Source organism: Lithobates pipiens, unplaced genomic scaffold (assembly GCF_037356315.1).
Source record: "Lithobates pipiens isolate NorthernLeopardFrog02 unplaced genomic scaffold, aLitPip1_a1.2 Scaffold_13, whole genome shotgun sequence".
Taxonomy (NCBI): domain Eukaryota; kingdom Metazoa; phylum Chordata; class Amphibia; order Anura; family Ranidae; genus Lithobates; species Lithobates pipiens.
In genome coordinates, this window is record NW_027507718.1 from 295,388,319 (window position 1) to 295,860,195 (window position 471,877).

Consider the following 471,877-nt stretch of genomic DNA (forward strand, 5'->3'; position numbering starts at 1 on the left):
CAAGCATGCGGGGTCACAGTGCATGCTTGGCCAATCATGAGCCAGCAATGCACTGCACCATCGCAGTGCATTGTGGGCCGTGAGCGCCACGTGAATTTGACGCGAACGGACCAAAATGTTCGGATTTCGCCGAACGGACGAACAGCCAATGGTCGAGTCAAACGTACGTTCGACTCGAACACGAAGCTCATCCCTAATATTTACTATGTAAAATGCCTGCTGCCTTATATTCCATGAGAATTTTCTGCTGCTGAAAAGGTAAAAGCTAGATCATATACTATTGTGCTATATGTTATAAGATAATCATTTATTATTTATCTATTTACTTTGAAATTACTGGTTTGACATTATAACTTCAAACTTCAGTAATTTGTCCGTTAAGCCACCTGCCTGAGCACAGTTTTTAAAAATACAGTAATTTACCTTAAACACAATATCTAATAATTATTTGTATATTATTTATGGTAATTAACCCCTTGCCACCCAGGACAATTCTGACACTTCTCTCCTACATGCAATAATCATAATTTTATTGCTAGAAAATTACTCAAACATTATTGGTGTGGTGATAATCAGGGATACTGACTGGTGACAGTATGTTAAAAAGAAAAATAATAATTATTTTAATAATAATTTTTTAATCATTTTTTCCAAACAATTTTTACTTTACTTTTTTGTCTTTTTTTTTTTGTTTGATTTTTTTTGTACACTTTGATTGCTATTACAATGATGATCATTGTAACATTGTAACAGCATTGTTTTCAACTGTCATGGATGTGTTTCATTATCAGACATCTGTTTTTGGCTACAGGTAATCACATAGTACAGATTGCTGTGATTGGCCCGGGTACCATATGATAGCTGTGGGCCAATCACAGCATCACTCTTTAGGAAACAAAGCTGTTATGAATGAAATGCATTCACAATAGCTTTAGTGACATTGTGATCATGTGATCGCTGTGTGATCACATGATCCCCCTGCCACCGAAGACAGCATGCCTAACTCGGAACAGACTGGATGACATACATGTATGTTATCCAGCCTGTCCTTGCTGGCCAGCTGCAGTAAATGTACTGTGAGTGGGCAGCAAGTGGTTAAGTACTTTTTGCAAACTTTATTTGGGTGCATTTGTGCTTAGCTAATTCCCCATTGAACAGGTAACATTTTTGTGCTTTTGTTTACTCTTTACATCTGATTGTTGGAGTCATGGGATAACCACAATATTTTTTTTCATTTGTTCCCATTGTGGGACCTACAAAAACCCCAGTTTTGGTCAAGACCTACCAAAGTGGTCCAAGAAAGGAAAACCAGCAAACTGGTGTGGTGACAGGGTCATTGGTGGCCGATGTTCATTGATGAACATGGGAAGCAAAGATTGATCCAATACAATAACAACTGTAGCTAAAATTGCTGAAAAAAGTTAGTGCTGGTTCCAATAGAGAAGGTGTCAGAACACACAATTTGTTGCATATGGGTCTGTGTAGACCCGTGTGCGCTGCTAAGAGCATGTACAGTCCTAAAGTTGGAGCAATTGGAACAATGGAAGAAGATGGCCTTGTTTAATAAATCCAAAAATGGTTTGAGAAACACAGTGATGAATTTGCAGTGTCGCATCCAAATTCCAATCTACTTGAGCATTTGTAAGATATGCTGGAAAAACAAGTCCAATCCATGGAGACCCCACCTTGCAGCTTACAAGGCTTAAAGGACCTGCTACTGATGGCTTGGTGCCTAATAAAACAGCATACCTTCAGAGGTCTAGTGGAGTCCATGGCTCGATGGGTTTTTGTGGGCAGTCATAATATTATAGCTGATTAGCACCCAGTGTTTAAAAAAAAACATATACTTAATCAAACAGTAATATGAAGTTCAGCACACATAATATAATAGTACACAATGATATAATAAGTATACATAAACACTGATATGTATACATATCTGTACTATATAAAAATTGAGTACATAAAACAGTTTACAGTATACCAACATATTATGTAAGCATGGCTGTTCCATGCACTGTTTTTAATAAAGAAGAACTTTGCCAGGAAACACAAGGCACAAAGTGATGACTTATCAAGGTCACTATGTACTATAAATCATGTCATCTTCCAGCTCCATAAGACATTATTTGCTACAATATTAGGTGAAACTACGTGACACTATTGCAAATTACTCAGTAATTCTCAGTAAATCTTTTCTGGCTTTATAAAGTACTTTCATATAGTAAACAGTCAGTACAAAATGATTCAATAGAATAAACGTAAACTGTGAACAGCAGAAAATTTACAATGGTGTGTTAAAATACCACTGCAGTACAAATGGGCATCATAGTTTTAGAGGGTCTATTCTTCAAAACTTTCTTTAAATACTGGTTGTGCTGAGCTAAAGTTAACCAGGAAAAGAGTTTTACTTTTTAATTATATCTGCACCCACCTGTTCACAGCTTGAACCCATTTGGGGTGGACAGGTAGTCTGGAGGCATATTTCATTAATTCTCTCATATAGTTCATTCCTAATTTAGTTCAGTACTTATAATATTATAGTATACAATCTCTATGTTACTTATACTTTCACTTACACCATACCTAATCTATGTGATCAATACCTGATTATAACTATATTGTCAATTTACGATACTCATGATATGATGCTCGTTGTGATCTGTAAACTTCCCTTTTTTTTTTCTCTTGAAATTCAATAAAAAGATTTAACAAGGACAAATGGGCATCATAGCTAGGAACTCTCCTGAAGAAGAGCTCTGCTAAATACTAATGAGACTATTTGCATCTCCACCAAAGACAACAATAATAAATTATAACAATAAATAAATTACAGGTATATTTCCATCAAAGACAACACTAATAAATGATAATGTTCCAAAAGACCTAGCAGTCACACATTTGTATATAATGCTACCCTTGAGGGATTTGCTTTTAATAATAGCATTTAATACAAATAATAACACAATATGAAAAAATATTTGTTCATAAATGTGTAGACTTTCAAAAACTTACTAAATCTTATAACTGGCCAAAACCCATGATAGTTTCCCATTAACCCCTTACAGCCACCTCCCTGCAGCCCTTGTTTTCCTTTCTACATTCTTTAGAAAATGCAGATCATTTTAGAAATCTTTTTTCCTCTTTCAACAGTGAGTGTGGAGTCTGGGATTACACTGTGTGTGTGAGTTGATTGGAGGAAAGGGACACACCCCCACTCCACATAGGCAAAGAAACTAAAGAACATGCAGAGCTGTAGTCTGAATAGACAAGCTCTCTGCTTATCTACCTCTAAGCTCCCTCCCTGACACAAATTTCTAGCTGCTGTTATCTCATGTTTCAGAGAACTTGTCAGAAGTGACTCATGCTGATAACAGAGGAACGGAGCACCAGAGAGAAACAACACTTAGAGCTTTGGAGAGAGATACGTAAACACTACAGGTATATGTGCTTAGGTCAAATTCCATGGATGGGGTTTACAACCACTTTAATGCCAGGAGGTGAAGGCGGCTTTCACGTTCACAGCATTATGAGTGAGAGTCTGCCTGACAGCACAGCCAGCATGCTGGAAGCATGAAAGCACACTCGAAGCTCTAAGCATAGAACTTCGGAGCCCCATGAATGCATATGTGCAGTGACTGGATGTCAGGGCCTAACTGCCCTGCCACTTTATAATTGCATTATGTGGTCAGCAAGAAGGTAAATGCTTATTTGTACCTTTTATCCCCCCACTGGTTTCCAAAAAAGTCCCTTATAGTGATTTCTATTTTGGCTGCACTTAGGCTTTCATTTAGAGCTAAGCCTTCAAACCTAACCCCTGTAATATTTATTTTGCAACACTAGATGGTGCTCCTGTTCTGGGCTGAATGATAGCCATTCATAAAGGGTCCTTTCACACGGGTGTGTCGTTTGTTTCGTTAGTTCTTTTTTTCAGTTCACTTACTTTTTTCAAAGAAAAAGCTGATTGCGTTTACATCAGTTTTTCATAAGTTTTACATCAGTATTGCATTATTTTTACATCAGTTTTTTACATCCACTAAAAAGATGCAAAAACAGACCATTTATCTATTTACATCCAATTTTCATCTGTTTCATTTTTTTTATTTAACAAAAATAGGACTTTGAACGGTTTAAAAAACAGATGTTGACGCATGTGTATGGAAACAGATGTACAGTACAAGGATGATCATCTGTTTACATCCGTTTTTCCATACATGCATCGATGTCCATTTTTCATTCTACAGAGTAGGACACAGTAGGGGTTTCAGGAGGCAGAGTCACTACGGGAATCACTGTTTGCATATGGAATATGGAAGTTTGGATATGGAAATGGAAATTGAAAGTAAACAGCAGAGGAGATACTGTGAAGCATGCAGGGAATACAGTAAGTTGTGGAAAGAGATAGTCAGCAGTCAGGCACCACTCACAACATGAAAGGAGATTTAAAAAAAAAACTATCATGAATTGTCAAAAATAACTATTATTTGTGTAGCACTCACCCCCGGAGGTTCAGCTGACAATATGCCTAGGTCTCCTTTGTTAGTACAGATGCTGTCTGACACAGACATAGTTCCATGCACACCAACATTACAGGCTCAGTCTAGAGCAGGGGTCTTCAAACTATGGCCTTCCAGTTGTTCAGGAACTACAATTCCCATCATACCTAGTCATGTCTGTGAATGTCAGAGTTTTACAATGCCTCATGGGATGTGTAGTTCCGCAACAGCTGGAGGACCATAGTCTGGTGATCCCTGGTCTAGAAGATGTCTGTTTTGAATTTATTGCTGAATACCTTGAAACAGGAGAGGGGCTAAGGGGTTAGGATACGCTAAATCATGGGTGCTCAACCTGTGGCCCTCCAGCTGTTGCCAAACTACAAGTCCCATGAGACACTGCAAGGCTGACAGCTGACAGTTACAAGCATGACTGCCAAAGGCAGAGGCATGATGGGACTTGCAGTTCTGCAACAGTTAGAGGGCCATAGGTTGAGCACCCATGCTCTAAATGATAGAATAAATAACAGGGGGACATCTTCTACTAATGTTCTCTAATCAACCTTTCCTGGAGGTACCGGGGGGTGGCCAGTATATCTAGGACTTTATAGGAGCAGTCCCAATCCATGTACAGTAGCATCTTCTGCCACTTAGTTCTCTTTTAGCACTTGCACACCCAAGAGTCCACAGTAAGGTTTTTACTCACAATGTCCCATAAGCTGACACGCAGAATCCACAGGTAGATCCTCATTTAGGAAGATAAAGGATACTTCTCCAGACCTGCACTCTAGAATGATACCCTCCACTAAATTATCCTTTAGCAATCTACTCCAGGCGCTCAGCCCAGCATCTGCTGAAACCCAGACTACAAGTTCTTGTCTCAGTAGCTATCTCCCAGGGGCAGCAGCCCCAGGAGAAATAAAACAAAGGAAAGTACAATCTGGGGAGGGCTCCCAAGCATTTATCACCTCCCCAGCCACCTTCTGGATGCCTCTTTCCAGGGATTAACTAGGGTGTGATAAATATTCATACTGGTCATTTGACTTTCCCTCCCCTATATTCTGTAAGCTTCTTTCAGAAGCCGATGAGAAAAATAAACACCCAGCTAGAAAACTCTAAACAGACAAAAACAAGAGGATATTGCTCCACTAACTGCAGTGAAGCCAAAAACTAAATTTAGTCAAGCAGCCTAATTAAAGGAGAATGCTACATTTGTGTTGTTATTACAATGCTGATGCTTTAAAATGAAAGTGTATGTTGTGACCACAGAATTCTTTTAAGCCAAAATAAATTTATTAAAAGAAACACTGAATTCTCAAGAACACGCTGTGTATTTCACAAAACAGCATTTTCAAGCTATGGTACAAAGGCAAGCAAGTCTTTGAAATGTTCCTTAAATACTGTATAAAGAAGAAATAGTTCAAAGCTAGATATGAAACGAGTCTTAAACAATTAAACATTCCGTTTATTTGTAACAAACCTTTAAAACCATTGAGGAAGTCAGTTTTAAAAAGACGTAAAACAATAATCTTAGCATCTAAAGGAGCACTGTACAAATAATGTACATAATAAACATAAAATGAAAAACATACAGGCTTGTATATATAAATAGCACCAAATTTCAAAGTCCTTACAATAAAAAAGCTTAAGCTTCAATCCTTACAATAAAAAGCTTAAGCTTCAAAGAAAAGGATGGATCTAAACATGTTATAAATATGGAATGCCAGACGCTGACAGCACTAATATGACCCAAAGGAGCTCAGATCATTGACAAAACAAATTAAGACTAATGTAGTGAGTTAAATCATTTTCCAACCACTAATGTTTTACTTTTCATCGGTGTTGCTTGCAAACACCTTGTCTATCTTAAATGTAGTTATAAGAAAACCAAACTTTTGTACAGTACTTACTGTATGTTTGTATGTGAACACATTTAGAATGGACAGTACTTTCTAACGAAGCAATATGCAAAAAAACAAAAAACAAAGAAACTGTTCATAATGTGTGCTCAGTCAAAAGTAGTGTTGCTCCTATTACAGGATCCAAAAAACGCAATAACAGTACGTGAAAGAATGAAGATAGTGCTTGTGTTTTGACACCAAAGATTACCCCCTGCTGTAATATCTACCACGTGCCCATATGAAACAATCCGCACTCACCAAATTGCAATGATCTCCTTGTTATACAACAAGAAAAAGCAGCCGAGCTTTGTGGTCACTCAGGGACCAGGTCATACCACTGGGCACTGACGGTGCGTCCATAAGGGCGCATGGGCTCCGCCCCCTATCTCCAGCAAGGACCCCCTTTATGAACATTGGATAGATTCATACATAGCATGACTCTACCTGCTGCCATCCCCTAATATTAATTTGCTGTTCTAACACAATTGGGTGCAGGTCACCTTTTTTGGATGCCTATTAGAACTTATAGCTCGAATCAGTTGCCTCAAACCCCCCCCCCCCCCCCGTTGCTGTAATTCAAGCGTCCTGTGCCTGAAAAGGGGCCAGGTGCCTGAAATACAGCAGCGGGGGAGGGGGGTGGGGGTTTGAAGCACCTGATTAGAGCCATAACCTCTAATAGGCATCAACAAAAAGGTGACCTGTAACCAAGTGTGTTAGAACAGCAAATTAATATTCATGTTGCTAACACTGAACCCCCTCTCTGCCAATCAGGTGCTTGGGTCTGTAAACTGTCACCTGATTGGCCGAAACAACAGGCGCTGTGATTGAACAACTATCAGGAGAAGAGGATGGGAGGGGACGTATGGAGGACACTGTTCGCCGCCGTCACCCGCTGCTTCACCAAGACCGAGTAAGTGCCGGGCACAGTGGTATAATTCAATGGGCACAGTAGCAGCATTTAATAGCACAGTGGCAGCATTCAGTGGGCACAGTGGCAGCATTCAATGGCACAGTGGCAGAATTCAATGGGCACAGTGGCAGCATTTAATGAACACAGTGGCTGCATTTGATGGGCACAGTGGCAACATTTGATGGACACAATGGCTGCATTTGATAGCACAGTGGCAGCATTTGATGGGGCACATTGGCAGCATTTGATGTTGATGAGCACTGTGGCAGCGTTTGATGGCACAGTGGTAACGTTTGATGGGCACAGTGGCACCATTTGGTGGCACAGTGGCTGCAATTGATGGGCACAGTGGCTGCGTTTTATGGACACAGTGAGGCTGCAATTGATGTTTATTTTTTCAGAATTGTTCAGTTTGTTTGTGCTCCCCCCCCCAAAAAAATTTTGAGCACCAACCGCCACTGGCACTGGGTTGACACCTTGTGTAAATATCCTCTCCTCGCTGAAACGTGGATCAATATCCCAAAATATAATAAATAAATTCTGCAAGAAAAGATTCATAATTTCCTGATAATGCTAAATCTTGCCTGTCCCTTTTTCTGCTTCTTGCTCATTTCTATTGGCCAGTAAGGTGGAACAGGACAGACCGATTAAGCCATTGAAGGCGGCAGGGAGGTGTGACACCCCTTCCCTATGTTTGTAAAACCAATACAGCATCTAGGTAGTTCTAAAAAACAGTGCTAGGATGATGCCTGCAGCTGGCAGGCATCATCCCGGTATAACCACTTGAAGTCTAGTGACGTTCCAGTACATCGCTGGTCCCCAAATGGATATGGAAAATTGCAGGTTGTGCCAATTGCAGAAGCATACATAGTAGTAATCTTTTTAATAATTTATTTTAAAAAAATGGGGACGGATGCTGTCAACTGTGACCTGGGTAGATGTGAGTGACGGGTGATGAGGCAGAGATTTTCTTCCTTATGTTAGAGCTTCAAGCAAAGAGGACAGTGAGCATTACAGCAGAGCTATCACCAAATATCAAGCCAAATTTCCTGAGACTAGCAGTCATAGGTAGCAGCCTCATACACACTGAGCGAAAAAAATCCGTTGTTAGTAAAGTCATCTCTCCTGCTGTGCTATGGTGTTCTGACAGGGGAGTGCCCCCCCCCCCCCGCCAGAACGCTCCAGTCAGCGATCTCAGCCATAGGCTGAGGGTGTTGATCGGGAGCTGGTTGACAGACCTTTTATAGTCATGAGCCTTCATCGGACCAGCTGCCATACACACGGGTTGAATGTTGGGCCAGTTTATATCAAAACCTATTCTGCCCGTGTGTGGTAGGCTTTAGGCTGGCCATAGATGGAGCAAATTTCTTTCCTGCAACCACGGGCTGATTACCCCATCAACACAGACAGCGTTGACAGGAAAATCCATCTTGTAGAGCCATTGCGTTCTCCCGGGGGGGGGGGGGGGGGGGTGCGTCCCATTGGGGAGAACACAGTGATTATTGCTAGTAACTATAACAACCGCTAGCAATAATCGCATGCAAAATCTGTCAATAAACTTGGGATCGTTCAGCCTGCCCATACATGGTTCGAGTCTCAGCCGAGATTCGAACTGTCTATGATCGGTTTTAGCTGGGTATTCGTGGGGAGTTTTCTTTTTTTTTATTCAACCAGCTGGACACTGGTTTCTGCTGAAACTAGCAATTTTTGGTCCATGTATGCCAGCCTTTATAGCTCAATCTGCCCAGTTATGAGGCTGTAGTTACAAAAGAGCCTAGACACCCTCACATACCATGAAATGCATCAATATTTTTCAGGAAGCATTCAAGAATTTTTTTCGGGGAAAATACTTATGCCACGTACAAACGACCAGACTTTCCAGCAGAAAAGGTCCGATGGAATCATGAAATCGGATATTCCGATTGTGTGTAGACTTCATCTGACTTTTTTCTTCAAAAAAATTTGACGGACCTAGAAATAGAACATGTTTTAAATGTTTCCGACAGAATCAATTCCTATCGGGAAAACCGTGCCTCTGTATGCTATTCTGACAGACCAAATACAATGCAAGGGTAGCTATCGGCTACTGGCTATTGAACTTCCTTTTATAGTCCCATCATACGTCATCGCATTCGAAACGAACAGACTTTGTTGTGATCATGTGTAGCCAAGTCCGTTCGGTCGGAACTCCGTTGGAAAGACCGTCAGAGTTTATTTTGACAGAAAGTCGGGCTGTGTGTATGCGGCATAAAGCACAATAAACTTTTCTAAATGTTTCCTATACCTTAGCAAATTTTTGCCTCAGGTTCACTCTAAAACCAACCTATGATCATATGATAAGTGACACTTTTGTACTGGGATGACCATACTTGCCACAAATACTGTGTAGCACTTCTATATCTCAATAATCAGTCATAGCTGTCATTTGAAAAAAGGCTTATGCCCTGTACACACGACAGGATTTTCCAACATCAAAACCGTGGATTTTTTTCTGAAGGATGTTGGCTCAAACTTGTCTTGTATACACACGGTCACAAAAATGTTGCCTGAAATTCCAAACATCAAGAACGCGGTAACATACAATAAGTACAATGAGCCGAGAAAAATGAAGTTAAATAGCCAGTGCTCTTCTGCTTGATTCCGAACATGCGTGGACTATTGTGCATCTGATGAGCTCGGAATTTCCGACAAGTTTTGTTGCCGGAAAATTTGAGAACCTGCTCTCAAACATTTGTTAGCGGAAATTCCGACAGAAAATGTTCTATGGAGCATACACATGGTCGGACTTTCCGACAACAAGCTCAAATCTAACATTTGTTGACGGAAAATCCTATTGTGTGTACAGGGCATTAGTCCCGTTCTTCAATATCTATGAAGCTCAGTTGAAGTTTTGATCACAATGGTTACCAGAAATCATGATTCAGTGACTTTTAACTTATGGGGAAAAAATTGATTAAAATATAACCCTGTGGCAGTTAGTGAGTTTCTGCTCATTTTTGCTATACTTCAAACTAAAAGATATATCTGATATCTGCAGCTTAACATGCTCAGTTTGCAGGCGGATGTTGGAAGCAAGCACAAGGAAAAGAAAAATACAGTATGCCTTATGTGTGTTGAAGGTAAAGTTCTCCACATTTATCTATGTTCTCTGCTGGAGTTTTTATCTATAGAGAGTTTGGAATTAAATAAGAATAACAAAAAGAATTTTTAACTGGTTCCAAATCAATTTTTGTTAGGTAAGAAAGGTGAAGCTTAAATGTAATCTAGAGGGCACAAATGTATATGTATATATCCTTATACTTTTGTGAAGTTCTGCTGTGCTGAATTTGCTTTGCATAAAATTATACTTTAAAATATGAAGTAACTAAAAAGAGAACCTTAAAATATTGTGGAAAGATCCTGCTCTGTATCTCCACATATATATTTGAAGCTCGGGTGCTGTCTAGTGAACAACAGTAATGATTAAGCATCCGCCTTTCAATGAAGGTTGCTCATGAAAGTGTTTCAATGCTTTAAGCAATATGGTATTTAACAAAAAATGACATTAAACATTTGGTAGTTCAGTGCTGCAGCTATTCAGATACACAAAGTTATATTAACATCAGAATGAATTTCTAAAATGAAAAAAGAAAGGGCAGTACATGGTTTGCAGGGCCAACAGTGATAGTCTTCTAATTAGACATATCAGACCTGTACTTAGGTATGCCAATGCCTTATGAGCATCTGCCTGGTCTGTTCCCATGAACAGGATAAATCTGAAATTTTTCTCAAGGGAGCGGTGTAAATGGGTGAGCCCAGCCAAAATTCAATGTTTGCTAGTTGGGCTGAGTCAGGTGTTTGGCATAGATTTCATACTGAATTTCCAAAGATATATACAGCAAGAAGCTATAGTGCTTGATCTCACAGTAAACCAATTGGTACAGATTTGACTCAATACAACATATTTGGATTTGACATTAAGGACTGCTTAGGTGAGCAAAGGAAACATGAAAAAAGCTTTTCGTTTTATAGAGCACTCATTTTTCCTAATTAAAATAGGGATTTTTTAAAGATTTTTTTAGAAGCAATAATTCTGGTAATTTCATAACTGCTATTGTGTTCTCTACAGATTTCTAACCTCTTATATATCAACTGATATATATTTCATTTATAATTAGGCAACAGAAGTAGGAAATATACAATGTAACAAAAGTTCTTAAAGGAAAAATGCACTTAGGCCCCTTTCACACTGGGGCGGTTTTCAGGCGTTACAGCGCTAAAAATAGCACCTATGTAGCGCCTGAAAAAAACAGCCCCTTTCACTCCAGTGTGAAAGCCGGAGGGCTTTCACACTGAAGCGGTGCGCTGGCAGGACGGTGAAAAAAGTCCTGCTAGCCGCATCTTTGGAGCGGTGAAGGAGCGGTGTATTCACCGCTCCTAAACCGCTCCTACCCATTGAAATCAATGGAACAGCGCGGCAATACCACCGGCAAAGCGCCGCTGCAGCGGTGCTTTGCGGGCGGTTTTAACCCTTTTTCGGCCACTAGCGGGGGTTAAAACCACCCCGCTAGCGCCCGCAGACCGCCGCTAAAACGACGGTAAAGCGCCGCTAAAAATAGCGGCGCTTTACCGCCGACGGCCGCACCGCCCCAGTGTGAAAGGGGCCTTAGAAATATCCAGGTAAATCATTATGCCACATACACACGACTGGACTTTTCGTCAGCAAAGGTCGGACGGAACAAATCCGTCAGACAATTCAATCATGTGTGGGCTCCATCGGACCTTTGCTGTCCAAAAATCTGACAGACTCTAGAAATAGAACATGTTTCAAATTTTTCAACCGGCACTCCGCCACATCCAGTTCCTATGGAGAAATACACTCGTCTGTATGCTAGTCCGACGGACAAAAACCGACGCTCGGGCAGCTATTGGATACTGGCTATGAACTTCCTTATTCTAGTCCAGTCGTATGTCATCACGTTCAAATCCGTCAGACTTTGGTGTGATTGTGTGTGGCCAAGTCCATTCATTCGGAAAGTCCATTGGAACTCTGCCGAAAGTCCGTCGGGATAGTACAGTCATGTGTACATGGCATTAGAAGGAGCTCAGCATTGACAACCTGCATATTTCTTGATTTCTTATTTCTGCATTATTTCTATAATTATGGTTTTCCATAATTATAGATTGTTGAATGATTTCTATTGAATGATTTCTTAACATAAATCTTTTAAATATTGCAATGTGAAAAATGAACAAAAGCATTACTTTAACTGGACCTGTAGTAGCTTTATAAATGACTGAGACCCCTTTCACACTAGAGGCATTTTTCAGGCGCTTTAGCACTAAATATAGCGCCTGTAAAGCGCCTGAAAAAAACCTCAGCTGCAATCCCAGTGTGAAAGCCTGACTGCTTTCATACTGGGGCGCTGAGCTGGCAGGGCATCACAGAAAGTCCCGCAAGCAGCTTCTTTGCAGCACTGGAGGAGCAGTGAATACACCACTCCTAAAGTGCCCCTGCCCATTGCAATCAATAGAGGCGACGCTGCAGTGGCATTTTGCCTGCGGTTTTAACCCTTTTTCGGCCACTAGCGAGGGTTAAAACCACCCCACTGGCGAGCCGAATAGCACTGCTAAAATGACGGTAAAGCCCTGCTAAAAATAGCTGCGCTTTACCACCGACGCCCAGGCTCTTTCCGTGTGAATAGGGTTTTCGATAACCTATACGGCCCATATGTTATTTCTCCTCTCTGTGTCATTGAGGCCTATGACTGATTTCCTGGAATTAACCATTTGCAGGGTCTTCTGTACCTCCCTGCTCCCAAGTGTTTGAACCTGGCAACAGATTGCGCATGCACTGAGAGCTGTCATATGAGAAAATGGGGCATGCCTAGTCTACCCCATAACCTAGAAGACAAGAACTCTAACATAACAGTTAAGATAGTTATTGTAATACTAATACTAAGGTCTGGCATAGAGTAAGGGAGGATTATAACCCCTGTCAGGTATTATTTTGCCATGTGTGTCCCAATGCAGAGATTTCCCTTCACTTTCTGTCCCATAGCCAAAACAGGAAGTTTTTAAAAAAAAATTAAGGGAATCTCTTGAGGTTCCCCCAGGTCACCAGAATGAGTGTCCCCTTTGGAAAATGTCCCCTCTATTACTGTTCTAGGGACAATCCAAAGTTTGAGATTTTATTTTATTTTTACTTTGAATGATAACGGTAAGCAGAACAAATAGAGAGGATGAATCTCCCTAACACTCTGTCCAAAACTTTAAAAAAAATTTCCTTTAGTTATACTCTAATACATTTGAGGGCTAGTACAGGATTGTTTACAATAGATTGCATTACATTTTAGATATTAAAAACGGGAAAGAGACCTCAAACTTTTTTAGCCTTAGGGGTAGGCTGTTTTCTAAGGCAGTCAATACATTTTGCAATGTTCTTTCCTTCAACCATGGGTCAGTGTTGTGTTCTGCCGGCTGGAAGCGCAGGTAACCTTCCCCATCGGCAGAATAAAATGATCACTGCTGGCTGCTATAGCCACTGGCAGTGATTGGATGAAAAAACCCAACAGGCTGATTGTACTGAAGTTGATCAATGGATCGAATTCAGTACAACCAGTGTGGCCATAGAACAATTGAAATTTGGCAATTTCCTGCTGAACTGGCCAAATTTCAATCTGTCTATGCCTGGCTAAATGAACAATGAGCATTTAAAAGACACAACGGGGGTTATTTACTAAAGGCAAATCCACTTTGCACTGCAAGTGCACTTGGAAGTAAAGTCGCTGTAGATCCGAGGGGGACATGCAAGGAAAATAAAAAACAGAATTTTAGCTTGCACATGATTAGATGATAAAATCAGCAGAGCTTCCACTCATTTCAGATCTACCCCTTAGATGTAGAACGACTGCACTTGCAAGTGCACTTGCAGTGCAAAGTGGATTTGTCTTTCGTAAATAACCCCCAATGATTATTTTTGACTTGAACAGTTTTTGATAATGTAGTGGAGATGGACGTATTGATTTCTAGAGGTACATTGTCTCAGTAATCTGGGTGATAGTCTATTACCCAAGCTAAACCTCACGAATAGCCTTAAATTCCACAATATAACATTTTGCTGTACCTAATCCAACATTCTAGAGCATTTTCTTTTAATTCCTTCACAGCCATTGACATAAAAATGATTAAAACTAATGCTATCATTTTCATCATATCGGCAACAATTTAGCACTATCCTTACCAAACTGGACATTTACAGAAATTACATTTTATTTTATGGTCTCCATTCTTCTTGCTGTCCACCAAGTCTCATTGTCTGTAAGAGTGGTTTACTTTAATCTAGTATAAAAGCTGGCCTTTTGTCATTTTTATTTTTTTTAACAGCAGCTACGGAGAGGTAATACCAGTCCCACATTGTTTTACAACATGACTGATAAGGAAATAAACTGTACATTTTAAACCCAAGCTAGTAGCCTAGGCGAGAAATCACAACATACTAGCTCCAAAGTGCCTTGCTGTCAGTGTGAAATCCATGAAAGTTTGGTCTGGCTACATTGAAAACATTTAGGCTTTTTTGCGCTTTACAAATTGGTCAAACTTTTTATCCATGGTATTAAGGCAGACACTTTTGTATATACTCCAGGAGAGTCTTTAACACCACAGCCATAACCCCAGGAGGTTACTCCATATACTACCCAGCTGCCTCCAGTTCGTTCACACACCAAAGGGCCGCCACTGTCTCCTTGACAGCTGTCCACATGTTTCTGCTCCGGAGGACTTCCTGCACAAAGCATCCTCCCAGTAAATCGACCCTTGTACCGCTCTTCACAAATCCGCTTGGGTAATAAAGTCACGGAGGCTTGTTGTAAAGTCCTTGAATATGCTCGGCCTAAAAACAAATGCATCAAAAGAAAATTAAGATGCACATTTTTAAGTGACAGCATTCACTGTCAATTATTTTCTAAACCAGCAGTTGGATGACATATCTAGTACGGTTGGTATTTTATGGGATCTGAGCCTCTGCAGGAGGTCAGAGAGGAGAGCCTAGAGAAACATTTGCCAGAACAGGGCTGTCAGTGACTGATGTACTTCCATAATGGGCATGACTTCAAGAAACACACTATGATTGACAGCTCTACTTCTTAAGAGATTTTTTTGGCAGTTATTTTATTTTCAGGAACTTTGCCGTGAAGACTTTGCATTTTTTACAGATGAAAATGTAAAGACCATTAATAAGTTGTCATTGAGACCCTGAGTCATCACACTAATATAAATGTAACCTCTGTATTAAACCTAAAGCAAAAAAAAAACTTGTATATATTGCAACATACCAATATTTAGATGTGGTGGCTGTAATAGTTTATTTTTTTAGTCTTTTTTGCAATTATTTTCACCTGGTGATCAGACCATTAAAGGAGAAGTACAGCCAAAGCTCATTTGACTGTACTTTTCCTATGGATCACAGGAGTGAAGATCGTTTTGCACTCCTGTGACCCATTTTCAGCAGACAGCAGGCTGAAGCCTGCTGTCGGCTGATGTCACAGAGTCAGTCCAGGCTCGGGACAGATCTCTACCATATGGTCAGGATCCACCCACATGCCTGGAACGGAGACCGGATCAGCCTCTCAGCAAGCCACTGGGAGCCTGAGCAGGCTGTTCTTGGCCCTTCCACCGACCAGAGTGACCCCCACTCAGTGAGCACAGGAGGGCAGAGCAGAGAGCAGTCACCAACTCTCCACTCAGAGAGCCCTGAAAACCGGGCAATCAGTGGTGTTTCATCTCTCAGTTGTCAGCCTTAGAGCCGGTGGGGGACAGATTCAGCATTAGCCCACGTACACACGGTCGGAGATTTTGCCAACCAAATCCGTCGGATTTTGCCCGTCGGATTTAGTCCGACGGATTGTGTCCGAAACTGTTGCATACACACGGTCGGGCCAAGTTGGCGAAAAATCCAATCTTTCAGAACGTGATGACGTAATTTCGTTACGATGGGACTACATTCAGGCTAGTAGCCAATAGCTTTGATGTAGGAATTTGATCTGAGCATGCGTGGCACTTGGTCCGATGAAAATGCTCTACACATGATTGGATTAGGTCCGTTCGGCCCAGTTGGTCGGGAAATCTTTCCAACATGTCGGAAATTTGGATCGGACGGAGATTCGGACAGAATCAGTCTGATGCATACCACACACAGTCGGATTATCTGACGACACGGTCCGATAAGACTCATTCCGACAGATTCTCTGACCGTGTGTACAAGGGCTTAGACTGATGCTGCATCCACCTAGGAAAGTATGATTAAAAAAAAATTCCCAAGATTCTCTTTTAAGTCTGTTATTTTTCAACCTCTTTTAACAGACCAAGCTGTAGAGCAAAAGTGGCAGTTAGATATTTGAAGCAAATCATTTAACACTGACAGGGATTGCTTACAATGGTGAAGCTGGAGTTCATCTGTAATGCGTCACTCCATCTGTCCATCTGTAAATCTACTTGTCCACCTAACACTGCCCTCTCCAGACAATGTTGCTGTCGAAGGGTGTCTCTGTTGCTCCTCCATGAATAGAGGAGCAACCACAAGGCCAGGATAAAAAGGAATAAACACCTAAAAAGAAAACAAATGCGAATGCAGCCACTGCATTTGAAACAGAAATACATCCAAAAACATAATTTAAAAAAAGTTGACCATTGTTAAGTACCCCTGTCAGTGTTAAATGGTTTGTTTCAACCCACTAATTACCACTTTTGCTGGACAGCTTGATCTGTTGAAAAGTGACAGGCTTAATTATAACAGGTGAAAATAAAGGAAAAAAGCCTAGATAAAGAAAACTAATGCAGATACCACATCAAATAATTTTTGATTTGGGGTTTAAAATTACTTTCGGGACTGATAAGATGCAATATATAATTATTATTTTTTATTTTTTTTTGGGGGGGGGGGTTAAATTATTTAATCAGTCAAGTATTGTTTTAATATTGATTTGATCATTTTATTGAAGAAAGGGTATGCAAAATTGATTATTCATTATAAATAAGTGTAGGTATATTTGCCTGCATTTGTTCCCCATTCTACCTACAAATTTGAGAACATTAATAACATTCTTTATGGGAGAACAGAACATATGCTATCAAACACAAATACGGATTTTAAGTCTATAGTGCTATAACACACTATAGCAGTGTATTCAATGTGGGGCTAATATGTGCATTGGATAAGTGAGCAGTGTGGAAGTAGAAGGGTTTTCTATAGGATTTGCCCTCTTTGACTGATAAATGTCTAGAAGAGGACTGGAATGGGGCTGTAACATTTGCCATATTATAAATACAGTAATCGTCATTGAGATCTGGATTTACCATTAAATTATGGGACAACCAGGTGAGCAGTCAAGGACATCAAGTCAGAAGGGATTTGAGAAGACTAATGCCGCGTACACACGAGCGGACTGTATGGCGTACTTAGTTCATCATACAATCCGACGGACAGTCCGTCGTACTTTCGACTGAACGGACTTGACCACACACGGATGCACAAACAGTCCGTCGAAAGCTTGCGCGATGACGTGTACAGCAAGTACGACGGGACTAGAAATAGGAAGTCCAAGACACAGCAAAGCACCCTTCCGCCGTGTAAATCCTTTCTGGGCATGCGCCATTCTTAGTCCGTCGAACTAGCATACTGACGAGCGGATTGTCCGCTGAAACCAAAGTACGACGGACAGAATTTCGAAAAATCCGAAATTCTTAGTACGCCGGACTGCACGCTGAAAAAGTCAGCTGAAGCCCACACACGAGCGGATTGTCCGCTGAAATGTGTTTCGACGGACTAAGTACGCCATACAGTCCGCCCGTGTGTACGCGGCATTAGTAAAATCGTAAACACATTATCAAATGGCATGTGATATTACTATTAGACATGTGCAGAGTAAAATATTTCGTTTCGGAATTTCATTTTCGTCCGAAAACTTAATTTATTTAGTTACTCCCGAAATTCGTTTTTATTTATTTCGTTTTTCGTTCAAAAATTGCATTCGTCAGAAAATCCACATGAATTACGTCAAATCTGTCTTTGAAGGCTTATGGTGTCTGTCGAATGTATAAAGAAGATTCAACGGAGCTAGTATATAGCATACTTTAGAACCCCTGTTAAAGTCTATGGGACTCCAACATTCAAAATCTAAAGTGCTAATTTTAAAGACTAATTTGCAAGTTACTGTCCTAAAAAGTGTTTGGGGACCCGGGTCCTGCCCCAGGGAACATGTATCAATGCAAAAAAAAGTTTTAAAAACGGCCGTTTTTTCGGGAGCAGTGATTTTAATAATGATTAAAGTGAAACAATAAAAGTGTAATGTTCCTTTAAATTTCGTAGGGGGGGGGGTGTCTATAGTATGCCTGTGAAGGGGCGCATGTTTCTGGTGCTTAGAAGTGTCCCTGCACAAAGTGTCATTTATGCAGGAAAAAAAGTCCTTTAAAATCACTCGCAGCTATTATGAATTGTCGGCTCCGTAATACAGAGAACACTCATTGAAAGTCATTGATAAAAAAAAAAAAAAAAAAAAAAGCGTGGGGGTCCCCCAAATTCAATTACCAGGCCCTTCAGGTCTGGTATGGATATTAAGGGGAACCCTGCCTCAAATTTAAGAAAAAATTTGACGTGGGGTTCCCCCTAAATATCTATAACCAGACCCTTCAGGTCTGGTATGGATATTAAGGGGAACCCCGTGTCAAATTTAAAAAAAAATTGACGTGGGGGTCCCCCTAAAAATCCATACCAGACCCTTTATCCGAGCACGCAACCTGGCAGGCCGCAGGAAAAGAGGGGGGGATGAGAGAGCGGCCCCCCCTCCCTCCTGAACCGTACCAGGCCACATGCCCTCAACATTGGGAGGATGCTTTGGGGGTCTGTGACCCCTCAAAGCACCTTGTCCCCATGTTGATGAGGACAAGGGCCTCATCCCCACAACCGTGGCCGGTGGTTGTGGAGGTCTGCGGGCGGGGGGCTTATCAGAATCTGGAAGCCCCCTTTAACAAGGGGACACCCAGATCCCGCCCCCCCCTGTTTGAACTGGTAAGGGGGTACAAAAGTACCCCTACCATTTCACAAAGAAAGTGTAAAAAATAGTTAAATAAGACAAACACACTTTTGAAAAATATCTTTATTAAAAATGCGGTGGTAATCCACTCTTGCTATCCAGCGACGGACGGTCATCTCTCCAGCGATGGCTCATCTCATCCAGCGCAGCGAATACATCCTTCTTCTGTCTCCATGGAGGAGACACTGCAGGGATTCCGGCGGCCTGACGTTTCTTATATACGGAGGGCGGGGCCACCCGTCACCTGACCCCGCCCCCCTCTGACGCAAGGGGAAACCTGGGGTTCTCTGTGACGTATGGGTGACCCCGCCCCCCTCTGATGTAACGGAAACCTGCCTGTGTATAAGAAACGTCAGGCCGCCGGAATCCCTGCAGTGTCTCCTCCATGGAGACAGAAGAAGGATGTATTCGCTGCGCTGGATGAGATGAGCCATCGCTGGAGAGATGACCGTCCGTCGCTGGATAGCAAGAGTGGATTACCGCCGCTGGAATCTTTTTTTTATTTTTTTATTTTTAATAAAGGAATTTTTCAAAAAGTGTGTTTGTCTTATTTAACTATTTTTTACACTTTCTTTGTGAAATGGTAGGGGTACTTTTGTACCCCCTTACCATTTCAAACAGGGGGGGCGGGATCTGGGGGTCCCCTTGTTAAAGGGGGCTTCCAGATTCTGATAAGCCCCCCGCCCGCAGACCTCCACAACCACCGGCCACGGTTGTGGGGATGAGGCCCTTGTCCTCATCAACATGGGGACAAGGTGCTTTGAGGGGTCACAGACCCCCAAAGCATCCTCCCAATGTTGAGGGCATGTGGCCTGGTACGGTTCAGGAGGGAGGGGGGCGCTCTCTCGTCCCCCCCTCTTTTCCTGCGGCCTGCCAGGTTGCGTGCTCGGATAAAGGGTTTGGTATGGATTTTTAGGGGGACCCCCACGTCAATTTTTTTTTAATTTGACGCGGGGTTCCCCTTAATATCCATACCAGACCTGAAGGGCCTGGTAATTGAATTTGGGGGACCCCCACGCTTTTTTATTTATTTATTTATTTATTTTTTTATCAATGACTTTCAATGAGTGTTCTCTGTATTACGGGAGCCGACAATTCATAATAGCTGCGAGTGATTTTAAAGGACTTTTTTTCCTGCATAAATGACACTTTGTGCAGGGACAGTTCTAAGCACCAGAAACATGAGCCCCTTCACAGGCATACTATAGACAACCCCCCCCCCCCCCCCCCTACGAAATTTAAAGGAATATTACACTTTTATTGTTTCACTTTAATCATTATTAAAATCACTGCTCCCGAAAAAACGTCAGTTTTTAAAACTTTTTTTTGCATTGATACATGTCCCCTGGGGCAGGACCCGGGTCCCCAAACACTTTTTAGGACAGTAACTTGCAGAATCTTTTCTCTCTGTCAAATCTTTTTTCTCTGTCGGATATTTTCTCTATATAATCTTGGACTAATAGAGGTAAGGTTAGGCACATTCCACCACAGGTTCTATAGACAGATTGTTATTGTCAGAGTCATGTCGAATCTCCTATTCTATATCGAACTGTTGTAACAATGAAAACGAAAATAAAGCATTTATTTATGTCGGATCTTTCGTTTTTCGGATTTTGTGCTTTCGTTATCGTTTGTCAAAACGAAATTAGCTGAAATTCGGACGAAAATGCATTCGGACGAAAACGAATGCACATGTCTAATTACTATACTGCTTTGCAATGCTTTTATTCAAAGAAATATCATTTAGCTTGTCATGTTGCATCAAAGGTGCTGATCGTCTTTTCAAAAGACACTGATAGTGCACCCCGAGGCAGCCTTACAGCCAGCTAATTGTGGATGAGTTGGTCAGATTGTTATGGTCTTTTGCAGGGGTCCCCAAAATTTCTAAATAAAGGGTCAGTTTATGGTCCTTTAGACTTTGGGGGGCAGACTGTGGCCAGTGGGAATAGAATTTGTTTCTGATATCAGAGGGAATAAACAGTGCACCAGACTTGGTATTCCGGGGTGGAATAGTGCCCCATTGTTGGTGTCAGTGGGAGAAATAGCACCCCATTGTTGAGCTCAGTAGCAGGAATTATGCCCCATTGTTGTTGTCAGTGGGCGGTATACTGTTTAATATCAGTGGGAGGAATAGTGCCCAAAGGGCCAGATAAAGTCAAGCTCTACTGTATATACTCATAGTATAGTTTATACAGTGCTTGATTATAATACATCACACCTATTATATGTTCCTTTTTCAATCAATTGCACACAATATTGATTGTAATGTGATTTAGTAAGCAAGGAAGCTGAAATTTTAATTTTTATTTTTAAATTGTACTTTTTTTATTTTCAAGCCTTTCTAGTATCGATAGTGGAAGTGTGTATACTCTGGACAAGAATAAACACAATTGGACTGATTTACTAAAACTGGAGAATGCAAATCTGGTGTAGCTCTGCATAGAAAGGAATCAGCTTCCAGGTTTAATTGAACAAACTGAGGTTAGAAGCTGATTGGCTACCATGCACAGCTGCAGCAGATGTTACACTCTCTAGTTTTAGTAAATGAACCCCTATGGCTTTAGGCAACATGCTTTAAATGTGTCATGAGCAACCACTTTTAGTTACAGGCATACCCCACTTTTAAGTACCCAATGGGGTTTATTTACTAAAGCTGGAAAGTGCAAAATCAGACTCACTTCTGCATAGAAACCAATGAACTTCCAGGTTTTATTACCAAAGCTTAATTGAACAAGATGGGGTTAGAAGCTGATTGGTTTCTATGCAGAAATGAGCCTGATTTTGCACTTTCCAGCTTTAGTAAACAGATGTGGGGTATGCCTGTATTATGGCTTTATTTTGTCCCAAAATCGTAGTCATTCAGCTGGAGACATTTTTTCCAAAGCATGGGCTGCTTATTTTCGGTGACACACACCATCCTCTATGTGATACATTGTAAGGCCCTTTATTTAAAAGGGAAACTGAATGGAACCATGGGAGGCCAAAGCCTACATAATTATAATCTATTTCTTATAAGATGCCATAAGTGTGAGAATATCCTCCGTATGAGAGTATTAGTGACAGCTACTAGGCAACAATCATGTAAGCTAAGGCCTGTGGAGCTCTTGTGGCGCAGGTAAAGGGTATTTAATTAAGTATTCATTACACAACATGAAAAGATGCAAATGTTTATTTATTTTAAATTAGGCTATTCTGTTAAGGTGATTCTTTATTTTAAAAAAATGTTAAAAGAGAAGTAGGGCCAAGGCTTTTTTGCCCTACTTCTCCTATAGATCACAGACGTGCAAATTATTCTGCACTCCTCTGACTCATTTTCAACTGACAGCGGGCTAAAGCCCACTGTCCGCTGACGTCACTTGGCTGGTCCAGGCTGGTAAAAGATCCCAACTTTACAGTCAGGATCCACCCAGATGCCTGGACTGGTAGCTGGCTCAGCCTCTCAGCTGCACAGCTGCTCTTTACCTTCCCAAGCCTAACGCTCCAGTGATCATTAGAGGGGCAGGTCAGAGAGCCGGTGACTGGCAGTCATGACTCTCTGTTCAGAGTGGAGGGGAGAACTGATTGATCAGCAGTGTTTGATCACTCAGTTCTCAGTGCAGTGATGGCAGGGGACAGATACAGTATTGGATCGATGCTGCATACACATAGGTAAGTATAAGGTTTTTTTCATATAACCAATATTTCTTAGGTGGGGAGTTGATCTATATTAAGTTGGCACATTTTTTTTGGCACATTTTCCTTGTAGAATACCCCAAAACTGCAATCAGTCTTTGGATATCGGTGGCCATTTATACAATGATTTTTGGCCAAATGGACACAAATTCCCACAGACTCCAAAATGTCATGAAAAGTGAAGATTGGAAACTGTTAAGCCCTACACACTAAAAGATTTTCTGCTGATTTTTGTCTGCAGATTTACCAAAACCATGTAGTGCAAGGGCCTGCCTGATTGCATACAAATTGAAACTCCTAAGTCTTGACCTCATATTATATGGTTTTGGTAAATCTGAAAGAAAAAATCTGCAGAAAATCTGATATGTGTATGGGGCTTTATACTGGAGAAGTGTGTTATTCTAACAGCAAAGCTGTTTGTCAGTGCAGTGCTTGAGGACAATGTAAATGTAAGGAGTTAATGCACAAAATGGAATACAATTGTGAAGTGGAAGGAAAATAATAAATAGTTTTTAATTTTTTTTTGCAAATAAATATGTGAAAAGTGTGGCATGCATTTGTATTCAGTCCCCCTGAGTCAATACTTTGTAGAACCACCTTTTGCTGCAATTACAGCTGCAAGTCTTTATGGGGATGTCTCTACCAGCTTTGCACATCTAGAAAGTAAAATTTTTGCCCATTCTTCTTTGCAAAATAGCTCAGGCTCTGTCAGATTGGATGAAGAGAGTCTGTGAACAGCAATTTTCAAGTCTTGCCACAGATTCCTTATTGGATTAGGGTCTGGACTTTGACTGGGCCATTCAAACACATGAATATGCTTTGATATAAACCATTCCATTGTAGCTCTGGCTGTATGTATGTTTAGTCCTTCTGGAAGGTGAACGTCTGCCTTAGTTTCTAGTCATTTGCAGACTCTTATGCCGTGTACAGACGGCCGGACTTTTCGACAGCAAAAGTGTCGACAGCGAACGGAACAAATTTGTCGGAACGATTTGACCATGTGTGGGCTTTACCGGACCTTTGCTGTCAAAAAATCAGATGGACTTTAGATTTAGAACATGTTTCAAATCTTTCCGATGGACTCGAGTCCGGTCGAAAAATCCATTTGTCTGTATGCTAGTCCGACGGACAAAAACCGACGCTAGGGCAGCTATTGGCTACTGGCTATAAACTTCCTTATTCTAGTCCGGTCGTACGTCATCACGGTTGAATCCGTCAGACTTTGGTGTGATTGTATGTGGCCAAGTCCGTTTGTTCGGAAAGTCTGTCAGAACTCCGCCGAAAAGCCAGTTGGGAAGACCGTCGGACCTAGTCTGCTGGAAAGTCCGGTCGTGTGTACACGGCATAACAGGAGTCCTGTATTTGGCTCCATCCATCTTTCCATCAACTCTGACCAGCTTCCCTGTCCCTGCTGAAAAAAAAGCATTCCCACAACATGATGCTGCCACCACCATGTTTCACGGTGGGGATGGTGTGTTCAGGGTGATGTGCAGTGTTAGTTTTCCACCGCACATAGCGTTTTGCTTTTAGGCCAAAAAGTTCAATTTTGATCTCATCTGACCAGACCATTTTCTTCTTCCACATTTGTTGTGTCCCCCACATGGCTTCTAGCAAACTGCAAACAGGACTTCTTATGGCTTTCTTTCAACAATGACTTTCTTCTTGCCCCTCTTCCATAAATGCCAGATTTGGTTTTGGTTCGGTTCACAGCAGAACTTGCAAACAGGCAAACAATTTGGCAGAACAAACGAACACCGTTAAAGTCTATAGGACACGAACATAAATAATCAAAAGTGCAAATTGGAAAAGCGTATATGCAAGTTATTGTCATAAAAAGTGTTTGGGGGCCTAGCTTCTGCCCCAGGGGACATGTATCAATGCAAATTTTTCTTTTAGGTCTCATATGGAAATTAGGGGAAACCCTGCGCCAAATAAAAAAAAATATATAATGTTTTTATACTGAGATTAAATTACACTCTATTTACTAATTAGGTGACTTCTGAAGGCAATTGGTTCCACTAGATTTTAGTTAGGGGTATCAGAGTAAATGGGGCTGAATACAAATGCACGCTGCACTTTTCAGATATTTATTTGTGAAAAAAATGTTGAAAACCATTTATCATTTTCCTTCCACTTCACAATTCTGTGCCACTTTGTGTTGGTGTATCAACATAAAATACCAATAAAATACATTTGTGTTTTTGGTTGTAACATGACAACATGTTAGAATAAGGCTTATCCTCGAAGAAAGCAATACATGTACAATGTGTTGAAGAATAAAAATAAATACCTGTGTCGCCCCATCCTGTAATATAACAATTCGATGCTGTTTTTTGTGGCCTTTCTCGCCTCGTAGGTAGACAGGCTGGTAATACGTGGCTGCTGAATGTCACACACTGTTCTGAAGCTCCATCTAGTCTTATTAAAGCAATATCATAATCGCTTCCATCTGGTCTATAGTCTTTGTGGATAATGATCTGCTGGATTCCCAAATCCTCTTCGTACTCCTCTGGGACAAGTGTGTGATAATCTCCTACTCTTATCACATAATTGCGCGTACTGTTTCCATATCTAAAAGGGAAACATGAAAGGACAGTGATTACAGGATCTTACACAGAAGTAATGCCCAAGTTAAATGTTATCAGGTACAATTCTTATTAACAGCTATCCAATGTGATACTGTATATGGTGCTCTGGCTTTTTCTATTATAAAAATAGCGCTAAAGCCAATATATTTAAGTGCTCCCCAGGTACTGTGTACAACCTCAACCTTTTTGGACATATCATGCTTCTATCATGTATGATGTCCAATGACAAGGGTGGGAGTGTACATGGAAGGTAACCTGTGGGGAACATTAATATATCCAGTTGCTATTGGAGACTTCAGCACTGTGAAGAGAAACTCTTTTACGCCTTTCATTTTTGCATACTTTTTTGGAGCACAAGAAGCACGTTCTGTGCGGATGTTGGCACTTATTTATTTAACCACTTGCCGACCAGCGCACGACAATATATGTTGGCACAATGGAATGGCTGCGCAAATGGGCGTATTGGTGTCCGCTGGTGTACCGTGATCATGTCACGGAGCCGCAGAATGGGGAGATGATGTAAATAATGCATTTCCCCTGTTCTGCCTAGTGACACGACAGTGATCTACTGCTCCCTGTCATCGGGAGAAGTGATCGCTGTCATGTCCTAGGTAGCCCATCCCCCCCCCCCACAGTTGGACTCACTTCCTAGGACACACTTAACCCCTTGATAGCCCCCTAGTGCTTAAACCCTTCCATGACAGTGTCATTTATACAGTAATCAGAGCATTTTTATAGCACTGATCGCTGTATAAATGACAATGGTCCCAAAATAGTGTCAAAAGTGTCCAATGTGTCTGCCATTATGTCACAGTCACGATAAAAATCGCAGATCGCTGCCATTACTAATAAAAACAATTGTATAATAAAAATGCAATAAATCTATCCCCTAGCTAACTTTTGCGCCAATCCAATCAATATACACATATTGCAATTTATTTTATTTTTTTTACCAAAAATATGTATAAGAATACATATAGGCCTAAAGTGAGGGGAAAATTTTTTTTTTATATATTTTTTGGGGATATATATATATATATATAAAAAAGTAAAAAAATATTGCTTTTTTTTTTCAAACTTGTCGCTTTGTTTATAGTGCAAAAAATAAAAACCGCAAGAGGTGATCAAATACCACCAAAAGAAAGCTCTACTTGTGGGAAAAAAAGGACGTCAATTTTGTTTGGGTGCAATTGTCAGTTAAAGCGACGCAGTGCCCTATCGCAAAAAATGATCTGGTCACGAAGGGGATAAATTCTTCTAGGGCTGAATTGGTTAAGTAAGAGAACAGAAGTTTTTGTTTCTTTATTACTTACCTGCTTGCCGACCGCCGGCTGTCAATTGATGGCCAGGTGGCACAACTCTCATTGCAGGAGGGCGCCATATGACTCCCTCGCCTTCCCGGGCCACTAGAGGGCGCTCGCAGGGCGGGCGCGATGTCCGCCGGACAATCGCAATTGCCCGGTAACACAGCAGGACCGTGGATCTGTGTATGCTGACCAGCTCCCCCTCCCCATTTTACACACCTGAGCCCGCTCATTCCTTCTGCGGAGAGGCGCTCTACCTCTCTGCCCGTTGTATCGGCTCTTGATTGGATAGATTGATAGCAGCGCAGCCATTGGCTCCTGCTGCTGTCAATCAAATCCAATGTCGGGAGTACCAGGGGGTGAATGGACACAGAAGCAGGACTCTGGAGCACACCCGCATGGGTGTCCACCTTAGGAGAGCCTTCTCCATGCGGAGAGGAGCTACCAGTGCCGTTGGGGACCCCCAAAGAGGAGGAGCCCTGTGCAAAACGAACTGTAGAGAGGAGGTAAGTATGACATGTTTGTTATTTAAAAACAAATAAAAAAGAGGGTTTACAACCCCTTTAAGCTATTGATACTGACTAACCATCTTCCAAAATTCAAATTTTGAACAGAATCAATTTGAATTTGAATAGAAAAGATTAGACTAGAATAGAAAATAATAGAAAAGAATAGAATAGAAAATAGGAGACTAGAATAGAAAAGAATAGAATCTAGAAAGAATATAATATATAACCTGAAGTTCGAATTTGAATACAAAAGAATAGAATAGAAAACAATAGAATAGAATTGAATAGAAAAACAATAGAACAGAATAGAATAAAACAGATAACATAACCACGTTCTGAAATTTTGAAATTGAATAGAAAAAATTAGAATAGAAAATAAGGGAATGGAAGAGAAAAGATTAGAAAAGGAGATCAATAGAATGGAATAAAATAAAAGAGAGAGAATATAACGGATATATTCTTTCTATTTTGTGCTATTCTATATTAATTGTTTTTCTATTCTGAAGATGCTGGTGCACTGGTACACTGTGAAAGATGTTGATGGGGCACTGGTGCACTGTGACAGATGTGCATGGGTCACTAGTGGTAACCTGTGGCAGATGTTGGTGGGGCACTGGTACACTGTGACAGATGTTGATGGGAGCACTGGTACCCTGTGGCAGATGTTGATAGGGCACTGGTACACTGTGAAAGATGTAGATGGGGCACTGGTATACCGCAACAGATGTTGATGGGGCACTGGTGCACTGTGACAGATGTGGATGGGGCACTGGTGGTACGACAGATGTTGATGTAGCATAACTGTTTCTTACTATATTTGATTGCTTTTATATCCTATTCTTTTGTATTATTTTCTATTCTATTGTTTCCCATTCTATTCTAATCTTTTCTATTCAAATTCATTCTATTTGAAATTAGAATTTCGGAAGATAGTTATAATATAATCATCTTAAGAAATTTGAAATTTGAATAGAAAATAATAGAAAATAATAGAAAATATTAGAAAAGAATGGAATAGAAAATAAGATAATAGAATAGAAAACCAATAGAATAGACTAAAGTACAATAAAATAGAAAGAATATAATGGTTATTTTCTTTCTATTATATTCTATTCTATAATGATTGTTTCTCGATTCTTTTCTATTCTAGTCTCTAATTTTCTATTCTATTCTTTTCTATTATGTTCAATTCTAATCTTTTCTATGCAAATTTGTTCTATTTGAAATAAAATTTCTGAAGATGGTTATATTCTTTATATTGTATTCTATTCTATCGTTTTTCTATTCTATTCTTTTATTTTCCATACTATTATTTTCTATTATTTAAACTTTTTTAGAAAATTGATTTCAAATTTTTTCGAATTCGATTTCGATTCAAATTTGTTTTCGAATTCAAATAGAATTGTGTCCTCTTTTTTTAATAACCAAGCAAAGGTGCACTGAAGACCAAGGCAGCCAGTCAGAAAGCTGCTTTCATTTTCCTGGCCACACTGAGGTGCTGAAAAGTGATTTATTACCAACTGCCTCACCATGTGGCACATCACAGTCTCATCTCTGAGCTAGGTGCAAATCATTGTTCTATATCATCTGCATCCAGCTTAAACATTATTTATATATATATATATATATATATATATATATATATATATATATATATATATATAAAATTTGTTTATAACTATTTTTTCTAAAAATACATTTATTAAAGTGCTGTCACCGTACAAAATGTCATGAGGTTACAGACTGATTATATGGAAATCATCTATAATGCTCATACAAGTAATCTTCTAGTAAACACAATTTAGGACAGAGCCTGGATGGTACTTTGCAATATGTTCACTGTCACTCTTTTCAGGGAAGTGATCACTGTTATGGAATGCTAACCACTTCCTGTCATTAAAGGAGATCTTGCTACCAACTAATACCGTACCAACGTTCTTAACTAATGTGGGAGGTTTCAAGTGTTCTGGCAGCACTTGTCATTTTACATGCCAATGAATATAAATAACCTGATGTAAAGGATTGTCTTCTGTCTGTAAACCGTATTATTCAATAAAAAACAAATTATTTATTTTGAAAAAAAAAAAAATCAAAATTGAATATATATTCTCTGAATTCTGTCGACCCTACAATGCCCTACCTATCACACAGCGTAATAGAAAAAACATTGGTATTCATCTATGGCCCCTGAGTAACAGACATTTTTCTAGATAATTGGCATGCTCAGAAACGCTAAGAAAATGACATTTTATCATAGGCTTTTTATTTGTTACCATTTTAAGGATGGCCTTTCTAAAAATATTCACTTTCCGTGTATTTTTCACAAAGCATTGAATTCTTTACTCTGCAGGGTTTGTTACAAAAAAAAAAAAAAGCAGTATTAGCTGCTTACAGACCGGAAGAATTGGCTGCTTAATGACCAGGCCATTTTTTGTGATACGGCACTACTAAACAAAAAAAGACAATTTAGAAAGAAAAACGTTTTTTTTTTTTACTTTTTGCTATAATAAATATCCCGAAAAATCTATTTAAAAAACGAATTTCTTCATCAGTTTAGGCCGATGTATATTCTTCTACATATTTTTGGTAAAAAAAATATCGCATTAAGCGTATATTGATTGGTTTATGCAAAAGTTATAACATTTACAAACTATGGGAAAGATTTTAATCAGGACGGCCTCCAATCAGGGCGAGGACCCAAAATCGTGATTGTCCCGGGAAAATTAGGACTGTTGGCAAGTATTCAATTGCTTTAACTAGAATTCTTAGTTGGAGACATCATACCACCCAAAGGGTCTGGGTGATATTAGAAAAGACATTGGCTGGTTGTGATTTAGCCCAAGTTCCATGGGTCACATACCCATATAGAGGGCTGTCCAAAACTGCCTCCTTTCTTACCACCCACACCTTGAAGCTCTGGGACTCAGTTAACAAACAAGAATCTCTAGCTCAAAAAATCTCTCCACTGTTATCATTAGGGGGATTCTGCCAGTTTCCACCAGGGGAGTCATTACTTTTTTTTAAATCTTGGGCTATTAATGAAGACACTACCTGTCCTCAGCTTATGCGGAACAGCAGATTACACCTGCTGAGGGACCTTAGAGAGGAACATGGTGAGTTTCCAATGGATACCTGAAGGTATCAGCAATTACAGCATTTTTGTACTGTCCACCTAAAGGAGATTGGAAGGATGGAACCTCTCTTTGATTTGGAATCTCTTTGGTATAAACAGCTAGGGGATGGTGTCTTGCTCTATATTTAACATGGATTGTTGAACAGACATCGGGGGTTATTTACGAAAGGAAAATCCACTTTGCAACTACAAGTGCAAATTACAAGTGCAAAGTGCACTTGAAATTGCACTGAAAGTGCACTTGAAAGTGCAATCGCTGTAAATCTGAAATGTAGATCTGAAAAGGAATATGTTAAGACTAGTACATATATCTTCTATAAATATTAAAACACTGGAAACAAATTATAAACTTTTGTCCAGGTGGTACAGGGTTCCGAAGATGCTGGCCATCACATACCCCTCAGTTTCGGATAGATGCTGGCAGGGCTGCAGGCAACAAGGCCCCATATTCACATCTGGTGGGAATGTCCTAAGATTAGGCCATTCTGGCCCACGCTTAGGAAAGCGATCTCACAAATAATAATGGCCTCGATCAGGGACAACCCGGTGCTATGACTCTTTCATGGTACCCTAAGTTCCATCAGGGCATATAAAAAGAGTGTAGTTCCACATTTGTTGGATGCAGCTAAAGGGCTAATCCAAGTCTATTGGAAAAAGCAGCAAGTACCTACAATAGAACAATGGGCGACACAGGTTAACAAAATTATGGAAGATGAGAATTGGGTTTGTACTAATAGTAATTAACTGGAAGAGTTCTAGGCTAAATGGGAACCATGGACTAATTACAGCACAGTGAACAGGAGTACATAGCTTCCTTTCCCATGAAGGGAGAGGACATTATATCCCCCCGCCTCCTTTTTTCTTTTTTTTTCTCTTTTCTTCATGTTTGTTGGTTATGTTTGTTATTGTTTGTTACTGATTGTAATAATAAAAAATAATAAAGATTATAGAAAAAAACTGTATGGGGATAGGACTGACTGGGGAAGGAGATCTATCGTTCCTACTTAGTAGGAACAAACGATAGGTCTCCTCTCCCCTGACAGAACAGAGATTTGTGTGTTTACACACACAAAACCTCTGTTCAAGCTCTCGTTTCCACAATCGCAGCCACAATAAAAGGCCACTTTAAAATATGCAGATTTATCACACAGCTCAATGCCACAGATGTCGCAAGTTTTGAGGGAGTTTTGAAGGAGCGTGCAATTGGCATGCTGACTGCAGAAATGTCCACCAGAGCTGTTGCCCTTGATTTGAATGTTCTACCATAAGCCATCTCCAAATGCGTTTCAGAGAATTTGGCAGTACATCCAACTGGCCTCACAACTGCAGACCACGTGTAACCACACCAGCCCAGGACCTCCACATCCAGCATCTTCAGCTCCAAGATCATCTGAGACCAGCCACCCGGACAGCTGCTGCAACAATCGGTTTGCATAACCAAAGAATTTCTGCACAAACTGTCAGAAACCATCTCAGGGAAGCCTATCTGCATGCTCATCGTCCTCATTGGGGTCTCGACTTGACTGCAGTTCGTCACCATAACCGCTTTGAGTGGGCAAATGCTCACATTAGATGAGGTCTGGCACTTTAGAGAGGTGTTCTCTCCACGGATGAATCCCGGTTTTCACTTTACAGGGCAGATGGCAGACAGCATGTATGGCATTGTGTGGGTGTGCGCTTTGCTGATGTCAATGTTGTGGATCGAGAGGCCCATGGTGGCGGTGGGGTTATGGTATTGGCAGGCATATACTATGGACAACAACACAGGTGCATTTTGATGGCATTTTGAATGCACAGAGATACCGTGACAAGATCTTGAGGCCCATTGTTGTGCCATTCATCCATGACCATCACCTCATATTGCAGCATGATAATGCATGGTCCCATGTTTCACGGATCTGTACGCAATTCCTGGAAGTTGAAGACATACCAGTTCTTGCAAGGCCAGCATACTCACAGGACATGCCACCCATTGGGCATGCTTGGGATACTCTGGATCGGCGTATACAACATTGTGTTCCAGTTCCTGAGACTATCCAGCAACTTCTCACAGCCATTGAAGAGGAATGCACCAACATTCCACAGGCCACAATCAACAACCTGATCAACTCTATGCAAAGGAGGTGTGCTACACTGCGTGAGGCAAATGGTGGTCACACTAGATACTGACTGGTTTGTGGACCCCTGGACCCCCCTCCACCATACAATATAACTGCCCATTTTAGAGTGGCCTTTTATTGTGATCAGCCTAAAGAACACCTGTGCAATAATCATGTTGTCTAATCAGCATCTTGATATGCCACACCTGTGAGGTGGATGGATTATCTCGGCAAAGGAGAAGTGCTCACTAACACAGATTTAGACAGATTTGTGAATAATATTTGAGAGAAATAGGCCTTTGTGTACATAGAAAAAAGAAGTAGATCTTTGAGTTCAGTTCATGATAAATAGGGGCAAACATAAAATTGTTGCGTTTATAATTTTGCTCAGTGTAGATGGAAAGTCGAGCTGGTACATATGAAAGCAGACAGTGGATTTCCACGGATGGAAGTAATGTGTCAAAGGGAGATGGAATGGTATTGGGGTTAAGCAGGGCTAAGCATTAGATAGTCCAATAAAATATCACAAGTCCGTCATAGCACCCAAAGATCCACCGATTAACTCTATGATCTGTCTCCACAGCACATCAGTCATGGTGTTCACACTCCTCCTGTCATGCCAGTTGAAGTCCGTGCATGGCAATTGGAGCATATAAGGCAAGTCAAGTGGCCGTAGACTGAAGCCTCGCTATGAAGAAACTAGCTTGACTAGTGAAACGTGTCAAGCGTGACATTATCATCACAGAGGAGATGATGCTTTGATCTAGACTATGGCCACTTGACTTGCCTTAACGCAGTGGACGCAGTGACTGGCGTGCTGTGGAGACAGATCCCAAGTTAACCAGTGGATCTTTAGGTGCTATGTTGGACTGGTGAGATTTTATTGGACTATCAACCCGCACCTGCTTAAACCCAATACCAGCCCATCTCCCTGTGATACATTACTTCCATCCATGGAAATCCATTGCCTGTCTGCTTTCATATGTACCAGCTCGACTTTCCATCTATTTTGCACTGAGTTTGCTGCCTTCAATGTGATCTTCAATGAAATCTGGACGAGGATCTAACCCAGTAACTTTTACCTGATTCAGGATAGAGCTACTGAACTTGGGACTGGTTGGTAATTTTTCAACTGTCAGAGATATTTCCTCCATTGGATACCTGATGAGTGATAGTGTGTGTGAGAGCATGAAGGCCTAAGTAGGGTGGTTGTAAGTCTGTTACTGACAATTAGGGATGAGCCGAACACCCCCCGGTTCGGTTCGCACCAGAACTTTCGAACGGACCCCAAATTCGTACGAACTTTAGAACCCCATTGAAGTCTATGGGACTCGAACGTTCGAAATTAAAAGTGCAAATTTTAAGGGCTAATATGCAAGATACTGTCCTAAAAAGGGGTTGGGGACCTGGCTCCTGCCCCAGGGGACATGGGTCAATGCCTAAAATGTTTTTAAAAATGGCCGTTTTGGCGGGAGCACTGATTTCAATGACGATTAAAGTGGAAAAAAAAAGTGAAATATTCCTTTAAATATGGTGCCTGGGGGGTGTCTGTAGTATGCCTGTGAAGTGCCACGTGTTTCCCGTGTTTAGAACAGTCCCTGCAAAAAATGACATTAAACGGAAATAACATCATTTAAAACTGCTTGCGGTTTTAATGTTATATCTGGTTCCTGCTATATGGTTGAAAATCATTGAGAAAAATGGCATGGGTAGCCCTCCCTGCCCATTACCAGCCCCTTTGGGTCTTGTACGCATATTAAGGGGAACCCCGTACCCATATTAAAAAAAGGAAATGCGTGTGGCCCCCAGGCCCTATATACTCAGAACAGCAGTATACAGGCAGTGCAAACAAGATAGGGACTGTGTAGGTTTGTTGTGTTAAGTTGAATCTGTTTGTAATTTTCAACTGGTACATTTTTGAAGTGTAGCTCCAGTCAAAAAAACTATTTTTAAGCTTTTTGGAAAACATAGGGAAGGGTTATCACCCCTGTATAATTTGTTTTGTCGTACATCTTTTTTCATCTCACTTGCTGTTGTCTCCTTCCGTTTGCAAGTAGGAGATGTTTGTAAGTTGGATGTTTGAAAGTAGGGGCCTGCCCTATATGCTCTGCAGAAATGGCGGAACAAGGTGTTGGTTTTGCCACAACATTGTAAGCCCTGAAAGTGACTCTTGGTGGGCGCTGGAGTGCCCTGCTGTGAACGATTATATCAAGAATTGTAATTACATGCCATTGTTGAACAGTGGTAGAAAAATTGACCTTTGGTGGTTGTGGTTTTGGTGCCACAACACTATAAGTCCTCACAGTTACTCTGGGTGGGCACAGGAAGGGGCCCTCCTGTGAAATATTATATCAAGAATTGTAATTACATGTCCCTGTTAAACAGGGGCTGAAAAATTGGGCTGATGGCACTGGTGCTGGTGCCACCACACTGCAACCTCTCCCATATACTCTAGTTTTATTGCAGGAATTAGCCCTGCTGCAAAGCATTGCATCAAAAATTGTAATTAAACGCCCCTGTTAAACAGGGGCAGAAAAATTGGGCCTTAGGCACTGGTGCTGGTGCCACCACACTGCAACCTTTCCCATATACTCTATTTTTATTGCAGGAATTAGCCCTGCTGCAAAGCATTGCATCAAAAATTGTAATTAAACGCCCCTGTTAAACAGGAGCAGAAAAATTGGGCTGATGGCATCACCCAGAACCAGAAATGTTCTTCCAACATATCAGCGGAGGAGGAAGAGGATAGACAATCAACATAACAGGACAGTCACTCAGCATCAGCATAGGCAGTCTTGAAGGGATGTGATATTTCAAAAAAAATTATTCGGTTACATCAGCTTCAGGTGCTTGGTAGCTGTGAGTGATCCAAGACTGATTCATCTTGATGAAGGTCAGTCGATCAACTGATTCGGTGGACAGGCGCACCCTGTGATCGGTAACAAAGCCACCAGCAGCACTGAAGGTGCGTTCCGAAAGAACGCTGGATGCAGGACAGGCCAGTAGCTCAATTGCATACTGTGCAAGCTCTGGCCAGTGATCCATCCTCAAGACCCAGTAAGCCAGAGGATTTTCGGTGGGAAAGGTGTCCAAGTCTGACCTTACCCCTAGGTATTCCTGCACCATGTAAATCGGACGCTGGCGATGGTTGCTGGAACCGATCATACCTTGGGGCTACGGACTAAAAATTTGTCTGAACGTATCGGTCAGACGGCCACCTTCTCCACTGCTCCTTCTGACCGATTCTTCAGCAACACGTTGTCCAGCACCAGGAGTAGGGATGAGCCGAACACCCCCCGGTTCGGTTCGCACCAGAACTTGCGAACGACCCCCGCGTTCGGTACGAACGTTAGAACCCCATTGAAGTCTATGGGACTCGAACGTTCGAATTGGAAAGTGCTAATTTTAACGGCTAATATGAAAGATAGTGTCCTAAAAAGGGTTTGGGGACCTGCCTCCTGCCTCAGGGGACATGGGTCACTGCAAAAAAAAGTTTTAAAAACTGCCGTTTTGGCGGGAGCACTGATTTTAATGACGATTAAAGTGAAAAAAAAAAAGTGAAATATTCCTTTAAATATGGTGCCTGGGGGGTGTCTGTAGTATGCCTGTGAAGTGCCACGTGTTTCCCGTGTTTAGAACAGTCCCTGCACAAAATGACATTAAACGGAAATAACACCATTTAAAACTGCTTGCGGTTTTAATGTTATATCTGGTTCCTGCAATATGGTTGAAAATCATTGAGAAACATGGCATGGGTAGCCCTCCCTGCCCATTACCAGCCTATTTGGGTCTTGTACGCATATTAAGGGGAACCCCGTACCCATATTAAAAAAAGGAAATGCGTGTGGCCCCCAGGCCCTATATACTCAGAACAGCAGTATACAGGCGGTGCAAACAAGACAGGGACTGTGTAGGTTTGTTGTGTTAAGTTGAATCTGTTTGTCATTTTCAACCGGTACATTTTTAAAGTGTAGCTCCAGTCAAAAAAACTATCTTTAAGCTTTTTGGAAAACATAGGGAAGGGTTATCACCCCTGTATAATTTGTTTTGTCGTCCATCTTTTTTCATCTCACTTGCTGCTGTCTCCTTGCGTTTGCAAGTAGGAGATGTTTGTAAGTTGGATGTTTGAAAGTAGGGGCCTGCCCTATATTATAGCGGTATGTACTGGGTACAGAGCACGCAGACAGCACGCACTATCTCCTAACACTACTGACTGCAAGCTCTATTATTAACCACTTGTTAGCCCAATGTTTGCATAAAGTGAAAGATGAAGTTATGCTGAGTAAATAGATATCAAACATGTCACTCTTCAAAATTGCACATGCCCGTGGAATGGCGCCAAACGTCGCTACTTAAAAAATCCCCATAGGCGACGCTTTAATTTTTTTTTTACTGGTTACATGTTTTGAGTTGCAGAGGAGGTCTAGGACTAGAATTATTGCTCTCGCTCTAACATTCTCGGCGATACCTCACATGTGTGGCACATGCGAGCACATGGGGACATGGGCGCTTTAATTTTTATTTTATTTTTTTATTGTTCATTTTACTTTATTTATGTTAGTTTGACATTTTTTTCCCCAAAAATATATTTTTGATCACTTTTATTCCTATTACAAGAAATGTAAACATCCCTTGTAATAGGAATATGGGGTGACAGGTCCTCTTTACAGTGAAATCTGGGGGGTCAATATGACCCCACATCTCACCTCTAGGCTGGGAAGCCTGAAATAAAAAATAAAAAAAAGATTCTGGCTTTGATCGTACTGGCGAGTTGGTAGAAGCACCGGAGGGCGGTGAGGGGTGGGGGGCGTCTATGGCTGGGTATTTCAGGGTATCACCGAGTATGGCTGGGTATCTCTGAGTATGGCTGGGTATGGCAATTTATGGCAGGGTATTACAGAGTATTGGCGGGGTATTGGCGGGGTACTACAGAGTAATAGCAGGGTACTGCAGAGTATTGGGGGGTACTACAGAGTAATGGCAGGGTACTGCAGAGTATTGGGGGTACTGCAGAGTAATGGCGGGTACTGCAGAGTAATGGTGGGTACTGCAGAGTATTGGGGGGTACTGCAGAGTAATGGGGGTTACTGCAGAGTAATGGGGGTACTGCAGAGTAATGGCAGGGTACTGCAGAGTATTGGGGGTACTGCAGAGTAATGGCGGGTACTGCAGAGTAATGTCGGGTACTGCAGAGTATTGGGGGGTACTGCAGGTTAATGGGGGTTACTGCAGAGTAATGGCGGGTACTGCAGAGTAATGGCGGGTACTGCAGAGTATTGGGGGGTACTGCAGAGTATTGGGGGTACTGCAGAGTAATGGCGGGTACTGCAGAGTATTGGGGGGTACTGCAGGTTAATGGGGGTTACTGCAGAGTAATGGCGGGTACTGCAGAGTAATGGCAGTTTACTGCACTGCAGAGTAATGGCAGGGTACTGCACTGCAGAGTAATGGCGGGGTACTGCAGAGTAATGGCAGGGTACTGCAGAGTATGCACTGGTATTGCAGAGTATTGGCAGGGAATTGAGGGGTTAAATTCGGTGAGCAGCGATGTGGGCACTGCAGATGCAGCCCACATCGCTGCTGACACCGATCTCTTTCCCCTCCGCTGTACCGATCGGTACAGAGAGGGGAGGGAGGAACAGGCGTCATAACATGACGCCGGTTTGTTTCCAAGTGATCACTCCGTCATTTGACGGAGCAATCACGTGGTAAACGGTCGCTATGAGCGGCCGTTTACCGTGATCCGTGATGCGACCCGGCGGTCACGGATGCTCTCGAGTGCGCACACCTCGGGGCACGCGAGAGCAGAATTCTGGGAGGCCGTTAATTAACGGCCTCTCAGAGTTAAACAACCCCCCTGAAGCCGTTAATCGGCAATGGGCAGTTGTTAAGTGGTTAAAGCTAGATCACTAGCTATATAGGTGAGGTGAATATAGTGGTGCATACTGCAGTCAGGGCACAGACAACAACCACTACACAGCAGCAAGATAGGAAATCAGCCAAAAACGATTGGTGTGTACTGTGTTGAAGGTACACAGAACACCCACTGCTTCAGATGCTAAGTAACACACTACACGAAGCCGCCTCAAAGGCGGCCTTATATAGTGTGGGGCGTGCACTACACAGCCTGAGCTATGATTGGCCACAGGCAGGATGCCTGTGGCCAATCATGGCTCTCCTCGCTGCCGGCGCTGCGATTGGCCAAGCATGCGGGGTCACAGTGCATGCTTGGCCAATCATGGGGCAGCAATGCACTGCGCCACCGCAGTGCATTGTGGTCCGCGCGCGCGTCACTCGAATTTTGACGCGAACGGCCCAAACGTTCTGAATTCGCCGAACGCCCGAACAGCCAATGTTCGAGTCGAACGTACGTTCGACTCGAACACGAAGCTCATCCCTAACCAGGAGTTTGTAACCTCCCAGTCTCTGGGAACGTGTTGCACAGACCTTTCTGCAAGGCCTCCCGGAGATGTCTCATCCTCTGCTCCCTCTGCGATGGCAAGATAAGGTCGGCAACCTTACCCTTGTACCGTGGATCAAGGAGAGTGGCCAGCCAGTAATGGTCCCTCTTCTTGATCCGAAGAATACGAGGATCCTTCCGCAGGCTTTTCAGGATCAGGGAGGCCATGCAGCGTAGGTTAGCTGAGGCATTCGGTCCGGAGTCCTCTGGGTCACTAAGGGCAACATGATCCGCAGCTACCTCCTCCCAGCCACGTACAAGTCCACGTGTTTCTTGGGACTGTAAATCATCCCTACAAGACTGCTGCTGCTGATACTGAGTGCCAGCCTCCACCTCCATGCTGACACAATCATCCTCCTCCTCCTCTTCCTCCTCCTCATCCTCTGCCTGTGTGATGGGTGGCACAGCAGGAACACTGTCTGGATAAAGGGGGCCTTGAGAGGCAAGGAAGTCCTCCTCTTCCTGCCTCTGTTCTGCCTCAAGTGCCCTGTCCATTATTCCACGCAGCGTATGCTCCAAGAGGTGGACAAGAGGTACAGTGTCACTGATGCATGCACTGTCACTGCTCACCATCCTTGTGGCCTCCTCAAACGGTGACAGGACAGTGCATGCATCCCTGATCATGCCCCACTGGCGTGGTGAGAAAAAACCGAGCTCCCCTGACCCTGTCCTGGTGCCGTAGTCGCAAGGTACTCATTGATGGCCCTCTGCTGCGTGTGCAGCCGCTGCAGCATGGCCAACGTTGAGTTCCACCTGGTGGGCATGTCACATATAAGGCGGTTCTTGGGCAGGTTCAACTCCTTTTGGAGCTCAGCCAGCTGAGCACAGGCATTAAATGATCGGCGGAAATGCACACAGACTTTCCTGGCCTGCTTCAGGACATCCTGTAAGTCGGGGTACCTGCCCAAGAACCGCTGCACCACCAGGTTAAGGACGTGAGCTACACAGGGCACATGGGTCAGTTGTCCCTGTCGGAGGGCGGAGAGGAGGTTGGTGCCATTGTTGCAAACCACCATTCCTGGCTTAAGCTGGCGTGGCGTCAACCACCTCTCGGCCTGCCCCTGCAGAGCTGACAAAACATCCGCCCCAGTGTGGCTCCTGTCCCACAAACAAACCAGCGCAAGCACGGCACGGCATCGTTTTGCCTGCGTACTTGCGTAGCCCCTGGAACGCCTACGGAGCACCGCTGGTTCTGAGGACAGAGCACTGGAAGAGGCCATGGAGGAAGAAGAAGAGGAGGGGGTGGAGGAGAGAGGTGTGTCACAACCAATAGTAGCATTTTGAAGGCGTGGTGGCGGAAAAACCTCCAGCACTACTGCACCTTGTTCTGCATCCTTCCCAGCTGCCAGAAGAGTGACCCAATGGGCCGTGAAAGACAGGTAACGTCCCTGTCCATGCCTGCTGGACCATGAGTCAGCGGTAATATGCACCTTACCGCTGACCGCCCTGTCCAGCGAGGCAAGGACATTGCCTTCCACATGCCGGTAGAGAGCCGGAATCGCCTTCCGTGAGAAAAAGTGGCGTTTGGGGACCTGCCACTGAGGAACCGCACATTGTACAAACTCACGGAAGGGGGCCAAGTCTACCAACTGAAAAGGCAGCAGTTGAAGTGCTAGCAATTTAGCCAAGCTAGCATTCAACCGCTGGGCATGTGGATGGCTGGGAGTGAACTTCTTTCGCCGGTCCAGCAGCTGGGGTAGGGACATTTGCCTGCTATAATCGGACGTGGGTGTACTGCTAGCAGAGTGCCCGGAAGCATTAGCTGTGACACACCTAATTCTACACCTTCATTCCTCTCAGAGCAGGTTTCAGAGGACTGAAGGTCTAGTGGGGTTGGAGATGCCAGCTGATGAGGAGCAAGGAGAGGTCCGCTTTGTTCTTTGGTGTGGGTCTTTGAGGTACGCTTGCCAACGAGCTGCATGGCAGGTCAACATATGTCTGGTCAAGCATGTGGTGCCCAAGCGGCTGATGTTTTGGCCACGCGAGATACGCTTGAGACATATGTTGCAAATAGCAGCGGTGCAATCTGATGCACTCGTCTCAAAAAAGGCCCACACCAAAGAACTTTTAGAATAACGCGCAGAGGCAGCGCCCTGCACAGGCGGAGCTCTGCGGTCTGATTCAGTCGGTGTGCTGCCCCTAAGCTGGCCCCCGGAGGGCATCCTGCCTCATTGGACATGTGCCTCCTCCTCCTCCTCCTCCTCTCTCCTACCAGGCACCCACGTGGAGTCAGTGCCCTCATCATCCCCTCCCTCTTCATCGCTGTAGCAAACCTGGCAATATGCTGCAGCTTGTGGAACATGACTGCCAGATTGCTGTCCTTCTTGAGCATCCCCTCTCTCTGCATTCACGCTACTGCCTTCCTCTAGCTGAGTGTCATCATCAGAGCCTACAAAACACTGGGCATCCTCCTGGAGCATGTACCCAACACTGTGCTCAAAGAGTTCAGGAGACTCCTCAGGAGGACATGGTGGGTCTAGGGAAGGAGTCACTGATGATGACATTGAGACGAGGGAAGATGATGCGTTGGCAGCTGCTTTGCTAGTACCCTGAGACTGGATGAGAGAGGATGAGGAGGATGAAGAGGGCTTGGTCATCCACTCTACCAAGTCGTTGGCATGTTGCGGTTCAACATGTCCAGCTGCCGAAAAGAAGGACAAGTGTGCCCCATGGCCACGTGCTGATGACAATGCACCACATCCACGACGAGCACTGTTGTCTCTAGACACAGAGCCTTGCCCTCTTTTATCGGCTCGCGCCTGTCTGCCTCTCCTTGCTGGCCTTCCAGACATGGTAATGGCCTGAAGGGAGTTGGGTAAAACAGCAGTTGGGTAGTGTATATTGTGCTGGAGGCACACAACACCCACTAACTCCTGCAGATGCCTTTATTATAGAACACCAGAGATAAAGGGGTATACTGTAATGGAGTCACACAACACCCACTAAGCCCTGCAGATGGCTCTATTAGAGAACAGCAATAAAGGGTAGATACAGGTGTATATTGTGCTGGAGGTGCACAACACCCACTAACTCCTGCAGATGCCTTTATTATAGAACACCAGAGATAAAGGGGTATATACAGATGTATACTGTGCTGTGCTGGAGGCACACACAACTTCCAATAACTCCTGCAGATGGCAATTGGGCTCAAATAGAGAAGAGCTATGTAGGTGGATATAGCGGTGTGTACTGGGTACAGAGCACGCAGACAGCACACACAAGCTCCTAACACTACTGACTGCAAGCTCTATTATAAAAGATAGATCACTAGCTATATAGGTGAGGTGAATACAGCGGTGTATACTGCGGTCAGGGCATGCAGACAACAACCACTACAGAAGAGCAAGATCGAAAATCGGCCGATAACGATCGGTGTATACTGTGTTGAAGGTACACAGAACACCCACTAACTGCTTCAGATGCCAACACACTACACAAGGCCGCCGCACTGGCGGCCTTATATAGTGTGGGGCGTGTACTACACAGCCTGAGCTATGATTGGCCACAGGCATCCTGCCTGTGGCCAATCATGGCTCTCCTCGCTGCCGGCGCTGTAATTGGCCAAGCATGCGGGGTCACAGTGCATGCTTGGCCAATCATGTCACAGTGCATTGTGGGCCGTGAGCGCCACACGAATTTGGCACGAACGGCCCATAACGTTCGGAATTCGCCGAACGGGCGAACAGCTGATGTTTGAGTCGAACGTATGTTCGACTCGAACACGAAGCTCATCCCTACTGACAATGTTGTTAATTTTTACTATGAAATGGTGAAGGTAATTGTGATTTTATGTATGTTTATGTAATAAAGCAATTTGTGCCTTTTCTTAAACCCACTTACTCCTCATTGATGAGACTCTTGGGGAGTCTTTCTTCTTTTTATTATATGCTGCTTATAGTCTAGATAGTTATTAATTGAACATAGACTGGTGTCCCAGCTGTGAGTTTAACTGGAAGTAATTTCCCCCCCACACATTTGTACAGAGGTGTAGCTCATTAAGCCCCCCCCCCCCCCCTGCTTTTTGTTTATTACTGCCAAGATAGCCAGGTAAAAATAAAAGAAAGAAAGCCTAAAAAGAAAACAAATGCATCCACCACATCAGAGAATTGGTAAAGCAGCAATCTGATAAATGCTTGCTTTTGGGGTCAATAGTTTTTTAATGCCAGATTAAACTGCTTGCTTGTTCATTGTGCCTTGCAGAACTACCATAGGAGAATATACTGTAATATAATATAATATATAAAAAAAGAGGAAAAAAATAATGCATATTGTTTTTAGAAAAAGCAAGGGTGTCTGTTGACTTTATACTGCAGGTGCAGCTTGCTGACATTTAATATCTAATGCAATCCATACAGCCAGGAAACAGCCAGCCAGTACTAAGGACTAACATCCAAAACGTGTAAGCTGTTTTACAGCTTTGTACATGCATGTAATAAAGAAATACTATTGTGGATGTCGTCCTGAGTGCCGACCATCCCTTTCCTTTATTCTGATAAAGCAAAGAAACACCTCTGCTTAGAATGGTGTAATTTGTCTCATTCTGCAAATACATGTGCAGGTATTTGTTTTTATTTTAGATATGTGTACCCTTGAAACTTTTCTGACATTTAATGAATAGCATTTACCATAGCTGTGCATGCTCTGTACTATATCACATGCATAGATTTGCACACAGGGTGTGCCGGGGGTGCCTGGGCACACCCTACTCACCTTGTTTGGTGCAGTTTCCCCCTGCTTCTTGGTGCCCCCTCTTTGCGGTGCTGCCAGCTTCCCTCCTCTCCCACCGGCTGCTGTGGGGGATGTTCTAGGATGGATCTAAGATGGATGAATGAACACAGTGAGTGATCTGTACCGATCATTCATGTGTTCATTCTCAGCTGTGTTTACTATGCTTCAGTTTGTGATTGCACAGGAAACCGCTCTGCAAAGAGCATTTCCCATTCATTCACTGTCCAGTGTAGCTGATGCTCAAGATAAAGGGACTGGGGAAGGCTCTGTCCTCAGTCCCTTTCTCTCTGTTTATTTCACCAAAGCCCTCCAACGGCCTCCTAAAAAAAATTGTAAACAAATAATAAAAAACAATATTGTAAAAAATAATAAAAAATAAAAACTACTGACAGCAATCTCTGCTCTACTGACACCATCCGCTGCTCTGCTAATACAGGTATACCCTGCTTTTAAGTACTCAATGGGGTTTATTTACTAAAGCTGGAAAGTGCAAAATCAGGATCACTTCTGCATAGAAACCAATGAGCTTCAAGGTTTTATTACCAAAGCTTAATTGAACAAGCTGGGGTTAGAAGCTCATTGGTTTCTTTGCAGCAGTGAGCCTGATTTTGCACTTTCCAGCTTTAGTGAATAAACCCCATTGTGTACTTAAAAGTGGGGTATGCCTATATACACGCATGTGTGTTTGTGCTCTGGGGTGCACACCCTAATGCAGGGGTCTCAAACCAGCGGCCCTCCAGCTGCTATAGAACTACAAATTCCCATGAGGCATTGCAAGGCTGCCAGTTACAAGCATGACTCCCATAGGCAGAGGCATGTTCCGCAACAGCTGGAGGGTCCGCCGGTTTGAGACCCCTGCCCTAATGGAATAGACTGCGCACACCAATGATCACACGTCTTCAAAGACATCCTCAAAGGGAAGCTGATGCTATGGAAAGGCATTCAGGCTACAGGCTCATGTAGGAGATTACATTTTCTGTGATATGTGTATATCTTCTTTAATATTTAGTCATACATTTTATCTCTTCTCATAATTTTTTGTTGTTAAAAAAAAATAAAGAAATCTATCTAGCTATCTATTTCTATCTATCCTGCAATGCCTCTAATTCTCTTTCCCATTTTTAACCGCTTAAAACTCATGTCACATACTAAAGCTCCAGGCACCTTTAACCTAATTAAGTTCTCACCAAATGTAACATTTCCATCCCTGCATCTGTATTCCTATTGAATAGACACTATATCATTGCTAGTGACAATGACACTCATCTTATTTAATTAAATGTGTCCTTTGTGTTTACAAAACCATGAGGCAAGAATCATTTATGCTATCATCACCGGCTTATTTGGGATTTTATGGAGGTTTTATACCAGCAGTTGTCTGTTTCTAATTTTCGGAGCTTTTTGGCACGCTGCTGAATCTCTTTTATTGGCGAGCCACAGATCTGGAAAGTGATGTAATCATTTTCAGAAAGTACGTTCCAAGAATAAAGGGCGAGGGAGGCAAGATGCTATCGCTAGCCGAAAAATGTTATGTCCTGTCATCATATGCCACGCTGGCACTGCTTCATCTATTCTTACATGGGGAGAAATGTAATGCTCCAGGAACACACAGCGTTAACAGAGAAGTCATTAGGTCATGGAGCAATGTATCATTTAAAAACAGTATTTATTTCCTCTGCAAAAACATTAATTTCAGGCCTTGCTCTGCTGCCCTGGCATCACCCTGCTGCATAAAGGGCTTAACAAAAATCAGTCTAACTGAGGCATTGATTAGAAGGGCAGAGTAGACACCGACAGTACCAGAATAATTATTCACAGAGTGCTGCTGGCCATAAAAAAATGACCACTGTCATCAGGTAATAGCAACCAGTCTTGAAGAAAATCATTTAAGTTAATTGCCACCTGGCTGGTAGCCATTGTTAAGTTATGGTAAAGGGGCTGGGGCATAAAACAGATGAAGAATTGATGAAGCCCCCACATACACATGGTCTGGGACCCTGGGTTCTCATTGAAGGTAAAAGCTGTTCAAGAGTTATAGTTTCTAAGCTGGCATTGTCTAGGTTTTATCGTTCCTCAATAGCGATTTGTTTTAGAACTTAAAAGATTTGGTGTGGACACGAAAATGAGTTGTTCAACTTCACTTGTCACAATTCATTGTTCACTTTGATTTAACAATCGTGTGCAGGACAGTTAAAGGAACAAGATGTCTTGCACAGGAGTGAATGAACGAAGTACAGGTTTTTTTACTCCTTATAGTATAACTAAAGGCATTTTGTTTTCACTGCTGTCTGTGTCCCTGTTGGAGAGATTCATCCCCATTTGTCCTTTTTACTGTAATCACAGAAAGAGAAAGAACATTCCGGATTTGGGATTGTCACCAGTACAGGAGTACAGTGACGGCTGGTGTTTTTTTTTTTTGAGGGGGGGGCAAACAACCCCCCCCCATGTTTGTCAGTCGGTCCGGAACTTACCCCATCTGGGTGGGTAGCGGGCGGTGGCTCCGTGTCCTCTCCTCCACCGGCAGTTTCCAGCATGCGGCTCCTCCCCTCCTCCTAGGCTTACCATAGGATCGCCTTTCCTGTCAGCCAATCAGGTGATGGGTCTCAAAACCCGCTTCCTGATTGGTCGGGAGGAGGGCCAGTGTTACAATAGCGAATATTCTTTCACTGTTGTAACACACCTGGGTGGGCTCTGTTCGCATTCTGTGCGCCCCGAGTCCACCCTATTTTGAAGCCTATTAGAGTCTCTGGCTCTAATCAGGTGCTTAAAAAAAATCCCACCATTGTAATTCATGCATCCAGCATCCTGCAAGGGGCCAGATGAATGGATAGGGGAGGCAGTGATGGATGGGGGGGAAGTGCCCTGCAGGAGTAGAAAGGGAACCTTCTGGTGGGGACACTAGAACTGGTGACAACCAGGGTTTCCATCACTCTGGAAGGATTTCCTGTCTCTTTCTATTTTGGCCATGGGGCAGGAAGTGAACATAAATATCCACAATGGGACACCATTGGCAAAAGAATAAACTTATAGGAGATATAACCCTCCCTTAGCCCCTCCAGCGCCAGAAGATTTACCCCCCTTCACGACCAGGCCATTTTTTGCGATATGACACTGCCATATTTTAACTGACAATTGCTCGGTCTTGCAACACTGTACCCAAATAAAATGTATGTCCTTTTTTTCCCACAAATAGAGCTTTCTTTTTTTGGTATTTGATCACCTCCGTGGTTTTACATTTTTTGTGCTCTAAACAAAAAATGACAGACAATTTTGAAAAAAAAACAATATTTTTTACTTTCTGCTATAAAACAGATCCAATAAAAATAATCAAAGAAATCTAATTTCATTCTCAATTTAGGCCAATATGTATATTCCGCTACATATTTTTGGTAAAAGCAAATCCAAATAAGCGTATATCAATTGGTCTACATACTATGGGAATTTTTTTTTTTTTTTTTACTAGTAATGGCGACGATCAGCTTCTTTAACATGACTACGATATTGCGGCGGACAGTCGGTACTAACACTTTTTGGGAACCAGCGACACTAATACAGTGATCAGTGCTAAAAAAAAACGTACTGTCACTATACTAATGACTGGGAAGAGATTAACATCAAGGGTGATCAAAGGGTTAACTGTGTGTTTTAGTGTGTTTCAGTGTTTTAGTGTACTGAGGGAGGTGCTTTTACTAGGGGAAGGAATGGATCCATGTCCCTGCTTTGCAGGAACACAGGATTTATGCCTTCCCTACTGACAGAACGGTGATATGTCTTGTTTATATAAATAGATCGCCGTTCTGCCTTTGCACCGAATGACTGGCGGGTGCTGTAGGACGAGTCTGCAGTACCCGCAGATCAGCTCCCACTGTGTATAACCACAGCGGGAGGAGGCAGCCCCAGACCCGGAAGTCTCAGATCACGTAATAGGTGCATGATCTAGCGCAGCAGTGCCACTTTGCCGCCGTATAAGTAAGTTATACGGGCAGCAAGTGCTAATTGATCCAAAATGTAAGAAGAGTTTTGCCTTTAGTTCAACTTCAATTAAATGAACCCTTAATATACTAAACTGTTTTTCAGTCACTGAATTAATTTGAAATGCGAAGTGTATTGCCACTGTACCAATCTTTAGATGTGGTGGATGCATTGTAATTAAACCAGACAACAGATGACAGCAACCATCCATGCTGTGGTTGGATTTCAGCATACAGGAACAAGCTGAACAAGCACCTGGCTGTGTGGCATTGACAAGCATGGACCCAGCCGGAGCGGTAATGATCATTTTGGTGTTGATTTATTAAAGGCAAGTAGACTGTTCACTGTGCAAGAAAAAGTGCACTTTACAAGGGAATTAGCCGAGAGCTTAGTAAATGAGTTGAAGCTCTGTTGACTTTGATCATCAAATCATGTGCAAGAAAAAATACTATTGGGTTGATTTACTAAAACTGGAGAGTAAAAAATCGTGTTGAAACCAATTAGAATCCAGGTTTTTAGTCAAAGCTTAATTAAACAAGCTAGCTACCATCCACAGCTGCACCAGATTTTGCAATCTGCAGTTTTATTAAATCGACCCCTACATTTTTTTTTTCTTGCACGTGATTGAGAATTATTTGCAAAGTGAAATTCCGCAACATTCACTAAGTTCTGTGGGAAATTCCCTTGCTAAATGCAATATCCCTTGCAGAGTTAACTACTTTTCTTTAGTAAAGGTGATGGCTGCATTAGCTTTCAAGTTTTTTCCCTTTTCTTTATCAAAGAAACATGACAGTAACACACGTCTTGTCCTAAGGTGATATCACGCACATGCTGTACTGTATCTATTGAGGAGCAGCAATGCCACCCTAGGCAGCTCACTCCTGATCTGCACTACAAAATACCTCTTCCCGTTCATGTGTTAGCAAAGGACTTGTTGATAGAAAAAGAGAGCAGAGTGAAGAAAGATACGTTTATCAGTCTACTGCTTTCCCTTTCCTGTCCAATCATAGACTGGAGGCTAAGACAAGATCCTGTTGTATTACTGAGCTGCAGCAGAGAAAGGGCAAGACAGACTGGCTGTTGTATCTAGGAGGACTGTGTCAATTTCAAACATAAATGGAAATACAAATCCTTTGACAGTTAAAGTAACTCTTAAATATGATGGTTAATAAGTAGCGTTTTGGTAACCAGGTAAAAATTTTAATCATGACAGTCATTGTCTTTCTTTAAATTCATCCATGGGCAGCAGATATGACAGTTAATTAACTTCAAAAATATGTACCACAAATACTAAATATCTAGCCAATTGAATGGAATACTGAGAACTGGGAAGTCCATGCTTGAAATTGAAAAACACATACCAAATATCTGGCCCATTGCATAGAACACTGAGAACTGGGAAGTCCATCCTTGAAACTGAAAAACACATACCAAATATCTGGCCCAATGAATAGAACACCGAGAACTGGGAAGTCCATCATTGAAACTGAAAAACATATACCAAATATCTGGCCCATTGCATAGAACACTGAGAACTGGGAAGTCCATCCTTGAAACTGAAAAACACATACCAAATATCTTGTCCATTGAACAAGAACACTGAGAATTGGGAAATCCATCATTGGAACTGAAAAACAGTATATGTTTCTTGAGACTTTGATTGAATAGTGCATTCTCTGAACTTATTTCTTAATACCCAGGAATTCTCCTTTAAGGCAGTGCAAAATGTACTAATAAATAGCAGCTAATCAGATTTATTTTACTTTAGTCAGATCAGGACAATATGAATCTAGACATGAGTGCTGGCTGCGCTTTAGACTGGACCGCATTTAGCAAGTGATGTTCTTCACTCATGGGATCCCTCCTCTGGATCGTTTTTCTCTCGAAATCTCCACAGCCTTTCATAGATGATAAAATTTGGCCTAACTCTGGAACTAAATCTGTATTTACATTTTTTTTCTCTTATCTGACTCTGATTAAACAGAGGTTTTTCTTTTTCATAACGTTTTGTCAGACCAGCTTAAAGATATTGTTTTTTGTTTGGATTAAAATTTGATACTGAACACAGCAGAAAGTCAGCTCTTTTTGCATTCATTTACAAACAAAGCTGTATATGTGTGTGACAAAAGCGTTGCTACACCCAAATGTTGGGTTTTGATAGACAAAGGTTTCTTTATTGTTTCCTCATGCATCACCAACTTACTAACAGACATATCAGCCTGGATGTCACATCACTTCCTCAAACTCAACCTATCCAAAACCGAGCTCATGATATTTCCTCACCCACATGTCACTTGCCCTGATTTCTCTGTCAATATCAATGGCTCGACTATCAACTTATTCCCCCAAAGCCAAGGTCCTAGGTGTAATCCTGGACTCTGAACTAACCTTTCAGCCCCACATCCAACCGCTATCCAAAATTTTCTGCCTCAACCTCTGCAACATCTCCAAGATACGCCCCTTCCTATCCAATTCCACCACAAAGCTTCTAATCCATTCCCTGGTCATCTCTCGCCTCAACTACTCCAACTCCCTCCTCACTGGCTTACCTCTATATAGGCTATCCCCACTTCAGTCTATCATGAAAACTGCTGCCATGCTCATCCACCTCACAAACCGATCAGCGTCTGCTATACCTCTCTGCCAATCCCTCCATTGGCTGCCACTCAACCAACAAATTATATTCAAGATATTAACAATAACTTACAAAGCCATCCACAACCTGGCCCCCAGCTACATCACTAACCTAGTCTCAATATACCAACTCATTCTCTTCACTCCTCCCAAGAGTAGTAAAAGGGTCCCTGGTTTGAATCACAACCATGAAACTACCTGCCTGGAGTTTGCATGTTCTCCCTGTGCCTGCATAGGTTTCCTCTGGGTACTCCGGTTTCCTCCCACACTCCAAAGACATGCCAGTAGGCTATTTGGATCCTTTCTAAATTGGCCCTAGTATGTGTATTATGAATGTGAGTTAGGGACCTTAGATCGTAAGCTACTTGAGGGTAGGGACTGATGTCAATGTATATGTAAAGCACTGTGTAAATTGACAGTGCTATATAAGTAACTGAAATAAATAAATGCCCACATACTGTAGTTTTGGACATACAGGGGTTGGTTTACTAAAACTGGAGAGTGCAAAATCTGGTGCAGCTGTGCATAGAAACCAACCAACCAACTTCCATTTTTCTCCCAAAGCTTAATTCCACTAGCTGAAGTTAGAAGCTAATTGGCTAACATGCACAGCTGCAGCAGGTTTTGCACCATCCAGTTTCAGTAAGGCCCCTTTCACACTGGGGCGGTGCGGGCGTCGGAGGTAAAGCGCCGCTATTTTTAGCCACGCTTTACCGTCGTTTTAGCGGCAGTATGCGGCCGCTAGCGGGGGCGGTTTTAACCCCCGCTAGCAGCCGAAAAAGGGTTAAAACTGCCCGGAAAGCGACGTTGCAGCGGCGCTTTGCCAGTGGTATAGCCGCGCTGCCCCATTGATTTCAATGGGTATGAGTGGTTAATACACCACTCCTTCACCGCTCCAAAGATGCGGCTAGCAGGACTTTTTTCACTGTCTTGCCAGCGCACCGCTCCAGTGTGAAAGCCCCCCTGTGAAGCCACAGCCAGGCGCCCACAGTCACAATGCCGGCATCAAGGAGAGGAGGGGGAGAGGAGTGGGGCTTCATTCACCCGCATCGCTGGGCCATAGGACAGGTGAGTGGCCAATTATTAAAAGTCAGCAGCTACACTTTTTGTAACTGCTGACTGTTATATTGGTGGAACCTCGTTTTAAGTAATTATTGCTAAAAGGCTGGTACTGTATATTTGGAACTAGTTTATTTTTATACAGTAGATTTGATTAAATGAAATGTGCTGTTAAATATCTACAGTTATCATAAACTATTGTTATAGTTTAATTTGTCACAAACAAATTATTTTTAAAATCCTAAACATGGAAATGCAAAAATCTACAGTAATTTAAAGCCAAAGTCCAGCTTATAAGAAATAAATAACCCAGAACATTGTAAACTAAAAAAAGCAGCTCTCACTACAATTCTCAGCGTGTGTCTGGTACTGTCCAAGGCAGACTCACCGCTCTATGGAGGGCATATATAGGGGCATGTCATCAAGCCACCCTGGGCTCACATATAAACTGCTGTTGCCTTATATCTGTTTTAAGCTATCTTTGTAAAATCTGTGTTTCACAAATAAAAATGTAATGTATGAAAAAGGATTTTCAGAGCACTATGGGTTAAAGATACAGCCCAACAGATGACGTCTGCTTTGAGGCTGTGGTTGCCTGGATGAAACTCTGACCTGAGCTTTCAGGTAAGAGATAATTTTCTGGTATGAGTATTTTTTATTTTTATTTTTTTTATAACATACTTGTATATGTAAACTTTAGCTTCACCTAATGTGAGCTACTGGTGAACAGCAGCTCCCCATTGTTTTTAGCACACAGGCAGCCAGAAAGTGTACACAGTGGAGTTGTTTTACTGAAACTGAAGCTCCCAGAATTTGGTGCAGCTGTGCATAGCAGCCAATCAGCTTCTAACTTCAACTTGCTCAATTAAGCTTTGGCAATAAGCCTAGGTTTACACTGACAGCAGGAATAAAATTTCATTTCCGCATGTCAGTCCCAACTTTGGGGGCGATTTCAGAGACATCTGATGTCTATTGAAATCGCACCCCGAAGTCGCCAAAAGTATTACAGAAACGACTTTGGGGATTCGGACAGGATGTCAAATCGCATGCCAAATTGCTGCAATGTGAATCAGGGCTAAAACCTGGAAGCTGATTGGTTTCTATGCAGAGACGCAGAGACTTTGCATTCTCCAGGTTTAGTAACCCCCCACACACTTTTCTTTCACAGGCTGTGCTTGTGCTGTCTTTATTTTGACTCTGTAGTTAACTACTTGCCGCCCACGCTATAGCTGAAAGATGGCTACAGCATGGGCCTTAATTGCCGGAAGGGCGCCCATGGACGTCCCCCCAAGCAAGCACTGTCTGCGTGTCCCTGCAGTCTATGAAACTCGGCTGGTCACAGATCAGAGTAAGGGGTCGATCTGGGCACCTTATCAGCTGTCAGCCAATTTTTTCTTTTTTTTTCCCCTCACGCTGTCAGAGGGACATCGGTCCCTCACACAGAAAGCCGCAGCTGCATTTTCTGTGCCCACCAGTGTCATCTGCCAGTGCCCACTGTGCCACCTACCAGTGCCAACAGTGCCGCCCATCAATGACCACAATTGCTGGCAATCAATGGCCATCAGTGTCTCATAATCAGTGCCACAGATCAGTGCTGCCTCTCAGTGCTACCTATCAGTGCTGCCTCATCAGTGCTTATCAGTGCCCATTAGTGTCGCCTTATCAGTGCCTATCAGTGGCCATCAGTGCCATCTATGAGTGCCCATCAACACAGCCTAATAGTGCATCAGTGCAGCCTCATCACAGCACATCAGTGAAGGAAAAAAATTACCTGTTTTCAAAATTTTATAACAAACTATGAAATTTTCGATCCTTTTTTGTTTTATTTAGCAAAAAATAAAAAAACATGCAGCAATTAAATACCACCAAAAGAAAGCTCTACCTGTGTGAGAAAAATTACAAAAAATGTATTTGGGTACACAGTAGCATGACCGTGCAATTGTCATTTAAAGAGTGACAGCAATGAAAGCTAAAAATTGGTCTGGGCAGAAAAGGGTTTTTTAGTGCCCACTAAGCAAGTTGTTAATATTAGTTTGGGTTTTCCTTTCAGTTATACAGATCTTATCTGATCCTGTTAAAATTACATATTTTTACATTTATATTTTTGACTGACCATGACTGCTCTATATGACCATATCAAGCAGTTCTTTTTTACTTGAACTGGTAAACTCTCAAGCAATAAACACACAGGGGTTGATTTACTAAAATTGGAGAGTGCCAAATCTTGTGCAGCTTTACATAGAAACCAAACAGTTAAAGTTTTTTTTGTTTTGTTTTTTGTCAAAGCTTTATTGAACAAGCTAAAGTTAGAAGCTGATTGGCTACCATGAAAATCTGCACCAATCTTTGAACACTCCAGTTTTAGTAAATCAACCCCACATTGTCAAGGATCTAGTGCTGGCTCTGTGAATGGAATGGATACCTTTTTATATATATTTTTTTTTAATTTTTTTATTTGTTTTGTTGCCTGAAAAAATACAACATATGGACATAATAATACATATTAAGTCATTTTTATGGTTTTTGAGTTTGAAGAACACAGGAAACAATTTAATTGCAAAGAAAAGCCTCCTGAACATGATTTTGAGTGTGAAGATAATTTTGGCACTTTATTTGTATCGTCTATACAGTTTCATTCCCAAATTAATTGTCTTGCTCTTTCTGTGAGCAAGAAAAATAACTGTGTATCGTCAAATGCAGGTCATCATGACTTTTTATCCACATCTTTAATGTACTAAGATAACTATATACCGTAAGTTACAATTTGCTAGGGAGTCTAAGGCTGGATTCACATCTACCGTATGCAGTTTTAGTGATTTTTGCATTTTGCAGATTTGCACTACAGTCTATTTAACCTGGTTTTCTATGGAACACGTTCTGTAGTGCAAATCTGCAAAGTGCAAAAAGCACTAAAAATGCCATAGGTGTGAATCCAGCCTAACATTGTAACCTAAATATCACATTATGCTCCAGGAGGATTGGTGGAAATGTTCTGCTAGATTTGTGGAAAGAGTGTCAGTTGTGTTGCAAAAATACTTTTTATCAAAAATGATTAAATACTTTTAGTTTGTATTTACACCCACTGCATGTATGCTTTTTGGGCCTGCCACCAGTGTATTGCAAAATACCCTAATGCATTTTAAAGAGGATAATGATTGAACTCGAGAAATGTCAGCTCATCAGCCTGGCTTTACCGTCTGGTAGGCCTTTAAAAATCTCAGGACTGTCTGGACAAAATTACAAAACCTTTGATTGGTAAAACAGCTCATATGCATGTATTTTAGTTGTGTTTTTAGCTGTTTGCCTGAAGTTTTTAATTGGAAGTATGACATGTTCATAACCCATCTGAAACCAAAATACAATCTTTTGGCATTCAATATGGAAACATTTATATCTGTCTTACCCAGGAATTCAATTACCTACACAATATTAATGAACAACTTTCCTTCCTTAGTAGACAACTACATCTTTTACTGAAAGAAAGGTCCACACATTGTAGCAAGGAAAAATATCTGCTATAAGAATTGAAATTTTAACACATTTGTTATTGTACTTTCTTCCTTTTTAATGTCATACACAAAGCCTGACACCTTCTGAGCTTAATTTAGGCCAATAAGACACCCAAGGTTAACTGAAGAAATTTACGCAGTCCCATTTCATTGTGAAGTCACAATTATGGGCATACTACAGAACTCAAATGCAATACATCATCACTTTATTTACAATCTCTTTTATTAGAGAACTTTTGAGTTCCTTAGCCAACAGTTTTTAGTTACCTACTCAGACTAAAAGGTCCCTAAAACGTCTAAACCAGACATTCTACATACTTTGAAATCTGGGATCATTGTAAATCTAAGCAACGATTAACCTCAACATTTCTGCATATACTTGAAATCAATTATAATGTTTTGTTTCTTCCTTTTTATGGATTTTGTTCTTTACAGTCTTAAGCCCCATACACACTTTTCTGCGGATCTTTTTCTTCAGATTTACCAAAACCATGTAGTGCAAGGGCCTGCCTGTTTGCATACAAATTGAAACTCCTAAGGTTTGACCTCATATTATATGGTTTTGGTAAATCTGAAGAGAAAAATCAGCAGAAAATCTGATAGTGTGTATGGGGCTTAAAGCTCTAAATGTCTAAGAAATGCATATAAGTTCATTACTGGGTACAGTATAAAACCCCCCACCCCAATCTGCAGTTAATTTATAGATATAGATTAAATAACTTATAATACAGAAATATTTTAATATATTCAAATAAATAGCTCACTCTACCAATGGTTCCAATAACTATAAAAAAGCACTTGGGATAGAAAAAACAAAACAAAAAAAAAAAACTAAAAACACCCAAAAATATTTCTGTAGCCAATGTATTATAATACCCCTAATCATAAGCTAATATAGTGCCAATGGTTTATTCTGTTATATGTTCTTAACCACTTTCAGACCGGACCAATTTGCTGGTCAAAGACCAGACCACTTTTTGCGATTCGGCACTGCGTCGCTTTAACTGACAATTGCGCGGTCGTGCGACGTGGCTCCCAAACAAAATTGACGTCCTTTTTTTCCCACAAATAGAGCTTTCTTTTGGTGGTATTTGATCACCCCTGCGGTTTTTATTTTTTGCGCTATAAACAAAAATAGAGCGACAATTTTGAAAAAAACACATTATTTTTTACTTTTTGTTATAATAAATATCCCCCAAAAATATATAAAAAAAACATTTTTTTCCCTCAGTTTAGGCCGATACGTATTCTTCTACATATTTTTGGTAAAAAAAAATCGCAATAAGCGATTATTGATTGGTTTGCGCAAAAGTTATAGCGTTTACAAAATAGGGATAGTTTTATAGCATTTTTATTAATAATTTTTTATTATTTTTTTTTTACTAGTAATGGCGGCGATCAGCGATTTTTATTGTGACTGCGACATTGTGGGGGACCCATCGGACATTTTGACCCATTTTTGGGACCATTGTCATTTATACAGTAATCACTGCTATATAAATGCAGTGATTCCTGTGTAAATGACACTGGCAGTGAAGGGGTTAACCAGTGGGTGGCAGTGTAGGGGTTAAGTGTTCCTAGGGGTGTGTTACTAACTGTGGGGGGGCTGGGCTTTCATTTAGTGAACACTGATCTCTGCTCCAATCACATGGAGCAGAGATCAGCGTCACTAGTTGCTAGGCAGAATGGAGAAATAGGGGGTTGCTGTGAATAGATCTGGCGCTATACCTATATGTAAAAGTATGTCTCCAGGGACTTATTGGTAAAATAAGTTAAAAGTGTTACTTCCACCTAATATATAAGTGACAAAGTGCAATGTGCTGTTCTGATACAAAGGATGAAAAATGTAAGGAAAGAATATAAGAAATGTATAAATAAAAGTATTTACCACAACAATAGATATTTGCCAGCGTGCTGGCTGTAGAAATATAAATTGAAAATATGTGCAATGGAAGACTCAAATTTGTGGTCACTTGTTAATGCCTTAAACATATAAAGTGCTGGTGCTAGGTCTAATTAATATATTAGTGACAATGAAATATAAATATGAAATATCAACGCAAAATTAACCATGCTAATTAGTTTAAAGTGCATTAATGTGACGGTAAAGGATATACATGCAGCAAGGAAAATATACAATGAATAAGTGATAGATGTCAATACATCAAGTGGAACATGCCAAAAATGGGAGTGAAAAAAAGAAAAGAGGGAAAAAAATGGGGAAAAAGGTAAAAAATAAAAAATAAAAATAAAAATAAAAATAAAATTAAATGTAAAAATATTGGATATTGTCCAAAAAATTAATTAAAAAATATATAAAATAGAACAAAAGGTCTCTGGTGCAGTGCGATTAATGGGGTTAGTCCCGTGGATAAGAGGAAGGGATGTGATAAATCCAAATCTATTCTTCATGCATTGTGGACACTTCTAGGTTGTACTCTCACCAGAAAAAGGACCCCATCCGGGGTGGATCAGCCTTCACAATATAAGCTATTGTGTCGCTCTCTGGCTTGCTTCTAGTGGGCTGCTGGGGATCCCTCGTTATTCCCAGGTGGAGTGTGCCACAGTATATATATTAAAAGAGAGGACCATCCATAGTGTGATACCGTATGGAAATTAATTTATTAAACAAATATTTAAAACTACTCACAATTTTAGATAAAGATAATGGCATAAATAGTTGCTGTTTAGGAAGTAAGGAAGCTGCTGCGAGCGTTCCGTTCGGCTTCCACGCCGTCTGTATTGAAAGTGTGTGTTCGATAGGCCACGCCCTACGCGTTTCGTCACTGGGACGTCATCTGGAGCGGCCATCTTCACACACCTTACGCTCTATATAGAGCACAATACACCTATCGCGCATGCGCGGGCGAACGCCGCCATTTTAACTATGGGAATGCCCTTGTATCGAATGAAGCGCGGTGGTGATTGTGTTCCTGCTACTATCATTTACAATTATTTACAATTTAACCCACCGGAGGTTTTGCAGGACCTACAAAGCATATATATATACACCTATGCATACAGGGCTGCTTGCTATTAAATATTTATGCATATATTCTTTGTGCTAAAATCAGAATTAAAATTGAGGATGAATGTAAAAAGTACAAATAGAATAAAAATAACATTAACAATAGAAAAAACGTGCTGTAAAAATTAATACACAAATATTAATACCCGATCGAAAAAAGTTAAGACCTAGGGACAGGTAATATTTAGATTTGGTTATATGGTACAGAGGGAAGGAGATGTATTGTGAATGGGAATTATCAATCCTTAGCAACATAAAATGTATCTGGGCATAAATTGCCATGAAATAAAATAAGGACATATATGTGTGTAATAGATAAAATAACTGGAAGTGTAAGGTAAAAAATAAAGGATAAAAATTAAAATTGAAGGATTAGATGAAATAAAATTCAATAATTGTAATAAAATTTGCTTAGTATGGGATGTTTAAAACTCTCCGACTACGTAAGTTACATAAATCCATATATATATATATATATATATATATATGTGTAAAAGAAGAATAGAGAGAGATGCTTCAAGGGTACATTCCCTGGTACTTATGTGTGGTTAAATATGCCCCTCCATGATTATTATTTTTCTTATTTTGTATGATGTTAGAATAAGGAGTTGGGGTATTGGTTTGTCGAATAGATAACATTCGACCCACAGTGCTACCGGCTACATTCGACCCGAAATTCGACCCAAAAAAGTATATATTTTTCTCTTTGATGGTGATGTGGATGAGGTTACATCCGTATGATGTTAAAATAATTAATTAATTGGTTTATTAAGTAGACAACATTCGACCCAAGATGCTATGGACTATATTCGATCAGAATTTCGACACTGAATAATATATTTCCTCTTTGGTGATAGTGTGGATAAAGTTACATTCGATCTGGATGAATTATCAGAAAAAAAAAATTTCAGAAAATTTTTTTGGGGATTTGGAAATTAAAAATTTAAAAAATATTGGAAATATTAAAAGGAGGAATTTTTAAATAAATGTTAAATTAAAAATTAGTTATAAAACAATTCAAATCCAGGTCTATGTTCATTCCTGCTGGATGTAAAGTTTCTAAATTAAAAATCCACCTTGTTTCGTTCTGTGAAATTTTTTTAGTCATGTCTTCTCCTCTCCAGTGTCCCTTCACTTTATCAATGGCATAAAAAATCATTTGATTAGGATCCTGATTGTGGAAATCCCTAAAATGCCGCGAGACACTGTGCTTGTCGTATCCTTTCTTAATATTTTTGATGTGTTCACTGATTCTTGTATGTAGTTCCCGTGTTGTTCTTCCTACATATTGTTTGTGACACGGGCATTCTATGACGTATGTCACATGCGTGCTTTTACAGGAAATCAGTTCTTTTATAAGGAATTCCCTTCCATTAGTAGCTGAAATGAAGTTAGTGGTTTTTCTTTGGGTTTTTTTGCTTTTACGACATGGGAGACACTGTCCACACTTGAAGAAACCTTTCAGATGTTTGCTGATTTTAATGTGTCGTGGGGGGTCGATTGTGTTTTTAACCAATTTGTTTCTTAGATTAGGGGCCTTTTTATAAATAAAAGCGGGATTATTGGGTAATATTTTCTTTAACGTTTCATCTGTTTTTAGGATTGGCCAATGTTTTTTTATGATCTTTTCTATTTGTTTGTGATGTCTATTAAAACCTGTAAAAAAAGCCGTTTCTATATTTTTCTTATTCCTAAGGGTCGTTTTATCCACTATTAATTTTTTTCTCTCCGTTTTCATTATGGTTTCTTTGAGGGCTCTGAGATAGGGCTCTTTGTATCCCTTCTGTGTGAATCTCCTAATAATAACCTCTGCTTGTGCATCAAAGTCCTCTCTCTTGGTGCAGTTTCTATATATTCTTAAAAGCTGTCCTTTGGGTATATTGCCTATCCATCTTGGGTGGTGGCAGCTTGATGTAGGTATGTACCCATTTCTGTCCGTAGCCTTAAAGAAAGTTTTCGTACCCAGTGATCCTTCTGATTTGAAAATTTGTAGATCTAGGTAGTCTATACTTTGTACGTCCCATTTTCCTGTGAATGTGATGCCATAAATGTTATGATTTATTTCTTCCAGAAAGGACCTTAGTTCCTCTTGGGAACCACCCCAGACTATTAAAATGTCGTCTATGTATCTTCTATACATTTTTAAATTCACTCTGGGGATTCCATAAATTTGCTCTTCCTCCCAGTGATCCAGGAATAAATTTGCTACGCTGGGTGCGTATTTGGCCCCCATGGCAACTCCCTTGGTTTGGACATAGTATTTGTCTTTGTACCAGAAGTGGTTATGTTTCATCGCCAGGTCCAATCCTTCCAGTATGTAGTCTATTTGTTCTTGTTTTAGATCCGATCTTCTGTGGAGGGCCCATTCTACCGCATTGAGGCCATCTTTCTGTTTATTGTTAGTATATAAAGAATTGACATCAATAGTGACTAGTAAATCCTTTTCATCTATCTTGATATTATCCAGTTCCTTCAATAATTGTCTGCTGTCTCTTAAATAGGATTTTCCTTTGGTTACCAGCGGTTGTAAAAAACCATCCACATACGCTCCCAGTCTTGAGAAAAGGGAGTCGATTCCACTTACTATGGGTCTCCCTGGGGGTTGCGTTTGGCTCTTGTGGATTTTTGGGACATAGTAAATTACAGGAATTTTTGGTGCTTTTGGAATTAAGTATTGGGCTTCTTTTTTGTTAAGAATCCCTTTCTTTAGGCCTTTCTGGACATAGCTGTTGAGTTTATTCTTATATGCCGTTTTTGGATTTTTCTTTAATTGTTTATAAGTGTCCGGAATATTCAGAAGATTGGCCATTTCTTGTTCTTGGTCTGTTTTATTGAGTATGACCAGTCCACCACCCTTGTCCGCTGGTCTTATGACTATATCTTTCTTTTTTTCCAACTGTTTTATGGTCTTCCAAATACCCTTCTTCTTGGAGGGTTTGATTGTTAATTCCCTAATGTCTCTTTCAACTAATTTTTTAAAAACTTTAATTCCCTCATTTTGCTGCTGATTGGGATTGAAAATTGAATTATTTCTCAATACGGAATGTTTAAAACTTGGTTCTTCCTTCTCTTTCTCTGTGTTTTTATTATTGGCAAAAAACGTTTTTATATTTAATTTCCTAATGAATTTTTGTAGGTCGATGAAAGTTTCAAATTTATCCAAATCTTTATCCGGCGCATATTTTAAGCCTAGGTCAAGTATTTTGAGTTCCTCCTCGCTGAAAGTGGTCCCACTTAAATTGTATATACCTTCACCTAATATTCTCGCCTTCTTTTTCTTGAGGCCTCCTCTTTTGCCCCTCTTTCGTTTCCTTCTACCCACCTTGGGGGTCTGTACTCTCTCCCTTGGTTCTCTCGGTAGTCCTGTTGTACTAAGTGTTCTTCTCTCATGTTTCCTGGACCTGTCCACCTGGGGTTCCATCCTCCATTCCTCCTCGGGGGTCTCTGATATTGGCTTCTTGTTGGGTACCGGAAAGGTCTCCAGCCATCTCTTGATCCAAATGGGGGATTCCTCGGTGGTCTGTGTCCTTGTCCCCTGTGAAAAAAATCATTTTGGTACCTGCCATGAGAGGGGGTAATTTGAGGGTATCTTCTAAGGGGGGAGTACCTATTGTGATGCCTTGGAATGTTATAAGGATCCGGGTCTGGTTGAGGGACATATCTAGGGGTGTCCCGTACTCTTCTGTCCCGATTTATATTATGATTAGTTTCTGATCCTCGGTAATTAGGTGTATAAGGTTCTGTTAGTCTAATTGCCCTGTTGGGTGTTTGGGTGGGTTGCTGCCAATCTTCATCTCCTCCGTTTCCTTGGTCTTCGTCTAGATCATCACCCATGGAAATGTTGTTGTCCTCGTCTGTATAAGTGGTATCCATTTGCCACTTGTAGATTTGTTGATTTTTATAATCCAGTACATCCCTCCGAAATTTTTTCTGCTTTTTTTGTTGGACATCCTTATCATATTTCTTGATTGCTTCTTGCAAGTTTTTTTCTTTCTCCTTGTATTCAGTTGTTTCCTTATATGGTGACAGTTGTTCTTTAATGTGTGAAATCTCTGCTTCAATGTTTTTAAGTTTGACTTGTCTCCTTAGTACAATCTTTTGTAGTAGCAGAGTTTCACTCTCATTGAAAAATTTAAACCAGTCTTCCATTAGGTGTTTATCATTTAAGGCGTCATTGGGGGAAACATCCCATCTTAGTCTCCTAGGGGTGATTTTTGCTGAGATGTACATCTCCAAGATGGCTATGTCCCACCATACTCTTAATTGTTTCTCTAAATTGTGCTTTAATTGTTTGAACAGACTGTCTAAATCCTGTTTATTAGCTACATGTTCTTGGTTAAAGATTTCCATTAAATTAATAGCTCTGCTGTCAACATACTTAAAAAGGTCCATTGCTGCAACCTGTTATTGGGAGTCAAAAAGGCTCCAAATAAATGGAAGAAACAGGGGTGGTAGGTTGCGCTATGGAGCTTGTATGTAAATATAAAATAAAAATGAAATAAAATAGGTAAGAGCAGCCTCTATTAGTATCCACCTGGTGGGGTGGGGAATGTTAAATAGGGGGTTGCTGTGAATAGATCTGGCGCTATACCTATATGTAAAAGTATGTCTCCAGGGACTTATTGGTAAAATAAGTTAAAAGTGTTACTTCCACCTAATATATAAGTGACAAAGTGCAATGTGCTGTTCTGATACAAAGGATGAAAAATGTAAGGAAAGAATATAAGAAATGTATAAATAAAAGTATTTACCACAACAATAGATATTTGCCAGCGTGCTGGCTGTAGAAATATAAATTGAAAATATGTGCAATGGAAGACTCAAATTTGTGGTCACTTGTTAATGCCTTAAACATATAAAGTGCTGGTGCTAGGTCTAATTAATATATTAGTGACAATGAAATATAAATATGAAATATCAACGCAAAATTAACCATGCTAATTAGTTTAAAGTGCATTAATGTGACGGTAAAGGATATACATGCAGCAAGGAAAATATACAATGAATACCGTATATACTCGAGTATAGGCCGACCCGAATATAAGCCGAGGCCCCCAATTTACCCCCAAAAAACTGGAAAACTTATTGACTCGTGTATAAGCCGAGGGTGAGACATGGCTGTCCATCCCTGTGTGTCCGTCCATCCCTGTGTGTGTGTCCGTCCATCCATCCCTGTGTGTGTGTCCATCCATCCATCCATCCATCCATCCCTGTGTGTCCGTCCATCCATCCCTGTGTGTGTATCCATCCATCCCTGTGTGTGTGTGTGTGTGTGTGTGTGTGTGTGTGTGTGTGTGTGTGTGTGTATTCATCCATCCATCCATCCCTGTGTGTGTGTGTGTGTGTGTGTGTGTATCCATCCATCCATCCATCCATCCCTGTGTGTGTGTGTGTGTGTGTGTGTGTGTGTGTGTGTGTGTGTGTGTCCGTGCAGCCTTGTGTGTGTGTCCAGCCTACCTGTGTCCCAAGCCTCCGTCCCGAGCCACCGTCGTCCCGAGCCTCCTCTGTCCCGTGCCTCCTCTGTCCCGTGCCTCCTCTGTCCCGTGCCTCCTCTGTCCCGTGCCTCCTCCGTCCCGTGCCTCCTCCGTCCCGTGTCGTGCCGATGGATCGCCGCTCTTCTCGGCGGCCATTCTACGATTCAAAAGCTGCGCCTCCGTCCTCCGCCTGTGATAGGCGGAACACTCAATTTCCCAGCAGCCTGTGTTCCGCCTATCACGGACATCCTCTCATACTCGTCCGTAGTATGAGAATGAACGGATGTCCGTGATAGGCGGAACACTGACTGCTGGGAAATTCAGTGTTCCGCCTATCACAGGCGGAGGCGGAGAAGGAGGCGCGGCTTTTGAATTTTAATGTCCGCCGTCTGTCTGCTCGATACGCTGATCGAGCAGTCAGACAGCGGTGGCTCGAGTATAAGCCGAGGGGGCACTTTCAGCCTCAAAAAAGAGGCTGAAAATCTCGGCTTATACTCGAGTATATACGGTAAGTGATAGATGTCAATACATCAAGTGGAACATGCCAAAAATGGGAGTGAAAAAAAGAAAAGAGGGAAAAAAATGGGGAAAAAGGTAAAAAATAAAAAATAAAAATAAAAATAAAAATAAAATTAAATGTAAAAATATTGGATATTGTCCAAAAAATTAATTAAAAAATATATAAAATAGAACAAAAGGTCTCTGGTGCAGTGCGATTAATGGGGTTAGTCCCGTGGATAAGAGGAAGGGATGTGATAAATCCAAATCTATTCTTCATGCATTGTGGACACTTCTAGGTTGTACTCTCACCAGAAAAAGGACCCCATCCGGGGTGGATCAGCCTTCACAATATAAGCTATTGTGTCGCTCTCTGGCTTGCTTCTAGTGGGCTGCTGGGGATCCCTCGTTATTCCCAGGTGGAGTGTGCCACAGTATATATATTAAAAGAGAGGACCATCCATAGTGTGATACCGTATGGAAATTAATTTATTAAACAAATATTTAAAACTACTCACAATTTTAGATAAAGATAATGGCATAAATAGTTGCTGTTTAGGAAGTAAGGAAGCTGCTGCGAGCGTTCCGTTCGGCTTCCACGCCGTCTGTATTGAAAGTGTGTGTTCGATAGGCCACGCCCTACGCGTTTCGTCACTGGGACGTCATCTGGAGCGGCCATCTTCACACACCTTACGCTCTATATAGAGCACAATACACCTATCGCGCATGCGCGGGCGAACGCCGCCATTTTAACTATGGGAATGCCCTTGTATCGAATGAAGCGCGGTGGTGATTGTGTTCCTGCTACTATCATTTACAATTATTTACAATTTAACCCACCGGAGGTTTTGCAGGACCTACAAAGCATATATATATACACCTATGCATACAGGGCTGCTTGCTATTAAATATTTATGCATATATTCTTTGTGCTAAAATCAGAATTAAAATTGAGGATGAATGTAAAAAGTACAAATAGAATAAAAATAACATTAACAATAGAAAAAACGTGCTGTAAAAATTAATACACAAATATTAATACCCGATCGAAAAAAGTTAAGACCTAGGGACAGGTAATATTTAGATTTGGTTATATGGTACAGAGGGAAGGAGATGTATTGTGAATGGGAATTATCAATCCTTAGCAACATAAAATGTATCTGGGCATAAATTGCCATGAAATAAAATAAGGACATATATGTGTGTAATAGATAAAATAACTGGAAGTGTAAGGTAAAAAATAAAGGATAAAAATTAAAATTGAAGGATTAGATGAAATAAAATTCAATAATTGTAATAAAATTTGCTTAGTATGGGATGTTTAAAACTCTCCGACTACGTAAGTTACATAAATCCATATATATATATATATATATATATATATATGTGTAAAAGAAGAATAGAGAGAGATGCTTCAAGGGTACATTCCCTGGTACTTATGTGTGGTTAAATATGCCCCTCCATGATTATTATTTTTCTTATTTTGTATGATGTTAGAATAAGGAGTTGGGGTATTGGTTTGTCGAATAGATAACATTCGACCCACAGTGCTACCGGCTACATTCGACCCGAAATTCGACCCAAAAAAGTATATATTTTTCTCTTTGATGGTGATGTGGATGAGGTTACATCCGTATGATGTTAAAATAATTAATTAATTGGTTTATTAAGTAGACAACATTCGACCCAAGATGCTATGGACTATATTCGATCAGAATTTCGACACTGAATAATATATTTCCTCTTTGGTGATAGTGTGGATAAAGTTACATTCGATCTGGATGAATTATCAGAAAAAAAAATTTTCAGAAAAAAAATTTTGGGATTTGGAAATTAAAAATTTTAAAAATATTGGAAATATTAAAAGGAGGAATTTTTAAATAAATGTTAAATTAAAAATTAGTTATAAAACAATTCAAATCCAGGTCTATGTTCATTCCTGCTGGATGTAAAGTTTCTAAATTAAAAATCCACCTTGTTTCGTTCTGTGAAATTTTTTTAGTCATGTCTTCTCCTCTCCAGTGTCCCTTCACTTTATCAATGGCATAAAAAATCATTTGATTAGGATCCTGATTGTGGAAATCCCTAAAATGCCGCGAGACACTGTGCTTGTCGTATCCTTTCTTAATATTTTTGATGTGTTCACTGATTCTTGTATGTAGTTCCCGTGTTGTTCTTCCTACATATTGTTTGTGACACGGGCATTCTATGACGTATGTCACATGCGTGCTTTTACAGGAAATCAGTTCTTTTATAAGGAATTCCCTTCCATTAGTAGCTGAAATGAGTTAGTGGTTTTTCTTTGGGTTTTTTTGCTTTTACGACATGGGAGACACTGTCCACACTTGAAGAAACCTTTCAGATGTTTGCTGATTTTAATGTGTCGTGGGGGGTCGATTGTGTTTTTAACCAATTTGTTTCTTAGATTAGGGGCCTTTTTATAAATAAAAGCGGGATTATTGGGTAATATTTTCTTTAACGTTTCATCTGTTTTTAGGATTGGCCAATGTTTTTTTATGATCTTTTCTATTTGTTTGTGATGTCTATTAAAACCTGTAAAAAAAGCCGTTTCTATATTTTTCTTATTCCTAAGGGTCGTTTTATCCACTATTAATTTTTTTCTCTCCGTTTTCATTATGGTTTCTTTGAGGGCTCTGAGATAGGGCTCTTTGTATCCCTTCTGTGTGAATCTCCTAATAATAACCTCTGCTTGTGCGTCAAAGTCCTCTCTCTTGGTGCAGTTTCTATATATTCTTAAAAGCTGTCCTTTGGGTATATTGCCTATCCATCTTGGGTGGTGGCAGCTTGATGTAGGTATGTACCCATTTCTGTCCGTAGCCTTAAAGAAAGTTTTCGTACCCAGTGATCCTTCTGATTTGAAAATTTGTAGATCTAGTTAGTCTATACTTTGTACGTCCCATTTTCCTGTGAATGTGATGCCATAAATGTTATGATTTATTTCTTCCAGAAAGGACCTTAGTTCCTCTTGGGAACCACCCCAGACTATTAAAATGTCGTCTATGTATCTTCTATACATTTTTAAATTCACTCTGGGGATTCCATAAATTTGCTCTTCCTCCCAGTGATCCAGGAATAAATTTGCTACGCTGGGTGCGTATTTGGCCCCCATGGCAACTCCCTTGGTTTGGACATAGTATTTGTCTTTGTACCAGAAGTGGTTATGTTTCATCGCCAGGTCCAATCCTTCCAGTATGTAGTCTATTTGTTCTTGTTTTAGATCCGATCTTCTGTGGAGGGCCCATTCTACCGCATTGAGGCCATCTTTCTGTTTATTGTTAGTATATAAAGAATTGACATCAATAGTGACTAGTAAATCCTTTTCATCTATCTTGATATTATCCAGTTCCTTCAATAATTGTCTGCTGTCTCTTAAATAGGATTTTCCTTTGGTTACCAGCGGTTGTAAAAAACCATCCACATACGCTCCCAGTCTTGAATGGAGAAATGCTGTTTACAACGGCATTTCTTCATTTGGCCGCTCCGTGAGACGATCGCGGGTATGCCCGTGGCGATCGAGTCCGCGGGTCCCGCGACCAGACTCACGGGGGTCCCAACCAGCGCGGGAGCGCGCCACCGGCGGCGCGCTCCCGATGGCAGGGCGGCAAATTTAAAGGGACGTACATGTACGCCCATTCGCCTGCCCGTGCCATTCTGTCAACGTACATAGTCGTGCGCTGGTCGGCAAGTGGTTAAGGCAAGAAGGCAACCTCAACCTCAACAAAACCAGGCTGAAGTACAAAATCAGGCTATTAAATTACAGTTTCCCCACACATAAACTGGTTTAAGACAGTAGATGTCCTCCTACCATGCAGCTGTACATGGTAGCCAATCGGCTTCTAACTTCAGCTTGTTCAATTAATCGTTGACAACGAAAAAAAACCTGAGGCTGATTGGTTTCTCTGCAGAGCTGCACACAATTTTGCATTCCCCAGTTATAGTAAATCAACCCCAGTGTGACAAGGGATGACTTCACCAGTGTTCTGCTGCTCTCTGTTGTCCAGTTACAGGTTTGAAACACAGAAGAATGATGGCAGAAAAAAGACCAAGTGGTCCATCAAGTCTGCCAATTTTTTTCTTACTTTTGTGTCTGCATCAGGGCTGTCTTTAACCTCCCTGGCGGTATGATTAGTTCTGATTTTAGGTGCTGAAAGCGGTACAATTATTTTGCATGGAAATATGGTGTTTTATATTGTAGGCCTGCAATTCTTAGGAATAACTCTCTTAAATCTGTTCAAACCAGAGTCTAGCAGACATCCCGGGTATGATAACATTTATAATATAATAAATAATGATAATAAATAATAATAAAAATTATTCAATAATGTAATCAAATCCAAAAACACTGAAATTTGCTCATTTGCAGAATTGTCACTGTCATTAGATTTAGTGTTTGATGATGAATTTCCCCACAAATCGCTATTGCTCAATTCTGCAAGTGATTATAATTTATTATCGCTGTTTTCTAGTTGGTCTAAAATAACTTTTGACATAAAGGGACAGTTTTTGGTTGCTATGGACAATCTCCAAAATCCAGGCAGAAAAAACAGTATTTATAATATAAAAGTGCATGCAGGGCACTGGACAGACCACTATGGACAAAGGGGTGTGTAATTTTTTTATACAGTACTGTAATCTGTAAGATTACAGTACTGTGTGTGTTTTTACTTTTTTGAATTTGGCGCCGATCTCCGCTCCCGTGCGCCGTAACGTCGCACGGAACGGAGCTCGGCGGCACTCGGGCACTGTGTGAATCGAGCGGAGGACATCTCGATCACACAGCACGGAGGACATCGCTGGATCCAGGGGACAAGGTAAGTAAAGCCGCGTACACACGGGCGGACTGTCTGGCCAACTAAGTCCATCAGACAATCCGACAGACAGTCCGTCCTACTTTCGAATGAACGGACTTGACCACACACGATGAACAAACAGTCCGCTGAAAGCTTGCGCGATGACGTGTACAGCACGTACGACGGGACTAGAAATACGACGTCCAATACACTGCAATGCAACCTTTCGCCGTGTAAATCCTTTCTGAGCATGCGCCATACTTAGTCTGTCCAACTTGCCTACTCACGAGCGGACTGTCCGCTGAAACCAAAGTTGGACGGACTGTATTACGGAAATTCTGAAAGACTTAGTCCGCCAGACTGTCCGCTGAAAAAGTCCGCTGAAGCCCACACATGAGCGGACTGTCCGCTGAAATGTGTTTCAGCGGACTAAGTTGGACAGACAGTCCGCCCGTGTGTACGCGGCTTAAGTCTCCTTGTATCCAGCGATGCGATCCCGAGTCTGGCTCGGGGTTACCGCTTATGGTACGGAAATCCCAGCCCGAGCCAGACTCGGGATCACCGCCAGGGAGGTAAATATTGATTGGACCCTAGGTAAACATTTTCTTGGGCCCTCTCGAATCCACTTACCAACTATTTACAGGCAGTGCAGACTCAAGGGGAAGCTGCCTCGGGCCCCACAACAATGACTGGGCCCGGGGCAGCTGTCCCTTTTGCCCTGTGTTAAAGACAACCCTGGTCTACATGCTGTCTGAATTCCACTTTTAACCTATTTTCACTACTGGAAGCTATTCTAAGCAGGTTAGAAGAGCTCTGCACCTAGCTGTTTTCTTTAACCGTATAGTAGTCTGCTGGTGGGTCCATAATATGTATATGCTGACTGGAAGGGGTGCCTGAATGGACAGAATTATGATTACTTTGGCAGCCTTTGACAGGCAAGCCAGTTCTCATACATGAACTATTGTATATTTAGCAATCTATCTTAAAATCTGATTCAGTTTGACAATAGACTGTGTTTCACTTAAAAATGTATCTATTTCAGAGCTATTGCAGTTTCATATATCTTGATTGTACCCCCAATTTTATGTCGTTGTACCCTTTTTCCAAGATTCTAAATACATTTAATAAAAATTTAAAAAAATATTTCTCTGTGGGTACACTAGCCATAATGTGCACATTATGACATACTTTTCTTTGCACCACTGAGAGGTCCACGCTCATCATTGCCTGTCCATTGCTGCCATCTTCTTCAGAACTTTTTCTGGCCATTAGGCAGCCATTGGTGATGTAACTCCTGTGCATGCACACTGCAGCTACATTATTCCAACTAAATGTATCCATGCAGATGCCAAGAGCGAACCCAGAGTGTACACTTCATTGCATGTGTGTACACAAAAAAGTGGTTAAAAATACAGAAAAGTCTTTTTTGGCAGAAACAACCTGCAAAGTTTCTGCTGCCAAAAAACTATCCCCTGCCAACATTTCTCAGCGTTTGCTTCTTATATATCCAATTAGGATAATTTCTTAAAACATATTTATGAAAAACAGCAACCTGCATAGAATTTAGCTGTAGAAGCCAATAAATTAAGAGTTTATGTTTATCTATGCCTTTTTCTCTTTATTTTTTCCTTGTTTCCACTTATAATTCAGAAACAGTGGAGTGACCCATGTTGTTGTAAAGACCTGCTTCTCTCTACTGTGATAGCTATACACTAATTGAGATCTATGGGCACAATCCAAATGATTGCAGACGTGTGCAGTACACTGTAATAACTGATTATATTTCACCTTACATCACTGTAGAAACAATAAATGATAACTGCTGACTGATTTCTCTGGGACATTTTTCAAATTGCTTTTTGTCTTTTGAACTATATCCCATTCCAGCAAATACAAAGTATTGTCTATTTACTCCAATCCTGGTTCAAGCTCTGACTCATAATGTGCTAATTCATTCTTCCACTTTAATAATACATGTCTAAAGATCGCTTTTGAATGTATGACATCATGTTTAATAATTTAACATTGTGGGACTGAAAAAAAAATTATATGCCAGAAACAATTAGGACCATTGCCAATTATGATCTCACAATGACTTAAAAAAGATGCAAAACTCCTTTGTTGATAGAATCACCAATTGTAGAGCAAAGGCTTGGGATAAAGAATACCAATGGTAGAAAAATAATACTAAAAGAAAATGTCATAAAGGCTCCCATGGAACAGAAGCAACAAACATTTTACACAAAGGCTGATGTTATGTTATAGAGGAATTATAAAGGATTAGGGTACATTTTTTATTTTTTTAATGTTTATATGTTTAAACTCATGTTTCATATCTGCTTTCACTATATATATATATGCAATAGGGTTGATTTACTAAAACTAGAGAGCAGTGGCAGCTGGTGAAGTTTTTGGATGGGGGGGTGCCAGACTCCGCCCCTCCTTTTTGACCCCTCACACTTCTCATAAGCCCCACCCCTTATATTATCCACCCACTCCATCCCCTGTATTCCATTAGCTTCCACCCATAGGGTCAGGAGTATTTAGTGAAAGAAAAAATCAATGCAATGAAAAATTAGGAAATTTCTACATTGCTTTAACCACTTGCTGCCCTCCCATCATCAAATGATGGCTGAGTGGTTCTGGGTGGACGTCACATGACGGCCTCCCTGAACGACGGATCTCACCTGCCCCTGGGGCCACACAGCGCGGTGATCACGGCCTCACCACATTGCTAGGATATGACGTAACCCCGATCTGTGTAAAGAGGCCGCTGCTCTTTAACCATGTGATCGGCTGTGTCCAATCACAGCCAGTCACATCCAAACATGGAGATGCTGGTAATCTGCGCTCCTCGTCTCACACTGCCAGAGTGTGAGGAGAGGAGAGCCGATTAGCGGCATCGCCTCACAGGGGACAGCTAGGAATGTAATCAGGGCTCTGATCATCAGTGTCCTGATTACAATTAAGTGCCCACCAGCAATGATTGCCCACCACTGCTAGCAATCAGTGCCAACCAGTGCCCACAATTGCCACTAATCTGTGCCCAATCTGTGCCCAAAACAAAGTGCCAGCAATCAGTGGCCATTGGTGATGCCAGTCAGTGCTGGCTATCAGTCCTGCCCATCAATACCCATCACTGCTGCCCATCAATGCTCATCACTGCTGCCCATCAGCGCCGCCTATCAGTGCTCTTCAGTGCCACATATCAGTGCCACCTATCAGTGTCCATAAGTGCAGCATATTTGTGCCTCCTCATCAGTGCCACCTAATCAGTGCCCATAAGTGCTGCCTCATCAGTGCCCATAAGTGAAGGAGGAAAATTACTTATTTACAAAATTTACTGACAGAAACTAGGAAAAAAGTTTTTTTTCAAAATTTTTGGTCTATTTTTTTTTTAGGGAAAAAATAAATAACCCAGGAGTGATTAAATACCAAAAAAAGACAGCTTACACGGTTACAGTGTAGCATGCCCACGCAATTGTCATTCAAAGTGTGACAGCGCTGAAAGGTCACCACCTCCTTATGCCTGCACTTTTGCCCTTAGCTGTTAGGAATTTCAGAGAAGAACCACATGCTAAGTGTCCACTCAGTTGTCTTGTTCTGGTGGAGTGTGACTATCCATCCAGAGAAGTGAATTTTGGCATCCATCTTGCTGAATGATTGTCAGAAAGAAAATGCTGTATACATGCATACATCCAACACATTTTCCTACATGAATTTTACTTATTGTGAACAAACAAGCGTGCAATTACAGCTAAAGCAACTGAAAACTATATACATATTTGCAGCTTGTCTTTCTGATTATTTGGCTGACAGAATAGCTATGGTAACAGATGTGGCCTTCATCTTACAATGCAGACAATATGGATCTAGAAACTACTCAAAGAAGCAATAGTGAGCTTTACTTGTTTGGGAACAACAAAAGAAAATTGTATTCTACTGTAGTGTTAGTATTGGAATGCAAACAGCTTTATTATGCTGACTGAAGATGGTGCACTTGCAAGAAGACTCTTTTGGATCAAGGGTTTTATTTTCCACCAAAAGCAGAACATCTGTTTCATATTCACTTTACATAAAGCTAGCCAAGTGTCTTTTACAAGGATGTTAAAAGAATGTTTAGAATGTTTTGCATCTCTGTCTATATGAATTCAGGACAGGTACTTGTGTCAGACATTTTTTTTTAGCTTATCAATGTATATAAATATATGTGCACTCAAGTATGCAAAAGAGTAGAAACACTTTCCTCAAATTTTGGACTTTAAACGGACCACAAACAGTAGTTATAAAAATATACAAATTTATTGGACATATATACCAATCAACAACATTGGAGTGGGAATGAAAATAAACATGTGTTGGGAGCAGAAATGGAAACAGCTGAAAGGAAAGCCCAAGACTGTCAAACAGTTCCACATAACAAACACAAACAGCCACGCTGTTAATTCTTGGATATAAGATCAATATGGCTTCTCCAGCCGTTTAATAGACCTCTGCACTTGTTTATGGCCTGTGTTGGTTCGGATGCCCGTATTCAAGACATAGACTCTATTTTATATCGACCTGACCTGTCTTTGGGGGATAAATACTTTTTTTTATCGCTTTTAGAGTTTCTGTGAATATACGCCACAGTCAAGTATCTAGGCTAATGGCCTTTCCCTAGTGTGACCATTTTACTCTATGTGGATCACTGGTTGATGCTGACTTTCTGGTATGATGCCTGTGCATGATTGTGACAAATCAATCTCTCTTTCTATTTGTTTAGTTATGATCTCTTTCTGTTTGGGTGAAGTGCTAACACTTGGGATTTAAGGGAACAGGAATGCATTATCGTGTTATCACAAGCTTGATTTTGTAACAGAAAAGTGTGTTTTTGGGAAGACTTTTTGAAGGCTCTTCATTTATTATTTATTTATTATTTATTTTTGAGTCTAATAAAGTGAAATTGACCTTGCCAAAAGCAAGGTAACAGTAATGCTGGCCCAAGTCATTGTTAAACCCCACCCTTTCCGATGTGAAACCCTACCCTCTGCCGTTCAACTGTCAAATGCCAGAGCTTTTCCTGCCCACAGTCATGGGCGTTTGACAGTTGAGTGTGAGGGTGATGAAAGGGTCATGAAAGGTGGTATTTATTCTCAGTTTCCCAAGGTTCCACAGGGATCAATTTTAAAAATAGCATAGCTATTTACAGTTCACTTTGACAAGGTTGTTATATTAGAAACGTTTTAGAGCAGGTAGGGATTAGTTTGATTTTTAGAAGAAGCTATGATTTATTGGCCACCTTGTTATTGGTATGTTAGCAGCACAGTCAACCCATACTTACGTACACATATTTGTATTATAAATCACATATTAAAATAACCTGTTTTCTTTCCTGTTGTATTATGCCTCTGAGGGATAACGTTATACAACTAAAAATATCACATTTGCTATCCCCTGGAATAGTTTGTTATTTCAGGGTTAAGCCCAATACACACAGGCTGAATGTTGGACGGCAACCGTTGGTTCAATAGAAACTGGCCGACATTCAGCCCCTGTGTATGACAGTCAGACCGGCATCTGTCGAAAGGGCTATGACCAGAAAAAGATCTGCTGTCTGGCCAATGGCTAGGGCTGACTGATTGTTCTGGCGGAGGGCCATCCTCCCTGTCAGAACACAAAAGAGCAGCAGAGAAGATTACTGAACTAATATTGGTTTGTTATCACAGCAGTTCCGACCTCAGCTGTAAGTTTTTTTTCTTCATTCAGCCCGCTGGGTTGAATGAAATAAAAAAAACTACTATGCTTTAGAGTATGTAGGTTACCTTTGTTGTCCATATTCTCTTGCTACAGAATGATTAAGTAGCTTGGAAGGCTTTTCAAACCTTACAGGAGGTACAGTAAATAGAGGTGGTGTCAATGACAAACAAGAAAGAGTAAAACAAAGCCGTTTTATTCACCACTCCTAATGCTAGCCATGTTCCATTTTTGATACAAAATGCAGCTGTAGCATATATTTCAATTCGTGATCATTTAATAATGCAGTATCTTTTCAGTGTATAGATATCTAGAACAGTAAAGAGTAGTAAAAGTCTATTTTCTCTGTATGAACATACCTCTTAAAGCAATGTGCAGCAGTAAGCACCCAGCAGCTGCTGATAAGAGTAGCTCCACATAACAACCTTCCATCACTGTGAGAAGATTTCAGTCTTAGCGCTACCTGCCAGGGCCATCCACCTCTGTGTGGAAACAAATAATTGTCACTTATTACACCAGATAAAAATACAGAGTGCGTGTGTTATTCTCTATAATCAACACTGCGGCTAGAATCCTTTCAGCTTGCAAGATGCTTTTCCTTTGACACAAAACAGATTATTTTCCAGCTAATATTGCACCCTATATCAACCTATTATATATAATAGAAGTGTATTCTACATGCTCTAGAGGAAGCTTAATGTCGGAACAGTAATCCTTTTTAAAGAGAACCTGTCACTTTGCCCATTCAGGGCAAACTAAAATTCTTTTGATAAGGCTTCTATGCCCAGTGATACTTATCTTCCCTGCACCATTCAACACTCCATCTCACCACTGGGAGCACTGGATCCACACACCGTTTGTAAGTGTGTATTGGTCTATGCTGGAACTTACATGGGGTTAACAACATTCTCCCTTACTCACAGTGCTCTGGCCTAATAAATGGGTGCTCAGACCAGAGCATTGCTTCATGGGTAAAAGAGGAAGCTATCTCTCAGTGCTCCCTCAGACTAATGCCCCATGCACATGATCAGAAATTCTGTCAGCAAAAGTCGGATGTGAGCTTTTTGTCAGAAATTCCAACCATGTGTATGCTTCATTGGACTTTTTCTGGCAGAATTCCAGCCAGCTAAAGATTGAGAGTAGGTTCTCTATTTTTTGGTTGGAAAAAGTTCCTATCCGAAAATGCCTTCATCTGTATGCAATTCGGATGCACAAAAAATCACGCATGCTCGGAAACAATTTGACGCATGCTCAGAAGTATTGAACTTGATTTTCTCGGCTCATCGTAGTGTTGGACGTCACCACATTCTTCACGGTCGAAAGTTCAGAGAACTTGTGTGACCATGTATGTGCAAGGCAAGCTTGAGCAGACGTCCGTCCGAAAAAACATCCAAGTTTTTTCTGATCGTGTGTATAGGGCAATACAGTATGGAGCAGCACAGGAGCACAGAAAAGATGAGTATGGTGGATGGGACAATGGGTGAGGGGTGACCTAACAAGAGAACTTGATACTTTGCTCTAAAAGGGGACAGCAACAGATTTTCTACTTTTATATTATAAGGAAACTGTCTATGTTGATGTCTCATTCTATAAACGCAAACTGACTGACTGTCATGCTCGTTGACTGGTTTGAATATGTCTGTAGGTCCCAAACTAGAACAAGTATGCAGATTAAAGATCTGATTTACTTAGACTTTCTGATCGGTATGTTGGCTCCAGGTCCAAGTACTGAAGCCAGAGACAGCCAGGCAATTAGTATCCTTAGTAGGATGGCAGCAATGATTGTAGCTGTATTTTCCCTAGTATAGGTTTCCTTTAAACCTGGCTTGACGTCTACATGAATTACACAGTTTTATGGACAGGACAAAAGATTCATAGAAAAAAAAAAATCTTTAGAGGCCTAAACCTTAAATTTGAGCAAGCAAAAATTGTATTTTATTATATTTTTATTAAAATTATTACTTATAGGTGGTTAGAGGTGGTTAGACAATGTGATTATTATTTTATTTTATTTTATTTGATTGCAGTTTTTTTCACTACTTTATTTGGTAGTGTGTTTTTTTCTTAATTATGCCTCCACTACAAGACAGCAAATATTCCTCCTTGCAGTAATACCTATGGGCTGCCATCAGTGCACCTTACTCTGCAATGGAGAAACCAGGATTTAAACAGCCATTTTTTTCTGTGTTTTCTGTGTGCTTAATCATATCTCCTTGTTCTAACATATGGTAATCCCTCATGCACATTAAATGTAATCTATGATGTAAATGTAAAACAAATTATATGTACTCTTTTTAAAAATTTAAATGAATGTGCTACTTTGAAAATCCACTTACCGTAAGGAATTTCTCCCCCCAATAATGCGTTTAGGGCGCCGATGTAACAACCTTAATCCACAAACAAGGGATGATTCTGTTGATTAAATTACAAAAAAAAAAAAAAAATAAACATATTTTCACTATTTTCAAATGTTTCCATTTAACAGAAGCTTAACAATAAGCCCCCATTCACACTGGATCCGACTTTGAATTTGTGCAACTTCAATTAAACATCGATGTGGCACCACAAAGTCTGAGTGGCACGATTTGAACAGTTCCATTGCTGACAAAAGGGTGCGACTTGTCATGCGATTAGCACCTCTCAAATTGTATAAGTAACACCGGTGTGAATGGGGGCTTAAACATGAGCAGAAGGAATGTACAATTACTTAAAGCGCTGTGGAACTTTCAGAAAAAAAATCACAAAATGCATTCCAGGTACATTAGAACAAAAGGTATAAAGTCTTATAGCTGCCCAAGTAGAAAAGCCTGTTCACCACCAGTATGCTGTAGAGAAAGATCCTTTTTCTCTGCGTGGAATCATGGGTCTCTCTACAAAGGTCTGGCCCATCCCCTGCTGAGTAAGATCTGTTGGTCTGCAATCAACAAAACACATGCTCCAGGCGGACCAGAGAGCTCTAGCTGTGATTTAGGCCCCTTTCACACGAACGATCCGTTTAGGTCTGCCTGTCAGTTTTTTAGGCGGACCTGAACGGATGCTCCATAGACCTCTATGGAGCGTCACATGTTAGCGGTGACATGTCTGCTGACAACCGACCCGCTCCGATCTGAAATAGTGTGACGGAGGAAAAACCAATTTTTCCATCCATCTGAGGATCGGATCAGGTGACGACAGATTCTGCGGTCCATCGTCATCCGATCTCCCATAGGGGAGAGCGGCACTCTGACAGGTCCATCCCTGCACAGTGTGCAGAGACGGAGCTGTCATCTTCCGCTGAGCAAACGGATGTTCATGGGGCGGATCATCACGGATCCGTCCCGTGTGAAAGAGGCCTGAGCATGTGAAAGGGTCAGAATTCTACAATATAGCAGGTTACCAGGGGACATGCTTTTCTACTCAGATTATGGATGAAAATGGCTAAAGGTATCCAACTGTATGACTTTGCAAATCTTTTCTTTTATGCACCTGGAATGTATTTAGTTAATATAAATTAAATGTTTAGGTTTTAATATGCTGTAAGGGCACTTCCCTTTTAAAAGTCCAAAGTGAATGATGTTATGGAAAGAGCTGAATCAAGGTTGCAATGAACATGATATGATAATCTATGTAATCCAAGAAGGAGAACACAGATTCCAATGTTTCTTTTATCACCCCTTAAGCAAAGTCCCCTGAATACCAAACCTGTTTCAACAAGATACTAAGACTCGTAGTGATATTTTAGTATTTTCTAAAAGTATTGGCTCATTATTTAACATTGCAATGTAAAAACTTCCACAAATTATTTATTAGGATCTCTTATACTGGACATGCCACCAATAATAGCATCTATACAAGTGTGTAATGTAGTTTTATCTTTAACTATTATTTAAATACTAATTACAAAATGTATTAGTAAGGCTTTCCAGGAAAACCCTCTTCTTTCCATACCCATTCCATACGTATTATGGTTCATATGGAAAGGGTCCACCAAACAGCAAAGGCAAATATCAGCTGTAACACCACTGGCTGGTTAACTTTGGTATTCTGGCAGATTTATAAAGCATAAAGTTCCACAATGAGATACACTGTATTTCACCAGCTGGACTGCAGTATGCCTTCAAAAATGCAATAGCAAGATGGGGATCAGGCTGTTTACAACGTGGGGATTCCACCACAAGAAGTAAGGACATTTCCATTTATGGTATTTCCATTTATTTAGATAGAAGGTAAAGTTTTATGCATCTTTCATTGCTCTCTCTACCTACAACCTGGTTTATAGAGATAGACAGATAAATACAAACCAGAAGTATATGGCTCATTCCAAGTATCAGTGAGAAACAACTGTTTCTGAACCACCTCTGATTTGATGTCTCTTTATTTAACCCATAGTGCTTTTGGAATCCTTTTATTACATGTTTATTATTAAAAAAAAAAATTACTGTATAAATACTGTATAGTAAAAATTGTATTAAAAACTTAACCACTGGACCCAAACCCATTATATTTCTCTTTAAAGCAACAACATGCCTTTTTGCTATCATTTATTATACATAGGAATGGTTTTTGTAGTCAAACAGCCTCCACTTAAAGTGGAAGTAAACCCATGGATTTAAACAGTTAAAAAAAAAGGCATGCCGGGAATGCTAACTGCACATTGGTTGTGCTCTCAGCCAAACTATCAAACCATCCAATGGCTGGTGTCATAACGAATCACATGTGCAGCACCATAGCAGTTGAAGATTAAACAGAAGCAAAGATGGCAGCTTCCTTGGCTGAAAACGATAGGGGAGTTTACTTCCACTTTAAATGGCAATTTTTTTTTCTCACTTTGCTGGCCATATGCATGTTTGAGGTCAGTAACTTTAAAAGTAATAAAGTAAAGTAATAAAAGTATAAAGGTAATAAAGTAAGATGATCAAAAACACTCTCAGGCAACTAGAATTTTCTAATTGAGGTCCGCATTAATAGCTATCATATTCCTCTGAACACAAATTTACTCCAAAGAAAAGCAATTACAGTTGGGACTGTTCAAAACTGTGGATATTCTGTTTTACATCATTATAATTGTGCAGACTTACTTATAAAATAGTTTAATGAACTTTACTACTTACATGGTTTCCCAATCTTTGAGTATGCATAACAGTATATAATAAAAAAAGTCCTGTTTTTGTTTTAATTTTTTTTTTTTTTAAATGGAATTCCAGCAATTATCTTTGAAAAGGACTGCAGAAAGTAATTTTAATGTGTCAATTATAATTACATTTATCCCCATACAATTCTCTCCAAGATGCACGAACACCAAGCCCCTGCTGTGAGGTTTTAGCCAGCTACCTCTTTTTAAATTAAAGGAGTCAGCACTATAGAAGTCTATCTTATGTAAAGTCCAACTCTGGCCTATCTTTTTTTTTTTTATTCAATCTAAAGCACAAAATGGTCTCAGTCTTCTGGGTTGAATGACAGGGGGTCATGACTCCACCTCTTGATCACAGCACCCTGCACTCACAGTGTATTGATGCAGAGAGCATCACTGATGTCATCACATCAGCACTGCTCTCTGCATCATTCAGAACTGCTTACCAAGACTTATGAGGAAAAGAACCCAGTGAGTCAAGTGACCAAAGATATTTCAAAACGTTAAGTGAAAAAATGCATAAAATACTGCAAGTGGAGACCTTTTGAGGAAGAGGGTGGACCATTTGAACTCAGAGCCTGGAGTTGGAATTTAAGATTTCTATGCACTCACAGTACTCCTAGCTTATTATATATATAACTTAATGATTTTAATAATTTAAATATAAATATCAATATACTTTAATAATCCTAGTTGGATAAAAACAGACATTTGGGAGTACACTCAAATTATAATAAAAACAGAACATTCTATGCTTATTATTCTGATGGCAAATCCAACTCCCTGTTGGCAATTCGCCACATGTGGTGTATAGGGTTTTTTTCATCAGCATGTACTTTACATCTCTTTTTTTTTTTTTTTTAATAGTACCCAGAGTACAAACAAACCTGCTCTCAACAGTCTTGTATTATTCATTTTAACAGTACTTTCCATCTGTAAAGTGAGCTGTTTGTGTACGTAATTACCAAATAAAGCAGAAAACCTGCTGGCCTAGTTAAAACAGCTATAATATTGTGAAAATCCATTACTATATAGACTTTAATAAACAATTTAAAATGGAAACTAAAAGAAACTATTTAAATGAGCTCCCGGGGTGTTTCATTTGCGAAATCCTTGACCCCTCAAAAATATGGTCTTTTATGGATAATAAAACTACCACTTATCAATTTAAAAGACTTCCTAAAGTGTTGATGCAGGCAAAAACAGCAAAACATCACTTACTGGACATGTGTGTTGGTTTTCATCTTCCATCACAACAGTTTTGTTAGAAAATTAGAATTATTTTAGTATTCCATTGGGCATTGATCTGACTGACTGCTATTCAAGGAGATCTGACATTTAGGCATTGTAAGGTTGCAGATTAATCAAATCCATGTGAACTTTTATGTCTATGCTATAGTTGTCAGAGTATATTTAATAAATGGGGCTTCATACACATTTTATGAAATCTACACTACTAGGTGGATTGTTCTTTTTTTATAAAGCCTCAACATATTACATCAGATATAAAAATAAAAATCTTTAAAATGCAAATTCCAAGCAACAAAGACAACACACAAACAGAGAAGAGGATCTTGCCTGAATGAGCTTGCAATCGTGAGCTATTTAATTATAGTTTGATCTTGTTTAAAGCAACTCTGTTATTTTATTTATTTTTTTAACAAAAAAAATAAAATAATTCTCCCTGCAAAGAAAAAATGTAATACTCATCTCACTGCCCTCATTTTCACTGCCCAAATTTTCTGTCTTGAATAAACGAGCTTATAAAAAAATGTTTTGCACTGGACATATTGGAGTACCGTATTTGCCGGCATATAAGACGACTGGGCGTATAAGACGACCCCCTATTTTTCAAGTGAAAACATAGGTTTTGGGCAATACTCGCAGTATAAGACTACCCCCCTTCTGAGGCAACACCATTTTAAAAAAACATTAGAACGATTAAAAAAAACAAAGCAAGAATGCCAACTACTCATCTGCCATGCTGTGTTATGTCATAAAGTAAATCAAACAATAATAACACAAACAGAGATCTATTGAATGTCACAACTCTGGAAAGTAGAATTTTTCACTAACCAAACCTATACCACTTTTGGGTTACATTCTATGGGAATTGTCCACCAAAATGCATTTAATAACCCCCCTGTCATATGTCCCAGATTTACCTGTCCCTCTTGGGTGCCTGGGACCTCAAAGGCAAATAGCAGGATGTATAGTAGTAGGAGATCAGTGAATGGATTTACCCAGGGAAGTATGGTGAGCGGTGTATTATTTTAATGAATACAACACCTGCTTGGATTGGCAGAGGCTGTAGCATCATCAGCCCTTGCCTCTCTCTCTCTCTCTCTCAAAGCCAATCCGAGCAGGTTACTCTATGTAGCCTGCTCGGATTGGCAGAGGTTGTTACTCCAATCCAAGCAGGCTCTGTATTCATTAATAGCTCGCCGGGATTGAATGAATGAATGAATTAAATATTTGTATAGCGCACAATGCGAACTGAATCACCTCTAGGCACTGTGGCGAGCTTTGATCATCTGCTAAAAGAGGAAGGTCTTGAGTTTTTTCCTAAAAGCCAGGCTCAACGGCATATACTGTTTGCAGCTGAAGCCACATACAGTATTAGCTAACATTTGGGGGCTGACATCCATCGGGCAGCATTGTATACCTGTATACCCGGCGTATAAGACGACCCCCGATTTTTGGGCATTTTTTTTAAGTGTAAAAGGTAGTCTTATACGCCAGCAAATACAGTATGTCTGGTGTCTGAGTTCCTTGCTGCTGCTTTCTTCCACTGGTTCCTGTGCTACTGCGGGACACAGCAGTGATGTAGAGACCAGACACACACAGAAATGTGCTGAATGAAGAGCTTTATGCAAGTGTGTCCCTTTAATACAGAGCCATTTTATGCAGGGAACAGGAGAGGTAAATATTCAATTTGTTTTAGGAAGGACTTCTCTAAATATTTTTTTAAATAGCAACATATGATAGCACATTGCACAAGTCAGACTAAAGTACCTAGGGATAGACTGCAAGGGGGCACCCTGAGCAGCAAAGTGTGGGTGAAATTTGAAGAAATGGCCGCACACCACTGTAGATCAAAATCCTCTTTATTTGGACATCCCAAAAATTCCAGGCATCAGAATGCTGGGTAGATACATTTCGCACACTTCACGTGCGCTTAGTCATTACACCTGCAATGACTAAGCACATGTGAAGTGTGCGAAACTTGTCTACCCAGCATTCTGATTGTAATTTTTGGGATGTCCAAATAAAGAGAATTTTGAACTACAGTGGTGTGTGGCCATTTCTTCTAATTTCATTGTGTGCAGAGGCGAGCAAAGGTGAGCATCTGCTGGATCATTATCATTAGGCTTCCTTATCTCACCTGGAGCAATGGGTTTTCCTTTTTCCAAAGTGTGGGTGAGGCTTACTGTAAGTGGGCATTGTTAAAAAGGCATGGTTTATTTTCAGGAAGGGATATTTTGGGTAAAACCCATTTTTGATCCCAACATTTTTTATTCTAGCTTTCTGTAGCAATACAGTTTTAATTACCTTCTTATCTATTTTTAATTATAGTTTAGGCAACACATATTTAAATCACTAAAGATACATTGTATCCAATGTAATGCAAACATCATCTTTCACTCCTTCGTTTTATGTCTGTAGGCAGACGTAGGCAGACAAGGTATCAAAAGATAGTAAAGACAGCAACTGCATTTTTAATGGTTAAGCTATGGTGCATTTGTCACCTCAAAGATAACCTCAACCCTAACTGCAGTAACATTGGCCCTATGGAAAAGCCAAACAACCTTTCACAGGCCAAATGATGTGCAAGGATCTCGGCTTTCTTAGATTACGTTAATAGCATGCATATATCTATGTGTATTTCAAAATGTTGCACTGAAGGAAAAATACTTAAACAAATGGGAAGTCATTATTTTCTATAGCACAAGTTTCTACCTCGTTAAATTTTAACAAGTTGGAAAAAACTTGCTGCATCCTACATGCTGCATTTTTATGTGTCCCCCTGCATGGTTCCAGCACTGCAAGTCACACATGTCAAAATATACAGCAAATGTGTTACAGCAACATGTATTGTTGTGTCCAAGAGGGTAAATGGCCCATTAGAAGGTTTCAGCATCACTGTGATTACGTATTAGACATGCATGGTGCTGCCGCTATGTGTCTGTGCAGATAGTAGGACAACAGTCATGAAAAATTCAATTAATCTGCCTGGATGGATTGTACACAACAATGGAACAAAGCTACTGAATGAGTTCTGTAAATAGATGGGCACAACTGGAGTTAGTGAGCAGCTCAGAGAGAGGTGACAGATTACACGTCTCCAAATAGTCTTGCCCACTAAAAGCCCTAAAAGGGGCAAATTGTGGAATACTCCCAATCTCCGATGAGCCATTCTAACCCTAACAAAATATATAATGGTAGCATTTCCCAGCAGTCACAGAAAAGCAGGTCTTGGAGTTTTACTTTAAAAAAAATTGAAGTGAAATAATAATAAGAGCAAGAAGAAGAAGGATGAAAATCAATCATTCATAGACCAACTAAATAGTTGAAATAAAAAAACCTTAGGTTTCATACCTGCCAGTTTTCAAACACTAGGAATTTAGACTTCAGATGGCATAATGAGCACCATACCAGCCTTGCTGCTCTAAATATCTTTCTGAGATTTTTAAAGAATGGGAGTGTAGCAAGAGAGGCATAAATTCTTGGTAATAACCTTACAGCATCTGATTAGGCTCCTTGTAGCTCGTATTTCCTAACGTCAATTCACAACCAGGCATTATGTTCACAGCATAGTAAAAACTCTTTCATGGCCTACAAACCTTAATGCCTTAGGAAAAATATACCTTTAGGTTAGTGGAACTGGATGTTTAAATTGACAACTACAGGCAGTCCCCAGGCTATGAACAAGATAGGGTCTGTAGGTTTGTTCTTAGTGTGGTTGTAAAGGAAGTAGTTCTATGCATTAAGATTTTAAATCTTCCGTGTGTAGCCCCCCTCGGCCCCCTAATACTTACCTGAGCCCCTCTCGATCAAGCGATGTTGCATGAGAGACTAGGTAGTTCGGGACTCTCCCTCCTCTTTAGCTCCCATTGGTTCCTGCTGCTGTCAATCAAAGTCGGCGGGCCAATGAAAAGAGAGGGGGGAAGGGCCAGGTCATGGCATTTGTGTCTGAATGGACACAAGGAGCTGTGGCTCGGTTGCCCCATAGCAAGCTGCTTGCTGTGGGCCACTCAACAGGAGGGAGGGGCCAGGAGCACTGAAGAGGGCTCTGAGAACAAAAGGATCTGGGCTACTTTGTGCAAAACCACTGTACAAAGCAGGTAAGTATAACATGTTTGTTATTTTTAACAACAACAAAAAAAATGAGACCTTAGTATCACTTTAAGGTGGATTTGTATGTAAGTTGGAACAGGTACATTTTTTTAAGTGTAACTTCAGCCAAAAAAGATATTTTAATTTTTATTTTGGATAGCATAGGGAAGGGTTAAAGTGTTACTAAACCCACAACAGTAAAATGAGTCTGTATATGCAGCATTGCATGCTTTTTATATTACTGTGAAACTTAAGGGGTTAATCCTCTGCATTGTGTAAAAAGGCTGTTTTATCCTATATATATATATAGATCCTTCCCCTCCCTGCAATGTCTATCTGGGGAAAGCCAGTTAACACAAAGGCAATAGTCAACCTGCACATGCTCAGTTGTGTCTTTTATGCTGGAGAGAAGTTTCTTGTTCTCAGTAGAGATGAGCTTAACACCCCCCGGTTCAGTTTGCAGCAGCATGCGAACAGGCAAAAAATTGGTTTGAACACGTGAACACCGTTAAAGTCTATGGGACACAAACATGAAAAATTAAAAGTGATAATTTTAAAGGCTTATATGCAAGTTATTGTCATAAAAAGTGTTTGGGGACCTGGGTCCTGCCCCAGGGGACATGTATCAATGCAAAAAAAGTTTTAAAAACGGAATTTTTTTTTCGGGAGCAGTGATTTTAATAATGCTTAAAGTGAAACAATAAAAGTGAAATATTCCTTTAAATTTCGTACCGGGGGGGTGTCTATAGTATGCCTGTAAAGTGGCACATATTTCCTGTGTTTAGAACAGTTCAAGAGCAAAATGACATTTCTAAAGAAAAAAAGTAATTTAAAAGTACTTGTGGCTATAATGAATTGTAGGTCCCGGCAATACACATAAAAGTCATTGAAAAAAACGGTATGGTATTCCCCCACAGTCCATTACCAGACCCTTTGGTTCTGGTATGAATATTAAGGGGAACTCCGAACCAAAATGTAAAAAAAAATTGCATGGGGGGTCTCCCCAAATTCCATACCAGGCCCTTCAGGTCTGGTATGGATATTAAGGGGAACTCCGTGACAAAATTAAAAAAAAATGGCATGGGGTCCCCCCAAAAATCCATACCAGATCCTTATCCGAGCACACCACCCACCTGGCAGGCCACAGGAAAAGAGGGGGATGAGAGATCGCCCCTCTTCTGAACTGTAGCAGGCCACATGCCCTCAACATGGGGAGGGTGCTTTGGGGTAGCCAAAGTACCGTGTCCCCATGTTGATGGGGACAAGGGCCTCATCCCCACAACTTTTGCCCAGTGGTTGTGGGGGTCTGCGGGTGGGGGGCTTATCAGAATCAGGAAGCCCCCTTTAACAAGGGCACCCCCAGATCCCGGCCTCCCCCCTGTGTGAAAGGTAATGGGGTACAACTGTACCCCTACCATTTCACAAAAAAAGTGTTAAAATTGTAAAAATTACATGACACAGCTTGGAGACTTTTATTTAAAAATTAAAAAATAAACCTGTCCCACGAAGTCTTCTTCTTCTTCTCTTGCTCCACCGAGGGACTGAAAAAGAAAAAAAAAAGAGACCACCCCGCCTCCATGGGAGGCTCCCTGCCGTATGACGCATCTTCGCTTTGACAGTTCTTTTATAACTGAGGGTGGGGCCACACGGTGGAGCAGGAGAAGAAGAAGAAGACATTGCGGGACAGTTTTTTTAAATAAAGGTCTTGTCCCAAGCTTTGTCATGTAATTTTTACCATTTTCACACTTTTTTTGTGAAATGGTAAGGGTACATCTGTACCCGTTACCATTTCACACAGGGGGGAGGCCAGGATCTGGGGGTCCACTTGCTAAAGGGGGCTTTCAGATTCCAATAAGCCCCCTACCCGCAGACCCCACAACCAATGGGCAAGAGTTGTGGGGATGAGGCCCTTGTCCCCATCAACATGGGGACAAGGTGCTTTAGGGGGGATACCCCAAAGCACCCTCCCCATGTTGAGGGCATGTGACATTTAAAATCCATACCAGACCTGAAGGGCCTGGTATGGAATTTGGGGGGACCCCCACACAATTAGTTTTTTTTAAATTTTGGTTTGGGGGTTCACCTTACTATTCATACCAGACTCAAAGGGTCTGGTAATGGACTGTGGGGAAATCTGTGGGGAAATCCCATGCCGTTTTTTTCAATGACTTTTATGTGTATTGCCGAGACTGACAATTCATTATAGCCGTGAGTACTTTTAAATGACTTTTTTTCCTTTAGAAATGTCATTTTGCTCTCAGACTGTTCTAAACACTGGAAACATTGTTTCCAGTTTACAGGCATAAACACCCCCTGGTACAAAATTTAAAGGAATATTTCATTTTTTTTGTTTCACTTTAAGCATTATTTAAATCACCATTTTAGGTTCCACAGTGAGTATAACAAGCATGCTTTACTGCACTGATTTTGTGGGTTTAGTACTTGAACTTGACCTAGTATCAGCCTCTTGCAGTCCCTGTACAAAACGCTTGAGTATGAGAGTGTGAGCAAAAGTGCAAGAAGCCAGTTCATGTGCTGGAAGAAGCATGATGATAGAAAAAAAAAAAACAGAGGGAGATAGAGATGAGCTCATCACTGTGCTGCCTCTCCCTCCACTGCCCAGGTCTCCGAAGAAGTGAGCTGGAAGATGATGAGGACTAAGGACATATAGCGCAGAAAAAAAGTATGACACTGGAAATCTCTGTATTAAAGGTGACTATTGCAGCAATGACTGGTTTTGTTATTTTATCTTTCAATGATCTGCTCATTTTTATCTTGTTATTTTTGGCTGAAATTCTGTCTAATGCTCCATTCAGACCACATTGTATACTGACATCATCCATGGGGCCCACTGCACAGCTAATTGGTAGACCTGCCAATATAACAAGTATAAGACAATGGGAACATAATATGTATGGGTGCTTTAAAACAGTTGTGAGCACCTAATATAAGTTCTAAACTAAAGTAATAACAATGTAATAGCAGCAGCCTAGAGCTATGTAGTTTGAGATGGATGTAGCAGTCACATTCTGGCTCTATAAACTGGCACCGCAGTTGCATTGCTGGCCTCCGCTGACAATGGGCTTTGGCTATGAAAGCGGAAACACATTTCCCCAGCAGGACCAGAAGTCCAGCACAAAGCCAGTCAAATATTAATACAGCATGAATCTGCAATAAAACAACAAAGAAGTGAGGCCAGGGCAAAGAGGAGTCATGTTGACAGATTTTACTACTTGTATGCCATTTTGTGTGCCATATACTATTAACAGTAACAGTATGAAGCTCATTCTAATCACAATCAAAATTGTTATTGTAGGGCAATATCCAATAGCTGAGCCTTTCAGAATATATATAGGGACATTTTTACATGAGCCAGTATGATTTGCATAACGGATGGGATGATTCATGAAACTGGTCCAAGAAAAATTGGAATTCCTGTTCATGAAAACTAGCCAGCTCCGTGGTTTCATTTATACAATGAGGCTTGAAATAAAACAACTGGACAGGTTGTCACAGGCAACCATCCTATTTTACACCTGCTCCATCTTTCAGAAATAAGACCCAACAGATCTCGTTATTTGAGAATATTTTCTTTCTATGCGCTAAACCTTTCCTATGCAAGATTAAACTATATTCTGCCATTTCCTACATTCAAGGCCTAACTACACTGCCTTAAAGTCTAATAATTATTTCTGCTGTGAAGGAAATGGATTGCACTGTTCAAAGCTTTTCATTGTTTGCAGAAATCTATGATCTTGCAAAACTTCATTTATTCTAGGGAAATAGGCCTATCACCTAGCAACAGCGCCCATAGCATCCCCTGACTCCTAATTGGTACTGTAACTTGGCAGTTGCCTACTTGTGTCTGATTGAGGCTGTTAATAATGTATCTATTTGATTCTTCACTCCACAGGCTTCAGCCAAACAGCTATGACGGTGACTAAGGAGAATGTCAAGTAAATGAAGTTTCTGACCTTCCTCTAGACACAGTGAACTCATTTGCCTGTGGTCGTCTTCTAGACACAGGGAAAAAAAGGCCATTTTTTTTTTTTATAAAAACAATTCAATTTGGAGGAGAGATATATGAAAGGCACTGCTGCTATCATCAAAAAATAGAAGACATATTTATACTTTGCTGTTCTGCTAATGAGATCTGCACCAACTTTCATGAGCAACAGAAATACCCTGTATTAAATACAGTTTTGCTTTACTTCCTGTTCCTATTTAGCCATATCCTTGTTCTTGAAGAACATTTGTTATTTAATCAAATGTATAAAACTGGTAAAGATAACAGATCTTGAATAAAAGAGCTCACAAATACTACTCTTTAAGGCAGCCATAGATGGTTCGAATTTCGGTAGATATAGCAGTGACTGGCCCAGATTCTAACCATCTATGGAAAGGCTGATTGTACCCAAGTTGATCCATCGATTGATTTGAGTAGAATTAGAATGTTGGATTTCTACATGCAATTATTGCCAGCGGCTATACTCGTTAGCAATAATCACTGTGTTCTCCCGGCAGGGATGGCTCCCCCCGGGAGAACATAATAGCTCCACGGGAGGGGTTTCTCCATCAACATTAAGGGGTTGATTTACTAAAACTGAAGAGTGCAAAATCTGGTGCAGCTGTGCATGGTAGCCAATCAGCTTGTTCACTTAAGCTTTGACAATGAAGCCTGGAAGCTGATTGGTTTCTCTGCAGAACTGCACCAGATTTTGCATGCTCCAGTTTTAGTAAATCAACCCCTAACTGTGCTGTTGAGGGAATTGACAAAAACAACAACTTCTCCTGCGCTCTGGTGTCTTGGTCTTTGAAGTGTTATATCGACAGTTTAGGATGGTATTGTCAAAAGGTCTTGCAGCCCACCTTTAGAACATTGGGTGTTCAGATACTGTACTGTGTTGTTGAGGGAATTGAGCCATTTTCTTCATAAACATCATCATCTATGGCTTTTCTTAGTCTTGGATGCAATAATCAAGCTAAGATCATATATAAGGACTTTATAGCCTGCTTAGAGCTGCGCCTGCCTTTCTTCCATTCTATCCATGTTTCCTCATCTAGCCAAGAGCATGACAAGAAACAGCCTTATGCCGCGTACACACGATTGGAAATTCGGCCAGCAAAAGACCGATGAGAGCTTTTCATCGGAACATGCGACCGTGTGTATGGTTCATCGGAATTTTGCTGGCCGAATTCTGGCCAGAAAAGATTTGAGAGCAGGTTCTTAATTTTTCAGACGGAAAAAGTTTTGATCGGAAATCCCGATTCTGATGCGCAAAATTCTTACGCATGCTCGGAAACAATTCGACTCATGTTCAGAAGCATTGAACTTCATTTTCTTGGCTCGTCATAGTGTTGTGCGTCACTGCATTCTTGGCGGTCGAAAGTTCAGGGAACCTTTGTGTGGTCGTGTGTTAACAAGCCAAGTTTGAGCAGAATTCCGTCGGAAAATCCATTATAGCTTTTCCCGGCGAGAATTCTGATTGTGTGTACACGGTATTAGTGATTAAAGCAGATGTAAAACCTCAGGTATACCCAGTGAAATGAACAACCTCAGATGACACAGGAATGAAACAAATCTCCCTACATAAGTTTTACATGCATATCTGATGTCTTTCCCTTTCTATATTCTTTAGAATTCTTACATCAGGTTAGAATTTTCACTTCCTCATTCAGCTGAAGAAGTGTATTCTTGGCTTACACTGGGTGACAGCTGATTGGAGGAAAGGCACACCCTCCTCCCACCCTCCACATTGGCAGAAGGAAGAGACTTTCAGAGCTGTGCTGTGACAAGACAAGCTCTCTGCTAATCTATTTATAGCAACCTCCCTTAACACACATTTTCAGTTGCTTTTATCTCCCATCTCGAGGAACTTGTCAGAAGTTATCATGCTGATAACAGAGAAACGAAACAGCAGAAACACACAGGACTTAGGTCTTTGGAGAGACATAAGAAAACACCACAGATATGTGCCTAGGTCAAATTTCATGAATCTGGTTTACATCGGTTTTCATTGGCAGTCTGCCAACTCATGCACCAATGTGTACAGGTGTACGCAATCTATAGCATTAGGGTGCAAAGCTAAAACCACATGCTTTTCTCTGCAGCCTCAGCTGCACGGGACAGTGAATGGAAAGTATTCTGTGCTGAGAGACTTCCTACTTATTCACAAACTGAAGCACAGTTTACTATGCTTCAGTTATGAATGAACACTGTGTTCATTTAGAAAAGGAAGGCACCGGTAAATTACATATTTACTAGCTCCTTCCCCCGCTCTCTCCAACCTGAAACATACCCTACAGCAGCCGGGGGGGGGGGGGGGCATGGGGGGAAAGGAGGGAAGCCAGCACACCCTCTGCACACGCCTATCCCAATGTGTAAACCAGGCCATCTAAAATGCTTGTTGTCCTCAGGCAGATAAGGGTGTACCAACAGGCTTCAGCTAAGATATAGGAACAGTAAAGGGCAATCACTAGATGTTATTTAACCCAGAAAACTGGAAGCATCTTGTGATGGAGACAACGTACTGTGAAGGACAGCTCTGGTATGAAGGTGAGCCAGGACTGACTTTTTATTTTTATACCTTCTCTAATGAAAAAGATTGAGATCTCTTGTTCTTTCTTCTATATGAAATCAGCCTAATGGCCAGAGCACATGAAAAGAAAATCATAAGAAAATTTCCATAAGAGGAACAATTGGTTATCGGTTTGTTAAAGAGGAAGAAAAACCCTGGTGGGTTTTACTTCCTCTTTATTTCCCTGCAAAGGTAAAGCATAATGGGCTACTATGCATTGCATAGTAGCCCATTATGTGTCACTTACCTGAAACCGAAGCCCATTATGCCACAGTTGTCCCCACTAGCAGAGAGCATCCATCTTCACCCCTCTTCCATCCGGGGCCGCAAACTCTGGCTCATTGACTAGCTGGAGTCATGTGACGTCACTCGCATGTCACGCGCATGTGTGCGGGAGTCACCGGTCACAGCATGATCCCTATAAAGTGTGCTTGCACTGATGGCATTGATGCATGTGCCATAGTCATTGGTGCTCTGGCTTTTTCTCCACGGTTTAGAAGATATTTCCAGCACTTACAGGTAAGCCTTAATATAGGCTTACCTGTAGGTAAAAGTGGTTGTACAGGGTGTACAACCACTTTAGGGCCGTACACACGATATCAAAATCGAAGTAACATTTTGTCAAAAGAACCATCTGTAAATTTTCAGATCTTTAGTACGGTGCTTTCGACAGCCAATTACATTTTTTCGTCTGACAAAAGCTGGATGTGCAGACTATAAATTTTTTGTCGTATGTGAACTCAACATTCAACTTTCGTTTCATTTGTATGATTTTTGTCCAAAACAAATAAATCGTAAGAGCACTACTCACGCTCAGAAATTAAAGAATACAGGCATACCCCACTTTTAAGTACACAATGGGGTTTATTTACTAAAGCTGGAAAGTGCAAAATCAGGCTCACTTCTGCATAGAAACCAATCAGCTTCCACGTTTTAATACCAAAGCTTAATATGAACAAGATGGGGTTAGAAGCTCATTGGTTTCTTTGCAGAAGTGAGCCTGATTTTGCACTTTCCAGCTTTAGTAAATAAACCCCATTGTGTTCTTAAAAGTGGGGTATGCCTGTACATACAAAACTATTCAGCACAGGACGTCACTTCTGAAGTTGAATTCTGTCATACGAGAATTTTAGTATGGTGAGTAACCTCTTCACTTTCAACATGGGACTAGCATGCCACAAAAAACGGACGACCATTTACCGGAAAATCTGATCGTGTGTACGTGGCTTTGGTATAGTGCTTTTGACAGACAATTCCAACCGTTCGGGCCAAAAATATGAAGGTGCAAAGAAAGTAGGCGCTAGAAAAATGTTATTGTCAGTTAACACGTCTGATTTTGTGTGAAGTAATTGTGCAGAAAGAAACAAATTTGGTGAACTGCAAGAGTAATATACAGTATATCACTTTTTTCTACTGCCGCACTAGTATATAGCTACGTTTGTCAGTGTTTTCTTTATCATTCGAGAATTTTTGTACGAGTTAACATCATTTTTGGTTCCATCATGATACGCACCTTCGTGGAAAATAGGACAATCGTTCATCTGATTTTCACATATTGTGTACTTGGCTTAAGATTTCTGTGTAGTTTACTTCTTTACCATTACTATTATGTTACGCCTATATGTTGGCAAGTAATTTAGAACAGCTGATTCTAATTTCATGGATCTGAAGGGATGGTAAATCTAGGGCTGTATTTCTATCTCACAAATCCACATTTTTGTTCATTTAGATTATGAGAATGAATATACCATCACATATCCCAAATAAAGGATGATTTCATATTACAGCACAGAGGGTGAGGCCATGCAGCAAAGCAGTTTTATACTGTTTATACTCACTCCATTGGCCAAGTGCACCTTCAAAACCACTGGGTGTATAGCCTTATATTATAGGAGCATTTGTTCTATTACAGATTTATGTATCTGTAAGAGACATGTGCGATTAGTTTCATACGAATCGTAAATTCATAAATTCAGGAGGATCCAAAATATGAATTTCTATGCTTCTGAATTTTGTACGATATACGAAATTTTGTTTAAGAATTTCAGATCCAATTTCCATTACAATGGAAATGTGACTGGTGTTTTTTTGACCAATCAGAGGTTTTCTTCTGCTGCTGAGTGAGGGTTGGGAAAATGTCCTTTTTTAATATGGGAGTGGGAGACTGGTACTGGTAGTCGATAGGAGATTCAGAATCAGACAAAATAAGAATGTTCGTTAATTAAGATTATTCGTTATGATGAAGTTAAAAAACCCAGGAAGTCAGCACAGCACAGGGATGGTGGGAGCCGCTCATAATGATAAATTCATCATAACAAACATTCGTAATTGTTACGAAAAGTTAACAAACCTAAAGATAATTCATACGAATCCAAATTGAGTTTTGGACACGAATTGCGAAATACGAATTAATTCTAATATGAAACGGAATGGAACGAAACAAAACAAATTTATTGACGGCGCACATGTCTAATCTGTAATGGGAAACGACCAAAATTGTCCAACCTGATGAAATTTGATTTCATTCACATTTTGTGAGATTTGTTTAGCTTTTATTTGTTATCACCATACATGCATTGCAATTTTGTATTACTAAGGCATCATATTGTATTACATCTGTAAAAATACAGCGACCTTTAGTTTTAATAAAAAATCAGAATGTAATTTTTTTTTATGCCATTTCCATACCTTTTGGTCCAGCTGACATCATTTTCTTACTTAAATAGTCACAGATCACACCAGCATCTTCACTATGGCGACAATTGTGCTTTCCGATATCTTGTTTAATGCAGTCTGCCAATGATCGCTCCACCCCTGTACATTTAACATTATCCACATGAATAGGACCTTTTCCTTCTCCAAAATACGCCATAGTTCTGGCCTTCGCAGGACCCCTGGAATGATTGTTTAAGTCACAGTCTTAGTTAAAGCCAACATTACTGCAATGCAATAATCACACATGAAATTGTGGGTACCACAACTCCCAACACCAAGAGGAAGATGTATTATACAAATAATAAAGAGAGCAAGCGTCTTCAGACTGATTTTCTAAAGGATTAGAAACTTTCTAAGCTAAATGCTCACTTGCAAATGTTCACTAAACTTAGAAAATAAGGTGAAGCTAAGTGGACAGCCTTTACTGCTTTTGTAAATCACCCTCATTAAAGTTACATCTATTTAGTGTGAAGATTCTGAATACTCTAGAGCCGGTCATAAAGGGATCAAAATTTGACTGGTTCAGCAGGTACCGGCAGAATTTTGATCCATGTATGGGCTTTCTGGGTGTACAAGTCAACCAGCCAGTTGGGTTCTTCCCCAACGATCAGTGCAGCAGGCACTAAAGGTAGCCAATCAGCTTCTAATTTCAGCTTGTTAAGTTGGGCTTTGATGATAAAAACCTGGAAGCTGATTGGTTTCTACGCAGAGCTGCACCAGATGTCGCACTCTCCCGTTTTAGTAAATAACCACCAGTATTTATGATTTAATTTCCCAGGAAGACACAGACAGCAATTTTTTTTTTAAAAGGGCTCTAACCCTTCCCTACTTTATTAAAAAACAAAAAAATTGGCTTTAGACATTTTTAATTACTTTGAAAGGGTTGTCTATAAATTTTCTCTAGTGAATAATTATGTTATAGCAGCCGGCTGGCCGGCCACACAGGGATGAAAATTCAGCCATTTCAGCAGGGTTTACTGATCAACTGTGTACAATGACCCAGTCAGATTTTGCCCACCCAGTTAGTGCTGCAGCACTGATCAGTGTATTCTGATGTCAGAATACAATAGCTCAGTGAGGAGGATTGCACCATCCACCCCAAATGTATGGATGGGGGAATCAGGTCACTTTTTTGCATTGAACCTGCTGGTCAAACTAATGAAACTGGCTCATCTATGGGCTGCCTTAACCAAAACAGCAGTTTGAAATTTATTAGAAACAAAGGAAAGTACATTTCATAAGCAGTTGACATGTTTGAGAGCTGTTAGCAAACAACTAAGAAAGTGAAAGTTGCTGCGTCTTACAAGTTAATGTCTTGATACCATAAATTAAATCACAGAGAATAAAATAATGAATGCAGAGCACATACCTCTCTGCTTCATTTTTATTCTCTTTGAAGTATTTATACATTCAAAAAGTTTCTCCTGGAAGAAACCCAAATTCTTTCCTCTAACAGTAATCTTCTGCAAGACAAGAAGTGTTCAAATGAAGATAGCTGCATCCATGGGAAGCAAAATGCAATTAATTATAGCACTTTCCAGATAATTACCTTCACCAAAACCATTGGCAGAAAAGTACTAAACTCATCATGTTGTGTTTAATAGCACACTGGAGTATTGTCCAAGAACAATGTTGAAGTTTATTTGCTCCATTATGCCAACACAGAACCTGGTAAGTGAACTGTACCTGGGTTCAAGCTGAATTCCAGGAAGATGTAAAAGATGCAAATTAATGCAGAGTCATGTGCACAATTTATTATTAAATATATTTTTTATGCAAGCAATGCAGCTACCTGCTTTTCAATTGAAATCAACCTTTGCAATTCCCTGTGCAGCAGAGTTCAGACTGGGAGATGAAAAAGCAACAAAGGGAGCCAATATGCTTCAGTGTTCAAGTGCTTGCTAACGAAATGCTAACGAAATTCTGATAGGAGTAAAGGGCTGGATGAGGGACAAGACCTTCAATTGTTGGCAAAATTAAGCCAGGAATAATCAGATCTCCTGCCCTGCAATGGATGTGATGGGTGGCAGAGCAGTGAACATCACAGGACTGGATTAACTGGAGTAAAAATCTTTTCAATGGTTGACCTGTTCCTGTATATGTATTTTTATCTGTGTGTTTATCTGTTTGGCTGAAGTTCTGCTTTAAATATGTCTATACTGATGACTGCATTATATACATAAAAAGCCAAGTAGAAAATTGTCATTGTGATATAGGTCTCCTTTGCCAAGGCACTTCTACCCAATGTGTATGATACAAATAAACAGAAACAGAACAAGAATGAATCACACTTTGTAATCCAGATTTTTTTTTATTAAACCCTGTGGGACAATGGCATATTGTGCTACTATGCATCGCATATTAGCACATTATGAAACACTTACTTACAGCGGCGTGCTCTCACCCTTTACAGGGCTTCCATATTTATCCAGTACTTTTTCCAGATTCGTGATGATGTCACTCTCACGCATGCGCAAGGGAGTCACCGCTGCGGCACAGCTCTGAAGGGACAGCACAGATATTCCGTCCCTTCAGAGTGAATGCACTAGTGACGTCACCAGCTGCATGCAGTGTGAATGTCTCCTAAACAATGCAAGTTTAGGAGATATTCACTGTACCTACAGGTGAGCCTTAATATAGGCATACCTGTAGATACAAATTAAAAAGAAGACATTGCTACCACTTAAAAAAAAAAAAGAGTGGAAGAACAATTAGCATTGGACCCTCATTGGAATCATATGAGGTGCTACTACTTGTACTGTTCCTCGTGGTCATTGTTAGTTCAGCAGGTGGTCAGTAAAGTATATTGACTACATTATACACTTTTATAAGCATGAAGGCAAAAAAGTAATACAATGACCTTGGGGTCTCATGGTCAGTCATCCAGCACTTACCCCATCTAGGTTCCAGATGGGCACTCCTACGGGTTGATGGGCTATGGGCATCCCCTCCTCCTCTGCATCACAGCGGCTTCCGCCATGCGTCTCTTGTCTCCTCCATCTAGTTGACCAATAGGAGCGCCTGTGCTTTCAGCCAATCGGGTGATGGGTCGTACAACCCACTTCCTGATTGTCTGAGAGGAGGGTCAGTGAATATTCGCTATTCTCACACAGCTGGGTGGGCTTGAGGAGCAGTGCTCTGCGCCCCGAGCCCACCCTATTTTGAAGCCTATTAGAGCCTCTGGCTCTAATCACGTGCTTAAAAAAACATCCACACACCCCCTTCCACTGGAATCCATGCATCAGGCCCCCTGTATGTAGATTAGGGGGCCGGACGCATGGATGGGGGGGCGGCACCCATGTTCCCCTAATGGATGGGCTGCCACTGTTCTTAGATTATGATAAAAAGAAAACATAAAAGCCTAACTGAACTCAACCTCAATTATACACTCTGTATGTTGTGTCCATTGATAAGTGTAACTGGACCCAGTGATCTGACACGTGTATAGAACTATAGAAATCAGCTTTATAAAACACAGCTATCTAGACAATGCAAAACCCACTATCTATCTCATAAAAGCATAATTGGCCAATTATTAAAAATACACAAAACCATGGCAGCTGTAGTGGAGTTGTATAAACAACCTCCTCTCCCAAAAGAAAGAGGGGGAGAAAAACAAAAATATATATTAGCACATATATATTTGAATGTATGTGCTCCAATGGGGGGGGGGGGTACAATATGTGTCAGCAAAATCAATAATCATATGCTAGTGCGTCCTCCAATTATAAGATAATATTTTATAGCTCCTGGCTGAATATTGCAGAAAATTCCTTAGACAGGGATTTTATGGTGAATTATATTCCAGAGTTAGTCAGAATTGACTTTTATATAAATTCCGTCAAGAGACCTTCTCCTGGATATGTAAAAATATCCAAACCTATATCACCCCCATGTGGCCAACACTGTTTGGAGTGTGATGTGAAATTTACCCAGCTGAGGGTGATACAATGGGTCACTGAATGCGGTTAGTAGCCTATGAAAACCATAGGGGTGTCCTTTGTGAGATCAGTCCTTATGTATCCAGCTTGAGATGAGAGTGAAGTGGTGGCTTTTATGGTAAGAGTCAAGTACAAATACAAATGGAATGCTCCCAGGGAGGGATGTCCTCATTATCACATATAGTGCTCTAATGGTACATTAGCAAGCATCTGCCGTCCTCCCTTAATTGGTAAATTAATCACTTAATCAATTGAAATATCTCCAAATGTGTGATATGTGGTTTATCATTGCCCAGTGTGTGTGCTATCAGTATGATTTGAAAAGAAACCCAAAGCCATTCAACACTCAGAGGAAGTGTACTTAGCCATCCATGTGAATCTTGAAAAGTCCAAGCTGTATTTGTGGCAGTAAAAGTGTATCAGTCCGTATCCAGGATAGTATCAGTCCCTTAAAGGAATGGAGGAGGTAGGAGAGGAGGTGTCCCAAAGACTGGCTGCATGGGACCAAGCTGGAAGCCTGACCGGTTTCGCTGGACATGCTGGCTGCTTCAGAGGAAAATGTCACCTTTCCGTGTGAGGGAGAATAGATGAGGAGACTAAGGAAGAGGGCTGAGAAGTTTTAACCAAACTCAACTGGTCCTTTAACCACTTTCAGACCGGACCATTTTGCTGGTAAATGACCAGAGGTCTTTTTACAATTTGGCACTGCGCTGCTTTAACTGGTAATTGCGCGGTCATGCAATGTTGTACCCAAACAAAATTTGCGTCCTTTTCTTCCCACAAATAGAGCTTTCTTTTGATGGTATTTGATTGCCTCTGCGATTTTTATTTTTTGCGATATAAATGGAAAAAGACCGCAAATTTTGAAAAAAAATGATATTTTCTACTTTTTGTTATTAGAAAAATCCAATAAATTCAATTTTAGTCATACATTTAGGCCAAAATGTATTCAGCCACATGTCTTTGGTAAAAAAAAAAGTCAATAACTGTATATTTATTGGTTTGCGCAAAAGTTGTCACATCTACAAACTAAGGTACGTTTTCTGGAATTTACGCAGCTTTTAGTTTACGACTGCCTATCTCAGTTCTTGAGGTGCTAAAATGGCAGGGCAGTACAAAACCCCCCCAAATGACCCCATTTTGGAAAGTAGACCCCCTAAGGAAATTGATAAGTGGCATGTTGAGCCCATTGAATATTTTATTTTTTTGCCTCAAGCGATTGAATAATGACAAAAAAATAATTTTTTTTTTTTTTTTTACACAAAGTTGTCACTAAATGATATATTGCTCACACATGCTATGGGCATATGTGAAATGACACCCCAAAATAAATTCTGCTGCTTCTCCTGAGTACGGGGATACCACACGTGTGGGATTTTTTGGGAGCCTAGCCGCGTACGGGGCCCCGAAAGCCAAGAACCGCCTTCAGGTTTTCTAAGGGCGTAAATATTTGACTTCACTCCTCACTACCTATTACAGTTTTGAAGGCCATAAAATGCCAAGATGGCACAAAACCCCCACAAATGACCCCATTTTAGAAAGTAGACACCCCAAGCTATTTGCTGAGAGGCATGTTGAGTCCATGGAATATTTTATATTTTGCCACAAGTTGCGGGAAAATTACAAACTTTAATTTTTTTTTTCACAAAGTTGTCACTAAATGATATATTGCTCACACATGCCATGGGCATATATGAAATGACACCCCAAAATAAATTCTGCTGCTTCTCCTGAGTACGAAGATACCACATGTGTGGGATTTTTTGGGAGCCTAGCCGCGTACGGGGCCCCGAAAGCCAAGAACCGCCTTCAGGTTTTCTAAGGGCGTAAATATTTGACTTTACTCCTCACTACCTATTACAGTTTTGAAGGCCATAAAATGCCAAGATGGCACAAAACCCCCACAAATGACCCCATTTTAGAAAGTAGACACCCCAAGCTATTTGCTGAGAGGCATGTTGAGTCCATGGAATATTTTATATTTTGCCACAAGTTGCGGGAAAATTACAAACTTTAATTTTTTTTTATTTTTTTTTCACAAAGTTGTCACTAAATGATATATTGCTCACACATGCCATGGGCATATATGAAATGACACCCCAAAATAAATTCTGCTGCTTCTCCTGAGTACGGAGATACCACATGTGTGGGATTTTTTGGGAGCCTAGCCGCGTACGGGGCCCCGAAAGCCAAGAACCGCCTTCAGGTTTTCTAAGGGCGTAAATATTTGACTTCACTCCTCACTACCTATTACAGTTTTGAAGGCCATAAAATGCCAAGATGGCACAAAACCCCCACAAATGAACCCATTTTAGAAAGTAGACACCCCAAGCTATTTGCTGAGAGGCATGTTGAGTCCATGGAATATTTTATATTTTGCCACAAGTTGCCGGAAAATTACAAACTTTATTTTATTTTTTTTTTTTTTTTTCACAAAGTTGTCACTAAATGATATATTGCTCACGCATGCCATGGGCATATGTGAAATGACACCCCAAAATAAATTCTGCTGCTTCTCCTGAGTACGGGGATACCACATATGTGGGACTTTTTGGGAGCCTAGCCGCGTACGGGGCCCCGAAAACCAAGCACCGCCTTCAGGCTTTCTAAGGGCGTTACAGTTTTGAAGGCCATAAAATGCCAAGATGGCACAAACCCCCCCCAAATGACCCCATTTTGGAAAGTAGACACCCCTAAATTTAGGGGTACACTAGTGAGACTAGGTAATAAATGGCGGGTGCCCTGAAACTATAAAAAAATAACTAACCAACCAGCGTCACCTGTAACAGTTATATGGTGATCACTGGTGAAAGGGTTAACTAGGGGGCAATCAGGGGGCTTTATGCGGTAGTATATGGGGGTCCCTGGCGCTATAAAAAGTTGCGGAACCTAAATACCTACCTGCCTAACTAGCGTCACCTGTGACACTAATACAGCGATCAGAAAAATGATCGCTTATTAGGCTGGGTTCACACTGGAGCGATGCGGGAACGCCACAAATCCGCGGCGGGTTCCCGCATCGCATGCCTCCCGGCGGCAGTTCACACTGCCCTATGCAAACTGCTGGGAGTGTCAGTGAAATGTTAATGACACCCCCAGATCAGTTCGCATATCGCAGTGCGATCTGCAAACTCGGATCGCATGGTGTGAACACCCATGCGATCCGATTCTGCTGCGGACCAAAAAAAGGGTCCCGTGCGAGTTTGCGGCGGGTGCGGCGGGTGCGACACGAATTCAGCCATACTATCTGTATGGCTGAACTCGAATCGCACAGAGATCGGATGTGATTTGCACTGCAGTGCGGTGCGAATCACATCCGTTCTCAAACCGCTGCAATGTGAACCCAGCCTTAGTGACACTGGCGACGGGGGGTGATCACGGGGTTAAACCTTTATTGGGGGGGTTAGGGGGGTACCTTAGAACTAAAGGGGGCTAACCCTAACTGCCCTAACAGTTATTACAGTCACAAATGACACCCGCCGGGTGATCAGGGGGTTAAACCTTTATTAGGTAATAAATGGCGGGTGCCCTGAAACTATAAAAAAATAACTAACCAACCAGCGTCACCTGTAACAGTTATATGGTGATCACTGGTGAAAGGGTTAACTAGGGGGCAATCAGGGGGCTTTATGCGGTAGTATATGGGGGTCCCTGGCGCTATAAAAAGTTGCGACGAACCTAAATACCTACCTGCCTAACTAGCGTCACCTGTGACACTAATACAGCGATCAGAAAAATGATCGCTTATTAGGCTGGGTTCACACTGGAGCGATGCGGGAACGCCAGGAATCCGCGGCGGGTTCCCGCATCGCATGCCTCCCGGCGGCAGTTCACACTGCCCTATGCGAACTGCTGGGAGTGTCAGTGAAATGTTAATGACACCCCCAGATCAGTTCGCATATCGCAGTGCGATCTGCAAACTCGGATCGCATGGTGTGAACACCCATGCGATCCGATTCTGCTGCGGACCAAAAAAAGGGTCCCGTGCGAGTTTGCGGCGCGTGCGGCGGGTGCGACACGAATTCAGCCATACTATCTGTATGGCTGAACTCGAATCGCACAGAGATCGGATGTGATTTGCACTGCAGTGCGGTGCGAATCACATCCGTTCTCAAACCGCTGCAATGTGAACCCAGCCTTAGTGACACTGGCGACGGGGGGTGATCACGGGGTTAAACCTTTATTGGGGGGGTTAGGGGGGTACCTTAGAACTAAAGGGGGCTAACCCTAACTGCCCTAACAGTTATTACAGTCACAAATGACACCCGCCGGGTGATCAGGGGGTTAAACCTTTATTAGGTAATAAATGGCGGGTGCCCTGAAACTATAAAAAAATAACTAACCAACCAGCGTCACCTGTAACAGTTATATGGTGATCACTGGTGAAAGGGTTAACTAGGGGGCAATCAGGGGGCTTTATGCGGTAGTATATGGGGGTCCCTGGCGCTATAAAAAGTTGCGACGAACCTAAATACCTACCTGCCTAACTAGCGTCACCTGTGACACTAATACAGCGATCAGAAAAATGATCGCTTATTAGGCTGGGTTCACACTGGAGCGATGCGGGAACGCCAGGAATCCGCGGCGGGTTCCCGCATCGCATGCCTCCCGGCGGCAGTTCACACTGCCCTATGAGAACTGCTGGGAGTGTCAGTGAAATGTTAATGACACCCCCAGATCAGTTCGCATATCGCAGTGCGATCTGCAAACTCGGATCGCATGGTGTGAACACCCATGCGATCCGATTCTGCTGCGGACCAAAAAAAGGGTCCCGTGCGAGTTTGCGGCGCGTGCGGCGGGTGCGACACGAATTCAGCCATACTATCTGTATGGCTGAACTCGAATCGCACAGAGATCGGATGTGATTTGCACTGCAGTGCGGTGCGAATCACATCCGTTCTCAAACCGCTGCAATGTGAACCCAGCCTTAGTGACACTGGCGACGGGGGGTGATCACGGGGTTAAACCTTTATTGGGGGGGTTAGGGGGGTACATTAGAACTAAAGGGGGCTAACCCTAACTGCCCTAACAGTTATTACAGTCACAAATGACACCAATGCAAAAAAAAAAAAAAAAAAAAAAAAAAAGCAATTGGTGTCACTGTGACTGGGGGGGCAGGGGTAATTGGGGGGGTGATCGGGGGGTAAAGGGGGGGTGTGAGTGTGCCTGGCATGTTCTACTGTATGTGTGGTGTGTTGGTGCAACTCACCGAACCTCTCTCCTCGGTGCCGGAACGAAAAATACCGACACGGAGGAGAGAATACATCACTTCCTCTCCTGTGTTTACATTACAGGAGAGGAAGTGATGTCACGAAGGATTTCCATTCGTCGAGAGCGATCGCGAGGGGGTGGCCATGAATGAATGACCGCCCCCTCATCCCGGATCGCTCTCGAAGGAATGCCGACCGCCGCAGGCACCGGGGGGGGGGCCCGATCGGGCCCCCCACCCGCGGGCAGGCAGGGACTTATATATACGCCCATATGCCTGCCCGTGCCATTCTGCCGACGTATATCGTCGTGCGGCGGTCGGCAAGTGGTTAAAGAAAACCTGTACTGAAGAAAAATGAGGTCGTTGCTTACCTTTCTTTTTGAAATGTTAATTTCCTGGTTTACATGCTGAATTACTAGTTCTAGTACACACTAAGTATAAAGTATGCTGAGTATGAGCCCTGATATAATTTTCCTTTCCTGATCAGCATGCTTGTCTCTCGGGGCTCAATGTATCGAAATCGCTGACTTATAGGCAACTAGCATTTTAGGAGTAGATTAAAAGCACCCTCCTTTTTTCTCTTCAGAATCCCTTATAAAACAAACCATGCCTAAACTTATACTTTAGATTTATTAATATTCTGATATCTTAAGTCACATATTAGTATACTATGTTTCTTTCAAATATGTTTCTCACCAGCTGCTATGGCACCATGGCAATTATAAAGTTGAATGCTGGAGTTACATTCCCAATGAGTTTTTACTAATACAGAATAAAAAAATGGGGGGCCAAGCCGCCAGAGTGTAAAGGTCCATTCACACCTATGCCATTATCATGCCCTGCAATGTCAATGCATGTTGCAGGACTTGTGTCCTTCATTTCCAATTGGTCCTTAACACGTGTTCATGTACTAAACAAAAACGCACTCTTGCTTTCCAACACAACGTATGTGCTTGTTGGTGTATGCATTGTTGTGAAGGTCAGATGCATTGTTCAGCATATTGGAGGGCCATTAGGCACGTAAATGCACATGGTAACACGTGCTCATAGGTGTGAACTCCCCAATAACAGCAAGCAATATGATCACTGTTGCAAGTTGCTGCAGAGAAGCATGGGTGGGTAGATCAAATCTACTCTGACCTGATTCTGTCCTCCGATGAAGAAAAAAAAATTATAAAGGAAGTATATCTATTGCAATATCTTTTTTGGATGGAGTAGATAAGGGCATCATGTTTTTATTGTTGTCTATGTACCCATTAGGGAGATTTAACCTCTCTACCTGTCAATGTCTATTAGTAAATGAAAGAGAGAAATAGAAAAAAAATCTAAAAGTTTGAGTTGTCACCAGAACAGCAATATAGGTGTTGACGCGTCATGACAAACATGAATGCATGATGATGCAAATTGACGTTCAATACAAAATGCATTGAAAAGTATGATGCACATTAATGCACGTGGACATGCATTTGATGTGCATTCATTGATGTCAATAGAAAATTCACTAGAGAAAAATGCACAAGTGTGAATTCAGCCTTAAATGGCATTTCCCTCACTTTGGAAAGATTTCCTGTTGTGTCTATAGGTCAGGAAATAAAGTGAAGCCTCCTCAACTGGTTGTAGACAGCAAAAAAAAAAATATTCCAGGGGTTTTATTTCAACCTTACTGTATCCAAAGCTAAAGAAAATGTTTTGACTATATACACTTAAAAAATGAAGCCCAAGGGATCAATGTATCAACATTTTCATCCAAGATTTACACACAAGTGTGTGAATGCTGGGCTAACGTAGTGTGAATCTTCTGTAAAGATATTGATAAACAGACCCCAAAATGAATAAGAAAAATTCAAAATATATATATATATATATATATATATATATATATATATATATATATATATATATATATATTTCACATGAATCCCCATGAGCCAACAAACACATTTGATGCTCTAGATGACCTTTGCATTCACTAAACAATTGTCAAAACCTAACACCTAGGACAAACTATGAGTTCTTTTTTCATTGAACCCAGTGGGTTTGAATGAAAAAAAACCTCATATCTCAGGTCGAAGCCGCTGTACTAACAATCAAATGACAGGGGTCTGTTCTAATCCCTGTCCCCCCCCCCTATTTTTTCCATTGGCTGAGAGTGCTAATCGGGAGCTGGTCTGTCCACACAAACCCAACTTTAGCATTTCTTAATAATACACTAAAAATCTGCATAAAGAGATCACTTTAAATACATTTATGTATGTGGTATTTTTTATGTTACTTTTTATGTTACTACTTGCCTACATTTATTTGTGTTGCCATCTATTCATCCACCTGCGGCTGGACAGCACATTACATGGGACACCTTAGGGGCTTTTTAGGGGAAGACTACATAGGCGTAGGGATGAGCCGAACACCTCCCGGTTCGGAAAAATCAAGAGTGCTAATTTTAAAGGCTTATATGCAAGTTATTGCCCTAAAAAGTGTTTGGGGGCCCGGGTCCTACCCAGGGAACATGTATCAATGCAAAAAACAGTTTTAAAAACTGACATTTTTCAGGAGCAGTGATTTTAATAATGCATAGTGAAGCAATAAAAATAAAACATTCCTTTAAATATCGTGCCTGTCAGGTCTCCTTAGTCTGCCTGTAAAGTAGCGCATTTTTCCCATGTTTATAATAGTACCGCAGCAAAATGACATTTCTAAAATAAAAAATGTTGCGGCTGTAATGTATTGTCGGATCCTGGCAATATAAATAAAAATCATTAAAAAAAATGCTGTGGGTCCCCCCGCAGTCCATTACCAGGCCCTTTGGGTCTGGTATGAATATTAAGGGGAACCCCAAACCAAAATATTATACTGTGTACATCGCCTGCACTGTATTAGAAACTGTACAATGGCTGCACTGTATTGTATACCGTGTACACCACCAGAAGTAGTAGAAACTGTACACACTGTATTAGATACTGTGTACACCTCAGTTTTCTCTTTTTCCATATCTCCTTTTGACAGCATTTGGTGGAGGGCATATTTATATGGATGTCATAAGTTGAATAAAGCTGTATAAAGAAAAAAACTGTGTCTATCTTCATTTTAGTATGCAAAGCAACAAAATGTGATTATTTTAAAGGGTGGGGAGGGGGGTTGATTCTATTCTATACACACTGTACTTCATACATGTGATCCATATATTCTTTTTATAGTATTTGTACCTATGGTACTATTGAACGTTGAACTATGTACTATGTTATTGTGTTGAATAAGAGATTGTTCTTTGTTCACTAAATGCTTACAATTATTGGAAATGAAACACTTATATTTTTTTGAAAAAGAGGATGTTGATTCAAGAAACACACCAGGAACAGCTCTTCTACAGCATATATGCATATGCATTCATAAACAATTTGAATGTGCAATATTATGCATGGTTTGCATTTCACTGCTAAGCTGTTGCATTATATTGCTTTTAGAGAATTGTGTAAAATTATCCCCATTGGTGATCTTTTATTGACACTAAATTAACCACTTCAGCCCCGGAAGAATTGGTTGCTCAATGACAAGGCCATTTTTGCGATACGGCACTGTGCCGTTTTAACTGACAATTGCGCAGTCATGCGACACTGTATCCAAACAAATTTCCCACAAATAGAGCTTTCTTTTGGTGGTATCTGATCATCTCTGCGGTTTTTATTTTTTGCGCTATAAACAAAAAAAAGAGTGACAATAACAAATAGCCCCAATTTTTTTTTAAAACAGCAAATTTTTTCCTCAGTTTAGGCCGATATGTATTCTTCTACATATTTTTTTTAATTTGGCGCCGTTCTCCGTCCACGTGCGTCGCAACGCTCGCAGGAAACGGAGCTCGGTTCCATGATAGATCGAGCGGAGGACGGCTCGCTCGTACAGCGGGAGGACATCGCTGGATCCAGGGGACAAGGTAAGTAACCTCTACCTGGATTCAGCGATGCAATCCTGAGTCTGGCTCGGGGGTTACCGCTAATGGTACAAAATTTTCACCCCGAGCGAGACTCGGGAATACCGCCAGGGGGTTAATTGAACAAGCTAAAGTTAAAAGCTGGTTGGCTACCATGCACAGCTTGCACACTCCAGTTTTAGTAAATCGACCCCACAGTTTGTTAGGCTAGACTGAAAAAGTTAATAATATACTTTTTTTTAAATAAGTTTTAATAAAAATGATTGTGCGGCCCACTGGATATGTCATATTGTATTTTCCAAATGGATCACCACTGTATTAGACTGTAAGCTTCTATAAGAATAGGAGTTAATGTGTGTGGTTCTGTATACTTTGTAAATGTGAAATATTTTGGTGCTATATAACCCCAGAAAAGAAATAATAAAGTGATATCACCTCAGTCATCGATTCATGACATATTCCTTAACATGCCTGCAAGACAACAGTAAATTGTGCTCAATATAGTGAAAAAAATAACACTTTTTATTCCGGACATGAGACTTTGACACATTGCATCCATTAACTTTAGTGTCACAGATGCCAAACATCTCACCCTAAATTTCACTCCTTTGTTAAATTGGCTGCATGTTGTCAGATGCTGTAGCCAGTCTTCAGACATTATGTAATACAACAGATAATGTGTGTGTGATCTCATGCAATGCTTGACTGCACCGTAATAAGACATTCTGATGTATTTAGGCTCTTAATGGCTCTTTTCTAATTTGGAAGCCAGTCCCTTAATATGATTTAGGCTGTTCGTTTTACTCAGCATCATATAATGACATTGTTGGCTCACAGGCAATATACTGCAGTACCTAGTAACCCTTACTAGGCCAGATGGATTGGGATAATGTTTTGTTAATACAGTTTACAACCCTGAAGCATTTTTTTGCAGCTCACGCAGCTTCTTTGATACATGTCTCTCTTAACAATATCTATTTCTTGTAACTATCCAGAGTAACCATACTAAAAAAAGTGTTGTATTATAGAGCATGGCTTTGGGGCACAGCTTATTCTCATAAATATAAAACATATACTATAAAAATCCTTTTTGCGTGTGATTTTCATCAGTGGTACATTCGCACATCACACATCATTTTACATGTGTTCTTATATTTAAGAGAAGATTTAATGAGAATATATCAAGTCTTATTAAAGTTTCACCAGTGCTTTGTTAGAAATGTAATATATTGAATTCTATTGCAGGGTGATCATTTCAAAAATAATTCCACTAAGCACTTTTAAATTACCACATTATATAAACCTAATACAATTTGCACATGTTTTTGGAGGAGAACATTCCTATTGAATCCACCACCAAACAGAAAGTAATGGGCTTTAGGGAGTAGGGATGAACTGAGTGTTCAGTCCAAACATTTGCTGGTCCCAAACTTTTAGGATGTCCATCCTGAATTGCCCTGTCAAACGTCCCATAATGCCAAGCTTTGTTGCATTTGGATTTTATTGTTGTTGGAGTCTCTTATTTATTGATATTTTTATAGAGTGAGCACCAGCAGGGCAAATCTATTGGTGGCACTATAAAAGTCACCCTTTGTTTGCAGTGGGGAACCAGAGGTTGTTGAGATGTTGTTTAGTCCACCAATGCCCACAGTTTACAGTGCACCTAAGCACCACAGTTACAGTGCACACAATCTCCACTTCTCCCTATACATCTCTTCAATAGCTGCAAATAAAAATAGGGAATAATTCTCACATTATCAGCAACATGACTGGCAGGTCTACAGGAAGAGACAAAAGTTCCCATGCAGCTATGAGGGGGGTGAGCAGCCTCTGAGTCCACAGGCCAAAACAGTGTGGGTGAACATGATGCATCATCTGCAGGCAGGAAACTTTCTTTTGGATGCTGGACATGCTATACATCATCACCCTTCTCCTCCTCCTCTGTCATCCAGGTGCAGACTAGCTTGCATTCCACCACAGCTGCCAAAGCACCCTATTTTGCATCCTCTTCCACAGCTATTCCTGCTGTTTCCCCACCAACTGTCATGAAGGAATCATATGAATAATTACGCACAACGTGAGCCAAACACAAATGATCCCCTTTCAGCAGTTTTCAGCAAAAATGATACTGGTATATCAAGAAGTGTCAGAGGTCTACCCTATGGCTCCTCCAGCAGGAGAGAAGGTTTGCATGGGACTAAACAAAATAGGGGAAAAACATAGGCTGCAACCCGATTCTGCCAACCCCACCTCACCAACTGTAGCATTGAGCAGGCAAGCCCTTGTTGGCTTTACAACTCCTGCCTTCCCAGCAGGTGGATTCTGCCCCCTTTTTGGAATTTGTGGCAAGTGCTGTGGCACAGTGGTAGGTCCCCAGCTGCCATTTTTTCACCTTCAAATAGATGGCAATGCTTCTACCTTAACCCCCCTGGTGGTTTTCCAGAGTCTGGCTCAGGGTGAAAATTCAGTACCATTAGCGGTAACCCCGAGCCAGACTCGGGATCACATTGCTGGATCCAGGATGAGTTTACTTACCTTATCCCCTGGATCCAGCGATGTCCCCCTGCTCTGCAAGTGGCTCGTCCTCCGCTCGATGTATCACGGAGCCGAGCTCCGTTCCTTGCGAGCGTTGCGACGCAAGGGGACGGAGAACAGCGCCAAATTCAAAAAGTAAAACACACATTACATACAGTATAATGTAATCTTACAGATTACATTGCTGTATGTAATTATTTCTCATCCCCTTTGTCCCTAGTGGTCTGCCCAGTGCCCTGCATGTAGTTTTATATTATAAAAACGGTTCTTTCTGCCTGGAAACTGGAGATTGTCCATAGCAACCAAAACTGTCCCTTTACATCAAAAGTGGTTTTAGACCAGATAGAAAGCAGTGATAATAAATTAGAATCACTTGCAGAATAGCGATTTGTGAGGAGATTCGTCATCAAATACAGAAAAGTATCGACAGTGACAATTCTGCAGCTGAGCAAATTTCAGTGTTTTTGATTTTATTACATTATTGAATAATTTTTATTATTATTATATTATTATTTGGTATAATTATTTATAGTTATTTATTATATTAGAATTAGGGATGAGCCGAACACCCCCCGGTTCGGTTCGCACCAGAACTTTCGAACGGACCCCAAATTCGTACGAACTTTAGAACCCCATTGAAGTCTATGGGACTCGAACGTTCGAAATTAAAAGTGCTAATTTTAAAATGGCCGTTTTGGCGGGAGCACTGATTTTAATGACGATTAAAGTGAAAAAAAAAGTGAAATATTCCTTTAAATATCGTGCCTGGGGGGTGTCTGTAGTATGCCTGTGAAGTGCCACGTGTTTCCCGTGTTTAGAACAGTCCCTGCACAAAATGACATTTAACGGAAATAACATCATTTAAAACTGCTTGCAGTTTTAATGTTATATCTGGTTCCTGCAATATGGTTGAAAATCATTGAGAAAAATGGCATGGGTAGCCCTCCCTGCCCATTACCAGCCCCTTTGGGTCTTGTATGCATATTAAGGGGAACCCCGTACCCATATTTAAAAAAGGAAATGCGTGTGGCCCCCAGGCCCTATATACTCAGAACAGCAGTATACAGGCGGTGCAAACAAGACAGGGACTGTGTAGGTTTGTTGTGTTAAGTTGAATCTGTTTATAATTTTCAACTGGTACATTTTTAAAGTGTAGCTCCAGTCAAAAAAACTATTTTTAAGCTTTTTGTAAAACATAGGGAAGGGTTATCACCCCTGTATAATTTATTTTGTAGTCCATCTTTTTTCATCTCACTTGCTGTTGTCTCCTTCCATTTGCAAGTAGGAGATGTTTGTAAGTTGGATGTTTGAAAGTAGGGGCCTGCCCTATATGCTCTGCAGAAATGGCGGAACAAGGTGTTGGTTTTGCCACAACATTGTAAGCCCTCAAAGTGACTCTTGGTGGGTGCTGGAGCACCCTGCTGTGAACGATTATATCAAGAATTGTAATTACATGCCATTGTTGAACAGTGGTAGAAAAATTGACCTTTGGTGGTTGTGGTGCTGGTGCCACAACACTATAAGTCCTCACAGTTACTCTGGGTGGGCACAGGAACGGGCCCTCCTGTGAAATATTATATCAAGAATTATAATTACATGTCCCTGTTAAACAGGGGCAGAAAAATTGGGCCTTAGGCACTGGTACTGGTGCCACGACACTGCAACCTCTCCCATATACTCTAGTTTTAGTGCAGGAATTAGCCCTGCTGCAAAGCATTGCATCAAAAATTGTAATTAAACACCCCTGTTAAACAGGGGCAGAAAAATTGGGCCTTAGGCACTGGTGCTGGTGCCACGAGACTGCAACCTCTCCCATATACTCGAGTTTTAGTGCAGGAATTAGCCCTGCTGCAAAGCATTGCATCAAAAATTGTACTTAAACGCCCCTGTTAAACAGGGGCAGAAAAATTGGGCCTTAGGCACTGGTGCTGGTGCCACGACACTGCAACCTCTCCCATATACTCTAGTTTTATTGCAGGAATTATTCCTGCTGCAAAGCATTGCATCAAAAATTTATATTAAACGCCCCTGTTAAAAAGGGGCAGAAAAATTGGGCCTTAGGCACTGGTGATGGTGACACGACACTGCAACCTCTCCCATATACTCTAGTTTTAGTGCAGGAATTAGCCCTGCTGCAAAGCATTGCATCAAAAATTGTAATTAAACGCCCCTGTTAAACAGGCTGATGGCATCACCCAGAACCAGAAATGTTCTTCCAACATATCAGCGGAGGAGGAAGAGGATAGACAATCAACATAACAGGACAGTCCCTCAGCATCAGCATAGGCAGTCTTGAAGGGATGTGATATTTTAAAAAAAATTATTCGGTTACATCAGCTTCAGGTGCTTGGTAGCTGTGGGTGATCCAAGACTGATTCATCTTGATGAAGGTCAGTCGATCAACTGATTCGGTGGACAGGCGCACCCTGTGATCGGTAACAAAGCCACCAGCAGCACTGAAGGTGCGTTCCGAAAGAACGCTGGATGCAGGACAGGCCAGTAGCTCAATTGCATACTGTGCAAGCTCTGGCCAGTGATCCATCCTCAAGACCCAGTAAGCCAGAGGATTTTCGGTGGGAAAGGTGTCCAAGTCTGACCTTGCCCCCGGGTATTCCTGCACCATGTAAATCAGACGCTGGCGATGGTTGCTGGAACCGATCATACCTTGGGGCTGCGGACTAAAAAATTGTCTGAAAGCATCAGTCAGACGGCCACCTTCTCCACCGCTCCTTCTGACTGATGCCTCAGCAACACGTTGTCCAGCACCAGGAGTTTGTAACCTCCCAGTCTCTGGGAACGCGTTGCGCAGACCTTTCTGCAAGGCCTCCCGGAGATGTCTCATCCTCTGCTCCCTCTGCGATGGCAAGATAAGGTCGGCAACCTTACCCTTGTACCGTGGATCAAGGAGAGTGGCCAGCCAGTAATGGTCCCTCTCCTTGATCCGAAGAATACGAGGATCCTTCCGCAGGCTTTGCAGGATCAGGGAGGCCATGCAGCGTAGGTTAGCTGAGGCATTCGGTCCGGAGTCCTCTGGGTCACTAAGGACAACACGATCCGCAGCTACCTCCTCCCAGCTATGTACAAGTCCACGGGTTTCTTGGGACTGTAAATCATCCCTACAAGACTGCTGCTGCTGCTGCTGATGCTGAGTGCCAGCCTCCACCTCCATGCTGACACAATCATCCTCCTCCTCCTCCTCCTCATCCTCTTCCTATGTGATGGGTGGCACAGCAGGAACACTGTCTGGATAAAGGGGGCCTTGAGAGGCAAGGAAGTCCTCCTCTTCCTGCCTCTGTTCTGCCTCAAGTGCCCTGTCCATTATTCCACGCAGCGTATGCTCCAAGAGGTGGACAAGAGGTACAGTGTCACTGATGCATGCACTGTCACTGGTCACCATCCTTGTGGCCTCCTCAAACGGTGACAGGACAGTGCATGCATCTCTGATCATGCCCCACTGGCATGGTGAGAAAAAAAACGAGCTCCCCTGACCCTGTCCTGGTGCCATAGTCGCACAGGTACTCATTGATGGCCCTCTGCTGCGTGTGCAGCCGCTGCAGCATGGCCAACGTTGAGTTCCACCTGGTGGGCATGTCACATATAAGGCGGTTCTTGGGCAGGTTCAACTCCTTTTGGAGCTCAGCCAGCCGAGCACAGGCATTAAATGATCGGCGGAAATGCACACAGACTCTCCTGGCCTGTTTCAGGACACCCTTTAAGCCGGGGTACCTGCCCAAGAACCGCTGCACCACCAGGTTAAGGACGTGAGCTACACAGGGCACATGGGTCAGTTGTCCCTGTCAGAGGGCGGAGAGGAGGTTGGTGCCATTGTCGCAAACCACCATTCCTGGCTTAAGCTGTCGTGGCGTCAACCACCTCTCTGCCTGCCCCTGCAGAGCTGACAAAACATCCACCCCAGTGTGGCTCCTGTCCCCCAAACAAACCAGCGCAAGCAAGGCATGGCATCGTTTTGCCTGCGTACTTGCGTAGCCCCTGGAACGCCTACGGAGCACCGCTGGTTCTGAGGACAGAGCACTGGAAGAGGCCATGGAGGAAGAAGAAGAGGAGGGGGTGGAGGAGAGAGGTGTGTCACAACCAATAGTAGCATTTTGGAGGCGTGGTGGCGGAACAACCTCCAACACTACTGCACCTTGTCCTGCATCCTTCCCAGCTGCCAGAAGAGTGACCCAATGGGCCGTGAAAGACAGGTAACGTCCCTGTCCATGCCTGCTGGACCATGAGTCAGCGGTAATATGCACCTTACTGCTGACCGCCCTGTCCAGCGAGGCAAGGACATTGCCTTCCACATGCCGGTAGAGAGCCGGAATCGCCTTCCGTGAGAAAAAGTGGCGTTTGGGGACCTGCCACTGAGGAACCGCACATTGTACAAACTCGCAGAAGGGGGCCGAGTCTACCAACTGAAAAGGCAGCAGTTGAAGTGCTAGCAATTTAGCCAAGCTAGCATTCAACCGCTGGGCATGTGGATGGCTGGGAGTGAACTTCTTTCGCTGGGCCAGCAGCTGGGGCAGGGACATTTGCCTGCTATAATCGGACGTAGGTGTACTGCTAGCAGAGTACCCGGAAGCACTTGGCTGTGACACACCTAATTCTACACCTTCATTCCTCTCAGAGCAGGTTTCAGAGAGGACTGAAGGTCTAGTGGGGTTGGAGATGCCAGCTGATGAGGAGCAAGGAGAGGTCCACTTTGTTCTTTGGTGTGGGTCTTTGAGGTACGCTTGCCAACGAGCTGCATGGCAGGCCAACATATGTCTGGTCAAGCATGTGGTGCCCAAGCGGCTGATGTTTTGGCCACGCGAGATACGCTTGAGACATATGTTGCAAATAGCAGCGGTGCGATCTGATGCACTCGTCTCAAAAAAGGCCCACACCAAAGAACTTTTAGAATAACGCGCAGAGGCAGCGCCCTGCACAGGCGGAGCTCTGCGGTGTGATTCAGTCGGTGTGCTGCCCCTAAGCTGGCCCCCGGAGGGCATCCTGCCTCGTTGGACATGTGCCTCCTCCTCCTCCTCCTCTCTCCTACCAGGCACCCACGTGGAGTCAGTGCCCTCATCATCCCCTCCCTCTTCATCGCTGGAGAAAACCTGGCAGTATGCTGCAGCTTGTGGAACATGACTGCCAGATTGCTGTCCTTCTTGAGCATCCCCTCTCTCTGCATTCATGCTACTGCCTTCCTCTAGCTGAGTATCATCATCAGAGCCTACAAAACACTGGGCATCCTCCTGGAGCATGTACCCAACACTGTGCTCAAAGAGTTCAGGAGACTCCTCAGGAGGACGTGGTGGGTCTAGGGAAGGAGTCACTGATGATGACATTGAGAGGAGGGAAGATGATTCGTTGGCAGCTGCTTTGCTAGTACCCTGAGACTGGGTGAGAGAGGATGAGGAGGATGAAGAGGGCTTGGTCATCCACCCTACCAAGTCGTTGGCATGTTGCGGCTCAATATATCCAGCCGCCGAAAAGAAGGACAAGCGTGTCCCATGGCCACGTGCTGATGATGACGATGCACCGCGTCCACGACCAGCACTGTTGTCTCTAGACACAGAGCCTGCTTTCCCTCTTTTATCGGCTCGCGGCTGTCTGCCTCTCCTTGCTGGCCTTCCAGACATGGTAATGGCCTGAAGGGAGTTGGGAAAAACAGCAATTGGGTAGTGTATATTGTGCTGGAGGCACACACAACTTCCACTAACTCCTGCAGATGGCAGATGGCTCAAATCGAGAAGAGCTATGTAGGTGGATATAGCGGTGTATACTGGGTTCAGAGCACGCAGACAGCACGCACAAGCTCCTACCGCTGACTGCAAGCTCTATTTAAAACGAGCAAGATAGTTTGCTATATAGGTGGATATAGCGGTGTATACTGGGTTCAGAGCACGCAGACAGCATGCACAAGCTCCTACTGCTGACTGCAAGCTCTATTTAAAACGAGCAAGATAGTTTGCTATATAGGTGGATATAGCGGTGTATACTGGGTTCAGAGCACGCAGACAGCATGCACAAGCTCCTACTGCTGACTGCAAGCTCTATTTAAAACGAGCAAGATAGTTTGCTATATAGGTGGATATAGCGGTGTATACTGGGTTCAGAGCACGCAGACAGCATGCACAAGCTCCTACTGCTGACTGCAAGCTCTATTTAAAACGAGCAAGATAGTTTGCTATATAGGTGGATATAGCGGTGTATACTGGGTTCAGAGCATGCAGACAGCACGCACAAGCTCCTACCGCTGACTGCAAGCTCTATTTAAAATGAGCAAGATAGTTTGCTATATAGGTGGATATAGCGGTGTATACTGGGTTCAGAGCACGCAGACAGCACGCACAAGCTCCTACCGCTGACTGCAAGCTCTATTTAAAACGAGCAAGATAGTTTGCTATATAGGTGGATATAGCGGTGTATACTGGGTTCAGAGCACGCAGACAGCACGCACAAGCTCCTACCGCTGACTGCAAGCTCTATTTAAAACGAGCAAGATAGTTTGCTATATAGGTGGATATAGCGGTGTATACTGGGTTCAGAGCACGCAGACAGCATGCACAAGCTCCTACTGCTGACTGCAAGCTCTATTTAAAATGAGCAAGATAGTTTGCTATATAGGTGGATATAGCTGTGTATACTGGGTTCAGAGCACGCAGACAGCACGCACAAGCTCCTACCGCTGACTGCAAGCTCTATTTAAAACGAGCAAGATAGTTTGCTATATAGGTGGATATAGCGGTGTATACTGGGTTCAGAGCACGCAGACAGCACGCACAAGCTCCTACCGCTGACTGCAAGCTCTATTTAAAACTAGCAAGATAGTTTGCTATATAGGTGGAAATTTTTATTAAAATAAAACTGCTACTGATTTACATAATCAAGAACTTAAGAAAAACTCATACTTGAGCAAAAAAAGAACTAAAGAACAACTTGCATAAATGCTTTTGGACAGACCGGATCTATTCAAACTGCCCATATCAGACGATCCTTAATCCCATGATCATCTGGGAAGAAAAAAAAAAAAAAAAAAAAAAAAAAAAAAAAAATTCCTAATCATTATTCAAACTATATACATTTATATTACATACCCCCTATAGGCAGGAACGTAACGAAACTGACGGTGCATACCATGTTTTTAAAATTAAGTTGCCCAAAAGCTAAAAAAAAGGGGGTGAAAGGACAGACGCACCCCCACCTAAGGAAAAGAAGAGGGAGATCATCAAGGTGGCCGGAAAGAGAACCCTCTCCACAACCTAGCACACCTTTCCCTACCCATTCTTTCCCCCTCAAGAAACCTCACCTTACCCAATTCCCGAATGATATCACTCGCCACCTCATGCATGGGCAGGAATTTGCCCCTAGTGGACACTAAACACCGAGCGTGCCAAGTGTAGTAAAGGCATATGACACTAACTAAAAACAGTGATGATAACACAAAACCCCTCCGGGCTCTGAAGTCACCGTACACCCTCTCAGAATAGGCAAGGGCCCGGAGACGGGGATAGCCAATGGCATCTCCAACCTCCCCCAGAACCCCCAAGTTGAAAGGGCACTCGACCAAAAAGTGGTCCATGGTCTCTAGTACCCCACCACACTCAGGGCGAGGACAGCCTCTGTCCTCTGGGCTCCGGTACTTCAAGTTCGATCTCACATAGAGTCGTCCATGGAACGCCCTCCATGCGAGATCCCAGAACTTGGCAGGAATTCTCTTAGAATTCAGGAGGGCTAGTCCCTCCCTGAGAACCCTGTCTGGACAGTCCCTTAAGGCCAGTGGTCTCAAAACGTCCGAGGCCATGACCCTCTGGTACAGCTCTCGCCGGCCCAGGGAGCCTACCTCTAAGGCCGTTATCCTCCACCGCCTTAGTACCTTCAGGGCGATTGGGACATAGGCGGGGAGGTACCCATGGGACCTCCGAAGGTCACCCGGGCGGCCGCCCCCCTCCCACCTGCTCAGGAACACCAGGAACCAATTCTTACATGAACGTTCCCATAGAGAGGGCTCGTCCACAAAAATGGATTGCAGATTGAACTTCAGGAACACCACAGTAAAGAAAACCGTGGGGTTGATCATGTCCAAACCGCCCTCCCCTCTCCGTCGATACGTGACCTCCCTTTTTATCAGGTTCAGTCTGTTTCCCCACAAAAGCAGAAAAAACAGACCGCAGACCCGCGCATAGAGTGACTCTGGCAACAGACATGCGTAGCTGACATAGAGGAACTCGGGAAGCAAATAGGTTTTAACCAGGCTCACCCTTTCCCTCAATGACAGCTTCCAGCCTTTCCAGGCGTTGACTTTCTGGGTGGCACTTACCAACCTGCGCTCCCAATTTAGCTTGGGATAATCACCCTGGCCGAAATAAATGCCTAAGATCTTAACTTCTGGTCGGGGCGGGGGAAAAACGTCCGGGAGGGCAAACTGCTCACCCTCCCTTCCCAACCAGAGAGCTTCACTCTTGTCCCAGTTGACCAACGAACCAGACGCCTCGGAGTAGCCTCCAATCTGTGTTTCCACAAAATGGGCCTCCTCTCGGCTAGCCACCACCACCGAGACGTCGTCCGCGTAGGCCACCACCTTCACCGCCTTATCCGGGCCACTGCCGGGCTCCATCAGGACCCCCCTCAGCTGCCCACAGTCTAGCCTTCTTACGAAGGGGTCGACTGCAAAGACATAGAGCAGGGGACTCAGCGGACAGCCCTGCCTAACACCAGAGTCCACCTGAAAGGTAGGACCCACCCAACCATTGACCAGAGGGAAGCTCTCGGCCCCTCTGTACAAAGTCCTGAGCCAATCAATAAATCGATCAGGCAGGCCGTATCTACCCAGGAGAAGCCAGAGGTACTCGTGGTCTACCCGATCAAAAGCTTTCGCCTGATCTAATGCCAGCAGATACCGCCCATCACCCGTTGCCCTGCACCTCTCCACAGCCTCCCGGACGTTAAGGACTGCACTAAAGGTGCTACGGCCGGGAACTGTGCAGTGCTGGGAGGCAGACAGCAGCTTGCCCGCAACAGCAGACATACGCGTAAACAAAATCTTTGCCAGAATCTTTCTATCCGTGGAGAGAAGGGCGATAGGACGCCAATTCTCAACCACGGACGGATCCTTCCCCTTGGACAGAAGGATCAAGGCCGACCTTCTCATCGAGGGAGGGAGCAGGCCAGATGCCAAACACTCACTGAACACCTCCCTCAGAGGAGGAGCCAAAAGGCTCTTAAAGGCTTTATAAAATTCTGCCGTGAACCCATCAGGCCCCGGCGACTTCTTTAGAGACAACGAGTCAATAGCCTGCTCAATTTCGGCCACTGAGATCTCTTCCACCAAGGAGTCTAGGGGGTCAGACCCCACCTCAAGTGGAGTCCCATCAAGAAATTCCTTGGCTCTCCTCAGATCCAACGGCTTCTTCCGAAGGATGTCTGAAAAATGGGCTCTGATGATCCCCAGGATGCCTGGCTTGGACCTTACCAGGGAACCGGAGGGATCTCTCAGTCCATGTATGACCTTCCCACTCACCGCGTCCCCACAGCTTTTGTAGGGATCCGGGTTGGTGAACTTCCCGTAATCCCTCTCCAGCACCAGGGAGGCGAGACGGTCATACTGACACTCCTTCATCTGGAGCTTCAGATCCGAGATCTGGTCCTGAGGGCCACCATCAGAAACCAAGCGATCTAGCTGCCTGCGTAACTTCTGGTAGGCCTGATACCGGGATGCTGCCCGACGGCCTGAGACTTCCCGGAAGAAGCCCTCCGACCTCTTCTTCACCACTTCCCACCATTCCTGGCGGGAGCAGCCGCTCTCAAGGAGCGAGGCTTGTTCTAAAAAGAAGTCCTCATAGGCCGATCTGATTTCAGGGTCCTCAAGTAGCGACCCGTTTAGTCGCCACAGGCCCCTCCCTTTCTGAGGGGTGTCCGCCACATTCAGAGTGACCGACACCATACGGTGATCAGAGAACTCAACCGCATGCAGCGCAGGAGCTGCAAAGGACGAGTCCCCCTTCAAAAAAAACCTATCTAACCTACTCCTACAACTACCTCTGGAATATGTGAAACCAGTGAGGTTGGGGAAGTGGCGAACGTGCACATCCACCAACCCAGCTTCCCTCACTATTCTATTCAAAAAGATACTATCATATCCCAGAGGGCCTGAGGTGCCTGCCCGGTCCTTTGACCTGGTGACCATGTTAAAGTCACCACCAAAGACCACCTGCTGGGATGTAAACAGGTATGGTTTCAGCAGCGTGAGAAGGTCCTTCCTCCCCCTCTGGGACTGAGGTCCATAAAAATTGATAAGGCGGAGGGATTCCCCTCTCACGACTGCGTCCACAATCAAACACCTACCGATTTCCAATTCAATCACTCGTCGACAAGCCACCGAACCAGTCTTAAAAAGGACCGCAACACCACTGCAGGGCTCAGCCGCAAGAGACCAGAGGGAGGGCCCATGTCTCCACTCCCTCTTCGCTAGGTGCATCTCTGCCACAGATGCCAGCCAGGTCTCTTGCAAAAACAAAATGTCGGCTTCAACCCGGCCGAGAAAATCAAAGGCTGAAAATCTAGCCGCCGCAGAACGCACACTTGCGACATTAATGGTCGCAAGGCGTATTGGAGCGGGTACCGCCATCCTTAGTGATTGAATTTTACGTTCCTCTCTATTTTACATTTCTAAAAAAAAAATCAATCCTCCTCGGAGTCCGAGGAGGAAAGGATCCCGTATCTGTTCCATAGGGCCAGTGAGGAGCCCCCCCCCTGCCCCTGAACTCGTACTGGGCTGGGGGTCCTCACCACCCTCCTTCCCCGAAACCTTCCTCTTCCTCTTCTTTTTAGTTTTCTTCTCCCATTCCACTTTGGGAGGTTCCCTCCCACTCTCTTCATCGGACCTCCCACTGGAGATCTCCTTAACCCTCTTATTAACCCCCTTACCAGCCCCTGAGATGTCCATTGGGGTCACCCCTCCTGCACTAGCCTGCCGACCACTCACGACCACCGAAGAGGCCGGAGGGGGCATTAGTATAGCCGCCTGATCCAGGGGTGGATGCGGTTTACCCGCAGATTTAATTACTGAAGGGAGGGGGGGGGAAGGGGGCAAAGGAGAAGAAGGGGAAGCTGGGAGGGGGGAGACCAGGGGGGCGAGAGGGGAAGGGGGGGAGCAGGGGAAAGGGAGGAGGACGGGGGGAAACAGGGGGAGGGGGGGGAGGGTGATTTTTGGGCGAGGGCTTTTTCGCCTTGGCCGGCTTCCCAGGTGTTTTTGTTGCCGTTGCCCCATCTGACACAGGGTCAGACGGGGCCGGAGAACTCGCCGGCTCCCTCACTACGCCAGTTCCTGTCCTTGATCCGCGCCTGGGGGGTCTGACCCTTTGAGGGAGGGGGGAACCCTCCCTCTGTAAACCCTGAGGGGTTGGGATCCCCACTTCGTCTAGGGACCCCCTCACCCTCCGGGCCTGGGGCACCCCCCTCAGCCTGGCACCCCCTGAACGCCTTGGGGCACCGACTAAAGGGGTGTCCCATTTCCCCACAGAGGTTGCAGACAATAAGCCTGCAACCCTCAGGTGAATGGCCGAAACCATTGCACCTCACACAGCGGGGCATTGTGCAGTCCGCACTGAGGTGCGCGGGACTGCCGCATTTGAAACAGCGACGGGGCTGTCCAGGGTAGAAGACCAGGATCCGGTCTCTACCTATAAAGGCGCTGCCAGGTACATGCGCCACGGTATTATTGTGGCGCTTGAGCCGGATCCTGACCAACCACGCACCTGTCCAGACCCCGCGCTCATCCAAACTTTTCCTCAGCCCTGTCTGGAGCTGCCCGTACCGCGTCAGCCAGGTCGCGATGTCCTCAGGTGGGAGGGACTCGTTCCTGACCAGTACAGTCACATTCTTTATCTCCTCCTGCCTCGAAAGAGGTATCACCCGGAAACTTTTCCACGGATCTGACTTCCTGACGAGCTCGTACAGTGTCAGGAAAAGCTCCATGGAGACCAAGGAGACGAAACTCACATCAAACTCCTTCGAGTTTGTGGGGTGTATGACTGCAAATAAGTCAGAAACTTTAAAGCGCAGCCCCAGCAGATAGTCGATGACCTGACCCCTGCTGGGACATGCAGACGTCCCTTCCCACCTGAGCTGCACCACATTCCGTCTGCGCCTCTCAGGGCCCCCCGTACCCCTCGTCCAGGCCTGCGCACCCTGGGGCTGATCCCCAGGGGGAGCCCGGAAATTCTGGGCGCCAAACTGGCCGTACAGGGGACCCAGGGGGACAGAGGAACCTGCCACCTGTGCAAACGAGCGCCCAGCCTTCAGGGCACCTAAGAGGTTTGCCTCCTCCTGTGTGCCCAAGATGAAAACTGGGTCTGTGGGGGAAGGGCCAGACCCCTGACGGACCGGACTCCCTGGCTCAGTACCTCTACCCACCGCATCCCCACCAACCGGCATCTCACTCCTTACCACGGGGGAAGGAGCAGTACCCCCTACACACATATGATCCTGGGGGGGAGCCACCTCCATTTCTTCAGGACCCCGCTCCTGTGACCCCTCCAAACCCCTTATGAAATCCAGGGCCGAGCACTCGCTCCTCAAATCCCCCATCGGGGACTCACCCCAGCATACTTGTCCTGCTGGAAGAAAATCCCCAGAGGACGCTAAAGCTGTTTTTTCCAGGGAGGTCTCCGATACCAACGCCTCCTCTCCCCCAACGAGCGACACCAACGGCCCCCCTAGCTGAATTCCCGGTGTCCCCACTTCTGTTTTAGGCCCTCCTGGGACTTCCGGGGTCACCACTGACATCACTTCCGGTTCCCGGAAGTCGATGAGGTCACTTCCTGTCTCGTCACCCGGAACAGGAAGTGATGCACCCGCCCCCATCCCACCACTCCTCCCAGTGTCAGCAGAGGATGCTTGTCCACAATGTCTATCCAAAACTGCACATGTGTCCGTTCCCATCAGCACCTCCCCCTCTCTCCATGCGGCCGCGGTGGGGGCCGCCATTATGGCCGGTTTTCCCCGCACCGCTATGGGTCTGGCAGGAGTCGTCGGGGTCACCGGGGGGGCCCCGGAGGGGGGTCGGACTGCACTCTCCGCTGGGGACCTCTGACTATTGGCCTTCACTGGCCCCTCCGACGGCTCTCTGGTGAGGACCACCAACAGTTTCCTGTTCCGCTGACTGTGACTTGCATCTCCACCGGAGCTTTTACATGCTTCATCGGGTACCCTACCCGGATTCTCCTGGACTGCGGCCATAGGCATAGCAGGTGTTAACACAGGAATCCGGGGACCCTCCGCACTGACAGCTCCGGGGGTCATACTTTCCTGACAGGCCATGGATTGGTTGTCACCGGAAAACGCTGCTTCCACTGGGGTCTGTGGCACTGTTGCATCAGGTGAGAGTTTCAGGGGGGACTTCAGGGGGGTATTTCCTCGTCTCACCGCCTGGGTTCCTTCCTGGCTGGCCTTTAGAAGTTCTTTCTTTACCTCTGTCAAAAACCTTCTCTCACCCTTTCCACGTTCGCAGAGACCGCCCAGCAGCCGCCAGAGGTCCCTGCATTCATGCTTCAGGCCATCTATGGTCTCCCTATATTCGCCACGTTTGCTGCTGGCTGAGCGGTCCCTGCGATTTCGTAGGTCGGCCAGTCGCTCCGATCGCTGTACATAAGCTGCCGCGGCCTTCTGTATTAGGGTTTTTACCCTTTCTCTCCTCTTCTGGAGCTTGCTTGGGCCCTCTCCCGGCTGGGCCCAGGTCCAGTCCATTAGCTCAGACTGTGTGACCAGGAACAACTTCTCCTCCCTGGAGAGGTCTCTCACCCCAGGGGGGGTTGTCTGAGACCCAGGCCGGGAAAGAGGCCCCGGGCCTGGGCTGGCCGATGCCATGAGGCCAGATGTCCAGGACAGCCGTGGTTCTCCACAGAGCTCCTCCACGCACGTCTGCTCTCTTGGAAAGCCTCTCCAGGTGTGTACTGCGTTCAGGGCACGCAGACAGCACGCACAAGCTCCTACCGCTGACTGCAAGCTCTATTTAAAACGAGCAAGATAGTTTGCTATATAGGTGGATATAGCGGTGTATACTGGGTTCAGAGCACGCAGACAGCACGCACAAGCTCCTACCGCTGACTGCAAGCTCTATTTAAAACGAGCAAGATAGTTTGCTATATAGGTGGATATAGCGGTGTATACTGGGTTCAGAGCACGCAGACAGCACGCACAAGCTCCTACCGCTGACTGCAAGCTCTATTTAAAATGAGCAAGATAGTTGGCTATATAGGTGGATATAGCGGTGTATGCTGGGTTCAGAGCACGCAGACAGCACGCACAAGCTCCTAACACTGACTGCAAGCTCTATTATAAAAGATAGATATATCGCTAGCTATATAGGTGAATATAGCTGTGTATACTGCGGTCAGGGCACGCAGACACCAACCACTACAGAAGAGCAAGAACGAAAAATCGGCCGATAAGGATCGGTGTATACTGTGTTGAAGGTACACAGAACACCCACTAACTGCTTCAGATGCCAACACACTACACAAGGCCGCCGTGCTGGCGGCCTTATATAGTGTGGGGTGTGTACTACACAGCCTGAGCTATGATTGGCCACAGGCATCCTGCCTGTGGCCAATCATGGCTCTCCTCGCTGCCGGCGCTGTGATTGGCCAAGCATGCGGGGTCACAGTGCATGCTTGGCCAATCATGAGCCAGCAATGCACTGGGCCATCGCAGTGCATTGTGGGCTGTGAGCGCCACACGAATTTGGAGCGAACGGCCCATAACGTTCGGAATTCGCCGAACGGGCAAACAGCCGATGTTCGAGTCGAACATATGTTCGACTCGAACACGAAGCTCATCCCTAATTCGAATTTATGATTTCATTTTTCAAACTTTATCATACCCGGGATGTTTACTAGACTCTGGTTTGGACAGATTTAAGTGAGTTATTCCTAAGAATTACAGGACTGCAATATAAAATGCCAAATTTCCACGCAAAATAATTGTACCACTTTCAGCACCTAAAATCTGAAATAATCATACCGCCAGGGAGGTTAATGGACTGCATGGTTAGCAGCAAGGTTCACATGACCACAGACATATGGTCCAGCAAGTACCGGCACTGGCACTATATATCATTCACAGCCCACTTGGTGACTCTCCTGGCAGTCGGGAATATATTAGGACAGGTCATACCAATGGAAAATCATTCAACTGCCCAGCCCTCCACCTCCTACTCCTCAATCCCCCTATCTACTTAGTCATCCTCTAATCCATCAGTCTTCCTTAAGCATTTAAGAGGCTATGCAACCGCTAAGGCAAAAAGATGCCATGCAGGGCTGCAGCTGCTAAACCTAGGAGACAGGAACCACACTGGGGTAGATGTTCTTTCAGCTCTGCAGAGGGGGTCTAGAGGTGCTTAACCCTATAGAAATGTGTGCTAGAAATAGTGGTGTCTGACAATAGCATCAAACAGTTGTTTGCCCTCAGGGAAGTCGGACACTTAAGAATTTCACCCAGCTAAACACTGGCTGGGTAGGACCTACTGAAATTACTACAAACTCTTCCTGCCTCTTTTTGAAGATCTTGTAATCCAAGAGTACCTATCCAGTAACCGCTGCACCAATCATCACTTGGATACGTTTATTTGGATACGTTTACTTACCACTTGGCACAAGATTCACTATGGACTTGTTCATTTGTTCAATTTTTTTTATTTATGGTCTTCTGTGTGATTATTTAAGGTATTCAGCTTACTGAGCGCTGCAATTTCTGTCTTAACAGTACATTGTATGGGTATAATATCATACTTAGTTGAGAACAGAGAACAAAAAGATAAATGAAAGATGAGAGGTGGGTTGTTCAATGCCAGTGAGTGAAGTGTATGTTAGAAATTCAACCCGCACTAGGCAGAAATTTGCTAATATTGGATGATCTGACTTTAAACTCTTTGTGCTCAATCTCCTAGCTTTTCTTTCTTTTTTTTAATCATTAGATTAAATACAAAAATGTGCTTTTGCAGCCAGCCAGGAGACTTCCTTATGCCTATTCCATATGTACGCATGGTGGCTGCCTTATGCCTATTCCTTATGCCTAGTGTGCCAGGCTTGAATCTTAAGGGATAGGCATCAGTTATTTTAAAGAGAGCAGAGCCCCAGTGAGTATTTATTTTGTACGATAAACCTGTAAATTTCATAATATCTATATACATATGTGATTACAAATGATTACTGCACTGGGCTGATTTGCTAAAGAATAAATTGTTTGACTATTCACTTTAATCATCTAGATTTTCTAAGGCAAATTCATTTTCACTTGGAATATCCCCATACATGCAGATGAAACAAATAAACAGGAATTTGTGTTTCACAAGGTTAGATATTTTCATTGAATTTTCACATAATTTATTGTGCGAATATTATTCATTTCTTTAGTAAATCATCCAAATATACATCCTCCTTAACAGACAATCAAATTCTTCCTTTTTACTTCTAAACTTTCACAACTAACATGCTTACATTATACATATTCTGTGATTATTTAGATGTAGTCAAGGCTTTACTAGCAGTTAATAGGCCACATAACCCATGTAATTCATATGTGTCAATAATTAAAAGGTTGATTTGGCATAGCAAACCGGCATTTAATTCCCATTACACTGGTTTAAATTAGCAATGAGAAAATGCCAGAGGGGGTGAAATAAATCTACTTGATGACAAGTGAGAAAATGGTCAATAGAGGTAAACCACCTAGCAGTGTCTTATATTCTGAAGGATTCAAGTGGCAACACTTTCGCACTCAATTTCCCAGGTCTGTGCATTTGCAAGGCCCATCACAAGGGGCTTTGCTTTACTGATTACATTTAAATGACACGCTAAGCATAATGCCCCTAATACATGGGAACAGTCAAAGATAGGCAGAATTGCTCCCCATTTCAAAGATTTGGGGAAAAGAGTTGGGAGATATGGCAGTGTTATTTCCTAACTGGAGTCCCCAAGAGATGACTCCATCCACCAGATCAACATATGACAAAAATTTCACTTTAGTGGACAGACCCTTTAAGTTTGAGAAGCCCAATTGAACTTTCAGCTTCAATTTGCTAAATGCATTCTAGGTGTGTCAAAACAAAATTTGTGCAAAATCTTACAACGTGTTTTGTTTAAAAATCTGCCACAGCCTGAGTGGAAGATCCTGTGTCCTGCCAGCAAGTTGCAAAGTGGAACACTTGGTCCTTTTTGGGAAGCAGTGGTCTAACACATGTCCTGCTGTGTCACAGCCAGAATTCTCCAATCACTTGGGAGAATGAGATTTGCCATTTGTAGAGCTATATGTCTATCTCAGCAGGGGTTGTGTTGGAGTTCTCCAGACAGAACAATGCCCCCACATATAGAGCGATGGTCCCTCTCTGCAGCTGATGGCAGGGGTCATACTTTTCTACTCAGGCTATTCTTTAGAAAGAAAACAAACTACAAGGACAATAAACACCCTTTTGACTTGATGCACCTGGAATGATCAACTGGGCTTTAATTATTTCATGTTTATAAAGTCAGTATTTTGTAATTATTAACATTTTGACCATGCATGTATTTTTCAGTAAAGAAGGTCATATGTACACATACAAGGACTGTTATGTAAGTATAGAAATGTGTGATTTACTACTGCTGTATAATGAATTTTCACATGCATTACTAATTCATATTTATTAATGTCTCTTTTCTAAAGAACTGAAAGCCCTCCAGCAGTGCCCTGGAAATATATTGCTTGTCAAGGAAGTACTGTACACTAATAGCATCAGACTTACTTGTAGCCAAGCTGCCGACACACAACAGACGCATCTTTATCGGTCCATCCATCATCACAGATTGTCCCCCACTGGCCATTGAGATAAATCTCCACACGCCCCTCTTTCTTTGTTTCACCATCCATCAACCTCAGAGGAGGACCTGGAACAACGGCAGCAGTGAGATAAAGACAAAGGGACACAGAGCAAAGACCTCATTTACAGAGGACAAATGTGTGAGGTCATATCAAAATTACACAGCTCTCTAAAGATGCTTTAAACAGAATAACATATTGTAGTTAAAAAATATTTGTTTAATATGATACATGTTGATACATGTTGTTCTAGATACCTGGCTGATATTTTCACAGGTTTATTTGTTTCATCTGTTCATGCTGTTTAACTACTGTGTGTATATATATATATATATATATATATATATATATATATATATTATACAGATGTTGAGGGTGGAGTGCACACGTTCCAACGTAGCTGTGCTAAGCAATCAGGCCCTTCTTTCCACGGGCCATATATAGAAAAACTTACAAATGGGATTGCTGCACTTAAAAATTTATTTGAAAAATACATCAATTCAGTGTCAAAGGCATGATGGTTTTGTGCTGCACATATAGCGCCCTTCTTCAAAACAAGACACATACAACAATGGTGATCTTTACAAGCATATATATATATATATATATATATATATATATATATATATATATATATACACACAATGCCAATGAGGCTAATTAACAAATGGAAAAACGCATGTAGACATATGTAGAATCATGGATCATCTGGTGCTGCCGCTTTTCTCATTACATTCGATATGCACTAAAGAAGAACAAACACATATCATGAACAGTGATGTAAGTAACTGTGTTAAAATAAACTGAGTTACTTAACGCAGTTACTTTAGAGGGTAACGAGTAATCTAACTGATTACTCTTCCCCTCATGGTAACTCAGTTCCCATTACTTGGGCAGAGTTACCTCAATTACATCTACCGCATGGGAGGCCTGCCGTGGCCGCATTGCCTGGCTGTTCGTTCCGCCGCGGGGAGGGGGGCTTTCGCCCGCTGAGCTGAGAAGAGGCTGAGACTCAGAGAGACCTTCTGGACCGCCCCATCCCGCCCCGCCTATCCAGAGAGAGAGAATGTAGGGAGGCGGGGCGAACACTGAAAAATGAAGTCAGCTGACACCAATCGAGTGAAGGGGAGGGTGTCTCTCTCTCTCCCCATGAGGAAAGACATCCCTGGAGGCATTCAAGTAAGTAACTGTCTGACGATTCGAATTGCAGTGCAATCGATCCATCCCAAGTCCTCCACCATCTCTGCTTCTTACTGATCCCATCCCTACCCACCCACCATCACTTCTACAACAGAGGTGATGGGGGAATACGGTAGGGATGAGATCAGTGGTGGTGGGGGATGAGATCAGTAAGAGGTAGAGGTGGTGGTGGGAGAGGATGGCACCACCACCGCTGACACCCCCCAAGTACCACCGCTGCCTGCCAACCCCCAAGTACACCACCGCTGCCACCCCCCAAGTACCACCGCTGCCACCCCTCCAAGTACCATACACCACCACCACTGCCACCCCCCCAAGTACACCACCACCACTGCCACCCCCCCAAGTACCACCGCTACCACCCCCTCAAGTACCACCGCTGCCACCCCTGTCACAATTACTTTGCTGAGTAACTAATTACTTTTCCAATGTAGTAACCAAATTATTAACGCAATTACTTTTTGGGAGAAGTAATTTGTAACTTAACTAATTACTTTTTTAAAGTAAGATGACCAACACTGATCATGAATGTATGTACAATATATGACCAACTGTATGCAAAATAATGATGATTATTATAATTATTTTAAAAGCCTAAATCAGAAAAAAGGGGTAAAAAAGAAAAAAGGCAAACAAAAAATAAATAAATCAAGTAAATAAGTATAAATCAGAATCTGAATTGAATCCATTGGGCAATAATGTATTAATTTAAGGGTTAATTCTCTATTTCCTCCACGTCTGTTCCTAGATATACCGTCTATAAACTGAGAAACAGTGTGTCCCAGTGTGTGCTGCCTTTTCATTAATTTGTTTAATGAGCTGTACCTAAGTGGCAGGTTCCAAAACACCATTTTTTTTTTTTATTGGAAGGCCATTCTGGCTCTCTACCAGCATGTGGAAGGAAATGTTTTGGCAATGTTTTGGCCTCACTGGACAGGGTGGTCAGCAGTAAGGTTCATATTACCGCTGACTCATGGTCCAGCAGCAGGCATGGGCAGGAACGTTACCTTTCCTTCATGGCGCACTGGATAACTCTGCTGGCAGCTGGGAAGGATGCAGGACAGGGTTCAGTGTTGTTGGAGCTTGGTCCACCACCACACCTCCAAAATACTAGTGGTAATTCTGCCACAGCTCTCTCCCCCCCCCCCTCTTCTTCTTCTTCCTCTATGGCCTCTTCTGTAGATTTGTCCTCTGAACCAGTGGTGCTCCATAGGCATTCAAGGGGCTACACAAGTAGTCAGGCTAAAGGATGCCATGCAGTGCTTGAGTTGGTCTGTCTAGGGGACAGGAGCCACACTGGGCCATAGATTCTGTCATCTCGGCAGGGGCAGGCTCAGAGGTAGTTGACGCCACGCCAGCTTCAGCCAGGAATGGTTGTCTGCGACAATGGCACCAACATTCTCTCCACCTTCCGTCAGGGACACTTGACGCATGTTCCATGTTTGGCACATGTTCCGAATTTGGTGATGCAGCGGTTCTTGAGCAGGTACCCAGGCTTACAGGATCCCCTGAGGCAGGGCAGAAAAGTCTGTAGTCATTTCTGTCTTTACCTTTAGAAATGTAATTTACTGTGGCACTATTATAAACATGGGAAAGATGTGCTACTTTACATGCATACTAAGGACACCCCTCAAGCACAGAATATTTCACGTTTATTGTTTAAATTTAACCACTTACGCCCCGGACCATTTGGCTGGCCAAAGACCAGAGCACTTTTTGCGATTCGGCACTGCGTCCCTTTAACTGACAATTGTGCGGCCCTGCGACGTAGCTCCCAAACAAAATTGATGTCCTTTTTTTCCACACAAATAGAGCTTTCTTTTGGTGGTATTTGATTACCTCTGCAGTTTTTCCTTTTTTGCGATATAAACAAAAAAATTATGACAATTATGAAAAAAACACATTATTTTTTACTTTTTGCTATAATAAATATCCCCCAAAAACATATAAAAAAACGTTTATTCTTCTACATATTTTTGGTAATAAAAATTGCAATAAGCGTTTATTGATTGGTTTGCGCAAAAGATATAGTCTACAAAATAGAGGATAGTTTATGGCATTTTTATTGATTTTTTTTTTTACTAGTAATGGCGGCGATCAAATATTTTTATAGTGACTGTGACATTATAGCGGACAGTTTCGACACTTTTGGCGTGATTTTAGGACCATTCACATTTATGCAGCGATCAGTGCAATTAAAAATGCATTGATTACTGTGTAAATGTGACTGCCGGTGAAGGGGTTAACCACTAGGTGGCACTGTACGGGTTAAGTGTGTCCTAGGGAGTGATTCTAACTGTGGGGGGGGTGTGGCTGTGTGTGACATGTCACTGATTACCGCTCCCAATTACAGGGAGCTGTGATCAGTGACAGTGTCATCAGGCAGAACGGGGAGATGCTTGTTTACTTTAGCATCTCCCCGTTCTTCCTCATCGTGAGACGATTGCGGGTATCCCCATGGACATCCGTGGGACCTGTGATCACGATCACAGTGCTCCCAGCGGGAGGGCGCATGCGCCTGCAAGCCTTCTCTTAAAGGGCCATGTACAGGTACGTTAATCTGCCTGTACGTGCCCTTCTGCTGCAGTATATCTGAGTGAGGCAGTCGGGAAGTGGTTAAGCATTATTAAAATCACTGCTCCCAAAAAAACTGATGTTTTGTAAAACTTTTTTTGCATTGATACATGTCCTCTGGGGCAGGACCCGGGTCCCCAAACACTTTTTATGGAAATAACTTGCATATAAGCCTTTAAAATTAGCACGTTCACTTTTCGCGTCCCACAGATTTTAACGGTGTTTGCGCAAATTTTTTGCCTGTTCGCATGTTCTGCTGCGAGCCGAACTGGGGGGTGTTCAGCTCATCCCTAGTTGTAAACTTTATGTGGATGGGAAAAGGATTTTATCATACTGTTGCATTGAATGCAACAGAAACAGGGAACAGAGCCAAAATTGTGTGGTCCCAGAAAGGTGGTAAGAGGTGAGGGAGGACAATATTGATGAGATTTGACCAATCTGTCACATATTGTCTGACCTCAATGGTAAGGAGGTAAAGGAGATAACGGGAATTCCTGTATTGACAGGCGGTCCATTTACATCTGATTTCCTCATGGAGGACAGCAGGGATGTGGCCGTGTCTGCTCTGCATAGAGATGCGAACACGGACCTGTCATCCGCCTGCTCAGCAGGGATCTGTGAATCGATTCCCCACTGAGCAAGTGGAATCGGCTACACGGAGGCGCCGTGTGAAAGGAGCCTAAAGAACAGCTGCACTTTTATTTTAAAAAAAACAGTCTTGTTAGGAGCAAAGCACACTTAGAAATTCAGCACTAAATCAGCAATAAAAAGTTTTACCTTTTTTCCACAAAAATTTAAATTTTGTCATGGTCTGCCTATCGTAAACAAATCTATCATTAGAATTTTTATTTTACAGTTATGTCCTGCAGTCTGTCGTAGTACCAGAGCCTGGGGACATATATGTCATCTACCGCTGCTCCTGATCTCATGGACTCCTGGAGCTTCTTGCGCTCCCTATTATATGTACTCCTCAGGCCACCAATTTTGGCCTTCAAAGAGGTGATGTCTGCTCTGGGATACACCGGCTTCACCAATTCCAACAGTTGCTCCAGCGCTGCCTTCCTCTTTAGCTTGTTGGAGTATTCTCTGTTTTTGACTTGCCAGGGACATTGCAGCTCCCTGTACCTGTCTATAAAGTTTGGCAGGAAGTCCGGGTCAGTAAATTTATCTATTTTCTCTAGACACAACGCAAGACAAACCCTAATGTCAGGCTAAACTCTCCTAATCTTGTCCCAATATAGGCCTCAATCTATAAGCAGTATAGGCCACTAACCACTGATGCCCCAAGTTAAAATAGTACCTTTGTTTACACAATCGGCATTTACTCTACTCCGCCCTCCTCTCACAGATCATAGGTACGATGCACGCGTGTTATGCTTTATACACACTGGGCATGTGTGAAACTCCGCCCCTGACCTTCTTTCTAGTGTATTCCCCGTCCCTCCTCTTTCGGTGCAGTGGGACAGCACATGGCAGAGACACAGCAGGTGCATGCAGAGATCAAGGAAAGCCTGGAGCAAGGCAGTTCCCGATCCAGGAGGAGATATAAGACCTCAAATATGTCCTTTGTAGAGATGGTGGGCATCTTGAAGAGGGCAAACTATGATGGGAAGTATGGACCTTACCCAAACCCAAATGTGAGAAAGGCCAAGATCATGACTAATAGGGATGAGCTTCGTGTTCGAGTCGAACGTACGTTCGACTCGAACATTGGCTGTTCGGGCGTTCGGCGAAATCCGAACTCTTGGTCCGTTCGCGTCAAAATTCGTATGGCGCGCGCGGACCACAATGCACTGCGATGGCGCAGTGCATTGCTGGCTCATGATTGGCCAAGCATGCACTGTGACCCCGCATGCTTGGCCAATCGCAGCGCCAGCAGCGAGGAGAGCCATGATTGGCCACAGGCATCCTGCCTGTGGCCAATCATAGCTCAGGCTGTGTAGTGCACGCCCCACACTATATAAGGCCGCCTTTGAGGCGGCCTCGTGTAGTGTGTTGGAATCTGAAGCAGTGGGTGTTCTGTGTACCTTCAACACAGTTACACACCAATCGTTTTTGGCTGATTTCCTATCTTGCTCTTGTGTAGTGGTTATTGTCTGTGCCCTGACCGCAGTATACACCACTACACTATATTCACCTCACCTATATAGCTAGCTAGTGATCTATCTTTAACCACTTAACAACCGCCCATTGCCGATTAACGGCTTCAGGGCGGTTGTTTAACTCTGAGAGGCCGTTAATTAACGGCCTCCCAGAATTCTGCTCTCGTGCACCCCCTGGGGCGCGCACTCGAGAGCATCCGTGACCGCCGGGTCCATAGGACCCGGCGCATCACGGTAAACGGCCGCTCGTCGCGGCCGTTTACCACGTGATCGCTCCGTCAAATGACGGAGTGATCACTTGTAAACAAACCGGCGTCATGTTATGACGCCGGTTCCTCCCTCCCCTCTCTGTACCGATCGGTACAGCGGAGGGGAAAGAGATCGGTGTCAGCAGCGATGTGGGCTGCATCTGCAGTGCCCACATCGCTGCTCACCGAATTTAACCCCTCAATTCCCTGCCAATACTCTGCAATACCAGTGCATACTCTGCAGTACCCTGCCATTACTCTGCAGTACCCCCCATTACTCTGCAGTACCCTGCCTTTACTCTGCAGTACCCCCCATTACTCTGCAGTAACCCCCATTACTCTGCAGTACCCTGCCATTACTCTGCAGTACCCCCCAATACTCTGCAGTACCCGCCATTACTCTGCAGTACCCCGCCATTACTCTGCAGTGCAGTACCCTGCCATTACTCTGCAGTACCCCGCCATTACTCTGCAGTGCAGTACCCTGCCATTACTCTGCAGTACCCTGCCATTACTCTGCAGTACCCTGCCTTTACTATGCAGTACCCTGCCATTACTCTGTAGTACTCCCCAATACTCTGCAGTACCCTGCTATTACTCTGTAGTACCCCGCCAATACCCCGCCAATACTCTGCAATACCAGTGCATACTCTGCAGTACCCTGCCATTACTCTGCAGTACCCCCCATTACTCTGCAGTACCCTGCCTTTACTCTGCAGTACCCTGCCATTACTCTGTAGTACTCCCCAATACTCTGCAGTACCCTGCTATTACTCTGTAGTACCCCGCCAATACCCCGCCAATACTCTGCAATACCCTGCCATAAATTGCCATACCCAGCCATACTCGGAGATACCCAGCCATACTCGGTGATACCCTGAAATACCCAGCCATAGACGCCCCCCACCCCTCACCGCCCTCCGGTGCTTCTACCAACTCGCCAGTACGATCAAAGCCAGAATCTTTTTTTTATTTTTTATTTCAGGCTTCCCAGCCTAGAGGTGAGATGTGGGGTCATATTGACCCCCAGATTTCACTGTAAAGAGGACCTGTCACCCCATATTCCTATTACAAGGGATGTTTACATTCCTTGTAATAAGAATAAAAGTGATCAAAAATATATTTTTGGGGAAAAAAATTTCAAACTAAAATAAATAAAGTAAAATGAACAATAAAAAAAAAAAAAAAATGAAAGCGCCCATGTCCCCATGTGCTCGCATGCAGAAGCGAACGCATGCGTAAGCCCCGCCCACATATGAAAACGGTGTTCAAACCACACATGTGAGGTATTGCCGAGAACGTTAGAGCGAGAGCAATAATTCTAGTCCTAGACCTCCTCTGCAACTCAAAACATGTAACCAGTAAAAAAAAAATTATGAAGAAAAAATTACTAATCTGCAAAATTTTATAACAGAAACAAAGAAAAATTCATTTTTTCGCAGAATTTCCGGTCTTTTTTCTTTTATAGCACAAAATATAAAAAAACTGAGAGGTGATTAAATACCACCAAAAGAAAGCTCTATTTGTGTGAAAAAAAGGACAAACATTTCATATAGGTCCAGTGTTGCATGACTGAGTAATTGTCATTCAAAATGTGAGAGCACCAAAAGCTGAAAATTGGGCTGGTTATTAAGGGTGTTTAAGTGCCCAGTGGTCAAGTGGTTAATAATAGAGCTTGCAGTCAGTAGTGTTAGGAGATAGTGCGTGCTGTCTGCGTGCTCTGTACCCAGTACATACCGCTATAATATAGGGCAGGCCCCTACTTTCAAACATCCAACTTACAAACATCTCCTACTTGCAAACGGAAGGAGACAGCAGCAAGTGAGATGAAAAAAGATGGATGGCAAAACAAATTATACAGGGGTGATAACCCTTCCCTATGTTTTCCAAAAAGCTTAAAAATAGTTTTTTTGACTGGAGCTACACTTTAAAAATGTACCAGTTGAAAATTACAAACAGATTCAACTTAACACAACAAACCTACACAGTCCCTGTCTTGTTTGCACCGCTTGTATACTGCTGTTCTGAGTATATAGGGCCTGGGGGCCACACGCATTTCCTTTTTTTAATATGGGTACAGGGTTCCCCTTAATATGCGTACAAGACCCAAATAGGCTGGTAATGGGCAGGGAGGGCTACCCATGCCATTTTTCTCAATGATTTTCAACCATATTGCAGGAACCAGATATAACATTAAAACCGCAAGCAGTTTTAAATGGTGTTATTTCCGTTAAATGTCATTTTGTGCAGGGACTGTTCTAAACACGGAAAACACGTGGCATTTCACAGGCATACTACAGACACCCCCCAGGCACCATATTTAAAGTAATATTTCACTTTTTTTTTTTCACTTTAATCGTCATTAAAATCAGTGCTCCCGCCAAAACGGCCGTTTTTAAAACTTTTTTTTGCATTGACCCATGTCCCCTGAGGCAGGAGTCAGGTCCCCAAACCCTTTTCAGGACAGTATCTTGCATATTAGCCGTTAAAATTAGCACTTTCCATTTCGAACGTTCGAGTCCCATAGACTTCAATGGGGTTCTAACGTTCGTAACGAACGCGGGGGCCGTTCGCAAGTTCTGGTGCGAACCGAACCGGGGGGTGTTCGGCTCATCCCTAATGACTAAATGTCAAGAAGGACATTCTGATCACCCGGCTGTTCCCAGCTTACCCGCAGAATCCCCAGCAGAAGAGCCAACCAGTGCACACTGGTGCATGTTAACGCAGGTGGGCGCACACAGGTGCACTAGGGCGCATATGGGTTCACGCGGGTGCATGATAACGCTGTTGGGTGTGCGCGGGTGCGTGCTAACGCTGTCGGACGCACGTGGGTGCGTGCTAATGCTGATGGGCCCACATGTGTGCGCGAGGACACTAATGGGCGCACGCGGGTGTGCGGTAATGTTAATGTAAGCGCGCAAACGCACAAGAGTTTGATCGCATGCGCACAGGCACAGTATGACGGATCTTGGCGCCAAAGGGGCTATTTAAAGGGACCTGTCACCTTGCCTCCCTGCTGTTCGGTCTACAGCGTTCCTGAGAGACCCCCTTGCTATTACCTTGCTCGTTATCTGATACCTGTTACCCGGCTTGCCTCTGACTACTCTCTGTTTGCTGCCTGCCACCGACCTCGGCTTGTCTTGACTATTCTTCTGCCTGCTGCATTGGTACTGATCCTGCCCGCCTGTGTATGACCCGGCTTGACTACCACTACGCATTGCCTGCCTCCTTGGTACTGTTCCTGCCTACCAGTGTCCAACCCGGCCTGCTTGAAACTCCGCTAGTGTCCTGATCTATAGGACACCTTCCTCTCTGATCCGGTGTGGTTTTTCCTGCTGCTCCTGCTCACCGCTGGTCCCAGTTCTAGCCTGCATCTGGTTCCCCGTATGCTTCTTGGAGTCCGGACCAGCCCTTGCATCTGTAACCTGCCAGGCACTTGTGCCCCTTCTGTGCTCCTGAACATCTGTCTGCTCTACCAGGAGTTCTTGAGCCAGAGGAGTACAAGAAGCTGCTCTCTGCATCCGTGGGCTCAACCATCAGGTATGTGACATTAAAGTTGTGAGAAGTCTGCACAGGAATTTTGGGATACGACGATCCAAGGAGCAATTGAGGAAATGCTGGTCAGACCTGAAATTGAGGGAGCACGATCAGTACAGAAGGATCAGGAAAGCTTCTAAAAAGTAAGTATTTGTCGTGTGTTCCTATTATTATTATTACTTACGTGGTGCTCCATGTGCTTTTCTTTAGTGTTGTACAGTTGAAAATGGCAAGTTTCAGGTTTGTGTGAAAATTAATCGTTCGTCGTGAACATTGTTCATTCGCCCACTAATACAATGTTTTTTGCAGATGCAGGTTAAAGTGGGAGTTTCCGCCATTTTTTTTTTTAAAAGCCAGCAGCTACAAATACTGCAGCTGCTGACTTTTAAAATAAGGACACTTACAGTGGTGTGAAAAAGTGTTTGCCCCCTTCCTCATTTCCTGTTCCTTTGCATGTTTGTCACACTTAAGTGTTTCGGAACATCAAACCAATTTAAACAATAGTCAAGGACAACACAAGTAAACACAAAATGCAATTTGTAAATGAAGGTGTTTATTATTAAAGGTGAAAAAAAATCCAAACCATCATGGCCCTGTGTGAAAAAGTGATTGCCCCCTAAACCTAATAACTGGTTGGGCCACCCTTAGCAGCAACAACTGCAACCAAGCGTTTGCGATAACGTGCAATGAGGCTTTTACAGCGTCCTGGAGGAATTTTGGACCACTCATCTTTGCAGAATTGTCCTTATTCAGTTACATTAGAGGGTTTTCGAGCATGAACGGCCTTTTTAAGGTCATACCACAACATCTCAATAGGATTCAGGTCAGGACTTTGGCTAGGCTACTCCAAAGTCTTCATTTTGTTTCTCTTCAGCCATTCGGTGGTGGACTTGCTGGTGTGTTTAGGATCATTGTCCTGCTGCAGAACCCAAGTTCGTTTCAGCTTGAGTACACGAACAGATGGTCAGACATTCTCCTTCAGGATCTCTTGGTAGACAGCAGAATTCATAGTTCCTTTTATCACGGCAAGTCTTCCAGGTCCTGAAGCAGCAAAACAGCCCCAGACCATCACACTACCACCACCATATTTTACTGTTGGTATAATGTTCTTTTTATGAAATGCAGTGTTCCTTCTACGCCAGATATACTTGGACACACACCTTCCAAAGAGTTCCACTTCTGTCTCATCGGTCCACAGAATGTTGTCCCAAAAGTCTTGGGGATCATCAAGATGTGTTGTGGAGAAATTGAGACGAGCTTTGATGTTCTTTTTGCTCAGCAGTGGTTTTCTCCTTGGAACTCTGCCATGCAGGCCATTTTTGCCCAGTCTTTTCCTGATGGTGGAGGCATGAACGCTGACCTTAACTGAGGCAAGTGAGGCCTGCAGTTCCTTGGACGTTGTTGTGGGGTCTTTTGTGACCTCTTGGATGAGTCGTCGCTGCGCTCTTGGGGTAATTTTGGGCGGCCGGCCACTCCTGGGAAGGTTCACCACTGTTCCATGTCTTCGCCATTTGTGGATAATGGCTCTCACTGTGGTTCGCTGGATTCCCAAAGCTTTGGAAATGGCTTTATAACCCTTTCCAGACTGATAGATCTCAATTACTTTCTTTCTCAATTGTTCCTGAATTTCTTTGGGTCTCGGCATGATGTGTAGCTTTTAAGGATCTTCTGGTGGACCTTACTGTGTCAAGCAGCTCCTATTTAAGTGATGCCTTGATTGTGAACAGGTGTGGCAATAATCAGGCCTGGGTGTGGCTAGAGAAATTGAACTCAGGTGTGGACAACCACAGTTATAGTATGTTTTAACAAGGGGGGCAATCACTTTTTCACACAGGGCCATGATGGTTTGGATTTTTTTTCACCTTTAATAATAAACACCTTCATTTACAAATTGCATTTTGTGTTTACTTGTGTTGTCCTTGACTATTGTTTAAATTGGTTTGATGTTCCGAAACACTTAAGTGTGACAAACATGCAAAGGAACAGGAAATGAGGAAGGGGGCAAACACTTTTTCACACCACTGTACCTGCCCAGCGCGCCTGCGATGTTGGCACCCGAAGCCGATCTCTCGATCGTCTCTCGGGTGCTGCCGCCGCCATCTTGGCTATGGGAATCAGGAAGTGGAGCCTTGCGGCTTCATTTCCCGGTTCCCTACTGCGCATGCGCAAGTCGCGCTGCGCAATAAGGATGGTCCCCGCTGTCTCTGGGATCCGTGTGTTTCCCAGCAGACAGCGGGGGACCTGCAGAAAGGGGCGTAGATTCTGCGGAAAGGGGCGTAGATTCTGCAGAAATCTATGCCGGAAGTGGGTGCAGATACCTGTACTGTACAGGTACCTGCATCCCACTCCCCCCTGAAAGGTGCCAATTGTGGCGCCGGAGGGGGGGAGGGTTCCAATGAGCGGAAGCTCCACTTTAGGGTGGAGCTCCGCTTTAACTACATTTGTCCATGCCTATTTGTATTTAAAAAGTTTATTATATTGTTGTCTAGATGGGTTTGTAACTAGAATTAAACGCAAACTTGATTCAGTTTAAGGAGAGGACACTCAGCAGCAGAGAGTACACTTTACACATCTGGACGCAGGAGCACTAGTGTGGGACACCAGAACAAAATTTTTATGGTGTAAGTGCAAAGCCAAATTTTGAAGATCACCATAATGTGTCAACATGTGCTATCTGCCATCATGGAATATCAATGTACCCGTTTTGTGGGTGCAACCTCTTCCTCGCAACTAAAGTAAGTGAGGAGAAGGTGTTGCACCCCCGAAACACGTCCATTTATCCCCTATGATGGGAGCTGGCACATGTTGACACACAGGAGGTTTAGTTACGAAAGGCAAATCCACTTTGCAGTACAAGTGCACTGCAGTGCAAAGTGGATTTTCCTTTCATAATTAACCCCCAGTGTGTGTTTTGTGGCTTTTGAAAAATAGATGTAGGGAAAAGACACACATTTTAGGCATGGGATCATGAGTGAAATCCACATTTGAGCCCCAATTTGTGTGCATCTTCAAAATTTGGCTTTTACAGGGGTGAGATCTGATGAAGGCAAGATCAACACAATTTTGACATACTAAGTTCCTGAGTTGTGTATGTTATGTTCCTAAACATGCCTATTTAGCCACAAAAAAGGCTATATACTGTCACACATAATGTTATACACCAAAGATGTTGGTTTGTTAAAAAAACCTTTTATAACGCACATGTGAATGTGCTTGGAGTAAAATGTTTTATACTCAATAATGTGTGGCTTCTTCTTTCAATGCTCAATACCCGTTTTTGGAGTACGAGTTCAGTTTTTAACAATTTATTTAAAACAGGTTAGACATTCTCTGGCATATCAATTGCCCCCCTACTTGCCGTACTTCACAGGCGTTTTGGGGGGCAAGCCAGGGTGGCCAGCTTCAAGTGCCATCAGAGTTGTATCCGGTAAGCCAGCCTCAGTCCCAACTGAGGCCACATAGCTGGCATTTTTGCATAAATAACTGTGCAAAATGCAGCATGAAAGAATTATGTGATTGAGTTTATATTCCGCCATATTAATAGCAGTGAGGAATATGCGGAACTGGCTGGCCATTATTCCAAAGGCATTTTCCACCACTCCTCTGGCTCTGGCCAGCCAGTAATTAACCTCCCTGGCAGTATGATTATTTCAGATTTTAAGTGCTGAAAGTGGTACCATTATTTTGCATGAAAATTTGGCGTTTTATGTTGTAGTCCTGTAATTCTTAGGAATAACTCACTTAAATCTGTCCAAACCAGAGTCTAGCAGACATCCCGGGTATGATAAAGTTTGAAAAATGAAATCATAAATTATAATATAATAAATAACTATAAAAAATTATACCAAATAATAATATAACAATAAAAAAAATTATTCAATAATGTAATCAAATCAAAAACACTGAAATTTGCTCAGTTGCAGAATTGTCACTGTCATTACTTTTCAGTATTTGATGACGGATCTCCCCACAAATCGATATCGCTCAATTCTGCGAGTGATTCCAATTTATTATCGCTGTTTTCTAGCTGGTCTAAAATAATTTCCCGCCACATTGTCTTCTGGAGGTGGCAAGCCCAAGCTGTCTTTCTGGAGCCATCTGTAAAACTCTGTCTGGGAGATGACTCCACTATCCGACATCTGGTAATTTTTCCCCACGTCCACATACAAAAACTCGTACATCACCAACAACACGGTAGTACTATACCCCTTATAATTATAATAGTATGACCCCGAGTTGGGGGGTGGGATGATGCGGACATGTTTCCAATCTATTGCCCCACCGCAGTTGGGGAAGTCCCACTGCTGGACAAACTGACAGGCCACAGTCTGCCATTCCTCTGGGTTTGATGGAAACTGTGGAGTCAAACAAGAAAAAATTCGATTTTTTGCACATAACATTGCAAGCAGATTAGACACAAACATTCTTGGCCAACATAAGTAGAACATTTATTTTAAGGCGTATTTAACCACTTGAGATCCGCGCTAAAGGATCTCCTTTTCCGGGACGACGTCAATAGACGTAGTCCCGTGTATGAGCGGCCTGCGCGCCCCCTGAGGGGCGCGCGCGGCGCGCTCTGTGATCGGCGAGTCCATGAGACTCGCCTGATCACCGATCCGTGCAAGGGGTCGATCCCGACCCCCTTATCACGTGATCAGCTGTCAGCCAATGACAGCTGATCATGTGATGTAACGGAGCCGGTAATCGGCTAGTATTCCTCCTCGCGCTGACAGCGCGAGGAGAAAAAAAAAAGCCGATCACCGGCGGCCGTGATCGGGACATCAGTCCCGATCACGGCCAGCAATGCAAGCGACCACCTGCCCCCTGCCAGTGCCCACCTGCCCCCTGCAGTGCCATCCTGAATAAAAGTAAGTGCCTCCCGTCAGTGCCACCCAGCAGTGCCCATAGTGCCCACAGTGCCACCCACAGTGCCACCCACAGTGCCACCCAGCAGTGCCACCCACAGTGCCCACAATCTGCCTCAAAGGTGCTGCACCCCAGTGCCGCCCATCAGTGCCCAGCAGTGCCGCCCATCAGTGCCCAGCAGTGCCGCCCATCAGTGCCCAGCAGTGCCACCTATCAGAGCCACCTATCAGTGCCACCTATCAGTGCCCATCAGTCCCATCTATCAGTGGTACCTATCAGTGCCCATGCGTGCCACCCATCCGTGCCACTTATCCGTGCCACCCATCCGTGCCATCTTATCTGTGCCCATCTTTGCCCATCAGTGCCGCCTTATCTGTGCCCATCGGTGCCGCCTTATCTGTGCCTATTAGTGCCGCCTTAACTATGCCTATCAGTGCCCACCAGTGCAGCCTATCAGTGCCCACCAATGCAGCCTATCAGTGCCCACCAATGCAGCCCATCAGTGCCCACCAATGCAGCCCATCAGTGCCCACCAATGCAGCCTATCAGTGCCGCCTAATCAGCGCACTTCAATGAAGGAGAAAAATGACCCGTTTGCAAAATTTTATAACAAACTATTAAAACATGATTTTTTTTTTTTGCATCTTTTTTTGTTTGTTTAGCAAAAAATAAAACTCCGAGCTGTAACTAAATACCACCAAAAGAAAGCTCTATTTGTGGGAAAAAAATGATAAAAATTTCATTTGGGTACAGTGTTGTATGACCGCGCAATTGTCATTCAAAGTGCATCAGCGCTGAAAGCTGAAAATTGGTCTGGGACTGAGGGGGGTTTAAGTGCCCAGTAAGCAAGTGGTTAAAGACAAAAGTATAAAGTCCACTTATCAGATGTTTTGGACAGGTAACTATCTCCTCTTCATTGAGCTCTTAATGCATAAATAATGTGTATTACTTTGGCCAGCCACTCCTTACTTACACTAATGGCAGTCTGCTGGACAGGTAAGAAGTGCCATAATACAAAAATATGAATACACACTGTCCGAATTGACGCACATTTTTACATTCTGCAATTACCTATCAAGATAATAGGAGAACAAATCTTTAAACAGTACCATTTGAAAGTATTCAGGCAGGCGCTTGCACTACATGCTTTGGTGAATTCATCCATAAATCTGACCACAAAAGAGGTAGGTATAGTGTGTATGGGTTTGGCAAAGTCAGCAGATAGAGTATTGGTATCAGTTGACTTAGCGGTTGGGGGGGAGGAAGGGTTCCAAATGAGTTTGGGCCCACAAAAAAAGCCTCTTGCATTCTGCCTAAATTTAAGGACAGCAATAACATTTAGACACATTTTAGGGTAAGCACTACAATGGAGCTGACCAAATACATTGTTAAGTGACTAGGCTAGGTGGGTATGGGCTCAGGATAGCATGCTGGGAAGGTTAGTGAAGGCAAATATGCATGAAGGACACAAAAGGAGCATTAAACGCTTACAGCATGCATGTGGACAAAGAGAACATTCACAGCATATTACAATCACGGTAATTATGGAATGATGAAATAAAAACAATACATTAGCAAGCATTAAATACATAGAATGTGATGTTAAAGGATAAAACTTACCTTAATATAGTCCTTCTGCAGGACCTGAATAATGGCAGAACAGGTCTCTGGAATAGTGATTCCCAGAGTCTGGGGGGAGATTCCAGTCGTGAACTTAATATCCTGGAGACTTCTCCCCATCCCCAAGTACCACAAGGTGGCGACGAGGCTCTGCTCAGGAGTGATGGCTTGCCACATGCAGGCGCCCTGCTTCGTAATATAAGGGGTCAGCAAAGCCAACATACGGTGAAAAACGGGGTCCGTCATCCTGAGATAATTCCTGAAATCATCAGGATTATTCTCCTGGATCTCCTGCAGAAAAGGCATGTGCGAGAATTGGTCACGCTGGAGCAACCAATTCTTCGTCCATGAACGCCTCCTCGCCCTGTTCATGGACTGGCCTTGGGTCAAAGCAAGAACAACACCAAGCCCAAGCACAGCACAAACTCTAGGATGAGTACGTATCCGCAACATGACTTGAAAATGGTCGGCTGGTCAGAACGAACTAACAGAACACACTGAAAATCAGAAAGAATCTGAGAAGAACGAGCTGAAAATCAGAAACGAGTGGACAAGAACGCACTGAAAAATGGAAGTGAACTATAAATAGAAAGCACTGGAAGACAGAAACTAACTGACAACACACACTGAAGAACCCACAAGCACAAACTGAAAAGCAGAAACAAACTGAAAAGCACGAGGCTGAAAAGCGCGAATCGTCTCTAACCAAACTTCTACTAACATGAGATAAACACGAGATGAGCAGAAGGAGCCCAAAGGGTGCTGCGCTGGCTATTGAACTTTCTTTTTATAGTCCCGTCGTATGTGTTTAATGTCACCGTGTTCTTGATGTTGGGAATTTCTGACAACATTTGTGTGACAGTGTGTATGCAAGACAAGTTTGAGCCAACATCCTTCGGAAAAAATTCTATGGTTTTGTTGTTAGAAAGTCCGATCATGTGCTTAAGTGTTTTCTAACCCGAGTAAGAGTACCAACCTGCCCCATCTACAACAGCCTGAAGGTGATCGTTGATTCATAGCAGCAGCTTTTCTCAGCTGTGAACACATTCCAGAGGCAAGCAGTGGGAAGAGGAATGCAGAGGTTAAGAGGTTTCCCCTCTCGCTGCTTTCCTCTTGCCACTTAAAAACACAGGACAAAGTAATGCATGTACTTTGTCCTATAGGGGGCAGAACTGTAAAATAAAAATTATAATGCCAGATCTTCTTTAGCTAAAATCAACAAAAATAATATGCGCTTACATTACCACTCCTCAATACAATAATGCATTCTAAAGCCAAGGTTCCATTGTCATTTAATGATTTATTGTGTAAAGCATTGTCCCCAGGTCAAAAAGTGATGGAAAATCCAACATTTTATGGCTCTCACAGGAATAGAAAAAGTATATATTTTTTTTAAAGAGGTTACTTCAAGAATACATGTTTGCTTTACTTCCTATTGTGTTTCTGGGACTGGAAGTGAGAAAAATCTCCCAAACTCTAAACACAGACAGTAAAAAAAATTATATTTTGTGATTTAATCTTCCCCTCTCTATCCAGGGATAAGCACGGTCTAAACAAGATATTTAATTTATGAGTGGACAGTGATGGGAAGCATGCCTTACTGACATCTTATATATTTTAAGGATTCCAAAAGCAAAACTCCCTTCACAAAGAATTCCATTTATCCCACTGAGGTAGTGAAAGATAGTGGAAAATTCACAGTAACTAAAAATAAATAAGAAATATCTAACTGAGGGAGAGCATCTTTCTTATAATGGCTCCAAGAGGTGGAAACCTAAGTGTAAAGATGTTCAACTTGAATGCCAAAGAATATAAAAATCGTATCAGGGGAGTCAATAAGCCAGAATCTTACATCTGAAGTAATTTATTAATTACTAGGCCATTAATTACTAAATGGTATAGTAAGTAAAATGCTCAATTACTTTAAATGACTTGGTTATTTTGGAAAATGTGTTTCGACATACGTATGGAAAATGTTTCGGAACTAATTTTACACAGATTACTATTTCTGTATAAGCAACATATGTTTATCAAAAACTGTTAATCAACATATGCCTATCATTCTCCCTGTTTTCAATGTATATAGGGCTATCTAAAATTAACAAGAATGTAAATATTTACATGTACACAATGATATATAGACTATATAGCTAAGTGTTTGTGGACACATGACCAATACACCTTTATTACATTTTTAAAAGTATGTGAACACACCTCCAAATGATTAAGGACGTCAATTTTGTTTGGGTACAGCATCACATGACCGCACAATTGTCAGTTAAAGCGACGCAGGACCGTATCGAAAAATATTGGCCAGGAATAAATTCTTCCGAGGTTGAATTGGTTAACCACTTGGGATCCGCGCTATTGCAAAATGACGGCAATAGCGCGGACCCACATTTTCGGGACTACGTCTATTGACGTAGTCCCGGTTACGAGCGGCCTGCGCGCCCCCTGAGGGGCGCGCGCGGCGCGCTCTGTGATCGGCGAGTCCGTGAGACTCGCCTGATCACCGATCCGTGTAAGGGGTCGATCCCGACCCCTTATCACGTGATCAGCTGTCAGCCAATGACAGCTGATCATGTGATAAAACGGAGCCGGTAATCGGCTAGTATTCCTCCTCGCGCTGACAGCGCGAGGAGAAAAAAAAAAAGCCGATCGCCGGCGGCCGTGTTCGGGACATCAGTCCCGATCACGGCCAGCAATTTAAAAGGACACCTGCCCCCTGCCAGTGCCCACCTGCCACCCGCAGTGCCATCCTGAAATAAAGTAAGTGCCCCCCTGTCAGTGCCACCCAGCAGTGCCCATAGTGCCCACAGTGCCACCCAGCAGTGCCCACAGTGCCACCCAGCAGTGCCCACAGTGCCACCCAGCAGTGCCACCCACAGTGCCACCCAAAATCTGCCTCAGGTGCTGCACCCCAGTGCCGCCCATCAGTGCCCAGCAGTGCCGCCCATCAGTGCCCAGCAGTGCCGCCCATCAGTGCCCAGCAGTGCCACCTATCAGAGCCACCTATCAGTGCCACCTATCAGTGCCCATCAGTCCCATCTATCTGTGGTACCTATCAGTGCCCATCCGTGCCACCCATCCGTGCCACTTATCCGTGCCACCCATCCGTGCCATCTTATCTGTGCCCATCTTTGCCCATCAGTGCCGCCTTATCTGTGCCCATCGGTGCCGCCTTATCTGTGCCTATTAGTGCCGCCTTAACTATGCCTATCAGTGCCCACCAGTGCAGCCTATCAGTGCCCACCAATGCAGCCCATCAGTGCCCACCAATGCAGCCCATCAGTGCCCACCAATGCAGCCTATCAGTGCCGCCTAATCAGCGCACTTCAATGAAGGAGAAAAATGACCCGTTTGCAAAATTTTATAACAAACTATTAAAACATGATTTTTTTTTTTTTTTTTTTGCATCTTTTTTTGTTTGTTTAGCAAAAAATAAAACTCCGAGCTGTAACTAAATACCACCAAAAGAAAGCTCTATTTGTGGGAAAAAAATTATAAAAAATTCATTTGGGTACAGTGTTGTATGACCGCGTAATTGTCACTCAAAGTGCATCAGCGCTGAAAGCTGAAAATTGGTCTGGGACTGAGGGGGGTTTAAGTGCCCAGTAAGCAAGTGGTTAATGATACAGTGGTGTTTGGTGCACTTTAACTTTAACAAACTATACTCCACTGACACACTACAATATACTGCAGCTAAACTGCACTGATGCACTGCACCATACTGTGGTAAATGTGCATTAGCGCACTGCAATATACTGCGTTAAATGTGCAGTAAGGCACTCAAATATACTGCGTTGAATGTACAGTAATGTACTGATATATACTGCATTAAACATGCAGTAACGCACTGAAATATAGTGCATTGAATGCATAGTAATGCACTCAAATATACTGCATTAAACATGCAGGAATGCACCGATATATACTGTGTTAAATGTGCAGTAACGCACTGAAATATGCTGCATTAAACGTGCAGTAACACACTCAATTGTACTGCATTATACGTGTAGTAATGTATGGATATACAGTATACTGCTTTAAATGTACATTAGCGCACTGATATATAATGCGTTAAACATACAGTAACGCACTGATATATACTGTGATAAACACAGGCCAAACAAACGGTCCAACGCCCCGATAATTCAGATGTTCGTCGAACAGGTAAACAGTCAATGTTCGGCCCGACTCATGCTCGGGCTGAATCATTTGCCCAACTCTACATGCTAACAGTCTGCTTTCCTTGCTTACTGCAGCTTGGCATTGCATACTATTGCTGTGCCTGTGATTTACTAGGACTCCCAGATCTTTTTCCATCCTTGATTCCCCCAGAGGTTCTCCCCCTAGCTAGTAACTTGCATTCAATTTTTATTTATTTAGCCCCAAATGTACAGTATTACCTTCCATTTTTCAATGTTAAACCTCATTTGCCTTTTTTTATTGAGGTCTTCCTGTAAAGGTTCTAAATCCTGCTATGAAGTTATTACCCTGCTTAGCTTTGTATCATCAAGAAACACAGAGATTTAACAATTTATACCAACCTTAATATAATTTCTGAACAAATGAAACAAAATTGGTCCCAAGACAGAGCCTCGGGATACCCCACTTACAACTCCAGACAGTTCAGAAGACTGTTCAGAAGATATGCTATTTATCACCACCCTCTTCCTTTAATCAATTTTCAATCCTTGTGCATACACTATCATTTATGCCAACAGACCACAATTTGTAAATTAAGCATTTATGGGGAACTGTATCAAATGCCTTGACGAAATCTAAATACACCACGTTTACGGACAGGGGCGGACTGACCATTGGGCCACTCGGGCACTGTTCGAGGGCCCCGAGACAATAGGGGGCTCATCAGGGTTGCCAGCTTCAGTAAAACTAGGGACAGTATGTAAAAATCTGCGTTTTTTTTTACATGTCTCTGAAATGTCCCTTACCGACATTCTTTTAGGCTAAAAATCCCAAGATTATAGCTGCCCCACCTCTGTATACTGTGTGTACATGTATGTGTATACTGTGTGATTGTATACTGTGTGTGTGTATACTGTGTGGCCCCATAATCTCGGATTGCCTGGGGGCCCCATAATCTCCTATTGCCCGGGGGCCCTATGAGTTGTCAGTCCACCCCTGTTTACAGACCTTCCTCTATGCAGATCACAGCTTACTTCCTCACAGAATGTTAATATGCTCTTTTTGCTACTTCTAAAGTTCTGCTATTTAGGGATCTGCACAAAGCTGATGCCAGGTAAAAATATAGCACTTACACTACATTTAAAAAAAAATTAATAATGTATTAAAGAATGATTACAGAGCTGACTTAATTTGTGTCTACCATATGTGTCTGAAGTTTTGCTTCAATTATTTACAAAAATGCATTTACAATGTCTCATTATGTCTTTATTATTGTTATTATTATACTGGATTTTTTAATAGCACCAACAGTTTTCACCACACTTTACAATATGAGGGCAAACAGTACTATTACAATACAATTCAATACAGGAGAAATCAGAGGACCCTGCTTGTTATTTTGAGACTAGGTTAGTGATATAGCTGGGGAAGGAGTTGGGGGATGGTTTTGTAAGTTTTTGTTAGTATTTTGAATTTAATTAATTGGGTGAACAAAAGTCAGTGTAAGGATTGACAGAGAGGGTTAGCAAATACTAAATGGTTGGTAAGGTGGAAGAGTCTGGCAGCAGCATTCATAATGGACTGAAGGGGACACAGCCTAGATAAAGATAAGCCATTGAGTAGAGAGTTGTAGTAGTCAGGGTGAGAGATGACCAGGTAGGGAATTGGAAGCTTTGTGGTGCCATTGGTTAGGAAGGGGAGTCGTTTGGAAACACCCTGGCATGTGGGGACAGGTTGACAGTGGTGTCACTTTTATGTCTTTAATGTCTTAAAATGAATGTCACAGATCAATGTGTTTGAGTATTATATCCTGGGGAGTATAAAATAAACAAAGAACACATATAATGTTTACTGGAATACTGTATATGTGGCTCAATATTTAAGGTTAAATGTCAATTCATTTTGCTTTGCATGCAAAAGAAGCACTAACGGTCTACAAAATGTACAAAAGCAAGATACAAATACTATTATTTTTTTTGAAAGTCACTCTAACAGTAAGAATAGTGGGAAGAACTAAAACAAGAGACATTGCTGCTTTTGTATGACCCGGCATGATCCAACTTCAATTACAATTATCGGTTAAGTCAGCACAGATGGTTCATGTCTTTACAGACGGTTTGCATATTTTACTCTTACGAATATTTCAGGTTACACAGACGTTAGCCAGCTTTATTTATCAAAGTCACACTTAATTATTGCCCTTGTTAGTCCCCTGGAAAGGGAAATCATTCATACTATAGCCAGACCAGTGGTAATCTACAATCGAAGCAACAAGAACATCTGCAATTGCTATCTGCCTGTGGGATAAACTGGAATAGTATTTCATTTTAGGAAACCAGCTGCAAGGTTCTGCATGATATGAGTCCACATGAGGCCATCAAATCATCAGCAGCTGCTCTTGAAAGGGATCACACCTATTTTGTTATATTAGGATTTGCTAAATAATTCCAGGAAGGTAAAAAACACTTCTAATTCAAAAGATCAGCAATTTATTACCAATAAGTGTGAAGCCAATGTGCACTTATCTTTACTGTATGATAACATACATGCTGAGTTCACTGAATTCTAAAACAATATTTATGGAGCTATGTCTATCATTACGGTATAGGCAAGGTCCCATTTGGTGGCAGCTTGGGAGCTTTTTCTACATGACGTAATTGGAGGATACTATAAATCGTCAGTCAGGCAGAAAATTGGCAGTCAACAACACTCTTGGGTCTACTGCCTGAGTGTCAATCATTTCTAGACCAGCTGTAGTATTACCCTATGTTTCATTAATGGAACATCTTTTTGCTGAACCACTTATATTAGGGATATTAGAGATTTGGGATTCTGTGTTTTACTAGTAAGCTCATGACCTGTTCAACAAATATTAACATTCATGGGATTTCTATAACTTTTTCAACATTTCATGAATGAGCTTTCCATCAAAAAATGGATTTTAAACATATACTGCGCAGAATATTTTAACATAATTATATGAACATTACATTTCAAGCAAATTGCATTATGCATAAATTACTTTATAACTGTAACAAGTATGTAATTTTGACCTAAAGAGTTCCATACTTGTCTGCAGGACAGCAAATCAATGATTATTGAAACTGAAGGATCATAATTACACTCAAGCAACTAACATGTTTATAATAGACGTGGAACTGTATGCTGCCTTTGCTGAATTTTGAAACTGCAAGTTTGAAGACCTATTAAAGTGTTACCAAACCACAACAGTAAAAACAGTGTGTATGTGCAGTAAAGCATACTTGTTATACTCACTGTGGAACCTAAGGGGTTAATCCTTCACATTCGATAAAAGTGTTGCTTGATCCTGTCTTCTCTGATCTCCACTTCTTCCACTGTCCCCAATCCATGCCCTGATAAGAGCCTTTGGAGTCACTCTGCACATGCTCAGTTCGGTGTGTATTGCTAGAGAGTTTTTTTCTTGGGAGGGTGCATGTGATAAGCACAGGGCCAATCAGCACTATCCAGGCAGAGGGTCAGGGGTCCTGCTGCCTCATAGGACAGTCAGAGTAGAATGAAAACTCCCCCTACAAGCTTTAACCAGACACTGATAGAAGTCACAAGACTGATATATACTGCTGATGAGAAAAGGTATTTAGCCATTTATATTTACTAAAATAATTGCATTGTTTTGTGTACTGTGGGAGACCAGATATAATGAATGCAGGGTCCTGAGTTAAGTAACACTTTAATTCATAAAAAATATATTTATAATGAAACTTGACTTTTTTCAAACTTTATTCTGCCAGTATCTTGCTCCAAATCTTTGGCTTGGAAGGAAATTAGACAAGAACAAGAACAGCATTTCCTACATTATATAAAAAAAAATCAACCTTAAAGTGTTGCTAAACCCAGGAGTCTGCATTCACTATATCTGGCTTCCCACAGTACACAGAACATGGAAATGCAATAGTTTTAGTAAATATAAACTGCTAAATACCTTTTCACATCAGCAGTATATAGTAGTATTGTGACTTCTATCAGTGTCCAGCAGAGCACTGGTTAAAGCATGTAGGTGGAGTTTTCATTCTACCCTGATTGTCCTATGAAGCTGCAGGACCCCTGATCCTCTGTCTGGATAGTGCTGATTGGCCCCGTGCAGATCACATGCACTCTCCCAAGAGGAAAAAAAAGATCTAGCAATACACACCAAACTGAGCATGTGCAGAGTGCCTCCAATGTTCTGTTCTATCAGGAGGTGGTTTGGGGACTGTGGAAGAAGGGAAGGAACAGAAAAGACAGGGAAAAAACAGCCTTTTTACGCAATGCATAGGATTAACCCTTTAGGTTTCACAGTGAGTGTAGCAAGCATACTTTACTGCATACAGTATGCCGACTGATTAAACAGTTGTTGGTTTAGAAAAATTAGAAAAATGGAGGTATAAAAAAAAAGTATAAAAATGTACAATAGGAGCCAGAACATTATCTTCCAAATGGAATTGTTCTAGGAGTCCCAAGAGACCAACGAGAAAAAATGGGGATGGTAAGCACATGGATCACGTTGCTTTTTATCTTGCCCCAGCAAATTAGCTTTAGAGGGAATGGGGTTGCTATTTCTATCCATCCCCTTTTTCTCTCATTGGTCATTGGTCTATTGGGACTCCTAGAACAATTCCATCTGGAAGATAGAGTTCTGGCACCCCTTGTACATTTTTATACCCAGTTAGTAAGTACTACGATCACCATACAGTACCTAGCATAATCCCAATTGGGAGCACTGTCAGCTTTTTATCTAATATCTGTCTGCAACCAGTACCACATCTGATATAGCTGGGGCCTGTGGTTCTCTACACTGGATGTTTTGCCCATCATCTAAGTAAGTTTGAATCTTTATATTTTGTTTGTGTGGTTATATTTATACATATTCATCTCTTTTATATCATCTCAAGTTGCCTTTTATGTTTACATGTAGTATGTATCTAGTTTACCTAAATAATATGATACAAGTAATACATTAATCAATAGAGATTCCTCTTTAGATCCTCTTTACTGCCCCTATATATTTTATACCACTACTAAGCATATTTTATCATGTTTTTGTCACCATAATACTTGGAATATTTCCCAATCGCAACATGGTCTTTGGTATTTTCATTGTTATAGCTTGGGTTACCTAGTGTGGGACAAGTCTAGCCTGCTTTCTTTTTGCACCAGTGTCCGCCCAGGGAAACTGTGTCATATGCATTCTATCATCCAGGTGAGTTAAATGCGATGTTTATTTAAGTGCAACAAAATGTGATGTGTTACATCATTTGTTTGGTTGATGTACAGTATATACAGTATAAATTACTTATACATTTTTTTTTCATCTTTGAAATGCAATCAGTGTCCTTTCCCCTCTTTGTGTGTCCTGAGGAAGCGGATCAGCGAAACATGTTGATGCACAGGGGCTCACTCACCTGATAGAATGTAATAACATTCCTGTTTACAACTGGACTTGTTATAGCCATTTATTGCATTTGGATGTGTTTATTTTTTAACATTGCACTTTATGTGATTTTTTTATTACATTTGTACAACAATAAAATATGGATTTTATCTATGTTATACATATCATTTTTCCTTTAAAGTCTGGTCTAATTTTTCTCTTTTTGATCTAAATATGTTTACGGGTGTGGCATAGGAGTACATCCCCATTGTTTTGATGTTGTGGGTTTAGTAACACTTTTAGTAAATATTCAGAAAACATTTTTCACTAAACTGCTGATAGCTAATAGCTGACTGGTTACTATGGATTACTGCACATTATTGCTCTTTGTGTTAAAGCATTCAATAAAGACCACTGCAACAATACTTATTTTTCCACCATTACCAAGGTTGGCTCCTAATATATTAAATTAAAATATCTCTGAAGCACATGTTCAATTAGCACCCGATGTAAGGAATATTGTTTGAGGTTTCCAAACACTACTTATCTTAGTGCTTTATTCTTTTTCTACTTAGAAACAAAACCACAGCAACCGCCAAGCAATTGCTATTACTTTAAGTTTCTTTGACATTCCATAATGGCAGTCAGCCAGAAACACAATGAATGGCAACATTAAGATGTCACCTTTAATATCTTTAGGCTCAAAAGTAACTGTAAGATATGACATATTATAATCACCCTGTTTTATATAGTAAGAAAGAAATACTTCAAGATACTTTTTTTTTTTGTTTTGTTTTTTCATTCTTAGTTTTTGGGGGTATGTAAGAAACTAGGGCTGTCATAGCCCTTGTTCACATGGTCGGACATTCCGACGGAAAATGTCCAATCGGACCATGTTGTCGGATTATCAGACCGTGTGTGGGCTTCATCTGACTTTTTCCGTCGGAATGTCCGACCGACAAAGTTTTAGAGCTGGGCTATAAAATTTCCTGACAACATGATCCGAACGGACTTTGTCCGATCGTTTGTAGAGAATTCCAATCGGACAAAGTGCCACACATGCTCAGATCAAATTCCTAGACCAAAGCTATTGGCTACTAGCCTGAACGTAGTCCCGTCGTAACTAAAAAACTTCATCACGTAACGAACGATTGGATTTTCCGACAACTTTGTCCAACCATGTGTATGCAACACCAGTTTCAGACAAAATCCGTCTGAAAAAATCAGACGGATTTTGTTGTCGGAATGTCCGACCGTGTGTACAAGGGCATAGAGTTAAGTTGGCTAGTCTCTGACTCAAAGCCAGCTAAATGTTCATACTTTATGGTTATATGGTATGAAAGGTGAAGTGTCATTATGGAGTAAACTTCCAAACTCTGCCTGGGCATTTAACTTGTCTTGGAGGTAACTTGAAAGGTATACACCATAAATGTCAACCTTTCGCAATTAAAAAAGCGACACATGAAGCCCAGTCCTGTTCCATTTGCAACCCAATGAATCCCCCTTCCCAAATGATCATATCTTACACACTTGGAACCCACTCTTTTTGGTAACTAAAATAAAAAAAAATAAAAAAAAAGAGAGAATTTTCTTTCTAAAGATTGAGTCATTTACATACCAGGCAAGGGCCTATGCTGATCAGTTTCTGGGTTGCAAGTTATATAAACATCCTCTTGATGGCTACAGTCATGTTTGCCCCAGTCTTTCTTAGCGCACTGTGTGAGAGTAGACTCTTTGCCTGTGCAAATCACATCATCCAGCCAGATAATACCAGTACTCTCCGCAAAATCATTCTCCAGCAAAATCTTTCCATACCTAAAATATAAATCAACAGATTTTTTTGTAAGTTACTATTACCTCACAATCAATTTGAGGAGCACCCCTCATCTTACTCTACTGCACAGATCTTTAAGCTCAGCTAAAAAAGCCAGTTCTACTAAAATACCACCTATACTCAGACACAGACAGATCTTTAAAACCAGAAAAGGAGTGCTATCACCAGTAGATTGAGTGAAGGTGCTCCAGTCAATGGGAGCATTCTTTGTACTTAAAGTGTATGTCAAGGCAATATAAAAAAAAAAAAACATATTACCGTAATAATAAACCTCTAAAAAACATGCACATTTCCCTACATTTCAGCTCCCTAAACATGCTAGTACAGAAAAATAACTGTTGATATGCCAGAAATAAAGTGTGCTCCTTCCCCCGATCACCGATCCTCCCCCCCCCCCCTTTGACATGACAACACAGTGTATTTTTTAGATTGTTGGACTGCCAATTATAGACAACATGTTGGGAGAAGCCAGTGACATCACTTCCGGGTGCATGATGCCTACCGAGCGAAGGGACGGTGAGATCGCAGCACAGTGCCTCCCAGCATGACTTGTATCATGTAACATTAAGGCTTTTCTTAACTGTAGCTGATGTACATGCACCTGATGAAGTCACGTGACTTGTGACGCCACGCGTAAGAATATTAACATTACTTTGGACACCAGAAGTGACGTCTGGAACACGAGCGCAGCGCTCGTTTTTACATCGTTTGATTTTATCTTTATCTTTATTGTGAGTACCTTTCCATCTATTTTATGATTGTTAAATACATTGGCATACTTCACTATTTGGGGCTCCTTACCTTCTTTCCCTTATGATATTATATACCTTGGGAGAACATAGTGGAAACCTGAGTGGAGCTGTGGCAAAGTGACAGAATTAGCCTCAATGTGCATTTAGGATCCAGCACTTTGGATATTATTATTTCACTGCTGTTTGCCTTACAGCAGTAAGGTAAGGAGCTATTGCACCTGGTGGTTTGCGGGCACGTTTGAAGAGTTTGGATCACTTTGCTGGCCACATTCAAGTCACATTTACGTTGTTTTGAGTGTTTCACTTATGGATTTTTTGAGTGTTTCACTTACGGATTTGGACAATTTATATTTCGCATTCTTTTATATATATATTTTTTACTTTTTATTTTTTCTGGTTTTTTTTTCTGTTTTTCACTGAGTTTTCACAGGAATTTTTTGTAGACTGCTCTACATATGTCACATATGATTGCACGTTGTGAATGTGTTTACATTTGTTTGATCACTTTGCACTTTATATTTATTGCACATTGATTTGCATGGTTTAAACTATGATCAAGAGCTATATTGTTTGTAGATTTGAGCATTTATTTGCACTTTATATTTATCTGCACAGTTAAACTCTGGGCCAAGAGATGTATTTCTTGATTTAAGGATTTTTTAATGACAATTGTATAATTAATTTTATATTACTTCACTAATTTTTTAATTTATTTATTAACTGGTATATTTAATTGATTCACTAAATTAGGTTATTTTAATTTCATTTATTGGAGCGCAACACCCTATTTTAAGTTTTTTGGCATTATAATTTTCAGGGTTGGCTGCAACCATTGGTAGTGATTTATTCAATTTATTCACTTGGTTTAAAATTTTAGTAGCGCAGGAATACACTATAATCTTTAATCACAGACCAGTGACGCAACGCGTCAGAGGAGGCCAGTGACATCACTTCTTAGTGTCTTCAAGATATGGAGGTTTATCAGAGAGAAGTCATCACTGCCGGTCCTTATATCTTTATACATGTTGTATACAAGACCTGTTACATGTGAGTGCATCATCTATATTCTTTAATAAATAATTTTATAAAAACATATTGCGCTATGAATGGATTTTACTTATGTGTTTGAGCCAAACCTGGAGTTTAAAGGGGACAAACATCATATGGAAGTGAGATTATGAACTGCATGGTGGACTAACAAGTCCAGTATCTCTATATGCGTTCATTGACTTCTATGGCCAACATTGGAGGTAAGCAAGCATTGCATCTGGTGTTTGGTGATTGGAAACACATTTGGATATTCACTTCAAAGTACATATTGTTTGACTGGAGCACAGTCCTCACACTGGACATTGTATTTTGCATTTGGGAGCACATTAGCTACTGAATAAACGTTTTATTGTGAGTCTTTTTGTAATTATCATTATATTCATATTCTTATATGTTGTGTTAAGGTGGATGTATTTAATGCATTTAGAATGCATTAGAAGTCAACGCACATTTTTTTTTAAATCTGAAAATCAGCGCACCATTTAATAATTTTTCAATTATAGTATTACAGTGGGCTGGCCCATCCTCTAAAAAACAAACTGTACCATTCCTAATCAAAGTGGGGGAAGGTCATTTTAAATATTTTTTACGTATCCAGATTTTGACTTTAAGACCCTGAGCGTCTAAGACGCAAGTGTTATTATTTAACTAAAATGAATGTGCCTCTTTAAAAAGAACACATAAAAGAAAGGAAATGCCCATTTCTATATGTTCAGGCACTGCTAAAGCTATACAATCAAAAGACAAGATACAAAGGAAAGCAGCAGACACAACACAGAAGCCTCAAAAATAGTGAAAAACCAGGCATGACAGACTAGTTTGATAGAATTAAGTACTATAATAGAATGGAATGTCTGGAGAGTAGAGATATATGTGGGCTCCATATGTATGAATGCAAGCTCTGAAAGTATCATTGTTCAGGATGAATACAAAAGTTACCATCGTGGGTGGTGTAGTCCTCTAAAACATGTGTTGAAAGGTCTTAAAACCACAAGGGTCTTCAACATAAAATAATGACCCTTCATATTTCTACAAAGCCTGTTTTACAGGACGCGTTTCCCTTTACCATACATTGACATTGAATGTATAGCAGAAAAACGCTTTTATTATGCATTTTAAACAAATACCAAAGTCAGTAGGACACTGGCCGCAGTCTATCCAAGCAACAATTATCAAAAAGAATATTTTTGTCTTAGAAAAAAAACACAGGTCATTTTTATTTATGTATTCATATATAGTACATATTTCCAAAGCCACAGCATTGAAGAGATAAACCCTTCAGTAACAATACTGAATGCAAATAACTGTGAAGCTAGGACTATAGGATTCTGTTCAGTTTGGGATAGTAAGGATTCAAGGTTTGGGTGGTCCCTAATGTTTTCAATAATCCACTGGTACTCGAAGGCTGTGCTGAAAATAATGCGAAAGTAAGCACTCTTTTTCTTTTTCATTGCAGGTAAATAATAGATTCCAACAGAAGCAACATGCCATCACAGAGTTCTTGACGAAAGAGGCATGCAGGCCGTCCAACATCCACAGAAAGTTACAGAATGCTTATGGAGCAGCCTTTTTTAACCAGGGTGCCATGGCACCACGGGGTGCCTTTTGGGTTCTTCAGGGGTGCCTTGGTAAAATGCCTAAAAAGTGTTCCCAATTGACCAAAAAATTTTGGGGCAAAGTCATGGATAAAGAAACTCCTTTCTCCAGGAGAGGAGCCACATTCAGGGCAAGGCAATGCCTCCAAGGTAACATGAATTTTTTGTGTTGCATTATGCCAGCCCTTTTCAACCAGGGTTCCACAGCACCCTAAACTTGCCATCTGGGTTCATTAGAGGTGCCTAAAACTGCCCCAAAATTGTCAACAAACTAGTGGGTAGATCTAGTCTGCCTTTTACACAAAGCCACAAGTTTTTGTTGCACAGAATTACAAACCTTAGCATCATGCAGGCCAGCTGCTGGCATCCTAACAACTGATGACGCCATAGGTTGATAATGAGGACGATGGGCGCTTGACATTGTCCTTGTTTGGCCCTTTCCTGTTACTCTCTGTCAGCACTGGGTTTGCATTAGCAGAGTGAGGGAGAGAAACTAAGGGAGAAGATAACGTTTGGAATAGTAGTCAGTACCAATGTGCAAAGGTGGAGGAAGAAATCGCCTCTACCCTTGGGTTGTCTTACGTGTGTGGATACTGCTGCAATATGTAAATATATTCGTTTTTTATATTTTAGAATGGGGTGCCTCAAGATTGTGCCAAATTTTAAAGGGTGCCTTGACTGAAAAAAGGTTGAAAAACACTGTTATGAAGATTAAACCATTGGCATGAGTAATGTGCACAGATGGATGAAGATAGATAGTTTAAAAATGGAAAACCAACATCTGCTGGAAGCATTTGAAGCCAATGAAGACAGTTTTTTTGCAGATCTGGTAACAGGGGAATGGCATCACATCTTATCCCCAAGGCCTGATTAGTTCAAAAGTCAGCCACAGATGAGGTAAAAGTAGCTGCAAAGAAGTGGATACAACCGTGTACACCTAATTTTTTTGAAAGAGAATTTAAGAGTTGGGTTCAATGATGGTGCAAATGCATCACTTGTGACAGAGAATATGCTGAGCAGTACCATTGTATAGAGGAAGGGTTACTCTACCAGCATGTGAAAATGTAATGACCTACGTAAGTTAATAAAAAGGTTATACCCAATTTTGCATTACCTTCAATACCACAGTATCTATAGTCTAGGGAATTTAAGAGAAGAGCTCTTCTTACCAACGTTCCCTGCACTGCCTCAAAAATCTAACAAGAAAAGTAATATCCTTTTAAGTGGTGCCTGCATAACACGATTTGGGGTACCTGAGGCTATGTCAGAATCCCTGAGACATAAAAGAAGCAATTGAACTTACAGGCATGTTTTTTCTTTTTTTTCCATTTTTTCCACTGCAGCATTGTGGCATAAGGGGGATGCAAAAATTATAGAGTTTGCTTTTTTTTTTTTTTATAATATTTTTAACTTTAATAGTGTGTGCTCTCTTTTTGATGTATACACTAAGTATATAGTATAGTATAGTATAGTACAGTACGCAGTAACAATCTAGGCCAAAAATGTAAATGTTTAAAGTAACTGTGCTGTGCTGACGTTTGCATAATATTCTATGTAAGCAACTTATTTTGTCTTTTTATACATATAGCCATTATTTACTAAATATCTTACTTAAATCCAAGCTGGCGACAAACAACATGCGTATTCATGTCATTCCACCCGTCATCACACACTGTTCCCCACTGTGATGTATGGAACACTTCTAGACGTCCTTCATGGCTACCTTTGCCTCCTGCTAGTCTAATGGAACCATCTGCATGAAACATTTATAGGCAAAATTAATGGGACACCACTCTGCATAATATTAAGAAAAACATATCTAGGCGAAACAACATTCAGTTTGGCATATTTTCTAAAAATATGCAAACTAGCATTAAAAAAACATTCAAGAACATCAGATCAAATGCTGTATCTGGTATACACTAGCTCATAATTTCGCATAATACAGTTTTATATACTGTATATTTGCTGTGAAGATAGATAGATAGATAGATAGATAGATACATACATACATACATACATACATAGGCTTGTGAATACCTGGTACACTCTACTCACCCTGTGTGGTGCCGGCTCCCCCTGCTTCCTGGCGTCCCGTCTCCCCCCTGCAGTGCTGCCCATGATCGGAGTATGTCCGATAGGAGCATTTTGTCGGAAAATTTTACCGGCAAGTTGGAAAACTTGGTCCGTCGGATATTCTGACGGAAACAGTCTGATGCAGACCACACACAGTCGGAATATCCGACAAAACGGTCCAATAGGAAACATTCCGTCGGAATCTCCAACCATGTGTACAAGGACTAAGTGATCTGCCCTGATTGCTCCTATGTTCATTCTTAACTGAAAAAATAGTAACCAATTTACTATGCTTCAGTTTGTGAATTGACAGGAAGCCGCTCAGCACAGAGCACTTCCCATTCGTTCACTGTGCAGTGCAGCTGAGGCTGAAGAGAAAGGGACCAGGGCAGCTCTGTCCTCAGTCTATTTCTCTCTGTTAAGACCCTTGATATTTCACCAAAGCCACCCAATGGGTCTCCTAAAAGGAAATGTAAAAAAATTAATTGGAATCGAAACTACTGACACCATCCACCATGCTACTGACATCAATCTCTAGTCTGCTGACACCGTCCACTGCTCTGCTGACATACAGGCATATGTGTTTGTGCTCTGGGGTGCACACCCTATTGCAATAGCCTGTGCACACCAATGGATAGATAGATAGATAGATAGATAGATAGATAGATAGATAGATAGATAGATAGATAGATAGATAGATAGATAGATAGATAGATAGATAGATAGATAGATAGATATTTTGCAAACATACAGTACATACTCACAGAAAATATAATAATTTACATTTTAAATAATGCTACAAATTTTGGAACAGTACAAATGGAAGGTCCTGCAGATACATTTATGCAGCTCTGTTATGAGCAATAAATCTTCCTTCATGCCCTGTTTTTTTCTATATATATTTAGTCAGACGGACATTGTACCAAAAACTCCCACTTTCATAGTGTTGCCATCACTTTCCAGTTCTATCATTTATGTGTGTCCAAATATGACTGTGCAGCCCAGGAGACACCAGAGGCTGACCACTTTAGACAGTGCACTTTGTAACTAAACAAACATGGTCAGACACACCCCCTCTGTTCTTGAGCGGTACAGGTCTGCTTCAGGTCTTGTGTGATGGTGCGTGTGGCCTTTACATATCTAAGGCAGGGGTTGGCAAGGGGCCACATGAGAAACTGGGACTATAGGGTGAATATGTGATTCTGCTCAATGGGAATTTTGGACCTGGGAAGGTTCATAAGTACGTAAACATATAGAAAATGAAACACCTGGCATTAAGAATAACAGGTACAACTGCTCATGAAGTAGTGTGCGCCCTCATTGTTATTAGAGGCAGTAGTGAATAAATGTCCTCTGCTAATCTGCTGATCACAATGTCGTTGTAGGGAGCTAACAGGCACAGGGGTTAATGCCGCTGTGTTACTCACAAGCTCAGGGAGATAACTGGCAGAGCTGCAAGTACTGGAAAGAGAGAGCCTAAGATCAGTACAGCCAGGTTTTCTGCAGATCCTGGAGTAAAGAACTTAAATATACAGCTCCTGTGGTTTGCAGTATGCAGGCTTGGTCCTAATGCTAACAAAAAGAAGTAGGCTTGGTAGCAGAGTGGCAGGAAAGTGCCAAGATGTCTATTAGGCAACATGTTTGCCTAGGAGACATAACCACTCTCTCACCAGTAGTGATGGCCGAACGGTTCGCCCGGCGGTCGTTTCGCGGCGAATTTCCGACTTTCGCCGTCCGCGGGTTCGAACGCCTTTTTCCGTCGTTCGCCCCGGCGGACTTACGTGTTTAATGTATACAAGAACTTTAACCTTTCGTGACACGTTTATCATGTGTTACAGGACAACCAATTGAGACATGACAGCTCATGGACACTTGGACATTCCCCCTAACCTATAAATACACCCGATCCGGTGGCCATTTTACATTCTTTCTTCTGTCACTGTAGGGAAAGGATCCTGTGTGGAGTAGGGACAGAGAAAACGCTAGCTATTTGGTACACAAAAGTTCTTTTCAGGACTGGTATAGGTGTTAGGTCAGCAGCCTGAGTTTCTTTTGTCAGTTTAGATAAAGGGACAGAGCGCTGTATGCTGCTATTTTAGGGACAGCTCAGCCAGATTAGTCTTTCTTCATCATCATCATCATCATCATCATTAGCTGTTACTATCAGGTCCACAAAAGAGCTGTTCCAGCTAATCGTTCCAGCCTACTCTTTTTTGCCAATTTGTATAGGGACAGGCAGGAAGCAGTGTGTCAGGCAGTGAGGATAATTTTAAAGACTTGCTGTTACTATTAGTTCCACAAAGGTTCTTTTCAGGACTGGTATCAGTGGTACGGTAATAGGCTTGTACACGTATAATATTCTTTCTTCCAAATATAGAAAGAATATTATACTTGACTGCTGCCCTTCTGCTGCAGTCTGCTAATCATTCACAACTCACTTGTTCCACAAAGCTCTTTATCAGGACTGGTAACTTGGTCTGTCTAGGGTGCTACGGTACATAGGCTTGGGTGCGGTACAGTCTGCTGTTCTGTAAGGACCGCTATCGGTCCACAATACATAGGGTTGCCGTGCACTACTGCTGACCGCTGCCCTATACTGCAGCAGTCCTTCAGCGGTATAGGGACTGACGCACAGTCTGCTAAACACTAATACACAACCTGCTTGGTCCACAAAAGTTCTTATAAGGACTGGTAACTTGGTATAGGGTGCTACGGTACATAGGCCTGAGTGCAGTACAGTCTGCTGTTCTGTAAGGACCGCTATCGGTCCACAATACATAGGGTTGCCGTGCACTACTGCTGACCGCTGCCCTATACTGCAGCAGTCCTTCAGCGGTATAGGGACTGACGCACAGTCTGCTAAACACTAATACACAACCTGCTTGGTCCACAAAAGTTCTTATAAGGACTGGTAACTTGGTATAGGGTGCTACGGTACATAGGCCTGAGTGCAGTACAGTCTGCTGTTCTGTAAGGACCGCTATCGGTCCACAATACATAGGGTTGCCGTGCACTACTGCTGACCGCTGCCCTATACTGCAGCAGTCCTTCATTGGTATAGGGACTGACGTACAGTCTGCTAATCACTAACACACAACCTGCTTGGTCCACAAAAGTTCTTATAAGGACTGGTAACTTGGTATAGGGTGCTACGGTACATAGGCCTGAGTGCAGTACAGTCTGCTGTTCTGTAAGGACCGCTATCGGTCCACAATACATAGGGTTGCCGTGCACTACTGCTGACCGCTGCCCTATACTGCAGCAGTCCTTCATTGGTATAGGGACTGACGTACAGTCTGCTAATCACTAACACACAACCTGCTTGGTCCACAAAAGTTCTTATAAGGACTGGTAACTTGGTATAGGGTGCTACGGTACATAGGCCTGAGTGCGTTACAGTCTGCTGTTCTGTAAGGACCGCTATCGGTCCACAATACATAGGGTTGCCGTGCACTACTGCTGACCGCTGCCCTATACTGCAGCAGTCCTTCAGCGGTATAGGGACTGACGCACAGTCTGCTAAACACTAACACACAACCTGCTTGGTCCACAAAAGTTTTTATAAGGACTGGTAACTTGGTATAGGGTGCTACGGTACATAGGCCTGAGTGCAGTACAGTCTGCTGTTCTGTAAGGACCGCTATCGGTCCACAATACATAGGGTTGCCGTGCACTACTGCTGACCGCTGCCCTATACTGCAGCAGTCCTTCATTGGTATAGGGACTGACGTACAGTCTGCTAATCACTAACACACAACCTGCTTGGTCCACAAAAGTTCTTATAAGGACTGGTAACTTGGTATAGGGTGCTACGGTACATAGGCCTGAGTGCGTTACAGTCTGCTGTTCTGTAAGGACCGCTATCGGTCCACAATACATAGGGTTGCCGTGCACTACTGCTGACCGCTGCCCTATACTGCAGCAGTCCTTCATTGGTATAGGGACTGACGTACAGTCTGCTAATCACTAACACACAACCTGCTTGGTCCACAAAAGTTCTTATAAGGACTGGTAACTTGGTATAGGGTGCTACGGTACATAGGCCTGAGTGCGTTACAGTCTGCTGTTCTGTAAGGACCGCTATCGGTCCACAATACATAGGGTTGCCGTGCACTACTGCTGACCGCTGCCCTATACTGCAGCAGTCCTTCATTGGTATAGGGACTGACGTACAGTCTGCTAATCACTAACACACAACCTGCTTGGTCCACAAAAGTTCTTATAAGGACTGGTAACTTGGTATAGGGTGCTACGGTACATAGGCCTGAGTGCGTTACAGTCTGCTGTTCTGTAAGGACCGCTATCGGTCCACAATACATAGGGTTGCCGTGCACTACTGCTGACCGCTGCCCTATACTGCAGCAGTCCTTCAGCGGTATAGGGACTGACGCACAGTCTGCTAAACACTAACACACAACCTGCTTGGTCCACAAAAGTTTTTATAAGGACTGGTAACTTGGTATAGGGTGCTACGGTACATAGGCCTGAGTGCGTTACAGTCTGCTGTTCTGTAAGGACCGCTATCGGTCCACAATACATAGGGTTGCCGTGCACTACTGCTGACCGCTGCCCTATACTGCAGCAGTCCTTCATTGGTATAGGGACTGACGTACAGTCTGCTAATCACTAACACACAACCTGCTTGGTCCACAAAAGTTCTTATAAGGACTGGTAACTTGGTATAGGGTGCTACGGTACATAGGCCTGAGTGCGTTACAGTCTGCTGTTCTGTAAGGACCGCTATCGGTCCACAATACATAGGGTTGCCGTGCACTACTGCTGACCGCTGCCCTATACTGCAGCAGTCCTTCAGCGGTATAGGGACTGACGCACAGTCTGCTAAACACTAACACACAACCTGCTTGGTCCACAAAAGTTTTTATAAGGACTGGTAACTTGGTATAGGGTGCTACGGTACATAGGCCTGAGTGCAGTACAGTCTGCTGTTCTGTAAGGACCGCTATCGGTCCACAATACATAGGGTTGCCGTGCACTACTGCTGACCGCTGCCCTATACTGCAGCAGTCCTTCATTGGTATAGGGACTGACGTACAGTCTGCTAATCACTAACACACAACCTGCTTGGTCCACAAAAGTTCTTATAAGGACTGGTAACTTGGTATAGGGTGCTACGGTACATAGGCCTGAGTGCGTTACAGTCTGCTGTTCTGTAAGGACCGCTATCGGTCCACAATACATAGGGTTGCCGTGCACTACTGCTGACCGCTGCCCTATACTGCAGCAGTCCTTCATTGGTATAGGGACTGACGTACAGTCTGCTAATCACTAACACACAACCTGCTTGGTCCACAAAAGTTCTTATAAGGACTGGTAACTTGGTATAGGGTGCTACGGTACATAGGCCTGAGTGCGTTACAGTCTGCTGTTCTGTAAGGACCGCTATCGGTCCACAATACATAGGGTTGCCGTGCACTACTGCTGACCGCTGCCCTATACTGCAGCAGTCCTTCATTGGTATAGGGACTGACGTACAGTCTGCTAATCACTAACACACAACCTGCTTGTTCCACAAAAGTTCTTATAAGGACTGGTAACTTGGTATAGGGTGCTACGGTACATAGGCTTGAGTGCGGTACAGTCTGCTGTTCTGTAAGGACCGCTATCGGTCCACAATAGATAGGGTTGACGTGCACCACTGCTGACCGCTGCCCTATACTGCAGCAGTCCTTCAGCGGTATAGGGACTGACGTACAGTCTGCTAAACACTAATACACAACCTGCTTGGTCCACAAAAGTTCTTATAAGGACTGGTAACTTGGTATAGGGTGCTACGGTACATAGGCTTGAGTGCGGTACAGTCTGCTGTTCTGTAAGGACCGCTATCGGTCCACAATAGATAGGGTTGACGTGCACCACTGCTGACCGCTGCCCTATACTGCAGCAGTCCTTCAGCGGTATAGGGACTGACGTACAGTCTGCTAAACACTAATACACAACCTGCTTGGTCCACAAAAGTTCTTATAAGGACTGGTAACTTGGTATAGGGTGCTACGGTACATAGGCTTGAGTGCGGTACAGTCTGCTGTTCTGTAAGGACCGCTATCGGTCCACAATAGATAGGGTTGACGTGCACCACTGCTGACCGCTGCCCTATACTGCAGCAGTCCTTCAGCGGTATAGGGACTGACGTACAGTCTGCTAAACACTAATACACAACCTGCTTGGTCCACAAAAGTTCTTATAAGGACTGGTAACTTGGTATAGGGTGCTACGGTACATAGGCTTGAGTGCGGTACAGTCTGCTGTTCTGTAAGGACCGCTATCGGTCCACAATAGATAGGGTTGACGTGCACCACTGCTGACCGCTCACCTATACTGCAGCAGTCCTTCAGCGGTATAGGGACTGACGTACAGTCTGCTAATCACTAACACACAACCTGCTTGTTCCACAAAAGTTCTTATAAGGACTGGTAACTTGGTATAGGGTGCTACGGTACATAGGCTTGAGTGCGGTACAGTCTGCTGTTCTGTAAGGACCGCTATCGGTCCACAATAGATAGGGTTGACGTGCACCACTGCTGACCGCTGCCCTATACTGCAGCAGTCCTTCAGCGGTATAGGGACTGACGTACAGTCTGCTAAACACTAATACACAACCTGCTTGGTCCACAAAAGTTCTTATAAGGACTGGTAACTTGGTATAGGGTGCTACGGTACATAGGCTTGAGTGCGGTACAGTCTGCTGTTCTGTAAGGACCGCTATCGGTCCACAATAGATAGGGTTGACGTGCACCACTGCTGACCGCTCACCTATACTGCAGCAGTCCTTCAGCGGTATAGGGACTGACGTACAGTCTGCTAATCACTAACACACAACCTGCTTGTTCCACAAAAGTTCTTATAAGGACTGGTAACTTGGTATAGGGTGCTACGGTACATAGGCTTGAGTGCGGTACAGTCTGCTGTTCTGTAAGGACCGCTATCGGTCCACAATAGATAGGGTTGACGTGCACCACTGCTGACCGCTGCCCTATACTGCAGCAGTCCTTCAGCGGTATAGGGACTGACGTACAGTCTGCTAAACACTAATACACAACCTGCTTGGTCCACAAAAGTTCTTATAAGGACTGGTAACTTGGTATAGGGTGCTACGGTACATAGGCTTGAGTGCGGTACAGTCTGCTGTTCTGTAAGGACCGCTATCGGTCCACAATAGATAGGGTTGACGTGCACCACTGCTGACCGCTGCCCTATACTGCAGCAGTCCTTCAGCGGTATAGGGACTGACGTACAGTCTGCTAAACACTAATACACAACCTGCTTGGTCCACAAAAGTTCTTATAAGGACTGGTAACTTGGTATAGGGTGCTACGGTACATAGGCTTGAGTGCGGTACAGTCTGCTGTTCTGTAAGGACCGCTATCGGTCCACAATAGATAGGGTTGACGTGCACCACTGCTGACCGCTCACCTATACTGCAGCAGTCCTTCAGCGGTATAGGGACTGACGTACAGTCTGCTAATCACTAACACACAACCTGCTTGTTCCACAAAAGTTCTTATAAGGACTGGTAACTTGGTATAGGGTGCTACGGTACATAGGCTTGAGTGCGGTACAGTCTGCTGTTCTGTAAGGACCGCTATCGGTCCACAATAGATAGGGTTGACGTGCACCACTGCTGACCGCTGCCCTATACTGCAGCAGTCCTTCAGCGGTATAGGGACTGACGTACAGTCTGCTAAACACTAATACACAACCTGCTTGGTCCACAAAAGTTCTTATAAGGACTGGTAACTTGGTATAGGGTGCTACGGTACATAGGCTTGAGTGCGGTACAGTCTGCTGTTCTGTAAGGACCGCTATCGGTCCACAATAGATAGGGTTGACGTGCACCACTGCTGACCGCTGCCCTATACTGCAGCAGTCCTTCAGCGGTATAGGGACTGACGTACAGTCTGCTAAACACTAATACACAACCTGCTTGGTCCACAAAAGTTCTTATAAGGACTGGTAACTTGGTATAGGGTGCTACGGTACATAGGCTTGAGTGCGGTACAGTCTGCTGTTCTGTAAGGACCGCTATAGGTCCACAATAGATAGGGTTGACGTGCACCACTGCTGACCGCTCACCTATACTGCAGCAGTCCTTCAGCGGTATAGGGACTAAGAGTTTTGTCACAGGGTCATTTAAAAAATGACATGCAGAGGAAGAGGCAGGCCCTTCCGCAGGGGTGGTAGGGGTAGGGCAGGAGCAACAGGCTTGAGCCAAAGTGGGAAGTTGCAGAAGGTGCGTTCAATTACTTTAAAGGATGCACCAGACTTGGTTGAGTGGCTCGCTCAGCCTTACTCTTCTGCACCCTCCTCATCCTCTCGATCTGCACCCTCTTCTTCACTCTCTGCTATGTGCACCCCCAAAGACACTACCACCAACAACACGACCACCACCACCACCACCACATACCTTCCGCTTGAGTCACTGGAATTATTTTCCGATCCATATCAAGAGGACATTTCTGATGCGCAGCCACTCTTGGTATTGGATCAGGAAGAGGAGGTAGCAACAAGCGCTACTCAGCAGTCTGACGCCAGTACCCAGATCAGCCCAAGGAGGAGGTTGGTCCCCGGTGTTGCTGCCTACTCTACTTATAGCGGTGGGGAAGGTGACGTTGATGATGACGTGTCTAGTGATGTCACGTGGGTGCCCACAAGAGAGGAAGAGGAGGGGAGTTCAGAGGGAGATATGGACCAGCAGATAGGGAGGAGAAGCAGCAATGACTTACATTGCACAGCAGGGACAAAGCAGACTGCAAATGTATCAGGAGCGAGTCATCGACCATGTACGGTCACATCTGGCGCTCCCAGGACACCGGCACATGGCTCCGCAGTGTGGGCTTTTTTTAACGTGTCCGCTGCTGACAATAGCGTTGCCATCTGCAATCTTTGCAGTCAACGCGTTAGTCGCGGTAAGCCCAATACTCACCTAGGGACGACCGCCTTAAGAAGGCACATGAGCAGCCATCACCGAGCCCAGTGGGAGCAACGGAACACACAAAGCCACACTGCAGGCTCTCACCGTCCAGCCTCGTCTTCTACTTCTCCTTCTCCTCTCTCCTCACAATTGTCCTCCACTCCACCTTCCATCACGCCAAGCTCACATTTTTCTGCAAAAAGGCAGGCTTCCGTGGGCCTAATGTTTGAGCGTAAAAAAATGATGACGCCGGATAACCCTCTTGCCCAACGGTTGGCGGCTGGCTTGTCAGAACTCATAGCCCGCCAACTACTGCCATATAAACTGGTGGACTCGGAGGCCTTTCGCAAATTTGTGGCCATTGGAACACCACAATGGAAGGTCCCAGGAAGGAAGTATTTCTCAGAGAAGGGCATCCCAGAGCTATATGGCCATGTTCAGCGGCAAGTGAATGTATCTCTGGCACACAGTGTCGGTGCCAAGATACATCTGACCACAGACACGTGGTCTAGCAAACACGGGCAGGGAAGGTATATCAGTTTTACTGCCCACTGGGTGAACCTTCTGACGGCCGTCAAGCATGTAACCCGTGGCACCCGTGTAGATTTGGTTTTACCGCCACGGATTGCATGCAGGCCTGACTCTTCTTCTCCTCCTCCTACTCCATCCTCCTCCCTCTCCTCCTCAGCTGCCTCCTCCTTTTCCGCTGCTAGCGTCTCTTCCACTGCACCGCCCAAGCTCCCCAGAACCTATTCCACATGCCAGGTGAGACGTTGCCATGCCGTGCTGCGTCTGTTGTGCCTGGAAGCAAAGAGCCACACTGGCCCGGCACTCCTTTCAGCTTTGCGTTCACAGGCAGATGAGTGGCTAACACCGCTCAATTTGACAGTTGGTAAAGTGGTGTGTGACAACGGTGCCAATCTGCTTAGCGCATTGAAACAGGGCAAAATCACGCACGTGCCGTGCATGGCACACGTCTTAAACTTGGTCGTGCAGCGATTCCTTGTCAAATACCCTGGGGTCCAGGACATCTTGCGGCAGGCAAGGAAAATCTCGGCCCATTTCAGAAGATCTTACACGGCCATGGCTCGCCTTGCTGACATTCAGCGGCGACACCATCTGCCGGTCAGACGTCTTATTTGCGATTGCCCGACGCGATGGAACTCAACCTTCTATATGCTTGATAGGCTGCTCCAGCAGAAACGTGCAGTTAACGTCTACCTGTATGAACTCTGCGAAAGAAACGGTTCTGGGGAGCTGGGTTTTTTTTCACCGCGCCAGTGGCTGCTCATGCGCGACACATGCAGACTTCTGCGGCCATTTGAGGAGATCACCAAACTGGTCAGTCGCAGCCATGGCGCCATCAGTGACATGGTACCTTATGCCTTCTTTCTGGAGCGTGCATTGCGTCGTGTCATTGATCAGGCTGTGGAGGAGCAGGAGCGGGAAGATGAGGAAGTCGCAATGCTGGATGAATTCCCAGGGGGGGCTACTCTATCTGAGACAAGTCAACAACAGGAGTCTGATGAGGAGTCAGAGGAGGATGGTGCCGGGGCGGATGAGCAGGAGCAAGAAGAGCATGCTTTAAACCTTTCTGGGATCCCTGTTGTGCGAGGATGGGGAGAGGAGAATGAAGAGGACGACATTATCCTGGATGATGAGCAGGAGCCAGGCCACCACACCGCTTCCACTTTAGTGCAAATGGGGGCCTTCATGCTCCAGTGTTTTAATAGGGACCCCCGTATAAAAAGCATGAGGGTCAAGGACCAGTACTGGGTGGCAACGTACTTAGACCCCCGGTACAAACACAAAATGGCGGAAATGTTACCGCCGTCGCAGAGGGCTGTCAGAATGCAGCACTTCCAGGCCTTGCTTCGAGAAATGCTGCATTCTGCTTTTGCGTGCGCTGGCAGAGGAGCAATTCCCACTCCCAGAGAAGGATTTGCGGGTACCAATCCAACAGCGCCTGCAAGAAGAGGCCGGTTTGAAGATGTGTTGGTGACTTCGGATATGAGGTCATTCTTTCAGCCGACCCATCGACAGGTGTCATCCGGATCCAGCATCAGGGAACGCCTAGACCGTCAGGTGTCCGACTACATTGGGTTAACGGCCGATGTGGACGCTCTGAGGAGTGATGAACCCCTAGACTACTGGGTGGGCAGGCTTGACCTCTGGCCAGAGCTTGCCCAATTTGCAATCGAACTGTTGGCTTGCCCCTCATCCAGTGTCCTGTCCGAAAGGACGTTCAGCGCAGCAGGGGGGATTGTGACCGATAAGCGTACTCGCCTAGCTCACCACAGTGTTAACTACCTCACATTTCTAAAAATGAATGAGGCATGGATCTCGGAGGAATTCAACACATGTGATCAGTAGACCATGTATATGTCTATAAACAATTTTTGGAATCAAGCACACAGACCTTCTTAATTCATTTGGCTCACTTCCCTGACCCAAAAAAGCACACCGTACTATATGCCCCTACCCTCCTCTTTGAAGAGGTTGAGCGGTGTCATATTTCTACTGGGGCTGCTTATTATGAGGGGTTCCCACCATCCCTGTGCTGTGCTGACTTCCTCCTGGGTGTTCTTATTATGAGGGGCTCCCACCATCCCTGTGCTGTGCTGACTTCCTCCTGGGGGTTCTTATTATGAGGGGATCACACCATCCCTGTGCTGTGCTGACTTCCTCCTGGGGCTGCTTACGGTGCTGCTGTCAGCGCTGTATGTCACGGAGCTGCTGTCAGCGCTGTATGTCACGGAGCTGCTGTCAGCGCTGTATGTCACGGAGCTGCTGTCAGCGCTGTATGTCACGGAGCTGCTGTCAGCGCTGTATGTCACGGAGCTGCTGTCAGCGCTGTATGTCACGGAGCTGCTGTCAGCGCTGTATGTCACGGAGCTGCTGTCAGCGCTGTATGTCACGGAGCTGCTGTCAGCGCTGTATGTCACGGAGCTGCTGTCAGCGCTGTATGTCACGGAGCTGCTGTCAGCGCTGTATGTCACGGTGCTGCTGTCAGCGCTGTATGTCACGGAGCTGCTGTCAGCGCTGTATGTCACGGAGCTGCTGTCAGTGCTGTATGTCACGGAGCTGCTGTCAGCGCTGTATGTCACGGAGCTGCTGTCAGCGCTGTATGTCACGGAGCTGCTGTCAGCGCTGTATGTCACGGTGCTGCTGTCAGCGCTGTATGTCACGGAGCTGCTGTCAGCGCTGTATGTCACGGAGCTGCTGTCAGCGCTGTATGTCACGGAGCTGCTGTCAGCGCTGTATGTCACGGAGCTGCTGTCAGCGCTGTATGTCACGGAGCTGCTGTCAGCGCTGTATGTCACGGTGCTGATGTCAGTGCTCTGTATTACGGTGCTGCTGTCAGTGCTCTGTATCTCCTGCACCCTCTTGTTTGCCTACCCTGGTCCCTGACCTTCCCTCTCCTCCATTGCCTTCATTAGCTCCATAGTCCTGAATTGTCAGAACAATTTCCCAAATAAAAAAAAAATGCTTGTAGTTATCGATCCCAAATTCACCTCATACATGTATTATGCTATTGTCCAGGTGGTGGGACTACGTGCTACCCCCTAATAATTACCCCGTGGCCGCAAATTCGACCTAAAGGTTTGCGAAATTCGCCTCCCATTGAAGTCAATGGAGCCCGCGGCGAACGGTCGTTTTCGCGAACGTTTGTGTCCGTTCGCGTTTCGCGTTCGCGAAACGTCCCGTCGGAAGTTCGTCCATCACTACTCACCAGGACTGAGCCTCCAGGCTGTACCAATCTCCTTTCATTTCCTGGTAGCTCTGCTAGGTATCTCCTCAACCCTTTCAGTCCTGGTGATACAAGCACAGGTCAAGTGCTTGCAGCTCTCCACATGGACATCCAGCCTCACAGTGGAAGCATCATGGACTGGATAGGAACAGCCAAGGCGCCCAATGTGGACTGGTGACCATAAAATTCTGAGGTCTGATCTAAGACGTGGAGCACAGAGCACTGTAGTGGGTGAGCAGGAAAATAATTTCTATTAAAACAAATGGGTAATTTATGGTATTTTCAAGTGCATAATAACACAGTTGATACAGTGATTTAAAAAGAAAAAGACATTCATTTGGACTTATAAAAATAAAAATATGGGTAAAGAACTATTACACTATAAAATTACAACAAATATTTAAACATTTTTAAACATCAATTTCACGTTGCTACCAAAATGGGATACCTGCCAGTGGTGTACAGGAGACTCCAGCATCTTCATTGTGTCCACAGTTGTGTTCACCCCATGTACTGAGCTGACACTCCTCTATAGACAGCTCATTTCCTGTGCATTGTACTTCATCCAGCAATATAGGACCCGTGCCTTCTCCAAAATGAGCCTGATTCCATGCCTTAGCAATACCCCTGTGGATTAAATCAATATAGATGAGTGTCAACCAGAATATGTTACAATGTAGTATCCATATTATAAACTTAGACATTACACTGCCTCATGCACACATGAATGATAACACCTTATGTACAAGCTCCACCATTTCAGTTGTGATTATTTTAGTAAAATGTAATACAAACATGTGCTGCCTAAGAAAACAGCATTTTTCACTACATGCAGGACTATATTTCTTTTGTACTGTCAGGGCTGGGCTCAGTCCTTCCTTCACTGGGCTGGCCTCTCAGCTGTCAGCTAATTGCCAGCTCCTATCTCTCCACAGTTACTCAGCTGTTGATGATATCCTGCTCGTCAGTCCTGCCTACTTAGGCCATCCAGCCCAGAGGATCTCAGCCTTCACCTTAGTCAACATCACAGAGACGCTCTCCTGCATTCCTGTTAAAAGACTTGCTTGGCTGACTTCCCTTCTGGCTCCAGATCCTGCTTGCTGTTTTAGTACACCCATCTCTGGCTCCCTGATGTTTGGCTTGTCTGACTATCCGTTCCGGTTCCTGAACTCTGGCTATGGTTTGACCACATTTGTTCTATTTACAAGTGTGATTTAACTGTACTTCTGTCTCGGTCTGATTTCATGGTTTCTGACCTGTACAGGCCATAAAAAAGAGAAACATTCTGTGAGCATTCTGTCTCCTCTTATTAATTAAATTCTCCATTTTAACCAGCTAAGCACATTCCATGTGCATCAGAACAAATATTTTCCAATATCGTATAGTTAATCTTCTTTCTAAAGCTGTAGCCTGAGTAGCAAAGCCTGACCCTTACTCTCCATGGAGAAGCAGCAGTCTGTCTTGCAGTTTGTTTTCTTCGTAAAGCAGTTATATGCTGAGTAAAACAGTCTTGTTTTTTCTAGCATACTGCAGAGTGGAACCCTTACTCTCTGAAGAAGTCCAACAAACAGCAGCAGCTGGTCTATAAGGGGCGCCGCCCACTAATCTCTAGGTGCTGGCCCCAAATCTCATTTTTTTATCACATGATTAGAGCTAAAGGCTCTAATTGGCTTCAGAAATGTTGTCGTCATGAGTCCACCCACTTGTGACATTAGCGAATCAACATTCACTATTGTCTTCCTGCTTCTCCTCCCATCCAATCAGGACAGGAAGTGGGCTCTAAGACCGGATTGGCCGAGAGGAGAAGCCAGGAAGCCGGAAAGCCGCCAGCAACCTGGATGGGGTAAGTGTGGGCTGATGGGCTTACGAGCGGGAGAGCGGGGCTGGTGAGCGGGTGGGGGGTGGTGGGTTTGTTTGCCGCCCTCCCACCCAAAAAATGGAGCACCATTCGCCACCTCTGACAAACCCTCTGCTAAGTCAGACCTTTAGCCAGGCTGGTCGGTCATCCCCACACTTACCCCATCTAGTGGGGAGCGGCTTCTCGTGTCTCCTCACGGTGGCTGTGTGTCTCCTCCCTCCTCCTATGCCAATAGGATCGCTTCTCCTTTCAGCCATTCAGGAAATAGGTCTCAAGACCCGCTTCCTGATTGCCCAGGAGCAGAATCAGTGTGACAATAGCAAATATTCATTCACTATTGTCACACAGCTGGGTGGATTTGGGGCTCAGTCTCAGGCTCTAATCACGTGCTTAAAAAAAAAACCCCATTGGAATCCATTTATCTGGCACTTCGCATGTAGATTAGGGGGCCGGACGCATGGATAGGAGGGTGCCCCTGTGTCCCTAATGGATGGGCTACCACTGCCTTTAGCCCTGCAATCAGCAAAGCTAAGGCTGCTTGCTGAATGCATTGCTCTGACTTAGCGGGGGGCTTGTCTGATTACTGCAGAGAGATTACTGCTTCTCTACAGAGAATAAGTGTTCTACCCTGTAGTATTCAGAGTTTTACTCAGGAAATAGCTGATTTACAAAGAAAACAAGCTGTAAGACACTGAACACTTCTTTTCAGATGCACATAGAATATATTTATCTCATTTAACCACTTGCCGCCCGCCCTATAGGCAATTGACGGCTGCAAAGTGGTTACATAATCCTGACCGGACGTCATATGACGTGATCAGGATTATGAGCCGCTGCGCGCCCCCGGGGGCGCGCATTGCGGCGATCGTTGTTGCGGGGTGTCAGTCTGACACCCGGCAACTACGATCTCGGTAAAGAGTCTCCGACGGAGACTCTTTACCACGTGATCAGCCGTGTCCAATCACGGCTGATCACAGTGTAAATGGGAAGAGCCGGTGATCGGCTTTCCCTCACTCGCGTCTGTCAGACACGAGTAGAGGAGAGCCGATCGGCTGCTCCTCTGACAGGGGGGGCCTGTGCTGATCGATTATCAGCACAGCCCCCCCGAGGATGCCCACACTGGACCACCAGGGATGCCACCAGACCACCAGGGAAAAGGTAATCCTCCCTAGACCACCAGGGATGCCAGTCAGCACAATGGGTGCCAATCAGTGCCCATAATGGATGCCAATCAGTGCCCACAATGGGCATCACTGATTGGCATGCATTATTGTTTGGCACTGATTGGCATCCATTACTATAGTATAACACCAATGCTGCCTATGAGTGCCCACCTGTGCCGCCTATCAGTGCCCACCTGTGCCGCCTATCAGTGCCCACCTGTGCCGCCTATCCATGCCCACCCATGCCCATCTGTGCCGCCTATCCATGCCCATCTGTGCCGCCTATCCATGCCCATCTGTGCTGCCCATCTGTGCCACCCATCCATGCCAATCCGTGCCAGCTATCAGTGCCAATTTGTGCCACCTATCAGTGTCCATCCGTGTCGCCCATCCGTGTCGCCCATCCGTGTCGCCCATCCATGTCGCCCATCAGTGCCACATATCAGTGCCACTTCATCGGTGCCCATCAGTGCCGCCTTATCAGTGCCCATCAATGTAGCCCCATCAGTGCCCATCAGTGAAGGAGAAAACGTACTTATTTACAAAGTTTTGAAACTGAAACAAAAAAAAACATTTTTTTTTCTCAAAATTTTCGGTATTTTTTTATTTGTAGCGCAAAAAAAAAAAACCGTAGAGGTGATCAAATACCACCAAAAGAAAGCTCTATTTGTGGGGAAAAAATGATAAAAAATTCATTTAGGTACAGTGTAGCATGACCGCGCAGTTGTCATTCAAAGTGCGACAGCGCTGAAAGCTCAAAATTGGTCTGGGCAGGAAGGTGTTTAAGTGCCCTGTATTGAAGTGGTTAAACTAAAATTTCACTTGGGCATTAAAGCATTCTCATCAACAACAGCTAAAAAAGAGTTGGAAACACAGAAATTACATTGTATATGCTCATGGGTGGAAGGAATCAAGCCCATGATGTCACACATTAGCTCATCAGCGAAGAGTTGAGATAATTGAACGCCAGTTTTTATGTTATACTTGTCGTTCGGAGGCTGGGCGCAATGTTATGACGTCACACACGGCCTCTGCATTCAAACAAATGGTGCCTCCTCGGCTAAAGAAAAAGCCGAGGTCGTTTTATTTATTTTTTATTTCAGGCTTCCCAGCCTAGAGGTGAGATGTGGGGACTTATTGACCCCATATCTCACCGTAATGAGGACCGATAATGCCATATTCCTATTACAAGGGATGTTTACATTCCTTGTAATAGGAATAAAAGTGATCAAAATGTGTCAAAAAAAAAAAGTAAAATGAACAATAATAAAAAAAAATTTAAAGCGCCCCTGTCCCCGTGTGGTTGCACGCAGAAGCGAATGCATACGTAAGTCCCGCCCACATATGAAAACTAGTAAGAGCAATAATTCTAGCACTAGACTTCCTCTGTAATTTAAAACATGTAACCAGTAAAAAAATTTAAAGCGTCACCTATGGGGATTTTTAAGTACCGAAGTTTGGCACCATTCCGTGAGCGTGTGCAATTTTGAAGCGTGACATGTTAGGTATCTATTTACTCGGCATAACTTCATCTTTCACATTATGCAAACAAATTGGGCTGACTTTTAATGAAACTTTTTTTTCCCCAAAATAAGTGTTTGAAAAATTTCCGTGCAAATACCGTGCAAGATAAAAAGGTGCAATGACCGCCATTGTATTCTCTAGGGTCTCTTCTAAAAAAAATCATATATAATAATTGGGGGTTTTATGTAATTTTCTAGCAAAAAAATAAATGGCAGATTTTGCCTGGATGGGAAGTGGATATAGCTCAGGGAGGGACTAATACCGTACATAATAGAAGACGACTGTCAACAGCATGGTTCTTCCATAAGTTTAGTAAGAAACTCCTCATCGAAAGAAATACAAAAATAGCAAAAAGAAGTCTCCTTTAACAGACACTCCTCAATAACTCCCTAAATAAAACTTTTATAATTCAAAAACAAACCAACTTATTTATGAAGTAAACAGAGCTTTCAATAAAAAGAACAGAATGGTAGAAACTCTACAACACAAGGCTCTTGGTAGTGGATGTAATTATGGGGCAAGGAAAAGTTTCGAATAGTGAAAAACAAAGAACTTAACTCCAAATTCTCAAGTCATAACTGACGACGTGAGGCTAAATGTGGTGCATTAAACCTGTACAGGTTTGTGTTATAAAATGATAAAATAATTCAACATTCATAAAGGTCTGTCTTGTTTGACATACTATTCTCTATGCAAATGGTTCCACCTGTTTCTGCAAAGATATATCAGTCACACATCACGAGAAAAATAACAACAGATGGACCCAACTACTTTTAATTATTCTGCAGTCATGAGATGGTTAGAACTGTTCATAAATTATTGTGTCAATTATCCAATAATTATACAGTTAGTACACACATCACTAGATCTATAACAAAATGTTGTGAAAAGCATGTCAAAAGTTCACTACTAACTACTTCCAACTGATTTTGTAAACGATGGTAATAGGAAAATTTTGGAGGAAATATATAAATGTCTTCATTTTTTGTATAAATGGAAATGAATATTACAACACATGCACAGCTTGACAGCATTGATATCCCTGTAGATTGCAGGCACTTTTGACATAGCTATAGTGGATCGCATATTGCCACATGTAGAGATTATAGAACTTTGTGGGAAATTTGCCTTTGATGAACAATTAAAGTGGGACTTAAAGTGGACCTTCAGTCATTTTTTCAACCTTCCATCTATTAAATCTTCTGTCCTTGTTGTTTTAACTTTGGATAGTAAAACATTTTTTTCTGCCAGTAAATACCTTATACAGCCCACTTCAAGTTTCTTGTCTGGTAAAAAGCCTAGGCTTATGACATCATGCACCGCTCTCTCTCACTCTCAGTGCTAAAAATGTGCACTGTAACTGTACTAATGACACTGTCTGGGAAGGGGTTAAACAGCTAGGGCGATCAAAGGGTTAAATGTGTGCCTAGCCAGTGTTTGTGATAAACAGAAAAAATATGCCTCTAAGTGCATAAATAAAAACTTTTAATATCCCAAAAGGGTTAAAAACACTTACAAAAGGGTTATTTCTGCACTTAGAGGCTCCTTTTTTCTGTTTATCTCATTACCAGAGTCTGCTCTCCTCCTCTTTAGTGTATGAAGATTTCTTTCCATTCCACATAGACTACTATCTGCTCAGTCCTGATACTCAGAGCATTGTCAGGACAGAGCTCTGCCTTGTTTACATAGGCAGAGCTGCATCCTGTGTCTCTCCTCGGTGATCAGCGGGTGTTGGTGGACATCCATTGGCCCCCACCCCCTGATCGGCTTCTACTGTGATAAATCAGTAAATCTGCTGTATGGCGTTTGGCAAGCAGTTAATAGTCACAGCAAACTCACCCATCTATTCAGGTCTACGAGGTCCGCTGAGCAATCACTTTGAGAAACATCCCTCTAGCATTCCTGGCCATGGTGTCTTAATGGGTAGACTATGTAGCATTCATTTTGCAGTTACATTCATGTAGCATTTACTTTCTGGAATCTATCTGCCCTTAGCTCAACCATGGCAACTGGAGAGTGTGCAATCAGCTCAATCAACAGGTCGGGGGGGGGGGGGGGTTGGTGCCATTGGAACATGTTGGGCATGCTACTCATCTTTGTAGGCTAGTGCTGAATCTTTAATTTATGGGCACTTTTTGCAATATACATTTGGGTGTAAAATGTACTTTTTTGTGTATCGCTTTTTTTTGTGACCGAAAGCCTTTGTGTTTAGGCATTTTTAGGAATGGCCTAATGATTACCTGGGTGAATAGGGAGCTAGAAAAAAAACTGTATTATACATTACTACATATTTAAAGAAAGCTAAAAATAAATGCAATCATGCGTTACACTTTCTTTATATCTAGTGTTCCCTAACTCTCCAGAAACAGCATATGTCATGGGAAAAACAAATTAGCCTTAATTACGCCCAAATATCTTCTGTCTGCATTTCATGTAATATGCTGTAAAACTCTGTGCCAAAGAACTCCAAAAGGCTGGCACATGTGAATGAGGACACTTACCATTTAACACATCAATAGGTGTTTATAACACTGTCTGTGATAAAAGCAGCTATGTGAGAAAAAACTGCATTTTCACAGATGGGTAAATAAAATAGTTAAGGTCAACTTTCACGGAAACATAAGGCTCAACAAATATAGTGCAGGGCACACAAAAAGCTATTGGCTGGGAATATTCCAAATTAGTTTAGCAAATATATACTTGATATTTGCTTCATCTAAACCAACAGTCAATTGGCCCAATTGTCACCTATATAGAGCACTATGGTTGCAGACGTCCCTGAAATGTATGGATGATCTATAAACAATTCTATCCATGGAAAACATCTCTAAAAGAAAATGCATTTTTCATGTATTTGAGTATGTCGGTCAGAAAGTCTTTAATAAACATAACTGATGAACAACCAATAAAATGAACTAATGATAAGTTGTAAAAGCTCCCTGTATATAAGTTGCTATAGAAAAGTTTTCCATGTAATAAGCTCGCTTTACAAAGTTTAACGCAAACCTGTGCTTTCTCGTGCAGAGCAAAATAGAACGTTTGCTTACATCCCCCTCTCCAACAACACACACCCAGAACTTCCAAGTATGAAGGAACATGTGACCCAATTCCCTTCCTACCATTGAAACACAGTAAAGTGACAGCACTAAAAGACCAAGTGGACCATTAAATCTGCTCCATTTTTGTAGTTAAGCATGTTTTTGTTGTTTTTTTGTTTTTTTTTGGGGGGGGGGGGTTAACTTTTTTGGTCTGAAAATAGATGTACAGTATGTTTGTTTTGCATGGAAATTTGGCATTTTATATTGTAGCCCTGTAATTCTTAGGAATAACACACTTAAATCTGTGCAAACAAGAATTTATAGTAGACAGTCGGGGTATAATAAAGTTTGAAACACAAAATCATAAATTTAATATATACATAATATAATAAAAAATTATAAATAATTATAACAAATAATATAATAATAATAATAATAATAATAATAATAATAAAAATTTTATTTTATTTATTTATTATTTTATTTTGCGATATGGCACTGCTTTAACTGACAATTGCGTAAAAATTTACATCCTTTTCCCCACAAATAGAACTTTCTTTTGGTAGTATTTGATCACCGTTGCATTTTGTTTTTTTGTTTTTTGGGCCATAAACAAATAAAGTGCAACAATTTTGGAAAAAAAAAACATTTATTTTTTTATTTTTTGCTATAATACATATGCAAAAAAAATATTAAAAAAAGTATTCATCAGTTTAGGTTGATATATATTCTTCTACATATTTTTGGTAAAAAGAAAAAAATCACAATAGGCATATATTGGTTGGTTTGTGCAAAAGTTATCATGTCTTCAAGCTATGGGATGGATTTAGGGACTTTTCTTTTCTTTTATTGTTTTTACTAGTAATGACGGCGATCTGCGATTTTTAGCGGGACTGAGACTTTGCAACTGACAAATCTGACCCCAAATGACACTTTTTGGGGACCAGTGACATTATTATTAGCGCTATAAAAATGCACTGATCAACATAAAAATGACACTGGTAGGGAAGGGGTTAATTGTGTTCCCTCAGCGTGTTTTAACTGTAGGGGGGGTGGGCTACCAGGGACATGATAAAGATCACTATTCCTGATCAATGGGAGTAGTAGATCTTTGTCATGTCTCCTGTCAGAATGGGGATCCACTTGTTTACACTTGCAGATGCCAGTTCTGTTTCTGTACTAGGTGATTGTGGGTCACCGGCAGATACCAAATCTGGCCGACCCACGGGCACACTCCCACAGCATGCAGCGGGATCGCGAGCACGCCAGTGGTGACGCTCCCCCTCCAGTAACTAAGTCTGTGCGAGACACGCTGTACAGCTACAACTATTCACGCAGGAGAGCCAAACTGCCCCGTATAATGCGCCCGACGGCGGCTGGTCGCCAAGTGGTTAAGTGATCAATTATCCTTCTTTTTAGGAGTGATTCCTTTAACTTGACTACAACTGATGTTAAACTCACTGGCCTGTAATTGCCAGCCTCTATCTTGCTGACCTTCTGGTGTATAGGTACAATATTAACTGTCCACCAGTCATGGGGAACTTCTCCTGTTAGAAGAGATTGATTATAAAGATCAGTTAATGGTTCAACAGTTATAACTCAAAGTTCTCTTAGAACTCTGGGATGAATAGCATCAGGGCCCATTGCTTTATTAGTTTTAACCAAGCCAGTTCCTCTGCTACCTTTGTCTCCAGAAATCTTGAAAATAAACCGTCAATACTAGAACCAATATGATCTCCCAACTTGTTATTGTTTGTGCAGTTTATCTCTGAGAAATGAGCTTTCTCGTGTGGCAGTGCTGGTACTTGGTGATAAGTCCAGCACTGCCACATAGGGACAAGGAGAGAGTCATCCCTGTATAAGCCATGCTTTCTTATTTATACTATTACTCTATTTGCTCTGGACTGTAAATGGGACATTACAAGGGAATCTGCTTCTTCACCCTACATGGGCAAAACACAGGTTTCATTTAATGCATGAAGTATTTTATTACTGTGTGTTATAACAATTTTATGATTGAAAATCGTAACCCATTTTAAAATATTTATAGCTTTAGGCAGGTGATAGATATAAGTTTAATGGGTGGTCTCCTGAAGAGAACAAGAAAACAGGCTAGTTGAAGTGGTTACGGTTATACGTTTATAGGAAAATAAAATGTTCAACAATTATATAACCATTCCCTCTACATCAGTCATCCTCATCCAGGGTTCCATAGACCCCCAGGGTTCTCCCAGTGGTTGGAAAGGGGCTCTATGAGCTGTGGCAGACTTACCTCCCATCACTTGGCAGAGTGTCACGCTGCCAATTATGTTTTTAGATATATTTAATGATAGCCTTCTACGAACTGACCACTGATTTTAATTCAGTGGTTATTTCTGATAATTATTTTGTGACTGTACAGTAACTAAAAATATTTTTTTTTAATTTAGAGCATTCCAAAGTTAAAATGATACACCACAGCTATCAAATACTACAGGTATGCCAAATCTTTAGTCTTATCTTTAGAAGATATTAATATATCTACAGTACTGTGTAAACCAGTCATGTCCAAAGTCCGGCCCGCGGGCCATTTGCGGCCCGCGGTCCGGTTTTGTATGGCCCCCACCTTGCCCCCAGCTTCTCCTGCATTATGGCCCGCCTGGCTCCGCACACCCCGAGCGCCTCTCTGACAAGCTGAGGCGTGTGCAGCAGGTCCGGAGCCTGTGATTCCGGCGGGGATTGGTGGTGGCTGCTAGTGCCTCTCACCCCGCCTCTCATCCCCGCCTCCCACTGACAATCAGATGCTGGGGGCGGTCCAAGGCCTCCGGGAAGCTGACAGCACATGCCGCCAATAGCAGACACTGAGCTGTCCCTGCAGCAGCTGCAGATCTCTCAGTGCCTGTGATTGGCGGCACGGATTGGCGGCGCGGATTGGCTGCGGCGCCGCACGCTGTCAGGTGCCTGAAATCAGAACGAGAGGAGAAAGAAGGTAAAGAGAATTACCGATAAAGATATTTAAAGAGAGAATATTAAAGAGAGAGAATATTAAAGAGAGAGAATATTAAAGAGAGAGAGAATTAAAGAGAGAGAGGAATAAAGAGAATTAAAGAGAATTAGTGAGAGAAATAAAGAGAATTAAAGAGAGAGAGAGAGAGAGAGAGAGAGAGAGAGAAAGAGAGAGAGAGAGAGAATTAAAGAGAGAGAGAATTAAAGAGAAAGAGAAATAAAGAGAGAGAGAAATAAAGAGAGAGAGAAATAAAGAGAGAGAATTAAAGAGAGAATTAAAGCGAGAGAGAATTAAAGAGAGAGAGAGAATTAAAGAGAGAGAGAATTAAAGAGAAAGAGAAATAAAGAGAGAGAGAAATAAAGAGAGAGAGAAATAAAGAGAGAGAATTAAAGAGAGAATTAAAGCGAGAGAGAATTAAAGAGAGAGAGAGAGAATTAAAGAGAAAGAGAGAATTAAAGAGAAAGAGAGAAATAAAGAGAACGAGAGAAATAAAGAAAAAGAGAATTAAAGAGAAAGAGAGAAATAAAGAGAAAGAGAATTAAATACATATATCCAAATAACAGCTCATCTTCCCCACACACAGGTGTAAAAGGTAGCAGAATTCTTGCTGGGCGGTGTATTCGTGTATGGGACGAACACGCTTAGACCAAAACCTCTGACACTGCGCTTACATAATCATTTTCCCATTCTGGTCAATTTCTAAAATGGCGACTGTAAACAAGAGAAGGAAAGTTGACAGTGAGGGCCGCCGCTTCCAGGACAAGTGGAAAGTGGAATATTTCTTCACTGAAATACGGAATCACTGTGTTTGTCTGATATGCCAAGAGACTGTGGCTGTTTATAAGGAATTTAATGTCAAGAGGCACTACCAGTCGCGACATAGCACATATGACAAGCTAACAGGGCGCGACCGCAGTGAAAAGTTGAAGCAACTTGAAGCTGTTTTAATGTCGCAACAGCGATTTTTCCCAAGAGCCCGTGAGTCAAATGAAAATGCCACAAAGGCAAGCTATGAGGTGGCAACGTTAATTGCTAAAAATTGCAGATCTTTTGCTGAGGGTGACTTCATCAAAGAATGCGTTATGAAAATGGTGGAGAATATCTGTCCAGAGAAGAAGCAAGAGTTTGCCAACATTTGCCTGGCTCGTAACACTGTAGCACGGAGAATTGAAGAGATTTCATCAGATATTAAGAGACAGTTGACATCCAAAGGAGCGGATTTTGATTTCTTTTCAATAGCCTGTGATGAAAGCACGGACCTATCTGACACGGCTCAGTTGCTGATTTTTATGAGAGGGGTGGACGATGAAATGAATGTGACTGAAGAGCTACTTGACCTCCAGAGTCTTACGGACCAAACAAGAGGAAAAGATTTGTTTGTTTCTGTTAGTTCCGCCATAAATGACATGAACTTGCCTTGGAACAAAGTTACTGGGATTATTACTGATGGGGCACCTGCCATGGCTGGTGAGAGAAGTGGATTAGCAGCCCTAATCTGTAACAAGGTGATTGAAGAAGGAGGCAAAGCTATTAAACTCCACTGTATCATTCATCAACAAGTTCTTTGTGCTAAACATCTCAAATATGACCATGTTATGAAACCGGTGGTGAAGACTATTAATTTTATTCGCTCTAAAGCTCTGTGCCACCGCCAGTTTAAACAGTTTCTACTGGACATCCAGGCTGAATACGAAGATGTTTTATATCACAACGATGTAAGATGGCTCAGTCGGGGGTCTGCACTGCAGCGTTTCTACTCTCTCAAAAAGGAAATTGGAGAATTCTTGGAAACAAAGGGACAACCGATGCAAGAACTATCTGATCCGATGTGGCTGGCCGATTTGGGGTTTCTAGTTGACATAACCAAGCATCTGAATGTCCTGAACACGAGTCTTCAGGGGAAAGATGCAGCAGTGAACCAGCTTTATTCACACCTCAAAGCCTTTGGAACAAAGCTGCAACTTTTCATAAGGCAGTTGTCACAAGCAATCTTATACATTTTTCAGCGTTGCAGGAAATAATGACCAGTTTTCCACAGGACAATATCAGTGCGCAAATGAGCAGATATGCAGCAGACATCACATCTCTGGCTGGGGAGTTTAAACGGCGCTTTCAGGATTTTGCAGCTATTGAAAAGGAGATCAGCCTTTTCTCCTCTCCATTCTCTGTTGACCCCGATGATGCTCCAGATCAGCTGCAGCTTGAGCTCATTGAGCTGCATTGTGACAGCGAGTTACGCAGTCGTCACCAACTACTCTCTCTTGTAAACTTTTATCGCCAACTGGATAAAAGCCGGTTTCAAGAGATTCGAACATTGGCTAAGAAAATGCTGAGCTTGTTTGGCTCAACATATATATGTGAGAAGACGTTCTCTGTTATGAACTTTAACAAGAACCGCGTGAGGACAAGACTAAGTGACTCTCACCTGCGGGACATTTTGCGCATCAAAACCACTGCCTTTGACCCAGACCTGACCTATGTGCTGCAGTCCAGATCTCAGTTTCACCCTTCACATTAATGCAGACAAGTTTTCTTTTTCAATTCAGATTAATGTAAAATCTCAGTTAGTATCAGTTGGTCTAAATCAGTTATGACTATATTTCACAAGATGGACACTTGGTTTTATGTTCCTGTTCATATTTTTTTTTTAGCTTAAAAGTTGACAGACAGCCTTTATTAATGTACTTTAGAATGTTCCTGACATATATTTCAGCTTCCTGGATTTTTTTTTTTCATCCGGCCTTCATATATGAAAGGCAGAGTGATTTAACACCTGTGTAGATTTGTCATCCATGTGACGAAATTAAAAGTATGCCGTTTGCAATAAACTTTGGTTAAAAATTTAATTTGCATTTCATTTTAACGGTTCAAAAAAAGTCAGGCAAAATGGTCGGCCCTCATGCATGTTCACTTCATGAAATCCGGCCCTCTTTGAAAAAAGTTTGGACACCCCTGGTGTAAACGTTTTAGGTAGGTGTAAAAAAATGCTGTAAATCAAGAATGCTTTCAGAAATAGAAGTGTTAATAGTTTATTTTTTTTTATCAATTAACAAAATGAAAAGTAAATGAACATAAGAAAAATCTAAATCAAATCAATATTTGGTGTGACCACCCTTTGCCTTCAAAACAGCATCAATTCTTCTAGGTACACTTGCACATAGTTTGTGAAGGAATTTGTGCAGGTAGGTTGTTCAATACATCTTGGAGAACTAACCACAGGTCTTCTGTGGATGTACAGTAGGCTGCCTCAAATCCTTCTGTCTATTCACATAATCCCACACAGACTTGATGATGTTAAATTCAGGTTTCTGTGGGGGCCAAACCCTCACTTTCAGGGCTTCTTGTTTTTCCTTACACTGAAGATCAGTCTTATTGACATTTGCTTTATGTTTGAAGTCATTGTCTTGCTGCAGAATACATTTGGGGCCAACCACATGCATCCTAGATGGTATGGCATGATGGAAAAATATCTGTCTGTATTCATCAGCATTGAGAACACCATTGATCCTGACCAAAATTCCAGCTTCATTTGCAAAAATGCAGGCCCAAATTTGTAAGGATGTTTTGACTCATCAGTCCAAAACACCTGCTGCCATTTTTTTGCACCCCAGTTCCTATGTTTTTGTCCAAAATTGAGTCGCTTAGCCTAGCTTTCATGTCCTTTGGCCCCAGTTCTTCCATGAAGACCACTTCTGGGCAGACTTCTCTGGAGAGTAGATGGGTGTACCTGGGTCCTACTGGTTTCATCTTGTTCTGTGCTGATGGCACTGCTAGATATATTCTGATGATGAAGGGAAGTAAACATTATGTGTCTTTCATTTGCTGCATTAAGTTTTCTTGGCCGACCACCACGTCCATTGTCCTCAATGTTGCCTGATCAATGTTGTCCTCAATTCAGAGAAGTACAGACAGACACTTATTCATCATGCCGTACCATCAGGGAAGTGTGTGATTGGCCCAAATGTATTCTGCAGCAGGACAACGACCCCAAACATACAGCCAATGTCATTAAGAATGATTTCTAACGCAGAAACAGGGAGTCCTGGAAGTGATGGTTTTGCCCCACAGACCCCTGATCTCAACATCATTGAGTCTGTCTGATTTACATGAAGAGACAGAAGGATTTGAGGCAGCCTACATTTGCAGAAGATCTGCGGTTAGTTCCCCAAGATGTTTGGAACAATGTACCTGCAGAGTTCTTTCAAAAACTGTGTGCAAGTGTACCTAGACGAATTGATGCTGGTTTGTAGCCAAAAGGTAATCACACCAAATATTGATTTGATTTAAATTTTTCTTCTGTTTGCTTACTTTTCATTTTGTAAATTAATAAAAATAAACAATTAAAATATATATTACTGCCTACATCTTTTGCACAGCACGGTATAACATACTGATAACATACCATCAGCTCTGCATATAATTAATTTGAATTAATAATTCCAAACTTCCCCGTATGCACATGGCAAGATTTTTTTTTTACTTACCTTGTCCAGCAACATTCCTGTTATTTGCTCTGGTGTTGTCATAACAGGGGCTTAAGACCTCCTTAGAGCACTGGAGCCAGGATTAGAGAAGATGCCCTATGGTATCTTTTTATGAAATAATTCACCTTGTTGGACCATGCTTGCTCTTCTCCTCAAATAATGTGAACAGTGCTTTGCTGTCAATCACAACAGGAGTGGGGAACTGTGCATGCCGGAAGCTGACTGACATTGAGGAGGAAGGATACCAGCAGTGACAACAACATTAATAACCCTCCTCCTCCTCAATGTATCTATCATCTATCAATGTGTATAGCCCTTTAGTCCTAACAGCTACAGCAACTGTACAGGATGACAACACTGCAATGATTTAAAGTGGTGTTGCCACCAAAAAAATAAAACTACTTAAAATTCTTTAAAAAAATAAAAAAAAAATAATTGGCAAAAAAATACATTTTTACTCACCTCTAAATACCGGTTGCTAGGGGGTCCCTTGTAGTCTGCCTTCTTCATTGCCCGGGCTGGTGACATCACTTCCCCTCGCGCCGCACATTCACCTGGGACCTGTCATGTGTCCCAGGTGACTGTACGGCGTATCACGGCGCCCTGCGCCGCTCGCGCATGCGCAGTGGGTGCCCGGCTGTGAAGCCACAGCCGGGTGCCCACAGTATGCATGACGGCGCCGCGAGCGGAGCGGGGAGCGAGGGGGGGGCTTCGTTCCCCCGCATCGCTGGACCCTGGGGCAGGTAAGTTTCCGATTATTAAAAGCCAGCAGCTGCAGTATTTGTAGCTGCTGACTTTTAATTTTTTTTTTTTAGGGGGTACCCCACTTTAACTGCAATACATTTTGTGCTGTCACCCTTCTAGAGAACTTACCCCTTTAAGCAAGATCACCAGGTATTTCTTATATAAGGAAACTTTTTTTATATTTATATATATATATATATATATATATATATATAAACTATGCAGTATGTTTATCAAGGCATGTATTCGTATTATGCAAAATTTTTATTTTTTACTTTTGTTTAATTTGATGCAAAAAATACTAAAACCATGCTTAAGTGATATTTAATTTTGTGGATTAAATTTGCTTGGGAGAAAATTATTACAAGTTAAAATAAATGAGCCTAAAATGACTCATTCATCTTAGTGAACTGAGTCTATTGTGTACAGTTCAGCGTTGTTTTCAGTCTTCTTTGTGTGTTGACAGCAAAGGTGATGTATTTAGCAATGAAGCTGACTGGTTTTTGTTTTAGGATATAAGTGGAAGAGAGGCTTGCATTTCAGCACAAAAAAACAGAAGCAGTGAATCTTCCACAGACAACGGGTTTTCAAATTATCCATGACAGGCATAATAGGTTCATGATTTACAAACAGAACTAAAAACAGTAAGAATGAGAATGTGAAAATATAAAAGTGTTTTCTATGTTTATTTTATTATCTGAAAACCCATCTTGGTATATAACATTATGTACTGCATGAAGGTATGGTAATGTAATTCAGATAGATGGTCCCTCATACTCATACTAGTACACAATAAGTAATGACTGAACACAAGCACGTAGTATTTGCAGTTGCTATGTTTAATTTAGTTTTTATTTCCCATTCTTTGACAAGTCTTATTCTTTTACATGAAAACACATCTTCATGAATTATTGCTCATCCCTTACTGTTATGTTGTAGATCTGATGAATCAGCACTCTGAAATAATACATGAATAATGACCCATTTTCACATACTCATTTCTTATACATGGAACATGCAAAATGGTTTGGAAACATTGCAAAAAAAGATGCATGCAATGTGATCTGAAAAAATAAAAAATGTTTGTGTTATTTTACAAATTTTGATGCTTGCTAAATCTTTTGGATCCCAACTTGGCAAAACAAACCTCTATGCCAGTTTTTCCTTTCTACCAGCTGCATAAAATGGTCCCAGTGACCCCCAGGAACCCAGGTTTTAGTAATAATGAGAATCTGTTTTCTTCTGGACACACATCTAAAAATCAAAATTACCTTAGGCTTCCTTAAAGGAAAATGTCCTAAAGTGTGCTTCTTGGGGCTGATGGAAGAGCTTCGTAATACCACCTGTGAGAGTATTTAATTTTTATGGCAAAAAAAAAAATCTAATTATGTGGGGAAGACCCCTTCCTCCTACCTTATCTGAGAGGAAAAAATTTGTCAATTTGGTGCTCCCTCTTAACCAGCTTACATAGAGTCTCCCTAAAGAGTTTTGATATGATTTGGGGCCCTTGGTCCTGTTCCAATGTGAATGTAAAAACTGCCAGTAGGTTTGGGTGTTGATTTTGAGACCATCTTCAACCCGAAAAGGCCCAACTAGGTCATCTTTAATAATACAAGCCTATATCACAGGGATGTGCAATTAACGGACCTCCAGCTGTTGCAAAACGACAAGTCCCATAATGCCTCTGCCTCTGGGTGTCATGCTTGTGGCTGTCTTATAATGCCTCATGGGACTTGTAGTTCTGTAACAACTGGAGGTCCACTAATTGCATATCCCTGCTATATCAGTATCCGACCTTGCTGGCGTCTGAGTCAAAGTGGAGCTCTGTGCCCAAAGTGCCCCTGTGCCCATCAAGTGTCACTCTCATCTCATCAGTCAAAACTTTAAAATCATATATTTTCTTTTAGACATATTTATATTTTCTTGGGATTAAAATGTTTAAAACTCAGCTATAAGAATGTTTTCAAATTCTAAAATATATAAGGCCATTTATTGTCATTCCCAGGAGAATATCTTGAAATTCTTTTTTGCTTTGTATCAGCCGTACTTCAATATGTCTACTTTTTATTTCTGGTATCAAATAATTTGTCTTATATTCTGTACATGTAATTTATTTTAACATAAAATAAAAACTTTTGAACGAGAAAATCTGTTTTCAGATATTTCTTGGCCCAGTCTTGAGGTTTCAAGGCATGTATCTTGAGGTGGTTGGGGTTCAGCCTTCCTTACCTTGGCCATGTCTCTGAGCACTGAACACCTTGGACTTCTGGGCACTCCAGGTAGGTTGCAGTTCTGGAATACGAGGACAACTGGAGGATAATGGGTTCCTGCCAGCTTCATATTTGATCCATTTCTCAAATCTTGGCAGGTAATTTGCACCTTTTTTTCCAACATGTTTCTTGCATCCCTGGTGACTATTTGCAACAAAACATTTGATGGTTCTGTGATCACGCCCCTATATCTTAGCAATTTCAAGAGTGCTGCATCCCTCTGAAAGACTTTTTACAATTTTTGATTTTTCATAGTCAGTTAAATCTCTTTTTTGGTCCATTTTGCTTGAGGAAAAGAAGCTGCCTAATAATTATGCACATCTTGATATAGGGTGGTGATCTCTTTAAGCCACACCTTTCCTCATTACACAAATACACATGATTTGACATCACCATCAACATCACCTGATATGATTAAATCCAATAAGCATTCAAGTTTATACAGCTTGGAGTTGGACAATATGCATAAAAATGATGATTAATTCAAAATACGCACTTGCCTAATAATTGTGCACACAGTTTAATAGTGCATTTTAAAAGTTAAACATGGAAAAGCAAAAGGTTTGCTTAACTACATAAACCATGAGGCCAAACACAGATAAGATCACTCTTTGTAAAAAGCCAGAACACATACAGTACATCAAGAGTCCCCACCTACAGACTATCCCTCTCTGATGAGTTTTACCCTTACATGCTTAATCGTAAAGCTGGGTAAACACTGTGAGGTTTTTTTTTTTTTTTGATGAACCAGAGGGCTGGACAAAAAAAAAACCTTGCAAATTCCTGTATCCATACAAGCAATGTGGATGCAGGAGTCATCCCTGCTATTTTATTGTATTCTGACAGCGGGGACTTTGTCATTGGCAGTGGCTGATCGAATGCAGGTTTTTCCAGCAAGACTGCTCAACAGAATCTGATCTAACAATTGTCTTTTGCCAAACCGTGTGGGCTACACACAGATCAGAAGTTGTCAGGTTCCCCTTGAACCAGTCAATTTTCAAACCGTGTGTACCCAGCTTAAAGCGGAGGTTCACACAAAAATGGAACCTCCGCTTTTCGGAACACCCCCCCTTCGGGTGTCACATGTGGCACCTTTCAGGGGGGAAGGGGTGCAGATACCTGTATAATACAGGTATTTGCACCCAATTCCGGGAATAGACTCCCATGGGAGTCACGCCCCTTTCCATCCCTCCCCCCGCTGTCTCCTGGGAAACACACAGGTCCCAGGAGATAGCGGGGACCAGTTAGTACACACAGCGCAACCCATGCATGCACAGTAGGGAACCGGGAAGTGAAGCCGCAACGCTTCACTTCCTAATTCCCTCATTGAGGATAGCGGTGGCAGCTGCCGAGAGCCGAGCGACTGGCTGCCGACATCACTGGATCCTGGGACAGGTAAGTGTCCATTTATTAAAAGCAGCTGCAGTATTTATAGCTGCTGGCTTTTAATATATATATTTTTTTTTTGGTGGACCTCCTCTTTAAAGATGGAGGTGGCTAGGGCAGAGCATATTCTTATACGAACAATAATTAAAAATAAGCAATAAATGCACCCTACACCACATGAGACCTCTTCCTAGTTAAGATATAGTAAAATATGGTAAACCTAGGTTTACTTAAAGTGGTATTAGACCTAGGTTTTCTTAACCCCTTCACGCCTAAGTATAAAACTACTTTGTGCATCCAAGTGGATTTTACCTTGTTTCTTTCAGGACAAATTGGGCTTTCTTTTGGTGGTATATTGTAAAGGATATCTCCTGATTTATTTATTTTTAAGGAAAAATATCTCCTGATTAATTTTTAAGGAAAACTGGCCCAAAATGTAGCTGTATATTTCTTGTTACTACCATAACCTACCACCAAAAAACAACCCAAAATAAATTCTCCTGCACCTAATGATCATAGCAATACCACATATGTGTATGTCAGTTGTTGTTTGTAACCGTAGTACATAATAGTGCGGCATGTTTTGCTTCTTTTATTTTTTCCTCCTAACTAAAGATTTTTTAAAAACTGCCAAAATATACTGACCCTGACCTTTACCCCTGACATTGACCTTTACCCCTTTCTTGACCCAAACACTAACCCTGGCACTGACCTAGATCAAACCTTGATGTAGGTATTTTTTCTTTATTGTTTATAAAAAAAGTATTTATTTATTAATTTATTTTTTTACACATTTTTTTTTCCTCTCTGCAAGGTAAGAGAAAGATACATTTTATCTTTCCTCTCCATTAGCAAAGAGAGAAAAACACAGGGGCGGGCTTCACAGTGACTGATCACTGTGGTAGCCAATCAGAGGCTACCACATTGATCAGGTGACCCAGAATCTGGTGGTCCAGGTCACGATCCTTAGTCTGGAGCCCAGGGCTCTCAGTGAGACCCCAATCTCTGTGCTGGGAGCGGGAGATACGCATATATGCGGTCCCAGGGAACAAAAAGAAAAATCCAGTGCACCCAGTGCAGTGGGGTCGCATATATGTGTTACATTGGTGGGAAGGGGTTAAAGAGATATTAAACCTAGGTTTACTTAAAGAGGTGTTAAACCCAAAGCCAAAAAATTTACATATTGCAGCTTCCTAATAGTTTCACCTGATGATCTGGCCAATAACACACTCCCTGTATTTGGGGACCTACACTCTGGTTGAAGGAGCAACAGAGACACCTTGGGATAGCAGCATTGTTAATATGGAGGAAGGGTAGTGTTAGATGCACTATTAGATTTAGATACACTAACAAATTGAAGCCAACATCCAGCTTAGAATTTTTAAGCAGTTACAGCAAAAGTTTCTGTTTCCCTTTTGGGATAAAGGTTTTTAATACTGTACATAAATAAAAGTTGATCAGTGTAAGCACCTATTCCAGTGTATAATTGTTTGTCTCAACCCGTTAACTACTACATCCACAGGACAGCTTGCCTTTTAAAAAACAACAGACATGCTGGCCAGGTCAATAGGTGATAATATTCTCTCTCTCTGCCCTGTGTAAATTCCAGCAGTACTAAACCTATGAAGACCCATTATTGTCCATAGAGTAAAATACTTCTGGATCTGATATTAGCAGACGAAGGCATCAAACATGCATACTTAAATATAATATTATGTAAGAATTTCCCCTGACTGGATATCCAGTTTAATGTGATGGAATAATGACCTTTCTCAGCAATGAACTTTTGTTTCCGGCACATCTGCAAGCTTTTTAGTGGAATTTATGTAAGCTTTCTAAGGCCACAATTAAGAACACAGATATTGTTTTAACATTTAGCTCCTTTGTATAAACATCATTATGGGCTGGCTTTGAGGCAGATATTTTTTTGTAATCCAAACTTTCTAAATTCCAGCTTTGACAAAACACTATGACATAATAGAATATCCTCACCCAAATCCTAGCTGCCTGCAGACAACTTCAGCATCAGCATCATCCCACTGGTCATCACACACTGTCCCCCACTGGCCAGCATGAAGCACTTCAATCCGTCCTTCAAAAGCTGAGCTTCCACCAACGAGCCGAGTGGGGATGAAGGCAGAGTCTGGGACTACAACAAGATCAAATGACACATAATGAACGTGTTTTCAGGTTTCATAATTCAGTAATATATTTATAACTAAAACTAAACAATGGTGCGCTTTCCTATGCACCAAAAGGCCACTTAACTAAAACTTAACCTTTATTGTAAACCATAAATGTTATGTAAATGACCATAACAGGTATACCTATAGAATGAGGTCAATGCTAATATATATATGAAACAACGTTCTATCTCTATGTGGTAATATTAACATCTACCAAGTTTAAATGGTGAAACTTCTGTTTATATACAGTGGTGTGAAAAAGTGTTTGCCCCCTTCCTCATTTCCTGTTCCTTTGCATGTTTGTCACACTTAAGTGTTTCGGAACATCAAACCAATTTAAACAATAGTCAAGGACAACACAAGTAAACACAAAATGCAATTTGTAAATGAAGGTGTTTATTATTAAAGGTGAAAAAAAATCCAAACCATCATGGCCCTGTGTGAAAAAGTGATTGCCCCCTAAACCTAATAACTGGTTGGGCCACTCTTAGCAGCAAAAACTGCAACCAAGCGTTTGCGATAACGTGCAATGAGGCTTTTACAGCGTCCTGGAGGAATTTTGGCCCACTCATCTTTGCAGAATTGTCCTAATTCAGTTACATTAGAGGGTTTTCGAGCATGAACGGCCTTTTTAAGGTCATACCACAACATCTCAATAGGATTCAGGTCTGGACTTTGGCTAGGCCACTCCAAAGTCTTCATTTTGTTTTTCTTCAGCCATTCGGTGGTGGATTTGCTGGTGTGTTTAGGATCATTGTCCTGCTGCAGAACCCAAGTTCGTTTCAGCTTGAGTACACGAACAGATGGTCGGACATTCTCCTTCAGGATCTCTTGGTAGACAGCAGAATTCATAGTTCCTTTTATCACGGCAAGTCTTCCAGGTCCTGAAGCAGCAAAACAGCCCCAGACCATCACACTACCACCACCATATTTTACTGTTGGTATAATGTTCTTTTTATGAAATGCAGTGTTCCTTCTACGCCAGATATACTTGGACACACACCTTCCAAAGAGTTCCACTTTTGTCTCATCGGTCCACAGAATGTTGTCCCAAAAGTCTTGGGGATCATTAAGATGTGTTGTGGAGAAATTGAGACGAGCTTTGATGTTCTTTTTGCTCAGCAGTGGTTTTCTCCTTGGAACTCTGCCATGCAGGCCATTTTTGCCCAGTCTTTTTCTGATGGTGGAGGCATGAACGCTGACCTTAACTGAGGCAAGTGAGGCCTGCAGTTCCTTGGACGTTGTTGTGGGGTCTTTTGTGACCTCTTGGATGAGTCGTCGCTGCGCTCTTGGGGTAATTTTGGGCGGCCGGCAACTCCTGGGAAGGTTCACCACTGTTCCATGTCTTCGCCATTTGTGGATAATGGCTCTCACTGTGGTTCGCTGGATTCCCAAAGCTTTGGAAATGGCTTTATAACCCTTTCCAGACTGATAGATCTCAATTACTTTCTTTCTCAATTGTTCCTGAATTTCTTTGGGTCTCGGCATGATGTGAAGCTTTTAAGGATCTTCTGGTGGACCTTACTGTGTCAAGCAGCTCCTATTTAAGTGATGCCTTGATTGTGAACAGGTGTGGCAATAATCAGGCCTGGGTGTGGCTAGAGAAATTGAACTCAGGTGTGGACAACCACAGTTATAGTATGTTTTAACAAGGGGGGCAATCACTTTTTCACACAGGGCCATGATGGTTTGGATTTTTTTTCACCTTTAATAATAAACACCTTCATTTACAAATTGCATTTTGTGTTAACTTGTGTTGTCCTTGACTATTGTTTAAATTGGTTTGATGTTCCGAAACACTTACGTGTGACAAACATGCAAAGGAACAGGAAATGAGGAAGGGGGCAAACACTTTTTCACACCACTGTATACATATAGACAATATGAGGGTTATAATCTCCTCCTACATTCAATTTAAGGCTCCAGGCTGTGTAAAGGATATGTAAATTCAAGGTCTACTCACCAACACTAACTGGTATTAAGAGATGAGGGTATATCTTTCTCTCCTCCCATCTATTGGCCACATAGAGAAATGAGATGAACAGAAAAAGAGAAAGTATGCTAGTAAATACTGTCTTACTGAAGATATGGGCTATCTGTTTTCTGCCCTATGAAGTTATCTATCTCTAAGGTATGTAATACAGACACACTTAGGCTAGGTTCACATTGCTGCGATGCGGGAACGCCGCGAATCCGCGGCGTTTTCCCGCATCGCATACCTCCCGCCGGCAGTTCACACTGCCCTATGCGGACGGCTGGGGGTGTCAATGTTATGTTAATGACACCCCCAGATCCGTCGGCATATCGCAGTGCGATCTGCCGACTCGCACAGGAATCGGATCGCATGGTGTGAACCCCCATGCGATCCGATTCCGTTGCGGACCCAAAAAAGGGTCCCGTGCGAGTTTGCTGCGGGACCGCTGCGAGTTCAGCCATACTATCTGTATGGCTGAACTCGCATCGCTACGGAGATCGGATGTGATTTGCTGTGCGAATCACATCCGGTTCTCCCCCCCGCAGCGGTGTGAACCCAGCCTTATCAACGTGGACACAAATAACCACCAATGGAGACAGTAACAGAATTGTGACAGTCTTGGTTGCTAATTTTCTTAATTTTTCTTTGATTGATTTTTTTTACCTACGACGAAGCTCTATTTGAAGAGTGAAACATGTTAGGTTTGGCTGATTTGTACATGAGTGGTTATTTGGGTCCACATGGATGTGTGTACCTGTATTACATATCTGAGAGATAGATAACGTCATATGTGGGAGACAGATAGCCCATATCTTCAGTAAGACAGTATTTACTAGCATACTTTCTCTTTTCCTGTTCATCTCCTATCTATATGTGGCCAATAGATGGGAGGAGATATACCCCCATCTCTTGGTGTTGGGGAATAGACCTTGAATTTACATAGCCTGGAGCCTTATATTGAATGTAGGAGGAGATTATAACCCTCATATTCTCTATATGTATATATCAAGAGAAGTTTCACCATTTAAACTTGGTAGATGTTAATATTACCACATAGAAATAGAACGTTGATTCATATATAATGGGATTGAGCTCATCCTATGGGTATACCTGCTATGATCACTTACATATCATTTATGATTTACAATAAAGGTTACGTTTTAGTTAAGTGGCCTTTTGGTGCATAAGGAAGCGCACCCTTGTCTAGTTCTAGTTTATTTTTGCCACAGTTAAGTGTTATCAATATCACAGGCTTTTTTATATAAGGAATACATTAAAGTATATGTAAACCCACAATTTCATGTACGCTTTAACATGTCAATGTGATTTCAAAAGTAACTTTTAGGGCCAGTTCACACTACTTGCAGTGCATGTGCATTTTTATTCTGCATCAAAAAAAAACATAGAAAATAGGTTATATGGGTTTCAATGGCATAGTTCACATCAGTGCGTTGCATTCCAGTGCTTTTCAGTTCCAGAAAAAAAAAGCACAACATTCCGCTTTTTTCCTGCACAGAACTGTACTGGAATGCGGTAAAAAGCATAATAGAGTGTTAAAAACACGTAAGCAAAAACACATCCAGGACGATCGGGAGGACATTTTTGTGGTGTGACCTGCGCTTAATGTTTTTAAATCTCTGCCTTTCATTCAAATAATACCTAGTGATCCTTCCATGAAGGTTCTTTTTCTGACACTTTCAGTCATAACGGAGTCATCCCTGAGTCACAACACTGATGATCAGTGCTCTAATTTCCTGCCCCGGTCTCCCTTCCAAGGCAATGCCGCTGATCGGCACTCCTCGTCACGCACTCTGTCAGTGTGAGGTGAGGAAAGCTGATTCACAGCACTTCAGTATTTACATATGACTGGCTGTGATTGAACACAGCCGATCACATAGTTAAAGGACACACAGCGGCCATGATCGCCATGCTGCGTGCTCCCACGGGTGCATGTCAGTGGCCGTTCTGGGGCGCCGTCATATGATGTCCACCCAGAGCGAGAGCCACACCATCCCTCCATCATTTGATGGTGGGCGGGCGGCAAGTGGTTAAGGAACACCCCATAGTAGAGTATCTGCTACAGGGTGACCCTTCAGTACAAAATCACAAATATATGCGTGATTCTGCACTTCCACTCTAGATGTTAACCCCTTCCCAGCCAGTGTTATTAGTTCAGTGACACTGGGTAAAGTGAGTACTGTAATAGTATCACTGATTCCCACAAAATGTAAAAGTGTCAGTTAGTGTCCGACTGTTCGCTGCAAAATCGCAGTCCCGCTATAAGTCGCTGATAGTCACCATTATTAATATAAAAAAAAAAATTCCAGTATGTCTTCCATACTTTGTAGATGATATAGCTTCAAATCAATCAATATAGGCTTATTGGGATTGGTTTTACCAACAAAACGTAGCAAAATACATATTGGCTTAAATTTATGAAGAAATTTGAATGTTATCATTTTTTATTGGATATGTTTTATAGTAAAAAATATATATATTTATCAAAATGGTTGTTTTTTTTTTGTTTATAGCGCAAAAAATAAAAAATGCAGTGGTAATCAAAAACACCTAAAGAAAGCTCTATTTGTGAGAAAAAAAAAATAATTTTTTTTGGGGTACAGCATTGCATGGCCGCACAATTGTCAGTTAAAATAATGCAGTGCCATATCGCAAAAAATTGCCTGATCATGAAGGGGGTAAATCTTCATTAACTTTTTTGCTCTTCAAGCCGTTTTAGTTCACATCTATGTTTCTACTTTATCCTTTCTAATTTTTCTCCTGCATGTAATACCTTTCCTTCTTCCTACCCCACCCACTTTTTTTAATACAGGTTTATGTTCATAATATGTAACGCCTACATTCCAATAGCTGTATAGCTGTCCTTCGCAAGAACACCTTGACCGTGACCAAGATAAATCATAGATGTCTTCAGATAAATGTCTGTAATCACTTTAAGTATAGAATTATCTACCTAGCTTTATTGCTACTTTTTGATCATACTGTTTGCATACTGGCTTAGCCTGGGTTTCCACTATTGCGACTTGAAAGTCATGCAATTTTGCCATGATTTTGATGCGGCTTGAAGCAATGCTTGTGCATTTTTGAGGTCTGTGAACCTGAAGTCGCATCATAGTGGGGCCAAAATAGTGCAGGGACTACTTTGAAGTTGCTCAGATATGAATGGTTCTCATTGGAAATCATGGGGTATGACTTGTCATACGACTTTGCCCAAGTCGCAGGACAAGGAAACAAATCCCTTACTGTCATTGTATTCCTGTAGTTTGTTAAAATCTGCAAACATCAGGGCTTTTTTTCAGCTGGAACTTGGTGGAACTCAGTTCCACCACCTCTGGCTCAGGCCCTCTGCTCCCTGCTCACCACCATCACTTGTAAACACAGAAGTCCAGCTTCTGTGTTTACAAGAGACAGCTTGTCTCCCAAAGGTTCCTACAGATCTGATATTCTGAGCAGCTCCCACTGATTGCAGGATGGTGAAAAGGGAGAGATGCAGGTGTTCAGGGTGCAGTTCAGACGCCGACACCCCCACTGGATGATCTCCCTGCAAGTGAGAAAGACAGGGCAAACTGCAGTGTGAGGGAAAGTACTAGAGATGGCAGGGTGCTTTAGCTTAACACATGGATTGCATGCAGAGGTCAGAGCTGAAGAGGGGTGAAAGTGAGATGTGGATGGGGGATGCAGAGGTAAGCAGATGTGGAAGAAGGCCAAACTCTGCAGTCTGTGTAGCTCCCCCCTGAACTCTGCACTCTGTAGGTAGTGTATCACCAAATTCTGCATGTAGCGCAAACTTGCACTCTGCACTCTTTGTTTAACCCCCCCCCCCCCAACTCTGCCCTCTGTACGTAATGCACTCCTGGTATTTAATGCCCCTTTAAGACCCTCTCATTGTGTAACTTGACCCCACCCACTATCTGATGGAGGGTGTGGGTGGGGGAGAGGGGGATTTGGGGGGTCGTGGTTGAGTTCCTGCACCAATTTTCAGAGAAAAAATGCCTGGCAAACATCATTAAACGTTTCCCTAGTGTTTTCCATGACTCTCTCCTCCATATTCCAGAATACTGTTGCCATTACATTTCCAAAGAATCAGACTTTGCCTTCCTTGTGTAAATGTGGCCTAACGTGTTTCTATTGTTTTGACTTTTGTTGACTGCAGGATGTGTGAATATTTTTCATTTTAATGTTAAAATGCTGTATGTCACAGGCAGGTTTCTAGATTGTTTTCAGGGCCCTATGACAGCTTCATGAGCTGTCAGTGGTCAGCAGCTGCAGGTTAGAATGACATCAACTCACAAGTCAAAATACTGTATCTCAATTTGGAAGAGAAGGTCATTAAAGGAGCATTTCAGTGGCATAAGATCTGGTGAAATTCCTGAGACATTTTCCAAACCCGAATACTTTCCAAACTATCTTTGCACTGCTGAATATAACATGTGAGACAAATAAGTTTTTTTGTTTTTTTTTAAGTTATTAAAAATGTAGTACAGCTACAATTTCTGCTGCTGCCACTGACCCAGTCACCCAGTTGACAAAAAGCAGCAGGAAAATTAGCAGGTGATTCACTGGTGGACACATACCAGTAATCTGGTCAGCTCAGCAGGTAAAATTAGCAGGTGATTCACTGGTGGACACATACCAGTAATCTGGTCAGCTCAGCAGGTGAAAATACTGCATGGCAGTACTTCACCCTTACACATAAGACAAAGGTGATAAGAAGCAATGATTGGCCCTGTTTCTGGTGGGCATGGCGAGGACTCTAGAAAAGAGGACATGAAATAGTGACATCACTAGGATTGGCCGGCCGGCTGATGTCAAAGGGTTATCTCAGCCCCTAGCTCTGCATTCTTTGCATCGAAAAGAGACTGACAACAAGTTATTGCTGTGAGATAAGGTACTTACAATTAGAATTTAAAAAAAAATTGACACATTGGGGGATATTTATGAAAGGTAAATCCACTTTGCACTGCAAGTACACTTGAAAGTGCAGTCCCTCTAAATCTAAGGGGTAAATCTGAAATGAGGGGAAGCTCTGCTGATTTTATCATCCAATCATGTGCAAGCCAAAATGCTGTTTTTTATTTTCCTTGCATGTCCCCTCAGATCTACAGTGACTGTACTTTCAAGTGCACTTGCAGTGCAAAGTGTATTTTCCTTTAGAAAATAACCCCCCCCCCCCCCCCCAGTGTCTCACCTGCTAACCTAGCACAGAGCAAGCTTAGTTATCTGCGTCCATGGAAGTGACTAAATCATTTTTGCTTTTGACTTCATTCATTGCAGAGGAGATTGAGGAATATATGTTCCTCATTCTCCTCCCTTTCGCCATCGTGAAGTCCTCCAATGTGGTCCAAGACTCCCGGAAAGAGCATAAGAGCCCAGGAGTGACAGAAGTAGGAAAGGGTAAAGCCTACAGAGGGGAACCATACTGTCCGTGCTGTAAAAGTGATTGGGTGGCTATAGAGCCACCCTGTTTACTTTTACGTTACAGCCAGAAGGCGACTGAACAAAATGAGCACAAGCTTATGGCTGCTGTCATGAGCTTGTGCTTAATGTTTCACTCTCTGGATGTACTACATACAGTGCACTGAACACTGAACACAGTACAGTGTTCCACAGCGCTCACACCCTCAGCCTGGGACAAAGGTTCACCTTCCAGCATGCCACTGATCCTAGAGTGCCCCAGCAGAAGCCCTGACCTGAAACCTATTGAACATCCCTGGAGAGACATGAAAAGGGCTGTCCACAGATGGTCCCCATCCAACCTAAATGAGCTTGAGAGGATTTGCAAAGAAGAATGGCAAAAAATCTCCCAATCCAGGTGCGCAAAGCTTGTCGTGTCATATCCAAAAACACTCAAACCTGTAATTGCTGCCAAAGGTTCTTCAACAAAGTACCGACTAAAGTATCTGAATGGGATATTTCAGTTTTTTCTTTTTAACAAATTCACAGAGATTTCAAAAAATCTGTTTTTACTCATGGGGTACCAATTGTACAATAATGAGGGAAAAATGATTTAAACAACTGTAGTATCAGGCTACAAAAAAACAAAATTGAAAAAAGTGAAAAGGGGGTCTGAAAACTTTATGTATTTACAGTGTTACCTTTCAAGCCTCATGAAAAAAATCCTTTCCCAACTGAATATATATATATATATATATATATATATATATATATATATATATATATATATATATATATATATATATATACATATACATATATATATATATATATATATACATATATATAAAACTTATTTTTTGCATAAACTTATGGCTGGGGCAAGCTGGCCTACACAAGCTCCCCCCCACACACACACACACACCCCACCACAACAAACCCCCACATAGATTTTAGGGGACATGATGTGGTAAAGCCTCAAGTGATTAATCCATTGTACCATTCCGTAATATTCAAAATGTATATGAAAAAAAATAGACCCATATATTTTTGCTGTTTTTTATTTATTTTTCTATATTCATCGATTTTGTTTTTTATATTCAATGTTGTTTTAGATAACAAAAAAGCAACAGTGTCTGTGGCATAGGGCAGCACAGCAGGGCCAACTGCTCAGGGTGTAGAGTCATTGTAATAACACAATAGAAAAAAATAATAAAAATGTCAAAGAGCATTATGATAACAGGCGTTCTAGTGGGTTCCCCATGGAAATAGAACAAGAATGCACTTTGGAGAGAATATAGCCAGAAGGTTTAACTGACAGATAAGCCCTGACTGTAAGTATAGGACCAAAGATGAGAGTAGATCTCCCTGCAGAAATCAGGGAGTAAAAAAAAAAACACGGGGGAATTAAAAGACGACTCCAATCAAAACAATAAAAAATATTTCAGTGAACATGCACCTTAATACAAAGGTATGGCACAAAAGGTGCAGGACAAGGGCACAGTCATCACAACTGTGTGAACAATAAAAAGATAGTTGCAAAAAACACAACAGTCTCACTGCTGTATTGGCCTATGGTCCTCCCGAAAAAAAAATGATTATTATACATTTTTGTTACTTGAAATGATGAAATTATCAAAATCTTACATAGTGTTTTGCTTTCAAGAACATTGTACACCAAACCTTTCTAAAACCTTTAAATACTACAATATGTGAAGAAGTCATTTTTGTTTTTTTGTGTGTGTCTGATGCACACTAAAAAAAGTTATAAAATGTTGGGAAATTCTCAAGCCATAAAAATGTACTGTATGACATCCTTCCCAATCCTCTTGCCATTTATCAGAACAAAAACTGGTAGTAGAGAGACATAAGAGGTCCACAGCAGGGAGCTAGGAGGGCACTAACTGTAATCGTTCTATTTGATGCTACAAAAGAGGCAACATCAGACTAGGAGGATGAGAACCCTTTAGTCTTCTTTTGATATGTTACTTAATGGCACAAACCTGCTGCTCTGGTTTTAATGTACAGATCTTGAATTATAAATGAGATCGCTGCTGCAGCTCTTGTAATGGACACAGCTGCATTCCCCTCACAAGGCTTAATTGATCTGTTTGATGCACAAGGAAATCGCCTACTGGGACAAAATGTCTTTCTTCTTCTCAGCCTTTTGACAGTGTTGTGTGTCATCCTCTTTGACTGTTTATAGCTATATTGTGTGTTTCAAAAAGGATAGATGTAATCTGGCGTTAAAGAAACAGCATAAAAGTTCTGCCCTAAGGTCTACGAATGTAAAATTAAAACACAAACACCAAGTGCCAAGACATTTTGTAACCATTTACAAGTCAAGAACCTGGCACACATTTTTATATTTCGTATTGTACAAAGACTACAAAGATAATAAATGGAGTACTGTGAATACTGTTACTTTTTATCTCTTGGTTGTGAAGGATTTGTTGATGAAAGGCCCCCCTCTTGATGAAGAGCCACCTTTCTAATTACAGCCTTCTGACAAAGGTTAAGACAGAGATAGACATTTGATAATAAAAACATTAACTCCTATGTATGTGTTTATTATAGTTATTTTGGCCATACTTCTCTTGTAAATCACAGGAGTGCACTTAGTTCTGCACTCCTCCGGCCCAGATTCAGCTGACAGCGGGTTTAAGTCTGCTGTCAGCTGATGTCGCAGAGCCTCTCCAGGCTCTGCAGGGGTCCCAATAATAATGTTGTGATTTGCTTAGGTGCCTGACCGGCAGCTAGCTCAGCCTTTCAGTGTACTGACGAGGGCCTGAGCCAGCCGCCCCACACCATCTGGTACTCGAATGAGTGCTGGAGGAGCAGAGCACAGACCGCAGACTGGCCTGTGCTCAGAGCGTACCAGAGAACCCAAGCAATCAGCGGTCTTTGATTGCTCAGGCCTTGGTGTAGAACTGGCAAGTGGCAGCTGCAGCTCGAATGAATGCTGCAGCCACCTGGGTGAGTGTGTACTTTTTTTGTTTTTTTTTGGATCCTGCACTTCAATAAAAAAAAAAATTGTACATTGATAGATTAAGTTTAAATTTACATGGCATAATCTTCTTATAGAAGGTACAGTCATGCTAAGCTTGGAAGGGGAGGAAATAGATAACAAGGAACAAGCTGACAAGAGGAGAGTGTAGGCAAGTGCAGTTTGTTTCCTCCATTGCAGGTGGCACTCAACTGCAGGAGCTCTGCAGCTGGTTCCGTTATGGTTTCCTGGATTACTGGGAAAGTGATCCGGTTGGATGCAGTTGCCCCATGTGACTCTGGCAGCCATTTTGGGTCAGGCAAAACCTATTTAAGGCCCCGGATGCCAAGATTTGCACATTTTACGTGAGTGGGCAGTTCAGGGAACAATACCCTTTCTGTTAGGGACAGTACTAGCAGTAGGGAAAGGTTCCTGATGAGGAGGGAAAGCGTACAGTCGCAGCTCTTCTGGACATCATCCTGATTGGGCACAAGATGGCTAGGCCACATTATGCTCCTCTCTACAGATGCTGTCATTCTGGCTGGAACCTGCCCTGTTCACATTTTTGTAACCATGAATGCTCCTGGTTGGGCAGTCCTCCCACTGGGATTTCTGTGAACTGTTGCAGAGGGATTCCGAGGAGGACTGAAAATGCTGGCGGTGTGGTTGCTATGGACACCTATCAAAGAAATGTGGGAATTCTGGATTCAGGAACTCACCCCGACCATCGTTAAACTACTAACACCTGGAGCAGAGGGACAACCCCAGAGACAGATAACTGAAAGTCCTAACAATGCTGAAGGGGTGGTTTCTCCAACCAAGCCCAGTGGTCTCTGCCCTAATAAACAAGCAAGAGGTCCCATAGTTGATTGACACTGGGTCAGATGTCACAGTCATTGAATATGGCTTCTATGTACAAAGGTTTAGAGCCTGGGAACAGCTGGACTCCTGTTGGCCATCTCTCTGAGAGACAAATAATCTACCTATACTGGTCAAAGGCATCACCTTGGTGAAGATTCAAATCAAGGACTAGGTGCTAGAATGGGTTGGGGTAGTTTTGACCTGTGGCCCAGTTAATCCCAAAGTGCCCATAGTGCTGGGCATGAACATTTTGACAGACCTGGACTTGCCCCACCTACTGGCCAGATATGAACATTCAACCCAGCAGCCCTTTGGCTGCGGCCTGGGAGAAGTATGGCTCAGAGTACTTCAAGCTTACAAGGTCCAATGCAGAGCTACCAAGAGACAACCGGAGAAAGTAGGGGTGGTTTCAAATTCTTCTTTTCTTTCGAACTGGCCGGTGGCTACTAGCACGTCCTCGTACAGGACCAAGACAGGGAGAAGACCACATTTTTTACACCCCTGGGACTGTTCGAGTTTAATTGCATGACTTTTGGCCTCAGTAACACTTCCTTTCCCTTCCAGCGCCTACTAGTAAGATGTCCTGCGGATTTCAATTTTGAGGCATACTGATTTACTGTACCTCAATGACCTTATCGTATTCTCCAAGACATTTGAGGAACATGTGAAACATTTGGACCGGGTGTCAATCAAGAACGCCAAGCACACTAGAGGGAGCAAGCTGGAGCCCAAGTGCACCCTGCCCCAGGTGGTGGGGAAGCCTTTCCCACCTACCCCAGTCTATAGCCTGGTCTCTGAGGGGCCTGATCCCATCAAAAAGAGACTGCATCGAAAAATGCTGACACATTGAGTACTGGGTGGTGACTGTCCCAGGGGGCCCACCAATAACCAAGGCATTTGACGCTATGGATCTTCCCCCAATTCATGCACTGGTGATGTCACCGGCTGCTTCTAAAGTAAATATCTCCTAAACGGTGCACGTTTAGGAGATATTTATTGTACCTATAGGTAAGCTTTATTATAGGCTTACCTATAGGTAAAAATCAACAAAGAGAGTTTACTCCCACTTTAAGAAGTCCCCAAACCTTCTTTGCGTCAAAATTTTTTGGGTGAATGGAAAACAGGCCTGCACTGATGCAATAAACCCATGAGCAATCTACCTATCTGCATATATGCATGCTTTGGATCACATATGGAATTGTACACTTATTGAACTACACAAATCCATCAGTGATGAAAGTCCCTATTGTCATCCAAAAATAACCACCTCAAATGTTGACTAATATATATGCGGCCTTTGCCCCATACACAAAGCTAAAATAAGTCAACATATAACTCTCCATGTTTGTAAAGAAAGTGAGGGGGGGAGGCACCAACTTAATAAATCCTGCTGGTTTCAGTGTATTCAGTGTATTCTATGTAAGGTTTCAAACTTACAGGTCTATGGGGTAGAGTTGCCCATCAAAGATAATAACGTCCTGGGGTGCTCTGATGCCGCTCTGCGGGCACTGGTATCAATCCCTCGGCAGTGAGGGTGTTGATTCCAGTCACAGGCTTCTGTGCAGTGTCCACTAAACAGGAAGCTCCACACTGACCAGTCTGGAACACGGAATCGAAAGCAGAAGTAACATCCCCACGGCAGGGCGGGCATCCAGGCTGAGGATTTGCAATGATTGCAGGTAAAGGCTCACGGTTTCTACTGGCCACTAGGAATTGGCGCTATCCCCCCCCTACTTTCTTAACAAACTTGTTTGCAGAGGCACTGGACACTCTCCGAGGATGGCTGCCTCCTTTTTATATTAGATCTTACTATTGATCTGAAAATATTTTGCTATTGAAGCTACTACTATACTTTTTATTAAAACAATGGGCATCACTCTATTTGGAGCACCGGAATTCTTCCCATTATATAACTCCAGTCTCCAACCCTATTACAAGATAACTGAATATTATGGAAAATAGACTGGGTGAGTGTGACCCCATCTTAATGGTTACTGCAACAAAGAAAATTGAACAGAGCACTCGTGAGGTAAAATCTTTCTACTGTAGTCTCTAAAACCTAGAAGAAGAAGAAGCTATGCATGCACCAGTACCCAACCAACATAAAAGTATGCATTACATCTGGCCATTAAAGTATATCTATATACCTTTTTTTTTTTTGTTATGGTTTTGGATAGAATGGTGAATTTTTTGACTCCCTGTCAATTTGTACTTTTAATCATTGTCACCAAGAAAGAAAGTAAGGGGAAATAAAACATTTTTGAGCTGTCCTAAGAACAAGGGACAAAGATAAATTTTCCAATAAGAACACCTGTTCTGGGGACAACTGTCTAAGTGGGAAATTTAGATGTTTTTCCTCAACTTTCTGCTGTGTTTCTGGTACAGGAAGTGAAGAAAAATATCCTTAATTGTACAGAGAAAGCATTAAAAAATATCCTAGCAGGGCTTTTATCCCTTCAGCACACATTACCGTTGATGAAATGCCTAGTTAAAAACGTAGGTAGATTCAGAGAAAAGGGATGCTGAAGTTACACATAAACCTTGACTTTGATTACTTAATTACTTGGTATACTTAATTACTAAAGTCATCTAATAGGCAGCTCCCTTAAGCAATAGGCTGTCTGGGACTCTCACCCTCATTGGTTGAGACAGCAGAGAAGCACCATTGGCTCCTGCTGCTGTCAATTAGCCAATGAGGAGAGAGATGAGGTGGGGCCGGACCACTGTTTTGTATCTGAAACAAGGCACTGTGGTTTGAGTGCCCAAAAATGGAGGGAGGGACTAGGAGTGCTGAAGAGGGGCCCGAGAAGAGGAGGATCTGGGCTGCTCTGTGCAAAAACAGGTAAGTATAACATGTTTGTTATATTTAACAAATAAACAAGACTTTAGTATCACTTTAATTGAAGGAACTGAGAGAAGGTACATATTTTATCTTTAGGCAGCATGTGGCAATGTTAACCACTTATAAGGTGATCTTGTGCATGGAAATCAACAATAAAAAACCAAGGTAGTGAAAAATATAGATTTAAATGCACAGTCCCATGATAGGATCAGCAATATAAACGTATAGGTGAAAACACAATAGTTCAGTGCAAAGATGTGCACATAAATTTGGTGGTGACTTGAAAAATGAGTGCTGACATCAGGTCACTGTCGGGGTCGGCAGTGGCACCCATTGTCATATGTTTTTATGATTCATTTTATTTTGGCTTTTAACATACAATTCCAATAAATACTACACTATGGAGAATTCATCCGAGCTTTATTTACTACAGCTACATCTGGATGGTGCGAGTTGCTGAACAGCCTTTCCCACAACAGATGGCGGATCTACAATGAGTGCGTGTTTGCTGCTGTAATGGGAGCCAGCTTTTCTGGTGAGTGTCCATTTCCGTGCCGTGGATGATTCTGGAGCGCTGTACTGGATCACCTCTTCATTTTTCAAGTCACCACCAAATTTTTGTGCACATCTTTGCACTGAACTATTGTGTTTTCACCTATAAGTTTAATGTTTGATGTTTAATACCTTCCCAGCCAGTGTCATTTGTGCAGTGACAGTGCATATTTTTAGCACTGATCACTGTATTAGTGTCACTGGTCCCCAAAAAGTGTCAAAAGTGTCCGAGTGTCCACCGCAATATCACAGTCCCACAATAAGATCACTGCCATTACTAGTACAAATAAATAAATAAATCCCATAGTTTGTAGACGCTATAACTTTTGCACAACCCAATAAATATATGCTTATTGGGAATTTTTTACCAAAAATATGTAGCAGAATACGTATTGGCCTAAATTGATGAAGCAATTTGATTTTTTTTTCTTATTTGTTATTGGATATGTTTTATAACAGAAAATTTGAAAAAAATTATTTTCGAAATTGTCGGTCTTCTATTTTATATATTATGATCAAATCCCACCAAAAGAAAGCTCTATTTGTGGGAAAAAAAGACATACATTTTATTTGGGAACAGCGTCGCACAACCAGGCAATTGTTACTTAAAGTATCGCAGTGCTGTATCGCAAAAAATTGCCTGGTCATGAAGGGGGTAAATCTTTTCGAGGTCAAGTAGTTAAAGAAACCACATTGGGATTTGTCCACTGTAAGCATAAGGATTTAGTTTAGTGGGCCAACAAATAGATGGGGCACATCAAGCAATGTTTTCAAAAGGAAATCAGTAAAAAAGAAAAGTAGCAGAATGGTTAACTATACATGCATACATGTTAACTCATACCCAATTCACAATGCAGTAGAAACTCACTTCGATAACCAATAAGACACTCTACTGGATAACGAATAATGGAAAAATAAAAGCTGCAGTATGCATTCACTTAAAAACAATGCTAAGCAATAATTTTGCATAGAATTAGTCTTTAAGCAATTTTCTATCACCATATGCTAGCTAGAGTCTGTACTTTTTTTTTTTTTTACCAAACTCTATTTTATTACTATCCTCAGAAAAAACAACTAATGCTTAACAGCGGCATTGAATTACTGCAATCTTAACAACATATCTAAATCAATGGGGTCTATAAGTATAAGCCAAAGAGAAAAGCAAAACTAAGGATAGCCAAACATATCTCAGTCCAAGCCAAATGCATCAGAGGGTAATAACAAGCACTTCCAACCAAAAGGATTTTCAATTTTGTTGTGAGTGCCAAACTTTCCTTAAGCGTTAAATGCATGATTAGTTCTATTTCATGGTGACTGAATTTCACAGATGATTTCGATAAGTTTCAGTGAGGTTAAGCAGATATGTCCCCACCTGTCGTTCTTGGTGAGGTAACTGCTCATCCTAATAATTGTATATTCCCACCCTAAGTCTTGAAGATATTAACCAGAGAGCTACAATCATATAGGAGCAGTCAGCAATATCATTGACCACAAATATGCACCACTTTATCAGAGCTTGGCCGCTTGTACACAAATATGTACTTAACATGTAAGTCAGTACAGAAATTCATTAAAAATGTGAAATTTTCAATTTGCTGTTCTACTCAATGTACATTGTTTTGGTGTAAGCATATTACCTGCTGCTTAATTTGTTTCTCCCAAGCAAAAAAACAAAACACTTCAATGGCAAAAGCACATTTATTTAGGTGTGAACTTAAAGTGTATGTTTAAATAAAAATACATGCTGAACATTACACTATGGGTTTTATTTACTAAAAGTGGAGAGTAAAAAATGTGGTGCAGCTGTGCATAGAAACCAATCAGCTTCTAACTTTAGTTCAGTTCTGCTACGGACGATACATCGATGACATAGTCATCATTTTGAATGGATAAAGATTGCTGGTAGAATCCTTTGTCTCATACTGCAACTCCAACCAGCTTGGCCTCTCCTTCACACATGTCTGTGACTCAGACAGATTAGCCTTTCTGGACCTTTAGCTATGCCACACAGAAACTACAATATATGCCATGAACTACACCAAACCTACATCGGCAACTCCTATCTTCATTTTCAGAGCTGCCATCATCCAAGGTGGACAGCCAACATACCGAAGAGCCAAATTTGTAGACTTCGACATAACTGCACGTGCAAGGAGGACTATATTCTTCAGGGTACCCTTTTCAAACTAAAATTTGAGGAAAAAGGATATCCCCCTAAGCTGGTAGATGAGGCATTCAATCTGTACCTCCATGGGCATACCTCTAATTCCATTGTAACCAAATCCAGAACTGAGAGCACACCTCAGCCACTCAAGTTTACAATACAATACCACGCCCAACATATCTCAGTCCCAGCCAAATGTATAGGCTGCATCAGAGGGTAATAACAAGCGTTAAATGCATGATTAGTTCTATTCCATGGTGACTGAATTTCAGAGATTATTTTGATAAGTTTCAGTGAAGATGAGAAGATATGTCTCCATTGTCGTTCTTGGTGAGGTAACTGCTCATCCTAATAATTGTATATTCCCACTATAAGTCTTGAAGATATTAATCAGAGAGCTACAATCATATAGGAGCAGTCAGCAATATCAATGAACACAAATATGCACCACTTTATCAGAGCTTGGCCGCTTGTACGCAAATATGTACTTAACGCGCAATTACCAGTTAAAACAACGCAGTGCCAAATTATAAAAAGTGCTCTGGTCAGGAAAGGGGTAAAACCTTTCCGGGGCTGAAGTGGTTAATGAGACATCAAGGGTCTTTTAAACCCCTGATTTCTCACATGCTCTCCACTAAAGCTAACAAAGCACAAATCATGCTCCATTTGCTTCTTCCCCAGCCACAGCGGGTTGAGAAAGTGAAAGCAAAACCCAGAAGATAAAGAGGAGCTCCATGCTCCTTCAGAAAAAAAATAAAAGCTAGCAGCTAAAAATACTGTAGCTGCTGACTTTTAATATTAAAACACTTACCTGTTCTGGAATCCAGCGGTGTCTTTACCCCATCCGATATTTCAATTAACTCTCAAGTGCTGCCGCCGCCATTTTTTGTACGGGAAACCAGCGGTGGGGAAGGAGGAGGGGGGCCAAATTTCCAGGTGACTTCGCTGTGGAGAAGTCACACTGAAGTGGCAGTGGGTACCTGTCAAAACCAGGTACCCGCCCCCCCCCCCAAAAGGTGCTAAATGTAACACATAGCTTCTTGGTAGGGGATATTACCGAACTGACTTTCACTAGTTTGCCTAGTTTCCCAGAGCTCCATTCTTACAGCAGGGATGTGAAGGATTTGCTTTCCCTTGCAAAGCATCCATCACATCCCTTAGTAAAAACACCATACACAGTACACAAAAGCACTGGCTAAGCACACATTTAACACTTTGATCACCCTAGATGTTTAACCACAACCAGTGTCATTAGTATAGTGACAGTGCATATTTTTAGCACTGATCATTGGTTCTCTCAAGTGTCAAAAGTTTAATTTAGTGTCAGATTGTCTGCCGCAATATCATAATCCTATAAGTTGCTGATCGCTGCTATTACTGGAAAAAAAAAATAATAATACAATATATATCCCATAGTTTGTAGATGCTATATCTTTTGCGCAAAACAATCAATATACGTTTATTGGGATATTTTTGTATCAAAAACATGTAGCAGAATACATATTGGCCTAAATATTTGAACAAACAACTTCTTTTTTATTAGATATCTTTTATAGCAGAAAGTAAAAAATATATATTTTTTTCAAAATCGGAAAAAAAAAAAACGCAGCGGTGATCATATAGCACTAAAATAAAGCTCTATTTGTGGGGAAAAAATATGACGTATGTTTTATTTGGGTACAGCATTGCATGACCGTGCAATTGTCACTTAAATAATGCAGTACCGTAAAGCAAAAAATGGCCTGGTCGTGAAAGGGGGTAAATCTTCCAGGGGTCAAATGGTTAAACTTGGAAATTACCAGGATGGGGTGCAGAGGTCTAGGACCTCAGCTGCACATGATGGCCATGTGAAAATAAGCTGGGCCCCCCCTACAAGTTGAAGCGCTGCAAGAAAGGGGTGATTAGTGGAGAGTTAAAGAGGTTGTAAACATCTCTGAGGAAGTACAGTACCTACAATAAGGCTTACCTATAGGTACTGTAAATATCTCCTAAACGTGTGCCGTCTAGGAGATATTTACTAATGTCATTGGCGCATGTGCTGTGAAGAAATGCCCCCCCCCCCATGCTGTTTCTTCACAAGCAAGTGCCATGACTGCCGGCTTGGGAATGACGTCACGCGGCTCTGGCCAGTCACACAGCCAGAGTCTGCGGCCTCGGAAGGAAAAGGAGCAAATATGGATGCGGCCTCCAGCAGAGACTGCATGGGCTTCCTTTGCAGGTAAGAGTCATATATGCATACTAGCACATTAGGCATTTACTTTGCAGGAGCAAAGGAAGGAAGTAAAACCCATCAGGGTTTACTTCCTCTGTAAGTTCCACTTGAACCACTTCCGTCATTATGTCGGTATTTTGAAGGAGGATATCGTTGTTATGGCATCAGCTAGCTGCCATAACCCCGTTATCCTCTTCTTCAGTGAGCAGTCTGGTTTAAGATATATGTGGTCTCTGTGGTGAATTCGCCACAAGATCACTTTTAATGGCGGCAGGAGAGGGCCTCCCCCCCCCCCCTGCCACTATCCGGTGCTCTCCGTCGCTTACCGGATCCTCCCTGTGGCCTGTGGCCTGACATGGAGACAAGTGAGGGGAAGATGGCACCTACCCGTCTCCATATCATTGCAGGGCGGGAGCGACGCCAAAATGTCACTTCAAAAAATGTATCACAGAAACTAAGAAAAATGCTTTTTTTTTCAACATTTTCGGTCTTCGCTGAAAATTGGTCTGGGCAGGAAGGGGTTTTAAGTGCCCAGTAGGCAAGTGGTTAAGTGGTTTAAGCTCCATCTTGAGTACCGTGTGACAGCTGTTGATGAAGGTGGGTACTCTTTTTTTGCCCTAACAGTGGAATTGGTAGTGTCTGCAGTACTATTGTTCTCAGTAATTGAGTCAAGGTCATCACAATGGTATAGTACAGAATACGTAGTATATAGCAGAGTGTATTTTCTGTAATTGTCTCCCTGTAGTGTAGATAGGAATTGCATGCTAAGAAATGTTTATTTACCATGTGTAGAACTACATGTGACGGCAGCTGCTACTTCCTGCGGACACGCCCCACCCAGCCAGATGTTTTTTTCACACATAAGTATATGTTCTTCATCGCCACGGCAACGTACATCATTCCAGATAGCTGGAATCCTTCCAGACATTGGTATCTTCTTCGCTTCTCCTTTATTGCTGTAAAGACAGACATTTATTTTATTAGCATGTCATTCACACATTTTCATGCAAAAGACTTAATACAGAAACAACAATTTCACTAAAACTATATACTGGGCTAATTCAAGAAGCACTTTTAAATGACTATATCCAGTGTTCAATACTCCATAGAAACCATTCAGTTGCTAAACATTTTAATTGGTAAGACTGTGGAGTATTATTTGAAAGCCGAACTCTGGCCAAAAACATTTTTTGGTGATTTGCAATGTAAAAACAAATGAACACCAATGAAGTGTGTGCAATGTGTAGCCATTGCTGTGTTACGTAAAACTCGTACTTTTTCCCCTCATACAGTACAGTCAGCACCGAACGTCGGGTGCTGCAACTTACAGATCCGGCTTAAAGTGGAGTTCCAGCCGTAATTATAATTTTTTTCTTTAAAAGACACCCCCCCATGTTCTTATTACTAACTTTTAGAAATGTCGCTGTAGTATTGCAGTATTTTTTGCTGAACCACTTCCCGCCCAGCCTATAGCAAAATGACGGCCGGGCGGTGGTTCCGTTATCCTATGACTGTAAGTCATAAGGCGTCTTTCTAGAAAACGAGCCGGCGCGAGCCCCTGGGGGCATGCATCGTGGCAATCAGTGGTGCGGTGTGTTAGTCTGACACACCGCAACGCTGATCTTGGTAAAGAGCCTCTGATGGAGGATTTTTACCACGTGATCAGTGGTGTCCAATCACAGCCGATTACAGTGTAAACTGGAAGAGCCGTGTATCGGCTTTTCCTTCTAATGCATCTGACAGATGATCAGCTACTCTCCTGATGGGGGGGTCTGCGCTGATTAATTATCACTGCAGCCCCCCCCCCCCCCAGGATGCCCACAGAGGCCCACCAGTACCACCAGAGATGTCCACCACTGATGACCACCAGTTATGTCACCCATGGCCACCAGGGATGCCAATCTGTACCCACAAATGATGCCAATCTGTGCCCATCAGTAATGCCTGCCAGTGCCTCCTTATCAGTGATGCCCATAAGTGCCATCAATCAGTATCCATCAGTGCCACCCATCAGTGTCCATCAGTGCCACCTATCAGTGCCCATCCATGCCCATTAGTGCCACCTAGCAGTGCCCATCAGTGCCGCCCATAAGTGCCACCCATAAGTGCCACCCATAAGTACCCATCAGTGCACCCTTTCAGTGCCTATCAGTGTTGCCTACCAGTGCCCATCAGTGCCACCTATGATTGCCAACAGTGCTGCCTATCAATGTCCATCAGTGCTGCATATCAGTGCCCCCTATCAGTGCCCATCAGTGCTGCATAATAGTGCCAATCATCAGTGTCCATCAGTGCCACTTCATCAGTGCCACCTCACTGGTGCCACCTCATCAGTGCCCATCGGTGCTACCTTATCAGTGCCCGTCAGTGCAGCCTCATAATCAGTGCCCATCAGTGAAGGAGAAAATGTACTTATTTACAAAATTTTATAACAGAAATGAAGAAAAACATTTTTTTTAATACATTTTAAGTGTTTTTTTTTTATGTTTATGAAAAAATAAAAATCCCAGAGGTGATCAAATACCACTAAAAGAAAGCTCTATTTGTGGGAACAAAATGATAAAAAATTGTGTTTGGGTAAAGTGTAGCATGACCACGCAATTGTCATTTAAAAAGCGACAGCCCTGAAAGCTGAAAATTTGCTTGGGCAGGAAGGGGGGAAGTGCCTGGTATTGAAGTGGTGAAACGAACCTTTAGACCTCTTTTGCACTGGGGCACTTTTCAGGCATTTTAGCGCCAATAATAGCACCTGTAGAGCACCTGAAAAGCGCCGCTCAAGCCACCCGAGTGTGAAAGCCTGAGTATGTTCACACTGGGGCGGTGCGCTTGCAGGACAGCAAAAAGAATCCTACAAGCAGCATCTTTGGGGAAGTGCGGGAGCGATATATACAAAGCTCTCAAAACGCCCTGCCCAACATGGGCGCTATTAACCATTTCTTTGGCCACTAGCGATGTTTAAAAAACGCCCGCTAGTGGCTAGTGGTTTTACCGCTAACTCCCGCACCGCCCCAGTGTGAAAGAGCTCTTACATTCGATTGTCAGCATGTTCCCATCTTAACTGTGGGCATGTTAAGCCCACTAGTGTATTTTTCTGGGATAAGGCGCTGCTGGTTACATAGCGTGCACCTCCTGATCTCACACATTTGCTCGTAAAACACAAGGTGTGGCGCACAATTGTGTCACTGGTTGGCAACAAGAATCTGTTTGCCCTTTTTAAAAATGGGGCTAAGCACCACCTTGCATTGCATCATTTTCTGTCATTCACACACAATGCTAACAGGCTGCAATGCCCACAGATGCGAAGCTAACAGGCGGCGATGCCCAGGAGCCGCCTGTTACCACTGCCTTATTTCCTAATAGGAAATTACGCAATGCAAGGCGGTGTTAAGCACCATTTTTAAAAATAACACACATTTCCTAGGAGCCAAGGTGCCACAGGATATGACGTACCTTGCCGTGGTGCCCTCAACAGGAAGGAAAAAAGACTACACCGTGGAAACAAGGTACACAAAGCTAAAAAAAAAAAAAAAAATGACCTTGATGTATTGAAGAGAATGATGCAAAGATGCAAATGTGGGTGGAACTCTCTTTAAGTACACATACCATAGGAGGTTGTCTGCTCTGCACCATGTCTAGAACACATCTAGCATACTTTTCATTGGATATAAGGCATTCTGTGATTAGAGCAGGGGAGATCGAGACCTAATCAGTCATTCGCATCTCCTCCAATCACAAAATGCCTTGCATTCATTGAAAAGAATGCAGATGTTTTCAGAACGTACTCATGCTACAAGTGTAAATTTCAGTGCTGGACGTTCGCCACTGATTGTACTATATGGGGGGGGGGGGGCGGGTTAAAGGTTAAAACTACTAAATTAAGGCTTATTAGGAAAATACTAACTGCATTTGTTTATTACTATGCATAAATTATGATTGTGGGAACACTGATAAAAGTCAATTATCTTATTGGCAGATATGTCCATAAGGACCAAGTTGGATTTATACCTGGAAGGCAAGGGCCAGATTTAACCCGAAGGGCCATAGACATAATTTCTGTTCTTCAATCCAACTGGGAAGGGGGACACAAACAAGAAGGTATGCTTTTGTCCCTGGACCTACAAAAGGCCTTCGACTCCATCGAATGGCCGTATATTTTTACGCCCATGGAGCATTGGGGATTTGGAAACAGATTTCTGGGTACACTTCATTCCCTATACTCAAATCCGTCTGTGTCTATTCGCTTATTAGGCCACTACTCCCAACCACTCACCATAGCTCGAGGCACCAGACAGGGGTGCCCTTTATCCCCTTTAATCTTTGCCTTAGCTATCGAGACTATGGCCATAGCCATCCGCACCAATTCTGACATCCAGGATCCATCTCGTGTGGTATCCAAACTCATAAATGTGGTCTATTCGCAGATGACCTACTCCTTTTCCTCACCTCTCCCATCACCTCACTGCCTAATCTTTGTAAAACCCTGAATGATTTCTCCAAGGCCTCAGGCCTTAAGGTTAATTTCGCCAAATCCCACGCCCTTAATATTTCACTTCCCATACCTACGGTTGCTAGCCTTCAGAGCAATTTTGAATTTGCATGGAGGGACACATCCTTAGAATACCTAGGGAATCAAACTCACTCCTAAAATCGAACAGTTATACTCGGCCAACTTTCCTCCCACCTACAAGAGGTTAGCAACGGACTTACAAAATTGGGCAAAGCATGATCTCTCTTGGTTGGGTAGGATTCACTCCCTCAAAATGACTCTCCTTGCCAGGCTACTTTATTTATTCAGAGCGATACCGATAAACATAAGGACTGATCACCTCAAATCCTTTCAGAGGAAGGTGACTCAATTCATATAGGGGGAAAAGGGTCACAGGTTACCCTGTAACACACTCTTTAGATTACAAAAGAAAGGTGGGTTAGGAGTTCTGAGACTGCTTTGGTATTTCCAAGCGGCCAGACTCGCTCAATTGTCCACTGTATACTCCAAGCTTGAAAAACTGGAGTGGTTGCAAATAGAGAGACAGGCTGCCCCTACATACACCTAAGCCCTTGTAAACACGGTCGGAGATTCTGACAACCAAATCCGTCGGATTTTGTCCATCGGATCTTGTCCGAAACTGTTGCATACACACGGTCGGACAAAGTTGTCGAAGAATCCGATCTTTCAGAACGTGATGACGTAATTTCGTTACGATGGGACTACGTTCAGGCTAGTAGCCAATAGCTTTGATGTAGGAATTTGATCTGAGCATGCGTGGCACTTTGTCCGATCGGAATTCTCTACACATGATCGGAGTATGTCCTATCGGACCAGTTTGTCAGAAAATATTTCCAGCAAGTTGGAAAATTTGGTCCGACGGATATTCAGACGGAAACAGTCTGATGCATACCACACACAGTCGGATTATCCGACAACACGGTCCGATAGGACACATTCCGATGGATTCTCCGACCGTGTTTACAAGGGCTTAGACTTCCTGCTCTGGATCCCCGCCAAGGAGAGGCCCCCCATTCTCTCACCCACCCTATCACAATCCCTCTCCCTCTGGGATAGGCTTAAAACCAACACATCCTTAGTGTCTGACTCTCATCCGCTTGCCCATATTTTTAACAATCGCGACTTCCCGCCAGGGAGGGACATTAAATCATTCAAGTGGTGGTTGGATAAAGGGCTGTACCAAATAGGTCCTTTCTTCACGCCCTCTGGCCTTATCACCCTAAAATTTTGCAAAAAGAAACTAGAGATCCCAAATACGGAACTGTTTAGATTCTCTCAGATTCAACATTGCCTTCATGGGATCTGGAAGGAGAAACCGGGCCCTCCGCGCTTCACCGATTATGAGGTGTGGTGCGGACAGGCCACAGACCAAATAGGGAGAATCTCAGTTATATACCAGGCACTTGCCCAGAATGACAGTAAAACGCCCTTCATGTTGGCCTGGGAAAAGGATCTCCTCATTCAATGGGAACCGGAGTCCTGGTTTTTCTCCTACTCCAGAGTCTATAAAGGGATTAGGAATGTCTCTTTGATTGAGGCTAACATTAAAGTGGTGACTAGGTGGTACTTGACCCTGGTTAAATTAGCTTGCATGTTTCCTTCGGCCAATCCCCTCTGTTTTAGAGGGTGTGACATGGCAGGTACTATGGTCCACACTTGGTGGGAATGTATTAAACTCAGACCCTTCTGGCGGAAGATGTTTAATTTAATCTATCAGGTAACGAGTATTCAGATCCCTAGAACCCCGGCCGTGGCTCTCCTGAATGGCCCCATCCCACAAGCTGGCAAATTTACTAACATATTGATTCACTTTATGTTGCTGGGAGCCAAGGTAACCATAGCTAAAGCATGGAAACAGCCCAGAGTCCCCCTACGTGCAGCCAAACGTAAGATGACTAGTATTTTATTATACTACATAGACAAATTTGAATCAATATGGGAGCCTTGGGCCCAGCATGAAGGCATTTCCCTCATCACTGGTATTTCGCCCAAATGAGCTTGTTGGGCACTCGGTGCCCAGGTTCGGTCCTGTCGACTGGCTCTTTCTTATTCTTACCCTTCCCTTCACTTCCTCCTCCCTGTATGCCGAACACCTCTCACAGCTAGGTCTACCACGCAGACATCATTGTCTCTAGCCCATCTGGTGTTCCTCAGTCCCCTCGTGTTTCCCTTATCTGCTCTTTTCCTATCTACTGTGTCTCTTCACCCTTCTTATCCCTTTTCTTTGGACTTTGTCAGCATATTAGTTTCTTGGCCTCCTAATTCAACCAGAGGAAAATGGTAGTTTTTCCGCTAGATGGTTCAGTTGATTTCATGGCCTTTCCTCGGAAGCACTCACCTCAGTTACACACGCCCTCAGCACCCTGGGGTTACTCTGGGTTTATTTTGGGGGCGGGGGGATTTGGGGGACCTGGGAAGAGCTAGCCTTGCACAGCAAGTTCCCGTAAGGGGTGCTGGGCTGGTTCCCTGGGGCCTCCGGGCCTCCTCGTTTCTTTGACGCTCGAGAATCCTGTAGCCATCCAACATTTTGTTTTTCTGTTTTTTTCTCTTCTTGGATGGTCTTAGGCCCCCAGAGGACCAGGGTATGTTTTATTTTCAAAGCGTTTATAGCATACAGAAGGCCGATCAGTCTTTGATGTTTCTTTTGAGTTCATGTATGTACTTATTGTATGTATGTATACTTTTGAAAATTGAATAAATACTTTGAAATTCAAATAAAAGTCAATTATCATAAGTAAAGGGTGGGCTTAAAGGAAAAAAGTCATGCATTTAGCGGCTTACAAGTTAGCAGCCAAAAGTACACTTTAGATCATCTGTTTTGCATTTGGCTTAAAAAAAAACACTTGTTCTTTTAGTCCACTCCTGTTTTAATATTTTTACTTGAACAAGCGTGAGATTTCACTAAGTGAAATGAAGTGCAAAGATATGTCCATATATGTAAACATATGTCCTAGTTCACACGGGAGTCATACTGTGCACATGGATTTTACTGCTACTAATTGGCTAATAAACAGCAACCATTCGGTAACTGTGCAATGTACAACTGGAAAGCACATGGATCTTTTCTACATTTTTTTAAAATGAAACATGTGTAATGTCTTTCAGTACAAATCTACCACATGGGCGCAGTACCACGTGAAGAGCCACTTGTTTATCTTTTTAGGCTGTAATGGAGCTGATGGCAGGAAGCCTATATAAGTTAAAGGAGATGTGGTGGCTGTAAAAACTCACCCGCACAGCCCAGTTTGACAAGTACACCAGGATGGGTGCACCGGTCCATACATACTTGTCAAACTTGTCAAACTTTCAGATAGCATATGAAGTGAGCTATCAGATTCTGTTGTTTTCTGTTTATAGCTCATTGAAATTTCCCTTCAAACAAGGGAAGTAGAAAAATCTCCCCAAAGTAAGGGGACATACACTTTTAAGCCTCGTACACACGATTGGATTTTCAGCAGACAAAACCTCAGACTTTTGTCCGAAGGGTGTTAGCCAGGAACTTGTCTTGCATACAAACAGCAAGGAATTGTCAGCCACCAAACACGAACGTAGTGACATACTAGATGTACTACGAGCAGATAAAGAGGAAGTTCAATTGTCATGCGCCACCCTTTTGGCTCCTTCTGCTAATTTCGTGTTAGTAGATGTTTGGTGAGTGTTGATTCGCACTTTTCATTTTGCGCTTTTTATTTTGCGCTTTTTAGTTCGTTTCTGAACGCCCGTTCATCAACCAGCCATGTTGCGGAATCGGAGGAGAAAACATGTTATTTATTAATGGCCTTGGAGTTATTGCTTTGACCCAAGTCCAGTCCAGGAAAAGGAGGAGGAGGAGTTCTTGGACCAAAAATTGGTTGCTTTATTAAACGTGACCAATTATGTCATATGCCTTTGCTGCGGGAGCTCCAGGAGAATAATCTGGATGATTTTTGGAATTATCTCCAGATGACGGACCCCTGCTTTCACCAACTCTTGGCATTGTTGACCCCCTATATTAAGAAGCAGAACACATGCATGAGGCTTTTATTTTATTTTTTGGTTGAATAATGATTTGATTTGGTATATTTTTTATATTTTTGGATGCATAGAATGCACTTTTTGGTTAAGTTCCATTGGCAGATAGCATGTCTGATTTTCTTTGTTTTCTTTTTTAAAGCACAATAAAAAATGATGTAGAATAATACTTGGCTACGTGTTTTAATTCAAATGACAGTTTGGGAGTAGGCAGTTACATAATAATATTATTCTTAATATCACTAGAAAAAAAAGCCTTTTTAAATACCTTTGGCATAACTCCATCAGTATCACCAGCAAACCAGCTTCATTATTAACCCATTAAAGAAGAAGAGAATGTGCTCTGCATTTCGAGATAATTAATTAATTTGCCACGTCACGAATGTGAAGTCTCCATTACGAACGCTAGTTTTATAAGACCAGCCGCTTTTGGCGCGTCCTTGCTTCCAAGTATACGTATTTCTATTGAACTTTTGTCCTTGTGCACACATGTTTGGAAAATCTGACAACAGACTATTGTCCGCAGAAAATTTATAAACCTGACATTCAACATTTGTCCACGGAAAGTTCGCCAACAATTGTCTGATGGAGTGTACGAGGCTTAAGGCTAACCATAGATAAAGTTGTTTCTGTGGTTGCAGTAAAGAAATGTGTTCAACTCCCCCATCAATACAGAAAGTGTTGATAATGCAATCCCTCTCACGGAGCCAAAGTATTCTCCCATCGCGCGGGGGGGGGGGGGGGAGGGGGATGAAGCCATTCCTGTTCGGGAAGACAGTGATTATTGCTAGTGGCTATAGCACCCACTAGCATCTAAAATTGTACACAAGGCGATCAATCGATCCACTTAGGTACATTCAGCCTGCCTAAAAATGGTTTGAATCTCGGCCAGTTCAGTAGGATTCAATCTGTCTATGGCCAGCTTTAGACAATTGCCACCAAAACAGGGGTCCCTTTTTTTCTCTCACCATTCATGCCAGGGACAATAGTGCTTTTGTATTTCCTATCACATCCTAGACAATGGTCACCAGGACAAACCGAGATAGCGAATGTTCCCAGAAGGGACACAGACAGCAACTAACGCTAGACAGAAACTTGTAGCCTTGTTCACACAGGCTCCTACTTGCGATTGTAAAAGGTCTCATGCACACAGGTGCTGTCAGGTGTTTGACATACATTGCCACTGTATTTCCACACCTATTGGAAGAAACCTCATAAATTGCCTGTTCTATTTTTTCATGAATGAGAAATGTATTTTTAGATATTGTTGGTCTCTTAGTACTTTGATGGGCATAGCGAGACAGATGAGAATCATGTGCGACTATACTGAGGCTTTTGCACACATCGGAAGTGAGCATATCTATATTGACAAGCATATTGAATGAAGCCATAGCATCATGTGTATGGGAGCCTGGGGGTGAGAAATCTGTGGCCTAGTCTTCTTAAAAGTTTTCCATGTCTACCTTTTGTAATAGATGATCTAACTCAGGTACAAAGGGTGGAAGTGGAAAAGAAGCCTAGCACTTTTGGGCTCTGGACAGAGATGGCTTGTAAGGCTGTTGATCTAGAAATTCAGACATAGTTGTAAAGAAATCTGCCTTGGTCAAATAGGCAACGCTGGTTGTGTGCCTGAGCTATAATCAAATGCAAAGACTGGTGTTAAAATAGGGTTCTGCTTCAGTGCAATGCCATTCAGAACAGTTTGAGTGCTTTGCAGCCCATTGATGCAGCAAATGTATGCCTGAGCTTTTGCTACAGTTCCCTTGCACCTGGTTTCTGCCATTGCTATCAGTGAGGGTATTTCCTTGTGGGGTACTCATGAAGCAGGGTGCAGAAGTGGAGTAAGCACTTTTGGCCATACTTCTTCTGTGTATCACAGGCAAGCACTCAGTTTTGCACTCCTGTGACCTGTATTCACTCAGCTGGACCAGACACTGGAGAGATCCTGACTTTAATGTCAGGATCTACCCAGATGCCTGACAGGCAGCTTGCTCAGTGTGCCACTGAGAGCCTAAGCCAGCCACACCCTCCCCCAGTGCCCAGTAAATGCTGGAGGTGCAGAGCTGTGAGCCAGTGACTGACAGTGACCAGCTCTCTGCATTAATGAAGACTGAGAACTGAGTGATCAATGGTCTTTGATCGCTCAGTTCTCGGTCTTAAAAACGATGGGGTATAGATGCAGCATCATGGCTGCATCCACCTAGGTCAGTATGTGTGTTTGTTATTTTGAAAACATTATTTTCTTTTAAGTTTCATACTTGGTATGAGGATACATTAAAGGACTGATAACAGAATGACCTGTCTTACCTTTCCACATCGCTGATCCCCATATGGGTCCAGGCTTCAGGGTCTGGGAGCCATAGGAATGGACCACATTCCTTTACTTCCTGCAGCTAACTTCACACATTGTTCTCAGTTCCAAGGTGAGTGCCCAAGCAGAACCTAGTACTTGAAAACCATTACAGTCTGCCCCTACAGCGTGGGGTCAAGGTACAGTTCCCAAGGTATTACCGAGGTTGTACCAATCTGGGTGCACTGCTTCTATTGTTAATGCAGAAAGCAGTGATGAGCTTATTGTGTTGATTGAATAATTTAAAGTAATTATGAACTAGTTAAGCATTGGAGCTTCTCCATAAGGAACAAGAGGTCAACCATCTACAAGATACAAGGTCTCATGGGGTGGGGCAGAATTACAGAGGTATGCCCAAGGGGGCATGTTCAAATGCTTTGCCAGCATTTGATCACCTGAAGGGAGCAGCCTATAACTAAGGGTCTATCTTGACTGTGTCTTGTACTATACAAGATAAGAGTTTTTCAATTTATTACGGGTGATCAGAAACAGACAGGAAATGGTTGGGTAATTTGTAGAAGCCTTTAAAGAAACTCTGTGCTGAGAGAAAGTTAGGGGCTGCCATTTCTGACTAGTTAATGAAAATGCTACTTGCCTGGCTGTCTCCAACCTCAGTATTTCAGAGTCCATAACTAAAAATATGCACACAGCAAGTTAAAGTAGCAATAAACCATTAAAGTAAAACTTCCCTTGAGTTCCACCAAAATAGTAGTAAATAATAAAAAATAATAATATATATATATATATATTTTGTATATACTATAAAGTATATGCCTCTCCACTTTTCAATTACTTTCTTTAGACCTTCCTGTGTTCCTCCATCAATCTTCCCTGAACTTAATCCTTGGAGTCCATCCAGTGCACAGATGTATCCAGCCATCACATGGGCAATAGGGGCCATGTGTGCTGTTACAAGATACAAGATACAAGACGATGGCCGGCGCATGTGCAATACTGGCCACTGGCCTTCCTATGCTCTGGCGCTGTCCGGCTGATGCATGTGCATAACTACACTTAGACATCTAAATGCAGTACTGTGCATGAAACAGCCAAACATAGTGCCAGCGACCTATACCATATATGTTCCAGCCAGACTCTGCACCAGCAGCTTGTACTGTACACTCACTAAACATCAGTGGCCCCTGTTGCACCAGCTAATAATAGTGGCAATGGCCTGCCCTGCAAATGCGCAAAGCCAATAGAAGCACCAGCGGCCCCTACTTTATGTGCATCCCAGGAGCAAAGAACCAAGATAGGGGTGTGTGTACAATCTCGGCCACTTTGCGGTGGCACCAGGGAGACATTACAAGATATCACCCTACAGGCAAAAACTACACAGAGGGAACATTCACAGGCTGTTTATTCTGCAGACTGCACAAACAAATGAACAGGAAGCAATGGCAACATCAGGTATGCAGCTACATTTATTATTTTATTTTTTTTAGGGAGGGATTATTATCATTTTAGGTAAGAGTAAAGTCAAAACTCCCAATTTTCCTATTTGTTATGGTATTGCAGCCTTTGGTTCAGCAGAACAGCCAGGCAATCAGCACTTTCAACAGGAGAGGTCAGCAATGGCAGCCTACATATTTTCACAGCACAGCAGGTCCCCTTTAGGATAGTCACTATTGCATACAAAATGTATAGAAACACTTACCCATGTTCAAGCTGCCGGCATATGACAGAGGCATCATTATCATCCCACTGGCTGCTGCATATGGTTCCCCAGGCACCATTCACATAGACTTCCACTACGTTTCCCTCTGACTCGCTTTTCTGGTTCCCTCGTAGACGCACTGACCCTGTTAATTGTTAAAAATGCGTTTAGATGATGAAGTATGGCTAAATAAATGGCATCCCACTGAGTTTAGAAATGTATGTATTCCCCTGATGCTGACAATCTGCTTGAGGGTAAAGGATCTATTCACATCACAGTAACCTTAGGGCACAACCATAAATTGTAAGGTCATCAGAAATTTTTGAGAAGGAATGTTTTCTTAATGTAAGGATGAAATAGATTACACTGAGCACATACTATATCTAGGTCTGATATCATTAAACACAAAGGCTTTGTTATCATTGCAAAATATGTTTTTCTCTTTATCATACTGTACAAAAAGTTATAGCTGAAGTTTAGGCTTTGTGAATAAGCAGGGGAGGCCTTTTAGCCACGAGTAGTTTTTAAAGTCGTAGTTTTAAATGACTTTTTTCCTTTAGAAATGTCATTTTGTGCAGGGACTATTGTAAACACGGGAAACATGCACCACTTTATAGGCATACTATAGACACCCCCTGGGTGCCAAATTTAAAGGAATATTTCACTTTTATTGTTTCACTTTAAGCATTATTAAAATCACTGCTCCCAAAAAAACGGCCAGTTTTAAAACTTTTTTGTGCATTGATACATGTCCCCTGGGGGTAGGACCGGGGTACCCAAACACTTTTTATGACAATACCATGCATATAAGCCTTTAAAATTAGCACTTTTGATTTCTCCCATAGACTTTTAAAAGGTGTTCTGCGGCTTTCCAATTTGCCACGAACACCCCAAATTGTTCGCTATTCGGCGAACAGGCGAACACCTGATGTTCAACTTGAACTTAAGTTCGAGTCGAACATCGAGCTCATCCCTACTCTTCACTAGTAATAAGTAAATGGGTTCACAAATCAGGCAAATTACATATTCTTTTATTTGTTTGCAAATATGCATAAAGGTTTTTTAAATGTACAGAATTCTACAAAGTTCATTGAGAGTATTCACGAATGATCACTTAAAGCTGAGTTCCAGCCACATAATTTTATTTTATTTTTTTCTGGCATTCAATCATAAAGCATTAATAACCAAAATAAAGTTTATATTTGTTTTCTATTGGATTCTTTTTATGAAGAAAATCCTCTTCTGGCCATTGTCATGATGATTGTGGGCATGTGAAGCCCAATTGCAACCTCTTCCTGTATTTGCGACGGATGCACCTCTCTATCTCGTGCATGCGCGATGCTCCACTGGCCGTAGCGCCGATTGTTTAGAGAGTTGCCATAACAATAGGCAGCGACGGAGGAAGGTCCCGCCCCATTGTTATGGCAACATAGATGTGATCCGCTTTAAATCGCATGATTTCCTGTCGGGAAATAACGTGATTTTTGCTCACAGTACTGCCCACTGACTCCTGATAAATGATGACTCACATTTCTCAAGAGCACAGGCGGGAGAGGAAGTGATGCGGCGCTCTGTGGATGCTCCGTGGACCCGGAAGGGGCAGATTAGGAGCCACTACATAGCAACAAGGCATTTCTGGTGAGTTAAAAAAAAATTCCCCCCAAGTGTTTATTAATATTATAAAAGGACTGTAAATAGTTCAAAATGTTTTTTTAGGGTGGAACTCCGCTTTAAGCTGGCCATTTACTGCTCACATTTCGTCTCTTAGCGCCACCCAGGGCCAAAATTCATGCCCTGGATGACGCTGTCGTACTATTTGGGCTCGTCAAACGCCAATAGAAAAATCAAGGAGCCAGGTGTAAAACTGTCGGCTGAACAGTTATTGTATCCTATAAAAAACAGTCAGGCCGCGTACACACGGGCGGACTGTTCGCCCAACTTTGTCCGCTGAACAGTGTTTGGGCGGACAGTCCGCTCGTGTGTGGGCTTTCAGCGGACAGTTTCAGCGGACAGTTGGACGGACAAGGTTTTTCGGAAATTCCGAAAAACTGTCCGCTGAAACCTTGTTTGAGCGAACAGTCCGCCCGTGTGTAGGCTTGTTCGTCAAACAAAGTTGCGCGCATGCTCAGAAAGGATTTTCACGCCGAAAGCTATAATGCAGTGTATAGGACGTCGTATTTTTCGTCCCGTCGTACGTGCCGTTCACGTCATCGCGCACGGTTTCAGCAAACTGTTCGTCCGTCGTGTGTGGCCATGTCCGTCCATGCTAAGTTTGAGCGGACTGTTTGCCGAAACTGTTGAACGGACAAAGTTGGGCGAACAGTCCGCGCGTGTGTACGCGGCCTCAGATGTTCAGGTATCTAGACAGCTGCAGGTACTGTTGTTGTCTGAATACAATAGCTGGCTAGAGAAATCTATTAGATCTTATTTGTTCAGCCAACAGGCTGAACAAGAGAAATCTATGCATATAATGTATAACTAGCCTTAGTAAAATATACAGTACATTCACTTGACCTTCTAGATTCCTGGAGGGCATTATTCTTTACAAGTGAGACAGATCTGCACATACAATTAAATAAAAATAATTAAGGCAAATCAAAAATCTGCATTTTTATTTTATTTTATCATCATTACTCTTTACATCTCTTTGTCAGATAGGATTAACTTATGATAAGCACACAGAAGTAACTTTGTTTTAAACATGATCAGTATTACTTTAAATGTGTCTTTCTTTGCCTCCATCAGTAATCAGCCTAATAAAACAATGCATTACCTCGCACAAAACGATGCTTATAAATATTCATGTGTTGACTGTTTAAAAATTTTTAATCCATTCCTTGAACAAAGGAGTAACAACACGTTCAAATAAATCCTCCACTACAGATTGCCTTAGGTGGCTTCAAATGTATTAATAGCTTTAATAATCAAGTTTTACAGTTATTTGAACACAACAGCTGTTTATCAGGAAATTGCATATTTTTGGATCAATAATAAGTCAGAAAATTGCCTGCAGAAAACTGGCAGCACTTCACATATTTTTGTTGTTAGAAGGAAATGACCAAAGTTCTGAAACTGACAGAAAAACAAATCATTTGAAGTGTAGTACAGTTTATTGATTAAGTCATCTTTTATATCAAGCCATTGTAGAGAGCAGAAAGCCTTTCTATATCAATAGGACCATAAAAAATACATTAATGTTACAGATTAATGTACCTCTATGTGGGTTTTTATATTTTTATCCCCTGCAACTTTTAGTTCTCACTTGTTGTTTTGTAAAGTTCATTGGAAGTGCATTTATATCATTCGGTGGTAAGTTTTATTTTTTTATTTTTCTGGTTTATTCATTTTTGCAGCAAACTCTACTGATATAGATGACCTAGATGGCATCATTCAATTAACAGAGCAGTAAGTTTGGGAATATCCCATCCTATTGAAAGTATGTGACTAGTAATAGCTTTTGCAATTTAAAAGGATTTTCAACTTTCACAAAGTGAGAGACTCTCCCGCTTGTGCCCCTATGAGGGTCGGCCGAATGCTGCACTGCTTGGGTTCCATCTGTTCTTAGTCATTTAAGTGGCAGCAGCTTTCAATGAGCTTCCGAGGACAGAACTACTTTGTGCCAAAAAAATGAAAGCCTCGGAGCCCTTGTTGAAATGACTTAGGAAAGCAGATTGAAGAAGTCTAGGTTTAAGGTGAAACTGCAGCACCACTTTAATATTGCATCAAAAATGTGTCTGAAAAGAAAAGTGTCTTTCTTGCCTGAAACAAGTCAGACTAATAATTTTCCTAAAATGTGCAATAAAAATGTTAGCTAGAGTTTTATTTCATGCACGAGGCTATAAAAACATAATAAACCTTTAATTCACAGTAAAAGCAGCAAGGTATATTACTATTCATGGTGCAGCCTGCTAGAGTACTATAATAGTAATAATAACACAAATCATAGAAGTTTGATATTGTTAGTTAAACCCTACTAACTACTTCACTTTAAAAGAGTGCGGCTTTGCATGAGTCACTATAATAGGGTTGGCGCCTAAAGAGGCAGTAAACCACAGTTAAAGAAAAAAAAACCCTGCAAAGCAATGTCATAATGTGCCAGTATGCATCACATACTAGCACATTATGAAAGACTTACCTTAAAGTGTTTGTTACCCTAAAAAAAAATGGATCCTTCTCCCTTAAAGCATGAATAACAGCATAGTGCTTGTGCTATGTAATCTGACCCGCTGTATCGTCTAAAAAACCTGTCTGATCCTGCTCCCCCCCTGTAAACTGACTACGGTTTATCATGGCTGCTGAGCCCTCACACTGTGGTCAGTTTATCTGCCTCCATCCTCCGCAGCTATCTGCAGCTCTCCTGTGTCTCCCTCTGTCCTGCTCCCCCCTCTCTTCCCTGCCTGTCAGCTCTCACTAGCACCGATCTGCTCCCCACCCTGTGGCTAAAAAATTATGTATCTTTGTTAAATAACAACCTGTGTCCTAGTATCTGTGCTTTATAAAAAAAAGCAGATTTCTACCTGATTTTACAGTGCCTCCCAGGCGCTCACGTGACTCCCTGCTCTCTCCTCCTCTCCTCCCCAGCTGGCATCAGCTGGAGTTCTCTGCCCTGCCCTCTAGATGTGCAAAGCTGGTAGAGACATCCCAAAAAGACTTGCAGCTGTAATTCCAGGTGATTCTACAAAGTATTGACTTGGGGGGCTGAATACAAATCTACGCCCCAATTTTCTGATATTTATTTATTTAAAAAAAATTGAAAAACATTTATCATTTTCCTTCAACTTCACAATTATGTGCCACTTTGTGTTGGTCTATCACATAAAATCCCAATAAAATACATTTACCTTTTTGTTTGTAACATGACAAAATGTAGAAAATTTCAAAGGGTATGAATACTTTTTAAAGGCACTGTATATATCAAGAAACATAGACCAGGATACGGTGTAAGGTAGAAGGTGAAATGGTTGTAAAAGAAGGTGGGCATGACGGAGGGCTTGTGCAACCTGGCTCACCTCCACCTCATCTGGACCTTTCTGTCCACTTAGCAAAAGCTCAAAGTGTGACCACTTGTCCTTCCATAGATTGAGTTTGAAGAGATTGAAAGGATGCAGTAGTAGTGAAATAAATCCAGGAAGACCAAATAGATCTAAATTTCTCCTCTTTATTTTGAGAAGGGGGTTAGATCTTCTAAGTCCATAATTTCTTGAACTTGTATAAATGCTCTAGCAACATTAAGAAGATGTTTGTTAAGGCGAGCCATACATAATACATTTTTTTTCCTTCAACCAGTGGGTTGAAGGAAAAAAAAAATGAGCCGCTTTCCCCATCCACACATTTAATGTGGATGGGGGAATCCTTTCTACTGAGCTACTGTGTTTTGCAAGCGAGGAGCCTTCCCCATCTGCAGAATACAATGATCATTGTTGCCAGCCATAGCCATAGATTGTTTGGGAAAAATCAGACAGGCTAGTTGTACACAAGTCAATCAATAGAAAACCAGCAGATCAGTGCCTGCCTGTCAGAATACAATAGAATAATAGGAGAAATCCTCGCATCACACATTGCTTTTTTTTTTTCATTCAGCCAGCAGGTATAATAATCTCACCATGTATACTGAGCATAACTTAACCAACCAAAATGGTGGTAGATTGGTAAGGCTATTAGTTTGTTCTATTAACTATTCCAAATTGCTACAACAGTAAAACTATATACATTATATAATTATCTCATTGTATGTTGTTTCCTTTTTTTCCAAGAAAATCAAGCAAATTAAATTTGAAGATTTACAAGTAAGTCCCAGTTTGTATTCTATTTTTACCTGACATATACATAAAGTATAGGCAATATCGCAGATGTTACCTGCCAACTGCATCCACGTCCTTGAACAGCTGCAATATAGTATCAGTACATTTTATACATAATTCATAGCTTCGGACTACCTAATATACTCACTTGGAGTAAATCATGAGCAGCTTTGCCACACTAGCTGGTTTTTAGTCATTTGTTACTGATTAACTGCACCTCTAAAATATGAATAAATACATATAAGATGTTGTTTTGGTGCTTTTGCATATTATAGTTTCTTGGGTAATTTTATTGGGCTTATTTTTCCAGTTTTGGAAGGAGATGGGCCACTTTTCTATCTGGAGACCCTAACCAAGAGGGCCATACCAAGTTTTACAAAACACTGTCCAACCAGATTTTAATGTTGCTTAGCCAACCAACCCATATTACTGGACCTCTCTGTGTTTTAACTGGCTTTATAAAGTTGAAAACACCATATTTGTTTTCTATATTACTGTTTTCATTGTGTTTTTTTTTGTGCAGTGTTAACTTTTACACATGTAGCCAGGTGCTGGCTACCATAGTATAATCCAGAGGACATTACTTCCATTAGGGTATAAAAGAAGTGCTCTGAACAAGCCTGCTCTTTTCTCTCCAGGATATATCTGTGGGCATTTGAGCTGCTGCTAGGCTGCAATGTTTGTGGCCATGAAGGAGCCTGGGAGTCATTGATGTCCTCATCCGTGAGTGATCTCACCACTGAGCAGCATCATAGGACCTTTAGCCCTGTGGCGGGCGACCGAGGGACCGTGCCAAGGGTTTCCACGCTGACCGCTGAATCTACATCCACACCACAGTCACCCTTACCTTGGATAGGGTAAAGACTCTGTATCACTGCCTGTGTGTGCAGACTGGGCTAATTAATGCCCAAGGCCCCTTCTTGTCAGCAACACATGGACACTGCATGCAGACATCATAATTAAGATTTCAGAAGAATTTGCCCCTTTTATCATACCCACTATTTACCTGCTGACTGATTTCCCTTCCCTACATTCTGAGTTCCATTGTGCCAGTGAAGACTGTGTTCAGGCCTGACACTTGGACTACCATTATCCCATCAGCTGAAGGGCATGAGCTGGCTCAAATACTGCCTAAATCTCCCCATAGGAGTAGAGTTCCCTGCAGGTCAGTTCTTTTCTCTAGTCATAACCTCATTATAATTGGTTAAAGTTGTTTGGGCCTATTCAATTATTCAGTGTTTACTATTCTTTCTATACTATTCATATTTAACTGCTACCATTCGTTAGTGTTTGCTTGTTATCCTGTGCATACCTGATTGCCGACTCTTCTCGACCAGCTTTGGGTGCTGTACGAGGGTTTGGCCGTCTTACACTTTATTACACTCACTTTATTACACTCACTGTTGGTCTTTGCCAATACAAAAAGTCACACTGTATCTGTGGTTCACTTAAAAGGGCGTGCATTATGTCCAAACTGTATGACCAGCTTTAAAGTGGTTGTTAACCCTTTACAATAACTTTATGCTGCAGGTAAGCCTATAATAAGGCTTACCTGTAGCTACCCTGTATATCTCCTAAACCTGCACGGTTTAGGGGATATCCCCTGTCCTCTGCATGTGCCAATGTCACCGACACATGCGTGCTGGGACAAACTGAAGCAATGGCATGTATGTATGTGACGTTACCAGCGGCTCCCGTGCATGAGGTCGTCGTGGCTCCGGCCAATCACAGTGCTAAAGCCGCGATACCCAGAAGTAACCCCCGGGAGAGATGTCGCTGGCCAGAGGGGGAGACGAGGATTGCTGTGGGAGCTTTGATCTAAAGTAAGTAATTCATAATGAGCTAGTATGCTATGCCTTTGTTTTGCAGGGTTGTTTTTTGTTTTTTTTTACCAGGGTTTACAACCACTTTAAGCTGGGTATACGCTAGCAGATTTTTTAACAAAAATGTTTTATTTGTTTTGATTACTGTTTTTCCAATCATGAGCGTGGTGAAATCAGTGTTTATTTTCAACCATAGTGACAAGAAAATTGGAAGGAGTAGGTTGTAATTTTTTATCAAAATGAACGTTTTTTTACAGTGTATGTGATTTTAATTTGGGAAAATATATTTATTCCGAAAAATCGAATGTAAAAGGCAAACTAAATTACGAATGACATTTATCAAGCCATCAATTTCTGTACAAATATTTGTTCAAACTTTCTGAAAATCTACTAGTGTGTACCCAGATTTAGTCTCTTAAGCTGCAGCCATGGGAGCAGCTGTGCACAATAACACTTTTACACACATAGTCACTTTTGTATGTCACTTGTGCTGCCCTGTCCCTGTGGGAAGTTCACAGGGTCAGGGCAGCACAAGAGGACAAGCAATATGCAGCGGCCCTTATAAAGGTAGGGCTACACATAAAATTGGTCTGTATACAGGGCTTTTTTTCTCAAATAGGTGCTGGAACTCAACCACGACCCCCAAAAACCCTTCCCCCCCACACACACCCTCCAAATCACATCAAATAGTGGGTGTGGTCATATTTCACAAACAGTAGAAGGGTCTTAAAGGGGCATTAAATAACAGGATTGCATTAGTGCAGAGTTCATGGGGTTTACACACAGAATGCAGAGCTGTCACTTGTAAACACAGAAACCAGACTTCTGTGTTTGCAAGTGATAGTGGTGAGCAGGCACCAAAGAGTCTGAGCCAGTGGTGGAACTGAGTTCCACCAAGTCCCCCCTGAAAAAAAAAACCCCTGTCTGTATATCGTATTATAGAACTTGTCAGGCAAAAATTGCCATGGCAGTCTTACCCGCAGTAAGGTATAGGGGAAAAGCTCACTGCTGGGTACACACTAGAAGAAAATTTGAAAAAAAATGTGTACAGAAATTGATGGTTTGATAAATATCCTTTGTAATTCAGTTTGCTTTTTACATTCGATTGTTGGACTAAATATATTGTCCCAAATGAAAATCACATCACATCACACTGTAAAAAAAACAAAAAAAAAACGTTTATTTTAAAAAAAAAATTCCAACCTGCTCCTTTAAATTTTCTTGTCACTATGGTTGAAAATGAACGCAGATGTCACCTCACTAATTATTAGAAATAAAATAATTTTTTTCAAAAATCTACTAGTGTATACCCTGCTTAAAGCTGATCATACAGATTTTTTTTTCTTTCAATCTGTGGGCTGAACAAAAAAAATAAATAAAAATCTAGCGAATTCCTCAATCCACGCTATACAGTACAAATGGACAAGTCTCCCGCTGTGACTATTTGGCTACCCTATTCTCTCTGTACAAGACTGACTGTTCAGCTTTAAATCATTTGTTCAGTAAAAATAAGAAATTTGCTCACGTTGTAAGGTTTACTTTGATTATTATAACTAAGATTAAAAAAAACACCATATTATTAAAAATAATCATGCAGCAATCCAAAGATGTCTAAGCATTAACAAACGTTTCCACACAGATGTATTAGTAATAATCATGAATAATTAATCATTAAATTTACTAGACTTTTTATTTGCTCTGCTAAATGAGATAAATCTCTTGCATACGCTAGCACCATTATAACAAAATGACAAAAGAAACTGACTTTGGTAATGTTTTAAAAATATTCAATTTCTTATGTGAAAATAGTCGTAACTAACAAGCTGACTTCAAGAAAAAACAAGTAGTACTTGCAAGAATTTGGAAAGAGCACATCAATCATTATTTGTAGCATGCCAACTGCACTGCAAATTAAGAGATGTAGCCGGTATGCTTGTTGTGCCTAACTGGCATTGCATAAAACTTATTAATGATTTGGAGAAAATTTAAAGAGCAGAAGACACATGCTTTCAATCCAAAAAACTAGTTTCATTGTACTATTCTCTCTACGAATATTATAGGTTCCAACCTCAAAAAGAAGAGTAAGGAGAATGGCCTTCTCTGTTGGGTTATTGATGATGACTTATTGATATGTTGTTTAGATGGGGAAAAAAAAGCCACAAGACTTTAAAAATTATAGGAAGAACCAAATGACTTTCCACTTCAGTATCCAAGTTAATCTAGCAGTTTGTTGCTCTGGGTCTCATAAAACAACCGTTCTAGTGTTACACTACACACCAGTGGTCTTTTAAATCCAAATAATTTACAGCCTTGAAATCTCTCCAAATGAACATGTTATCCTTTGTAATTGTTCTCAGGTTCTTAAGGCATGCTGTTTTTTTTTATATACACACATATATATATATATATATATATATATATATATATATATGCTTTTCCTACGGTGATTTGCTGTTCCTCCTTCTAAGTGCACAGGAAAAATGCTATACTCATGCAGGGTTTTTAATCCTTGCATAAGGTCACTGATATATAGAAACCAAGACCAAATTTAGCAGTTCAGTGCAGGGGAGAATTGTAAAATAAGAGCATGAAAAATCTGGTGCTACTCTACATAGAAACCAATCAGCTTCCAGTTTTGTTGTCAAATATCAATTGAACAAGCTGAAGCTAGAAGTTGATTGGCTACCATGCACAGCTGCACCAGATTCTGCGTGCTTTATTTTTAGTAAATCAACCCCTATGTGTCAACCTGTGTATATTTCACAAAAACTACAGTATACTGTATGCAGAGCTGGATTTTCATTAAGGGCCTATTTACATATGTATGAGGGGTTTATTACACAGGTGTTAACAAATGTTAATGTGTGTTGCATTAAGTTGTTATTGTAGTGCAATAAAGGGAACCCAGTAGTTTTCAAATCATGCTTCATACCTATAGGCCAACCTCTGCTTCAGAAAAGTCTAATTAATAAACTAGCATTGTGAGTGATCAGCACCTGGTATATTAAGTTTGCCCCCATCATCACAAGAAACAGCATGGAGCTGCTGTATTGCTCATCCACAAATCTGTACATGCTTCCCTCCTCCAGTCACAGCAGCACTGAGCTACCCATTTATTTGAATAGTGTTACCGACACATTAAAACACACCAAAAACAGTGTATGTAGCATTTTTGGCAGTGCACCGCATCTTGCGCTGTACTGGAGATCCATTATCCCAGCACTCTTGTTAATTGACGGATGAAAAAAATGGGCCAGGACCGCTCATTTGCTGCAGTCATTGTAAAAGAGATGAGGGATGTCTGAGGACTGCCATTGCTGGACTTTTTATAAATTGCAAATTTTCTGCCTTTCTTACATACAAGAGTCTGGTGCTTAACTGGCCTGCCTGTAGCCCAGACCTTTCACCATTTGAAAATGTTTGGCGCATCTTCAAACAAAAAATATGGAGGAAGACCCAGGACTGTTGGGAAGTTAGAATCCTATATCAGGCAAGAATGGGAAAACATTCCTCTCCCAAAGCTCCAGTGACTGGTCACCTCAGTTCCCAGGGATACTACACTGTGGTAAACATGGCCCAATCCCAACTTTTTTGAGATGTGTTGCTGGCATCAATTTATTTATTTATTACAGGTACTTATATAGCTCTATAAAAAAATGGCCCTGTTGAAGACACTCTATGTCGAAACGCGTCGGTTTCGCTTTTGGCACCCCACATTGCTTTTATTTTGTTCACTTGTGATCACCAGTCATAATTTTTATCCTATTATATGACTTTTAATAAAACCTGATGGTTAATATTTTTTGACCCGCACCATGTGGAGCTTTCTTTTTTCTTTTTTGTTCTAATTTCTACAAACCCCTCACTCCTCATTTGGAGTTGTAATTCCAATTGAGTTACATCTGAATTGGACAACCTGATGAACATTCCGAGAACCCCCTGTCTACAGTCGTTTGGAGTCTTCTCTACATCTGGTCGTACCACCACCAACCTACCATCTGGTCCTAGGTCTGGACCCCAAGCGTTTTCGACTCAACCGTCGTAAGACCGTGTGAGTCCATCATATTCGGTAAGAGTAGTTTTTTGATATCTTCAGACAAGCTGACATATTGGGTTGTACCTGACTTTTGAAGAAGTTCTATTACACTCTTTGTGCACCAGTCACACTATAGAGGACTCTATTATTATTTGAGATTGCCTATGGACTTTTCCCATGTGATTACTGATTTTCCCATGTGATTACTGATTAGTTTGATTTCCTGTGATCATATTCTGTTTTTTTCTCATGGGATTACACTTTCACTTAATAGAAGCGCTACACTACTTATTGTTTTAAATTGTTTGTTTGAAGTGTTGGCAGCTGTTTTTTTCACTTGTTGTTTGATATAGCGCGGTGTTTTTCCCCTTTTTTCTGTTACTTATATAGCTCTGTCAGTTTACGCAGCACTTCACATATATTTTTCACGCTCACATCAATCCCTGGCCTCAAGGAGCTTACAGTCTAAGGTCCCTAACTCACATTGATACATGTACATACTAGAGCCAATTTAGACAGGATCCAATTAACCTACCAGCATGTCTTTGGAGTGTGGGAGGAAAGCCACGCAGGCACATGGAGAACATTCAAACTCCAGGAAGGTAGTGTCGTGCTTGGGATTCAAACCGGTGATCCTAGTGCTACAAGATGGAAGCAGGACCAGCACTACCACTTGGCGAACTAGGCCGTCGCCTCTGTCCTGGTGAAGCTCCTGGCATGTAGAGCTTGGCTCTCCTCTCCTGATCATTCGCCCCTGTTCAGTGCCGGGCTGGCTGTCCTGTGGCTGGGAACACATCCGCTGCTTGCCGCTAATCTCCCGATGTGTCCTGCTGAGCTCCCTGCTGAAACATTTCCTCAAACAGTAACAGTGCTGCCCTGGGACTCCTTTGCTCCAGCCTGTCCCTCTGGTGCAGCTTGTGTCTGTGTGAGTTCAGTGAAATGGGTGGGGCTCGGTGGAGATTATGTTTGCATTGAGAGGTACAGCAACTGTTAGCTGACCTCCTGGCTGGCGGGGGGACATCACGGAGCTGCTGGATGGTGCTGGTGGGAACTCCTATGCTATACTGCCTGCCCGCTGCTGAAGAGAGCCCTGATGTGATGGATGATGAAGCCATGAAGAGGTAAGGAGGAGGATGGACCCTCCATGATCTTAATCAAGCTGTGTGTGTGTGAGTTGTGGGGGGTGAGTAATGCAGGAGGTAGAAGTCAGGTAGGTCAGTGCATGTGTTAGGTAGGTCAGTTTATGTGTCAAGTAGGTCAGTGTATGTGTCAGGTGGGTCAGTGTAATGGTCAGGTAGGTCAGTCTAGGGGTCAGGTAGGTCAGTGTAGGGGTCAGGTAGGTCAGTGTGATGGTCAGGTAGGTCAGTGTATATGTCAGATAGGCCAGTGTATGTTTCAGGTAGGCCGGTGTATTTGTCAGGTAGGCCAATGTAGGGGTCAGGTAGGTCAGTGTATGGGTCAGGTAGGTCAGTGTAGGGGTCAGGTAGATCAGTGTAATGGTCAGGTATGTCAGTTTATGTTTCAGATAGGTCAGTGTAGGGGTCAGGTAGGTCAGTGTATGTGTCAGGTAGGTCAGTGTAATGGTCAGGTAGGTCAGTGTAAATGGCAGGTAGGTCACATGTGTTACAAGGGCAGGGCAAAGGGGGTGGAGTCAGGGGCAGAGCCGGGGGGGGCACAAAATGAGGTTTCACCTAGAGTGTCAAAAATCCTTGCACTAGCCCTGGGTGGAAGTGCTAACCACAATTTCAAATTTACCTTATTTTTTTCTCAGTTTAAACATTTGTTTTCTATTTTCCATCGTAAATACAATATGGGTGTATGAGATTTGAAAATCACTGCATTCTGTTTTAATGTAGATTTTACACAGCATTCCAACTTTTTTGGAACTGAGGTAGCATGTATTACTTTATGAGTGACAGACCTGAAACAAGTGTGAAGATATGGAATACTGACACTTTTTCTGAAATGTACCTATAACATGTTCCAGGTCTAATAAAGACATAGCCATGCAACCAGCAGAAGATATCAGCAGTGGCAGCCCTATACTTCTCTCATGACAGAGTCATGCAAGCAAAAAAAAAGTTTTGGGCCGAAGAGCCTTGAAAAGTCTCTTCTAACAAAAAAACTAAAACTCAGCTGGTTGGCATTTTTATGTGGCATGTTTAGTTCTGCTTTACCAACATTTCAGTTTTACTTCCATAGATAACTGACCTTTCTACCTGATCTGGTCATTTTCCACCAGCACACCAGTATCAGCTAAGGTTTTTGGAGTTTCAAATTCACAACTTATACTGTAGTCTAACATTGTACGCTATCATTGTCATTTTTTTTCCATTATTATACCTATCATGAGTCAATGTTCCATGTAATCCCACCATATAAAAGTGCAGACACGTGAACCTATGCTAAATACAATGCATTGTAGCCAATACCCAGTTGATACTTTTATTATTACAATTTAAACAGCCATTGTCCAGTTAGCTGGAACATTTAGGATTCCAGCAGTCAGCAGTGCAGGCTGATCATTTATTGCCTTTCCTCACTGGAAAGAAAATATTAACCGCTTCAGTCCCTCTGGTGAACAGCAAGAAAAGTAGCGGCAGGGTCCAATGAGCCAGAAAATGAGCATATGTCTCTCTGTCCATCATTCTCGGTCTACTTCTACTTGTTTATGCCCAAGTCCTAACATGCTTTGCATAATACCCTTGCAATTATTTCCTGTAAAATTTAGCACATAACAAAATGAACGCAAATATTGCTATCAAACTCTGTTCTGCTGTATAAAACCAAATGTGCAAATAAAGTTACCGAAATGAAATGATATCTTCTACCCACTAGACAGATAAAACTATGATACATCAGCCTATATATCCTCGGAAACCCATGAAGACACAAGTGAAATGATTACTTGTTTCTGCTTGAACTGAATTCCTGTATTCTCCAATCAGTTCCAATTTTCCATAGTATGAGAACTTGGCAGCTGTTGGTGTTTAATTGCAATTAAGGTTTTTTTTTCCTATTTAGCGTGTTCATTTTTTTCAAATTACACTTCTGCAAACAGACAACATAAAGCCTCATTTAGTCCGTTCTCTGCATTACTCCTCCATGATGCGACAAAAGAAAACAGTCTCCAAATCAACACTTTACAGAAAGTTTGTATTTCGCTTCTTTATATAAGCATAATGATGGGCTAAACAAACAATTCGATATAGAGAAAGGCATTACATTTATGTCTGACTAAAGAACACCATCAAGAGCTGGAAACAGATTCAGTTGAATGTTAGATGGCACTGATTTACTAATTAAATGCCAATATCAAAAGCAGAGAAATCAATACAGTACTGTGCACTGGTGACACTGGTGACACTAACTAGGCTCTTTGACACTAAATTCTACTGCAGTGGCAATAATACCTTTATATGTTGGATTACACAGCTAGGCCCACCATGCGATTGCTCAGTGGGTTCTGCCTGTCCTTGGGAGAACACAGGAGGGGGAACGTGTTCCTCCAGGGAGACCTAGTGCCTTAGAATATGGAGACCGACTCTTGATTGTGCTATGTTATGCTAAGACCGATGCTACAAAGTTGAAGTAAAGTTGTTCCTCTTAATGCCATTACACGTTAGGAAGTTGTCAGTGAAGTGTCATGGCAAGAATGAAAAATATCTATGTTTAAAGTGGTTGTAAATCTTCACATATACAAATCCTCCTACATCCAATCAAAGAGCAGAATTTACACAGGATTTCTCAGCTCTGAAAAGCAGAGGGCTGAAGTTACATCAGAGAGCTCATTCTAGGGAAGGCATACACAATCTTTCACACACCACGAAGGAACAGAGCTGAGGCTGTCAATCAGCTGCAGATCCCTCCTCTGTCACCATTATTTTCATGTCAGGAAAATTTGGCAGAAGTAATTCATGTTGATAGCAGAGGAACGATTCAGCAGAAAGAAATTACACTTAGTACTCTGGATTGAGACAAGTACACACTATAAAGGCAGGGCTCAAAATTTCAAGTCCTGAGCTACTAGCCAGGACTCAAGGGTTACTCGCCACCAGTTGCCCCATCCAACCTCCTCCCTACCCCACCCATAAACACGTCCTTATAAATGATCTCATGAAATTACCCTTAAATGTTTTATGCGGAATTAAGCAACTTTATCCATGCTCATCAATGCAGCCTCACCCGTAGCCATCAATTCAGTCTCGCCCTTGTCTACCAATGCAGCCTCACCTGTGTCCACCAATGCAGTCTCACCCTTGTCCACCAATGCAGTCTCACCTGTGTCCACCAATGCAGTTTCACCCTTGTCTACCAATGCAGTCCCACCCGTGTCCACCAATGCAGTCCCACCCGTGTCCACCAATGCAGCCTCAGCCCTTCCTCGCCAGCCCTCAAAATTCACTCGCAAAATGCAAGCAGGTGAGTGTAATTTTTGACGGCTGATAAATGGATATGCTTTGTTCATATTTCATGTCTGAGGTTTACAGCCATTTGAATTAAACGGTTCTATAAAAGTAGCTGGACAGGCTGGATATAAATTAAGTGGGTGAAAGTGGTCCAGATCTACAGTGTACAACAGCAATACTGAAATAGCTACACTGGGCTAGAGTTGAATTCCTGTTGGTCTAGAGACCATCTTGGGAGCTTTGAAGGAACAAAAGGTCATCATACTGAAGCAGATGTGTCTATGATTCCTTCATCACTTCATTTAAGGCCCTCTGGGCTTGACCCTAATATATATCAGACCACTCCAGAAATAATTCCTCACATGCACCCGTTCAAACTACACTCTGATAGGTGCAGAGTTCTATAACTTAAATTATATGGAGCAGCCATGAATCTTTTTACACCGAGCATCCCTTGAAAAAATTATCAGGTCTTGGGGACATTAGTGTGATCAATATGTTAAAGACAGTTTTAAGTAAAATAATAAGTAATGAGTTGTACCTAGCATGTTTGACACCACTGCATATAATTGGATTAGCAACTCCCTACAATTTTTTTTTCCAGTAATATTCTAAAAATGAATAGAAACTGTAGAAAAAAATGCAGATAATACAATTCTTTTGTCCTTTAGTATGTGTTCATTGTTTAAGTGCCCCTTACCTTGGTAGTTAGTAGAATGTTGCCCCTTTGCATTGGTAGTCAGTGTAGGTGGAAGATAGATCAATCCCACATTGTTCACTGCTCAGGGAACAGGTAGCAACTTCAAGAGGAACCCTGGTTAAGAAATGTTGGGGTTCATTTGCTAAAACTTGAGAGTTCAAAATCTGGTGCTGTACTGCATAGAAACCAATCAGCTTCCATTTTTTTTTTTTTTTTGTTAAAAGCTTCATTTAACAAGCTGAAGTTAGAAACTGATTGGCTACCATGCACATCTGTACGAAATCTTGCACTCTCCGGTTTTAGTAAATCAACCCAACTTAGTAAAAGGATAGACTGAATGGCTGTCTTTAACATGAAGGCCAAAAAAATGCAAGTAAAGCTAGCCATAGAAGTAAAGACAAAGGCTTCTTACTTCGAAATCAAGTTGCCAGTCTTTTCAACTTTGCTCCACAGTACTAAAGTACTAAGTACTTTTGATCTCCTACTGCATGTTCCTTATCATAAATAAAAGAAAGTCATGGCAGGTCGGTGGACAAAGGAACTCAAGTAGAGAGCTCTTGCTATACAAACCCTGGAGATAAATGTATGTGGTGGGTAGCTAGATGAATGCTTTGGGAAGGGCTGTGGATAGACATTCTTCCTCTGCAAACTCTCAGTTATGCAGGAACAATAGAAATTGTTACATCATTACTGAATACATGTGCAGATGTTGTCTTCTTGCATTTATACATGCCCTCCCCGGCAAACATTTTGCGTGGGAAAGTCATCTGCACTTTCTGTACAGGCAAATTACTGATAGGTAGTGTTTAAAACAATTTACTTTCTCAGTTATTTGTCCTATACATGAGTATCTTAAAGTATAAGTTGACCTTCAGCAACATTTTCCAAAAAGCCACCTAGGAAATTCTATATCTTTTGAATAGTACATAGTAATAGTACAATGCTCCTTCTGTTTTAAATGCCACTCCGCCACTTATTAGTTATTACATATGCAGCTGTGGGGCCTCTCTGCAAAAAAATGCTGGCCCCTCGACAGATTGAGCACTATAATTAGTGCCTCTAGCGGCAGCTGCAGGCCATTCAAACTGTGCATGTACACAGTGCTCTCTCTCCTGAGTTTAGTTGCTGCAGAATGGGAGAGCGAACTACATACTGACTCAGCTTTAATGACCCAGAGTGGATACCAGTGTTGCAACCATCAGTATTTTTACTGGCAACCAGTAAAAAATGGCGACTTTTCTCCTGCCAGTAAATGCCAGTGACAGGAAAATGTTGCCAGTAAAAAATATGGCTGTGATGATTGGCTTGGAAGTGCAAATGCATGCATCATACATACTAGGGGGAGTACAACTGGGGGGATCCATAGTGGAGAAGGTTCTGGGGGTTTTGGTAGATCATAAGCTCAATAATAGCATGCAATGCCAAGCTGCGGTTTCCAAAGCGAGCAGTCCTTTCTTGTATTAAGAGAGGTATGGACTCCAGAGAGAAAGATATTATTTTGCCCCTGTTCAAATCATTAGTAAGACCTCATCTGGAATATGCAGTTCAGTTTTGGGCACCAGTTCTCAAAGAGGATATCAGGGAAATGGAAAAAGTGCAGAGAAGGGCAACCAAACTGATAAGAGGCATGGAGGAGCTGAATGTATTCACTCTTGATAAGAGGAGATTAAGGGGGGGGGGGGGGGGGGGGTATGATCAACATGTACAAATATATAAGGGGTCCATATAGAGAACTTGATGTTGAGTTGTTCACTTTACAGTCAACAAGGGGGCACTCTTTACATCTAGAGGAAAAGAGATTTCATCTCCAAGTATGGAAAGGTTTCTTCACAGTAAGAGCTGTGAAAATGTGGAATAGACACCCTCCAGAGGTGGTTCTGGCCAGCTCAGTAGATTGCTTTAAGAAAGGCCTGGATTATTTCCTAAGTGTACATAATATAACTGGGTACTAGGGATGAGCCGAACACCCCCCGGTTCGGTTCGCACCAGAACTTTCGAACGGACCCCACGTTCGTTACGAACGTTAGAACCCCATTGAAGTCTATGGGACTCGAACGTTCGAAATGGAAAGTGCTAATTTTAACGGCTAATATGCAAGATATTGTCCTAAAAAGGGTTTGGGGACCTGACTCCTGCCTCAGGGGACATGGGTCAATGCAAAATAAAGTTTTAAAAACGGCCGTTTTGGCGGGAGCACTGATTTTAATGACGATTAAAGTGAAAAAAAAAGTGAAATATTCCTTTAAATATGGTGCCTGGGGGGTGTCTGTAGTATGCCTGTGAAGTGCCACGTGTTTCCCGTGTTTAGAACAGTCCCTGCACAAAATGACATTAAACGGAAATAACACCATTTAAAACTGCTTGCGGTTTTAATGTTATATCTGGTTCCTGCAATATGGTTGAAAATCATTGAGAAAAATGGCATGGGTAGCCCTCCCTGCCCATTACCAGCCTATTTGGGTCTTGTACGCATATTAAGGGGAACCCTGTACCCATATTAAAAAAAGGAAATGCGTGTGGCCCCCAGGCCCTATATACTCAGAACAGCAGTATACAGGCGGTGCAAACAAGACAGGGACTGTGTAGGTTTGTTGTGTTAAGTTGAATCTGTTTGTAATTTTCAACTGGTACATTTTTAAAGTGTAGCTCCAGTCAAAAAAACTATTTTTAAGCTTTTTGGAAAACATAGGGAAGGGTTATCACCCCTGTATAATTTGTTTTGTCGTCCATCTTTTTTCATCTCACTTTCTGCTGTCTCCTTGCGTTTGCAAGGAGGAGATGTTTGTAAGTTGGATGTTTGAAAGTAGGGGCTATATGCTCTGCAGAAATGGCGGAACAAGGTGTTGGTTTTGCCACAAAATTGTAAGCCCTCAAAGTGACTCTTGGTGGGCGCTGGAGCGCCCTGCTGTGAACGATTATATCAAGAATTGTAATTACATGCCATTGTTGAACAGTGGTAGAAAAATTGACCTTTGGTGGTTGTGGTGCTGGTGCCACAACACTATAAGTCCTCACCGTTACTCTGGGTGGGCACAGGAAGGGGCCCTCCTGTGAAATATTATATCAAGAATTGTAATTACATGTCCCTGTTAAACAGGGGCAGAAAAATTGGGCCTTAGGCACTGGTGCCATCACACTGCAACCTCTGCCATATACTCTAGTTTTATTGCAGGAATTAGCCCTGCTGCAAAGCATTGCATCAAAAATTGTACTTAAACGCCCCTGTTAAACAGGGGCAGAAAAATTGGGCCTTAGGCACTGGTGCTGGTGCCATCACACTGCAACCTCTGCCATATACTCTAGTTTTATTGCAGGAATTAGCCCTGCTGCAAAGCATTGCATCAAAAATTGTACTTAAATGCCCCTGTTAAACAGGGGCAGAAAAATTGGGCTGCTGGCATCACCCAGAACCAAAAATGTTCTTCCAACATATCAGCGGAGGAGGAAGAGGATAGACAATCAACATAACAGGACAGTCACTCAGCATCAGCATAGGCAGTCTTGAAGGGATGTGATATTTCAAAAAAAATTATTCGGTTACATCAGCTTCAGGTGCTTGGTAGCTGTGGGTGATCCAAGACTGATTCATCTTGATGAAGGTCAGTCGATCAACTGATTCGGTGGACAGGCGCACCCTGTGATCGGTAACAAAGCCACCAGCAGCACTGAAGGTGCGTTCCGAAAGAACGCTGGATGCAGGACAGGCCAGTAGCTCAATTGCATACTGTGCAAGCTCTGGCCAGTGATCCATCCTCAAGACCCAGTAAGCCAGAGGATTTTCGGTGGGAAAGGTGTCCAAGTCTGACCTTGCCCCTAGGTATTCCTGCACCATGTAAATTAGACGCTGGCGATGGGTGCTGGAACCAATCATACCTTGGGGCTGCGGACTAAAAAATTGTCTGAAAGAATCAGTCAGACGGCCACCTTCTTCACCGCTCCTTCTGACTGATGCCTCAGCAACACGTTGTCCAGGACCAGGAGTTTGTGACCTCCCAGTCTCTGGGAACGCGTTGCACAGAGCTTTCTGCAAGGCCTCCCGGAGATGTCTCATCCTCTGCTCCCTCTGCGATGGCAAGATAAGGTCGGCAACCTTACCCTTGTACCGTGGATCAAGGAGAGTGGCCAGCCAGTAATGGTCCCTCTCCTTGATCCGAAGAATACGAGGATCCTTCCGCAGGCTTTGCAGGATCAGGGAGGCCATGCAGCGTAGGTTAGCTGAGGCATTCGGTCCGGAGTCCTCTGGGTCACTAAGGACAACATGATCCGCAGCTACCTCCTCCCAGCCACGTACAAGTCCACGTGTTTCTTGGGACTGTAAATCATCCCTATAAGACTGCTGCTGCTGATGCTGAGTGCCAGCCTCCACCTCCATGCTGACACAATCATCCTCCTCCTCCTCTTCCTCCTCCTCACCCTCTTCCTGTGTGATGGGTGGCACAGCAGGAACACTGTCTGGATAAAGGGGGCCTTGAGAGGCAAGGAAGTCCTCCTCTTCCTGCCTCTGTTCTGCCTCAAGTGCCCTGTCCATTATTCCACGCAGCGTATGCTCCAAGAGGTGGACAAGAGGTACAGTGTCACTGATGCATGCACTGTCACTGCTCACCATCCTTGTGGCCTCCTCAAACGGTGACAGGACAGTGCATGCATCCCTGATCATGCCCCACTGGCGTGGTGAGAAAAAACCAAGCTCCCCTGACCCTGTCCTGGTGCCATAGTCGCACAGGTACTCATTGATGGCCCTCTGCTGCGTGTGCACCCGCTGCAGCATGGCCAATGTTGAGTTCCATCTGGTGGGCATGTCACATATAAGGCGGTTCTTGGGCAGGTTCAACTCCTTTTGGAGCTCAGCCAGCCGAGCACAGGCATTAAATGATCGGCGGAAATGCACACAGACTTTCCTGGCCTGCTTCAGGACATCATGTAAGCCGGGGTACCTGCCCAAGAACCGCTGCACCACCAGGTTAAGGACGTGAGCTACACAGGGCACATGGGTCAGTTGTCCCTGTCGGAGGGCGGAAAGGAGGTTGGTGCCATTGTCGCAAACCACCATTCCTGGCTTAAGCTGGCGTGGCGTCAACCACCTCTCGGCCTGCCCCTGAAGAGCTGACAAAACATCCGCCCCAGTGTGGCTCCTGTCCCCCAAACAAACCAGCGCAAGCACGGCATGGCATCGTTTTGCCTGCGTACTTGCGTAGCCCCTGCAACGCCTACGGAGCACTGCTGGTTCTGAGGACAGAGCACTGGAAGAGGCCATGGAGGAAGAAGAAGAGGAGGGGGTGGAGGAGAGAGGTGTGTCACAACCAATAGTAGCATTTTGGAGGCGTGGTGGCGGAACAACCTCCAACACTACTGCACCTTGTCCTGCATCCTTCCCAGCAGCCAGAAGAGTGACCCAATGGGCCGTGAAAGACAGGTAACGTCCCTGTCCATGCCTGCTGGACCATGAGTCAGCGGTAATATGCACCTTACCGCTGACCGCCCTGTCCAGCGAGGCAAGGACATTGCCTTCCACATGCCGGTAGAGAGCCGGAATCGCCTTCCGTGAGAAAAAGTGGCGTTTGGGGACCTGCCACTGAGGAACCGCACATTGTACAAACTCACGGAAGGGGGCAGAGTCTACCAACTGAAAAGGCAGCAGTTGAAGTGCTAGCAATTTAGCCAAGCTAGCATTCAACTGCTGGGCATGTGGATGGCTGGGAGTAAACTTCTTCCGCCGGTCCAGCAGCTGGGGCAGGGACATTTGCCTGCTATAATCGGATGTGGATGTACCACTAGCAGAGTTCCCGGAAGCACTTTGCTGTGACACACCTAATTCTACACCTTCATTCCTCTCAGAGCAGGTTTCAGAGAGGACTGAAGGTCTAGTGGGGTTGGAGATGCCAGCTGATGAGGGGCAAGGAGAGGTCCGCTTTGTTCTTTGGTGTGGGTCTTTGAGGTACGCTTGCCAACGAGCTGCATGGCTGGTCAACATATGTCTGGTCAAGCATGTGGTGCCCAAGCGGCTGATGTTTTGGCCACGTGAGATACGCATGAGACATATGTTGCAAATAGCAGCAGTGCGATCTGATGCACTCGTCTCAAAAAAGGCCCACACCAAAGAACTTTTAGAATAACGCGCAGAGGAAGCGCTCTGCGCAGGCGGAGCTCTGCGGTGTGATTCAGTCGGTGTGCTGCCCCTAAGCTGGCCCCCGGAGGGCATCCTGCCTCGTTGAACATGTGCCTCCTCCTCCTCCTCCTCCTCCTCCTCCCTCCTTCCAGGCACCCACGTGGAGTCAGTGCCCTCATCATCCCCTCCCTCTTCATCGCTGTAGCAAACCTGGCAGTATGCTGCAGCTTGTGGAACATGACTGCCAGATTGCTGTCCTTCTTGAGCATCCCCTCTCTCTGCGCTCACGCTACTGCCTTCCTCTAGCTGAGTGTCACCATCAGAGCCCACCAAACACTGGGCATCCTCCTGGAGCATGTACCCAACACTGTGCTCAAAGAGTTCAGGAGACTCCTCAGGAGGATGTGGTGGGTCTAGGGAAGGAGTCACTGATGATGACATTGAGAGGAGGGAAGACGATGTGTTGGCAGCTGCTTTGCTACTACCCTGAGACTGGGTGAGAGAGGATGAGGAGGATGAAGAGGGCTTGGTCATCCACTCTACCAAGTCGTTGGCATGTTGCGGTTCAACATGTCCAGCTGCAGAAAAGAAGGACAAGCATGTCCCATGGCCACGTGCTGATGACAATGCACCGCGTCCACGACCATCACTGTTGTCTCTAGACACAGAGCCTGCTTGCCCTCTTTTATCGGCTCGCGCCTGTCTGCCTCTCCTTGCTGGCCTTCCAGACATGGTAATGGCCTGAAGGGAGTTGGGTAAAACAGTAGTTGGGTAGTTTATATTGTGCTGGAGGCACACAACACCCACTAACTCCTGCAGATGCCTTTTTTATAGAACAGCAGAGATAAACGGGTATATACAGATGTATACTGTGCTGTGCTGGAAGCACACACAACTTCCAATAACTCCTGCAGATGGCAATTGGGCCCAAATAGAGAACAGCTATGTAGGTGGATTATAGCGGTATGTACTGGGTACAGAGCACGCAGACAGCACGCACTATCTCCTGACACTACTGACTGCAAGCTCTATTATTAAAGCTAGATCACTAGCTATATAGGTGAGGTGAATATCACGGTGTATACTGCGGTCAGGGCACGCAGACAATAACCAGAAAACAGCAGAGTTAAAGGGGTATATACAGATGTATACTGTGCTGTGCTGGAAGCACACACAACTTCCAATAACTCCTGCAGATGACAATTGGGCCCAAATAGAGAACAGCTATGTAGGTGGATTATAGCGGTATGTACTGGGTACAGAGCACGCAGACAGCACGCACTATCTCCTGACACTACTGACTGCAAGCTCTATTATTAAAGCTAGATCACTAGCTATATAGGTGAGGTGAATATAGTGGTGTATACTGCGGTCAGGGCACAGACAATAACCACTACACAAGAGCAAGATAGGAAATCAGCCAAAAACGATTGGTGTGTAACTGTGTTGAAGGTACACAGAACACCCACTGCTTCAGATGCCAACACACTACACGAGGCCGCCTCAAAGGCGGCCTTATATAGTGTGGGGCGTGCACTACACAGCCTGAGCTATGATTGGCCACAGGCAGGATGCCTGTGGCCAATCATGGCCCTCCTCGCTGCTGGCGCTGCGATTGGCCAAGCAAGCAGGGTCACAGTGCATGCTTGGCCAATCATGAGCCAACAATGCACTGCGCCATCGCAGTGCATTGTGGTCCGCTTGCGCCATACGAATTTTGACGCGAACGGACCAAGAGTTCGGATTTCGCCGAACGCCCGAACAGCCAATGTTCGACTCGAACACGAAGCTCATCCCTACTGGGTACTAACATTTATAGGTAAAGTTGATCCAGGGAATATCCAATTGCCTCTCGGGGGATCAGGAAGGAATTTTTTCCTCTGCTTTAGCAAATTGGATCATGCTCTGCTGGGGTTTTTCGCCTTCCTCTGGGTCAACTGTGGGTATAGAATTGGGTATATGGGATTGTATGATATTATTTTTATTTTTATTTTTTTGTGGTTGAACTGGATGGACTTGTGTCTTTTTTCAACCTGACTAACTATGTAACTATTTAACATGCACAGTTCCGGTACGGAGCTGCCAGAGACCATTTGAGTGCCTGCTACAGTGTGTTTGGTTGGCTCCAGCGGGGGACTGGTGTGGCGGAGGAGGTGCCTGAACGTGTCATGTGATATTGTGCAAGGTAGTCGAGCAGCCAGGGGGCCTTGTGTAGTAGTAGCCAGGCAGTTCAAAATTTTAGTGTCCCACCCATACAGCAGAATGTAAGAGGTTTAAAGAGGAAGTAAACCCTGATGGGTTTACTTCCTCTTTGTTTCCCTGCAAAGGCAAAGCATAATGGGCTACTATGCATTGCTTAGTAGTCCATTATGTGTCACTTACCTGACACAGGAGCCAGAGATGTTCCGGATTTCCTCGCCGGCTGGAAGCGCCCACCTTCCTTCAGGCATCACGGACTCCGGCTCTGTGACTGGCCGGAGTCGCGTGACGTCACTCCCAGATGTCGTTTAATTAAAACGGCACACCGTGATCCTTCTAAAGTGCGCAAGCGCCGAGTACATCAGTGCATGCGCAGAAGAAATCCTTGTACGGGAAATTGTAAATATCCCCTCAACCATGTAGGTTTAGCAGATATTTACAGCACCTACAGGTAAGCCTTAATCTAGGCTTACCTGTAGGTGAAAGTGTGTTGTAAGGGTTTACAACCACTTTAAGGGGAATCAGGGAGAGGCCCCCTCCACAACTGCATAATGGGAGGAGGTGCAGCATTTAAAACAAGAGGAGCTCTGGTATGTACTATTCAGAAGATATTGAATTGCATAGGGGGATTTGTGGAAAAATTTTGCTGAAGGCAAACTTACACGTCTTTCTCAATCTTTTCATCATGATGAAATCACTTTCTGGTCTCAGGGAACCACTGCTAGTAATTATTCTAAAGGTCACTGGGAAGAATGCCTTTTACATTTGAAGTCAGTGGGAATATTACCCTTCTTACAGATATCTAAAAATATAATTGTTTCATCGGTTACTTTCTCGAGAGTCGGAAATTGCTCGTTGTTCAAGGAACCCCAGGCAACCTCTGGGGGAGCCCCAGGATTCTACAAACCCTGGTTGAGAAAGGTTGCTATATGTAATAATTGGTGTCTTGTTTGCCACACCAAATCCCAGCTAACAGCCTTTTCCCGGGGTCAGGTATAGTCATGTTCTATTTATAGGATGTGTATTCAGCCCTAAAACTTAGTTCTATTATCCTTAAACATTTGTAGTCCGCTTGGGCTTGACCTTTACCCTGCCCACAAAGCAAGGCTGGAAAATACTTGAAATAGCATGTAAATAAATCATTTTGTTCAGCTGGAGGCATTTATTGTGCATTTTATTTTTCATGACTGGTGCGATCTTAGCTGACAGCAAAGGCGTTCAAACAAGTCTGCTTACTTTCCTTCATGAGACTACACCTCAGGGAAATCTCTGGTAAGAGATAACAGTTTATTAAACAAACCCAGCTTTATTGTGTGTTTTATAAAAGACCCCTACCAAAACTGCGCACGATCCCCGCTGATAGCATGAAGAAAAATGTACATGCTAATGTCTTCCTATGACATAACAGCTTTCGCCTAGACATTTTCTGCTATCTGAATGTTATTTAGATGATATAGCGCAGTCTAGCTTCATTTTAAGAAAAAAATATCAAAAAAAAAAAAATCAATAGTTAATAGTAACATGGGTCTTGCTGTGTTTGGAGCTTGCAAAGAGACGAAAGGAATAAGACAAGATAGATTGTATGAGACAGACTGTCACAGTCTAGGGCAGGCAGGTTTGTTTAGACTCAATCTGCAGCTCCCAATAAAACCCATATAAGTGGAATGCCATGGGCTCTACTTGTTTTGCTGCTTTGCAGATAAAGCTACAAAACATCATTTATTACTGCCTCTAGTACTATATAGCTTGAAAGGTAGCATTGTGTTAAATGGTAATTCCACCTTTCAGTATTTTTTTTTCTATTTTTCCCAGACAGTCAAATAATCAATATGACCTTATATGGCCTTATATGATCATTGTAGGACCCTTTCTATTTTTCTAAATTTTCTTGTCCAATTCAGTGGCTTTCAGTTTTAAATACTGTAAGTTTAGATTAGATTATATTCAAGTCATGGTTTGTTTACATCTGAGGCAGCCCTTTCCGTCCATCTGAAAAGTCCACCGATTTGACCAGCAGCATCCAGTACACTGAACATAGAGAGAGCAACTGACCTTGTTCCTCCCCTTCTGTGAGATCAAAAACTGGAAGTGATGAGAATCTCATCACTTCCAGTTGTATTCTGATGTAAACAAGCTACTACCAGCTAGGAAAGCATCTAATCAAACCAATCTCAGTTTTATCCAATACTTTGGAGGCCAAAAAAGAAATCTGGGGTCTTATAGGCCAGTGCCAGACCTCCTGTGTAACTCTAAACTGGTAACCAGTAAAAACTTTTAAATGGTTGCCTATGGATAAGTTAATGTACCATAGTTTTTCGTTGTTCCACGGATATAAAAGTGTGACAGGTTTTGTATCTATTCACTCAGTGTGACATCATCTTGTATATTTCACCAAAAATATAAGAATACTATATTGTATTTGTATGCACTAAAATTCATTAAAGTATATTTTTCTTCCAAAAAACTAGCATTTAAAAAAATTGCTGCACAAATATCGTGTGACATAAAAAATTGCAACACCCATTTTATTTTCTAGGGGCCTCTGTTTAAAAAAAAGATATATACTCTTTGAATTGGCCAGTGGTAAGTGGTTAAAGTCATATTAAAGGCACTATTCTGTGCAACAATATTGCACTTTAGCACAGAAAGGTCTCTTTCTTCCTTTTGCAGTCTCCACAGGAGCCTAAACCCATCGACCAAAACCCATACACTGATATTTGGCATATCGATCAAACATGGGGAGAAAGAGGTTCGGTCGATAGTTAATCACATGCCTGACGAGGGGACCCTGCGTGACTCCAAAACGTTGCACTGTTTTTGTCATTTGATTATGCAATAAACAATCCATTTGAACGCTACTTCGTTGATCCATTATGAGCTATGTTGCTGAGTACCAGGAGTACCCTGTCAGGCAAAGCTGGACAGTGCATCTCTTAGAAAATCCAAACTAGAGCAGTGGTTCTCAACTCGTGTCCTCAGGACCCACTAACAGGCCAGATTTTAAGTATTACCTTGGGGAGATGCAGACTAGAATACTGCAATCACTGACCAGCAAATGATATCACCTGTGATGTATTTCAGTTATCTTGCAAACCTGGCCTGATAGTGGGTCCTGAGAATAGGTGTTGAGAACCACTGCACTAGATGAAGAAGAATCCCGGTGTATCCACACTATCACAAACTTGGCCTAGCTAGGGACCAGTGATGGATAGTCAGAGAGAGAGATATTCTGAAATCCCAAGAACCTTTCAGGCCTGAAGCAACTGGTATTGAAGACATGCTTTTAACATGAGAGACCCAGAGGGCTTACAGTTTGGCCCCATGTTACTGGCACACCATGGATGGTGGCCAGCCTTTGAGGGCTCTGGTTGCTAGTCATGGGTGGTGAATGAACCTGGGTGAGCCCTGTGTGGGCCCCATGGAGTAAATAATAGGCACTTATGGCGTGAATGGGTGGCCCTACCCACAAGCTCTCTTACTGATTGCTGATTAGCAGAGGGTTGATATGGAGGGTTGATATGGCAGGACGGAGGGGATACTGTGACTATGCTGGAGAACTAAATCTTCCTACAGTGGTAGAATTCTCTAGCATGTTCAAAGTGACATTGCATGTGAATAAAATTGTTTATGGAAAAGAAAAATGATTTAAAACCTGAAATTTTCTCAAAGCAGAATTTTTAGGTTGGTGCCAGGGTTTCTTTAAAGGCTAAGTTCACCTTTTGGTACACGATACACATTATACCCATATTTCAGATGTAATATGCTCCAGCAGTACCCAATCCACCCCTCTGTGACCGTGGCTGGGGGGTCATTTTCCCTGTTTTCAAAAACAGTGCAGCTGTGCGGGTGGCGTCATTTCTTCAAAATGATTTGTAATGAACTCAATGTACTGTGAGGGCGCTGATGAGCACTCTTGTAGTTCATTCACAAGCCCTGCAGCTTCCAAACTAACAGCCCATATGGAGGTAAGGGCTGAACGCTGTGGGGCATGTCTCCAGGAGTCCAACATTGCACCTCTGTTCGATTGATCACTTGTGCAATGCTTTCTAGGCTCCTATGGAGGAAAAAAAGAAAAAGAAACAAATGTACATTTTTTTCTGCAAAAATATATGCTTTTATTATTTTTTCCCAAAAAGGTGAACTTATTATTTAAAACTAAAGGTGCCCATGGACACGAGATAATTGCTGTAGGATGCTGTTGATTATGGTCACAACAGGAAACATTGCATTTCTATGAGCAGTCTGCGACCTCAGTAGACCCCCCTCTGCTAATTGATCTCAAGAGAAAAACTATTTGTCTGAGATGGATTTTCCAGCCCGATCACTAATGTACCTAAGAGATAAAGCTGAAAAAGAATCTTTTAACTGAAAGGTACTGAAAGAATGGGTGAGCCGTTGACTGTTCTTATACTTACAATAGTTATGTTTTCATATGTAACATCACAGGAAAGCTAATGATGTGGTAACATGTGTGTGAACCAGACAACCACAAAAATCGGGAAAATTAAGTAAATTAAACAAATAGTTACATATGTATTAGTAAAATGAAACCATCAAAAAGGCTGTACATACAAAGGGCTGAACGTTCATTTCTATTTCAAATAAACACAGTACATTTTCTAGCCGTGATCAAGCAGTCTGTGAAATTCATAAACAGTGTCATACAGTTGTGCTCATAAGTTTACATACCCTGGCAGAAATTATGATTTCTTGGCCATTTTTCAGAGAATATGAATGATAGCACAAAAACATTTCTTTCACTCATGGTTAGTATTTGGCTGAAGCCATTTATCAATCAACAGTGTTTACTCTGTTTTTTAAATCATAATCACAACAGAGACTAGCCAAATTACCCTGATCAAAAGTATACATACCTCAGTTCTTAATACTGTGTATTACCCCCTTTAACATCAATGACAGCTTGAAGTCTTTTGTGGTATTTGTGGATGAGGCTCTATATCTTCTCAGATGGTGAATCTACCCATGGTGGATCATTGTCATGTTGGAATGTCCAAGTACATCCCATGCGCAATTTCCTGGCTGATGAATGCAAATGTTCCTCCAGTATTTTTTGATAACATACTGCATTCATCTTGCCATGATTTTTGACCAAATTTCCTGTGCCTTTGTTGCTCACACATCCCCAAAACATCAGTGATCCACCTTCGTGTTTCACAGTAGGAATGGTGTACCTTTCATCATAGGTCTTGTTGACTCTCCAAATGTAGTATTTATGGTTGTGGCCAAAAAGCTAAATTTTGGTCTCATCACCCTAAATGACTTTGTGCCAGAAGGTTTGAGGCTTGTCTGTCTGCTGTTTGGCGTATTGTAAGCGGGATACTTTGTGGCATTTGCGTAGTAATGGCTTTCTTCTGGCGACTCAAACATGCAGCCCATCTTTCTTCAAGTGCCTCCTTATTGTGCATCTTGAAACAGCCACACCACATGTTTTCAGAGAGTCCTGTATTTCACCTGAAGTTATTTGTGGGTTGTTCTTTGCATCCAGCAAAATTTTCCTAGCAGTTGTGGCTGAAATTTTAGTTGGCCTACCAGACCGTGGTTTGGTTTCAACAGAACCCCTAATTTTCCACTTCTTGATTAGAGTTTGAACACAGCTGATTGGCATTCTCAATTCCTTGGATATCCTTTTATATCCCTTAAGGCTCGGTTCACACAGGGGCGACTCAGATCCGACTTCAGGTCGCCCCTAGTCGCCTCAGGTCGGACAACATTTAAAAATCAATGTAAGTGAATGAGAGCCGTCTTAATGCACGCTACTGAAGTCGCTCCGACTTCAAAAGAAGTTCCTGTACTACTTCAATCCGACTTGTAGGCGACTTGTACCCATTGATTTCAATGGAGGTCGCCTCCAAGTCAGATCTCTGTATATACAGACGCGACTTTGACAGAATTATTAGCTCTGAAGGGGGAACTCCACGCCAAATTTATGAAAAAAAATTGGCGTGGGTTCCCCTCCGAGAGCATACCAGGCCCTTAGGTCTGGTATGGATTCCAAGGGTGGGGGTCCCCCCCAGATCCATACCAGACCCTTATCCGAGCACGCTACCCGGCCGGCCAGGAAAGGGGGTGGGGAGGAGCGTACGGCCCCCCCACCCCAAAGCACCTTGTCCCCATGTTGATGAGGACAAGGGCCTCTTCCCGACAACCCTGACCGTTGGTTGTTGGGGTCTGCGGGCGGGGGGCTTATCGGAATCCGGGAGCCCCCTTTAATAAGGGGGCCCCCAGATACCGGCCCCCCACCCTATGTGAATGAGGCGACAGAAGACCGGGTCACCGCCTGTAAAAGAGCTAGAAGAAGGCGCGGTGGCCCGGCAGAAGAACCGAAGAGGGGGACAAGACCCCCGAAGTCGGAAGAAGAGGCCGCAGCAACGAAGAAGAATTCCGGGCTCCTCCGCTAGTAAAAGAGCTACAAGAAGATAGCGGAGGAGTCCGGCGAGAAGACCCCCGAAGACGGAAGACCCCCGGAGCTGTGCAATAAACTATTTTATCTTGTGTGTTGTGTTTTTTTTGTACTTTATTTTACAGGTGAATGGGTAGGGGTACATTGTACCCCATACTCATTCACATAGGGTGGGGGGCCGGTATCCGGGGCCCCCTTTTTAAAGGGGGCTCCCGGATTCCGATAAGCCCCCGCCCGCAGACCCCGACAACCAACGGCCAGGGTTGTCGGGAAGAGGCCCTTGTCCTCATCAACATGGGGACAAGGTGCATTGGGGTGGGGGGGCCGTGCGGCCCCCCCTTCCCCAAGGCACCCCCCATGTTGAGGGCACGCGGCCTGGTACGGCTCAGGAGGGGGGGCGCTTGCTCGCCCTTCTTTCCTGGCCGGCTAGGTAGCGTGCTCGGACAAGGGTCTGTTGTGGACTTTGGGGGGACCCCCACGCCATTTTTTTCGGCGTTGGGGTTCCCCTTTAAGTCCATACCAGGTGGCGGGGCCAGCAGCGTCTCCTTCGCGGGCCCCACCTACCTGCAGACCCACTCGAAATGAGCGGACTTTTCTCCGGGCGGGAAAAGTCTGTTCATTTCAAAAGTACGGCGGACTGGCGCACACACAGCCGGATTGTCCGCCGAAATGCGAGTCCGGCGGGAATATTGGAGTGTAAAACTACATTCTAAGTCCGCCGTACTTTCGAGTCAAAAAAGTATGCCGGAGGCTACACACGGGGGGATTGTCCGGTGGACTTGAGTTTGCCGGACTTTTCCACCCGCTTGTTTGATCGTGTGTACGCGGCATTACAGGAGGCTTCTCCCACCGCTCTCAAGTGCTTCTCCGGGCTCGCCTGTGCCATTGGTGACCCGGAGAAAGAATCCGCCACCACCGTATGAAGATCATAGAGATTTCCAGTGACCAGATGGTCCCCAGTCATCTTTATGACCGTTGGAGGCCTGGGCGCGAAGTTATGACGTCATGGAGGTTATTTACTAAAGGCAAATCCACTTTGCACTGAAAGTGCACTTGAAAGTAAAGTTACTGTAGATCCGAGGGGGACATGCAAAGAAAATAAAAAACAGCATTTTAGCTTGCACATGATTGGATAATAAAATCGGCAGAGCTTCCACTGATTTCAGATCTACCACCTAAGATTTAGAGTGACTGTACTTCCAAGTGCACTTTCAGTGCAAAGTGGATTTGCCTTTCGTAAATAACCCCCCATGTCTGGCCGGCAGTAGTAAACAAAGCCAAGATCTCGGCTGGAAAGAAAGAGATCTGTCTTTTTTTATCTCAATTTTTCCAGCTTGGAGGAGAGGTGGGGGTCTTACAGGCCTCACAACTCTCCATAAAAAGGATTTGTCACTCACCATTCATATTACAAGGGATGTTTACATTCGTTGTAATAGGAATAAAAGTGATAAAAAAAAAAATGAGAAAGAGAAAGTGTAAAATTAAAAAAATTAAAGTAAAATAAAATAAAAATAAAAATAAATTTAAAGCGTCCCCGTCCCCGTGTGCTTGCGCACAGAAGCAAACGCACACTTAAGTCACGCCCGCATATGTAAATGACATTCAAATCACATATGTGAGGTATAGCCATGTGCAACAATTCTAGCACTAGACCTCTGCAACTCTAAACTAGTAACCTGTAAAAATAATTGAAAGCGTCGCCTATGGAGATTTTTAAGTACCAAAGTTTGGCACCATTCCACAAGTGTGCACAATTTTAAAGAGTGACATGTTGGGTATCTATTTACTCGGTGTAACATCATCTTTGACATTATAGAAAAAAATTGGGCTAACATTACTGTTTTGTTATTTTTTAATAATGAAAGTTTTTTTCCCCCAAAAAACGTGTTTGAAAAATTGTTGCGCAAATACCGCATGACATAAAAAGTTGCAACAACTGCCATTTTATTCCCTAGGGTGTCTACTAAAAAAAAAACAATATAATGTTTGGGGTTTCTGAGTCATTTTCTAGCAAAAAAAAAATGATAATTTTTACATGTAGGAGAGGAGTGCTAGAATAGGCCCGATATGGAAGTGGTTAAAGTGATTATAAGACCTAAACATTTTTTTACCTTAATGCTTTCCTTGCGTTAAGGTTAAAAAATGTAGGTCACAGTATCCCCACTCTTACACATATCTCATTGGCCTCACTCGATCCATTGCTGTGCCAGTCTGTAACGCTTCTCTCCCCTCACTTCCTGGCCTCACAGACCTGGCCTGTGGCTCCTACTGCTGTCAATCAAAGAAAGCGGTGAAAGAGCAGGGGGTGGGGCAGAGCCCCACTGTCTGTGTCTATAGGACGCAGCCAGCAAGGCTCAGGAGCGAGCTTGCATGAGTGCCCCATAGCAAGCAGCTTCCTAAGGGGGCACTCACCTGAGAGGAGGAACCAGAAGCGCCGGCGGGGGACCCGAGAAGAGGAGGTTTGGGGTCGCTCTGTGCAGTGGAGGGAAGTATAAACCTAGTTGTTATTTTTTTTTTTAATGCATTTACAATGACTTTAAGGTTTGATTTGATATAGCGTCATACAGGAGAGAAAAGTGGAGCCAGCAAAGCAAAACATTGGTGTCATTTAGGCCGCGTACACACGCGGGGACTGTTCGCCCAACTTTGTCCGCTGAACAGTGCCCCGTGTGTGGGCTTTCAGCGGACAGTTTCAGCGAACAGTCTGCTGAACAAAGTTTTTCGGAAATTCCGAAAAACTGTCCGCTGAAACTTGGTTTCAGCGAACAGTCCCCTCGTGTGTAGGCTTGTTCGTCAAACTAAGTTCCGCGCATGCTCAGAAAGGATTTACACGCCGAAAGTTGTAATGCAGTGTATAGGACGTCGTATTTTCCGTCCCGTCGTACGTGGCGTTCACGTCATCGCGCACGGTTTCAGCAAACTGTTCGTTCGTCGTGTGTGGGCAAGTCCGTCCATGCTAATTTTGAGCGGACTGTTTGCTGAAACTGTTTGACGGACAAAGTTGAGAGAACAGTCCCCGCGTGTGTACGCGGCCTTAGGCTCTTATGACAGCAGCCATTCTGTGATTAAAGTGAATGTGCGACCAGGCTATAGACATTTAAAGTGGCAATGAACTGAAAAAGTGATGAGTTGTTATGTTATTAGAAAAAAAATCAACTATTTATTTGTGCCTAAACAGACAAATATACCCTTTGTTTGGAATTCTTCTTGAAAAATAGCAGAGCACTCCATGGTATGTGAGGGTTCCAAGGCACTCCCATGTCCACAACCACATAGTTGTCTGTCTGCAGCATGTGTAATGGAATCGCCATAGGCACATTCAATACAGCCAAAAAAAAAAAGTTTGTAATTTATTATACCCCTCTATCTCCTGAAGACGCTGTTTACAGTGAAACGCGTGACGTCTTCATGCACGCTGGTGGGAATCCGACGGTACTTACTGTTTGTTACATGCCTGTGATTATCATCTTATTGTAAGTACATTACCTTATTAAAAGTCCACTATTTTAAAAATACTGCACTATGGCGGTCCCTTCTTGCTTTTAAATCCCCTGTGCTGAGCAGGATCCTACCTAGATGGAGTGGAGTGTCTGAACATTTGGTGCTGTGGGACAACAGGGTGCTTCATGATCTCTTTGTGGGATCAGTGTCTCCAGGTAAGGAGTTTACCTTACATGTGGGTGGTGTGATTCCTTGGCACCATTTTTTTTTTTTATCCTTTGGGATTTTCCATCTTGAATTTGGACTGTTCACCAAGATATTTATACATCTGTATTGCCATTATATACACATTTTCTTTTTTCTTTTTGCTTTTTTCACTTTAATAATCTTTGTCTTGGTCACTGAATAGCACATGTTTTATATATGCTTGTTTATTTATATTTGAATTGTCCATATGTACATTTGTCCATATGTACTGATATATATATATATATATATATATATATATATATATATATATATATATTTATTTATTTATTTATTTTTTATTTTAGGTTGAGGGTAAATTATCATATTATAATACATTTGCTTTATGGCTTGAGTGTCTTTTGCAACTTCTACAATAAGAAAAAAGGTGATGGGAGCGAGCTCCAGCACACAGCCCATGATTACATCCTCAGCTCTGTTTCTGTGTGCTGTATGACCGGGGGGGGTGTGGGGGGGGGAGTGTCCACTCCCTCCAATCAGCTCTTAGGCCCCATTCACACCTGAGCGTTTTGTAGCTTTAAGCCTGAATCTAAAAAACACTGGAGGGGAAAAAATCAATTATTCTCTATGGAGATGGTTCACATCTCCACTCCAAAATGCCAGAAGCCAGACGCCTGAAGCTCAAAAAAAGTTCTGGACTTTTTTTTGAAGCTCAGTTCGGGCAGATGTGGACATTTTTCTTCTTTTTACATCGGTGACCTTTTGGCCTGTACAAAAACGCAGCAAAGATCACAGTAAAATCACAAGACTTTCTGCCTGAAAACGCTACACTCAGGTGTGAATGCAGCCTTAGAGATCTCCTCACTGAATTCTGCAGTGTGTAACTACAGATCATCGTCCCGTTTTCTGAAGCTCAGACAAACTGTATCAATTCTGCACATTGAACTGCTGTAGAGAGGAGAAAGCTGCAGATAAACAGGTACAACTTATGTAGGAGGATTTGTTTCATCTCTGTGTATCACCTGAGGATAGTCACTTTTACTGTGTAATAAGCTCCACGATTACACCCAGCTGATCCCCCCCCCCTTGTGACGGTGAGTGGGGGTTCTTTTCCCTGCACCCGCTGTCGCAGCTATACAGGGCGTTGTTTCTTCAAAATGATTTACAATGAACTCAATGTACTGTGAGGGCGCTGATGAGCACTCTTGTAGTTTATTCACAAGCCCTGCAGCTTCCAAACTAACAGCCCATATGGAAGTAAGGGCTGAAAGCTGTGGGGCATGTCTCCAAGAGTCCGAAATTGCACCTCTGATCCACTGATCATGGGTGCAATGCTTGCTAGGCTCCTATGGGGAAAGAAAGAAACAAATGCACATTTTTTTGTGCAAAAATATATGCTTTTATTATTTTTTTCCCAAAAAAGGTGAACTTGTCCTTTAAAACTAAAGGTGCCCATAGACACGAGATAATTGCTGTAGGATGCTGCTGATTATGGTCACAACAGGAAACATTGCATTTCTATGAGCAGTCTGCAACCTCTGTAGACTCCTCTCTGCTAATTGATCTCAAGAGAAAAACTATTTGTCTGAGATGGATTTTCCAGCCCGATCACTAATGTACCTAAGAGATAAAGCTGAAAAAGAATCTTTAAACTGAGAGGTACTGAAAGAATGGGTGAGCCGTTGACTGTTCTTATACTTACAATAGTTATGTTTTCACATGTAACATCACAGGAAAGCTAATGATGTCATAACATGTGTGTTAACCAAACAACCACAGAAATCGGGAAAATTAAGTAAAGTAAACAAATTTTCCTGATACCAAGAGAAAAAAGGTGACGGACGGGAGCTCCAGCACACAGCCTGTGATTGACAGCCTCAGCTCTGTTTCTGTGTGCTGTGTGAACAGGAGTGTGTCCTCTCCCTCCAATCAGTCTCACTGAACTTTGCAGTGTGTGACTTCAGATGCCCATCCCCTGTTTTCTGAAGCTCAGAAAAGCTGTACAAATTTTGCACTTTGAACTTCTGTAGAGAGGAGAAAACTGCAGATAAACAGGTACAACTTATGTTTCATCCCTGTGTATCACCTGGGGGTAGTCACTTTACTGAGTATATTTAAGTGTTTACAACCACTTTAACTGCTTGCCGACCGCCTCATGCCGATATACGTCAGCAGAAGGGCTCGTACAGGCAGAATCACGTACCTGCACGTTGCCCTTTAAGAGGTGGCCAGCGGGTAAGCTCCATGAGTCGGGTTACGGGTCCCGAGATCGCCTCACAGGGAGGAAGAACGGGGAGATGCTAATGTAAACAAGCATCTCCCCATTCTGCCTAGTGACAGTGTCACTGATCTCTGCTCTGTGTGATCGGAGCAGAGATCAGTGACGTGTCATACACAGCCATGCCCCCCACAGTTAGAAACACGCCCCTAGTACACACTTAACCCCTACACTGCTGCCTAGTGTTTAACCCCTTCACTGTCAGTGTCATTTATTTACACAGGAATCAGTGCATTTTATAGCACTGATTACTGTATAAATGACATTGGTCCCAAAAATGGGTCAAAAATGTCTGATGATGTTCACCATAATGTCGCAGTCACGATAAAAATCGCTGATTGCCGCCATTTAAAAAAAAATATATATATATTATATATATATATATATATATATATATATATATATATATATATATATATATACACATATATATTATTAAAAATGCCATAAAACTATCCCTTATTTTGTAAAAGCTATAACTTTTGCGCAAACCAATCTATAATTGCTTATTGCGATTTTTTTAACCAAAAATATGTAGAAGAATACGTATTGGCCTAAACTGAGGAAATTTTTTTTATATATTTTTGGGGGATATTTATTATAGCAAAAAGTAAAAAATAATGCACTTCTTTAAAATTTTGCGCTTTTTTTGTTTATAGCACAAAAAAAAAAAAACGCAGAGATGATCAAATACCACCAAAAGACAGCTCTATTTGTGGGGAAAAGAGTACATCAATTTTGTTTGGGTGCAACGTCGCACGACTATGCAATTGTCAGTTAAAACAACGCAGTGCCGAATCGCAAAAAGTGCTCTGGTCAGGAAGGGGGTAAATTCTTTTGAGGCTGAAGTGGTTAAACTGGTTGTAAACCTCTGATTGTGACTTTTAGCTATAGGTAAGCCTAGAATAAGGCTTAAAAAAATTAAATTAAACTCAGCGCTGCTCCTTAAACTGAAACGAATACAATATTGAGTAAACCTATATCAACATATACAGTATCATGATATAACTTAATGACACAATATAAGGTGCTCAGTGCCAATATAAAGTGCAAAGATATATAAAGTACAATCATATAAAGTCCATCCAATGTGGTATGATGAACTTGTAAAAAGTTGTGGTGATGGTTTTCAAGTGACTATTCGTTTTCCCCTCCAGGGTCCCCACTCACCAGAAAAAGGCAGTAAATACGCCTGTTAGTATCTCCAGGTCATCATCTCTCGTTAGTGATAGCTGGATTGTATGGACACTACTTAGGGATAACTCCAATCTTCCACCGGTATGATTAAAACATATGGACATTCTGGATCCTTCTCATCTTACTCAGTGTCCAGGCACCCATAAAGATGCATAGCAATGAAGGAAAAAAGAATGTATATAGTGTAATACTGCGAGGTTTAATCATAAAATCCAAAGATATTACACTTACATAAAAAAAAAACGTTAAAATGTGCAGAGAAACGCCGCCTTGGCGTGCAAACAATGGTCACAGGTCTCCTTAGCTTGACAAGTTTCGCTCCTCCTACTGGGCGTCATCAGAAGCTTCTGGAGTCGATGACTGGCTGTCTTATATATATATTAAGTCCCACCCACTACACCCAATGACACTACTCCCATTAATGGCGCAGTAATAATTTTAACCACTTCCGGTCTCCGCTGGAAGTGACATTTTCCCGAAACTGGAAGTGGATCCAGATTCCCCTGAGGAAGACTCGTGATTATCCCTGTGTCTTCACATCTAAGGGAGGGGCCAGGACAGTGGAGGAGCTTGGATACATGCTTGTTTGTACAAGCTGCTGACACATACAAATTTGGAAGTCATTTGGAGAAGAATCCTATGCTAAATGCTTTTATAGTTTGGTGTTCTGGAAAAAAATGTGCAAGAACCCTGATGTTATGTTTTCTAAATACATTTTTAAACTAGCAATAATGCACTATCCAGCCTCTTTCTTGTTTTAAAATTGAGGACAACTTCTCTGGATTTTCCTGTGGGATCCTGCTGAGACAGTTTCACTTAGAGTCCAGGAGTGGTTCAACTGCTTATGTGGACTAAACTTAAGTGTGCAGTCACACTGTTGGAGGTGAGTGGGGGGGAGCACGTGTGTGAAGTCACCCTCTTTTGATCAGGATTATCATCACTTTTTGGACAGTTACACGTATAATAATATCCCAATTTGCACTTTTGTCTCTGTGGATTGATGAAAATTGGGAGAAAAAAATTCTTTTTTTTGGACAGTTCATAATGGAATAATACTAAATTTCTTTTACTGTGATCTTGCTTGTTACACAAAAAAATTTTTTTTTTATATTCACTTACATTTTTTAGCGATATTGATTTTCATTGTTTATGGCACTCTGTATGCATTTGTAAGGTTCAGTATCACACAGCGCTGCATTTTTTTGTATGCATGAAATAGGTAGTTGGGCAAGGGGGCAGTACTTTCAGGTAGGTGTGTAAACAGAAAGGCAGCTGACTTAACTTTATAAATGGCATCGGTATATAAGTGGCTAAGCATCAAAGTTCACAACAAAAGTACTGAAATTGTTCTAGTCTTTTTCTGATTAGCTGAGCCCACCCAACTGTCCTTCCCAGACCCTCTATTCCATGTTTACATTAGATATTGGAAGGCTGTGGAGTCAGTAATGGGAGGCTGGTGGAAGGTAAGCTGAGCTGCTGAATCACTGAAGGGATGGTGGAGCAGGATGGGCTAATATGGAGAACCTTTTCTGTGAACTTTGAGGATTAATTGCTCCACATTGCCCCAAGCTACATATGTTAGTGGGTGTTAAAAGCATATTCACTGCTTGTTAAAAGAGAAGTATGGGAAAAAAATGTTTCCCATAATCATACTTATTTAGGTGGATGCAGCATCGGACTGATGCTGCATCTGTCCCCCGCTGCCTCTGCACTGAGAACCGAGAACCGAGCCAGCTCCTCGAGCAGAGAGCTGCTGGCTATCAGCCAGCAGCTCTCCTGCTCTGCTCCTCCACACTCATTGGAGCGCTGAGCTGTGGAAGGGCCGAGAGCAGTCATCTCAGCCTCTCAGTGGCTCGCTGAGAGGCTGAGATGGCCATCAGTCCAGGCAGCTGGCTGATCCAGACTCCCAGAGTCGGGATGATGCTTTGCCTGGACTGATCTGTGTGACGTCAGCAGAGAGCAGACTTCAGATTGCTCTATGATGAAAACGGGTCACAGGAGTGCAAAACGAAATGCACACCTGTGACCCTTAGAAGAAGCCCGGCCAAGCAAGCTTAGGCTGGACTTTTCCTTTAAGGATAAGTAAATACTCAAATGTCTAAAGTCTGACATCAGGTTCACTTTAGGGCAGTGGTTACTAGTTGTAAGCCACTAAAATTGAATCTATTTACAAAGTCACATGCCTGGAAGAGCATGCAGCATTTGAGTCAGTGAATAACTATTTCCTTGGCAGTCTGGTATTTTGCACTTTGACGGGGTCACATTCAAGAGGAACTTCACCCGTATGTAGCTATTTTCCCCTTTTTAAATATATTATACATATTCATAAGACTACATACTTTCTAGGTAACAGAATCTGAGGTTATCCTCCTTGCAGGCCAAAGCTCTTTTTTTGTCATTGTGCTCAAATGTTGACTCGAGATTGGGACCTGGCAGAGCCACGTGGCCTGTTTGCACATGCACAGAATAGCACAAAACCCCCTGTGCATATGCAGACACACCACATGGCTCTGCCAGGTCCCAGAGGGAAGAGGATCATATTGATGGATAAAGGTCCGCGTTTAAGAAAAGTTCAGTAATTGTTTCCCCAGACCTCTTCCCTAACCACCTAAAAAAGCTAAGCTGAACCATCCCTCTACTAAGCTTACTTACCTCCTGCATTGTCAACATCCCACCCAGTAAAAATCTAGTATTGGGCTGCCTGTTCCTACATACCGATGTCCCATAGACTTAAACCGGGCATACCTGCTCTGCAGGAGCAACGTCCTATTTAAGGAAATGCAATGTTAGTGCAGGTCCAGGCAACCTAGGACCAGATTTTTTACCAGTCTGGAAATAGGCATCACGCACGGAGGAGGCATGTAAGGACTTGTGGTAGGATGGTTTGGCTTAGTGTATTGCACAGTGCAAGGGAAAACATGCTTATATACCTAAATACACTCAGACTATACATTGGGGTGAATGAGAGTGCTTGGCAACATCCAGAATACGCTGGTTATAAGAGAATTCTGATATATGAATAGCAGTAGTATTAGTCCATTATAACACCAAATGGCATCTTTGTGGGCTTTGGTTGAGGTCACAGGTTCACAGCTTATAGTGGAACTTAATCCACTGATTTAACAGTTTAAAAAAAACAGCTACAACCTTGGCAAGTGATGGGAATTTATGTGTCACATTGGTTGCGCTGCCCACTGGTGTCATAACTGATCACATGTGCAGCATCATGGCAGCTGGAGATCAAACAGAGGCCAAGATAGCAGCTTCCATGGCTGAAAAAGATAGGAGGGTTAGTTCCACTTTAAAAAAATAAACAAATTATTGCATGTATATATACACTCACCGGCCACTATATTAGGTACGCCTTGCTAGTAACAGGTTGGACCCCCTTTTGCCTTCACAACTGCCTTAATTCTCCATGACAGATTCAACAATGTGTTGGAAACATTCCTCAGAGATCCTGGTCCATATTGACATGATAGCATTACGCAGTTGCTGCAGATTTGTCGGCTGCACATCCATGATGGAAATCTCCCATTCCACCACATTCCCAAGGTGCTCTATTGGATTGAGATCTGGCGACAGTGGAGGCCATTGAAGTTTTTGTCAGTGTCCTGTTCAAGAAACCAGTTTGAGATGATTTGAGCTTTGTGAGATGGTGCATTGTCCTGCTGGAAGTAGCCATCAGAAGATGGGTACACTAGTCATAACGGGATGGACATGGTCAGTAATAATACTCAGGTAAACCATGGTGTTTAAACAATGCTCAATTGGTATTAAGGGGCCCAAAGTGTGGCAAGAAAATATCTCCCACACCATTAAACCACCAGCCTATGCTGTTGATACATGGCAGGATGGATCCATGCTTTCATGTTGTTTACTTCAAATTCTGACCCTACCATCTGAATGTTGCATCTGAAATCGAGACCAGGCAACATTTTTCCAATCTTCTATGGTCCAATTTTGGTGAGCCTGTGTGAATTGTAGCCTCAGTTTCCTGTTCTTAGCTGACAGGAGTGCCACCCAGTGTGCTGGTCTTCTGCTGCTGTAGCCTATTTGCTTCAAGGTTCGATGTGTTGTGTGTTCAGCGATGGTATTCTGCATACCTTGGTTGTAACAAGTGGTCATTTATATTACTGTTGTTATCATCTCGAATCAGTCTGCAAATTCTCCTCTGACCTCCGACATCAATAAGGCATTTTCATCTACACAACTGCCGCTCACTGAATATTTTCTCTTTTTGGACCATTCTCTGTAAAGTCCAGAGATGGTTCTGTGTGGAAATCCTAGTAGATCAGCAGTCTTTGAAATACTCAGACCAGCCTGTCTGGCACCAACAACAATGCCACGGTCAAAGTCACTTAAATCCCCTTTCTTCCCCATTCTGATGCTTGGTTTGAACTTCAGCAAGTCCTCTTCACCATGTCTAGATGCCTAAATGCACTTAGTTGCTGCCATGTGATTGGCTGACTAGAAATCTGGGTTACCAAGCAATTGAACAGGTGTACCTAATAAAGTGGCCAGTGACTGTAGGTTTACAGTGGATTTTCATCCTGAATTCAATATGTTCAAGGCTTTCTAGGAACATACTTTAAATGGAAACAAAGATATAAAAGTAGAAGAAAAAAGTTGCAAGATATTAGGATAATGTGATGATGGGTTGAATAAAAGTAAGTTGTTATGCAAAGGCTTCCATGCCACGACAAGCGCCAAGGTGATTACAATCAAATCTGCACTGGTTCATATACCTTCAAAGTTTATTTTTAGAACAGTGAAGATGAAAAGATTAAAGTGATCACGACAAGAGATGTGAAAGTTTTATATCTATCTGCTAAAATTACAAAAGGTGTGGAAAAAAAGGAGGCCATGGAAAATGGACAGGATTACATGGGGATCAAGTTTGGATAGGAAATCAAAAAGTTATACATATATATTTTGAACAGGTGGCCGATTTATTTATAACCTTTTCCAGAATACAATAAAAATTCTATCCTTTTTTCTTCACATACAGTGCCTTGAAAAAGTATTCATACCCCTTGAAATTTTCCACATTTTGTCATGTTACAACCAAAAATGTAAATGTATTTTATTGGGATTTTATGTGATAGACCAACACAAAGTGGCACTTAACTGTAAAGTGGAAGGAAAATGATAAATAGTTTTCACATTTTTTTACAAATAAATATGTGAAAAGTGTGGCGCACATTTGTATTCAGCCCCCCTTGGGTCAATGCTTTCTAGAACCACCTTTCACTGCAATTACAGCTGCAACTCTTTATGGGGATGTTTCTACCAGCTTTGCACATCTAGAGAGTGAAATGTTTGCCCATTCTTCTTTGTAAAATAGCTCAAGCTCTGTCAGATTGGATGGAGAGTGTCTGTGAACAGCAATTTTCAAGTCTTGCCACAGATTCTCAATTGGATTTAGGTCTGGACTTTGACTGAGACATTCTAACACATGAATATGCTTTGATCTAAACTATTCCATGGTAGCTCTGGCTGTATGTTTAGGGTCGTTGTCCTCCTGGAAGGTGAACCTCCACCCCAGTCTCAAGTCTTTTGCAGACTCTAATGCCCCGTACACACGAGCGGACTTTTCGACATCCAAACTCCGACGGACTGAGTCCGGCGGACTATCCGATCGTGTGTGGGCTGCAACGGACTTTAGCGAAGCTAAAGTCTGACGGACTTTAGAAATGAAGCATGCTTTAAATTTTCCCGACGGAACTCCGCCGGACCCGGTCCCCTTTTGAAAAATCCGCTCGTGTGTGTGCTACTCCGACGGACTAAAACCGACGCTAGGGCAGCTATTTTCTACTGTCTATGAACTTCCTACGTCGAATCCAGTCGTACGTCATCACGTTCGACTCCGTCGGAGTTTGGTGTGATGGTGTGTGGTCAAGTCCGTTCGGTCGAAAAGTCCGCCAGAACTCCGTCGGAACTCCAGCGGAACTCCGGCGGAACTCCTTTGGAGGTCTGTCAGACTTAATTCCTCTCGTGTGTACGGGGCATAACAGGTTTTCTTCTAATGCCGCATACACACACGACTGGACTTTTCGGCAGACTAGGTCCGACGGTCTTCCCGACTGACTTTCGGCGGAGTTCCGCTGGACCTTCCGAACGAACAGACTTGCCCACACACGAACGGACTAAGTCCGTTCGAAAGTCTGTTAGTTTTGAACGGGATCACGTAAGACGGGACTAAAAAAGGAAGTTCAATAGCCAGTAGCCAATAGCTTCCCTTGCGTCGTATTTGGTCCGTTGGACCAGCATACAGATGAACGGTTTTACAGATAGGACTTGAGTCCATCGGACAGATTTAAAACATGTTCTATTTCTAGGTCCTTCTGATTTTTTTATGTGAAAAACGATCGGATTAGCCCACACACGATCGGATTGTCTGACGAACTGATTGCATTGGACCTAGTCTGACAGAAAGTCCGGTCGTGTGTATGCGGCATTAGATTGCCCTGTATTTGGCTCCATCCATCTTCCCATCAATTCTGACCAGCTTCCCTGTCCCTGGTGATTAAAAGCATCCCCACAACATGATGCTGCCACTACCATGTTTCATGGTGGGGGTGGTGTGTTCAGGGTGATGTGCAGTGTTAGTTTTCTGCCACACATAGCATTTTACTTTTTGCCCAAAAAAGTTACATTTTGGTCTCATCTGACCAGAGCACCTTCTTCCACATGTTTGCTGTGTCCCCCATATGGCTTCTCGCAAACTGAAAACGGGACTTCTTATGCCTTTCAACAATGGCTTTCTTCTTGCTACTTTTCCATAAAGACCAGATTTGTGGAGCGCATGACTAATAGCTTTCCTGTGGACAGATGGTGAGTCTGTCCTCAGCTTTTCCGGCCGGCAGCAATGGAGGGGCATCCGCATGAGGCTTGGAATGCAAACAAGGCTTCGGGCGAGGTGAAATGATGTCACCGAACGTGCAACGCGTTTCCTGAGCTGGCAGAGCCGTGGATGGTGTGACGGCTGCACTCCTTTGTCAAGCTCTGCAAGCTCAGGAAATGCGTTGCACGTTCGTTGACGTCATTTTCCCTCGCCTGAAACCTTGTTTGCGCTCCAAGCCTCGTGTGGACGCCCCTCCATCGCTGCCGGCTGGAAAAAACAGCACTGCCGGGACCAGCTAAAGACAGATTTACCAGGACTTAACATCATAAGGGAATGATTACACCGATGCCTTCTCCCCCCCCCCCCCCCCAATAGACCGCCTGTTTTTAACCACTGAAATGTGAGTTTTACTACTATTGTTTATATTAAAGAAACTTTTATACAGTCTGCACCCAGAGGCGCCTCTCTCTCTTTTTTGTTTTCTCTAGTATTACCGGGAACTTGGTTTCTGTTTCCATCGGATGGCTGACGTGCTTGTGGACTGTGCTTAAACCCCCCCCCCGCCTTTACCCCCCCTTTCCTTTCCTTACCCATATTATGCTTATTGCCTATTCATGTGCATATGGAATGGACCTATAGCAGCCCTGGTGTGAAGCTAGGAGAGCATTGGGGGCTGGCTTTCTTCTCCCCCTCTACCTCAAGGACAGTTTGCAAACCATTGGGAAATAGCTGGAAGATTACGGGTTATACAAACCTTCTCCCTTTTTCCTGCCCTATACTTCTGGAGTTCTCGCTTCCTTTTGGGCTTCTCTATATATGATACACTGGCTACAATACTACTTTATCCCTGTAGAGACGCCTCTTTTTCTTTTTCTGGCTATCCATAGGGAATAAAAATGATAAGCTCCTGATGAAGCGTTATGGTGAACGCGAAACATGTAGAGCATTTGAGTATCTCTGAGCTGATTCCTATGTGATATACTGTCTATATAAATTATTTTCTGTACTGATGGTTATTTATTCCTTGATGTCCCTATGTTGGATGCCTATGGGAATATATGTAGAATGTGATGTACTTGCAATACGCTAGACAGTGAAGGATTATGCTCTGAGGCATTGAGATTTTGTTTGTTGTCTTTTTAGAAATAAAAATTGTTTTAAATTTATCTTCCCTCTTTTTGTTATATCTATATTTATGCCTAAAAAGTCCACTATTGTCAACAATTTTCGTTGAGTTTCTTAGTAAAGGACCTATAGCATTGTCGTGCTTTTAAGTCTGTAAACTATACATCCAGCACTGTGTTATTGGTTTTATTTTTGGAAAATTATGGTCGATTATTGTTTTATATTTTAGCGTCATTTACTTGTATATCCTGGCTGAATACAAATCTACGCCACACAATTCAGATATGTATTTGTAAAAAATTTTGAAAACCATTTATCATTCTCCTTCCACTTCACAATTATGTGTCGCTTTGTGTTGGTCTATCACATAAAGTCCCAATAAAATACATTTATGTTTTTGATTGTAACATGACAAAATGTGGAAAATTTCAAGGGTATGAATACTTTTTCAACGCACTGTATCCATTGTGTCTTCAAATCTTAGCACAACTAAATCAATTAAACAAAAAACAATTAATATATACGTTTGTGTATGCTTCACAATTTGTTAGCAAAGCAGCTTGAAGGGCATCACAATGAAGAAGATTTTAAACTTTTATGCAAAATTATCTTTTTATAACTTTTATAAAAGTTTGCACAAATCTAAGAAAAGACATATTTACATTTTTTGCAAAGCCATACGTAACATGTTTTTGGAAAACTGTTTTTGAACAAGCAAAATGTGAAATGAATGTGAGAAAACTGTCCCAGTATAATGAAGTGTCCTACAACTGCTGGAAACTGGGTCACATTTACAGTAATAAAGAATTCTATTCAAAATAAAAACTCAGTGGCTGTCTGAGCACTCTATGCTCAGCTATACAGACATCTAACATGAGTCATCTAACATAAAGCGACATGTTTAGAAAGGCAATGCTAAAGGCAATGGAAATGTGCAAAGTGTGGTGACCTCTAGAAAAAAAACAAAATTCAGATTTTAGTAATCCTATCAGGTAAAATACATTTATCTGGTTGCTACGGGTTTTTGTCATTTTTAGGTCCTCTGAATATCTAATGAATGAGTCCAAAAGTCTTGCACTTTTCAGTCAAGCAGACATCATATACGTAATGTAAGTTATAACAGTTCAAACACGACGCCATCACCAGACCTATTTATCATCGATGACGTCATCTGCTTTCATTCATAATATATGATTGTACACGGTCACAATTGTCTATCCACATATACTATTTAAACTATCGGCAGAGCCCTGCAAGAACAATCATGATGTGCAAAGAGAAGTAACTCATCACAGCCAGCAACTAATCCTCTCCTAACAGGACTGACCGCAGCAGTCTGAAATCTGATTGGTTGCTATGGATTGCTGCACTTTGTACACCCTGATTACTTTTTTCTACTGGAAAAGCCTATTAGGTTTATATTCTGAATAGGAGAAGCTTTACTTCAGTCATTATTTCAGCACATTTACGTCTTTTTTTCCAAAACATTTTTTCATACAGGTTACCCATATATTTTAGCATTTGTACACGCTTGTCAAACTGTCAACACAGGATGAACAGATCTCAGAGAGTAGTACATGTAATAGGCCCTGGTCCTGGTCCTGGTCCTGGTCCTGGTCCTGGTCCTGGTCCTGGTCCTGGTCCTGGTCCTGGTCCTGGCCCTGGCCCTGGCCCTGGCCCTGGCCCTGGCCCTGGCCCTGGCCCTGGTCCTGGTCCTGGCCCTGCTTAGTGGTGAGCACTCCTGCCTTGCAGCACTAAGGTCATTGGTTCAAATCCCAACCAGGACACTGACTGAATGGAGTTTGTTTGTGCTTGCATTTGGATACTCCAGTTTCCTCCCACACTCTAAAAACATGCTGATTGTCTTGTCTGCTGTCTACCATAATATGTGAGCTAGGAACCTTAGATTGTAAGCTCCTAGAGAGCAGGGACTGATAATGAATGTATAAATAATGATAACACCGAATAAGATTTCTCTGAGCTAAAAGAGCTCACTTTAAATTGGTTCTTCAGTCTTAAGAAAAAAAAATGAAAAGTTAACAGTTAGCTGCTGACTATTAAAAAAGAACACTCACCTGTCCAAGGATACAGTACCCCTCCTCCCCCCAGGCCGCCTCATCGCCATTCTTCGGCTCCCTGGTGCCAGCACGTTTACTTAGGGAACTTCTTGTGGCTTCCCACTGCACATGTTCAAGTCTCATTGGGCTTTGTGACTGGACCTGTAGACTCCTGGGACCAGTGGCATGCCCCAGAAAGTTACATGCAGGGGGGAAAACTTCTGCTCTGATTGGCTAGGTGGTTAGATCAGACGTGGGAGCGGGTACCCGCTAAAAGTACCTACTAGACCCCCCGCCACAAAAAAAACTCTAAAAGTGTGTGTGGGGGGGGGGGGTGTTAAAGGGGAATTTCCCTGTTAGGGTAAAGTTCCTCTGTAAACACAGACACACATCTGAACAGATTTTGTCTGTAAATGGAAGCTGTGCACAAAATACCTGTGTGTGAAACCTCAGTTGTAACATGTAATAAGGTGACTACTGGGCTGCATGCTAGCTGCATTGTAGTAGAACATACTCAGCTATCCTACAAGTGATGTCACTGTTCCAGGTTTAGCATGTGGTCTGCGAGGTAAATAAAGGCCATGTCACAAAGATTTTTGCTTCATAACAGTGGAGTTGATTTACTAAAACTGGAGAATGCAAAATCTGGTGCAGTCTCGTATAGAAACCAATCAGCTTCTGCTTTTGTTTCAAAGCTTAGTTAAACAAGCTGAAGTTAGAAGCTGATTGGTTTCTATGCAGAGCTGCACCAGATTTTGCACTCTCCAGTTTTTGTAAATCAATCCCAGAGTCCCTTTAAGGTTGACTAATTTGGCATACTCCTGTAAATATACAACAACCTTCATTCTGTATGGGTAGCAGAGCATTGTAGTAGGTTATGTTCATAATATGAGCAGTTTTTTTTTGTGTACTATGGGTCACAATACTAAGATAATAATAATACAAATAATAATAATAATAAGATATTATCCATGACTACCAATCAGTTGTTTTCCTTTTTGATTATGCACGCTAAACATGTAATCTGTAATCTGATTGGTGGATTCAGAAATGTGAATGTATCCTAAAGTTTCATACTTGTCTTCATACATATGTCACACTAATCTGTGGCATGGTAAACCTTTTCTTTTCTTTTGTAACATCAGGATCACAGACTTTTAACTGGCTATAGCCTACAACTTTACACTTCAGGAATTGATAGTTTAAAACTTTACTTTAACACAAATTGGACAGTGCAAACTTTTTCTCTAATGTTTATAACATGCAGTCATTTCTTGATATTCTCGAAATTAACTTCAAGTATGATTAAATACATTTTTTAATTCTCTAATTAAATAAATATCAATTGATTAGAATATGTAAACACAACCTGCACATTCCAATCTTAATTTAAAGATGGCAATTTTCTCTAATGTTCATAACATGCAGTCAGCTATTGATATTCTCAAATGAATTTCAAGTATGATTAAATCATTTTTTGTTAATTCTCTAATTAAATAAATATCAGATGATTAGAATGTATAAATATAATCTGCATGTTCCAATCTTAAATTAAAGATGGCAATTTTTTGAAAGAAAGTAGTTACCTTGTTTGCAGTCGCAGTATGCCCAGTCCACTCTACCATGATTGTTCCTGAAGAAGCACCAAGGTTTACTCCTCCCATCCGGGTTCCTGCAGAAGTTGTGGTCCCCCAATCCTTTACCTGGAGTTCTTTCCAAGTAAGTGGGGATTTCCAGCCAGTTTAGGCAATCGACACCAAACTCGGTAACATTGATAAAGTCACCGATAGAGCCCTCTCGACCTGTGTACTTTGGGCAGCCAGTGTGATGATGTTGGTGGGCAGGTAGGGGGTGCTGAGGCGGGGGATGATGAGCAAGTTGATGAGACCTGCGAAGTGTCTGATGATTTTGGAGAAGATGATAAAGGGATGAGCTGGCAGACTTATCAAAGCATCCCACTATAGGAATGCTCCCTAAAATTAGAGCTACAGTCAAGCTGGTTATTGTCATGCTGCCAGTACTGTCTGTTTTGTTCCATCTCCACCACTAATCTAGTCCTGAATCTGATGGGGGAGGCGGAGTTGCCACTTCCCCCTAATCCCATCCAGCCCATTTCATATTCATGCAGGAAAAATGCAGGTCTTCCCAGCAAAAGTCAGCAGAGTATAGCAGGGCTGACAAAGACAGACCAATCCTTAGATGAGGAAAGGGAGAAGCTGGTAAAGGAGGAGGAGGAGGAGAAAGGAGACTATGTGGGCTAGGTTACTTACTGAAACAGAAAGAAGTTCTATGAGAAACACAGAGACAATTAGGAATTCCTCAGAAGGCACTAAAAAGCTGTGTCCTCAGCCTAGGCTTTTTGTTTACACTTGAAAAAATACAAGTCTCCAAATTCCAGTGCACGTGGATTGCCAAGTTTTACATAGGAATCGCGCCGAAGGTATGTGAGCCAGCATGAAGCATCTGAAAGTTACAGCACTATACAACAAAGTTAAATGAAGCCATGTTCTGCATGTACTTTCCAATGTCAACAATTCAGAAAGAGAATTAGAGACAGATGGTGCAAATATTTTTTTTTTTTTTTCCTTCAAGCAATGTCATTCCAATAATTGGGGCTTAACTCAAGGAAGTACGGGGTATCAATCAAACATGCGAATGACATTTCTACCAAAGCTCCAGTACAGTTTTTTGTTGTTTTTTTAAAGGAAAAGTTTCCAGTAAATGCTTCCAATGCTTTCTAGCAAAATGTAACTGTTATAAATTGATGAAGAAAATGAGAAAAAGAAAGAAAGGTTGTCCCACAGAAATCTGTGAATGTACCAAAACTTTTTTTTTCTTAGAATTTTCCTCCAAAACAGTGGATTAGAATCCTGGGCGAGTAAGAAAAAAGATGTGCAGAGTACCTACTCATGCATTTAGGTTTTTCCAGACATTGAACTATGAGGCTCAATAGCTGCAGGTGAACAGGACTGCCAGGATGACTCAAGACGATGCTGGAGATTTAAGTTTTGTGTCCCGTTAAACAGCTCATCTTATGTTTTCTTCACTGTTCTTTCTTCTCCTGCTGTTAATGCAGACAGCTATTCCCCGAGAATTTGCTTTGCCCAGTTATATTGATTGAAAGGCACTTAGTTCACTTACTGGAATAATAGCAGTGGGCTGTGGCTCTACTAAGAGTCTGCTCTCTCCAGCTGGTTTAAGGAGCATGCATCCAGGCAGAGTGCAGCTAGTCAGCTGCTTCAATGAAGATAGGATTTCAGTCATCTCTCTACGCGCTGCAAGTGACAAAAATAAAGATGAACCCAAACTTGGTTATGGTGTCTTTGTCTCTCAAGGGGAAACTAGAATCAATTAAAGACTACTTTGAGTTTGACTTTAGAGTTGATGTAAGAAAAATAGTATGACATAATAAAAATTCCAATGGCCTGATCAAAAATATTTCAATATCAGCTTGCTACTGAGTTAACAAAATAATATGAAGTCCATTGCCTAACATTAGGGGGAAACTTATCGGCGACAAGCTGTGCAGCAGAGTGTTTTTTTGTTTTTTTATATATTGTAAATGTCTCAAAATGTGCATATTAGCATATATTTAAAACAAAGTAAAATACATACATAATAAAGTAAAATGCATACAATAATAAATGTAAAAAAAAAATATTTCCTCCTTACATTTTTAATACAGGTTTGAAAATATGCACATATATATTTATATTAAAAAATTGGAGATGCAATCTCAGTCTTTGCAATATTTGCTTTTACTTCAAATCTCCATGCATATTACAAGCAATAAGCGCCTGCACAGTTCGAAAACAAAACCATGTTCTTCATCAAGCGTGTTGAAGAACAGGGTTATGTTCAAAACTGTGCAGTCGTATATTGCTTGTAATGTGCATGAAGATTTGATGTAAAAGCAAATATTGGCCAGACTGAGATTGCATCTCCAATTTTTTGATACATGTCTGGTGGAAAACGGAGGAGATCACACATAACCTTATGATAAGGATATTGGCTACACAGCAGAAGTGTCCCACCCTGGTTTAGTTTTATTTTTCTATATATATATATATATATATATATATATATATATATATATATATATATATATATATATATACAGAAGTGTCCCACCCTGGTTTAGTTTTATTTATACATATATATACACATACAGTATACGTATATCCAGAAGTGTCCCATCCTGGTTTAGTTTTATTTTTATATATATATATATATATATATATATATATATATATATATACGCACATACAGTATATATATATATCCAGAAGTGTCCCACCCTGGTTTCGTTTTATAATATATATATATATATATATATATATATATATATATATATATATATCCATCAAAAATAGATTGAGTCGCTCCTACTGTGTTACACATTTGTTACTGGAGATCACATCAATGGTGGGCTCCCATTGTTCCACCAAAATAAGCATCCAAGAAAAATGAGAACAAGATTGCCAAATCTTGCGCTAAAGTCTTTTACTCCAAATGTACATCTTCATCCAAAAATAAATTAGCACTCTGTTTTTAATAATGAAGGTGATTTGCACCTGGGTGTAGAGAGTGCCGCACAGCTAGGCTGTTCCAATTAGCCGTAATATAAAGTACAAAAAATTTAGAATTTCAGTACTCATAAGGATTTATCGAAGAAAAACTAATCTCAGAATTGTTTCAATTCTCATCTAATAATGGAAACATTTTGATGGACTTTTTATAATATATTTAAATACTGTATATACACAAATACACAATGTAGAAAGAGTAAGCACTTGAGAGCCTTTAACAGGGGAACCTCCCCCCCAAATAATGTATTTCTGCCAACATTTTGAGTGATTTCATGATTTTACATTCATTTATACAAGTGCTGTTCAGAGGCAGAATCACTAAGTGAAAAGTCCATTAAATTCATTTGATGGGGAGAACCATTTATTAGATATGCACTTTTCAGAAAAAAGGGGCAAACGCTGTGACAATAAAGGAAAGAATGGTGTAAAGCTGGTCATATGCAGGACAATTTTTATTCTAAGCAACAAAGATTCAATGAACCTGTAAAAAACATTTGGTTTGCTTCACATAGAAACATGCTAAAGAATAAACTGGCAAATATTCTAAACATGCTCATAAGTTGGAAAACCATTCTTAGCAGACTGTTATGCCTGTTACACACAATGAGATTAGCGGACAAATGATCGTCTGTTTTTTTTTTTGCATGCTAATCTCATATCACAAATGAAGAAGTTACTAAAGTCACAAAAATTCTCGTACGAGAGAATAAAAATCTGAAAGTGATGTAATGTATTGTATTGCATTTGTATTGTATTTTCAGATGACAACTGTAGTGATTAAACAAAAATCGTACGATCTGGTATTGTACGAGAAAAATTGTCATGTTTGTCCCTTCGATTAATATCTGATAAACTGTCGTGATTGGCTCTTGAAAGCTGTGTACTAACGATCAGATTATCATGCAATCACTTCGACAGCTGTATTTTTCGTATGATTTTCTGATTGCGTGTACGCCCATTAGTATGAAATAATATTAATCTGCACAATTACATACAGAGTTGTGGGGAGAACAACCACAATGAGAAATCTTCTATACTATTAGCAACAACAGTTTGATTTCTGAGTATTGATTGTCTATATTTTTTGAGCATTGTCCAATTTTTAAAAGCATCTGATTTCATTAGGTTGAATCTTTGTTGCATCTTTTGAAAGATCACGCAGTCTGTGGCCACCAGCCTGGAGATCAATGAAACCAAGGGAAGAATACCTGGGATGTACCCTAATCAACTGCACCACTAATCATGGTGGTGACCAACATGAAAAAAGGGCATGCAGGCTACTGAAATAAAAAATAAAAACATTTTCTTTTTTCTTTTTTATTACTGTAAGAGATCCAACTTGTTTGAATTGTTCCATGCTGTAACAGCACCTCTGTTTTGTTTCAAACATTTGGGAAGTTTAGAAATTTATTTTGAAAAAAAGAAATTAGCTGGAAGTCACTTGGATAGTTCTGTCCAGGCAAATTCACTGGAATGTGTATTAGCATATAAATTGCTGCCCCTGTCTAAGTTTACTCTGCTTTAGCCTCTGGCTGTTTTTGGCCTGGAAGGGATCAGGACAATGTCAGGTATGTTCACTAGTTGTTCCTTTTTAACTGCTTCATGATTCAAGGTGCTTAACCACTTGCTTACTGGGCACCTAAACCCCCCCCCCCCCCCCCTCCTGTCCAGACCAATTTTCAGCTTTCAGCGCTGTCACACTTTGAATGACAATTGAGCGGTCATACAACACTGTACCCAAATGACATTTTTTAAATATTTTTTTCCAACAAATAGAGCTTTCTTTTGGTGGTATTTGATCACCTCTGTGGTTTGTGTTTTTTGTTAAAAAAATTCAAAAATTCCAAATTTAAAAATATATATATTTCTTTTTAATATTTTGTTATAAAATTTTACAAACAGGTAATTTTTCTCCTTCATTGATGTACACTGATGAGGCTGCACTGATGGACACCGAACAGCTGCACTGATGGGCACCGATCGGCTGCACTGGTGGGCACCGATAGGGCGGCACTGGTAGGCACTGATAAGCGGCACTAGTGTGCATTGAGAAGTGACACTGAGAGGTGGAACTGATGGGTGGAACTGAGGGGCATTGATAGGTGGCATTGGTTGGCACTAAGAAGTGGCACTGATAGGTGGCAGTGATGGGCACTGATGGCTGGCAGTGATGAGCACTGATAGGTTACACTGAAAGGCAGCACTGCTAGGTGGCACTGATGAGGCACTGATTGGCCCCACTGGTGGGCATTGATAGGTGGCACTTGTGGGCACTGATAGGTGGCACTCATGGGCATTGATATGTGGCACTGTGGGCACTGGCAGGTAGCAATGGCAGGTGGCACTGGTAGGCACAGAGGAGGCAGATGTGCCTCCTTCCTCTTCGGGACTGATGTCCCTTGAGCATAAGGCGGTAATCGGCTTTTTTTTCTCCTCATGCTGTCAGCGTGAGGGGAAAAAACCCAATTACCCAGCTTTTGTTTACACACGTGATCAGCTGTCATTGGCTGACAGCTCATCCCGTAGTAAGGGGTCGCGATCGGCCCCTTACTCGGATTTGTGATCCCCCGAGTCTCGGTGACTCTGTGATCACAGCGCACTCAAAGGGGAGGACGTCCTATGAAGGCCTCCTGGAAATTCAGGTCGTCATTCGGCTATAGTGCGGACCTCAAGTGGTTAATAAACTGTGATAGCAATCATATATAGGGATACAGTGTAACTAGTACTCTGTACAAAATTATTATACTGCTTTATATTTAGTATTAAAATATCAAGAAGCTTAAAGTGTTACAAAACCCATGACCCTGCATCTGGTCTCCCACAGTACACAGAACATGGAAATGCAATTATTTTAGTAAATATAAACTGCTAAATACCTCTTCTCTTCAGCAGTATATAAGACTTGTGACTTCTATCAGTGTCTGGTTAAAGCTTGTAGAAGGAGTTTTCATTCTGCTCTGACTGGCCTATGGCTGGGCATGTTCACAAGTCTATGTGCCCGAGTTGCTATGAAGTTGACAGCATGAAGAGTCAATCACAGGCACTGTGACTATTCCAGATCTCTGCATCTGCGGACTGCAGAGGCAGAGATTGGGGAAAAGTCACAGTGCATGAGACTGGCGGTGGCGCTGCGAGCTGTCAGCTTCCTTGCGGGCTCGGGCACATAGACTTGTGAACACGCCCAGCCACACGCCCCGGCTCATACTAAGAATGAGCGCGGCGCTCGGGATTTGTCAGGCTAAAGAAGATAGAAGTAGTAACAGCATAAAAAACATAACAGGCTCGAGCTTTGGGGGCCACAGATGTATGTACTTGGGCGGCCACATAAAACCGGAACATGGTAGTTTTCCTTTTGAGAGAGAGAGATATAGAGAGAGAGATATAGAGAGAGAGATATAGAGAGAGATAGATCGAGAGAGAGAAATAGAGAGAGATAGACAGAGAGAGAGATAAATAGATAGATAGATATATATAGAGAGAGAGAGAAAGAGAGAGATTTATATATATATATATATATATATATATATATATATATATATATTTATTTATTTATTTATTTTTTTAACATAAATTATTAAATATTAGTGTGCTAAAATCAATAAGGTGGTCAAAAAAAAAAATTTAACAAAACAACACTGTATCTATACTTTACATGGACTCATAGTGATCTTTCATACAGTAATATCCATATAAAGTGCTCTAGTGCATATATGTGTGCAAAAAAATTCATCAATTAACGTGCCCAATGTGCATATGAAGTGCAATCCTCGTTTGTGCTAAATTATGTAAACTTCAAAATAAAGTGCTATAAACGGAATGAATATCCCAAATCTTCATATGAAGTGCTATAAGTGCTACAAAAGGTATGCTAAATACCCCAAAAGAAACAAATTCTTCTAATTAAATTATAGCAACAAGGTACTAATTGCTTCATAAAGTGTTTGTGTGCATGAGCGTATATAATACACATTAACCCTTTATGCAATAAGTGTATAAACTTCACACAGATATGCTCTAAGCAGTATGACTTACTGCCACAAATATACAGAAAGTGCTCTAAGTGCTACAGGGTGATAAACAAACAATCCTCCTGATTGATTGCATATATTTTTGTCAGAGCAATAATAACCGCTATTCCCTGCAACCAACTCCGCGTTATTCTGTTATACTGCAGTCTCTTTAGAACTTCATAACCTCATACACTGGTCTCTTGATCACTATGCATATTTCCTTCCGATTTAAAAGCAGGTCATTCCAAACAAATGCGAAAAAAAAGGAAACAAAGAGAAACCACAATCGTGTGATACTGCAAACACGGAGTGTTGCTGCGCTGTATTAGGTGATCCTACTCACAAAACCAATAGTGTACACAAGCCTCTGATAGAGCGTCAGGTTTGTACTCCTCCTCACAGCCTCCCTGCAGACCGAAGGCTCCACGCCACTTGGCTCCTCCTCCTCCCAACGCGTTGCGTCACAGGTCACGTGACATTCTCAAGGGAAATTAATTTCAGACACATCCTCTCATCTTGAAATTTCAGACTGAGCTTTTTGACAAATAATTACTCCATTGACTAATCTACTTGTGTGTGTAAATTTGACATTGACCAGATACACATTAAGCGCCATCCACCGCCTAGATAAAAGTCAATATAATCTATGCTTACTTATTTGACTAAAACCTATTTTTTTATATTTTAGTCTTGTGTACGTATAGAAAATACAAAACTCTCATATATCTCCTTTAGGAACCCTTGACTGATAAAATACCCATGGGTTTAACCTGGCCTTTCTAAAATATTAAAATATTATGGTAATGAAACAATATAAAACAGGTTTTCAGAAGATAACCAAAAAGCTTTTCTTAACCTAGAACAGGCCCGTTTTACTCTACAGAATGTATGACTTTTTCTATTAGTTCAGCCTTTTCAAGATGCTGCTACAATACAAGGAAATATTTTGAGAGGTCATTCATCATGTATTAGGTTAAATGTAAAAGTCTTGAACATTTTTCGCTCTGACTTTACACGCTATGTAGTGTCCAGATTGTTTCGTAAGTGGCAATGTTCAATTTCTGAAAAAGTCTAACCATCTCTACAGTTATGGCAGAGAATGCTGGGAATTCACACTTTCAAAGTGGTCCTATCGCCATAAAATTATTTTTTTTCTAATAGAGAAAAAGTGCTTTTTTTTTTTTTTTCAAAATCTATTATTTAAGTTATAACAAAACTACTTGAAAAGAAAAGCGTTACAAAATGTCCAGTAGCCTTCATTACCCTTCATTTGAAACAAAACAGGGCACAGGTCATGGCAGATGAGATGTAAGATCACAAGAGCTTTATAAAAGGAACCTTTTAAGCATTCGATTTGTTTTATGCTTTCAAACAGAACCTTTTATAGTATTCCTTACTGTCATTTTACATCACCATGCTTTACTATAGAACACTAATGGAGTTTTTTTAAAGCGGAGACAAAATAAAAAAGCTGAAATGTACAGTTTGATTTTGTATTTTTTTTTTATTTCCCCTTAATCTAAACACCATTTTATGAGTTCAAGTGGTACTAAAGACAAAATATAAAAAAATGACATACTTGATGCAGTCTGTCACTACTATTAGCACCACAGTTGTCATTTGTGGTCATCTCTGCTTGACAGACATTTGATTGACTTCTGCCAAAGGGACATGTTGAAAAAAATTTTGTGGATCAACAGCTTCACCAATCAGCTGCAGTCACTGATCAGTGTATTCTGATAATGGCGGATTCTACTTACAGTGTATTCTGATAATGGCGGATTCAGCTTACAGAATGCAATGCCCCGGGGCATTTCTCCCTTCACCAGCTTTATTTTTTTATTTTATTTTTTATCTGTTGATCCTACTGTTATTTTTCAACTTACCGAACCAAGCTGTGTAGCAAAAATTGAGGTTTGAGATACACCCATTAATGCTGACAGGGGTGCTTACAATAATCAGCTTTTATTCATTTAGGTAAAACCTTTATCTCAAAAGAGCAAAAGAAATAACTGTTCTTGTAACTGCTTATAAGGTGTTAGCTGGCATTAAAATGTAATTTGTTAGTCTCTTATGTAAAGTCTACAAGTCCATCTATCCAGCCAATGTAGCTGCCCAAGGGTGAATCAGTTGCTCCTCCATACGTAGAGGTGCCGCCCTAAGACAAGAAGTGTGTTAATGCTGGATCAAGTGAAAATAAAGGAAATAAAAACCGTAAAGTGGTTATAAAGCCTTAAGGTTTTTTTTACATTGATGCAGGGGCTTCCAAACATTCTAAGCAAAGGGTCAGTTTACTGTCCTTCAGGCTTTAAGTGGGCCAGATTGTGGGCAGTGGGAGTAAACAATGCCCCATCTTTGGTTATAGTGGGAGGAATAATGCTGGAATGTTGGTATTCAAGGGAGGAATAGTGCCCCATTATTGGTGTCCGTGGGGAAATAGTGCCCCATCATTGGTATCAGCGGGGAAATAGTGCCCCATCTTTGGTATCAGTGGGAGGAATAGTGCCCCATCATTGCTGTCAGTAGGAGTAAATGTGCCCGTCATCGGTGTATGTGGGAGGAATGGTGCCCCATCATTGTCGTCAATAAGAGGAATAGTGCCCTACCACTAGTGTCAGTGGGAGGAATAGTGCCCCATCATTGTGTAAGGAATAGTGCTACATGGGAGTGTAAGGAATAGTGCTACATGGGAGTAATGATGCCCTATCATTGGTATCAGTGGGAGGAATAGTGCCCCATCACTGGTGTCAGTGGAAAGAATAGTGCTTCATCACTGGTGATGGTGGGAGTAATGGCACCCCATTATTGGTATCTGTGGGAGGAATGGTGCTCCATCAATATTGTCAATAGGAGGAATAGTGCCCCCCATTGGCGCCAGTGGAAGTAATGGTGCCCCATCATTTGTATCAGTGGGAGGAATAGTGCCCCATCATTGGTGTTAGTGGAAGGAATAGTGCCCCATCATTAGTATCAGTTGAAGGAATAGCGCCATATCATTGGTGCCTGTGGGAGGAAAGGTTCCCCATCACCGGTGTCCTTAGATGGATGGAATGGTGCCCCAAGGGCCAGATAAAGGCAAGCAAAGGGCCACATCCGGCCCATGGGCCACAGTTTGGAGACCACTTCCTTAATGCATTCATGTATTAAGGTTAAAAAAAATTCTTTGCTGCAAGATCCTCCCAGTCACACCCACCTCCCCCCTTATTCCTATGCCCAATCGTGAACCAGTGTTGTGCATGAGAGCACTGGCTCTCTCCCTCCTCACTGGGCAGATTGATAGCTCATTGGCTTCCATCAATCAAATCCTGTGATGAAGGAGCATCGGTCAGGACCAATCTGCACTATGTGCCTATAGACGCAGACAAGGCGGCTCGGGAGCGAGCCTGCATGATGCCCCTATAGAGATTAGCTTTCTATGGGGGCACTCACTAAAGAGGAAGAGCCAGAAGCGCCAGCGGGGATGACAAAATTTGAAGAATGGGGGTGCTCTGTGCAATACAATTGCACAGAGCAGCTAAGCATAATATGTTTATTATTTTAATAAAAAAATAAGTTTCAATATCACAAAAAAAAAGAAACAAATGCAGCCACTGCATTTAAGGATAAGCTGCAATATTTTGTTTTAGGTCTAATACAGTTAGTAGAATGTAGACACATACTGCAAGCAAAGGTTCTGTCCAAGGGCAGATAGCACAAGACAACTACTATTACCTCAATTAGCCAGAAAAGCTGCTTCTATGTCCTTATCTGATTTAGCTTCAAGGGTGGTAATTACTGCAACTTAAACATAAAGTTGGCCCCAGTAGGAAAGTAAATTAAATGAGAGAGGGACTTTTTTTTAGGGTAAAAACAAGCACCACTGTGTCTGCTTTCAGACAGGATATTTACTTTAAATAGTTTGCAGTGGAGCATAGGATTGTTTAATTTTGCATTTAAAAAGTAACTCTGCTTTAGTTGCAGAAAAATAATTCCTCTCTGGTTGATCGATGTACATTGCAGGGAGTTTAACAAACTGTGTTGAAGAGTTCTAAGCTTTTTCTGCTCTGAAGAAAAAGCTGTTTGTTCCTCTATGACAGTGATGGCGAAGCTTGGCACTCCAGATGCTTTGGAACTACATTTCCCATGATGCTCTGGTACCTTGCATTGTAGTGGAGCATCATGGGAAATGCAGTTCCAAAACATCTGGGGTGCCAAGGTTCGCCATCACTGCTCTATGACCTTTGGATACCACTTCTGAATGAGAGTGACTGGTTAGTTATAATCAGCTAGTGCACGCCTCATGTTCTGATGAAAAACGCTGCAGGGTCTGCATCCCTTTAGAAGTATTTAACCCTTGTATAGTATCTGACCAAAGCTAACATTTCTTATGCAGAGGATGCCTAAAATCTGACTTGTGTCTCAGTGCAGCAGACATGCGGGAAAATCAGTGAGCCAATCAGACAAGCAGAAAATGGCAATTCTGGGTGCATTCTATAAGCCAATGCTGTACAAAAGGCCTGCTGGTTGCCATACTGCATTGGAGTTTACAGGAAATTACCACTCTGTGGATTGAAAGGGAAAGGAATTGTTTTGATAAAATTCAGTTAAAATATGGCTTGAGTAGCAATTGTAAAGAGCAGAGTTACCCTTTAACTATCGATCTTGTTTTATGCAAGAAATGAGAGTGCATAAAAGTGATGGATACTAAAGTATGAATGAAAGTGTATCAATCACACATGAACTTTAAAGTGGATGTAAACCCTCACATATACCCAGTGACGTGAATAGCCTCAGATGATACACAGGGATGAAACAAATCTCCCTACATAAGTTTTACTTGTATATCTGATTTATTTATTTTCTTTGGAAAGTCCAGATTGTGTTAATCTTTATTTTATCCCTCTTATCTCTCAATCTTTCTTCCTCTTTCAGCAGCACATAGGGATGGGTGGGGATACTGGACTTACACTGTGTGAGAGCTGATTGGAGGAAAGGGACACCCCCCTCCACTAGGGTTGCCACCTGTCCAGGATTCACCCGGACAGTTCGGGTTTGGAATCATGCGTCCGGGTTTCAGACTGCCTGAAACCCGGACGCATTATTTAGATTGACTATGACTTCCCTGCAGCTTCCACCCCCACCCCCCAAACACTCCTACCCCTCTGTGTCTGGCCACACTCCAATCCCCGGCGCTGTGCCTCAGAAATGGAAGGTTAGGGCTGGAAATTTGAAGGTGCTGACTGCCAAGGAGTGAGTGAGTGAATACACTAAGGCAAGTCAGGGTTCTCAGAGCACCTTTTACACCAGAGTTCCCCTTTACATCAGAGGCCACAGTGTTCCCCCTTACATCAGAATCTTCTCCATACAGAGTTCTCAATGTTCCCCCTTAAATCAGGGTTCCCAGAGCATCCCTTATGACAGAGTCTCCAGAGTTCTCCCTTACATCAGAGTCTGCAGAGTCCCCCCCTTACAGTGAAAGGGAACTCTGTGAGTTCAGATGTAAAAGAGGAACTCTGCGGACTCTGATGTAAAGGGGAACTCTTGTGATTAACTTCATATGATTAGAAATGTTATTTAATAGCAAAATATATGTATAGCTTATACTATTAAAAAAAATTGCTGCGTGGCTCTAAAGTGTTCGGGTTTGACTTAAAGAAAAGGTGGCAACCCTACCCTCCACATAGGTAGAGGAATGAAGGAACATGCAGAGCTGTACTGTTAATAGACCAGCTCCCTGCTAAGCTCCCTCTCCAACACAAATTTTCAGTTACTGTTATCTCATGTGTCAGAGAACTTGTCAGAAGTGGCTTGGCTGATAACAAAGGAACGGAGCACCAGAGAGAAACGATACTTAGAGCTTTGGAGAGAGATAAGTAAACACCACAGATATATGTGCTTAGATTACATTTCATGAATGGGGTTTATAACCACTTTAAGTGCAGCTATGTCAGTAGGTATTGTAACCCAATGTGTGGCCAAAAAATTATTTGATCCAACAAATATTGGTGTTATTTATGCATTGGAAGGAGCTTGTAATGAAGCTGATCCTTTGTTCAGCAATTGCTATGTTTAGACTGCTTTTGACAGGGAGGCATTAGAAGAATGTGTCTGGAAAACTTTGTAATGATACACAACATAGCAGTACTGGGCCAAAGAGTACTGTATACTGTTTCTTCTTAGCAATAACATTTTACAGAGCAGTTGCAAGCAACCATCAACAGTGTTCATTGGGTTTACTAGTGATGTTTGGTAAGCACAGCAACTGTGCCTTAGCTCATTGCAATGTGATACAGAAAAACACATACTGTTGATAGAGAGTCAGTAAAGCTGGCTATACAAGGAGCACATTTTGGCCAGTTCCTGATGAACCTGCTGAAATTTTCTTAGTGGGTGGCCCCGTCTGCACCCACCCACACGACATACTTAGATTGAGAAATCAAAGAGCAGGGCTGCAGGGCTGATAATTTATGATCGAAAAGCACCTGCATCCAATCAGATGCAGCCACTGACTGGATATTTTGACAGCTGATAGGGCCGCCCATCAGAATACAAGAACAACAGTTGGAGATTTGTCCTTCTGCGATGTGTAGCATTTTTTTACATTCAGCCTGCAAATGTACACTATATTGCCATAAGTATTGTGACGCCTGCCTTTACACGCACATGAACTTTAATAGCATCCCAGTCTTAGTCTGTAGGGTTCTATAATGAATTGGCCCACCCTTTGCAGACTTTAACAGCTTCAACTCTTCTGGGAAGGCTGTGCACAAGGTTTAGATGTGTGTCTATGGAAATGTTCGACCATTCTTCCAGAAGCACATTGGTTTTGTGCACTGGTGCACAGTCATGTTGGAACAAGAAGGGGCCATCGCCAAACTGTTCCTACAAAGTTGGGAGCATGAAATTGTCCAAAATGTCTTGGTATGCTGACGCCTTAAGGCTCAATTAACATCTATGCATGTTGCTTTTGAGCGTTTTTGCAGTGGTTTTTGCGGTGCTTGTCACATTTTTTGACAGGCGTTTTTACCACGATTTTGCTGCGTTTTGCGTTTTTTTATTTTTTATTTATTTACACTGTGGTTGCTTAGCAACCAGATATATACAGTGAAAAAAATGCAAATCGCGGCAAAATCGCTGCAAAAACGTGGTAAAAACACGTTAGAAAAGCGGTACTTGCATTTTTGATGCAGGTCCATTGACTTCTATTACATGCAAAACGCTGCATTTTGCATGAAAAAAGTCCCAGACCCTTTCCAAAAATGCAGAGGCACAAAAATGCATTGATGTGAACATTTTCCATAGGAACCCATGTTAAAAAATGTCCTTGCATTTCTGCAAAATGCAAAATGCATCAAAAAATGCGCTAGTGTGAATCGAGCCTTAGAGTTCCCTTCAATGGAACTAAGGGACCAAGCTCAACCCCTGAAAAAAAAACCCACACCATAATCCCCTGTCCACCAAATGATTTGGAGTGGACCAGTGCACAAAGCAAGGTCCATAAAGACATGGATGACCGAGTTTGCAGTGGAGGATTTTAACTTTAAAAATTAATTGATCAGCAGCTGCAGCCAATCAGCTCAGTGTATTGTGACACTGCAGAGTTCTGCTGTCAGAATACAATGTCCTCATTTGTGTGGATGCAGGAACCAATTTTTTTTTTTTTTTGTTTTCATTCAGTCCACAGTCTACGTTTTATAAGTGACCACATTCCCCCTGTTATTAGTTGCTTAAGATTTGGGGGAGGAGAAACAGCAGTACACTGGTCTTCCCAGTGAAAGGCTGTGGGGGGGGGGGGGGGGGTCTTGTTTCAGCACATCATGGGATCATGATCATTGGGAGAAAGCAAACTGAGTTACAAACAAAGCTAGAGAGCTGACCAAGGTGTGCTCTCCTGCTTAGTGTAGTCCGTTTTTATTAGTGAAGCAGATGGACTGGCAGGGACACCAGGGATTTCACACAAAAGAAGCAATACAAAGAGAACAGGATACTTTTTCATACAAGAACATGGTACAGCAGGCATATATCAGGAATTAGAAATGTTGTGTTTACATATTCTTTAAAAGCTGATCCCTGGGAATTCTGCAAAGAACACTGTTGCAGTGGAGTGCAAGAGTTAAATGCGGATGAATGGAGGATGGGTGGATGATTGATGGTTCCACGGTCTCCATTTATAGATCCTGTTCCATTCATGGAAGCTGTAGTATGGTTCCTATGAATCAAGCAGCTAGATAGAAAGGGTGGGCATATTCAGGCTCTGTTAATGAGAGCTTGTGACAATCCCTTCAGCCCCTTTCACATGGGCGTGTCCGTGTACGGACTCTGCTTGCTCAGCAGGGATCGCTCCATTGATCCCCGCTGAGCCGGCGGATGACAGGTCTGTCTCTGCTCACTGTGCAGAGACGGACATGTCAGAGCTCCGCTCTCCTCTATGAGGGATCGGATGAAAATGGACCGCCTGTCCGGTTTCATCCGGTTTGCCTGACAGATGGAAAATAGGGTTTCCATCCGTCTGGATTTAGCAGATCGGAGTGCATCGGAGTGGATCGGATGTCAGCGGACATGTCACCACTGACATCTGTCGCTCCATAGACCTGCATGGAGCGCCTGTTCAGGTCCGCCTAAAAAACTGAAAGGCGGACCCGTGTGAAAGGGGCTTTACTTTTATTAATCCTGCCACCCAGGAAGGGGCGAGGGCAAGGACAGAAGAGGATTTCTACTAACAGAAGCGGTCCATTGAGCTGATTTTTCAGTTTTTTTTTTTTTAGCTAAACTTAGGCTTTAAAGTGGAGGTCAACGCTGAATCTAACTAAGCTTAAGACTGCTCCTACCCCCATCTAACTTCTATTCTATCTTCCCTGTAAAAGGAAGATATATAAATGTACTTGTTCTCAGGGCGCTCCAGTACGGTCACATGTTCTCCCAACTTCAGGGGAGAGAAGAGAACGCCGGTGAGGTTTACTATGAGGCATTCATTGTCGGTTGTCCTCTCTCTCCCCTGAAGCCAGCTACTATGAGCTGATCACATGACCGGACTGGAGCGCCCTGAGAATAGGTAAGTGTAAGCATCTTCCACCTACAGGGGAGTTAGATTAGGATTGAGGAGAGGGAGTGGGAGTCATTTTAAGCTTAGTAAAATCTAGGCTGCAATTCCACTTTACCAATATGATTTTTATGGCGTATATATTTCTATATTATCTAAAACTAAAAAAAAAGCTTTCTTTTTAAACAAAAGCACTTTTGCCTTTAATAAAAATTCTTGTGCTTGTGCTTTAATAATGTTGCAAAGCGGCAGCTAATTTAAAAAAAGATTGAGATCCATTGTTTAGTTCAAAATATCACTGGCATTTCACGCAGAGATAAATCAAAAGGGAAACTAAAGAAGCACACGAGGTGTATATAAAGAGGCACAAACATTTTAAAGTTCATTTATTCTTTTTCTAGACAATGGGGAGGTTTGCTACTTAATTCTATTTCGGGTAACATACACTGATCAGCCATAACATTATGATCACCCACCATAACCCGTCGAGCACAGGAGGGGGTGACGAGGGAGCAAGAGAGCAGGATGCCTTGGGAGGAACGAAGGGGACAATAGACATGTGCGGTTCGTTTCGTATGAATCGAAAATTCGTACGAATTTGCAAAAATTCGTACATTCGGAAGCATCTGAAATACGAATTTCTATGCTTCCGATTTGTATACAAAATACGAAACTTCGTTGACGAATTTCAGATCCAAATGGAAATGTGATTGGTGTTTTGTTGACCAATCAGAGGTTTTCTTCTGCTGCTTAGTGAGGGTTGGGAAAATTACCTTTTTTAATATGGGAGTGGGAGACTGATACTGGTAGTTGATGGGAGATTCAGAATCGGACAAAATAAGAATGTTCGTTAATATCGTTTTATTATTGTCATAATAATTACGATTATTCGTTATGATGAACCCAGGAAGTCAGCATAGCACAGGGATGGTGGGAGCCCCTCATAATGAGCACAGCACAATGATGGTGGGAGCCCCTCATAATGAGCACAGCACAGGGATGGTGGGAGCCCCTTATAATGTCTTTAAAAGGGTTGCCGCTGGTCCAGGAAGTCAGTAGATCACAGCTATTCTGGGGAAACTGGAGATAAACTGGAGATAAAAAACATATGTGATATGCCTTAAATGAGCAGAGTAACAGAGAGGGAGGTGGGTGAAGTACCTGAAAGGACTCCCACTCTACCTTCCTTCCATCCACTGGGTCTGGGGGAGTGAGTCCAGATAAGGAAGCAGGATTGTTGGATTCATGAAGGCAGGTTTCAGTAATGGCAAAAAAGATAAAGTGAGTGTTAAAGAGGTTTTGGAGAGAGGGGAGTTTGTTAGACAGGATGAGCATTCCAATATACTGGATTTTGGATTCCAATATTCCTAAATAAATAACCCCCACTTATAGAAAGAACCCCAGCAATATGCTTCTGGAGAGATGCTATGTCATCTGGCACAAAGCCATCAGTAGCGGATCCTTTAAGTCCTGTAAGTTGGGAGGTGGGGAGCCTCCATAGATCAGACTTGTTTTTCCAGTACATCCCACAGATGCACGATTGGATTGAGATCTGGACAATTTGAAGTTATCATCTCAAACTCATTCTTTACTTCAATCCATTCTTGAATTCATCAGACCAGACCACCTATTTCCATGGCTCCATGGTCCAGTTATGAAGATCACATGCCCATTTAGGTGCCTTTAGCTGTGGATATAGGTTGGCATGGGTGCCCTGACTGGTCTGCAGCTACACAATCTCATATGCAACGCCTGACTCCTTTCTATCAGAACCAGTATTACTTTTTTTTTAAGCAATCTAAGCTACATGGGCCAGCTTTTGCTCCCCACATGCAACAGTGAGCCTTGGCCGCCAATGGCCGTGTAATAAGTTTTCCTTCCTTGAACAACTTTTGGTAGGTCCTGACCACTGCAGACCTGGAACATCCCAGAAGAGATGACGTTTTGGCATTGCTCTCGTTCAGCCATTTCAATTTGGCCCTTGTCAAAGTCGCTCAAATCTTTACGCTGGCCATTTTCTTCTGCTTTCAACACGTCAACTTCAGGGCCATCATGTTCACATAGCCCACCTGCTTTCAGGTGCCATTATCAGAAGATAATCAGTATTATTCATTTACCTGTCAGTGATCATAGTGTTATGGCTGATTGGTGCATATGGCATATACAATATATTAAATGCATCTCGCATTATGCAGCTATGCTTTGTTGGATTATACAGCTGAGGTGAAGATAATATTGATGGCCAACAGCTCAGTTTTACAAAGAGCTGACATAAATATACTTTGAAAAATTATAAACTGATTCATTAAAATGAAGAAATAAATGGTATTTTGTTTTATCGTGGTTATTCTTATTCTTTTCATGACCAATATTTATGCATACTATTTTATATACTGAAATAATGGTATTGCATAACTGATGCAAAATAATGTATGTATGCATATAAGGCTTGAAGAAAAATAATTTCTGTCTAAAGCAATATAGTGCTATCCATTTTTGTTGTTAAACACATGGCTCTTTACTCATTAAGTGATTTTGACATAACCGACTCAAACGTTTCAACATGCCATAACATTCTACAAAGTGGGCTGAAGATTTCCTGAAGCTCAATAGGACATATACCAAATGCCCCCTCGGCATCATTTTACCTCTTGTAAAGATATCTGTCTCACTTTTACAGCTCTGGGCCTCAGGCAAGGACCACGCAATTGTCTGCAAGCCATGAGATGAACATTAGAAGTGAATATTTGTAGTCGTCAGCAATTATTTGTAGCATTAAATGTCCTTGGACTATTTGTCATGTTGGCTAAAGATAAGCCGTTTGTGGCAGAAACCACACCATACAAGGTTCTTCAGCCATTCACTACAATAGGAACCTATGCAGGGATTTTCATTTCAATGTGGGAATAACAAGGTTACATTGCCTGCTGCTCTTTTAATATTTGTTTAATATTACAGGATAAACTATTTGTAGAAGCTGTGCCAAAAGAAGAAAAGCAAAGTCACCAGCATTGCTTGTAGGCTCTCTGCAGCTGATCTTAACCGCCATTCCTGATTTACAATTCCTAGTTCAGCACTATGTCTCTGTGATGGAGGTGGCCACCTTGTTAGAGACAAGGCTTTGCTCCTAATGTGCGATTTTCCCCTTTAGAATGTGTGAGAAATTTTAAACCTTGTCAAACTTCGATCCATCTATGGCTGTTTCCACGCTACAGAAGTCGATTTAATTATCGACTTCTGTCTATGGGGAATGTTGGAATACATTTGATCAGCAGCTGCAGCCAATTGGCTGCAGCGCTGATCAGTGTATTCTGATAACGGTGGAATCAATGATGTCAGAAAACAGCACAGCCAGGAGGCTTCCTCCATTCCCCCTCATTTGTGGCAATGAAACAAACCATTCCTTTTTTTTCAATTAGCCCACTAACGGATCAAAACAAAAAACAACCCTATGCCCAGCCTAAATTATCTGCTATGTAACCACGTCCTGATAAAACACTAGCCTGTGTATGCATGATCAGGCCATTTTTTGCGATAAGGCACTGCCTTAGTTTAACTGACAATTGCATGGTCGTGCGACGCTATACCCAAATACAATTGTTGTCCTTTTTCCCCAACAAATAGAGCTTTCTTTTGGTGGTATTAGATCACCTGTGCAGTTTCTATTTTTTGCGCTATAAGCAAAAAAAGGGAAACAAATTTGGAAAAAATAACTATTTTTTTACTTTCTGCTATAAAAAATACCAAATTAAAAAAAGGTAAAAGATATAGCATCTGAATCAATTTAGGCCAATATGCATTCTGCTACATATTTTTGGTAAAAGAAATCCCAATAAGAATATATTGATTAATTTGTGCAAAATTTATAGCATCTACAAACTATGGGCTATTTTAATGAATTCTTTTTTTTTACTAGTAATGGCGGCAATCAGTGACTTATAGCGGGACTGCGATGTTGTGGCAGACGAATTGGATACCTAACTGACACTTTTTGAGGACCAGTGACACTAATACAGTGATCAGTGATCAAAAATATGCACTGTCACTGTACTAATGACACTGGAAGAGGTTAACATCAGGGGCGATCAAAGAGTTAACCGTGTGCCTAGCCTGCGCTTACTCACTGTGTGGGAAGTGTTTTGACTAGCGGAAGGCAAAGATCCGTGTTCCTGCTTTGCAGAAACACAAGATCAATACCTTCCCTTCTGACAGAACAACAACCTGCCTACTTAAACAAGTGTCTACCTGTGTCCTGTGTAATGGTATTGAGTGTGTGGTAGCTGCCACTGGGTTCTCCCTGTGTGTAATCGCGCATTTGATTGACGCATGTGCGCGTCGCAGACCTGGAAGAGTCAGATGACTTAATAGGTACGTTATCTGGCTCAGAGTGATCGCCCTGCCACAGTAAATGTACGGTGATCAGTTGGCAAGTGGCTAAGAAGGACCCCACAGCAAAAAAAAAAAGGGGGTCACCCCAAAATCCATATGGATTTTGAGAAGGGCCCCCTACTATAAAATAAAAATGTGTTGAGCCTGGTATTTATATGGCTATGATTAAGGCCCACACAGGGCTGAAACATGTAAGCAAGGAAGAACACTTGGTTTTTTAATACTGTGTTTAATAAAGAAGTATTACGATCCCACTAGCATGTGCAAGTCTATACCTTCATATCGTGGAAACTGGTATGGATTGTGAAGGGATCTCCACAAGGTTTTTTTTTTTTGTTTTGTTTTTTTATACTGCTCACTTGATTACACACTGCTGTAGACCAGGTATTCCCCGCTGACAACAGCAATGACTCACTGGTTGTTAAGGACACAGTGGATGCTGGCTCCTTAACAACCAGCTATTCACTGGTTGTTATGGACACCAGTGGGTAATGAGTCTTAACAACCAGCAGAAAGATCACACATTTTACATTTAAAATTTTGCACCTTTTAACTACTTGTTATTAACCGCTGTTATTATACTGCGTCAGGTCGGCACAATCCCATGAACCGTCGTAGCTGTACGTCGGCTCCTTTAAGCGTTAAAACACACAAATCCCTGTTCTTTGAGGAGAGTAGATGCAGATCGTGAGTTCCTAATAGCTAGGAACCACTATCTGTCATCTTCTATAGTCAGTCCCCTCTCCCTACAGTTAGAACACACACTAAGAAACACAGTTAACCCCTTGATTGCCCCCTAGTGTTAACCCCATTCCCTGCCAGTGACATTTATACAGTAATCAGTGCATTTTTATAGCACTGATCGCTGTATAAATGTCAGTCATCCCAAAAATGTGTCAAAAGTGTCCAATGTGTCCGCCATAATGTCACAGTCCTGATAAAAATCGCAGCTCGCCGTCATTACTAGTAAAAAAAATAATAATAATAATAAAAATGCCATAGATCTATCCCCTATTTTGTAGACAATGTAACTTTTGCGCAAACCAAATCAATATACGCTTATTGCGGGTTTTATTACCAAAAATATGTAGAAGAATACATATCAGCCTAAACTGAGAACACAATTAACTTTTTTAAAGAAAAAATGGGGATATTTATTATAGCAAAAAGTACAAAATATATATATTTTTTTCAGAATTGTCGCTATTTTTTTGTTTATAGCACAAAAAAAAAAAAAACGCAGAGATGATCAAGTACCACCAAAAGAAAGCTCTATTTGTGGGAAAAAAAAGGACATAAATTTTCTTTGGGTGCAACGTCGCACGACCGCGCAATTGTCAGTTATATCGACGCAGTGCCGTAGCGCAAAAAAATGGCTTGGTCATTGAGCAGCCAAATCTTCCGGGACTGAAGTGATTAAAGGAATATCCTAGTATTGTGGGAATATTTTTTTTTAAATCATATCATGCTATTTTACCACAATTTGGTGCAGTATTTTAATTAGGTAGGTAAGCCCAGAGTGACAATTGTCATTTACTAACAGGAAGTTTTGGAACAAGGCAGGATCAAAGCTAAGGAATAAAAAAAGATTGAAAGCAACTTATAATTAAGCTGGCCATACACTAGAAGGATTATTTGTTCAATTTTCAAATTGTTAGTGGGGTCAACTCGACTTTCGTTTTCAGCCTCACTGATGACAAAATTTGAAGGAGCAGAATTTTTCTCTAATTAATTTCGAACTTTATATGTGTTTTTTTTAGGGGGGGGGGGGATTGCATTCATACCAAAATCGAATGTTTAAAACAAACATTTTGAAATATTTTCAAAGTTCAGTACTGTACATGCATCAAGTCATTGAATGTAATGATGACAATTTTCGTATGTATGTTCATATAAACGGCCATTCAAAAAAATCGAATAGTGAATGGCAGCTTTAAATGCTAAAGTATATAATGAGATTTTAGTGATTGAGTTTACCTGTCATTTTAGGAAGCAAAAAGACTTAATCCCCACACACACTATCAGATTTTCTGCAGATTTTTGTCTTCAGATTTACCAAAACCATGTAGTGCAAGGGCCTGCCTGATTGCATACAAATTGAAACTCCTAAGGTTTGACCTCATATTATATGGTTTTGGTAAATCTGAAGACAAAGATCTGCAGAAAATCTGTGTGTATGGGGCTTTACAGGGTTATATGGTGCAAAAAAAAAAAAAAAACTGGCCAAAGTTTTATTCCTGACGTACTGTATATGTAATACTTTCACAGAAAATACCCGTCAGCTGATTGCAGCACCAATAGGGTGATAGGAGCTTCCCCAAGCACACAGCAGATGAAGCTACTATTACTGCTATTAGTGACATAAGGTCACACAGACATCCGGTAGAGCGTGTGTCATAACCCTTGGCTGTAACTTAAGATCAAGTGACATTTCTGGTATATATAAATAAGCACGGGAAGCATCCTGTTTGTGCTACAAAGACACACACACACACGCACACACGCACACACACACACACACACACACACACTACAGGACCGATATTACCTTCTCCAGGGCAATTACTTCTGTCTTAAACGCACATAGAACAACAAAAAAAGAAAATATACAACAGACAGGAGATCTATGGTCACACCACACACTTTCATTTTATAACATTAGCTTTGTAATAGTAATACAAACAATAGCTATTTTTTACAATCCAATATACAGTAAGCTTACTTGAAAAAAAATCTGCTTTCAATGTGCTGCCAGCCTGCTGGCAATCTCTTTCCACAACTTCTTGTATTTCCCTGAATGCTTTGCAGCTTCTCCTCTGATATTTACTTTCCATTTCTAAAGACTACATATCCCATGGTACCTTGCTGCCTGCAAAGATTGATAACTGTACTGACTCCGCCTTCTGAAACTCCCCTTCTTAGCACCTCTGTGGCTCAGAAGGCAGGCTTTGTGAAATGTGTGACACAGAAGTGCTTATACACGTGACAAATTCAAGAAAGTAAATATGTGGGGTCCTCACAAAATAAGTCTACAAAGTTCAAGAGCATTCAGATTAAAAGTGGTTCTAAAGGCAGAATGTTTTTTACTTTAAAGCGGGAGTAAACCCGCAGATGTTTTTTTTTTCTACCTGCAAAGGAAAAGGCATAATGAGCTAGTATGCACCGCATACTAGCTCATTATGAAATACCTTAGAACGAGGCCCCGACATCTGGTCCAATCCACGCCGAGGGAGCTGACATGCTTCCTTGTGGTTTCTTCTGGGTATCGCGGCTCCGGCGCTGTGAGTGGCCGGAGCCGCAATATCGCCACTCCCACGCATGCGCGCGGGAGATTTCATCCCGGCCGGGATTTCATCCCGGCCGGGTCCGGCCACTGCCGGGCTTTCAGCCGAGAATCCTCTTGTGCGCATGCACCGCTGCAGTGGGCAGCGCATACCGAGGGGAATATCTCCTAAACCGTACAGGTTTAGGAGATATTTTTTTTACCTACAGGTAAGCCTTATTATAGGCTTTCCTGTAGGTAAAAGTAAAAAAAATTTGTATACAACCACTTTAATGCATTCTCTGTGTGCAGCGCCCTGCATCAGCCCCACCCCCCCCCCCCCCATCATACTTACCTGTGCCGAATCCCAATCCAGTGCTGTGCCTGAGGGTAGCAGCCCTCTCTCTCTCCTCATAGGGCAGATTGATAGCAACAATGGCTCCTGCTACTATGGATCAAATCCTGGCACAGGGCCAAGCTGCACTGTCTACGTCTATGGACGCAGGTAGCACAGCTCAGAATCGAGCCTGGAAGAGTGCCATATTTGGAAGCAGCTTTTTATGGTGCCAAGGTGGGAGGGGGGGGTAAAATAATAACCCCAGTACCCGGGATCTGGCTAGAGCGGTGGTGCCAGCAGTGAACATCTGGGAAGAAAGAAAGGGGCTGGCGGCGGTGCTAGGCAAGCGTGTGATCTCTTTTCACTGTGGAGCATGGGAGCTGTAGGAGCGGTCCTCCCCCTTCCTTCTAACAAGAAATCCCCCTCTCTTCTCCTCCTCTTTCCCCAGGCCGTCTCTGTCAATCTCCTCAGGTCCTGCCACCGGCTTCTGTAGTAGAGGACAAGCAGTATGTAGCAGCCCAGTAGGCCGAAGCTGTTCCGCAAACTTATCTTCCTCAATGACCAGGGGTCGGCATGCTCACCTGACTCAACAGGTAAAACCGTGGTGGCGGGGCCTGAGCCGCAAACATAACACAGAAGAAGAGATGGTGGAGAAGAGATGCCAAGACTGTGCCTGGGGAGATGGAAGGGGCACAGAGGGGGGCAAAATGAGGAGCCCAGCTGAAGAGATGAGTGGGAGGAGGAGAAGGGGGAAGTATTCCATGATTTTACATACTTCACCTTCGCCTGAGTAGACAAAAATCCTCGCACCGGCCCTGCATCTATATACTTATGGTTATATCCTGGTTGCAGCAGTTCCTCTGCTAACAATTAATAATGAATTACTAATTAGATTATGGGTTCATTTTCCTGGAAAGAAATCCAGTTTTACAGCATGCTAGCAAAGGCAGCACATTAAAGGAAGTTAAAAGTGTGTTCCTGTGCCACAAGGAGAAGAAAGTTTTGAAGTCTGGGAAGAGCCCACTCTTCAATGTTTAAGGGAATGGTACAGAATTATCAAGACACTCATGAGGGAGTAAATGCACTACACTACATACAGGTATTGTCTGTCTATCACTTTGAGCCATACTATGATCATGAACAGATGGTTGTGGACTACTGGATGTCTCGTCAGAAGGAAGTGGGAGATGTTTCCACTTTCATTAATTGATTACAGTTACTCCTGTCATGTTTAGTGGATCACACTGCTACAATCTTTCTGCAGTGGAATCTTTGAAGACCAGTCAGTTAGTAAGAGGCTCGATCATCATCTTCTTCTGCTGCTCCTCAAAATGATGTTATCTGACATAATTCCTTTTCTCCATGAGTTAATCTTTGGTTGCTCAACCAGTTACTTCACAGAAGGGGAGAGGACAACACTGTTTTCATAAATTGATGTTTAATATGTTTTGTTGCCTTTGACTAGATGTAAACATTTCATCGTGGGGCATGTGAAGGGATCTGCTGCCCTCTACTGTCTGTATTTATAAATAGCTTTTGCTTATTAATTACCACAGAGATAGTTGGTTACAGACAGGCATTTCCTATCCCTGCTAGCGGGATCAGAAAACCTTGACTGGAAAATGGTGACATTATATAAAGGGGATTTTCCTGGAAGTAGACACAGAGAACTGAGCCACACGAACTTACACACACAAGAGCTGCTGTGTTTTACCCAGGCCAGAAGCAGAGACTATTAGGCAAGTATTACTATGTTCTAATAGTTTAACTGCAGCTGCCAATAGAGTCTTGATTGTGTATCTATGAGGAGGCACTGGTATTCTCCACTTATGGGCACTGATATGTGGCACTGATAGACAGCACTGATTGACATTGATAGCCAGTACTGGTGGGCACTGATAGGAGGCACTAATGGGCATTGATGGGTGTCACTGATGGGTGGAACTGATGGGCATTGATTGGCAGCACTGATAGGCAGCACTGAAAGCCAGTACTGACTGGCATCACTAATGGGCACTGATTGCTGGCTCTGGTGGGCACTGATTGTTAGCACTGATTGCTGGCACTGGAGGGCACTGATTGCTGGCACTTCTGGTGCTCGAATGTAATCAGTGCCCTGATTACATCTCTTACTGTCCCCTGTGAGGAGATGTCGCTGATCTACTCTCCGCACCACACACTCAGTTAGTGTGAGGCGAGGAGCACCAATTTCCGGCACTTCCTTTCTTACATGTGACCGGCTGTGATTAGACACAGCCGATCACATGATTAAAGAGCTGCGACAGGGGCTCTTTACAGAGATCAGGGTCACGCCATGTCCTAGCAACACAGCACAACCACGATCTCCGTGCTGCGCACCCCCACGGGCACAGTCGTTTGGGTGCGCTGTCATATGATGTCCACCAAGAACAAGAGCCGCACCGTCCCTCCGTCATTTGACGGTGGGTGAGCGGCAAGTGGTTAAAGCGATTCTAAAGGCACAGATTTCATGACATACCTAATCCGTGCAATGGTTTTGCACAGAGCAGCCCTGGTCCTCCTCTTTTTAGGTCCCCTGCCTGCACTGCTGGCTCCTCAACTTCACACAGAGTGCCCCTATAGCACCATAGCAAGTCGCATGTTATGGGGGCACCCATGTGTGCTCGTTCTTGAATTGCCTCTTGCTCCTGATTCACACCTCCCCCGCTCCCATCTCCTGGCTGTGATTGAGTCCAGTTCACATATATGTGATGCATGTCACCTGCCAGAGGTTCACACTGACATCTGTGAACCTCTGCGGGTGTCAATGCAATGTTAACAACACCCCCAGATCAGTTTGCAGATCGCAGCATGAACTGCCTAATCTCATAGCTGTGAACACCCATACGATCCGATACCAGTGAGGACCAAAGAAAGGGTCCTGCACCATTTTGGTGCAAATGCAATGCGAATTCGGCCATACAATCTGTATGGCTGAATTTGCATCGCACAGACATCGCATGTGATCATGTGAACATCACACCAGTGTGAACCCAGCATGACAGCAGCAGGAACTAATGCACTTTGCTGGAGCTAAAAATCTAACATCCCTGCATCTATAGACACTAGGGATCTAACATTAACCTCTCTATTCCTGTAAAGAAAAAATTAATATACCTTTTTTGAAAGGCGATCTGACTCGCTCAGACCAGATCCCACGCTGAGCTGTCAGCCGTGGCTTCTCTGTATAGGAGGGTGCAGAGGAGACAGAGGACAACGGAAGCCCCATAGTAACTCTATGGGTGACGTCACTTCCCATTCATTTCACAGCCGTTGTCCTCTGTGTCCTCTGTAGAGCTTCCGGCGCTGGAGATCCAAACGGAGCGGGTCAGATCAGCTTTCAAAAAGGAATGTATACTTATCTTTTCTTTACAGGGATAGAGAGGTTAGTGTTAGATCCCAGGTGTCTATAGCAGGAGCTGGGGGGACCTGCTTGCAGAAGGTTTTTCACCTTAATGCATAGAATGCATTAGGGATGAGCTTCGAGTTCGAGTCGAACTCATGTTCTACTCGAACATTGCCTGTTCGCCTGTTCAGCGAACAGTGAACAATTTGGGCTGTTCGCAGCAAATTCGAAAAGCCGGAACACCCTATACAAGTCTATGGGAGAAATCTAAAGTGCTAATTTTAAAGGGTAATATGCAGGTTACTGTCCTAAAAAGTGTTTGGGGACCCGGGTCCTGCCCCAGGGGACATGGATCAATGCAAAAAAAAGTTTTAAAAACTGCCGTTTTTTCAGGAGCAGTGATTTTAATAATGATTAAAGTGAAACAATAAAAGTGTAATATTCCTTTAAATTTCGTAGCTGGGGGGTATCTATAGTATGCCTGTGAAGGGGCGCATGTTTCTGGTGCTTAGAACTGTCCCTGCACAAAGTGTCATTTGTGCAGGAAAATTTTTTTTTTAAATCACTTGCGGCTATTGTCGGGTCCCGTAATACAGAGAACACTCAATGAGTGTTCTCTGCATTAGCCGACAATTCATTCATTCATTGATAAAAAAAAAGAAAAAAGCGTGGGGGTTCCCCTAAATTCAATTACCAGGCCCTTCAGGTCTGACATGGATATTAAGGGGAACCCCGTGTCAAATTTTAAAAAAAAATTGACGTGGGGTCCCCCTAAATATCCATAACCAGACCCTTCAGGTCTGATATGGATATTAAGGGGAACCCCGCATCAAATTTAAAAAAAATTGACGTGGGGGTCCCCCTAAAAATCCATATCAGACCCTTTATCCGAGCACGCAACCTGGCAGGCCGCAGGAAAAGAGGGGGGGACGAGAGAGCGGCCCCCCCTCCCTCCTGAACCGTACCAGGCCACATACCCTCAACATTGGGAGGATGCTTTGGGGGTCTGTGACCCCTCAAAGCACCTTGTCCCCATGTTGATGAGGACAAGGGCCTCATCCTCACAACCCTGGCCGTTGGTTGTGAGGGTCTGCGGGCAGGGGGCTTATCAGAATCTGGAAGCCCCCTTTAACAAGGGGACCCCCAGATCCCGCCCCCCCCCCTGTTTGAAATGGTAAGGGGGTACAAAAGTACCCCTACCATTTCACAAAGAAAGTGTCAAAATGGTTAAATAAGACAAACACACTTTTGAAAAATTCCTTTATTAAAAATAAAAAAAATAAAAAAAAGATTCCAGTGGTGCTAATCCACTCTTGCTATCCAGCGACGGGTCTCCGGGGTCCAGCGATGGATGATCATATCCAGCGACGGGGGATCTCTCAGTCCAGCGCTGTCCATACATCCTTCTTCTGTCTCCACTCCGGAGACACTGCAGAGAGCCCAGCGCTGACGTTTATTATATTAGGAGGGCGGGGACACCCGTCACCTGACCCCGCCCCTCTGACGCTGGAGAGGGAAGCCAGGGGTTCCCCAGTGACGTGTGGGTGACCACGCCCCCTCTAATGTAACGGAAACCTGCGTTACATCAGAGGGGGCGGGGTCACCCACACGTCACTGGGGAACCCCTGGCTCCCTTCACCAACGTCAGAGGGGGCGGGGTCAGGTGACGGGTGGCCCCGCCCTCCTAATATAAGAAACGTCAGCGCTGGGCTCTCTGCAGTGTCTCCGGAGTGGAGACAGAAGAAGGATGTATGGACAGCGCTGGACTGAGAGATCCCCCGTCGCTGGATATGATCATCCATCACTGGACCCCGGAGACCCGTCGCTGGATAGCAAGAGTGGATTAGCACCACTGGAATCTTTTTTTTATTTTTTTTATTTTTAATAAAGGAATTTTTCAAAAGTGTGTTTGTCTTATTTAACCATTTTGACACTTTCTTTGTGAAATGGTAGGGGTACTTTTGTACCCCCTTACCATTTCAAACAGGGGGGGGGGCGGGATCTGGGGGTCCCCTTGTTAAAGGGGGCTTCCAGATTCTGATAAGCCCCCCGCCCGCAGACCCTCACAACCAACGGCCAGGGTTGTGAGGATGAGGCCCTTGTCCTCATCAACATGGCGACAAGGTGCTTTGAGGGGTCACAGACCCCCAAAGCATCCTCCCAATGTTGAGGGTATGTGGCCCGGTACGGTTCAGGAGGGAGGGGGGCCGCTCTCTCGTCCCCCCCTCTTTTCCTGCGGCCTGCCAGGTTGCGTGCTCGGATAAAGGGTCTGATATGGATTTTTAGGGGGACCCCCACGTCAATTTTTTTTAAATTTGATGCGGGGTTCCCCTTAATATCCATATCAGACCTGAAGGGTCTGGTTATGGATATTTAGGGGGACCCCCACGTCAATTTTTTTTTTTTTTTTGACACGGGGTTCCCCTAATATCCATGTCAGACCTGAAGGGCCTGGTAATTGAATTTAGGGGAACCCCCACGCTTTTTTTTTTTTTTTTTTTATCAATGAATGAATGAATTGTCGGCTAATGCAGAGAACACTCATTGAGTGTTCTCTGTATTACGGGACCCGACAATAGCCGCAAGTGATTTTAAAAGACTTTTTTTCCTGCACAAATGACACTTTGTGCAGGGACAGTTCTAAGCACCAGAAACATGCGCCCCTTCACAGGCATACTATAGATACCCCCCAGCTACGAAATTTAAAGGAATATTACACTTTTATTGTTTCACTTTAATCCTTATTAAAATCACTGCTCCTGAAAAAACGGCCGTTTTTAAAACTTTTTTTTGCATTGATCCATGTCCCCTGGGGCAGGACCCGGGTCCCCAAACACTTTTTAGGACAGTAACCTGCATATTACCCTTTAAAATGAGCACTTTAGATTGTGAACGTTCGAGTCCCATAGACTTTAATAGGGTTCTAAAGTTCACACGAAGTTTAGGTCTGTTCGCAGGTTCTGGTGCGAACCGAACAGGGGGGTGTTCGGCTCATCGACAATAAGATCTGCCAGCACAGTGCAAACAGGGTTAATCATGGTAAACATTAACCTTAAAGAGGAAGTAAACCCCTTCAAACCACTTTGACCTACAGGTAAGCCTAGATTAAGGCTTACCTGTAGGTCCAAGCAATATCTCCTAAACCTATATGGTTTAGGAGATATTTGCCCGCAAATGGGCACCGCGATGCATAGTAGTCCATTATGCTTTACCTTTGCAGGGAAAAAAAGAGGAAGTAAACCCATCAGGGTTTACTTCCTCTTTAACATTACACAGTAGGGAAAACCTTCCGTTTTCATTTTTTTTTCAAAAAAAGCACATAAAATGTAAGTGACAATTTTTTAATTATTATACTATATGAATGAAAACATGTAGTATAAAAGTATAAAATAGGTGTTATCCCTATTTGGCTGCATAAAATAGAATACATTTCAACCTTGAAAATTACATTTGCCAACACTGTGTTTCCCTTCTTACGTATCAAAGGACATTTGTAGTTGTGAACTCTACAAAGGCTTCAGAGGAAAAGTCAGGTCACATATCTGATAATCCCTAACAACGCTTTGCACTATGATGTTGGAAAAGGATATGGTTTATGTTGGCTGGGTGAATGTCTGTTAGTACCAAAGTGACACGAGTTGGCAAAATAAGTAAAATGTAGACACTTCTGTTTTATTAAAGAGACAACATTCGTATTACAAATAATGTTCAAAGCACACAGGGCCAGTGTGACAATCAGTTGCTGTTTACTTTGCTCATACAGTTGAAGCGGCCATAACTCATTGCAGGGCAGCCTTGACTTTATGGGCTTACCGGTTACCTTCTCTTGGCCTGCACTTCCACTTCTAGGGGTTCCCAGGGTTGATACCCAATGACTTGAATACTGACACAGATGAAGTCCTCTTTAAAAGGTTTTATTTTGCACTAAGAACTCTCAATTAACACAGTCTCTTAGGGAACCGAGGGCACAGGGTGAAGAACTCAGGCACCTTGAACTGCAGGTCTAGCAAAGTCTCTATTTCCACCCAGAGAGTAGCCACTCGCAGCTGGGTACTTCAAGGCTGAACAGATCTCTAGCCAGAGATCATGGCAGTCATGTTGACTCAAAACTGGAACAATCAACTAAGGGTGAACAGGAACCTTTTTCCTCCGTACCTGGAACGTTTCCCGTCTCCTCAATGATACTGGAAAATTGTGAATTCGTCAATGTCCTTCTCAACTCAGTAATCAGGCACTTCTCAGGATGCCACTTGCCGGCCCTCCTCCGAAGAGTCCTCCCCGGTCACTTCCACGAGCTGTGGTGTCCCTCCAAGCCGAGAGCACACCCGGAAACTTTGAATCCTCCCTCAGTTACTGCACCTCGGACCAGCCGGGACTGAGACTCAGGAACAGACGGATCCCTACCCCAGACCAAGCAGGTCTATCAGGGGCCACTGACAGGAACATGTTGCAGAGTGTCGAAAACCCCGTGACCAGGACCCCTCACAGGGCTACCCCAGTCCTGGAACCAAACCAGACCACACGGGTCTCACGAACAACTCCGGAACCCCGAACACGTGACCCAAACCCCCTTAAGTACCCCTTCCCAGACTGCTCAGCGGGCCCCGGCACTCCCACTAATTGGCTCCGAGAAGGCCGATACCTAAACATCCAAACAGACCTGGTTCTAACCTGTCATGTGCACCTCACCATTCACATGACCAGGCAGAACTTCCAAACACAGCCAGGCCAGACTGGTGTTAAGGCGTACCTACACAATTAACCCTCAGAACCTTTACTGTTCTGAGGCCAAAAATGTACATGCGTATGACATTTGATCCCAAATGTCATCCGCTACACAGTATATGTAATAGATGTAACTTTGGTCGATATGGGTTATTACACTTAATATACTGTTTACATTAATGAATAAGCCCAAAAGTACTCAAGTACATTCAATGTGCATTGTATAAAATAGTCTTTTTTTAAGCCTCTTTCACATGGCCGAAACCATTCAGGTACACCTGTCAGTTTTTCAGGCGGACCTGAACGGATGCTCCATAGACCTCTATGGAGCGTCGGATGTCAGCGGTGACATGTCTGCTGACATCCGACCCGCTCCGATCCGAAAAAGTGTGACGGAGCAAAAACCTACTTTTCCATCCGTCTGTAGGGGAGAGCAGCTCTCTGATAGGTCCATCTATGTGCAGTGTGCAGAGACGGACCTGTCATCTTCCTGCTTAGCAGGGATCGACGGAGCGATCCCCGCTGAGCAAGCGGATCATCACTGATCCACCCCATGTGAAAGAGCCCTAAATCTAACACACTTTTTTTAAATCCGTCATACTTTTATTTCTATTTTTCTCTATAGGCAGGCCAAGCTGATCAACAAAAGTGAAAGTGACATGGGTTCAACTAACTATAACACTAGCAAGGGTTACTAAGCTTTGGTAACAAAAGTTTAAAGTAGAACTATAGGCAAAACTTTTATTTTTCATTTTGGATAGAGCAAGGGAGGGTTATAACCTCTAGCAGACTTTTTCACCATCTGCGTCCCATTGCGAAGATTTCCCTTCACTTCCTGTCCCATAGCCAAACAGGAAGTGAGAGGAAATCTCAGAAAATTATGGGAATTTCATGGGGAATTTCCCAGGTAACCAGAAATTTGTGTCTCCATTGGATAATGTCCCATCTATTACTTTTCTGGGGACAACCCAAATTTGGAACTTTCACTTTCAATGATAATGGTAAACAGGACAAATAGAGTTGCAGACTACTCTACAAGTGTGGAGACAGGTGGAATCCTTGGTGGGTGTGCAGAGAGCACTATGACCTCATACTCCGCTGTGGGGTAATCCCCGATTGTCCCATTTTCAAACGGCTCCCTCCCTGGGGGCCCGCTATGAGTTAAAGGTGTTGCAGGACATTATTTTCTGTGGCCATTCACTAACATTTGATTGGCTTAAAAGTCAGTGTCACCCACCCAATAACATGTATTTTAGGTACTTTCCACTGGAGCTGGCATCTCATGCGGTTGAGAGCTTTCTGTTAACTACTACGACAAACTACTTTCTGCCTTTTACCAGTGCCTGGCCCAAGCGGACACATCTAAAGTCTCCCACCTATTTGATGTGCAGCAGGGTGATCTTTCCATCTTAACAGGTGGAGATTGGAATGAAAGCATACAGCAATATCTCCCCCTCATGATCTCTGCTAGGGACAGATGGATACAGCTTAAACTACACAGAGTATATTACTCCCTTCACCGTCTTTCGACAATCTATCCCTCGCTGGACCACACTCTTTGATCGACTCTATGGCCTAGGAGGACCAGAGCGACATCATGATGTCACTTCTGGTCCAGGCTGGAAGGAATGTTTTTAAGAAAAAATTAAAGCGAAAGATCAAAAAAATAAGTTGTTTTTGATCTTTTGCTTTTAAAGGTAAAGAAGAGATTTGGGGTCTTTTTGACCCTAGATCTCTTCATAAAGAGGACCTGTCATTCTTATTTATATTACAAGGGATGTTTACAATCCCTAAATGTAAACGGACAGTGTAAAAATAAAAAGCTAAATGAATAATAATAAAAACAAAAATTTAAAGTGCCCCTATCTATCCGTGCTTGCGAATAAAGCGATAGCATACGTAAGTTGCGCACGTATGTGTAAATGGCATTCAAGTCACACATGTGAGGTATCAACACGAACGTTAGATCAAGAGGAATAATTCTAGTGCTAGACCTCCTCTGTAGCTCTAAACAAGTAGCCTGTAAAGGTGTTTAAAGCATCGCCTATGGAGATTTTTAAGTACTGTAGTTTGACGCCATTCCACGAGAGTGCACAATTTTAAAGCCTGACATGGTAGGTGTCGGTGAAACATCATCTTTCACATTATACAAAAAATTGAGGTCACTGTTATATTTATTTTATTTTCAAAGTGTATTTTTCCCCCAAAAATTGCATTTGCGAAACCGCTGCGCAAATTCTGTGTAACATAAAAATTTGCAAGGGTCGCCATTTTATTCCCTAGGGTCACTGCTAAAAAAAGTATAATGTTTAGGGGTTATAAGTATGCAAGACAAAGGCATAATGATACATAGCATACTAGCTCATTATGAATTACTTACCTTTGATCGAAGCTCCAGCAGTGGTCCTTGTACCCCGCTCCCGGAGACATTGCTCCCAGAGTTACTTCCGGGTATCGTGGGCTCCGGCCCTGTGATTGGCCGGAGCATGCGTGCGGGAGCCACTGGTAATGGCACACTAACTGAAGCAATGGCACGTGCGTGCTGTTGCTTCGGTGCACATGTGCAGATGACGTCGGCACATGTAGATACAAGGGATATCTCCTAAACTGTGCAAGTTTAGGAGATATACTGGGTAGCTACAGGTAAGCCTTATTATAGGCTTACCTGTAGTAAAAAGTTGTTGTAAAGAGTTTACAACCACTTTAACACTGTTGCCCAGCCAAATACGACAATCTCTGGGGTAGATGGCTCTCCCCTTCCTGTAACTCCTTTGATTACTCAGAATCAAGAGTATCTCTGGATTACTATATTATTTTTTTCCCCTCTCCTCTTTATTTGGATTGGAGCTCTCCTTGTCCATTTTCTTTCTTAGCAAGAGAACCACAAATGGAAAATGTTTGTTGTTAACCTAAGGTCCACATTGTACATAATTGAACAATCTGTTCTAGTTTTCTCTTTATATCCTTTCTCCCCATTTATATTATTCTGTATGTACACTATATTCATTACAATAAAGTTTCCTCCGCAAAGCAAAAAGTTTGAATCTTGTGAACAAAAGGTAACTATTGTAAGCACCCCTGGCAGTGTTTCAGTTTGTCCCAATCCCTCTTATTATTACTTTTTCCTGTAATTTAAAAACAAAATGTTAAATAAATGCACGCAAAGTGAAAAAGAACATTGAAGATGCCGAACATTGTTTTTTTTTTGATCTATTAAATGCATGTCGTTCTGCAGAATATCATGTTCTTTAGAAGCATGTCCCAAACGTAGGCAACACAGGCTTAGCAGGTACGCTATGTACATCACAGCGAATAGTTGGCCACTTCGCACTGATAATGAGAATAGTTTAAAGTCTCAACTGTAAGTCAAGACATACTTTTTTTTTTTTATTATTATTACGTTTTGGTCATAGTGGGGAAAGTTGGAGGACAACGGCTGAGTTTTTATTGCTCCGTTAGAAATTTACTCTCACTTACTGTTATGAGAACCACCATTTTACAAGGCTGAAAGTGAAAAAATCTGCAACCAGACACAGAAGTCAAAAACAACAAGCCATTTTTGTTTCTGCCTGTGAAACTGTTATCACCGTAACAGTAAATGTAGGGAAATCTCTCTTATGAAGCTCCAGATAGCAGTAAAAACACAACAGCTGTTCTAATCCTGCTGTGCGTTATACGAAACTGAAAAAAAAGCTTCACTCTCTCATTGACTATTTTTAATTCTTATGCTGCTAGCATTAGAAAAGAGATGGGAATTTATATTATATATCTTTTTTTTCCCTTTTTTTTTTCTTCAGTTATTTTCTGGTTTCCATGCCTAGGCAAATGATTTCATACATACAGGGAGTCTTCATAAAGAGAGGAGGGAGGGGTTTTCTCAGCTAATAACACCCTCCTGTTTGCATGCCTGAGCTAAGGGCAGATGGATTCCAGGAAGTAAATGCTACAAAACTATCATCTGCCCTTATTCAAGATGGTCACAGCCAGAATTGCTAGGGGTGTTTTTCAAAGTGATTTCTCAGCAAAATAAAGCATGGAGACATGGATGGATGGATGGGTGGCTGAGTTTGCTTTGAATATTAAAATTGAAATAAATAGTGATTGTGGTTTGTGGAGTTCAGGTGCAGTGTAGTTCCTCTTTAATTATTGTGCCGCAATTAAAGTGTGTTTAACCCCATTTGCAAATGCTTTAACATATGTATAGTGTTTAGTATCCTTAAAATCATGGTCAATATATCACATTAAAATGTCTGTAAATACCTTAATATTGATCTTTAAGAGGTTGGTCACATGATTTATCTACTCAATTTGCTTGTGAACTTTTAATCCAGGTTGCTCCCCTGCAGATGTAATAACAATAATATTTAAAACCTTCGGATACATCTCTAACTTTAAAGTAAACCAATCGAAATCTGAAGCACTTAACCTCGCGCTGCCCCACGAACAGCTAACGATGTTAAAGGATAACTACCCTTATAAATGGGAACAGAATACACTTAAATATCTAGGGATATACCTAACAAACAGCCTTGACTCATTATATAACCCTAATTACAAACCTGTACTAGTCGCAATAACGAAAGACCTCCATAGGTGGACCCCAAAGATGTTCTTGTGGTTTGGTAGACTTTCAATCCTGAAGATGACAATACTCCCCAGACTCCTCTATCTGTTTAATGCCCTACCCATTAGAATCCCAGGAACCTTTTTCACAAAACTCCTTACAGTACAAGGAAACTTTCTCGGTGCTGACAAAAAAAACAAGAATTAATTTCCGTCTCCTAACATTACCCAAAAACAGAGGGGGTGAAGGGTTACCATCAGGGAGTACCATCAGGCTTCGCATATCACCAGATTGATAGACTGGCACTGCCATGGCCCAAATAAAAACTGGGTTCAATTGGAAACCAACCTATCTCCACACCAAACCCTCTTCTATCCATGGTCCCTTCACTCCAAGAAAAACAAACTAATAAACCACCAACTAATTGCGAACACGATCCATATTTGGCACAAAGTAGCAGGCCCACATAAAATTGCCTCCATACCGGGACCTCTGACACCTATCGCCCACAATCCTGATTTTACGCCAGGTATGCAACATAATATACCACATGACCTTCTCACCTCTCACTGCATGAATGGCCCGAACGTTAAGTCATTTGAAACGCTTCGCTCCGAGGTGGGTGAATCATTTCCTGGCTTTTGGTTTTATACACAACTGAGGGACTTCCTGGTGAACGGCAAACACAAATCTCAATACCGCCTCCCATTGACGCAATTAGAGTCTCTATGCCTCAAGAGATCCCAGGTAACGAATACCACTTCTCTTGCATGCACCTGGCTGAACCAAACGCCCCATGCAGATAATTATAAACATAAGAAGAAATGGGAACATGATCTCAAAATTAAGATTTCTGAGAAGCATTGGGAAAAGGCGTGTATCATGACACACAAATGCTCTTTAAGCTCTAGATACCAGGAAATGTCCTACAAAATCCTTACTCAGCGGTATGTGACACCACAGAAGGCCGGTAGATGGTTACGCTCAGCCTTGGACATATGCTGGCGATGTAAGTCTCACATTGGATCATTTTTGCACATCTGGTGGGAGTGCCCATCCAATCTTGCCTACTGGGATGAAATTAGGACCTGGATAAAACATGTCACGGATACCAAACTAGAACTGAATGCAGCAGCTTGTCTGATTAACATAGTCCGCACTACCCTATGCAGATATGAAAAATCACTCTCACGACACTTACTTACTGCTGCCAAAACTCTCATACCCATTTACTGGAAATCTACAAAAGTCCCAGGAGTCAAGGATTGGTTAAACAGAGTACACTATATTTATAAAATAGAAGAAATTGTGGCCATGAAGAGAGAAAATAGCTCAAATTTCAATTAAACATGGCAACCCTGGTTGGTGTTCACTCTATCTCCTGATTCCTGAATACCAATCACTCACTCAGTGAAATATCCACTCCAATACCATCCAAGTGCCTGCTACAGTGTGTTCGGGCAGCTCTGCTGGAGGCGGTGCCCGAGCATGTCATGTGATGTTATGGTGCAAGGAAGCCAAGCAGAGCGGCCAGAGCCTCGTGTGCAGATATGCAGGAAAGGAGCAGGGCAGGTCTGGAGTGGGAGTGTCAGTGCTGTTTAGACTGGAGTGGACTGAAGGGACCACCTGTCTCAGAGAGAGACTGTCACTGTGACTCAGGAGGGGGACATGTAATGCCAGTGAGAAGTCGGCATTCATTGTCACTGAAGCTGCTGCCTTTTCAATTCCGGGATTTACACAGACACACAGAGGCACACCTCCACCTCTGCAGCTCTCAGTGGCCCTCTTATGACTCACCCCCCCCCCCCCCCTTCCTGGCAAACTCAAGAGAGTGAGAGAGAGAGCTGTACATGATGTCGTAAGCTTAGGCTAATGACCAGACAAGAAAAAGTATTTATTGGCAGATATATATATATATATATATATATATATATATTATTTTTTTATTTTTATTTTGTGCACTGATTTTAAGAACAAATTCTTTTTATTTCTAGCAGCTTTGTCTCTTAGTGCATTTAAGTACTTGTACTAGTAGTAAATTATTCCTAGTTGATGCAATTAAATATATATTTAAATGATATATCCACTTTCTTTCTATATATATATATATATATATATATATATATATATATATACAGGATCTCACAAAAGCGAGTACACCCCACACATTTTTGTAAATATTTTATTACATCTTTTCATGTGACAACAATGAAGAAATGTAAAGTAGTGAGTGTACAGCTTGTATAACAGTGTACATTTGCTGTTCCCTCAAAATAACTCAACACACAGCCATTAATGTCTAAACCCCTGGCAACAAAAGTGAGTACACCCCTAAGTTAGAATGTCAAAATTGGGCCCAAAGTGTAAATATTTTGTGTGGCCACCATTATTTTCCAGCACTGCCTTAACCCTCTTGGGCATTTTGTTCATCAGAGCTTCACAGGTTGCCACCGGAGTCCTCTTCCACTCCTCCATGACAACATCACGGAGCTGGTGGATGTTAGAGACCTTGTGCTCCTCCACCTTCCGTTTGAGGATGCCCCATAGGTGCTCAATAGGGTTTAGGTCTGGAGACATGCTTGGCTAGTCCATCACCTTTATCCTCAGCTTCTTTAGCAAGGCAGTGGTCATGTTGGAGGCGTATTTGGGGTCGTTATCATGTTTGAATGCTGCCCTGTGGCCCAGTCTCAGAGGGGAGGGGATCATGCTCTGCTTCAGTATGTCAGAGTACATGTTGACATTCATGATTCCCTCAATGAACTGTAGCTCACCAGTCCCAGCAGCACTTATGCAGCCCCAGACCATGAGACTCCCACCACCTTGCTTGACTGTAGGCAAGACAAACTTGTCTTTGTAGTCCCCATCTGGTTGCCGCCACACACGCTTGGCACCATCTGAACCAAATAAGTTTATCTTGGTCTCATTAGACCACAGGACATGGTTCCAGTAATCCATGTCCTTAGTCTGCTTGTCTTCAGCAAACTATTTGCAGGCTTTCTTGTGCATCGTTTTTAGAAGAGGCTTCCTTCTGGGACTACAGCCATGCAGACTAATTTGATGCAGTGTACAATGTATGGTCTGAGCACTGACAGGCTGACCCCCCACCCCTTCAACCTCTGCAGCAATGCTGGCAGCACTCATATTTCTATTTCCCAAAGACAATGGTTATGGATATTACCCTGAGCACATGCACTCAACTACTTTGGTTGACCATGGTGAGGCCTGTTATGAGTGCAACCTGTCCGGTTAAACTGCTGTATGGTCTTGGCAATCGTGCTGCAGCTCAGTTTTAGGATCTTGGCAATCACCTTATAGCCTAGGCCATCTTTATGTAGAGCAACAATTATTTTTTTCAGATCCTCAGAGAGTTTCTTACCATGAGGTGCCATGTTGAACTTCCAGTGACCAGTATGAGATAGTGAGAGTGATAAACAGCAAATTTAACACGCCTCCTCCCCATTCACACCTGAGACCTTGTAACACTAACAAGTCACATAAAACTAGGAAGGCAAAATGGCTAATTGGGCCCAATTTGGACCGCAATTTACACTGTTATACAAGCTGTACACTCATTACTTCACAATGTAGCAAAGTGTAATTTTTTCAGTGTTGTCACATGAAAAGATAGAATAAAATATTTACAAATATGTGAGGGGTGTGTCCTCACATTTGTGAGATACTATATATATATATATATATATATATATATATATATATATATACATACAGATATATATATATATATATATATATATATGGATAGATGGATATATAGATATAGCTATAGACAGATATAGATAGATAGTGGATATATCATCTAAATATATATTAAATTGCATCAAAAAGAAAAAGTGGAAAAAAAATCAAGCTGCTGAACTAGGACTAATTTATTACTAGTACAAGTACTTAAAAGCAAAAAGAGACAAAGCTGCTAGAAATAAAAAATAATTTATTCTTAAAAACAGTGAAAAAAAAACCCAGTTATGTTTTACTGTGTATCTTTTAACACTCTCCAATTCATTTCAAAACAACCAAAGTCTATGTGATAAGTCTGTTGTTATTATGTGCTGTTCTAGAATGTGTGGTATATATGTGCGTAGCTAGACATAATTTTTCATCATTATGACTATGTTTTATGTTTATTCTTGTAGCCCTCAGGTGGAGCTGTCCTTGATACTCTGATGATTAGTATCTGCTCACGTTTTTCAGCTTGCGTTGTGCATCAAGTATGGAATGACTCTTTTTTCATCACATTAACACAGTTATCTCTTTTAATTAGTTTCCTAGACAAAGGTAACAACAAAAACAATCCAACAAAACAGTAACATCTGTAAAGCACAGACTGCCTTTTTTTTTTTTTTTTTTTTTTTTTTTGTGCCTTTGCTGCAAGAGGTTTACGGTTAATAATTAATATTGATCTGCATGCTCACAGTAGGTACTTTATTCAGCATAAAAATGAATAATCCTAATGAGTTAATCAGATTAGGAAAGTACTCTTCTCCGCCTGGCTCTAAACTAATATTACTTTAAAAGCTTTACTTTGCCTTTGTACTTCAACATGTAAGTGAGTTTTAATAAGATGAGAGATTTATAAGCATACAAAAGCGAATAATCCCATGTCAGACAAAGGTGTTTTTTAACAGCAGGGATAATGTACGTGACGAGAGGTGAAATGAGTTAAACTCTAAGAAGACAAATAAACAGTAACCCAGACGCTGTGTACCAAGATCTGCTTTTCATTAGAGATCCCATCTACGGAGCTGTCTTTGCAGAAATTGTTCCAGCAAAGGCATATTGTCTTGTAACACTATACTAACTTGGCAGATTGTTTTCTAAAGAAACGTAGAGATGCATTTGGGCCTTTGCTTTGATCGCTCAGAAAAATGGAAGTGACAAGCTTGAGTAGGAAAAAACAGATAATGGTCTGATACTGTGGGACAAAACAAAGGATTTAATTCCCTTTACTAGAGATTGTCAAAAAAGAAATATAATGCCTTGTTTACACAGGTATTGATAGGGTTCTCAACACACGTTGAGAACCTGCCGAGTTCCCCTTTGACTTCAGAATGAAGAAGGTGTATTGAACTGGACAGCCAAGTACTTACCAATTTTTAGGAAACTATCCTCTTTTCTATTGTGATGCCTTAGCCCTTGTACACACGGTCGGAGATTCTGACGAAATGTGTCCGATCGGACAGTTTTGTCGGATATTCCGACAGCGTGTGGTCTACATCGGACTGTTTCCATCAGAATATCCGACAGACCCAGTTTTCCAACATGTCGGTAAAATTTTCCGACAAAATACTCCGATCATGTGTAGAGAATTCCGATCGAACAAAGTGCCACACATGCTCAGATCAAATTCCTACACCAAAGCTATTGGCTACTAGCGTGAACGTAGTCCTGTCGTAACAAAATAACGTCATCATGTCGGATTTTCCGACAACTTTGTCCGACCGTGTGTATACAACAGTTTCGGACAAAATACGTCGGACAAAATCCGATGGACAAAATCCGACAGATTTGGTTGTCGGAATCTCCGACCGTGTGTACAAGGGCTTAGACATTGCTTTTTATATATCTGTTCTATGCCGAAAGCTGCTGGCCAATCAACTTAATTTGGGGTCTCCAAACTTTTGAAAAAAAGGGCCACTTTACTGTTCTTTGGACTTCAGGGAGGCCAGATTGTGGCCAGTGGGAGTAGAAAATATCCTGGTGTCAATAGGAGTAAACAGTGCCGCAAACTTGATGGTCAGTGGGAGTAATAAAAATTACATAGCACCTGTGGTAAGTAATAAGAGGAATAGTGCTCCATCATTTGTGTTAGTGGAAGGAATAGTGTCCTATCATTGGTTTCAGTGGAAGGAATAGTGTCCCATCATTGGTTTGAGTGAGAGGAATAGTGTCCCATCAGTGGTGTCAGTAGAAGGAATAGTGCCTTAAAGTGGACCTCCAGGCTCCTTCAGAAAAATTAAAAGTCAGCAGCTACAAATACTGTAGCTGCTAACTTTTAATATTAGGACACTTGTCCACAAATCCAGCGTTGTCCTCAATGGAGCTGGTTTTTGGATCAGCTCTCGGGTGCTGCAGTCACCATCTCAACTAAGGCTTTACAGCTTCACAGCCAGTTCACCACTGCACGTGCGCAAAGCGTGCTGTGCTTTGTGAATGGCCCGACTCCAGGGGAGGAGAAGGAGGGCCAAACTTTGCTAACTCAGCCGGCAGTGGGAGCGGGTACCTGTCAAAACCAAGTACCCCTTTTCCCCTGAAAGGTGCCAAATGTGGCAGCGGAGACGGGAAAGAGGCAGACAAGCAGAGCTTCCCTTTTGGGTGGAGCTCCATTTTATTATTGGTGTCGATGAAAGGAATAGTGCCCCATGATTGTTGTTAGTGTGAAGAATTATTCCCCACTGTTGGTGTCAGATGGAGGAATTATACCCCACTGTATCATTGGGAATTGGGAAAAATAGTGCCCCAAAGGCAGGATAAAGGCAGGCAAAGGGCCTGGCCAATAGGTTGTAGTTTAGAGTCCACTGGTCTATATGGTTCTTATTGTAGGGATGTGTGAAAGCCATGTAGAACTCATTCTGAAGTTATATAGAAGTGGGATGTGCATCCAGCTCCTGTATGAACAAGATCTAAAGGTTAAACTAAGGTAATGTAGTCACATATGGCATTTCACTTATCTGAAGAGGAAAGTTTGTGGAAATACTTTGTGGTTTGAAATAGGAAAAGTCTGGCCTTTCACAGGTATCCCTATTATTTTATAGAAAAACAGTAATCCATCCCTTACATCAGGGAAATGATTTATGCAGCTTTTACAATCTCTTGAGATGTCATATCAAAGTAATATTCAACTGTTTAAGCATTTAGCTGGGGAAGGGACTCAGACTTTGACTAAAGTGAGATAAATTAGCCTCTGCTTAATTATTCCTTCAGCATCGGTTAGCATCTATCCAGGGTTCACTGAAGACATTTAAACCACTCACCAGTGTTTTTAATAACATCTACATCTAGCCTAAGATAGCTAATCACAACACAGTCAATCATTCTGCACAACAGTGTGGCAACTACTGTTAGTTGCATTCGGGGAAAAAAGGGTAAACAAGCCCATTTTAAAATGAGGAGCCGGTTTCCATTTACATTATTAGAAAAAAAAAAATTGACAATTTATATATGCACTTTGTAGCCCTAAGCAATCATACAACAAGGAATGCATAATTCCCGAAAAATTTCCATAAAAGCCTATGCATAAGTTATCCCAGCAAGGCTATATTGCAAGCCACAAACATGAGCGCTCCAACAAAATATACTAATCATGTATGTTATTAATCAGACACGGGGCCATTCTCAATTCTATAGGTATGCGAACAGCACGCATTTACAAGAATAGTTCCAGGAATGCGGCAATATTGCTTTCTATTACTGATAATATGCATGTCATTTCATTATTTTTCAGGTTGTTGGTTCAAGAAAGACCAAATATCTTGTTTTTATTAAAATAATGAATGCTGACTTGCAAACATAAACCCCAGAAAGATGTGATTTAAAAGAAAATCCCAACAAATCAGGTAACTCTTGGACAGTTATGTAAATTGCTCACAAGGCACAATAAAGCTGACCATACATGGCTTCGTTTTTTTCGTTCAGTCAGAGGTTGATGGATGGATCCTCCCTGCTGCCTATTGTATTTTGACAGCGGGGGGGCATCTCTGCTGTCAGAATATATAGATCAGTGCTGCAGCCCTTGGTCCTTTTTTCCAACAGGTTCCTACAACAGAAGTTGATTGGTAGAATGTAGTTTTGCCCTCTGCTCCCTGCTCACCACTTTCACTTGTAAGCCCGGTTTTTGTGTTTATAAGGGCAGCTTGCTTCTCCTGTCGGCTCCCCAGATCCTCCCTGGCCTGCACTCACAATGGGACAAGGAAGATGTGGGTGCTAGTACAGCGTGGTCAAGGGCTGGATGGTGCTTCTCGTGGAAGGCTGCACTCTGTAAGTAGTGCACCAGTGAATCCTGCACTCTGTACGTAGCCCACCACTGAATCCTGCACTCTGTACATAGCGCACCACTGAATCCTGCACTCTGTACATAGCGCACCACTGAATCCTGCACTATGTACATAGCGCACCCCTGAATCCTGCACTCTGTACATAGCGCACCACTGAATACTGCACTCTGTACGTAGCCCACCACTGAATCCTGCACTATGTACATAGCGCACCACTGAATCCTGCACTCTGTACATAGCGAACCCCTGAATCCTGCACTCTGTACATAGCGCACCACTGAATACTGCACTCTGTACGTAGCCCACCACTGAATCCTGCACTCTGTACGTAGCCCACCACTGAATCCTGCACTCTGTACGTAGCCCACCACTGAAACCTGCACTCTGTATGTAGCCCACCACTGAAACCTGCACTCTGTATGTAGTGCACCATTGAATCCTGCACTCTGTATGTAGTGCACCACCGAATCCTGCACTCTGTACATAGTGCACCATTGAATCCTGCACTCTGTACGTAGCCCACCACTGAAACCTGCACTCTATATGTAGTGCACTATTGAATCCTGCACACTGTACGTAGCCCACCACGAATCCTGCACTCTGTACATAGTGCACCATTGAATCCTGCACTCTGCACGTAGCCTACCACTGAATCCTGTACTCTGTAGGTAGCCCACCACTGAAACCGGCACTCTGTATGTAGTGCACCATTGAATCCTGCACTCTGTACGTAGCCCACCACTGAATCCTGCACTCTGTATGTAGCGCAACATTGAATCATGCACTCTGTATGTAGCACACCACAGAATCCTGCACTCTGCACAGAGTGCACCGCTGAGTCCTATACTCTGTATGTAGCACACTCCTGAATCCTGTACTCTGTGCATAGCACACATCTGAACGCTGCACGCTATACGTAATGCATTCCTTGTATTTATTGCTCCTTTAAGACCCTCCAACTGTAATTTGGTCACACCCACCATTTGATGCGGCTCAGCAGGAAGGAGGGAATATTCTCTGAGACAAAAAGCCTTGGATACATCTATCAGTGGAGTTGTATTAGGATCTATACCAGGGCAATTTTAAAACATGATTCCACCTAAAAGTTCTATTTCGGTTGTCAGTGGAGCCTGGTGGGCTGAGTTAGTTCTTTGGCCTCTTATATCATAGATATTCCAACAGCAAGATCTTCTTGCTATAATTCCTGCCCACCTGGGTGTTGTGGTGTTCCCACCCACTTTTGTATATACCAGCACCTGCTATTGCATGCTCCACTAAAAAAAATCCAAAATTGAGAATGGGACAGAGGTGGCCCATCCATTAAGGGCGCACGGGTGCCACTCCCCCATCCATGCATCCAGCCCCTTTCAGGACACCGGATGCATGAATTCCAATGAGGGAATATGGTTTTTTAGAGCCAGAGGCTTCAAAATAGGGTGGGCTCAGGGCGCAGAGAATGCGAACCAAGCCCACCCAGTTGTGTGAGAAAAGCAGATTAATATTCACTATTCTCACACTGAATTATCTCTCTGTTACCCATTTCCCAGCTTGCTGAATGGAGAAGCGTTTCGATTGGCCGCTGAGGAGGGAGGAGATGGAAGCCACCGAGCAGGGGAAGGAAAAGCTGCTCATGATACACGCCGCTCGTAATGCTTGCCTCCATGATGCCCGACGCCATGATGCCCGTCAGCCACCACTGGAATGGGAATCCCTCATAATGGCTGTGGTAGGTATACTGGCACAAGAACGTTAACAGAGATTTCTGCAGTGGAGTCTCCATGAGATATAAGATATCAAGCATCTACAATATAACTAAAGTATTCATTTTGGTTGGTCTGATGCTTTTAGCGATAAACAAAAAGCTGCAAAATAACATTTAGAAATGTGTGTCATTCTTTAGAAGAAGGCGTGTTGGTTACTTTTGCCTTGCCGCACCATAACTTCACTAGGAATTCTAGGTATGCCCCCAAGCTCTACTCCATACAGTCATCTGTTCTATTATTTGTACCTATTTGTACCAGAACCAAAAATAGCAGAAACAGCTGTATGTACAGTAAGTGGGAATACATGATAAATTAAGCTGTACTGTATGTCTACTATTTTGTCACTAAACTAATGATACTAGATTTACTATTAGGCTGATGACTCACTGGAGATCTTTTCACAGCAATTACCGCCCCCGCCCGCCGTTTTGTTACAGCGATTTGTAACTAAGAAAATATAATGCTTTTCTATGGGATTGTGAACACTGAATTTTTTTTTAAGTGATTTGTCGCTCTCAGTGATTAAGATTCATCAATGGCAAAAGCACTAGCAACAATTGCTCTTAAAAGAGAAGTATGGCCAAAGTTTTTTGGTCATACTTTTCTTGTGGGTCACAGTAGTGCACTTACTTGTGCTCTCTTGTGACATAGAATCAGCCAACAGTGGGTTAAGGCTTGCTGTTTGCTGATATCACAGAGCTGCTCCAGGCTCTGGAAGGATCTCGACAATAATGTCATGATCCACCCAAATGGCTGAAAACAGCTGGCTCAGCCTCTCAACACACGATGGAGAGACTGAACCAGCTGCTCTGGAAGAACCTCGACAATAATGGCAGGTTCCACTCAAATTCCTGATCAACAGCTGGCTCAGCCTCCCAACACTTCACATCAACACGCCCCTCCCGGTGCTCCGGTAAGTGCTGGAGGGGCAGAGCAGAGAGCAGTGGCTGGCTCTGCTCAGAGTAGAACTGAGCAATCAGTGGTCATGTGATCACACAGTTCTTGGTCTTAGAACTGGCAGGGGACAGCTGGAGCATTAGTTAGTATAAAGGTTTATTTTTTTTCTATTCCAATTTTTCTCTTTCACACTAGTACGACACGACAGTCGACAATACCAGGGTGATCCCCCGACAATACCACGCACAATGTAAAAAAAAATAGCATGGGTTCCCCCCTCCAAGAGCATATCAGGCCCTTCAGTCTGGTATGTATTTTAAGGGGAACACACACGCCGAAAAAATGGAGCGGGGGTCCCCCAAAAAACCATACCAGACCCTTATCTGAGAAAAGACAGCCCAGCAGGTCAGAAAAGGGGGTGGGGACGAGCAAGCGCTCCCCTTCCTGAACCGTACCAGGCCGCATGCCCTCAACATGGGGGGGGTGCTTTGGGGCAGGGGGGAAATGCGTACCCCACCTCAAAGCACCTTGTCCCCATGTTGATGAGGGCAAGGGTCTCTTCCCGACAACCCTGGTTGTTGGTTGTTGGGGTCTGCGGGCGGGGAGCTTATCAGAATCTGGAAGACCCCTTTAACTGGATCCCGGCCCTCCACCATATGTGAATGAGTATTGGGAACATTGTACACCTATCCATTCACCCTGCTCTATCCATCTGCACTCCAACAACACACTGCAAAAGCTTCCTGTGGGAAGGAACCTTTTATAGTGTGGGGTGGGACTATGAGCACTGAGCCGTGATTGGACAAAGTCATCATTACTTTGTCCAATCAGGGCTCTGACAATGCTTTGTGCCCTAATTGGCAAAGCCTTGCACCTTACCAGCGGCCCTTAGAAAGAAGGAGCAACATATAACACCTGTAAGGTTTATTTTGGCTCATTTGTCCCAATGGGGAGCTTTACTTCCACTTCCTGTCCCACTGCCAAAACAGGAAATGAGAGAAAATGCATTGCAAATTAAGGGAATTCTCTGGGGACTCCCAGTTTACCAGAACAAGTGTCCCTATTGGAAGATTTCCCCTCTATTACTTTTCTGGGGAGAACCAAAAATTTGGGATTTTCTTTTACTTTCACTTTCAATTATAATAATAAACAGGAAAAATAGAGGGTGAAATTCCCTAATGTGGATACAGGCATCAATACAAATCTAATAAGTGTTCCAATCCCTCTCCACTCTATCCAAAACTAAAAAAAGTGTTGCCTTTAGTTATACTTTAATCTCTAACTTTAGCCTTAGGTACATAAGGGGAATATCTGCATGTCTCCACCCACTTTCTAAAGAATAAATGCTTTCTTTTTTGGCTTTGCTTTGAAGCTAATGTAAATACCCTTTGTTATATGAATGCAAACAGTACTGAAAACACTAGGGGTCTATTTATAGAAAATGTCCCGGTTATTCGCACAGCAGTCACACATAATTCCCATATTTTTTCCTAATACATTTATTTCCTATGATTGAGGTATTTCAGGAAAATACCACAATGTGGCCAGTAGATGGAGCTGACTTATTCATAACGGATGTGCGAATGCTTGAAACATTTTTTGAGACATTTTAAAAGACCCTCAACATGTAGCCCTCTAGCTGTTGCAGAACTAAAAGTTCCATCATGCCTCTGCCTTGTAGAGGTCAGTGGCTTGCAATGCCTCATGGGACTTGCAGTTCAGCAACAGCTGGAGGGCCACACGTTGAGCACCCATGCCTTTTTAGAGTATGGCTCTTTTCAAATCTAACGGATGTGGTCAGTGCTGAAAAAGATTTCTGCCTGGAGAACGTAAACAACTATGGAAGCCACCAATGTCATGCTAGTGTATGTAATACTAAGTTCAGGGTATCAGACAGGTAGACTAGTGTACTTTTGAACTACAGTGCTGTGAAAAAGTATTTGCCAAATTTTTTTTATTTTTTTTCCATATTTGTCATAATTAAAGTGGTTGTAAACCTCATTCATAAAATCTGAACTAGGCACATATTTCTGTAGTGTTTGCTTATCTCTCTCCAACGCTCTAAGTGTCGTTTTTCTCTGGTGTTCAGTTCTCTGTTATCAGCATGAGTCTTTCTGACAAGCTTTCAGACACATGAGATAACAGTTAATGAAAATTTGTGTTGGGGAGGGAGCATAGAGATAGATAAGCAGGGAGCTTGTCTATGCAGACTACAGCTCTGCATGTTTCTTCATTCCTCTGCCGCAGTGTAGGCTCAGTATCCCCACCCACCCCTATGTGCTGCTGAAAGAGGAAAAAAGTTTTTTAACATGATCTGCGCTTTCTAAAGAGTGTAGAATGCTGAAGACAGCAGATATCATTGTAAAACTTACTGTATGTAGGAGGATTTATTTCATCTGTGTATCATCTGAGGCTTTTCACTTCACTGTGTATGTGAGGGTTTAACCACTTTAAATGATTCAGATCATCAATAAAAAAATTAATATTACACAAAAATAACCAGAGTAAATATATAATGCTGTTTTTAAATTATGATTGCATTTATTATGGAAAAAAAGCTTTCAAACCTGCTTGGCCCTATGCAAAAAAACTTATTTCCACCTAAACCTAATAACTGGTTGTGCCACTGTTAGTGGTAACAACTGCAATCAAGTGTTTGCAATAACTGGCAATGAGTCTTTCATTGCTGTGGAGCAGTTTGGGCGCACCCTTTACAGAATTGTTTTAGTTCAGTCACATTGGAGGGTTTTCGAGCATGAATGGCCTGTATAAGCTCATGCCATAGCATCTCAAGCAGATTTAAAGCGGAGGTCCACCCTAAAGTGGACCTTCCACTCATTGGAATCCTCCCCCCCTCCGGCGCCACAATTGGCACCTTTCAGGGGGGAGGGGGGTGCAGGTACCTGTTCAGTACAGGTATCTGCACCCACTTCCGGCGTAGATTCTGCAGAAAGGAACGCCCCTTTCCGCAGAATCTACGCCCCTTTCCGAAAGTCCCCCACTGCCTGCTGGGAAACACATGGATCCCAGAGACAGCGGGGACCAACCTTATTGCGCAGCGCTACTCGCGCATGCGCAGTAGGGAACCGGGAAATGAAACCGAAAAGGCTCCACTTCCTGATTCCCATACCCAAGATGGCGGTGGCAGCAACCGAGAGATCGGCTTCGGGTGCCGATATCGCGGGCACGCTGCAGTATTTGTAGCTGCTGGCTTTAAAAAAAAAAACGTCCCGGCGGACTCCCGCTTTAAGGCCAGACTTTGACTAGTCCACTCCAAAATGTTAATTTTTTTTTATTTCTTTTTTTTAGCCATTCAGGTGTGGACTTGGTGTGTTTCAGATCATTTTCCTGCTGCATAACCCAAGTGAGCTTGAGGTCACAAACTGATGATGGCTGGATATTCTCCCTCAGGATTTTCTGATAGGGAGCAGAATTCATGGTTCCATCAATTAAAGCAAGTCCTCCAGGTCCTGAAGTTGCAAAGTAGGCCTAGGCCATCACACCACCACAGCCATGCTTGACTGTTGGTATGATGTTTTTTTTAAATGCTTAGTTATTTTTACCTCAGATGTAATGGGACATACACCTTCCAAAAAGCTCAACTTTTGTCTCACCAGTTCACAGAATATTTTCCCAAAAGTCTTGGGGATAATCAAGATGTTTTTTGGCAAAATGTGAGACAAGCCTTTGTGTTCTTTTTGGTCAGCAGCAGCTTTCGCCTTGGAACTCTCCTATGGATGACATTTTTGCCTAGACTCTTTGTTAATGATGAATCATGAACACTGACCATAAATGCGGCAAGTGAGGCCTGCAATTCTTTAGATGTTGTTCTAGGTTCTTTTATGTTCTCCTGGTTGAGTCGTCGCTATGCTCTTGGAGTAATTTTGGTGAGCCGGCCCCTCCTGGGAAGGTTCACCACTGTTCCAAGTTTTCTCCACTTGTGGATAATGGCTCTCGCCATGGTTCACTGGAGTCCCAGAGCCTTAGAAATGGCTTTGCAACCCTTGCCAGACTGATACACATCAATTATTTTGTTTCTCATCTGTTTTTGAATTTCTTTAGATCACGGTATGATGTGTTGCTTTCTGAGATCTTTTAGCATTCTTCACTTTGTCAGACAGCTTCTATTTAAGTGATTTCTTGATTCAACAGATCTGGCAGTAATCAAGCCTGGGTATGACAAGTGAAATTGAACTCTTTTTTCCAAAAAAATGTGGTTAATCGCAGTTCATTCATGATTTAGCAAAGGGGGGGGGGGGGGTATTCATTTTTCACATAGGGCTAGGTTTCATTATCCTGACTGGGAGTCATATGATGTCCAGCAGGATAAGCTGATGGCACGTGCCCCTAAGGGCGCACAGTGCAGCAATCGATAGTGCGGTGTGACACACTGCATCTCCAATCTAGGTAAAGAGCTTATGATGTATGCTCTATACCATGTGATCAGATGAGTCCACAGCTGATCACATTGTAACCAGGAAGTGCTGGTTATCGGCTTCTCCTCTATTTGCACTGACAAGGCATGAATAGAGAAGAGCCGATAAGCGGCTCTCCTGACGGGGGGGTCTGAGCTGATCATTAGCGCATCGATTATCAGTGCAGACCCATCAAGGATGCCCACAAGGGTCCACCTAATGCGTCAAACCGTGCCCACCATGGATGCCAACCCAACCCCACCAGGGATGTCAATCAGTGCCCACCAGGGATACCGATCAGTGCCCATCAGTAATGCCCGTCAGTGCCTCATCAGTGCTGCCTATCAGTGCCTCCTATCAGTGACCATCAGTGCTACCTATCAGTGCCCATTAGTGTTGCATATCAGCAGGGCAGGACTTAGGCTGGTGGGGGCCCTTGGGCTTGAGTCACTATCGGGCCCTACCTTCTATACATTACCGTATTTATCGGAGTATAACACGCACACCAAGTTTAGGAGGTAATTTTTAAGGAAAAAAACTTTTAGGAGGGAAGTTTAAAAAAACGTACATTTAAATGCCCATCAATGCAGCCTTATCAGTATCCATCTGCAGCCTTTCCCATCCATCTGCAGCCTTGTCCAGTGTCATTGCAGCCTTGTCAGTGTCATTTGCAGCCTTGTCAGTTTAGCCTTGTCATGTGCAGCCTTGCCCCAGTGTCATTTGCAGCCTTGTCATTGCAGCCTTGTCATTGCAGCCTTGTCATTGCAGTCTTGTCATTGCAGTCTTGAAGTTTTAAAATGGCACCGCCGAGTTACAGATTCCTCTGTATCTCAGCGGCTCTTGGGTCCTCTCGGCGGTGTAACAACATATGCGGCGACCCATCGCAGTTTGCTACGGAAGTGATGTTCCTTCGCCACCATCTTGGTACACCTCACACTCATCCACAGTAAGTATACACTAAGAAGGGGTAAAGCAGACATGTTGTTACATCCACCGGAGTTTTGCATTTTACACGTATTTATAACAGTAAAGTCCGTTTATATAGTGAAATACAGAACTTAGAACTCCATCTGACTACTTAGATCTTGAATTTTAAAAGCAGTGGCATCCCTGCTCATCTCACAGGTTTGCTAATCTGACAGAAGTTCGCTGCTTTTAAAATTCAACATCTAAGTAGTCAGATGGAGTTGTAAGTACTGTATTTCACTATATACTAACTTTAATGTTATAAATACGTCTAAAATGCAAAAATCCGGCGGGTGTAACAACATGTCTGCTTTACCCCTTCTTATTGTATCCTTACTGTGGACGAGTGTGGGGTGTAGCAGGATGGCGGCGACGGAATGTCATTTCTGTAGCAAAATGCGATCAGTTGCCGAATATTACAGCAGTCCCAAGCGGAGCCAAGTGTACTCGGCTCGGTTCACAGTTACGCCCAGTCCCTGTGTTATGTCCATCATAGGGCGGGACTGGGTGTGACTGTGAACAGAGCCAAGCCGAGTACACTCGGCTATGTATCTCGTGCCCATGCTCTGTTGCCTTGTAAATTAGTAAAATTGTTAAATAATTTACAAAAAAAAATGGACATATTTCTTATGGCTGACCATAGGACACTCAAATTTCGAGCCATAAGGGGCCCTGCAAGCACCGGTAACTAGAGAAAAATCATATGGAACTTTATTGACAGAAAAGTGAGCTATTCAATCAGATGCATTCACTGTGTATTTAGGTAGCCTTCGGTTCCACAGCGGCTGGGTACAAAAGTCAGAAGTGGATATTCCCCCCCATCTAATGCCCCATACACACGATCGGAAATTCCGCCAGCAAAAGTCTGATGAGAGCTTTTGGTCGGAAAATGTGATCGTGTGTTTGCTCCATCTGACTTTTGCTGGCGGAATTTCAGCCAGCAAAAGATTGAGAGCACGTTCTCAATTTTTCGGTTGGAAAAATTTACGATCGGAAATTCCGATCGTCTGCACAAATTTCGACATGCGAAATTCCTACGCATGCTCGGAAACAATTTGACGCATGCGCGGAAGCATTGAACTTAATTTTCTCGGCTTGTCGTAGTGTTGTACGTCACCGCGTTCTTAACGGTCGAAAGTTCAGAGAACTTGTGTGACCGTGTGTATGCAAGCCCAACTTGAGCGTGATTCCGTCAGAAACGGAGCGGACGTGCAGATTTTTGGGGCAGGGGGGGCATGTATGGGGCATAAGAAGTTTAGCATGGGGGGGGGGGCATGTATGGGGCATAAGAAGTTTAGCATGACTGGGATATTTAATAAATTTCTCTCATTCAGCTCACAGGTTGAGCAAGAAAAAGATCTTGCCATGTATGGCTAGCTTTAGACTGCCAGGAGAGGCAATGTCCTCTAAGATCCTGCTAATTAGCTGACTGCATTGTCTCAGACTGCAGAAAGTGTGTTGGTTTTCTTCAGGTGAATAAACATCCCACACATTTCCGGACTTGGAAAGTGAAGTAAGCTCCTGCAGTGCTGAGATTTTACAGTAAATAGTTTTCCTTATTGATTAGGTGAGATGTAACTGGTTTTCCTATCCAAAAGATATAAGGGATTGATTTATGACTGTTATATTCTCCCTTGCATTTGAAGGCATTCCTGTGGATTGTAGATTTTACATAAAAAGAGATTTTTATTTTTTTTCTGTTACCAATGTAAGCTTTCCATTTTCTGTGCCAAGTTAATAAACAAGTAAGCAGGTGGACTGTCTTAACTTGTGCATGAACTTCAGATGTTGATGGCTGTGGATGACCAACCTTTACAAATGAATAAGTCTAGACTAGGGATGAGCCGAACACCCCCCCAGTTCGGTTCGCACCAGAACCTGCGAACGGACCGAAGGTTCGCATGAACGTTAGAACCCTATTAATTACAATGGACGCGAACGTTCAAAAGCTAAAGTGCTAATTATAACGGCCAATATGCATGTTATTGTCCTAAAAAGTGTTTGGGGACCCGGGTCCTGCCCCAGGGGACATGTATCAATGCAAAAAGAAGTTTTAAAAACTGAAGTTTTTTCTGGAGCAGTCATTTTAATGATGCATAAAGTGAAATAAAAAGTGAAATATTCCTTTAAATATCGTACCTGGTGGGTGTCTAAAGTATGATTGTGAAGTGGCATGTGTTTCCCATGTTTAGAACAGTCCCTGCACAAAATGACATTTGTAAAGGAAAAAAAGCCATTTAAAACTGCTTGCTGCTTTAATGTAATGTCTTGTCCTGGCAATATTGATAAAAATCTTTGAGAAAAATGGCATGGCTACCCCATCACCCCCCTACCCCAGCCAATTACCAGCCCCTTTGGGTCGTGTATGGATATTAAGGGGAACCCCCCACCCAAAATATGTTATGTTAATGTTAGGCAGATGCCTGTGTTGCACAAATGAACTACACAACACCAGCAACGAGGGGGTAGACTCAGGTGTATTGTGTGCAGGAGGCACACTACAACGCTAGGTTAGGAAGCAAAGCAAAGCTGACACTGTCCCTGCCTATCCTGCTCTCTCCCTGAACACTACACTCACTGTAACAGAGCTATCTAAAGAAGTAAAGCACAGCTGACACTGTCCCTGCCTATCCTTCTCTCTATGAACGCCGCAACACACTACACAAGGCCGCCGCGCTGGCGGCCTTATATAGTGTGGGGCATGTACTAAACCCCCTGAGCTATAATTGGCCACAGGCATCCAACCACAGGCAACTTAGTTGTTGTTCTTGTGCCATAATCACATAATTTCAAGCTCAGTGGATACAGGGTTGTCCTCTTCTTTTGCCTCAATGTCCAGCTACACATTCTGTCCTTGGCCACCATCTTTCTTTTTCATACCATGGGGAGCTGGCTTTCTCTGTCTGCTTCTTTAGCCGGCCCTCTGAATGACGCAGCTCCAGATCTCGCAAGTGCATTGACAGAGATCTGGCGCTGTGTCCATATTGTTTCTGAAGTCACATAGTTGGTAAGATTTATACAGCTGACCTTGTTTTTTGCTAATCAGCACTGTGCTACTTTAACTGGAAAAAATGCACAGTCATGCAGCACTGTATACAAATTAAATTTATATAATATTTCTCACACAGATAGAGCTTATTATTGGTGTTTTTTTTTTTTTTTGCTAAATAAATGAAAATATATCAAAAAGAAAAAAAAACATATTTTCTACTTTCTGTTATAAACAATATCCAATAAAATCGAATTTCTTCATAAAATTAGGGCAAAATTACTTTTGCTAGATGTCTTTGGTAAATAAAAAAAATCAGAATAAAATATAAAAAATAAGAAATTTAATAAATTTTTTTCACATACTGTCACAGCACCATCATTTGATCAGGGATACTGACTGGTGACAGTACATTTCAAAAGAAATAAAATACTTTTCTTAATTTTTTTTATTTTTTAACATTTTTTTTACGTACATTCCTCAAAGTAGTTCAGTGTCACCATAGTGGCACTGTACTACTCTGTTCGCACCTTAAACCAGAAGAGGCTTGATGATGTACATTGACATACGACAACCAGTTAACCACTTGCCGACCGCTACGTGGCGATATACGTCGGCACAATGGCAGTGGTGGGCAAATGGGCATACCTGTACTTCCCCTTTAATTGTCGGGGTTAGCGGGCGTGCGTGCACCCGCCGCGTACAGTGTGACCGTGCCTGCGGGACCCGCGGACTCAATGTCCGCTGGTCTCCCGCCGATCGTGTCACGGAGCCGCAGAACAGGGAAGTGTACACAAGGCATTTTCCCATTCTGCCTTGTGTCATGACAGAGATCACTGCTCCCTGTCATCGGGAGCAGTGATCACTGTCATGTGAAATGTAGCCCATGAATCACTCCCTAGGACACAATTAACTCCTTGATCGCCCCCTTGTGTTTAACGCCTTCCCTGCCAGTGTCATTTACACAGTAATCAGTGCATTTTTATAGCACTGATCGCTGTATAAATGACAATGGTCCCAAAATAATGTCAAAAGTGTCCGATGTGTCCGCCATAATGTCGCAGTCAGGATAAAAATCGCAGATCGCTGCCATTACTGACAAAAAAATTAATAATAATAAAAATGCCATAAAACTATCCCCTATTTTGTAGACACTATAACTTTTGTGCAAATCAATCAATATACGCTTATTGCAATTTTTTTACCAAAAATATACGGCTCCATGCACACTGGAGCTGATAAACTGCAGTTTATTGGAGTTTGGGCGTTTTTTGTAAAAGCCCATAAACTCCACTCTATGTTAGCCTATGTGTCCATGCACACATGGACGTTTTTCAGCTTTAATGAGCAGTGGAGTTTATGGGCTTTTTTCTGAACACCAGAAATTCGCGTTCAAAGTGCCGTTTTTCACCGCCAAAAAACTACAAACGCTGATAAGTGCTTATAAACGCTCATAAACGCGCGTTAATTAGTGTTCGGCATTCTATTTCTTCAATGCATTGTGGGAGTTTGGAATGCACTGTGGGATTTTTGGAGTGTCCTCTGTGTATTTTTATTGAAAACGCCCATAAACGCTAATAAACGCTCATAAACGCTAGTACAAAACGCTGTTAAAAGCAAGTTTTTCAACCAGCGTTTTCTGCCAGCAATCTGACGTCCAGAAAAAGCTTTTTTGAGCTTCAGTGTGCATGGAGCCTACATATTGGCCTAAACTGAGGAAAAAAATATGTTTTAGATATTTTTTGGGGCTATTTATTATAGAAGAAAGTAAAAAATATTGCTTTCTTTTTTCAAAATTGTCGCTCTTTTATTGTTTATAGCGCAAAAAGTAAAAATTGCAGAGGTGATCAAATACCACCAAAAGAAAGCTCTATCTGTGGGAAAAAAAGGACATCAATTTTGTTTGGGTGCAACGGCGCACTGCCGCGCAATTGTCAGCTAAAGAAACGCAGTGCCGAATCACAAAAAGTGCTCTGGTCAGGAAGAGGGTCAAAATCTTCTGGGGCTGAAGCGGTTAAAGTGATTGTAAAGGTTTTTTTGCATGGAAAAACTCTCATCTGCCTCTTTTAGGGACACACACAGTCCAACTCAACCCCGCCCCCTGCTCCATCCTAACAGGATTTGATTGACAGTAGCAGGATTCTGCTGCTGCCTCCATGTTCAGTGGGGAGGAAGAGTAAGGAGAGAGACACTGCTCTTGGGCACAACTCAGTTAAGTATTTAGGGGGTGCTAGGGGGGAGCTGAACACAGAAAGTTTATCGTAATGCAGAGAATTATTTAGGTAAATAAAAAGCTAAAATTACAAAAATAGGGTGCTTTTCAAATGGTGTTTTAGATTGGTGCAAATGTTCACTTTTGAGTAGGGATGAGCTCAGTGTTCGACTCAAATGCATGTTCGACGGACCGTTTGCCTGTTTGGCGAATTCAGAATTTTGAGGGCCGTTCGCACCACACGGTCCTGGTGCGAACGGTCCACAATGCACTATGCTATCACAGTGCATTGCTGGCTCATGATTGGCCGAGCATGCACTGTGACCCCGCATGCCTGGCCAATCACAGCGCCGGCAGTGAGGAGAGCCATAATTGGCAACATGCTGGATTCCTGTGGCCAATTATAGCTCAGGGGGGTTTAGTACACGCCCCACGCTATATAAGGCCGCCGGCCTAGCGGCCTTGTGTAGTGTGTTGGCATGCAGGGATAGAGCAAGATAGGCAGGGACAGTGTCTTTTTGCTTGGGAACCTAGCGCTGTTACAGTGGGTGTTGTGTGCCTCCTGCACAGTATACACCTGAAGCTACCCCTTATTGCTGGTGTTGTTCTGTTTCTGTAATACAGGCATCTGCAGCATTTACAGTGGGTGTTGTGTGCCTCTTGCACAGTATACACCTGAAGATACCCCTTATTGCTGGTGGTGTTCTGTTTCTGTAATACAGGCATCTGCAGCATTTACAGTGGGTGTTGTTTGCCTCCTGCACAGTATACACCTGAAGCTACCCCTTATTGCTGGTGTTGTTCTGTTTCTGTAATACAGGCATCTGCAGCAGTTAGATGGGTGTTGTGTGCCTTCTCTACAGAATACACCTGAAGCTACCCATTATTGCTGGTGGTGTTCTGTTTCTGTAATACAGGCATCTGCAGCAGTTAGATGGGTGTTGTGTGCCTTCTCTACAGAATACACCTGAAGCTACCCCTTATTGCTGGTGGTGTTCTGTTTCTGTAATACAGGCATCTGCAGCAGTTAGAGTGGGTGTTGTGTGCCTCCTGCACAGTATACACCTGAAGATACCCCTTATTGCTGATGTTGTTCTGTTTCTGTAATATAGGCATCTGCAGCATTTACAGTGGGTGTTGTGTTCCTCCTGCACAGTACACACCTGAAGATATCTCTTATTGCTGGTGTTGTTCTGTTTCTGTAATACAGGCATTTGCAGCATTTACAGTGGGTGTAGTGTGCCTCCTGCACAGTATACACCTGAAACTACCCCAGTTGCTGGTTTTCCAATCTCCCTGCAGGCCATTACTATGTCCGGAAAGGCCAACAAGGAGAGGCAGACAGTCACAAGCCAATAAAAGGATGGCAAGCAGGCTCTCTGTCTAGAGACAACAGTGCTAGTCATGGACGCGGTGCATCGTCATCAGCATGTGGCCATGGGACACGATTGTCCTTATTTTCGGCAGCTGAACGTGTTGAGCCGCATCATGCCAAAGACTTAGTAGAGTGGATGACCAAGCCATCCTCATCCTCCTCATCCTCTCTCACCTAGGCTCAGGGTACTAGCAAAGCAGCTGTCAACGCATCCTCTTCCCTCGTCTCAATGTCATCAGTTACTCCTTCCCTAGACCCACCACGTCCTCCTGAGGAGTCCCCCGAACTGTTTGAGCACAGCGTTGGGTACATGCTCCAGGAGGATGCCCAGTGTTTTGAAGGCTCTGATGAGGATACCCAGCTAGAGGAAGGCAGTAGCGTGAGCGCAGATAGAGGGGATGCTCAAGAAGAACAGCAATCTGGCAGTCATGTTCCACCAGCTGCAGCATACTGCCAGGTTTGATCCACTGATGAAGAGGGAGGGGATGATGAGGTCACTGACTCCACGTGGGTGTCTGATAGGAGAGATGAGAAGGAGGCACATCTCCAATGAGGCAGGATGCCCTTCGGGGGCCAGCTTAAGGGCAGCACACCGCCTGAATCACACCGCAGAGCTCCACCTGTGCAGGGCGCTGCCTCTGCGCGTTATTCTAAAAGTTCTTTGGTGTGGGCCTTTTTTGAGACAAGTGCATCAGATCGCACAGCTGCTATTTGTAACATATGTCTCAAGCGTATCTCGCGTGGCCAAAACATCAGCCGCTTGGGCACCACATGCTTGACCAGACATATGTTGACCTGCCATGCAGCTCGTTGGCAAGCGTACCTTAAAGACGCCCACCAAAGAACAAAGCGGACCTCTCCTTGCTCATCAGCTGGGAACTTCAACCCCACTATACCTTCAGTCCTCTCTGAAACCTGCACTGAGAGGAATGAAGCTGTAGAATTAGGTGTGTCACAGCCAAGTACTTGCGGGCACTCTGCTAGCAGTACACCGACGTCCAATTGTACCAGGCAAATTTCTCTGCCCCAGCTGCTGAACCATCGAAAGAACTTCACTACCAGCCATCCACATGCCTAGCGGTTGAATGCTAGCTTGGCTAAACTGCTACAACTTCAACTGCTGCCTTTTCAGTTGGCAGACTCGGCCCCCTTCCGTGAGTTTGTGCAATGTGCAGTTCCTCAGTGGCAGGTTCCCAAACACCACTTTTTCTCACTGAAGGCGATTTCGGCTCTCTACCGGCATGTGGAAGGCAATGTCCACACCTCGCTGGACAGGGCGGTCAGCGGTAAGCTGCGTATTACTGCTGACTCATGGTCCAGCAGGCATGGACAGGGACGTTACCTATCTTTCATGGCCCATTGGGTCACTCTTCTGGCAGCTGGGAAGGATGCAGGACAAGGTGCAGTAGTGTTGGAGGTTGTTCCAACACCACAACTCCAAAATAGTACTACTGGTTGTGACACACCTCTCTCCTCCACCCCCTCCTCTTCTTCTTCCTCCCTGGCTCTTCCTGTGCTTTGTCCTCAGAACCAGCAGTGCTCCGTAGGCGCAACGCAAGTACGCAGGCAAAAAGATGCCATGCCGTGCTTGCGCTGGTTTGTTTGGGGGACAGGAGCCACACTGGGGCAGATATTTTGTCAGCTCTGCAGGGGCAGGCCGAGAGGTGGTTGACGCCATGCCAGCTTAAGCCAGGAATGGTGGTTTGCGACAATATCACCAACCTCCTATCCGCCCTCCAACAGGGACAACTGACCCATGTTCCCTGTTTGGCTCATCTCCTTAACCTGGTGGTGCAGCGGTTATTGGGCAGGTACGTGGGCTTACAGGATGTCCTGAGGCAGGCCAGGAAAGTCTGTGTGCATTTCCGCCGATCATATAATGCCATTGCTCGGCTGGCTGAGCTCCAAAAGGAGTTGAACCCGCCCAAGAACTGCCTTATATGTGACATTCCCACCAGGTGGAACTCAACTTTGGCCATGATGCAGCAGCTGCACACACAGCAGAGGGCCATCAATGAGTACCTGTGCGACTTTGGCACCAGGAGAGGGTAAGGGGAGCTAGTTTTTTTTTCACCACGCCAGTGGGGCATGATCAGGGATGCATGCACTGTCCTGTCACCATTTGAGGAGGCCACAAGGATGGTGAGCAGTGACGGTGCATGCATCAGTGACACTGTACCTCTTGTCCACCTGTTGGAGCATACGATGTGGAATAATGGACAGGGCACTTGAGGCAGAACAGAGGCAGGAAGAGGAGGACTTTCTTGCCTCTCAAGGCCCCTTTTATCCAGACAGTGTTCCTGCTGTCCCACCAATCACACAGGAAGAGGACGAGGAGGAGGAGGAGGATTGTGTCAGCATAGAGGTGGAGCCTGGCACTCAGCATCAGCAGCATCAGTCTTTTAGGGACGATTTACAGTCCCAAGAAACCCACGGACTTCTACATGGCTGGGAGGAGGTGGCTGCGGATAATGTCGTCTTTAGTGACCCAGAGGACTCCGGACCGAATGCCTCAGCTAACCTACGCTGCATGGCCTCCCTGATTCTGCAAAGTATGCAGAAGGATCCCCGTATTCTTCGGATCAAGGAGAGGGACCATTACTGGCTGGCCACTCTCCTTTATCCACGGTACAAGGGTAAGGTTGCAGACCTTATCTTGCTGTCGCAGAGGGAGCAGAGGATGAGACATCTCCAGGAGGCCTTGCAGAAAGGTCTGTGCAACGTGTTCCCAGAGACTGGGAGGTTACAAACTCCTGGTCCTGGATAACGTGTTGCTGAGGCTTCGGTCAGTCACAGAAGAGAAGGTGGCCATCTGACCGATGCATTCAGAATTTTTTTAGTCTGCAGCCCCAAGGTATGATTGGTTCCAGCAACCATCGCCAGCGTCTGATTTACATGGTGCAGGAATACCTAGGGGTAAGGTCAGACTTGGACACCTTTCCCACCGAAAATCCTCTGGCTTACTGGGTCTTGAGGATGGATCACTGGCCAGAGCTTGCATGGTATGCAATTGAGCTACTGGCCTGTCCTGCATCCAGCGTTCTTTTGGAATGCACATTCAGTGCTGCTGGATGCTTTGTAACCGATCACAGGGTGCGCCTGTCCACCGACTCGGTTGATCGACTGACCTTCATAAAGATGAATCAGTCTTGGATCACCACCAGCTACCAAGCACCTGAAGCTGATGTAACCGAATATTTTTTTTTTAAATGTCACATCCCTTCAAGACTGCTTATGCTGATGCTGAGTGACTGTCCTGTTATGTTGACTGACTATCCTCTTCCTCCTCAATGATCCTGCTGATAGCTTGGAAGAACATTTTTGGTTATGGGTGATGCCACCAGTGGCTAAGGCCCAATTTTTCAGCCCCTGTTTAACAGGGGCATGTAATTACAATTTTTGATGCAATGCTTTGCAGCAGGGCTCATTCCTGCACTCCAACTAGAGTATCTGGGAGAGGTTGCAGTGTCGTGGCACCAGCACCAGTGCATAAGGCCCAATTTTTCAGCACCTGTTTAACAGGTGCATGTAATTACAATTCTTGATATAATATTTCACAGCAGGGCCCGTTCCTGCGCCCACTGAGAGTAACTGTGAGGACTTGCAGTGTTGTGGCACCAGCACCACCACCACAACCACCAAAGGCCCAATTTTTCTACCACTGTTCAACAATGGCATGTAATTACAATTCTTGATATAATAGTTCACAGCAGGACGCTCCAGTGCCCACCAAGAGTCACTTTGAGGGCTTACAGTGTTAACTGGTGGCAACACCAACACCTTAGGGCCACATTTCTGCAGAGCATATAGAGCAGGCCCCTACTTTAAAACATCCAACTTACAAATGTCTTCTACTTGCAAACAGAAGGAGAAAATAGGAAGTGAGATGAAAAAAGACGGACGGACAAAAAAAATCATACAGGGGTGATAACCCTTCCCTATGTTTTCCAAAAAGCTTAAAAATAGATTTTTTTGACTGGAGCTACACTTTAAAAATGTACCACTTCAAAATTACAAACAGATTCTACTTAACACAACAAACCTACACAGTCCCTGTCTTGTTTGCACCGCCTGTATACTGCTGTCCTGAGTATATAGGGCCTGGGGGCCCCACGCCTTTACTTTTTTAATTTGGGTATGGGGTTCCCCTTAATATCCGTACAAGACCCAAAGGGGCTGGTAATGGGCGGGGGGCTACCAATGCCATTTTTCTCAATGATTTTCATCCGTAATGCCGGAACCAGACATTACATTAAAACTGCAAGCAGTTTTAAATGACTTTTTTTCAGTTAAATGTCATTTTGTGCAGGGACTGTTCTAAACACGGCAAACACGTGCCACTTCACAGGCATACTATAGACACCCCTCAGGCACGATATTAAGAGAATATGTAACTTTTTTTTCACTTTAATCGTCATTAAAATCAGTGCTCCCAAAAAAACGGCCATTTAAAAAAAAAAATTTTGCATTGATCCATGTCCCGCAGGAGCCGGGTACCCAAACCCTTTTTAGGACAAATATCTTGCATATTAGCCTTTAAAATTAGCACTTTTGATTTCGAACGTTCAAGTCCCATAGACTTTAATGGGGTTTGAAAGTTCATACGAATTTTAGGTCCATTCGAAGGTTCTGGTGCGAACCGAACCGGGGGGGGGGGGGGATGTTCGGCTCATCCATACTTTTGAGTAAAAGTTTTCTTTAATTACATCGCTTCAGAATACAAATAAGCTCTGTAGTCGCTGTTGTTCTTCCAGTTTATATGTAGAATCAATTACTTGACCTGCTGTTATCTGACTCCCATCAATAGAAAAACACAGCACACATGGAGACTTTTCATGAAATTCTTATGCGACTACATCAGGTTGACATAGTATAACACGTCTGGGTTTTTCTTATGCTCATAAGCAGCTACTTGCTTGTTATCATCTCTCATAGTCTTTCTTGCTATTTGGGAAGCTATAATACAGGTATAGCAGCAGTCATTATTGTACAGTGATTCAGAAATTATTGGTAGCATCACCTGATGCTTATAATTAGTGTTTTGACATTAAATTTATCCCTGTCTAAAGCAAATTGCTATAATAAACACTTGATTTGTTAAAGCCGATATAGAAAAATACAATTTGACCAAATTAAAAAATTTTCCTTGAAATATGCGCTTTATCACAACACGCTGCCTTGCCGAGAGATGTGCATTGCTGTGCCCTGTGCCTTATTTTGGTCCATTAGGTAGCCTAATCTTCTGGAGGCTAAGGATTGCTATACACTGGTACATTTTGAACAATTTGTACAAAGATTTCTAATAAAAGTCCCAGTATATTCGATAACTTAACGATAGTTACATAGTAGGTGAGGTTGAAAAAAGACACAAGTCCAACCTATGTGTGTGATTATATGTCACACACCACTGTATGTTGTGGTCATTCAGGTGCTTATCTAATAGTTTCTTGAAACTATCAATGCCCCCCTGCTGAGACCACCGCCTGTGGAAGGGAATTTCACATCCTAGCCGCTCTTACAGTATAGAACCCTCTACGTAGTTTAAGGTTAAACATCTTTTCTTCTAATTTTAATGAGTGGCCACTAGTCTTGTTAAACTTCCTTTGCAAAAAAGTTTTATCCCTATTGTAGGGTCACTAGTATGGTATTTGTATATTGAAATCATATGCCCTCTCAAGCGTCTCTTCTCCAGAGAGAATAAGTTCAGTGCTCACAACCTTTCCTCATTTTTAATATCCTCCAGACCCTTTATTAGCTTTGTTGGCCTTCTTTGTACTTGCTCCATTTCCAGTACATCTTTCCTGAGGACTTGTGCCCAGAACTGGACAGCATACTCCAGGTGTGGCCAGACCAGAGTCTTGTAGAGTGGGAGAATTATCGTTTCATCTCTGGAGGTGATCCCCTTTTTAATGCATGCCAATATTCTGTTTGCTTTGTTAGCCATTGCTGTGCCTATCATCTACTAGGACCTTCAGGTCCTTTTCCATCCTAGATTCCCCCAGAGGTTCTCCCCCCAGTGTATAGATTGCATTTATATTTTTGCCACCCAAAAGCATTATTTTACATTATTCTACCTTGAACCTCATTTGCCATGTAGTTGCCCACCCCATTCATTTGTTCAGATCTTTTTGCAAGGTTTCCACATCAAGCAGAGAAGTTATTGTCCTGCTTAGCTTAGTATCGTCCGCAAATACAGAGGTTGAACCGTTTACTCCATCCTCCAGGTCGTTTATGAACAAATTAAATAGGATTGGTCCCAGCACAGAACCCTGGGAGACCCCACTACCCACCCCTGACGATTCCGAGTACTCCCCATTTATCACCACCCTCTGAACTCTTGTAGCCAGTTTTCAATCCATGTACTCACCCTATGGTCCATGCCAACAGACCTTATTTTGTACAGTAAATGTTTATGGGGAGCTGTGTCAAATGCTTTTGCCAAATCCAGATATACCTCGTCTACGATGGTTTATTGGCAAAAGAAAGGGAAATGGGATTTTTAAGGAAGGGTTTATAGCTAATGGACTCATTCAGTCCAAGATGTTTAGTAGCTGACAAGGTGTGGATCCATTTTGTTTCACACCGTAGAAGTAGTTTGTCCACATCACCCCCTCTTTCGTGTACTGTGTCCAGGGCACAAAATGTAATCTTAGACAGTGCAAAACTATGATAGAGCCTCCCTGACCCTATGAAAGAAGGGTCTTTTAGTTTTGCCCAATAGTCTGGCAATCGGCATATAAAATTAGGACTATACTGCTCTCCGTTAGGTAGCAATATCTGGGAAGCACTCATCCGGTATCTGCAGAAATTGCAATTCCTGCAGGACCTGGTACCTGTGGTTTTGCGGATAACACTTTTGGGTGTGGTTGTTAAATGACACAATGTACAAGATTAGGGATGAGCCGAACACCCCCCGGTTTGGTTCGCACCAGAACTTTCGAACGGACCCCAAATTTGTACAAACTTTAGAGCCCCATTGAAGTCTATGGGACTCGAACGTTCAAAATTAAAAGTGCCAATTTTAAGGGCTAATATGTAAGATACTGTCCTAAAAAGGGTTTGGGGACCTGGCTCCTGCCCCAGGGGACATGGGTCAATGCCTAAAATGTTTTTAAAAATGGCCGTTTTGGCGGGAGCACTGATTTTAATGACGATTAAAGTGAAAAAAAAAGTGAAATATTCCTTTAAATATGGTGCCTGGGGGGTGTCTGTAGTATGCCTGTGAAATGCCACGTGTTTCCCGTGTATAGAACAGTCCCTGCACAAAATGACATTAAACGGAAATAACATCATTTAAAACTGCTTGCGGTTTTAATGTTATATCTGGTTCCTGCAATATGGTTGAAAATCATTGAGAAAAATGGCATGGGTAGCCCTCCCTGCCCATTACCAGCCCCTTTGGGTCTTGTACGCATATTAAGGGGAACCCAGTACCCATATTAAAAAAAGGAAATGCGTGTGGCCCCCAGGCCCTATATACTCAGAACAGCAGTATACAGGCGGTGCAAACAAGACAGGGACTGTGTAGGTTTGTTGTGTTAAGTTGAATCTGTTTGTAATTTTCAACCGGTACATTTTTAAAGTGTAGCTCCAGTCAAAAAAACTATTTTTAAGCTTTTTGGAAAACATAGGGAAGGGTTATCACCCCTGTATAATTTGTTTTGTCGTCCATCTTTTTTCATCTCACTTGCTGTTGTCTCCTTGCGTTTGCAAGTAGGAGATGTTTGTAAGTTGGATGTTTGAAAGTAGGGGCCTGCCCTATATGCTCTGCAGAAATGGCGGAACAAGGTGTTGGTTTTGCCACAACATTGTAAGCCCTCAAAGTGACTCTTGGTGGGCGCTGGAGCAAGAATTGTAATTACATGCCATTGTTGAATAGTGGTAGAAAAATTTACCTTTGGTGGTTGTGGTGCTGGTGCCACAACACTATAAGTCCTCACAGTTACTCTGGGTGGGCACAGGAACGGGCCCTCCTGTGAAATATTATATCAAGAATTGTAATAACATGTCCCTGTTAAACAGGGGCAGAAAAATTGGGCCTTAGGCACTGGTGCTGGTGCCACGACACTGCAACCCCTCCCATATACTCTTGTTTTATTGCAGGAATTAGCCCTGCTGCAAAGCATTGCATCAAAAATTGTAATTAAACGCCCCTGTTAAACAGGGGCAGAAAAATTGGGCCTTAGGCACTGGTGCTGGTGCCACGACACTGCAACCTCTCCCACATACTCTATTTTTATTGCAGGAATTAGCCCTGCTGCAAAGCATTGCATCAAAAATTGTAATTAAACACCCCTGTTAAACAGGGGCAGAAAAATTGGGCCTTAGGCACTGGTGCTGGTGCCACGACACTGCAACCTCTCCCATATACTCTATTTTTATTGCAGGAATTAGCCCTGCTGCAAAGCATTGCATCAAAAATTGTAATTAAACGCCCCTGTTAAACAGGGGCAGAAAAATTGGGCTGATGGCATCACCCAGAACCAGAAATGTTCTTCCAACATATCAGCGGAGGAGGAAGAGGATAGACAATCAACATAACAGGACAGTCACTCAGCATCAGCATAGGCAGTCTTGAAGGGATGTGATATTTCAAAAAAAATTATTCGGTTACATCAGCTTCAGGTGCTTGGTAGCTGTGGGTGATCCAAGACTGATTCATCTTGATGAAGGTCAGTCAATCAACTGATTCGGTGGACAGGCGCACCCTGTGATCGGTAACAAAGCCACCAGCAGCACTGAAGGTGCGTTCCGAAAGAAAGCTGGATGCAGGACAGGCCAGTAGCTCAATTGCATACTGTGCAAGCTCTGGCTAGTGATCCATCCTCAAGACCCAGTAAGCCAGAGGATTTTCGGTGGGAAAGGTGTCCAAGTCTGACCTTGCCCCTAGGTATTCCTGCACCATGTAAATCAGACGCTGGCGATGGTTGCTGGAACCGATCATACCTTGGGGCTGCGGACTAAAAAATTGTCTGAAAGCATCAGTCAGACGGCCACCTTCTCCACCGGTCCTTCTGACCGATGCCTCAGCAACACGTTGTCCAGGACCAGGAGTTTGTAACCTCCCAGTCTCTGGGAACGCGTTGCACAGACCTTTCTGCAAGGCCTCCCGGAGATGTCTCATCCTCTGCTCCCTCTGCGATGGCAAGATAAGGTCGGCAACCTTACCCTTGTACCGTGGATCAAGGAGAGTGGCCAGCCAGTAATGGTCCCTCTCCTTGATCCGAAGAAAACGAGGATCCTTACGCAGGCTTTGCAGGATCAGGGAGGCCATGCAGCGTAGGTTAGCTGAGGCATTCGGTCCAGAGTCATCTGGGTCACTAAGGACAACATGATCCGCAGCTACCTCCTCCCAGCCACGTACAAGTCCTCGTGTTTCTTGGGACTGTAAATCATCCCTACAAGACTGCTGCTGCTGATGCTGAGTGCCAGCCTCCACCTCCATGCTGACACAATCATCCTCCTCCTCCTCTTCCTCCTCCTCATCCACTTCCTGTGTGATGGGTGGCACAGCAGGAACACTGTAAAAGGGGGCCTTGGGGATAAAGGGGGCCTTGAGAGGCAAGGAAGTCCTCCTCTTCCTGCCTCTGTTCTGCCTCAAGTGCCCTGTCCATTATTCCACGCAGCGTATGCTCCAAGAGGTGGACAAGAGGTACAGTGTCACTGATGCATGCATGCACTGTCACTGCTCACCATCCTTGTGGCCTCCTCAAACGGTGACAGGACAGTGCATGCATCCCTGATCATGCCCCACTGGCGTGGTGAGAAAAACTGAGCTCCCCTGACCCTGTCCTGGTGCCGCACAGGTACTCATTTATGGCCCTCTGCTGCGTGTGCAGCCGCTGCAGCATGGCCAACGTTGAGTTCCACCTGGTGGGCATGTCACATATAAGAGCGGTTCTTGGGTAGGTTCAACTCCTTTTGGAGCTCAGCCAGCCAAGCACAGGCATTAAATGATCGGCGGAAATGCACACAGACTTTCCTGGCCTGCTTCAGGACATCCTGTAAGCCCGGGTACCTGCCCAAGAACCACTGCACCACCAGGTTAAGGACGTGAGCTACACAGGGCACATGGGTCAGTTGTCCCTGTCAGAGGGCGGAGAGGAGGTTGGTGCCATTGTTGCAAACCACCATTCCTGGCTTAAGCTGGCGTGGCATCAACCACCTCTCGGCCTGCCCCTGCAGAGCTGACAAAACATCCGCCCCAGTGTGGCTCCTGTCCCCCAAACAAAGCACAAGCACAGCATGGCATCGTTTTGCCTGCGTACTTGCGTAGCCCCTGGAACGCCTACGGAGCACCGCTGGTTCTGAGGACAGAGCACTGGAAGAGGCCATGGAGGAAAAAGAAGAGGAGAGGGTGGAGGAGAGAGGTGTGTCTCAACCAATAGTAGCATTTTGAAGGCGTGGTGGCGGAACAACCTCCAACACTACTGCACCTTGTCCTGCATCCTTCCCAGCTGCCAGAAGAGTGACCCAATGGGCCGTGAAAGACAGGTAACGTCCCTGTCCATGCCTGCTGGACCATGAGTCAGCGGTAATATTCACCTTACCGCTGACCGCCCTGTCCAGCAAGGCAAGGACATTGCCTTCCATGCCGGTGGAGAGCCGGAATCGCCTTCCGTGAGAAAAAGTGGCGTTTGGGGACCTGTCACTGAGGAACCGCACATTGTACAAACTCACGGAAGGGGGCCGAGTCTACCAACTGAAAAGGCAGCAGTTGAAGTGCTAGCAATTTAGCCAAGCTAACATTCAACCGCTGGGCATGTGGATGGCTGGGAGTGAACTTCTTTCGCCGGTCCAGCAGCTGGGTCAGGGACATTTGCCTGCTATAATCGGACGTGGGTGTACTGCTAGCAGAGTGCCCGGAAGCACTTGGCTGTGACACACCTAATTCTACACCTTCATTCCTCTCAGAGCAGGTTTCAGAGAGGACTGAAGGTCTAGTGGGGTTGGAGATGCCAGCAGATGAGGAGCAAGGAGAGGTCCGCTTTGTTCTTTGGTGTGGGTCTTTGAGGTACGCTTGCCAACGAGTTGCATGGCACGTCAACATATGTCTGGTCAAGCATGTGGTGCCTAAGCGGCTGATGTTTTGGCCATGCGAGATACGCTTGAGACATATGTTGCAAATAGCAGCGGTGCGATCTGATGCACTCGTCTCAAAAAAGGCCCACACCAAAGAACTTTTAGAATAACGCGCAGAGGCAGCGCCCTGCACAGGCGGAGCTCTGCGGTGTGATTCAGTCGGTGTGCTGCCCCTAAGCTGGCCCCCAGAGGGCATCCTGCCCCATTGGACATGTGCCTCCTCCTCCTCCTCTCTCCTACCAGGCACCCACGTGGAGTCAGTGCCCTCATCATCCCCTCCCTCTTCATCGCTGTAGCAAACCTGGCAATATGCTTCAGCTTGTGGAACATGACCGCCAGATTGCTGTCCTTCTTGAGCATCCCCTCTCTCTGCATTCACGCTACTGCCTTCCTCTAGCTGAGTGTCATCATCAGAGCCTACAAAACACTGGGCATCCTCCTGGAGCATGTACCCAACACTGTGCTCAAAGAGTTCAGGAGACTCCTCAGGAGGACGTGGTGGGTCTAGGGAAGGAGTCACTGATGATGACATTGAGACGAGGGAAGACGATGCGTTGGCAGCTGCTTTGCTAGTACCCTGAGACTGGGTGAGAGAGGATGAGGAGGATGAAGAGGGCTTGGTCATCCACTCTACCAAGTCGTTGGCATGTTGCGGTTCAACATGTCCAGCTGCCGAAAAGAAGGACAAGCGTGTCCCATGGCCACGTGCTGATGACAATGCACTGCCTTGCTGACCTTCCAGACATGGTAATGGCCTGAAGGGAGTTGGGTAAAACAGCAGTTGGGTAGTGTATATTGTGCTGGAGGCACACTACACCCACTAACTCCTGCAGATGCCTTTATTATAGAACACCAGAGATAAAGGGGTATACTGTACTGGAGGCACACAACACCCACTAAGCCCTGCAGATTGCTCTATTAGAGAACAGCAATAAAGGGTAGATACAGGTGTATATTGTGCTGGAGGCACAAAACACCCACTAACTCCTGCAGATGCCTTTATTATAGAACACCAGAGATAAAGGGGTATATACAGATGTATACTGTGCTGTGCTGGAGGCACACACAACTTCCAATAACTCCTGCAGATGGCAGATGGTTTAAATAGAGAAGAGCTATGTAGGTGGATATAGCGGTGTGTACTGGGTACAGAGCACGCAGACAGCACGCACAAGCTCCTAACACTACTGACTGCAAGCTCTATTATAAAAGATAGATCACTAGCTATATAGGTGAGGTGAATATAGCGGTGTATACTGCGGTCAGGGCACGCAGACAACAACCACTACAGAAGAGCAAGATCGAAAATCGGCCGATAACGATCGGTGTGTACTGTGTTGAAGGTACACAGAACACCCACTAACTGCTTCAGATGCCAACACACTACACAAGGCCGCAGCGCTGGCGGCCTTATATAGTGTGGGGCGTGTACTACACAGCCTGAGCTATGATTGGCCACAGGCATCCTGCCTGTGGCCAATCATGGCTCTCCTCGCTGCTGGCGCTGTGATTGGCCAAGCATGCGGGGTCACAGTGCATGCTTGGCCAATCATGAGCCAGCAATGCACTGCGATGATGCAGTGCATTGTGGGCCGTGAGCGCCACACGAATTTGGCGCGAACGGCCCATAACGTTCGGAATTCGCCGAACGGGCGAACAGCCGATGTTCGAGTCGAACGTATGTTCGACTCGAACACGAAGCTCATCCCTATAGAAGATGATCTCTGATTGGTTGGGATCTCTTATAAGTGATTTGGGGATATGGACACACATACTTTGAGACAACATCGTCAGCCACCAATAGATGCCAATACTTTTGGTTGACATCTTGTACCTGGCAATGCTGTCCAGAAACTCTAGTTATCGACCGGATACTTTTGTCGAGAATTTGAACTTTTTTGGCAAAAATTGAAGTATCGATTTCCTTCTGATTGGCCCGATGATAAGTCTTTTTAAGGCCTCCGTCTGACCCCTAAAATGAGCATTTTACATGTGCCTTCCTTTCTCTCCCCCTTTTTTTTTTTTGAGGAGAGGTATTCATTTTTATTTTTATTTTTGATTTATTTATATGATTACATTGTTTTGTAGGCCTGGGATGCTTTTTCCATGTTTGGCCACCAGATGGCAATATTTGACCTAATCTAGTTATTTGTAAGTACTTTGATATGGAGATAGGTGATCACACGGATGCTCAGGGCGTCATCTCCACTGACCATGTAGGGGGAATTCTCCAGCACGTGTTTGTGGGGCTGGTGCCACTGGCCATTGAAGCATTGCGATCCCTTGACTAGATACCCGCCTGTTAGCCCTATTGCATGGGGTTATGGGTGTTGGGTTGGCGACCATGGCTCTCTTAGCCAGAGGCTCCACCTTGTCATGGGCAGATTTTCCATCATGGCACCGTATGATCGTCGTGCTTGTGAGTGAAATTTACGGCGCTGCTTGCGCATACGAGGTGGCATTTTTGGTGTCCTTGCATCCTTCGGGGCCATTGGACGCTGAGGAGGTGGAGGGACACGGCGTTAAGATATTTTCCACCACTGACTGATTAGTTCCAAAACCCGTACACTGAGGTTAGAATATGTTTATCCTCCCTTGGTCACTTTATGCTTTGTGTTGATTGTTAGCCTGAGCTCACAATGTATCTCTTTTCAGACAGAATTCTACTTCTTGGGGCCTGAGTGTCCTTTCTGTGGTACACCAGATATCTCTGCATCTTTCAATGTCCTTCAGACATTAGGGTTGTGGGCTTTCTAGATAGGACACGTTTCGTAGCTCAGGTGGGGGCATTCCTTGGTCCAATGCATTTTCCGAGAAAATTCAATTTTGTCTTGATATGTTTCAATTTGTTTGATCAGTATATATGGATTGTCTAATATATTGTTTTTCACCTATAGTGACCATATTGTGTAGTACTTATTGGAAGTCTCCTGAGGAAGTCATTGCATGGCAAAACATGTAGAGCAAGAAGTTACTGCTGGTTACTCATGACATTTATTGTATGATGATACTGTGATGTTTTTAGATATTTTGTATTAATAAATGTAATATTTTTATATATCTGACTATTATATTTTCTTGGGCACCTTAAAAATCTAATTTCACTTTCTTTTGCCAATATATGTATTCATAGGGATGTGGTGTCCTTTGACTATCCAACCTCCAGCAATTTACAATAACTTAATGATGATCTTGCGAAAGTACTTCAAACTATCATTTGCTGTTAATATTCGATTTACCGTAGACTTTCCCAAATGAAAATCACATTCACTGGTAGAAAATTGAGAAAAAAATCTGCTCCTTTGAAATGTCTCATCACTGCAATCGAAAAGAGGGTCGGCCCATGCATTAAGGGCGCATGAGCGCCACCCCCTCTATCCTCACCACCTCCTCTATATGAATAATGGATAGATTCATGCATTGCATGAATCTATCCATGGCCGCCACTGCCATCCACTATTCAGGCGTCTGGCCCCTTTTCAGATGCCGAGCGCCTGAATTACAGCAGTGGAGATGTTTTTATGAAGCACCTGATTAGAGCCATATATCTAATAGGCTTCAAAATAGGGTGGACTCGGAGCGCAGAGAATTGCACTCCGAGTCCACCCAGATGTGTTAGACAAGCAAATTAATATTTACTTGTCTAACACTGAACCGCACTGTTTTTTCGGTCTACCGACACTTACCCGATCGGTGGGCACATCGGGGAACATTGGGCAGGGGATATGGCTGCGAGATCACGGCAGCTTCCACTGTGTGTCTCCCCCCCCCCCTCCTAGGCATCCAACAGGCGTCGCCTAACCTTTCAGCCAAATGAGAAGCGGGTAACAGACCCATGTTTCCTGATTAGACATCGAGTCCGTGGGACCCGCAAGCCGCCTCTTAAAGGGCAACACACCGGTACGTTATTCTACCTGTACGTGCCCTTCTGCTGACATCTGGATCTTAAATTTTTCGAAAACAAAATCCGTTGTCAGAAATTCCGATCGTGTGTACACAATTCCGACGCACAAAGTTCCACATATGCTTGAATCAAGCAGAAGAGCCGCACTGGCTAATGAGCTTAAATTTTCCTGACTTGTCGTACGTCACCGCGTTCTTGACATTCGGAAATTCCGACAACATTGTGTGACCGTGTGGTTTGAGCCAACATCCGTCGGAAAAAATCCCATGGATTTTGTTGTCGGAATGTGCGATCGTGTATACGCGGCCTTACTGTGTCCAATGATGTCTTGACTGATATGTGATTTGTGAAATTCTATAAATAAAGAACTCTTTTGTTCTGGCTATGGTAAATAACTGCTGGGAATCAATAAAAAAGTTTTCTCAAACTACGTGTAAAATATTTTACCTTGACAGCATGGATATGGTAGTCAGCAGGTTAAACAGTGAAGAAGTGAAAATAGCGATTTATATGGTGAAAATAATTATTTATCTTACCTGAACTGGAACAACAGACGTTGCTTCAATATAAAAAGCATGTGTATTTATATATGTTACCAATGCCAAAAATGTTATATTTGTTGAAATAAAATAATGATGTGTCTGTGTGTGTGTGTCTTGACCAAAATCCCCTTCTCCTTGTGGTTGCTATCAGATGACACATTGCAATGTCTCAAACATTAAGTACGTTAGGGCGGGCAGGAAATGTCGAGGATTAAAGTTATGGAACGCATTCAGTCCTCATAAATATAGTTTATAACACTGTAGGGTACTGCAAATCTATATTGTATTTTTCATCTAAAGTGGAAATGAAGGAAACCGATTTTTTTCCATTTTGAATAAAGTAAAGAATGTCAGGTTTTCACTTTACCACTGGGGAGATTTTACTTCACTTTCTTTCCCATAGCCACATTAGCATACCTCTCAACATTTTGAGATGGGAATGAGGGACACCTACTAGCAAATGTATGCGGGTATAAGACACTCCCCTGCCACACCCCCTAAAAGGAGAATTAACCCAAAAAAAGGTTAATTGAATCCACAATGGACTTTTTTTTTTAACCACAACTACCTTGTTTCCCCGAAAAGCGTGATTGTCGGTGATGGCTGCAATATAAGCCCTACCGCCCAAATAAGCCCTAGTTAAAGTCCTTGTAGGTCTTATTTTCAGGGTAGGGCTTATTTTCTGGGAAACAGGGTAGGGCTTATTTGGGGGGTAGGGCTTATATTGCAGCCATCACCGACAATCACGCTAGGTCTTATTTTGGGGGAAATGGGGTATTCCTTTATTTTGTTTTTTAAAATTTACAAATACAGCAATTTATAATTTGGATGAAAGGTTTAGCACTGGGAAACACTTTTTGATAGATAAAAAGTACATTTCATATACAACTATATGGATCAGATCCAAAATGAGGGACGAATGAGGGGGAAAGAGGGACATTGTTCCAAATCAGGGACAGTCCCTCGAAATCAGGGACAGTTAGGAGCTATGGAACAGGGAGAGAGGGAAAATCTTCCAAAAGGGACACTGATGATGACAGTGACTATCAGAGATTTCCCTCACTTTGGTGGGATTTCATCTCACTCCCTAATGCATAGCTCCCGACACTGGTAAACAGCCATTGGCAGGCAGCTGTTTACCACGTGATCAGCTGTGATCCTTTCACAGCCGATCACTAAATGTCAACAAACAGCGGTAATGAGATGTTACCAGGTTCTCCTCCTCACACACTGATCGTGTGTGAGAAGGAGATTGCGGTAACATCTTGTTACCGCTTACAGTGTACACCAATCAATAAAGAGAACCTGTCACCACCCATCAAAGTACCTGTCACAGTTCATCTGAGTACCTGTTAGTCAATATGAGTACCTGTCACAGTTCATCTGAGTACCCGAGTACCTGTCACAGTCCATCAGAGTATCCGAGTACCTGTCACAGTCCATCAGAGTACCCGAGTACCTGTCACAGTCCATCAGAGTACCCGAGTACCTGTCACAGTCCATCAGAGTACCCGAGTACCTTTCACAGTCCATCAGAGTACCAGAGTACCTGTCACAGTCCATCAGAGTACCCGAGTACCTTTCACAGTCCATCAGAGTACCCAAGTACCTGTCACAGTTCACCTGAGTACCCAAGTACCTGTCACAGTCCATATGAGTACCGAAGTAACTGTCACAGTCCATATGAGAACTGAGTACCTGTCACCGCCCTTCAGAGTACCCGAATACCAGTCACCAGCCCATCAGAGTACCCAAGCACCTATCTGTAGGCCATCAGAGTACCTGAGTACCTATCTGTAGCACATCAGAGTACCCAAGTACCTGTCACCAGGCCATCAAAGTACCCGAGTACCTGTCACCAGGCCATCAGATTACCTGAGTACCTGTCACCAGGCCATCAGAGTACCCGAGTGCCTTTCACCAGGCCTTCAGAGTACCCGAGTACCTGTCTGCAGCTCATCAAGTTACCCAAGTACCTGTCTCCAACCCATCAGAGTACCCGAGTACCTATCTGCAGCCCATCAGAGTACCCGAGTACCTATTTGCAGCCCATGCCTCATAGAATATACGTTGGGGTGTTTGCTTTCCAAAATGGGGTAATTTTGTGGGTAATTCCACTGGGCTGGTGCTCAAGGACCTTCAAAAGTGTGATAGGTAGGAATGAAATGAGATGTGTAATTTATGTTCCTAGAACACCGGAAGGTACTACTTCAATGTTGGGCCTCTGTATGTGGCCAGGCTGTGTAAAAGTCTTACACATGTGGTATTGCCATACTCAGGGAAGAGTAGCAGAATATATTTTGGGGTTACATTTTTTCTATATACATGCTGTGTGTTAGAAATATCTTATAAGAAATTACCAAACAAAATGCAGATACTGTATTTATCCAGGAGACGCACTTTACGGAATCCAAGACTCCAAGGTTTAGACTCAAGGGATTTGACAATATCTACTACGCCTCGGGCCCGACATAGAAGAATGGCATGATGACACCTATTGGATACACCCTACAGTTCCAACATCTCCTCACACATGCTGATCCACATGGTCGATTCCTTATACTTATCTGTACTGTTGCACAAACCACCTAACTATGGTCAACATTTATGGACCAAACTCAAGACAGCTCCGCTTTTTCCAACGCCTATACTAAAAAGTTAACAGCTTGCGTCAGGGCAATCTAATACTAGGAGGTGACCTTAATATAATTGGCGACACCTCCATGGACACCTCCACTAACAAAGGCCAACGCCAGCCAGCCTTGAACCCTCTACTCCATGACCTCGATCTCTTTGATGTATTGAGAGCACAACATGGCTCAGAACGTGACCACACGTACTTTTCTCACACTCAACTATCATACTCAAGACAAATTTACGCTCTGGTCTGCGTACAAAACCTACCTCTGTGGGATTTTCATAAAGCTTAGTAAAAGAACGAGACGCCGGAGGACGCGGCAGATTGACGAGGTTATGTCACAAATAGCCCACATAGAAACAATTAACAAATCCTCTCCCTCTCACAAACAAGCCATCCAGCTCCTGGAGCTAAGACAAAAACTACGTACCCTCCTGCTCCACAAATTTGAACACAACTTTAAATTCTCCAAGGCCAACTTCTATGCATTAGGCAATAGAGCTGGGTCACTCCTAGCAAAACAAGTTAAGACCCAACGTACAAAAGCCAAAATTCTCTCTCTCCGTCACCCTAATTCGAATCAACTCTTAACCAACCCTCAAGAAATTGCCAACGCATTTAGTGAATACTACGGATCCTTATATAACCTTAACCAAGATCCTTCTACCACACAGTCAATGGCAGAGCAAGACCCTTCTACCCCACAGCCAATGGCAGAGCATACATAGCTTTCTCACCCAAGATCTCTGAGTCACAATTCAATGATATTTCCAAACCATTCACCTCAGAGGAAATCCATCGAGCGATTAAGGCTCTTCCTCTACATAAATTTCCAGGAGAGGCTGGCTTCACCAATAATTTTTACAAAAAATTTGCCGACATATTAGTCCCCAGACTGACAGACCTCTTCAATGCTGCTGGGTCCCTTCCAACTGATATGCTACGGTTAATAATCACCACCAGCCCAAAACCTGGGAAATATGCCTCTGTTGCCTCTAACTACAGACCAATCTCTCTCTTAAACACTGACGTCAAGCTACTCGCTAAAGTTATTTCCAATAGGCTGATGATGTTTCTCCCTGAGCTGGTACACCTTGACCAAGTTGGGTTTGTCCCAGGTAGGCAAGCCCCAGACGCAACTAGTAGGGTCCTCAACCTCATCCACCATGCCACCCGCACTCAAACGTCTTCTCTGCTATTGTCCCTTGATGCAGAGAAGGCATTTGAGTCCACTGAACTTTTCTTCAAGCAGTACTAACTAAATCTGGTATAACAGGACGGTTCCATGGTGCAATCTTATCCCTATATTCCAACCTTTCGGCCAAAGTCCTCACTGGCAGAACCCTATCCACCCCTTTCGAGATATCTAACGGTACGCACCAGGGTTGCCACTTATTTTTGCCCTACTGATGAAACCTTTTGCCTCTAAAATCAGATCTGACACGCAAATAACCGGTATTCCCTACAACGGCGCAGACCACAAAATATGTTTGTTTGCCGATGATGTGATCGTAATGATCACCAACCCCCTCCAGTCCCTACCAGCAATCCAAAATATCCTTCACCAATTTAGCTTAGTATCTTATTATAAACTCAATACTACCAAATCAGTAATCCTACCTATACATCTCCCACCACAAATGGTTGCCCAGCTGAAACCCAACTCACCTTACACATGGGCGAGCACTGCTATCCCATACCTGGGAATTCAGCTTGCTCTGAACTCGAAACGGCTGATTGACCTGAACTATGTATCCTTCTCTAAAAATCCACCCACACTACTGAAATCACTACGCAGCATGGGCCTCTCGACTCTAGGGCGTATAGCAGCCTTTAAAATGATTATACTGCCCAAGCTTCTCTACCTATTTCGAATGCTCATTTTGCCTCTTCCCCGCACACTCTTATCCTCCATCCAGAGCCAACTGACTAAATACATTTGGAACTCCAAACCTCCTAGGTATGCCTGCTACGTACTCACTAGGCCCCATAACATAGGAGGAGTTGGCTTACCCAACATTGGCAATTACTATTATGCCTCAATTTTAGACCAACTTTACTTCTGGTGGCATCCCATACCCGAGAAATTATGGTTTACCATAGAATCTGCCTACCCACATACAACTACACTATCAGACTACCTCCTTATAATGACAGCAGGATACTCGCCAACCCTTCGGGAAAGTAATCCTATGATATCTGCTACATTGTTGGCCTGGAAAAAACTTTTAAGCATATATCCCAAAACCACCCCTAGTAGATCGATACCAATACCATTAAGAGCCGTATCCTCCTGCATTCCTGATTTGAACCTCTCCCGCTGGCATTCCACTGGTATACTAACCATTAGTGACCTAAAGGACCATGGTTCGCTGCATACTTTTGCATCCCTCCAAAACGAATTCAAACTCCTCACCTCAGAAGCTTCCGCCTATCTGCGAATATCCCACATCCTATGCATAACCAAAGTACCCCCAACAGCCTATATACCCATACCACTCTATCAATATTACTCCACCGTCCCGTGCCCCAACAGGGGTATCTCCCAGATATACTCATGCCTTAGTGACGCCTGACTTTGCTCCCAAATACTGTGGTTCTACAAATCCCTGAGATCCTTCTGGAAGCAAGTATTCACTGTAATATCCTCCATCACTGGGACATCGTGGTCCCCAAACCCTGAACTGGCCCTCTTGCATGTTGGCATTGACAAATTCTCACATCAATCTCGCTGCAGAACTCCGTCGGAACTCCGTTGGAAAAACCGTCAGAGTTTATTCTGACGGAAAAAATGGTCGTGTGTACACAGCATTACATGTCTTTGGTAAAAAAATCTCAAAAATTGTTTATTGATAGGTTTGTGTAAAAGTTATAGTGTCTACAAACTATGGTTTATATATATATATACTTGAGTTTCTATTTTTTTATTTTATTTATACTAGACCCCTTTCAAATGAACGTTCCGATCCGGTAAGTCTGTCTGATTTTTCTGGCAGACCTGATCAGACCATCCATTGCTCTCTATACAGCAGCAGATGTCAGTGGACATGTGTCTGCTGACACCCGCCAGCATCCGATCCGGGCTGCCAAAAAACAGACGGGTGGGGATACGTTCGCCATCCATCCAGACTCCAGCAGACCGATCAGATGATAGACAGAAACGGACAGGTGGTCCTTTTTCATCCAACCGCCCCATAGACGAGAGCAGGCTGTGTCTGTTCTGCATAGCGTAGCAGACACAGACCTGTCATCTGCCTGCTCAGTGGGGATGAGCAGAGAGATCTCCCACTGAGCAGGCAGATCTGCTGGATGGAGTCCCCCCCCCCCCGTGTGAAGGGTGCCTAATAATGGCTGACATCAGCAATAGTACGGTGGGCAATCTGACACTGACCCTGGGGTGAACTAACTGCCACTGACATCACTAGTGCCATTATTACAGTGATCAGTGCTAATAATATGTACTGTCACTGTACTAATGACACTGGGCAGGAAGGGGTTAACATCTAGGGTAATCAAGGGGTTAAATATATGGCTGACAAGTGTTTGTGTGTATTGTGAGCTGCTTTTACTGGGGAGCTAGTTGCTTTCATTCCTGCTTAGCCGGGAATGAAAAACTGAGAGCCCCAGTTTATACTCACAGAGCTGTGTTTGGTGAAACTCATTGGGTGCCGTCGGTCAATCATTGGCCAGGACCCAGCGATCACCATGTGCTGTGACGAATTACAGCACAGACAGGCGAGGGAGGCGTGTGTATACCACCTAACCTGGAAATGCAGAATCACACACACACACACACACACACACCACACACATATACTAATATAATATTATATATATATATATATATATATATATATATATATACTGTATTTATATATTTGTATACATATATACTAATATATATATATATATATATATATATATATATATATATATACACACACACACACACACACACACACACACACACACACACACACACACACACACACGTGATTCTGCACAGCTGACACGGACAGTGGCGGTAAAACTAAGTGCATGGTCGGCAAGTGGTTTAATGATGTGTTTATGACGTGTTTTTGCTGCTGTGTTCACGAAGCGCTGAAATCGCTTCAAGAATGCTTGATAAATACCCATGAAAGTGCCTAGTAGAGGAAATGATGTACTTTGGTTGTGGTGTAATAGCAGGCATTTTTCCTGAATCCTCTCCCAGATGGATTTGTATACTTTTGACACTGGGTTGGATCCAGCTCAATATGATCATGGAAAGAATGGTCCGCTGGAACAAGAGAAGGGCGTTGCACCAGTATTGGGTGCATTCCATAGTCTCATGGAGAATTTCCATGGGGTAGTGCCATACTCTTTACTCCTTTCCTCCCACCACATTCCTGTTAAAATTGCATACAATTTTTTGCGGTGTGATTTGAGTCCATTTATTTTGTATGGGCTCATATCGCATCACAAATGAATTGGTACTCGGTATCAGCAAATACTTGACCAAAAGTATTGGTACTCGTATGCGCCGGTAAAAATGGTATGGGTGCATCCCTAGTACAAACATTTTAAATTCACCTTAGTAGTTAGAATGTGGAGAAAGCTATCACAACAGAGGCAATAATACCTCAGCTATATACATATGGAGGGAAGAAATGCAGTAGGCGTTTCTAAGCTCGTAAAAACTGAAACTTTTTTTTTTTTTATTGTGGTTTTGCAAAAAAGATAACAACAATACAAAACACGCATTGTCATGTAACCATAGTCATCGCTTCCAATCCGGTTGCACAGTCAGTCAAGATTAAGTATAATACCAACATTAGTGAACATGTTCAACATTTAAACACTCAACAATAACTTCTGATAGGGATAAGAGTGCCATCAGACAGCCCCAGACACCCCAACTGGGTATTGTGTCTGGGGGAGGGAGATGACTGAAACTTTTTTTTCTAGCCTTTGTTACAATCTTTGAGATTTACTTCACAATCCATACAGCTAGAGAGGTAATTGATGGCTTGTTTGAAAGCTCCTTTGCCACATATTGAGGAATATGTAAATACATTAAGGCACCTTTCACACTGGAGTGCTTTGTAGGTGCTACAGCACTAAAAATAGCACCTGCAAAGCGCCCTGAAATAGCCACTGCTGTGTCTCCAGGTTGAAAGCCCCGAGGGCTTTCACACTGGAGCAGTGCGCTAGCAGGATGTTAAAAAAACTCCTGCAAGCAGCATCTTTGGAGAAGTGTATACACCCTTCCTAAACCGCTCCTGCCCATTGAAATCAATAGGGCAGCACAGCTATACCACCGGCAAAGTGCTGCTGCAGCGGCGCTTGGCGGGCAGTTTTAACCCTTTTCCGGCCGCTAGCGAGGGTTAAAACTGCCCCGCTAGCGGCCGAATACCGTCACTAAAGCAACGGTAAAGCGGTGCTAAAAATAGCACTGTTTTAAGGTCTACGCCGCTCCCACCCCAGTGGGAAAGGGGCCTAAAGAAGAATGCTCAGAAACAAGTTTACAGTTTTATTTAATCCCTAAGGGGACCAAGTGCATGCAGCATCATCAACAATAGATCAAACAGCCCCACATCTTGGACTGTTCATTCATAAATATAAAAGATCACTCATCGCTGTGTAATCCATCTGCCGGGGTTGTGTAGTTACAGGCAGCCACAGATAAATCACACAGTGCCTACAAAACTGGGTAATCTTTTACTATTATGAATGAACAATAAGCACTATCAGGCCAGCACTGATTGTTAATTTCAAATAAAAAAAAAGAACAGTCAGCTTGGAAAGGGGACAGGGCCTCAGTGATGACTGTATCTTCCACCACAGGCATTCTGATAAATAAATTTCCAAATGGGGAGGACTAAAGTCCGCTGTTGGCTGCTGTATCAGAGCTGGTTCAGGCTCTGCAGGGATCCTGACAACAATGTCAGTATACACCCATATGTCTGCTGGCTCAGGCTTTTAGTGTGCCGCTGAGAGCAAGCCGCTCCACTTCCATGGCCCAGTATCCAGTGACCACTCCAGTGAACACTACAGTCACTGCTCTCTGCTCACTGAAGACTGAGAACTGAACAATCATTGGTCATGTGATCGCTCAGTTTTCAGTATTAGAGATGACGGGGGACAGCTGCAGCATGGGATCAATGTTGCAGCCACATAGGTTAGTATGAATATTTGTCTTTGTTTTGTTTTTTTATCCCACACTTCTCCTTTAATCCACATGTAGTGCCGGCTCCTAAAGAGCACGCGCTATGTGTTTTTGGCATTTAAAATTCCTGGAACCGCAGTTTGGTTTTGGGTTTAATTACTCTAAATCTCAGTATCAGTCTGGCTGGATTGTCTTGCATTCTGCTTGGCCATAGGTGGCGGTGTCATCCCTGGCAGGTGCTAGAACGTAATCCAGTTGGGTGCATTAAGTGGCAGTTCTCTTTCGGAACCAGCCCAGTGGGAGTGTCACTCTTGCTGTGCATTCTGGGAGAAGGTAATTAAGGTGCTGACATCACGTGCTTCGGGGTTCCGGTCCAGAGGCGCATTCTGGTGGTTTGGTCCTGATCCTCCTGACCAGCCCCCAGGGCTCTCATGGCCTGGGGTGCGGATCCACCCGAATCCAAGTCTCGGGGGTAGCTAGCCCGAGGCAAAGTAACTGAAAGGATTCTAAGGTGGCCTGGTGCCGTCTGGGCCCAGCTACTGTGAAAGCATCCAGGGGAGGACTCTTCAAGAGAAGGCCACGCAAAGGTTGGCTTCTCAGCAGGAGCCTGGAGGCTAAGTTGAAAGACCCCAAGCGAATCTGGACTCGTGTGGTATCGCCGGACCGGCTGCAAGATACTGGTGCCATACGAGAGTTATTTGAGTTGTCTACATCTTTCAGTTCATTCAAGTGTTCTACAACAAGTCTATGGAGACTTTGTTTGATTTAAGCACTCTATCGGCTGCTAGGCCTAGTGCGAGGACTATCCAATAAGGGTGAGGATCCAGTTGTGAATGGCTATTCTCTGGATTTCCTAATGTGAGAGGCTCTTTTGACTTTTCGGTTTAGTTCAAGAGTACCTGGACTTTCATACCTAAAACCCTCTAACCCTACTTTGAGAGACTGTGTTTCCTTTATTCTTTTGCAAATAAAAATCCCTTAAGCGGATTTGGCGTCAGTCTCTGCAGTTCTTGGGCCATCTACTTCGGGAAACCCCTAGACATACACGAGGTGAAGAAGGTAACGGTAAGCCCAATTAAATCAGCTGCTCCTTCGGAGGTCAGTGCTACACACAAATGGGCCACTGATTAAAAAGTGCAAGTGCTATATGTACTTGATCCCCTGGGTGATGAAATAAAAATGTAAACATTTTTGGGAGGTGCACTTTAAGACGACGTAGGGGCCACTTTACTTCTCCACTTCTTCTTGTGGGAACTACAAAGTTCTGATTGAAAACAAGTATCCTTACGACTTGTAATAATAACTGCTTTGAAAGTTATTATGCATAGTTAGCCAAATTATGTCAGCACTGTTGGAGGTTAGTCTTTCGAGTTAGAATATAATTTAAACAATCCTAACCTTTGCAAGTCATGACTGCCTGTAATTCAGTGGAGCTGCTATTCCAAATTTAAGAGCAACCTGAAGTGTTCTTTCATCTCACTGTTGTTCATTTAAATCAAACGCAAATTTCTAAATAGTGATACCATGGTCTGCACATGTCAGATCCATCTCATTCTTAGTTTTAAATTAATATTCTGTATGTCAACCATTATCATATTAATTTCCTTTCCCAGGTATCCTGTGCAGGGTGACGGATAGAGCCTGAAGAACAAAATGTACGCTCTGAAGTTGACCCTATACCAAATTGTTTTACACAACCTTTACATTTTTACATCTGGCTTCAGGGTCACTTGCAGTTGAAAACGGGATCTTGGACTGATCTGTATGGTGAAATTGTAACCCACAGAGAAAACAATAAAAAACAGGGACAACATGAGTCTGTTCATAGATGAGCTAATATCACAAAAAGGATGAGCAATGAACCGTATACCTGTCTTCAAAACTGCCATTATGTTAGCTGTAGCAGAAGGAGCATACAGTATTAGTAATACTTTTATTTTCTGATTAATCCAATTCAGTGGTGGCTGGTGCTCAAAAACATTTTTTTTGGGGGGGGGGAGGCAAATTATTATTTTTTTTTAAATCATCAGTTGCAGCCACTGTGCCCTCAAATACTGCCACTGTGCCATCAAACCCTGCCACTGTGCCCATTAAACACTGCCACTGTGCCCATCAAATTCTGCCACTGTGCCATCAAATGCTGCCACTGTATCATCAAATGCTGCCACGGTGCCTGTCAAATGCAGCCACTGTGCCAAACGCTGATGCTGTGCACTTGCAGGTCAATTTTGAAGCCTATTAGAACCTATGGCTCTAATCAGGTGCTTCAAAAACACCCCCCTGCCATAATTCAGGCGCCCTGCACATGAAAAAGGGTCGGTAGCCTGAATAGGGGGTGGTCAGAGATAGATTCATGTATTGCATGAATCTATCTATTGGTGATAGAGGGGGTGGCAGGAGAGAGGGGGCGGCACCCGTGCGCCCTTAATGCATAAGTTCATAGCTGATCCCTCAAATATAAACCAGATAAGATGGGCAGCTTTAGCACGTCAGTATAAAAACCAATTAACAGTTAATGCTAAACGTAAGAAATTCCAGCAAACACAAAAAAACTTTGAGCAAGGACACCAATCAAATAAGATATTGAACTTTTTGATAAGACAACAGATCCCATCATTGGCAATTTCAGAAGTGAGAAATGAGAAAGGGGAGATGGTAAATACACTAGAGGAGATACTTGTAAGCTTTCAAAAATATTACATTGATATGTATACATCGACATTGACCTGTACAAGAGAAGAGATGAAAAGAGGAATACCTGAAGGATTTAGATTTTCTTAAATTAACAGAGGAACAAAAGGAGGAGATGGAGAGAGATATAGAGGAAGGTGAAGTACGAGAGGCTATCTTCTCTATGGGAAAGGGTAAATCCCCAGGACCGGATGGGATACTGTTGGAAATGTATCAGCAATATGTGGAGATTATGGCACCAGTTATGACAAAAATGTATAGAGAGACATATTCACAGGGAGTAATGCCTCCCTCTATGTACAAAGCAACAGTTATATTTATACCAAAACCAGATAAAGATAGAACTGAATGTGGGTCATACAGACCAATTTCTTTACTAAATATATAAAGTACTGGCAAAAATATTAGCTAAAAGGCTTAATGAGGTAATTTTATCTATTGTAGCAGATGACCAAACTGGATTTATGCCAGGGAAATTCACTTCAATTAATATTATAAGAACGCAGTTTATGATACAGATGAGAGAGTTCATTCCAGAAACAAGTGCCTTGGCATCATTAAATACGGCCAAGGCATTTGATTCCATAGTGGGAAATTCTACAGACAGTCCTGAAAAAAAAATGGGTTTGGGGAAGAATTTAGAAAATGGGATTAGAATAATTTATAAACAACCAACTTCTAATTTGTTAATAAATGGCATACTATCCCCCACAATAAAACTACACAGAGGAACAAGACAGGGTTGCCCAATGTCACCTCAGTTGTTTGCCCTGGCAATTGAAGCATTGGCAAATACATTTAGGCAATCAAAAAGGTACAAAGGGATTAAAGTGGGGGAAAAAAACTGAGCATATAGGTCTATATGCTGATGAGATATTATATTATATATGGGAGACGCACAAGCATCCCTGATGGAAGCAATGAAAATAATAGAAACATATTTTCAGGACTTAAAATAAACTGGCAGAAGTCAGCACTTATGTTGCTAGGTACAGGTAATGAAAGGAGAGTCCAGATCCCATTAACAATAGTTGATGTGTTTAAATATTTAGGAATAAATATCACTCTGAATCCTGAGGAAGACATGAAAGCTAATTTAATTCCCTTGGTAGAATATGTTAAGAGAAAACTGGGAATATGGATAAAGTTACCAATATCAATGTCAGGAAGAATTCACCTGATTGACTCCATTATACTGCCCAAATGTCTGTATGTGTTTTCACACTCCTCAAAAAAAATATCAAAACAGATATTTAAAAATGAAACTCACAGATGACTAGGTTTATCTGGGCATATGATAGATGTAAACTAAAACTTGGCAAATTACAAAGGCCAAAAATAGAAACTGGGTCTGGGTTGGCTCTCCCGGACTTATATCTATACTATCTGGCAGGCCAATTGAAGCACTTAAGGTCTTGGGTAAGACAGGATAAAAAAACAAGGATAGAGGAATATCTATTGAGTAAAATGCAAGTAGATGATCTCCTGGTAGGGTTAGAAATAAAGGGCCTGAGGAGGGTAGGAGTAAAAATCCCTCTTCTAAAGGTGGCCAGGACAGTATGGAAGGAAGCAAAAAAACTGACGGGTTATACTGATATTCCAAGAGAAAGTGTCTTATGGAATAACCCAACATTTGAGCATCTAGAAATATTTGAGGATAGCAAATTTTGGAAGTAGAACAAGATTACAACTATCGGTCAGCTGTATGATAAAAACATAATATTAACTTATGAAAATCTGTGTAAACAATATAACTTTTCGAGTAAACAGTTCTATAGATACCTTCAGCTTAGACAGGTGCTTCAGGTACAGTTTAGAAGGAAAGAATTAAAAATATCTAAATATCCCCTTATAGGTATTTTGAGATCACAGGGACCAAAGGGATTAATATCTAAGCTCTACTCACACTTGTTACAGAGAAAAATAGGAGGTGAACCATTGAGAATAAGAGATAAATGGCAAGCAGTCTGAAGATGAAGATGAAGTCTGCACCTCTCACCTGAAAGTATCCCTGGCAATGAATAATAGGATAATACAGTTAAATATAATGTACCAGACCTACTTGGCTCCAAATGGACTGTATAAAATGGGGAGGATGCACGAACCAAAATACACTAGATGTTGGCAGAGGGGAGCAGACTTCCTTCATATAATTTGTGGTAAAATAGGGAGATATTGGCAACAGGTGATTAGAAAAATAGAAAAAGTTTTAAATAAACCTATTTTGGCTACGTTGGAACTCTGTTTGCTGGGGATATTAAGGGATAAGAGAGGTAGCAGATATAATCAGATTTTCTTACAGGAAGTATTGTTTCTGGCAAAAAAACAAATAATAGAGAAATGGATTCAACCAAACCCACCGACAATAACCCACTGGGTGAGAGCAGTAAATCGGATTCTACCTTATGAAATAATAGTGTATGAACAAAGGGGAAATGTGCAGAGATATGAAAATATATGGGCAAAGTGGAATAGATCATGCTTAACAATGGACTCAGAAATATCTGAAAACTTGACCATGGGTGGATGTGAGTGAATGAGAGGAGAAAATGGAAATGGAATTAGAAGTATATGAAGAATTGTATAGGGATATAAAATGTAAACTATTATGTAAGGAAAATATTTTGTAATAAAGAGTTTTGAAAAAAAAAAAAACTCTACGTCCCTTTAAGCCTCAGCCAATATTCAGCCAATGAAAACCACATCCGGTTTTTGCAGATTTCTTTTTTTTCAAGCAGGAGGTCCCAACTTATGATCTTGCAAACAGGCCCACTGTTGTCAGAAAACACACCTGGGGAGTAGATCCAGTATATTTACTATGAGACTTCGATAACAGAAGTTGTGTGTATTTTCTGACAAAACAATTAAGATTCTAACGCTGTAGTTCTGAAGTACCTGTAATAATGTGTAATATCAAGAACAGCAGCATGCATAGCTCCTGTGGTGGCCAAGCATTTAGCTGCAAGCTGTTCCAGCAGCATAATCAATCTTTCCATGCAGTAGTTTGAATGACATCAGCTCTAGGGTGCAAAGGGTCTTCTTGAACGCTAGCCAAAAACTGTAATTACTGCAGTCATCCTAATGGGCCTCTATGTCTTATAATGTCATTGATATATCCCCTATTGTCAATGTTTTTACCCAACGTACTGTAAATTATACAGGCTTGCCTTTCTGAATAATAAAATGTCAAGAGATGACATCAACGGGCATAAATGTCACTCAAAGGGAAGCTAAAAGATGGTGCCTTAGCCAATTACCACCACACGGTATATTAATTCAGAAGACTGTAAATCTAATATCGATATTCTATATTTAATTTTAAATACATCTGCCTAAGATTTGTACAGCTTTCCTACGTGATTACTTGCAAGCTAGAATTTGTTGTCTATCTTACATAAGAATGACTATTTGTTGCCTTGTATCCTCACTGATAAATCACCCACTGGCTCTCCATGCTAAGCATTCAGCTCAGAAGTAATGTGAAAGTGTCCCATTCTGAGAAGTGATTTATCTCAATAGCTGATCAGTGCTCCTACAGCGAGCTCTTTGTGCAGTCATGCACCCTGGGTGAGATTAACAGCGAGCAAAGAAAGCAAAGTGTTTTCACCTTGAAAGGCATCAATCAAACCTCATGAACAGTCTGTCTCTGCCCTTACATTAAGACCTCATGTGTAGGCTTGTCATCTATATTCCTCCCTGCTAGTTGTCCAGAAGGCTTATTTTATTTAAGGTCTATATTAAATTTCGCTAAATTAGTATTAGTGGGGGCAAAGGAATAAAAGAAACACATGCTTCACCTCTAAAAGGCCCCTTTGTTTTAAAGCAAAAAAAAATAAAAAATGGAGAAGAAAAACTAACCTTGGAATTCCATCAGTGATGTACTTGCATCTTGGATTCTGTGTTTACTCAGGTGGTGAAGGATTCTGCAGGATCGTTTGTATGTAATCCCAATTAAAAAGTATTCTTACAGTGCAGATGTTTATATTAACGCATAAGCCTTGGGAAGTGAAAAAGGTGAAATAACAGAAGCATGCATGGAAGCTAGCCAAAATAAAATGTGATTGTTTACCAGACACCCTTCTAATTTTTATTATTTTGTACTATCTGTGCTCTGTACAAAGATAATAAAAGTCTGTGAATTTGCACTACCATTTCTAAACATATACTAATCATAATTTATTTTAGAAGTTAACATTTTCCAACGCCTCATTCACATTATCGTGTTGTGTGAAACACGTACATGTTCCCACAACGCGAGGCACCACACGCTATTCGCGATGGTGCGATTCTGAACGGCACCCAAAAGTACCCTGTCAAATTTTGACACTTCATTCACTTTCCGGAAGTCATTATAAAATCTTATGCCGCGTACACATGGTCGGACTTTCCGGCAGATATTTCGATCGTGTGTGGACCTCATCGGGCTTTTCTTTTTTCAATTCTGACGGACCTAGAAATAGAGCATGTTTTAAATCTTACCGACGGAATCAATTCCTATCGGGAAAACCGCTCGTTTGTATGCTGTTCCGACTGACCTAAAACGACGCATGCTCTGAAGCAAGTACGAGACGGCAGCTATTGGCTACTGGCTATTGAACTTCCTTTTTCTAGTCTCGTCGTACATGTTGTATGTCTAGACGGTCAGACTTTTGTGTGATCGTGTGTAGGCAAGACCGTTTCAGCGGAACTCCGTCGGAAAAAGCGTCAGAGTTTATTCCAAAGGAAATAAAACACGTGTACGCGGCATTGAGGAACCATCTGGCTTAGGAACGTAGACTTTAGGACTGCACCATTCACTTTTTAGACATTTCTATAACCCAAGATCTATCATTTTACTTACTTCTTTGCCTACTGCCTGCAGCCTTTGAAATATAAGGCTTAGGCTGAACTTGAACATTAAGGCCGGTGGCAACATCATATTTAATAATATTTTTGTAGCCTGGCAACAAGAAATCTTTATTTTGCTGTAGAAACTCTCTCACCTCTTGCTGTTGTGCTACAGATATGAACCCTTTTGCCTTCCTCATTCTTTGGGGGTTTATCACCCAGGGCTATGAGAACTTCTCTATCTTTTCAGGTTTTCATTAACCGGTTCCCGACCGGCTCGCGTACATTTACTGCAGCACAATGGCACCACTGCGCAAAAACCCTGTATATATACGGGGTTCCTTTAATAGCCGCCAGAGGGCGCTTGCACACCCGCTGCACGGCGGGGGACCCGATGTGTATGGCCACCAATCGTTTGCATGAGCGTCAGCACGGGGATATGTGTGTGTAAACACACAAATCCCTGTGCTGTCAGAGGAGAGGAGACATGTTGTTTGTTCCTACTATGTAGGAACAGCGAAATGTCTCTTCTCCTACTCAGTTCTACCCCCATGCAGTTAGAACACACCTAGGGAACACACATTTAACCCCTTGATCGCTCCCTAGTGTTAACCCCCTACCCTACCTACCAGTGTAGTTTCCACAGTAATCAGTGCATTTTTATCATTGTATAAATTTCAATGGTCCAAAAAAGTGTCAAAAGCGATCTGTCCAGCGCAATACCACAAAAAAAAAAAATATATATATATATATATAATAAAATGCCATAAATCTTTCCCATAGTTTGTAGACGCTATAACTATAACCAATCAATATACGCTTATTGCGTTTTTTTATCACAAATATGTGGAAGAATATATATTGCCCTAAACTGAGAAATTTGTTTTTAAAAAACATTTTTGGGGATATTTATTATAGCAGAAATTCTCAAAATTGTCGCATTTTTGTGTATACCGCAAAACATAAAAACCGCAGAGGTGATCAAATAGCACCAAAAGAAAGCTCTATTTGTGGGATAAAAAGGATGCAAATTTCATTTGGGTACAGCATTGCATGACCGCGCAATTGTCAGTTCAAGCGACTCAGTGCCAAATCTGGTCAGGAAGGGGGTAAAACCTAAGTCAGAAGGTTTTTCTCTGCAAGATAAAAAACCTTCTGTGTGCAGCAGCTGCCCCTGCACCACGAGTGCCTCGGCCATCTTGGACTCTCCTCCTGCTTGGCCGAGACAAAGCAGCGGTGTCATTGGCTAACTGACTTTGACAGCAGCGGGATCCAATCAGGAGACAGAGAGAGGCGGGGCCAAAGCAGGGCTCCGTGTCTGAATGGACACAGGGAGCTGTGACTCAACTCAGGTGCCCCCATAACAAGCTGCTTGCTATGGGGGCACTGGACTGGAGGGAGGGGCCAGGAGCACAGAAGAGGGACCAGAGAAGAGGAGGATCTGGGCTGCCCTGTGAAAAACCACTGCATGGAGCAGGTAAGTATAACATGCTTTTTTTTTTTCTAAAAATAACAAACACAAGACTTTAAAAATCACTTCAATTTACATAATACACTAAAACCTTGGATTGCGAGCATAATTCGTTCCAGAAACATGCTTGTAATCCAAAGCACTTGTATATCAAAGCAAATTTCCCCATAAGAAATAATGGAAACTGAAATGATTTGTTCCACAACCATTTATTCATAGGTCTTTCAGTTTATAGTCCATACAAAAAGATTATAGTAATGTGACCAGGTTGTGTAACCATAAAATGTCCATCCACAAATGGAAGCCTCCACAAGGGGATTAGAAGCAAAATCCAGCAGGAGCTACAGAGTATAAAAGAGAAGAGAGGCACCTCTAATGCCGCGTACACACGACTGTTTTTTCCATCAGAATAAACTCTGATGGTTTTTCTGATGAAGTTCTGCTGAAACGGACTTGCCTACACACAATCACACCAAAGTCAGATCGTTTAAAACGCGGTGATGTACAACACGTACCATGGGACTAAAAAAAGGAAGTTCAATAGCCAGTAGCCTATAGCTGCCCTGGCGTCGTTTTTGGTCCATCGGAAAAAGCATACAGACGAATGGTTTTCCCGATAGGAATTGATTCCGTCGGAAAGATTTAGAACATGTTCTATTTCTAGGTCCTTCAGAATAAAAAGAAAAAAGTCAGCTGAAACCCACACACGATCGTAATATCCGATTAAATGATTCGTCTGACCTTTTCTGCCGGAAAGTCAGACCATGTGTACACGGCATAAGTGTACCAATATGTTGCTAAATGTTGTACCTTCATTAAATGTAACCATATTGCTACACTTAGAGGAACCTCGCTTCTCTTTTATATTCAGTTGTGACGTGACGCTATTTGTATAGTGAAAATGTATTTATTTAAAAATGTTGTTTGTCTTGCAAAACGCTCTCAAACCAAGTTACTCTCAATCCAAGGATTTACTGTAGATCTGTTCCTTTTTCCGCTTTTCTGGTTGGTACACCTTATAGTTTACCTTTACATCCCATTCCAGAATTTCATAGGGTCCTTGACTCTTAAAACTGTACTCAAGGCACTAAAAGTTTTATTGAAATATATTCCTTAAAAGCTATTGTAAACCACCCCCCAGCCCCCCGTTTTACTTACCTGAGCCCTGGAACTTGACCCGGCGGGGACGCGCTGTCCTTCTGCCTGAGGTTTCTCGGCTCGATTGGGTGGATTGATAGCAGCGCAGCCATGGGCTCCCGCTGCTGTCAATCAAATCCAATGACATGGGCGCCGTGGGTGGGGCTGAGTCATACATTCGGCGGTTATGAACGCCGAATGCTGGACTCGGGAGCGCGCCCTCAAGGTAACCCCCTCGGGAGTGCGCTTCTCCTAGAGGGTTATCTGATGCGGGGAGGAGCCGAGAGAGCCATGAGGTGCCCCAGAAGAGGATGTTCATGCCCACTCTGTGCAAAACAAGCTGCACAGTGGAGGTATGATATGTTTGTTATTTAAAAAAAAAAAAACCCTTACAATCACTTTAATAGCCACAAAGGACATACATTCACTTTGTGAGCACCAAATGATTTTGCAAATCCAGACATTTCCTTGCAAAAGTAGCAAAAACAACATAATTGTGCTGTACATAGAGCTGTGGGAGGGACCCAGCAGGCCCCATCCACTACAGACTGCCTGCAGAAAACTAGAGAAGGGGTGGAGAAAAGACCAGTCACCCTGCACAAGGAGAGAGCGCAGCAATGAGAGATCTTTATTACAGGAAGCCCACAGCTAAATTCCGATGGAGCATACACACGGTCACATTTCCTGATGAAAAGCTCTCATCTGTCTTTTTCTAGCCGGAATTCTGATCGTGTGTACGCAGCATTAGGGAAAAATTTATTTAATCCCCTGCTGATTTTGTACGTTTGCCCACTGACAAAGAAATGATCAGTCTATAATTTTTTTATTTATATATGTTTATTAAGAAATTTCATACAAAAAGTAGAAAAGTATCACAAACGCGAGTCATATATCCACAAAGGCTTCAAGACAGATAGCATAGCCTTCACAGAGTAGAACAAAAACAACAGTAATAGACAATCAGCCTTGACACGACGGCTAAAGTCAGCACATTCAAAGATAACTGATAATATCATCTGGTGTAATATGAGTAACCAAAAATTTGCACCAAAGAAATAACCTGAGGAGTGGAAGCGGGTAGACATTCTAACCAGATAAGGGAAGACAGACTATTAGGGTTAATAATAAGTACACATTTCAACTCAAATAAAGCGGTGAAAGAACAAATGGAGTATATAGAATGCCTGGGAAGGAAATAAATAAATAAATATCGGTGGGTTCTGGGATTCAGGGGTATCTTGGATCCTGAGTTTACCCAGCGTGTTAGTAAGATCCGCATGCAAGTACCAGTCCGCATATCGGAAGGCTGTCATTTGTTGAAAGATCTCTTCCGGAGAAAAAGTAGTGCTCCATATAGTGTCGCCATGTGGTGATAAAACATTTCAAGGACTTAGAGTGCTGGGTAACAGTGTCCAGCTTTTCCATGAGAAATAGGGTTTGTAGCGCTTGTTTCACTGAAGCAATTTGAGGCAGGGTGGGATGAATCCAGGCCTGCATGAGTACTCTATGAGCTATTAAATGCAGATATGGACCCAATGAGGGAGGGAGACACAGGCGGATGAAGAGGAAAGGGACATCAAAGCATCAGAGCTAAAAATGCATAATAAAGAGTCTTTAGGGAGGAGTAACTGCTGAATCCTGTTGATATATTTTAGTACCTGGTCCCAGAAGGTGGGAGATGGTCAAGAGGTGTTGCACCAGGGGCATATAGAGATGAATCTACTTTGCTGTCTCGAAATGCGATATATGCACGATGAGGGATTTAGAATTTTCTCACCATGCTTCACAGATCACCAGGGAGCATAGTTTCTGTTATCCTGTGAGGATCTTTTCTGGTGCGTCTTGCATTATCAAGGATGGATGCCCCAGTCTATAATTTTAATGGTAGGCTTATTTAATGGTAGACAGAATAACAAAAAAATCCAGAAAAACGCATTTCAAAAAAGTTATAAATTGATTTGCATTTTAATGAGTGAAATAAGTATCAAAACATGACTTGGTGGCAAAACCCTTGTTAGTAATCACAGAGGTCATACATTTCTTGTAGTTGGCCACCAGGTTTGCACACATCTCAGGAAGGATTTTGTCCCACTCCTCTTTGCAGATCCTCTCCAAGTCATTAAAGTTTTAAGGCCAACGTTTGGTAACTCAAACCTTTATCTCCTTCCACATATTTTCTATGGGATTAAGGTCTGGAGACTGGCTAGGCCCCTCCAGGACCTTAATGTGCTTCTTCTTGAGCCACGCCTTTGTTGCCTTGGCCTTGTGTTTTGGGTCATTGTCATGCTGGAATACTGATCCATGATCTATTTTCAGTGCACTGGCTGAGGGAAGGAGGCCCTCACCCAAGATTTGACGGTCCATCGTCCCTTTGATGCAGTGAAGTTGTCCTGTCCCTTTAGCAGGAAAACACCCCAAAGCATAATTTTTCCACCTCCATGTTTGATGGTGGGGAAAGTGTTCTTGGGGTCAAAGGCAGTATTCCTCCTCCTCCAAACACAAGTTGAGTTGATGAGCTTGATTTTGGTCTCATCTGACCACAGCACTTTCACCCAGTTCTCCTCTGAATCATTCAGATGTTAATTAGAAAACTTCAGATGGGCCTGTACATGTGCTTTCTTGAGCAGGGGGGCCTCACAGGGGCTGCAGGATTTCAGTCTTTCACAGCATAGTATGTTACCAACTGTTTTCTTGGTGACTATGATCTCAGCTGCTGTGTGGTTGTGGGATGATTCCTCACCGTTCCCATGATAACTCCATGAGGGGAGATCTTGCATGGATCCCCAGACCGAGAGAGATAGAGTTATTTTGTGTTTCTTCCATTTGCGAATAAGCTGCTTGGTGAGGGTCTTGTAGCCCATTCCAGCCTTGTGTAGTTCTACAATCTTGTACTTGACATTCTTGGACAGATCTTTAGTCTTGGTCATGGTGCAGAGATTGGAATCGGATAGATTGATTGCCTCTGTGGACAGGTGTCTTTTATACAGGTAACAAGCTGCGATTAGGAGCACTCCCTTTAAGAGAGTGCTCCTAATTTCAGCTTGTTACCTGTATAGAAGACACCTGGGAGCCAGAAATCTTGCTGATTGATAGGGGATCAAATACTTATTTCACTCATTAAAATGCACATCAATGTATAACTTTTTTTAAATGCGTTTTTCTGGATATTTTTGTTGTTATTCTGTCCCTCACTGTAAAAATAAACCTACCATTAAAATTATAGACTGATCATTTCTTTGTCAGTGGGCAAAAGTACAAAATTAGCAGGGGATCCAATACTTATTCCCCTCACTGTACTTAATGTTCAACAGTTTGCACAACTCTGTAGTGCTATGCCCTCAATGACCACTGGATTTTTTGGTCATTGCAGACACAGCCAGGCAACAGGAATTTTCAGCATCCAATCAGAAGTCATAAAACAGTCCAGGGTATTTTGTTTTATTTTAAGTTTATTAAGGGATAACCTTCGATAGGGTTGGGATGATATGGGATGCTCAGAACTGTAGTTGAATGTACCTTGAGAATTGATGTGATCAAAAAGAACATCACATGCCTGTCATCCCGTGGGATAAATGGATCAGCTCCACTGATAAAAGAAAGGATTTCAAACACCCAATGAAGGTGCGTTTTGGCTGTAGAAAATTGCCAAGGCACCTAGATTCTCTTTAGGATCCCCCAAGCAAGAGGTGTAGGGTAGCTATGCAGGCTTTAAATGGCTCCAAGCTTAACCTCTGGGGAATGCTAGCTGGGTGCTTCTCCTATATAGGCTCTTAGGTGTAGTGGTTGAATCTACTCACTCAGTCCCTTTGAAAGACCCTGTAGCTCATGTGGTGACTGCTGAACAGACCTCTTGCTAGACAGGTCCCAATGGCTCTCAGGGTGGCCCAGCGAAGCCTAGCGGATGTTCAAAGGGTGTGAGGCTGCCTCTACTGCTCTCTCTTTTCCTCTGTCTCCTTCCATCTGCTCATGGGCAGAGCCCCCCCCCCCCCGCATAGGGGTCTCCTCCAGGCCACTTGACACTGTTCCCCCATGGCTAGGCCCCAGAATGCATATGGGCTATCTATCCACATTCTTGGCCATCCTTACCCAGGGATTGGAGGGGACTCCATAAATACTCAGATCGCATCTCTGCCCCTCCGCCCTCTAACTCAGACTCAGCCCTTTGAACTCTGTCTACTAATTCTAACAAATTAACCCTGGCTCCTCTGACTACAAAAAGGAGCCCAAACGAAATTTACCTACAACTCTTTATTTACCTTTAACATAAAGGGAGTCCTATGATCAGTTAGGACTTCTCCTGGTATCCATATGTGGGTAAACATGGAACAACTCTCTGGTGACAGTCTTGGAGCAAGTCTTTCCTAAAAGAACAGCCTTATGTCATGTACACATGACCGGTTTTCCTGTCAAAATAAACTCTGAAGGTTTTTCCGCCGGAGTTCCTACGGAATTCCGCTGAAACTGTCTTGCGTACACACGATCACACCAAAGTCTGACCATCAAGAACGTGGTGACGTACAATGGGACTAGAAAAGGGAAGGTCAATAGCCAGTAGCCAATAGCTTCCATCTCATACTTGCTTCAGAGCAAGCAAAGTTTTCGGTACGTCATAACAGCATACAGACAAGCGGTTTTCCCGCTAGGAATTGATTCTGTCGGAAACATTTAGAACATATTCTATTTCTAGGTCTGTCAGAATTTGATGTAAAAAGTCTGATGAGGCATACACACGATCGGAATATACGATGAAAAGCTCCCGTCAGACTTTTTCTGTCGGACATTCCGCTCATGTGTACATGGCATAAGGATACTGGGTAGCATAGTCCAGAACCACTGGGATGTGTGATGGCCTCTAGTGAGCTTAACTACTGGTCCTATCAGGTCCATTGCAATTCAGTCAAAAAGGAACCTCAATCACAGGTCAATGGAACCAGCGGGCTACAGTATTGGGGCACAGGGGTTGACTTTTGATGCTCTGGACAAGACTTGCAGTATATTTTTACTTCTGCATATGTCCCGGGCCAAAAAAAACATTGTAAAATACTGTATATTTTTTGGTGTTATTTACCACATGACCTCCCAGTGGATGTGTATGGGCCAAATCCAACACAGTCTTCCTATAAAAGCCTTACACCACAAGTTGTTCCACAACTTCACCTCAAATTTGATCAATCTGATACAACAGATCATGATGAACTGCAAAATGAGGGATCACATTCTCGAGCCCTGAAGTTACCGGGCTTCTATTATTTACTTTCACACAGGTTTTTTCAAGCGTGGGATCAAGCGAGTGGACAGAAGAGATACATTTTCACCAGTGGTCACCCCTAAAGCATTATAATCAACATTATATTCATAAGTAGTCAGGTGTCCACTTCGCATGCCCCCATAGAATTTCCACGCTCAGGGACTTTTTCCTTCCTATTGCAGTTCCCGAAACAGTGGAAAGGTTTTCCCTACTATTACAATGTGCAACAGGATTAGGAACACAGCCACCTAATGGCAAACAGGTCCCGAACTGGTTTCAAAAGGTCACTAGCATTATGAGGTACTTCTTATACCGCGTACACACGATTGGCCAAACCGCCGGTCTTTCCGAACGAGCAGACCTGCCCACACACTACCGGACATTTCCGGCAGACTAGGTCCGGCGGACAGTCTGCCGGACTATGGTGGGAGTCCACCGGACTTTTGAAATGAACCTGGTATGGACTTAAAGGGGAAGCCCTACGCCAAAAAAAACGCGTGGGGTCCCCCCAAAGTCCATATCAGACCCTTATCCGAGGACGTAGCCTGGCTGGTCAGGAAAGGAGGGTGGGGACGAACGAGCCCCCCCCTCCTGAGCCATACGAGGCTGCGTGCCCTTAACATGTGGGGGGTGCTTTGGGGAAGGAGGGGCCCCTGCGGCCCCCCCCACCCCAGAGCACCTTGTCCTCATGTTGATGAGGACAAGGGCCTCTTCCCGACACCTCTGGCCGTTGGTTGTCAGGGTCTGCCGGGGGCTTATCAGAATCCTGGAGCCCCCTTTAATAAGGGGGCCCCCAGATACCAGCCCCCACCCTATGTGAATGAGTATTGAGGTACCTTGTACCCCTACCCATTCACCTGGTGAAGAAAAGTGTAAATAAAAAAACACAACATGTTTTTAAAATAATTTATTGGACAGCTCCGGTGGTCTTCCGTCTTGGGGAGTCTTCTCGCTGGACTCCTCCGCTATCTTCTGCTAGCTCTTTTACTAGTGGAGGAGCCCGGCTTTCAACTTAGTCGTCGCCGCCGTCCGGGGGTCTTGTCCCCCTCTTCAATTCTTCTTGCCAGGCCTCCGCTATCTTCTTATAGCTCTTTTACTAGCAGTGGCCCGGTCTTCTGTCGCCGCCTTCTCTTCTTCCGACTTCGGGGGTCTTGTTCCCCTCTTCAGTTCTTCTTGCCGGGCCTCTGCTTTCTTCTTCCAGCTCTTACTAGTGGTGGCTTGGTCTTCTGTCGCCGCTGCCTTCTCTTCTTCTCTCTTGAGATGTTGACTCGACGCTCTCTCTGGCCACAATGACAGGGACGCGTTGTACGGCGACTTATATAGGGACAAGGGACGGGGTCACTGGGTGATGTCACATGGAGACCCCGCCCCCTTATGATGTCACAGTCCCGGAGGGTGATGGGGAAACAGCAGAAACACTTCCAGTCCAGGCTGGCATTTGCTGCAGCACTTCTGCTAGTGCCTGACAGTCTCTTTCTGCCGTCTGGACCAAAGTAGTCACTTGAGCCTCAGTGCTTGTCAGCCTAGCAGCCAACAGTCTAGTAGTTTCATGTTGTGCAGTATTCATTTGGAGTAATCTCTTTATCAAGTCCTCCATGCTCCATATGGAAGACTAGAAGAAAAGGAGTTCCAGATCCATAAGGACAGAAGGATCTATAAGAATTGAACCAGGGTTCTAGGACATATGTCTAGTCCAGATCCCAAAGGTGTCACAAATGTCCAGGACCAAAAAATGCAAAACAGGCCTAGATGAGCGATTCAAATCTCTTGTCTACAGCATCCTCAAATATTGTAACATCCTCCACTAGGACTGTTAAAGACTTGTTAAATCAGGCAAGAGCAAGATCCATGGTGATTGATGACCATTTTTTGCCAAACAGTTCCTCCATAGGCATTACTGAAAAAAAAAATGCATATGGGTTATAGTCCCCATACAAAACATCCTCAACCACAGAGTGCATAGGAAACGTTTTGGGTGATTGTACAGCCTTTTTACAACCCATACTGATGACTTCAGGGTGGTGTCATCAGGTTAAGACAGGATTGCCTAGCTGAAGCAGTCTGTTTCCTAAATGAATCCTCAGTTTCAGATGAAAAAGTACCTTCTTCTACTAGTCACCTTCTTCCTCCTAATCAACCTGCAACACATCAGAGACCATGCTAGAGTCCAAGATAGACAGAGGAGGGGAAAGGTGTGTGTCCCTCATGTCCTAATGATTCCCACAGGAAGTTTCCCAATAAATTCCACCATAGAAAAGGAAAATTCTTCCCTGCTTAAACAGGAGTGACGAGTGGCACCAGAAGAGGGACAGGGAGTCCTAATATCAGGGAAAGGGACCTCAAGGGAGAGGATAAAGAACACTCCCAGACCCACTGGCAGACTGAGTGTTTGAATGTCCCTTCATCTCATCCACCCTCCGCTTGCCATTTGCCTTATGTAAGTAAGGGGGACCCGGTGAGTACTCAAAAAAAAATTTCCCCAATGTGTTTCGCTCCTCAGAGCTTAATCATGGGGAATTTCAGGACACATCCTTCATTACATTAACGTTTTGAGCTGAGACAAGCTCCTTCCCTGGCCAGCACTCAACGGTGGGCACAGGATCTGCATCCCTTATAGCCAGAGCAGCACACATCTTTCTCTTTGGTTTACATCTAAAAAATGGTGGCCATGTTGGGAAAGAGACAAAACTCTTCAAACACCTCAGTAGAACCTCCCCTGCATAACTTACCTTAACTTAACCTTCAGCATTTATAACAGCCACAATGCTATAGAGGGAAAACAGCACCCCCACTACACTCACTTTGTAAGAGCATGCCCCAAAGGGGTCTTGAGGGACTGGGTCATAACTAGACAGATTGACACTACCATGGACCTGTATAACACCCTAGAGATAACACAACATGTTGCACAGCATAGAGGAGCGCCTAACACAGGATCCAGGTACGATCCCAATGGCATACCCAAGGCACCGATCTGGAAGCTGTGCTTATAGCCGAAGTAGCAGGTGCACAATCCGATAGAAAACATTACAAAATAACAAAAAAATTCCCTCGGGAGAAAAAAAACAAAACAAAACAAATGACACCCATCTCCTAAGGACACAAGCAAGAAACTGAGGATAACAGTTGGGAGGGGTTATATGGGTTCTATTTGCCAGTGTCCAGTCACCTGAAGGTAGCAACATACAGTTGTGCTCATAAGTTTACATACCCTGGCAGAATTTATGATTTCTTGGCCATTTTTCAGAGAATATAAATGATAACACAAACACTTTTCTTTCATTCATGGTTAGTGTTTGGCTGGAACCATTTATTATTAATCAACTGTGTTTACGCTTTTTAAATCATAATTACAACAGAAACTACCCAGATGACCCTGATTAAAAGTATACACACCCTGGTGATTTTGGTCTGATAACAGGCACACAAGTTAACACAAAGGGGCTTAAATGGCTATTACAAAGGTAACCATCCTCACCTGTGATCTGTTTGCTTGTAATTAGTGTGTGTGTATAAAAGGTCATTGAGTTTCTGGACTCCTGGCAGACCCTTGCATCTTTCATCCAGTGCTGCACTGATGTTTCTGGATTCTGAGTCCTGTCGAAAGCCAAAGATTTGTCAAAGGATCTGCAGGATGGCCACAACCGTAAATGCTTCATTTGGAGAGGAGTCAACAAGACCTATGATGAAAGGTACACCATTCCTACTGTGAAACATGGAGGTGGATCGCTGATGTTTTGGGGATGTGTGAGCTACAAAGGCACAGGTAATTTGGTCAAAATTGTTGGCAAGATGAATGCAGCATGTTATCAAAAAATACTGGAGGAACATTTGCATTCGTCAGCCAGGAAGCTGCACATGGGATTTACTTGGACATTACAACATGACAATAATCCAAAACACAAGGCCAAGTCGACATGTCAGTGGTTACAGCAGAATAAAGTGAAGGTTCTGGAGTGGCCATCTCAGTCTACTGACCTCAATATCATTGAGCCACTCTGGGGAGATCTCCAACGTGTCGTTCATGCAAGACAGCCCAAGAATGTACAGGAACTGGAGGCTTTTTGACAAGAGGAATGGGAAGCTTTACCATCTGAGAAGATAACCCCCTGGCGGTGTTCCCGAGTCTGACTCGGGGTGGATTTTTCATACCAAAAGCGGTATCCCCGAGCCAGACTCGGGACTGCATCGCTGGATCCAGGAGGAGGTTTACTTACCTTCTCCCTCGGATCCAGCGTTGTCTCCCCGCTGTACGAGCGAGCCCTGTCTCGCTCGATGCATTACATCGCCGATCTCTGTGCCCTGCGAGCGTTGCGACGCACGGGGACGGAGATCGGCGCCAAATTCAAAAAGTGAAACAAACAGTATACATACAGTATAATGTAATCTTACAGATTACATTGCTGTATGTAAATATTTCACATCCCCTTTGTCCCTAGTGGTCTGTCCAGTGTCCTGCATGCACTTTTATATAATAAAAACTGTTCTTTATGCCTGGAAACTGGAGATTGCCCATAGCAACCAAAACTGTCACTGTACATCAAAAATGATTTTAGACCAGCTAGAAAACAGCGATAATAAATTAGAATCACTCGCAGAATTGAGCGATAGTGATTTGTGGGGAGATCCGTCATCAAATACTGAAAAGTAATGACAGTGACAATTCTGCAACTGAGCAAATTTCAGTGTTTTTGATTTGATTACCTTATTGAATAATTTTTATTATTGTTATATTATTATTTGGTACAATTATTTATAATTATTTATTATATTATAATTTATGATTTAATTTTTCAAACTATCATACCCGGGATGTCTGCTAGACTCTGGTTTGGACAGATTTAAGAGAGTTATTCCTAAGAATTGCAAGACTACAATATAAAACGCCAAATTTTCATGCAAAATAATGGTACCGCTTTTAGCACCTAAAATCCGAAATAATCATACCGCCAGGGAGGTTAAAGAGCCTCATCCGCAAATACCACAAAAGACTTCAAGTTGTCATTGATGTTGAAAGGGGCAATACACAGTATTAAGAACTGGGGTGTGCAAACTTTTGATCAGGGATATTTGGGTAGTTTCTGCTGTCATTGTGATTTAAAAAGAGAAAACACAGTTGATTGATAATAAATGGCTTCAGCCAAAAACTAACCATGAGTGAAAGAAAAGTTTTTGTGTTATCATTCAAATTCTGCCAGGGTATGTAAACTTATGAGCACAACTGTATAACCCAGTCCTCCAAGACGATGCCTGTGTCCTGTATACGGTAATCAAAAAATCTGATTTTACATTTTTGACCATAGCTACACTTTAAATGTACTTGAATTTATCTGTGGTCAGAGTATATAAGGGTTCTTTCAGACGTGTGGTGGTAAATACTGGCGGTTGAGTGGCAGTTTTGCCTCCCCCGGCTGCCTACCAGAACTGTAACAATATGGCAAGACAAGGCTGCACACATGCGCCTGCATTTTTAACTTGGGGTGCAGAGTTTAACAAACAGTACTGCCTGTCAAAATTGCCCAAGTTCGTTCAATGGTAAATATAGAGATTTACCCAAGCGCAACCACTATATCTTGCATCCAGGAGTTGGAGACTGGCTGGGGCATTTAACTCCAAAAATGACAGGTACTATTCAGATGAAAGCCGGAAACTCAGAGTGGTTTTGCAAAGAAAATCCTTTATTGGCTACTTGTATAAATGCACAATACTGTAGATGCTTACGTATTACGGCTTACGCAGTCTTCCCCATAGCAATGAAGAAGGCTGCATATGCCAAAACGCGTCAGTTTCTACTGTATTGTGCTTTTATACATGTAGCCAATAAAGGATTTTCTTTGGAAGAGCCTGCATTACTTTTGGTGATTTTAGGTGTGACTTGAATAGATATCTGTGCATGAAGCCGCAGAGATGTCTTCCAAGTCTCATCTGAAGTCGCACTGAAATGCGACTTTGAGAGTTTTCGCTTTCAGATGAATTTGCACAATTTCCAAGTCAATATGAACGAAGGCTGAGGCCCCATTCACACGCAGCTGGCATATTGCTGTGATAGTGAACAGCTGTGGCAGCTCAGCCTGCACAAAGCAATGACAGACTGCCAGAAAACACAGCTATCTGCTTGTATCCTCACATCCAGAGGCTACCCGTGTCTAGGGACAAATGTCAGGTCTTGGATGCAGACAGATTATATTTATGTGTTTAGACATGTCCTATAGGGCCTGCTTCACACCTATGCATTTTTGTGTTTTTTTCACTGCAGTCCATTTAACATGGTTTCCTATGGAACACGTTCCGTAGTGTAAATCTGCAAAAGGCAAAAAGCACTAAAAATGCATAGGTGTGAATGAGACCTAATAGCTATGAACACACTGGGTGAACCAGCAGAAATAGCAGTGAGCCGACACCGAGACCAAGGACAGTTTCACCAAGCCCAGGCCAGTCCCTGGAAAACAAGGCCAGGCCAATTTCACCAAGCCCGGGCCTGTCCCTGGAAAACGAGGCCAGGCCAATTTCACCAAGCCCGGGCCTGTCCCTGGAAAACGAGGCCAGGCCAATTTCACCAAGCCCGGGCCTGTCCCTGGAAAACGAGGCCAGGCCAATTTCACCAAGCCCGGGCCTGTCCCTGGAAAACGAGGCCAGGCCAATTTCACCAAGCCCGGGCCTGTCCCTGGAAAACGAGGCCAGGCCAATTTCACCAAGCCCGGGACTGTCCCTGGAAAACGAGGCCAGGCCAATTTCACCAAGCCCGGGCCTGTCCCTGGAAAACGAGGCCAGGCCAATTTCACCAAGCCCAGGCCTGTCCATGGAAAACGAGGCCAGGACAATTTCACCAAGCCCAGGCCTGTCCCTGGAAAACGAGGCCAGGCCAATTTTACCAAGCCCAGGCCTGTCCCTGGAAAACAAGGCCAGGCCAATTTCACCAAGCCCAGGCCTGTCCCTGGAAAACAAAGCCTGGACAATTTCACCAAGCCCAGGGCTGTCCCTGGAAAAAAAAAGCCAGGCCTATTCACCAAGCCCAGGACTGTCCCTGGAAAACAAGGCGAAGACAATTTCACCAAGCCCCAGCCTGTCCCTGGAAAACAAAGCCAGGCTTCTTGCTGGTCAGGTTGAGTTAAGTAAGATTGAGTCAGTGGTCTTTGTTATTATAATTTCCTCAAAGTGAGCTAAGCTCTTCTGCTCCATCTCTGTACCTATAGGCCCACTGAAACAAAAAAAAACACCGCGCCTAATGATGGCGTCACTTACTAATGCCGCCATTTTCGTAAAGGGCAGACTCTACAAGTGTTCGTAAATTGTTCTGTCATTGTTATTTTTATGGCACGCTGAACTAAGAAACACGCAGCGCACGCCTACCAATCTGCGATAGTGAAATAACACAGCTTTGAGGGGGAATCAAAGACTTGCCTTCGTGTAAAATGGCTGCTCCAGCTTCTCCCCGTACTTGTCGCTTGACGTCATCAGACGGCACCGAGGGAAGCTGAGAAGCGGGTGAAGGCGAACCTGGGGTTGAGAAGCGATGAATAGCCGACTGCAAGAGATCCGAGCCAGGCAGAAGCTGCGGCGGAAGTTGCTGGCCCAGCAGGTAGTGTGTCTGTGTGTATGATCGGGGATTTGTACCGATCTGTGGAGTGTGGATGGAGGGAGATCGGTACGTGTGTGGGCATGGGATGAGGATAGGGGCTTGCATAGAGCACAAAGCATCATTCTGCCTATGAGTGTACATACTGAGGAAACCTGCACAGGGAGAATTATGACGTTCTTCATGTGTTTGTCTATGGCTTCAGGCCCTGGAACAAGCCTTTCAGCAGTAAAGTCACATCTCAAGCAGAACCCCCTGATCCTGATGTCTATGGGAGTCATCGCATCCAGAAATAGGGCTGTGCCATTCATTCTAAAACTTGTTTTACTTTTTTATAACAAACACGTTCTACTTCCCTGCACTGTGTAATGGTTTTGCATAGAACAGCCCAGATCCCCTTCCGGCTTCTTCTTTTCATCAATTGTCCCCATGAGAATCTGTTTCCAATGGTGACACTCCTGAGCTGCACTGCCTGCATCCATTGACACACAAAGCACTGCTCAGCTCCGCCTTCCACTCCCTCCTCACAGCCAACTGCTGCTTCTCTGTTCTGTGAGAAGAGAGTGAGCGGAAAGAACTGCTGCTCTTGGGCACAGCTGTGGATCAAGATGGGGCTCAGGTAAGTATTTGGGGGGGGGGGGGGAGGTAAAAATCCTGGTCACTGAACTTTTTTTAACTTAATGCAGCAAATGAATTGAGGTAAAAAAAAAAACTTAAAGTGGTTGTAAAGACAGAAGGTTTTCTATCTTTATGCATTAAGATAAAAAGCCTTCTGTGTGCAGCAGCCCCCCCCCAATACTTACCTGAGCCCCATCGATGTCCATGAGTGTCTCGGTTGTCTGAGACTCTCCCTTCTGATTGACTTTGACAGCAGCAGGAGGAGGAGCCAATGGCGCCGCTGCTGTGTCTCAGCCAATCAGGAGAGAGAGTTGGCCGGGCCAGGGCTCCATGTCTGAATGGTCATCGGGGGCTGTGGCTCAGCTCAGGTGCCCCCATAGCAAGCTGCTTGATGTGAGGGCACTCGTCAGGAGGGAGGGTCCAGGAGCACAGAAGAGGGACCTGAGAAGAGGAGGATCTGAGCTTCCCTATGCAAATCCACTGCACAGGGCAGGTAAGTATGACAACTACTATAACTAAAAAAAGCTAATTTTTAGTAAGTCCCCTTCCACACTGTGCCACATAGGGCATCAGTGGTAAAGCGGCGATATTTTTAGCACTGCTTTACCGTCGCTATTGGATGAGCAGTGAGTTCACCGCCTCAGCGAAGCAGCTGTTAGAACTTTTTCTGATGCCCTCAGCGCACCGCTCCAGTGTGAAAGCCCTCGGGGCTTTCACACTGGAGTAAATGGAGCAGCTGTTTTAGGGCGGTTTGCAGGCGCTATTTTTAACGCTATAGCGCCTGCAAAACGCCCCAGTTTGAAAGGGGTCTTATACTAGTTCAGATTGAAAGGTGTCAGACCACACAGTGCATTGCAGTTTGTTGTGTATGGGGCTGTGTAGCCGCTGACAGGTCAGGGTGCCCATGCAGGACCCATGCCTACAATGGGCACAGGAACAATGGAAGAAGGTGTCTTCAAGCTGCAGTAGCAGACCCTTTTGTGACCAAGACAGCCCTGATCCATCAAGTCATGGACTCCACTAGACCTCTGTGGTATCTGGTACAAAGCCGTCAGTAGCAGATCCGTTGAAGGGGAATTAAATCCTCCTCTTCTTTTTCAGCAAAGGAAGCTGCCATCTTGGCCTCTGTGTGATCTGCAGCTGCCATGGTGCTGCACATGTGATTAGTTATGACTCCAGCCATTTGATGGTTTGGTTGACAGCACAAGTAAATATGACAGTTGGCTGTATCTGTATTTTTTTTTTTTTTTAAACTGTTAAATCAATGGGTTTAGATTTGCTCTAAGGTGGAACTTTATCCATAACGTGATAAAAAAATAATGTTCTTTAGCAGGGAACATACATTCCACAATATCTAATAATTATGCAACCAAAATTAGTGTGTGTTGTAAATTTCCTCCGGCACTGTTCCTGTTACTTCTTGCTGGATGCCGCCATTTTGTTGAAGCCCAAAGCTCTAGCAGAAAACCATAAAGAGGAACTAAATCCATCAATTTACTGGTTTCAAAAGCAGATTACTGGATTTTAACCACTCGCCAACCACCTCACGTACATTTATTGCGGCAGGTTGGCTCTCCTGCACGAACCAACGTACCTTCTACATCAGTTCGTGCAAGGAGGATAGGGGACAGTGGCACTCTATGTCCACCGGCGACCCACAATCGCTGTGTACATAGGCAGAACAAGGTAATGTAAAAAAATTTGGATAGGTCCTGCCATTTGTGGCTGACTGGACAAATTAATAGAGAACATGATTCTGTGGTTGAGAACTCAATTCTCCTAGAACAGTGGTCTCCAAACTGCGGCCTGGGGGCCTTTGCTTGCTTTTATCCGAACCTTGGGGCTTCTGGCCCTTAAACTCTGAAGGACAGTAAACTGGTCCCTTGTTTAGAAAAGTTTGGAGAACTCTGTCCTAGAACAATGCAACTCATGCCTTTGGCATTGCTATTTTGTGTTGATGCCCTGGAGAATGTAATTCCCTAGGTTTTTCGGATGGCGTTCTTCTCCGTGCACATGCACACAATTTTGGTTAAAGGCTTAGTCTGCTGAGAGTGCTTGTATACACGATCAGACTATCTGGCAGACTTAGTCCGGCGGACAAACCGCCAGACTTTGCAGTGGAGGTCCGCTGGACTTTCCGAACGAGTGGACTTGCCCACACGACCGGACAATCCACCGGACTATTGCGGGAGCCTCCGGACTTTTGAAATTAACAGACTTGCGCACACACGGAGAAAAGTCCGTTCATTTTGAACGCGGCTCCAGGTAGATGGGACTAGCGAAGGAAGTCAATGTTGCCGCCTCCATTGGCGAGATTGACACCTTGCGAGGCCCTACGCCAAAAAGACGGCATGAGGGTCCCCCTAAAGTCCATATCAGACCCTTATCCGAGCACGCAGCCTGGCCGGTCAGGAAAGGGAGTGGGGACGAGCGAGCGCCCCCCCCCCCCCCCTCCTGAGCCGTACCAGGTCGCGTGCCCTCAACATGGGGGGGTGCTTTGGGGAAGGGGGGTCCCGGTGGCACCTTGTCCCCATGTTGATGAGGACAAGGGCCTTTAATAAGGAGGCCCCCAGATCCCAGCCCCCCACCCTATGTGAATGAGTATGGGGTACATTGTACCCCTACCCATTCACCTGAGGGAAAAAATTGTCAATAAAATACACAACACAAGTTTTTAAAATAATTTATTAGATAGCTCCGGTGATCTTCCATCTTGGGGGTCTTCTCACGGGACTCCTCCACTATCTTCTGCTAGCTCTTTTACTAGCGGAGGAGCCCGGCTTTCTTCTTCGTCGTCGCCACCGTCCAGGGGTCTTCTTACGACTTTGGGGTCTTGTCCCCCTCTTCGGTTCTTCTTGCCGGGCCTCCACTTTCTTCTTCCAACAGCGACAGAAGACCGGGCCAACGCTAGTAAAAGAGCTGGAAGAAGAAAGCAGAGGCCCAGCAAGAAGAACCGAAGAGGGGGACAAGAGCCCAAAGTCGGAAGAAGACCCCAGGATGGCGATGACGAAGAAGAAAGCCGGGCTCCTCCGCTAGTTAAAGAGATGGCGGAGGAGTCCGGCGAGAAGACCCCCCAAGATGAAAGACCACCCGAGCTGTCTAATTATTTTAAAAACTTGTGTTGTGTGTTTTTTTATTGACACTTATTTTTTTTCCCTCAGCTCACTCGTCCCCACCCCCTTTTCTTGACCAGCCGGGCTGCGTGCTCACATAAGGGTCTAATATGGACTTTGGGGGAACCCCATGCTGTTTTTTCAGCACAGGGCTTCCCCTTTAAGTCCATACCAGGTGAAGGGGCTCGCGAGGTGTCAATCTCGCCGATGGAGGCGACATTGACTTCCTTCGCTAGTCCCGTCTACCTGGAGCCACGTTCAAAATGAACAGACTTTTCTCTGTGTGTGGGCAAGTCCTTTCATTTAAAAAGTCCGGCGGACTAGCACACAGACGGGCGGATTGTCTGCCGGACTGCCGAGTCCGGCAGACGATTTTGAGTCAAAACTTCTTTCTATTTCCGCCAGACTGTTGGGAAGAAAAAGTCAGCCGGAGCCCACACACAGGCGGATTGTCCAGCGGATAGTCTGATCATGTGTACGCAGCATAAAAGGTCTCTTTTATTTTTTTTTAAGCATGCCCTTTGTGATTATTTTATCAAGGAAACTATCCCAGGAGGAGGGTACTTCTACCCCATAAACGATGACCTATGCCTGCTACTAAGGCTATTGCCTCTTTTCACTAAAAAGGGGTCCTTTTGCTCCTACAAGGTGTCTGCAATGGCTAGTCCACCCATTCGTCCCTAGTTTACCCAGAAGCCCTCTTCACAATGAAGGGCTGACCTCACTCCCCGGAGTGGAGAGACACTTGTTGCCATTTGCACCATTCTCGACCAGATTGGTTTGAACCTCTGGGTCCAGTATGTCTTTTCCAGGGACTAAATAGAATTTTTATCCCTGCTCCATCCTTGATTCTTGCCCTCAGGCAAAAGGAGTGGTAATCCCAGTTCCTCCAAAAAAATGTTCAAAGGGTTTTACTCAAACCTATTCATTGTCCCAAAACCAAATGGAGGCATTTACACTATTTTGGACTTAAAATCTCCAAATCTATGCTAGTCCCCAAATTTTGCATGGATTTCGCAATCGCTGTCATGTTTTTCCTTAGGTTAGGTACATTTCTGGCATCACTAGTCATCTAAGATGCTGCAGCACAGTGGTGTAGTGGTTAGCACTCTCACCTAGCAGTAAAAAGGGTCACTGGTTTGAATCCCAAACATGACACTACCTACCTGGAGTTTGCATGTTCTCCCTGTGCCTGCATGGGTTTCCTCTGGATACTCCGGTTTCCTCCAACACTCCAAAGACATGCTGGTAGGTTGATTGGCTTCTGTCCAAAATTGGCCCTAGTATATGAATGGGGACCCTGGATTGTAGGCTCCTTGAGGGTAGGGACCGATGTGAGTGTGCAATGTACAGGGATAGGGACAATTGTAGACACTCGCTCCGGTTGAACTGGATGGACTGGTGTCTTTATTCAACCTTATTAACTATGAAACTATCTTAACTGAGATAATTCCAAAAATAAGAAGAAAAAAAGAGAGACCGTGAGAAAGTTCCTTAGTGTAGTGGTTTAACAGCTGGTTTAATAAATTCTAAGAAGAAAAGGTGTAATGCAATGATGTACTTACACCTGTGAGGTTGCTTAGCTTCCCAATGAGGGCTCAAACAACCTGGAGTGAAAGCCTGCAGCGACTCAAACTGTTTCTGTGCAGACAACTGTCACACGCTGTCTGGTTGGCTGATCCAGATGATCCTACACACTGCAGTCTTTTTTGCTCACAGAATATTCTAAAAACACCCTATCGATGCATTTTGTGCCACTACACTAGCCACTTAGGATGGTGCATAAAACACGAATTAATAAATATATATGTGTGTGTATGTACTGTATATATGATATCTTACATTTGTTATCAAATCCAACTGATCAGACATCAGTAATATTGTGTAAGTTCACGTGATGGTCAGAAGAACAGACTATATGTTCAAAAACGGGTAATATAATGATATATACTATATAAGTAGTTCTGAAAACCTCCAGACAAATTATAAAAATGTCTTACCGTATTTATCGGCGTATAACACGCACTTTTTTGCCCTTAAAATGGGGGGAAAATCATGGGTGCGTGTTATATGCCGATTCCCCCCCCACCGATCTGCGCTGTCTGTGGAGCGCCACCGACATTTACCGAGCTGAGCCGAGTGTACTGTGTACTCGGCTCTGCTCTCGGTCACGCCCAGTCCAGCCTCCTAGCCTTTACGTCCCGACATTGACCCGGTGTTATGTCCATCACAGGAGCCAGGACAAGGGGCGGGACGGGGGCATTACTGCGAGCAGAGCCGAGTAGCCGAGTACCCTCGGCTCGGTCTCTCTCAACGGCGGCGGCGGGAGGGGCCGAAGATCGCGGCGGGAGGGGCCGAAGATCGCGGCGGGAGGGGCCGAAGATCACGGCGGGAGGGGCCGAAGATCTCGGCGGCGGCGGGAGGGGCCGAAGATCTTGGCGGCGGTAAATTTAAAACTAACCATACTGCAATTTTGGCAAAGGCTGCAGGGGGACAGTGTAGGGCTGCAGGGGGACAGTGTAGGGCTGCAGGGGGACAGTGGAAGGCTACATTGATGGGCATTTAAAATGTAAGGTTTTTTTCCTTAAACTTGCCTCCTAAACTTGGGGTGCGTGTTATACGCTGATAAATATGGTAATTATCATAATAAAGTTTTGTAATATAAAGTATCGACATAAATATGTACAAAACAGTACATACATTACTACTACATTTATATAGGGATGATAAAAAAATTATAGATATCATTATAAACAACTTTTCACTATTTTGTAGTTTAAAGTAAGATACCTATCTTCACATTCCCATCTTCCCCACACACCAATGCTTTTTACGTTTTGCTGTGGGAGACCAACACTTTTTTAATTGATCACCTTCCCTTTTGCACTCTTCCACACCAAGGGTTTTCTCAAAAAACCTTTGCTCGCTCTTCTAGCCCTGCTAAGATCTCAGGACAACCATGTCACAGGATATCTAGGCCAACTGCTACTGAAAACTCTTTAGCCACAGTTTTGCCTGCCTGCCAACTTTTGAAGGACAATTCAGCTTCTTCAAACTTTTAGATGTGCAATCAACTTCAAGAAGCCTGCCCTCTGACCTTCCTATCACCAATAGTAGCTGGGACTGATTTTAGACATGGTACAGATCAAAATATTAATTTGCCAGGAAAAGATTGCTTCTCTGGGGTCCAGGTATCTTTTGACTCCCTTCTGCATGAGAGTTCCCTTTTGCTTAATTCCACTTTAGACCTTTGCATCTTGACATTCTCATGAGATCAGAAGAAATGAACCCTTTCTCTGGATTGCACACTGCTTCTATTCAGCCAGGCAAAAACCTGTCTGGCATGGTGGATTTCCAACTGAGCCCTAGAATCAGGAGAAATAGTTTCTCTACTCTCCTTGGGCAATGGTAACAAGTCCTATGAAGCTGGGGTGGGATCCACCATTCCCTAACTGTTCAGGGCTACTGGTTCCCACAGGAGTCAAAGCTTCTAATATTCTGAAACTGAGAGCCATAAAAGTGGTGCTACATGGTCACGCAGTAAGAGTGCAATTGGGCAACACAATGGCTAAAGCTTACATAAACCAGAAGGCAGGCAGCTTTGAAGTAGGTAAGACTGATTCTCTTGGGCCACATTCCAACACTCGACCATATAGATACCGGGAGTGGAATGTTTTTTTCTGGTGGATTTCCTGAGACGTCAAGTGAACTCGGGGGAGGGATTGAACCCCTCACCCAGAGATCTTTCTGATGCTGTTGAAAGTAGGCAACACCAGATGTGGACATCAGGGCCTCCAGCTCTAACAAATTATACAGGTTTGTGACCTGATCCAGGTATCCCTTGGCACTTGCAGTTGATGCCCAGGTGGTTCCTTGGACCATGTCCAGTCTGGTGTATGCATTCCCTCTAGTGAAGCTTCTCCCTCAACTGCTCTCCAAAACAGGGCAGACCACCTGATAGTATGGCTGTTTTATTCTCCCAGATGGTCCTTTTTAGAAAAGTCATCCTGCTTCCTCTTCCACCATAGCTAGGTGGCTTAGACAGCTCATTTCCATGGCTTATGTCCTTAAGGAAAGGGTTCCCTCCTTCCCTCTCAGGGTCCACTATGCCAAATCTATTGGCTTTTTCCTGGGCCTCTCAGCATCAAGCATATGTTTTGCAGGTATGCAGAGATGCCACCTGGTCTTCTGTTCATAACTTCTCCAGGTTTTATTGGGCGCATGTCCAGGCCTCAGTCCATTGACCCTTGTTTTCTTGTGGGCCTGTCTGCCATTATTTGCTATATTGTTGCCCACCCTCATTTCATTAGTTGTACAGGTTATATGTATCCGGGGATGGTAGCATACAGTATATCCCATGGTCAATGACTACACATCCTTTGTCCTACACTGTACTCCAAGATAAAGAATTTATAGGTAAGTAAAAATTCCCATTCCCCCTCCCAGAGTTCAGCTTTACAATATGCATGAAGAGTTCTGCCTCATTAAGTCCTTGGGAATAGTGTTTACATACTGTATGTGTCAGATGCGTAACTTGAACTTGTTAGCTATTGACAAGTATGTAGAAAGTTTGTATACAATTACAAGTGTATGGTATAAAGACGGTGGAAAGGATCCTGAAACCTTGCATCTATAAAAACTAGCCAATAAATGGTATTACATAAACTCCAAATATTCTGCAGGAACTGACATTGTAATACAGGGGCGAAAAAGAGTAAAATCATATCTGGATGAGTGTAAAAAGCTCACTTTTTTTTTTTTTTTTTTTTTTTTTTTTTATATAAAACTAAGGTTTGGAAAATAGGGTTTTACTGCTGAATTCAAATAAACAACATAATGTCAATATGGTCAAATGTAAGATATTTTGTTTTTTTGTTTCCAGCTGGGAGCAGAAAGTGCAGACAATATCGGAGCTGTTCTAAACAGCAAGGATGAGCAAAGAGAAATTGCAGAAACCAGAGAACTATGCCGGTAAATATATTTGAAATGTACGACGGTTGGAAATTCTTCCCAATACTGGGAACACAGTTTTGGAGGCCTAGCAAAATAAATACATTCTACAATAATGGCATGGGTTAAAAAAAAAATAAATAAATAAATATATATCTCTGTACCTCCACAAAACATACCATTGTGCAGTACAGCAATATATGTGTAAATTGGGGATCGCTAAATGGCAGACTGTGGTTCTGATCCAGACTGAGTGATAGTCCTGCAGGGCAGAGGGGGGAAGGTGTTGAAGATCTGGACAGAGTGAAAAGTTTTTCAAATTGACAAGCGGATAATCACCTGCTCATTAACATAATCATTTGGGCAGCTCCTGCCCTCCATCATGACCCCCCCGCCACCCCCCAGCTTGCTGTGAGGATGACAGTGGTGAGGACACCCAGGCTGATAAGTGCCCCTTCCCTGCTGTGTTAAGGTAGGACTGTGCAGGGGAGGCTACAATTGAAAAGGGGACTTTGATGTAAGGGAGAAGTGGTTGAGGGGGGGGCTATAGCTGTAATGGAGGTCTGGGATGTAAGGGCTCATTCACACCAGAACACAGTGCGGAAAACCCAAAGGAGATGTATGAGGTTTATAAACGCACATGCTCACCTCTGTGCTGCTGCTGTACTACGTTGGCTCTAAGTTTGATCGCTCAGCTCTGTCCCTTTGAAGCAGGGAGCAGTGATTGTTGGTCACTTCTCTCTGCTTTACACCTCCAGGGCTCAATGGAGCGCCATGCTGGAGAGGGGACTGGCACAGCTGGCTTCGGCTGTCAACCACACGATGGGAGCCAGAGCCAGTTGTCAATCTGGCAGCTACATATATTCTAATATGGTCGGGATCTTTTCAGAACCACTGTTAGATGACTCTTGGTAACAGGAGAGCAAAACGAAGTGCACTCCTGTGATGCATGAAGGGAAGTATGGCCTAAAAAACTTTTGGCCATGCTTGTATTTTAAGGACCAAAAATAATATAATTCTCTGGTAGAGAAGGCTTAGAAAGGTGGCATCTATTTTTAAGAGTGTTGGCCAACTTCTGGAGCCTTGGTATCTTCTCTAATGTATTTTGTTTTATTTCTTTAGTGCAACATATGATACTTCAGCACCAAGTATGAAGCGGAAACCTCCAGAGGAAGGAAAAGCTGATGAGGAGGTCGTTGAAGAGAGTAAGGTAATGGATATGATTCTTTTTCCTACATCCTAATTTTTATTTTCTGGGCATAATAGTGTTTTACCAGCAGAAAACAAACTGCAAAAATCCTTTTATCGGTCATCATATCCAGCTGCAGAGCAGCTATGCCCACCCCTGCCCTTTACTGCCCATTCACAGAAGCCTTTGTATTTTGTGAATGAGATCACATAATACAAAGGCTTCTGTGATTGGGTTGGAGGAGGGGGAGAGGTGGGAATTTCAACTGGAGTGACTCTACACTTGGAAGAAACTGAGACTAAAGAGATCTGAAAGCTATCTTCCTGAAGCACAGTAAAGTAAACCTGTCAGATGAAAAGTAAAGGGATACGTCCATGAGGCGGTAGACACGTCTTTGGACTTAACTCATAGTATGCCTGCACTATTTACAAAGTTGCTGAATTCCTGGAGTTCATCTTTAATGTAAACCTGGCAAAAGAAAAACACATTCTGTCATTGCTGACCATCTTCTGAAAATGCTATTTGCTTGACTGTATCTCTGACCCCCCCAGCTTCATTATTTTAGCCAGAACGTGTGTAGATTAGGAAACGAATAGAATAGTCAGAAGTCCTCATCTGCATATGTGTTCTGGGTCAGTGGCTCAAAATATTGCATGCATTGCCAATTTTACACATAAGTTTACTTCCCTCAATTCAATAGTTTCCCATTCTCTCTGGCACCGTTATAAAAGCAAGCTAGGCCTAATTTCACCAGCCCCTCCAGGCTTGTCCTTTCTTGGAGAACCATTATTCGCCACAGCGTTTAATCACCCTGAAAGTTTTGCATGATGGAAATCCAATTCCCTGGTCACCTTAGCGGACCTTCAAATTGGAGATACATCCGCTACGTTCGATCTCCAGCGTGCACAAAAACAAGTCCCACTTCGGGAACACTTCCATTTTATCATTTTATACAAATAAGACATTTTTATACCTCCCAGTTTATCATTTCTGCTGATATATATCTATCGACTTATTTTTACCTTTTTTTTTATTTTATTTTTAATAACCAGCTTCCTGGATTTCCTGGTCATCTTAGAAAAGCATAAATTGTATAATTTTGTCCTTACCATCCACACTCTGTATATAAAGATAAAGATAAATATGAATGTTTCCATGGTTTGCAATTACGACTGTTTTGTGCCTGGAAATGGAGCTGTCATGGGCATCTCTGAATGCTTTGACAACTGATTTTGACTGTTTACTTCTGAAAGTGCTATGCCTTCTAATGCGTTGAATATTTATTCGGGTTCCAATATAAATAGGTGTGTATGCTTGTTGTTTTTTTTTTGTTTTTTTTTTTTTTTTGACAGAGGATTGTTATTGGCGGACGAGCAGTGTGGCTATCCTGCTTTGAATACAAACCATGTGCAATTATTTGTTGCATGTTGTGTTGTTTTTGTTTGTGTGTTTTTTTTATTTTATTTATTTATTTATTTATTTTTAGGTTTTGTGACACAAATCATATGTGAAGCACAGTTATCTGCAGCATTCAATCACAATTCTTCTCCTGTGCATTGCTGGAAGGTGTTGCTATAGGACTCGGTGATGGCGAACCTTGGTACCCCAGATGTTTTGGAACTACATTTCCCATGATGCTCAGCTACACTGTAGCGTGCATGAGCATCATGGGAAATGTAGTTCCAAAACATCTGGGGTGCCAAGGTTCACCATCAAAGCTAAGTTGTTGCATTTTTGAACAGACAGCAAGATGCATCCTCTGTAATGTTCAAAGCATATTTGTAATGATTTTGCACCTAATATTTGTATATGAATTTTCTGCTTGTGAAGTGTACATATTAAAGTGAATCACTAGGCAATAAGTTTTTGTTATTTGAATAGGGAGGGTTTAAAATCCCCTTTATTTTTTGGTGTGTCCTCTCAGGGAGATTTCCTCTCATTTCCTGTAGACATGACAGAGATTGAATGGGCATCTCTCCAAAGTGAGGGAAACCAATCCCCAAGACCATTATCACAGAGTACCCCCATGGAAATAATTAACCTTCGCTTTAAAATGTTTGATTTCCCATCACTTTTTGTCGCACGGACAATAGTCACCAGACAAAGAGGTTAGGGCAAATCCTGGGAAATGGCAGCAGGCTTTCCTTTTCTCTATTCTGTCATTAAGGCAAAGGGTTTTGGCTGGAAGTACACACTATAGGATTAAAGTCTATATTTTATTGAAAAATTCGCAACTTTTTATTTTCTATTTCCAGGATCTAATTGAACCACAAAAGGAGGAAGAACATTTACCTTATAAAGAAGAGGTTTACAAAGACTCAAGCACTTTCTTAAAGGTACTAATTACACTTTTTCTTTGTATGACTTGATTTAATTTGAAGAGTGTTTTATAACTTGTACATGGGTACAAATTGTAGGCATTGATTTCCTAAAACTGGGGAATGCAAAATCTGGTGCATCTCTGCATTGGAACCAATCGGCTTCCAGATTTTTTTTGTCAAGTTTAATTGAACAAGCTGAAGTTAGAAGCTGATTGGCTACCATAGATTTTTGAGCACTCAAGTTTTGGTAAATCAACCCCATAGGCTCACAATTTAGTTGGTATTTTATAGAGTATCCTGGAGAACCATGTTACAAAATATGTGCTTTTATTATGTATTTTTGTATCAAGCTGCTTTAAGTAAAAATCCTAGTGTCTAGAGAAAGCAGTCTCCCAGATCCTCGCCTGGACTTTCATAGCATCTGTTCTCTTCTGCGCTCATCTTTCCCATCCAATGCCTACTTCTCCTGTGCCTCACTCTTCAATTGCATTGCTTACATTGGTGATTTTTGCAGTCCTTTTATGATTCTGTAATATCGATGATAAAAATGCAAGTAGGATAGTGCATGCCATGTTCATTGTCTGGACTTTCAAACTGCAGACTGTTTTGTAATATAGTCAGTTACCAATCAGTTTTCATGATTGCCAACTTGGTCATTATTCCTCTGACTTTATGGTCATTGCTGATATTTGGTAAAGCCACCTAATTGCTGATGGGCCATTGTAAGTATGCAGAGAAGACCTCTATTGGGTTTCATACAGATGGGTGTTGACACACGTCCTGTGTGCAGGCCTCGTTATGTTATTGCGCTCACATCCACCCCGAGCTGTGTGCAGACAACCTATAGAGGTGGACACAGACTCGACGGTCTGCAGGAACACGGCCGCATATCAAAATTTGTCAGGCTTGCAGGTGCACTGATCCAAATGCATAAGGCCTGCACCTGCCTGGATCCATGCACATGCTTTTGCGGTTTTCTGTGCAGCTGCTGCGTCTGTGTCCACCTCTATAGGCTGCTTATGTGCAACTCGGGGCAGATGCAGGCTCAATAACATGCATGACCTGCCCACAGAACAGGTGTCAACACTTATCTGACTAAGGCTCGGTTCACACTGCTGCGACATGGGATCCAGCTTGTGAGATCCCAAGTCGCATGATTTGTCAAATTCAATGTTTCCCTATGAGAGACTTTTCAACTGACACTTTCACAAGTCGTTCCAAATTTAGAAAAAGTTCCTGCACTAATTCGGTCTGACTGGGGTGTGATTTCAGTCCTTTTACAGGCTCCTAAATAGCATTCAAGTCAGAAGGAAGTCGCAGGGCAAAGTCGTATGACTTTGCCATCTCAGTGGTGTGAACCGAGCCTTAGACCCCTTTCACACGGGGACCACGTTAGCGCTAAAGCGCCACTCGTTTTAGTGGTACTTTTCGGCTGCTACCCAAAGAAGGGTTTAAAAACTCCTGTGTTGCGGCGCATACATTCCAATGGGCAGGGCATTTTGGGAGCGCTAAATACAGCGCTCCCAAACTGCCCCAAAGATGCTGCTTGCAGGACTTTTCGGAACGTCCTGCAAGCGTACCGCCCCGGTGTTGTTGGTAAAAGTCACACTTGAATGAATGAGGGGTGGTTTTCAGGTGCTTAGCAGGGGCTATTTCCAACGATAAAGCTCCTGAAAACTGCCCCAGTGTGAAAGGGATCTTAAGCTTAAGTCTGCAGTGGGTGGGAATATGTACCTGGGTCACTCCACATGGACCTGCTGGTGCAAACCATTAGGGATAAATAAGGCTCTTCTATTTACACAACTTTTTCTTTGATTTATAAATGGTATTTTTTTTTTTTTTTTTATTGAAGTTCTATTGCCAAGTGGGATCAAAACTCTTTCGGTTTTTACTTTCAAAAGCTGCTGTTTCTCGTTCAGATTTTGCTGAGAATATGTTTTCTTTAACGAGGGCTGCAAATTGACTTGACTGTACACATTGTAACCATATGTATCATTGGTCAGCAGAGTGAACACAAAGGTCACTTCTCATTGACTAAAGAATAGTGTCATTGAGTACAGACATCATTGTTCACTGTGCTCATCAGAATTATTTGCTGTCAAATGAACACAGTGCCTTGGATGCTGCAAGTATTGCCTACTTAGTTCTCCCGGTTTGATTGCTTATATTCAGAAGGTTCATGTTCATGCCCATATTTGATCGTAAATACTTTTTTTTTATTTATTTTTTTTTTTTATTTAAAGTGGAGTTCCCCTTTAAAAAAAAAATTAAAAGTCAGCTGCTACAAATACTGCAGCTGCTGACTTAATAATAATTGGACACTTACCTGTCCCAGGGTCCAGCGATGCGGGGTATCACAGACCCTCTCGTTTCCCCCTCCTCTCAGCGGCGCCAGCATTTTAACTCTGGGCGCCCGGCTGTGGCTTCACCGTGCGTCGCACCGTGACTGGCCGCGCAATAATCTGAGACCAGCCAAGTGTCCCAGATGTTTGCCTAGAGGGAGGGGGGAGAGGTGATCTCCCTTACTGCACCGAGGGAAGTGACCACTTTTTATTTTTTATTTATTTTTTTTTTTTTGGGTGGAACTCCACTTTAAAAGCTAAGTTCACCTTTTTATTTATTTTTTTTTCCTAAATTCCAGCTCCCCTATGTTGCAATTTACCATTAATGTACCTCTGTTTTAGAGAAATAAAAGATAAAAGCTTTCTATGTTTTTAAAACAAGGCCTTCTTGAGACACTGAAGAGACACTGGGGATGCCATACAAACATGGCAGTCAGGGCAGCCTACATTGACAAGCCAGGGAAATGCACGCCTGAGAGATGCCGTTTTTTTTTTTTTTTTTTTGTATTTTTTTTTTTTTTAGTTTTTTATGTCGGCTGATAAATCTAAATCTACATACCAGGAAGTCATAAACTATTCTATGGAATACAGTAGGGGCTGAGGTAAGGCCGTGTACTAAAAAACATAGCTTTTATTTTTCTGCAATAGAGGTGCGTTGATGATACAATACTTTTGGTAATATAGTGTGACACCTGCCTTTACACGCACCTGAACTTTAATGCCATCCCAGTCTTAGTCCGTAGGGTTCTATATTGAGTTGGCCCACCCTTTGCAGCTTTAACAGCTTCAACTCTTCTGGAAAGGCTGTCCACAAGGTTTAGGAGTGTGCGTGGGAATGTTTGACCATTAAATGTGTGCCTAGCCAGTGTTTGTTTACTATGTGTGCTGCCTGCCCAGGGAAGGCATGGATTCTAGTCTCTGCTTTGCAGAGACACAGAATCCATGCACACGCACACACCCCATCAGAACTGGGATTTGCCTTGTTTACATAGACAGATCCCCGTAGTGTGTAGTTTACCTGCAATTGGCGGGTGTGGGAGAGCATTGAGTGCCTGACACTCACAGATCGGCTTCTGCTGTGAATTTTCACAGCAGAAGCAGCCTGCCAGCGCACATGCCCCCTGCAGGTGGAAGTGTGTGTATACATGTTCTATATAATATCTCAGTTACTGCACTTAACCACCAACCTATAGCAGTTTTACTACTACAGGGTCGCAATTGTGCCCTAGATTTTATATAATATAATCTGGCGCACAGTTGCCACCTTGTAGTCGTAAAACTCCTATTGGGTGGTGGTTAAGTGTGGTAACTGCACTATATTTCTCTTTCTACAATACTTTGAGTCATGAACCCAGAGTAAGTATGCAGATTCCTGATATATACTTATTGTGGGTCAGTGATTAAAGAAGTATTGAAACTTGAAGGTCGTCATAACTGCAAGACAATTAGCATTTTCAGGAGGTCAGCATCCACAACCCCATATTTTTCCCAGGAAGATTTGTTTCCAAGGTTCTCTCTAAATTGTATTCTCCAGATACTTGTTGTGAAGTGAAATAACTGGGCACCACAAAAATTAGCTTACAAGAAACAGAATTGCTTGTGGGGAAGTAGCTGTCGCATAGTGTGATGAAGGGGCATTGGAAGTGATGGCATAAAATCAAAGGTTCACGCTAATGTGGAAAGGTTACTAATATATTCCATTGAATGGTTTCACGTTTCACAAATGGAAAAGTCAATTAGCCTTCTGACTTGTCTGAAGCCATTATTTCACTTTGGACATGTAATCAGGGACAGAACCAAATACAATATCCTTTTCCAGAGAGTCTTTGGGATTTTTACTAGCAATTCATCGTGTGACACTTGGTCTTACCAGATCGTTTTAAAGCATTCGTAATGCTAAATGGAGCTATAGGAGTCTTGGTAAAGGTCTGCAGTGGATGCTTGTGACAACCAAATGAGTGGAATCCCTAACAGAATAATGAGTTGGCAGTTGTCATAAAAGACTTGCTGATATAAAGAGAAGGCGTGTTTTTTTTTTGTTTTTTTTATATGGTGTACAAACTAGACAAGTGAGATAGTCGTCGGACAAATATTTCTTGGCATAGAACTGATATTGAATTCGGCACTAAATTATGGATTTTTTTTTTTTTTTTTTAAGTGGAACCTTATTGCTTTTATAAAATAGATGCCTTTCATTCCAGACATTTTATTAAAAAGAGAGAACGGCCATTGGCATAGTCGGTGATCTATTACAGGGGTCTCCAAACTGTGGCCCGAGGGCCAAATGTGTCCCTTTTGCTAGCCTTTATCCAGCACCTGGGGGCAGTAGTCTTCCCATTGACACCAACAATGGAGCACTATTTCTTTCACTGATGGCATACTATTCCTCCTACTAATAGAGGCACTACTCCTCCTACTGACCACCAACCCAAAGGCCATATTTATTCTCACTGATGCTGGGCCCAGGACATTTTCTACCTCGCTGGCCACAATCCGGCCCTCCTAAAGTCTGAAGGACAGTAAACTGGCCCTTTCAAAAGTTTGGAGACCCCTAACCTTACTGTGAACATGCTTACCGGATGGAGGAACAGAGTAATGACCTCATCAGTGTACTGCAGCTCCTTCGTTGTCCATTCAGTAGACTGGTGTTAGACTTTCAGCACTCATTTCTCCTGTAGGTGCCCATTTTGGGGTGGGGTGGGGTGGTAATTTGGATACTGAACTGTGCCATACATACCAAATGGACCTGTTTTACTTGGGTGTTATTCCCTAATGCAGGGCTTGACAAATTTGCTTGGAATCTAGGAGCCAGCTAAAAAAGTTAGGAGCCAGGTCGGTAACGGCAATCCAGACCTGTCCCTGGCCTGACATGGAGACGAGTGAGGGGAGGATAGTGCGGCCCCCCCACCTGTCTCCATGTCATTGCCCATAGCTCTTAGAGGGACATTTTTTATTTTTATTTTTTTTTTTTCAAATGACAATTTTTTTATTTATTTTTTTTTTTTTTATTGCATTTTAGTGTAAATTTGAGATCTGAGGTCTCTCTGACCCCAGATCTCATATATTTAAGAGGACCTGTCCTGTTTTTTTCAATTACAAGGGATTTTTACATTCCTTGTAATAGGAATAAAAGTGACAATTTTTTTTTTTTAAAAGCACCGTGAAAAAATAAAAAGTTAAAATAAGAAAAAAAAAAAACGTTTTAAATGCGCCCTGTCCTGCCAAGCTTGCGTGCAGAAGCGAACGCATACGTGAGTAGCGCCCGCATAGGAAAGCGGTGTTCAAACCACACATGAGGTATCGCTGCGTTCGGTAGAGCGAGAGCAATAATTCTAGCCCTAGACCTCCTCTGTAACCCAAAACGTGCAACCTGTAGAATTTTTTAAACGTCGCCTATGGAGATTTTAAAGGCTAAAAGTTTGTCGCCATTCCATGAGCGGACGCAATTTTGAAGCGTGACATGTTGGGTATCAATTTATTCGGTGTAACATTATTTTTCACAATATAAAAAAATTGGGCCAACTTTACTGTTATATTTAATTAAAAAAAATAAGACTTTTTCCCCGAAAATGCGCTTGTAAGTCCGCTGCACAAATACGGTGTGACAGACAGTATTGCAACGACCACCATTTTATTCTCTAGGTTGTTAGAACTCCTAAACACACACACACATATATATATATATATATATATATATACATACACACACACACACACACACACACACACACACACACACACACACACACACATTTTTTTTTTTTTTTTATTCTAAGTAAAGGTGAGATGGGTGGGCAGTGAAAGCTTCATTAGCATCGCTGGCTGTCATACCAACAGCCACCACTAGATGGCGCCAGATTACAGAACTAAACATAGGACCACAGAAGGCCTCAAAGCCGCGGCCTCAATTACCGGCCGGCGGCGGCGCGGCCCGACACGATCACGCCAGGGGGGGGTGGAAGGAGACAGGATACCCCCGCTGTGCTGCCCCAGGCGCCAGATCACAAATTCTAGTCGCCAATGCGATCTGGCGCCTGGGGTTTGTCGAGCCCTGCCCTAATGTGACCTTCACAGTTTTAAATGCTTTCATTGTTGCATTACATATGTGTAGGTTTTCTACTTGGCATTTTTTTTTTTTTTTACCCTGCAAGGTAAAGGCATAATGTTCTAGTATGCATTGCATACTAGCACATTATGTTAAACGTGCCTTAAGATGAAGCCCTCCTGCACAGAGATGTCAGATCTGGAGGCCGCTTCAATCTTCACGCATCTTGCTTCTGGGTTCACAGACTCCAGCTCTGTGACTGGTCAGAGCTTCGATGGTGTCACAGTTGGTCACGACACTGGGCTCTGAAGGAACTGCATGTCTGGTGCTCATGCACGACATAAAGCCTCTGGTGTATACGTGGCTAGAGGTCCCGGGGGGGTTTGCTGGTGGCTCCCAGCACTTCCTGGAGAACTAGGAGACACTGAGAAACTGTTGATGTCACTTCCCTGGTGCTCCAAATGTGTACTACACCCGCCCCACCAGACTGAGAGGGTCTCCGAGTTCTCCAGGAAGTGCTGGTAGCCACCAGTACCCCCGGACCGCTGACCACGTATACATTATAGGTGTGAGTTCATATATTTATTTTATGTAACTTATAATATGTTTATAATATAAGCGTAATTTTTTCTTAGTGGGGGAAAAAAAAATATATAAAATATATACACAAAGATTTCAAACAAATTTGTTTCACATTGTCATTATGGGGTATTGTTTGTAGAATTTTGAGGAAAATAATGAATTCAATCCATTTTGGAATAAGGCTGTAACGTAACAAAATGTGGAAAAAGTGAAGCAACGTGAATACTTAATGTGTGTATGTATGTATGTACGTGCGTGTGTGTGTATGTATGTATGTGTGTGTATATATATATATATATATATATATATATAATATATATATATAATGTATTGCTATTTCCCCCTCCCCCCCCAATGTTTGTAAGAAGTTTATTGTACACAAAATTGACTAAGAAACAGTTCAGCAGAGTGTGTAGTCATCTGATTTCTGTAATTGTACAACTAATGATTATTTATTTTCTTTTAGGGAACACAAAGCTTAAATCCACACAATGATTACTGCCAGCATTTTGTTGACACAGGCCACAGACCTCAGAACTTTATCCGAGATGTTGGTATGTTTCTCTTTCCCAAACCAATAACCGAATTAGCACTTCTAATGTGACATGTGTTACATTATATTGGATTTGTTTGTGAGAAGTAGGAGGTAAAGAATCTGAAAAATGCAGCATGTCAATGGTCGTTTGGGAAATTTACATTCATGTGAATGAGTATAGTCGGGTATATTGTGTTAATGCGCTTTCATAACATTTCAATCTGCTGGCCCCAGAAAGCTTTCATGAAAAGCTCATATTGTATATGTATCAGCCGATTGTTAAAGGATTAGCCCCTTAATAATTTCCTGTCTGGAAGCAGCTAGGCACATATGGGATTTGTTTTATATATGTAATACTTGATTACTTGCACATGTATTGCTGTCATTGTTTACAGGAACCTGTTAACACCTCTTCTTCCATCCCCTGTTTAGGATTAGCAGACCGATTCGAGGAATATCCAAAGCTGAGAGAGCTGATCAGACTGAAAGATGAGTTAATAAGTACATCCAATACTCCTCCAATGTAAGTGTCCTTAGAGGCATAACATCGTCTTACTGTCCTCTGGCATATAGATACTTATTGTGCATGTTGCTCTAGTTATTAGCAGTGTATTTCTGAGGCTGCGTACACACGAGAGGATTTTCTGGCCAACTAAGTCCGTCAGACAGTCCAACAGACAGTCCGTCCTACTTTTGAATGAACGGACTTGACCACACACGATGAAAAGACAGTCCGCTGAAAGCTTGCGCAATGACGTGTACAGCACGTACGACGGGACTAGAAATACGACGTCCAATACACTGCAATGCAACCTTCGGCCGTGTAAATCCTTTCTGAGCATGCGCCATACTTAGTCCATCCAACTTGCCTACTCACGAGCGGACTGTCCGCTGAAACCAAAGTTGGACGGACAAAATTACGGAAATTCCGAAAGACTTAGTCCACCAGACTGTCCGCTGAAAAAGTCCGCTGAAGCCCACACACGAGCGGACTGTCCGCTGAAACACGTTTCAGCAGACTAAGTTGGACGGACAATCCTCTCGTGAGTACGCGGCCTAAGTCTACAGTACATAACAAGTTGGGGACAACTGGTAAATGGGAACTACAGCATAGTTTCGCCTGGGAAAAAGTCAGCAGCCACAAATGCTGACAGCGGGGGAGGAGGGGCCAAACATAGAGTAGTTTGCCACACGATCATTGGAAATTAGAGCAAATGCCTGGAGTAGACGGGTATCTACTCCCCACTATCCACTGAAAAGTGTCCAAATGTGACACCGAAGGGAGGAGGAATCCAATCAGCGGAAGTTCCATTTGTGGGTGGAGCTCTGCTTTAAGTACCAGATAAAGATGCACACAGAAGTTTACTAAAGTAACGGAAGTTCTTGTACAACAGAATAAAAATTTGTGATGTAATGTGTTGTAGTGTATTTGTATTATATTTGGATGACAATTTTACCAATTTAAATGAAAATCGTACGATCTGGTATCGTATGAGAGAAATTCTCGTGCTTGTCCCAATGGATATTATCAGATGAACTGTTTTGATTAGCTCTCGAAAGCTCTGTACTAACAATCAGATTATCATACAATTGCTTTGAAACCTGTATTTGGATTGGTTGGTTTGGTTTTATATGCGGAGCTGCACCAGAATTTTTCACTTTCCAGCTTTAGTAAACCAACCCCTTAGACCCCTTTCACACTGGGGCGGCGGGTACGGTAGCGGTAAAGCGCCGCTAGTTTTAGCGGTACTTTACAGTTGTTTCAGCAGTGCTTTTGGGCCACTGGTGGGGCGCTTTTAATACCCGCTAGCGGCTGAAGAAAGGGCTTCTGAAGCGCTGCCCATAAATTTCAATGGGCAGGGTCGGTGTAGGAGCGCTCTATAACCCGCTCCCACAACGCCCCAAAGATGCTGCTTGCATGACTTTTTTTTTTTTTTTTTTTCCTGTCCTGCAAGCGCACCTCCTCCAGGCTTTCACACTGAGGAGGCATGAAAGGTGGTTTTCAGGTGAGAAGGGGGTCTTAATGTACAAGGCTGTTTCCCTTATAGGCATCATTTAGTAATTTTATAGGTAAATACATGGTAGATGCCCCACTGTGTTGACCGTAAGGCTGGGTTCATGCTGAGGAGCAGAGCGGCTCACAGCAGGGGTCAGGTACATCACCGTTTACTGTTTTTTAGGTCCGATTTCAGCCCGAGTTTGTGGTTGAATTCAGATCTGAAATGGACCAAAAGACGCACAGGGCTCCTCTGCAATTTGCACTGGAGCCACTTCGGAGATGTGTGAACCGGCTCTATAGAGAGTCGGTCACAATCTCCTGACATGCGACTTGGATGTGGAGAAACCCGCATTCAATTCCCAATAGTGTGAACCCAGCCTTAAGCTACCCAGGGCCATTACGTACCCTTCAGCTAGTGCTGCAGGCTTGATATGTTGTGACGTGATTATTATTATTATTATTTATTTTTTTGTGGCTTCATGTGGACAGACCATAGTTGTTGTTGTGTTTAGCAATGTTTGTATTCTTTATTGTTTACAAAGGCCAGCACATCAATAATAATGCTCTGGACAAATCTCCTACACCCTGGTAGGGCCTAGGACATTTATGTAAAAAAAAAAAAAAAAAAGTTTATTTTTGGTGGCAAACTCATATCTGAGCAACATAAATTTTTTTTTTTTTTTTTTTTTTTGGTGCTTTATGCTTTTAATGAGATTGGCCATTGTATTTCTGCATCTTTTTCTGTGTTCTGCATATAAGTACCACAGTCCTTTGCTGCACCCTAGTGACAGCCTGCTATCATTACAGCAAGTGGGGAGCCACTGATTTTAGATGGTCATAATATCAATAACGGCTCTAGAGTATTTCACAACCTTCTAGGAATGACGGCGGCATTCATGTTGAGACAAAGGTCCATGCAGCGCATTATTTGTGCAGTATACATGGAAAAGAGTATTTGATATTTGCATCCTTGAGCTGAAAGAAAATTAGTTCTTTTAGAAATTTTGAAAATTTAGAAGTTCATCGCGTCTGGTGCTGGACGGCACTTATAGGAGTGTCTTCCTTTTATCAGTTTCGGAAGGACCTTGCAGTATAGTTTTTGGATGCTATCGTTGTCGTTCTGTATTTTGTATCGGACAATTAGATCATTAGGAGTTGGGCTTTATTCACAAGCAAGACTGGCCATTTGTCTAACAGAGTGATGACTCTTCACACTATTTAATGTCTACATGATTGTGATGATGACCCGACATAAGACAATATAACCATGTACAGGTAGTAAACAATCGCAACAGTCTAGTGCAGGTAACTAACTGCCTTAATAAAATTCTAAAATTATTAATCAGCGATAAGCTGGAGATATCTAGTAAATGTACAAGTCAGATTTATTGATCATTTCATGATTTGGTCTTCCCCTTGAATAGAGGTGTTTTCCATCTAATCATTATTACAGGGATTTGTGGCAAATTGTAAAAAATAAATAAAAAATATATTATTTTTACTAAATCTGGAGAGTGGAAAATCGGACTGACTTTGCATAGAAACCAATCAGCTTCCAGGATTTATTGCGAAAACTTAATTGAACAAGCTGAGGTTAGAAGGTGATTGGTTTCTATGCAAAAGTGAGCCTGAGCCTGATTTCTTTTTTTTTTTTTTTTTTTTATTTTTTTTTTTTTTCTGGCACTGTCCAGCTTTAGTAAATAAACCCCAATGTTATGATCTACCCAACTAAGGAACTGGCTATCATATTCTTACTAGGAGTAATTTTTCTCTATTTCTGTCCTGCCACCATCATCACATTTTGACTTTAGACAATTTTGAGGTCTGATTCCTGGCTTTGAGGGGGCTTTATTTTAATATGTCTAGACCTAAAAAAAAAAAAAATACACATTTTGTATTTTTTTACTAGGTAAAGCTTCAGGCACACAGGTGTATTAAAATACTGCTATCTATACTAGGGCTGAAACAACTAATCGATTATGAAATTAATCGATTATGAAAATGGTAATTGATTAATCGGCCAGTAACAAAATGGGGTTAAAGTTAATGAGTCTGATATTTACCAGATTGACTATTTAACAGTATATCTCTCCTCTAATAGTATATGCAGTATATATCCCCTCTGATAGTATATGCAGTATATCTCTCCTCTGATAGTATATGCAGTATATCTCTCCTCTGATAGTATATGCAGTATATCTCTCCTCTAATAGTATATGCAGTATATCTCTCCTCTAATAGTATATACAGTATATCCCCTCTAATAGTATATACAGTATATCTCTCCTCTAATAGTTTATACAGTATATCCCCTCTAATAGTGTATATAGCCTCTAATAGTATATACAGTATGTATCCCCTCTAATATATACAGTATATCTCTTCTGTCTGTTATTCTCAGAGTGGATTAGATATTTTGCTCCCTAACCATATAGTTGGTTACTTATATCTACCACTCCATATAGATTTATTTAAGAATAAATTGCCTTTATTTAAAACGCTACATATTAACTAAATTGTACACCACTTTTTTTTTTTTTTTTAAGGTTATTAACTGATTAATCGAAACAATCGGCCAACTAATTGATTTATGAAAATGATTGTTAGTTGCAGCCCTAATCTATGCTAGATCTTTCTGCTAGGAGCTTTTTTTTTTTTCTTGTCAGATGTGTTTATTGATTTTGAAAATATATATATAAACATTGGTACAATTAACACAATATTAATTACATTAAATGGTAGCATTAGTTGAATTTACATATCAGATCTTAGTATTTCTTGTAGTTACAAGCATTTAAAGATTTACCGTATATACTCGAGTATAAGCCGAGATTTTCAGCCTCTTTTTTGAGGCTGAAAGTGCCCCCCTCGGCTTATACTCGAGTCATCGCTGTCTGCCTGCTCGATCAGCGTGTCGAGCAGACAGACAGCGGCCATTCTATAATTCAAAAGCCGCGCCTCCGGCTCCGCCTTCGCCTGTGATAGGCGGAACACTGAATTTCCCAGCAGCCTGTGTTCCGCCTATCACGGACATCGTATCATCCTCGTACTACGGACGAGGATGATACGATGTCCGTGATAGGCGGAACACAGGCTGCTGGGAAATTCAGTGTTTCGCCTATCACAGGCGAAGGCGGCGCAGCTTTTGAATTTTACAATGGCCGCCGAAGAGGGCACGGGACGGAGGCAAGGCACGGCACGGGACGGGACGGAGGCAAGGCAAGGCACGACACGGAGGCAAGGCACGGCACGGGACGGAGGCAAGGAGGCAAGGCACGGGACGGAGGCTCGGGACACAGGTAGGCTGGACACACACACACACACACACACACACACACACACACACACACACACACACACACACACACACACAGGGATGGATGGATACACACACACACAGGGATGGATGGATGGATGGAGACACACACACACAGGGATGGATGGATGGAGACACACACACAGGGATGGATGGATGGATGGAGACACACACACACAGGGATGGATGGATGGATGGACACACACACACACAGGGATGGATGGACGGACACACAGGGATGGACGGACACACAGGGATGGACGGACACACAGGGATGGACGGACACACACACAGGGATGGACAGGCATGTCTCACCCTCGGCTTATACACGAGTCAATAAGTTTGCCAGTTTTTTTGGGGGTAAATTGGGGGCCTCGGCTTATATTCGGGTCGGCCTATACTCGAGTATATACGGTAAGTAGGCTATATGTTTTTAGAAGACTAAGGTGTTACAATCAATTTTAACAATTTTATGTAATCAAGAGCAACAAAAAAACGTAATTTTTTAACTTTTAGAATAATATTTTGTAAATAATATTAATTACTATGAGATTCAGTTACTTATAATAGGACATTAGAGCTTTTTTTATTGAGCATAAAAAATGCTTGTTTTGGCACATGTTTATAGGCACATAATGGTAAACGCATTTTACTGTATAGAATGTTCATTTTGGGCCTCATTCACACAAGGCAGATCCGATCAGTGGAGTCCGCCAGCTCAGCAGGAGATCTGTCCGTTGATCTCCGCTGAGCCGGCAGATGACAGGTCCGTCTCTGCTCACTGAGCGGGGAGGGGCCTGTCAGAGCGCCGCTGATTCCTATGGACGGATCGGACGGAAACAGACAGCATGTCCGTTTTCATCAGATCTCATCCGATCCGCCAGGACGGATGCGAACGTATTGCCATACATCTGATTTTAGCGGAGCGGATGTCGGCGGACATGGTCACCACTGACATCCATCAGACCTGAATGGTCCGTCCGTGTGAAAGCTGCCTTATTCTAGCTAGTGGAATGAATGTACGCACAGACACATCCCTTTATGCACCTGTGTGCGTAAATAATGGCACTAAGCTCTTACCTAAACGCAGGCATTTTTTAAAATTTAATCTAAGGTCACAAAGTGCATGGACACATTGGCTAAGACAGAGCTGCATTAAAAAAAACAAATAACTCCTTTTAAAGCAACATTTATTTAATTTTTTTTACCTGCACATATTGGATACAAAATGTATTTAAAGCCCAATAGAAGTTTTGATTTTGCTGTAATATAGTCAGCCAAAGTCAGCTGCAGACAAAGTAATAAATATGTTCTTTCTGTGTTGAATTACTTAAACCCAGTACACTCTGTAAGAAAATCGGACAAACAATCGTCTGGTTTTTCTCAATGTTTCACAGCAGGTCTAAACTGAGGATGGTAGTAATTGTGCGAAGGTTTTCAAACGTCAAAGGATTTATTGATTTTTTTTTTTTTTTTTTGGTTTTTTTCTGATAATGCACAGTCTTTCGTGTCATCTGATTTGATTTATTTATTATATATATATATATATATATATATATATATATATATATTTTTTTTTTTTTTTCGTACAAAACCAATACACATTAAATGAAAATCATTAGCTCTGCTCACTTCCGAGAAACAATTTGTCCCTTCAGAAATTTCCATTTCAGAAAATCTGAATCGGATGTCAAAAGTTGTGTATACACTGTATGCGAATCAATGGATCGTGCCTCGTAGAGCTGCACGATTCCGGCTAAAATAAGAATCACGATTTTTATTTTATTTTTGCTTAGAATAAAGATCACAATTGTCTCAGGATTCTCACAGTGTAACATCTTCTTTCACTTTATGCAAAAAAATTGGGCTAACTTTACTGTTTCTTTTTTTATTTTTTTTATTTTTTAAGTGTATTTTTTCAAAAACAATTGTGTTTGAAAAACTGCTGCGCAAATACAGTGTGACATAAAATATTGCAACAACCACCATTTTATTCCCTAGAGTCTCTGCAAAAAAAAAAAAAATATCATGTTTGGGTGCTCCAAGTAATTTTTAGCAGAAAATAATGATTTTTACTTGTAAGCAACAAATGTCAGAAAAGGTTTTGTCTTTAAAGCGTTCCACCCAAAAATGGATCTTCCGCTTTAAGCACTCCTTTCATGCCACATCTCGCATGTAATTTTTTTGGGGGGGGAGTGGGGGCTTCGTTAGGAGAGGGATTCCTGTCCCACTTCCTCCTTTTGCCAGGGACCACCAAGGCGACTCCTACTTTCACCTTAGGCAGCCCCTCCCTCTAGGCGATCTCCTGGGACACGACAGGTCCCAGGGGGTCGCCTGTCCACTCCGGGTGCGCAGCACGACTATCGCATGTGCTGTGCATGCCTGGCTGTGAAGCCGAAAGCTGTCACGGCTGGGTGCCCAGAGTGGCAATGGAGGCGCCGTGGGAGAGGAGCGACGCTCCGTTCGGCCGCATTGCTGGACCGTGGAACAGGTAAGTGTCTGTTTATTAAGTTAGCAACTACACTTTTTGTAGTTGCTGACTTTTTTAATAAACATAAAAAGCCTGGAACTCTCACTTTAACGTCCCTCATCTACACGCTGGAGTTCTTTCCTTTTGATAAAAGAATGAAAAGATACTTTGTTTCTACTTAATGAGTGTTGTAATATTTTTTTTTTTTTTTTCCAGCTGTGAGAACTCTCTGCACTTGTTAGGCCCCTTTCACACATGTGGACCGTATGTCTGCATTTCATCCATCCGTTTGCAGATGAAATACGGACATAAATGCATCCCTATGGGACAGCGGGTGTCTGCGGATGAACATCCGCAGACATCTGATATCGTCCGTCTCCGCAATGGTCCGATTTTGCAGACGGAGGAAAATCCTATTTTTCTATCCGTCTGCAGAGCGGATCGGATGAACACGGACAGACGGTCGGTGTTCATCCGATTTCCCCCATAGAGGAGAGCAGAGATCTGACAGGGTGGTCCCTGCACAATGTGCAGGGACCGCCCTGTCATCCGCCGGCTCAGCGGGGATAAATGGAGCGATCATTACGGATCCGTCCCATGTGAAAGGGGCCTTAGATTGTGACATGCTGTTTTGAAGATCTGGAAGGGAAAAAGATCGAGATTTTGATCCTTAACAATTAATCGTGCAGCTCTAGTGCCGTGTACAGAATTTTTCTTCTGATTTTTCTCAGTGTGTACCACACTTAAGTCTTGCATAAAGATTTAAGATAGCTGGTGGCTTCAGCTGAATATTCATTTTTATGGTTTCCAGAAAGTCTGGGGAGCCCTAGGTCATTTTGCTAGCATGACATTTTGCATTGCTTGTTTATAAAGCACAATCCTGAGTCAGCGGATTGAGTTTACCCCCTCCCTTCTCCATAAAGCTCTGTACAGGTTTCAGTTCGAGAGAGACAGTCTGAAAGAAAACAACCAATGCCATTTTCTCTTTAGAGGACCCATAATGCTCTTTGAGTCCACTGTCATGGGTGAACCCTGCATTTATCAAGCATTTGTAAAATTAAGATGTTATGTAAATGGTAATCTAAAAATAATATATCAGTTAAAAAATGAAAGGACCAAGACTTGGCTAACCTGACCTCTGTAGGTGAATTCAGTATTTGTGGTTTTCATGGAAGGTAACCTCCAGCCATAAATTTTTTTTTTTTTTTTTCATCATACAGTATTCTCAAGCTTCCTGAATTTTTCATTATTGACTATACAGTCTATGTATGATAGACTTCATAAAGAAACCGCTAAATATCTGAATCGGTTTGTCTGGATGTTTTTTTATAAAACATTTTTTCCTGGTTGTGGGAGAGCTAATGGCATGCAAATGAGTCAATCTGACAAATTTTGTGTCTGTGCCACCTTGTTTATGTCGGGTTGACTGACAGCAGCTTAGTGAAGCAGAACAGAGCTGAGAAAGCTGGGATTTGGGAAACTTAACCTCACACAAAGCACATCTGCTAACTTCTAATAGAATTTACTGTGAAAAACACATTCAGTCGCTGGATATAAAGAACGCATGTTACTTGAATGGTTACAGCAGATACAAATGTGTTAACTTTAGAAATGCATGTGTCACTTGGATGATTTACAGCTCACTTCTTGTCTAATGGACTGCTAGGGTTGTGGTATTTTATAAAAACCCTTTACCTTTTTGTATGAATTGACCCTTCCTTTTTAGATTGTAAGCTCTAACGAGCAGGGCCCTCTGATTCCTCCTATACCAAATTGTAATGTAACTGTAATGTCTGCCCTCATGTTGTAAAGCACTGAGCAAACTGTTGGCGCTATATAAAACCTGTATAATAATAATAAAAAAAACCTAGAGCTGTCTTGTTAGATGTTATCTGTTGCATTGTCCTTAAGGTTCACACTGTTCACTATTGTTCCCGCATCGCATGTTTCCCAGCAGCAGTTCACGCTGCTCTATGCGAACCGCTGGGAGTGTTAGGTAAAAGTTAAAGACACCCCCAAATTAGTTTGCCTATCGCAGTGCGATCTGCAAACTGGGAAAGGAATCTTATCGCGAATCGCATTGCGAGTGATTTTCAATGCGGTGCGAATTACATCCGATCTCTGACATCACACCAGTGTGAGCCGGGCCCTTACGCAACAAAAGTGATGGACAGCTGATCACACAAACACATCAATGCTCCTGACCTGTAAAAATTATAGGGGCTCTAATGTATTTTTTGAAAAGGGCTGGAATATTTCCATTGTGGTTCAGTTGTCCTGCCATTTTACATACTGCTAATTGCGTGTAATTTAGTGGCAACATTTCTCCATTTGTTGTATTGTAGTAAATTGCATTGGCTTTTTGTCTTTTTATAGGTATTTGCAAGCAGACCTTGAGACCTTTGATCTGCGAGAGCTAAAGAACGAGTTTGATGTCATCCTCCTAGAGCCCCCTCTAGAGGAATATTTCAGGGAGACTGGCATTGCTGCCAATGAGAAATGGTGGACGTGGGAAGATGTAAGCAAATGTTCACTGAGTGCTTTTTAATTCCGAGCAATCTATAATGTAAAACTGAATTATTTATCTGCAAAGTGGATGCTTTCATGTGCTTAACAGGGCATAAACTAGGAGTTTTTATTAACTAAACATCAACATCAGTTATATTCTTTATTCAGAAAGTCACTTGAGATACCTTGAGGCACAAACTTTTTCGGTATTGACAGTATGAGTTGTTTGGTCCAATCCGATGTAACCACAGCATTTACCTGGATAAACAGCTGAAATCTCATTGCTAGGCATGTAGTGCACACTCTTGATTTTATTCTAAGATTTTGTTTTATATTCTTACCTTCCTGTGTAGATAATATATAGTGGAGTAATACCACAAAGTTTATTTTTTCTTTCCCTTCCCCCACTACTAACCATAAACTTTTCCCAAATCGAATGAACTGTAAATAGATGTCAAAAGAGCAGGCATCTAAAAGCTCCCTTTTTCCATCTAGAAATTTAGCAGACTTTAATGCTTAAAATAATAACTTCTGCAGCTTAAAACGGGGATGTCCAACCTTTTGAGAAGCAAGGGCCACTTTAGCGTCCTGGTAACCGGTGCGGGCCACAATGAGCGTAGCGGGCGGATGACAAGTCTGTGTCCACTCTGCATATGCAGAGCGGACACGGACACAGCCTGCTCTACTCTATGGGCCCTCTGATCCGATCCATCCAGACAGAATGGGACTGATCCCCTTCTGTGTGTGTGTGTTTTTTTTTTTTTTTTTTTTTTAAACAGATTGGATTGGAGATAGGCGGGAGAACACAAGTCCGTTTTACATCTGCCATTCTATAGAGGTGGGTCCGATTGGGTCCACCTGAAAAACACAGCAGTTTACCTGCACCTCAACTGAGCTCAATTTTCAATTCTTCCTCAGGATTTCTGCAGATATCGCTGGCTGCTGCTGTCCCCCAGGCGGTTATGGCTGCTGGCTGTCCTCCAGGGCTGGTGCTGCTGGTGGGTCCCGCTGGCTGGTGCTGCTGGTTGGGGGTACTACTGGCTGGTTCCCGACCCACTATCCCCGAGCATCAGTGTACAAGAGCCAGTGCTGGAGGAAGCATTCCGAATAGGAGGTGATGGGCCACATCATAGGGCCCTGCTGGCCAGCAGTTGAGCACCACTGGCTTAAAACCTAAAGGATATGTAAACGCTTGTGTTTAAAAAAAAAAAAAAAAAAAGAGTCATACTTGCCTCCCCTGTGCAGTTGGTTTTGCACAGAGTGACCCGGATCCTCCTCTTCTAGGCTCCCTCAGTGACGCTCATGGCTCCTCCTCTTCTCGAGTGCCCTGTTGGAGAAGCGCTCTCCCACAGGGGAACACGTGCGGGCATGCTTCCATGTCCTGCTGCTGTGTCCATTGACACAGACGGCAGGACTCGGCTCTGCCCCCGGCTCGCACATCATTGGATTTGATTGAGAGCAGTGGGAGCCAATGGCTGTGCTGCTATCAATATATCCAATCCGTACCCAAGACAGTGGTTGGAGTGGGTGTGCTCGTCCCCAGCATAGGCGTGATCAGCCTCAGGTAAGTTAAAAGGGGGGGGGGGCAAGGCAGCGGCTCTGGGGAGCTGGTACACTACAAGAGGTTTTTCACCCCAGTGTATTCCCACTGGTGACATCCTCTTCTGTTATTCGATGGCACAGAACTTTGACTTTGAGGTTAAAGCGGAGGTCCACCCTAAAGTGGACCTTCCGCTCATCGGAACCCTCCCCCCCCCTCCGGTGCCACAATCGGCACCTTTCAGGGGGGAGGGGGGTGCAGTTACCTGGATAATCCAGGTAACTGCACCCACTTCCGGGACAGCTCTCTGCGGAAAGGGGCGTAACTTACGCCCTTTTCCGCAAGTGCCCGCCCCTTCCCGCAAGTGCCCCGCTGCCTGCTGGGAAACACACAGCTCCCAGAGGCAGCGGGGAGCGTCCTTATTGCGCAGCGCAATTCGCGCATGCGCAGTAGGGAACCGGGAAATGAAGCCGAAAGGCTCCATTTCCTGATTCCCATACCCAAGATGGCGGCGGCAGGACCCAACAGACGACCTAGCAATCGGCTTCGGGTGCCGACATCGCGGGCGCGCTGGACAGGTAAGTGTCACTATTTTAAAAGTCAGCAGCTGCAGTATTTGTAGCTGCTGGCTTTTAAAAAAAAAAAAACGCGGAGTCCCGGTGGACTCCCGCTTTAAGCCAATGTTTGTGTGGTAATTCCTTGTTGAGTGCTGGGACCAGTACTCCCTTCTCTGACCTTCAAAGTTATGAGTACATGCAGTTACATTTAGTTATGTTGGGGATTTGAACCATGTACTGCAGCTGTCTCAAATGGAGAATTGCTGAAGAAAAGAGCACTTTGATAATATTGTCAAAACCGAGTGGGTACCGTTTCCTTTTCAGGGGACCGGATCTTTCTTCTTTATTATTGCTACCATTTGAAGTTCCCCATTGTTGGTATCCCATGGCCAAAACTCATTTGAGGAGTCTCTATCAGTTAACCACTTGCCTACTGGGCACTTAAACCCCCCTCCTGCCCAGACCAATTTTCAGCTTTTGGTGCTCTTACACTTTGCATGACAATTACTCAGTCATGTAACCCTTTATCCAAATGAATTGTTTGTCCTTCTTTTTTTTTTTTTTTTTTTTTTTTAATACAAATAGCTTTCTTTTGGTGGCATTTGATCACCTCTGGGTTTTTTATTTTTTGCGCTATAAATGAAAAAAGACCGAAAATTTTGAAAAAAAGCCCCCAAATTTTTCTTTTTCTGTGATAAAATTTTGCAACTTATTAATTTTTCTTCATGAACTTTGGCCACAATTTATACTGCTACATATATTTGGTAAAAATAACCCAAATTAGTGGATATTATGTGATCTTTGTGAAAGTTAGAGAGTCTACAAGCTGTGGTGAAAATCATAAAAAAATTGATCACATCTGATGTACTGGTGGTCTATCTCATTTCTTGCGACCTGAACAAGCCAGAAAAGTACAAATACCCCCCAAATTACCCCCTCCTTTTTTTTTTTTTTTTTTTTTTTTTTGAAAGTAGACATTCCAAGGTATTTAGTAAGAGGCATGGTGAGGGTTTTTGATGTAATTTTTTCCCACAGTTCTTTGCCAAATTATGATTTTTTTTTCCCCCCCCCACAAAATTGTTATTGTAATAGGTTATTTCTCCCACATGGCATGTGTATACCACAAATGACACCCAAAATACATTCTGCTACTCCTCCTCCTGAGTATGGCGATACCACATATGTGGGATTTTTTCACAGCCTAGACACATATAGAGGCCCAACATGCTGGGAGCGCCATCAGCTGTTCTAGGAGCATAAATTACACATCTAACTTGTTGACTATCTATTCAATTTTGAAGGCCCTGGAGCACCAGGACAATGGAAATGCCCACAAAATGACCCCATTTTGGAAAGCTAACACCCCAATGTATAATCTGAGGCATAATGAGTCTTTTGAATTGTTCATTTTTTTCCAGAAGTTTTTGGAATATGTGGGGGTGAAAAAAAGGCCTTTTTGCTTTTTTTTTTTTTTTTTTTTTTTTTTTTTTATTTAACCACAAAGTCGTCCATTTATCAGATATATTTCCAACACATGTACATGGCAAAAATGACACCCCAAAATACATTCTGCTGAGCAAAGGGTAAATAAAAGATTACCTGTGCTTTTAGTAGTGCAGTTGTCCACAGGGGGGTAGCACTGGTCCAGGCAGCAGGCAGGCACTTGGTCAGCAAAAGAATGTGAGGCCCAAAAAAAAAATCTTAAACTCTTCCACTGTTAGGGCTCTCCACTCATAGGGGCGAGCATAATAGGACGTTGGGTTACTTGCTATGAATTATGGTGCATACAGGTTGCACTGGGCTACAAGCTATGCTAGCATGTCCTCAGTAAAAATTAAGTGGAAAAAAATCAATCGGGGAACATTTTTCTGTGTCTACCTGGACTCCTGGCTGGGCAGTGAAAGGGGGAATGTTAGCTTCTCCTGAATTAGGAGGCAGCCACAAGGGGTTCTGAATGGAATGGGGAAGGCTGACATGAGACCTGACCCTTTGGGACTAAAGTGACACCCCACTGGTACTTGGCCTTTCTTGCTGAGGTACTGCGGTGCTGGTGGCTGGCACTGCCTCCTCACCAGAACACCTTCGTCTGGTGGGCGGACGATCATCCTCCTCCTGAGGCTGTCGGTGTTCCACTGCTTAGGACAGGCTCATAGTTAATGTCAGACTCTGAATTTGAGGAGGAATCCGACGTGGAGAGCTCCCAGTTGCTCTCGTCGGCTGCAAGGATCTTGTATGTCTCCTAAGCTGAAAATAATTTTAGACGTTGGTGGGCACTTATGGCACTGATGACAGATGGCACTGATTACATGTGACCCTGACACGACACTGATGAAATATGGCACTGATGACAGACATATGCAGCCTCGCCAGTGCTCGTCACATGCAGCTTCACCAGTGCCTGTGCCAAGCAGCCTCGCCAGTGCCCGTCATAGGCAGCCTCACCAGTGCCTGTCATAGGAATTAGCGGCGATCTCTGTGTGTCACGGAGCTGGATTTGAATTGCCCGGGCTGCAGTAACAATGTCCCGCCTCCTGTAATCGCGTCACACTGATTCAATGTTCCACCATTGGATCAGTGTGCCGTCTATCACAGGAGGCGGGACATTGTTACTACTCCAGGCAAATCAGCTCCGGAACACACAGAGATCGAGGAGAGGAGGAGGGAGTGGAGGACTGGGCGCGTCAGGTTGACACTCCTGCAATGGGCGGCACCCGGGGCGGGCCACGCCCCCTTTCGATGTTGGCTGTTTTTTCATTTGGCCGAATGGGGAAAAAACAAGTTTTTTGTTTTGTTTTGTTTTTTTGGCAGCCGAAATTTCGGTGCACTTCTAATCTGAGCTCCTTGCTTAATCCAGTGCCATGCATATCTGCAGCTCTTCTCTCCCTTTACTTCCAGGTTTCACTGGCTTTGCCAAACAGCTATATAATAAATGGCTTCATATGATCACTATCTTTAAATAAAAGCCAGTTTTTGGCATGATCAGTCATTTTCAATATCTAAGCCAACATTTTTATGATTTCTGCCAGGATGTGCAAATTTTTGAGCACTGCTGTATGTAGAATGGTAAAAAAAAAACATTTTTTTTTTGAGTTTTGAGTTGGGCTTAATTGCATAGGAAATAATATACATTCAATCTGGAAGTTTTCACCTTATTTCAAAATGGATTAATTTCATTATTTACCTCAAACTCTACAAACCATACCCCATGATGACAATGTGAAAGAAGTTTGTTTGGAATCGTTGCATATTTATAAAAAATAAATAAAAATCCCATGTACTTAATATTTCCAGCCTTTGTCATGAAACTCAAAAGTGAACGCAGGTGGATCCTGTGTCTACCGATCGTCCTTCAGATGTTTCCAACTTGATTGGAGTCCACCTGTGGTATATTCAGTTTATTGGACATGATTTAGAAAGGCACACACCTGTCTATGTAAGGTCCCACAGTTAGCGGTGCAGAGGAAGGGTAAAGAAAAATGTCTGCAGCATTGAAGGTCCAAATGATCACAGTGGCTTCCATTTATGGATGATGGAGGCCACTGTGAAGTCTGGAACCACCAGGACTCTTCCTAGAGCTGGCTGCCTGGCCAAACTGAGCAATAGGGGAGAAGGGCCTTAGGGAGGTGACCAAGAGCTCGATGGTCACTCTGACAGAGCTCCAGCGTTACTCTGTGGAGAGAGGAGAAGCTTCCAGAAAAACAATCAGCACTGCACCAATCAGGCCTGTATGGTAGAGTGCCCAGAAGAAAGCCACTCCTCAGGAAAAGGCCCATGACAGCCGCCTGGAGTTTGCCAAAAGGCACCTGAAGGACTCTTAGACCATGAGAAACAAAATTCTTTCTCTGGTCTGATGAAACAAAGATTGAACTCTCTGGCCTGAATGCCAAGTGTCATGTCTGGGGGATACCAGGCACCGCTCATCACCTGGCCAATACCATCCCTATAGTGAAGCATGGTGGCGGCAGTATCATGCTGTTGGGATGTTTTTCAGTGGCAGGAATTGGGAGACTAGTCAGGATTGAGGGTAAGATGAATGCAGCAATGTACAGAGACATCCTTGATGGAAACCTGCTCCAGAGCACTCTGGACCTCAGACTGGGGCGAAGGCTCATCTTCCAACAGGCCAACAACCCTAAGCACACAGCCAAGATAACAAAGGAGTTGCTATGGGACATCTCCTTGACTGGTCCAGCCAAAACCCAGACCTGAACCCGACTGAATATCTCTGGAGAGATATTAAAGTGGCTGTGCATCGGCGCTCCCCATCCAACCTGATGGAGCTTGAGAGCTCCTGCAAAGAAGAGTAGGAGAAACTGCCCAAAAATAGGTGTGCCACGCTTGTAGCATCTTACTCAAAAAGACTTGAGGCTGTTGAAGCACCTTTGGCACCAATTACAAAGTATTAAGCAAAGGCTGTGAATACTTGTGTACATTGTTTGTTTTTTTTGTTTTGTTTTCTTAAATTTGCAAAGATTTCAAACAAACGTCACTGTTTTTATATCAGAAAATGTGATCTGCACTGTTGTGTGTTTTCAAATTATTATTTTTTGTTAACTATAGAGGTAGTCCCTATATGTATCCTATCAATATCCATACACTAGATTTATCATAAGCATTGTACTAGAAAAATAGCCCTTCATTTAATCCGTGGTTACATTTATGTTTTAGGAAATGAAGTGCTCCGTTATTTTATTATTTAAAAAAAAAAAAAGAGTTGTGAAAGTCTGCTGCTTTGGTACATAGTTTTCTCCAGGAGTCACTGACAGGCCAACCACAATATGTGAACACATTGTGTATCCTCCCCTGAGATTTCTGCTTTGAGCAGAGGTTAATCTGGTCAGCAACCTGTTTTAGAAAAGAGATTGACCTTGACCTTTGCTATTTTCTACAATACTGAAGAAATCCATTCCGTCAATAGACTTAATTGAATTCTCCCTCAACCAGCCATGTCTTAATTAGCTGGCTGCACTTTTATTGCTGCATCTCGGGGAATGTGGTTTCACCACAGCTGTGGATGCTACATACAGTTTTACAAGACATATACAACTGAAATGATCAGGTTAAAGGTTGCTAACAGCAGCCATTGTGTTTTGATCTGTTCCAGCATGCATGTGATACAAATTTTAGAAGCATTTCAATGAGCAACAAAAATCCAGCTTTGGTGGGGATCCATGAGTTAAGTACGGAATGTTCATGAATGCATATCAGCTGGCCTTCAGTTGTCTTCTCTTCTAATATTTGCCCTTTTGCCACAATGGCATTGTCCAGTTGAGAAACCCCTCCCCAGGAACAGTTCTGAGATTTTCTTGGGATTTTCACAACGGGATCACTGCCTCCTATCTAGCCAAATGACCACGCTGCTAAGTAATAACGAGACTGTAGGCAGAACAGTAATATATATTTTATTTTTGTTATTATTTTGGATATTTATTATAGCAAAAAGTCAAAAATAATGCTTTTTTTTTTTTTTTTCAAAATTTACGCTTTTTTTGTTTATAGCGCAAAAAATAAAAACTGCAGGGGTGATCAAATACTGCCAAAAGAAAGCTCTATTTGTGGGGGAAAAAAAGGACGTAAATTTTGTTTTGGAGCCACGTTGCATGTCCACGGAATTGTCCGTTAAAGCGACGCAGTGCCGAATCGCACAAAGTGCTCTGGTCAGGAAGGGGGTAAATTCTGCTGAAGTGGTTAAAATGCAAATCAGTTTAGAACTTTTTTGTCATGTGTTTTTCTGGATATTTGTGTTGTTCATTCTCTAACTATGAAAATATACCTACCATTAAAATTATAGACTGATCATTTCTTTGTCAGTGGGCAAACGTACAAAATCAGCAGGGGATAAAATACTTTTTCCTTACTGTAATTAGTACAACTTACACATAAACATCTTTTAAAAGTTTAGTACGGTAAGTTTAAAGTTGTATAATACCCAAGTCATTTTTGGTAATTATCCCCCATTATACACTATTGGTATTGTTTTTAGCCTCACTAACCTTGCAACATATTTTTTACTTTTGTGATTTGCTGGAAAGTTGGAAAAAGCTTGAACTATTATTAGTTTGATGTCCTAGTCCAAGTTTTTGATTGGTGCTTTATATTATAAATAAAAAGCATCTGTATTAAATGAAAATTCCACAATGAAGTCCACCTTCCACACTGGGCGAGGGTTGACCTGGTAGCCCAGGTACCAAGGACTACTCCCCACCATTATGCAGAGATTTAGTAACCCGGTAAATAATTCAGGTCTCTGACATTTAAAGAGGAAGTAAACACAGATGGGTTTACTTCCTCTTTGTTTCCCTGCAAAGGTAAAGCATAATGGACTGCTATGCATCGCATAGTAGCCTATTATGTGTCACTTACCTGACACAGGAGCCAGCGATGTCACCGCTGTAGCACGAAGCGTCCATCTTCTTCCGTGTATCAGGGCAACGATGGCGTCACTCCCGCGCATGCTTACGGGAGCTGCCACTAACGGCATATCGCCGTTAGCTGCGGCATGCTCGGCGCACCTGCGCGCCGCTGTCTACGGCACATTCATGGACCTACAGGTAAGCCTAATCTAGGCTTATCTGTAGGTCAAAGTGGTCTGTAAGGGTTTACAACCACTTTAACCAAAATGCACATTTTCAAGCTGGTCATATAATCCAGGTGTTGCTTGGTAGATCATTCTCACGTTTATAATGCATGTGTGAATAATCTGGTCACTGAATTTGTGAACTGAACATTCAAATCATGTGCACTGCGATGTCATCTACTATATTTAAACCCACATATGGAGACATTTTCAGAAGGATGGGTAAATACTACACTAATCAGCCATTCCATCTCATCCCATATGTGTATTATATGTTCCATCCAGGTGCTATTTTTTTTGTCTGTTCAAATATTCCACTTGGTCTCGACCTTTACCTTACACCCGATTCTTAATGGAGTACGATAAAGACTCTATATATATATATATATATATACGTAATGGTTTACACCAGATTAAAAAGCTTTTGGAGCACGTGCTCATAAATTACACATCCAATATATCTTTCCATTACTCATAAATTGTCTCCTCCATTTATACACATCTGGTGCATATTAAAAACCTTAGATCCACACTTGTGATGTAAGACCTTGTGATTTTAATGTATAAGCTTTGGGACTTTACTCAAGCATTGAACTGTCGGACCGCTTTTAGAGACGTGAATTATTCCACAGCGTTCACAAATCATCTGCTGAAGCTATGTTTCCCTTTCAGATAATGAAGTTGGATATAGAAAGTGTTGCCGGCCAGAGGGCCTTTCTTTTCCTGTGGTGTGGCTCTGGAGAAGGTCTGGATTTCGGTAGAATGGTAAGCATTAGTGAGCTAATCCCCGATATATAGACGCAGCTGGGGGCTGTTTCCTGTGAAAACTTGTCAAATAACGACTGTTATGAGGTTTCTGGATGCAGATGGGTGAAGTCATATGGTGGAGGAGATGAGCCACTCGCATTAGTAGAGTAAGAGGAGTGCTATGTAATGTGTTTTTGTTTTGTAGTGTAGATGTGGCGTGTCCAGCAGGTGTTTTATAATGCACCATGTCTACCACTGCTGCCTCGTTTTCTGGTTGGAAGTGAACTTTCATTATTTAAAGGGTAACTCCACTTTCGTGTGGAAAAAAAAAAAGATAAAATAAAAAATATACATATACAATTATGACAGAAGTAAGTCATAGTGTAATTGGATGTTATTAAAAATTACCACTGCTTTTCAATATGCAGCTCTGTAATTTTCTTTTAAATGCAATATGGCTACCTGGATTTGTGCTCTACACAGTGTATGGAACACACCCCAGAAATGTAATTTCCTGCTTGTATGATTGGCTCACTGATTTTCCCAGAAGTCTGCACTAAAATAGAAATCAGATTTTGAGCATCCACTGCAACAAAAATGTAATTTTTGGCGTGATACTCTCAAAGGGAATTCACATCTAAAGCCTAGTACATGGTATAAATTGTATTTTTGGGTGAAAGAAAAAAATAAACTCGCAGCTCCGATTGGTGCCGCTGTACTAATGATGCAACGTTGGTACAGCCATCTCCCCTGCTGAGCTGTTGGGCATGCCAAACCCCCCCCCCCCCCCCCGCCAGAACACTCCGATGGACAGAAGTCGGCCAGACCGGCTGCCATTCACACGGGCCAAATTTTGCCGCAATGTGTTCTAGGCTTAAGGGGATACAAAACCACTCCCATACATATTTACTCTGTATATGGACACAAACCGCTATTCCTTCAGAATAATAAAAGTTGGGAATCTGCAACAGGGTTTGTTAAAATCCTTGCAATGTACATTGATCACCCATAGTTTTTTTTTTTTTTTTTTTTTTTATCAACAATAGTTGAGTTACACTTTGTATGACGGGTACCTCAGTTCAGCCTATTTATCTACTTCCAGGCCAGGCCAATTCTGACATTTCTGTCCTAAATGTAAAAACCATAATTTTTTTTGATAGAAAATTACTCGCCAAATATATCTATCTAGAGACAGGGACACCCTATTGAATAAAATGTTTTATGCCACATGGTATTTGTGGAGTGATTTTTCAAACACAATTTTTGGGGAAAACATACTTTATTAAATTTTAATGCAAAAAAACAAAACACAATATCTAACCCAATTTATTTGGGGAAAATATAAAAGATGATGTTATGGCAAGTAAATAGATACCTAACATGTCATGTTTTAAATTTGTACAATGGCAAAAAACTATTTTCCAATTTGAGAAAAGTTGTGGGATTGACAGTGATATCCATTTTTTTTAAATTTGATGTTTTCTTTTGTTATTTTCAGTGTTTTCGCAAGTGGGGATTCAGGCGTTCTGAAGACATTTGTTGGATAAAGACCAATAAAGATAATCCAGGCAAAACCAAAACCCTGGATCCCAAGGCAATCTTCCAGAGGACGAAGGTATAATGTGGCCATTTGTCACTAGAATTCAGAGTAAAAAGTAAAAACTCCAGCTACGTTGTCCTACGCAGAGTCTTAAAGTATTCCTATCATAACTTACAATTGTTTCTATAGGAACATTGCCTTATGGGCATTAAAGGAACAGTTCACCGCAGCACAGATGGAGATTTCATCCATGCCAATGTTGACATTGACCTTATCATCACAGAGGAGCCTGAAATAGGAAACATTGAAAGGCCTGTAGAGATATTTCACATTATTGAACATTTCTGCCTAGGAAGAAGGCGACTCCACCTCTTTGGACGAGACAGCAACATAAGGCCTGGTAAGACTTCAGGAGATAATCGGTGCAAACACAACATTTTTGATTGACGTCTAGATGTATTCTTGACCTTTAGCTAGTTCAAACGGATGGAAAAATGAGCTCTTTGTAATTGATTGACCAGTGAGTGTGTGCACCTTGAAAAGGGAAGACCAATGAGAAAAACAAAATCCTAAAGTACAGTGGATAAGTTAATCTACAAATAAACCGGTATTCTATGCAAAATTGTTTGCTGCCATTTATATGTATTCCTTTGTTGCCAGGCTTAAAGTGATTGTTTGACCAAACAAGGAACATTATTTGCATATTCTTGAAAAAACGTAAAAACGCTTCCAAACAAGTTCTTATTCACCTCTGCAGCTGTAGGCATTGTGAAGAAATTCATCATCGTAGCTGACACATTGTTGCAATGTGATCTGTAAAATATATATATATATATATATATATATATATATATATATATATATATATATATATATATATATATATATATATATATATATATATATATAAATGTATTTTTTTTAAATAAACACGTTATACTTACCCGCAGAGGCATACCTGCAGGCTCATTTCCATGCAGCACTATCTGCGTCCATCGACACAGACAGTGCAGCTAAGCCTTGCTTCCTCATCACATAATTTGACTGACTGCATTGGGAACTCCTGCTACAGATGGGTACAGCACTGAATCGGATGAGGGGCAATATTGATATCTAAATATTTTTTACCTTAACCGCTTCCCATCCACGGCATGTTTACAGTCCTCGGACGGGAAGGGTGATCTCGGTCATCGCTGCAGCAATGTTTGAGATGACGTTTTATAGCCCCAGCAATTCCCTACAATGTATTAAAGTAATCCTAGTGACAAACAAGCTGCTGGATTGCTTTTACAGGAGGCAGAAGTTTTTTTTTTTTTTTTTACCTGGCCATTGGTGGTCGGATAGATCTGATCGGCTGCATTGAAGGCCAGCGGAGAGATAAAAAAATAAAAATAAAAAAAAGAATTCAATTGGAATTGTCTACACACGATCGGAATTTAAATGATCAGACATGATCTGATCACACATTTTCCATCGGAAAGTCCGACCGTGTGTACAGGGCATTACACTGGTACAAGGTGGTCATGTTCTGTTGATGTCATTCCCTTTGTTTGGTAATCCTCTAAATACAACATATAGAGAATGGGAAATGCTATGTCCTAGCTATACGTTTAGACTGCCTAGAATCACAATTTTACTGATACCATTTATTTATTTTTCTGCTTTCAGGCTGGCTTACAGTGGGACCTACTCTTACCAACAGCAACTTCAATCCTGAGACTTATGCTTCCAATTTCAATACCCCTAATTCAACACTCACAGGTTGCACAGAGGAGATAGAGAGGCTTCGCCCCAAAACACCCCCTCTTAAATCGGACCGTGGCTTTGGCTCATCCAACTTTGGCAATTCTAGAGGTGGTAATCGAGGTGGACCCTCTGCGGGAAGAGGAGAGAGAGGTAGAGAAAGAAACAGAGGAAGTTTCCGTGGTGACAGAGGAGGTTTCAGAGGACGTGGAGGACCACATAGAGGGGGATTCGCCCCACGCTGATTTCAAGAATAAGCATTTACCTTTTTTCTCCCCCCCCCCCCCCCCTTTTTTTATGTGGTCACCAGAATTGTCCTTTAAAAATGTAATAATGTAACTTTTGAAAATAGATTGATAAAATGTAAATCTGGAGGCTTCTTAATAATAAAATGTTTTTTTTAACAAAATCTATAATTCTGTAGCTTTTACATGATTTAGGAAACCAAAAACAGGTCACTTCAGAAGGAGGATGGGATTGAAAAGTGTATTTCAAGTGAACTTCTTTCAATACTAATGGGAGATTTAACTACTTGTTGGCAAGCATCTTGTTAGCAATTATATTGATTTCAGTGTGTTTCAAGTGACATGTCTGCAAATAAGTGGCTAAAGCTGTGGGTATACCGGTATCAAAATTTGAATCCATGTGTACACCTGACTGTTCAACAGAAGCTGATTGGTAAACCAGTGTCTGTCAAACAGTCTCACTGGAAAAGCAGCATTCGATCATCCACAGCAGCACCAATCCATGTATTCTGTCGGGTAAGAGTCCCAGCTTCTGGCATACAGTAGAGCAGTTAGGAAGAGCCCCCTCATCCACATCACTTGTGTGGATTCAGGAATCTGAGTTTTTCATTTTAACCAGCTGCTTAAATGGAAAAAAAAAAATGAGTGTATACCCAGCTTAAAGTGTCATTAAACCCACATCATAAAATATCAATAAATGCTCTATTACATGCTGCTCATACTTGGTCACTCTAAGATTCATCTTCTGTATTCTGCAAAAAAAACTGGTTGATCCTGCTGCACTCTATCTCCACCTTCTGTTCATGTCCCCAATTCAGCTAGGGATTTTGAAAATGTGTTGGCACCTCTGCACATGCTCAGTTCTCAGGGGGTTTCTATGCTGAGCATTTTCTCCCTATTACATCTGAGCATTCCCTGTGACTATAGAATCACACATGTGGGTGTATACACATTGGTAAATGACAGCCCTCTTCCTCCATACCCACTAATCAACTAAACACAATGGGGGGGGTTACATGTAGATTTCATGGAGGCTTCGCCTCCCTCTTATTCTAAGATGCAGGCTGGAGGGGTGTGACACAGCCTGTGACTGGCGGAAATCCACCTACTCCATATAATTTCCACATAACAAAGATTTAATTTCAAATTATATATTTGTATGCCAATTTAAAATAGTTTGCTATTTATAAATTTTTACTCTGCATTCCGAAGGCTGTTTTTTTTTTTTTTTTTTTTTTTTTTTTTTTTAAAACTTGTGGCCAGCAACAGAGAACTAGAAGCTCCTCCTGCTAATGTTTCCCTGCAGACAGGCTGGGTCATTTGACTGCAAATCTATCTATTTCAAGTGACGTGTACATTATTTAAATTTTTAGTGATCAGTAAGTTGTAGACATTTGGTGTTTAAACACCAACACAGAGTGTGGTTTGCACTAGAGTATGTACATGTTGTTAAGATTCATCATAGTAACCCCCTCTATAGTTCTATACATACAGTATCTCTCAAAAGTGAGTACACCCTCAGATTTTTATAAATATTTTATTATATCTTTTTATGTGACAACACTGAAGAAATTACACTTTGCTATGATGTAATGTAGTGAGTGTACATCTTGTATAACAGTGTAAAATAGCTGTCCCCTCAAAATAACTCAACACAGCCATTAATGTCTGAACTCCTAGCAACAAAGTGAGTACACCCCAAGTGAGAATGTCCAAATTGGGCCAAAAGTATCAATATTTTGTGTGGCCACCATTATTTTTCAGCACTGCCTTAACCCTCTTGGGCATGGAGTTCACCAGAGCTTCACAGGTTGCCACTGGAGTCCTCTTCCACTCCTCCATGACGACATCACGGAGCTGGTGGATATTCGAGACCATGCGCTCCTCCACCTTCCATTTGAGGATGCCCCACAGATGCTCAATAGGGTTTAATTCTGGAGACATGCTTGGTCAGTGCATCATTTTTACCCTGATCTTCTTTAGCAAGGCAGTGGTAGACTTGGAGGTTTATTTCGGATTGTTATGTTGAAATATTGCCCTGCGGCCCAGGCTCCCAAGGGAGGGGATCATGCACTGCTTCAGTATATCCCAGTACATGTTGGCATTCATGGTTCCCTCAATGAACTGTAGCTCCTCGGTGCCGGAAGAACTCGTGCAGCTCCAGATCATGACACTCCAACCACTATGCATGACTGAAGGCAAGACACACTTGCCTTTGTACTTCACCTGGTTGCTGCCACACAAGCTTGACACCATTTGAACCAGATACATTTATCTTGGTCTCATCAGACCACAGGGCATGGTTCCAGTAATCCATGTCCTTAGTCTGCTTGTCTTCAGCAAACTGTTTGTGGGCTTTCTTGTGCATCATCTTTAGAAGAGGCTTCCTTCTGGAACGGCAGCCATGCAGACCAATTTGATGCAGTGTGCAGGGTATGGACTGAGCACTGACATGCTGACACCCCCCCCCCCCCCTTTTCAATCTCTGCAGCAATGCTGGCAGCACTCTTATGTCTATTTCTCAAAGATGACCTGGATATGATGCTGAGCACGTGCGCTCAACTTCTTTGGTTGACCATGGCGAGGCCTGTTCTGAGTGGAACCTGTCCTGTTAAACCGCTATATGGTCTTGACCACCATCCTGCAGCTCAGTTTCAGGGTCTTGGCAGTCTTCTTATAGCCTAGGACATCTTTATGTAGAGCAACAATTCTTTTTTTTTTTTTTTTTTCAGATCCTCAGAGTTCGTTGCCATGTTGAACTTCCAGTGACCAGTATGATAGAGGGAGAGCGGTAACACAAAATCTAACACAGCTGCTTTCCATTTACACCAAGACCTTGTAACACTGAGTCACATGACACCGGGAGGGAAAATGGCTAATTGGGTCCAATTTGGAAATTTTCACTTAGGGGTGTACCCACTTTTGTTGCCAGCAGTTTAGACATTAATGGCTGTGTGTTGCGTTATTTTGAGGGGACAGCAAATTTACACTGTTATACAAGCTGTACACTCACTACTTTACATTGTAGCAAAGTGTAATTTCTTCAGTGTTGTCGCATGAAAAGATATCATAAAATAATTACAAAAATGTGAGGGGTGTACTCACTTTTGTGAGATGCTGTATATGCCCTATTGTCCTAGTGCCACCTAGACAGAATTGGTCTCCTTTAATTACTGGGCACTCACCCCACATATTCCTTTCATCCCATGCCACTGGCTCTGTGAAGATCGCTCCTCTCATCCTGCACCACTCTTTTGACCTCAGTAACCAGTAACCAGTGTCCATCTCCTCGATGGTACTCAGGCATTAAAGCCACTGTCGAGAGGATGTCAATTCACTGCAGTGGTTGTATGGGGGTGGAACCATGGTTGGGAGTTGCCTATTGAATGTAAAGCCATTACATCAACCCCCATACATAAATGAGACCAGAACAGGTATAGAAGTAAAGAATTAGATTTTTACCCTACATTTCATTTGCCATATTCTTCTGGGTTGTTGACACAGAATGGAAGGCTTTCACTACCAAGCAGCTACTATTTTCACAAGGATGCCAGAAATTACAGCCTTTCTAAAGCTCTCATGACCAGGCCATTTTTTGTGACACGGCACTGCGTTACTTTCAACTGACAATTGCACGGTCGTGTGACACTGTTTCCAAATGTATGTTATTTTTTCCACAAATAGAGCTTTCATTTGGTGGTATTTAAACACTGAGGTTTTTTTTTTTTTTTTGCACTATTAACAAAAAGAGACCTACAATTTTGGAAAAGGGGAATTTTTTATTTTTTTTTACTTTTGGCTTTAAAACACATCCAATAAAAAAAAAAAAAAAAGTAAAGTCAAATTTCTTAATTTTAGACCAATATGTGTTCTGCTACATAACTTTTGCGCAAACATATACCGTCTACAAACTATGGGCTATACACTATATTACCAAAAGTATTGGGATGCCTGCCTCACGAATGCACTTCTGTAAGAATGGTCAAACATTCCCATAGATACACTCCTAAACCTTGTGGACAGACTTCCCAGAAGAGTTAAAGCTGTTATAGCTGCAAAGGGTGAGCCAACTCAATATAGAACCCTACGGACTAAGACTGGGATGCTATTAAAGTTCATGTGCGTTTAAAGGCAGGTGTCACAATACTTTTGACAATATAGTGTATTTATGGAATTTTATTTATTTTGCTAGTAATGGTGTCCATCAGCGACTTATAGCAGGACTGCGATATTGCGGCGGACTGTCACTGTACTAATGTCACTGGCTGGGAAAGGGTAAACATCAGGAGTGATCAAAGGGTTAACTGTGTGCTTAGCTAGTGTTTAAGTGTAGTGTAAGAAGTGCATTGACAACACGGCAATCTTCCTTTTTTACAAAAATGCCAAACTGCCATTCTACCTCTGTACCTGTTGATCTGTGTTTACCGGTAGATATAGAGTTTGTGGTTCCCGCTGTGTATAATCAGTGTGAGCGAGCCGCCGGTGGCGCATATTCATGCCCGCTACCCGGAAGAGTGAAGAGCTGGATTACATATATATATATATATATACACACACACATACATACATACATACATACATATACAGTCAGGTCCATAAATATTGGGACATCGACACAATTCTAATATTTTTGGCTCTATACACCACCACAATGGATTTGAAATGAAACTAACAAGATGCGCCTTAACTGCAGACTTTCAGCTTTAATTTGAGGGTATTTACATCCAAATAAGGTGAACGGTGTAGGAATTACAACAGTTTGTATATGTGCCTCACACTTTTTAAGGGACCAAAAGTAATGGGACAGATTAACAATCATCCATCAAACTTTCACTTTTTAATACTTGGTTGCAAATCCTTTGCAGTCAATTACAGCCTGAAGTCTGGAACGCATAGACATCCCCAGGCACTGGATTTCATCCCGGATGATGCTCTGCAAGGCCTCTACTGCAACTGTCTTCAGTTTCTGCTTGATCTTGGGGCATTCTGCCTTCAGTTTTGTCTTCAGCAAGTGAAATGCATGCTCAATCGGATTCAGGTCAGGTGATTGACTTGGCCATTGCATAACATTCCACTTCTTTCCCTTAAAAAACTCTTTGGTTGCTTTCGCAGTATGCTTCGGGTCATTGTCCATCTGCACTGTGAAGCGCAGTCCAATGAGTTCTCAAGCATTTTGCTGAATATGAGCAGATAATATTGCCCGAAACACTTCAGAATTCATCCTGCTGCTCTTGTCAGCAGTCACATCAATAAATACAAGAGAACCAGTTCCATTGGCAGCCATACATGCCCACGCCATGACATTACCACCACCATGCTTCACTGATGAGGTGGTATGCTTTGGATCATGAGCAGTTCCTTTCCTTCTCCATACTCTTCTCTTCCCATCACCCTGGTACAAGTTGATCTTGGTCTCATCTGTCCATAGGATGTTGTTCCAGAACTGTGAAGGCTTTTTTAGATGTTGTTTGGCAAACTCTAATCTGGCCTTCCTGTTTTTGAGGCTCACCAATGGTTTACATCTTGTGGTGAACCCTCTGTATTCACTCTGGTGAAGTCTTCCCTTGATTGTTGACTTTGACACACATACACCTACCTCCTGGAGAGTGTTCTTGATCTGGCCAACTGTTGTGAAGGGTGTTTTCTTCACCAGGGAAAGAATTCTTCGGTCATCCACCACAGTTGTTTTCCATGGTCTTCTGGGTCTTTTGGTGTTGCTGAACTCACCGGTGCTTTCTTTCTTTTTAAGGATGTTCCAAACAGTTGATTTGGCCACACCTAATGTTTTTGCTATCTCTCTGATGGGTTTGTTTGTTTTTTCAGCCTAATGATGGCTTGCTTCACTGATAGTGACAGCTCTTTGAATCTCATATTGAGAGTTGACAGCAACAGATTCCAAATGCAAATAGCACACTTGAAATGAACTCTGGACCTTTTATCTGCTCCTTGTAAATGGGATAATGAGGGATTAACACACACCTGGCCATGGAACAGCTGAACAGCCAATTGTCCCATTACTTTTGGTCCCTTAAAAAGTGTGAGGCACATATACAAACTGTTGTAATTCCTACACCGTTCAACTGATGTGGATGTAAATACCCTCAAATTAAATCTCAAAGTCTGCAGTTAAAGCACATCTTGTTTGTTTCATTTCAAATCCCTTGTGGTGATGTATATAGACAAAAAGATTAGAATTGTGTTGATGTCCCAATATTTATGGACCTGACTGTATATATATATATATATATATATATATATATGATCCAGTGCACAGCTGCCATTCTGTAGCAGTAAAACTGCTGTAGGGTGGTCAGCAAATGGAAGTGTTACTAAACCCACAACAGTAAAATCAGTCTGTATATGCAGAATAGCATGCTCGTTTTACTCACACTGGAACTTAAGGGGTTAATCATCTGCATTGTGTAAAAAGGCTGTTTTATACTGTATGCACAGATCCTCCCCCTCCTGCACTGTCTATCTGGGGAAGGCCAGCTGACACAGTCAGGGTAGCCAACCTGCACATGCTCATTTGTGTCTTTTATGCTGGAGAGAACATTTACTTGTTCTCAGAGCTAGTCAGGTCACATGATATTGACATGACACTTGTGTGTGTATACAGGCAGTAGTGGAAATCTCCTACCTGAACTCTCAACACTGGAGAAACTGCAGTTTATCATGTAACCGTGGTATACAGATCATCCAAAAGGGTATATAGTGGCAGTATTTTAATGTAAAAAGATTTATAAGCTTCGGGCACTGGGGGGGAGAGGCGGATTAACTATTTTCATATTACTGGGTTTAGTAACACTTTAAGGAACATTAAAATGCAGCTATTGGAGTTGAACTTCCCTAAAATAAACACAGAATAATGGGTCTACAAGGTCGTCCACACAAGATGTGTAGGTGCACCTGTGAGCGTGACACAAAGTCCTAACAAAAGCATATTCAGGTATCTGAAGCAGCAATTTTACCTTTGCTTCTTTTTCTTTTTCCTAATATAAACAATACAAAGTTAAGCGACGCTTTACGAGCGTTTTTCGGGCACTGACATTGTGAAAGGGCTCTTAAAGCACTTGGGCTTTCACATTGAGATTGCAGATGAGGCTTCTTTCAAGCGCTTTACAGGCGCTTTTTTTAACGCTAAAGCACCTGAAAAAACGCCCCAGTGTGAAAGGGGTCAAAGGGCTATATTTAATCCAGTATTAGCATTCCTTTTATACAAAACACATTTTCATGGGACGCTATTGTACAAAATAGATACACGTTAAATATACTTACACCCCATTACAAGGGGGACTTACAGTATGTATTAAAGTGTCTGAATGACGAATCCTCTCACACAGCCATGTTGCCCAACAGCAGTTTGAGAGCGTGGAAGGAAGGCCCCGACTGCAGAGTGTGACGTATTACTGGCTATGTGACAAAATGCTTGTTTGACACCAATAAATGAGACACAGTGTCACCTGTCAGCCTGCAAAACCTAAACAATAAGCATGTACGACTCCAAGCAATTCTGTACAGCACCAGCAGTATTGGCTTGTTAATATCTTGACGTACTTTGTTGCTAGTTCATTGATCAAGGACAATTCTGTTCGAAACTAGTTGTTCAGTTAACAGATATTTTTCAAACGATAAGAGCTTTGTTTTTCTTCGAACAAATTTTCCTCTAAATAACCCAGTGACGTTAGCAAGGCACTTATCCCACTGTAGTAATATTTGTGGACTCCATAGTGCCGGTGATTATATCGATCTCTGATGAGATCCAAGGTCAGCACAACTCTCGCTCAATACCATAACGCTCAATACCATAGTTTGAATGACAAAGATGATTGAACTGAAAAACAATTGTTAATAAGATGGTTTTGATTCCGCTGAAGCCTGTTTAGTCTATTGAAAACAACATATAAGACGCAGCTCAAAACATAACGTGGAAAATATCAACTCTGAAAAAACAGAAGCATGTGGTTTTCTATGTAGAAACTCTGAATACAACATAAACGAACCACACAGTGCATTCTATTTCACACCTTCAATTACAAAGCTAAACACATTTTATCTTCTCGGTCAATAGCTTGGCTGTGTGCCATACAATAAGCTATTGTATTTACTCATGTTTCCACTGGACCTAAAGAAGCTTAGACAGAAACTGTGTTCCAGTAACAGCTAGATCACAGTGCCTGCACATAAGCCACATTGTGATCACCTCTATTGATCTCTCTCTATCTCTCCCTGGACAATACATCGTTCTCATGCGCACAGTGCTCAATCAAGGTTATATCTCAATTAGGAACATCAAAAACATTGCAGCTGATGCTAAAATATATGTTTCATCCAGCCCTTCTGTTGGAAGCTTTTTGCTAGTTGAAATCCATTACTTTAAATGATTATTGAATAGAAGTTTGAAGTCAATTGGACTAACGCAGATTAGAAAAATTAGATTTATTTGTGCTTATGATTGAATTTTCCCATGCACATGGGAAACTCAAGGCCTGTGGCAGATCCTACATCTAATGTGTACGTTTTATACTTTGTGCACTTTGGACAATACATCATTACGGTCTGTGAGGTGGTACAGAGCAGATCTTTATTCAGTTTAGCAGCCAATCGGTGTAAACTTCTCTGCTCCACTGCATGCCTGGATATATACTGCATGTCCACCACTGCTTCAGTTTTTGCAACACTCCTATATGACTATGTTAAAATCTTCTGTATTATAATACGATTTTTGTACTTCCCATAAAATCTTTTCTCTTTCGTTCATTGACGGACACAGCTAATTTAATTCTTGACGCTAGGGTTATCACGCCACCTTCAGGAGAGGACTAGGCAGAACATGTAACACATGTAAAGACAGCAAGACTGCACAGCACCGCCCAGGGGGCAGTCTCTCTGGCTGTAACCCCTCAACCTGCTTCCTGCAGCTCAGTTTTTCTCTGTCTAGTGTAGGAGAAGGACCTGGCTCCCTGAGGGGACTGTTAGTCCTGGGATTTTTTTCATTTTTTCTACAAATTTTGATCCTGTGATCTACAATCAACAGTTGGCTGGGTGACAGGCTGGATAATATAAGATCCTTGTAGTCTCCCCAGCCTCGGCATCGAGCGTGAGCAGACCCTAGCTACGCGCTGGGCTAGCCACGACATGCCCCTTCTGCTCTGGACGGCCGGTGAGCTGTATGCTCCTGGGCACACATATGACCGGGCTACTGCTGTCCGTGGCACAGTGTGCCGTGGCCAACAGCCACCCCATACTGCTCGCTTGATGGGTCTGTGGTGGAATGTGTCCAGCAATCCCGACAGGAAGGGTAAGTACGGCTCTCCCTGCCTCGGCAGGATAGAGCAGCTGGGCATTCCCTGGGAGGTCGACTAGGGGGTCTCTCACTCTCCCTTTCTCTCAATCATTCCTCCCTCTGCTGGGGCCGCTGTGTGACTGGGCATGAGGTGCAGTGTATGTACTTAGGCCGGGGGGGGGGGGGGGGCTCCGGCCTTTGGCGGGGGGCTGTGCTGTCTGTTAGGGCCCGTTTTAAATTTTCTGTTGCTTTTTTTCTTCGCTGTGAGGTGCCTGAGAAAAAATTGACCTCAGGAAAGGCCACGACCATTTTTCTGAAGCCGCAGCCATTTTCCTGTAGTCCATGCAGTGTATGGGCTGTCAGCCTATTTCTAGAAAGTTCGGCGGCCATTTTTCTTGGTGATTTTTGTGCTAAGGATCCCCCAGCGGCCATTTTCTTGTAGCCTCAGCACATTTTTACCTCTAGTGCTGGGTCTGTGTATCTCAGAACAGCGCAGTTTTCACTCTGAGCACTTTGTGACTGAAACAGGTCAGAACGGTCAGCGGCAGCACAGCGCAGTACTCGGTCAGGGTGGTGAGTCTTGCGGAGGGGCCCCTTTAATCTGTGAGCAGCTAGGAGGGTGCGATTTGTGTACCTAAGTTGTGGCAGGCGAGTAAGGGTCAGCATGGCGTCAGAAGCTGACGCTTCTTCCCCAGACATCCCTGCTATTACAACCGGCTCACCTGCAAAAAATGCTGTGCCTATGGACGCTTTGTCGGTGGTCCTGGAGACCTTTGTTGCCAGGGTGGAAGCGGCGTGCAGGCACAAGGGGGGTAAAAAACACCCCCTGCCCCCGTCTTCTAGAGAGAGCTCTGATTCAGACTCGGGTCCCGTGGTGACTGGCGGCCCCTGTTCTGACATGTCAGAGGATGCGGACCAGGACCGTTCGGACAGGGAGGACGACTCTGTTTCCGGGTTAGCGCAAGAAAGCGCTAGTAGGAGCACTTATCACTGCGGTGCGGGATACCCTGAAGATACAGCATGCAGCAGGAACCTCTGCTGAGGTGGCATTCCCTTTTGGGTCCCGTAAACCCGCCTGCACCCCTAAGGTGTTTCCGTATTTGACTTATTTTGATAAGTTCATCTACAAGGAATGGGGAAGTCCGCAGCGGGCTTTTTCAGTCCCAAGAAGAATGGTGGTGCTTTACCTCTTTGAGGAGAGCCTCCTGAAAAAATGGACGTCTCCTCTGGTCATTGACCCCCCGGTATCCAGGTTAAATAAAGAAACCACGATTCCGGTAGAAGGGACTTCTGCCTTCAAGGACCCTGCCGACAGGAGGGCCAAGGCAGTGGCCCGGTCCATGTTTACGGTAGTGGGGTCAGCGTTACGAACTGTGCTGGCCACGGCCTTGGTGTCGCAGATGCTTACTGAATGGGCAAAGTTGTTGCACCGTGAATTGGAGAAGCAAGAGTCTCCCCCGGGCTGCATAGAACTGGCAGACCAGTTAGTGCATGGCCTTAAGTATGTCTGTGATGCAGCCCTGGATACGGTCCCCCTGCTCTCTAGAGCATCATTATCAGCAGTGGTGCTATGGCACCTGATTTGGCTGAAATGTTGGTCTGCAGACCAGGCATCTACAAAAGCACTGGCGGATTTGCCCTTCCAAGGTGAGAGGCTTTTTGGAGCTTCGCAGAATGACATTATTAAAAATGTTACCAGTGGGAAGAGCACGTTGCTCCCACAGTCCAGGTAGGGTAAAGAGCCACGCCGTAGGCAAGGGCCCTCTTTTTCCACTCAAAACCGTCTTTTTCGCCCGCCCGGGTCGGCAGATAAGCTTTCCCAGTCCAACAAGGCGCCTGCTGAAGGACAAAAGCGCCCCTGGTTTCGCAAGCCAAACAAGTCTGCGAGCAAAAATGTTACCGCATGAAGGTTTGCCCCCGCCCGACTCTTGGGTGGGGGATCACCTTCGGGGGTTTGCAGCTCGGTGGACCTCTCTACTGCCCGACCAATGGATCTGCGAACTGGTTTAATCGGGATACAAGATAGAGTTTCTTTCTTGAACACCAAACTGATTTTTTCCCTCCAACCTACCTCTACTTCCGGCTCGTTGGGAAGCCCTGTTCGGGACAGTACAGGACCTGCTACTGCGCGGGGTTATAGTACCTGTACCGATGCTGGAAAGGTTTCAGGGATTCTACTCCAATCTGTAGTCCCCAAAAAGGAAGGGGTATGTCCAATCCTGGACTTGAAGGCCCTCAACAGCTTTGTGAAAGTGCAAAGGTTTAGGATGGAATCAATTCACTCCATGGTCGCTGCTCTCCATCAGGGGGACTTCCTGGCATCCCTGGATATCCAGGACGCATACTTACATGTACCCATATGCCTCAGGCATCAGAGGTTTCTGCGATTTGCCGTCGAGGATGAGCACTATCAGTTTGTGGCTCTCCCTTTTGGCCTGGCATCAGCACCCCGAGTCTTTACCAAAGTGTTAGCTCCAATTCTGGCGCTGTTAAGGCAACGTGGGATCGCAATCGTTAGTTACCTAGAAGACTTCCTTCTAAGAGCAGCTTCCGCCTCAGAATTAAGGGAGTATGTTGTGATCACCATGCAGACACTCTGGTAGTTGTGTTGGGTGCTGAACCTAAAGAAGTCGGTGTTAGTGCCAATTAAATGCATGTGAGTTCTGGGCCTCATGGTAGCCACTTTTGAGGCGGTACCATACGCTCAATTTCACACTTGAGTGTTGCAGAAGGAGATTTTGTCAAAATGGAACAAATCTCCATTATCCCTGGATTGTCAAATTCGGGTGAGCCAGTTAGTCATGGATTCCCTTCTCTGGTGGCTGAGGTCTCCGGCCCTTTGGTCCGGGAGATTGCTCCTTCCTCTCCATTGGACGGTGATTACGACGTATGCCAGCCTGACCGGTTGGGGGGTAGTTTTGGGCGTACAGTCAGCCCAGGGCCCCTGGTCGTGGGAAGAATCCCAACTGCCGATAAATGTGCTCGAGCTTCAGGCGATCAGGCGGTGCCTCTCCACATGGTCCAGGTGGCTACAGGGGCATCTGGTCAGGATCTAGTTGGACAACGCCACGGCAGTGGCATATGTTAACCATCAAGAAGGAACGAGGAGCGAGGCTGCTCACATCCTCCAGTGGGCAGAGCAGCACATGCCGGCCCTGTCGGCCATACACATTCCGGGCGTAGAAAACTGGCAGGCTGACTACCTAAGTCATCAGATGCTGGACCCAGGGGAATGGTCGTTGTATCTGGAGGTATTCCGGCTCCTTTGCCTAAGGTGGGGCACACCTCTTGGCCTCTCAGCTCATTGGAAGGTGCAGAGGTTTGTGTCCAGGACAAGAGACCCCTGGGCAGACGCGTCAGTGGCTCCATAGGGGCATTATCGGCTGATTTATGCCTCCCCGCTCAAACTTCTACAATGTCTACTGCACAGAGTGGAGGCCGAGGGGATTCCAGTGATTCTGATTGCCCCAGATTAGCCTCGATGTCCTTGGTACGCCGACTTAGTACGACTGGTGGCGGATGTTCCTTGGTGGCTGCCGATGCAAGAAGATCTTCTATCGCAAGGTCCGATACTTCATCCTGCTTTACCGTCGCTGGTTTTAACGGCCTGGCTGTTGAAAACCAGGTACTATGCGACCGAGGTCTGTCGGACTCGGTAATTTCCACTATGCTGAGGGCACAGAAGTCATCTTCTCGGATGTGGAAGGCTTACATCTCCATGTGTGAGGAGATGGGGTGGCATACTCAGTTTCCAGGATCCTGCTGTTTTTGCAGGGAGGAGTGGATCAGAAACTTGCCTTAAGCACCATCAAGGGACAGATATCAGCCTTGGCTGTCTTTTTGCAACGTCCCTTGGTGACTCACTCATTGGTGAGTACTTTTGTGCAAGGGGTTCGATACGTAGTCCCTCAGGTTCGACCACCGCTACATCCATGGGATCTGAATCTGGTGCTATCAGCGCTTCAGAAAACACCATTTGAGAACATTAGGGAGATTCCCTTGTTAACTCTTTCTCATAAAGTAGTCTTTCTAGTGGTTATTACATCTGCCAGGAGGGTTTCTGAGTTGGCGGCTTTGTCATGCAAGTCTCCTTACCTGGTCATCTACAAGGATAAGGCGGTGCTATGTCCGCAGCCCTCTTTCCTTCCAAAGATGGTTTTGGAATTCCATCTAAATGAGGACATCGTGTTACCATCCTTATGTCCTAAGCTGACACACCCGAAAGAGGTTGCCTTACATTCCCTGGATGTGGTCTGGGCTCTACGGGTGTATCTGTCTGTTACGGCTCCCTTCCGGAAGTCAGACTCTCTGTTTGCCTCAGTGGCTGGTCCAAAAAAATGTTGGACGGTTTCGTCATCCACCATTTCTCAGTGGATCACACAGATCGTGGGTTCAGGCCTATGCCTTAAAGGGGCAGGTGCCCCCTTTTCCTGTCACAGCTCATATCACCAGAGCAGTTGGAACCTCCTGGGCTTTCCGACATCAGGCGTCTGTCTCCCAGGTGTGTAAGGCTGCGACTTGGTCGTCCATTCATACTTCACTAAATTCTACAAAGTTGATGTAAGCGCATTTTCAGATGCTTGCTTTGGCCACAAGGTTTTGCAGGCGGCTGAGTAAGGTTGCAATTTACACTTTCTTTAACTTAGAAGTTTGTTGTAAACGCATCTTTTGATGCATAAGTTGGCTGATGGTTTTGATGGCGGCCATTTAAGATGGCAACTCCTGTTGAAGTGTTCCTTTTGTTGTGGGTGAAGTTATGTTTTGCTGTTTCCACCCCTCGTTTTTTGACACTGCCTGCGGACGTCCCTAAGGTCAAGAATTAAAGGAGCTGTGTCCGTCAATGAACGAAAAAGAAAATGGGATTTTTTTACTCACCGTAAAATCCTTTTCTCTGAAGTTCATTGACAGACACAGCACCCACCCCTCCTATTTATGTTTGTACTGCTTTTTGACGAACTGAGCTGCAGGAAGCAGGGTGAGGGGTTATAGCCAGAGGGACCGCCCCCTTGGCGGTGCTGTGCAGTCTTGCTGATTTTACATGTGTTACATGTTCTGCCTAGTCCTCTCCTGAAGGTGGCGTGATAACCCCAAGGTCAAGAATTAAAGGAGCTGTGTCCGTCAATGAACTTCAGAGAAAAGATTTTAAGGTGAGTACAAAAATCCAATTTTTTTCTTTAAGCCCACTCCAAGAAAGGATTGTATGGTAATTACAAAAATCATCATTTTTTTCTATCGATTGATGCACACAGGAATTTAAAGTCAGTATGTTCAAAATCAGTCCAACTGAGGGGTGGGCAACAGTCAATGACAGGCCCACAAGAAGGGACTAGTAACTGTTTGCAACTCAGGACTACCTGAAAAACCAGCTCCTGAATTTGCACCAGATGAGGTTAAGCCCTCTGTAAACAGGGTAACTGTCATCAACCGAGGGACAACCTGATTCTCAAGACCAGGACAGAAGTGAACAAGGGGAAAGACTCCGCTTGAACTTACACTGAGCCTGAACTAGAGAGAGGCTGTGAAAAACAAAAATGCATCAAAAGAGGTGGACACAAGAAATAAACCAACAACATGATGTGGTCAGCAGAAAATATATTTGGGACTTGTCACCTGGAGAACCAGTGCCCAGAGAGATTATTTAACAAAAAAAAAATAATACATCTATAAGAGAAGACCATCCTGTTAACATATGAAGGCCCAAGCCTTAGACTCCAAACCTTTAGGATTCAAGTAAAGAAGGTTTGATAATAAGAATGAGGTTGCCTTGCGAGGCAATCAATCTGGCATATAAGATCCAAATATTACACTGTGAGGAGTCTTACATCTCAAAAATATAGCTAAGGAACCCCTGAGAATGGTAGAGCACTGAACAGCACCAACCCTAAAATCAGCTTGAACAAAAAAAGGGGTAGGGAACATAAGAGGTAACCCTAATAGGTAGGCAGGGATACTGCAACCCCAGACTGGTGTAAGGAAATCTCCTGACCTGAACCTTAGCTACAATGCTATGAACATTCACCTAATTAATGTCAGAACCACAGAAGAGATAAGTAGGATCTTCCTCACAAGGCTGCAAAACAGCCCAGGAAAGAGGACATATCTCCAGGTGATCAGGTACCACAAGGGCCTGTGAATGTACTGCATCCTCAATAGGCGGTACATGCAGTGGAATACCAGAGTGTTCTGCCTACTGACTATCCAAGGGAGCACAAAGCTCTCCAGCTTTGATCTTTTCCGTTCATGCAGGAATTAAAGCGTACCCACATGTACAAACCTCTTAAAAAGAGTGTAAACTACTAGTTGAGGAGAGCCAGATGGTAATGCAGTGTCTCAAAAGAAGACAGTGATGTTGAGAGTAGTACTGCATTTGCATAGGCCATTGCTTGTACTATATCTGATAGGATTTCCTGGCTGGTGGTGCGGTCTGTTTGGAGCTTGGTACTAGGGCTGCAACGGATCAAAAAAACTCACGGATCGGATCTTTCCTCGGATCAGAGTCACGGATTGGATCATTTTTCAGATCAGCAAAAAAAAAAAAAAAAAAAAGACAAGACAAATCTTGTTACACCCACCGGAGTTTTAGATTTCACAGTTATTTTCAACACAAAACGGAGCTTATATGCTTAAATACAGTATTTGTAAATCCGACTGACTTTTTAGATGTTACATTTTAAAAGCAGCAGCAAACCTGCTGACCTTACATGGTTGCTAATGTGACAGAACACCTCTGATTTTCACATTTAACATTTAAACAATACAGTGACCCCCGGCAGGTGTACCAAGATGGCCGCTGCTACGGAGCCTTTACAAAGCCACGCGATCAGCGGACCGCTCCACGGATTGTGTGGTGTGCCGATCCGATCGGTGACGATCCGTTGCACCCCTACTTGGTACTGTGCTCTCCCTCTGGTGCAGTGCACAATTTTTCAACATCTAGATTATATCCATTGGAGTGAAGGAGGAATAGACAGTGGGATCTCCCGACAAAGAGTGGACCATCTGTTTTGGGGAACCACACTTAAGCCCTAGGTATCAGGACACCCTGGCAAGTGGAGTCCCCCAGGAAAGGGGAAGAGGCCACCCCATTCACCAAAGAGAATTATGGGGAACTTCTGGGACTCTCTGAACAATAGAGACCATCTGATATCTTGCCCAGAGGTCCAATCCCTATGAACGTAAAGGGAAGCTGAAAAGGACACAGAGGCTATCTGGTCAAAGCTTGCAGTTGTTCGGACCATCAAAAGGGTTCTGACTGCAAGGGTCCAAAAAACTGACTCTCTTCAGGAAGATTGTCTATGTATCCCCCAATGCGGATGCCAGGAAAGAAGAGCACTAGAGTAGCCACCTGCTACAAAAGTAGCAGGTGCCCTCAACAGGCATTGAGGGGTCAGGCCCTTCTTAGAGAAGGGAATAGCAGAAACTAGTCCTAATTGATTATGTAGGTTTGGCAGAACCCTCTAGAGAGGAGGGATGCTGAAGGCTGCTAGGTACCACAAGGGATTTAACAATACCCAAGCATATAGGATGCTCCTAGAAAGGGGTGTGGGAATTCAGATAGGTACAACTCTTGAAGTGAGTCCTCACTTGGACAGGGATAAGGGATCCCAGAACATGGGGAGTCCAGGAAGACCTGAGGCTTTGCTGGTTTGTGCAGTAGGACACAAAGGAGAGTGAGGAGCAACTGAATACAATGGGTTTGCCTATGAGCTAAAAACACCCACATTTTAGGGAAGCAAACTGCTCATTGATCCGCCTGGATGTACAAAAACACTCCCCCCCCCACACACACACTTGTAGAAGTAGGGGCATACCATGAGGCTAAAAGATTTGCAGAGGGTATAACTGAGTTCTTGTTTTGTTTCTAACCCTATGGGCTGAGTGGGAATCAACACATTCTGATACATTTGACCCATTAAAGTTACCACCAACATGAGATGAGATGGTGGTACTAGTCAATTCAAACTGGGACCCTTCACTGACAGTGAAATCCCAAAAGGTGAGCACGCCTTCAACTAGTTAAAAGGTATTCCTGTTAAGCTTGGTTACTTGTGTGTACAGACCACTAACTGACAAATTCCCTTTCAAAGGGTAAGAGTTCTGTCAAATTCTCAGGTGGGCCCAGGACCCTTCAGGGTGTTTCTGTCCTCAAAGAGTAATGGCTCAAACAGTGGCTGTAGTGGAAAGGTCTTTGCAGCCATAAATCTAAAAATCAGGCTGATTCTAATCATGTAGGGTAATGTACAGTTCATCAATAAGGTTTGAAACAACATCCTTCAGTGATACATTATTGGGGTTTTAAATTTAAATCTGAGATGGTAACAGGGGCATCAGGCCCAGTTTAATTTAAGGGCTCAGGAGGGTCAGATACAGAATCTACAATGGATGTCAATGGCGTGTGCTTGGAGCTTCTAACTACAGAATGACCTAGGCGCTTAGTACAAGCAGTTTAGAAGTCCTGTGTGGACATGGGGTAGGCCTTTGTCTCATGCACTACAGCCAAGAAAGACTCTGAAGATGACCCACTCTATAACACTAGGGATCCCAGGTACTGTCTTAGAGGTCTGTTCCTTCTGGGACTATCGGTTAAATGCCCCCACAACCACTAGAGGAGAATGTGCTGAGGTCATCCACTGTCCTCCATGTGTCTTAGCAAAGACATGTTACATCCACTTAGTGGTAATGCACCCAGCCTAATGTGAGGCAAGGCCTCAGATACTTACGAACCCAGGCAGATGGTGCTGATGAAGGCTTTATTGGAGGTGACCAGGCAGAGGGTTATATCAGAGGCAGGCAGCGGAAACATAGAGAGAACAGAGATCCACATTGCGCTTCAGGCGCAAGCAAAGCAGTGCACCTAGTACTCCACCAAGCAATTAACGTCAGTACTCATTCCCCTAGTCTTAGCTATAAGAAACAGTAAACGTGAACGTGAAAAGGGCAGTGCTTCAGCCTGATCAGTCTTACTCACTGTGTCTTCAGAGAAAGTGTCACACCTGGGGCTGTCACGGCTCTGGACCTGGAAAGCAATCCATGGCTACGCTAAGGTCTGGCAAGCTCTGCAATGCAGAGCCCAGTGCCCAACGGTCACTGTCAGGAATCCGTCCGTTCCGTGCGATCGGCTCTCCGTTCGCGCCGCGGGTCGTCGTGGGCACGAGCGTCTTCCGACGCGCGCGGGTGCACGTCGTTCGCATGTGCGCGCGGTACACGCACGCACGGGCGAGAGTTAGTTCGTTTGGCGCCAGTGGCCCTTTTTAAAGGCACAGTTGCAGGGGTTCTGTGCTGTCTCGTCTGCAGCTTGTACCTGAAGTTACCTGTTTACCTGCCTGCTACCTATCTGATACCTGACCCGGCTCCGTCTGACCTCGTTGACCTCTCCTGCTCCGACCCCGGCTTGTTTGACCCTTCTTGGACTGTCTTCCTGTTGCCAAACCTCTGCTTGTACCTGATACCTCTGCTGTCTCCTGCTGACTTCTGTGCCTGCTACCTTCGCATCCAGAGGAACCATCCATCCTGATCCCTCAGTCTGCGGCCTTCTCCCAGCTGCTGTCCTGCTACAGAGAGTTCCTGATCCAGAGGATTCTTACCTACCCTGCACCAGCTGCTGCACCTGGCTGGACGCTCCAAGTTCCGGGCTTTTCGCAACGCCTGCCAGCTTTACTTTGCCCTCCAGCCCAGGACTTTCTCCCTGGAGGCAACCAAGGTGGGGTTTGTCATCTCTCCTGCAAGAAGAACCTCAGTCCTGGGCCCACCACCTCTTGGAGAACGACAGTCCCCTTACACAGACTCTCTCTACCTTCTTTGAGGGGATGGCACAACTTTATGACGATCCCCAACGGGCTGCCACCGCAGAATCTGCATTAACTGCGCTCCAGCAAGGCCGTAGGACGGCTGAGGACTATGTCTCGGACTTTAGACGCTGGAGCGCAGATACCCAGTGGAACGAGTCGGCCCTTAGACACCAGTTCCGCATGGGCCTGTCTGAGGGCCTCAAGGACGAGTTAGCTCGTGTTGGCACTCCTGACGCCTTGGAGGACTTAATTGCTCTGGCCATTCAGATAGACCGTAGACTTCGCGAGCGTAGGGCCGAACGCTCTTCCCAACCATTGAGATCTGCCTGGATGACAGCCAGGACCCCGTCTTCCACACCTTTCTTCTCTCCTCCCCCTCAAAGAGGACCTGCCAGTGTGTCTCCTGCTCCTGAGGAACCAATGCAGCTTGGACTACTCCGACCTTCCCTGTCCCCTGAAGAACGAGCCCGCCGCCGTCAAATGAACTTGTGCCTATACTGTGGCGGCTCCGGACATTATGTGGCCAACTGTCCTGTGAAGTCACGTAAGTGCCTCTCTTCAGTGTCTCGCAGTTCCTTTAACCTGCCTTCCAACTCTTCTGCCCTTCTGCTCTCGTTTCAGCTTTCGGGAAGAACGATCCACGTCAACGCCATCCTTGATTCCGGAGCCTGCGGCTGGTTCATTGACGCGGCCTTCACCGACCTGCATTCCATTCCACTCCAGAAGAAACCTCATGGACTCGCCATCTTTTTGGCCGATGGTTCCCAGATTAAGTCCGGTCGAGTCACCCAGGAGACCCTTCCACTACCCGCCTCCACCTCCTGCCAACATACGGAACTGTTAATTCTTGATGTCATTTCATCCCCACTCTTTCCTGTGATTCTGGGCATCCCATGGCTGCAGGCCCACAACCCCTCCATTGACTGGACTTCAGGGGAGGTGAGGTTCCTCTCCCCTTACTGCCAGGACCACTGTCTTCCTGGGGCCTCTGTACAATCCGGAACTCTTCTCTGCCTAGACCCAGACCTGGACTTATGTCAATCTGTCCCCGAGCCTTACCATGAGTTCCTGGACGTTTTCAGTAAACGGGGGGCTGATTCCTTACCCCCGCATCGCCCCTATGACTGTCCCATTGAGATCCTTCCTGGGGCAGAGATCCCGTTTGGTCGTGTCTACCCTTTATCTGAGAAGGAACAAGAGGCTCTGAAGGCATACATCTCAGAGAACCTCAAGAAGGGGTTTATCCGTCACTTCACATCTCCCGCCGGGGCTGGAATATTTTTTGTTACGAAAAAGGACCAGACCCTCCGACCCTGTGTGGACTACCGGGAACTGAACAGAGTCACGATTAAAAACCGCTACCCCTTACCCCTGATTCCAGAACTCTTCCAAAAACTGAGGTCGGCTACTATTTTCACTAAGTTAGACTTGAGGGGAGCCTATAACTTGGTCCGCATACGAGCAGGTGACGAGTGGAAAACTGCGTTCCGAACTCGTTTTGGGCACTACGAGTACCTGGTGATGCCTTTCGGGTTGTGTAACGCCCCAGCCACCTTCCAGCACTTAATTAATGATGTCTTCCGGGACTTCTTGGATATCTTCGTCATCGTATACCTTGATGACATCCTGATCTTCTCCAGGTCCCTGGAGCAGCACCGGGGACATGTCGGCAGGGTACTGCTTCGACTCCGGCAACATGGACTCTATGCTAAAGCCAAGAAGTGTAAATTCGAGCAGCAGGAGATCCAATTCCTCGGCCTTGAAATCTCTCCAGCAGGCATCAAGATGGACCCGCAAAAGGTCGCCGCTGTCCTCGAATGGCCAGCCCCCACTGACAAGAAGGGCATCCAACGCTTTGTGGGCTTTGCCAACTTTTATAGAAAGTTCATTAAGGGATTCTCTGCCATCATCTCTCCCATCACCCAGCTCACCAAGCAAAATACGCGCTTCCTTTGGGGTCCTGAAGCCCAGGCCGCCTTCAAGAGACTCAAGGACTTGTTCACCTCTGCTCCTATCCTCAGTCACCCGGATCCATCTAGACCTTATATTCTGGAGGTAGATGCCTCTGAGATAGCAGTAGGGGCGGTGGTCTCCCAGCGCTTAGGTAAAGACGACCTGATGCACCCCGTGGGGTTCTTTTCCCGAAAACTCTCTCCAGCGGAGAGGAATTATGATGTGGGCGACCGGGAATTACTTGCCATTAAGTCTGCTTTGGAGGAGTGGAGATACTTACTCGAGGGGGCGGTACACCCCGTGCTCATCTACACGGATCACAAAAACTTCGAGTACCTCCGTACCGCTAAACGCCTGAAACCTCGGCAGGCTCGCTGGGCCCTCTTTTTCTCCCGGTTCTGTTTTCACATAACCTATCGCCCTGGATCAAGAAACGTTAAGCCTGACGCACTCTCCCGTATGTTTGACAGTCCCAAGGACACCGCACCCCCGGATACCATCCTACCTGCTAACTCCTTTTTGCTCATCCAGCCAGACCTGGTGTCTCTGCTTAAGAGTGTCTCCTCCATATCTTCCTGTCCCCCGGGAATCTCACTAGCATCCAGGGAAGGCCTGCTTTGGAAGGACAACCTGATCTTCGTCCCTGAAGATGTGAGAATTAAGGTCTTGGGTCTCCTCCATGACCATCCGCTCGCCGGGCACTTTGGTGTCCGCAAGACTTTGGAACTGGTACAGCGCTCCTTCTGGTGGCCAGGCATGAGGGAGTTCTGTAAGCAGTATGTTAATTCCTGCCCCGTATGTAATCGGAATAAGGTCCCCAGAAATCGGGCTTGGGGGCTGCTTAAACCTCTTCCCGCACCCGACCGCCCTTGGCGGATGATTACTATGGACTTCATTGTGGAACTCCCCCCTTCTGAGAACTGCACTGCTATCTTTGTTGTTTGTGACCGTCTGACCAAGATGGCCCACTTCCTACCCTTAAGGGGAACCCCTTCCGCGACCGAGACTGCCCATATTTTTATCAGAGAAATAATCAGGCTCCACGGGGTACCCACCAATATTGTTTCTGATAGAGGGGTCCAGTTCACCTCCCGTTTCTGGCGAGCCCTGTGTGAATCGTTAAAGATTGAGTTGGCCCTGTCCTCTGCCTACCACCCACAGACCAATGGGCAAACGGAGCGCACCAACCAGACCCTCGAGCAATATATTAGGTGTTTCTCTTCTTTTGTCCAAGACGATTGGGTCTCCCTGTTACCACTGGCGGAATTCGCCTACAACAATGCCAGCCATGCTACCACTGGGCAGTCCCCGTTTTTCGCCAATTATGGTTTTAACTTGTCTTTTCTTCCCGATATCCTTACAGAATCTCATGTCCCAGCAGTACAGGATACGGTATCCTTTCTCCAGCAGAATAACCGGACCCTGCAGGAGGTCATAACCAAGGCTCAGGCTGACAGCAAGAGGAGCTTTGATCGAGGAAGAAGGGGAGAATTGATCCTTCAAGTCGGGGACCAGGTATGGCTGTCTTCTTCTAATTTAAAATTAGAATGTCCCTCCAGGAAATTGGCACCCAAGTTTCTGGGCCCGTTTCCTGTTAAGAGGAAAATTAACGAGGTGTCTTATGAACTGTCCCTGCCTGATTCCATGAGGATACATCCAGTCTTTCATGTAGCTCTACTTAAGCCTGCTGTTCCTGATCCCTTCCCGGGTAGAGAAACTAGGCCACCTGACCCTGTGCTGATTGATGGCAGTGAGGAATTTGAAGTGGAGGCCATTCTGGATTTCAGAAGACGACGGGGACAAGGTCAGTTTCTAATTAAATGGAAGGGCTATGGCCCGGAGAATAATTCTTGGGAACCTTCTAATGTACATGCTGATAGACTGATCCAGGCCTTCTTCGCTGCACACCCGGAGAAAAGAGTCTCTAGGGGCACCCGGAGGTTGCCCCTTGTGGGGGGGCAATGTCAGGAATCCGTCCGTTCCGTGCGATCGGCTCTCCGTTCGCGCCGCGGGTCGTCGTGGGCACGAGCGTCTTCCGACGCGCGCGGGTGCACGTCGTTCGCATGTGCGCGCGGTACACGCACGGGCGAGCGTTAGTTCGTTTGGCGCCAGTGGCCCTTTTTAAAGGCACAGTTGCAGGGGTTCTGTGCTGTCTCGTCTGCAGCTTGTGCCTGAAGTTACCTGTTTACCTGCCTGCTACCTATCTGATACCTGACCCGGCTCCGTCTGACCTCGTTGACCTCTCCTGCTCCGACCCCGGCTTGTTTGACCCTTCTTGGACTGTCTTCCTGTTGCCGAACCTCTGCTTGTACCTGATACCTCTGCTGTCTCCTGCTGACTTCTGTGCCTGCTACCTTCGCATCCAGAGGAACCATCCATCCTGATCCCTCAGTCTGCGGCCTTCTCCCAGCTGCTGTCCTGCTACAGAGAGTTCCTGATCCAGAGGATTCTTACCTACCCTGCACCAGCTGCTGCACCTGGCTGGACTCTCCTACCCCGCTGCGCTCCGGTCTCCCTGTTCCCATTCCAGTGAGACCAGAACCAGAGCCGTAAGAGAGGTCCCCTTCCACTAAGTCAGACTCTTCACCTGAAGTTCTTAACAGTCACATTCCATGCTAGCCTCACATGTCCAGTCCTGTAGAGATGAGATACAGCCTGCAAAGCCAGTGCTGAAAAAATGCCTATCTGTATAGCGGCTATCTAAAGATCAGCTCAAGTAGTAGTGTAGCGAGGCCTCTTGACTGAAGTCAACAAGGAAATATTTGCATAAAGCAAGCAAAGCGATAAAAAAAAAATACTTTTTTTTACCTGAGCTAAAGAAAAGGCATCCGACCTTCTAGAAACCTAGCAATAAAACTGAGGCATGCTGGGTACAGGTGGGGTTACAATTTTTCTGTTTGCCATTGTCACAACCTCCTGTAGGTGGCAGCTTAACCACTTGCCGACTGGGCCATAGCCAAAAGACGTCTACAGCATGGTCCTGTTTTTCTGGGTGGACGTCTACCCGTGGTTGCAGAAAATATATTTGCACTGTCTGTGGCATGGGTGCTCAACCTGTAGCCCTCCAGATGTTTCAGAACACAGCAAGTCCCATCATGTCTCTCTGTTTGGGAGTCATGCTTGCAACTGTCAGCCTTGTAATGCATCATGGGACTTGTAGTTCTGCAGCAGCTGGAGGGCCACAGGCTGAGCACCTATGGTCTATGGCTTGTCTTAGAGCTGCAGGGCATGTCACGCCCTCACTAGACACACCTGCTGCCCTTAGAATCAGAATGGAGGGGGATTAAGATTAAGAGACAGGCAGTGAACAGCACAAAGGTTAAAACAGCAAATTTTTGCATTTTGAGACATATGGCTGGATTTTGGTAACATTAAAGCGGAGGTCCACCCTAAAGTGGACCTTCCGCTCATCGGAACCCTCCCCCCCTCCGGCGCCACAATTGGCACCTTTCAGGGGGGAGGGGGGTGCAGATACCTGTACAGTACAGGTATCTGCACCCACTTCCGGGATAGCTCTCTGCGGAAAGGGGCGTAGATTACGCCCCTTTCCGCAAGTGCCCCACTGCCTGCTGGGAAACACACAGATCCCAGAGGCAGCGGGGACCGTCCTTATTGCGCAGCGCGACTCGCGCATACGCAGTAGGGAACCGGGAAATGAAGCCGAAAGGCTCCATTTCCCGATTCCCATACCCAAAATGGCGGCGGCAGGACCCGAGAGACGATCTAGAGATCGGCTTCGGGTGCCGACATCGCGGGCGCGCTGGACAGGTAAGTGTCACTATTTTAAAAGTCAGCAGCTGCAGTATTTGTAGCTGCTGGCTTTTAAAAAAAAAAAAACGCGGAGTCCCGGCGGACTCCCGCTTTAATCTGGCGGCACAGTGGTGTAGTGGTTAGCACTCTCACCTAGCAGTAAGAAGGGTCGCTGGTTCAAATACTCAATCCAAAATAAGCCATTAGTATGTCAATCAGTTAAATGGCATTTTTATGAGCAATGTCAGCTCTGTAGCCTCTATATTCTCTCAGTATAAGGCTCATGCTGCAAATGACTCATGTCTACCTAACATGAATGTCAATGTACAGTAACATTTCTATACTTCCCCTATGCTTGGTGACCATGCTAATTTTTTTGATCATTTGTATAGGACTGCAGCAGTTCCTTTTTTTCTAGATAATTGGCTCTGAAAAACAACCTCAAATGGGCCAATTTACAAAAGAAGTTGAGAATATTTACATAAAAAATCTTGAATGTTCAGTCCAGTTATTGAACCATGTGCAGGTGAAATAAGTAAACAGGAATTTGCTTTCCACAGGATCGGATAATTGAAGTGACTGTTCGCACAGCTCCTTTCGTAAAAAAGCCTCAATATCTACAATTCATTCATCAAATAATCCGTACATAATAAGAAGGGCTAAGGCCTGACAGCCTCCTACACAAAGACATCAGTGAGGCCAGTGAAAGGCAAAGAAACTTCAAAGTCACCTTTAATAGTGATAAAATATAATTCCCTGATATTCTGATATGACAAGTTCTTGCCTAAATATCAGATATTTGAATACACGTGCCTAACTGTAACAAATGCACAGGGAAGATTATTGGAAGAATTGAAGTGTATTTTATACCAATAGAGTACCTAAATGATTGGAGGAAACATATTCAGACATACAGTAAATACATACAAACAGCATTCTTGTGATAAACACACACAAGTATTTCCCTTTAGGTCATCATTCATATATCCGTTTCCAGGGGAGGCCCGATTTGTCTTTGGAATCTTAAAAAATGAAGCACTTATGAAATAAAGGACTGTAATTGTGACTGTAGTCACATCATGTCTTGCAACAGTTGGACGCAGTGTGTTTGCTGACATGTTGAGGGATGCATCATGGAAGGCATCTTGGAGAAATTATGTAAGGAGCTGGCGGATCTCTTTGTGAACAAGGCAGAGGAAATCCATATATGAAGCTCCCCCAAGTAGGCCTTTATCTTCTACCAGCAGCTGTCTGAAAGCCATCTCTGCCTTATCCTTCTGCTTCACCAAGACAAGCTGAAATTTGTCAAATAAAAAGAGCTATATTAATATCCATGGACTGCATTAGCTGAGAGAATGTCACACATGAAAACAATCATCTTCCAAATACCCATTAAAATGGTATATCTCACTTAAGGGTCACTAGAAATTTCAATCATTAAAATGTACCAATAGATCAAATGAAGATTGGATAGAACTGTGAGTGTGAACATAAAATGTAAGTCAAAGAATTCACATAGCCAAAAGTCTGTCTGATTTCATAGTGGTTAATTCTTAATTGTTTACAGTGTTTGTTTAATGCTATATGTGGTACAAAAATGTGAAACTGCTTTAATAGTGCTTAAAGCAAACTCAGTCTTTTCCGATGTAGGGCAAAATAACAGGTTCAGTTTAAAGCTCAGTACCCCAACAGCACATACCTTCCTTAATTTGCTTCCCCACCCAGGCATAACCCTTTCCAGCTCAGCTAAGCCTCGGTTTTTAGCTCATTTTCTTAGGTGATGGATGTGCCCACAATGTCTCTTTGAAGATTTCCTTTCATGGGCTTTAGTCTTGCACTTTCTGGCCTATTACTAACACTCCTGATGGGATAGTGGAAGGATTGGTTATTACAGCCAAAAGGCTAAGAGGGAGTGTACCTGGACCAGGTGTGCAAGTGTAGGGATGGTCTTTCATGCTTCCAGTAGGGGCTGAACCATGTGGGCAACAATTTCCAGGTTACAGTGTACCAAGTGACTGTGCCAGCAAGGTGCTCTCCAGGTCCATGGCAGTGATCCTCAAGGGGATGTGTCATGTCCCTGAAGACTCAATGGGGCAAACCCACCACAATGGGTAATAACTGGACTGGTGAGCGCCTCTGGACTGAGTGGAGAAGGTGGCAACATTCCCCTACAATGTACCCTTGTGCATTGGGCTGCTAATCTGTTTTCTCTGGAATGGAGAGAATGGGGGTACCAACTACAAAGCTGCCTCCAAGACCTTTTGCCCAAAACTGGCATCTGCATAGGCATAAACATCTTACTGGTAAAAGTTAGTAAATGTGTGATGAGAAGACCAGGTAGCAAAATAAGCTTGAGTCTGAATAGCCCAGAATACTGATACTTCTGGTGGAATAGGCCCTGACCAAGAAAGGAAGAACCTTACCATTGATACCTTAGAAAATAGATGATGACTACACCTAAAAATCATGGATTGAGAACCTGCCTGACCCTTACAGGGACCATCAGGCACAAAAAACTGGGAATCAGACTTACTGAGACAAAATTGTAAATGTAAGATCAATTGGAACAGCTCAAACAACATCCAAAGAGTGAAGACCCTTATCCTTAGGATGCTTAGAATAAAGACAAAAAGATGGCAATACAATACCATAGGGAAGGAAAAGGACCCATTCCTCAACACCATCTTTTCCTGGTGAATAACCATGAAAGGCTCCCTTGCAGAAAAGCACAACCAACTCTGAGAACCTTCAAGCAGAGGTAATGGCAACTAAAGACAACCTTGCATGAAAGGAGCAACAAGGGGATCTCAGAGAGGTTCAAATTAGTAATCTGCAAGACAAGACCAAGTTAAAGTCAGGTGGAGATAACGGGAGCAGATGCAGAACAATCCATGTGACACCCTGTACAAAGGCTTTAACCAAGGACTGATATAAGACAGGTTTCTGAAACAGAACTGTCAAGGCTGATATTTGTCCCTTGATAGTACTTAAGGCCAGAGACATCTCCACACCAGTCTGGAGAAAGGCCAAACTGTGCCCTATAACATATTGTCAGGGATGAAACTTATGAGCCTCACAACAAGTGAAACGGGCTATCCATGTAATGTCGTACACCTTCCAGGAGGATGCCTTTCTTGTCTTGAGAAGAGGTTTACAGAATTATAAACACCCCTATCCCTCAGGTCTTGAGCTTCAACAGACATGCCTTCAAAGCCACGGGCCATAAAGCAGGATGGAAGCTTGGACCCTACAACAGAAAATCTGGCTAATTCAGAAGAGCCCACGGTCTGATTTTTCATGTCTGCATACCATGTTCTTGGCCAAGCTGGTGCAATCAGAAACACTGGAACGCCCTCCACTTTTATCTTGCGCAAAAAGGCAAGAAAGCAAATGGAAGGCATAGATCGGGAAATTCAATCACAAGGAGTCACAATGACATCCACTGCAATTGTCTAAGGGTCTGTGGTCCAGGACACAAACCTGTTTAGTTTGTTGTTAAAACTGGATACCAAGAGATCCACATCTGTTGTCCCCCATGGCAGACAAATCTCCAAAAAAACTTCCAGGGGAAGGGTCCACTTCCTTGGACTTAACTGCTAATGGCTGAGAAAGTGCGCCTGACAATTTTCCATGCCTGGAATGTGCATGGTGGAGAGGGAACATAAGGTCTCTGTTTTCCTCAACATGGAGGTTTCTTTTCCCTCCTTGATGGTTGATGTATGTCACAACTGTGGCATTCTTCAACTGCATCCTACAGGGGAGACCCAAAAGGTAGACAGACCAGCGTGAAAGGACCAGCTGAATGCCTGAAGTTCCAGGATGTTGATTGGCAACTACTCCTCTGCTCCTCTGAGAACCACGTTACCTGAACCAAGAGGTTCTCCAGAGCTCCTCCCAAGCATGAAAGGCTGGCATCTGTCATCAAGACATTTCAGTTTATCGGAAGGAAGGATTTCCCAGCATCCAGCATCTGTGCTGATATCAACCATTCCAGACTTTATCTGGTCTTCAGATAGTTGTAAGTCCTTGGATCTGCCAGTGTAACTAATACTTGTGTGTAGATCCAAGTAATCACAAGAGGATATTGAGCTAAAGAACTCAGTGAAACTGGGCATAAGGGTCCGTCTTTATAGCGGCTACCAGCTTCCCCAACAGGTCAAATCGAGGCACTTTCCAACAACTTCATGGACTCCACCTGGTATTTTTCCTGCAGAAGCAGTAACTTTGCCTGTACCATGTTAAGGACTAAGACCAAGTACTCCAGACTTTTTGTGGGAACCAAGGCCGACTTCTGAAGGTTCAGCACCCAACTAAACCTTTCCAAGTCTTGTACTGTCAGCTGGACATTTTACGTCAGCTTTTGAGCCAACTGCTCCTTGAGATGCAGGTCATCCAGGCACCCCACAATGGGGATACCCCAGATCCTCAACAACCCCAGAACTAGAGCCAACATCTCTATGAACACTCTGGAGGCTATGGAAAGGCCAAAAGAAATGCCACAAACTGATAGGAAATCCTACACTGCAAGTTGCAGAAATAGTTGGTGAGGCAGAAAAATGTGTAGTTAAGCATCCTTGATATCCACTGATGCCAGGAAGTCCTCCAGACAAAGCAAAGCATTCATCTATTGAGTGGATTCCATTCTGAATTTCTGTACTTTCAGGAACTTGTTAAGGCCTCTGAGGTCCAGAGTAGGCGGGAAGTCTCTGATTAGTGTTCATTCACCTAAAAGTCGCGTCATAACCCAAGTGATCATGATTATGAAGTCCTCTGTGTGCTGTAATATACAATTACAGTATTTCACAAAAGTGAGTACACTCCTCACATTTTTGTAAATATTTTTTTCTATCTTTTCATGTGACAATACTGAAGAAATTACACTTTGCTGCAATGTAAAGTAGTGAGTGTACAGCTTGTATAACAGTGTAAATTTGCTGTCCCCTCAAAAAACTCCACACAGCCATTAATGTCTAAACCGCTGGCAACAAAAGTGAGTACACCCCTAAGTGAAAATGTCCAAATTGGGCCCAAAGTGTCAATATTGTGTGGCTACCTTATATTTCCGGCACTGCCTTAACCCTCTTAGGCATGGAGTTCACCAGAGCTTTACAGGTTGCCACTGGAGTCCTCTTCCACTCCTCCATGACGACATCAAAAAGCTGGTGGATGTTAGAGACCTTGCGCTTCTCCACCTTCCATTTAAGGATGCTCCACAAATGCTCAATGGGATTTAGGTCTGGAGACATGCTTGGCCAGTCCATCACCATTACCATCAGCTTCTTTAGCAAGGCAGTGGTTGTCTTGGAGGTGTGTTTGGGATCGTTATGTTGGAATACTGCCCTGCTGCGCAGTCGCCAAAGGGATGGGATCATGCTCTGTTTCAGTATGTCTCAGTACATGTTGGCATACATGGTTCCCTCAATGAACTGTAGCTCCCCAGTGCCGGCAGCACTCATTCAGCCCCAGACCATGACACTCCCACCACCTATTTCCCAAAGACAACCTCTGGATATGATGCTGAGCACATGCACTCAACCTCTTTGTTTGACCATGGCGAGGCCTGTTCTGAGTTGAACCTGTCCTGTTAAACCGCTGTATGGTCTTGGCAACCATGCTACAGCTCAGTTTCAGGGTCTTGGCTATCTTCTTACAGCCTAGGCCATCTTTATGTAGAGCAACCATTCTTTTTTTCAGATCCTCAGAGAGTTCTTTGCCATGAAGTGCCATGTTGAACTTCCAGTGACCAGTATGAAAGTGTGAGAGTGATAACACCGAATTTAACACACTTGCTCCCCATTCACACCTGAGACTTTGTAACACTAAGGAGTCACATGACACGGGGGAGGGAAATGGCTAATTGGGCCCAATTTGGACATTTTCACTTAGGGTGTACTCACTTTTGTTGCCAGAGGTTTAGACATTAATGGCTGGGTGTTGAGTTATTTTGAGGAGACAGCAAATTGACACTGTTATACAAGCTGTACACTCACTACTTTATATTGCAGCAAAGAGTAATTTCTTCAGTGTTGTCATATGAAAAGATATAATAAAATATTTACAAATATTGGGGTGGGGGGGGGGGTGTACTCACTTTTGAGAGATACTGTAAGATATACCTTTTAGTTCTGGAAATTGAACAGCATGTGACTCACTCCATGTGACAGCACTGGGTTTTATTGCAGTTGAGTGCAGGGAGACAAGCATCCCTGTGCAAGATTGGAGAATCTTCTAAAGCTTATATGGAGCTGTATTTCCTCACTCCCTGTCACTATACAGAGTAGTGGGGAAGCAAATTGAAGGTATGTATTTTCAGCTTGGGAGAAATAAATTGTAGCTGTTGGCTTGACTTGTTTGAATAAGGCACAGGTTCACTTTAAAGTGGCACTAAAACCAACACTATAGATTCAAAACTCCCTCTTGCTGCTGTCATCAAACCAATAGCAGTCTGATGCCCCAAAAATGTACCCATATCCTGGAGTGAGTCCTGGATTGGATTTACCCATATTCTGCCACCTCCACCTTTAAAAAACAACTGAGCATGGATGTAGTGTAAGGCTGAAGTACTCATGCCCTGGGGAGATGAGAGCTAGCATGGTCCCTAAGGAAGACTACATTTCAGGCCCTTACGAAAGCTGTGATCTATCTGGTGGCATAGCACACAGCCACAGAGACCCTGTAGTTCACTGTCTTCACTCATAATCTCAGTTTCAGAAACTGTTTCTTTTATATGAACATGACTGATACAGGGGTCATACATTTCTCAACAATATAATCCAGAGACTAAAAAATATACCTTCCTATCAGTGTTGGCAGCTGGCAGGCACTCTCCCAATAAAGACTTTAATAAATAGGAAATACAGATCTTAATAAAAAATAAATAAAGAGGGACATGAATTATCTAATAATCCCTAGTGTTATGTGATTGTCAGTTACAGTAAGGCTCACAGCACTTTTCTGCAAATTTATTTTCTGAAAAAGATGCTGCTTGTTAACTGAAAATGAAACTGCTCATACAGACACCCACCATCTCTTCAGTCTGGTAATAGGCTCCTTTCATAGAGCATACATACAGTGTGTCTTGCTTAATGGCACTGGCCAATGTACTGCATCTATAAACAAGCAAAATCCCAAAATGGACACCTAAGCATGTGCTTGTGGACGCTGCCCTGTCCACGCAGACTTTCCATCTTGTGAGGGTTTACAAGATGTAGACTACAGTGCGGTGAAACCAAGCAGCACCACTACTTCTATCAGTTTCCTTGTCCTGGGGTATCTGGTGCCCATCATATTCTCCCCTCAAAGACTGGGCCCCAAGCTAGGTCTCCTGCCCCCCCCTCCCCCCGTTTGCTTTCATCTGCCCAGACCATGCTCTGAAGTTCCCATATTGTAATACATTTCTTTATGCCATTCTCGAAGGCTGGCCATACAATATACAATTTTATGGTACAATTTTCCTTTAGATTTAACATAACCATATAATATGAGGTCAAAACACTTTCAGTCTGTATGCAATCAGCCAGGCCCTTGCACTACATAGCTGAAGATAAATCTGAGGGAAATTGAATAAGAAAATTGTATAATGTATGGCCAGCTTTAATCTAAGTTGCAATTTTCCCTTTGGGTTTCTTAGTAACAATTTAGAATGTCATACCTTCATTGAATGTGAACTTTTGTTCTGAATAAATTCCATAATTTCCCTTATTTTTTTGGAATGAGGACTGTCCAGTTGAGGAATAGATGTCTACAATTAAAAAAAAAATAATAATAATGTACAAAAACCTTAAATACACCATGTCAAATAAAAAATGCAAAACTTGATTTTATTACATTTTTGGCATATTTAGAGATTTACAGCTTTTGTTACTCTGGTAGTACCACAATGTCACTTCAATTTTCTGGTTTTAGTTTGTTCTTTGTTATGTTGTAACGATCACCTTCTCTATCTGTCCTGGTGACCACCCTTAGTGGGACAAATGGATTTGAGAAAAGCAAAATGTTACAGCTGTCACTAGAACAGATAAGAGGAAATCTTCAAATGGCGACACCTGTTCCAGTTAAAACTGTTTAAAAGGAGATGATATTCACTTTGGAGAGATTTATCTCACTTTTTGTTGTTTTTAAATACACTTTAACTTAAAGTGGTATTAAACCCAAAAACTAAAATCTGTTATATCGCAGTTTGCCAAGTTAGTGGAAATTGACTTTAAATTGTTTAGTGAAGTCCATTTAAATCTACATCTGATGCATCTCACACTACCCTCTCCCCAGACTGACAATTGTGCTGTCCAAAATGTGTCTCTATGGCTCCTCCATCAAGAGTGGAGACACCTTAAGACAATAAGTGTGATACTGGTCAGATTACCAGGTGAAAATTAAGGAAAAAAAATAAAATAAAATGAATGCAGCCACCATGTTTAAGGATTGGTAAGCTTTAAAGTGATACTAAATGCTTACATAAAAAAAACAAAAAAACAAACATGTTATACTCACCTGCTCTGTGTAGTGGTTTTTCACAGAGCAGCCCCGATTTTCCTCTTCTCAGGTTCCCTGCCGGCACTCTGGGATCCTTCCCCCTGCCGAGTGTATGCTCGCTCCTGAGCCCCGAAATGTGTGTCCATAAGTCATACAGAACGTGGCTTAGCCTCACACCCGCTCCCTCCTCACTGGTGATTGAGCCAATGGCTCCTGCTGCTTTCTTTGGGCTAATGAGGCAGCACAGACCTGGGAGGGCAGCCGCTCTCATGCACATTGCTGGATCAGGATCAGACTCAGGTAAGTATTAAGAGGGGCTGTGGGGGGAGCTGCATGCTGAAGGTTTTTTACCTTCATCCTTTACAACTTCTTTAATATATTACATTTTTTGTTTCTGGGTTTAATACCAGTTGTCACCAGAGCAGGAGGGGAGGTGAAATCTTCCAGTAAGGCAGTGGCGGAACTACCGCCATAGCGGCACATGCAGCCGCTATGGGGCCCGCAGCTGAGAGGGGCCCGTGGGAAGGATGAGGAATGCATACTGTGGAGGGGGGCATCACCTCCCGCATGTTCCCCCAGCCAGCGGAAGCGAGGAGAGGAAGAGGCAAGCTGTCTGTACGAGCAGAGAGCTGTAATAGCTTTCATTTGAATGTCCCGTGTTCCCGGGGCTCACCGTCACATAGCCCCACCTCTTGGCCCGGCGTCTTTGATAGACAGAACACCGGTCCAATGCGGGACATGTGACATCATCAAAGGCTGCAGGCCAAGAGGTGGGGCTATGTGACGGTGAGCCCCGGGAACACAGGACATTCAAATGAAAGCTATTACAGCTCTCTGCTCGTACAGACAGCTTGCCTCTTCCTCTCCTCGCTTCCCCTGGCTGGGGGACCGTGCAGACGGTGCTCGCCCCCCACTCTGAGTCAGCCCCACACTTGCCCGCAGCCATTTGAGGGCTCCATACTGGACTGCACTCCACATCCTTCTGCCACTGGCTCGCCTCTTCCTCTGCACAGGTGAGGCTGCAATTGTGACTGCACATTCATTCAGCATTTCTCTAGTTGTTCTAATTCTAACATTAGTCATTGGTTACATAAAGGAAAATTACAAATGCTGATCTTTTAATTCGTGTTATATGGTAATTTTTTGAATTTGAATTGGCAAAGGAAACTAATGTTTGAAAAAAAATTTATGTCTAAAGAACATGTAATGTACAGTGCATTTTTGCATGTAGGAATTATCTTTACTACATATTTCAGATTTTTTTTTTTTTTTTACAGCTATAAAGTTAACAGTATTAGTGTTTGCATTTTTAACCACTTTCAGACCGGACCAATTTGCTGGTCAAAGACCAGACCACTTTTTGCGATTCGGCACTGCGTCGCTTTAACTGACAATTGCGCGGTCGTGCGACGTGGCTCCCAAACAAAATTGACGTCCTTTTTTCCCCACAAATAGAGCTTTCTTTTGGTGGTATTTGATTACCCCTGTGGTTTTTATTTTTTGCGCTATAAACAAAAATAGAGCGACAATTTTGAAAAAAACGCATTATTTTTTACTTTTTGTTATAATAAATATCCCCCAAAAATATATAAAAAAACATATATTTTTTTCCCTCAATTTAGGGCGATACGTATTCTTGTACATATTTTTGGTAAAAAAAAAATCGCAATTATCGATTATTGATTGGTTTGCGCAAAAGTTATAGCGTTTACAAAATAGGGATAGTTTTATAGCATTTTTATTAATTTTTTATTATTTTTTTTTTTACTAGTAATGGCGGCGATCTGCGATTTTTATTGTGACTGCGACATTGTCGGGGACCCATCGGACATTTTTGGGACCATTGTCATTTATACAGTAATCACTGCTATATAAATGCAGTGATTCCTGTGTAAATGACACTGGCAGTAAAAAGGGTTAACCAGTGGGTGGCAGTGTAGGGGTTAAGTGTTCCTAGGGGTGTGTTACTAACTGTGGGGGGGTTGGGCTTTCATTTAGTGTACACTGATCTCTGCGCCAATCACATGGAGCAGAGATCAGCGTCACTAGTTGCTAGGCAGAATGGGAAAATGTTGTTTATACAGCATTTCCTCCATTCGGCCGCTCCGTGAGACGATCGCGGGGATGCCCGCGGCGATCGAGTCCGCGGGTCCCACGACCGGACTCACGGGGGTCCCGACCAGCGCGGTCAGCACGTCCTGAGTAAAGTCATTCAGGAGGGATCCAGGCCAGGTGTCGGTGAGTGGAAATCACAGTGGAAAGCTCTGGAAGAGACATGCCAGGAGTTGGATGTAGAGCCAGAGCCCCCCCACTGTGAGGCAGCCCCACACTTGCCAGCAGCCATTTGAGGGCTCCAGTATGCATTCCTCATCCTCCCCGGTAGTTCCGCCACTGGCTCGCCTCTCCCTCTGCACAGGTGAGGCTGCATTGTGCTCGGGTCACGCTGCATTGGGCACAGGTGAGGCTGTATTGGGCATGGGTCACGATGCATTGGGCATAGGGGAGGCTGCATTGGGCACAGGTGAGGCTGTATTGGGCACAGGCAGGCCACGCTGCATTGGGCACAGGTGAGACCACATTGGGCACAGGGGAGGGTGCTTTGGGCACAGGCCACACTGCATTGGGCATAGGTAAGGCTGTATTGGGCACTGGACAGGCTGCATTGGGCACAAGTGGGCACAGGTGAGGCAGTATTGGGCATGGGCAGGCCACGCTGCATTGGGAACAGGCAGGCCACATTGGGTACAGGTGAGGATTATTGAAGCGCTAACACCAGCTGTTTGGAGTATCTTTATCTGTTGATTGTTAAACGTTCTGGAATATGTATATTGCTATTGTGGTGTAGGATCTGGGCCTGTTGTCCCTCCATCCCTTTTCTTTGCTTCCTTCCTTCTTTCCTCCTTCATCTCAGACTCGAACCACACCCCCTTTGAGCCACGCATTTTAAACCACGCCCACTATTTAATTTAAGCCCCGCCATTTTTTTGTGGGGGGGGCTGTTTGAGGGGGGGGGCCCCATACAACATTTTGCTATGGGGCCCTGTGATTTCTAGTTACGCCCCTGCAGTAAGGACACTTATTTTGGTGACAACTGTCTATGAGAGGATTTCCCTCATTTCGTGGTATTTGATGTGGTGACCATTGTCACAGTTGTCACATTAGGAAGCTGGTACCACCAGCTACAACTGTCTGAGAGCTGATTTCCCTCATTTCATCTTATTTGATGTGGTGACCATTGTCACAGAGGTCACATTAGGAAGCCGGTACCACCAACTACAACTGTCTAAGAGATGAATTCCCTCATTTAATATTATTTGATGTGGTGACCATTGTCACAGAGGTCACATTAGGAAGCCGGTACCACCAACTACAACTGTCTGAGAGAGGATTTCCCTCATTTCATCTTATTTGATGTGGTGACCATTGTCACAGTGGTCACATTAGGAGGCCGGTACCACCAGCTACAACTGTCTGAGAGCTGATTTCCCTCATTTCATCTTATTTGACGTGGTGACCATTGTCACAGTGGTCACATTAGGAAGCCGGTACCACCAGCTACAACTGTCTAAGAGCTGAATTCCCTCATTTCATCTTATTTGATGTGGTGACCATTGTCACAGTTGTCACGTTTGGAAGCTGGTACCACCAATTACAATTGTCTGAGAGCTTATTTCCCTCATTTCATCTTATTTGATGTGGTGACCATTGTCACAAAGGTCACATTAGGAAGCCGGTACCAATAGCTACAACTGTCTGAGAGCCGATTGCCCTTATTTCATCTTATTTTGTGTGATGGCCATTGTCACAGTGGTCACATTAGGAAGCCGGTACCAATAGCTACAACTGTCTGACAGCAGATTTCCCTCATTTCATCTTCTTTGGTGTGGTGACCATTGTCACAGAGGTCACATTAGGAAACTGGTACCACCAGCTACAACTAAGAGTGGATTACCTTCAGTTTTAATTGATTTCATTGTATTTGTTGTTGTGAAAGAAATGTAAACAGTAACAAAAATTCACAGGGGTTTTAACAATTTCTTGCTCTATACAAAAATATTTTAAAACGTTTTGGCTTTGGAAACACAGTAACCTAAACCAATGGTGAATGGTACTCAGCTGAGGAATGGATATAGCCCTACAGTACTGTCTTAGAGCTCCTCCTGACCTTGAAAAATTACATCTTTCTTATCTTATTAATACTTTCTCCTTAATGCATAGATTTCTAACAAAAGGAAAACAGAAGAAAGAAATCCAAATAGGCTGTTACAAACGGCACTGCTGGTGTTGTCTTTTGGTCTGAAAGCAGTTTGTGATTGTTTATTGGTAGTTTCACCATTACTGACATATCAACACAGCTTGATTAAATACTCGAGGCATCTGCAGATTAACAAATAAAATGTAGACCATCAAATGAGCTGGAGGCACAGGGTTAAACATTTGGTTGGCCTCACATGAGAAGACTACAAAGAAAAAAAGATTTCTCTACACTATTATGCCGTGTACACATGGTAGGACTTTGTGGCAGAAAAAGTCCAACGGAATCATTTCATCGGATATTCCGATCATGTGTGGGCTTCAGCGGACTTTTTTTTTTTCCAAAAATTTAGATGGACCTAGAAATAGAACATGTTTTAAATCTTTCAGACGGAATCAATTCCTATCGGGAAAACCATTCATCTGTATGCTGTCCGGACGGACCAAAAACGACGCAAGGGCAGCTATTGGCTACTGGCTATTTAACTTACTTTTTCTAGTCCCGTCATACGTGTTGTACGTCACCGCGTTCTAAACGATACTTTGGTGTGATCGTGTGTAGGCAAGTCCGTTTCAGTGGAACTCCGTCTGAAAAATCGTCAGAGTTTATTCTGACGGAAAAACCGGTCGTGTGTACGCGGCATTAGATCTCAGTATCTGCTATTACAGTGGAGGTCTATATTAAAGCCTTTTTTTAAACCCAAAACCAAAAATGTAATATATTTCAGCTTATCAATCATTAGATGTGGTGGCTGCATTCGTTTTATTTTTTTGTCTTTTTTGCCTTCTGTTGATTTCCCCGTAACACAATTTCTGTATTAGAGTGTCTACACTCTGGATGGAGGAGCACAGAGACAACTTTGTACAGCAGCATTGTTAACTGCTACCTGACCACTGTACGTATGTATACACCCACCCAGTGATACAAGAATCATGGCCACAGATAGCAATGGGTTTTCCTGTAGTGATGCAAGCAGCTCTACAGTTGCCCAATCACTTCTACAGGTTGTGGGAAGAACCCCCTTCCAATGCTGTTCCCGAGCTCTCCGGTGCGATTGGGGAGCCCGGAACCGCTGCAACCTGTCTGGCCTGGTGAACACACACGAAAGGTGGGTACATTCGTACCGCCCATCCTCTGTGAAGTCAGAAGATCATCATTTCTGGTTTTGGTTTGATGTTTACAAGCCGTTACTGGCTTATAAAGCATTTAATCAAACAGTCGGTTTCATCAGCTGCATTTGAGGGCAGAGGAGAGATCTGAGGCTAATAGATCCTAGATCTCTCAGTAAAGAGTACCTGTCTATGCTATGTTGTTCCTCCTTTGTGATAGCAATAACGTTAATCTAAAAAATGTTTTTAAAAAGAGTGTAAAAAAAAACTTACATAAAATAAATAAATAAAGTAAAGGAAAAAAAACAACATCCAGTCCAGGACAAATTTGACATTGCTCTCCCACATGCACAACCACCTTACCCATATATGGATTGAAATTTGTCTGGTTCCTGCTGAACCGGCCAAATTTCAATCAGTCTATGGCCAGCTTAACTGCAACATCCGCAGGACAGCTTTTTCTGTTGAAACACAACAGACTTACTGGCTGGATCACCAGGTGTAAATAAAAGAAAGAAAGTCTAAAAAAGAACACTAATGCAGTCATCACATCTAAGAGTTGGTAAGGTTTAATATAATAAATGTTTGCTTTTGGGTTTAATACCACTGTAAGTTAACAGGAGGAGAGTAACATTGTTGCACTACCACAATAAGCTAAATAGTATGAATAACTTACAGCTTCTGGGGTGATGTGTGCAAATGAAGGCACATTAAATATCCCTTGGATGAATTCTGGTGGTGAACTGACACCCAACCACAAAAACATGCAGACGCCATTGGCCAGAAGGAATATCCCTCCTTCAGACAAGCGCTCCTCAGAACAACGGACAGCTGAAGGAATGGCTTTGCTCTTGGTGTCCAAAGTATGCTTTAGTTAAAATGAAAACAACATAATTAGTTACCAAGTACAGTCACTGTTCTTATATGTACAAAACCACAGTGGAAAGACAATAAAACACCTTCCCGTCCACCCTGGCACCCCTTTAAATAGTTTTGATTGCCCAATGGGCGGTAAGGGCAGTCGATCATGTGATCATTGTCATGGTGGTCACATGTTTGGAAGCTGGTCCTGTCAACTACCGATCTTTAATTTGGACTGACAGCTGTTATTGACAGCTCAGTCTTTGTGCTGGGAGCATGCAGTGATCTGAGACAGTATTTACTGCATTTCTTGTTCCTTTATATCTGTAGGGATTGTTAAAGTCTCCATTGTGTACAATGACAGATATTCAAAAATGTAATGTTTTTCACAGAACCTGTTTACAATTACCTAAGGCAGCCTGTTAAATGCTCTTATAGATGAATCTTTTCATGGTTTATAGTTTTTACATGGCAACCAGCAAAATGTGAGACCTTTTCAACAGAAACAGTGCAATCTATGCCTTTGCTTCATTGTGCTTCTAAAGTATTATCCATTACTATAATTAACACACAGGTAACTTGAATGCTATAATTTAATCTCTATTTTTATAATGATAAGGTTCTATAATTTATTATCAGACAGACTGGGCTGGGCCTCACTTTGTCTGCATGTCCCTCAATACTAAAATCAAATAAAAGGAAATGAATGCAAGAAGTTATATGAAATGTAATCCTTAACATACATTTGAGGTTATCTATAGCAGTGGCTAGAATTTATTACAGATTAAAAATATAGGTGAAGCACTGGTGCCATCTATGTTGTATAGTGAGTGTTGCTGCTCTAGCATACCCAATTCAGTCTGGTAAATTTCAAGAACTATTTTTATGTTGTTTGCCCACCAATACACCCGCTGTTATCACTTACTAAAGGTAAAAGCAGTGGATAGAAGAAGAGCTGGGAGCTGGCCACATCCATAGGCATGACCAGCTGTCTCAGAAATGTCCGCTCATCAGTGGCAATCTCTGGGCTCCCCACCAGAACCTCATTCTTTAACAAGCAGTTCATGTAGACTGGAAGCACTTTCATGGAGTCAGGCAGAATGAGCTGGTAGGAAAAATGAGAAGAGTGTTACAGTATACACTTTACTTTCCACAATCAAATTTAGTTATGTGAAATTTTGCATGTATGGGCATTCATTGCAAAGAAACCCTATGATTAGGAATGCACCGATACCCTTTTTTTTACAATGAGTACAAGTACCTATACTTTTTTTAGTGCTCGCCGATACCAATTACCGATACCTACTGCAACTGTTTTGTTTGAACTTCAGCTGTCAGCAATGGTACAAAGCATTGAAAAGTTATTTACAAGTTAAATCAAAATATTTTTTTAATTTAGCGCTTTTTCAATGTGACATGTGTAAATATATGTTAATATATATGTGTAAAAATATTCACTAACAAAGCAAACACAAAAATTTTTTTTTTAATTGCTTATTGTTTATAAAATAGATGTGAACTAAAGAAAAAGAGCAGGAAAATAATAATTGAATGGAGGAGAATAGGGAGTTAATTAAGGCTGATTAGAGTAAATTATGGGTTATTAAGGGGTTAAACAGAGGAACATTTGTTCACCCCTTTGATCTGCAGATGAAGAAACAGAAATATACAAAAAGAAGCAATGTTTCTTTTTATTTTAGTGTGTCAGGGCTGAGCAATGTTGTTAATAAACATTGCCGGCTGCTTTTTCTTTTTTTTCTTGACAGCTCCAATTACTGGACTTCTTTAAACACCGGGGAGACCCACTGACAGCTCAAAGAACCAAGCCTGAAAATATCAGTTTCAGATATTGGTGCATTTACACAAGTACTGATATGTCTAAGCTAAAGAAGTTTTGTAAAGAGGAATGGTGAAAATTTTTGTTTTGCAGGTCTGGTGCAGAGCTACCAAAAGCAACTGCTTGGAATCATTGCTGCCAAAGGAGGCTCGACTAGCTATTTGCTCCATGGTTTCACTTACTTTTTCCTCTGGCACTGTGAATGTTTAATGGGTGTGGTTAGCACTTTGACCTAGCAGCAATAGGGTCGCTGGTTCAAATCCCGTCCATGACTCTATCTGCCTGGAGTCGTGGTCGGCCTGCGTGGGTTTCCTCCCACACTCCTAAGAAATGCTGGTAGGTTAATCTGATCCTGTCTATAACAATTGGCCCTAGTATGTGTATGTGTTGTAAGCTCATCGAGATCCTACGGGGTAAATGACCGCGCTATATCAAGATGCAACTCAACTCAACTCTATTGTGACTTTGATGAGGGGTCAGATCGCATTTTAATTACTGCAGAAAACCAGCTCATTTCAAGGGGTTCCCATACTTTTTCTTGACACTGTATGGACCTGTGAGGCTGCATTTACTGGAAAGGCCATTTACAAAGACTTTCCAACTATAGCCATTTAGTTTTCTGTCTTATACTTTACAATTTAGTGTCCAATTAGTAGTCTAATGCTTTTCCTCCATTAAAGGCATGTGTACAGAAAAAATACAATAAATGAAAGCACACTAGTTTGACATGAATATAATAATATTGGGAAATAAGCAGACAGAATACAGTAGTGGTGATAAGAACAGAGAGATACTGATACTAATATACTGAATTGCATAATCAAAAGACTTGATAATTTATACTTACTTGGCTAACAGCCGAGGGACTTGCACAGTGCTTCCTATAGCATGCCAAGATGTGAGCTGTCTGACCAATCAGCACATCGCGCACTGTCTTCAGAGGGTGTTGCAGGATTGCTTTGTAAGCTGAGATGACAAGACAGTGAAAGGTTTTAGGGGGGGGTTACAAATACTAGCATTCCATAATTTAAAGGCACGTTTCTGCTAGGCATGTGAAGAACGAGCTGCAGTACCAAGTGAATCCACTAGATGTCATAAAACTCTTGCACAAAGAGCTATGCAGTATATTTACTGTGTATTATTCTGTGCAGACTTTACCAGCACTAGATCCAGTGCCTTGACTATTATATGCATTCTCTGCAATTCAAAAATCGAATAAGACATTTGAGAAAAATGAAATGCTGCAAATCGATTTCTGTGTTCCATTCCCTTGTACATATTACATTATAAACTACTTTTTTTAAAATCCCCTACTTGTGTCTATGAAAAGCTCTCTTCAATGTGGTTCACTTTTACATGTTAAATATGGCTGCAATGATTAACTGCCCAACAACAAAGTTCTGACTAAAAAGATCACCAGTTACCTGATTTAGCAAAGAAGTTAATGAGGGCGTCTGTCTCACAGCTCTTGTACAGATCTGCAAGTTGTGAACTGCAGTTGAGACTAATGTTGTGAACTAATAGACGTCTTTGTCCGCTGATGGTTGTGTATAGAACAGCACACTGGATAACACAGGAAACAAATAATTATTTAACATACACATATATGTTTATTACATTTTAATGTGTGCATTGTGTACAGCCTTTCTCAACCTTTTCAACAAAGAGGAACCCTTGAAATAGTTCTCCAGTCTCGGGGAACCCCTGCTAAAAATTAGAAATCTACAACTCATGATACATTAGTGTGATAGTCAGTGGGAAGAATGGTCTTTACACTTGTGGTCATTGGGAAGAATTACCTACTTACAGATAGCTAAAAAGATCATTGGTGTCGGTGGGAACTTATCTGAGAGGCAGAAATGGCCCAATACTGAAGGAACCCCTAGCAACCTCTGGAGGAACCCTGGTTGAGAATCACTGGTGTACAGTAAAATGGAATCTTTCTAATTCCATAGTCACTTTGCTTACTGTAACCTCTATAGTCACTTTTCTGAATTTTCAATGAGCAGAGCCTACAAAACAAAGGAGCTTACACTTGTGAAGTGATTAAAGTTGGGTAGGCCCATTGGGAAAGGTTAAAGTGGTTGTAAACCATCTCGTGTTACCCAGTGAAGTAAATAGCTTCAGGTGATAGACAGAGATGAAACAAATCCTCCTACATAAGTTTAACTTGTTTATCTGCAGTTTTCTCTTCTCCACATTCCTTCAAAAGGGCAGAATTGTGTTAAAATCCTTCTCCATCTGTTAATATCACAGAGGAGGGGGCGGGCAGGCTGTAGTTGCAGTGTGTGAGACGGGATTGGAGGAAAGGGACACACCCACCTCTACACAGCGAACAGGTGCGAAGGAAGGATACAGAGCTGTGTCCTGAATAGACAAGCTCCATGCTGAGCTCCCTCCCTGTCACAAATGTCATCTCATGTCGGGAAAACTTGCCAGAAGTGACTCATGCTGATAACAAAGGAACGAAGCATCCGAGAGAAACGACACTTAGGCCCCTTTCACACATGCAGACCTTTAATTTCATCAGTTCAGTCACGTCAAAACGGATGATGTATTTTCATCAGTGCTCATCGGTTTTTCATAATTTTTTTTTACATCCGCTAACAATGCAAAAACTGACCATTTGTCAGTTTACATCCGTTTTTCATCTGATATGTTTTTTTAACTGAAGAAAAATAGAGCTTTGATCAGTTTTAAAAAACAGGTGATGCCGAATGCGGATGTAAATGGATGATCATCCATTTACATCCGTTTTTCCATTGGAAATTAAACAGAGGCGCCACTCTAAGTGCAATAATTAAAAAGGTGCTTTAATGAAGACTGTGAACACGGTACTCACAAATGTACATAGTTGTCAGGCATATAGGCAATTACTGCCACATGTCCGGTAGAGTGTGTCCTGTCCATTGACTGGGTTGCGGCGTGTATCCGGAAAAAGTGCTGGATCGTTCACTGCTGACAGTTTCCGGTCGGTGGAGAGCACGGTGGCAACCAGACGGTAATTGCCTATATGCCTGACAACTATGTACATTTGTGAGTACCGTGTCCACAGTCTTCATTAAAGCACCTTTTTAATTATTGCACTTAGAGTGGCGCCTCTGTTTAATTTCCAGTGTCTCCAGATTCCTTCTTTTTCTTCAAACAGGGCTACCTTCCAAATTTGCTATTGTTCCACAACATTTATGGACTTTTTTTAAAGCCATTGTTTGTTCAATATGCCATGTCTCTACTTGCCATTTTGCACATGTAATCTCCTTGCATGAATATTTAGGTTGATAGTCTAAATAAAGTGTGGCTGCTAGTACTCAAGCTATCCGTTTTTCCATAGAGATGCATTGGTGTCCGTTTTTCATCCATCAACAGATGGATGAAAAACGGGCAAACGGACGTCATGTGTGAAAGGGCCCTTAGAGCTTTGGAGAAAAAAACTACAGGTACAGTATCTTACAAAAGTGAGTACACATCTCACATTTCTGTAAATATTTTATTATATCTTAGTGAGTGTACATCTTGTATAACAGTGTAAATTTGCTGTCCCCTCAAAATAACTCAACACACTGCCATTAATGTCTAAACCACTGGCAACAAAAGTGAGTACACCCCTAAGTGAAAATTAAAATGTGAATTTATTATAACCCGCTACTTGCTGGGTTATAATAAATTCACATTTTATTAATCAAAAATATAAACAAAGGTAAATAACTGCAATTTATGTAATGCTTTAAAATGGTACCAATACCCACATCATACACACCTAAAAACATGCATCCATCTCTCTCACTATAAACAGTATACTCAATAAGCCCCTATAGAAATCAATGCATGATATTGTAATCAAATAATTAAAGTGAATAATGGTGATTCCAAGTATAGTAAATAAATGGAACTTTGGGGGCAAATGGTTCAATGCATTGTGATGCAAAAGAGAAACACAATTTGCAGTTATTTACCTTTGTTTGTATTTTTGATTAATAAAATGTGAATTTATTATAGCCCAGCGAGTAGCGTTATATATATATACTCCATATATACTCCATGTAGTTCTCTGGTGGTTGAGTGAAATCAGGTCTTTTAAAGTTTTTCAGAGCTGCATTTTAACCACTTGACAACTACCTAACTGTACATATACGTCATCATTTTGATGTTAAATACAGGGTTATGGCTGCAGCTAGATGCCATAACCCCGGTATTCTTTTTTTCTTCAGGCAGCTAGCTT

The 471,877-nt window shown here is 42.9% G+C and overlaps 3 protein-coding genes across 4 annotated transcripts in view; 1 reads left to right on the forward strand and 2 right to left on the reverse strand.

Annotated features, from left to right (window-relative positions):
* Positions 1 to 5,764: 5,764 nt before the first annotated feature.
* On the reverse strand, positions 5,765 to 278,514 carry PRSS12 (serine protease 12). Its single transcript, XM_077476813.1, has 13 exons — positions 276,848 to 278,514; positions 226,615 to 226,759; positions 214,873 to 215,045; positions 194,892 to 195,048; positions 173,895 to 174,073; positions 160,302 to 160,443; positions 155,078 to 155,274; positions 127,701 to 127,842; positions 94,300 to 94,505; positions 76,923 to 76,998; positions 74,946 to 75,068; positions 25,335 to 25,615; positions 5,765 to 15,174 (listed from the first exon to the last, which is right to left on the reverse strand). The coding sequence occupies exons 1-13, from the start codon at positions 277,269 to 277,271 to the stop codon at positions 14,867 to 14,869; spliced, it is 2,553 nt and encodes an 850-aa protein (XP_077332939.1). The 5' UTR covers positions 277,272 to 278,514; the 3' UTR covers positions 5,765 to 14,866.
* Positions 278,515 to 383,254: 104,740 nt separating this feature from the next.
* Positions 383,255 to 426,511, forward strand: METTL14 (methyltransferase 14, N6-adenosine-methyltransferase non-catalytic subunit). The gene is made up of 11 exons (XM_077476814.1): positions 383,255 to 383,413; positions 392,024 to 392,112; positions 393,214 to 393,301; positions 395,536 to 395,616; positions 403,037 to 403,124; positions 403,538 to 403,628; positions 413,267 to 413,408; positions 422,745 to 422,837; positions 424,318 to 424,434; positions 424,549 to 424,759; positions 426,028 to 426,511. The coding sequence occupies exons 1-11, from the start codon at positions 383,348 to 383,350 to the stop codon at positions 426,345 to 426,347; spliced, it is 1,386 nt and encodes a 461-aa protein (XP_077332940.1). The 5' UTR covers positions 383,255 to 383,347; the 3' UTR covers positions 426,348 to 426,511.
* A 25,316-nt stretch (positions 426,512 to 451,827) lies between these two features.
* Positions 451,828 to 471,877, reverse strand: part of SEC24D (SEC24 homolog D, COPII component) — a 164,419-nt gene continuing 144,369 nt past the window's right edge. For both annotated transcript variants that reach the window (XM_077476816.1, XM_077476815.1), the window contains exons 18-23: positions 469,083 to 469,221; positions 468,506 to 468,624; positions 466,747 to 466,926; positions 465,637 to 465,828; positions 458,776 to 458,865; positions 451,828 to 452,419 (exon numbers count right to left, since the gene is read on the reverse strand). In XM_077476816.1, the coding sequence (XP_077332942.1) occupies positions 452,279 to 452,419; positions 458,776 to 458,865; positions 465,637 to 465,828; positions 466,747 to 466,926; positions 468,506 to 468,624; positions 469,083 to 469,221 (861 nt within the window). In that variant the 3' untranslated portion in view covers positions 451,828 to 452,278. The remainder of the gene's footprint in view (positions 452,420 to 458,775; positions 458,866 to 465,636; positions 465,829 to 466,746; positions 466,927 to 468,505; positions 468,625 to 469,082; positions 469,222 to 471,877) is intronic.

Coding starts and splice junctions, on each gene's coding strand:
- METTL14 (XM_077476814.1), top strand. CDS start 383,348: ATGAATAGCCGACTGCAAGAGATCCGAGCCAGGCAGAAGCTGCGGCGG. Junction 393,302..395,535: donor AGGTCGTTGAAGAGAGTAAG/GTAATGGATATG, acceptor TTCTATTTCCAG/GATCTAATTGAACCACAAAA. Junction 403,125..403,537: donor GAACTTTATCCGAGATGTTG/GTATGTTTCTCT, acceptor TCCCCTGTTTAG/GATTAGCAGACCGATTCGAG.
- PRSS12 (XM_077476813.1), bottom strand. CDS start 277,271: ATGACAATAACCAGCTTGACTGTAGCTCTAATTTTAGGGAGCATTCCT. Junction 174,074..194,891: donor TGCAGGCAGCTAGGATTTGG/GTGAGGATATTC, acceptor TTTAATCCACAG/GGGTATTGCTAAGGCATGGA. Junction 160,444..173,894: donor CTCCTGTACACCACTGGCAG/GTATCCCATTTT, acceptor TGTTTCATGCAG/ATGGTTCCATTAGACTAGCA.